The 521209-nt window shown below is 43.4% G+C and overlaps 2 protein-coding genes and 1 long non-coding RNA gene across 4 annotated transcripts; 1 reads left to right on the top strand and 2 right to left on the bottom strand.

Annotated features, from left to right (window-relative positions):
* Positions 1 to 11556: 11556 nt before the first annotated feature.
* LOC122935741 lies at positions 11557 to 15981 on the bottom strand. Its single transcript, XR_006388822.1, has 3 exons — positions 15684 to 15981; positions 14330 to 14450; positions 11557 to 11641 (listed from the first exon to the last, which is right to left on the bottom strand). It is a non-coding gene; the product is annotated as an uncharacterized LOC122935741 (long non-coding RNA).
* Positions 15982 to 34609: 18628 nt separating this feature from the next.
* GGPS1 (geranylgeranyl diphosphate synthase 1) lies at positions 34610 to 103396 on the bottom strand. 2 transcript variants are annotated; one of them, XM_044290384.1, is made up of 4 exons: positions 103317 to 103396; positions 59443 to 59591; positions 49310 to 49380; positions 34611 to 35430 (listed from the first exon to the last, which is right to left on the bottom strand). In XM_044290384.1, the coding sequence occupies exons 2-4, from the start codon at positions 59504 to 59506 to the stop codon at positions 34672 to 34674; spliced, it is 894 nt and encodes a 297-aa protein (XP_044146319.1). In that variant the 5' UTR covers positions 59507 to 59591; positions 103317 to 103396; the 3' UTR covers positions 34611 to 34671. The 2 variants fall into 2 exon arrangements, with proteins under 2 accessions (XP_044146320.1, XP_044146319.1); XM_044290385.1 differs by lacking the exon at positions 59443 to 59591 and having other exon boundaries at positions 34610 to 35430; positions 103317 to 103384.
* Positions 103397 to 103629: 233 nt separating this feature from the next.
* ARID4B (AT-rich interaction domain 4B) lies at positions 103630 to 490693 on the top strand. Its single transcript, XM_044290640.1, has 24 exons — positions 103630 to 104412; positions 180633 to 180693; positions 229409 to 229519; positions 235483 to 235548; positions 247113 to 247203; positions 251586 to 251665; positions 266945 to 267036; positions 287633 to 287771; positions 313092 to 313171; positions 313246 to 313319; positions 318674 to 318816; positions 321581 to 321653; positions 351849 to 351943; positions 353480 to 353577; positions 370363 to 370582; positions 373470 to 373612; positions 373839 to 373958; positions 378838 to 378922; positions 401592 to 401793; positions 410951 to 412057; positions 431206 to 431307; positions 465789 to 466001; positions 475984 to 476130; positions 490027 to 490693. Exons 2-24 carry the CDS (start codon positions 180688 to 180690, stop codon positions 490152 to 490154), a joined length of 3615 nt encoding a protein of 1204 aa, XP_044146575.1. The 5' UTR covers positions 103630 to 104412; positions 180633 to 180687; the 3' UTR covers positions 490155 to 490693.
* Positions 490694 to 521209: the final 30516 nt, after the last annotated feature.

Here is a 521209-nt window from a genome sequence, read left to right as displayed (position 1 = left end):
TTTAGGTTTTTTTTCTGCTTTTTTTATTATAAAATAAGGGGAAAGGGGCGTGTTTTTATTTTTTTACTTTATTCATTTTATTACTTTATACATTTTAATAAAAACACTTTTTTTTTTTTACTTTATTTCTGATGTTCATTTTTGGGCGTCTGATCCCCTCTGAAATACATTACAATACATCTTGCATTGCAATGCGTTGCCTGTTAGTGTATGACACTGAGTCATACACTAACAGATTGCCTAGGAGCCCCAGCCTGAGGCTGGATCTCCTCGGCACCCGTAGAAGGCAGTTCCCGATGCTGTGCAAGGCATTGGGCAGCCTCTGCATGGCATCGGGCTGCCTTGTGACGCATCGGGTCTCCGCCTCACCCGACACAAACCCCTTCTATATCACGGTCAGCGTGGACCGCGGCATAGAAGGGGTTAATCCGCTAGCATCAGCAAAATACGGGCCTCAATGCACGAGCTCAGTCCGTAGGGCAGCCGCAGCGGATCGCGGACCCTTTCACTTGAACGGTGCCCACGGAACGGCGCCCGTGTATAGCGGATCCGCAAAAGCGGTCCGCAATGCGGCAACGGGGCTCACACGCCAGTGTGATAGAGGCCTAAAACCATATCAGAGATGCAGACATAGCAATGTATGCAGCAGCAATAATAGAAGTCAGAAATTGGTAAGGTATTTTTAGAAAATCCCGGAATGATATCAGTGTGGCCACACTATTTACATAATATATCCAATGTATTCAGCGCAGTTGCAGAGTTCAAGGAATAATAACAGGGGTAGATGGGTTCTCTGGCCCTTGTACCTAGACGTGGCGTCCCGTGCGTTCTCTGGTACTTCACGGTGCTTACCTTATGTGTTTGTGTTCCCCCTCCGTAGTCCTGTATGTCTCCTCTGCTGTGTGCTTCTGTCCACCAGTCTCCAGAGTCCCGCGTGAAGTGAGGTGATGCACGTCGTCTCCGTTTGCGAGAAGCGACGTCAGCACTTACCTCATCGGGATTCCTCCCACGTGACTTGCAGTGGGGCGGTGTATCTGAAGAACGTGTAGTAAAGTTCGGTACTTGTGTGGACGTTGGAGTTAACTCCTTAATTGCTTCTGTGTTTTTAGGAGGTTAAAATAAGGATCCAAATAAACTTTTTATCTTGCTTATAAGGTGGTAAATTGGCCCCCAGACTTCTCAAAAGCGTTTCGGGACCCTCAGTCCCTTCATCAGTGAGTGGGGACTATATGCTATATCTTTGAATTCGATTTGTTTCACCTAGAACATTAGGAGTCTGAAATGTTAAAAAAATCTGGAATTGGATGCCATTGAGTGTGGGTCATAGTAACCATATATAAAACACAATTTAACATACATAGAACCACAATCAAGTAACAAATTATAGCTATGTAGCGAGAAAAAAAAAGAATATTCTGCTTGATGTCATTCATATCTGCGATTCTCAAGCGTTTTGGCCAGGGTGGATAAAAATCAATGATTTAAAAAAATAAAAAAACCTGGATTTTTTTTATTTAAATCTGATTTTTTAATATAAAATGATTTTTGAGGAATAAATATTACCATCCAAAGGTTTTTTATTATGAAATAAAGATTACTTTTTTAATTATGTAGAATAAGGCTGTATATGTTTAATTTTTTGTTAAATTCCATTAATCCATTCACAATGTCATGCTCTTCCAGAGGTTTTTGTAAGATGGTGGAAGTCACTTAAGCACTTGGATTTAGAGACTGTTCAAGTAATGATTTCACTTTTAACAGCAGTAGCTTCTTCTGCGGGCGTTGAAAGAATATTCTCTTCCTTTGGACTCGTTCATTCTAAATTGAGAAATCGTTTGGGTCCCGATAAAGCAGGAAAGCTTGTTTTTCTTTTCCAGATTATGAACAAAGAAGAAGATGAAGATGACGAGTGAGCTACAGAGGACATTATTAAGCTTTTCTTGTGTAGGCTGGGCTGACAGTCTAAGTTTCTTAAAATATACATATTTTCTTCAGCCAAATTAGTTAACAAACATGGATGTTTAAGCAAATAACATGCTGTAATGTTATTGTTTCAGTTGAATAAATCCTATTTAAATTGTTATTATTAAGGTAATGATTATTTTTCTCCTTCCTAAGTACAACAGAAAAATTGTCCAAATATGAATCTTTATGTAAAAAGCTATGATTTAAATCAAGCCTTACTGACTAGTGATTTAAATCGGTTTGATTCAAATCAAATCCACCCTGGTTTTGGCTATGGTTTTCATATATCTAATTGTTCATACAAATTTCATATGGTATCATGTTGGGGCCTCTAAAAGATGGGTTAGTTTTGAGAGGAGCGAAGTGGGGGAACCACCTCAGAATCTTCTGTGGGTAACTAAATCCTTACATAGTAATAGGCTTCCGTTCCTTACGGAAGGGGTCCTTCAGGTGTGGGATAGATGTGCTGAATCCTCAGGGTGTACGTCCTTCCTGGGTCCCATGACGCCTTTATTCAATAACCCTAGCTTCCCGTTGGGTATGAAGCGGGAGGAGATATTGGGTTTACGTAGGGAAGATAATGTGAGAGTGTTTCAACTATTAACTGAATGAGCTATATAATAAGATGTCAGGTTCCACGACCCGTTAGACACTAGAGAGTGCTTTGCTCTCAATGGTTTCAAGCCCTATTCGTTTAGCTAAGCGGGGCCTCCTGAGATTGGAAATCTCGGGATGCCCCACAGGTTGGAGACGTTCGAACATATACATAGGATGGAGGAGCTGACAGCAGAGGATGAAGGATGGGACCAGAAGTACCTAAAAATTTGGATGCCATGGCTCCTATTTAAAGGGTCCCAAGGGTTCCATGAATGGTTAGTTCGGGCAAATACCAGACGCTCTGGAATGATTATTTTGGGTCTCACAATAGGATACCCCCCATGTTTGTGTTCTCACCCTGTGTCTCGTGTTGTTGTTGTCTTGTCCTTTTTTATTTTTTTTTGTATATGAAAAGTGAGTTAATTATTTCTGGAATTGCGGGATGTTATTCTGCACATGTCTTATGATTCTCATTGTGTAGCTTGATTGCATTTTTATTCTGTCATATATGCTACAATGTTTCTGGACATGGTGTCCTACCTATTTGTGATTACTTCTCTAATAAAAGTGATTGAACAACAAATTTCATATGGTTTGTTAGTGTGTATAGTTCTCTTGCGGTTTTCAGAGATTTAAAAAATAAATAAAAAATTTTGCAAGGACTTTTCCATAAAAACATTTAAAAGTTGTTTTTCCATAAAAATTCCTAATATTTATATTATTTTTTTTTATAACATTCACCTTCTCTATTGCTGCAAATTTAAGGCTACTTTCACACTGGGGTTTCTGGGTCCGCTTGTGAGATCCGTTTCAGGGCTCTCACAAGCGGTCCAAAACGGATCAGTTAAGCCCCAATGCATTCTGAATGGATAAGGATCCTTTCAGAATGCATCAATTTGGCTGGGTTTGGTCTCCGTAGCGTAATTGGAGGGGTGGCAACCATATTTGTAAAATGTCCCGGTTAGAATCAAGACGTATATTTGACTTCATCACACCAAAGGGCCTAAATGATAAATTTGAACTCTTCGGTTTTATGTGATGTTTTAGGGTGGGTGCCACTTGCTGACAGTTAACCCGGCAGTTATGTTCACTAGTCGGGTTTCCCTTGGTGAATGGTCCCCAACCCTCAATAATTCTGCACACGATACATATATATGAATATAGAGTCAGAAACAAGATTTCATATGAGAAATCTCTCTAATGAATTTGTTTTTATAAAGTATTTTTATTAAAAAAAAAAAATATATATAAAAATCGCTGAAAACCGCATGAGAACTATACACACGAACCAACCAGATGAAATTTTTATGAACAATTAGATATACGAAAAACCATAGCCAAAACGCTTGAGAATCGCAGATAAGAATGACATCAAGCAGAATATTCCCTTTTTTCACTACATAGCTATAATTTGTTACTTGATTGTGGTTCTATGTATGTTAAATTGTGTTTTATATATGGTTACTATGACCCACACTCAATGGCATCCAGTTCCAGATTTTTCTACATTTCAGACTCCTCCTAATGTTCCAGGTGAAACAAATCGAATTCAAAATGATATAGCATATATAAACCAGCAAGAAACACATAGTCCCCACTCACTGATGAAGGGACTGAGGGTCCCGAAATGCGTTTAATAAGTCTGGGGGCCAGTTTACCGCCTTATAAGCAAGATAAAAAGTTTATTTGGGTCCTTATTTTAACCTCCTAAGAACACAGAAGCAACTAAGGAGTTAACTCCAACGTCCACAACTTTACTACACGTTCTACAGATACACCGCCCCACTGTAAGTCATGTGGGAGGAATCCCGGATGAGGTAAGTGCTGACGTCACTTCTCGCAAACAGAGACGACGTGCATCACCTCACTTCACGCGGGACTCTGGAGACTGGTGGACAGAAGCACACAGCAGAGGAGACATACGGGACTGCGGAGGGGGAACACAAACACATAAGGTAAGCACCGTGAAGTACCAGAGAACGCGTGGGACGCCACATCTAGGTACAAGGGCCAGAGAACCCATCTACCCCTGTTATTATTCCTTGAACTCTGCAACTGCGCTGAATACATTGGATATATTATGTAAATAGTGTGGCCACACTGATATCATTCCGGGATTTTCTAAAAATACCTTACCAATTTCTGACTTGCTGCTACATGCATTGCTATGTCTGCATCTCTGATATGGTTTTAGTGATCTACTTGGATTTGGATGAAAACCGTGCATCTTGATCTGCATCTTTGACATTGTTTTATTATTTCACTTTGATTTGGAGGATCACAATGCACCTTCATCTCTAGCACTTTTACTACTATTATGCCTGCAATTTAATATTTTATTGACTTATCTAGATTTGGAAGACTACAATCAAGTCATACCCACTTATATGTTGCTATAGCTCAGTTTTTTGTGTGCGTCCTCTTGTATTTGTCCCTTTTAGTCTTGTATTTACAACTATCGTATTAACTATACTATTTAATATTTTTAACAATAAACGGTACGTGCTCCATCTGCAAGAGTGCCTGCTAATTACTACAATATAAAGATATAATTAGACTGGGTGTGTCTAATTAGACTCGGGTTATATGGGAAACGAGGGCAACAGTCTAGGAATAAAATAGAAGGGACGGAAAACAGAGACAAATCTCCAATTTCCAATAAGCAAAATTCCCAAAGGGTTTCTGTCAACAGAATGAACCCTATTAAACTGTCTGACATTAGCAATGTGCTACTGTCAGCAGACCGTAACTGTACTATTTTTATGCTTATTGATGCCCTGGTTACTGCACAATTTTAACCTTTATGATATGCAAATTAGCCTCTAGGAGCAGGGGGGCGTTGCTTCTGCTGCTAGAGGCTCGGTTCTCCCACCTCAAGTCACGCCCTGCCGTCCTTGATTGACAGGGCCAGGCAACGTTAGTCTCCTGCTGGCCCTGTGTTCTGGGACTGTGCAGGCGCGAGATTTATCCAGCGCACAGGGCCGGCAGGAGAAGACAAACGCTGGCCCTGTCAATCAAGGATGGCAGGGCATGACTTGAGGTTGCATAACTTATCAGTTTCTCCGGATGACATCCGGAAAGACTGATCCATTCTTACAATGCATTTTTAAGACTGACCCGGATCCGTTTACAAATGCTGTCCATTTGCATGCAGATTGCCGGATCTGGCAGGCACTTCCGGCGACGGAACTGCTTGCCGGATCACTCTGCCGCAAGTGTGAAAGTAGCCCAACATTGATTTTCATGCCAGATCTGTTTGTTCCGTTTCGCAAACCGGGCACAAAACCACACCAATATGCAAAAAACGGAATAGATGCATACTTATGCATCTGGATCAGTTTTGCCCCCATTGAACAATGAAGGGGGACAAAACTGAACCACTTAATTCCAGTTTTGAGATCCTCTCCCAGAAGAAGTGAAAACGCAGATGCAAAAGTAGAAAGAACAGGAAAAAAAGCCGGAATTAGACTTACCGGTAATTCAGTTTCCACGAAATCACCACGACGGCCACTAGGAGATTGACCCCTGACCTCTGTAGGGGCAGGAACAGAGAGAGAGTTTAAATACCCCCCCCCTCCCACCACCGTGTCCAAAATTACAGAGACAGAAAAAAAAGGTGGTGAGAAAAAATATAATTAAATCAAGAGGGTATTACTTAATATCCTTCCAACTAAGAACTAGACTAAGGGTAGGGAATATGTGCCGTCGTGGTGATTTCGTGGAAACTGAATTACCGGTAAGTCTAATTCCGGCTTTCCACCTCATCACCACGACGGCTACTAGGAGATATAAAAAAGGACTTTACGTCCAAAAGACAAGTCTGAACTAGATAGGTCTAGTCTGTAATGTTTCGTAAAGGTGTGAATGTTGGACCAAGTAGCGGCTTTACAGATGTCCTCAAGAGAAGCTCTGGCCGGCTCGGCCTGGGAGGAGGACATAGCTCGGGTAGAATGAGCTCTTAGTTTTGAGGGGCAAGGAAGGCCCTGGATCTCATAGCAGATAGAAATGAAATCTTTATTCCATCGTGCTAAAGAAGACCTAGAAGCTTTTAGACCCCTATTCTTACCTGAGAACAAGACAAACAGATTGTTGTTTTTTACAGAATCCTTTTAAAACTTCAAGATACCGTAAGACCAAATGTCTTACATCTAGTGAGTGGAAACTAGATTCTCTATCATTAGAGGGATTACCACAAAAAGGCAGGCAAAACTATCTCCTGGTTTCGGTGGAAATCGGATACTACTTTAGGAAGAAACACGGGATCTAACTTAAGAATAATTCTATCATAGGTGCTGTGGAGATAGGGTTCTTGTATTAATAGAGCTTGAATTTCGCCTAGCCTTCTTGCGGACGTGATGGCGACCAAAAACGTTGTCTTTAGAGATATATGTTTGGTGGAACAACTTGACAGGGACTCAAAAGGGGCAAGTGTTAGGCCTGTGAGCACTGTATTGAGGTCCCAGTTGGGGATCCGGGATTTTAGAGAAGGGCGTAGCCGAGAAGCTGCTTTCATAAATCTTCTGATCCAGCGGTGATTGGCTAGATCTTGGTAGAAGAAACAAGCTAGGGCTGAGACTTGTACCTTCAAGGTGGAGGGTCTAAGACCTAATTCGAGATCCTGCTGGAGGAAGTCCAGGATTTTCAGAAAATTGGGCGGCTCACCGATCCAGGAGCAGAACCTCTTCCAAATCTTTAGATAGATTGAGAAGGTAACCTTCTTCCTACTCGCTTTCAGGGTAGATATTACACGGTCGGAATGCCCCTGTGATTTAAACCTCTGGACCTCAGGATCCAAGCTGATAACTTGAGGAAACTCGGGTTTGGATGTAAGATTGGCCCTTGATAAAGCAGGTCCCTCCTGGAAGGAAGAGGCCATGGGTCCTCTATCGACAGGTTTTTAAAGAAGGGAACCAGCTGCTCTTTGGCCAACAAGGGGCTATTAATATTAGCGTTGTATCCTCACGATTGAGCTTCTGAATTATCCTGGGAAGTAGAGGCAGGGGTGGAAACGCGTAACAGAGATCCCAGTCCCATTGTATCGTGAGCGCGTCCAGAACCCAAGGATTGTCCCGTGGGTTCAATGAACAGGACGTTGGTACCTTTGTGTTTCTCTTGGAGGCGAACAGGTCCACTTGTTGGGTGCCCCATCTTTCTACTAGTATTTGGAACACGTCCTGATTTAGAGACCATTCGGTGTGGTCTATTAACTGGCGACTGAGATAGTCTGCTTCCACGTTCAGTACTCCTTTCAAGTGAATCGCGGAAATGGATCTTATGTGGGACTCCGCCCAATTGAAGATCTTCCTTGCCACAGACATCAGCTTCTCTGATCTCATCCCTCCTTGGTGAGAGAGGTATGCTACCGTCGTAGTATTGTCGGAAAGAATTTTTACATGCCGGCCCTCGAGTAGGAACTCTGCAGCTTTCAGAGCTTTCCAAACCGCTTCCAGTTCTCTGAAGTTGGAAGATTGAGAGTGGGTTGTTGGCATCCAGGAACCCCGAAAGAAATGATCTCCCACTTTCGCTCCCCATCCTTTTTCTCTTGCGTCTGTGAGCACTTGAATGTAGGGCGTTTTCTCCCAGGGAACTCCTAAGGACAGGTTGTTTGTGCTCTTCCACCAGTCTATAGAGGCCTTCACTGCTGGAGGGATCAGAACTTTGTGATCCAAAGAAGACTGCTGCCTGTTCCAGATTCTGAGAATCCATGACTGGAAAGATCGGAAGTGGGATTGGCTCCATGGGACAGACGGAATGCAGGATCAGAGAAGACCTAGAAGACTCATGGCTTCTCTTATGGGACAAGACCTCCTGTTCTGAAACAGTCGGACTTTCAATTGGAGGTTTCTGACCTTGTCTGGTGGGAGAAAGGTATGTTGAACTCGGGAATCCAGGACAACCCCTAAACACTGGATTGTGCTGGAGGGTAGAAGATTTGATTTCTTCTGGTTCACCAACCACCCTAGATCTTGGATGAGAGACAGGAAGGTTAGTAAGTCTTTTCTGAGTTTGCTCTCTGAATTCCCAATCAGGAGGAAATCGTCCAGGTATGGTATAATCACCAGTCCCTTGCGCCTCAGGAAGGCCGCCATTTCGGACCACCAGCTTCGTGAAGCCTCTGGGAGCAGTTGATATCCCAAAGGGAAGAGCCGTAAACTGGAAGTGACAGGTTACTCCCCTGTGGTCTTGGATGGCAAATCTTAACAACTTTTGCGAGTCTGGATGGATTGGGACGTGGTAGTAAGCATCCTGTAGATCTACTGAACACATCAGAGCATCTCTCCCTATTAAAGGAATCAGGGATTTTAGGGATTCCATCCTGAATTTTCGATATATTATGAATTTGTTCAGGGCCTTTAGATTTATAATAGTCCGGAATGAGCCTTCTTTCTTGTCTACCAGGAAAAGATTTGAGTAGAACCCCTATCCTAGCTGTGTTGATGGAACCTGTACTACCACGCCCATTTCCAGAAGGCTCTGAATTCCCTGGAGAATTTTCTTGCGTACATTCGAGGAGCTCGGGTTGGTAACAATGAAGCGGTCTGGGGGAGATGAAGAAAGTTCAATTCGGTATCCAAATTTTATGATGTCCCGGACCCAAGGGTTCAGGGTAATGGACTTCCAAGGAGCCAGAAAATTCTTCAATCTCCCCCCGACTTTGGCATGATTGTTTATCCGAGGATTTGTTTTGAGAGGAGGAAGGGGTACTTCTACCATTGCCCCCTTTGGGATAGCTCCAACGTCCTGACTTCCCCTTATCCCTATAAGATTTGTTCTGGCTGTTGGGGGCACGAAAGGGATATTTCCTTTTATAGGGTCTTTCCTCTGGGAAGCCTTTTTTCTTGTCCGCAGCCTTCTCTAAGATACGGTCCAGGACAGGGCCGAAGACATATTCTCCTGAGAACGGAATGGAGCATAACTTCATTTTTGAAGTGTTGTCTCCTGACCAGCTCTTCATCCACAGAGCCCGGCGGGCCGCGTTGCGTCTTTGGCAGCGAATCTGAGAGATTCTGCCGAGGCATCTGCCATGAATGCCGTGGCGGACTTTAGTAAGGGGAGGGACCTTAAGATTTCTTACCTAGGGGTGTGGTCCCTAATGTGAGACTCCAATTCGTTTAGCCACAACCCCATGGACCTTGCCACCGAGGTGGCGGCAATATTCACTTTTAAATTAAACATGGCGGCTTCCCAAGATTTTTTTTTTTTAAAAGACTATCTGCCTTCCTATCCACGGAGTCGCGTAACTGGGAGGCATCCTCAAAGGGCAAGGCAGTCTTTTTTATTGACCTTTGCCACTTGAACATCGATTTTTGGTGTTTCGTTAAAATTTTTGCCTTCATTAGGGTCAAACAATAGACGATTCCTAAAGGACCTGGACACCCCCAAGCGCTTCTCTGGATTGGACTATTCATCAAGCACCATATCTCGTATGTTTTCGTTGATCGGGAAAACCAGTTTTTTTTTTAACCCGGAGTCTCCCGAACATCTCATCCTGTACGGAGTGGGCTTTTGGGGCTTCTTCTACCCCCATAGTTGCCCGGACTGCCCTTAGTAGGTCTGGCATTTCGTCCAAGGAAAAACAAAATCTCCTATCTGATTCGGAAGTCTCAATGTCAGAGGATGCCTCCTCGTCATCCCAGGCTCTGGAGGATGAAGCATTTTCCGCTATCGCCTCCGAATCTGATAAAGAAGGAGATGGTCCCCTCCGTTTTTTGGGTGGTGGTGGGTCCCTGGGTAAGGAAGAAATTTGGGATAAGGAGGATTTCACTTCCTTGTGTATCATGGATCTCAGCTCGTAAAAAAAGGAGGGCTGTTCTTCACAAATAACGCTAGAGATACAGTCCTTGCATAATCTCTTGCAGTAGTCGTCCGGAAGTCGTTTAAGACAGGACACACACTTAGCGGGCTTCCTGATTTTTTTCTGAGCCTCCTTAGGGACCTGGGAAAAATAACCCCAATCAGCTATGCTGAACATACACGGGGATATAGAGCCTGAAAGACCCAAGCCAGAGAGGTGGAGGAGGAAGAAACAAGGAACCTGGTACAGTGTCAGGGCAAGAAGAGCTTCCCCACAGGGGAACTTACGGCAGGCGGCACGGAAGGGTCTCCAGGGGAGCGGGGCTCGGTCGACATGCTCCTCACACACACCGCTGAGATGTTCGGCACTTGTATTGGTGGCGGGAAGTTTTTAAAAGGAGACACATCCTAATGACGTCACTTCCTTTGCCCACCGGAAGTGACGTTTGCCGCTTACCTGAAGCTTAGGCGCGCACCCGGCTACAGCCATGGAGGCCCGGCGGGAGATTGCGGCCCGGAAGCAGGCTCACATATCATAATGGAGCGAGGCCTCCCTCCTTCACCCCTGCCCAACATTAGTACAAGGACCACAGGAGGAACACCCGGTAAGGTGTATCGACATCCATCATCTTCATCTCCCCACAGGGAGACTCTCTCAGCCCCTGTCCTCTGTAGGGATAGGAAACACTGGTGTTGGGGGATTTAAACCCTCTCTCTGTTCCTGCCCCTACAGAGGTCAGGGGTCAATCTCCTAGTGGCCGGTCGTGGTGATGAGGTGGAAAAAGGATGTTATTTTAAGCATGAGTTACTGATCATAACTGATGCTCAAAAAAGACGGATCAGTTATTTTTAGTGCAAACTGACTTACTTAGGTTTCTTTCATACTTGCTGTAGCGGTTTCCGGCAGGCTGTTCCAGCAGTGCCACAGCCAGATAGAAGAGTCACCCACTGAGAAAAGCTGATGCCTCCCTCCTCCCTGTTCCAATGCTATTAATTAGCATACAGGGTGCCTAAACAGAACGAGGGGCACAGCGGTGCAACGGAGGAGGATATCATGAAAAAAAATAGTGATAAGGAACATGGGCTACAGTGTGAGGTATCGCTTTTATAAAGAAAAAACTGGTGAAAGGTCCTCTTTAAGAAGTAAAAGCAAAAGGAAATCCAAATGATTACATTTTACTTTTCATATACAACAATTACCTGCATGTAAAATATCTTGTTCCTTCATGGGATCCATCATGCTTTCCTCTCAAAGGGTTGTCCCACTCTACTCCAAGCCATGTGCCTAAATATTTGACACAACAACATCTCAGTGAGATATACCCGAGGCCATTTAACTACTTCCATGCAGTTACAGTTTTGCCTTTGAATGTAACATACAATCATCTATTATGTAGAAAGTTTATCAATCATCAGTATGATGTGAATCCCTAATGTTATGTATACTATTGTCTGGGATGGAGCATTTCTGGTCTTGTGCTTAGAGTAATTGGTTGAGCACGTACAGTGGTTCCTCAAGTTACACTATTATTTGGTTCTGAGACGACCATTGTATGTTGAAACCATTGTAACTTGAGCCCATATCTCTATGGAAAACCAGTAATTGGTTCCAAAGTCCAAAAATGTTATTCCAAGACAAGAAAGGTTTTAAGAAAAATAAGCTGATTACCAAGACAGATAAAACAAGTCCTTAAGGGCTTGTCCAGCCGTTTATATTGATGACCTATCCTTAGGATAGGTCATCAATATCTAATTGGCAGGTACTGACACCTGGCACCACCGCCAATCAGCTGTTTGAAGAGAAGGTGTCTCTCCAAGCGAGCGCATTCATTAGGCTACTTTCACACTAGCGTTCGGGTGTCAGCTTGTGAGCTCCGTTTGAAGGGGCTCACAAGCGGCATCCGTCCAGCACTAATGCATTTTGAGTGGACGCGGATCCGCTCAGAATGCATCAGTCTGGCAGCGTTCAGCCTCCGCTCAGCAGGCGGACACCTGAACGCTGCTTGCAACGTTCGGGTGTCCGTCTGGCCGTGCGGATTGTCCAGACTTACAATGTAAGTCAATGGGGACGGATCCATTTGAAGATGACACACTATGGCTCAATCTTCAAACAGATCCGTCCCCCATTGACTTTCATTGTAAAAATATTTACAATATAATGCAGACGTATCCGTTCTGAACGGAGCCACCGTCTGCATTATATGAGCAGATCCGTCTTAGACGGATCCGCTCTGAACGCTAGTGTGAAAGTAGGTCTTGGAAGCGCAGTGTAAGCCAAGGGCTACATGGCGACACTGGTCGCGGCCAGGATTGCTGAGCAGCAGTGATATCAGAGAAATTAATTGGATCGCCATGGCAGTCGCACGAAATCCAGCCAAATCTGTCCACGACCAGCGTTTCACTGTGTAGCTCTTGCCTAATAAGTACTTGCTCCATTCAAGTGAATGAGTACTTGTAATTACGCAATACACCGTTCCACAGGAGACAAGGAGTATGTGAAGACCAGGAAGCTCCACGCGAGCACCGTCTCCTTGTCAAACAGCTGAATGACGGGAGTGACAGGTGTCAGACCCCCGTCGATCTGATACTGATGACCTCATTATGATAGGTCATCAACAGGGATCAAAGAACTTCTATTTTCAAGTTTGGAGTACAAGGTTAGGGTTATCTAAGAATTCCGTTATGGATTCGATTCAGCTACCACGAAGTACGAACCATAACTTATGGTCCATGGTAGTGGAATCCATAACAGAATTTTTAGATAACCCAAACCTTGTACGCAGAGTTTGAAAACAGAAGTACGCTCATCCCTAGACATCAATATTAACGGCTGGACATAGCAGCAGCGTGCAAGAAGAAAGAGGGGAGGCGGCACACACGTGCCTTCCCTTCATACAGCTGATTGGCAGGGGTACCGGGTGTCGGACCCCCGCTGATATATTGATGATCTATCCTGAGGATAGCTCAAATATTAAAAGCCCAGAAACGGGCACATACAGATGCTGGAAGCTGTAAATGGCTTTCTACGGTAAGGGCAGGAACTTCTTCAGGGTTTTGCATAGTACATGCACTTATCAGAAAAATAAAATGAAGCCGCCTCAACTGGTGTCTGGCACACACAGGCAACATGTAGTACCGCAGAGGAACTACTAGACAACCAATAAAGGTGTTTTACCAGTGAAATTGCCATGATAATTGGTTAGATCTGGAGTCACTATGTTGAATCTAGTTTCAACATACAAAAGCCCAGAAAAAATTCTATTCTAAAGCCATTGTATATTGAGGGATCACTGTGTGTGTGTGTGTGTGTATATATATATATATATATATATATATAAACTAAATACACCGCAGCACGTTTAATGGTGAAAAAACGGTGGGATCCTTTATTCACCCAAGCGACGTTTCGGTCCGCTTGCTGGGACCATTCTCATATATATATATATTGTCAAGATAACCTTGTGCCCGGAGTTTTTGTTTTAGAAAGACTTATGCAAATCTGATTGTTTGCAGTGATCAACAGAAATCAAAAGCCCAAATGACCCCAATAAGATCACTACTGTTAAAGACGCTGCTGAAAGGTTGTCGTCAAGCTAATAGGAGACAACTCTCTTCAGAGTAATTGGTCTTATGTTTCATGTATATGCCAAGGAAATCTAATGTACAGGCAAACAAAAATGCACCGACCATAAACACAGGTGCATACATTGCCCATGGGTTCCGATGATAAAAAAAAAAAAAGGAGATACAATTTTGTTATGGTCACCTTTCATATACAGTAGGAAAAAAACTAAAGTATAACAGCATATTCCCACCCAGCCAATGCCAAAAAGACATTTCATAAGAATCTATGAACACAGACCCGGAGATATGCCCGACACATACTCTACATAAACAACAATAATGGTGTACATATTTAAAATAAATTCACAGCTTATACAAAAACTCTTTAGTGTATGATAATACTGCTTACCTGGTGTAGGTGGCACCGTCCCAGCATAGCGCACTGTTGCATATTCCCCATCACAAATTATACGTCGGCCAATGGGATCACTGGGAAAAACTTCAGTCATTTTCCTGACAATCTCTTACAACTGCAAAGTGAATCAAACAAACTGTAAAACAGGTTGTCTGAGAGAGAAAAAAAAAAACTAGTCACCATGCAGTCAATCACTGGCCTCAGCTGTATAAGGGACATCACTACTGGGGCCAGTGATTGGCTGCAGCGTTGACCATGTGCACAGAACGTCACAAGACACCATTACCAGAAGATAGGTGACCAGTATTCAAATCTTCGAAAACCCTTTTAATTTATGACGAAGCACAAGAACTTGTTATAAAATAAATGCCTCCTATTGTAGTCTATGAGCCAGACTGAAATCTACTTCAGCTCATAACGTATGGTCCGTGGTAGTGGAATCCATAACGGAATTCTTAGATAACCCGAACCTTGTACGCCAAACTTGAAAACAGAAGTTCGCTTATCCCTAATGATGAATGTGCCAGGGCTGACAGCCCCACTCACACCACGCCCCTGGCTAGGGTGGCATAAAAACACATGGTGCAGCTAGATTTAATTGCAACGGTGTTTGGCTTACATTTAGACCATTTTCTACACATAAAACACCCCCTTTTTTATAGATCTGGCAAGAGCAGGGAAAAGTCGCAGATTGCTGTGCCAAAAATACGCTTAATGTAGGCACATTTCCAGGTAGTAAATGTGTACGTGAATAAAAAATTACACCTAAAATATCCAGAGGGTGTCATACACACCGGCACTAAGTAGACGGCCAGGTTCACGAGTCTAAGGGTACGGCTACGCTGGTCGCTGCCAGGATTACAGGGGCATTACAGTATGCCAGTGATCCCATAGAAATAAATGGGGATGCAGTGCCAGTCCCACATGAGCAGCAACTCTGTGACTTCTCAATCAAGCAAAATCCAACTCTGCAGAATTTTTTTGCGATTCAGGGGTTACAGTCGTGGCACACGTGCAAACTCGCACTGCAACCCCATTCATTTCAATTGGATCACCTGTACACTGCGATGCCTCTGTGATCCTGGTCGCCCTATCCCAATACTTGTGCTTGTATTACACCCGTAATGTCCGACCGGATGATTAGACCAGAGGTCAGGCCGGAACTTGCGTGTGCCCCTTTATTTTTCAGTGGGCCTGTGAACTGCTGCATTTCGGAAGAGATGTCAGAGAATTAGGAGCGATTGCCATTCAGATCCTTGTATGAGGTGCCGTGGGGTCTGTGCCTGTCCCTCTACTGAGTGACCCCTCTCACACGCCCGACTCTTTCGGTTAAAGAAATAAAACGGACCTGACGTGGCCTGCTGATTTCCAGTACGAGTCTTCATGCACAGGGATTCGGCCCGCAGTCCTCACACTACTACTTTGCTGAACTTCGTTGCATTGCGGGCAAGATCAGGGCGATGTCATCATGTTGAGATGTACTTGTTGCCACGTGCACATAAATCTCTGTTTAATATTTTAAAAAATCGGTGTAAAATAGAAAGTTGTGTCGGACTGCCGAATAAATGCTAGTAACATGCGATTCCCCCATACACAGTGCTACCGGGCTACACGTTGATTCGAACCTTACAGGTCCGCACATTTTAATTTCCGGGTTAGACGTCATGACGTCACGAGCGTAGGTACCTCCGTTGTCTTTTTACTCCACGGAAGAGCGTCCGAGACTGCATGACTTATAAATAATACTCTTCTACCACCTAGTGGCCAGATGATATATAGCAGCACATATCGTAATGTGATAACGGATGACCCAAACAAAAGACGAAACTGGAAGTGTATGTTCAGAGTACGGCCATGCCACATGTGTGACACTTTTTTGCAGCCTAGGTGGGCAAAGGGGCCCACATTCTAAAGAGCACCTTTCAGATTTCACATGCCATTTTTTTTTACAGATTTTGATTTCAAACTACTTTGCACGCATTTTGGCCCCTAAAATGCCAGGGCAGTATAACTACCCCACAAGTGACACCATTTTGGAAAGAAGACACCCCAAGGTATTTCGTGATGGGCATAGTGAGTTCATGGAAGTTTTTATTTTTTGTCACAAGTTAGCAGAAAATGATGATTTTTTTTATTATTATTTTTCTTACAATCATCATTTTCCGCTAACTTGTGACAAAAAAAAAATTAGAGGAACTCGCCATGCCCCTCACAGAATACCTTAGGGTGTCTTATTTCCAAAATGGGGTCACTTGTGGGGTATTTATACTGCTCTGGCATTTTAGGGGCCCAGATGCGTGAGAAGTAGTTTGAAATCAAAATCTGTAAAAAATGCCCTGTGAAATCCGAAAGGTGCTCTTTGGAATGTGGGCCCATTTGCCCACCTAGGCTGCAAAAAAGTGTCACACATGTGGTATCGCCATACTCAGAAGAAGTAGGGCAATGTGTGTTGGGGTGTCTTTTTACATATACCCATGCTGGGTGAGAGAAATATCTCGGCAAAAGACAACTTTTCCCATTTTTTATACAAAGTTGGCATTTGACCAAGATATTTATCTCACCCAGTATGGGTATATGTAAAATGACACCCCAAAACACATTCCCCAACTTCTCCTGAGTATGGCGATACCACATGTGTGACACTTTTTTGCCGCCTAGATGCGCAAAGGTGCCCAAATCCCTTTTAGGAGGGCATTTTTAGACATTTGGATCCCAGACTTCTTCTCACGCTTTAGGGCCCCTAAAAAGCCAGGGCAGTATAAATACCCCACATGTAACCCCATTTTGGAAAGAAGACACCCCAAGGTATTCAATGAGGGGCATGGTGAGTTCATAGAAATTGTTTTGGCACAAGTTAGCGGAAATTGAATATTTTTTAGTTTTTTCTCACAAAGTCTCCCTTTTCGCTAACTTGAGACAAAAATGTCAATCTTTCATGGACTCAATATGCCCCTCAGCGAATACTTTGGGGTGTCTTCTTTCCAAAATGGTGTCATTTGTGGGGTGTTTGTACTGCCCTGGCATTTGAGGGTCTCCACAATCATTACCAGCATTAGGAGTTTCTGCTATTCTCCTTATATTGAGCATACAGGTAATGAGATATTTTTTTTCCGTTCAGCCTCTGGGCTGAAAGAAAGAATGAACAGCACAGATTTCTTCATTCGCATCGATCAATGTTGATGAAAAAATCTCTGCCAAAAAAAAAAAAAAGGAGGGGAAAGGCGTCTGCCAGGACATAGGAGCTCCGCCCAACATCCATACCCACTTAGCTCGTATGTCCTGGCAAACCTGATTTCTCCATTCACATCAATCGATGTGGATGAATAAACCATTGCCAGGATTTTATTTTTATTTTTTTATATACAAAGTGTTTGCCAAAGCATATGAACACCACCGCCTCCTCAGCTCATATGCCTCGGCAAACGTATCTTTTACTGCAGAGGAGAAATCTCGTCTTGCAGTGCCGCATACACAGACTTTTGTGTAATCTGACAGCAGCGCAATGCTTCTGTCAGAATGCACATCAGTGCTGCAGCTAGTCGATCGGTTGGTCCACCTGGAAGGTAAAAAAAAAGAAAAGAAAAAACCATGCCGCAACGCAATAAATTTATTAACTTTATAATAACATTTGAACGGAACATATAAACTTTATTTAACTTTTTGAACAGAACGTTAACTTTTTTGCTTACTGGTGATTTATTTTTTTACCTTTATAGGACAAACTTCTCCTTTCCTGAGATGTGATCCTTATGCTAAGTGTACCTGTGTGTGGTACTTCCGGAAACACTCCCCAAAGCATAGAGCAGGGTGGTCAGGGCAGTCAGGACAGAAATAACGGGTTTCACGCCTTATTCCACTCCTGCTACAGACACAACATCTTTTTCGGGGTGACGGTTGGGTTGAGGTACCAGCAACAACATTGGGGAAATGTCGCTCGTGTAGACGGTTCACTACACTGGTGGATGGGGCCACGGAACCTCCTGGATATAGGAGGTTCTCGATGATCTCTTCCTGAAATTTGAGGAAGGATCCTGTTCTCCCAGCCTTACTGTAGAGAACAAAACTATTACATGCAGCCAATTGAATCAAATATACAGACACCTTTTTATACCAGCGTCAGGTGCATCGGGAAACTAAATAAGGAGCCAACATCTGGTCATTGAAGTCCACCCCTCCCATGTGAAGGTTATAGTCGTGGACTGAGAGGGGCTTTTCAATGACACTGGTTGCCCGTTCTATTTGTATTGTCGTGTCTGCGTGAATGGAGGAGAGCATTTAAACGTCACGCTTGTCTCTCCATTTCACCGCGAGCAGTTCTTCGTTACACAAGGCAGCCCTCTCCACCCTTGCAAGACGGGTGGTAACGAGCTGTTGGGGGAAGCCCCGGCGACTAGGTCGCGTGGTGCCACAGCAGCCAATCTGTTCTAGGAACAAATGCCTGAAGAGGGGCACACTTGTGTAGAATTTGTCCACATAAAGATGGTACCCCTTTCCAAATAAGGGTGACACCAAGTCCCAGACTGTCTTCCCACTGCGCCACAGGTAGTCAGGGCAACCGACCGGCTCCAGCGTCGGATCTTTACCCTCATAGATCCGAAATTTGTGGGTATAGCCTGTGGCCCTTTCACAGAGCTTATACAATTTGGCCCCATACCGGGCGCGCTTGCTTGGGATGTATTGTTTGAAGCCAAGGCACCCGGTAAAATGTATAAGGGACTCGTCTACGCAGATGTTTTGCTCAGGGGTATACAAATCTGCAAATTTGTTGAAGTGGTCTATGAGGGGCCGAATTTTGTGGAGCCGGTCAAAAGCTGGGTGGCCTCTGGGACGGGAGGTGGTGTTATCGCTAAAGTGCAGGAAGCGCAGGATAGCCTCAAATCGTGCACTGGACATGGCAGCAGAGAACATGGGCATGTGATGAATTGGGTTTGTGGACCAATATGACCGCAATTCATGCTTTTTGGTTAGACCCATGTTGAGGAGAAAGCCCCAAAAATGTTTTAATTTGGAAACTTGGACGGGTTTCCACCGGAAAGGCTGGGCATAATAGCTTCCCGGGTTGGCGGCTATAAATTGAGTGGCATACCGATTTGTTTCTGCCACGACCCCACATGAGCTTAATTCTATGTGGGGTCTAGTACCTCATCATCCTCCACATCTTCCACCCAATCTTTACCCCTGCCCTACTTGTAAGTCTGCAGCAGTTGGCACCTGTGTTTGGTCATCATCAGAGACGTGCTGCGGTGGTCTTCCCATGTCCTCATCCTGAAACATAAGTGGTTAGGCATCAGTGCACTCAATCTCTTCAACTTCTGGCGCAGGGCTATGTGGATGGCCCACGGAAACCCTGCCAGCATATTTATCAAAAAGCATAAGAGACTGCTGCATTACTTGGGGCTCAGAATGCTTGACTGATTTGAAAGGGGGTGAGGTGAAAGACTGATGGACATCGGCTGCAGGTGCATACTCTGATCTTACAACAGTAGTCTGGGTGGGAGACAATGTGAAGGAACTGGAGGCACTGTCAGCCACCCAATCTACTTGCTCGCCTGTACTTGTTCTGGCATCACCCTTTGTAGAGCCGCATTTGGCCCTACCAAATAACGCTAATAGTTCTGTTGCCTACTCGCACCTGATGAAGGTGTTTAACAGGTGCGTGTAGCTGGCACAGAGCGACCACGTCCTCTCCCTGCAAACTAACAGATGGTTTATGTCAGGCGACAATGTAACCGCCAATAGTCAACAATTTAAATTTTTAGTGCAAAGATATAAGAAAATAAATATGAAAGATATATATATATATATATATATATATATATATATATCCTTTTTGGTAAAGAATGAGTCTGAAAAGACGCAAAATGTGTATAAATTATGTGATTTTTATGATCCGGCTATAAAACCCGCCCTAAATTAACAAAATTGAGATGCTAAATGTGTGTAAGTCATGTGTCTTTACGATGTGGCTATAAAACCCACCCTAAATAACTGAAACAGAGACGCCCCAGATGAAGCAGGAGCGAAACCTGGGTCGGGCAGCGTTATTGAAAGAGGAAACCTCTGAACATACGCTAACGTTTGCTGCCGGATGATTTATATACTGGGGAGGAATGCTGAATATGCTCGTTGCTGGTCGGTTCAGTCTGAGGAGGTGGAGAAAGAAGAGCAAATGGAACAGCCACCTAAAAATCTGTAGTTTTGGGAAAGCTTCTATCAAAGTTGTTTCAGCGCGGATCAAAAAAAAATAAAAAAAAAAAATATATATATATATATATATGTATATATATATATATATATACACACATATACACACTTTTTACGTGTTCTATAGGAAGTCAGGGCCTACCTTCCTTTTTGGGACTGCAGCTAAAGATCTAGCACGAGAGAATAACACCATTCCCTGTATTTTAAAGTCTGTTCATACTTTAAAGCGGATCAGGACAACATTGCTTTGTTATGGCTGCACAAGCCTCAGCTGTGGCCTAGTAGGGGGGTAGCTGGAGATCTATGTAATGGCACTATTCAGGAGAATAAAACTTTGGGAGCATGTACAGCACCATGACTTTGGCCCAAGGATTCATTTTTAGTTTTTTTCCTGAGTGACCCCTTAAAGGGAACCTGTCATCAACTTTATGCTGACCTCACTGGGGGCAGCATAAAATAGTGTCAGAAATGCTGATTTAAGCGGTTGCTGAGAACCAGCATCATAATCATTGCAGCACAGAGTCAAATCTACCTTAGAAGAGTCATGGTTATTCATAATATCCTGCTCTCTCACCCATCTGCTGATGATTGGCAGTTGTCTCCTAGAGAGAAATCTAGGTAGAATACTGTCAATCATCAGCATGTGGGCAAGGAGAGCAGGAATTTATGAATAACCATGACTCTTCTCAGGTGGCCATGACTCTTTTCCAGGCCCAGCAGTGGCGACTCTAGGAACAATATATAGGGGGGGCACAAAGATACCACAGTCAAAAATGGGGGGGCAAAAACAAAATAAGTATATAGAAATAAGATTACAAAATACGAGAGAGTTGCGGTCTGCAGGGATACAGTTATAATAAAACAATTTACTTACAAAAGAAGCTATTGAGTCATCTGCTGTGCCGTCCTCTGCTTGCTTCCACGGATTCTTTCCCCTTCTTTCTGTCTCTCGTCAGTGCACAGGCGCACTGTTATGGTGGATCTGTGGAAGACACACTGTTATGGGGGATCTGTTGATGACACATTATGCCTCTCATTGGCCCTCATTATGCCTCTCATCACTCCCATATCAGCCCCCATATCAGCCCTTATGCCTCATTAGCCCCCATTATAAGCCCTTATGCCTCATTAGCCCCCATTCTTCTTCTTATTAGCCCCCATTATGCCTCATTAGCCCACATTATGCCTCATTAGCCCACATTATGCCTCTAATTAGCCCCCATTAGGCCTATAATTAGCCCCCATTATGCCTATAATTAGCTCCATATGCCTCCAATTAGCCCCCATATGCCTTCAATTAGCCCCCATATGCCTCCTATTAGCCCCCATATGCCTCCTATTAGCCCCATATGCCTCCTATTAGCCCCCATATGCCTCCAATTAACCCCATATGCCTCCAATTAGCCCCATAGACCCCATATGCCTCCAATTAGCCCCCATATGCCTCCAATTAGCCCCCATATGCCTCCAATTAGCCCCCATATGCCTCCTATTAGCCCCCAATTAGCCCCTATATGCCTCCAATTAGCCCCTATATGCCTCCAATTAGCCCCCATATGCCTCCTATTAGCCCCCATATGCCTCCAATTAACCCCATATGCCTCCAATTGGCCCCATAGACCCCATATGCCTCCAATTAGCCCCCATTAGCCTCCAATTAGCCCCCAATTAGCCCCCATATGCCTCCTATTAGCCCCCATATGCCTCAAATTAACCCCATATGCCTCTAATTAGCCCCATAGACCCCATATGCCTCCAATTAGCCCCCATATGCCTCCAATTAGCCCCCAATTAGCCCCCATATGCCTCCAATTAGCCCCATAGACCCCATATGCCTCCAATTAGCCCCCATATGCCTCCTATTAGCCCCATATGCCTCCTATTAGCCCCCATATGCCTCCAATTAGCCCCATATGCCTCCTATTAGCCCCATATGCCTCCTATTAGCCCCCAAATATGCCTCCAATTAGCCCCCAAATATGCCTCCAAATGCCCCCATATGCCTCCAATTAGCCCCCAAATATGCCTCCAATTAGCCCCCAAATATGCCTCCAATTAGCCCCCAAATATGCCTCCAATTAGCCCCATATGCCTCCAAATGCCCCCATATGCCTCCAATTAGCCCCCATATGCCTCCTATTAGCCCCCAAATATGCCTCCAATTAGCCCCTATATGCCTCCAATTAGCCCCCATATGCCTCCTATTAGCCCCCATATGCCTCCAATTAACCCCATATGCCTCCAATTGGCCCCATAGACCCCATATGCCTCCAATTAGCCCCCATTAGCCTCCAATTAGCCCCCAATTAGCCCCCATATGCCTCCTATTAGCCCCCATATGCCTCAAATTAACCCCATATGCCTCTAATTAGCCCCATAGACCCCATATGCCTCCAATTAGCCCCCATATGCCTCCAATTAGCCCCCAATTAGCCCCCATATGCCTCCAATTAGCCCCATAGACCCCATATGCCTCCAATTAGCCCCCATATGCCTCCTATTAGCCCCATATGCCTCCTATTAGCCCCCATATGCCTCCAATTAGCCCCATATGCCTCCTATTAGCCCCATATGCCTCCTATTAGCCCCCAAATATGCCTCCAATTAGCCCCCAAATATGCCTCCAAATGCCCCCATATGCCTCCAATTAGCCCCCAAATATGCCTCCAATTAGCCCCCAAATATGCCTCCAATTAGCCCCCAAATATGCCTCCAATTAGCCCCATATGCCTCCAAATGCCCCCATATGCCTCCAATTAGCCCCCATATGCCTCCTATTAGCCCCCATAATGCCCCCAGCAGCCACATTTTTTATAAAATAAAATAAAAAAACACTTACCTCTCCTGCTCCTGGACGGACGCCGCCTGCCATTTTCTCCCTCCTCAGTCGACTGTGCTCTAAACTGGCGCGCACAGCGTGAGGTCACAGAGCGACCTCACGCTGTGCGCAGCCCTGCACAGCCGACAGCCGACAGCCGAGGACCAGGAAGTGGTGAGTACAGAGCGTTCACCACTTCCTGGTCCTTCTGTACTAATGAGCGCTTCCATAATAGAAGCGCTCATTAGTATTCACTCGGGGGAATCAGCGGGGGGGGCACCTGGGGGGGCAAGGAACAACATGGGGGGGGCAATTGCCCCCCCTCGCCCCCCTCTAGCGACGCCACTAAGGCCCAGTATGCAATGATTGTCATGTTGGTTCTCGGCAACCACTTACTTTTAACTTTTCAATGACACACCGCTGAAATCAACTCACCTGTCTCTACTTTATTATGCGTTTAGTATGGGCAGCATAAAGTTGATGACAGGTTCCCTTTAATTGATTAGAGACTCTTTTCTCAATATTTCATTGGTGGGATCCAACTTCCAGCCTCAGAGCCTCTTCCTATGCTTGTGACATCATGTTCATTGGTCACATGACCTAGTTGTATTTCATTCTCATGAGTGGGACTAGGCAGCAAGCAATAACAAGCATAGCCACTATACATTGTATGTTGCTGTGCTTCGTAAGCTGTGAGGGGGCAGTGGCCCTCCCCAGAGTACCACGGCCTCCTCAAACAACTGATAAGCCGTGAGATATCCTGTTGAGCCACAATATTCCTGAGCACATACAGTAAATCATGTTTATCAAGAGTTCCAGACATTTTTATGCTCTATCCAACAAGGGGGTGTAGCTTAGTGAAAGGTAGTTGTTGCCAGGTAGATGTACGAATACTATCTGAATACATATGCAAATACCATGTTTCAAAATTTGCTACGTTTCTGGAAATTAGCGCATTTGGGAATTCTCGGAAGTGATTTTATTACGCAATTGGCTCAGGGGAGAAAGTGCTAACCCATTATCTGTAGCCTGTACCTTATTACATTCAATATGGCCTCTCTCATGATGAAACGGTGCTTGTGATGTCATCATTAGAGTCCTGGTAGATAACTCAATTACTTGTGGTGTCATGATGGGGACCATAACTCATTTACTTATGACCTAATAATCAGGGGTGGGTAGCACTGACACCAGCCTTATTGTCCTGGGTGGCTTTCACCATAAGGGGACCTCTGATGATCAGCACAGGACCAGATTGAGTAAGTTTGGCTGCTTTTCTCCTCATGCGTTTGAAAATTGTTTTGCTGATCTTTATTTTCTTTCTCTTCAATACAACTTGAGAACTGTGTGGGACCCTCTCTGATCCTCAACCTCCTCAGATGGAAGAATCCCAGGAGAAAGTGAAGAAGCCTTCACCTCCCTTAAAGAGCCAGAGCCACAAATATTCAATACCTTTATCATAAAGGTTTTATGTGTGTGGTTTTGTTCCTGGGGGTGTATTGAATGGGTGCAGAAGTGAATCACAGAAGGATGGATCACTAATGAACTCTGGAGGGGAAATTTGTTAAAGGGATATTTTGTTCTGGGAACATTTGACATACCGCTAGGATTTTCCATAAATGTTGTGGGTTCCACCTCTGGGACAGGTCCTGAAGTGAATGGCGAGCATCCTGCACCTGTACAGTGTCATTTTCTTCATTCACTGCTGTGGGACTTCCAAAAACTGCCAAGCAGGTGCGCTGTCTATCTGATCACATAATGTGTGATACTGTCTGCTGAGCTGCTGTATTTAATCCTATCATACTGTATGTGATAATGTCTAAACTGTATATCTAATTATCCCCAAGAGTGCCCTCATTAGTAATAGTGCCCACATTTGCAATATTGCCCCCCAAGTATCCTAACAGTTATACTGTCTTATGTAGTACCACCAGTATTTAGTATGCCCCTTGTAGAGTCCCAAGTATTTATACTGGGGGCACTAAATGGGCATTATAAAAACTACAGGGCACTACAAGACAGAATACAACTATGCAGCAAGCCCATGTAGAGCCAGAGTTGAGGATGGATGTGGTATTGGCAGTGGCTACAGTGGGTTGAGCAGTGAAAGGAGGGCATACCTTTTCTTCCCTCCTGGGGACACCCTGATTCTGGTGCTCTTGCCTAATGGTAGTTGGGGTGCCCTTCATGTTAACTTTCTGGATAGGTTCAGGGCAGGGCGTGTAGAGTGCAATGGCTGGCGTTTGGTGTAGGATTCAGAAAAATAGGCTACAGGTAGAAGAGTAAATGTTTTTCTTCTCTTTACTGTATTTTTTATGTTTTAATATTTTCCTGATCATGTACTTTCTATTTTTTTATTGAATACTGTAGTGCCCATATTGTGATTGAACAAATGAGGGCCTATATTTTGGTTGAATCATGCAATATATATATATTGTAATTGGGCATGTTATGCAGAGATCATGGAAAGATGCATTTATCCCTTTGGAAATTTCTACATCTATATCCATCTATCTTTATATATGCACCCGTGTCCTCTGAATGATCGATACCTTCCATATAGATCCCATATGCATGATTCCCTAGTATTGTGGTTAATGCGTTAGATACATTCCGGGTATTGTGGTATCTTGTTTACCTGATCAGCTGATGCAGCGCTCTGCTGTGATGAGCTGTGCGCCAGGTCACATGGGGACGCCGCTACGTCTCCTTGGGAGAAGGGCTGGAATGCATAACGTGCGTTCCACCCCTCCTCCTGACGAGTGCGGAGTCATCATTGTGGGCTCGGCATGCATCATCAGGTATGCAGCGCTCAATATTAGGCATCAGCTGTTGTGATTTTCTATTGAGACCACATGTGCTTGGGTTCTATGGGAGATATAAATAAGGGGATATGGCTACACTTTCACTCACCTCCCGACGAAGCTGAGGCTAAACGTGCGTCAAGGTTCCTATCCTGTGCCTGCTGTTTTTCACCCCCCATCATGTCTTGTGGTATGCTTTGATTTCTGTAGTAATTGGCTGGGCTCCTCCATATCCTTTATTATAAGGTTTTGTGCATTATTATCTTCTGAGGGTCCAACCTCTCCCTCCATTGCTAGATACTAGCATCTGCTTTATTTTTCCTAAACTGCATTTTGAATTGAGCACAGCTTAGTGGTTATGTACCAGGGTGATGACCATATGCTTTCTACTTTACGATAGCAGCATCATTAGTGCTACTTCTTGTGGAATCACCCTGATATACATCTATCTTTTGGTGGCTAGCAGCGGCATAGGCCAGTGGATTGCGGCATCCGGTTTCCTGCTGGTTCTTAATTTATTTTTGTTATTTCTAATATTTTATAAATCATGATAAGTTTATTACAATTAAATAAACTATATTTTTTGAATATTTTGGGCATTATTTTGTTGTTTGTTCTTTAACAACATTATAGGTTTATATGGTTTCTTATCCCTTGCCCTCACTAATAGTTTGTACATTGAGGTGTTTTTTTGGGGTTCTATATTAATCCAGCTATGCCTTCAGTATCACTCATTATTATGGTCTAAGCTGGTGAAGCAGAGATTTTGTTTGATCCATGGGTAAGTCCATCAATAATGAATGCTGAGTGTATGAAAGATGTTTGATGGCCTGATGCTGCCTGGGACGGTAGAGTCTAAACTATTACCTGAAGTCTACACTAAGTGGAAGTCTGTGTGATACAGGATGGCTTATGGCCAGTGGACTTCCAACAAGTTTGGCTGTCACGGCTGAGGATGGGGGAAACCCTCAGCCGTGCGATGATCAGAAGATGTCCGGTCGCTACTCGGCCAGGACGACAGAATTAGGGAGCAGGTCACCTCCTATTGCGTCCCTAACACTGACCCTGTCTCCTAGTCGTATGAGCCGACCCTGATGGTAGGAGGGCTCATACTCTGGAACCTAATAGTCCCTACAAGCCCTCAGGGTGGCCCTGAACTAGGAGAAGGGTAAGACGACCTATTCCTCCAAGGCACAGAGGAACAGGAGTCTCACTGGCCAAGCAACAAGGAGAAGGGGAACATGAACAGACCTATGAATATGACAGGTGAACCAAACAGTTCCACACTAATCTGCCACAGCCTTGCTGACTGGAACCCGTGCTCAGATACGCTGTCCACACAAACATTAAGAAGACAGCACACACATAAGAACACACAGGAACCAGGACACCCATAGCTGCAATTAAACCAAAAGCATAAGACATCAACTTAACATTAGGGATTCGGTTTTATGACCACAAGGGTGGCCCTTACTGACAGATGGTATATAACCAGGAGGATGACTCCAGCTAACCATGGCTGAAGTACCCCTCAGACTACTGATCTTAACTGAGGCTAAATAGCCCATGTAGCCACACCCACAACACAGACACACCCAGTGTTCACACAAAGAAGGGAGTTAACCCTTCCTACACCAGGCAAGGGATGGAAGCCACTTAAAGGGGAAAGTGCACACATAACTCAAACCCCGTGCACACCAGACATAGAAAAGACACACCTAACAACGACAGGTTGCCAGGTGCAACCGCATGCACATTGCAGCTAGCTGCCTAGCACCAGCTCAGGCTGCTATACTGCGACATACAAAATAACAACATGTTGCCAGCGGCAACCACAAGTGAGGCAACATACTAGCGGCCCTCACCTTTGGTTGAACAACAAAACCAGACCGCAGGCAACAGCATGCGGTTCAGGAGTCACGACCATGACCATGGTCGTGACATTGGCTTTTTCAGATAAAGGCTATGGAGGCTAAAAGGAAAAAAAATCTAAAGGACAAAAGGTAGAAGTGATGATTGGACTCTGGAGAGTTGGTAATAAACTCTTCCTTCAGAGGGCACTCTACCTAAAGAGGATGGATTTAGAACAAGGGCAAATCAAGAGAGAGAAGGTGTGATTGGGTTCTGTGGCGGATGGCTCCTGGGTTCAACAATGCTGCCACTAGGTTAGTTGAAGGTGAATGCTGTAATAAGGATGGGAGAACTATGGGAGTTCCAGGAAGGCATATGCCAAGGTCATCTTACCCATTTCAGAGATAGCAGATTGACTACATTCAGAACAAAGGAGGAATAGTGTGAATATGTCTGTGTCACTATTGATCTCTTTCCAGGATATTCATAGATTTGGTCTGTAGCAAAGGCTACAGCTAAAAGATCCTGACTGAGGTGAGAGTACCTATCCTTAGGGTTTTTCTCCATCCGGTACACATCTAACCGGAAGATAGGTCTAAGTCCTTATGAAGTACTCTTTGGGAATGCCCCTAGATTAGATCTCTATTTCCCCAACAGCTCCAGATGCAGCATAGTAGTTTTCCAAAATGATGTCTGTTGCACAAGTTAATTGTCTAATATGTATTTCCACGTTTAAGTTGTTTTATAGAATCCAGACTGTATAGAAGCAATTCATTCTTTACAATCAGGAGTTGGGTAGTGATGAAACGAGAAACGTGTGGAAAAACCTAGAGCTACGGTTTTAAGATCTATATCAAGTCCTGATAATCGCTGCCATTGCTGTCGAATTGGAAGGAGAGCCTGATTGTATTGCAATCCAGTGCAAGGACTATAAGAGCTATAATGTTTTGTTTCATGTTGTATTGTTTGTTCCATATTGTACAAGGGGGAAACCACAGTCAAATCAAATTCCAATGGTGTTACATTATCAAGATGAGTCGGGAACAATTAATTTATCTTTTGCAGTATAGTGGACTGTTAGATGACAGGTAGGACACTTGGTTTTGATCTGATAAGTACATCTGTGTGAATGGAACCGACCCAGTCTATGGTAATTGTGTTTACATAAATACCAAAGTAGGGATCCAAAGCCCCGACACGCGTTTTGCGTAAGCTTCCTCATACACCCCTTGAGGAAGCTTACGCGAAACGTTTTGGATCACTACTTTGGTATTTATGTAATTTTTTTCATCTATTACACCATGGGTGTCAAACATGCGGCCCGGCAAAGATATTCATTGCTCTGGTTACCTGCAGGCGGGCGGAGATAAAATAAAAAAGTCAGAGGCGGTCCAGGAGCGGTTGAAGGATGGCGGTTGTCCCGGTATCGATACGATACCGGGATTTCCGTTTTTCGATACTGGGCTGCGCTTCTGCGCAGTCTAGCATCTCTGAACATGAGCGCGCTGCTATCGGCGCGCTCATGTTCTCTCAGCAGCACAGGGAGAAGGAAGCTGTCCTCCCTCCCCCTGTGCTGCTGCCGCTGCCACCAATGAGAAGAGAGGGGGGGGGAGGGGCAGGCGCACTGCGCCACCAATGAGGAGAGAGGGGCGGGCGCACTGAGCCACCAATGATAGGACTATTCCCATTTCCCACACAGAGCGGCGCCCAGCATGCACCATTAGTCCTGGGCGCCGCTCCGTTCACCCGCAGTGCCCCATTACTGTCTCCTCTCCTGCTCCACATGCTGCTGATTACTATCGGAGCGATGGGAGGAGACATCAGCTTCACTAGTGGGCATTCCTTCTCCCTGCGCTGCGATTGGACAGCGCTACAGCCAGGAAGAAGGAACGCCCACTAGTGAAGCTGATGTCTCCTCCCATCGCTCCGATAGTAATCAGCAGCATGTGGAGCAGGAGACAGTAATGGAGCACTGCGGGCGAACGGAGCGGCGCCCAGGACTAATGGTGAGTGCTGAGACATCGCTGGGCGCCGCTCTGTGTGGCCTGATAGTGAAAGTCAGTCTTTAAACACAATACAGGAGGCGGGTGCCGGCAGCAGAATCGCATTGCCGGCACCCTGCCGCTGACAGGGAGCTGCGATCAGAGGCAGTTAACCCCTTAGGTGCCGCACCTGAGGGGTTAACTGCTGATCTGCCAGTACCAGCCTCCTGTATAAAGGGGTCATTTATCATTGGTGGTGCAGTGTGCCCCCCCCCCTCAACCCCCCATCCCATTAAAATCATTGGTGGCACAGTGCGCCAGCCCCTCTTAAACCCCCCCAGTATTAAAATCATTGGTGGCAGTGGCCACAGGGACCTCTCCCCTCCCCCTCATTGGTGGTGCAGTGGCAGCTTCTGATCGGAGCCCCAGCTGTGTAAGCCTGGGGCTCCGATCAGTTACCATGGCAGCCAGGACGCTACAGAAGCCCTGGTTGCCATGGTAACATCCATGATGCTGTGTGCACAAGGCACAGAGCAGCAGGGACAGTGTGAAGTCCTATTCACCCTGATAGAGCTGAATAGGACAAGGGATGAAAGATCCCAGGTTCTCGCCCCTAAGGCTACTTTCACACTTGCGTTCAGAGCGGATCCGTCTGAGACGGATCCGCTCATATAATGCAGACGGTGGATCCGATTTTTTTTTTTTTTTTTATGCGGCCCACATAAACTTAAATTTTATTTTTTTGGCCCATGTTAGCCTTTGAGTTTGACATGCTTGTATTACACTGTTCATTATATTGTACATTGTATTTTTGCACTTTGCACTTTAAACTTATGTACTGTAGTTGGCTCCAATATTTTAAGGTTTTGTTTAGGTCATTGTAGTACACTCCCCATTTGGGTATTTATTATCTATTTAGTATTCCTTTGACCTTGTCATTAATTGATTTTACACCCTGTGTGTCTTTTACCCACCATTGCATTGTCAGTCATTGTATTTTATCGGATTTTCCCTTTTTGGGAACCATAATAAAGTTTATATATATTGTCAGCCGTGCTATGCCTTTTTCTATTTTTTTTGTGTTGATACTCTTGGATTTAGTTGATCAACATCCTGGAGGTGGGGACTTTGCTTGGAGATCCCCAAACTTTTTATTGCATGATGAAAATTTCACGAAGTTACTACAGGGGTGGTGGATGGAGTTTGTAGATGATAACAAGGATCATATACATTCACCAATGTTATTCTGGGAAACAGGAAAAGCAGTGCTGAGGGGACACTTGCTGGCGTATGTGTCATCTAATAAACAGTTAGCAAGAAAGCATTTTCAAGAAGTGAGTGAGGCATTGAGGCAGTCATATGCTGGTTTTCTCTTGGCTCAGACCCAGGCTGCTAAAGAGAGGTGGGTCTTAGCACATGTGGGCGGATAAGCAGGAAAGCTTTAAAAAAAAATATAGACTTGACATAGAGCTACACAAATTTGGGCACAAATCAGGTCGGATGCTGGCCTCTTTGGCAAAGGGTAGACGCCCATGGACCCATATACACAGTATAAAAAGGGAGGATGGGGCCAGGGAGCGCAGACCTAAGCAAATAACTAAACTTCTTCTGTGACTATTTTGCAAGATTTTATCAAGGGAGGGGGGAAGAGATAAAAAGGAAGGCAAGCCGTTTTTAGAGGCTATAAAATAAAAAAATAACTGAGGAACAACTTGTTTCATTGAATGCCCCTATAACGGCTGTAGAGATACAATCTACTATAAAATCATTTCCTTCAGGTAAGGCCCCGGATGGATATTTTGCCGATTTTTATAAAGCCATGTGTACACAGATCACCCCAGTGCTGACTACTGTTTATTCCTCTATAGTCGAAGGAAATAGAATACCTGATCACATGAACACAGCTCCCATTACCCCAATACATAAAGGAGAAGGATCCAGAGGAGCCATCCTCTTACAGGCCAATTTCATTGATCAATCAAGACATTAAATTGCCGTCTAAGATTTTAGCCAATAGGTTAGCTGAAATCCTCCCCTCGTTGATTTCACACCGGCAAGTTGGCTTTATTAAAGGGAGATCAGCGATCACTAATATACGCAAGGTATTTCTGCCTTTGTCTGTAGCAAGATCGCCAAAATATGAGGGATCTACTTCAATCCGAAAGCTAGGGTATATGCTACAGGTTTCATGTCTACCTGCTTTACCTTACAGAGAGGTACTAGACAGGGGTGCCCTCCGCTTTTTGATCTGGCGATTGAACCATTGGCCAGATACTTGGATTCGCCCACAATATTCGAAGGCTTGGCGGTGGCCCTCCTAACATGCAATTGGCGTTATTTGCGGATGACAGTGTTCTTCATGGCTGACCCAGTCACTGATATGGCCAAAGTTATGAGAGTGCTGATGACCTTTGCTTCTTTTTCTGGACTTAGAGTAAATTACTCAAAGAGTGATATTCTTTTCATGAAAAAATGCTTCAGGGGGTCACAGAGCAACAGTGGAGGGCTTACCAGTTGCTAAATCATTTATAACTTATCTAGGCATTAAAATAGGTAAAACTCTGGAGTCAATTTATACAGTGAACTACGTATGTCCCACTGATAAATAAGATTGCGAGAGAATTACAGCATTGGCATAATCTCCCATTGTCTTTAATAGGACGTAATCATCTTATAAAAATGATGTCTATGTCCAAACTGTTATACCCATTGCAGACAATTCCTCTGCTACTAAAGTATGAAGATGTAAATAAATTGACAAAAGCCTTCACAGTATTTCTTTGGCATGGTAAACGCCCTAGAATAAGTCTACGTAAATTAGGGGCACCAATGTGGCATAGCTTTCCCAGATGTTAGATGATATCATTTGGCGTGTATGGCCAGGCACATTGCGGATTGGATTAATGGCACTAGCTTCTGTTCTGCTCTGTCTTTAGAAAGTGGATTATGCGCTCCCTGGTCTCTGGTGGCATTGCAGCATGCGATATTGCTGTGCATTCCTGAATGGATCAAAAAATCTGTACTTTTCAAAGACACTATAGCAACTTGGAGAATTCTGAGGAAAAGGTATTGGTTACCCTACAGAATAGCTAGAGGTTTTGGACGTGCCTAAAGCTTAATAGAGATGGCGCACAATAGTGTAGTATGTTCACACTGGTAAATCAAAAAAGAGCGAATGTAAGGCTCACCTTGTATGGTTACGCTAGAAGAGACGTAACACTATTGAGGGCTTAATAAATTAGATCCGGTTCTAGGGTGTGCTGCCGCAGGGTATAGGGTTACTCAGAAGAGATGTCCAGTCCCTCCGGAGGATCGTTTGAGGAGAAAGAAAAGAGTCTTGCTTAAATACCTATTTATTTAAGTCCTTACACTTTTGTGACACAGTTGTACTTTTTCAACCTGATGAAGGGGACGCATGCACCTTTTATTCAATAAAGAATATATTTTTTAAAACACCGGCTCAAAGTGGTTTTGGAGCGCTGAAGCAGGACTCTTTTCTTTCTACAGAATATCTAAGCAACTTCCATTGTGGAACAACTAGGCGTTCACAGAAAGTTACACCAATAGCTTGTTTATAGAATGGGAATCTAAAAGGATTACTCAGGTTAGGCACTTACTGCATGATTCAGAACCTAGATGGCTTCAAGAGAAAGAAGTAGTGGACAAATTTTCTTTACATCCCTTTCAAACAATTCAGTATGCTCAAATCAAAGCGGCCATAAACTCAGCAGGCGCACTGTGGATGGAGAGCAGGGGGTAGTCCATGAACGTGTCATCAGTGCTTCATAGACACGTTCATGGTAGCCTAGAAAAAGTTTAGTGTTGGAATAACCCTTTAAGGAGTTAATAGTTTGAACTTACGAATGCAGCAATACCAATTATGCTTATGTTTTATTGTTTACATTATTTATGAGAAAGGTTACTTTTCTTTTATCTTTATTTGCATTTTTCCAGTTTATTTTATAATTTTTAGTTACATGAGGGGACTTAAACAAGCGATATTATGCAGTTATCCTATGAAACCCCATATTGGGTTGGGTCTAATAGGAGTGCTAAGGTGGCAGACCTGGGGGCTAGTGAAGGTCTGGCAACCCCTCAGCTCCCTGCAATCTCTCTATATATAGAGCAAGTTCAGCTCCTGACCCCATTCTATGTGGTCCCTTGTGACTTCAGCTGAGGTCAAGAAGTTGTTGATGCAATTTTGGGTGCTTATGCCAAAAGGGGTTTCTTTGGTAAGGCCCCTTTCACACGAGCGAGTTACACACACTGGACTCACAGCCTGTGCCAGCGAGAGCACCTCCCAGCACTGATGGGGTAGCATAGCATAATATTGACCCTATTAGTAAACCTTACAGTTCTGGAATGTATTGTAAAATACTGACAGCATTATGTCAGTGTTATACAATACACTCCAGAATTGTAAGGGTTATATATCATATGCAACCCTGTCAGTGCTGGGAGGTCAGGCCTGGTTCTCTCACTGACACACATTTCAAATCCAATGTCTGGAGCTCGCTCGTGTGAAAGGGACCCAATACTAAATTGTACAATAGAGAAAATGTAGGTAAACGTGTAAAACATTGTGTACATATAGTACAAGCAGCTAAGCAAAGTAATAAAACACAATATAAATTAAAATTATAGACCTTTATTGACATGTAGAGAATTTAGAAAACACTACGATGAATTTTTATACATATTGCTCAGATGCTTTATTATTGAAACTAACTCAGGATTTCCTCCTAGAGACTCAATGTGCCCATAGGCTTCATTTTCTAATTCTCTTAAAACTTGCCTCGTATACTCAAAAGAGCCCACCTTCTCAAGATAGTGGACACAGTATTTCTTGATATCTACGTTTTCTGTCCTCTGTCGCAATATATTTTGAACCTGAGTACTTTCAGGTCTTGACCAAATAGCATGTATTGTAGGAAATGAAAACTTGCCTTCTGTCAAATCTTCACAAAAGCTTTTGTTTTCACTATATTCTTTGGAGTGTAAATTTGCATAATCATCTCTTATTTGAAAGAAAAGCCCAAGAGTATTTAATAATGGCTTTAAATCTTTGTCATATGAAGAAAACAATTGCATTAAGCCAATAGCTAATCCAAAGAGACCACCTGTCTTCTGCAATACCATAGCTTTATATTCTGCTTCTGTAGGACATGCATATGTATCTCTCCAGTATATGTCTAAGCCTTGGCCACGATGGAGCTCAAGTAACTGCTGGGTAAAAACATGGACTGCTTTTGGATGATTAAGAGTTAAAACTTTCTCTAAACCCATAAAGTACACATAATTTGCAGAATTAATAACAGATGGAACACCATAGATGCTATGAGCAACGGGAAATCCTCGACGAAGCTTGGAATTGTCCTCAATGTCATCAATAAGTAGACTGGCATTGTGTAACATCTCTGTAACTTCTATGATCACCTGGTATTGAAATACAAAAAAACCAAACTATAAAATTCATCATATAATATAGTATGGCTAAGTAGATAAATATATGGGTGTCAATAAAATAAGTGGAAGAATATTTTAGAAAGGGAAACAGGTAACAAACTCACACATCAATCTGGCTGGCAAACCTATTTTTGCATAAACAGTTTGTTTGTAAACTGGGAGTTAAGCAAAATAAGAAATAAAAAAGAAAAGCTAATACATTTATCAGTGAATTATTATATATATATATTTTTTTTACAACTTAACTTTTTCTCCTTAGGCCCCTTGCAGAGGAGCTGAGAGGAATAGGTCTGGATGCGTTGCGGATGCGTTCAGTGAATAATGTGCGATATTGCAAGCAAGTTCATTCAGTTTTGCCTGCAATTGCGGTCAGTTTTTATCGAGCTGGTGCAATGCGATTTAATGTGCTTTGCACACGCGTGATAAAAAAGTGAAGGTATACAAACAACATCTCTTAGCAACCATCTGTAAAAAAATGCATTCAGTTCTTTGGGGCCAGCGTTACGTGAAAAATCGCAGAATATATAACATGCTGTGATTTTCACGCAACGCACAAGTGATGCCTGAAAACCGAAAGCTCATGTACACAGAACCATTGAAATGAATGGGTCCGGATTCAGTTTGGGCGCAATGTGTTCGCATCAAGCATTGCACCCGTGCGGAATACTCACTCGTGTGAAAGGGGCATTACAGTTTTACACTTTGAGGCATGTTTTTATATTCTGTAAGGGTATGGCCACATGTAGTGGAAAAGCTGCAGATTTTCTGCAGCATTTACAGTAGCACCGAAGTGGAGGATACTTAAAAAAATATCTCATCCACACGGTGTGGACATTTTCCAAAAGAAAATCTGCACATAACTTGACCTGCAGTGTGGATCCACACCATGTCCATTTATGCTGCAGATTTCATACTTGCAATCCAAGGGGTGAAATCTGCAGCAAATCCACAGCAAATCCACAGCATTTTCACATAGAAATCTGTACTATTTGGTGTGGAAATCTGCAGAAAGTCCACTCTGCATCTGTCTGTATCCTAACATTAGGTAAGCTTCTATAATGCAAGCCATTAAAGAAAACCTGGTTTAGTAAACACTTGTATTCCCAATGAAATAATTCTACAGCATCTTTTCTTAAAACTCTATATTCTGCCATTGTGTTTGGCTTTGTACATGAAACAGAAATGCTGCGGAACATGACATATTACAGTATAAATGGCGGCTAGAAAAAATGGCGGCTCACCTGGGAGATCCGTATGGGAAGGTGCTCTCCTCAAGGATTACCCAAAACCGTGATATAAATATATTAGTAGTATAGGAGGGGCACTCAAATATCAAGGAGCCTCGGACAGCAAATACATTAACAGTGTAATGTTTAATAAACACTATTAGAACAGAATCAGAATAGGTATCATAAAAATGACATATAAAAATGCGTTAAAATAGCTAAGACAATAGCAGATAGCTGGTGTATAGGATTAAAAATATATTAGCACATTCATGTAGTCATATGCAATAATGTATCAAATCTGTAGCGTCGTGTGTAGCCGGATAGGACTTTGATGGAAAAATTGTTGCCCAATCAACAAACACTGTGGACTAATGTCCCATATGAAGATGGAAAAACAAACAGAGACGTGTCGCTGCAGAGCGTATCTCCTATTGGTATATAACCTTGTGGGGTAGATGAATATGGGGGATATGTCCGTATCTGACGTGTCAAGTATACATGCGGAATGACAATATACTTTACCACCGGATAATAGGTCAGTTGACAAATCCCTTTGCACACTACCGGTTGCAGATCTTACCACCGGGTAGTACTTGGTTGTAGAGTGTCTCCTCTTTTTTTCTCCACCGCCGAACCTGCTACCAGCGTCCCGTTGGGTATTCAGGGTTATATATATATTTTTTGGGAACCATCTTCCAAGCTTTTCTCCTGAGTATCTTTCACCGACTTCTTTGCTCTGCTGATTGTTCCCTTCAGACTATCAGTACAGTTTCACCAGTAAAACAAGACTCCCCGTATGCAAGACTGTGGAAGCTAAATTTCTCTCCTGGATAAGTGGTAAAGAATCCATTCTAATACATTTTACCATTCTAAAACAGGCAAACCAGAGTCGTTGTAACGCAAAATGATGTGCTCAGAGTCTACATTCTTGTTCAAATGATTGCGCGAATAACCCTGAATACCCAACGGGACGCCGGTAGCAGGTTCGGAGGTGGAGAAAAAAAAAAAAAAGAGGAGACACTTGACAACCAAGTACTACCCGGTGGTAAGATCTGCAACCGGTAGTGTGCAAAGGCATTTGTCAACGGACCTAAGATCCGGTGGTAAAGTATATGGTCATTCCGCATGTATACTTGACACGTCAGCTTCGGACATACCCCCATATTCATCTACCCCACAAGGTTATATACCAATAGGAGATACGCTCCGCAGCGACACGTCTCTGTCTTCAAATGGGACATGATTGGGCAACAATTTTTCCATCAAGGTCCTACACACGACGCTACAGATTTGATACATTATTGCATATGACTACATGAATGTGCTAATATATTTTTGATCCTATACACCAGCTATCTGCTATTGTCTTAGCTATTTTAACGCATTTTTATATGTCATTTTTATGATACCTATTCTGATTCTGTTCTAATAGTGTTTATTAAACATTACACTCTTTATGTATTTGCTGTCCGAGGCTTCTTGATATTTGAGTGCCCCTCCTATACTACAGTACAAACCATATGGATGAAATTCATACAAATCACATCCAAATGCTGTTGAATTTTTTTCACATGCAATTTATAAATCTGCAGCATGTCTATTTCTGCAGTGGAATTTCATATTAGATGGTGGAACCACTTTCAATGGAACAGGGATTTTCAGCAGATTTTTCCCATCCTGTGTGAATGTTTGATTATTCTCCTGGAGTATTTATGACTAAATTGAATACCGATTATTACCTTATTACTAGGGCTACATGCGTTGCATGGTCAAAGACAGCATCATCACAATGCTGTGTACTATCCACTGTAGCATAATGATAGGGAAATTTTGTGACCTGCAAGTTGTTACAACTGCAACATGCAAGTCCCCAGACTCCAGCAGGTTTGTATTTCTGGTGACTTACAAGTCATTGCATTCTGTGAACTAGACCTTATTCACTTATTATAAGGATATGCACAGTATAGTAGCATCACAATGGTTTGGCTACACAATCTTTGGCAGTCCAGAAATTTGGAAGCTCTAGTGAGGTCATATCTTGAATCTGAATCCCAGCCAAGAATTTTTGAGGCTGGGAAATGAGATTCCTATCCATGTGGCAGGTGTGTTTTATGTCCAAATGTGGAGCAAGCCACTGAGTTCTGCGATTCAGCTATGGGAAAAAAATTAAGTTTTGTATGTGTTCGTAAGGCCCCATTCACACGTCCGCAAAAGGGTCCGCACCCGTTCTGCAATTCTACTGAACAGGTGCAGATCCATTCATTCTCTATCGGCCCGGACATGAAGCGGAGAGCACACTATGTGCTCTCCGCTTCCGCATTTGCGGAGCGCGGCCCCGAACTTACGGTCTGCAGCTCCGCAAAAGGTGGAACATGTACTATTCTTGTCCGCAGCTGTGGACAAGAATAGGCATTTCTATAGGAGGTGCCGGCCGGGTGTGTTGCGGATCCGCAACACACCATAGACGTGTGAATGGAACCTAAAACGGGGACATTACTGCTGCTAAGGAATAGCAGTTGACAGAAAAATTAAACAATTCTAAGGACGCATTCACACGACTGTAAAGTTTTGCAGATCTGTAAAAAACACGGATACTGGCCGTGTGCATTTTGCAATTTGCAGACCACACATAGCCACAACCATTATAGAAAAGGCCTAGGACATGCTCTATCCTTTTCACTGAGCCACGGATGTGGGCAGCACACTGTCCGCTTCTTTTGCAGCCCCATTGAAATAAATGGGTCTGCACCCGTTTCGCAAAATTGTGGGATGGGTGCGGACCCATTCCGACGGCCATCTAAATGGTCCCTAAGACATTTCAGAGAACGGTGATAGAGAAGTGAATATCATTCAGTTTCACTTACTCAGCTTCTGCTCAAAAGAACAGAAGAAAATGGCTTCCACAGACAAAATGGCTTCCATATCGGGCTACAACATCTGTTCACCTCAAGCAAGCAGCTTCAAGCAAACAAAGACTAACTGCTTCACCCATCTGGCAGGGGGGGGGGGGGGGGGGGATTCCTCTCTGCACATGGATGTGGCAGAAAATAGATACAGTGCCTTGGAAATGTATTCACCCCCCTTGACTTTTTTCGTATTTTGGTGCTTCACAACAAACTGGAATTAAGGCTACTTTTACACTAGTGGCAGGATGGATCTGTCCTGCCGCTATTTTGCTGTGCCGCCAGACTGCCGCTCCGTCCCCATTGTCTATAATGAGGATGGGGGTGTAGCTCCGGCGCAGCAAGGCGAGAGGCCGCCGGACTAAAAGTACTGCATGTCCGACTTTTTAGTCCGGCGGCCTCTTACCGCACACTGCAGTGCTGCGCCGGAGCTCTGTCCCTATTATAGTCGATGGGGACAGAGCAGCAGTCCGGCAAAATAGTAGCAGGATGGATCCGACAGGGTGAACAGCTTGTCCGATCCATCCTGCCGCTAGTGTGAAAGTACCCTAACATGGATTGTTTGAGGATTTGCATCATTTAATTTACGGAACATGCCCACAACTTTGAAGATTTTTTATTATTTATTGTTAAGCAAACAACAAATAGGACAAAATAACTGAAAAAGTCAATGTGCAGAACTATTCACCCCTAAAGTCAATACTTTGTAGAGCCACCTTTTGGGGCAATCACAGCTCCAAGTCGCTTTGGATAAGTTTCAATGAGCTTGCCACATCTTACCACTGGGATTTTTGCCCATTCCTCCTTACAAAACTGCTCCAGCTCCTTCAAGTAGGGTTGCGCTTGCAAAAAGCAATCTAAGTCTGAGCACAGATTTTCTATTGGATTGAAATCTGGTATTTGAGTAGGCCATTCCAACACATTTACATCTTTCCCCTTAAATCACTCAAGTATTGCTTTAGCAGTGCGTTTGGCGATCATTGTCCTGCTGGAAGGTGAACCTCCATCCTAGTCTCAAATCACTCAGAGTGGTACAGGTTTTGCTCAAGAATATTCCTGTATTTAGCACCATCCATCTTTCCCTCAACTCTGACCAGTTTCCCAGTCCCGGCTGCTGAAAAACATCCCCACAGCATGATGCTGCCACGGGGATGGTGTTCTTTGGGTGATGTGATGTGTTGGGTTTGCTCCAGACATAGCGTTTTCTTTGATGGCCGAAAAGTTCAATTTTAGTCTCAGAGCACCTTCCTCCATACATTTGGGAGTCTCCCACATACCTCTTCGCAAACTCACAACGTGCCTTTTTGTTTTTAGCTGAAAGTAATGGCTTTCTTCTGGCCATAAAGCCCAACTCTATGGAGCGTATGGCTTATTGTCGTCCTATGTACAGATCCTCCAATGTCTGCTCTGGAACTCTGCAGCTCCTCCAGGGTTACGTTAGGTCTCTGTGCTGCATCTCTGATTAATTCCCTCTTTACCAGGTCCGTTAGTTTTGGTGGGCGGTCGTCTCTTTGCTGTTGTGCCATGTTCTTTCCATTTGGTTATGATAGATTTGATGGTGCTCCTGGGGGATCAAAGATTTGGATATTTTTTATTTATTTTTTATAACCTAACCCGGACTTGTACTTCCCAACAACATTGTCCCTTACTTGTTTGGAGAGTTCCTTGGTCTTCATGGCAGTGTTTGGTTAGTAATGCCTGTTGCTTAGGTGATGCAGCCTCTGGGGCCTTTCAAAAAAGGTGTGTATATGTAATGACAGATCATGTGACACTTCAATTGCACACAGGTGGACATCATGTCACTAATTATGTGACTTATGAAAGTAATTGGTTGCACCAGAGCTTTTTTATGGGCTTCCTAACAAAGGGGGTGAATACATACACACATGGCAATTTTCTGTTTTCTACTTCTAAACAATAGTTTTATTTATATATTTTTCTCATTTCACTTATCACTGATCCATCACATAAAATTCAGATTAACAAAACATTGAACTTAAGGTTGTAATGTACCAAAATACGAAAAAAGTCAAGGCACTGTATATGTATCTATGCAGTGCTTTTGGCCAATAGTGGAGATATACGCCACCCTACATTCCCCCCACTTCTTCCTGTTCTATATTTGCTACCCTATGCTTATGTTTGGGTGGATGCAGACAAATAATTTCAATAAAGTGATTTACAGATCTGATAATTAGACCCCTTCCTAAGAAATAAAAATACATTATTGCATTGCGCAGTGGCTCTTTCAAGACAAAAGAAAACAAAATAGCCTTCAGTCACCTGTAATTAGATGAAGATACAGCAAATTAGTGCCCCCCTTACTATAGTGGTGCCCATGTACTCTTTAATAAAAAATTAAAAAAAAAAAGGACTACTTATAGTACTCTTTGTCATATGTTTTATATAAAAAAAAAATAAAAAAAATTCAAGCTCTTTTTTTTCCCTTGTCCATTAGTAGGTGGATGAGATTAAGACAACCCACCAGTAAGCTACAGGTCTACCTATTGTTTGGTAATGATTTTCTCTGGCTAGGTGATTCAAAAGACAAATACCGTATTTTTCGCCCTATAAGACGCACCTAGGTTTTTGAGGAGGAAAATAAGAAAAAATATTTTTAACCAAAAGGTGTGCTTTTGGTGGGTTTTTAACTAATGGTGGTCTGTGCATGACACTACTATGGGGGATCTAAGGGGGGGAACTGTTATGGGGGGGTGATATGTGGATGGCACTGTTATTAGGGGGGTGATATGTGGATGGCACTGTTATGGGGGGGTGATATGTGGACGGCACTGTTATGGGGGGGGGGGGAGATCTGTGGATGACACTGCTATATGTGTGTCACCCACAGATCCCCCACCCCATAACAGTGCCATCCACATATCCCCCACCCCATAATAGTGGCATCAACAGATGCCCTAATATACCGGAGCTAAACCTGTGGGAGGGAGGAGGGGCCGGTGGTATGCAAATGTGGCGGGGCCGTGGCGGTCACTGTACTCCGGCCCCATCGCTCACTCACTTCCTTAATGCCTAAAACCTTTTATGATAATAACTTTAATTGAAGTTTCGATCCCTAGCCCCATCTGTACTACTTTCTAAATGTCCTGTAGCAGGCAGAGCAGGGCGGGGGCGGCCGGCTGGCATGTGACGTCAGTGAGTTATGGCCGGCCACCCGCCCTGCTCTGCCTGCTACAGGACATTTAGTAAGTAGTACAGATGGGGGTGGGGATCGAAACTTCAATTAAAGTTATTATAATAAAAGGTTTAGGCATTAAGGAAGTGAGTGAGTGGCGGGGCCAGAGTACAGTGACCACCACGGCCCCGCTGCATTTGCATGACACCGGCCCCTCCTCCCTCCCCCTCCAGCTGATACATCGCAGACTGCGATGTAAAGTGGCAGCATTCGGACTTCCGGTTCCGGCGCCGAGATGCAGGACACTGAGTGAGAGAGCTCCGGTAATCCTTCACCACAAAAGCGCACCCGCTTGCATTTAGAACGCCGGAGAGAAAACCTAGAGGGAGGGGAGAGGTCTATCGCTTACCTGGGCACCTCGGTTCATGGACAGATACCTTCTGAGAAGCGGGAGCCGTAAGATCTTAAGTGGCACAGGTCTTCGCAAGGAAGATATGCTCAGCAAGATGGTGGATTCCCGCCCTACCTCACCAGTAGCTGACCCAGCAACAGAAGCGCTTCTCCCCACACAGCAGGGAGGTGTAATGGGCACACAAGCGATCGATTATAAAACGCTGGCCATTGAGGTGGCGAGACATCTGGCTCCTGACATCAAGGAGACATTGTCCAATACTTTGTCTCATTCTCTTCATGAACTTCATGAGGCGGTAGCACAGCATGATACCTGCTTAGATGAGTTGGAGCGGAGGGTAGCCTCAATGGAAGATGTAACGGTCAGGTCTGAGAGAGATGTACAAGACCTATATAAGCAGAATATAATTTTAAGAGATCGTCTGGAGGATCTTGAAAATAGGTCCAGGCGGAATAACCTGAGACTGCTGGGCCTGCCAGAGAGTGTTAAGCCACAGGCTCTCATGGACATTTGCAAATGAGAGCTCCCATGTGCGTTGGGCAGACAAAGTAGAAAGCCCACAGAATTGGTCCCAATCCAGACACTCAGGAGCGCAGTGACCGCAAGGCACGGGAAGAAGTACCCAAACCTCGCCAGGTTATTATGAGGTACTTAGATTACAGTGACAAACAGTGGCCCGACAGAGGAGGGACTTGAGCCATGTGTGTACGGCCTTGTACAGACAACAGATCCGCTTCCAGTTGCAATACCTGACACGGCTGAAAGTGACTTTGAAAGATGGCACAGTGCGATTTTATCGGGACCCATTAGCAGCGGTACATGATTCATACCAGGGACTTACAACAGGACATGCTACAGATGTGGCATCGCAGCTACCACAGTCTGAAAGCGAGAGCCTTCAACAATTCAAAGTCTAAAGTGGTGGCTTTAGACCAAGAACCTCTCCTGTGGGAAGAGTTTCCAGTTCATGTCTCCGGTCATAATCACCACAGACGCATCTGGCCAAGGCTGGGGAGCACACCTCCAGGACAGATGGGTTCAAGGCCTCTGGTCCCCACAAATGAAGAAGCAATCTTCAAACTTCAGGGAACTGAAAGCGGTCCACTTGGCTCTTCACCAGTTTGCAGCAGAGATAGTAGGAAAGCCACCGTTTGTTCGTTCAGACAATCTCCAAGGCGTTTTTTTATCTGAACAAGCAAGGGGGGACGAGGAATGCGGTTCTCCTGGGCTTGTGCAAGCAAATCTTTACCTGGCCGGAGTCCCACCTTTTAGAATTAAGAGCCATGCATATCAAAGGTTGCTGCAATATTCAAGCGGATCGGCTGAGTCGGAGGATGATCAAACTGGCAGAATGGGAGCTGAATCAAGACGTATTCCAGCAAATAGTGGCCAAATGGGGTCTTCCAGCGTGGGACCTGATGGCGTCCAGAAAGAACAAGAAGCTATCAAGGTTCTGCTCTCTGAACAGTTGGGAAAACCCCACAGTGGTGGATGCATTTTCTTTCAACTGGAGACACCTATTCGTGTACATCTTTCCTCCGGTCCCCCTCATTGTGAGAGTCCTTCGGAAGATTCTTGCAGAGAGGCCTCAGGCAATACTAAAAGCGCCATTCTGGCTGAGAAGGTCGTGGTTTCCCCTTCTTCTCCAGCTGTCCAAGGGGGAATTCTGGAAGCTCCCTCTAGTTCCGGATCTTTTACTTCAAGGAGGGTCTGTATCATCAGCATCTGGACAGACTACACCTCACAGCCTGGAGGCTGAAAGATCTGCTCTAGAAGAAAGAGGACTCTCGGACTCAGTAATTAATACACTGCTCTGCTCACGTAAGGAATCAACTAATAGGAAGTATGCCAAGATCTGGAATAAGTTTTCAGAGTGGCTCTGTGAGTCGAATTGTTCAGTAGTTAACATTTCTTCTATACTACAGTTCCTTCAAGACGGTTTTCAAAAGGGTCTCAAGCCCAACACATTAAGGGCACATATGACGGCGATCAATGCCATGACCGAAAACAAATTCATTCATCAAACCCTCATCTTCAGGTTCTTTAAAGCAGTAAGAAAGTTAAGACCTACTTTCCGAGAACCCATGCCAGTCTGGGACCTGTCTGTGGTACTCAGAAGATTAATGGCCTCTCCATTCGAGACTCTCCAGCAAGCTGATTTCAAATGGCTTACCCATAAGGGGTCTTTTCTAATTGCAATTACGTCTGCAAAGCGATTGGGAGAGCTACGAGCTCTGTCCTCTAAACATCCGTACCCAAGAATTCTTCCAGATTGAGTGCTACTTCGTACCATGCCATTCTTTCAACCAAAAGTCTCATCTTCATCTAACATTAACAGAGAATCTTTCCTTCCAGCTAACTTTCCTGACCCTTCTGATGAACAACAGAGTGCCCTACACACACTAGATGTTAAGAGGGCAATTAAGATCTATCGTCTCAGAACCAAGGAGTTCAGAAAGGCAGAGAACCTCCTTCTGTTGTATGCTGGCTCAAGACGAGGTCAATGTCCATCCAAAGATACCATTGCGAGATCGATTAAATCTACAATTATGGAAGCATATGCACTTGAGGGGATTACCCCCCCCCCCCCCGTTTCCAATCAAGGCACATTTTACAAGAGCCACAGCAGTATCCTGGGCAGAACAAGCGTAAGTATCTCTAGAAGACATCTGCAACACAGCATCTTGGTCTTCAACACTGACCTTCGTGAATCACTACCACCTGGACATCTATACTAAGAGCTCAGCCTTCGGCACTGGGGTATTAAAGGGGTTGTCCAGGTTCAGAGCTGAACCTGGACATACCTCCATTTTCACCCCGGCAGCCCCCCTGACATGAGCATCGGAGCAGTTCATGCTCCGATGCTCTCCTTTGCCCTGCGCTAAATCGCGCAGGGCAAAGGCATTTTTCTGAGTTCCGGTGACGTACCGGGGCTCTCTATGGGGCTGACAGGCAGCCCGGTGACGTCACCGGCACTGATGGGCGGGATTTGGCTCTGCCCTAGCCAGTAAAACGGCTAGGGCAGAGATAAAGCCCGCCCCTCAGAGCCGGTGACGTCACCGAACACACTGCTGGGCGGAAGTTACCGCCCGGCAGTGTGTTATTGAAAACACAAGAGCCTGTGCCCTGCGCGATCTAGCGCAGGGCACGGGAGCGCATCGGAGCATGAGATGCTCCGATGCCAGGCTCAGGGGGGCTGCCTGGGTGAAAATAAGGGTATGTCCGGGTTCAGCTCTGAACCCGGACAACCCCTTTAAGTGCAGTACTAGATGCGGACCCCCCCCCCCCCCCTCTGGGGTCTATGCAAGGAGTATGAAAAGGGAAAGGAAAAATCCGTACCTGGGATTTTACTTTCCTTACCAGCACATCGATACCCTCCCTAATAAATATTTGTTATGGAATTTTTGTGTCTGGATCTATTTTTTTTTTAACACAATGATGCATGCTGGTAGCTACCTTATATTGGGAGCTAATTCATTAATTAATTATTCTGATTCATCTAGGTGGGCGGTCCTACAAACTGAAGGCAATGCGATTCACCCGTTATGTGCTGCCTCCGTACTCAAGGAAAGTAAAATCCCAGGTACGTATTTTTCCTATGGTCAAGCACTCAAGCCTGTGTGACTCAATTAGAGCATCATACATTACAATAGAGCAGTCATACTGCTATCCTAATTCTACACCTAATATTAACATTCACTCCTTAAGGGCTCATTCACCTTAAGGACCAGGCCATTTTTTGCAAATCTGAGTAGTGTCACTTTATGAGGTGATAACTTTAAAACACTCTGACTTATCCAGGCCATTCTGAGAATGTTTTTTCGTCACATATTGTACTTAATGACACTGGTAAAATGGAGTAAAAAAAAAAATCATTTTTTATTTATAAAAAAACAACAACCAAATTTGCCCAAAATTTGGAAAAATTAGCACATTTCCGAGTTTCAATTTTTCTACTTCTATAATACATAGTAATACCTACAAAAATAGTTATTACTTCACATTCCCCATATGTCTACTTCATGTTTGGATCATTTTAGGAAGGACATTTTATTTTTTGTGATGTTACAAGGCTTACAAGTTTAGATGCAAAAACCCACTTTTCAAGGACCAGTTCAGGTCTGAAGTCACTTTGTGAGGCTTACATAATAGAAACCACCCAAAAATGACCCCATTCTAGAAATTACACCCCTCAAGGTATTCAAAACTGATTTTACAAACTTTGTTAACCCTTTAGGTGTTGCACAAGAATTAATGGAAAATAGAGATAAAATTTAACTTTTTTTTTTTTACAGCTTTTCCATTAATTTTTTTTTTCCCAGTTACAAAGCAAGGGTTAACAGCCAAACAAAACTCAATATTTATGGCTCCGATTCTGTGGTTTACAGAAACATCCCATATGTGGTCGTAAACCGCTGTACAGGCACACGGCAGGGCAAAGAAAGAAAGGAATGCCATACGGTTTTTGGCAGGCGGATTTTGCTGGACTGTTTTTTTGACACCAATGTCCCAATTGAAACCCCCCTGATGCACCCCTAGAGTAGAAACTCCAAAAAAGTGACCTCATTTCAGAAACTACGGGATAGGCTGGCAGTTTTGTTGGTACTATTTTGGGGTACATATGATTTTTGATTGTTCTATATTAAACTTTTTGTGAGGCAAGGTAACAAGAAATAGCTGTTTTGGCACGGTTTTTATTATTTATTTACAACATTCATCTGACAGTTTAGATCATGTGTATTTTTATAGACCAGGTTGTCATGGACGCGGCGATACCCAATATGTATATTTTTTTTATTTATGTACGTTTTACGCAATGATTTCATTTTTGAAACAAAAAAAATCATGTTTTAGTGTTTACATAGTCTGAGAGCCATATTTTTTGGGCGATTATCTTGGGTAGGGTATGATTTTTGCAGGATGAGCTGACTGTTTGGCACTATTTTTGGGGTGCATATGACTTTTTGATCGCTTGCTATTACACCTTTTGTGATGTAAGGTGACAATGGTTTATTTAGCACAGTTTTTATTTTTTTACGGTGTTCATCTGGAGGGTTAGGTCATGTGCTATGTTTATAGAGCCGGTCGATACGGACGCGGCGATACCTAACATATCTACTTTTAATCTTCCCCCTATTTTTTACCATTTTTTTTTTTGCTTTATTTGGGGAAATTAAGTTTTTGTTTATTTTTACTTGAAACTTAATTTTTTGGGTGAAAAACTATTTTTTCAACCTTTTATTTCACCTTATTTTTTTGTCCCACTTTGGGACTTCAACTTTTGGGGGTCTAATCCTTTACAATGCATTCCAAAACTTCTGTATTGGAATGCATTGGCTGTTTGAGTAATACAGTGAGTATTACTCATACAGCTTCCGGCCTGTGAGATCCAGGGGGCTGGATCTCACGGGCTCGTCACCGGAAGGCGCGCTGCCTTCAATGCCATCGGGTCTGAATTGACCTGCGGTTTGCGGTGATCGCAGACATGGGGGCAGGCACCCCGAGCATTTAGCCAAGGTGCCTGCTCAATGATTTGAGAAAACACCTTGTTCCAAAATACACATGACGTACCGATTCGTCATGTGTCCTTAAGTACCGGGACAACATGTCGTCCTGGTACATCATGTGTCCGGAAGAGGTTAAATTACTAAAGGATTACCTATTTATATAAGTCTCGCCTTATGTGTGGACTGCTACGGAAAGGACAATATTTGGAATTTAATTTTCTAAGGCATAGTAGTGCCAGAATTATAAAGCAAACAAAAATAATAATAATTTTTTTTTTCTATGAATATAGAATATAAAAATATCCCGTTCTGGTGAAAGTGACCCTTTAAAGGGGTTGTGCAGTTGCATAATACTGCAGCGGCAGTACAGCATAATTACAACTGCTCGTCTTATTCAAGTGAATGGGAAGAGCAGCTGTAATTATACTACAATGCAGCTGCAAGGAAGACAGCATGTAGGTAAGTATTGAAGAGGACGTATTGCTCTCACAAGTGCTGTAACTCCTTAAAATGGGTAATTGGCATAGAGCTGCCTAGACCCGCCAATCTGAGGATAGGTCATCAACGTTAGCCCTCTGCACAACCTTTTAAAGTGGATCACTGGTGGCATGTTTTAAGTTAATAATTTATGTGAAAATAAATTTTGATAACTGAATCCATACCTGTGCTTTATCTTCTGGGACATTTAGCCAGTGGTTGAAAGCCTGAGACAACTTTGTCCTGATCTGCTTACCTGGGAGAAAAAAAAAACATTTTTTATTATAGCTTTGAAAGGATCTCCTTAAAGGGGTTGTCTCACTTCAGCAAAAAGCCATTTATAATTCAGAGAAGGTTAATGCAAGGCACTTACTAATGTATTATGACTGTCCATATTGCTTCCTTTGCTGACTTTATTGATTTTTTCCATCACAATATACAGTACACTGCTCATTTCCAGGGGTTACGACCACCACTGCAGCGCAGATACAAAGTGGCCGGGAAGGGAGCTGCTGTGCGCTCCCACAGTCCTGGCCAACAGAGATGCCAGCAGCTTTTTCCTGCAATGTGCAAGCACGGCCACCGCTGCTGGATTGCAGGGTGGTTGTAACCCCATACGAGCAGTGTATAATAATTGGAATGTCTACATAAATGTCATCTGCTGAAGCGAGACAACCCCTTTAATAGTTCATTCACATGACCATGTACAATTTTCCATTCACAGTGCGGATGCGGTGCGATTTTCACGCACGGTTGCTAGGAGACGATCGGGATGGAGACCCGATCATTATTATTTTCCCTTATAACATGGTTATAAGGGAAAATAATAGCATTCTGAATACAGAATGCATAGTAAAATAGCGCTGGTTAAAAAAAAAAAAAATTTAACTCACCTTAATCCACTTTTCTCTTTCTCTTCTTTCTTTGCTGTGTGCAGGAACAGAACCTTTGGTGACGTCACTCCGGTCATCACATGATCCATCACGTGATCTTTTACCATGGTGATGGACCATGTGATGACCGGAGTGACGTCACCACAGGTCCTGTTCCTGCACACAGCAAAGAAAGAAGACAAAAGAGATGTTGGCTGCGCGATCAAGGTGATTAAGGAGAGTTAAATTATTTTTTTATTTTATTTTTTAACCCCTCCAGCACTATTTTACTATGCATTCTGTATTCAGAATGCTATTATTTTCCCTTATAACCCTATTTTGCACTCACGCGGAAAAATCGCGCATGTTCCCGCAACCCACCCGCACCTTTTCCCGCAACGCCCGTCTGAAAGAGGCCTAAGGGCTGTTTCACAGGAGCAAGTCCATAGCGTGAAACATTCTCTGTATGTGAGCGTGATCCTGCAATCTGGACTTGAAGGAGCACAAGGCATTATCCTGATTTATATGGCTATGGGCCTCTGTTTGACAGATCCAGAATCATAGTGACATAAAGCTGTCGGTATAATCCTGTATCAGTAAGGTCAAGCAGAGGCACATAGCCATATAAATCATGATAATGCCTTGTGCTCCTTGGGGTCCAGAATGAGGGATCACGCTCACATACAGAGCATGATTCCTGCTATGGGCTCGCTCATGTGAAATAGCCCTTAAAGGGAACCTGTCACCAGTTTTATGGTGTCCTAACTAAGGGCAACATAAATAAGTGACCGATTCTGTTAGCAAAATGCTAGGTCGCTTTCTTTAATTGACCCAGTCAATCTGCCAACATCTTGTATTGAAAAACTCCAGCTGATAATGAGGAGTCATGAATATTTATGAGCTCCTGACAATCCCCGCCTACCTGCTGCTGATTGACCGTTATTTTCCAAATGAATCAGCAGCAGGGGGGCAGGGGAGTGGCTATAGCTCTGAATTAAATATACGCTGGACTCAATGACATCACGCTGGACTCAAATCAGCTCATTAGCATGTGGCATCTTTGTGTGTATATTATGAGGTAACCATCTGTCACACCAGTAAGTGAATACATCTAAGGCCCTTTTTAGTAGTTAATGATTGTATATAATTAGTTAGGTTCCCTTTAAAGAGGCCCTGTCACATCTCCTGACATGCCTGTTTTAATAGCTTCATGCATTCCCCATGTAACAATTCTGGAGAATCTATTCTTACGACTGTGTTGTGCCATTCCTTTATGAATTTATTGCTAGCAGTCTACAGTAAGGTCCCTTTCACACGGGCAAGATTTCCGCGCGGGTGCAATGTGTGAGGTGAACGCATTCCACCCACACTGAATCCGGACCCATTAATTTCTATGGGGCTGTGCAGATGAACGTTGATTTTCACGCATCACTTGTGCGTTGCGTGAAAATCGCAGCATGCTCCTCTTTGTGAGTTTTCCACGCAACGCAGGCCCTATAGAAGTGAATGTGGCTGCGTGAAAATCACAAGCATCCGCAAGCAAGTGCGGATGCGGTGCGATTTTCACGTATGGTTGCTAGGAGACGATCGGGATGGAGACCCGATCATTATTATTTTCCCTTATAACATGGTTATAAGGGAAAATAATAGCATTCTTAATACAGAATGCATAGTACAATAGCGCTGGAGGGGTTAAAAAAATAGAATAGAAAAAATAATTTAACTCACCTTAATCCACTTGTTCGCGCAGCCCAGCTTCTCTTCTGTCTTCTTCTTTGCTGTGCACAGGAAAAGGACCTGTGGTGACGTCACTACGCTCATCACATGGTCCATCACATGATCCATCACCATGGTAAAAGATCATGTGATGAGCGCAGTGACGTCATCAAAAGGTCCTATTCCTCAAAGAAGAAGACAGAAGAGAAGCCGGGATGCGCAAACAAGTGGATTAAGGCGAGTTAAATTTGTATTTTATTTTAACCCCTCCAGCCCTATTGTACTATGCATTCTGTTTTAAGAATGCTATTATTTTCTCTTATATCCATATTATAAGGGAAAATAATACAATCTGCACAACACCTAACCCAAACCCGAACTTCTGTGAAGAAGTTCGGGTACCAAACATGCCGATTTTTCTCACGCGTGTGCAAAACGCATTACAATGTTTTGCACTCACGCGGAAAAGTCGCGCATTTTCCCGCAATGCTCCTGCATCTTATCCGGACCAAAAACATGACGCCCGTGTGAAAGAGGATTAAGGGTACAGAGGGGTGGTAACCAGTTAGGGTTGTGTACCTACACAGACTCACTCTATCCAAATCAGTGCTCACCACTAGTGATGAGCGAGCATGCTTGGTCGAATACTGGTTCAGCTCGAGCATCGCTATGCTTAGCACCTGGCGGTACTCGGCCGAGTACCGCATGTGCTCGAGCGCCATGCTCGAGACTCCTCACCGCACGTTTCACGACTGCTAAGTAGCCAATAAACATGCAGGTAAGCACTGCCATCACTGTAATGCCAGTAGCCATGTTGGCTGCTAGCATTACAATGATTGGCTGGCCGATTACACGTGCTCGGATCAGTCATAGTCAGGGAGAGCAGAGGGTTGGAAGGGAAAGGTAGTGTAGGGAGCGAAAATCTCAGTTATTATTCGCAGAAAGCTTTTCAAAGACCAAAAAGTCCTTTTAACCCCTTCAGGACACAGCCTTATTTCACCTTAAGGACCAGGCCATTTTTTGCAAATCTGACCGGTGTCACTTTATGTGGTGATAACTTTAAAACGCTTTTACTTAGCCAGGCCATTCTGAGATTGTTTTTTCGTCACATATTGTACTTCATGACACTGCTAAGATTGAGTAAAAAAAAAAAGAAATATAAAAACAATTTATAAAAAAATACCAAAATGTGCAAAATTTCTAACTTTCAATTTTTCTACTTCTACAATACATAGTAATAACTCCAAAAAAAAGTTATTAATTTACATACCCTATATGTCTACTTCATCTTTGGATCATTTTGGGAATGATATTTTATTTTTTGGGGATGTTACAAGGCTTAGGCTACTTTCACACTAGCGTTCGATCGGATCCGTTCTGAACGGATCCGATCATATTAATGCAGACGGAGGCTCCGTTCAGAACGGATCCGTCTGCATTATATTGGCAAAAAAAAAGCTAGTGTGAAATTAGCTTGAGCGGATCCGTCCAGACTTTTACATTGAAAGTCAATGGGGGACGGATCCGTTTGAAGATTGAGCCATATTGTGTCATCTTCAAACGGATCCGTCCCCATTGACTTACATTGTAAGGCTGGACGGATCCGCACGGCCAGGCGGACACCCGAACGCTGCAAGCAGTGTTCAGGTGTCCGCCTGCTGAGCGGAGCGGAGGCTGAACGCCGCCAGACTGATGCAGTCTGAGCGGATCCGCATCCATTCAGACTGCATCAGGGCTGGACGGAAGCGTTCGGGTCCGCTCGTGAGCCCCTTCAAACGGAGCTCACGAGCGGACAGCCGAACGCTAGTGTGAAACTAGCCTTAGAAGGTTAGAAGCAAATCTCGAAATTTTTCGAAAATTTTCAAAAACCCAATTTTTAGGCACCAGTTCAGGTCTGAAGTCACTTTCCGAGGCTTACATAATAGAAACCACCCAAAAATGACCCCTTCCTTAGGCATCGCGCTGCCTTCCATGCCATCGAGTCCCCCCTATAGCTGCATGGGGACCCAATGGCACCGTCGATCGCCACAGCAAACCACAGGTAAAGCCGCAAACCGCAGGTCTTGATCGCCGACACGGGGGGGGCCAGCGCATTTAGCCAAGGTGCCTGCTCAATGATTTGACCGAGGCCGTGCATGCGCTATGGTGATTTCTTCCTGGCCAGTATAGTATACTTGCCAGGAAGAAGTCAGCAGGGCGCATGCGTGGCCTCGGCGTGCACGTTCAGTACATTGTGCGGCCCGGCCGGGAGAAGACATCAATCAAGATCGAGCCTGCCCCCTGCCAAGTGCCGAAACTAGGAAGTGGACAGCATGCTGGGAGCAGGCAAGTATCAAATAGCGTGTTGATAAAGTACCAGGACATCAGGGCGTACCGGTATGCCCTGTGTCCTGAAGAGGTTAAGGACTAGTGTGTGTGTGTATGTGTTTTAGAGCAGCAATATATTTTTACCTGCGCTTAATTAATCAGTCTCTGGGACATCTGTGCTGAGGAAGGGACAGATAGTGCAGGGAGAAAAATTTGCAGTTTTTACTACCAAAAGCTTTTCAAAGACCCCAAAGTCCTTTTAAGGACTACTGTGTCTGTGTGTGTGTGTGTGTGTGTGTGTGTGTGTGTGTGTCTGTGTGTGTGTGTGTGTGTGTGTGTGTGTGTGTGTGTGTGTGTGTGTGTGTGTGTGTATATATATGTATGTTTGACAGCAGCAAGATATTTTTCTTTAATACCCATTAGTGACATATACTGTACATCATCCTCAGACTGTCTTTTTGCGTAAATTAAAATAATCAGCGCCATATTTATTGTCTATAGTGTGCGTTTAATACACATCCGAGACATATACAGTATGCCATCCGATAGCTGTTTCTTTAGCGTAAATTTAAATAATCTGGGCCCAATCTAGTGTCCATATTCTGTGGGTTTGTGACATATACTGTCCTGCATCAGAAAACGGTGTTTACCGGACTGTAAAACAATCTGCGCCACACCTAGTGACAAACCCATTAATATGAAGAAGGAGAGCACTAAGGGATGGGGAAGTGGGAGTGATGCTGATAGTGCACGCAGATACCGTGGCCCTGGGCGCAATGAAACTGTGCCTGCTGCCAGTGCACCAGAAAAATAAAATAAAAACATCCATCGTACCCAGATACATGTCCAACTTAGCTGGGCGGCTCAGGACAACACTGTCCAAGTCGGACCAGTGCGAACAGTTGGTCGGTTGGATTGCTGAAGATAATGCTTCCAGTCGGTAAAGTACCACGCTCTCTTCCAGTCTCTGTAGCCAAGAGTCTGGTCAACCGAATCCTCACTCTGATCATCCTTCCTCCCACCATGGAGACGATTGCCAAACGAGTAATCTCACACTTGGATATTCCAAGGAGCTCTTTCCAGTGCCACTATTATATTTGGCCCTCGCGCCCAGCACGCTTGAAGAGGGACCTCAGATATTGTGCCCCGATTCCCAACCTCTTGAGCCTTCACAGTTCTGGGTCCACAATCTGGGTCTGCGGGTCACAGTACTGCCGCCTCTTCCCTTGTGTTACGCACTGCTGTCGAAGGCGCAGGCTCGGATGCCCCTGGTCCTGCACCTGGACCTTCGCATGAACTAGGCCTGCACAATATATCGCCATAGCAATCGCAATAAATTGCCATATCGCAATTGCCAATTGGCCGACCCAAAAATGCTGCAATTGCATTACCATATTTTTCGCTTTATAAGAAACCTTTTTTGGCAATGCGTCTTATGAAGCGATGGTTGACTTTTTATGTGGCTGACACGGATGTATCGACGGCCGCTATGTTGCACATAGTTACAGTGCGGGGAGGGAGGAGGGGCTGGAGGCAAGTCGTTATTTTAATGAACAAATGTTCTTCTATTTATCTGTTCTGTGCAGTGCTATTAAGAAAATGGCAAGTTTTGTATTTTGTATTTTTGCAGTAATGCAAATGTGTTATTTAATTTCGTAAAAAGAGGTTTTATTTTGAAAAACACTGTGCATTTCAGTTCTTGAGTTGAGCATAACTACATTTCAGCATTATCAGTAATTTCTGTGTGCTTTTGCTTTGAAAATCCAAGCAAATAGACCTCTAGCACAATTCCCTTAAAATATTGCATATCGTTATCGCAATTTTTAGGGCCCTAATCGCAATCGCACAAAATTACCATATTGTGCAGCCCTAGCATGAACCATCAGCAACAACATCCACTTCCCTGTCTCAGCGCAGCATCCAAATGTCCATAACACAGTCATTTGAATGCAAGCGCAAATACCCAGCCACCCACCCACAGGCCATAGAACTAAAATGCGCAACTTTCGAAATTACCGATCCTTGAAATGTTGCCATTTAGGCTTGTGGACACTCAGGCCTTTCACAGCCTGAAGGCGGCCGTCCTTTGGTACACAGTCCCCAGGCGCCACTATTTTTCCCGCCTTACACCAGCATGTGTCCCAGAACATTACCCGTGCCCTGACCAAAGCAGTTACTGGAAAGGTCCACTTAACCATCGACACATGGACAAGTACTGGGGGCCAGGGACGCTACATTCCCCTGACGGCACACTAGGTGAATGTTGCGGTGGCCGGGAGTGAGTTGTACCCTGGGATGGCACAGGTGTTACCCACGCACAGGATTGCGGGCCCTACATCCATCAGGGTCTCCGCCAGCAGCTATGTTACTGGCTCCAACACCCACTTTTCCTCCTCCAGCAGCAGTCAGCCATCAGTCGCTAGCTGGAAGCAGTGTAGCACTGCTGTGGGTAAGCGTCAACAGGCTGTGCTGAAGTTGATCTGCTTAGGGGACAAACAGCACACCGCCTAAGAGCTGTGGCAGGATATAAGGGACCAGACAGAGAGTTGACTCTCGCCACTCAACCTACAACCATGCATGGTTGTGTCTGACAATGGCCGTAACTTTGTGGCGGCTTTGTAGCTCGGCAACCTGACACACATCCCATGCCTAGCTCACGTCTTAAACTTTCACAGGGTCAGCTCACCTTCTGATGATGACAGTATTGCCTGTTGGTACTCTGGCACACATGGCTGACTTCATGTTAGGCTGCCTTTCCCACGACCCTCGCATTATACGCATTTTAGATAACATGGATTACTGGTTGTTCACCCTTCTGGACCTACGCTACAAAGATAACTTCTTATCTTTCATTCCTCTGATGGAGAGGACAAGAAAAACAGTGCTATACCATAAGGTCCTTGTTGAAAAATTGCTCGAAAGTTGATAGGGCAGACAACTAAATGGATCGTCGCAGTGATGGGGACGCGCGATCGCCTAGAAGTTATCTAGAGTCAACAAAGCGGCAGCAGGCCCTCACCTTCCAGTCCAGTCTCAGTAGCCAAGAGTCTGGTCAACACAATCCTAAACCATGATGGGACACTGGGTGAACGTTGTGGAGGCCAGGACCAAGTTGGCTGCTGGCACCAGACTTGCCCTCCAATAGATCCTTGTTAATGGAAAGTGTACTCATTCCAAAAACAGGGTCGCCTAGAAGTCCTGTATCGTCACTACCTCCCCGAGTCGGGAGTGGGTAATTGCTGCGCACCTGCTGCCTTCCTTAGATGCTTGTGCTTTAATAACTTGACCCACCCTCTCTAGGTGGTTCACAATTAGGAAGAAAAAAAAAAAGGGGGCAAGGCAACAACAGCCAATCAGATTTCAGCTATTGACCTCCAATGGATGTGGTATCTCTTTCTCAAGCTCCCTCTCTGGTATCGAACCCCTGATTCCCCGTTACCACCATGGTAGGTGCAGAAAAGAACATCGAAAGTTGATAGGGCAGACATCCAAATGGATAGTCGCCGTCACGGGGATGTGCAATCGCCCAGAGGATATCTAGGGCAGCAGGCCCTCGCCCCTAAGGTTTTAGATGGTCAGATCAGCAGGCCCTTGCTCCAAATGTTTTTGAGGGTCACCAGCAGGCCATCAATCATAATTTTTCAAGGGTGTGTATGATGCCCTCCTTTATGTGTAACAAAGGGTGTTTTGGAGTGACGGTTCCTTGTAATTTTTGGCAGCCCTTTCACTTAGTGCAGGGATGCTCAACCTGCGGCCCTCCAGCTGTTGTAAAACTACAACTCCCACCATGCCCTGCTGCAGGCTGATGGCAGTAGCTGTCCAGGAATGCTGGGAGCAGTAGGTTTGCAACAGCTGGAGGGCCGCAGGTTGGGCATCCCTGACTTAGTGCATAGGCTTTATGAGTGTAGGAGTCCCACTACCTGAACAATTGTACCACAATGTGAATGAGGCCCTCCTTTATGTGATATAAAGGCTGTTTCGGAGTGCCTCTTGCTTGCAATTTTTTGCAACACTTGCACTTTAGATACAATTGAATATACAGGAAAGAATGTTTCTTAACATTTTTTTCCTGTAAAATAGATTTTTGGGGGGGTTTTGCGCGTATTTTTGGCAGTCTGTAAAAGTGGCGTACAACTCGGACAACATGGTTCCCAGCAGCGACCTGGGAGTCAAAGATGCATCCAGGCATCGTCCCTATGCTGTTCCCTATTGATTTCTGTGGTGTTTCTTTCACTTTCTGACTTTTTCCAATGGACCAGGCACCCTCCCCTCTTCAGGGCAGGGGGTGCTTGGTTGTCTCCTATTGACCTCCATTATACTTGGGTGCTCGGCCGAGCACCCGAATATAGCAATGTGTTCGGGCTGAACACCCGAATACTTTGGTGCTCGACCATCACTAGTCACCACCCCTCTGTACCCTTACTGCAGATATAATAAAGGAATGGTACAACATTGAGACATAAAAATAGATGCTCCAGAATTGTTATTACACTGGGAATACACAAAGCCATTAAAACAAGCATGTCAGTAGTGGTGACAGGTCCTCTTTAAGCATATCTAAAAAATAAATAAATAAACACAGCAGATTAGTACCTATGAAACTGGCTGACCTGTTGCATGCGCCCTTATGTGCTGAGAAAAATGATGTTTTAATATCTGCAACCGAGCCTCTAGGAGCAATGGGGACATTGCAGAGAGAGCAGAACCTCGAGGTGCTCCTAGAGGCTTATTTGCATACCGTATTTTTCGCCGTATAAGACGCACTTTTTCCCCCCCAAAAGTGGGGGGAAAATAGCAGTGCGTCTTATACGGCGAATGTAGCCGATTTTGCTTAGTTTTCAATGATACACCCGCCGCGATGCCGTGCGGCGGGTATATCAGCTGTGAGGGAGGAGGGGCTGGGGGCGGCATCTGCATTTATAATGACAGCGGGGCCCGTGCAGTGACTGTATTCTACTACACGGGCCCCGCTTACTGTACAATCATATCCCTAATACCGTAGTTAATTGTTGTGTGCACTGCATGTAAAAGCATAATGAGCGATGATGAGCGCTATTACTTACAATTAGAAGCGCTTGCCGTTCGGAGCAGAGAGGAGGGAGGAGGCAGGCCGGGAGGACGGGCGCTGGCAGTGTGAGTCATACGTCACGCGCCTGCGCCGCCTGCTTCAATGCAACACAGCATTGATCAGAAGAAGCAAACAGAGGTACAGCATGACCAATACATGAGCCCTGGGTTTCCGCTATTAAATGCTTTAAGCTTGAGCCAATACACTCAAGTTGCACATTTACTTCACCTGAAAATCACATGAATGTAGGCATTTTATGTTGATAGCTAAAATGTTTTTTAAGAAACAAAAATTGTTGCTTCTCAAAAATTATAAGCAATATTCTGGCAATAAACATAAGTACATAGTAATGTACCTGGCAATTGAAGCAAGTATTTGTAAGGCTCCAGTAAGATTCTTTCCGAGGAGTTGGCCATCATGTTTTGTCCTCAGAGGCGTGAAGCAAATTGAAACACTTACAGTATATAAAAAAAATATATATCTACTGTATTGTTAAACCTTTTCCTAAAAAGGAAAAAGTACAGTTAGTTTAATATGTGATATATTTTACAATATATTTTTTGTAGTTAATATTTGGAGTTGACATATTATGAATGAATCACACCCAACTCTGATCCCATCAATTGCCCACAATAAGGCTCTTGCACACAAACTTATTTTGCGTTCCGTATACAGAACCATTCATTTCAATGGATCGGCAAAAAAAAAGAAAAAAAAAAAAAGAAAGTACTCCATATGCGTTCCGTTTCTGTATTTCCGTTCAAAGATAGAACATGTTCTATTAAGGTCCATTCACACGTCCGTAGTGTATTGCAGATCCACAATACACCCGGCTGGCACCCCCATAGAATTGCCTATTCTTGTCTGCAATTGCGGAAAAGAATAGGACATGTTCCATTTTTTTCCGGAGCTGCGGACCGGAAGATCGGGGTCTCACTCCGTAAATGCAGAAGCGGAGAGCACATAGTGTGCTCTCCGCATCCATTCCTGCCGCATTGAGAATGAATGGGTCCGCCCCTGTTCCTGATATTGCGGAACGGATAAAGATCCATTCCACGGATGTTTGAATGGACCCTTATTGTCCGCATGACGGAAAAGGATATTACTGATCTATCAGGGGCCAGCTGTTCTGTTTCATAAAAAAAAAAACGGAATTCACCTGGATGTTATCCGTATTTTTTGCGGCCCGCAAAATACTGAAAAAGCCATATGGTCGTGTGCAAGAGGCCTAATAGAGAAAAGAAGTCTTAAAGAGAACCTGTCCCCAAAATATACAGTGCAATCTGCAGGCAGCATATTATTGGGCAGGAGAAGCTGAGCAGATTGATATATAGGTTTTGTGGGAAAAGACTCAGTAAAACTTGTCATTTTTACTTTTATATCTTCAGCCCTGTGAATACCTATCAGTACAAGAGGAGGTGTTATTGAAGACTGACAGCTATCTCTCTATGCATACTTACAGCATATAAACACAAAGAAAATACCAACACCTCCTTCTGTACCGATAGTTCTTCACAGGAAGTGGAAAAAGCAAAGATATAAAATATATAAATTAAAGGTTTAATTACATTTTTATCTACAAAACTATATCAGTCTGCTCGGGTTCTGCTCTATAACAACAAGGTACAGTCAGATTTAATAGCATTTTTTGGTGACAGGTCCTCTCTAAAAAGGGGTTTGTCAAGTTTAGTTATTCATTTACCAGCATAGCACAAAGAAGAAAGCACACAGGACTGGCTGGCTGCTCAAATGAAGGGTCAGTGGAAGAGGGCAGTAGCATGGGACTGTTGTGACTTCTTGTTATGAATAAAATGGCTGGTTTTTACACTAGTCACAAAAGGTTTGGGATATTTGACTTCCGGGTGAAATTTATGGAAAAAAAAAAAAAAAAGTTCACACTACAGTGATATTATATCATGAAAATAGGGCATTTATGTAGAAGCATGCAATGGTGATTTCCTCATCTCAAACTATTTATTGAAACAAAAGCCAACAACATTGGTGGGTATACCCCCACAAAAAATGTCAATGTCTCAAAAACTTGTGTGGCCTTCAGCATCAATTACAGTTTGACAACTATGTTTCATGCTGTTTACAAGTCGACTTATTGTCTGCTGAGGCATGGCATCCCCCTCAAGGTCATTGAGGTTCTGGGGTACAGAGTTACAAGCCTTTACATGGCGACTCAGGTGATCCCATAGGTTTTCAATGGGATTCAGGTCTGGAATGAAGGTACCTCAGCCTCCAGCAGCTGTTCCCTAATGATGCAATCTCGATGAGCTGGAGCATTGCTGTCCATGAAGATGAAATTAGGCCTGTTATGTTCATTAAGACGCACAATGACTAGATTAATGATGTAATTCAAGTAGTATGGGTTTGTTACTGTACCATTCACAAAGTGTTGGGCAGTTCTGTATTGACTAGACACCTGTTCACACTAACACCACCATTAAAGGCAAACAGTGGCTGATGCATAGCGGTCTCCTTGACGTCTCCTATATTATTGGCAGCCATCATTTCTGCTCAGCGCAAAGTGAACAGCACTGAGGCCCACTGGTCCCTCGTCCATGCAAGACGATGAGGCCTGTGGTCAGGTAGCCTTGCAGGTTGTCTAGCACACAGACCACGCTGATGTAAACAATTTTGAATGGTCTGACGTGACAATTGGGTGCCTCTCACCTCATTTAAATGTGCCTAGAAATATGTGTCAATCATCATCCGGTTCCACAGGACATGGTTCACAATGAAGGGGTCATCTGTGTGGGATGTGGCCAAAGGACGTCCACTTCTATGTCTTTCTGTGACTCTTCCAGTCTCTCTGTATCTTTGTTGCAACCTGCTGACACTCTAAGCTCAGTGGCCACTTCTGTTTGAGAACATCCTGCTTGAAGCTTCACAATGGCGAGGACTGTCGATCAATTGTTAGGTATCGCCTTGGTCTCAAGATGTCAACATTTGAACAGCATGATGAGGAGGACTGTTTAAATACCAATTCTTATTGAACCAGGAAATTTATTGGGACATTCATGGATCAAACACCGGTTGCGAATTTTGCCATTAAGCCACTTGTTAGAGAACAGCAAGTTGTGCAAAAAGTACTGAAAACAATGAACAGTTGGACATGTGCATTCAAAGGTTTAGAGAAGGTCACATTAGGTTCTCCTGTAAAGGTTACAGTGCATTTTAGATTCATGCTGAAATGTCACCCACAAGCCAAATATCCCAAACTTTTTGCAAGTAGTGTATATGGTTGCCATTTACCTTATATTGGTCCTATGGCTAGTATTACGAGTCTATTGTACAGTCAACAGGCACATTCGTTTATTTATTGTACACAAGTCAACCCGCTAAAAGGAAACCACTGAGACCTCTGAGATTCGGGGAAAGAAGTATACCCAAGTCCGTTCTCTGAATGGGGCGGTAGTGCACTTCTGTCAACCGCTCCATTTATTTTTATGACTATCAGGCCTCATGCACACGACCGTTGTGTGCATCCGTGGCCGTTGTGCCGTTTTTTTTCACCGACCCATTGACTTTCAATGGGTCCGTGGAAAAAAAAAAAAATCGGAAAATGCACCATTTTGCAGCTGCATCCGTGATCCGTGTATCCTGTCCGTCAAAAAAGTATGACCTGTCCTATTTTTTTGACGGACAACGGTTCACGGACCCATTCAAGTCAATGGGTCATTTAAAAAACACGGATGCACACAATCCGTGTCCGTAATCCATAGGTTACTTTCATACAGACTGATCCGAAGATCCGTCTGCATAAAAGCTTTTTCAGAGCTGAGTTTTCACTTCGTGAAAACTCAGATCCGACAGTATATTCTAACACAGAGGCATTCCCAGAGTGATGGGGACGCTTCTAGTTAGAATATACAACGAACTGTGTACATGACTGCCCCCTGCTGCCTGGCAGCACCCAATCTCTTACAGGGGGCCGTGATCAGCACAATTAACCCCTCAGGTGCTGCACCTGAGGGGTTAATTGTGCATATCATAGCCCCCTGTAAGAGATCAGGGGCTGCCAGGCAGCAGGGGGAAGACCCCCCTCCCTCCCCAGTTTAAATTTCATTGGTGGCCAGTGCGCCGCCCCCCCCTCCATCCCTCTATTGTATTAATAACATTGGTGGCACAGTGTGTGCCCCCCTGGCCCCCCTTCCCTCCCTCTATTGCATTAATAACATTGGTGGCCAGTGTGCGGCCTCCCCTCTCCCCCTCGATCATTGGTTCCGATCGGAGTCCCAGTTTAATCGCTGGGGCTCCGACCAGTAACCATGGCAACCATAGAAACATAGAATGTGTCGGCAGATAAGAACCATTTGGCCCATCTAGTCTGCCCAATATACTGAATACTATGGATAGCCCCTGGCCCTATCTTATATGAAGGATGGCCTTATGCCTATCCCATGCATGCTTAAACTCCTTCACTGTATTTGCAGCTGCCACTTCTGCAGGAAGGCTATTCCATGCATCCACTACTCTCTCAGTAAAGTAATACTTCCTGATATTACTTTTAAACCTTTGCCCCTCTAATTTAAAACTATGTCCTCTTGTAGCAATTTTTCTTCTTTTAAATATTCTTTCCTCTTTTACCTTGTTGATTCCATTTATGTATCTAAAAGTTTCTATCATATCCCCTCTGTCTCGTCTTTCTTCCAAGCTATACATGTTAAGTTCCTTTAATCTTTCCTGGTAAGTTTTATCCTGCAATCCATGTACCAGTTTAGTAGCTCTTCTCTGAACTCTCTCCAAAGTATCAATATCCTTCTGGAGATATGGTCTCTAGTACTGAGCACAATACTCCAAATGGGGTCTCACTAGTGCTCTGTAGAGGGCATGAGCACCTCCCTCTTTCTACTGGTAATTCCTCTTGCTATACACCCAAGCATTCTGCTAGCATTTCCTGCTGCTCTGTGACATTGTCTGCCTACCTTTAAGTCTTCTGAAATAATGATCCCCAAATCCCTTTCCTAAGATACCGAGGTTAGGACTGCATCACTGATTTTATATTCTGCTCTTGGATTTTTACGCCCCAGGTGCATTATCTTGCACTTATCAACATTAAATTTTAGTTGCCAGATTTTTGACCATTCCTCTAGTTTTCCTAAGTCCTTTTCCATTTGGTGTATCCCTCCAGGAACATCAACCCTGTTACAAATCTTTGTATCATCAGCAAAAAGACACACCTTACCATTGAGGCCTTCTGCAATTTCGCTGATAAAGATATTAAACAATATGGGTCCCAGAACAGATCCCTGAGGTACCCCACTGGTATCAAGACCTTGGTCTGAATATGCTCCATTGACTACAACACTCTGTTGTCTGTCCGTCAGCCACTGCCTAATCCATTCAACAATATGGGAGTCCAAGCCCAATGACTGCACTTTATTGATAAGCCTTCTATGTGGGACAGTATTAAAAGCCTTACTAAAGTCTAGATAAGCGATGTCTACTGCACCTCCTCCATCTATTATTTTAGTCACCCAATCAAAAAAATCTATAAGATTAGTTTGACATGATCTCCCTGAAGTAAACCCATGCTGTTTTTCATCTTTCAATCCATGGGATTTTAGATGGTCCACAATCCTCTCCTTAAGGGTCCATTCACACGTCCGTTTTTTCTTTCCTGATCTGTTCCGTTTTTTCAGGAACAGATCAGGACCAGATCTGGACCCATTCATTTTCAATGGGTCCTGGAAAAAATCGGACAGCACAATGTGTGCTGTCCGTTTCCGTTGTTCCGTTCCGCATGTCCGTTTAAATATAAAACATGTCCTATTCTTGTCCTGAAAAATCGGATCCTGGTACAATACAAAGTCAATGGATCCGCAAAAAACGGATGACATTCGGATGTCATTCCGTATGTCATCCGTTTTTTGTGGATTCCGTTCCTGGAAACACATAACATATTTTTTTTTTTTTTTTCATTTTTTTTTCAAAGAAATCCAAACAACTTTATTTGATTATTGAAATGTATACATGTTCCCGTTTTTTGCAGATCCGCAAAAAACGGATGACATACGGATGACATACGGAAACATTTTCAGGAACAACGGATCCGCAAAAAACGGACCATTTTTCAGGATGAAAAAAAACAGGACGTGTGAATGGACCCTTAGTATGGTTTCCATTAATTTCTCCACTATTGATGTCAGGCTTACTGGCCTATAGTTGCCCAAATACTCCTTACTACAATTTCCAATCTTCTGGGACGACTCCTGTTGCCAGTGATTGGTTAAATAAATCTGTTAATGGTTTTGCTAGTTCACCGCTGAGCTCTTTTAATAGCTTTGGGTGTATCCCATCAGCCCCCTGTGACTTATTTGTATTAATTTTAAACAGTTGACTTAGAACCTCTTCCTCTGTAAAGACACATGCGTCAAAAGATTCATTAGTCTTCTTTCCTAACTGAGGTCCTTCTCCATTTTCCTTTGTAAAAACTGAACAGAAGTATTCATTGAGGCAGTCAGCTAGTTCTTTATCTTCTTCCATATACCTTCCTTTAGTTTTTAAATTGGTAATTCCTTGTTTTAGTTTCCTTTTTTCATTTATGTATCTGAAGAATGCCTTATCACCTTTTTTCCCTGACTGAGCTAATTTCTCTTCTGCCTGTGCTTTAGAAGCTCTTATAACTTGTTTGGCCTCTCTCTGCCTAATCTTATAAATTTGTCTGTCATCCTCATTTTGTTTTGTTTTTATAATTCCTAAATGCCATCTTTTTGTTTTTAATAATTTTGGCCACTTCTGCTGAGTACCATAGTGGTCTCTTCCTTTTTTTGCTTTTACTGACAAGCCTAATGCAATTCTCTGTTGCCTTCAATAGTGCCACTTTTAAGTAGTCCCATTTCTCCTGGACTCCAATGAAACTGTTCCAGTCTGATAGGGACTCGTGTACCACTAATCTAATTTTAGAAAAGTCAGTTTTTCTAAAATCGAAAACTTTTGTTTTTGTGTGGTGTGACTCAGTCACAGCAGTCCTGGTTGCCATGGTTACTTAGCAATAGTAGAAGCATCATACTTACCTGCTGGCTGCTGCGATGTCTGTGTCCGGCCGGGAGCTCCTCCTACTGGTAAGTGACAGTTCATTTAGCAATGCGCTGCACAGACCTGTCACTTACCAGTAGGAGGAGCTCCCGGCCGGACACAGACATCGCAGCAGCCAGCAGGTAAGTATGATGCTTCTACTATTGCTAAGTAACCATGGCAACCACTGCAGTAGCGTCCTGGTTGCCATGGTTACCGATCAGAGCCCCAGCGATTAAACTGGGACTCCGATCGGAACTCCGCTGCCACCAATGATCGGGGGGGGGGGGGGGGGGGGGCCCACACACCGGCCACCAATGTTCCTATTACAATAGAGAGAGGGAGAGAGGGAGGGAGGGGGGGCCAGGGGAGGCCGCACACTGGCCACCAATGTTCTTATTACAATAGAGGGAGGGAGGGGGGTCTGCACCAGAATCTGTCACCGCCACCCTGCTTCAGAGAGCAATCCCTGACAATAGCCATATTCAAAGACATATTACATCTGATGATAGTTCTCATAACAATCCCAAAATACAACAAATAAAACTTCTGCCCAGTGTAAGGGGTTACACACTCAGGCTGGGCGGCGAAGACAGATTCTCTTGCAGACCACAGGGTTAAAGTCCAAATGCTGCTTTATTTATCACACTCCGGCAATACAGGTAACCCCAGTTATAATTCACTGGGTAAGGTGAAGGTCCAGCACCACAAAACAAAGAAAACTGAAATAAACACCTGCCCGTCTGGGCCCTGGCTAATACAGTGAAGATCCTAGCTCACCTATTGAACACAGGTCACACAGAGCACTCGGCTTCTCTAGCCAGCAGGGCAGCCAGCTTCCCAGGCTTTCTCCAGGCATTCCTCTCCTCTAGACTCACAGCCTGGACTGTGCTTTATTTCCCCTTGATGATCCTAGCTGGCTTCAGCTGGGATCCCTCAGGCTAGGGGAAAACCTGTCCTGGATTTTATTTACCTCACCCAGTTGAGGAAGCTGGGTGGGATATACACCCCTTCCAGGACGTTACCATACACTGTTCTGTTCACCTTACCACACCAGAAAAGGCTTGTATTTTCCCGAGAGAAATGCAACAGCACCACACTGCTCAATGCAGTATCTCCGAGATGCGGATGTGCGAGTCCACTTTCTATCTTCAACGTGTACTTCAGAATTTTTTGCACTGATGATCTATACTTACAGTAGGCCATAAATATCTGTACTTGGGATCATGCTCAACCCCAGCCACTTGACTGATGAACATGTCATCACTGGCCTAGAAAAAAGTCAGACCAGTAGTGATCAGATACTGATGACCTATACTGAAGATAGGTAATCAGTTATAAAGTCATGGAAAACCCCCTTCAAAGTGCGGTCAAGTTGCCATTTTTACTGTGGCTGCCAAAAATACTATTCAAAGTGGTGTGGTTTTAAACACTGCCAGTAGTAACTAAAAAACAGAACTTCACAGCATCATTTGAATGTACCTGTCCCCAAGGCGTACTTTCACATCTGCGTTTTTGCTGTCCAGTTTTGAGATCCGGCATGGGATCTCAAAACCACAGCAAAACGCATCTGTTTGAACAATTCAACCGGCTGCAAACGGATCCGGTTGCATTATATTGAAAATGAAGAAACCAGATCTGGCACTAAAACCATTGTAATGGGCATGTCTGAAAAACCCCGGATCTGGCATCATTGACTTACGTGATTTTTTTAGAGCCAGATCTGGCTTCTTCAATTTCCCATGCTGCACACAAAAACGCTGCTTGCAGGCATTCTGGTGCACTCAGTTTGTTCCCTTTCATTTTCAATGCCGGATCTCAAAATTAGACGCACAATGCAGATGTGAAAATAGCCTTAGAGATGTGTGCAGACACCTGGTGTTGTTCCTAATAAGAAAGAAGTTCACTTAAAAGTTACTAGGACCCTTGGTGGTTCTCAATGATTCTGTTGATTCCAGATATTTTACCTCTGCTCATCCGACATTCAAAGTGTAGAAGAGTTCTTTTTGATCCCTGGGAAAGGCAGGAATATTTCTCAGTCTCAATGAAAAGTGTAAAACACCTTTGGCAAAAAGCCTGGGTCCAACTTAAGGACTATCCTGTCTTCCAGAATTCTCAGATATGGTTCTGAAATAGTAATGGCCTGCAATAATCCTGTCCTCTGGGTCCAAGTAATGGCCACTAGAAAGCAGTTTTCAATGAAAGGAGTTTCAGGCTACAGTTTAACAGCTAAAAAAAGGTCTGAAGAGACCATTCAACACTATTGTTATAACTCAAGGACGGACAGACTGCATCGACGTAGGGTGAATATGGGATACCGCACAAGTGAAAACCCTGACCCGTCTATGATCTGCTAATGGGAAATCTAAAAACCAGCTTAAAAGGGGTGTGTCACTTCAGCAAATAGCATTTATCATGTAGAGGAAGTTAATACAATGTATGTACTAATGTATTATTATCCATATTGCTTCCTTTGCTGGCTGGATTCATTTTTCATCACATTATGCACTGCTTGTTTCCATGGGTGCAGACCACCATGCAATCCATCAGTGGTGGTCATGCTTACACACTATAGGAAAAAAAGAGTCAGACTCTCTGGTGGCTGGGACCATGGAAGTGCTCATAGGCCAGTGCTTTTTCCTATATTGTGCAAGCACGACCACTACTGATTGATTGCAGGGTGGTCTGTAACCATGGAAACGAGCAGTGTATAATGTGATGGAAAAATTAATCCAGCCAGTAAAGGAGGCAATATGGATAACAATACATTAGTAAGTGGCTTGTATCAACTTGCTCTACATTAGAAATGCTACTTACTGAAGTGAGACAACCCCTTTAAGGCTGACACTTGAACATTTAAAAGTTGCTTGGTCTGCAGAAAATCTATATATTTGGAATAGCAAGAGAGAAAGAGCCTCGATGTTCTTCTACCAAGAGCCAAACTTCTTCCAAATTTTATTATACATTGCCAAGGTGACTTTTCTATGACTGTGCATCAAAGTAGAGATCAAACCATGATTTCCGAGGCTGACAGTTTCAACCTGTGTACTTCTGGTTGTTTTAGAGGTGGAAATACCAGATCCTCGAGAGCCAGACATTTTAGAACCAGGAACCACCTGTTCTTTGGCCAAAACTGAACTATAAAGAATTAATGTTACTGACTGTATTTGAACTTTTTCAAACACCGCTGATATTAGAGGAAAAGGAGGGAATGCATAGGCCAAGTCCATATTCATCCATTGCCTTTGGCTTGTCCCAGGGATTTAGAGAGTAAAAACATGCTGATGGTTCTTTTTTTGTGGCATAGCAGCAGAATGATCTCTTTATTGAGAAACCCTTCCCCTGGATTAATGGGACTCCTGCTCAGAAAGTATGCTATTTTGTGAGCCCTGGGCTTTGAGGTGATCAGCAGAAATGGACAGCACTGTCTGTTCTGCCCAGCTGAAAATCTGCTCTGCGAGAGACTGAAGTGGATGACATTTCACGTCACCATAACAAGAGATGTTCCGTCTGAAAGAGTGTCTAGAGTACAACTTTCAGTTCTCTGTAATTCAAGGATCTGTTGCTGACATCCTGAGACCAATACCTGGATAAGTGATGTCATCCAGGTCTAAAATTAGCATTGCTTGTCTCAGGAAAAAGGATTTTTTTCTTCTGAAAAATTGCTATTTCTTGTTGAACCAGAACCTGTTGCATTAAAAAGGAAAGCTTGACTTCTGAGTCTAAGACTACTTTTGTGAGAGATGGGAAACAATTTAGTCTCTGAGTACATGGCACTCACATGCTCCCACTATCTGTGTCCTGTTCCCTGAAAATAACATTTTGTTTCAGTTTCATGACCTTGTATAACTCTTAAGTTTGGTTTTGCTGACAACGTATGCAAGCTGTCTTTTGCCTTTGGATGACAGCCAATAAACTTGCTATAAGAAGTGTGTTTTGAAACAATAAAGAGACTACTTGATTCAGCCATTTTGAGTGCTTCAGTTTTCTCTGTGCGCACATAAAACTTCACTGGATTTGGACCCCAATAATCATAGAGAAAGGGGTAATTGCCCAAACAAAACTTGCGCCCAACGTGGGGTTTGACTAATGGACCCTTCATCCATGTCCCGATAAACCGGGACAAACACTAAGAGGACATACTGTTGTGCCTTTTCATAGGTAAATGCATTGATATCCAATTCATTCTAGTCAAGATGAATGTGCATTGCCTTTAAGAGCCATGCTCGACTATAGTTACAATTTTGTATGTCTTGAGAAGGCCAAGGTAAGGTCACCAGTCTGAGAAGAATCCTCCTCATCTACTTTTAAATTTATGACAGGAGATAAAGATAAGCTCTATGCAGCTGGTGATAATTACCTATACAATTAGGCATTTATCAATGAAGCAAATATATAATATTCATGTATTCATTTAATGAGCCTTAGTCCTTAGCATAAGACAATCAGTAGGATATATATATATATATATATATATATATATATATATATATATATATATATATATATATAGTTATATGTTATGAAGACATGTATCCAGTATATTATATATATATTTCTCATTAGGGGAATCTTTGTCTCTAAAAGAGTGTCTGAAGATGTGTGTTTTGTAACAAATATTCACCTCTTTGATACCCTCTGTGAGAAAACAAGGCCAGTGAAGTTATTTATGATGCCTAAATAAACAATGTGAGAAACATTCAGAGAGACGCCTAGAGGTCTGTCTCTAATTGCTACAAGTGTCAGAATTAATCCCTATAGCTTTGAATTAAAGCTTTTAAAAAGGTCAAAATGTATAGAATACATTTTATTCAGACTTCCATAAGTTAACCCTTTATACTATGATGCAAATAGCTTACACAGCAGTGCCACCTAGGAATCAATAGGTGACATTACAACAGTAGCAACAGTGCATTCTGGGTAAGGCTATGATGTCACATTTTTATCAATAGTCACACCCATCCGACAATGATTGGAAAGTTCTAAACTAGGAAGGTGTGTCTAACTGATAAGTTTGTGATCATAAACCATACACAGGGGGGAGAACGCACACACGGACACAGACAAGAAAGAGGAGAGGAGAGAGAAGTGGAGCTCTCTAGTGGGGTCTATCAAGATGAAAGCCATGGTGAGATGTGCTATGAACCCAGCTTTCCTAGGAGCAGAAGTGAGACACAGAAAATGATATTTCATTTTATTAAGACTAATTTGATAGTGTGGGTGAAATTATACCATCTAGATTGGCGAATAAATAATTAAATTAATTGATCATCTCCATATTGAGATATAGTTTTAGGATATTGTGAGGCTTCATTCTACCTGCAGAAGAATCAAGACTCATAATCTAGCAAAGCATTAAATAATTGCTTAGAGATAGATATACAGTCATGTGAAAAAATTAGGACACCCTTTGAAAGCATGTGGTTTTTTGTAACATTTTTAATAAAAGGTTATTTCATCTCCGTTTCAACAATACAGAGAGATTAAAGTAATCCAACTAAACAAAGAAAACTGAAGAAAAGTCTTTTCAAGATCTTCTGTAAATGTCATTCTACAAAAATGCCTATTCTAACTGAGGAAAAAGATAGGACACCCTTGCCCCTAATAGCGAGTGTTACCTCCTTTGGCTGAAATAACTGCAGTGAGACGGTTCTTGTAGCCATCTACCAGTCTTCGACATCGGTCTGAGGAAATTTTACCCCACTCCTCAATGCAGAACTTTTTCAGCTGTGAGATGTTTGAGGGGTTTCTTGCACGTACAGCCCTTTTCAAGTCACCCCACAGCATCTCAATGGGATTCAAATCTGGACTTTGACTTGGCCATTCCAGGACTCTCCATTTCTTCTTTTTCAGCCAATCTTTGGTTGATTTACTAGTATGTTTTGGGTCATTGTCATGTTGCATGGTCCAGTTCCGCTTCAGCTTTAATTTTCTAACTGATGGTCTCACATGTTCTTCAAGCACCTTCTGATACACAGTAGAATTCATCGTGGATTCTATGATGGTGAGCTGACCAGGTCCTGCTGCAGCAAAGCAGCCCCAAACCATGACACTTCCACCTCCATGCTTCACAGTTGGTATGAGGTTCTTTTCTTGGAATGCTGTGTTTGGTTTACGCCAAACATGTCCTCTGCTGTTGTGTCCAAATAATTCAATTTTGGACTCATCTGTCCAAAGAACATTATTCCAGAAGTCCTGGTCTTTGTCAACTTTATCTCTGGCAAATGTCAGTCTGGCCTCGATGTTTCTCTTGGAAAGCAAAGGTTTCCTCCTTGCACACCTCCCATGCAAGTTAAACTTGTACAGTCTCTTTCTGATTGTAGAGGCATGTACTTCTACATCAACAGTAGCCAGAGCCTGCTGTAGTTCTCGAGATGACACTTTAGGGTTTTTGGAGACCGCTTTTAGCATCTTGCGGTCTGCTCTTGGGGTGAACTTGCTGGGGCGACCAGTCCTGGGCATGTTGGCAGTTGTTTTGAAAGCCCTCCACTTGTAGACTATCTTCCGGACAGTGGAATGGCTGATTTCAAAATCTTTTGAGATCTTTTTAAATCCCTTCCCAGACTCATAGGCTGCTACAATCTTTTTTCTGAAGTCCTCTGACAGCTCTTTTGCTCTCACCATGGTGCTCACTCTCACTTCAACAGTCAGGAGCACACCAAACTAAATGTCTGAGGTTTAAATAGGGCAAGCCTCATTCAACATGCAGAGTAACGATCTACTAATTATGTGCACCTGGTGTGATATACCTGTGTGAGATCTGAGCCAATTTAAGAGGGAATACATGTGAGGGTGTCCTATCTTTTTCCTCAGTTAGAATAGGCATTTTTGTAGAATGACATTTACAGAAGATCTTGAAAAGACTTTTCTTCAGTTTTCTTTGTTTAGTTGGATTACCTTAATCTCTCTGTATTGTTGAAACGGAGATGAAATAACCTTTTATTAAAAATGTTACAAAAAACCACATGCTTTCAAAGGGTGTCCTAATTTTTTCACATGACTGTATATATATATATATATATATATATATATATATATATATATATATATATATATATATATATATATATATATATAGAACATTCTTCGCCAAGCTAAGTGATGGATTCCCACAGGAAATACTTATTTCAAGTCCTTCCCATTAAAGATATGGTCTAGCAAAGATCCTAGATCCCTGTTATTTGTCTTAATAGTCTTACCAAAGTTATAGGTGTGAAAATAGTCCAGGATGGGGCGGAAGGATACAGTTATCTCTTCTAAGTTATATCCTTGATTGGATTTGCCCATGCCTGAAGTCATGTGATGTGTAGTTGGTTAGAGGGGGGTGGAATGTATTTAGCATTCCATATTGATGTTTAGGATTAGACATGCCCGTCCTGATATCATGAGGTTTTCTCTGAACAGAGGTAATATATATATAACTTATGTTCCTACTTTGATATCCTAACCTAATAATAGCTTTGTTATAATGTGACAAGTTATTTCCACTCACATGTATTGTTAAGCTTGTAATGCTTTATATTAACGCTATATATATTCATTTGCATATTTCATTGTGTTTACTTATATATGTTTATAATCTTGTAACCAATAAATCTGCATATTTTTATAATACCTTTGTATTATTGTGTAGGAAATAGTCGGACTCAGATGTGAATTAGGTTGTCTACAATTCACCAGGTCACGATTTTAAGAATCTATGACAAATTTTATAAATTTTATATTCTTATGGTTAATTATTTTTATGACCATAATTAATAATTCTTAATTGAATTATTACCACCCGACAATACAGACTTTCAAAGACCGCACTGCAAGGTAAGAGCTTTTATCTTACTTCCACTCTGTGCCTCACTCTGTGTCTGTCTGAATCGGTACATCCTTGAAGTCCAAAAAGGTCCGTTATATAAAATCTAGGAGTATTGGGTAAGGACAATATGGACGTTCATGGTGATTGGAATGTTGTTGGTTTAACTCTTGGAGTACTGTTTTGTTCTATATGTCTTATGGAGAATTACTGTTAACGCCAAGAAGGGTAATCAAGAACCTTGGAACCCCATGTTAGGGTGTTGAATCTAGATTATGAAATTAATTTCAATTTAGAGTACAATAGGTAGATATAGTGAGGAAACTCTAGGGAAACTGAAGAGAAAATAGACTTCTGAACTAATTTTCTGGCATTGTTGTTATTATTTTGACAAGTAACAATGGGGAACAACCTTAGTGTCCGAGAAAGTTACAAGACAGCAAAGACTTTAGGCAGAATGTTGTGGAGTTTGCAAAGGACCCAGACACAGACCACCCGCTGGAATATACCCTGTGTTAACCAGGACCCAGATCATTCCTAACCCTCCGACTGTGACGCCCGGGTCCGCTGACAGTTCTGATGGGGCAGCAGCTGAGCCAAGCACTTCAGGGATAGGAGGAAAGCCTTATACTTTAGCCTTTGCCTCAGAATATCATAACTGGAGCCCTAAAGACCAACTAGGACTTTTGACCATATTAACCTGACCCATTAATGAGACCCATACCTACAGCTAGGATGTTACAACAGATCCAGTCCACAAAGCAACCAATATACCTGCACTGTTTTACCATAAGGTGCACATAAATCACCTACCGTGTATACGCAGGCTTAGCAATCTGTTCTCACTAACTGGACAGCTCCTGGATCGGTAGTACTTCTTCAGTATGTAGATGATCTGCAGAGAATCTAAATATCTGTAAGGAGCCTTCACTGTCACTATTGATTTTTACTTTATCAGAATGGTTGCAAAGCCTCAAAAGACAAACTACAATTTTGCAAGGACAAGGTTGTCTTTTTAGGGCACTGCCTCTCACATGGTGCCCGGTGTTTAACACCAGAAATAAAGGAGGCAGTAGAAAGGATACAGGTACCCAATGGAGCACAGTCTTTGCGTGTCTTTTGGGGTCTTGTGTCATATTGACCATGGATCAGACATGCCTTTATGTTAATGCAACCTTTGTATGATTGCTTGTCATCTAAACCATTCCATCTTATGAAGAAGCTGTGAAGAATTTTCATACACTCAAACTCTGTATCCCGTCAGCCCCTGCATTAGGCATTCCAAAGTATGAGTAATTTAACTTGTTCTGTTCTGAAATGCAGGGTCACAGTACTGCTGTGCTTACTCAGAAACATGGAGACCGTCAACGGCCAGTGGCATACTTTTCAGCCAGACTGGATCCTGTCGCCCGAGGCGCACCCTCATGCGTTAGGGCAGTCACGGCAGTGCAGGCAATGTTTGAAAAAGCCTCAGAGATGGTGTTGGACTACCCAGTGATTGTGCAAACCCTCCATGACATACAGGGCATTCTCACACAGGTGCAACCAAAACATAATTTCTATGGCTAGACAACTCAGACGCCAATGTACACTCCTCATGCCAGACAATATTTCTTTCAAAAAATTTCCCACTCTGAATCCTGCTACTTTGTTACCAATCACTGATTCAAAAATGGGGGAGGGTAGCACAGGTAGCCTTTTATCTAACTTTTGGATTTTCTCATGTGCATGAAAAACCTCTTGATAACCACGATTTTGAGTATTTTGTAGATGGAAGCAGGTTTATGGGAGAGGATGGCCGGTTCCACACTGGATATGCAATGGTCACACAGCATGAGGTAGCCGTTGATGAACCACTCCCTCTGCACGTCTGCGCAGGAGGCAGAGCTGAAGGCACTCAATGAGGCGTGTAAAAGGGAAAGAAGGTGAACATCTACACGGACTCCAAGTATGCTTTTGGTATTGCACATGACTATGGACTCATATGGCGGACTAGAGACTTTAACTTCTGCAGGTCAGCCTAATAAAAACAGACTCTGTGCTTCAACTGATGAACTCTTTACTGTTGCCAGAAAAGATTGCTATTGTGAAAGTCAAGGCTCACACAAGGTGTACCACGGCAGAGGCAAAAGGCAATGACAGATGACAAGGCAGCCAAGCAAGCTACACTCCGGCCACTGAGAGCCTTAAAACCTTTGGATATATCCAGAGACACTGATTAAATTGTTTGAACAAGCCCCATCTGAAGAAAAAGAACTATGTACTAAACAAGGGGGTAGGCCAGATGTCCAGGGAAGATGGAGAAACAAAGACAGAATTTGTCTACCACGCCCTCTATACCCTGCTATGGCTCAGGAGGCCATGGGCCTGAACATCTGTTGAAAGGTGCCATGGTTAAGTGTGGTAAAAGCAGGGTGAATTGCTCCAGGATTTTCTACAGTAGCTGCTCGATCTGTACAAGGTTGTATGGTCTGTGCATTGAACAACCCCGGCCAAGTGGTGAAGACTCCAAGCAAGCACACCCCTAGGTCACTCTACCCATTTCAGAGACTGCAGATAGACTATATACATCTACCAAAAGGTAGGGGTGTATGAATTTCTTCTTGTGTGTGTTGATCTCTTTTCAGGTTGGCTGGAAGCCTTCCCAATAGCCACACCAATGCCAAGAACACTACAAACAAACTGGTCAGTTAACTGATACGCAGGTATGGTGTTCCTGAGGTTATCGAGTCAGATAGAGGTTCTCATTTCACGGTTGAAGTGATGAGGGAAGTTTTGCAATCATTAGGGGTGACCCAAGCTTTCCATACGGCTTACCATCCCCAAAGCAGCGGCCGAGTTGAACGCCATGCAGGAGACCCAGAGACCCTGGACAGAGGGTTTGCCGTTGGCTCTATACTCAGTAAGGACTACCCCAAACGGGAAGACAGGGCTATCCCCACTTAAGATCCTGTTTGGACGTGACCCTAGGCTAGGGCTGTTCTTTCCCCAGCAGTTGCATTTAATCTCCGTGTAAAAGTAGGAATAGAAAAAAAAAAGAAGGAAATGCTTGAGAAGTGGCTATAAGCATACAGTATCAAGAATGATAATTGGTGGTGACTCAGAGAGATAGAAAAAACATTAGGCATGGCCAAAACAACAGTGGAACATTCTTAAAAAGAAGGAACGCACCAGTGAGCTCAGCAACACCAAAAGACCCGGAAGACCACGGAAAACAACTGTGGTGTATGACTGAAGAATTATATTTCCCTGGTGAAGAAAACCCCCTTTTACAACAGTTGGCCAGATCAAGAACACTCTCCAGGAGGTAGGCGTATGTGTGTCAAAGTCAACAATCAAGAGAAGACTTCACTAAAGTGAATACAGAGGGTTCACCATAGGTGTAAACCATTGGTGAGCCTCAAAAACAGAAAGGCCAGATTAGGGTTTGCCACAACATCTAAAAAAGCCTTCACAGTTCTGGAACAACATCCTATGGAAAGATGAGACCAAGATCAACTTGTACCAGAGTGATGGGCAGAGAAGAGTATGGAGAAGGAAAGGAACAGCTCATGATCCTAAGCATACCACCTCATCAGTGAAGCATGGTGGTGGTAGTGTCATGGCGTGGGCATGTATAGCTGCCAATGGAACTGGTTCTCTTGTATTTATTGATGATGTGACTGCTGACAAAAGCAGCAGGATGAATTCTGAAGTGTTTCTGGCAATATTTTCTGCTCATATTTAGCCAAATGCTTCAGAACTCATTGGACGGCGCATCATAGTGCAGATGGACAATGAACTAAAGCAACCAAAGTTTTTTTTAAGAGAAAGAAGTGGAATGTTATGCAATGGCCAAGTCAATCACCTGACTTAAATCTGATTGAGCATGTATTTCACTTGCTGAAAACAAAACTGAAGGGAAAATGGCACAAGAACAAGCAGGAACTGAAGACCGTTGCAGTAGAGGCCTGGCAGAGCATCACCAGGGATGAAACCCAGCGTCTGGTGATGTCTATGCGCTCCAGACTTCAGGCTGTAATTGACTGCAAAGGATTTGCGACCAAGTATTAAAAAGTGAAAGTTTGATTTATGATTATTATTCTGTCTCATTACTTTTGGTTCCTTAACAAGTGGGAGGCACATATGCAACTGTTGTAATTCCTACAGCGCTCACCTGATTTGGATATAAATACCCTCAAATTAAAGCTGACAGTCTGCAGTTAAAGCACATCTTGTTCGTTTCATTTCAAATCTATTGTGGTGTATAGAGCCAAAAATGTTAAAATTGTGTCGATGTCCCAATATTTATGGACCTGACTGTAGTTTCAAGTCCAATTTATGTAGGAGATAGCCAAGATGGTTGTCCATAAAATTATAGTAGTCTCACATTTGAAACTATGGTGAATGAGAAGATACAGAGCCTGAAAGTCAAAAGTTCAAAACATTGTTGCCCTTTTGCTTAGGGCTCTTTCACAATTGCGTTGTCCGGATCCGTCAGGTACTCCATTTGCCGGAATTACACGGCGGATCTGGAAAAACGCTAGTGAACTGGAAGCATTTGAAGACGGATCAGTCTTCAAAATGCGTTCAGTGTTACTATGGAAGCGAGGAGGCTATTAAAGTCCTGGTTGCCATAGTAGTAGTGGGGAGCAGTATACTTGCCATCCATGCGGCTCCCGGGGCGCTCCAGAATGACGTCAGTGCGCCCCATGCGCATGGATGACGTGATCCATGCGATCACGTCATCCATGCGCGTGGGGCGCCCCGACGTCACTCTGAAGCACCCCGGGAGCCGCACGGACGGCAAGTATACTGCTCGCCACTACACTTTACCATGGCAAACAGGACTTTAGCGTCCTGGCAGCCATGGTAACCATTCAGAAAAAGCTAAACGTCGGATCCGGTAATGCGCCGAAACAACGTTTAGCTTAAGGCCAGATCCGGATTAATGCCTTTCAATGGGCATTAATTCCAGATCCGGCCTTGCGGCAAGTGTTCAGGATTTTTGACCGGAGCAAAAAGCGCAGCCTTGGGGGGTATTTTCTCCGGCCAAAAAACGTTCCAGTCCTGAACTGAAGACATCCTGAACGGATTTCTCTCCATTCAGAATGCATGGGGATAATCCTGATCAGGATTCTTCCGGCATAGAGCCCCGGCGACAGAACTCTATGCCACAAAAGAACAAAGCAAGTGTGAAAGAGCCCTAACAGGACCCTGAGCGGGGGAATCTGGGACAGGCTGAGCCCTACCAGACGTGGTACCCTCCATGTTGCCAAGCAAAGACAGAGACATATCTGCCTTACCGTTTTAATCTCACTGCTGCAGCCATGCTCCTCCTCATCATTTTCAGGGACTTGATCCTCCTGGAGAGAATACCTGATCATTGCAATGGGTTTATACCCTCCTGGGGATTCATACATTGTTGCTGCATACCTCCGATGCTGTGCGCAAACACTTTCAATTCCGAATGTGGCCCCTTAGAAGCAACATCAAACATCAGGAACTTACGCCAGAAGGTAATAACTCATTGCAGTGTGTACACTTCAAGAGCTCTGCTGCCATGGAGGAGGAAGCCAATGGAGCTCAGAGTCTCTCATCAGAGGGGAAGAGGCATTCAGACCCCCAGAGAAGACCACAAATCTGGCATCTGGTAAGGCAAGGGTACTCCAACAGGCGGGTGCTAGCCGAACCCCAAGAGAGGCATGAACCCACCAATTATATCCTGGGCTTACTCTTAACAGAAGTGTTTTAGAATCTCCATTCCATCTTCATTCCCCAAGCAGGGAACCTCTTTGCTATAACCTGTCCTCTGTAGGGACAGGAAGAACGCTGGTAAAGGAGGGTGGGAGGGGCTCTCTTTGTTCCTGTCTCTGCAGACGCCAATGAGGACATCCTCCATGTGGTGCAGTCATGGAGGACATCCTGGAAATATGCATTAGACCTTTTTCAAAGCATAAAACTGGCCATATCAGAGTTATTTTGACCTCTAATCAGGAAATATCTTGCAAATTAAAAATTGTTTACTGACTTCTGGCAAAGATGGTATTCTGTGATCATGCCAGGTTTACCTGCACTGAGCCCTTCACTATGACTCAAACTGTTCTGACTACATGCACATGACCAGGTATTTTGTGATCCGCCAAAAAAGGCTACCATGTGTGCAGTCTGCATTTTTGAGGACCCAATGACTTCAACGGGTCCGTAAAAAGTGTGGACAGTACACGAACGATACCTGTATTTTGTGGATCCAAGGACCGCAAAGTACATATGGTCGTGAGCATGAAGTCTTATGGGGGAGATCGCAGCCATTTGTTGGTATATCCCAGACCAACTGTGGCTCATGTGACACAATCTCACAGCAGCACAGTGACTTATGATGCTGCCAATTCCTGTCTGATCATGGGTTTACTGAACATCAGTATCAGCATGTGATTACAATACAGAAGATCCAAGGTCAGACAGGAACTGACAGCATCTTAAATCACTATGTTACTGTGAGTTCAAATCAAGTCAGACAAAGTTGGTCAAGGAGATGCAGCAGACACAAACCGTTTTTTCCCCCCAAGGCCATACACAACCATCTGACACCGAACGTAGGTGCTTTTTGGTTTAGAAAATCTATTTTCAAATACATTATAGCATTTTCAGTTAAAAAGGAAGGTCCTTCATGCCAGAAACTCTTCTATTAGCTGAAGCAATGGCTCTCTGGAGGACACTGCTAGCCATGCATTACAAGAACAGTCCATTTATTTCAATTGACATCATTCAATGCTTTGTTTCCCTGTGGATTTTCTAATCACTATGGTGACCACTTTTTGTCCTGACCCAAAATAGAAGCAGTATAATCAGTAGACTCATAATTATCGCTGCTCAGTTTTCTGCTTCCATTAATTTGCAGTTAATCTAACAATTGTTTTCAGCAAGAATTATCAAACTCTGGACTTGCAGCTTGGTAAACTGTGAGAAGTCCTCCTCAAACAGCTGATCGGCAAGAGAACCAGGTGTTGTTTCTCCACCAATCTGATATTGATGATGACCATACCTGAGAATAGGTCATTAATATTACACACTCAGAAAACCCATTTACAACACTGTGAAATACTATAACGTCACAGAGTGCTGGTACTTAATGCTCTGCGCCATAAAGGTATATCACCGTGAGGCTCAAGATCTGGGCCCATGGCATTGCTCGCAGATGCAGGCTGCATTATCTAGCAGGCACCTAGGCTCTCAATGCTGGGATCTGAGCCAATTCAGATCATGGCAGTATAATCCTTTCTAAGCCATGGTCAAGAGCCGCTGCAGAATTCGAAGCTTTTAGGACAGACTCAGGTGAGTTCTATGCAAGAAACACGCTGCAAGTGTAAACACCATTTCCCGTTCTGACCTCTGCTCCTCTGACAGGATAGCACGGCAGTAAAATGATTCAAATTATAAATGCTGTGTGGCCTTTATATCTCTGCTTTTTCCACCTCCTGTGAACAACTATCGGTACAGGGAGGAGGGGGTTATCAGTGACTGACATCATTGTGTATATGTCTGCATAAGATATAGCTGTCAGTCACTGATAACACCTCCTCTCTGTATCAATATTTGTTAGAAAAAGCAAAGATATGCATACTTCACAGGTTTTACTGACTCTTCCCACAAAACGATCAATAAATCGGCTCGGCTTCTCCTGCTCTATAACATGGTGCTTTCAGGCAGCATTTTGTGGTGACATGTCCTCTCTAACCCCTTCAGGACCCTGCCATTTTTCACCTTAACCACTTCACATCCGGGCCCCATTTGCCCCATTCCTGACCAGGCCTAATTTTGCAAATCTGACATATCTCAGGTAATAATATGTGGTAATAACTTTGGAACGCTTTTACTTATCCAAGCCATTCAGAGAATGTTTTCTCGTGACACATTGTACTTAAATTTGAGTCAATATACTTCACCTTTATTTATGAAAAAATCCCAAATTTACAAAAAATATAAATTGAAAAATTAGCAATTTTCTAAATTTCAATTTCTCTGCTTTTAAAACAGAAAGTGATACCTCACAAAAAAATTATTACTTAACATTCCCCATATGTCTACTTTATGTTGGCATCATTTTGGAAATGTCATTTTATCTTTTAGGATGTTAGAAGGCTTAGAATTTTAGAAGAAATTCTTTAAATTAAAAAAAGGCCACTTTTTAAAGGACCAGTTCAGGTCTGAAGTCACTTTGTGGGGCTTACATAGTCAATACCCCCATAAATGACCCCATTGTAGAAACTACACCCCTCAAGTTACTTAAAACTGATTTTACAAACTTTGTTAACCCTTCAGGTGTTTCACAAGAATTAAAAGGAAAATGTAGACGAAATTTTAAAATTTCACTTTTTGGGCAGATTTTCCATTTTATTTTCTTTAAACACATCGAGGGTTAACAGCCAAACAAAACTCAATATTTATTACCCCTATTCTGCGGATTACAGAAATACCCCACATGTAGTCATAAACTGCTGAATGGGCACACGGTGGGGCGCAGAAGAAAAGGAGCGCCACATGGTTTTTGGAAGGCAGATTTTGCTGAACTGGTTTTTAGATGCCATGTCCCATTTGAAGCCCCCCTGATGCACCCTTACAGTAGAAACTCCCAAAAAGTGACCCCATTTTGGAAACTAGGGGATAAGGTGTCAGTTTTATTGGTACTATTTTTGGGTACATATGATTTTTTGTTCATTCATTATAACGCTTTATGGGGCAAGGTGACCAAAAAATTGGTTGTTTTAGCACAGTTTTTATTTATTTATACAGTGTTCACCTGAGGGGTTAGGTCATGTGACCTTTTTATAGAGCAGATAGTTTCAGACATTGAGATACCTAATGTGTATACTTTTTCTTATTTATTTAAGTTTTATACAATAATAGCATTTTTTAAACAATTTTTAAAAAATAGTAATATGTTTTCATGTGTCCATGTTCTGAGAGCTATATTTTTTTTCAATGATTCTCTTATGTAGGGGCTCATTTTTTTGCCGAATGAGGTGACGGATTTATTGGTACCATTTTGTGGGACATATGATCACTTGGTGTTGCACTTTGTGATGTAAGATGACAAAAATGGCCTTTTTTTTTTTTTTTTTTTTTTTTACACCTTTTTTTCATGGAGTTTATCGGACTGGGTGTCAGGATTCGAACCCATGACCGGCCATGTCACAGGCGGTAGCTCTAGCCACTAGACTACCAACCCTTCTGGACTTTTCCTTCTACTGAACTCTTTGATCTACCTTGTTCCAGCCTTGCCTTGTTAATCTCTGCGATTCCTTGCAGCTGCTACTTCCTCTTTATAAGCCCAGCCTCTTGCACCAGATCCCTTCTGGTTATTGTTCTTCTGGACTTGATCCTGCTGCATCTACTGCTGTTCCTCTGTTGCTACTGCTACCAACTTGACTGCTGCCGACCTCGGAATTGTCCCCGACTACTCTTCTGCTTGTCCCTACCAACTGAACTGCTACTACCGTACCCGATCCGGATTGTCTGACCACGCTCACTGCCGCCTGCCCTGACCCACCGCCTGCCAACCGATTACGCCTCTGCCTGACTTCCTGCAACTACAACCTGCCTGCGGTCCTTGCCACTGGGCTCCCACCTCCAGCCAGCTGTCCTCTGACTCAGGGAGCCTGTAGGATTGTAACACTGGGTGGATCACGTGATATATTTATAGAGTTGACTGTCACAGACGCGGCAATACCAAATATGTCCATTTTATTTTTCCTATTTTCAACATTATTTTTTTTTTTACATGTGAAACCTTTTTTTTATTTGAACACAATTTTTGGTATTTTTTATTTTACATTTTTCGTCCCCCATAAGGTCATACAAGACCTCTGGGGGACATTTAACGTCCCTTTTTGTTTTCCCCACTATTGATTTCTCCTGTAACTGGGACTGACAGTTACAGTGGAAATACAACCCCCAGAGAGGCTGTACAGCAGTGATCAGGGCTGATCAAAGTCTGTGAAAGACCCGACAGCTCCTGCACTTACCCGGCTCCGGCGAACTAGAAGGCAAGGACACCTGGCAACTGTCCCTTCCTTCTCTAAGGCCTCTTTCACACGGGCGTCATATTTTTGGCCCGGAAAAGAGGCGGGTGCGTTGCGGGAAAATGCACGATTTTTCCGCGCGAGTGCAAAACATTGTAATGCATTTTGCATGCGCGTGAGAAATCGCCATGTTCGGTACCCAAACCCGAACTCCTTTACAGAAGTTCGGGTTTGGGATCGGGGTTGTGTAGATTGTATTATTTTCCCTTATAACATGGTTCGCATAGTACAATAGTGCTGGAGGGGTTGAAAAAAAATTAATTTAACTCGCCTTAATCCACTTGCTCGCGCAGCCCGGCATATCTTCTGTCTTCTTTGCTGATTGCAGGAAAAGGACCTGTGGTGACGTCCCTCCGGTCATCACATGATCTTTTACCATGGTGATGGATCATGTGATGACCGGAGTGACGTCACCACAGGTCCTTTTCCTGCAATCAGCAAAGAAGAAGACAGAAGAGATTCCGGGCTGCGCGAGCAAGTGGATTAAGGCGAGTAAATTATTTTTTTTAACCCCTCCAGCACTATTGTACTATGCATTCTGCAACCCGATCTGCAGCTGCACGATTAGCGTGCAGCTGTGATCTCTGAATGGACGTTCAGAAACGTCTAGAGACAGAGAACCACCTCCCAGAAGTTTAGAGTCGATGGGAGGTGGTTAAGGACCAGGCCATTTTTTGCAACTCTGACATGTGTCACTTTATGTGGTGATAACTTTAAAGCCATTCAGAGACTGTTTTCTTGTCACATATTTGTCACGGCTGTTTAAGGGTAACAAGAGCATACACAGTAAAAAGAGCTACTGACCGGACCCAAACTAGGGAAGAGAAAGGGTGACCCCTGTCAGACCCTCAACACTCTCCCTATGCTGCTAAAGCACATGCCCGGATCCATGTGGTGGAACGAGGCATGCCCGCGTGCCTAAGACTGATGAGCCCTGTAACCCCTACAATAGTGGAAGGGGCACGGCCACCGATGCCCTACTCAGAATATGGAGGGAACCGTGGCCACCTCAGATCCAGTCAGAAAATCACCAGGTACACAACAATGTCTGCACACTTAGCTGATGGAGCTGCAGCCGCAGAGAAGACGGATCCAAGGGCCGCTGGCAATATCCGGAGTGCTTGCAGCAACAGAACACAGGTCCAGAGAACTAATAGCTTAACAAGTGAAGATACTCAAGGCAGAGCTACAACTGAAAAGAGAAATATAATCCACGCCCTGCAATAGGAGGAGGGGTGATTTAAAGGCAGGGAAATCAAACGCAGGAGGAACAGCTGGGAGTAAAGACCTCATCACAGGGGCGGAGAAACAGAACAGTGAGAACACCTCCAAACTCTAAGTGACATCATCACAGGGGTGGAGACACAGAGCTGTGAGAACGTCTCAAAGCTCTGGTAGTGACAATATTGTACTTCATGACAGTGGTAAAAGGAGTCAAAATATTTCATTTTTATTTATAAAAAATACCAAATTTACCAAAAATGTCCTCCTAAAATAGTTATTACTTTACATTTTCCATATGTCCACTTAATGTTTGGATCATTTTGTAAGTTACATTTACTTTTTTGGGGAAGAAGGCTTAGAAGCAAATCTTGAAATTTTTCAACATTTCCAAAACCCACTTTTTAAAGGACCAGTGGAGGTCTGAAATCACTTTGCGAGACTTACATAATAGAAACCAACCATAATTGGCCCTATTTTAAAAATGACACCCCTTAAGGTATTCAAAACCGATTTTACAAACTTTGTTAACCCTTTAGGTGTTCCACAAGACTTAAAGGAAAATGGAGATGGAATTTCAAAATTTCACTTTGGCAGATTTTCCATTTTAATCAATTTTTTTCCCCTAACAAAGCAAGGGTTAATATTTATTAACCCGATTCTGTAGTTTACAGAAACACCCCACATGTGTTCGTAAACTGCTGTTCGAGCACATGGCAGGGCGCAGAAAGAAAGGAACGCCATATGGTTTTTGGAAGGCAGATTTCACTATTTTATTTTATTTCTTTGACGGTGTTCAGCTGGGGTGTTGGGTCGTGTGATATTTTTACGGCTACACAATATGTCTACTTTTCTTTTTTCCCTTTTTTTTTTACTTTATTTTAGGAAAAGGACAATTTTTTATAATTTTTTTTACTTGAAACGTAATTTTTTTTTGTAAAACGTAATTTTTTTAAAGGGTTTCTACCCCTTAGTTTTCACATAATTAGCTTTCAGTCACTAGCGATCCGCTAGTGTCTGCTCTGCCAAACAATCCTAATATAATAGCTTTTGGGGCAGCCGTTTCGCTAAAAAAAGAACTTATATTGCTATGCTAATGACCTTCTAGGTGCTATGGGGGCGTCATTAGCACCTAGAGGATCGGTCTACCTTCACAAAATGCCGCCGCCCAGCGCGTCCCTCCAGCCCGCCCATCTCCTCCGGAATGCGATCAAGCAGACGACTTCTCGCGCATGCGCGTCTGTATTCGGTGCATGCGCAGTGAATGTCCGACCGCTTCCCTGCTCAGACATCTCCATTGCGCCTGCGCCGATGGAGCACTATGACGTCATCGGCGCAATGGAGATGTCTGAGCAGGGAAGCGGTCGTACATTCACTGCGCATGCACCGAATACAGATGCGCACGGCACATGCGCGAGAAGTAGTCCGCTTGATCTCATTCCGGAGGAGATGGGCGGGCTGGAGGGACGCGCTGGGCGGCGGCATTTTGTGAAGGTAGACCGATCCTCTAGGTGCTAATGACGCCCCCATAGCACCTAGAGGGTCATTAGCATATCAATATACGTTCTTTTTTAGCGAAACGGCTGCCCCAAAAGCTATTATATTAGGATTGTTTGGCAGAGCAGACACTAGCGGATCGCTAGTGACTGAGAGCTAAATTATGTGAAAACGAAGTGGTAGAAACCCTTTAACTTCTTTTTCACTTTCTTTTTTGTCCCAACTTTTGGGGGTCTGATCCCCTTTACAATGCATTACAATACTTCTGTATTGTGATGCATTGGCTGTAAGTGTATTACACACTGTAATACACTTACAGCTTCATGCCTGTGAGATCAGGGGGCTGGATCTCACGGAAGGCAACCACGATGACTAAGGAAGGCATCGGGCTGCCTTCCCTGCCATTGGTTCCCCATCACAGCAGCGCAGAGACCCGATGGCCACCCTGCAGGATCCTGCACGTGCCACAGTCAGCGCTGACTGCAGCAGTGCAAGGGTTAATCCGCCACTGATGCCGGTGCATACAGCAGGGGTCCGACTATCAGTGACTGCCGGAACCCTGCCGCTGATCGGGTGCGTGCAGCTCCTGCACCCGCCTGATCAGCTAGCCATACATCCACCATCACATCCACCAGCGCCGTACATGTACAATGTAGGTCCTTAAGAGGTTAAATACCAAACTAGGCTGCATTAAAAATAACATTTGTAGAGATGTTACTTTAGTTTTTTGATACTCCTCCTGTATCCTGTTTTGCAAATTTCTAAAAAGTAGCATTTGATAAATCTGGTGCCTACTCACTTAGTTAATAATCAGTGGGGGGATTATAATAGGGGCGTTTGGGTCTGTAGCCCCAGGCCCGGCATTGCTGGGGGCCCAATGCCGACCCAAACGCCCACACAAACTACGGCCGCCATCCGCTGATCACCGCCATAGGCTTCAGGCCTATGCGGTAGTAAGGTCCCAGCGCAGGCGGGCGTGATGACATCATCGCGCCCCACCTGTGCCCAGACGCAGCACACTGACCATCTACGAGTGAGAGCAGACTGGGACACAGGTAAGTATTAGCGTTTATTTTTTTGTGTGGACATTACTGATGGGACAGTGGGGGGGGGGGGGGGATTAATCCTGTGGGGGCAGTGTGCGGGGAAAATTATTTAATGGATGCAGTGTCGGGGAAAATTATCTAATGGGGGACAGTCTCAGGGCAAATTATCTAATGGGGGACAGTGTCGGGGCAAATTATCTAATGGGGGACAGTGTCGGGGCAAATTATCTAATGGGGGCAGTGTGGAGGGAAATTACTATACGGGGGAAGTGTGGGGGAAATTACTATTAGGGGACATTATTTTTGGGGACACTATACAGGCATTATTACCTGGAGCACAATATAGGGTGTTATTACTGGGGCACTCTAGGTGTCACCTTTCATTTTTCAAAGCTCCTTTGGAAAATAAAAGGTGGAATCTGATTGGTTGCTATAGGCACCTAAGCCAGTTGTACTTTACACCGGTTTGATAAATGACCCCAATTATGAGAACTCTAATGTGTCTGTGTAACAAACTCTGTAGAGACGAGATGCGACTGAAAGAATTCGTCACAGCGGTCTGGGTCAAACGGAGAATAGGAAAGAGAAGATGTCCCTGGATGTAACAGGTAGGTGGTGCTGTATATTCCCCTATATGTAGAGCTGGGTCACTACTGTGACCCGTGTCTCATCTTCTCCTCCATGTCTTTTTTTATTTATTTTTTTATCATAATCGTATGCATTTTAAATTTGACAACTAAAATTTTAATTTGTCACCTGCAGTCCTATGTAACAGCCCAGATAACACAATAGTTCACTGTGTTATGTGAGGTGTTACATAGGACTGCAGGTAACATCTATGAAATCTGTACTCAGAGTTATGAGATGACGGGGGTCCGACTCCTGGCACCCCAACCAATCAGCTGTTTGAGGAGACCGCAATGTTAAAGTGAGCGCCGCAGCCTCTTTGCTCGTTACCAAGCACAGCGCTACCCATTTGATAGCACTGCGCTTGGTATTACAGCTCAGACCCAATCACTCAGATGGGACAGAGCTGCACCTGTGGATGTCACCGTTATCGGGGGGGGGGGGGGGGAGGGAATCTGTGGATCTCACTGTTATGGAAGGGGGGGGGGGGAAATCTGTGGCTGTCACTTATAGGGGCTGCTCTAAATGTTACTGTTATGGGGGCACTGTGGATGACACTGTTATGGCATCTCAGTATGAGTGATAGGGATAATGCAAACCACTGTGATCGGCACAGGAATCCATGTCTCAGTCTGTGTGTCAGCAACAATTTCCAGGCCAACCTCGGCTCCCCTGACCATATAAGAGACTGGCTGTATCATACATTACTGTCATATCGTCAGTTCGGTCAGGAGAGTGCGGTCGCCCTGGGAGATGTTGCGACACGCGGACCGTGTTTCCCAGGCTGATCACGGTCTTATTTTAAGTGTATCACACATGTAGGCCCAAGATAAACCCTTCAGCTGTCAGGATTAGGCCTTATGCACAGGACCATATCCATTCTGCTTTCTCCAAGTAGCAGATCTGCTAAATAAGGATACTGCCTGTGTGAGATGTGCCTTTTTTTTTCCAGAGACATTGAGTTCTATTGGTTTTAGATCTGCATTATGAGGACCAGAATAAGACATGTTCTATCTTTTCCTGTACTGATATATGGATGTGTAAAGCACACTGATGACGCCCATGTGTTTTCCGCATCCATATGTCAGTTTAAAAAAAAAAAAAAAAAAAAAAAAAAAAGGGAGAACATTTCCTATTCTGGTCCTCATAATGCAGACCTGAAATCCATAGGAGTGCGCAAAAAGGGTCGCACATGGATAAAGGAATTATTCCTACCACTAATCCTTCATGACGACACCAAAAATGGAGGTTGCTCCCCTTGTCGCTCTACGGACAGGAAACAGAGTGTTAAAAGGGTCCTTCCTCTTACACATCCCAGTGCTTTCTAAAATTAATAACAGGATGTGAAATAACAAACCCAACACCAAAATTATAGGGTGGGAGTTACGGTGGTGCCATCATGAAGGATTAGTGTAAACCGAATTAACGGTAGGAATAATTCCTTTTTCCACGGCATCCCCCTTCATGATGGAACCAAAAAAGAAGCCATAGCAGATGAGTAGCTCTAGGGAGGGACCACGGCATGAAGGACCTTGCGTCCAAAGGAACAGTCCGTGTTGGCCAACACGTCCAGTCTGTAACGACGGGTGAATATGTGAAGGCTTGACCATATAGCCGCCCTGCAGATCCGATCTGGAGACGAGTCTGCTCTCTCGGCCCAGGAAGAGACTGCTCTTGTGGAGTGTGCTTTTATTGCAAGAGGATAATTCTTCTCTTCTGCCTCGTAAGCCTGTATAATGGCTGACTTGATCCACCTACCAACCGTGTCCTTTGAGGCCTTCTTGCCTCTATTCTTACCCCAATACTTAAAAAGGTTCTCATCTAACCTTCACTCAGCTGTAGCTTCTAGGTACCTGAGAACTGTTCTCCTAACATTGAGAGTGTGAAACACCTGTTCTCTCTCATTTTTGGGGTTCTGACAAAAAGAAGGTAAAATAATATCTTGGCTTTTATGAAAATAAGAAGACACCTTAGGGAGAAAAACTGGACGGTGTCTGAGAATAATCTTCTCATCTGAGACCCTAAAAAAAGGTTCTGAAATAGAAAGGGCTTGGATTTCCCCTATTCTGCAGGCTGTAGAAACTGCCTGCAGAAAAAAAAAAAAAAACGCTCAAAGGGACTTCATGTTAGTCCTGAAAGCACCAAGTTAAGATCCAAACAGGGAACAGAGGACCTAGACCTAGGTTTAATAACACTGACACCTTTGACAAACCTTTTCACTAGCTTATCCACAGCTAGAGACACCCCAAGGAAACTTGACAGAGCCGACACCTGTACCTTGATGGTATTATAACTAAGGCCCTTCTGTAGACCTTCCTGCGAGAAGTACAAGATTAGGGGATACTAGGGTTGTCTATGTCAAAGGGTCTATCCAGCAGCCAGGAATTAAACCTACGCCAGGTCCTAGAATAGACAGAAACTGTAGAAGGTGTTCTCCCTGACTGGATAGTTGAGATGACTGGGTCTGACAGACCCCTCTGCTTTAGGATCCATGCTGTGAGATGGAGTCTCCCTACCTCGGGAAACCGAAGGGGACCCTGCTGAAGCAGATCTGGTCTGGACAGAAGCAGAAGAGGGGGAGCTATCGCTAGGGACTCTAGCAGAGGGTACCAGTTCCTCTTGGACCAAGCTGGAGCTACCAGAATCATTTCCCCGTCCCTTATCTTCTTGAGAACTGCTGGGATAAGGGGAAATGGGGGAAGGCATAAGCCAGGTTCCAATGCCAGTCCTGACCTGTGGGGAAATCTACCCTGTTCAGAAAGGTTCCCTTGTTCTTTTCCCTGTTTTCCCTGGTAGCGAACAGGTCCACCGAGGATAACCCCAGTTCTGGGCTATCATCTTGAATGCAGCCTTGTGGAGCTCCCACTCCTCTAGTTCTACTCTCCTTCTGCTCAAGAAATCTGCCTGGACATTGTCCACTCCTCTCAGGTGTACAGCTGTGATGGAAAAGACTGTCTTTTCTGCCCAGGAAAATACAGTCAGGTCCATAAATATTGGGATAGTGACACAATTCTAACATTTTTCGCTCTATACCCCACTACAATGGATTTGAAATGAAATGAACAAGATGTGCTTAAACTGCAGACTGTCAGCTTTAATTTGAGGGCATTTATATCCAAATCCAGGTGTAGAAATTACAACAGTTTGCATATGTGCCTTCCACTTGTTAAGGAACCAAAAGTAATGGGACAATTGGCTTCTCAGCTGTTCCATGGCCAGGTGTGTGTTATTCCCTCATTATTCCAATTACAATGAGCAGATAAAAGGTCAAGAGTGCATTTCAAGTGTGCCATTTGCATTTGGAATCTGTTGCGGTCAACTCTCAAGATGAGATCCAAAGAGCTGTCACTATCAGTGAAGCAAGCCATCATTAGGCTGAAAAAACAATACAAACCCATCAGAGAGATAGCAAAAACATTAGGCGTGTTTGGAACATTCTTAAAAAAAAAAAGGAAGCAACACCAAAAGACCCGGAAGACCACGGAAAACAACTGTGGTGGATGACCGAGAATTCTTTCCCTGGTAAAGAGAACACCCTTCACAACAGTTGGCCAGATCAAGAACACTGTCCAAGAGGTACCATATTTTTCGCCGACCACATGCTGCACAGCACGGTCGAAAGTGTATCAGCGAGGAGGGGCTGGGGGCCAGCATCTTGTTTTGTAATGGCAGCGGGGACCGGTGCAGTCACTGTATTCTATTGCACCGGGCCTCACTCATTGTACTATTCGTATCTAACTGCAGGCAATATTTAATTATAGAAAATCTTCAATCCTGCAGCCTGCACTTACGACCATAACCGGCAGGAGGCTGGGCGGGCACTGGCAGCGTAACTCACTACGTGCGCCTGCTCCGCCCACTTTATGAAAGAAGCAGGCGGCGCGGGCACGTGACGTAGTGGGTTACGCTGCCAGTGCCCGCACAGCCTCCTGCCTGCTATGGTCGTAAGTACAGGCTGCTGGATTGAATATTTTCTATAGTTAAACATTGCCTGCAGTTAGATATAATTAGTACAATGAGCGGGGCCCGCTGCAATAGAATACAATGACTGCACTGGGCCCCGCTGCCATTACAAAACTACTGTAGATGCCAGACCCCACCCCGTGTAGTGTCCCACTAAAATGTGGGCACTACACAAGGGTCAATATGGCCACGATATTGTCCACCTCCTGTGAAACATGGTCATTGTGTTTTATATAGCGTTTTAGGCCCCATGCACACGGCCGTGAAACACGGCCGTGTGCATGGGGCCTAATTGTGTATTTTCCCTGTTATCTCCTGTATCAGGCCTGTTAGGGGTAGTTCCTCCTCCTAGAGAGTAGAGGTAGCTAGGGAACCCGTAGTATATATAGTTAGGCCCAGCCAGGAAGGGGGGAGTGCAGTATAGTCCAGGAGGCTAGTCAGTGGTCTAGCCTGCCTGAGGGTCCTGAGCAAAGAAGCTCAGAAGCTGCCATCCAGGAGAAGAGTTGCCTCCTGAGAAAAACGAAGTTCCTACAAAGCACAGTGCAGAGCCGAATTGACTCCAGCCAAACTGAGAGCTGAAGGGCAGAAGGATCTATTTAAAGCAAGGAGACATATACCTGGGGAAGTTTTCCCTAACCAAGGATAAAGCAAGGAATAGGATTCTGAGGAAAGTGCAGCCTGATCTGTAAGTGTTTAACCCTCTGAGTATCTTGCAAAAACATTGTGCCTGCCAATTGATGTAAAGCCTGCATGTTACTACCTCTTACATATGGAACTTTGACTAAAGACTGTATATAGTTAACCGTTCAGTAAATAGAAGTTTTGGTTCACTGCAACATGTGTTCCTCCATTATTACTCCAATAAATCGGTGTGCCACCGTTACCGGCACTGGCGTCACGAATTTAAAAGGGATCTTGCCACAGGCACATTAAAAATACCTGCAACATCCAGGGCACCTCACCTACCATCGGGCCTGGTCCCTATACACAGAGAGTGCCCCAGAGGAACCCTGTGCCAGACTCTCCATCACTGCTGTACGTCTGCCCAAGGTATATAAAAGACTGAGTACTACAACCACCCTCGGTTAGTAACTATCCCTGTGACCTCACATTTCGCCTCACCCTGCAGGGCTGTGTACGGCACCCCTGTATTGGGGGGTCATTCACAGGGACACTGTTATGGGTAGGGGGGGGGGGGAGAGAATCTGTGGATGACACATAACATAAGATGCTATTTATCTGTCATCCACAGATCCCCCATAGCAGTGTCATGCCAGCCACAGACACCCCCAAAACAGTGCCAGCCACAGATGCCCCCATAATAGTGTCATTCACAGGCTACCATTAGTTGAAGCCCACTAAAAGCACACCTTTTTTTTCTTATTTTCCTCCTCAAAAACCTAGGTGCGAAAAATACGGTAGGTGTACTTGGGTGAAAGTCAACAATCAAGAGAAGACTTCACCAGAGTGAATACAGAGGTAAAACCATTTTGAGCCTCAAACCATTAGTGAGCCTCAAAAACAGGAAGGCCAGAGTTTGCCAAACGACATCTAAAAAAGCCTTCACAGTTCTGGAACAACATCCTATGGACAGATGAGACCAAGATCAACTTGTACCAGAGTGATGGGAGGAGAAGAGTATGGAGAAGGAAAGGACCTGCTCATGATCCTAAGCATACCACCTCATCAGTGAAGCATGGTGGTGGTAGTGTCATGGCGTGGGCATGTATGGCTGCCAATGGAACTGGTTCTCTTGTATTTATTGATGTGACTGCTGACAAAAGCAGCAGGATGAATTCTGAAGTGTTTCAGGCAATATCTGCTCATATTCAGCCAAATGCTTCAGAATTCATTGGACTTAACTTCATCACCCCTCCTTCCCATCTCAATAGACCTGACCCTCCTATAATGCACACCCCTGGCCCTTTTTCAAGGGAATTATTTTAATTATAATTTTTTTTATTATTTGATTTTTTTGTAATAAAACCATGTTTTACTGTTACTATTATGTCTTATTTATTCAAAAATGTTATATTATTTTTTTTATAATGATGATCTATAATATATCTAGGTCATTATTATTAAATATTTTTTTTTCAATACATATTTTTTCATTACTATAAGACCACATGCACATGCCCGTGGCCGTATTGTGGGCCGAAAACAGCGGGTCCACAATATGCAGTCACCAGCCGTGTACACCCCGTATCACATATGCAGACCCATTCTTTAGAATGGGCCCACATCCTGAAGATGCAGTGCTGTGCGGAATGGAAGCACAGTTCAGAAGCCCACTTAAGCACTACGGAGTAACTGTCTGTGCCTCCACACCGCAAAAAATATATAAAATGTTATATTTATTTGCGGTGCAGACAGATCACAGAACCATTGAAGTTTAATGGGTTTTGATCCATTCCAGTTGCTGCATGGACATTGCCCGTGCATTTGAAACAGCAAATTGTGGTCCTCAAAAACACGGAACGGCCGCACAACGGAGAATCATCTTTTTGATGATACGGTACATAATGACTTCTATTTTGTTTAATCACACCAATCCTTGAGCAGCATTGAGCTTGAGTAAACAATAGAAGTTATTATGTACCCTCCAGTTTTAGATTCAGAGCTAAAACTGGAAATAACCATATTTTCATCCAGGCAGCCCCCCCATATTTGCTTGATCGCACATGGAAAGGGCTACACACTGCCGGGCAGATGCTTCTGGCAAGCAGTGTGTTTGGTGACATCACCTGCACTAACGTGCGGGTTTTTGCGCTGACCTAGCTAAAAAAGGTCACACTGATTATTCAACTCAATTTTAAAACTGGGATCCGAAGCTGGCCAAAGTACCAGTAGGTACAGAAGCCATTTTTGGATCCCAGTTTTAAAATTGTTTACACGTTAAAAAAAAAAAATATATAATAATATATATATATATATATATATATATATATATATATATATATATATATAAATAAAAAAACTCACAAAACTTCGTAGATAACGAATTTCACCTCGGGGGAGCCCATACATTTGAATGCTGTACGCAGACGAATCTCCACACAGTATTCAATGTTCTGATCAAAGAGAATTTCGATCTATGATTCAATGCTCACTTCGCTCAACCCAACGTATAATCATAATGAACTGTATATAGTGATGAGTAAATGGCACAATTTTTTCAATACATGCTGTATTGTACTGCATTGAAACTGGACCGCATGGCCTCTGTAGCTGGCAGGCCCCAAAGCCTTTGCAAGGCATCGCAGCACAAGGGCCAATGGGAAGACAGAGGGAGAGCGCTCTCTCTCTCTATGAGCCTCCTATACACTGCAGTCAGCATCTACATTTTCAGCAATGCCAGCTGATATAGCAAGGGCCTGGCTGTCAGTCACAGCTAGGCCCCTGCACTGACCGAGTGTGCACAGCTCAAGTGCCCCCTGATTAGCAAGACACACTTATGTCAATTCCAGCAGTCACATGTCAGGAAGATGCTAGGCACAGAGACGTCAGCCCTTCCAACAAGGCAGGTATGTAGTGTAATGGTAACTCTTATGCCTGACATACAGAAGGTCTAGAGTTCAAATCCTGATGAAGAAAGACCTGTTAAATAATTTCTTTAGTATGGCTAGGTCTACAGTCGTGGCCAAAAGTTTTGAGAATGACATAAATATTGGAAATTGGAAAAGTTGCTGCTTAAGTTTTTATAATAGCAATTTGCATATATTCCAGAATGTTATGAAGAGTGATCAGATGAATTGCATAGTCCTTCTTTGCCATGAAAATTAACTTAAAGGGACACTTACAGGCCCAATAAGCATATTTAGGTATTATATATATATATATATATATATATATATATATATATATATATATATATATACACACACACACACACACAACAGTACAGGTCTTATCAAGTGTATTAAAATCATCTAAGTATCCCCCTGTCCACCTTATAAATATCGAAAACTAAAGTTTTATAACCTGCTTGTCTCGTCTCCAATCTACCCAAGGGGCGGCGTTTCATCTCAAAATGCACCCAGCCAGCCGCTCCCAACTGCCGTTCTGAAGCCCCGCCCAGCTCATCAATATTCACTTTGCTGGGCGGCGGCTACAACTCTCCCCTACTCAAGTGCCCGGCGCACGCGCATAAAGCAGAGGCTGCAGCGGCCTCTAAGACGCAGACTGTCTGTACGCAAGCGCGATGTGACCCCGGCCTGGCGCATGCGCTGAAGATTAGACGGAGGACGTGCCTAGAAGATTGAATTGGCCATGCGCAGGATCTTGATTTGGGGAGTTGTAGCCGTCGCCCAGCGAAGTGAATATTGATGAGCTGGGCGGGGCTTCAGAACGGCAGTTGGGAGCGGCTGGCTGGGCGCATTTTGAGATGAAACGCCGACCCTTGGGCAGATTGGAGACGAGACAAGCAGGTTATAAAACTTTAGTTTTCGGTATTTATAAGGTGGACAGGGGGGATAGTTAGATGATTTTAATACACTTGATAAGACCTGTACTGTCATATATATACCTAAATATGCTTATTGAGCCGGTCAGTGTCCCTTTAATCCCCCCAAAAGACTTTCCCCTGCATTTCATTGCTGTCATTAAAAAGGACCTGCTGAGATCATTTCAGTAATAGTCTTGTTAACTCAGGTGAGTATGTTGACGAGCACAAGGCTGGAGATCATTATGTCAGGCTGATTGGGTTAAAATGGCAGACTTGACCTGTTAAAAGGAGGGTGATGCTTGAAATCATTGTTCTTCCAATGTTACCCATGGTGACCTGCAAAGAAACGCGTGCAGCCATCATTGCGTTGCATAAAAATGGCTTCACAGGCAAGGATATTGTGGCTACTAAGATTGCACCTCAATCAACAATTTATAGGATCATCAAGAACTTCAAGGAAAGTTGTTATTAAGAAGGCTTCAGGGCGTCCAAGAAAGTCCAGCAAGCGCCAGGATCGTCTCCTAAAGAGGATTAAGCTGGGGGATCGGAGTGCCACCAGTGCAGAACTTGCTCAGGTATGGCAGCAGGCAGGTGTGAGCGCATCTGCACGCACAGTGAGGCGAAGACTTTTGGAAGATGGCCTGGTGTCAAGAAGGGCAGCAAAGAAGCCACTTCTCTCCAACAAAAATCATCAGGGACAGATTGATCTTTTGCAGAAAATATGGTGAATGGACTGCTGAGGACTGGGGCAAAGTCATATTCTCCGATGAAGCCTCTTTCTGATTGTTTGGGGGATCAGGAAAAAGGCTTGTCCAGAGAAGAAAAGGTGAGCGCTACCATCAGTCCTGTGTCATTCCAACAGTAAAGCATCCTGAGACCATTCATGTGTGGGGTTGCTTCTCATCCAAGGGAGTGGGCTCACTCACAATTTTGCCCCAAAACACAGCCATGAATAAAGAATGGTACCAAAACACCCTCCAACAACAACTTCTTCCAACAATCCAACAACAGTTTGGTGAAGAACAATGCATTTTCCAGCACGATGGAGCACCGCGTCATAAGGCAAAAGTGATAACTAATGCCTCGTTTCCACTGAGCGGATCGGTTCGGGTCGGTACGGTACAGTTCGCTATTTTGGGTGTTTCCACTATGAAAGCGATCCATACAAGCGAACTGTACCGCACCATTCAGGGTCCTGCTTCAGATGTAGGGCCATAGAAAAATGGAACGGTTCGGTTAGTGCGGAGCTACTTGCGTCACACAATACATTCTCCTGATTGGCGGCCTGAATTACGTCAAATGTAAGCGCAACATAAACACCACGCCGCGATAAGTACAGATAATAAGAGGATGCCTGCAAGCAACAGCAAGCTGTGGTCGTCTCAGGAACTATCCACTTTTTTAACTATTCTTGGGGATGGCGCTATTCAGAGTGAGCTTGATGGATCAGTGAGAAATGAAAAGGTGTTCCAAGATATTTCTCAGCGGGTGGCAGCCGAAGGATTTGAATGGACGTCGGGTCAGTGTAGGGCAAAGCTTAAGAAGCTTAAAATACAATATAAAAAAATTAAGGATGCCAACGGCCGTAGTGGGAACAGTCGCAGTACCTGGAAGTGGTACGATGCCATGGACGCCATTTACGGTCATAGGCCGGCAAACCAAGGCAGGGAGGGAGGTCTGGACTCTGCTACTGCACTTCTCGAGTCCATGATAGAACCTGTTGGTAAGTGTTTTTTTTTGGGGGGATTCTGCATATCATTTCGCTCTGCTAACCTTAGGCTACGTTCACATCACCGTTCAGCCTTTCCGTTCTCCTGCTCCTTTTAGGGGCAGGAGAACGGAAAGGACGGATAAGCACATAACTGACACCAAACCGAGTCAAACGGAGCTTGAGGACCCCATAGACTATAATGGGGTCCGTTATGTTTCTGCTCAGAAGATGATTTTTAAGCTGAGACCAAAGTTGTGAATGCAGGACTTTTGTCTCTGATTAAAAATCATCTTCTGAGCGGAAACATATCGGACCCCATTATAGTCTATGGGGTCCTCAGGCTCCGTTTGACTCAGTTTGGCGTCAGTTATGTGCTTATCTGTCCTTTCCGTTCTCCTGCCCCTAAAAGGAGCAGGAGAACGGAAAGGCTGAACGGTGATGTGAACGAAGCCTAAAAAAAAATATATATATAACCATATTTGCATTTTCAGATACAGTTGAAGGACTCTCCAATGATGCGTCAAACTTGTCTGATGATGGTCCGTCAATGTCGTTCAGCAGCACCAGCACTATTGCATCACCACCTTCCGGCCAACCACATAGTACGCCCAATGCACCCCGGCAAACAGGTAAGACATGATCAGGTTTTTTTCTTATTTTTTTATTTGTGCATATATTTTGTCCACTCACACTTGAAAGAGTACATAGCAAGATTACTTGTGAACTTTTTTCTGTCTGTACGTTTCATATGTGTTAAATCAGTTTTTTATTATCTAATATTAGACATACTAATTTCTAACAAAAACACTATTCTGTTCTGTCGTATATTCCAGTTGAAAGGAGACGCTCGCAGCTGGATCTGCGCACAGTCATGGAGGATATGCGGGCAGCTAAGGAAAGGCAGCTGGAAAGGCTGGATAACCTTTCTGAGCGGAGGTTTCAGGCACTGCGTTAGGATGCCCAGGAAGCTATGCGCCAGGAGGCTGAAATTGCACGGCAACAGATGGAGCAGTTGGCTACATTCAACCAGGCCTTCCTGGGTGTCCTTGGGCAGCTTGTTCAAGTGCTAGGAGCCAGTCGTGATCCCAGACCACCACCAAGGGAGATGCCCCTTCTGCCAGCACTGTTCTGATGTAAATGTGTATATTTCTTAGTATATAGCAAAATTACTTTTTGTTTTGAAAATGGACGACATGAGAGACCCTGGTTGTGTCTGATGTAAGATGAACTTTATTTGACCAATAAAAAATTAATACAATAAAAATGAAGCGTTAAGGTGTCGCATCAGAGCCTGACGTACCTCATTGCACTCTTCCTCCATCTCCTGTGCTACTACCCGTACTGGCTCTTCTGCATTTGTATTCTAGTCCTGGTAGAAGTCTTCTCCGTGTCTTTCACAAATATTGTGAAGAGCACAGCAAGTAAGCACCATGGCTTTTGCAAGTTCAATGTCACTGTCATTCCTTTTCATAAGACACTGCCACCTACCCTTTAGTCTTCCAAATGCATTCTCTACAACCACCCTTGCCCTGGATGTTTTCCTGTTGTAGATTTGCTGTTCTGGTGTCAGGCGGCCATTGTCAGCAAATGGTTTCAGGAGCCAATTTTGTAAAGGGTATGTAGAATCCCCAAGCACATAATAGCCAACATTCACCCCTGAAATGTTCCTAGTGTGGCCAGAGTACAGGCCTCCCTGGCCAACCCAGTCCCAAAATGTTGACAATCTTAGAACTCGAGCATCATGCAAACTTCCAGCTTTTCCCACATTCACACTCCAGAATAGCCCTTTTCCATCCACTACTCCCTGGAGGATGATGGAATGCCAGCCTTTTCGGTTAAAATAGTCAGTGTGGTATACTTGTGGTGCTATTATTGGTATGTGTGAACCATCAATAGCGCCAACACACTGTGGAAGGCCCCACCTGTCCTCAAAGTAGTTAGCCATGTCTTTGTTCATTTTCCAGACAGTGAAAAGCTAAATCTCAGGAGCTAGCAATGTGCAGACAGCCTTACAGAAGTCCTGCACACACCGGCACACTGTTGATTTGCTCACACCGAAAAGGTGGCCTATACTTCGGTATTCACTGTTGGTAGCCAGCTTCCACAGTGCAATGGCAACTCTTTTCTTCACTGGAAAACTAGCTCTGAAGTTGGTGCTTTGCTTCTCCGATGCTGGACTTACCTTTGCGCAAAGGTATCCAAAGGTTTCCTCCGACATTCTGAAATTGCGCAGCCACTGTGTGTGTGGACGGTCACATCCCACCACTCATTGGAACAGGGTAGAGCCCAAATGACTGGCAGGCGGCGCTGCTTTAACGAAAGGAGAAGCATCTGCCGTCTTTGTCGCATAAGGCTGTATTTTCTCCTCCTGGCTCAAGATCCAAGATCAAAGTTTTTGTCTCTTTTCTGATGTATTTCTCTTTGCCGCTCGCAATGTTCTCTCATACAGAACAGCATGTATTTTAACTACCATACACCAAAATGCAAGTAGTGAAAACACGAGCTGCTGGATGACCTCCATTTTTGTTGTTTGTAGCGTCGCGTTTGTTGTCGCACTAGTGTGACGTCACGCTACGCATTTTTTTTTTCTAAACCACGTATGGACCCGAAGGCCCGAGTTGCAGTGGAGACACTCACCTAAATAGACCGGGCCATTACAAATCTTCCAAACTGTGCCGACCCGAACCGATCCGCTCAGTGGAAACGAGGCATAAGTGGCTCGGGGACCAAAGCGTTGACATTTTGGGTCCATGGCCTGGAAACTCGCCAGATCTTAATCCCATTGAGAACTTGTGGTCAATCCTCAAGAGGCGGATGGACAAACAAAAACCCACTAAGGGTCTATTCACACGTCCGTTGTTTCTTTCCTGATCTGTTCCGTTTTTTGCTGAACAGATCTGGACCAGATCTGGACCCATTCATTTTCAATGGGTCCTGAAAAAAAATCTGACATTGTGCTGTCCGTTTTTTTTCAGGACCCATTGAAAATGAATGGGTCCAGATCTGGTCCAGATCTGTTCAGCAAAAAACGGAACAGATCAGGAAACAAACAACGGACGTGTGAATGGACCCTAACTCTGACAAACTCCAAGAAGTGATTATGAAAGAATGGGTTGCTATCAGTCAGGAATTGGCCCCGAAGTTGATTGAGAGCATGCCCAGTCGAATTGCAGAGGTCCTGAAAAAGAAGGGCCAACACTGCAAATACTGACTCTTTGCATAAATGTCCTGTAATCGTCGATAAAACCCTTTGAAACGTATGAAGTGCGTGTAATTATATTTCACTACATCACAGGAACAACTGAAACAAAGGTCTAAAAGCAGTTTAGCAGCTAACTTTGTGAAAACGAATATTTGTGTCATTCTCAAAACTTTTGGCCACGACTGTACATGACGACATTAGTCGCGTGATAATAGGGCACTACTACACTGCAATATTTGTTGCACTACAATTTTTTAATAATGATAGTCTATGGTGTCGCAGTGTGATATGTTGCGACTGCAACGTGAGAGTCGCAGAAAAATCCATTTTAATCCATTCCATGTCGTTGTAAAGACCTAGCCTAAAAGTCTATGTGCTGGAAGAGGGCCCTCTCCCAAGCTATATCCAACACACCTTCATTAGTATCCTGCTTAGCTCTGTGATGTTCCAGCTGGGAGGGGAAGGAGGAACAAAGACCTGATAATACAGACAGCCCCTGCGAGTCTTGAGATGGTGCGACGAGACCAATCTCGCCACATTGCATTGAAGAAGCCTGGTTGCCCGCCTACTCCCTTTAGACTATGGCCCCATGTTGAAACGCTTGATTTTCCCCTGCAAAGACATGAAAGCCGGGTCATTTGGTACTTGCCCTATTTGCACAGTGATACCCCAGATAGCTATGCCATGGAGCCCATTCGGATAACGAAAGACTATGTGAAAGACTTTGGCTCCATGGTGATTCTACTGTATTTTAGTATAAGTATTTAGTCTAAGTGCCATTCACACGTCCGCAGAAGGGTCCGCACCCGTTGCACAATTTTAATTCTCTATGGGCCCGGACGTGAAGCGGAGAGCACACTATGTGCTCTCCGCTTCCGCATTTGCGGAGCGCGGCCCCAAACTTCCGGTCCGCAGCTGAGCAAAAGATAGAACATGTCCTATTCTTGTCCGCAGTTGCTGACAAGAATAGGCATTTCCATAGGGGGAGCCGGCCGGGTGTGTTACGGATCCGCAACACCACGGACGTATGAATGGACCCTAATATGCGCTCAGACCTGAGCTATCTGGGGATATGTTAAATGTCTATGTTTTATGCAATAGCTGCCCGCTTTGATGCCAGTTCTATGCCAAAAAAGTGTTTGGGCCAGACTGAATTTTATTGCATATGATGCAGGGCATCACCCTCTGTAGGTTGTCAGTGCGAGATCAGTGGCCCAATTTATTTAACCCTTTAAATACAACTCGTGTTCTTAATTTGATGCCCATTTGTGTGCCAGTTATTCCTATCTTCATGCCGCTTTCAACTAAATCTTCTTTAAGAGAGTTCAGTGCAACTTATTTTATTGCTGGTGATAAGTTCTCCTCAAAATAAAAAACGAAAAATACAAATTATGTGAAGAAACCAACTTCAGACCCAAATAAGAAACTGAGGAATAATAAAATCACTTCAGCCTCCTGCAAGATCGAGAAGTTTCTAGGACTGTACCCATGTGAACGGCTTAGCCCTGGCACCGCCACACTACCACTGACCCATCATGTACGGTGACTGGCACCCGCCAGAGCTTCGCCCAGAAATGGCGTGCTGATGGTACAACACCGTACACAATGTAGGGAAACTCACCTCAGACCTCCGCTGGGCTCGCCTATCTCTGCGGAGGCAGCACTGGTTACGGACAGTGCGAGGGAGGGAGGGCGGGCGTGAAGCTTTACCGCACTGGCCGCTTGTGTTTGGACCTGGGACTTGTAGTTTCTGCTCGGCAGAGACACGCCGGAGGCACGGTGCCTGTCTAGCCCTGGTGGACTACGTTTCCCATGATCCCACGAGGTCTTCTCTCTAGAAGCTGGCAAACATAGGAAGAGCCTGGTCGCCAGCCAATGAGCGCCCTGGAGGGGCGGGACGGGGCTGACAGTTCGAGCAGTCGGTGGGCAGGGCTAGGGGGCTTGGGATGACGGCACGGCTCGGTGTGTGAGGGAGGGAGGTGGAGTAGTGCTCGGAAGACGAGGTTGATGATCGCGCATCTTCTGCGCTGTAACCTTGCGCTTCGGATAGGAGCACCGATGGATTAACCGTTAGGGGCCTGCGGTGGAGCAGGTGCGGGAGTCCTTGTTGCTGGGCTGTGGACCTTGAAGTCTCGGCGGATAATACGGTGCGATGTAATGGTCACTGGCGCTCTACACGGTGGGTGAACAAAGGGGAAGAAGCAGCGATCCCCCGCGTCCCAGCTCCGCGCCCCGACACATGTAAGCCTCGATTCGTGCCAGTGTCCCCCCAGCCGAGCTTTGTGCCCGGGAGCGGCGGCCCCTCAGCTGTGCTGGCACAGGGTGGCGTGGTGTCATCTACAGAACGTTATCTGCCTACTGTGAAGAGCACAGGTGAAATCAGTGTGTGCTGCTGCTTGTTGATGGTCTCCCCCTGATCACACCAGCTCTATCCCCCCATCCGAGGCCTGGTGCACCGTCTGTCCTCATGCCTTTGGGCACTCCTGCCGCTGGAAAGCCCTCCCACAGCTGCTGCTGCTGCAGAACCTCTTTCCGGGCTTGTTAGCTTTTACTTTCATCACTATCGATTATTGAAAGGGCCACCAGAGCCGCCACCTAGAGCCTGTGCGCAGGGCGATGAGGCTGGGAAGTTTCTGATCTGTAGTCCGAGCTGGATCCTGGCACAGAACTCTGCCCATTGTTCACGGATCAGAGCCGGCATCTCCTTCTCCATGGAGGTGAGTTTCCATTGTTTACTATCAAGTCATGTTCTGAACTGTGCTCGATGCAGAAACCATCCACCAAGGGGATCTAGTGCTGGTGACGTTGTCTGTAGATCAGATCCACCAAGGGGATCTAGTGCTGGTGACGTTGTCTGTAGATCAGATCCACCAAGGGGATCTAGTGCTAGGGATGTGTCTGTAGAGCAGGATCTATTAATGACGGGTACCAAGGGGATCTAGTGCTGGGGATGTGTCTAGATCAGATCCACCAAGGGGATCTAGTGCTGGTGACTTTGTAGATCAGGATCTATTAACAACGGGCACCAAGGGGATCTAGTGCTGGGGATGTGTCTGCAGATCAGGATCCATTAATAACAGGCACCCAGAGCAACTAATGCTGGGGATGTTGTCTCTAGATCAGATCCACCAAGGGGATCTAGTGCTGGGAATGTGTCTGTAGATCAGGATCCTTTAATGGCACAAAGGGGATCTAGTGCTGGTGATATTGTCTGTAGATGATCCTCAGGTAGCAGATTGCAGAGATGGGAGGGGGTCCAGATATGTTACTGCAGCAAGCAGCAGCGCTAAAATCACCCTTCAGAATAGATGCCCTGCTGGCTCTGGCTGCCATCTATGACAGGGCACACGGTGCTATGTGTCTAAGGATGGCATTCATCTTTCTGAATTGTCATTGTCTTCTTAGAGTGGGTGATGTCAGAGTTCTTGTGTTTCTGGACAGAAGTGAAAATACCGTTGGTTACTGTTCAGACTGTTGTCAGAAAAACCTGATTCTATGAAGTATTTGTTCCATCTCTGGTCCCAGAAGCCTGAGGAGCCACTCTGCACATATGAGTATGTGTCATATATGTATCCTCGTAGATGCCTCTGAAGTGATGGATTTTGCCGCCTGCTCCATGTCCACAAAGCCCCTATACAATTAATATATGAGCCATAACCAGGCCGTGTGCCAGTGCCAATCTGACTGAAGTTGACACACGATCAGGATTGTGTGCGGAGAGTCCGCACCGTAGGTCATGCACATTGTATTCTGAGAATTTGAAATTGTCGTGTGCACGATGCAGATTTTTTTTTTTCCATGCGGAATTTAAAATCTGCAGCATGTCAATTTCGTTTCTTTTTCCTGAGCAGATTTTCTCCATTGCCTTCAATTGATGTGAATTGTCCGCACGGATTTCCCTGCGAACACCTGCAGATTTCAGTTCAGATTCTCCGCACATAAATTCGGAACTTGTGCATGTACCCCTAAACTGGCCAGCACCCAGTGACTTTGCTTTCCTGCTGGCATGTTGTTGCTGGGCCTCTGAAGGCATTTATTTCTGTGGACATTAGAAATGAAGTATTTTCCATATAAATGACTAGAGCTGGAATCCGCTATTTTTAGGATCCCCACAATTGCTCCTAGTGTTTTCTACAATGGGAGTCGTCTGCTATAGAAAATGAAATTAGATTTGCTTTGGCTTCCAGCTACTTATTTCCTGTGTTTTGTGCCCGAAGCAAGTGAAATGGACTGTCCCACCATTGTCATGAACAACAGAGCAGTATGTTCACTGTATGGCGGATTATGTCTGAAGCCATAGTGCTGCAGGTGAAAGATGTCCCCATATAGAGTCATTGTATACACTGCTGCCGGTGCCACCAAGTCATCCACAGCTTGTATTGTGGAATCCTCTGCACGGATAGATCTCTACAATCCTGCCTACTCGCCGTGCAGCCTGCCCTGATACACATGGTAGCAGCTATTATACTATTCATCTATTCTAGAAGATACAACATGGGCATTTCTATTTAGGCTACATGCACACCACAAAATAAAGTCTGTTAAAAACGGGCACACTGTCAGTTTTCCATGGCCATTTTTCAGCAATCTGTGCATCCATTTTCTGTCTGTGGCCCTCAGATGTAATGTTTTTGTTTTAGCGCAAAAAAAAACCTCCTCCACTTGCACGCGCAGAGTCAGTCGCTCCTCTCTTCATTGAAAAGGACCTGTGCCCTCCCAGCATGAGGGCACGGTGAGATCATCACGCTGAGTGCAGGACCATCGGCAACTCCTTTTCAATCAAGAGAGGAGTGACTGCCGCTATGCGTGCAAGTGGATGAGTTTTTAGATTTTTTTATTTTAACCCCTAAAAGGCCACATTGTGCCAGTGTACCAGTTTTTAACGGCCGTTAGACAAGTGCACTCCTGTCTAAGTGGTTGTTAAATAAACGGTCCCATTAATGTCAATAGGGCCCGTCTGTGAAAACAGCTAAATATAGGACATGTCCTATTTTTTTTGATGGCTGGTATTCACTGGCCGTTGAAGAGGACCTTTCATCGGTCCAAACATTGTGAACTAAGTATGCCAACCCAATTCCTAGACAGGAACTTCATTATTCTCTTGTGGAATATTTTGTTTTGAACCAATCTTCTGTGTCATCTGCATCTACATTATGGGAGGCGCACAAGGCGGTTTTCAGAGGTCAATGCATCGCCGTGAGATCTAAACTAAAAAGAGACCGTAACCTCCAACACCGCACTCTCACTGCTCAGTTGAAAGAATTAGAAACCCAGTTACAATCCCAAAATCTGAAAAACAGCTGCTGTTTTCGCGACAAGTTTTATAGCTGGGGCAATAAATCTCACACTATATTTTAGGGCGCCAGTTGCCGGATTCTAACATATTGGGATCCCCATCGGTTATGAGAAAAACTAATGGTACACTGGTTTATGATCCAAAAACCATTTCAGCTATCTTTCAAGCATATTATGCGACTTTGTATTCCCTTCCACAACAGCTACCGTCTGATCAAACAGAACACCAAAAACGTTTCCATTCCTTCCTGACTCAATGCAACTTACCGCAGATATCCAAAGAGGCCATATCCACACTAAATGCACAGATACCGCTACCAAACAATAAATCCCCTGGGCCTGATGGCTTACCTTACACATATTACAAGACCTTTTCCTCTATTCTTCTGCCCCATGATGTGGCTCTTTTTAATACTTTCCTGCAGGGTACTCAGATACCTCCATCTATCTTACATTCCTACATAACGCTAATCCACAAACCGGGAAAGGATCCAATGGATTGCACAAACTACAGACCCATAGCTCTCTTAAGTTCAGATTTGAAAATATTTGCTAAAACTCTGGCCAGTAGGCTTGCATTTTGGCTCCCACAATTAATACATAAAGATCAAGTGGGCTTTGTTAGGGGCCGACAAGGTGGAGACAATACTCGAAGATCCATTGACCTAGTTGAAATGATCAATAAATATAACTCCTCTGCGTTGATATTGGGTCTCGATGCGGAGAAAGCATTTGACCGCTTGAATTGGTCATTCATGTTCTCCAGCTTGAGGGCATTTGGCTTTAAGGGAACATTTCTAAATACCTTACGTACACTGTATGCCCATCCAACAGCAATTATCAAATTCCCACATGCCCCATCTGAGGTATTTTCTATCCACAATGGCACACGTCAGCGGTGCCCACTGTCCCCTCTTTTATTTTTCCTCTGTATTGAACCTCTCGCGGCAGCCATTAGGTCCCACCCAGATATACATAGGGTCACGGTTAATAAAATTGAATACAAGCTATTCCTGTTTGCAGATGACATCCTACTGACTTTAACGGACCCTCATGTCACACTCCCGAATCTTTTTAAATCGCTAGAGTCATATGGTAGGCTTTCAGGGTATAAGGTAAATATGACTAAGACTGAGGCTCTGCCGCTCAACCTTCCCCCTGATAGGCTAACGATCTTAAAAGCTAACTTTCACTTTAAATGAAGTGAGAACTCCATACGTTATCTGGGTGTTAATCTCACCAATATGTACTCCTCCCTATATGCCAACAATTTCTCAGTTGTCTTCAAGGATCTTAAAGCCCTTATGAACAAGTGGATGTCACTACCGATATCTTTTCTTGGCTGCATAGCTGCTGTCAAAATGTCCATATATCCAAGTTATTGTACCTCTTTGAAACCCTGCCGGTTGCTGTTCCCAGTAAAGAACGGAGAGGTTTCCAATCCCTGATACTTAGATTTATTTGGAACGGGAAGAGACACCGCATAGCGTGCTCTACCCTTACCACACTTAGATCGCAGGGCGGATTAGCGGTACCTGATATTGCAAAGTATTATTGGGCTACACACCATAGGAGGCTTCCGGCCTGGTCCGCATATTCTAGATGGGTTGAGATAGAAAAATTATGGATAGCCCCCATACACCCCAACTCTCTGTTATGGTCACCCCTACCAGAAGCACTTATACTGAAATTACTAGGTCCTATGGCCCTCACATATAACGTTTGGAGAAATTGCAAACAACGCTTTTCCTTGGTCTCTGAAAAATCATCCATTACTTCTTTCCTATTTAACCCACAGTTCCCAATGAGTGTGGAGCCATTTTTTTTTTTTTATCCTTGGTTTACTAATAAATTATTCAGGTTTGCAGATATTTTAGACTATAGAACCCTGCAGATATTACCATGGGGAAGTCTTAAATCCTCATTCAAGTTGCCGGATTCCACCAATTTTCATCACACCCAATTGCGTTTTCTCCATAGCTTATACGGTTCTTCCCAGGTGTCCAAACCTACTGCATTTGAAAAACTGTGTAAGCTCTCAGATACTACAAAGGGACTGATATCTGATATGTGTTATCTTATCTTCTCCCCCTTCTCCTACACTTGTTAGACTCCCGTATATGACTAAGTGGGGAAAGATTCTGAATCGTACTATCTCGGCTGGTGAATGGGGAATGATCTGGAACAGGACGGCAATGACTTCCTCCTGCATTACTCACGGGGACAACTCGTACAAGGTGTTAATGTTTTGGTACCACACTCCGCAGCTGCTGAGACATCTTAACGCCAATGTTTCAGACAGATGCTGGCGATGTGGATCAGGATTTGGATCTCATATTCAAATTTTTGGGGAATTCTCCCTGATACGCCCCTTCTGGTCTAAAGTAGAAGACATTCTCTTCCAACTTCTCAATATTAGATTTCCATTGGACCCCTTTTTTTTCCCATTGAACATGCCTCATATCCCATTGAAAAGGCACTTCCTAAGACTAACTTTGCACATTTTGACAGCTGCCAGTACAGCTTAATCTTATTGCTGGTATTGCTGAGGTTAGAAAAATGGAACCTCTAGCAGCCATACTGGCTAATCAGACTGATCGATTTGAGAAAGTATGGCAATTATGGGATGGGTTTTTTGACTCGCACTCTTAAACATTAATGGTACCAGTCTCCTATCTCTCCTTCCCTCTCCCCCTTTGTCTTGTCTTGTGGGGTCTTCCCCTTTTGTACGAGTTTACTGTTTATATAACTCTTTAGTGACAAACAACACAACGTATGGTATACTTTACTATATTTTGCTAAATAGATCTTGGTTTATGTATCTTGCAAATATACAATTGCTATCTTTATTGTTATTGGATTTATGTCCCTTCTTTGATTATCTATGCATTTAATGGACACATGTTTGCTTCCATTGGTGTATTACTGTAGTATATAAAATACCTTAATAATAAGGCAATTGGACAAAAAAAACTATACCTTTCTTTTGTCTGTATAACGGCTGCAGAGATATCTGTGTTTTATTCATATGCAAATGAGCAATTCAAGCACTAAGAGGCGGGGCTAAATATTCTGAGCACTGCTTTGTTATATCCTCTGTGCTCTGCACACTCTTTCCTCCCCTTGATTGACAGGGCTAGATATCAGGCTGAGGGCAGTGCTGTCTTAGCATTTACATATCTACTGTATATACACTGAACAAAATTATAAACACAACACTTTCGATTTTGCTCCCATTTTGCTTGAGCTGAACTGAAAGATCTGAAACATTTTCTACATACACAAGACTCATTACTCTCAAATATTGTTCACAAATCTGTCTAAATCTGTGTTAGTGAGCACTTCTCCTTTGCCGAGATAATCCATCCCACCTCACAGGTGTGGCATATCAAGATTAACAGATGAGTCCCGGTTTTCACTGTTCAGGGCAGATGGCAGACAGCGTGTGTGGCGTCATGTGGGTGAGCGGTTTGCTGACAAACATTGTGGATCGAGTGGCCCATGGTGGCGGTGGGGTTATGTTATGGGCAGACGTATGTTATGGACAACGAACACATTTTACCCCCCCCCCGGTGTCGCCGATCGCAGAAAACCGCAGATCAATTCAGACCTGCGGTTTTCTGCATTTCCGGTCCATTCGGGTCTCCTGTGACCCGATGAACCGGAAAAAGACTGCGATCGGTGGCGTGATTATACACCACCAATCGCAGTACGAAGATTTGGAGATGCGGTGCTGGCTCTAGTGCTGAACACCGCTGTCCAGGGTGCTGATTGGTGCAGGGGAGAGAGGCGCGAGATTCAAACTTCCTGCGCTCCTCTCCCCCCTCCTCTTCCTGTCCAGCACCCTCACCGTGCAGCACCGTCCAGCACCAGCTCCTGCGTCCCCCTATAATCAGCATCCATCACCCTCCCTCACCCATCGCCACCCAGGTAGGTTAGGCTCAGTGAGGGAGAGGCACCGTTAGGCAGGGAAAGAAGGGAAAAGTTAGTTAGGAAAAAAAAATAAAAAATAACTTTTATCTAAAACTTTCTGTGTTCCATCTCTCAGACCCCAGCCCCCCCCTTCACCACCACCAGCCCCCCCACCACCACCAGCCCCCTTACCGCCACTTTTTTTTATTTTTTTCTACATGCGCTGACTGGCCGGCACTCTTTAGCGTCCGTCCACTGTTACCGCATCGCCCGCCCCACCACTGATCAGCGTTGTACCGCTGATCAGCAAGTTTGAACATTTTTATATTTTTTTCCTAACACTTGCCCATTTTTTTTTTGCCTTTTTTAGTACATGAACACCCGCTGCCCCCACACACACGTACATATACACGCACAAAAAACCCATGGCCTGCTGGATGTTCTCGGCCGAGGAGGCATACGCCCAGATTGCCTTCGACTCTGAGAGCCCCAGTGAGGATGAGGATGACCCCACATTCCTTTTGTCATCCGCATCCTCCTCATAATCATCGGATGACGATGAGCCACCAAGGCGGCGGAGACGCCAGGGGCCCCACATGCTAGGGATCCAGTGGCCCACCCTAGTACGAGCTGCCCTGGGGTTCGTACTGGTTTCCCGGCCCACCAAATAAGCCCACCAGAGCCCCCTGCCGATGAACTTAGTTGGTGTCCCCCAGTGGACTTTGAGCCTGAGATTCCGGATTTTGCTGGCAATCCTGGAATCCAGATTCCCACAGTGGGGTTTACTGAAATTGACTTTTTTTTTTTTTTTTTCTTTCCAGTAACCTGATGGTGGAGCAGATGAATCTGTACGCCCAACAGTTTGTCGCTCAAAACCCAGGCTCATTTTTGGCTAGACCCGGTGGCTGGACGCCGGTCAGTGCAGCCGAGATGAGGACATTTTAGGGCCTCGTGCTGCATATGGGTCTAGTCCAAAAACCCAGTGTCAGGCAATACTGGAGTCCTATACCAGACCCCACTGTACAGTATGGTCATGACACGTCCCCGGTTTGAGGCCATCCGGAAATGTCTGCATTATTCCGATAATGCAGCATGTCCCCCCCCCCCCCAGAGGTGATCCTGCCTATGACCATCTGTATAAGATACGGCCGGTCATCAATCACTTTGGGGCCAAATTCATGGAGGCACGTACCTGGAAGGGAGGTCGCGTTGATGAGTCTCTTGTTGCGTTCAAGGGGAGACTCAGTTTCCGCCAATATATTCCCACAAAGCGGGCGAGGTATGGCGTGAAGCTATACAAAATTTGTGAGAGTACCTCAGGGGCGAGATTCCCGTATTCAACCCCCAGAATGTCCCCCCCACTCTGGGTGTTAGCGGGAAACTCGTGTGGGACCTTATGTACCCACTGCTGGATAACTGTTACCACTTGTATGTGGATAACTTTTATACCAGTATCCCCTTGTTCAGGTCCCTTGCCCCAGATCCGCGTTCGCTTGTGGGACCGTGCGGAAAAATCAACGCGGGCTCCCTGCCTACCCCCTCCAGGTACCTATCCCCAGGGGTGAGACCCGTGCCCTTACTAGTGGAAACCTGTTGCTGGTCAGGTATAAGGACAAGAGGGATGTCCTTTTGCTGTCCACAATCCACGGTAACAGCACCACTCCCGTCTCTGTGCGAGGTACTGCGGCAACGGTCCTCAAGCCCGATTGTATCGTCGACTACAATCGGTATATGGGAGGAGTTGATCTCTCTGATCAAGTCCTCAAGCCATATAACGCCATGCGCAAAACCCGGGCATGGTACAAAAAAGTTGCGGTCTACTTGGTACAGGTTGCCATGTACAACTCTTTTGTACTATTCCGAAGCGCTGGCAGCACAGGGACATTCCTCCAATTCTATGAGGCAGTCCTCAAGGCCCTGATATTTTCAGACCGGGAAAGAGCAGGCCGGAGTACCTCGGGAACTGGAGGCGCCCGGATCGTCCCTGGCCAACACTTTCCAGGTGTGGTCCCCCATACTGGAAAGAAGGGAAGAACACAAAAAAAGTGCAGAGTGTGTCGCAGGAGGGGGATACGGAAGGACACCACCACTCAGTGCGACATGTGCCCCGATCATCCGGGCCTCTGCGTTATCGATTGCTTCAGGCAGTATCACACTTCCATGGAGTACTACATTTTTATAATCCCCAACAGTCCACTAGAGAACATAAAAAACTATGGCTCTCAGACTTTGGAGACACGGAAACCATTTTTTTTTTTCCTAAAAAAATATTAGTTTTAGTGCAGGGATCCTCAAACTGCGGCCCTCCAGATGTTGTAAAACTATAACTCCCAGCATGCCCAGACAACCTACAGCCATCAGCAGGGCATGGTGGGAATTGTAGTTTTACAACATCTGGAGGGCCGCAGTTTTAGGATGCCTGCTTAGTGTCTCCAAAGTCTGAGAGCCATACATATTGGGCATCGTCGCATGCGTAAAAGTCGTCGCTATAAAAATAACTTTTGACCAAACGCCTCGGATGAACGGTGTTAAAAATATAAAATAAAAACGGTGCCAAAACACCAATTTTTGGGCAAAATTTCCATTTGAACCCTTTTTTTCGGTAATAAAGCAAGGGTTAACAGCCAAACAAAACTAAATATTTATTGCCTTGATTCTGTAGTTTGCAGAAACACCCCATATGTGGTCGTAAATGGCTATATAGCCGCACGGCAGGGCATAGAACGAAGGGAACTCCATACGGTTTCTGGAAGGCAGATTTTGATGGACTGTTTTTTTTTTTTTTTTTTTACACCATGTCCCATTAGAAGCCCCCCCTGATGTAGCCTAGACTAGAAACTCAAAAAAAGTGACCCCATGTAAGAAACTACACCCCTCAAGGTATTCAAAAGTTACTTTACAAACTATGTTAACCCTTTAGGTGTTCCACAAAACTGGCATATCCAGTGTCTGAGATGGGATTACCCCTTTAATTCATCTTACGGCTATTTGCTTCTAGAAACCATTAATGGTTTCTTTATAACAGCTTAGGCTACTTTCACACTAGCGGCAGGACAGATCTGACAGGCTGTTCACTCTGTCAGATCCGTCCTGCCGCTATATTGCTGTGCCGCCGGACTGCCACTCCGTCCCCATTGACTATATTGGGGACGGGGGGCAGAGCTCTGCCGCAGCATGGCGAGAGGCCGGACTGAAAGTACTGCATGTCCGACTTTTTAGTCTGACAGCCTCTCACTGCCGTGCTGCGCCAGAGCTCCGCCCCCGTCCCCATTATAGTCAATGGAGACAGAGTGGCAGTCCGGCGGCACGGCAATATAGCGGCAGGACGGATCCAACAGGGTGAACAGCCTGTCAGATCTGTCCTGCCGCTAGTGTGAAAGTAGCCTTAGCTGAACTCCTGTAATTCACTACCTGATGCTGCAGCCATACATTCTGGAGACGGAAGTCAGATTACTGTTCAGTACCAATTGTGAAGATACCCAGAGGAAGTGCAGTGCAGACTTGAGACAGCAAGGAATGCCTGAAGATTTTTGCTCAACAGTTTCTGGGCTATTATACATGGATTTGTACAAGATCAGTTATACAAATTATTTTCAAAGCTGCTTAAAGGGGTTATCTGTGTTTTTTCTTATTGATGACCTATTCCCAGGATAGCTCATCAATATCAGATCGGCGGGGGACCGATCAGCTGTACGAGGAGGTTGTGCCTGCAGTGCTCATGTGCCATCTCTCTTCCTGTTCGCTGCTGCACTATAGACAGCAGCATTGGCCCCGCCCCCACCATACTTGGAGTCCATTCACACGTTCGCAGTGTTTAGCAGATCCGGTAAAAAATAGAACATGTCCTATTCTTTTCCGCACGTGCGGACAAGAATAGGCAGTTCTATGGGGGTGCTGGCCGGGTGTATTGCGGATCTGCAATTTGCGGATGCGCAATACACTACGGGCGAGTAAATGGACCCTAAGGCCTCTTGCTTTTACGTTTACGTTTTTTGCATTCCGTATATGGAACCATTCATTTCAATGGGTCAGCAAAAAAAAAAAAAAACGTAATGTACTCCGTATGCATTCGTTTACGTATTTCAGTTTTTCTGTTCTGTTCAAAGATAGAACATTCCTGTTATTGCCTGTAAATCACGTTCCGTGGTTCCATTCAAATCAATAGGGCTGTAAAAAAAAAACTGAGCGGATACGGAATGCATCCGTATGTCTTCCCTATCTGTTCTGTTTTTGCAGAACCATCTATTGAAAATTTTATGCCAAGCCCAATTTTATATGTAATTACTGTATACTGTATATACCATGCTTCCGTTTTCGTTTGTGATCCACAAAAATCGGAAACCAAATGGAAAAACAGAATTGCGAAACTGAGACACTACTGAAACAAAAAAAAATGCAGAACACTGAAAAAGCCATATGGTTGTGTACAAGAGGCCTTATACTCACATATACGCATATTGAGACCGCATTGGCTTATGAAGCAAAGTTACCATAATTTTTTGCACTTCGGAAATGCACAGAATACTAAGAAAGGTATGTTTTTTCATTGTGTTAGACTACATGCAAACGATACAGTGGGAAAAAAAGTCAGTTAAAAACGAAATCGCGCAAGGCAAAGGCAGTTTCAGGAGTTCCGGTGACGAACCGGGCTCTCCATGGGGCTGCCAGGAAGCCCGGTGACGGCAGCGGCACTGATGGGCGGGCTTTAGCACTGCCCTAGACGTTTTACTGGCTAAAGCACGCCTATCAGAGCTGGTGACATCACCAAACACACTGCTGGGCGGAAAGCGCCCGGCAGTGTGTTATTGAAAACAGAAGAGCTGGTGCCCTGCGCGATTTTTTTTTTTTTTTCCAATTCAGAGGGTATATGTACAATTCAAAATAGACATCACAGAATTACAGGCTAACATACCATTGAAACACTAGAAGCGTGGGCCCTGCTCTCAAGAGCTTACAATCTATGAGAAAATTGGGATGACACAAAAGGTAAAATTGGTTGTTTTATAAAGTGGTCCAGCCATTCCCTGCCAGCCTCTACAGAGCTACATGACCAGCTTTAAACCACTGCCAGACACCTCTTTCAGTCAGCGGCTTATCTCCCTTGAGAATGAGGGATCAGACTTGTTGAAATCCAACAGACCAATCTGTCTTTCCCCAATGTCTGCCTTTGGAGGAAAATCGGGACACCACCATACACATTAGAAGGTTGGCCAGTCCTTTTGAAACTGGTCTACATTTATTTGTGTATGGCCACCTTATCTTGACTTCAAAAGAATGATGGTAAATGACATCACCACTATGGCGGTATTCTCACTGCAGATAATGTATAAAGAGCTTTATACACGACAAGCTCTGAATGGCCCAGCTTTCTTTTATCTAACGTTATATTAATGTATAAACCATTTTCTACACCAGGACACCTTTGTGTTAACGTTTGAATGGGTTTTCCAGGCTTCTGATATTAATGACCTATCTTCAGCATAGGTCATGAATATAAGATAGCTGGGGGTCTTGCACTCCCACTAATCTGCCCCTGGAACAAGCAATTTGAACAGAGCCAGAAGCAAAGCTCCGTTCAAAGTGTAGTGGCCAGGTTACTGCTGCTCAGCTCCCCTTCATTATAAAAAATTCTGATAATTATTTACTAAAAATGTCATTGTTTATATATATATATATATATATATATATATATTGTGCTTCGCAATATCTTAGTTTTTCCAATGTAATAGGGTTTATTATTGGAAAATACAACTGTCACGGTCCCTCCTTGATTTCTCTTAAGTGTTGATGGGGTTAATGACCACTTCCCTTTTTCTCAGCCTTTGCTCAGTGGTCATCACTTCTACCCTTTATAGTCTGACCCCCACCCTTCTGACTATGCGGTAGATAGCTTCATTTGTGTTTGGCTGAGCTGGTGTGAGTTCGTCTCTGGTTTTCCTGTTCTTCCATCTCTACAGAAGTTAAGTGTCCCGTTTGTTTGCATTTGTTATATTCTCTGTTGTTGTATCTGGGCCTGAGACAGAGACTTCCATTCGTCCATCTGGGGAGGAATGGGTTGTCTTTGGTCCTATAATTATTCCAGGGCCTTATAGGGAAAATCAAGGACTAGGTATCCTGCATATGAATATTCCTACCTTCAAGGTCTATTCATATTGATAGATAGTTAGGGCCCGGATTAGGGTTGTCTAGGAGGTGACCTGTTTCTGTTCCACTTGCCTCCTGTGTTCAGTGTGGAGTGTGTGTCTTCCCCCCCACTGATCGTGACAAGAACCTTCACTTTAGACATTTGATCCATATATTTCTCAAAAGGATTTAATCTCTGACCTTTAATATAGTCTTAAAATGTGGTTTCTGTACGACGCCGATATTATCCTTGTGCCCAGATACTGATTTACCATCATTGTCAGAGTTGGAGTCACATCCTGCCCTGAAACATTGTACTATGTTCCAAATAGCACACTGTTATCAAGTGTTCAAAAAATTGACTAGAGCTCCAATATGGGGCACGCAACATACGAAATTTGAAAAAATGGCCTTGCAAAAACTGGAACCTAAAAAGAAGATCTCACAGTTATACACTTCAATTAATTCCTTCACTATTACGGCTAGATGTAGATTCATTGATAAATGGGAGGAGGAACTAGCTATAAAGTTTGATAAAGGGGAATTGCCGAGGGTTTTATTAGCTCCAGGAAAAGTATCTCGATGTGTAAAGCTGCAGGAAAACAGCTACAAAGTTCTTACGCATTGGTATTATACACCACAACGTTTACATGCTATGTTCCCAGAGGTTAGCCCCATTTGCTGGAGATGTGATCATGATGTGGGAACTCAGAGTCATATTTGGTGGTCATGTACTAAAATACAAACTTATTGGCAAATGATCTGTGGGGATTTATCCCGTATAAGTAGAGTACCAGTCCGGGCGTCGCCCAAGTTATGTCTTTTTAGTTTACTAGGAGAAGTAGCTGGTAAAAGATTGAAGGAGAATAACATCTTGTGTAAAATATTACTAGCTGCTGCACGTATTCTTGTGGCGGTATATTGGAAGAAACCCGAACCCCCATCTATGCAACATTGGTATCTGAAGTGTGACCAAATTTATAGAATGGAACAGTTAGCTCACTGGGATTCCAGGACACCCCAACGTTTTGCAGATATATGGAGGCCGTGGAAGGAGTTTAGGGGATTTACTGACTAAGATGGTGCCCCCTGAAGGTTATGACAAGGTCTATAGAAATAGTTCAGTTAGTGACATAATTGTGATAAGGAGATATACCATGCCTAGAAATATAACTGGGACACGAAGTTCTATCGTGCCTCTACTGCAGTGTTTCCCAACCAGTGTGCCTCCAGCTGTTGCAAAACTACAACTCCCAGCATGCCTGGACAGCCTTTGCTGTGCGGGCATGCTGGGAGTTGTAGTTTTGCAACAGCTGGAGGCACACTGGTTGGGAAACACTGCTCTACTGTACCTTTACCCTCTTCCCCTTGGACTTTCCTCACCCCCATCTTTCCCCCTCCCCATCCCATTCCCTCTGGAGGATGTTCATCCCCCACAGTTGTGTTATGTTATGCCTGATGAAGCGATCTACTGATGTTATTAATATCATTGTATCAGATGTAATGATTGTCACTTAAGCTTGCTGTTGTATCTAAGACATTGTCAATGCGACTCTTTTATTGAATTTCAGTATATATTCAATATCGCTAAGAAACAATAAAAAACAATTTGAAGTAAAAAAATGTGGTTTCTGGTCGCAACTAGGGCTGAAACGATTATTCGAATAACTCGATTAAATCGAGTCAAAAAATTCATCGATGCAGTTTCCCTGCATCGAGGAATCGTTTACATCACGTGATCACGGAGCAGGAGTGAAATTAAGCGTCTCACTCACCGCTTCCGTGTCCTCCGGAGGCCAGAGAGGCAGGACTGAGCCGGCCGGCACAGAGGAGGAGGGAGGAGGAGGGAGTCTCTCCCTCCTCACTGTGCGCGGCTGCCGCTGAAGACCAATGAGGACAGAGTAGGAGGAGGAGGGGAGGGACTGTGGCCACTGCGCCACCAATGAATGTGCTGGCCATATCCCACAGGGTAGGAGGAGGAGGGGAGGGACTGTGGCCACTGCGCCACCAATGAATGTGCTGGCCATATCCTTCTTCTGTCTGTGCGGCGGATTGCTAATGCTTACAGCATTATCAATGCGCCGCACAGACCTATGAGAAGGAGCGACCGCCGGCCACAGCGCACGTGAGTATAATGCGCTGCTCTCTGCTCACTAACATACCATGGCAGCCAGGACTTCAGTAGCGTGACTCCTGGCTGCCATGGTAACCGATCGGAGCCCCAGCATTACACTGCTGGGGCTCCGATCGGAACTGACACTGCCACCAATGATGGGGGGGAGGAGGGGGACCCTGTGGCCACTGCCACCAATGATTAATACTGGGAGGGAGGGAGGGAGGGAGGGGGGGGGGGTTGCGTTACCAGAGGGGGCAGGCAGATCAGAGGCTGGGGGGAGGGGGGCAGGCAGATCAGAGGCTGGGGGGAGGGGGGCAGGCAGATCAGAGGCTGGGGGGGGGCAGATCAGAGGCTGGGGGGGGGCAGATCAGAGGCTGGGGGGGGAGGCAGATCATAGGCTGGGGGGGGAGGCAGATCAGAGGCTGGGGGGGAGGCAGATCAGAGGCTGGGGGGGGAGGCAGATCAGAGGCTGGGGGGGGAGGCAGATCAGAGGCTGGGGGGGGAGGCAGATCAGAGGCTGGGGGGGAGGCAGATCAGAGGCTGGGGGGGGAGGCAGATCAGAGGCTGGGAGGGAGGCAGATCAGAGGCTGGGGGGGAGAGGGAGGCAGATCAGAGGCTGGGGGAGGCAGATCAGAGGCTGGGGGGGAGGCAGATCAGAGGCTGGGGGGGGAGGCAGATCAGAGGCTGGGGGGGGAGGCAGATCAGAGGCTGGGGGGGGAGGCAGATCAGAGGCTGGGGGGGGAGGCAGATCAGAGGCTGGGGGGGGAGGCAGATCAGAGGCTGGGGGGGGAGGCAGATCAGAGGCTGGGGGGGAGGCAGATCAGAGGCTGGGGGGGGAGGCAGATCAGAGGCTGGGGGGGGAGGCAGATCAGAGGCTGGGGGGGAGGCAGATCAGAGGCTGGGGGGGGAGGCAGATCAGAGGCTGGGGGGGGAGGCAGATCAGAGGCTGGGGGGGAGGCAGATCAGAGGCTGGGGGGGGAGGCAGATCAGAGGCTGGGGGGGGAGGCAGATCAGAGGCTGGGGGGGGAGGCAGATCAGAGGCTGGGGGGGGAGGCAGATCAGAGGCTGGGGGGGGAGGCAGATCAGAGGCTGGGGGGGAGGCAGATCAGAGGCTGGGGGGAGGCAGATCAGAGGCTGGGGGGAGGCAGATGGAGAGAGAGAGTGGTTAATGGAGGCTGCAAGCACCACCTTGGCATGTATAAAGTTATTGGTTTAGAGAGGGGTTAATGAAGGCACCTCCAAGGTGCTTTCATTAACCTCTTCAAACCAATAACTTTATACATGCCTAATGCCAAGGTGCTTCCATTAACCCCTCCAAACCCAATGGGCATGTATAAAGTTATTGGTTTGGAGGGGTTAATGGAAGCACCTTGGCATTAGGCATGTATAAAGTTATTAACCCCCTTCAAACCAATAACTTTATACATACCTAAATACGTACGTTATTTTAAGTAGCTTTTTCTTATTAGATTACTCGATGAATCGAGAAATATAATCGATAGAATACTCGATTACAAAAATATTCGTTTACTGCAGCCCTAGTCGCAACATGCCATTTTACAGTAAGAGTGCATATTGTATCTTCTCGTTATTATAATATTCAAATATAAATTAGATTTATTAGACAATATATGGTTGAATTTGGCAGGGGAACCAGTATGCACAGCTTCACGTTGTATGTGTGGTTCCCAGTATAGAATGTGTCAGATCTGGAAAATCAACAAGAATTCCATTGCTGAAGTACACCATAGAAGATGTTTTCGGTTTTTATATTTCACCACTACAGTTCTCATTGAGTGTGTACATGCTGTGGCTACTAGTATGGGACACTGCATCGAGAACACCCTTTCTGTACAATATGCAATATTGTATTCTGTTCTCTCCTTCCTATGGGTTAGTGAGGCAAAAATGACAGGCAGCTAAACTCGCTCCTAGCAACTCAGGCATTGGCAGTTCTAAAGGAACAGATTAGGCTTTTTTGCCTGAAAACTTTGACTTCCACTCCTCTGACTTTTACATCTTCACTTGGAAACACATTGGCTATTGGTCCTAAAGTCCATTCATTCTTTTTTTACTGAGAATGTCTTACAAGAACAACATTACCAACTTCCATGTTGGGTTTACTGGCTTGCCATTAGTTACATGTCTTTAATATAGAGATGTGCTGTCACTTCCACTTATTAGCCTTCCTGTTCAGTCTTTTCATTCTGTTAGTGTGGTTCTAAAAGATCTAGCAACGTGCATTAGGCAAGCTATAGCTCTGGTTAATGACTTCCAAGTTGAAACATTTGGACCCAAGCCAGACTGTAGTAGCAAGTACAGAAATGTAGGGGTGAATCTCGGCATCAGATTCTGCGTGAGCATATAAGTAGACAACTCATCAGAAAAAATGAATGTTCCAACCAACTGAATAGTGTCTCCATCAGTCCTCCTCCATCCAATCAGTAGGTGATCCAGAGGGCTTAAAGGGCTTCTGTCACCCCCCAAAAGTCATTTTTCGTTTTTTGGCTACTTAAAATCCTTATACTGCGATTTTTCACTATATAGTTAGTCTTAGCCTTTTTCGTTCAGTAGTTTCTTTAAAAACGGCACTTTTATAATATGTAAATTATCTCTCTACCAGCAAGTAGGGCGGCTACTTGCTGGTAGCAGCCGCATCCTGCTTTAAAAAAAAAACGCCCCCTCCTCCTGTTGATTGACAGGGCCAGCGAGTGCTCTCGTCCCCTGGCTGGCCCTGTCTGCGTTCTAAATCTCGCGCCTGCGCCTTACCTGTCTTCAGTCGGCGCAGGCGCACTGAGAGGAGGACGCTTGCTCGGCTGCTCCTTCCTCAATGCGCCTGCACCGATGACGTCACATCTACACTCGACGCACTGAGGAATGAGCGGCCGAGCGAGCGTCCTCCTCTCAGTGCGCCTGCGCCGACTGAAGACCGGTACGGCGCAGCCGCGAGATTTAGAACGCAGACGGGGCCAGCCAGGGGATGAGAGCACTCGCTGGCCCTGGCAATCAACAGGAAGAGGGGGCAGGCACGGGTGTGATGTATGAACCCCCACTTTTGGCCAACGGAAGAAGAATAAGAAGGCATCAGGAATGTTAGGACTGTGAAGTGAAAGCTTAACCCCTTTGTGACCAGCCTCTTTTGGGCCTTACTGACCAAGCATTTTTCTTCCTTTTTTTTTATCGTCACGTTCTAAGAGCTATAACTTTTTTATTTTTTCGTCTATATAGCTTTATGAGGGCTTGTTTTTCCCACATTGTAGTTTTTAATGGCGTGGGATACACATAACTTTCTGATAAACTTTTATTAACTCTTTCTGGGAGGGAGATGGGGAAAAGCAGCAATACTGCCACTGCGTTTTTACGTTATAAATTCTATGGCGTTCATATTTTGGTATAAATAACATAATATCTTTATTCTCTGGGTCACTATTGTTACAGTCATACCAAATACATATAGTTTTTTTTTCCATGTTACTACTTTTTTGCAATAAAGCCCCTTTATTAAAAAAAAGAAAAAATGTTTTTGCATAACTTTATTTTTCTTTCTATGGAGTTGTGTGAGGGCTTGATTTTTGCGGGACGACTTGTATTTATTATTTGTATCATTTTAGAGTAAATGGCGATTTTTGGTTGCTTGTTCTAAAGTTTTTTCGGTGACAAATAATAATTAGCAATTTAAAAAAAAATTTGGGGGGGGGGGGGGACGTTCACCGTAGGGGATGACTACTTTCACACTTGCGTTCGGGATTCCGCTTGCGAGTTCCGTTTGGAGGCTCTCGCAAGCGGCCCCGAATGGATCCGTACGGCCCCAATGCATTCTGAGTTGATGCGGATCCGCTCAGAGTGCCTCAGTCTGGCACCATTTGACCTCCGTTCCGCTCAGCAGGCGGACACCCCGAACGCAGCTTGCAGTGTTCGGGTGTCCGCCTGGCCGTGCGGAGCCAAACGGATCCGTCCAGACTTACAATGTAAGTCAATGGGGACAGATCCGTTTGAAGTTGACACAATATGGTGCAATTTCAAACGGATCCGTCCCCCATTGACTTTCAATGCAAAGTCTGGACGGATCCGTCTGACTAACTTTCAGACTTAGAATTTTTTCTGAAAGATAATGCAGGCGGATCCGTTCTGAATGGATCCCATCGTTTGCATTATAGGAGCGGATCCGTCTGTGCAGACACCAGACGGATCCACTCCGAACGCAAGTGTGAAAGTAGCCTAATTGACGTGATATTTATGTAGTCCGGGTCGTTACGGACGCGGCAATACTAAACATATGGAGGAGATTTATTTATTTTTTGGCAATTTTTTTTATGTAAAAATTTATTTTCACCCTATAAGACGCACCGGCCCATAAGACGCACCTAGGTTTTAGAGGTGGACAATAATTTAATTTTATTTTTTTCTCATTACACCTCAGGTCAGACCCCCAAGCAGACCTCAGCTGACAGCCCCAATCAGACACCCAATGTTAATAAGACCCCAATAAGACCTTAAAATCAGACCTCAGCTCAGACCCCAATGTAAATGACCCCCAATCAGAACTCCGATAAGAGCCTCTTGCCTCTCATCAGCCCCTATATCAGCCCTTATGCCTCTCTGCCCCCATTATCAGCTATTATGACTCTCAGCCCCCATTAGCCCCCACCTTCCGCTTTGATGCCCCCATTATTCCTCCCCATTATCAGCTTTTATTCCCCCATTATCTGATTTTAACCCCCCCATTATGCCCCCAGCAGTCTCATGTTTTCTAAAATAAAAATACACTTAAGGCTCCTGCTACTGGACGCTGCCGCTCCTCACTGCCACGATGGCACGATGAGAGGCAGCCGGACTAAAAGTACTACATGCAGTACTTTTAGTCCGGCTGCCTCTCGCCGTGTGCTGCTGTGCCGCCACCGGAACTCCGCCCCCGCCCCCATTATAGTTGATGGAGACGGAGCTGCATTCCGGGGGCACGCGTGAACTAGCAGGAGGACGGATCCGACAGGCTGTTCACCCGCCGAAATAGCCTGCCACAGTCCCCTGCCCCTAGTGTAAAACTAGCCTAAGCTCACTTTTTTTGGTGTAAAAATAGAAAAAAAAAAGCGGCATATTGGCAAAGTCTAACTTGAATTTGCTCCTCATTTATTATCCTTTCATAAATCTGGTTTGTCTTTTTTTGGTTTAAGTCTGACATCTAGTAGTCATTTTCTTGTAGGACAGATTCAAATTCACTAAACTGGTCTAAATAGCATGCGCATGAAAATGTGGCCTAAGTGAGATGAATTTTGGTGCACTCTCCGTGAAAGTAGGCAAATTGTGTGGCACAACTCACCACTCGAAACAGAGACAGAAAAGTATGCCAGCCCTGGGGTGGTGTAGAAATTAGACTGTTTTACAACAAAATCTGGCATAAAATAAGGCGCACTTACATAAATGGGACAGAAAGTTGGCGCAAAAGTTAAAATAAAGTCTACATTTGTCATAAAACTCAGTAGGAGCAACAGACACAAAACAATGCCTACAAAACAGACGCAAACAAGTGAGACGTAAAAAAAAAAAGAAAGACTAATTGTAAACAGGCTTTTTAACCAAGAAAACGGGCAGTGACACTTTAGTAAATGTGCCCCATTGTGTTGCGTTTTAGCTATAATTGCCCACATGAAATCCAATGGTGTGTTAGGGTTTAGGTTATATTTGTTAGGGTGGTAAATTTGTTGTGAACTTCAACCCAGAATTGTTGTATGTGTGAGCATTGCCATGTTTGCCTCAAGAATACCACATTTTAAACAAGCGGAAGTGGGGAAGATACCCATTTTATAACCTCTTATGGGGGTGATGTATGTCCTATGGATTAAATTAAAAAGCATTTCTACACATCATGCGGCCAGGATAAAATGAATTGTCTAACTGATTGGCCTAATGGAGAGCATGTGAGACTGAGGTAATCCAAGTGCCATTTAGGGATGGAGAGGTTGGAAAAAAAATTAAAATAAAAAAAGCTAAAACCAATAGGATATGGGGAGATGGAGGCAGTTTTGTGTAAAATATAACAAGGATGTTATGGAGGCTATACCTTTTTTCTTTTCCAATCTCAAAATATTTGGTGTGGAGTTCCTTTTTGGAATAGGGGGTTCAGTGTCTGAGTAAGGGAGGTAGAGTACAGATGGTGGAGTGATTTGAAGGTGAGTATTTTGTGCCAAGGTGGGTGATATGGCCTAAAATCTATGTTGCAATATAATTTTAATCATGTGCGGATCCGTCCTTCTGGCCTATGCAAGCGGATGTATTTTTGAGACTGATCCGGATGCGGAATGTATTTTTGAGACGAAACTGAACCGTCCTGGCACACAATGTAAGGCTACTTTCAAACTGGCTTTTTGGCTTTCCGTTGGTGAGATCCGTTCAGGGCTCTCACAAGCGGTCCATAACCTATCCGTTTTGCCCTAATGCATTCTGAATGGAAAAGGATCCACTCAGAATGCATCAGTTTGCCTCTGTCCCGCCTCCATTCCGCTTTGGAGACGTACACCATTGCTTGCAACGTTTTAGTGTCCATCTGACGAAACTGAGCCAAACGGATCCATTCTGACACACAATGTAAGTGTCACCACCAGATCTTTGAGAAGTTCTGTTATACGTTCTTCAGTATCTTCTGCATGATCTTCTTTTGTTTTTGCTTTCGTTTTGACATCTCTCCTCCCTCTCCCAGTTGTCATCTATTAGCAGTGATTGCCTCCCTATATATCTCCTCCCCATACTGCCTCACTTTGCGGTTTATACAACTTCCTGGACTGTGCTGATGCTAGAAGCTGTTACTGCTGCATCCAGAAGATAAGTCTGTTTCTTTATTTCTGTTTTCCTGTGGGCTTGATCCTAGGTGGAGCTGGTGGTCGTGTCCCCTCACTATTGGAGCCGGTGGTCATGTCCCCTCACTATTAAAGGGTGTTCAGGTGTCATACAGTCGAGGAACAAGGGTATGCAATTTTCTACCATTGAGATTTTTGCATAGGCTGAGCAGTAAGGGAGAGAGCTAGGGCTCTTACAGGGCTTGCCCTCCTGTTCCTTAGTTTTGGATCAAGTCAGTCGGATCTTCATTTGTGTCTTCTAGTTTTCTGTAACACCATCCGTGACAGTAAGTCAATGGGGACGGATCCGTTTTCTCTGGCACAATAAAAAACCGATCTGTCTCCTGTTGACTTTCAATGTTCATGACAGATCCGTCTTTGCTATGTTACAGATAATACAAACGGATGCATTCATGATGGATGCATGCGGTTGCATTATTGTAACAGATCCGTTTTTGCTGATCCATGACGGATCCGCCCAAAATGCGAGTGTGAAAGTAGCCTAAAAATTCAGCTCTCAATCCAAGCAGATTTTTGCACCTCAAAAGTATGCGTGATTTTGTAAACTATTTTTCAGGCGGATTTTTTATGTTATTAAATTCTATAGCACTTTTCCCACAAGTGATTTTGGTGTGTTTTTTTTGGGGCGCGTTTACGCACAAGAAACACACGTGCACGCAGAGGTGCAGTTTTTTTTTTCTGCGCATAATCTGCCCCAAGATAGGACATGCTGCATCTTTTTTACATGTATTAAAAAAAAAAAGCAAGTGCTGCTTCCCATTGAAATGGGAGGCACCATTAAGGCGTTTTTGGAGCGGATTTCAAAATCTGCGCCAAAAAACTCAGTGTGAACTGACCATGTGTATGAATACCATACACATTCAATAGCTGTCAGCTATCATTCGCGACTCTCCCATACATGTCCACATTTGGTTCTGCTGAACGTGTATGGGGGAGAAAGGCACTGCCACAATTTCTGGCAGTGGCTTATCTTCCAGAAGAACAAAATATTGGGTGAAAATATTCACTTTGCCTGATCCTCTCTCCCCACTTCATCTGTCGGGGAAGAGCCGTAAACTCCTCATAGACATTATATTGTCAGACATATACACTGTTCTCATCAGGTTCAGCTGACAATACACTAATGTGTACGGCAACCATAACACCTAGATTACTACCTGTATCAATAATCCGGTCTAATATTTTTAAACAATGCAAACTTTGGTGCATGTTAAGACTCTTTTAGTCTAACATTACACCATCTGTTGGTTCACTTGCTTTGCACTAAATACAGTACAAGACCTTTTCTGTCATGTCCTACAATTACAGCAGCATTTTTTACCATCTTTTACCGTATATTATCACCTACTGATAGAATGGGGGATAAATAACTAGAATACCTCTTTAAATAATAGTTTGCTCTTTTTAGTCTGATATTAATTTACTCTGTTTGACCACAAAAGTTTTCAGTTGGAATCCTGTGTCCTCCCGTGTCTAGATGTTGCTGTTACACGCTTGTTGTGAAACTCGCTGATGTTCTTTTGATTCTCTCTGGAAACTATCTAAAAGGTTAAATTACTATTTCATTATGGTACAACCTCTGTAAAGGCAGCCTCCTTCTTTAAAGGGGTTGTCCAGGTTCAGCGCTAAACCCGGACATACCTCCATTTTCACCCAGGCAGGCCCCCTGACTTGAGCATCGGAGCAGTTCATTCTCCGATGCTCTCCGTTGCCCTGCGCTAAATTGCGCTGGACAAAGGCATTTTCAAGAGTTCCGGTGACGAACCAGGCTCTCCATGCGGCTGCCAGTAAGCCCTGTGACCGCAGCGACACTGATGGGCGGGCTTTAGCGCTGCCCTGGCCAGTAAAATGGCTAGGGCAGTGCTAAAGCATGCCCATCAGAGCCGGTGATGTCACGAACACAGTTCGGCAGTGTGTTGTTGTAAACAAAAGGGCCCTTGCCGTGCTCAATCTAGCGCAGAGCAAGGGAGCGAATCGAAGCATGAGAGGCTTCGATGCTAGCATCAGGGGGACTGCCTGGGTGAAAATATGACTATGTTAGGGTTCAGCTCTGAACCCGGACACCCCCTTTAAACCTTATTAGGGCCAATAATGTATTCCATTCAGATAGATCCCTGCATGGGACCCCATTTTGAGCCAGCTACCCAGGTTAACACATTCTATTCATATAAAATATAGTTGACAAAACATCCCAAATATATATAAGAAGAATTAAGAATGGCAGATTTTCCATTTTAATCCTTTTTTTTTTCATTAACACATTGGGATAACAGCCAAACAAAACTTAATATTTATTACCCTGATTCTGCGGTTTACATAAACGCCCCACATGTGGTCGTAAACTGATGTAAGGGCACACGGCAGGGCGCAGAAGAAAATGAGCGCCATATGGTTTTTGGAGGGCAGAATTTTGTTGAACTGTTTTTTAGATGCCATTTCCCATTTGAAGCCCATCTGATGCACCCTTAGGCCTCTTGCACACAAAAAAATTATTTCCACGTTTACATTATGTTTTTTGCGTTCCGTATATGGAACCATTAATTTCAATGGATCTGCAAAAAAAAGGAAGGTACTCCTTATGCCTTCTTTTTCCGTATTTCTGTTCCGTTCAAAGATAGAACATGTCCTATTATTGTCCGCATAACGGACAAGGATAGTACTGTTCTATCAGGAGCTAGCTGTTCCATTTCGCAAAAAAATGAATGCAAACGGACGTTTTTTGCGAACTGCAAAATACTGCAAAAGCCACATGGTCGTGTGCAAGAGGTCTTACAGTAGAAACTCCCAAAAAGTGACTCCATTTTGGAAATTAGGAGATAAGGTGCCAGTGTTATTGGTACTATTTTGGGATACATATGATTTTTAATTGCTCTACATTACGTTTTTTGTGAGTCAAAAAATAGCGGTGTTTGCACTGTTTTTATTTTTTTTGCAACATTCATCTGACAGGGTAAATCATGGATATTTTTATAGAGCGGGTTGTTGCGGATGCAATTATATCAAATATGTCTACTTTCTTTGTTTCAGTTTTACATAATAAAGCATTTTTAAAGAAAATTATGTTTTTGTGTCTCCATTTTCTGAAAGCCATATTTTATTTTATTTTTTCTGCCGATCGTCTTGTGCAGGGGCTTGATTTTTGTATGAAGAGTTGATCATTTTTATTGTTACCATTTTTGGGTACATATAATTTTTTGATAATTCATTATTGCAATTTATAGGGCAAAGTGACCCAAAAATTGGTTGGTTTAGCACAGTTTTTATTAATTTATTTTTACACTGTTCATCTGAGGGGTTAGGTTATGTGACATTTTTATAGAGCAGATAGTTATGGACGTGGCAATACCTAATATGTATACTTTTTCTTATTTATTTAAGTTTTACACAATAATAGCATTTTTGAAGCCCAAAAAATGATGTTTTAGTGTCTCAGAGATAAACTACCAGCCCAAGGACGTTTATAGTCAATGGGCGGTCGTGAAGTTGTTAAACTGCATCAGATTTATCACAGTGGCTGGTGCTGGATGATAAATCTGTTGCATATTTAGACCACCTAGTCTAAGTTTACACCTAAGTTTACCTATAAATTGGCTTAAAGGCTATGTACACTTTTGCCCAACCTATCTAAGAGGTGACATTGATTAAGGTGGTACATATAGGTGTGTGTGCTCCTCCTCTCATTGGTTTCTGATGCACATAGAGGTAACTAGGAGCAACACACTATATGTGCAGGGTCTGCTCTCCTGAACATAATTGCATAACGGCATAGGTAGGTTTAGCGTAGGACTTGCCTGAACTGAGACCAAATTGGCACTGGGTAGGTGGGCACAGATGTATTTTGATCAAAATGTATTGGCTAAAAGTCTCAGATTTTATCATTAGAATGAGGGCTTAGTCCATATGTGCTTGCATCTATTGCTATAGTGCATTATTTTCTGTAACTTATAAAGGCTATGTACACCTTTTGGGGCAATTTCTTTTATTGCATTTTACTTATTTTTAGCTAATTTTTTCAATTGGTCTTTATTAACAATATGGAATCCTTTTTTCTGTACAGAGCTGAGATGCTCTACTAGCTGCCTGAGGATTTTTTTGTCTTTTCCGTCATCTGCTCTCACATCATAAACACTCATTATAGCTCAGTTCTTATCTTACTGATAAGGCCTCATGCACATAGTCATTGTGCGGCCGCTCCACGAATTGGGAACATCCATGCAGCGGGCCAAACCCATTTAACTTGAATGGGTCCGTGGTCTGTCCGCACTGCAAAAAAATATGACGTCATATTTATTTGCGGTGCGGAACAACGGTGCTTCCAGTGTTCCGTGACTTGGTTCCACATCTCCGGAATTGTGGACCCATTCAAGTAAATTGGTCCGCATCCGAGATGCGGGGTGCATAACGGCCGTGTGCATGAGGCCTAAGAATGTGGCTTAAACAAATGTTTCTGACCTCTTAGTAGTTTAGAGACAAGGGTACATGGCACATGGAGGCTGCTTTTAGGCCATGCCCTTTTTGACAAAGTCATGCCCCATTGTCAGACGAGGTGTAAAAAGGTTGCAAAGGCATCTAAAACATTTAATGTATTGCAAAGCATGTATGCTAGTTTTTTTGGTTCAAATTTGTTTATTTTGAGTGCAGTAGATAAGTCCACGTACCATACCTGTATTTTACATTCATAGATCGAATTATATACTTACGGTTCTAAACTTTCATCCATTTCATCTATTGGTAGCCGTAATAACATTAGGATCTCTTTATTTTTTACAATGATTTACAGTAAAATGTTGAGCTAATTGAAAAATAACTTACCTGTTCCAATTGATCGCGCAGACGGCATCCTCTTCTTGCTTCTTCTTTCAGGACCTGCAAAAAAACTTTGATGAAATTTGAGCACAGTGACGTCAGCGCAGGTTCTGCTCCATGAAGATAGAAATCTTCTATCTTCATTCAGCAGGACCTGCGCTCACCACGTGGTGAGCACGATTACGCCACCAAAGGTCCTTTTGCAGGTCTTAAACTATAAGCAAGAAGAGGATGCTGGCTGCGCAATTAATTGGAACAGGTAAGTAGATTATACATTTTATTTTTAATTTTTTTATATATTACGCCTCAATCTACATTTTACTAAGCATTCTGTATTAAGAATGCTATTATTTTCCCTTATAACCACCATGTTATAAGGGAAAATATTACAATCTACAGAATACCTAACCCAAAGCCAAACTTCAGTGAATAAGTTTGGGTTCGGGTCTGGGTACCACATTCATTTTTTTTCTCACTTTCTCACGCGCGTGCAAAATGGTTTGTGTTCTTCGTATTTTTTTTTTGTTGTTGTTTTTTTTGCTGTGCGAGTGCAACGCAATCGCATGCAAAACTCACCCCACTCACAGGCAAAATCGCATGATTTTCCCGCGACGCACCAGCTTCCTATCCGGCCCTCACACACGACGCCTGTGTGAAAGAGGCTTGAGGGTCCATTCACAAGTCCGCAAAATGGGTCCGCATCCGTTCTGCAATTTTGCGGAACCGGTGCGGACCATTCATTTTCAATGGGGCCAGCACACAGTGTGCTGTCTGCATCCGCACTTCCATGCAGCAGGCCCCGCAAAAAAATAGAACCTGTCCTATTCTTGTCCGCAGACACGGACAGGAAAAGGCATTTCCACATAGTGCCGGCCATGTGTTGTTGGAGCGCGGATGGCTGGTGTCAGTGTTTTGAGGATCTGCAATTTGCGGACTGCAAAACAGTTGTGGACGTGTGAATGGACCCTTAATATGAAGTGTGCTGGAGTAAGATAAGTTAAAGTGTAACTGCAGTTTTATTTTTTATACCCTAACAGGGCTCCAGATGGCGACCAAAATGGTCGCCAATGCGACTTAGAATTTACAAATGGCGACAAGACTTTTTAGTCTTGTCGCCATTTGCGACTAGACCCTCCGCGGCAGCTCTGCAGTAGAACAGCGGCGGGCACAGGAGCTGATAGTTCTCTGCCGCCGATGTTCTCAGCCTGAGTCAGCTCGGTCACAGCACACAGAGCCGCTGGCAGCAGGGAGGGGAGGGGCTGGGGAGGAGTGTAATCTGATCCTAGAGTGGAAGCTGCTTCTGCCAGCCCCTCCCCTCCCCGCCCACCAACCAATCAGAGCTGAGGCAAGGCAAGCACTAGCAGCTCTGAGTCACTGACAAGTACAGGGAGAAAGAATCGAATGAGTCACAGGTGAAAAGAACTAAAGTTCCGACTTAGTTAGTGACTCATTCGATTCTTTCTTAGACTCCCTGTACAGTGTGTCCCCCCCCCAACACCCTAGTATCAGAAACATTGGTGGCACAGTGTGCCCCCCCCCCCAACACCCTAGTATCAGAAACATTGGTGGCACAGTGTGCCCCCCCCAACATAAGACACATTGGTGGCACAGTGTGCCCCCCCACAGTATAAGAAACATTGGTGGCACAGTGGGAAGTGCCAATGAGGGTTAAAGAATAATTTAAAAAAATTAACTCACCTCCTCCAGTTGATCGAGTAGCTGCCGGTCTCCTGTTCTTGCTTCAGGACCTGTGGTGATGTCACTGAGCTCATCACATGGTCCATTACCATGGTGATGAATCATGTGATGTATCATGTGATGAGCACAGTGATGTCACCACAGGTCCTTTGACAGGTCATGAAGAAAGAACAGGAGACGATCAATTGGGGGAGGTGAGTTAATTTTTATTTTATTTTTTTAACCCTCATTGGCACTGCCCACTGCGCCACCAATGTTCATTATATTGAGGGGGGGGGGGCACTGCGCCACCAATGTTTATTATATTGAGGGGGGGGGCACACTGCACCACCAATGTTTATTATACTGGGGTGTTGGGGGGGGGGGTGCGCACTGCGCCACCAATGTTTATTATATTGAGGGGGGCACACTGCGCCACCAATGTTTATCATACTGGGGTGATGGGGGAGCGGCACTGCACCACCAATGTTTATTATACTGGGGTGATGGGGGGGCGCACTGCGCCACCAATGTTTATTATATTGACCTTCTACTCTGCATTCTGTATTCAGAATGCTATTATTTTCCCTTAGAACCATGTTGTAAGGGAAAATAATACAGTGAATAGACTTTCATCCTAGCAACCATGAGTGAAAATCGCACCGCATCCGCACTTGCTTGCGATTTTCACGCAGCCCCATTAGCTTCTATGGGGCCTGCGTTGCGTGAAAAACGCACAACATAGAACATGCTGCGATTTTCACGCAATGCACAAGTGATGTGTGAAAATCACCGCTCATGTGCACAGCCCCATAGAAGTGAATGGGTCCGGATTTAGTGCGGGTGCATTCCGGTATTTTGAATGCCAGATCCGGCACTGATACATTCCTATGGGAAAAATGCTGGATCCGGCATTCAGGCAAATCTTCAGGTTTTTTTCGCCGGAGATAAAACCGTAGCATGCTGCAGTTTTCTCTTTTGCCTGATCAGTCAAAATGACTGAACTGAAGACATCCTGATGCATCCTGAACGGATTACTCTCCATTCAGAATGCATGGGGATATGCCTGATCAGTTCTTTTCCGATATTGAGCCCCTAGGACGGAACTCTATGCCGGAAAAGAAAACCGCTAGTGTGAAAGTAGCCTAAAATATTAAGTTTAAATCCCCCCTTTCCCAATTTTACATATAAAATATATAAAGAATAAATAAACATATTACACAGCGCTGTCCAAACTATTAAATTATTAAAAAATATCTCCTATGCGGTGAGCATTCACCATTTTTTAGTCACCTTGTCACCCCAAAAAATAGGATAGGACTGTTCTATTATGGGCCGAACATTTCATAAAATGCAAAATGCACGCGGCTTTTTTTTAATTTATTTTTTGCGTGGTATTGAGTATCGCAATACTTTATGGTGACGAAAGCGAATCAAAATTTTGGTATCAAAACAACCCTACGCCGATCTGATCGGAGTAGCGTTGTCACGATACCAAAATTTTGATTCGGTTTCGATTTGGCGACTAAAAATTAGATTTGGCTCCTAAATTTTTCAGTTCAGGAGCCAATGGCTACCAGGTATTTTTTTTAGTCTGGAGCACTGCCTAATGGTATAGTACACCCTGCAGTATAAATGCTTTTGTGCTTTATAATTTAATCTTTTTTTACCTCTTAATAACACCCAGAAATGTGTGTCGCATTATCATCATTGTTGTGACCCACATAATAAAATTAAGTTATTTTTACAACACAGTGAACGCCGTAATAAAATTCCACAAAATGTAAAAATGGCATTTTTCTTATTTTTCCCCCTAAAAATAAAATAATACATTATTTAATACACTTTATATACCCCAAAATGGTTCCTAAAAAAACTTTTAAGGTGACTATTAAGAGGCTTAAATAAATGCTTACTGATTTCATATAATTACAGGACTTGTCTCGGGTTAGCTGTATGTGAGAGGATACACACTGCTCTGGGGTAGTGGGGGAGGTTATCTGCATTCTGATTGGTCCTGCTAGTTCATGTAAGGAGAGCAAGGGGTTATGGAAAGTGAGGGAAATATACAGAATGACTTCAAGGACAGTGCAAACCTCCAGACAGGAAGTGCAGCAGAAGCCATTTTAGGAAGATGCTGAAATAGAGGCTCGGAGAAATAGGGTTACTAAGGGCTGAATACAGACATCAGAAAGGTCAAATTAATAGAAAAATAAAGCTTCATGAATATCTTCTCTTCAGCATCACATATGGTAGGTATTTCATTTTTGGTAGTGAAATGGCAGTTACATTTTAAAGGTGTTTTCCAAGACCTCTGGATAGGTCATCAGTATCCGATTGGTGGGGTCCGACACCTGGGACCCCTGTCGATCAGCTGTTCGAGAAGTCATCGGCGCTCTCGCAGGCTTTCCTAGGCCTTTTCACAACATATTCATCGATCACATGGCCTAAGAGCAGCTCCGTCTCATTGAAGTGAATGGGGCTGAGCTTGATAAACTGTGAGAAGGCTGTGGCGCTCACAGGAGCCCCGGGGCCTTCTCAAACAGCTGATCGTCTGGGGTCCCGGGTGTCATACTCCCATTGATAAGATAGCGATGACCAATCCAGAGGATAGGTCATCAGTTTTAAAATCCAGAAAAACCCTTTTAACAGTGCCTTTTAATAATTTTGTCACATTTGTGGATTTTTCTTGTGCCAGAAAAGCACATGGGCAAGCATAGATTTGAGCCATTCGCTTATCTTGTCACTTTTTAAAAGTCTCAAATTTGCCCCAGTATCGTACTTTTACAAAAAGTAAGATTTTTTTTCATATTAATTGCTAATTCTAACCATATTAAATGCGGACAGTTAAAGGGGTTGTCTCACTACAGCAAGTGGCATTTATTCATGTAAAGAAAGTTAATACAAGGCACTTACTAATATATTGTGATTATCCATATTGTCTCCTTTGCTGGCTGGATTAATTTTTCCATCACATTATACACTGCTCGTTTTCATGGTTAAACAACATTTAATCAACCTAGCAATATGAAACTTAGGGCTCATGCACACGGCTGTGGCGTTTTTTGCGGTCCACAAATTGCGGATCCGCAAAAAAAACGGATGCCGCCCGTGTGCCTTCCGCAATTTGCGGAACAGAACAGGAGGCACATTATAGAGATGCCTATTCTTGTCCGCAAAACGGACAAGAATAGGACATGTCTCATAATTTTTGCGGGGTCACAGAACGGAGCGGACCCATTGGAATGAATGGTTCCATATACGGACCGTATACAGAACGCAAAATACTGTTGTCTGCATAAACCCTTAGGGTCAGCTTGAAGAACCGAATACACCTCAGTGTCATCCAGTTGTTGTCTAACCTCTGCAACATATTTGGAGGTATTCAGAACGACCACTGCACCCTCTTATCAGCAGGTTTCACTAAGGAGGGGTCATTCCTCAATTGATCTAAAGCCTCAACCTCTAACCTCGTTAGATTGGGATATTTAAGGGTATTTTTACACTAGCGTTAGTGTGATACAGCAGGCAGTTCTATCTACAAATGCATTGCAAGAACGGATCCGTCTCTCCGCTTGTCATGCGTATGGACGGATCCGTCTTGCAGTTTTTTTCACAGTTTTCCCCATGCGCAGACCGGAAGGACAGATCTGCCCTTCAGTTGTTTTGCAATGCCGGATCCGGCACTAATGCAAGGCATTCCGGCGAGTGATCAGGCATTTTGGACGGACATAATACCGCAGCATGCTGCGGTATTATGTCTGGCCAAAACGCCTGACAGTGACTGAACGGAAGGCATACTGATGCAAACTGAACGGATTTCTATCCATTAAGAATGCATTGGGATATGCCTGATCAGTTCTTTACCGGCATAGAGCCCTTTTGACGGAACGCTATGCCGGAAAAGAATGCTAGTGTGAAAGTAGCCTAAATCCACTGTTACAGCATGACACTTTATAAGATGCTAATTCAGACCTGACCGCAGTCATGTAGGCATCAATGGCAGGTTCATTACTTACGGGTGCAAAATGACTTTTCAAGGACAGATTGAGATCACCCTAAAGAGATATCACTCAATTGTGGTGTCACAATCTGTTTCTTATTATAAAATCAGGTTTTAAGTTTTATCCTGCAAAAAAAGCTAACAGATCAATGTCCAAATCAAGCCAATTCAAAGAGGAGGAAGGACAAAAAGTCGAACCCTTATTCAGGACACTTACTTGTGCTGGAGTACCGTAAGTATTTTGATTGACAAATTAATAACAATCATTTCTTCTTGGGCATCTGGGGTTTGTTGGCCTGAGCATGAGTCTTGTTGTTTTGTAGCTTCATTGGTCTATGGCCACCTCGTCTAGTGCGGCCTCGTCTTTGTGCTGTGAACTGGGTCTGTTCCCTAAAAAAGACTGTTCAATTCCTGGTGTCTGAACATTTTTCTTCCTCTTTCTAACATCTTTCTGATTGGAAGTACCATTGTCAATACACAGAGCCCCTTTTATAATCGTCCAAGTCCCTGTTCAATTTGGAATGTTTTCCCTCCTCCTATTTTGACACATAATGATATATTGTCAATAAATTGAGCATACTCATCTGTAGACATAGAGGCCTGTAACTATCGTTCGATCTACGCCATCTCCGTAGCTTTAGAGGATAATTCTTCTTGCAAATATTGCACATTGAGAAGAATGAAATCCAGAGAGTATCTCTTAGAAGCGCTTCAAACTTCTTGCAAAATATGGAATTATTGAAAAACAAGCTAGGTCTTAAGTGGGACCTCATACCCCGTGGTATCCTTTGGGCCTTGTAGTATTACCCCAAGGTGGTCATATGCAGACATAGTGAAGCAGTCTTTTTGGATAAAAACGAAAATTTTCTCTTTAACTCCTTAACCGATGGGGTGCTCAAAAAGGTGGCATCTCCCCCGATGTCCTGCAATTAGAGATGGGCGATATTCCAAAACGTGCTTCACTTTGAGGTGATGAAACAAATTGGTTTTATTCCCTTTCTTTGCTATTATTGTCACCCTGCATAGTTTGCAGATATTTTTCTGTTCCACATCTGACCCCTTAAACCCAAACCAGGTCCATATGACCGACGTCGCATCAGTCTTCTTTATGAGCACCTCCTCCTCTTCCTCCCCACATGTAAGCTCCTCCATGAAGTTGACCAAAACAGGCACAGCTTGATGACATCTAGGGCGCCTGCAGGAAACGAATATTTTAGCAATCGAGTACTCATCTCTAATAAGTCTTTGAAGGAGGAGAAAATAATAGCGTTGCGGCACTCACCAGGATAAAAATCAGTAACTTTTATTGTGGCTTCCTTGGAAGAAGATACATGTGGGTCCAGGGGCGGATACACTGTTGCAGGCGGCGACGGCCGTTTCGCGCGTAGGGTCGCGCTTCCTCAGGCCGCTCACTGTGAGCGGCCTGAGGAAGCGCGACCCTACGCGCGAAACGGCCGTCGCCGCCTGCAACAGTGTATCCGCCCCTGGACCCACATGTATCTTCTTCCAAGGAAGCCACAATAAAAGTTACTGATTTTTATCCTGGTGAGTGCCGCAACGCTATTATTTTCTCCTCCTTCAAAGACTTACTTTTACTTGATGTCACTTTTTGTTGCTGAGCACCGCTCATTGGACTTTTCACACCGCATGCAATTTGCCGACAGCGGCGATATTAGTGGGGGCAGTGCCGCCATATTTTCTCTTCTCTCCCCTGCACTCATCTCTAATAAGACAAACCTTCTCTTAAGACTTAAACTATTACTAACGTATTGCTAATTGCTTTCTAAAAACAATATTTCTATGTGCCTGTGGTAGAGCAAATCATCAGCCCCATGCCATTTGCCATCAGTCAGCGTCAGCCCCATGGCATTTGCCAATTGCCATCATCAGACATGTCCCCCAGTGCCAGTGCCATCAGCCCCATGCCATTTGCCATCATCTATCAGACTGTCTGATGATGGCAAATACAATAGGGGGCTGATCTGATGGCACTGGCTCACTGCTGGGGGACACTTCTGATGATGGCAAATGCCATGGGGCGCTGATCTGATGGCACTGTCTCACTGCTGGGGGACACATGTCTGATGATGACATGTGTCCCCCACTGATCCAGTGCCATCAGATTAGCACCCCATTGCATTTGCCATCATCAGACATGTGTCCCCCAGTGAGCCAGTGCCATCAGATCAGCGCCCCATGGCATTTTCCATCCTCAGACATGTGTTCCTCAGCAGTTGCCCTCCTCCGACTCCATGTGTCCCCCCCTGCTATATATTCAGACAGATCAGCCGGTCTCAGTGCCATCAGAAGATGATCAGGTTCTAGCCATCCTTTGCAAAAATATCCTTTCCTTATCCACTCCCCCCCAACCCGATCCTCCAGCAAGGGTCCCCGTCCCCCAAGAGTCGCTGTTATTATACTTACCTTTCCTGCAGGGTGCTCTGCAGCGGCCGGCGAATGGAGTCCGCAGATGGGGTGTCTTCTTCAAGCACTGGGCGGGACCTGACTGACGTAACATACAGCGTCAGCAAAGTGGGCTGACGCTGTGTGCACGCCGGCCCTGGCCAGTACAGCGCGGTGCAGAGTCGGGAGGCCAAGGAGCGGTGAGCCAGAAGCTTCTGCGCAATCATTCACTACGCTCCGTGGTCATATCGCGGCGAGGCGATATACACAAAATCCATATCGTGGCACATATCATGTCACCAATATCATCCACCCCTACCTGCAATATACGCTTAGTCTCCTCTTGAGAATAGGTGGAACCACATGGAAACTCTATATCCATAATCAACAAAAACTAAAGCAATCCAAACAATAAAAATATTGTGCTCAGCCAAACAAGCTCAAAATACAAATGGAAAAATTGGCGGCACCAATAGACAGACAATATGTTAGGTGCTATGTCCAGGGGTATAGCTCCTTACCCAATAAAATAATCAAAAAAAACGGACAGCACATCCAGTAAAAAAAAAACTGTGGTTTATTCACCCATGTGGTACAGTGAGGCAACGTTTCGGCTCAAACACAGACCCTTTCTCAAACAAAGAACATAAGTGAAGTGCAAGATATATAGCTAAAAAAAATTGGCTCTTAAAATAAATTTCGATCGCAGTTTTGTTGATATTTGGCTCTGTTGACTAAAAAGTTTGCCCACCATTGTCCTAGGCTTCCGTAGAAGGCTAGTCCCGATGCGTCTGCAAGGCATCAGGCTGCCTTTTCACCCATCGGGTCTGCGTTACTGCAGCAAGGGGACTCGATGGAGATCCTCACCCGACGCAAACACTTTCTATGCCACGGTCAGCATTGCCCGCTGCATAGAAAGGGTTAATCCGCCTGCATCGCACAGCATCAATACAGCAGGGGCCCAGCTATCAGTGACTGCCGGGCTCCTGCACCACTTCGGTGCCCGCCCGATCAGCATGCCATAATAGTCAAATTGCGGAAAGTCACCTCACGCTATGACGTATTGTCATTTTGTCATTGCTCTCGCCCCTATAGATAGCATGAGGAAGTGTCTACAACCCACAGAGGTTGCTCAGGTAGTGCAGCTCATCCAGGATGGCACATCAATGCGAGCTGTGGCAAGAAGGTTAGCTGTGTTTGTCAGCACAGTGTCCAGAGCATGGAGAAGATACCAGGAGACTGGCCAGTACACCAGGAGATGTGGAGGGGGCCGTAGGAGGGCAATAATCCAGCAGCAGGACAGCTACCTCCTCCTTTGTGCAAGGAGGACCAGGAGGAACAGTGCCAGTGACTTGCAAAATGACCTCCAACAGGCCACTAATATCCATGTGTCTGCTCAAACTGTCAGAAACAGACTCCATGAGGGTGTTTTGAGGGCCCGACGTACACAAGTCGTTGTTGTGCTTACAGCCCAACACCGTGAAGGGCGATTGGCATTTGCCAGAGAACACCAAGATTGGCAGATTCGACATTGGTGCTCTCTGCTCTTCATGGATGTAAGCTGGTTCGCACTAAGCAGATGTGAAAGAGTCTGGAGATGCCATGGAGAACGTTCTGCAACATCCTCCAGCATAACATTTTTGGCAGTGGGTCAGTAATGGTGTGGGGAGGCATTTCTTTGGAGGTCCACACAGCCCTCCATGTTCTAGCCAGAGGTACCCTGACTGCCATTACGTACCTGGATAAGATCCTCAGACCCATTGTGAGACTATATACAGGTGCAGTGGGCCCTGGGTTCCTTCTGGTACATGACAATGGTAGGTCTCGTGTGGCTGAAGTATGTCAGCTGTTCCTGCATGATGAACGCATTGATGCTATGGACTGACCTGCCCATTCCCCACACCTGAATCCAATCGAGCACATCTGGGACATCATGTCTCATTCTATCCACCAACGCCACGTTGCTCCACAGACTGTCCAGGAGTTCTCTGATGCTTTAATCCAGGTCTGGAAGGAGATCCCTCAGGAGAACATCCTCCGCCTCATCAGGAGCATGCCCAGGCATTGTAGGGAGGTCATACAGGCACTTGGAGGCCACACACACTACTGAGCCGCATTTCCACTGAAGTTGGATCAGTCAGAATTTTTTTTTTTTGTGTTCCCTTTAGTTATTTGAGCAGTGGGTGTGTGTGTTTGTATGTATATATGTGTGTGTGTGTGTGTGTGTGTGTGTGTGTGTGTATATATATAATATATTAGGGGTGCACCGAAATTTCGGCGGCCGAAAATGCACCTAATCTGTTTCTGCCGATATTTTTACATATCGGCCGGAAATAGCGGGGAGGAACTGGGAGGAGGAGCTGGGGGCCGGTGCGTTCACTGTGCTCCGGCCCCCAGCTCCAGTAGTTATAAAATGTTGTACAATTAATAAGCATTCTATTCACGAGGCCCCCCTCTGCAGTATTACATTCAATACAGCCACTTCCTACTCACAGGGCTGTGCTGGCCGGCCGGGCAGAGGAGCGGCAGCGTCACGACTGACGTCACATGCCTGCGCCGCCTCCTTCATTCAGAAAGTAGGCCGGGCACATGACGTCAGTCGTGACGCTGCCGCTCCTCTGCCCGGCCGGCCAGCACAGCCCTGTGAGTAGGAAGTGGCTGTATTGAATGTAATACTGCAGAGGGGGGCCTCGGGAATAGAATGCTTATTAATTGTACAACATTTTATAACTACTGGAGCTGGGGGCCGGAGCACAGTGAACGCACCGGCCCCCAGCTCCTCCTCCCAGTCCCTCCCCGCTATTTTCTATTAATTGTACAATGTGGGGGGGGGGGGGCTGTGGATGGCACTGTTATGGGGTGGGGGGCTGTGGATGGCACTGTTATGGGGTGGGGGTCTGTGGATGGCACTGTTATGAGGTGGAGGGTCTGTGGATGGCACTGTTATGGGGTGGGTGGGGGGGTCTGTGGATGGCACTGTTATGGGGTGGGTGGGGGTCTGTGGATGGCACTGTTATGGGGTGGGTGGGGGTCTGTGGATGGCACTGTTATGGGGTGGGGGGCTGTGGATGGCACTGTTATGGGGTGGGGGTCTGTGGATGGCACTGTTATGAGGTGGGGGGTCTGTGGATGGCACTGTTATGAGGTGGGGGGTCTGTGGATGGCACTGTTATGGGGTGGGTGGGGGGTCTGTGGATGGCACTGTTATGGGGTGGGTGGGGGGTCTGTGGATGGCACTGTTATGGGGTGGGTGGGGGTCTGTGGATGGCACTGTTATGGGGTGGGTGGGGGTCTGTGGATGGCACTGTTATGGGGTGGGTGGGGGTCTGTGGATGGCACTGTTATGAGGTGGGGGGGTCTGTGGATGGCACTGTTATGAGGTGGGGGGGTCTGTGGATGGCCCTGTTATGGGGTGGGGGTCTTTTAAAAGTATTTGGGCAAAAAGGCAGTTTCGGTTTCGGTCAAGGGGTATCCTGAATTTTCGGTTTCGGACCAGAATTTTCATTTCGGTGCACCCCTAATATATATATATATATATATATATATATATATATATATATATATACTATAATACATTATTCAATTATTCTTGCATTTCTTTCCAGTTTATACGTTAAGAAGATAGCTGGTTCTAGATATTTTCTCATATCAAAGTTTAAGACATTCAGTCCTCAATACTTGGCATTTCCGGTATACCAAACCTTTGTTTTAATACTTTTACTAGTGCTTTGGCCACCGTAATTGCATTTGGACTTGAGCTTGGAAAAGCTTAAATTCATTCTGTAAATATATCAATGATTACCAAGCAAGCAGTATTTTTTTCCGGCGCACTTAAGGGCTCATGCACATGTCCGTTGCCCCACCGTGGCCGTATTGCCAAGGTACTTGGAACCGAACCCGAATTCGGAAAATGTTTTTTGTTTTTACAGTGCAAATTAATTTATGAAGTTATTGTGCGAAGTCTCGCGAGACTTTGCGAAGCAATAACTAAGGCTCATCGGAGCCAATACATTCTAATACCATACAGAGCTCCTGATCTGTACAGTATTAGAACAATGTTTTATGCTAATAGACTTCAGATGTTTCATCCGAAGTCGATTTGCTCATCCCTAGTGGTAAACTGCTGTGGGGGTACATGGAAGGAACACCATATGGCTTTTGCAGTGCAGATTTTGATGGATTGGATCGCCTTAATCCACTTGTTCGCGCAGCCCGGCTTCTCTTCTGTCTTCAACTTTGCTGTGCACAGGAAAAGGACCTGTGGTGACGTCACTGCGCTCATCACATGGTCCGTCACATGATCCATCACCACGGCAAAAGATCATGTGATGGACCATGTGATGAGCGCAGTGACATCAAAGGTCCTACTCCTCAAAGAAAACAGAAGAGAAGCCTCCAGCCCCATTGTACTATGCATTCTGTATTAAGAATGCTATTATTTTCCCTTATAACCAAGTTATAAGGGAAAATAATACAATCTACACAACACCTAACCCAAACCCAAACTTCTGTGAAGAAGTTCGGGTACCAAACATGCAGATTTTTTTTCTCACGTGTGTGCAAAACACATTACAATGTTTTACACTCGCGTGGAAAAATTGCGCATGTTCCCGCAACGCACCCGCATCTTTTCCCGCAACTCCCATGTGAAACCAGACTTAAAGTATACACCATAAATACATAGGAAAACGTAAAACAAAAGGGTACAAAGAATGAGATCTCAGAGAAAAAAATAAATCTCGACGCAATCGTTATGCAGGCCATAGACTTCTATTATGATGGAATGAATAACTGAATTCCTCTAAAGGCATTCCGTTATGCATTCCATCATAGAATTGCGTTATGGTCCGTGGTAATGGAAATATTGGGACATCAACATAATTCTAACATTTTTGACTCTATACACCACCACAATGGATTTGAAATGAAACAAATAAAACGTGCTTTAACTGCAGACTGTCAGCTGTAATTTGAGGGTATTTACATCCAAATCAGGTGAACTGTGTAGGAATTAAAGCTGACAGTCTGCAGTTAAAGCACATCTTGTTTGTTTCATTTCAAATCCATTGTGGTGGTTTATAGAGCCACAAATGTTAGAATTGTCTCAATGTCCCAATATTTATGGACCAGATAGATAGAGATATATACAGTACAGACCAAATGTTTGGACACACCTTCTCATTCAAAGAGTTTTCTTTATTTTCATGACTATGAAAATTGTAGATTCACACTGAAGGCATCAAAACTATGAATTAAGGGTACTTTCACACTTGTGGCAGGATGGATCCGACAGGCTGTTCACCATGTCGGATCTGTCCTGCGGCTATTTCGCCGGACTGCCGCTCCGTCCCCATTGACTATAATGGGGACGGGGGCAGAGCTCCGGCGCAGCACGGCGGTGCACGGCGAAAGCCGCCGGACTAAAAAGTCGGACATGCAGTACTTTTTAGTCCGGCGGCTTTTGCAGCCCCCGTCCCCATTTAGTCGGGAGCTCCGCCCCCGTTCCCATTATAGTCAATGGGTACGGATCGGTGGTCCGTCGGCACGGCGAAATAGCCGCAGGACGGATCCGACATGGTGAACAGCCTGTCGGATCCGTCCTGCCGCAAGTGTGAAAGTACCCTAACACATGTGGAATTATATACATAACAAAAAAAGTGTGAAACAACTGAAAATATGTCATATTCTAGGTTCTTCAAAGTAGCCACCTTTTGCTTTGATTACTGCTTTGCACACTCTTGGCATTCTCTTGATGAGCTTCAAGAGGTAGTCACCTGAAATGGTCTTCCAACAGTCTTGAAGGATTCCCAGAGATGCTTAGCACTTGTTGGCCCTTTTGCCTTCACTCTGCGGTCCAGCTCACCCCAAACCATCTCGATTGGGTACAGGTGCGGTGACTGTGGAGGCCAGGTCATCTGGCGCAGCACCCCATCACTCTCCTTCATGGTCAAATAGCCCTTATACAGCCTGGAGGTGTGTTTGGGGTCATTATCCTGTTGAAAAATAAATGATGGTCCAACTAAACGCAAACCGGATTGAATAGCATGCCACTGCAAGATGCTGTGGTAGCCATGCTGGTTCAGTATGCCTTCAATTTTGAATAAATCCCCAACAGTGTTACCAGCAAAGCACCCCCACACCATCACACCTCCTCCTTCATGCTTCACGGTGGGAACCAAGCATGTAGAGTCCATCCGTTCTTTTTTTCTGCGTCTCACAAAGACACGGTGGTTGGAACCAAAGATCTCAAATTTGGACTCATCAGACCAAAGCACAGATTTCTACAGGTCTAATGTCCATTCCTTTTGTTCTTTAGCCCAAACAAGTCTCTACTGCTTGTTGCCTGTCCTTAGCAGTGGTTTCCTAGCAGATATATTCTACCATGAAGGCCTGATTCACACAGTCTCCTCTTAACAGTTGTTCTAGAGATGTGTCTGCTGCTAGAACTCTGTGTGGCATTGACCTGGTCTCTAATCTGAGCTGCTGTTAACCAGCGATTTCTGAGGCTGGTGACTCGGATGAACTTATCCTCCGCAGCAGAGGTGACTCTTGGTCTTCTTTTCCTGGGGCAGTCCGCATGTGAGCCAGTTTCTTTGTAGCGCTTGATGGTTTTTGTGACTACACTTGGGGACACTTTCAAAGTTTTCCCAATTTTTCAGACTGACTGACCTTAATTTCTTAAAGTAATGATGGCCACTCGTTTTTCTTTACTTAGCTGCTTTTTTCTTGCCATAATACTAATTCTAACAGTCTATTCAGTAGGACTATCAGCTGTGTATCCACCTGACTTCTCCACAACGCAACTGATGGTCCCAACCACATTTATAAGGCAAGAAATCCCACTTATTAAACCTGACAGGGCACACCTGTGAAGTGAAAACCATTTCAGGTGACTACCTCTTGAAGCTCATCAAGAGAATGCCAAGAGTGTGCAAAGCAGTAATCAAAGCAAAAGGTGGCTACTTTGAGGAACCTAGAATATGACATTTTCAGTTGTTTCACACTTTTTTGTTATGTCTATAATTCCACGTGTGTTAATTCATAGTTTTGATGCCTTCAGTGTGAATCTACAATTTTCATAGTCATAAAAATAAAGAAAACTCTTTGAATAAGAAGGTGTGTCCAAACTTTTGTTTTGTTCTGTATGTGTGTATATATATATATATATATATATTATCTATCCTTCCCCGAAGTAGGGTTTCCATTTAACGTGCACCCTGAGTTACTTATTCCTGTAGTCTTCTCACATAGACTATGGACTATTTCTTAAAGGGCTTCTGTCACCCCACTAAAGTGATTTTTTTTTTTGGGCTAGTGAAATTAGTTCTACTGTGATATATGACAATATAATTGTGTTACTTACTTTGATCCAGCAGTTTCTGCAAAAAACGAAGTTTTATAATATGTAAATTTGGTCTCTACCAGCAAGTAGGGCGTCTACTTGCTGGTAGCTGCTGCAGAAATCCGCCCCTCGTCATGTTGATTGACAGGGCCAGCCGGGATCTCCTCCTCCGGCTAGCCCTGTCGGCATTTCAAAAATCGCGCGCCTGTGTGGATTCGGCGCAGGCGCTCTGAGATGAGGAGGCTCGTCTCCTCAGCACTCCCTCAGTGCGCCTGCGCCGATGACGTCTTCTATTTCGGTGATGTCATCGGCGCAGGCACACTGAGGGAGTTCTGAGGAGACGAGCCTCCTCATCTCAGAGCGCCTGCGCCGAATCCACACAGGCGCGCGATTTTTGAAATGCCGACAGGGCTGGCCGGAGGAGGAGATCCCGGCTGGCCCTGTCAATCAACATGACGAGGGGCGGATTTCTGCAGCAGCTACCAGCAAGTAGACGCCCTACTTGCTGGTAGAGACCGAATTTACATATTATAAAACTTCGTTTTTTGCAGAAACTGCTGGATCAAAGTAAGTAACACAATTATATTGTCATATATCGCAATATAACTAATTTCACTAGCCCAAAAAAAAAATATCACTTTAGTGGGGTGACAGAAGCCCTTTAATTCTAGTTCCCTGAACTAGGATATTCTCATTGATAATTAAATACATTCAGGTCTAACCTTGAGTCCGACAAGAGTGGCCTCCCCGTCTAGGATCCGTCACCTTTCCTCCCACCCAACGAGACCGGCCTCTGTTAAACGGCAATTCAGCTGGAGGACTTTCTGTTCAGCAGTCCCAGACTTCCCCGTGCACAGTTTCAGCTTTGACCCTGGGTGTTGGAAAGGATCTGGGTCCGGCTCAAAGCACCAAGCTGTTAAGAAAATTCTCACTCATGGTGCACTTTCATTGAAGTCAAGGTTGTTTATTTTCGTGTACGGAGTCATTATAGTAGTAGTTGCTCAAGAGTTGTCTGAAGCATAGCATGAATACATAGCTTATATAAGTTTTCTTGTTACATGATTAGTGTTAACCCTTTCACTACCAGAGGTTTTTGCATTTTTATTTTTCTTCCTTATCTTCCTTGAGACATAACTTTTTTATATTTCTGTTCACATAGCTACATGAGGGCTTGTTTTTTGCGGGGCAAGTTGTACTTTCCAATGCCACCATTAATTATGGCATACAATGTAGTGAGAAGCGGTAAAAAAAAATCCAAATGGGGTAGAAAAATTGGAAGAAAAACACAATTCCTCCACCGTTTTATGGGTGTTGTTCCCACAGTGTTTCGTTTGCGGCAAAACTGACCCATACACTTCATTCTTTAAATCAGTAGGATTACAACAATACTAGAACCGACACATACCTCAGATATAACAGCAACAAATCATGGAGGGGCCTAGATATATATATATAGTACAACTACTACACCGATTGAACAAATAACCCCTAATAATAATGAAAAGGTACTCGCATATATTGTCAAGTGAAAATATTTATTAATAGTAAAAGTTTTAGACAAGATGAAAACAAAAGGGAGAAGGTAGCCACAAGATCCCCTCACCCCAAACCCCTGGTAGTAGAGACCACACTGGAACAACTGAGGTTATCAGCCCACAAGGATGATGGTATAATATCCACAGGTAATAATAGTGCAGCCCAAATTACACACAGTTAGAACATGATGAAACAGTTGAAAATACAAAAGCAAAGATGTGCTGCATACATACAATGTGTAAGGGCCAGATAACCCCAAAAGAAGGTCCGGTCACCAGTATCACAGAATAGCGTGATGGTGGGTCCGCACCCCAAAGTTTGTATGTCAGAGCTGCACAGCACTACAATGTGTAACTAGAAATAACAAAGATCAATTACCCATAATGGACTGGTTAACCGAGGTTCTCAGTGTACTACTGCCCCAACGCGCGTTTTGCCAACCCTCTGCCTTTGTCAGGAGGCTTAGACAAGTGATATTAAAAGCGGTATTTAACCTAAAAATCGCACCTGAAGAAGATCAATGACTCATATCCAGCATGATTGGTTGGGACGCGTCATCATAGCGTGCCACCTATCTCTCCGCAGCCAGAGCAGCGCGTGTTCACGTGACCTCCCGCGACATCCTGTGCTGGGTGACGCAAGGTGTAAACCAACGCCCACTTCTGCCGTCGGGGAGAGGATCAATGCGGAGCACCACATCATGCGCCCACGCCAGCTCATGCGTGGAATGAGTATACCCCAGGTATAAACCTCAAAAAGAAAGGCATAGTATCGGAGGCTAAGTATTAGTCCAAAGTATACTGCTAAAAGTGCAGAAGATAATAGTGATATAGCGAACAGTTCATTACTGTAATGAATATGTTCTATATGAAAGTGCACGTGCAATTATAATACAAATGTGTATAACATGATTATCCCAATACAAAATCTTGTCATAAAACTATTACATATTTTCTGTTCCCAGAAATTGCAAGAAATAAAGTGCCGAGTGCCTAATCCAGTAAATTCATATCTCATACAAATATGTAAAAAAAAAAAAAAAATTATTAATAAAAATCTGAAAAATATAATGATAAAAGAATATATTTTTTAAGAGATTAATCTTATTTATCAAATATAAAGTGCAACAAGTGATTCAAAAAGACGTCCCAAGACCAGGTTATGCAATAAAGTGACAAGTGCAAATAGAGGAGCAGATTTTCCGATGCGGCCGCATGTTGAGGGGGCGTACTGCATTTTGCTGGAGAAAGATATTAGGTGCTAAAAGTAAGAGAGATTAAGAAGAAAAAGATGAGTTAAAATTATAAATAACGCATACCCACACTCGATGTTGATAATGAAATTATAAAAACGCAATCATAAAAAGGACCTGAAACTAACCCCTTCATTTCATCCCAAGGGGATCTGTTTTTAACAGGACTTTCCATTTAGTCTCCCTCTGTACCAGTGCTTTTTTGTAATCCCCACCTCAACAGCCCAGACACCTTTTTAATACCCCTGGCTCGCAAACCCCTAGGGTCACAATTATGCTTCTTCTTGAAGTGCAGGACTATGGTTTGCGATTTATTCAACTCCTCCATCCTCATTGTGCCTGCCCTTCGGATTTTACTTTCATGTTTTAGAATTCTCACTCTGAGCTCCCTAGTGGTCATACCCACATATAGAAGGTTGCAGGGGCATTCTAGGAGATGGATAACTGCTGTTGATTTGCAATTGATATGGTGTACTATCCGATATTCCTTACTCCCACTGGAGTCTGTGAAGGAGGTCAGTCATGACATGTGCCCACATGCCTGACAATTGCCTCACGGAATTGACCCCCAGGTGGGGCCTCTGCTACCAAAGGGGTTACTTGCACCAGATGGAACATAGTGGCTTCTTGTAAGCAAATCTCCCAAATTCTTAGACCTCTTCCATGTATAATAAGAGGGTAATCAGAGAGTGACTCCCTAAGGTCACTTTCCGATAATAAGATGGGCCAGTAGTGGGACATAATGTCACGTATCTTCCCCCAATGCGTGTTAAAAAGTGTAATAAATCGTGGTTTAATATCAGTTATTTTTATTACTTACCAATAGGGAGCCTCTAGAGTAGGTTTTAGCTCTTAAATAGCCTTTCTTAATATCCTGTTGGTTATAGCCCCTATTACGAAATCTGGTAGAGAGACCTTTAGACTGGGTCTCAAAGCGTTCGTCACTGGAGCAGATTCGGCGTAGTCTTAAAAATTGGCCAGTAGGTATAGCCTTAATTGTCTGCGGATGGTGAGAGGAATTAGTATGTAGTGAAGCATTCGTTGCTGTGCGTTTCCTGAAGAAGTCCGTGGAGACCCTGCCATCCAATTCTCTGTGTAGCAGAATATCCAAGAACTCAATACACTCTTGGCTGTGTTTCCATGTAAGTTTGATATTTAGGTCATTAACATTAAGCTGTGCAAAAAAGCCCTCAAGCTCCACCAGAGCACCCTGCCATATGAAAAGAATGTCATCGCTATACCTAGACCACGAGACCACTGAGCCCAAACCAGGCATATTCTGGACAATCTCTCTTTCCCACAGCCCCAGGCACAAGTTGGCATATGAGGGCGCACAAGTCGCCCCCATCGCCGTGCTCTGGAGCTGTAGGAAGAGGCGGTCCTTGAATGTGAAGTAATTGTGTCTGAGTACAAAGTCCAGAATTTTGATGACAAACTGTATCCGATCAGTCATTTCCAAAAAGTACCTGGCAGCTCGGATCCCATGGTCATGGCATATCAATGTGTATAGGGCCTCTACATCACAAGTGACAAAATGCATGTCATCCTTTAAATGGGCCCCATTGAACCTCCTGAGGATATCAGATGTATCTTTCACATAGGATGGCACGCATCTCCTCAGATAGAAATCCACAAACCTACTAACCTGTTCACCTAAACCCCCTATTCCGGACACAATACTGCACTTTTAGCAGTATACTGTGGACCAATACTTTGCCTCCGATGCTATGCCTTTCCTTTTGATGTTTATACCTGGGGTGTACGCATTCCACGCATGCGCTGGTGTAAGCGCATCATGTAGTGCTCCGCATTGCTACTCTTTCCGACGGCAGTTTACACCTTGCGTCACCCAGCACGGGATGACGCTGGAGGTCACGTGAACAAGCGCTGCTCTGGCTGCGGAGAGATGGGTGTCTCGCTATGATGACGCGGCCTAACTAATAATGTTAATTATGCGTCATTAATCTACTTCAGGTGCGATTTTTTTTTTAAAGTTAAATACCCGCTTTTAATATCACTTGTCTAAGCCTCCTGACGAAGCCGGAGGGTTGGCGAAACGCGCGTTGGGGCAGTAGCACACTGAGAACCTCGGTTAACCAGTCCATTATGGGTAATTGATCTTTGTTATTTCTAGTTACACATTGTAGTGCTGTGCAGCTCTGACATACAAACTTTGGGGTGCGGACCCACAATCACGCTATTCTGTGATACTGGTGACCGGACCTTCTTTTGGGGTTATCTGGCCCTTACACATTGTATGTATGCAGCACATCTTTGCTTTTGTATTTTCAACTGTTTCATCATGTTCTAACTGTGTGTAATTTGGGCTGCACTATTATTACCTGTGGATATTATACCATCATCCTTGTGGGCTGATAACCTCAGTTGTTCCAGTGTGGTCTCCACTGCCAGGGGTTTGGGGTGAGGGGGTCTTGTGGCCACCTTCTCCCTTTTGTTTTTACCTTGTCTAAAACTTTTACTATTAATAAATATTTTCACTTGACAATATATGCGAGTACCTTTTTATTATTATTAGGGGATATTTGTTCAGTTGGTGTAGGAGTTGGATTACAATACCCCATATGTATAGGGTTTTCATGACATCGCCATATTCTGCCCACCCCATAACTTTCTTTTTTTATAGTTATGTCTACTGAACTGTGTGGGGGCTCAATTGTTGCGGGACAATCTGTAGTTTTTATTGATTCCATTTTGTGTGTGACTTTTTGTATTTTAATTTAAAAAAATTTGGATAAGAGAAGCAATGAAAAAATGGCAAATTTGAAAAAATTGCCATTTTGACCGTTTTTTTCATTATGCCATTTGCCGTATTGGAAAAATATTTTTATATTTTAATAGTACGTGCATTTTTAGTCGCAGTGATACCCATGATTTATATTTTTTTTTTTATTATATGGAAAGGGGGTTGATTTAAACAGTTAAACTGTATTTTTCTTTTTTTTCCCCTATGATTTCAAAGCTCACATATGAGCCTAAACTCAATTTTTTAGTTTTTAATTTTGAACAATCGTCTATTTTTAAAATGACTTTATTACTGTCTATTCCTCATTTTTTTATGTAGCTTGCCATCTGGTGGCCAAAATAAGAATTGCAGTTTGAATACTCTAGGTCTCTTTAGTGAGACCCAGGGAGTTCATCCCCATCTAAAGGCTTTAATTAGCAATTAGCGTGCGGGCTAGCGCCATATTTGCCTATGGCTCCTGGTAGCCAAAGGGTTAAGGCGCATCTGCGAAATTTCAGATAAGAAATCCATATGCCATTGTTTTCTTTTTCTTTTTTCTTTTTTTTTTTTTTTTTGCGGATCCGTTGTAACATTGCCTAAAACAGTCAAGAATAGGACATGTTCTATTTTTTGGGCAGGGCTACTGAACGGATATACTGATGCGAACAGCACACGGTGTGCTGTCCGAATTTTTTGCGCACCCATTGAAGTGAAGGGGTCCGCATCCTATCCATGCGGAAATGCGGAAGCGCAGAGCACATAGTGTGCTCTCCGCTTCACGTCTGGTCCATAGAGAATGAATGGGTTCGCACCCGTTCCGCAAAATTGCGGAACGGGTGCGGAATCTTTTGCGGACGTGTGAATGGACCCTTAGGGGAAGAAATGTATATAATATATATGCACTCACCTAAAGAATTATTAGGAACACCTGTTCTATTTCTCATTAATGCGATTATCTAGTCAACCAATCACATGGCAGTTGCTTCAATGCATGTCGGGTTGTGGTCCTGGTCAAGACAATCTCCTGAACTCCAAACTGAATGTCAGAATGGGAAAGAAAGGTGGGCTACAACAGCAGAAGACCCCACCGGGTACCACTCATCTCCACTACAAATAGGAAAAAGAGGCTACAATTTGCACGAGCTCACCAAAATTGGACTGTTGAAGACTGGAAAAATGTTGCCTGGTCCGATGAGTCTCGATTTCTGTCGAGACATTCAAATGGTAGAGTCCGAATTTGGCGTAAACGGAATGAGAACATGTATCCATCATGCCTTGTTACCACTGTGCAGGCTGGTAGTGGTGGTGTAATGGTGTGGGGGATGTTTTCTGGGCACACTTTAGGCCCCTTAGTACCAATTGGCCATCGTTTAAATGCCACAGGGCTACCTGAGCATGGTTTCTGACCATGTCCATTCCTTCATGACCATCATGGACCCATCCTCTGATGGCTACTTCCAGCAGGATAATGCACCATGTCACAAAGCTCGAATCATTTCAAATTGGTTTCTTGAACATGACAATGAGTTCACTGTACTAAAATGGCCCCCACAGTCACCAGATCTCAACCCAATAGAGCATCTTTGGGATGTGGTGGAAAGGGAGCTTCGTGCCCTGGATGTGCATCCCTCAAATCTCCATCAACTGCAAGATGCTATCCTATCAATATGGGCCAACATTTCTAAAGAATGCTATCAGCACCTTGTTGAATCAATGCCACGTGGAATTAGGGCAGTTCTGAAGGCAAAAGGGGGTCCAACACCGTATTAGTATGGTGTTCCTAATAATTATTTAGGTGAGTGTATGTGTGTATATATATATATATATATATATATATACACACACACACACTATTTATTGCTAAGGCTATTTTCACATTACTGTTTTGGCTTTCCGTTTCTGAGATCCGTCATGGGCTCTCGGAAGTGGTTCAAAGCGGATCAGTTTTGCCCAAATGCATTGTGAATGGAAAAGGATCTGCTCAGAATGCATCAGTTTGTTCAGTCACTATTCTGCTCTAGAGGCGAACACCAAAACGCTGCCTGCAGCGTTTTTCTGGCCACCTGACTAAGCAGAGCCAAACTGATCTGTCCTGACACACAACGTAAGTCAATGGGGATGCATCGGTTCTCTGACACAATAGAAAACTGATCCGTCCCCCATTGACTTTCATGGCTAAATAAAACATAATTCAACCGCATCCGTTCATGACGGATGCATGCGTTGTATTATTGTAAAAGAAGCGTTTTTGCATATCCATGATGGATCCGCAAAAAACGCTAATGTGAAAGTAGCCTAATTCAAACAAAATATTAAATGCAGACAGTTACAGGGAGTCTTTCACCAAATATGACCATTACAGACCACTCGGATCAGGTTCTCCATTACTTTCCTGCACCTTTACTGCCGTGCGCACTCCGTGACCTGACGCGCTGTGTGACGTCATGCCCAGAGTAGCGCGGAACGATGGAGTGTCGGAGTTTTTGACACCAAGGGGGTGGGGGTGTGACTATGGTCGGGCGCCCGGTGTGTACAGTGTCATAGCAACCAATGACTCTGTGCAATCCGGGAGTGAGGAGGAGGGGCAGGAGGGCACAAGGGGGAGCAGAGACTATGGCACAAGGGGGAGCGGAGCTGATGGCTGGCTCTGGAGTAGGGGAAGAGTGGATGGCTCTGTGGTGGGGGAAGAGCGGATGACAATAGGGCAACTGATACACTTGGGCGGATCGCGCAGGGGGAACAAAGGGTGTTAGGCACTGAAGGCAGGGGTCTGATGAGTTTTTATAAAGGAAAACAGTTTATTAATTCATATTTTTTCTTATTAGAGTACTAATCGTTTGTTGCAGCCCTAGTGTGTGTATGTGTGTGTGTGTGTGTGTATATAATGTGTGTGTATGTGTATATATATATATATAATCTGTAGTAGGCTATACTTAATATAACATTATTCTCACAAAATTCATCCAATAGCATTTTCGCAGACCATACACAACAACATGGTGCATGGTAAAGCCATGATATCTGTCACGGTCACTCCCAGGCTAGGTGTTAGAAGGTCAGAGAGGCTGTCTGCACGTGATGTCATCTGACAGCCTCTTTTTTTAATTTCCCATTGTAGTTGATGGTAATGACCACAACTCTAATCAGGTGCAGCATAGTGGTCATTACTATTTAGTCTGGCTACTCCCTTCACTCCTTGCAGTGTATAGTTTAATTTGCAAGTGGAAGAGCTGGTGTGTGTTGTCTCCTCTGGTGTTTCTGCTTGGGGGGGCGCACACCGTGCCACCAACGATTTATTACACTAGAGGGAGGACGGGGGGCCCGATGGGGGGCGCACACTGTGCCACCAACGATATTCAAACTGATCTCTTACAGGGGGATGTGATAGTACAATTAACCCCTTCAGGTGCCGCACCTGAAGGGGTTAATTGTGCTATCATATCCCCCTGTAAGAGATCGGGTGCTGCCAGGCAGCAGGGGGCAGTCTTGTACAAAGTTTGTAGTGTATTCTAACTAGAAGCGTCCCCATCACCATGGGAACGCCTCTGTGTTAGAATATACTGTCGGATCTGAGTTTCACAATGTAGCTCATATCCGACAGTATATTCTAACATAGAGGCGTTCCCATGGTGATGGGGACGCTTCAAGTTAAAATATACCATCGGATTGGCGAAAACTCCAATCCGATGGTATAAAAGAACTCCAGACTTTACATTGAAAGTCAATGGGGACGGATCTGTTTGAGATGGCACCATATTGTGTCAACGTCCAACGGATCCGTCCCCATTGACTTGCATTGTAATTCAGGACGGATCCGTTTGGCTCCGCACGGCCAGGCGGACACCAAAACGACTTTTTTTTTCATGTCCGTGGATCCTCCAAAAATCAAGGAAGACCCACGGACGAAAAAACGGTCACGGACCTACGGACCCCGTTTTTGCGGACCGTGAAAATAAACTGTCGTGTGTATGAGGCCTAAGGCTTCATGCACATGACCGTTCCTGTTTTTTTGCAGTCCTCAAATTGCGGATCTGCAAAACATGGAAGCCGCCCGTGTGCCTTCCGCAATTTGCAAAACGGAACAGATGGCTCATTGTAGAAATGCCTGTTCTTGTCCACAAAACGGAAAGAATAGGACATGTTATGTTTTTTTTGCGGGGCTTCGTAACGGAGCAACGGATGCGGACAGCACACAGAGTGCTGTCCGCATCTTTTGCGGCCCATTGAACTAAATGGGTCCTTACCCAAGCCGCAAAAACTGCGGCTTGGATGCGGACCAGAACAATGGTCGCGTGCATGAGGCCTAAAGGAGACGCCCAGGCTTGGGCCTTTTCTTTGCTGACTGGATCATAGTCGGTGGCCGAGTTTTTCAGAGCTCTGGGTTTGATTTACGGCGACCCGGATCGGATTTCTCTGGCCAAGACTAGGTTGCATGGCTTGCGGCAGGGAAAGCGGTCTGCGGAGACCACTCATCTGCTGCTCTGAATTTAGTAGATGGGCTACGGATACGGAGTTGAATGATCCAGCTCTGCATAGTTAATTCTTTCAGGGATTATCTGAGAGGCTGAAAGGCTCGTTTGCCTTTCACGAGAATCCTGAGTCTTTGGAGGCAGCCATGTCACTTGCTGTACATATAGATAGATGTCTGAGAGAGAGATCTAGAGTCCCTCATTCTCAGGAGTTACTATCATATGAGATGGTGGCTCCCTCTGATACTTTAGGTGGATAGGCTCTTGAGTTTACGCTTTGTAATGAACCTATGCAGCTAGGAGGAGCTACTCCTGGGACTGATGGTAAGAGCTTTGGTCATATGAAGGGGGTCTGTTTTCTTGTGGAAAGAAGGGACATTTTGTAAATAGTTGTCCGTTCTTGCAGCATCATGGTAAAAACAAGAAAAAAAAGTTTAATCCCCAAGTTACTATTGGTGTGGGTGGGGAGAAAGAAAACTTACTTTTCATTAGGAATCTCTTATGTTATGTGTTGGAGGGTCTGCCTGCTCCGTTGGTGTTAGGTCTACCGTGGTTAAGCAAACATAACCCTACCATCAGTTGACAAGCAAGACAAATTCTTGATTGGAGTGAATTTTGCATAAACAACTGTCTTAATACATCATTCTCTGTGGTCACCACTAAAGCTGTACCCTCGTTCATTTTCAAATTTTCTGATGTATTTTCTGAGAGTGGCAACCAGGAGTTACCTCCGCATCAGGAATGTGATTGTTCTGTCAATTTTATTCCCGGAGATAAACTGCCCAAATCTCGGTTGTATAATCTTTCGGAACCCAAAAAAAGGTTATGTGAGAATATATATCCGAGAGTTTGGCGAAGGGACATATCGACCATCCAAATCCCCTGTAGCTGCTGACTTTTTCTTTGTAAAAAGAAGGATGGTACCCTGAGGCCATGTCTGGACTTCCGTGAGCTCAACCGTATTACCGTCCGTGATCCTTACCCTCTTCTTTTAATCCTGGATTTGTTTAATCAGATTGTCGTTGCCATGCTGTTCTCTAAGTTGGATCTGAGGAGGGCTTATAATCTGGTAAGGATCAAGGAGGGGGATGAGTGGAAGACTGCATTTATTACCCCTGAGGGCCATTTTGAGAATCTGGTCACGCCTTTTGGGTTAACCAATGCTCCAGCGGTTTTTCAACACTTTATCAATGACATCTTTCATCATCTGGTGGGGAGGTTTGTTGTTGTATATCTGGATGACATATTAATTTATTCTCCCGATATGGAGACTCATCAGGATCATGTGCGACAGGTGTTACAGATCCTAAGAGAGAATAAGTTATATGCTAAGATGGAAAGGTGTGTATTTGCAGTTCAGGAAGTGCAATTCCTGGGTTACCTGCTCTCCTCCTCAGGTTTTCGTATGGATCCCGAGAAAGTCTGTGCCGTGTTTGACTGGGATCGACCCTAAAATCTGAAGGTGCTTAAGCAGTTTTTGGGGTTTACCAACTGTAACGGCATACAAGTTAATGCTCCAAACTCCGAACGGAACCTCACGAATAGCTGCTAGCAGACGAATAGGAAACGCACCCAAGAGGCTTACACTCAGCATACAGTGAATCCCCCCCAAGAACGAGACGAGGCTCCGTGTTGAGGGTCAAGCAGGAACTGACTGTACTTCAAGTACAGTCTCTTTTATTCACAAACCACAAACATAGTACTGCCCACAGGGTTTTGAAATACAACCAATCAGTATTTTACAACACATACAATGTAAGTACAGCAACCAATCGTTCACGCCCCGAGGGGACCAGAAGGGAGACTGCGACACAGGACAGATACAACACATCCCCACAATGCATCATGGTTTCCTCCTCTCTGCCCTAGAGACAACCGAGGAACAATCCAATTACCTCTCAGGACAAAGGGAAATCGCCAATACACATGTGGAGACAACAGGACAGACATCACCATTTAAACATACAATGGCACAATGGCACAATGGGACAATAGAAACACACCCAGCATATTCCTCCCCTCTGTCTATCCACTCAACTATCTCCTAAGCTGACAAGTTACACTTATTATAAATTGTTACAACTTTGTGAGTTTACATTGTCCATACATATAACTTACACCAATTTAAACAGTATAACTTGGGGACAAACTTATCCAAAATTCACTTAAATAGGTTCAGGGGTTTAAAAGTTAGTATGGGCCATAATCCTGAGGCAAGAGGCTTTTAAACAGGCCTCTCCAAAACCCAGTGGCGAGGTTGGTTTCACCACACCAACTACTACTGTAAATTTATCCTGAAGTATTCAACTGGTTAAACATTTAATAGACATGACTAGGAAGGGTGCTGATTTCTCTGTTTGATCTGATGTGGCATTACAAGCCTTTTCATCTGTGAAGGAGTGTTTCACTTCTTCCCCTTTTTTGGTGCAACCGGATGTTTCACAGCCGTTCATTGTGGAAGTTGACAGATCTGAGGTTGGGGTAGGAGCGGTCTTGTCGCAGGGTCCTTCACCCAGTAAATGGCACCCATGTGCATTTTTCTCTAATAAACGCTCAACTGCTGAAAGAAATTATGACGTGGGCAATAGGGAATTAAGTTGGCTTTTAAAGAATGGCGTCATTGGTTGGAAGGAGCAATCCATCCTATTACTGTGCTTACTGATCACAGAAATCTGGATTACTTGGAGTCTGCTAAATGACTGAACCCAAGACAGGCCAGATGGTCGTTGTTTGGAAGTTTATATCCGCTGCCCATCCCATCCACACCATGGACTCATTTATCCATGGATTTTTATCAGAGATTCACTTAATTCTTCAGGGAAAACTGTGATTCTGGTGGTTGTTGTTCGATTTAGTAAGATGGCGCCCTTTATAGCATTACCAGGTCTTCACAATGCTAAAACTCTTGGACAGGTGTTTGTCGACAACATCGTGAAACTACATGGTATTCCTTCTGATGTGGTGTCTGATAGAGGGACACGGTTTGTTTCCAAATTCTGGAAGGAGTTCTGTACTCGTCTGAGGGTACAATTGTCCTTCTCTTCCGCCTTTCATCCTCAGTCGAACGGACAGATCGAACGCACAAATCTGGAGACTTACTGCATCAGAATCTGGAGACTTATTTGAGATGTTTTGTCTCTGACAACCAGGAGGAGTGGTCTTCGTTCTTGGCTTTGGCAGAGTTTGCTATAAATAACCGTAGACAGGAGTCCACTGATAAGTCGCCGTTCTTTGGGGAATATGGGTTCCACCTGCAATTTGGCACTTTTTCTGGTACTGAGACTTCTGGTGTCCCTGAAGAGGAAAGATTTTCCTCTTCTTTGTCATCTATCTGGCTGAAAATTCTAAATAATCTGAAAAAGATGACGTATGAGTGGTCCGGACCTGAGAGTGGGTGATTCTGTGTGGCTGTCCACAAACATTAAGTTGAAAATACCTTCTTGGAAGTTGGGTCCAAGGTCTATTGGTCCATATAAGATCACTGCCGTTATTAACCCTGTAGCCTTTCGTCTTGAGCTTTCTCAAGCTTTGAATATTCATAACGTGTTCCATAGATAGTTGAAGAGATATGTTGAACCTGTTGTGCCATCCTCCTTGCCCCCGCTCCTGTCATGGTGGATGGTAAATTGGAATTAGAAATCGCTAAGATAATTGACTCCCGAGTTTTCCGTAGATCCCTCCAGTATCTTGTGCACTGGAGGGGTTACGGACCTGAGGAGAGGATGTGGGTCCCAGCGACCTACATTAATGCTAATCGTCTGGTGAGGTCCTATCACAGAGCTCATCCGGAGAAAGTCGGCCCTGGGTGTCCAGAGGCCACCCGTCAAAGGGGGGTGGGGGGTACTGGGACGGTCACTCCCAGGCTAGGTGTTAGAAGGTCAGAGAGGCTGTCTGCATGTGATGTCATCTGACAGCCTCTTTTAATTTTATTTTGTTGTTGATGGTAATGACCACACCTCTAGACAGGTGCAGCATAGTGGTCATTACTATTTAAAGAGGACCTTTCACCTGTCAAAACAATGTGACCGAAGTATGCTGACATGGAGAGCGGCGCCTTTGGAGAAAAACAGCAGAAATAAGTCTCCATATTTTGTGCAAGTTGTATTCTTTACCGCAAAATGCAACAAATCAACATGCTGTGTATGTAGACAATATTTTATCATAGGCTTTTAAAGTAGTATCTGACAAAATTTTTATTTTATTTTTTGCAAAAAATTCTACAGTAAACACAGGTAAATGCATTCGGTGAAAAAAACCTAAACAAATAGACATTTCTGATCGGGACTTGATTAATTCACAGATTTCATTAATAAGCTGACTCTTGGCATACAGAACATTGCTCATCGTTGTCCACCAGTTAACATCAATGATCTGGGTTTAATGTTGATATTAATTGTCAGGGGTGTGAGAGAAATCGGAAAGGGTTTCTACCACTTCGTTTTCACATAATTAGCTTTCAGACACTAGCGATCCGCTAGTGTCTGCTCTGCCAAACAATCCTAATATAATAGCTTTTGGGGTGTCTGTATTCGGCGCATGCGCAGTGAATGTCCGACCGCTTCCCTGCTCAGACATCTCCACTGCGCCTGCGCCGATGGAGCACTATGACGTCATCGGCGCAGGCACAGTGGAGATGTCTCAGCAGGGAAGTGGTCGGGCATTCACTGTTCATGCGTGAGAAGTCGTCCGCTTGATCGCATTCCGGAGGAGATGGGCGGGCTGGAGGGACGCGCTGGGCGGCAGCATCTTGTGAAGGTAGACCGATCCTCTAGGTGCTAATGACGCCCCCATAGCAACTAGAGGGTCATTAGCATATCAATATAAGTTCTTTTTTTAGCGAAACGGCTGCCCCAAAAGCTATTATATTAGGATTGTTTGGCAGAGCAGACACTAGCGGATCGCTAGTGTCTGACACCTAATTATGTGAAAACCAAGTGGTAGAAACCCTTTAAAATCATATGACAAAAATGAAAAATGAATCCCAAAGGCAAATAGTATCCAGGGTTTTTGTGTTTGAGCACACAGTTTGTCCGATAGCATTGTCATTATTCTTGGATAGATCATGAGATAACGTACAGTTAAATGAGCAATCCTAACCTTTAGAATTTGGATGAAACCAAGGTCAGCGATGAAAGTGACAATTTATATATAAAAAGCCAGCTTTTTATATCGGTATATCAAGGTGCTGCCACAACTGCAGTTTTTTTTTATGCTGTTTTAAAGGGTTTCTGTCACATGAAAAATGGGTATTAAGCTGTCTGACATTAGCGATGTGCTAATGTCAGCTGAACATAACTAGATTAGTGCCATCTCACTGCCTAAAGTCTTTATTGAGTAAAACAAATATTATTAGCTAATTTAGGGGTAAGGGGGGCGTTGAACCTGCTCCTAGAGGCTCAGTTTGCTTACCCTTTTCCACGCCGTTATTCTCTTGGTTGACAGGGCCAGGCAGCGCTGCTCCCCTCCCGCTGTCGGCCGTGTAAATGACGCGCCATTCAGTATTCAGTGCAGGCGCAGTGAGGGAAGGATGCTCGGCGGCTGCTGGCTTCCTCACTGCGCCTGCACCGAATACTGAACAGTGAACGGCCAGCGGGAGTATTTGGCATCGCTGCATCCTTAAAGACCATCTCTATAAAAATGTCATAATCTACCCACTCAATAAATCAATAAAATGCTATTTTTGGTCACCTTGCCTCACAAAAATACCAAGCGATCAAAAAAACATTTGTACCCTTAAATAGTACTATTACTACCAGTAATATCAAACAGTCACCTCATCCCGCAAACAATTAGACAATAGATAAGACAACCACCCCAAAAAATTTAAGATATGGCTTTTAGAAAATGGAGACACTAAAACATGATTATTTTTTTTATTATTATTATTTTCTAAAATGCTTTTATTGTGTATCATATGATCTACCCCCTAAGGTGAGCAGTTAAAAATAAATAAATAAAAACTGTGCCAAACTAGCAATTTTTGGGGTCACTTTGCCCCCCAAAATGTAATATTGACTGATCAAAAAATCATATGTACCCCAAAATAGTACCAATAATAACGTCAGCTCGTCTTCCAAAAACAGAGCCACTGCACAAGATGATCAGCAGAAAAATAAAATAAATGTAGCTTTCAGAAAATAATCTATCCTGTCAGGAATACTCCGGAAAAAAAACAATATACCTTACCTCACAAAAAGCGTAGTATTGTGTGATTCTAAATCATGTGTACCCCAAAATAATACCAATAAAATTATAGCCTTAGGCTACTTTCACACTTGCGGCAGTGTGATCCGGCGGGCAGTTCCATCGTGGGAACTGCCCGTCCGATCCGCCGATTTGGAGGTGACTGAAAGCATTTGTGAGACGGATCCGGATGCGGATCCGTCTCACAAATGCATTGCAAGAACGGATCTGTCTCTCCACTTTTCATGCGAACAGACGGATCCATCTAGTATTTTATTTTACATTTTTACCGGTCTGCGCAGGCCGGAAGGACGGATCCGGAATTCCGGTATTTTGAATGCCAGATCCGGCACTAATGCATTCCTATGGGGAAAAATGCCGGATCCGGCATTCAGGCAAGTTTTCACTACCAGCGCTGTGCAAGCATGACGCCCGCCCGCTCGCGCGTGCAGTGGGCATCATGGCCAGCAAGTTTCAAACAGCAGTGATCTGCAGCTAATTGCCGCAAGCGACAATAATGCCGATCGCTGTAATTAACCTCTTAAGGACATAGGGCGTACAGGTACGCCCTGATGTCCTGGTACTTACGGGTGGCGATCAGAACCCCGTACCTGCTCAAATCATTGAGCAGGCACTTGGGGCAAATGCGCCGGGGGGGTCCGGTGACCCCCCATGTATGCGGTCTCAGAAAACCGCAGGTCAATTCAGACCTGCGGTTTTCTGCGTTTCGGGTTTCCGGGTTATTCGGGTCTCTGAAGACCTGATAACCCAGAACAGGATGGTGATGGTGGTGTGATTTCACCCCACCAATCACCATCCAGCGATCCTGAGTAGGATCGCTTCTGATTGGTCTGTGGGCGGTCCGGCGGCAGATTCAAAAGAGGCAGGCGCTCCTCTCCTCCTCCTTTTGTGTTCCGGAGCCGGAGGAGAGAGGAGCTGCCTGCATGTGTCCGCCATCGCTGCCAGCAGCACCCGATCTGTGCCCCCAGGACCTGATCTGTGCCCCCAGCACCCCCCATCAGGTACATAGGGACAGCATAGGGAAAGTTTGGGTTAGGCAGGGGAAAAAAAGGGAAAGTTAGTTTGGGAACTTTTATTGCATCACCCTAAGTTAGGATGTCTGGGGTCCACAGCACAGCTGTGTGACCCTAGACCCCCCAGGGGTGCTGCCGCTAGCCCCCCTCCCTCCCCCCCCCACATTTTTTTGGGGTGCAGGTTTTTTGGGTTTTTTTTTTTGTGTACGCTGACTGTGGCCGACACTCTTAGCGTCCGGCCACTGTTAGCACATCGCACACCCTACCGCTGATCAACTTCGGACAGTTGATCAGCGGTTTTGAATTTTATTTTTACATTTCTTGCCCTTTTTTTTGTTAGTTTTTTTTGTTAGTTTTAGGGTTAAGTCCGCGAACCATGCCCCCACACGCACACCAAATAAAGATTTACACACACACACACATATACATGCAGACACACACTCCCCTATGGCCCGCCGGTCGTTTTTGGCCGAGGAGGCATACGCCCAGCTTGCCTCCGACTCCGAGAGTCCCAGTGAGGACGAGTATGACCCTACATTCCTGTTGTCATCCGCGTCCTCCTCATCTAGCGATGATGATGAGCCCCCAAGGCGGCGGAGATGCCGCCAGGCGGAGCAAGGGGACCGCCATGTTAGGGACCCTGTGGCCCACACTAGTACGAGCAGCTCTGGGGCTTATACTGGTTTCCTGGCCCACCAGTTAAATCCACCGGAGCACCCTGCCGGTGAACGTGTCTGGTGTAGCCCAGAGCGATACGAGCCCGTGATTCCTGATTTTTTTTTAGGCCAATCAGGAATCCAGATTTCCACAGTGGGCTACACTGAATATTATTTTTTTTGTCATTTTTTCAGTGACCCACTGGTAAATCTGATGGTGGAGCAGACGAATCTGTACGCCCAACAGTTCGTCGCTCAACACCCGGGCTCCTTTTTGGCTAGGCCCGGTGGCTGGACGCCGGTCAGTGCAGCCGAAATGAGGACATTTTGGGGCCTCGTGCTGCATATGGGCCTGATCAAGAAACCCAGTGCCAGGCTGTACTGGAGTGGGGACGTCCTTTACCAGACCCCACTTTACAGTACGGCCATGACACGCTCCCGGTTTGAGGCCATCTGGAAATGTCTGCATTATTCTACTCCAGGGGTGCATCAGGGGGGTTGAAACAGGACACGGTATAAATAAACCGGTCCATAAAAATCATCCCTCCAAAAACCAAACAGCGCACCTTTCACTCTAAGCCCCGCTGTGTGGCTGTACAGTAGTTTACGGCCACATATTGGGTGTTTCTGTAAACGGCAGAGTCAGGGCAATAAAGATACAGTCTTGTTTGGCTGTTAACCCTTGCTTTGTTAGTGGAAAAAATGGGTTAAAATGGAAAATTAGACAAAAAAATGAACATTTTTCTACTTCACTTTACCAGTGTCATGAAGTACAATATGTGACGAAAAAACAATCTCAGAATGGCCTGGATAAATCGAAGCGTTTTAAAGTCATCACCACTTAAAGTGACACTGGTCAGATTTGCAAAAAATGGCCTGGTCCTTAAGGTGAAATAAGGCTGTGTCCCTAAGGGGTTAATACATCCGGATGCATCCGTTTTGGCCGGATCCTATTGTATTAAATCAAAACTGAACAAACTGCATGAAAAACATTGTAAGTTAAAGGGCACTAGATCATTAACAAAAAAAAAAAATGATTTGGCACCACTAAGTTACATTGATTTTCATGCCGGATCCGGTTTGTTCCGTTTCACAAACTGCACACAAAACTGCTGCTTGCAGTGTATACATATGTGTGTGCCCCTTATTCTGCTCCTCTACAGTGGCTGTAAGGGATATATGTCTATGTATAGCGACCTACCCTTGGTTGTTATTCATCTGTCCATGTGTCCTAATGGGATTTGTATTCCCCAAAATAATCCTCCATATTGCCACCAGTATACCCAGGCATCCGCCCCCCGATATTGCGGCACCTATCATATATTGAAGAGATTCGGCCGCAATAAAATGGACGGCTCAGTGCCGCTCCCGATCATATGACTCCAGATAGTGACGTGACCTTATATGTCATGCGTCACATGACGGATCATGTGCTGTGGGGGGAGGAGCCTATGTGACGTGTGAAGCTTAAAAAGGACCCCAGCGCTAGTAATCCGCTCCCACTGCCGTACGCAGGAGAGGTGCGGACCGAGGACGTTAGCAAACAACCTGGCAAGCTAAGTACATCCTGACATACTGATAGGACTGTCTTTTCAATTGCTATAGCCTATAATCTAGACCGTGACAAGCACATATTGTTTGTTACTGTCTGCCTGCGATCCTGGTTTTGTTTGGTCCCCTGATGATCTGGCGTTGGCCAGTGAAACGCGTAGGGACATTGTTTATTTTTCATTTATCTGTCTGCCCGACGAAGCTGGGCAGTCAATGGATAGGTCTGAGGGCCATCTAGAGACAGTCAGAGAGGGTCACTATCCATAGTTAGGACACAGGGATATCTTTAGGGGTAGAGACCCAGCATCTGTCTCCCTCTTATTTTCTATCCCTGCTTTTTCATAACTCACCCTCTGAGTGAGCCAGTGAACATACCTCCTGGCTGCTATTTGCTCTCCCTACCAGTTCATTTTGGTTGGCAGTGGCATGTTACCTCCTAGTGAGGGTATTGTTATATTCCATTATTGTTGGGCCTATTATTTTAAACGATACTATTAAAGATACATTTTAAGGCATTCCAATATTCAATTTATTTAGATTATCTCTGACCTCCTAAACACTTATAGCTCAGTTCTTATCTTACAGATAAGAATGTGACTTAACCACTTCATGACAGCTATACAACTACCGTATATATGCCCCATGCAGATTGCACATATACAGTACAGACCAAAAGTTTGGACACACCTTCTCATTTAGAGTTTTCTTTATTTTCATGACTATGCAAATTGTAGATTCACACTGAAGGCATCAAAACTATGAATTAACACATGTGGAATTATATACATAACAAAAAAGTGTGAAACAACTGAAAATATGTCATATTCTAGGTTCTTCAAAGTAGCCACCTTTTGCTTTGATTACTGCTTTGCACACTCTTGGCATTCTCTTGATGAGCTTCAAGAGGTAGTCACCTGAAAAGGTCTTCCAACTAGAGTTGTTGCGATACCAAATTTTTGATTCGGTTTCGATACCATGAAAAAGTATTGCGATACTCGATACCATTCGATACCACGCGAAAAAAAAAATAAACCAAAAAAGCCACGTGCATTCCGCATGTTTAAAAATGGCGAATCGCGCAGTTTTTATTAATTTTTTTCTGTTCCGGCATTCACCACCTAGATTTTTTTTTTATATTTTAATAGTTTGGACTTTTCTGACGTGGCGATATGTAATATGATTATTATTTATATATTTTATATATGTGAAATTGGGAAAAGGGGGTCATTTATACTTCATATTTTGGTGGGGGGGTTTTTTACTTTTTTTTTTTACACTTTTTATTTAATAACTATTTCCCCCCTTAGGCTACTTTCACACTAGCGTTCGGGTGTCCGCTTGTGAGCTCCGTTTGAAGGGGTTCACAAGCGGCCCCGAACGCATCCGTCCAGCCCTAATGCATTCTGAGTGGATGCGGATCCGCTCAGAATGCATCAGTCTGGCAGCGTTCAGCCTCCGCTCCGCTCAGCAGGCGGACACCTGAACGCTCCTTGCAGCGTTCGGGTGTCCGCCTGGCCGTGCGGAGGCAAGCGGATCCGTCCAGAGTTACAATCTTTACAATGGAAGTCAATGGGGACGGATCCGTTTGAAGATGACACAATATGGCTCAATCTTCAAACGGATCCGTCCCCCATTGACTTTCAATGTAAAAGTCTGGACGGATCCGTTCAGGCTACTTTCACAGTTAGAATTTTTTTTACAATATAATGCAGACGGATCCATTCTGAACGGATCCACAGTCTGCATTATATGAGCGGATCCGTCTCAGACGGATCCGTTCTGAACGCAAGTGTGAAAGTAGCCTTAGGGGCTAGAACCTGGGATCTTTCATCCCTTGTCCTATTCAGCTCTATCAGGGTGAATAGGACTTCACACTGTCCCTGCTGCTCTGTGCGTTGTGCACACAGCATCAGGGATGTTACCATGGCAACCAGGGCTTCTGTAGCGTCCTGGCTGCCATGGTAACTGATCGGAGCCCCAGGCTTACACAGCTGGGGCTCCGATCAGAAGCTGCCACTGCACCACCAATGAAGGGGAGGGGAGAGGTCCCTGTGGCCACTGCCACCAATGATTTTAATACTGGGGGGTTGAGAGGGCCCGGCGCACTGTGCCACCAATGATTTTAATGGGATGGGGGGTTGAGGGGCACACTGAACCACCAATGATAAATTACCCCTTTATACAGGAGGCGGGTACTGGCAGATCAGCAGTTAACCCCTTAGGTGCCGCACCTGAGGGGTTAACTGCCTCTGATCGCAGCTCCCTGTCAGGGGCAGGGTGCCGGCAATGCGATTCTGCTGCCGGCACCCGCCTCCTGTATTGTGTTAGACTGACTTTCACTATCAGGCCATACAGAGCGGCGCCCAGCGATGTCTCAGCACTCACCATTAGTCCTGGGCGCCGCTCCGTTCGCCCGCAGTGCTCCATTACTGTCTCCTGCTCCACATGCTGCTGATTACTATCGGAGCGATGGGAGGAGACATCAGCTTCACTAGTGGGCGTTCCTTCTTCCTGGCTGTAGCGCTGTCCAATCGCAGCGCAGGGAGAAGGAACGCCCACTAGTGAAGCTGATGTCTCCTCCCATCGCTCCGATAGTAATGAGCAGCATGTGGAGCAGGAGAGGAGACAGTAATGGGGCACTGCAGGTGAATAGAGCGGCGCCCAGGACTAATGGTGAGTGCTGGGGCATCGCTGGGCGCCGCTCTGTGGGAAATGGGAATAGTCCTATTTGGTAGCGCAGTGCGCCCGCCCCTCCTCCGCCCCGCTATCCTCATTGGTGGCGCAGTGCGCCCGCCCCTCCTCCCCCCCCCTCTCTTCTCATTGGTGGCAGCGGCAGCATCACAGGGGGAGGGAGGACAGCTTCCTTCTCCCCGTGCTGCTGAGAGAACATGAGCGCGCCGATAGCAGCGCGCTCATGTTCAGAGATACTAGGCTGCGCAGAAGCGCAGCCCAGTATCGAAAAAACGGAAATCCCGGTATCGTATCGATACCGGGACAAAAGTATCGATTGGGTATCGAAATTTCGATACCCGCAACAACCCTACTTCCAACAGTCTTGAAGGAGTTCCCAGAGATGCTTAGCACTTGTTGGCCCTTTTGCCTTTACTCTGCGGTCCAGCTCACCCCAAACCATCTTGATTGGGTTCAGGTCCGGGGACTGTGGAGTCCAGGTCATCTGGCGCAGCACCTCATTACTCTCCTTCATGGTCAAATAGCCTTACACAGCCTGGAGGTGTGTTTGGGGTCATTGTCCTGTTGAAAAATAAATGATGGTCCAACTAAACGCAAACCGGATGGAATAGCATGCCGCTGCAAGATGCTGTGGTAGCCATGCTGGTTCAGTATGCCTTCAGTTTTGACTAAATCCCCAACAGTGTCACCAGCAAAGCACCCCCACACCATCACACCTCCTCCTCCATGCTTCACGGTGGGAACCAAGCATGTAGAGTCCATCCGTTCACCTTTTCTGCGTTGCACAAAGACACGGTGGTTGGAACCAAAGATCTCAAATTTGGGCTCATCAGACCAAAGCACAGATTTCCACTGGTCTAATGTCCATTCCTTGTGTTCTTTAGGCCAAACAAGTCTCTTCTGCTTGTTGCCTGTCCTTAGCAGTGGTTTCCTAGCAGATATTCTACCATGAAGGCCTGATTCACACAGTCTCCTCTTAACAGTTGTTCTAGAAATGTGTCTGCTACTAGAACTCTGTGTGGCATTGCCCTTGTCTCTAATCTGAGCTGCTGTTAACCTGCGATTTCTGAGGCTGGTGACTCGGATGAACTTATCCTCCGCAGCAGAGGTGACTCTTGGTCTTCCTTTCCTGGGGCGGTCCGCTTGATGGTTTTTGTGACTGCACTTGGGGACACTTTCAAAGTTTTCCCAATTTTTTGGAATGACTGACCTTCATTTCTTAAAGTAATGATGGCCACTCGCTTTTCTTTACTTAGCTGCTTTTTTCTTGCCATAATACAAATTCTAACAGTCTATTCAGTAGGACTATCAGCTGTGTATCCACCTGACTTCTCCACAACGCAACTGATGGTCCCAACCCCATTTAAAGGCAAGAAATCCCACTTATTAAATCCGACAGGGCACACCTGTGAAGTGAAAACCATTTCAGGGGTCTACCTCTTGAAGCTCATCAAGAGAATGCCAAGAGTGTGGAAAGCAGTAATCAAAGCAAAAGGTGGCTACTTTGAAGAACCTAGAATATGACATTTTCAGTTGTTTCACACTTTTTTTGTTATGTATATAATTCCACGTGTGTTAATTCATAGTTTTGATGCCTTCAGTGTGAATCTACAATTTTCATAGTCATGAAAATAAAGAAAACTCTTTGAATGAGAAGGTGTGTCCAAACTTTTGGTCTGTACTGTATAAATGTTATAGCAGCGCTTTACAGTGCTTAGATTATAGCTTCTGTCCCTGCACTGCAGTTGCCACAAACAGTGTATAGTCTGGTAATGCCGGCAAAGGACCAATTAGAGTGGTTCCTTGCCGGCGATCGCTCCAATTGGTTAGTCTCTGCAGATTAACCAATCGGATCGTGGCAGATCAGAGCTTGAAATCCGGCATTAGCTGATCCGTGCCCCCTATCTGCCCGCTGCTCACCTGGCGCCTTACTTTCAACTTTGCCGGCCGTGCTCTGTCCGTTCCAGCCATGGCTCTAACTGTGCCTGCCTGTGTGTATAAGGCTACATGCACACGAACGTTGTTTGTTTCTGTGTCCGTTTCGTTTTTTTTTTTTCTTTTTGTTTTTTTTTGCGGATAGGATGCGGACCCATTCTTTTCAATGGGTCCACAAAAAATGTGCTGTCCGCATCAGTATGTTTGTTCCGAAGCCCCGCAAAAAAAAAAAATATAGAACATTTCATATTCTTGTCCGTTTTAGGCATTGGTACAATGGATAATATTTACAAGTGATCCACTGGACCCAGGAAGTCAAGTATTACGGTTTCAATAGTCTGGGACTATAAATCCTGTTTCTGGCCTTTTCTCTAATTATTAAAATATAACTTTTATTTCTCCTTTAATAAACCATATAGCCTCAAAAAACATATAAATTTAAAACAATTTAAAGTTGTTTTAAATTTATATATTTTTTGAGGCTATATTGTTTATTAAAAGGAGAAATAAAAGTTATATTTGAATAACTAGAGAAAAGGCCAGAAACAGGATTTATAGTCCCAGACTATTGAAACCGTTGGTACAATGGATCCGCAAAAAAACAAAACAAAAAAAAAAAAAAAACGAATGGCATATGGATATCAGTTTTTTTTTTCATGTGCATGTAGCCTAAAACTGATAGTATTATACTTTTCAACGTATAGTACAGTCATCAGCCCCACTGGAAAAAGTATGAAATTAGAAAAAGTAAAAAAATAAATGTTGAAAAATAAATAGCTTTTTCCCATAGCCGCTAATTTATAAGAGATTAAAAAATAAAATAAACTACACATAATTGGTATCTCTGCGTCCGTAAAGACGAGATCTATAAAATAATCACGGTACTAATCCCGCATAGTGCATGTTGGCTGAATTGCTGTGTTTTTTTTTTGTTTGTTTTTTTGCCTCACCTCCTTCAAAAAATGGAATAAAAAGTCATGTATCCCAAAAATTATCCCAACAAAAACTACAGCCCATCCCACAAAAAACAAGCCCTCATACAGCTATGTTGATGCAAAAATAAAAAAGTTATGGGTCTTAGATTTTGGTGATGCAAAAAAAAAAAAAGAAATTTAATAAGAAGTGATTTATGATATAAAAATGCTAGAACGTGAAAAAACCCCAAAAAAAACACAATACAAATTTGGTGTTGCTAGAAGTGTATCAAGCCACAGAATACAATTATCTTATTAAATATACCACATGGAGAACTACAAAATAAAAACAGAACCCAAAAATGGTACCATTAAAAACTACAGCCCATGCTGCAAAAAAATTTGCCCCCACACAGCTCGGTCAACAAAAAAATTAAGATTATGGCCTGTAAAGAGGACCTTTCACTACTCCTGACATGCCTGTTTTAATAGCTTCATGCATTTCCCATGTAGTAACAATTCTGGAGTATCTATTATGTCTCTATGTTGTGCCATTCCTGTATTATTTCTACTAGAAGTTATGAATGAATTGCTGTTAGCCTGCAGTAAGGGTACAGAGGGGAGGTAACTACAAACCGGATTTCTAAAAAGTTGGGACACTAAACAAATTGTGAATAAAAACTGAATGCAATGATGTGGAGATGCCAAATGTCAATATTTTATTTGTAATAGAACATAGATGACAGATCAAACGTTTAATCCGAGTAAATGTATCATTTTAAAGGAAAAATACGTTAATTCAAATTTTCACGGTGTCAACAAATCCCCAAAAAGTTGGGACAAGTAGCAATAAGAGGCTGGTAAAAGTAAATTTGAGCATTACGAAGAGCTAGAAGACCAATAAACACTAATTAGGTCAATTGGCAACATGAATGGGTATAAAAAGCGCTTCTCAGAGTGGCAGTGTCTCTCAGAAGCCAAGATGGGTAGAGGATCACCAATTCCCACAATGTTGGCAGAAAAATAGTGGAGCAATATCAGAAAGGTGTTACCCAGCGAAAAATTGCAAAGACTTTGCATCTATCGTCATCAACTGTGCATAACATCATCCGAAGATTCAGAGAATCTGGAACAATCTCTGTGCGTAAGGGTCAAGGCTGTAAAACCATACTGGATGCCCGTGATCTCCGGGCCCTTAAACGACACTACACCACAAACCGGAATGCTACTGTAAAGGAAATCACAGAATGGGCTCAGGAATAGAGATGAGCGAACTTCTGTTTTAAGTTCGGCGTCTAAAGTTCGGGGGCGGGTTAGCGGAGAATCCCGATCTGGAACCGGATATGGATTCCGACTTCCGTTGTGGTCCGTGGTAGCGGAATCAATAATCGGCCATTATTGATTCCGCTACCACGGACCACAACGGAAGTCGGAATCCATATCCGGTTCCAGATCGGGATTCTCCGCTAACCCGCCCCCGAACTTTAGACGCCGAACTTAAAACAGAAGTTCGCTCATCTCTACTCAGGAATACTTCCAGAAACCATGGTCAGTGAACAGAATCCACCGTGCCATCCGCCGTTGCCAGCTGAAACTCTACAGTGCAAAGAAGAAGCCATTTCTAAGCAAGATCCACAAGCTCAGGCGTTTTCACTGGGCCAGGGATCATTTAAAATGGAGTGTGGCAAAATGGAAGACTGTTCTGTGGTCAGACAAGTCACGATTCAAAGTTCTTTTTGGAAATCTGGGACACCATGTCATCCGGACCAAAGAGGACAAGGACAACCCAAGTTGTTATCAACACTCAGTTCAGAAGCCTGCATCTCTGATGGTATGGGGTTGCATGAGTGCGTGTGGCATGGGCAGTTTGCATGTCTGGAAAGGCACCATCAATGCAGAAAAATATATTCAGGTTCTAGGACAACATATGTTCCCATCCAGACGTCATCTCTTTCAGGGAAGACCCTGCATTTTTCAACAAGATAATGCCCGACCACATTCTGCATCAATCACAACATCATGGCTGCGTAGGAGAAGGATCTGGGTACTGAAATGGCCAGTCTGCAGTCCAGATCTTTCACCTACAGAGAACATTTTCTCAGTTTAAACTTTTGTTCCGTGATTTATGTTCTATTCTGAATAAAATATTAGAAGTTGGCACCTCCACATCATTGCATTCAGTTTTTATTCACGATTTGAATAGTGTCCCAACTTTTTTGGAATCCGGTTTGTAGTTGGGGGTGTGTACCCGCACAGACTGACTCTATCCAATCAGTGCTGCCATTTTCAGACAGTGCAGATACACCCCTCCAGCTTGTTACCTCCCCTCTGTACCCTTACTGCAGACAGCTAGCAATTATTCATAACTTCTAGTAGAAATACTAAAGGAATGGCACACCATAGAGCCATAAGAATAGATGCTCCAGAATTGTTAGTATGTGGGGAATGCATGAAGCTATTAAAACAGACATGTCAGGAGTGTTGAAAGGTCCTCTTTAACCCCATCCCGACTGCCCACTATGTATATACGTCCTATCTACACATGGGATTAAATCTCGTGCAATCTAGCAGGAGCAGGTCAGGTCCCGGCTGACAGACACAGCAGGGACCCTGAGAAGAAAGGAGTGGTTTATTACCGCTCCTGCCTTCTCCTGTGCCATCAGGAGAGCGCTGAACAAGCGCATGTTGCAGAGAGCAGGAAGCGGCAGAGCCTCTTCCACTTTTAGTCCCGGTGGTCACGTGACTGCCGGGGGTGTCTGGAGTAGGGGCAGAGCTGCAGGGTCTAAGGAGACCCTGATCAGCTCTGCCTGTGTGTAATGCCCCCATAGGGGACTGTTTTCCCCTGTAACTGGGGCTCCTGTGGATGCCTCAGTTACAGTGGAAACTGGAAAAAAATAAATAAAGTCTGTGTCCTCCAGAGGTCTTTTAATGATCCTCTAGGCGATATATTATGTGCCAAAAAGAAATTAAAATATTAGTTTAAAAAAATGCTAACAGAAACCGTCACAATAGTCGCCCCGTTCTCTCAAACCCCTATACATGTTATATGTGGAAACTATCGTGACAAAATAGGGAACCCATTGCAATAATACATTTTTGTGTCCGTTTTTAATATAAATTTTTTTATATTTTTTATAATTAGTAGTTTTCTTCCAAAATAAACCTAAAAAAAGAAAAAAGAAACCTCTAAAAAAAACACCATTCTAATAAGTCTTAAGTGTCAATGTAAAATCACAAAAATTATTTTGGTAGTCAAGCAAATTAAAGAGCTATAGTTAGCTATATTACTAGACCACCATGTGCACAAAATCACAAAAAGTTGCCTGGACATGCAGGCCTTTTTGGGCCCGGTCATGAACGGGTTAAAATCTACTTCAGCAAATTCTATGTTAGAAAATGCAGATGCTGCTCCTTTCCATTTGAATTCTGCCGTCTGCTCATGCAGTAGATTACGACCACATATGAGGTGTTGCCGTATTCAGGAGAAAATGGGTAACAATTTATGGGGTGCATTTTCTCCTGCTATCCCTTGTTAAAGTGAAAAATTTGGGCTTAAGCGACTTTTCCTTGTAAAGTAAAAATAGAATATAATTTAGAGATGAGGTTTATTAAATGACTGGCACAAAGTTTTTAATAAAGACCAATTGAAAAAATTTATTTTTAGCCTAAAATGAGTAAAATGCATCGTAAATAAATTGCCCCAAGGTGTCTATAGCCTTTGAGTACTTCCATAACATATGGCTACTTGACCGAATCAAATTCCTTGGCAGCATCTATAGATACCAGGGTCCAATCCTTCCTATCTGAGAGACAACTTCTACCCTCCTAATATTGTCAGTGATGGATTTGCCAGACAAGAAACCCAATTGAGCAATTTGAATAATATCTGTTATAGCGAAGTCAAGTCTGTTGGAAATAATCTTTGATGATTTTATAATCTATATTACATATTGATATGGGCCTGTATGATAAACAGTCTTCGGGGTTATATAGAGAACTAATATAGTGGCATTGTTTAGAAAATCAGGAAAGCTTCCAGTTTCAAATACTTGGTACTGTGGTAGAGGGAAAGCTATAATATCCTGATATATTATGCAAGCCACTGGGGCCTGTGTTTTGCCCTTGGCTATGAAGGATATGGCTTCAGTTATTTCATCCTGTGAAAACTGGGAATCTAGGAGAGTAATATATTTATTAGTAAGAGTAGTAGTAATAATCTTTATTTTATATAGCGCCAACATATTCCGCAGGGGTTTATATATAAACACTCATAAATAACATAGCAGACAAGTCAATAATTACAACTAAAGGAATGAGGACACTGCTCGCAAGAGCTTACAATCTATAAGTAGGAAATTGAATAGGGTTTAAGTATGGAGAGCCTCTATAGTGTAGATTACCCGGATTTATATTATAAATCACTATAAAATTGGTGGAATCGGGTCAATATATCAGAGGGTTTCTGTTAAGAGTGTTGTCCAAAGTAGGGCTGAAACGATTACTCGATTTAATTGAGTAATTCGACACAAAATAATCCTTGATGCAAATTTTTTGCATCGAGGATTCGTTTGTGTAATGTTACCATGGAGCGGGAGTGAAGCGCTTGCTATTACTCACCGCTCCGTGGTCACCCGGCGCCAGCCCGCAACGCGCTGTACTGGATCCTGACACATCGTCAGGTCATAGTGCACGTAAGCGCGCACTATGACCCGACACTGTGTGCTGAGTGGCTGGCAGCGGAGGAGGCGGGGCGCGAGTGGCAGTACAGATCAGAACTGCTGGCTGCTGGTTCGGCAGAAGGCTGGTAAGTGGCTGCATGTGTGGAGGGGCACTGTGCGATTAGTGCTCGCCATGTGTGTCCCAGCACGGAGAACCCCTATGATAACACGTTTACCACCCAGTGGTGGAGCATGGACTTCTAGTTAGAGCTGTCACCTGTGCCGGAATGGCCAGAGGATGATAGGGGTAGTAGTGCTCACTGGCCTTGTTTAGAGGGGCTGATTGGCAGCATAGGGTGTTAGAGCACCCCCTGTCGTTAGTGGCTGGTTCAGGGCGGTTTGGGTTTTGTTTCCTTTTAGTCTCTGATGTGGGTATATCCCTGCACTGTGACATCACCGTGCGCACTATCCCTGCACTGTGACATCACCGTGCGCACTATCCCTGCACTGTGACATCACCGTGCGCACTATCCCTGCACTGTGACATCACCGTGCGCACTATCCCTGCACTGTGACATCACCGTGCGCACTATCCCTGCACTGTGACAGCACCGTGCGCACTATCCCTGCACTGTGACATCACCGTGCGCACTATCCCTGCACTGTGACATCACCGTGCGCACTATCCCTGCACTGTGACATCACCGTGCGCACTATCCCTGCACTGTGACATCACCGTGCGCACTATCCCTGCACTGTGACATCACCGTGCGCACTATCCCTGCACTGTGACATCACTGTGTGCACTATCCCTGCTGAGCTGATGGCACAAGGGGAGAGAGCTGATGGCACTAGGGGAGAACGAAGGGTGTTGGGGACTGATGGCAGGGGGTCTGATGAGTTTTTATAAAGGAAAACAGTCTATTCATTCATTTTTTTCTTATTAGAATACTCGATTAATCGTAAAAAATAATCAATAGAATACTCGATTTCTAAAATAATCGTTTACTGCAGCCCTAGTCCAAAGGTCCTCTTTTGAGAATCAGTGGAGAAGAGGACTGTTGATGGACTATATGTGTGAGTACTTTACAACAAGGTCTGCAGTTTATGTGGTCCTGCATGACCGGAATACTCCAATATTTAATGCAACAACAAAAAGAGTATGTATAATACCTTACATATGAAATGTATATTTTTATTAATGATTAAAACAGTGTACAAAACGGTCATGAATAACATATAGTATGAGTTTCCAAAGTTGTTAATACGTCTATAGCGCCTAATAATAGATTTAATACATATACATGAGTGCAATTTATTATGCACGGGAAACACTATACGCGTGGCTTTATGAACTGCAGGGTATGGTAATCTCTGCTGAACTAAAGTGCAAGTGTGACCCAATATCTATCTCATGCAATGTAAAGTGACTAGTGCATAATGGTAAGCAAGATTGATGACCTGTCTGTATCTGTAAAGTGACGATATGACCGAAGACGCCGCTCCTTGACGCGCGTTTCGTCGTCAGTGACTTCCTCAGGAGGAGTGAACTTTTAACGGGGAAAGTGGTGGTGTATTTAAATTCGAGTAGCCTGCCAGATTGATTGCCTAATTCAAAATTGGAATGCTTAGAAAAGAAAAGATGACGCTGTACCTTTTTTCCTTTTAAATGTTTCACATAGTGTTAATATATCAGGATAGGAAATTTGTGCACCAAAAAAGTAGTTGAAGTAGAAGTAGAACAGGCATACGATCGGAATCCTTGAATAGGGAAAACCAGAATGGGTGTACTCGCCAGCTGCCAGTGGTCAGAGGTGAGGAGGATTGCAGCGCCAGGCATATTGGAGAGTAGCACTTGTTGGTGACCCAAAAATGTAATAAATACAGCTAGGGGTGTTTCTATGGGGTGTATGGAAAGAAAGGGATGCAATTGAGCTGTTAACAAGCTCGGCCTCTAAAGCCACCAGATGTAAGGCAATAAGTCAATTTTTCGACCCTTTAAATAGGCCTTAGGCCCCCTGCACACAAACGTGTGCACCCTGTGGTGCTGTGGGCCGCAATGCACGAGCAAAGTCAGTGGGGCAGCCGCAGTGGATCACGGACACGTTCACTTGAATAGGTCCGCGATCCGGCCATTCCGCAAAAAGATAGAACATGTCCTATCTTTTTGCGGAACGGAAGTACGAGACGAAACCCCACGGAAGCACTCCGTAGTGCTTCCGTAGAGTTCCATTCCGCATCACCGGATTTGCGGACCCATTCAAGTGAATGGGTCTGCATCCGTGATGCGGAATGCCCATGGAACAGCACCCGTGTTTTGTGGATCAGCAAATGCGGTCCGCAATACGGCAACGGGAAACACACGTTCGTGTGCAGGGGGCCTTAAGTCATGACTCTGATATTAATTAAGCCAGGACCTCATCTGCAGACAGCTGTATTGGAGTGATTGCCCCTCCTCAGTGCAGAGCAGAGAGTACTGGCTTAACTTGGTGAGAGGCTTGTCAGGATTTGGAGGGTGCTATATCTCCTTGGGGAGATAGCGCCTTAATGGGAGTGAGGATTAGTAAATGTGGGCCATTGTTTTTATATTAATAATTTGGCAAGTTTTCTTAACCTCTTCCCGACCGCCTAACGCAGGGATGCGTCCTGCAGGCGGTCGGGTTGTTCCTCTTCGACGCATCGGCGCGTCATCTCGCGAGACGCGAGATTTCCTGTGAACGCGCGCTGACAGGAACGCGCGTTCACAGGATCGGAAGGTAAACCAGTTGATCTACAGCCTGCCAGCTGGCAGGCTGTAGATGCCCAAAAATTTTTTAACCCTTGAAAAGGTATATCAGACGCTGTTTTGTTAACAGCATCTGATATACCTGCTACCTGGTCCTCTGGTGGTCCCTTTTGCCCTTTTGCTTGGATCGACCACCAGAGGACACAGGCAGCTCTGTAAGTGGCACCAAGCACCACACTAAACTACACCCCCCCCCCCTGTCACTTATTAACCCCTGATCACCCCATATAGACTCCCTGATCACCCCCCTGTAAGGCTCCATTCAGACGTCCGTATGTGTTATGCGGATCTGCAAAACACTGACACCGCGGATATGCAAAACACGGTCACCGGCAATGTGCTTTCCGCATTTTGCGGATCCGCACATTGCCAGAACTATATAGAAAATGCCTTTTCTTGTCCACAATTTTTTTTCTGATCACTGCAAAAACACCGCAAAATCGCTGCGGCGCTATAAAGATCACTTTTGAGGGGCATGGCGAGTTCATAGAAGATTTATTTTTTTCCATATTCCACTAACTTGTGACTCACCATACCCCTCACGGAATCCAAATGCGTAAAGTTTTTTAGACATTTATATTCCAGACTTCTTCTCACGCTTTAGGTCCCCTAAAATGCCAGGGCAGTATAAATACCCCACAAGTGACCCCATTTTGGAAAGAAGACACCCCAAGGTATTCCGTGATGGGTATGTGAGTTCATGTAAACATTTTATTTTTTGTTACAAGTTACTGGAATATGAGACTTTGTAAGAAAAATAAAAAGAAAAATAATTTTCCTCTAACTTGTGAGAAAAAATAAAAACTTCCATGAACTCACTATGCCCATCAGCGAATACCTTAGGGTGTCTACTTTCCAAAATGGGGTCATTTGTGGGGTGTTTCTACTGTCTGGGCATTGTAGAACCTCAGGAAACATGACAGGTGCTCAGAAAGTCAAAGTGCCTAAATTCAAATTTTTGCACCATAGATTGTACCCAAACCAATAAATATGCACTTATTGCATTTTTTTATCAAAGACATGTAGAACAATACATTTAGAGAAAAATTTCTATAGAAATGTAGTTTTGATTAAAAAAAATATTACAACAGAAAGTGAAAAATGTCATTTTTTTGGCAAACATTTTGGACAATTTTGATTAATATAAAAATAAATAAAAATGTCAGCAGCAATGAAATACCACCAAATGAAAGCTCTATTAGTGAGAAGAAAAGGAGGTAAAATTCATTTGGGTGGTAAGTTGTATGACCGAGCAATAAACGGTGAAAGTAGTGTAGTGCAGAATTGTAAAAAAAATGGTCTGGTCATTAAGGGTGTTTAAGCTAGGGGAGCTGAGGTGGTTAAAGGGTTCTCTGGGAATAAAGATTACTACATAGGCACTGAAGGGAAGGGAGTAGAGAAGCTGCGGATCATGTTTGTTTTACCACTGAAGGCAGGATAAGGGGGACCAAAATCTTGGCTGTAGGAAAAACACCAGAGGTCGCTACCAAAGAGAAAAATGTACATTAAAAAACTTTAAATATTTTTGTAAGAGCGGGTTCACATCACCGTTATGGATTCAGTTTTTGTTTTCCGTTATAACGGAATCCATAAGACGGAAGTCAAAACGAAAGCCTTTAAGAGGCATTCCATTTTTATCTATCATAATGCAAGTCAATGGGAATCATAACGGATCCGTCTGGTTCCCGTTATGCAAGACGGAAAACAAAGTCCTGACGACTGGACTTTTTTTTTCCGTTCTGCATAATGGAAACCAGACTGATCCGTTATATTTCCCATTGACATCTATTATGATGGAAAGCAAAACGGAATGCCTTTTAAAGACTTCCGTTTTGACTTTATGGGCAGCATAACGGATCCGTCCTGTTTTCCGTTATGCAGGACTGGACTGCATGGTAAAACTTTTTGTGTGATTAATCCCTTTAATTATTAACTATTTTACATACATGTTATTTCACTGTTTGTAGTTTTCTTTCTGAACTTTTTCTTTCTTGCATGACAGGTCTAATATTGGTACCTTGAAAATCCCACAATCGTTTTGTCAGCGTGCAGCAATTATGAAGGCAAGTATCCAATCCTTTCCTTCTGACAATAACCTGTTGTGTGTGCAGTGATTTTATGTGATTTTTAATATTCGCTATACAGAGCATCTGTCAGCATGATCCTATTAAAGGGTTTCCGTCACTAGAATTTTCACTATTAAACTGTCTGACATTGGTGATGTGCTAATGTCAGCTGCACCTAACTATGCTATTCTTGCGATTATCCATGTCCCCATTACTGCAGAATGCTTACTTTTTATAGTATGCAAATTAGCCTCTAGGAGCAGGAGGGACGTTGAGGGAAGGACGCTCGCCAGCTGCCAGCTCCCCTACCGCGCCTGCGCTGAATACTGAATGGCGCAAGATTTCCCCAGTGCACAGGGGCGGCAGGAGGATGCGAATGCTGCCTGGCCCTGTCAATCAAGACTTGGAGGGCGTGTAATGAGGTGGGAGAACGGAGCCTCTAGGTGCAGGAGCAACCCCCCCTCCTCCTGGAGACTAATACGCATACTATAAAAGTAAGAATTCTGCAGTACCAGGGGCATGAATAATCACAAGAATAGCATAGTTAGGTGCAGCTTAAATTAGCACATCACTAATGTCAGCCAGTTTAATAGTGAACATTCTAGGGACAGAAACCCTTTAAACCAGGCACACTACCAGACAATATATCTCCTGCTAATTAAAGGGGATTTGCAGTTTTTTTAAACTGATGATCTATCCTCTGATCGGCGGGGATCAGCTGTTTGAGAAGGTAGCGGCGCAGTCTATAGTGCCATGGCCTTCTCACTGTTTACTGCAAGCCCAGTGATATCACGACTAGTATCCAATTGCCTGGGCGGAGTTAAGCTCCATTCAAGTGAACAGTTTAGCCCCGCCCAGGACATTGATACTAGTCGTGATGTCACTGGGCCTTCAGTAAACAGCGAGAAGGCCGTGGCGCTACTGCCAGCGCCGCTGACTTCTCAAACAGCTGATCGGCAGGGGTCCCGGGTGTCGGAACCCCGCCGATCAGATGCTGATGATCTATCCAGAGGATAGATCATCAGTTTAAAAAAAAACTGCAGAACCCCTTTAAAACAATACCATTCTTTTGTCAGTATGTTGAAGAGCTGTAGATACTGTATATCCCCTTAAATGATAGGGCTGGACTTCTTGTCAGTCCATCAAGGGGAGGGAGAGTGTGCAGAGCACAGGGGCGTTACAAGAGTAGCAAATGGCAGATGGGGACAAGCCTCCCTAGCATCCCAGGTAATGCTAGGGAGGTTTGTCCCCGTCACCACCTGCCATTGGCTGCCCCCCACCACGAGACCGGATGGAGAGAAGCTGCATTGGCTGTGCTGGGACCAGGAGCGGCACAGAAAGTGGGAGCGGTACAGAAAGTGGGGAGCCAGGTAAGTATATTCAGTGTGAGGGGCTCGGGCATATGGGGGACATTTTTTAGTCTCAGATAACCCTTTAAGTAATATAAATAAAAACTGAGATATGTCTGCAGCTGTTCAAGATATTGACAAAAGAAAGATAAAATCAATGGGACTGCTTGGGTGTAATTACACCTGTTCACCGCTGCAGATGCAACGACTAGAAGGTAAACAGTGAAGAGGAGGTAGCACTGGCATGGCGTGCGCCTTCTCTTCAAACAGCTGATCGGCGGGGGTGCCGGGTGTCTGACTACCGCCGATCTGATATTGATGACCTAATATAACTTGGACAACCCCTTTAAGGACCCTGGGATTTTCCATTTTTGCGTTTTCGTTTTTCACTCTATGCCTTCCCATAGTCCTAACTTTTTTATTTTTCCATTCACATAGCCTTATGAGGGCTTATTTTTTTGCGGGACAAGTTGTACTTTCTAATCGCACCATTTAAGGTTGCATACCATGTAGTAGGAAGTGGGCAAAAAAAACTAAATGTGGTAGAATTGGGAAAAAACGCAATTCTTTTAATTTTTAATTTTTTTTACACTGTACACTTTGCGGTAAAATTGACCTTTTATTCTTCATTCTCCAGGTCAGTATGGTTACAACGATACTTGTATAATTTTTCTTGCGTTTTAATTCTGAAAAATAAATAAATAAAAACTTTGAGGAAAAATAAGTGTTTTTTTAAACCCATATTCTGACTCCTATACGTTTTTTGTAGCTATGTGTACGGAGCTGTTCTTTTCAGTGATACTTTGAAGTGTGTGCGACTTTTTGATCACTTTTAGTAAAAAAAAATTATTGGGTAGTTGAGGTGACAAAAAATGGCAAATTGGCTGTTTTTATTAATTTTTCCAGTTAAGCCATTTGCCGTATGCCATTAATATTGTTATATTTTAATACTAAGGACATTTTCGCACGCGGCGATGCCCATGATGTTGTTTTTTTTTATATTAAGTATTTTTATTTTAAGGAAAGGAAGGTGATTTTGAACTTTTTTTTTAAAATATTTGTCAAACTTCTTTTTTTTTTTTTTTTTTTACTTTTTTTTAAGTCACCATTGAACACTTCATTTGCACTATAACAATACAATGCTGCCACCTAGTGGCCTGTATTGGTATAGTCATCTAATAGGCACCGAGGCCTGCTTGAGGCTTTAGCCTATTAGATCAATGTAACAGGTTCCTCGATATCAGTCGGGGAATGCTGTTACTGGAGCCGAAGTGTGCGACTTCCGCTTCCAGACTCTGCAGATGCCGTGATCACATTTGACCACAGCATCTGAAAGGGAACATGTATGCGATCAGCCTTATGGCTGATAGATGTGCTGTGGGTCTCTGCTATTTAAAATAGCAGAAACCCAGCGGCTATGGCTTCCCTGCAAGTGCGAGAGAGGGCGCCATGTTTGGGGACCGGACTTCCGCCGTACATGTACGGCAGAGGTCCTTAAACGGTTAAAGGGGTTCTGTAGCTTTTTATTACTGATGAGCTATCCTTTGGATAGATCATCAGTAGCTGATCAGCGAGGTTCTCTCTGTTTCCCACAGGCCAGTGACTTCACAACCTACAGTACTATCACTGGCCTGGGCGCGGCTCAGCTTCGTTCACTTCAGTGAGGCTGAGCTGCGTCCAGGTCAGTGATGGTAGTCGTGATGTCACTAGCCTGCAGGAAACTGTGAGAAGGCTGCGGCACTACTGCCTTCTAAAATTAGCTGATCGGCTGGGTTTCTGGGTGTCAGACCCCCGCCGATCAGATGCCGATTATCTATCCGAAGGATAGATCATCAGTAATTAATTAAAAGCTGCAGAACCCCTTTAACAACCCATATGCCGGTTTTAAAGGAAACCTGTCACCTAAAAAATGCCTCCCACACTGCAAGCATTACCTTAAAGTAGCCAGCAGTATGTTCCTAAAGATCCTTTTCTTCCTCCGGCCAGATGCACCAAAATCTTGAAAAACTGACTTTAATCCCCTGCACGCGCTATGTAACAGCAGAGTTCGAAGTCAAGGGGGCAGTGGCCTCCTCGCTTCAAGTCAAGCTACGCCCACACCTTACCCGTCCTCCCTTCACTGTGATTGGCATCCTGATGTGAGGCTGTGATGGTGCAAGTCTCGCGCATGCGCGGTGCGCTCCTTGGCGGTGCACTTGCCTGGCGCCTGCGTAGAGGAAGAAGAGCAGCCGGCTGACAGGAACATACTGCTGGCTACTTTTAAGGTAATGCTGGTGTTTTTTTAGGTGACAGGTTCCCTTTAATATGCTAACAGATGCTTTTTAAATTTAAGCAAACAAAAGTAACTGTTTTTCAACTAGTTTTTTTGAGACCTCAGAAATCTGAGTTTATTTGGACACAATTTTCTAACAAACCAAGATAACTCTTTAGTATAGTGACTATTAGGAGCTATTAAGAAAAGTTCATGTTTTTGGTCACCATAAAGGGGTTTTCCAGGAATTAAGAAAATGAAAATACTTAAATATTACTTTATTATAAATATATTCCCAAATACCTCTCATTAGTTATAATGGCTCATTTTGTCTAGGGAGTAATCATTAGTACACACACACAAAACCTATCCTAATCACAGAAGGACAAGTTACTTCAAAACACAGAGCTAAAGAGCTGCCTCATCCTCTTATCTGTTCTGCTTGTTAGGGATTATGATCCTGAATACAGATGACAAGATCCTCAGCTGATTCTCTGTAGGATTGGAGTTCATGAGGACAAATGAAGTACAGAGAGGATGGACAGGGCAGACTGTGGTAATGGAGACTGCATTACCACAGTCTCCATGTCTCCTCATGAACTCCATTTCTACAGAGATTCAGCTGAAGATTATATTAAACTGCATTCAGGACCATCATTCCTGACGAGTAGGGCAACGAGGAGGAGGATGCAGCTCTTAAACTCAGTGTTCTGAAGTAATGCTGCCATGGGATTAGGACAGGTTTTGTGTGTACTAATAGGACAGCGGCCATTTTATTTCCCCTGATGATTATGCCGATCGCAGTCATTACATCAATTGGATGCCATAATAAAGGCATCTTAACAGTCAAAACCCCAGAAGTGCGCGCTTCTGGATCATTACCAGCATCCCTCTGCGGCCAGTGGGATGCCAGCAATTGACTTTAATGCGCTGTTTCTCTGAAGAGCAGAGAGGAGGTGGCAGGCCAACGTAAGAAATGAGCAAATCCTGTATGGAACATGGTAATATTGAATAGAAGAAGAAGAAGAAGAAAAAAAAATAAAGAGTGTTGTAGCCTCAAACAGTGGCTACAAAAACATTAAAAAAAATGTAAAAAAAAAAATATATATATATATATATAAAAAAAAAAACAATTTTAATCACCCCCTTTCCTTTAGAATAAAAAAATGAATACAAAAATAACTAAAAATATAAACATCATGGGGTTCACAGTTTCCTAAAACAATACTATTACAATATAAAAATATTTTTCCAATATGTCGAATGGCGTAATAGACAAAAGTATCAAAATTCGCCACTTCCACAATCCATATCAGAAGCATTTGCAGGCAATGCTTAAAGGGTTATTCCAGGTTTAGGCAACTTTTTACTTTTGGCAAGTATTGTGCTCCTCTCACTGATGCTTCGGATCCCAGGCATATACCCATATTCAGTAAGGCCCCTGTCACACGAGCGAGTTTTTTGTGTGGTTGTAATGCGTAATGTTAACGCATAGCACCCGCACTTAATCCTGACCAATTCATTTCAATGGTCTGTGTACAAATGTATCAGGGTTAACACAAACTCTTAAAGAGGACCTTTCACTTGTATAAACTATGTGAACTGAGTATGCTGCCATATAGAGCGGCGCCCGGGGATCTCACTGCACTTACTATTATCCCCGGGCGCCGCTCCGTTCTCCCGTTATAGGCTCCGGTACCTTTGCTCCTTAAGTTATAGTAGGCGGGTCTTCCCTTGTCCTGTGGACGTCTCCTTCTCCTAGGCTGCAGTGCTGGCCAATCGCAGCGCACAGCTCACAGCCTGGGAGAAAAAAACCTGCCAGGCTGTGAGCTGTGCGCTGCGATTGGCCAGCGCTGCAGCCTAGGAGAAGGAGACGCCCACACGACAAGGGACCACCCGCCTACTATAACTTAAGGAGCAAAGGTACCGGAGCCTATAACGGGAGAACGGAGCGGCGCCCGGGGATAATAGTAAGTGCAGTGAGATCCCCGGGCGCCGCTCTATATGGCAGCATACTCAGTTCACATAGTTTATACAAGTGAAAGGTCCTCTTTAACTCAAATTTCTTAACTCATTGTGTTACCTTGAAACAAAAGCCATTGAAAAGCAATGGCAGGTGTTTGCTTAACGCATTTAGTTTAGATAACACGTCTCAGAAAGCATGTGTTAACTGTACTACATCTGTACATGAGCGTTTTTTTCAAGCATCGGTTCCACGTTTTTCACGCAGCCCGGGCCCCATAGAAGTGAATGGGTCTTCAGGTGCAGATGTGATGCGTTTTTCACTGATGGTTGCTAAGAGATGTTGTTTGTAAACCTTCACTTTTTATCATGCGCATGAAAAATGCATCAAAACCCATTGCACCCGCATAGAAAAACTAAACAACTGAACGCAATTGCAGACAAAACTGACTGAACTTGCTTGCAAAATGTTGCGAGTTTCACTGAACGCATCCGGAGCCAATCCGTAACGCTCGTGTGAAAGGGGCCTAAGGGACCCAGCAAAACCAAGCAGTGGGGAGCAGGTGAGTGGATTTCTTTCTTTGGGTACAGTGCAGTACTGAGCAAAAGTAAAAATGGTCTAAACCTGGAATAACCCTTTAAAGTGGATAGTACTGTCGTTCATTGACCATTTGAGTCTGCGGTAGATAAGTGATAAATTTATTTTCTGGGAGGACCACTATAAATTAAAACCCCGAAAACTATGCAAGATGCTAGATTAGACATACTAGAAAGTGTTATCTTTTCATGATATTTCCAACTCCTGTAAATATAGATGAACGCAGTTCCCCATTATTTTGTGGAGTATTTATCATCTAATTGTTTTATTCAAAATTTTGGTGGTCATTTACAAACAGATCTAAACCACTTTTGTGCAAGGAAACTGTCTTACATTTAGAATCAACAGCACCTCTACATAATTTCAGCAATCCAGCGCAGGGCGTCTAAAACGCCAGCCTTATTAAATGAGTGCCTTTTATATTTTGGTATTATTTTTTTTTATTTAAAGCTGCTCTATGACCCCATAGACTTTTATTATGGGTTAAATATGGAAGGAAAAAAACCTGGAAGTCTCGCCTATGATTCAAACCTGGAATCTCTGCATGCAAAACTAATGCACTTACCACAAAGCTCTATAGCATTACCACATAGAGAAGCATATATGTTCTATACTTATAAGCGAACACATATTACTGGTGACCTTATAATCATGTATTGTACTTGTGAATAAAGCATTAATATGTAGATTAGCTTTCTGAACAGACCTCAGTGTGGTTAAGCTGTAGTACATAGTTTGTTATGTAGATGCCAGGACACATCTCTTCCCTCATCATGTCTAGCCCTGTCAATGAAGTGGAGGTGCAGAGCCCAGGATGTGTTACAAAGTAGTGCTCAAAGGATTCAGTCCTGACTCCTGGTGCTCCATCCTCTCATTTGCATATGAATACAAATGTTAATTACTCTTCAGCTGTTTATCATACAGACAACAGAAAGGTATTTTTTTAGTCAGCATGATGAGCCCTAACAGGCAGTCTGTCTGGTTTCATTGGATTGATCCTAGTGGCAGCCGCTTTAATATACAAAAACATACTATATTAAAAATATAGATTTTTTTTGTGGTTATAAATTTACCTTTTATATGTTGTTTTCTAGTTTTCCATCATTTATCCTGTTATAGTTTTCCATCTGCAAAGGTTTCATCTTATTGGGTTATTTTCCAATATACTGTATATAGCTATAATGCATAAAAAATATCCAGTCTATTTTCACATGTACAGCTCCAGAAAATGTTCTAATGCTACTAATTGTTTTCCTATTTGATATGCTACAATGTTGTATGTAAATATACTGTATGTTTATATTCATAACTGATACGCAGTAAAGAATTCCCAGATCTGCACTATAGAAAATAAACACAGAAATATGTTGCCAAATTTGTCTCTTTGTCCTATTTATTTGCTTATAAATGTCAGCTGTGTGAATGTTGATTTCACCTAAAACTTTTCAGTTATTTGTTAGTTTATATATAAAAATGTTAAAATGCAATCGAAGAATTCATATTATAGAATAAAGTGAAACATTTTGAAAAAAAAAAAAAAAACAGTTTAGGACCACAAGCCTGTGATTTAAACCTGTGTCATTGTAAATGTACTGCAGATGTTCATAGTTAATGCAGTCTAGAAGTCCCCGGCCCTGACAATATTAAACGGAACCTGTCACCTCCAAAAACCATCCCAAGCCGCCAGCAGTATCTGACGGTAGCCAGGAGCGTGATTCTGACGATAATTTCCTTCCTGAAAGCTGATGCGGCTAAAGCTCAGAAAACGTTATTTCATCCCCTGCCGGCGCGCTTCGCTAGTCATGCTTGAAGTCAAGGGGGCAGCGGCCTCCTTGCTTCAAGTCACGGTAACCGCGCCCCCTTTCCTGCCACTTTGCTGTGACTGACAGCGCTATGCAGAGAGTTCTGCAAAGCCAGTCAAACTGCCGGCTGTCAGTCACAGAGAAGGGGCAGGGAAGGGGGCACGGTTACCGTGACTTGAAGCAAGGAGGCCGCAGCCCCCTTGACTTCAAGCATGACTAGAGAAGCGCCCCGGCAGGGGATAAAATAATGTTTTCTTTAGCCGCATCGGCCTTCATGAAGAAAATTATCGTCGGAAACACGCTGCTGGCTACTGTCAGATACTGTTGGGATGGTTTTTGGAGGTGACAGGTTACGTTTAAAATCTTCATTTATATAGCACCAATGTATTTAGTAGCGCTTTGCAATCAGGAGCCCTTCATATACTAACAGACAGACAGCAACAAACAAATCAACGATTAAAACAAGAGTAATGAGGGCCCTGCTCACAAGAGCTTACAATCTATGAGGAGATAGGAGTGACACAAAAGGTTAAAAAGTGTTAATGTTGTAATATGGTCCAGCCATCTTTACAAAATGTGGGAACAGTGGCGTGCCTGGGAGGGGGGGGGGGGAGGGGGGGGGTGCGGTCCGCTCTGGTTGCCTGCTCTCAGGGGGGTGCCAGAAGCAATGAGCGCTTCCATCAATGCAGATGTAAACTCTCATTGCTGGAGCGCTGACGTCCACGTACTGCGGCGGGGCACAGGAGCGCATAGTTCCCTACCCTGCCGCCGATCACCGCCATAGCCTTTAGGCCAAGTAGGCCTGAGGCCTATGCGGTAGTGAAATCCCGGAGCAGGCATGCATGATGATGTCATTGTGCGCGCCTGTGTCGGGACGCAGCATCACAGTGAAGTGTGTGCGCCTTCCTCTGCGAGCAAGCGCCTGGACATAGATGAGTATTTTGCTTTTAGGGTTTTTTTTTTCTTTTTCTTTTTTTTTCTTTTTTTATGCGCCTACTTTGGGGGACACAGGAAGACATGTGGGGGAAAAATATTATGGTAGGATACTGTGTGGGGGAAAATTGTTATCGGAGGGATTACTATGTGGGGACATTACCGTATTTTTCGCCCTATAAGACGCACCGGCCCATAAGACGCACCTGGGTTTTTGGGGAGGAAAATAAGAAAAAAAATATTTTTAATCTAAAAGGTGTGCTGTGTGTTTGGTGGGTTTGGAACTAATGGTGGTCTGTGGATGGCACTATTACTGGGGATCTGTGGATGACTGACACTGTTATGGGGGGATCTGTGGATGACGGACACTGTTATGGGGGGATCTGTGGATGACGGACACTGTTATGGGGGGGATCTGTGGATGACGGACACTGTTATGGGGGGGATCTGTGGATGACGGACACTGTTATGGGGGGGATCTGTGGATGACGGACACTGTTATGGGGGGGGATCTGTGGATGACTGACACTGTTACAGGGGGATCTGTGGCTGGCACTGTTACGGTGGGGGGGATCTGTGGCTGGCACTGTTATGGGCTGGGGGGATCTGTGGGTGGCACTGTTATATATGTGCCATCCACAGACCCCCCCAGCCCATAACAGTGACATCCACAGACCCCCCCCCCCCGGCCCATAACAGTGACATCCACAGATCGCAGCCGCCCCCCCCGGCGCCGCCGCCAGTATACAAATATAAGATGTTATATTCATTTATTGGTTATTAAACATGCCCCCTCAGTCCGATTACTACCTTACATCCTAATTGCTTCTGTAGAATTCAGGCGGGCGGCCGGCGCGTCCCTCAGTGACGTCACTTGTCTGCGCCGCCTGCTTCATTCATAAAGTAGGTGGCGCAGGCACATGACAAGACTTGCTGCTGCTCGTCCGGCCTGCATGAATTCTACAGATGCGATTAGGATATAAGGTAGTAATACGACTGAGGGGGCATGTTTAATAACCAATAAATGAATATGACATCTTATATTACTATACCGGAGCGGCGGGGCGGGGATACTACACTGACTGCACCGCCCCGCCGCTATTGCCGGCCCCAGCTCCTCCTCCCAGTCCCTCCCCGAGTCCCCGCTCGCATCTACATCGCAGCTTGCGATGTAAAACGGCAACCATTCGCCCCATAAGACGCAGGGGAATTTCTCCCCCGTTTTGGGGGAAGAAAAAGTGCATCTTATGGGGCGAAAAATGCGGTAATTATGGGAGGGATTACTATGTGGGGGAAATTACTTTGTGGGGGAAACTAGTTTGTGGGGGCAGTGTGGGGGAAACTACTGTATGGGAGCAATGTGGGGTAAACGACTGTGATATTGGGAAATTACCATATGGGGAACGTGGGGGAAATGACTGTGTGGGGGATATTACCATATGGGGCAGTGTGGGGGACATTACTGTATGGGTGCAGTGTGTGGCAAATTATTGTGTGGGGCAAACTACTGTGTGGGGGCAGTGTGGGGAAAATGACTGTGTGGGGGAAATTACAGTGTGGGGGACATTACTCTATGGGTGCAGTGTGGGGGCAGTGTCGGGCAAACTACTATGTGGGTGCAGTGTGGGGAAAATTACTGTGGGGAGCACATTACTATATGAGGGCAGTGTGGGGGAAATTACTGTATGGGGGCAGTGTGGCGGAAATTACTGTGTGTGTGTGTGTGGGGGGGGGGGAATTACTATTACTGTGTGGGGGGAGCAAATTACTATGGGGTAGTGTGGGGAAAATTACTGTGGGGAGCACATTACTATATGAGGGCAGTGTGGGGGAAATTACTGTATGGGGCAGTGTGGCGGAAATTACTGTGTGTGTGTGTGTGTGTGTGGGGGGAATTACTATTACTGTGTGGGGGGAGCAAATTACTATGGGGTAGTGTGGGGGAAATTACTATATGGGTGCAGCGTGGGGGGAATTGCTATTGGGGAGGCACTGTAGGGGCAATTCTATTATTTCTGGGGACACTATACAGGGATTATTGCCTGGAGCACAATATAGGGTGTTAATATTACTGGGGTCACTCTAGATGACATTATAGTTGCTGTAGACACTATAGGGACATTTGGGTTAATTTATCAAACTGGTGTAAAGTTAAACTGGCTTAGTTGCCCATAGCAGCCAATCAGATTCCACCTTTAATATTTGATAGCTCTTTTGAAAATCCAGTTCTACTTTGCACCAGTTTGATAAATGACCCCAATTATGTCTACTGGGTTCACAATTTTTTTTTTACCAGAATAGTACCTGGGGAATTGGGGGGGGCAGAACGGGCACAGTATTGGGGATGGCAGCAGGATGACACTGTGGGGACACCAGGATGGGGGAGGTTGATGGAAAAACTGAGAAATCGAACGTGTCTGTGTAATAAACTCTGTAGAGATGAGATGCGGCTGAAAGAATTCGTCATGGCGGTCTAACAGAGGAGAAGAGGAAAGAGAAGGTCTACATGACAGGAGATGTCCCTAGATGTAAGAGGTATGTGGTCAAGTATTGGGGGAGGGGGGTGCCAAACACCCTGGGCACGCCACTGTGTGGAAGTATATAATACAACTGCATCAGCCAGTTACCAGCAAATATCTGTAGTGCTTCTGAGTACATGAGGTGTGGTGGATACAATTGGATGATGGATCATGTCCAGAAGAATGATGATTGGGGGGGTGGTTTTAATGGAGAAGAATTATATTAGGAGAAGTGGTAGGCAAACCTAAAAAGATGTGTTTTTAGGGAGCACCTAAAACTATAGATTTTATGAATTAACCTTGGGGTAGGGCGTTCCAGAGAGCTGGTGCAGCTCAGAAAAAGTCTTGAAAATGGGAGTGAGAGGTTTCGAATTATGCTGGATATTAGTCTTACTGTAGATCATTTGTAGCGTGTAGAGCACAGGTAGAGTGGTAGGATACTGTGTGGGGGCAAATTGTTATCGGAGGGATTACTATGTGGGGAAAGAGGTTTATAATCACTTCAAGCTGCTAATCTGCAGGGTACACAGCACTCAAACACTTTGTGGTGAATAGACTGGTCTGTTCTCACCCATTTAGCCCTTTTGATGGATTCATTCATTCCATTTAAGTGAACAGTAGCGGAGCCGCAGTAATCTTGCACAGCTACGGTACTACACTTTGAAGCTGAGCCAGAAGCAGAGCTCAGTTCAAAGTGCTATTTCTAGCTGCAGGTAACAACTTTTTGTGGGGGTGTGGGATGTCAGACCCCCACCGATCAGAAATCGGTTACCTATTGTGAGGATAGGTGATCAATATCACAGGAGCCTGCGAAATCCCTTTAACATTTTAAAGGGAACCCGTCACCTGGATTTTGGGTATAGAGCTGAGGACATGGGTTGCTAGATGACCGCTAGCACATCCGCAATACCCAGTCCCCATAGCTCTGTGTGCTTTTATTGTGTAAACAAAAACGATTTGATACATATACAAATTAACCTGAGATGAGTCCTGTCCCTGACTCATAGGGACAGGACTCCTCTCAGGTTAATTTGCATATGTATCAAATCATTTTTTTTTTTTTTTTTTTTTTTTTTTTTTTACACAATAAAAGCACACAGAGCTATGGGGACTGGGTATTGCGGATGTGCTAGCGGCCATCTAGCAACCCATGTCCTCAGCTCTATACACAAAATCCCGGTGACAGGTTCCCTTTAAATTCAACAGTTATTTAACAAAATAAAAAAGACGGAGGATTTATGATTTAGTAACATTATGGTGACCTATTCTTGGAATGGATCATCAATATCAAATCAGTGGGAGTCAGACTCCTGGCATTCAAACCAATCAGTTTTTAGCAATTTTTCCTGAACACATACATGTGTGTTAAAACTAGGGTTGTCACGATACCAAAATTTAGATTGGATTTTGATACCACAAAAAAGTATTGCGATACTCTATACCATTCGATGCCACGCAAAAGAAAAATAAAGCGACAAAAAAGCTGTGTGCATTGCGCATTTTATGCAAACGTCTGGCCCACAATAGAACAGTCCTATCCTATTTTTTGGGGGGACAAGGTGACAAAAAAAAAAAGGCAAATTGTGTGTTTTTTATTTTATTTATTCTGTTATTGAGTTCACCGCCTAGGAGATATTTTTAAATATTTTAATAGTTCAGACTTTTTCGGTTGTGGGGATTTCTGTTTATTTTTATTATTGTTTATTTGAAAATTGGGAAAGGGGTGATTTTAACTTTTAATATTTTGGTGTTTTATTATTTTTTTTATTTTATTTTTTAAATCTTGCCCTTTTCACCCTAGTAGAGATCTATTAATGTAAATAGGATTTTAAACTGTCCCTGCTGCCCTGGCTTTGTGTATACAGTAGCAGGGAGGTTGGAAGGCTTTAGTAGCCTCCTGGCTGCCATGAAAACCCATCAGAGGCCCACGATTTCACTGCTGGGGCTCTAATCGGAAGCTGCCACACAAATATACGCAGCGGGTGCTGGCTGTATCACACAGCCAGCAGACGGCCTCAATGACGGGAAACGCGATCCCACCAAACCCGTCAATTAACCCCCAAGGTGCCGAACCTAAGGCAGTGGCCAACCAGCCCCCCACTCAGTATTATAATCACCGGTGGCCAGCGGCAGCTTCACAACCCCCTCCCCTTAATCTTTTCATTGGTGGCAGTGACAGCCGTATCACAGTGGGGAGGGACTCCATTTTTCTCCACTGTGCATGCTGGTGAGAAAATGATGTGCACCATGGTCTCTATAAGATACTAGACTGCACAGTTTTGCATATTGGGTCACACCCAACCCCCTCCCCAAGTAGTATTATAATCATTGGTGGCAGTGGCAGTTCCGACCGGAACCCCAGCAGTGTAAGCCTGAAGCCCTGGCTGCCATAGTCTGCTCCCTGCTGCTGTGTGCACAAAGCAAAGAGCAGCAGGGAGAGTGTGATATAGATCGATCAGGGTGAATAGGACAAGGGATGAAAGATCCCACGTTCTAGCCCCTAAGGGTGGTTATTAAATAAAAAAGTACAAAAAAAATCAAACCACTAAATATTAAGATTGAATCACCCCCTTGCCCAATTTTACATTTATAAAATGTATAAACAATAAAATTACATATTGCCACGCCCGAAAAAGTGCAAACTATTAAAATATTTAAAAATATCTCCTATGCAGTGAACACTGTCCCGACAAAAATTAGGTTAGGACTGTTCTATTATGGTCCAGACGTTCCATAAAATATGGAATGCACACGGCTTTTTGGGTGTTTTATTTTTTTCACGTGGTTTCGTCTATCGCAATACTTTTTTATGGTATCAAAATAGAGTCAAAATTTTGGTATCGTGACAACCCTAGGTAAGACGTGTGGGTTTTTAAAAATTTTTATATATGTATTTTAAATTTGGCGACTAAAAATTTGAATTTGGCGACTACATTTTTCCGGTTAGGAGCCAATGGCTCTTTGAAATATTTTTTTTTTGTCTGGAGCCCTGTTCAGCATGTTAATTACAGAGAAGCAGGATACATTACCACATATTTGTATAAGAAATTCACAAAATAAGACACATTCATAATTTGGTCTGTAATTAGTAAGCTAAAACCAGTAGTGGATCCCCCAAAAATTCCATGATACTTATTTATATAGCCCGACATACTGACAGATCCAGTTGATATGCATTTGAGTTGTTGTTGGAGGTTATTTTATTGGCTGTTTCTCCACTGTTTCCTGGGAACTGTGAGAAAAGGGTGGATTCTGGAGATGTTCTTTAGGTGCAGACGACATGAGTGCCAGTGATTAAACATGGGAAGCAAAGGAAAAGAACCTGAGTGAAACTTAACCCCAATACAGCGGGTGTACTGCCCAGGGGTTATGATGGTACCACCGTAATTGAAATATTATATTAAGGTAGGTTAGTAGATGGGAAAGACAAGAAGTTCTGTTTTTTAAAGATTCCGTTTTAGATAGAGAGAATTTGATGTTAGAGAGAGCCGCCAGACAATCACTGACGGTTTGTAGTATTGCTGGGGTGATGGGACTGAAAACCAAATCTACTGATGCTCTGAAGAGAGAACAGAACCTAGGACTGAACCCTGAGGAACACCAACAGCAAGAGGAAGAGGAGAAGTAGAGCTAGCAAATGATACACTGGAAGAGAGGGTGGAGAGATGAAAAGAAAATCAGAAGAGAGCAGTGTCTAAATGGAATTTGTCACCAGTCTTAAGGTGTCCTAACTAAGGGTAACATAAACTAGTGACAGATCCCTTTAGCAAAATGCTGGGTCACTTTTGCCAAAATCTTGTAGTGAACAGCTCCAACGCCCACCGATACATATTCATGTACTCCTGGCTTTCTTCGCCCACCTGCTGCTGGTTCAGAGGGGGGAAAAAAAAAACTGTCAGAGGCAGGTGGGCGGGGAAAGCCCTGAGCTAATGTATATGGGAACTGATTGGCATGGGCTGGAGCTGTTAGAAACCTAGCAGCAGAAAACTGGTGACTGGTTCCCTTTTAAGGGTTCATTCACACGGCTGCTGCTCGTCCGTATTGTGCAATTGCGGTCCCCAATGTACGGGCATCATCCATATGGCTGCCGCGACGGATGCAGACCCATTCAACTTGGATGGGTCCGTGATCCGTCCGCACTGCCAAAAAAAATAGGTGTTTGCGGACCACAACATGGGCACGGCCAAACGGCCATGTGAATGAGCCCTTAGTCTAATAGATTTGAGCATACTGAGTCAGAGTTGGTGGTCTACAATTCAAATGATGCAGAGAGATCCAGAAGAATCCAAACAGCCCTAACTCGCCCTATACAAAGTAGCAGACTTCTTATATGTTTTCTAGTGATGAGCGAGCACGCTCGGCCGAATACCTGTTCAGCTTGAGCATCGCTATGCTCGCCACATGGCAGAACTCAACCGAGTACTGCATGTGCTTGAGCGCCATGCTTTAGTTTCCTTCCCGCATATTTTGCGGCTGCTAAGCAGCCAATAAATGTGCAGGTAAGTACTGCCATCACTGTAATTCCAATGTAATTCCAGTAGCCATGTTGGCTGGTCGCATTACAGTGATTGGCTGGCCGGAACACGTCATGGGGTGCTATATAGCTGCTCAGATCAGTCATAGTCTGAGAGAGCAGAGGGTAAGAAGGAAAAGGCAGTGTAGGGAGCGAAATTCAGTTATTATTCGAAGAAAGCTTTTCAAAGACCCAAAAGTCCCATTAAGGACTACTGTGTGTGTTTTAGAGCAGCAATATATTTTTAACTGCGCTAAATTGATCAGTCTCAGGGACATCCATGCTGAGGAAGGGACAGAATGCAGAAATTTGCTCTTTTTACTACCAAAAACTTTTCAAAGACCCCAAAGTCCTTTTAACCTGTTTAGGACATAGGGCGTACCGGTACGCCCTGATGTCTCCATCCTTAAGGACACAGGACGTATCGGTACGTACTATGTATTTCCGATCACCGCCGCGCTTCGGGCGGTGATCAGAACAAGATGCCTGCTCAAATCATTGAGTAGGCACCTTGGCTAAATGCACGGGGGGGTCAATTCAGACCTGCGGTTTGCGGCTTTTACCTGGTGCGGCGGCGGGAGGCGGTGCCATTGGGTCCCCGTGGGGCTGTAGGGTGGACCCGATGGCATGGAAGGCAGCGAGATGCCTTCCTGAGGCCTCGGCACTGCCTTCCTGTGACGAGCCTGTGAGATCCACCCCCCTGTATTGGAATGCATTGTAAAGGATTAGACCCCAAAAGTTGAAGTCCCAAAGTGGGGCAAAAAAATAAAGTGAAAAAAAGTTGAAAAAATAAAGTCCCCCCCCCCCCCATTTTTTTTTTTACATTTTCAAGTAAAAATAAACAAAAACGTCATTTTCCCAAATAAAGTAAAAAAAGAAACAGAAAAAATTGGTTAAAAATAGGGGGGGTTAACATATTAGGTATCGCCGCATCCGTATCGACCACCTCTATAAAAATATCACATGACCTAACCCCTAAGATGAACACCATAAAAAAATAAAAACTGTGCTAAATAAACAATTTTTTGTCACCTTACATCACAAAAAGTGTATTAGCGATCAAAAAGTCATATGCACCCCAAAATAGTGCCAATCAAACCGTCATCTCATCCCGCAAAAATCATACCCTACCCAAGGTAATCGCCTAAAAAAACTGAAAAAACTATGGCTCTCAGACTATGGAAACACTAAAACATGATTATTATTTTGTTGGTTTCAAAAATGAAAGCATTGTGTAAAACTTACATAAATAAAAAAAAAAGTTTACATATTAGGTATCGCCGCGTCTGTGACAACCTGGTCTATAAAAATACCACATGATCTAACCTGTCAGATGAATGTTGTAAATAACAAAAAATAAAAACTGCCAAAACAGCTATTTCTTGTTACCTTGCCTCACAAAAAGTGTAATATAGAGCTACCAAAAATCATATGCACCCTAAAATAGTACCAGCAAACTGCCACCCTATCCCGTAGTTTCTAAAATGGGGTAATTTTTTGGGAGTTTCTACTCTAGGGCTGCATCAGAGGGGCTTCAAATGGGACAGCAAAAAAACAGTCCAGAAAAATCTTCCTTACAGCGGTTTACGACCACATATGGGGTGTTTCTGTAAACTACAGAATCAGAGCCATAAGTATTGAGTTTTGTTTGGCTGTTAACCCTTGCTTTGTAACTGGAAAAAAAATATTAAAATGGTAAATCTGCCAAAAAAGTGAAATTTTGGAATTGTATCTCTATTTTCCATTAAATCTTGTGCAGCACCTAAAGGGTTAAAGTTTGTAAAAATCTGTTTTGAATACCTTGAGGGGTGTAGTTTCTAAAATGGGCTCATTTTTGGGTGGTTTCTATTATTTAAGCCTCACAACGTGACTTCAGATATGATCTGGTTCTTGAAAAGTGGGTTTTTGAAAATTTATGAAAGATTTCAACATTTGCTTAAACTTCTAAGCCTCGTAACATCCCCCAAAAATAAAATGTAATTCCCAAAATGATCCAAACATGAAGTAGACATATGGGGAATGTAAAGTAATAACTATTTTTGTAGGTATTACTATGTATTATAGAAGTAGAGAAATTGAAACTCGAAAATTTGCTAATTTTTCCAAATTTTGGGCAAATTTTGTATTTTTTTTACAAATAAAAATGCTTTTTTTTTTACTCCAGTGTCATGAAGTACAAAATGTGACGAAAACGAATCTCGGAATGGCCTGCATAAGTCAATGCGTTTTAAAGTTATCACCACATAAAGTGACAATGGTCAGATTAGCAAAAAATGGCCTGGTCCTTAAGTGAAATATGGCTGTGCCCTAAAGGGGTTAAGGACTACTGTGTGTGTGTTTGACAGCAGCAAGATATTTTTGTTTAATACCTATTAGTGACATATACTGTACATCATCCGCAGACTCTGTCTGTTTGTGTAAATTCAAATAATCCGCGCCACATTTATTGTCTGTAGTGTTTGTTTAATATACATCCGTGACATATCCAGTACGCCATCCGAAAACTGTTTCTTTAGGGCAATTTTAATATAGTGTTAGCTAATAACAAGGACAGGTGCACTCTGCAATCTTCCTAAGCCCTCAAACTGATGTTAAAATTGAGAGATTAGCAAACATGTCCTACCAAGAGGACATGTCTGAGCCCGAGTACCGCGCCAAGGTTTCTCAATTGGCTTGGGTTCTAACACTCACCTACCTGAGCCGTATGAGCAATACCAGGGGCAAGTGGGTGAATTGCAGGAGTGTGAGGACTGACTCACAGACAACTCGCCAGTTAACTCCAGTATTTACCATGCTAGCAATGGGAGGAGGGAGGAGTCTGGGAGTCCCACTCAAGACTGGCTGGTATGGCCCAGGCTTCACAGGTGCACCTAAATGTAGCATGTGGATGAAAAACAGGCACATTTAAATTGGAGTTTATACACCTCCATATACAAGCAAACTAATATAGTGTCCATATTCTGTGGGTTTCTGTGACATACAGTACAGACCAAAAGTTTGGAAACACCTTCTCATTCAAAGAGTTTTCTTTATTTTCATGACTATGAAAATTGTAGATTCACACTGTAGGCATCAAAACTATGAATTAACACATGTGGAATTATAGACATAACAAAAAAGTGTGAAACAACTGAAAATATGTCATATTCTAGGTTCTTCAAAGTAGCCACCTTTTGCTTTGATTACTGCTTTGCACACTCTTGGCATTCTCTTGATGAGCTTCAAGAGGTAGTCACCTGAAATGGTTTTCACTTCACAGGTGTGCCCTGTCAGGTTTAATAAATGGGATTTCTTGCCTGCCTTATAAATGGGGTTGGGACCATCAGTTGCATTGGGGAGAAGTCAGCTGGATACCCAGCTGATAGTCCTACTGAATAGACTGTTAGAATTTATATTATGGCAAGAAAAAAGCAGCTAAGTAAAAAAAAAAAACGAGTGGCCATCATTACTTTAAGAAATGAAGGTCAGTCAGTCCGAAAAATTGGGAAAACTTTGAAAGTGTCCCAGTCACAAAAACCATCAAGCGCTACAAAGAAACTGGCTCACATGCGGACGGCCCCAGGAAAGGAAGACCAAGAGTCACCTCTGCTGCGGAGGATAAGTTCATCCGAGTCACCAGCCTCAGAAATCGCAGGTTAACAGCAGCTCAGATTAGAGACCAGGTCAATGCCACACAGAGTTCTAGCAGCAGACACATCCATAGAACAACGGTTAAGAGGAGACTGTGTGAATCAGGCTTCATGGTAGAATATCTGCTAGGAAACCACTGCCAACAAGCAGAAGAGACTTGTTTGGGCTAAAGAACACAAGGAATGGACATTAGACCAGTGGAAATCTGTGCTTTGGTCTGATGAGTCCAAATTTGAGATCTTTGGTTCCAACCACCGTGTCTTTGTGTGATGCAGAAAAGGTGAACGGATGGACTCTACATGCCTGGTTCCCACCGTGAAGCATGGAGGAGGAGGTGTGATGGTGCTTTGCTGCTGACACTGTTGGGGATTTATTCAAAATTGAAGGCATACTGAACCAGCATGGCTACCACAGCATCTTGCAGCAGCATGCTATTCAATCCGGTTTGCGTTTAGATGGACCATCATTTATTTTTCAACAGGACAATGACCCCAAACACACCTCCAGGCTGTGTAATGGCTATTTGACCATGAAGGAGAGTGATGGGGTGCTGTGCCAGATGACCTGGCCTCCACAGTCACCGGACCTGAACCCAATCGAGATGGTTTGGGTTGAGCTGGACCGCAGAGTGAAGGCAAAAGGGCCAACAAGTGCTAAGCATCTCTGGGAACTCCTTCAAGACTGTTGGAAGACCGTTTCAGGTGACTACCTCTTGAAGCTCATCAAGAGAATGCCAAGAATGTGCAAAGCAGTAATCAAAGCAAAAGGTGTCTACTTTGAAGAACCTAGAATATGACATATTTTCAGTTGTTTCACACTTTTTTGTTATGTACATAATTCCACGTGTTAATTCATAGTTTTGATGCCTTCAGTGTGAATCTACAATTTTCAGTCATGAAAATAAAGAAAACTCTTTGAATGAGAAAGTGTGTCCAAACTTTTGGTCTGTACTGTATACTGTCCTGCATTTGAAAACTGTCTTTTGCGGACTGTAAAACAGTCTGCGCCACATCTAGTGACAAAACCATTAATATGAAGAAGTCTAGCACTAAGGGACGAGGAAGTTGGCGTGATACTGATGGTGCACGCACAGGCCGTGGCCCTAGGCGCAATATAACTGTGCTGCTGCCAGTGCACCAGAAAAAAAACAAAAACATCCACTGTACCCAGCTTAGCTGGGCGGCGCAGGACAACATAAGTCGGACCAGTGCAAACGGTTGGTTGGTTAGATTGCTGAAGATAATTCTTCCAGTCGGTTAAAGGGGTATTCCCATCACAATTATAACTGTTTAGTCTGTTAATGATTTGACAGTGATCATTTTTGTAAATACATTTAATTGCCCAATTCCCACCCTTTTTGAGAAAATAAGTCCCCTCTTACATGATCGTTGTCTTTAGTCTCTAATGATTACGGACACCTCTCCTGTCGAATCACCCCGGGCCGCGCTTGCGCAGAAGACTGAAGATTTTCTCCCAGCCGGGCCACGCAATGTCCTGAACACGCACGCCGCTGCGCATGCGACATGATTACTTCTTCCTGGCCAGTATAGTACAGAGCCGCGAACGCGCACACCGGCTCTGTACTATACAGGCCAGGAATAAGTCACCATGGCGCATGCATGGCGGCGTGCACATTCAGGACATTGCCCAGTCGGGAGAAAATCTTCAGTCTTCTGCGCAAGCGCGGCCCGGCCGGGGGAAGACGTCAATCAAGCCCAGCCGAATCCAGGAAGGGAACGTTGCTTTCAACGAAGGTAAGTATGAAAAGTGAAGATGGGAATACCCCTTTAAGCAACACCCTCTCTTCCTCTTCTGTAGCCAAGAGTCTGGTCAACCGAATCATCACTCTGATCATCCTTTCTCCCACCATGGAGAGGCTTGCCAAACGAATGATCCCACACTCGGATATTATGAGGAGCTCTTTCCAGCGCCACTATTATATTTAGCCCTCGCGCCCAGCACGCTTGAAGAGGGACCTGAGATATTGTGCCCTGATTAAGAAGATTACGGTGGTGAACAGAAATCATTCGTTCACGAGGTGGATAATGATGAGACACATTTGTCAATCACTGAGGTTGTTGTTAGGTTAAGTCAGGAGGATGAGCAGAGTGAGGTAGTGGAAGAGGAGGTGGTTGACGATTAGGTCACTGACTTAACATGAGAAGGTGAAAAGCCGAGCGAGGACAGCAGTACAGAGGGGGAGGGATCAGCAGCACCGAAACAGGTTAGAATAGGCAGTGGGGTTGCAAAAAGGGAGAAGTCGGCCCACACGAAACAGGCCGGAAACCGTTACACCGAGCACCCCCTATGCGTAAATCTACCTTGCCAAGGTGTAGGTGTTTCGCATTATGGCACTTTTTTGAGGAAAGTGCAGACAACAAAATAGTGGTAGTTTGCAACCTGTGCCGTACCAAAATGAGCTGGGGTGTGAACACTAGCAACCTCACCACTACCAGCATGATCCGCTACATGGCATCCTAGCACCCTAATAAGTGGGCCGAATGCCTGGGTCCACAATCTGGGTCTGCGGGTCACACCACTGCCTCCTCTACCCCTGTGTTTCACACTGCTGTCCAATCCCCTGTCTAAGGCGCAGGCGTAGATGCCCCTCGCCCTGCACCTGGACCTTCGCATGAACCATCAGCAACACTGTTCCAGCGCTGTGTCCAAATGTCCATAACAGTCATTTGAACACAAATACCCACCCACCCACAGACCATAGCAGTAAATGCGCAACTTTCGAAATTACTGGCCCTTGAAATGTTGCCATTTAGGCTTGTGGACACTGAGGCCTTCCACAGCCTGATGTCGACGGCCGTCCCTCAGTACGCAGTCCCTAGCCGCCACTATTTCTCTCGGTGTGCCGTTCCCGCTTGTGTCCCAGAACTTCACCCATGCCCAGACCAACGCAGTTACTGGAAAGGTCCACTTAACCACAGACACATGGACAAGGGACGCTGGTCGCCAGGGAAGCTACATTTCTCTGACCGCACACTGGGTGAATGTTGTGGAGGCACAGGTGCTACCCACACTCAGGATTGCGGGCCCTACGTCCATCATGGTCTCCGCCAGCTGCTAGGTTACTGGCTCCAACCCCCACTTCTCCTCCACTTCCACCTCCAGCAGCAGTCAGCCATCAGTCGCTAGCAGGAAGCAGTGTAGCACTGCTGTGGGTAAGAGTCAACAGGCTGTGCTAAAATTGGTCTGCTTAGGGGACAAATGGCACACCACCGCAGAGCTGTGGTAGGGTATAAGGGATCAGACCCCTCGCCACTCAACCTACAACCAGGCATGGTTGTGTCTGACAATGGCCGTAACTTGGTGGCGGCTATGGAGCTCGGCAATCTGACACACATCCCCTGCCTAGCCCACGTCTTAAACTTAGTGATTCATCAGTTTATCAAAACCTACCCCAATTTGCCAGAGCTACTACTGAAGGTGCACCGCGTGTGTGTGCGCAAGTCGTCCACAGCTTCAGCCAGTCTGTCAACGCTGCAGTCGTGCTTGCGGCTTCCAGCTTACCGACTGTTGTGCGACGTGAGCACGCGCTGGAACTCTATGTTCCACATGTTGGCCAGGCTTTGTGAGCAACAGAGTGCAGTTGTGGAATACCAGCTGCAACATGGTCGTCGCCTTTCGAGTAAACTGCCACTATTCACAAGCGAGGATTGGACATTGATGTCAGACCTCTGTGAGGTTTTAAAAAACTTTGATGAATCCACACAGATGATTAGTGGCAATAATACTATTATCAGCGTAACCATCCCACTGCTGTATCTACTCAAACGATCGCTGCTCACAATTAAGTACGACGCTCTGAATGTGGCAGACTAGGAAATGGGGGAGGACATTGCACAGGGTGATAGCCAGACCACCCACAGTTCGCAAATTGGACCATGAATAGGAGGAGAAGGAGAAGCTGGAGACAGTTGCCTCTGCTACAGAGGGTAGTACCCATGGAACTTTAATTCCAGCTGTTCAGCGTGGATGGGCAGAAGAGAAGGATGAGGAGATGGAGAGTCAACCTGATGTCGACGGCTTGCCTGTTGGTACTCTGGCACACATGGCTGACTTCATGTTAGGCTGCCTTTCCCGCGACCCTCGCGTTATCCGCATTTTGGATAACACGGATTACTGTGTGTTCACCCTTCTCGACCCAACGCTACAAAGAGAACTTCTCATCTCTCATTCCTATGGTGGAGAGAACGAGTAAAACAGTGCAATACCAGAAGGTACTTGTTGAGAGATTGCACTAAAATTTTCCATTTGACAACGCAGCTGGCAGAGCTCGTACATCTTTAGGCAACCGAGGAAGGGAGATGAGGGGAACACATAGCAGTCTCAATAAAGGTAGGGAAACACTCACCAAGGCATGGGGCACTTTCATGACACCCCGCCAGCAACCTCACCCTGAATCGCGGCCTAGTAGTACAAGGAGGGAAATGTTTTGGAAGATGGTGAAGGAATACATAGCAGACCGTGTCAGTGTCCTAAATTATCCCTCAGTGCATTACAACTACTGGATGTCCAAGCTGGACACGTGCCACCAACTTGCGCTCTACGCCTTGGAGGTGCTGGCCTGCCCTGCCGCCAGTGTTTTGTCTGAGCGGGTATTTAGTGCTGCTGGTGGCATAAAAATGAACAAGGCCTGGATTGCCCCTGACTTCTCATCTCCACCAGAGGAGAGCTGAGCAGATGATTAACATAAAAGGATATTTTAATCTATCACTTATAATGTACTCAATCTACTATAGTGTATCCCCATGCACCTTTTCCACCACAAAGAGTATATGGTTGAATCTTGTTTTCTCCGCCCTCGCATATAATGTTTTACAGGGTCAGCTCAACTGCAGGCCCTCGCATATGATGTTTTACAGGGTCAGCTCAACTGCAGGCCCTCGCATATAATGTTTTACAGGGTCAGCTCAACTGCAGACCCTCGCATATAATGTTTTACAGGGCCAGCTCACCTGCAGGCTCTCGCCTACAATCTTTTACAGGGTCAGATCACCTTCTGATGACAGCGAATTCTTGCCTGTCGGTACTCTGGTACACATGGCTGACTTCATGTTAGGCTGCCTTTCCCACGACCCTCGAGTTATACACATTTTAGATTACACAGATTAGTTTTTTTTAACCTTCTCGACTCCTGCTACAAAGAGAACTTCTTATCTTTAATTCCTCTGGTGGAGACGACAAGCAAAATGGTACTATACCAAAAGGACCTTTTTTGAAAAATTGCTCCAAAGTTGATAGGGCAGATATCCAGCAGACAACCAAATCGATCGTCGCGGTCCCGGGGAAGGGCGATCGCCTAAAAGTTATCTAGAGTCAAGTCGGGAGTGAGAAATTTCCACGCGCCTGCTGCCTTCCTTGGATTCTCCTGCTTTAATAACTTGACCCACCCTCTCTAGGTGGTTCAGAATTAGGGGGGAAAAAAAAGGGGCAAGGCAACAACAGCCAATCAGATTTCAGCCATTGACCTCCCTTGGATGTGGTATCCCTTTCTCAAGCTCCCTCTCCGGCATCGAACCCCCTTACCTGTGATCACCATGGTAGGCGCAGAAAAGAACATCAAAAGTTGTTAGGGCAGACATCCAAATGGATCGTCGCCGTCACGGGGACGTGCAATCGCCCAGAGGTTATCTAGAGTCACCAATGCAACAGCAGGCCCTCGCCCCTAAGGTTTTAGATAGTCAGATCATCGGGCCCTTGCTCCAAATGTTTTTGAGGGTCAACAGCAGACCATCAATCATAATTTTTCAAGGGTGTGTATGATGCCCTCCTTTATATGTAACAAATGGTGTTTTGGAGTGTCGGTTCCTTCTAATTTTTGGTAGCCCTTTCACTTATGCATAGGATTTATGAGTGTAGGAGTCCCACTACCTGAATAATTGTACCACAATGTGAGTGAGTGAATTGTAATTTTTTGCAGCACTTGCACTTTATATACAATTAAATATACTGGAAAGAATGTTTCATAACAATTTTTCCTGATAAATAGATTTTTTGAGGGGTTTTGTGCGTATTTTTGTAAAGTGGCGTACAACTCGGACAACATGGTTCCCAACAGCGTCCTGGGAGTCAAAGATGCATCCAGACATCGTCCCCATGCTGTTCCTGATCCATTTCTGTCACTTTCTGACTTTTTCCAATAGACCAGGCACCCTCCCCTCTTCAGAGCAGGGGGTGCCTGGTTGTCTCCCATTGACTTCCATTATACTCGGGTGCTCGGCCGAGCACACGAATATAGCAATGTGTTCGGGCCGAACACCCGAATACTTTGGTGCTCGATCATCACTAATGTTTTCCCTCTATTAACCCTTTCTAACCCTGGCCAGTTTTCACCTTCCTGTCCAGGCCATTTTTTTTTTTATCCGACATGCCACTTTATGTGGTAATAACTTTGGAGCACTTTTATTTATCCAAGCCATTCTGAGATTATTTTCTCGTGACACATTGTACTTTAAAAAAGTCATGAATTTGAGTCAATATATTTCACCTTTACTTATGAAAAAATCCCAAATTTGCTAAAAATGTTGAAAAATTTCCAATTATCAAAATTTGAATTTCTCTGCTTTTGAAACAAAGTGATACCTCATAAAATATTTATTACTTAATATTCCCCATAAGTCTACTTTATGTTGGCATCATTTTGTAAATGTCATTTAATTTTTTTTTAGGATGTTAGAAGGCTTAGAATTTTAGAAGCAATTCTTAAAATATTTAAGAAAATTTCCAAAACCCACTTTTTAACCACTTCAGCCCCGCTAGCTGAAACACCCTTAATGACCAGGCCACTTTTTACACTTTGGCACTACACTACTTTCACCGTTTATCGCTCGGTCATGCAACTTACCACCCAAATGAATTTTACCTCCTTTTCTTCTCACTAATGGAGCTTTCATTTGGTGGTATTTTATTGCTGCTGACATTTTTACTTTTTTTGTTATTAATCAAAATGTAACGATTTTTTTGCAAAAAAATTACATTTTTCACTTTCAGCTGTAAAATTTTGCAAAAAAAACGACATCCATATATAAATTTTTCGCCAAATTTATTGTTCTACATGTCTTTGATAAAAAAAAAATGTTTGGGCAAAAAAAAAAAAAAAATGGTTTGGGTAAAAGTTATAGCGTTTACAAACTATGGTACAAAAATGTGAATTTCCGCTTTTTGAAACAGCTCTGATTTTCTGAGCACCTGTCATGTTTCCTGAGGTTCTACAATGCCCAAACAGTAGAAAAACCCCACAAATGACCCCATTTCGGAAAGTAGACACCCTAAGGTATTCGCTGATGGGCATAGTGAGTTCATAGAACTTTTTATTTTTTGTCACAAGTTAGCGGAAAATGATGATGATTTTTTTTTTTTTTTTTTTTTCTTACAAAGTCTCATATTCCACTAACTTGCGACAAAAAATAAAAAATTCTAGGAACTCACCATGCCCCTCACAGAATACCTTGGGGTGTCTTCTTTCCAAAATGGGGTCACTTGTGGGGTAGTTATACTGCCCTGGCAATTTAGGGGTCCAAATGTGTGAGAAGAACTTTGCAATCAAAATGTGTAAAAAATGACCGGTGAAATCCGAAAGGTGCACTTTGGAATATGTGCCCCTTTGCCCACCTTGGCAGCAAAAAAGTGTCACACATCTGGTATCGCTGTACTCAGGAGAAGTTGGGGAATGTGTTTTGGGGTGTCATTTTACATATACCTATGCTGGGTGAGAGAAATATCTTGGCAAAAGACAACTTTTCCCATTTTTTTATACAAAGTTGGCATTTGACCAAAATATTTTTCTCACCCAGCATGGGTATATGTAAAATGACACCCCAAAACACATTCCCCAACTTCTCCTGAGTACGCCGATACCACATGTGTGACACTTTATTGCAGCCAAGGTGGGCAAAGGGGCACATATTCCAAAGTGCACCTTTTCGGATTTTGCAGGCCATTTTTTACACATTTTGATTGCAAGGTACTTCTCACACATTTGGGCCCCTAAATTGCCAGGGCAGTATAACTACCCCACAAGTGACCCCATTTTGGAAAGAAGACACCCCAAGGTATTCCGTGAGGGGCACTGCGAGTTCCTAGAATTTTTTTTTTTTTGTCACAAGTTAGCGGAAAATGATGATTTTTTTTTTTTCTCTTTTTTCCTTACAAAGTCTCATATTCCACTAACTTGCGACAAAAAATAAAAAATTCTAGGAACTCGCCATGCCCCTCACAGAATACCTTGGGGTGTCTTCTTTCCAAAATGGGGTCACTTGTGGCGTAGTTATACTGCCCTGGCAATTTAGGGGCCCATATGTGTGAGAAGTACTTTGCAATCAAAATGTGTAAAAAAAATGGCCTGCAAAATCCGAAAGGTGCACTTTGGAATATGTGCCCCTTTGCCCACCTTGGCAGCAAAAAAGTGTCACACATCTGGTATCGCCGTACTCAGGAGAAGTTGGGGAATGTGTTTTGGGGTGCCATTTTGCATATACCCATGCTGGGTGAGAAATATATCTTGGCAAAAGACAACTTTTCCCATTTTTTTTATACAAAGTTGGCATTTGACCAAGATATTTATCTCACCCAGCATGGGTATATGTAAAATGACACCCCAAAACACATTCCCCAACTTCTCCTGAGTACGGCGATACCAGATGTGTCACACTTTTTTGCAGCCTAGATGCGCAAAGGTGCCCAAATTCCTTTTAGGAGGGCATTTTTAGACATTTGGATCCCAGACTTCTTCTCACGCTTTAGGGCCCCTAAAAAGCCAGGGCAGTATAAATACCCCACATGTGACCCCACTTTGGAAAGAAGACACCCCAAGGTATCCAATGAGGGGCCTGGCAAGTTCATAGAATTTTTTTTTTTTTTTCGCAAAAGTTAGCGGAAATTGTTTTTTTTTTTTTTTCCTCACAAAGTCTCACTTTCCGCTAACTTAGGACAAAAATTTCAATCTTTCATGGACTCAATATGCCCCTCAGCGAATACCTTGGGGTGTCTTCTTTCCAAAATGGGGTCAGTTGTGGGGTGTTTGTACTGCCCTGGCATTTGAGGGTCTCCGCAATCATTACATGTATGGCCAGCATTAGGAGTTTCTGCTATTCTCCTTATATTGAGCATACAGGTAATGAGATTTTTTTTTCCGTTCAGCCTCTGGGCTGAAAGAAAAATATGAAAGGCACAGATTTCTTCATTCGCATTGATCAATGTGGATGAAAAAATCTCTGCCAAAAAAAAAAAATGGAGGGGAAAGGCGTCTGCCAGGACATAGGAGCTCCGCCCTACATCCATACCCACTTAGCTCGTATGCCCTGGCAAACCAGATTTCTCCATTCGCATCAATCGATGTGGATGAATAAATCATTGCCGGGATTTTTTTTTTTTTTTTATATATATATACAAAGTGTTTGCCAAAGCATAGGAACGCCGCCTCCTCCTCAGCTCGTATGCCTCGGCAAACGTATCTGTCACTGCAGAGGAGAAAATCCCGTCTTGCAGCGCCGCATACACCGACTTGCGTGTAATCTGACAGCAGCGCAATGCTTCTGTCAGAATGCACATCGGTGCTGCAGCTGGTCGATCGGTTGGTCCACCTGGAAGGTAAAAAGACAAAAAAAGAAAAAACCAGGCCGCAACGCAATAATTTTATTAACTTTGCAACAGAACATGTAACTTTAACTTTTTGAACTGAACATTAACGTGTTTGCTTACTGGTGTTTTTTTTTTTTTTTTTTTTTTACCTTTATAGAACAAACCTCTCCTTCCCCATGGGTCAATGTGCAAAGCGCAAATCGCCCAAAGATGTGGCGAAGTGCGTTATGCACTTTGTCCCATGTGAAAGGAGACGTTTGCAGCAGCAGTGAGTGAATGGGCCCTAATAGCCCTGTGTGCCTATCCTGGTGAGATGATCCCTATGCTAATAGTGTACCTGTGAGTGGTACTTCCGGAAACACTCTTCAAAGCATAGGGCAGGGTGGTGAGGACAGTCAGGACAGAAATAGCGGGTGTCACGCCTTATTCCACTCCTGCTACAGACACGACATCTTTTTCGGGGTGACGGTTGGGTTGAGGTACCAGGAACGACATTGGGGAAATGTCGCTCGTGTAGACGGCTAACTACACTGGTGGATGGGGCCACGGAACCTCCTGGGTACAGGAGGTTCTCGATGATCTCTTCCTGAAATTTGAGGAAGGATCCAGTTCTCCCAGCCTTACTGTAGAGAACAAAACTATTGTACAGAGCCAATTGAATTAAATATACAGACACCTTCTTATACCAGCGTCTGGTTCTGCGGGAAACTAAATACGGAGACAACATCTGGTCATTGAAGTCCACCCCTCCCATGTGGAGGTTATAGTCGTGGACTGAGAGGGGCTTTTCAATGACACGGGTTGCTCGCTCAATTTGTATTGTCGTGTCTGCGTGAATGGAGGAGAGCATGTAAACGTCACGCTTGTCTCTCCATTTCACCGCGAGCAGTTCTTCGTTACACAGTGCGGCCCTCTGCCCCCTTGCAAGACGGGTGCTAACGAGCCGTTGGGGGAAGCCCGCGCGACTAGTTCGCGCGGTACCACAGGCGCCAATCCGTTCTAGAAACAAATGCCTAAAGAGGGCCACACTTGTGTAAAAATTGTCCACATAAAGATGGTACCCCTTGCCGAATAAGGGTGACACTAAGTCCCAAACTGTCTTCCCACTGCTCCCCAGGTAGTCAGGGCAACCGACCGGCTCCAGGGTCTGATCTTTTCCCTCATAGACACGAAATTTGTGGGTATAGCTTGTGGCCCTTTCACAGAGCTTATACAATTTGACCCCATACCGGGCGCGCTTGCTTGGGATGTATTGTTTGAAGCCAAGGCGCCCGGTAAAATGTATTAGGGACTCGTCTATGCAGATGTTTTGCTCTGGGGTATAAATATCTGCAAATTTCAGGTTGAAATGGTCTATGAGGGGCCGAATTTTGTGGAGCCGGTCAAAAGCAGGGTGGCCCCTGGGACGGGAGGCGGTGTTGTCACTAAAGTGCAGGAAACGCAGGATGACCTCAAATCGTGTCCTGGACATAGCAGCAGAGAACATGGGCATGTGATGAATCGAGTTCGTGGACCAATATGACCGCAATTCATGCTTTTTTGTCAGGCCCATGTTGAGGAGGAGGCCCAGAAAAGTTTTAATTTCGGAAACTTGGACTGGTTTCCACCGGAAAGGCTGGGCATAATAGCTTCCCGGGTTAGCGGTTATAAATTGTGTGGCATACCGATTTGTTTCTGCCACAACTAAGTCTAAAAGCTCCGCAGTCAAGAACAGCTCAAAAAATCCCAGGGCCGAACTGATCTGAGCTGTCTCAATCCGAACTCCAGACTGGGCGGTGAAAGGAAAAACTACAGGTGTGGCTGAAGTTGGGGACTGCCAATCAGGATTTGCCAGCACCTCTGGGATTCTAAGGGCTCTACGGGCACGTCTTTGCGGTGGCTGCGACGGGGTCACTACTGCACGTGCCACCGTACCAGCTTCAACTGCCCTTCTGGTGCTCGCTACTTCACCAGGTTGTACGGCAGTGCTGGTACTAGGTCCAGGAAGGGCTGGGCTGCTGGTGTATGCCTCACCACGTAATCCGACAGCACCAGCCCCACTCTGCTGCTCTTGAAGCAACCTGCGGTCTAGCGACACGGGGCCGGGTACGCCTGGTTCTATCAGGGACCTCAGCCTCCTCGTCCGAACTTTGGGTCAGAGAGCCACTGCTTTCTACAGGTTCGTATTCTGACCCGCTGGATTCATCAGATGAGGGTTCCCACTCCTCATCCGACTGGGTCAGAAGCCTGTAGGCCTCTTCAGAAGAATACCCCCTGTTAGACATGTGGGCAACTAAATTTAGGGGTATTCCCTGAGACTACCCAAGAAAAAAAAGCAAGCCTGTCTTACAAAGGGGAGCCTAGCGAAGTACCGGAGGCCGCTGCGGTTGATAAAAATATCAAAACAGATTTTTTTATCGCCGCAGTGCGTGTAAATTGAATGTGCAGCGATCAAAAAAAAATTTTTTTTTTGTCACTGCGGTGGGGCGGGTGTGGGCGAACGCACGTGTGGGCGAGCGATCAGGCCTGATCGGGCAAACACTGCGTTTTGGGTGGAGGGAGAACTAAAGTGACACTAGTACAATTATAGATCTGACCGTGATCAGTTTTGATCACTTCCAGATACTATAAAAGTACAAATGCTGATTAGCGATACGCTAATCAGCGAATAACGGACTGCGGTGCGGTGGGCTGGGCGCTAACTGATCCCTAAACTACCTAACCAAGGGGCCTAAACTATACTGAAACCTAACGGTCAATACCAGTTGAAAAAAAAAGTGACAGTTTGCACTGATCACTTTTTTCTTTTCACTTGTGATTGACAGGGGCGATCAAAGGGGTGATCAAAGGGTTAATTGGGGTTCAGGGGGGTGATCTGGGGCTAAGTGTGTAGTGTTGGTGTACTCACTGTGAAGCCTGCTCCTCTGCTGGATCCAACCGACGAAAAGAACCAGCAGAGGAGCAGGCAGCCATATAACAGATCATATTTACAAATATGATCTGTTATTCTGCTCTCTGATTGGATTTTTTAAAAATCTGCAACCTGCCAGCCAATGATCACGGCTGGCAGGTTGCTGACGAAATACTTCTGTGCGAAATGCCGGTGCGAACTGCGCACGCGCGGGCGCATATTCGCGTCATCTCGCGTCTCGCGAGATGACGCGTATATGCGTGACTCTGCGCAGCGCTGCCACCTCCGGACCGCACATCTGCGTTAGGCGGTCCGGAGGTGGTTAAGGACCCGTTAAGGTCTAAAGTCATTTTATGGGGCTTACATATTTGAAACCACCTATTAATCACCCATTGTAGTAACTATAGCCCTCAAGCTACTCGAAACTGATTTGACAAACTTTGTTAAACTTTAAAGGGAGTCTGTCACCTCCATATGGCCATATACAGTGCTTACATGGCTCTGTAGCACACCTATACAGGATTGTAACAGTACCTTTGTCTTTGTCTTTAGACTTGCACCAGCAGGAAAAACTGAGTTTCATTCATATGCAAATGAGCACTCGCAAGTGCCCAGGGAGGAGTTCAGTGTGTAGGAGCCCAGGCTGCTCTGCCTTCTTTTCATTTTACTCCTCCCCAGTCTCTGCCTTTGAGGTCGGGCAAAGGCAGAGGCTGGGGAGGAGTAAAGTGAAAAGAAGGCAGAGCAGCCTGGGCTCCTACACACTGAACTCCTCCCTGGGCACTTGTGAGTGCTCATTTGCATATGAATAAACTCTGTTTTTTCTGCTGGTGAAAGTCTAAAGACAAAGACAAAGGTACCGTTACAATCCTGTATAGGTGTGCTACAGAGCCATGTAAGCACTGTATATGGCCATATGGAGGTGACAGACTCCCTTTAAGTGTTCCACAAGAATTAAAGGGATTCTGCCATTACATTTTAGGCCTATAACCTAAACATATGGCCAGGTCCATCCAAATAGCATGAATCCGAAACTGTACTTATTAAATGTGCCTGTGGCTCTATTAGCACAAAAACCAGTTTTTTTTATAATCTGTCATTCACCTACCTAAGGTTCCCAAGGGGACATCGCTTCTTACAGGGTGCCCGGCTGCAGCCATCTCCGTCTCGTGCCCAGCGCCGCCTTCCCCTGTCTATAGTGCCGCCTTCCTCACTTCAGCCCCGCCTCCGCAATAGTCTGGTCCCTCTTCCAGATCATGCGCACTAGGCATAACCTGAGGGACCGGATGATTGCGGAGGCCGGGCTGAGGTGAGGAAGGCGGCACTATAGACAGGGGAGGGCGGTAATTTCTAATGGGAAGGCGGCGCTGGGCACCAAACGAAGATGGCTGCAGCCGGGCAACCTGTATGAAGCGATGTCCCCTTGGGCACCTTAGGTAGGTGAATGACAGCACATACAGTTGCAAGAAAAAGTGTGTTAACCCTTTGTAATCATATGGATTTCTGCACAAATTGGTCATAAAATGTGATCTGATCTTCATCTAAGTCACAACAATACAATTAATAATATAATTAAATGTTACCATGTTTTTATTGAACACACCATGTAAACATTCACAGTGCAGGTGGAAAAAGTATGTGAACCCTTGGATTTAATAACTGGTTGAACCTCCTTTGGCAGCAATAACTTCAACCAAACGTTTCCTGTAGTTGCAGATAAGATGTGCACAACGGTCAGGAGTAATTTTTGACCATTCCTCTTTACAGAACTGTTTCAGTTCAGCAATGTTCTTGGGATGTCTGGTGTGAATCGCTTTATTGAGGTCATGCCACAGCAACTCAATCAGGTTGAGGTCAGGACTCTGACTGGGCCACTCCAGAAGGCGTTTTTTCTTCTGTTTAAGCCTTTCTGTTGTTGATTTAATTCTATGCTTTGGGTCATTGTCCTGTTGCAACACCCATCTTCTGTTGAGCTTCAACTGGTGGACAGATGGCCTTAAGTTCTCCTGCAAAAAGTATTGATAAACTTGGGAATTCATTTTTCCTTCAATGATAGCAATCCAGCCAGGCCCTGATGCAGAAAAGCAGCCCCAAACCATGATGCCCCCACCACCATACTTCACAGTTGGGGTGAGGTTTTGATGTTGGTGTGCTGTGCCTCTTTCTCCACACATAGTGTTGTTTGTATCTTCCAAACAACTCAACTTTGGTTTCATCTGTCCACAGAATATTTTGCCAGTACTGCTGTGGAACATCCATGTGCTCTTGTGCAAACTGTAAACCTGCAGCAATGTTTTTTTTTTTTGGACAGCAGTGGCTTTCTATGTGGTATCCTCCCATGAAATCCATTCTTGTTTAGTGTTTTACGTATCGTAGATTCGCTAACAGGGATGTTAGCATATGCGAGAGACTTTGAAAGTCTTTAGCGGACACTCTAGGATTGTTCTTCACCTCATTGAGCAGTCTGCGCTGTGCTCTTGCAGTCATCTTTACAGGACGACCAATCCTAGGGAGAGCAGCAGTGCTGAACTTTCTTCATTTATAAACAGTTTGTCTTACCGTGGATTGATGAACAGCAAGGCTTTTGGAGATACTTTTATAACCCTTTCCAGCTTTATGCAAGTCAACAATTCTTAATCGTAGGTCTTCTGAGAGCTCTTTTGTGTGAGGCATCATTCACATCAGGCAATGCTTTTTCTGAAAAGCAAACCCAGAACTGGTGTGTGTTTTTTATAGGGCAGCTGTAACCAACACCTCCAATCTCATCTCATTGAATGGACTCCAGTTGTCTGACACCTCACTCCAATTAGCTTTTGGAGATGTATGTGAACCCCTAGACTAATTACTTTTTCCACCTGCACTGTGAATGTTTACATGGCGTGTTCAATAAAAACATGGTAACATTTAATTTTTTGTGTGTTATTAGTTTAAGCAGACTGTGATTGTCTATTGTTGTGACTTAGATGAAGACCAGATCACATTTTATGACCAATTTGTGCAGAAATCCATATCATTTCAAAGGGTTCCCATACTTTTTCTTGCAACTGTAAAACAGGTTTTTATAACCTAATAGAGCCACAGGCACATTTAATAAGTACAGTTTCATATTCATGCTATTTGGACGGACCTGGCCATATGTTTAGGTTATGAGCCTAAAATGTCATGACAGAATCCCATTAAGGACTCAGGGCGTACCGGTACGTCCTAACTTTAAATCGCGATTGCGGCGCTGCGGGGGTTAATCCGAACAGGATGCCAGCTGAAATAATTCAGCTGGCATCCTGTCACAACGCCAGGGGGGTCATGTGACTTCCCCCCATATCGGCGATCGCAGAAAACCGCAGGTCAATTCAGACATGCGTTTCCTGTCCATTCGGGTCTCCGGTGACCCAATGAACCGGAAAAAGACTGATCGGTGGCGTCATTACACACCACCAATCACAGCGTGCATTTGGAGAGGCGGTGCTGGCCCTGTTGCTGAATGCTGCTGTCCAGGGTGCTGATTGGTGCAGGGGAGAGAAGCGCGAGATTCAAACTTCCTGCGCTCCTCTCTCCCCTCCTCTTCCTGTTCAGCACCCTCACCCTGCAGCACCGTCCTCATCAGGCTCCTGAGATCCCCAATCAGCACCCATCACCCTCCTGCACCCATCGCCCTCCAGGTAGGTTAGGGTCAGTGAGGGAGAGGCACCGTTAAGCAGGGAAGGAAGGGAAAAGTTAGGGGGGGGGAAAAAAGCACTTTTATCTAAACTTTTTTTGTTTGTTTCAGCTTTGAGACCTTTTGGCTTTTTTGCCATTGTTTTTATTTTATTTTGCGGTGTTCATCTGAGGGGTTAGGTCATGTGGTATTTTTATAGAGGAGGTTGTTTCGGACATGGCAATACCTAATATGTTGATGTTCCTGGAGGGATACACCAAATGGAAAAGGATTTAGGAAAACTAGAGGAATGGTCAAAAATATGGCAACTAAAATTTAATGTTGATAAGTGCAAGATAATGCACCTGGGGCGTAAAAACCCAAGAGCAGAATATAAAATCAGTGATACAGTCCTAACCTCAGTATCTGAGGAAAGGGATTTAGGGATCATTATTTCAGAAGACTTAAAGGTAGGCAGACAATGTCATAGAGCAGCAGGAAATGCTAGCAGAATGCTTGGGTGTATAGGGAAAGGAATTACCAGTAGAAAGAGGGAGGTGCTCATGCCCTCTACAGAGCACTAGTGAGACTTCATTTGGAGTATTGTGCTCAGTACTGGAGACCATATCTCCAGAAGGATATTGATACTTTGGAGAGAGTTCAGAGAAGAGCTACTAAACTGGTCCATGGATTGCAGGATAAAACTTACCAGGAAAGGTTAAAGGACCTTAACATGTATAGCTTGGAAGAAAGACGAAACAGAGGGGATATGATAGAAACTTTTAAATACATAAGGGCCGCTTCACACGAGCGGATGCCGTGCGTGGCATCCGCTCCGTGAAAGAGTGCCAAGACCCGCTGCAGACTGCAGAGGCACGGAGCGGTAACATGACTGTTAATGCTCCGTGCCTCTCTGTGATCTCTTTACTACGAAATCACAGTGACAACTGTGATTTCGTAGTAAAGAGATCACAGAGAGGCACGGAGCATTAACAGTCATGTTACCGCTCCGTGCCTCTGCAGTCTGCAGCGGGTCTTGGCACTCTTTCACGGAGCGGATGCCACGCACGGCATCCGCTCGTGTGAAGCGGCCCTAAAGGGAATCAACAAGGTAAAAGAGGAGAGAATATTTAAAAGAAGAAAAACCGTTACAAGAGGACATAGTTTTAAATTAGAGGGGCAAAGGTTTAAAAGTAATATCAGGAAGTATTACTTTACTGAGAGAGTAGTGGATGCATGGAATAGCCTTCCTGCAGAAGTGCATCTGCAAATACAGTGAAGGAGTTTAAGCATGCATGGGATAGGCATAAGGCCATCCTTCATATAAGATAGGGCCAGGGGCTATCCATAGTATTCAGTATATTGGGCAGACTAGATGGGCCAAATGGTTCTTATCTGCCGACACATTCTATGTTTCTATGTTTACTATTTTTTATTTATTTCACTTTAGCACAATAATAGCAGTTTTGAAGCAAAAAAAATATTTTAGTGTCTTCATTGTCTGAGAGCCATAGCTTTTTTATTTTTTCACCGATTGTCTTAGGTAGGCTCTCATTTTTTGCGGGATGAGGTGACAGTTTGATTGGTACTATTTTGGGGAGCATACACCTTTTTGTTCGCTTGGTGTTGCAATTTTTTTGATGTAAGGTGACAAAGATGGCTTTTTTTTAATACAGTTTTTATTTTTTATGGTGTTCACCTAAGGGGTTAGGTCATGTGATATTTTTATAGAGCTGATTTTTACAGATGTGGCGATACCTAATATGTATACATTTTATATTTATTTCACTTTAACACAATAACAGCATATTTGGAAAAAAATATGTTTTAGTGTCTCATGTTCTGAGAGCAATAGTTTTCTTTTTTGAGCGATTTTCTTATGCAGGGGCTTGTGTTTTGTGGGATGAGGTGACAGTTTTATTGGTATCATTTTGTGGGACATATGCTGTTATGATCGCTTGGTGTTGCACTTTTTGTGTTGTAAGGTGACAAAAATGGCTTTTTGACACAGTTTTTATATTATTATTTTTTTATGGTATTTATCGGATGGGGTGGATCATTTGATATATTCATAGTGGCGGTCGTTACGGATACGCCGATACTTAATATGTATATGTATATATATATATATATATATATATATATATATATATTATTATTATTTTTTTTTTTTTTAACTTTATTTCTGACTTTAACTTTTGGGGGTCTGATCCCCTCTGCCATGCATTACAATACAACTGTATTGTAATGCAGTGGCTATTAGTGTATTACACACAGTAATAAACTAACAGGTTGCCTAGGAGACCCAGCCTGGGGCTGGATCTCCTGGGCACCTGTAGAAGGAAGGTCCTGATGCCTCTGCACAGCATCCGTGTCATGGAACCATGAACCAGACGTACAACAAGAGATAAGTGGAAATAAGAAGGCTTTAATGAAAGTCAAGCTGTAAGCAAAAGTCCAAACGGATGGCTAAACCGAAGCAGGGTCTTGCGTAGACAGAGGTCAGGAACCAGAAGGGTAGTCAGACGAAGCCTGGATCAGGAACCAGCAGGGTAGTCAGACGAAGCCAGGATCAGGAACCAACGGGGTAGTCAGACGAGGCCAGGATCAGGAACCAGAAGCAGCAGCAGTCTTAGAAGCATGTGAACACAGGAGGACCAAGCAAGGAACTGAAGCCACAGACCTCCTATATATGTGAGCTAGGCATCCAGCTCCTCCCAGTGGGAAGGAGAAGCCGCAGGGTGGGAGGCTACAAGAAACCCAGAAACCAAGATGGCCGCCAGCACATGTCAAACGAAGGAGAACAGTAAGAAGGTAAGACCATGACAATCCGGCTGCCTTCGCACCCATCTGGTCCCTGCCACAGCAGTGTGGGGACCTGATGGGCTCCCTCAACCGCAGCAAACCCCTTCTATGTCGCGGTCATCGCGGTGGCATAGAAGGAATTAACCACCTCAGCTCCCCTAGCTTAATCCCCCTTAACCACTTAGCGCAGAACGCCATACATGTACAGCGGGGGATGCATTGACAGAATGCATTCCGCCGTACATGCATGGCGGGATGATGGGCCTTAACCTGGCCTTAGGTCTCATTCACATTACAGCAACTAATTTCTTTAAGACAGACCAAATCAAGAGTTAAACCTAAACCAGGCATTATCAACCTGCAGCCCTCCAGCTGTTGCAAAACTGGAACTCCCAGCGTGCCTGAACAGCCTACAGCCATCAGCCTAAAGCAGGGTCATGGTGGGAGTTGTAGTTTTACAACAGCTGGCGGGCTGACCTAAACCACAAAGTATACACTGATGAGAAAAAGTGTAACAATGTTTAGAACTTTTGACTTAAAGGCTCCATATCTCACAATCCACTACAGCTTCGAATGTGGGACTCGCATAATTTTATAGAAAATCATCTTAGTTACATATACAAAAGAATACAAAATGTAGTACGTCCATCCATTCCAAAGCCAATAGGTGGACGTCCAGACAAAATATTAGAGTCAATAAGTCGGCTCATCACAAGGTCAGTTATGTCATGACAAACACGGCAGAGGAGTTGGCTCATATGCTTCGGAATAGTGAGATCACAGACTACCATGCAAGCACCATGTGATGCGCATTACATGGAATGGTGGCCAGAAAAAAGGTGAAGAAGCCTTGAATTCAATAAACGGATGATTTGGAAAGTTGAGATGAATGTTAATAGACTGGGCTCTGATGGGTTTAGTAGGTCTGGAAGAAACAAGGGAAATGGGGGTTAATGGATCAAGAAATTGAAGGAACTGTGAAGTTCAGTAGAGGAAGCCTGATGATATGGAGTTGTTTCACAGCCAAAGGCATTGCATACTTGACCAGGATTGATGGTGGTCCCAATGGTGAGCTATATATCCTATGAGTATCCTACAAGATGAGTTACTTCATACAGTCGAGCACTATGGGTATGAAAAGGACGACATAGTGTTTCAGCAGGACAATGACCCAAAGCATACGTCGAGATTGGCGAAGAAATGGTTGAATGACAATGAAATAAAGGTGCTGGATTGCCACCCAGAGTCCCCAGACCGCAACCCAATCGAACAGTTGTAGGTAGAGTTGAAGAAAAAGTTGTATTCATACCTAAGTGACCCAACCAGTATTGACCATGACAAGAATCTGCATAACTAATCATATTCTAAATAGTTGCAAGTCCAATTTATTTATGAGATAGCCAAGATGATTGTCTATATAATTATGGTAGTCTCAAGTTTAAAAACTGTAGTGCATGATGCGATATGGAGCCTGAAAGTCAAAAGTTCAATAGGAACATGCAGGCTGGGTTTACACATTCTGCTTTTGACTTCAAAAACTGCGTAAAAAACCTGGTGTGTTTCATAAAGACCGAGTAAGAATAAGGGCTCACGTGCACTGCTGTTAGTGTTTTGTGGTCTACAAATCTTGGTTCCCGGCCGAGAGCATGATGTCATTTATTTTCAACTTCTGTAGAAATGTTCTATCCTTGTCCACAAATGGACAAGAATAGGACATGTTCACAGTATGCTGTCCGCATCTTTTGGGGCCCCTTTGAAATGAATGGGTCCAAATTTGATCCACAAAAAATGCAGATCAGATGTGGATGAAAACTATGGCCATGTACATGAGCCCTAAAGGACAGATTCTACCTCAGCTCATGTTTCTTTATCCAATCCTGGTTTTGGCTTCAAAAACTGCATCAGAAAAACAAAACATGGAACACGGCCTTAAACCTTTTTAGGCCCCGTTAACACTGTCTTTCAGCACAAATTCCACAAAAAAAAGCTGCTACATGGAATATGAATGTCAATGTTTTCTAAGATTAGCCATGCTGCCATTAGCATGGCTAGTGCCTTAAAGCTGTGACTGCATTAATTCACCGTTTAGCTACATTCAATGGGGATCCATCAGCAGGTCTGCAACATTGAAACTGAAAAACGGTGGCATAAACGATGGTGACTTTTTGCTGCAGATTTTGCCATTGTGAAATTCACCATGTGAATGGGGCCTTATGCATCCACTCCAGACCAAATCCGTTAGTGAAAGAGGTCATGGGTGACACTGATTCATTTACTGTAAACCCTGAGGAATATTAGTTATTAACCTTTAACTAACCTTTGCTATTAATCACATCACATTTATTGCCATTCACTGTATGCTGGAGGAACTGCACTCCCAGTGACATCACAGGGCTGGTAATGTCAGGTCCTGCTGCAGCTAATGAATAGCCAGGGTTCGAGGAGTGAGTGTCCATGCGTGTTTAACCCCTTCAGGGCCCTGCCATTTTTCACCTTAAGGACCAGGCCATTTTTCGCAAATCTGACATGTTTCACTTTATGTGGTGATAACCTTAAAATACTTTTACTTATCCAAGCCATTCTGAGATTGTTTTCTTGTCGCATATTGTACTTTATGACAGTGGTAAAATTTAGTTAAAAAAAATATTATTTTTTTTTCCAAATTTACCAAAATTTTGAAAAAATATGAAATTTCTAAATTTATAATTCTCTACTTTTATAATAGATAGTAATACCTCCAAAAATTATTACTTTACATTACCCATATGTCTACTTCTTGTTTGGATAATTTTGTGAATGCAATTTTTATTTTTTTTGGGAGGTTAGAAAACCCACTTTTTAAAGACCAGTTCAGGTCTGAAGTCGCTTTGTGAGGCTTACATAATAGAAAACAACCAAAAATGACCCCATTTTAGAAACTACACCCTCTAAGTATTCAAAATGGATTTGACAAACTTTAACCCTTTAGGTGTTCCACAAGAATTAATGGAAAATAGAAAGAACATTTAAAAATGTCACTTTTTTGGCAGATTTACCATTTGAATCAATTTTTTCCAGTTACAAAGTGTCAGGAAGCAGGGGGTGTTACCCCTACTCTGGGACCACGGGCACGGCGCAGGGCACGGGTTCCCCTTCAGCTCGGTAGAACACCTGGTGCCCGAGGTGCGGGTGCACGGCGTGTGCGCAGTACACAGGCTGCTCGCACATTTCCGGGTGCATAGAGTTCCTGCATTATCCGGCTGTCAGGTGTGAGCCTTGCTGAGGGAGATTCCCAGTACACACCTTCCACCTTCCTCGCCTGCCATTGGTTCCTGGGGAGGGTGGTTCCTTCCTTCCCTGGCTATAAAGACCTGGCCTGAGCTCTGGTTCATTGCTGATCTCTCTGCCATCATTGATTCGGGCGCAAGCAGCTGTTTTATGGACAAGGATCTGGCTTCCCAACTAGGCATCCCGTTGCGCCCTAAGAAGAACCCATCCCAGCTGCATCTGGTGGATGGCAGCACCCTAAAGACGGGACCTATCGCCATGGAATCACATCCCTTGTTCCTCCGCATCGGCCTTTACCATTCCGAGAAGATCGTGTGGGACATCGTGCCTTCCCCCTTGTTTCCAGTCATTTTAGGCATCCCCTGGCTTAGGAGACACAACCCCACGATTGACTGGACCTCTGGCTCCATCACCTTCACGCCCCCCTCCGGTTCTCCTGTTCACGCGTCTCCGGCTCCAAGCCCTCCTACGGTTCTGGGCACTGTTGAACACAGACTACCCGACAAATATCGGGACTATGCAGACGTTTTTGAAAAAAAAGGAGCAGACGCCTTGCCGTCACACAGGCCTTATGATTGCCCCATTGACCTGCTCCCTGGAGCCCCACTGCCGTACGGGCGCTTGTACAATCTGTCCGAACCCGAGACCAGGGCCCTGAAGGACTACATAGAGGAGAGCCTAGCGAAGGGGTTCATCCGTCCTTCGACCTCTCCAGTTGGGGCCGGCATCTTCTTTGTGGGGAAAAAAGATGGGGGTCTCCGGCCCTGTGTCGATTACCGGGCCCTGAACGACATCACCAAGAAGAACCGGTACCCACTCCCTCTCATTCCCGACTTGCTGGACAGAGTCAAGGATGCCCGTTTCTTCACCAACATCGACCTCCGTGGGGCCTACAATCTGATTCGTGTCAGGGAGGGAGATGAGTGGAAGACAGCATTCCGCTCACGGTTTGGGCACTACGAGTACCTTGTCATGCCCTTCGGGCTCTGTAACGCCCCTGCCACATTTCAGTGCTTCATCAATGACGTCTTCCGTGACCTGTTGGATACCCATGTTGTGGTATATCTGGACGATATCCTTGTCTTCTCCAGATCACTGCCACAACACGAACGGCATGTCAAATCGGTGCTCCAGCGTCTGCGGACCCACAGTCTCTATGGCAAGCTTGAAAAAAGCACCTTCGAAGTCTCGTCCATTGAGTTCCTGGGCTACATCCTATCCCCAGGTCGAGTGGAGATAGACCCCAGGAAGATCCAGGCCGTCCAGAATTGGCCTGTCCCCCGCAATCGGTGGATGGTGCAGCAGTTCATTGGTTTTGCCAATTTTTACTGCCGATTCATTCAGAACTTTTCAGCGATCTGCGCTCCCATCACTGCTCTGACCAGGAGCAACACCCTGTTTGAATGGACCCCGATGGTCCAACAGGCATTCCAGCACCTTAAGAGGCTGTTCACACAGGCACCTATACTGGTACAACCGGACGCCTCTTGCCCGTTTTTTCTGGAGACCGACGCCTCCGAGGGGGCTATCGGGGCTGTTCTCTCCCAGGTCCAAGGGGAGAAGCAGCTTCTCCATCCCGTTGCCTTTAATTCCCGCAAACTCACCGGGGCCGAACGCAACTATGATGTGGGTGAGAGGGAGCTGCTCGCCATCAAGGACGCCCTGGAGGAATGGAGACATTTGCTGGAAGGAGCCGAAAACCCTGTGGTGGTGTACACCGACCATCGCAACCTCGAATATCTCCGCAGTGCCAAGCGACTGCGTCCTCGACAAGCCAGATGGGCTCTCTTTTTCTCCCGTTTTCGCCTCCAGATTACCTATCGACCGGGATCCAAGAACGGCAAGGTGATGCCTTGTCCCGTATGTGCTCCTCCGAGGCCGATCCTGCACCTCCGGAACCGATCCTGCCAGCCGCATACTTTCTAGCCACCCAACACTCCTTGATCGAGAGGATCCGATGGGCCAGCATGCCAGCTCCAGAGGAGGCAGCCCATCTGCCAATGAAGCAGGGGCTTTGTTACCACCAACAGTGGATCTATGTCCCAGTCTCCCAGCGACTGCCTGTACTACAGCATCACCATGACCACCCCACAGCAGGCCACCGAGGTAGGCGCAACACCACGGAATGCATCCTACGTCAGTTTTGGTGGCCCTCTTTGGCAGCCGACGTACGCTCCTTCATAGAGTCTTGTTCCGTGTGTGCACTCTACAAACGTCCCACCTCAAAACCTGTTGGGTTATTACAGCCTCTGCCAGTGCCAACCCTTCCATGGCGCAACATAGCCATGGATTTCATTGTGGACTTACCGCCTTCACAAGCCTGTACCACCATCATGGTGGTGGTGGACAGATGTACCAAGATGTCCCACTTCATTCCGACCTCCAGTCTCCCGACGGCCCAAAAAACCTCAGAGTTGTTTCTCCAACACGTGTTCCGGTTGCACGGGCTCCCTGATTCCATCGTCTCAGACCGGGGCTCACAATTCACCTCCCGCTTTTGGACCCAGTTTTGCCGTAGCCTTCATATCACTCGCAGCCTGTCTTCTGCCTATCACCCCCAGTCCAATGGGCAGACCGAAAGGACCAACCAAACCCTCGAACAGTTCCTTCGCTGTTACACATCCCATCTACAAGACGACTGGGTGAGCCATCTCCCCTTCGCGGAATTTTCCTTCAACAATCAGCTTCATTCCTCCACCGGGCTCTCACCATTCTATGCCAACTATGGCTATCATCCCGCAACTCTCCCGGATCTCCCCCTTGATGTCCCAGTGCCTGAAGTAGCTCAACGGCTCCGGCTCCTACGAGAACTGAGGCGGACCCTAACGCAACAACTCCGGGCCGCTCAGCAGCGGCACAAGATGCAGGCAGACCGTAGACGCACAGAATTCCCCAGGTACAAAGACGGGGACAAGGTGTGGCTTTCCACACAGCACCTCAAGCTGTCCTGTCCCTCCCGAAAACTGGGACCCCGTTACCTTGGTCCCTTTGAGATCGTGAGTATGGTCAACAACGTTGCAGCCAAGCTCCAGTTGCCTACTTCCCTGGGAATCCACCCGGTATTCCACGTGTCCTTGTTGAAACCACACCGTGCCAACCCGTTCCCGGACTGGGCACCTGCTCCACCACCTCCCATCCAGGTGAATAACGATGATGAGTATGAAGTCCAGGAGATCCTGGACTCCCGCCGCCGGCGTGGGGTCCTGGAGTATCTCATCCACTGGAAGGGGTACGGTCCCGAGGAGCGTTCCTGGGAGCCCTTGGGGAATGTCCATGCGACCGCCAAGGTGCGGGCGTTCCATCGGGCTCACCCCGAGAGGCCTTCCCAGGGTCGCGTCCGGAGGCCGCTCCTTGGTGGGGGGCTCTGTCAGGAAGCAGGGGGTGTTACCCCTACTCTGGGACCACGGGCACGGCGCAGGGCACGGGTTCCCCTTCAGCTCGGTAGAACACTTGGTGCCCGAGGTGCGGGTGCACGGCGTGTGCGCAGTACACAGGCTGCTCGCACATTTCCGGGTGCATACAGTTCCTGCATTATCCGGCTGAGGGAGATTCCCAGTACACACCTTCCACCTTCCTCGCCTGCCATTGGTTCCTGGGGAGGGTGGTTCCTACCTTCCCTGGCTATAAAGACCTGGCCTGAGCTCTGGTTCATAGCTGAGTTATTCCACCTTATGGTGAACACCTAGCCTTCCTGCAGATCCTTCTATTGCCTGTTGTTTCTTTGTATCCTTCCCGGCTACTGACCCCTGGACTGTCTTCCGCCTTGAACCTTCGCTGCCTGCCTCGACCCGGATTGGACATTAACTACGCCTCTTGGATTATCCCTAAACTTGTACCGCGTTCTGGGCTGTCAGCTGCTTACTGCCAGTGGGTTCCTCATCCCACTACTGGCTCCCTGGGAGGTTCTGACACAAAGCGAGGGTTAACAGTCAAACAAAACTCAATATTTATGTCCCCGATTTTGTAGTTTACAGAAACACTCCATTTGTGCTCATAAACTGCTGTACGGGCACACGGTATTGCGCAGAAGGAAAGGAACACCATATGGTTTTTGGAAAGCTGGTTTTATTGGGATAATTTTAAGCTGTCATGTCACATTTAAAGACCCCCTGATGCACCCCTAGAGTTGAAACTCAAAAAAGTGACCCCATTTTAGAAACTACACCCCTCAAGGTATACAAAACTGATTTTACAAACTTTGTAAACCCTTTAGGTGTTCCACCAAAATTGATGGAAAATAGAGATGAAATTTCCGAATTTCATTTTTTTGGCTGATTTTCCATTTTAATTAATTTTTTTCCACCAACAAAGCAAGGATTAACAGCCAAACAAAACTCAATATTTATGGCCCTGATTCTGTAGTTTACAAAAACACCCCATATGTGGTCGTAAACTGCTGAATGGGCACACGGCATTGTGCAGAAGGAAAGGAACTCTATACGATTTTTGGAAGGCAGATTTTGCTGGACTGTTTTTTTGACCCCTAGAGTAGAAACAGTGACCCCATTTTGGAAACTACGGAATAAGGTGGCAGTTTTGTTGGTACTATATTAGGGTACATATGATTTTTAGTTGCTCTATATTACACTTTTTCTGAGGCAAGGTAACAAGTAGGTAGTTGTTTTGGCACAATTTTTACTTTTTGTTATTTACAACATTTATCTGAAAGGTTAGAACATGCGGTACAGTATTTTTATAGAGCAGGTTGTTATGGACGCGACAATAGCAAATATGACTATTGTTTGTTTCAGTTTTACATAAAACATTTTCGAACAAAAATTATTTTTAAGTGTCTCCACATTCTGAAAGCAATTTTTTTTCGGGATGAGATGATTTTTTTATTTATTTATGTAAGTTTTACACAATATCATTTTTTAAACAAAAAATAAATCCGGTTTTAGTGTCTCCATATTCTGAGAGCCATAGTTTTTTAGTTTTTAGGCGATTGTCTTAGGTAGGGTATGATTTTTCCGGGATGAAATGATGGTTTAATACGCATTATTTTGTGGTGCATATGACTTTTTGATCGCTTGCTACTACACTTTTTGTGATGTAAGGTGACAATAATTTTTTTTTTTTTTTACGGTGATCCCCCGAGGGGTTATGTCATGTGGTACTTTTATAGAGCAGGTTGTTACGGACACGGCAATATACCTAATATGTATACTTTTTTTTTTTTACTTAAGTTTTACACAATAAAAGAATACTTTAAACAACAAAAAACAAAAAACAATGTTTTAGTGTCTCCATTTTCTGAGCCATAGTTTATTTTTATTTTTTGGGCGATTGTCTTAAGTAGGGGCTAATTTTTTGTGGAATGAGGTAACTGTTAGATTGGTACACTGTTGGGGGGTATACGCCCTTTTTGATCACTTGGTGTTGCACTTTTAGTAATGTAAGGTGACCAATTTTTTTATTTATTTACCACAGTTTTTATTTAATTTTTTTGACGTTCACCTGAGGGGTTCGGTCATGTGTTAGTTCTATAGAGCCGTACGGGCACGGTGATACCTAATATGTGTACATTTTTCCCTATTTTTTTACATTTTTTTTCCCTTTATTTTGACAAATGGATATTTAGAATTCTTTTTTTACTTTTTAACATTTTTTGTCCCATTCTGGGACTTTAACTTTTGGGGGTTTGATCCCCTTTACAATGATTCACCAATGCTGATGCATGCATCAGGGGTCCGGCTATCAGTGAATGACGGATCGGGTGGGCGCATCTCCTGCACCCATCCGATCACAGCACTATACATTTTTGGCGCTGGTCCTTTAGTCACGGACATCTGCGCCGTACATGTACGGTGCGGGTCCTCTGTGGGTTAAGTGGATGAAGTATTTTATTTTTTTCTTATTAATGTTGGCACTAGCAGGGATGTGTGGGAGGCGGGGACCATTATATATGTATGTGGGCTCAGCTCGTATAAAGGCATGCAGGTTTTACAGCAGATTTTTTTATGGTGTAAAATTATGCCATGTGTAAATCTACCCTTAAAGGGAATCTCTCACTAGTTTTCTACTGCTAGTTTCTAACAGCTTCAGCACATGCCGATGAGTCCTCATATTCATGAGCTCACGGCTCTCCACGCCCACCTGCCTCTGATAGGTTTCAGCAGGTGGGCGGGGAAAGCCAGGAGCTCATGAATATGGGCCTTGTGCGGCAGGTGCTACAGCTGTTTAGCATTTTTTTTTAAGATAGTTGGGTCAATTAAACAAAGTGACCCGGCATGTTGCTACGGGGATCTGTCACTAGTTTTATGTTGCCCTTAGTTAGGACACCATAAAACTGGTGACAGATTCCCTTTAAAGGGGTTGTCCGGTTTCATTTTATTGATGATCTTACTAACAACTTTATTTATGCCCCATAAAAAATACTTGTTTGTGGTCTCACCATGCCTGACAGGGAGTGGCTTGTTCTGGTAACCAAGTCATAGGGGAAAAAAAACGGAATGCAAACCAAAGACTGCCCTTTATATGACAGGAAACCAGTGGTGCCCAGCCGACCTCATTAATGTCGTGCAGAAAGTTGAAGGCTGTCAATCATTAATATGACTGCCTAATTGACTCCTAAGCACAGAAAGTTAAATGGAATTTTTTTTTACAGTTTTTACTGGAACTTTTCTAACAAAGCTACCGTATATATCAATCTGCTCAGCTCCTCCTGCTCTATAACCTGTTGCCTGCAGATCAGACTGCATTATCAGTGTGACTGACTCCTATAAGCCAGGAAAATATACAGTCTAGATTTTTTCATTTAACAGATGTATAAGTCTATCGATCTATAATAGGTTTTGAGGGGGTGGGAGGAATCTGTGCTATACCCCCCATAACTGACACCACTAGAAGATACTTGTGTTGCCTTGCAACCTGTAATATGTATTAGCATTGTTATTATTATTAAATATTTGTATTGTTAAGTGTAACAAGTCAACTGTATTAAATTTTATAATAATCTCTCCTTACAGTCTCTAGATGAACCTCCTTTCCTTTCGGTTGGCACAGATGTCAGTGCTAAATACAGAGGTGCATTCTGTGAAGCCAAAATAAAGGCAACAAAAAGGCTTGTGAAAGTTAAGGTAGGAGGCTTACTAAATTGTGTCAATGGACAATATGCTATTTGATTTCTTATCTTATATTTACCTTCTTGTATGCTGTAAAAGAAATAGAAGTTTACAGAACCACAAAACTGAACCACAAAGTTACTGCAGCCATTCATTAAATATGGTCATAATTGCTGTATTTTTGTCACGTTCCAAAAGCCATACTTTTTTTTTTTTTCTGTTATTGTAGCTGTATGAGGGCTTGTTTTTTGGTGGGATGAGTTATATCTTTCAGTGGCACTATTGTAACATACATATAACCTATCGATTATATTTTAGTAACTTTTTTTGTGGGGAATGATAGCAGAAAAACAGCATTTCCACTATAGTGTTTTACATTATAAAGTTTGCACCTTTACTGTGTGGCCTGCAGCCTATGAGGCTGAACGTTAGGGTCCAGAGTCATGGGCTCCTGTTCTCTGCCACAAACTGACAACCCCTCAGAGGCAGGTTGGCCACCTGCCATATGGCGCTCCTTCCCTTCCGAGCCTTGCTATGTGCCCATAGAGCAGTTTATGACCACATATGCTGTGTTTCTGTAAACTATAGAATCAGGGTAGTCAGGTTTTCTGTTTTACAGGAAAAAGTGCTAACAATGTAAAATCTTAAAGAAAATGAAATTTCATCTCCAGTTTGTGCCAGCAACTTGTGAGTATGACTTTTATTGCTCACTCACATACAATATTGGCACAATGCGGTAAAAAGAACACCCACGTCTGCAAGTTTGAAAGACTGTCAGTGCTGGGTTAAGCAGAGCACCCGGTGTGGACTTGTATTTGCTATAGGTGGCTGGAGTGCTTCATATTATACAAGCTCCATTTTGTTTTAATTCCTGTGGAACACCTAAAGGGTTAACAAAGTTTCTAAAATGAGTTTTGAATATTTAGACAGATTTTGTTTGTAAAATGGAGTCACTTATGGCTTTGTTTCTATTATGTGAACCCCTCAAAGTGACTTCAGAACTTATTTCGTCCTCCTTCGAGACCAAGCTAGTTTTTACCTTCAGGACCAGGCCATTTTTAGCAAATTGACATGTCACTTTATGTGGTAATAACTTTAAAACTCTTTTACTTATCCAGGCCAAGACTGTTTTCTCGTCACATATTGTACTTCATGACAGTGGTAAAAAAGAGTCAAAAATTGAATTTTTATTTATAAAAAAAGCCAAATTTCCCAAAAATTTTGAAAAATTTGCAAATTTCCAAACTGAAATTTCTCTACTTTTATAATAGACAGTAATACCTCCAAAATGTGTTATTACTTTACTTTCTCCATATGTCTACTTCTTGTTTGGATCATTTTGTGAATACCATTTTATTTTTGGGGGACGTTAGAAGGCTTAGAAGTTTAGAAGCAAATCTTGAAAAAAAATTCAGAACATTTCCAAAATTCACTTTTTAAGGACTAGTTCAGGTCTGAAGTCACTTTGTGAGGCTTACATAATAGAAACCACCCAAAAATGACCCCATTTTAGAAACTAAAACCCCTCAAGGTATTCACAAACTTTGTTAACCCTTTAGGTGTTCCACAAGAATTTATGGAAAAGAGATATACAATTTCAAAATTTCACTTTTTAGGCAGATTTTCCATTATAATAATTTTTTTCTAGTTACAAAGCAAGGGTTAACAGCCAAACAAAACTCTATATTTATTACCCTGATTCTGTAGATTACAGAAACACCCCATTTGTGATAGTAAACTGCTGTATGGGCACACAGCAGGGCGCAGAAGGAAAGAAATGCCATATAGTTTTGGAGGGCCATGTCACATTTAAAGACCCTCTGATGCACCCCTAAAGTAGAAACTCATAAAAAGACCCCATTTTGGAAACTACGGGATGAGGTGGCAGTTTTGTTGGTACTATTTTAGGGTACATATGATTTTTGAAAAAAATTGGCCTGAAAATGCTCCAAACCCAGACACCGTAGCATGTCTATAACCGGGGGAGCAATTCCTCCGCATGCGGTCCGCAGACAACGGCAATCCCCAGCAAAAAATGCGTACAATGGAGCATGCCGGGCCAGACCGCATGCACCACAAGAACATCTTACACAAAATGATACATTGTGCAGATGAAACAATATACAGTACAGACCAAAAGTTTGGACACACCTTCTCATTCAAAGAGTTTTCTTTATTTTCATGACTATGAAAATTGTAGATTCACACTGAAGTCATCAAAACTATGAATTAACACATGTGGAATTATATACATAACAAAAAAGTGTGAAACAACTGAAAATATGTCATATTCTAGGTTCTTCAAAGTAGCCACCTTTTGCTTTGATTACTGCTTTGCACACTCTTGGCATTCTCTTGATGAGCTTCAAGAGGTAGTCACCTGAAATGATCTTACAACAGTCTTAAAGGAGTTCCCAGAGATGCTTAGCACTTGTTTGCTCTTTTGCCTTCACTCTGCGGTCCAGCTCACCCCAAACCATCTTAATTGGGTTCAGGTCCGGTGACTGTGGAGACTGTTGCACACAAATCTTTTAATTAAAATGCTTCTACAGAGTCCAGATTAAGAGGAAAGTATTTCTAGAATGAAGTTACCAATGTGAGATCTCTTCCAGACAAACATTTGTCTACTTTGTTAATCCAATGGTCAACGCTGGATATATCAAAAGAGCGCCAGAGTGATAGGCGGGCAGCTGAGATTAAGAAGGGGAAAAGGGATGCTTTATGAGTGTCACCTCCCCGGTTGCCAAAGGATAAGAGGGCTATTTCAGGAGAGCAAGGGAAATTTGAGTGGTAAATTTTGTTACTCAGAAGAAAGATCTCTTTCCACCAAGCAGCTATAAGAGGGCACTTCCACCATATACGGATAAACGTGCCACTATCAGTTCAACATATCCAGCATAGGTCTGGTATGGTTTGAAAATAAAGAGAAATCCTATCCATGGTTTTCTGCCACCGGGACAAAACTTTGTATCCATTTTCTTCAATACGGACACATTGGGAAAGTTTGTGTGGAATTCTGAAGAGTTTATTAATCTCAGCCAGTGAGAATTGCCTCTCTAGATCTTTCTCCCACAGGCTTATTGCAGCCGGTTTGACATCCGGGGAAGGGAGACCCAGTTTCTTATACAGAGTGGAGATCAGTTTAGTGGGGTATCTAGAGGAAGTCAATAGACTCTCAAACCAATCAAGGGGTTTTCGAGTATTAAAAGATTTAGCCCAGTAATTGATTTCCTTTCTGAGGGAGTAGAGGAGTAAACTATGTGAAGGAGGAATACCCAATGTTGACCCCAGCACCAATTCTGAGGGGGTGCAGCCTTCTGTGTCCAACAGATCTGTAGAGGATGATCTGGCCGTGAGAGGACCGGTCTCTCTAAGTGCTTTAGGGGCAAGAGAGATCACATCTTTAATTTGGAGAAGAGGGGATGGTACAGCAAAGGATTTATGAATGGTAGAGATCCACTCCCATACCTTTACCCTGGGTTCACACTTGAGCGTTTTACAGCGCGTTCCTACGCGCTGTAAAACGCACAACAAGGAGAAACCAATGCTTCCCTATCAGCATGGTTCTCACCTGGGCGTTTTACAGCGCGTACGATCGCACTGTAAAATGCCCGACGCTCAAACAAGTACCTGACCCTTTTTTTGAGCGTTTGTCGCACGTTCCCGTACAATAGACTTTCGGGAACGCGCGACAATGTGTACACGCCTGTCTCTGTATGCGCGCTTGTAAACGCCCGTACAAGCGCGCATACAGAGCGCTCCTTTCGGAACGCTCAGGTCTGAACCCAGCGTTAGGGTGTAGCGTACCATATTTTTATTAAAATTTTTTTTTTACAATGTTCACTTTAGCGGTCAGGTCATGTGATATTTTTATACAGCAGGCGATTACGGACGCGGCAATACCAAATATGTATACTTTTTTAAATTAAAGTTTTACACAATAACAGCATTTTTTAAACAAAGTAAATCATGTTTTAGTGTCTCCATATTATGAGAGCCATATATTTTTATTTTTTTTGGGTGATTGTCTTAGCTAGGGTCTCATTTTTTGTGGGATGAGATGATGGTTTGATTGATATGATTTTGGGGTGTGTATAACTTTTTGATCGCTTGATATTACTCTTTTTGTGATGTAAGGTGACCGAAAATGGCTTTTTTGACACTATTTTTTATTTATTTATTTTTACGGTGTTTTCCTGAGTGGCTAGGTCATGTGATTTTTTTTTTGATTTTTTTACACAACACGTGATTACGGACGCGGCGATACCTAATGTCGACTTTATTTAATCAAGTTTTATACACTAATATTTTTGAAACAAAAAATAAATTATGTTTAGGTGTCTCCATAGTCTGAGAGCTATAGCTTTTTTATTTTCTGGGCGATTGTTTTAGGTAGAAGCAAAAAAATGTTTCCGCTATGAGGTGACGATTAGATTGATACTATTTTGGGAGGCATACGCCTTTTTGATCGCTTGGTGATTTCGTGATTAATTTTTTTTAGCACAGTTTTTATTTCTCTTTTTTGACAGTGTTCACTTGAGGGGTTAGGTCATGTGATGTTTTTATAGAGTCGGTCTATACGGAAGCGGTTATGCCTACTATTTTTTCCCCTAGTTTTATTTTGTTTTTACTTTATTTTGGAAAAAGGCTGCTTTTTTATTTTTTATTTTTTTACATGAAACTTTTTCTTATAACTTTTTATATTTGTCCCACTGTGGGACTTTCTCTTTTCAGGGTTCGATCCCTGTTTCAATTCAGTACAATACATTCTGTATTGTACTGAATTGAACTGTCAGCGTCTCACACAGAAAGATGCCGACAGTTGCCTAGGAGACCCAGCGTTCAGGTTGGAGCTCCTCGGCTTCCGTAGGCTGGCAGCTCCGATGCCTGTGTAAGGCATCGGGGCTTCTATGGCAGCTATCGACCCCCTGACCGCCACACGTGAAAGGGTTAATCCTCTGGCATCACCTCACACACCAATGCCGGCAGAGATGCAGCAGGGGTCCTGCTAGTAACAGCCGGGCCTGATCCCATCACGTACATTCATGTGAAGATGTGGCATGTACGTGATAATGCGGGAAAGGGTTAAATTCATTTTCATGCATTTCTTGAAAATAAAATTAAAGTTACAAAATAATGCCAACATATAATATTATTAATTATTAATTATTTTATGAGGTATTACTATTTTTAGAAAATAGCAAATTTCTCAAAATTTTCTGTAATTATTATTATTTTTTAAATAAATAAAGGTAAAACATGTCGACTCAAATGTACCACTAACTTCCTCTGGATCAACTTGTAGGATAACAGGCTAAACTGGATGGATGTACTGTGTGTCCTTTTCTTAGCCTTACAAACTATATTACTATGAAGTACCATGTGTCACAAAAAAAAAAAACTGTCTCAGAATGGCTTTCATTGTTATTAGCACATAAAGTTTTGCAAAAATGGTTGGGTACTAAGGGGCTAAACTGAACAAGTAGACGGCAAGGGTGGGACATCTTGTTATTGATTGTATAGTCTTCAGACCTGTAACATCAACCACTGAAAGGCTGGCATAAAAGTAAGCTATGAAAAATATTTCCCCTTTTTGCTACAGAATGGGTCTTATATGTTATTTCAGATATGACTTTGTTTTGAACTTTTGACTTTCAGGCTCCATATCTCACAATCTACTACAAGCCAAGATGATTGTCTATAAAATGATGGTAGTCTCCTGTTCGAAGCTGTAGTGGAAGGCGAGATGGGGAGCCTGAAAGTCAAAAGTTCAAAGCAATAACTAAGGCTTATCGGAGCCAATGCATTGTAATACTGTATGGAGCTCCTGCTCTATACAGTATTAAACAACATTTTATGAGAACCGACTTTGGATGTTTCATCAGAGGTTGATTCGCTTATCCCTTCTCGTCAGTGTACCTGTTTACAGTTACTATATGTAAATCATTAATCTATTTCCTATTTATCGTATCCCATAGGTAACATTTCGAAGGGATGCCACAATTGCAGAGGTTCAGGATGATCATGTTAAAGGTCCACTGAAGGTAACTATCTTTACAATTGTTATCTTTAAAAACACACAAAAGTGTTTGCTCTGACTAAAACTGACTTGGTGTCCACATGTAATTAAGGAACGTTTATCAAAACTGTATCATACCAGTGTTGATCCCCCTGCACTGGTGTGAGATGCGCCTGATTTATTAAAAGACTGACGCTTCTTAGTAAATTAGGCGCACTGCTCTGCGCCAGATACTGAAGTCTGTGCCAGCTACAGGCTGGCTTAGACTTTCGCTATAATGTACTCCATTTTCTGGCGAAAGTTATAGTAATTTGGCGGGCAGCACAAAGCCCTGCCTTTCCTGCTAAGCCCCACCCCTTCTATTGGGAATTCAGAAAAGTCACAATCTATTGCACAATAAACGCCATAACTTTTTACATTTTTTATGCCATAGTGGCGTAAAACCTTTTAGTAAATGTCGACTGTTGAGTCCGAGAATCAGAGAGTCAATCACATGACACAGCTGAGAACCAATAAAGTGGACAACTCACAACTAAAGCCTCTGGTAAAAAGCTTACATCATGTACCTTTCTAATTGGCCAGAGACTAAGAATTTTTGTGGAAGTGCTTGTTTAATGTAGCCTTGTTGCTAGCATTTCATCTATAAAGTTGTCTTAAATATTGTACTGTATGCTTCAAGGAAAATCAAGTTGGAATATATATAAATTAGATAGATTTATTCAAGTTTTCTGTATTCAGGATATTGATGGCCTAGTCACAGGACAGGCCACAAATATCAGACCCTGGAGATGCTTGCACAAGCATTGTAGCCCCTTCAATCGGTTGATCCGTGGGAATGAGGAGAGTTGGATCCCCACTGATCTGATATAAATGGTCAAACCTGAGAGTAGGTGATCAATATTCTGAACCTGGGAAACCGCCTTTAACCGGCTCACGACCGCCATACGCAGGATTGCGTCTTTGCGGCGGTCGTGTTGTTCTGGGTGGACGCGCCCGTGCGTCCTCTCGCGAGACGCGAGATTTCGGGGAAAGCCGGCCCGCGCATGCGCATCGCGGGCCGGTAAAATTCAAAGGACAAGTTCGTTATCAACCTGCCAGCCAATGATCGTGGCTGGCAGGTTGATGATTTTCAAAAAAACAAATCAGCAGCCAGATACCACATCATATTAGTAAATATGATGTGGTTATATGGCTGCTGTGCTCCTCTGCTCCTTCTTTTGGTCGGTTGGTTCCAGCAGAGGAGCACACATCACTGTGAGTACCCACCAACACCACATACTAGCCCCAGATCACCTCCCAGCACCCCAATTAACCCTTTGATCACCCCTTCTTGCCCCTGTCAATCACTAGTGAAAAGGAAAAAAGTGATCAGTGCAAACTGTCACTTTTTTTTTTTCACTGGTATTGTCCGTTAGGTTTTAGGTATAGTTTAGGCCCCTTGGTTAGGTAGTTTAGCGATTAGTTAGAGCCCAGCCCACCGCACCGCAGTCCCTTATTCGCTGATTAGCGTATCGCTAATCAGCATTTGTACTTTTATAGTATCTGGAAGTGATCAAAACTGATCACGGTCAGATCTATAATAGTATTAGTGTCACTTTAGTTCGCCCTCCACCCAAAACGCAGTGTTTGCCCGATCAGGCCTGATCGGTCGCCCACACGTGCGTTCACCCACGCCCGCCCCACCGCAGTGACAAAAAAAATATTTTTTTTTGATCACTGCACATTCACTTTACACGCACTGCGGCGATAAAAAAAAAAATCAGTTTTGATATTTTTTATCAACCGCAGCGGCCTCCGGTACTTCGCTAGCCTCCCCTTTGTAAGACAGGCTTGCTTTTTTTCTTGGGTAGTCTCAGGGAATACCCCTAAATTTAGTTGCCCAAATGTCAAACAGGGGGTATTCTTCTGAAGAGGCCTACAGGATTCTGACCCAGTCGGATGAGGAATGGGAACCCTCATCTGAAGAATCTAGCGGGTCAGAATACGAACCTGTAGAAAGCAGTGGCTCTCTGACCCAAAGTTCGGACGAGGAGGCTGAGGTCCCTGATAGCACCAGGCGTACCCGGCCCCGTGTCGCTAGACCGCAGGTTGCGCAGGATCCGCTTCAAGAGCAGCAGAGTGGGGCTGGTGCTGTCGGATTACGTGGTGAGGCATACACCAGCAGCGCAGCCCTTCCTGGACCTAGTACCAGCACTGCCGTACAACCTGGTGAAGTGGCGAGCACCAGAAGGGCAGTTGAAGCTGGTACGGTGGCGCGAGCAGTAGTGACCCCGTCGCAGCCACCGCAAAGACGTGCCCGTAGAGCCCCTAGAATCCCTGAGGTGCTGGCAAACCCTGATTGGCAGTCCCCAACTTCAGCCGCACCTGTAGTTTTCCCTTTCACTGCCCAGTCTGGAGTTCGGGTTGAGACAGCTCAGATCGGTTCGGCCCTGGGATTTTTTGAGCTGTTCTGGACTGCGGAGCTCTTAGACTTAGTTGTGGCCGAAACAAATCGGTATGCCACACAATTTATATCCGCCAACCCGGGAAGCTCTTATGCCCAGTCTTTCCGGTGGAAACCAGTCGAAGTTTCCGAAATTAAAACTTTTCTGGGCCTCCTCCTCAACATGGGTCTAACTAAAAAGCATGAATTGCGGTCATATTGGTCCACGAACCCAATTCATCACATGCCCATGTTCTCTGCTGCTATGTCCAGGACACGATTTGAGACCATCCTGCGTTTCCTGCACTTTAGTGATAACAGCACCTCCCGTCCCAGAGGCCACCCTGCTTTTGACCGGCTCCACAAAATTCGGCCCCTCATAGACCATTTCAACCTGAAATTTGCAGATTTGTATACCCCTGAGCAAAACATCTGCGTAGACGAGTCCCTGATACATTTTACCGGGCGCCTTGGCTTCAAACAATACATCCCAAGCAAGCGCGCCCGATATGGGGTCAAATTGTATAAGCTCTGTGAAAGGGCCACAGGCTATACCCACAAATTTTGGATCTATGAGGGAAAAGATCAGACCCTGGAGCCGGTCGGTTGCCCTGACTACCTGGGGAGCAGTGGGAAGACAGTTTGGGACTTGGTGTCAACCTTATTCGGCAAGGGGTACCATCTTTATGTGGACAATTTTTACACAAGTGTGGCCCTCTTTAGGCATTTGTTTCTAGAACGGATTGGCGCCTGTGGCACCGCGCGAACTAGTTGCGCGGTCTTCCCCCAACGGCTCGTTACCACCCTTCTTGCAAGGGGGCAGAGGGCCGCACTGTGTAACGAAGAACTGCTCGCGGTGAAATTGAGAGTCAAGCGTGACGTTTACATGCTCTCCTCCATTCACGCAGACACGACAATCCAAATTGAGCGAGCAACCCGTGTCATTGAAAAGCCCCTCTCAGTCCACGACTATAATTTGCTCAAGGGAGGGGTGGACTTCAATGACCAGATGTTGGCTCCGTATTTAGTGTCCCGCAGAACCAGACGCTGGTATAAGAAGGTGTCTGTATATTTAATTCAAATGGCTCTGTATAATAGTTTTGTTCTCTACAGTAAGGCTGGGAGAACTGGATCCTTCCTCAAATTTCAGGAAGAGATCATCGCGAACCTCCTGTACCCAGGAGGTTCCGTGGCCCCATCCACCAGTGTAGTTAGCCGTCTACACGAGCGACATTTCCCCAGTGTCGTTCCTGGTACCTCAAACCGACCGCCACCCCGAAAAAAATGTCGTGTCTGTAGCAGGAGTGGAATAAGGCGTGACACCCGCTATTTCTGTCCTGACTGTCCTGACCACCCTGCCCTATGCTTTGGAGAGTGTTTCCGGAAGTACCACACACAGGTACACCTAGCATAGGGATCATCTCACCAGGACAGGCACACAGGGCTATTAGGGCCCATTCACATACAGCTGCTGCAAACCTCTCCTTTCACCTGGGACAAAGTGCATAACGCACTTCGCCACATCTTTGGGCGATTTGCGCTTTGCACATTGACCCATGGGGAAGGAGAGGTTTGTTCTACAAAGGTAAAAAAAAAAAAAAAAAAAAAAACACCAGTAAGCAAAAAGGTTAATGTTTAGTTCAAAAAGTTAAAGTTTATATGTTCTGTTCCAAAGTTAATAAAATTATTGCGTTGCGGCCTGGTTTTTTCTTTTTTTACCTTCCAGGTGGACCAACCGATCGACTAGCTGCAGCACTGATGTGCATTCTGACAGAAGCATTGCGCTGCTGTCAGATTACACGCAAGTCGGTGTATGCGGCGCTGCAAGATGAGATTTCTACTCTGCAGTAACAGATACGTTTGCCAAGGCATACGAGCTGAGGAGGAGGCGGCGTTCCTATGCTTTGGCAAACACTTTGTATGTAAAAATAAAAATAAAAAAAATCCCGGCAATGATTTATTCATCCACATCGATTGATGTGAATGGAGAAATCTGGTTTGCCAGGGCATACGAGCTAAGTGGGTATGGATGTTGGGCGGAGCTCCTATGTACTGGCAGACGCCTTTCCCCTCCTTTTTTTTTTGGCAGAGATTTTTTTCATCCACATTGATCGATGCGAATGAAGAAATCTGTGCCGTTTATTTTTTTCTTTCAGCCCAGAGGCTGAACGGAAAAAAAAATCTCATTACCTGTATGCTCAATATAAGGAGAATAGCAGAAACTCCTAATGCTGGCCATACATGTAATGATTGCGGAGACCCTCAAATGCCAGGGCAGTACATACACCCCACAACTGACCCCATTTTGGAAAGAAGACACCCCAAGGTATTCGCTGAGGGGCATTTTGAGTCCATGAAAGATTTAAATTTTTGTCCTAAGTTAGCAGAAAGTGAGACTTTGTGAGAAAAAACAAAAAAAAATCAATTTCCGCTAACTTATGCCAAAAAAATACATTTCTATGAACTCGCTATGCCCATCATTAAATACCTTGGGGTGTCTTCTTTCCAAAGTGGGGTCACATGTGGGGTATTTATACTGCCCTGGCTTTTTAGGGGTCCTAAAGCGTGAGAAGAAGTCTGGGATCCAAATGTCTAAAAATGCCCTCCTAAAAGGAATTTGGGCACTTTTGCAGCCTAGATGCGCAAAAGTGTCACACATGTGGTATCGCCGTACTCAGGAGAAGTTGCGGAATGTGTTTTGGGGTGTCATTTTACATATTCCCATGCTGGGTGAGATAAATATCTTGGTCAAATGCCAACTTTGTATAAAAAAATTGGAAAAGTTGTCTTTTGCCAAGATATTTCTCTCACCCAGCATGGGTATATGTAAAATGACACCCCCAAAACACATTCCCCAACTTCTCCTGAGTACAGCGATACCAGATGTGTGACACTGTTTTGCAGCCAAGGTGGGCAAAGGGGCACATATTCCAAAGAGCACCTTTCGGATTTCGCAGGCCATTTTTTACACATTTTGATTGCAAAGTACTTCTCACACATTTGGGCCCCTAAATTGCCAGGGCAGTATAACTACGCCACAAGTGACCCCATTTTGGAAAGAAGACACCCCAAGGTATTCCGTGAGGGTCATGGCGAGTTCCTAGAATTTTTTATTTTTTGTCGGAAGTTAGTGGAATATGAGACTTTGTAAGGAAAAAAAAAAAATCATCATTTTCCGCTAACTTGTGACAAAATTTTTTAAAATTCTAGGAACTCGCCATGCCCCTCACGGAATACCTTGGGGTGTCTTCTTTCCAAAATGGGGTCACTTGTGGGGTAGTTATACTGCCCTGGCAATTTAGGGGCCCAAATGTGTGAGAAGTACCTTGCAATCAAAATGTGTAAAAAATGGCCTGCGAAATCCGAAAGGTGCACTTTGGAATATGTGCCTCTTTGCCCACCTTGGCTGCAAAAAAGTGTCACATATCTGGTATCGCCGTACTCAGGAGAAGTTGGGGAATGTGTTTTGGGGTGTCATTTTACATATACCCATGCTGGGTGAGAAAAATATCTTGGTCAAGTTTGTATAAAAAAAATGGAAAAGTTGTCTTTTGCCAAGATATTTCTCTCACCCAGCATGGGTATATGTAAAATGACACCCCAAAACACATTGCCCAACTTCTCCTGAGTACGGCGATACAAGATGTGTGACACTTTTTTGCAGCCTAGGTGGGCAAAGGGACCCACATTCCAAAGTGCACCTTTCGGATTTCACCGGTCATTTTTTACAGATTTTGATTGCAAAGTACTTCTCACACATATGGGCCCCTAAATTGCCAGGGCAGTATAACTACGCCACAAGTGACCCCATTTTGGAAAGAAGACACCCCAAGGTATTCCGTGAGGGGCATGGCGAGTTCCTAGAATTTTTTATTTTTTGTCGCAAGTTAGTGGAATATGAGACTTTGTAAGGAAAAAAAATAAAAATAAAGAATCATCATTTTCCGCTAAGTTGTGACAAAAAATAAAAAGTTCTATGAACTCACTATGCCCATCAGCGAATACCTTAGGGTGTCTACTTTACGAAATGGGGTCATTTGTGGGGGTTTTCTACTGTTTGGGCATTGTAGAACCTCAGGAAACATGACAGGTGCTCAGAAAGTCAGAGCTGTTTCAAAAAGCGGAAATTCACATTTTTGTACCATAGTGTGTAAACGCTATAACTTTTACCCAAACCATTTTTTTTTTTTGCCCAACCATTTTTTTTTTTATCAAAGACATGTAGAACAATAAATTTGGCGAAAAATTTATATATGGATGTCGTTTTTTTTGAAAAATTTCATTTTTTGATTAATAACAAAAAAAGTAAAAATGTCACCAGCAATGAAATACCACCAAATGAAAGCTCTATTAGTGAGAAGAAAAGGAGGTAAAATTAATTTGGGTGGTAAGTTGCATGACCGAGCGATAAACGGTGAAAGTAGTGTAGTGCAGAAGTGTAAAAAGTGGCCTGGTCATTAAGGGGGTTTTAGCTAGCGGGGTTGAAGTGGTTAAAGGGGTTCTCCGGCCACTACTTAAAAATTGTCCATCTTCATAACCCGTGGAGGGAAGATTGATTGCACTAATACTTACCCTCCACAGCACAGCCCTTCCTATGATGCTCTTCACGGTCACGTGACTACTCCTGAAGCGTTTTGAAGTCTTCCTTTCCAGCACAGTCCTCTTTGTTTCCTGACTGAGGCAGGAGACGGAATATCATTAATGAAATCACCCCCTCTTGCCAGCCTTCTTCGGTCCCGTCACTTGCACACTACTGCGCATGCGCCGGGACCGCTGGCCGTCTTCTGAGTGTACAGGCTTCTATGTGAAGCCTGTACTGACTCATGTAGAGCGCGATGTAAGAGCTGTACATGAGTGACAGTGTAGCTATCAGCCACAGGCTCACTGTGGATAACATCTAGAGTGACCCCATAACAGTGATATCCACAGTGCTCCCTTAACAGTGCGGGGACGCCGTGGATGTCTCTGTTATGGTGGCTCAGTATGAGTGATGGGGATCATGCAAACTACTGTGATCGGCCCAGGAATCCATGGCTCAGTCCATGTTTTAGCCACAATTTCCAGGCTAACCTCGGCTCCCCTGACCATATTAGGCTACTTTCACACTTGCGTTCGGGGCTCCGCTTGTGAGTTCCGTTTGAAGGCTCTCACAAGCGTCCCCGAACTGATCCGTCCAGCCCTAATGCATTCTGAGTGGATACGGATCCGCTCAGAATGCATCAGTCTGGCTCCGTCTGTCCTCCGCTCCGCTCAGCAGGCGGACACCTGAACGCTGCTTGCAGCGTTCGGGTGTCCGTCTGGCCGTGCGGAGGCAAACGGATCCGTCCAGACTTACAATGTAAGTCAATGGGGACGGATCCGTTTGAAGTTGACACAGTATTATTATTTTTTTTTTTTTGTTCATGGTAATGCAAACGGATCCGTTCTGAACGGAGCCACCGTCTGCATTAATATGAGCAGATCCGTTCAGAACGGATCCGATCGAACGCTAGTGTGAAAGTAGCCTAAGAGACTGGCTGTATCATACATTACTGTCATATCGTCAGTTCGGTCAGGAGAGTGCTGTAGGCCTGGGAGATGCGGCGACACACGGACCGTGTTTCCCAGGCTGATCATGGTCTTATCTCATGTGTATCACACATGAATGACCCAAGATAAAACCTTCAGCAGTCAGGACCAAAAAAAAATCAGTTCGGCTTTCTCCAAGTAGCAGATCTGCTAAATAAGGATACTGCCTGTGTGAGATGTGCCTTTTTTCCAGGGCCATTGAGTTCTATTGGTTTTAGATCTGCATTATGAGGACCAGAATAAGACATGTTCTATCTTTTGCTGCACTAATATATGGATGTGGAAAGCACAGTGTCAGTACTTAAAAAAAAAAAAAAAAGTCCTATTCTTGTCCTCATAATGCAGACCTTAAATCCATAGAAATCAATGGGACTGCAAAAAAAAAAGAAAAAAGCTGGGGGCACATGGACAGTATCCTTATTTAGCGAATCTGCGACTCACAGACCGAAAAATTGATACAGTCGTGTGCATAAGGGTTTAGATACACAGTTCAGCAGGCAGGATCATACAAAAAAGAATTAGATACACAGCTCAGCAGGCTGCATCATATAAGAGGGGATTAGATACACACTTCAGCAGGCAGTATTGCATACCGCGCATTTTTCCCTTCTCTAACCGCTGGTGAGGCTCCCGGCGCATGTGCAGTGTTGGCCGGTGTCCAGCTGTGAACATCCATTCGATCACCGCGCCTGCGCACTGGCCCGTAATTTTTCCCTACCCTAACCACTGGCGAGGCTCCCGGCGTATGTGCGCTCTGCTGTGAAATTGCCCTACCCTGTCGTTGTGCACACCTCCTCACGTCGTGTCCGGTGCGACAGGAAGTGACGAGGGTAGGGAAATATAACGTTACACAGGCATAGCAGTGTGGGGGGAGTGTCCAGCCTGTGACTCATCACTCTGCAGTGCAGCCAGGCTTGTGTATCAATAAAGTTATGTATTCAACAAAACGAGAAGGGAAGAAAGTAAACAGATCTGCCAGGATAATGTGAAGGAAGGAAAGCTTAGACATGAAAAACAGGTATTGGGGGCATATGGATGGATGGTGAGGGGTGTTAGGAGCACATAAAAAGAATTTTGATTTTGGGACCGGACAACCTCTTTAATATTAACGGTGTCATAATTATTAACAAGAAAATACTGCTAAGATTGCTGCTTGTTAGTGAATAGAAGTGAGTGAGCTTTATTTACGTTAAACTGAGCAGCATTAATGGGGTTGTGTCACTTAAGCAAATATCATTTATTATGTAGAGAAAGTTAATACAGGCCACTTACTAATGTATTTTTATTTTCCATATTGCTTCCTTTGCTGGCTGGATTCGATTTTCCATCAGATTATACACTGCTCGTTTCCATGGTTACGACCACCCTGCAATCCAGCAGTGATGGTCATGCTTGCACACTATACAAAAAAGCACCAGCCTATGTGAGCTCCCACTGTTACGGCCACCAGAGAGGCTGGCACTTTTTCCTATATTGTGCAAGCATGACCACTGCTGATCGATTGCAGGGTGATCATAACCATGGAAATGAGCAGTGTATAATGTGATGGAAAAATGAATTCAGCCAGCAAAGGAAGCAACATGGGTACTGACAAGACATTAGTAAGTGGCTTGTAATAACTTTCTCTACATAATAAATGCCACTTGCTGAAGTGAGACACCCCTTTAAGGCGGATTTACACCACATAATTGTCAGGCTGATTATTGGGAAAGACCGTTACTACAAACTTTCATTCCTGATAATAGGCCCATGAAAATATGCTGACAATCGCCTGCTGAACACACAAAATGTTCATTGATTAGACAAAATAACCTTTCATGCAGTACATTAAATCATGGTTTGTGGGTCGCAGATAATGCTGTGTGAACATTGATCTGCTGCCCAGAAACAATGAATGTGTATTTTAGTAACCATTACTCAACTCTAAACAACAGAGGGGATCTCTTCATGTAAACGCAGCTCTTTACATGTATTGGCGAGCAAACAACTTTTAGGAAGAAACAGGCCCTTCCCAATAATTGCCTGCTCAGCTGGTCAGTGTAAATCTGTCTTGCAACTTTCTCCAAAAATAAGATCTGATCTCTGTTGCTATAGTAATGCTTTGGATTACGATTTCCTTGTCCTCCCTAATACATATCTAACTCTTAACCCTCTTAAAGTCTATTTATATATATTTTTTCATAGTTTCTTCTTCTCAGCCATCCAAGAGTAATATGGAGAGATTTATCAAAACTGGTGTAAAGGAAAACTGGCTTAGTTGCCCATTGCAACCAATCAGTTTGATAATTTCCATAAAAAGGTGTGATCGGATTGGTTGCTATAGGCAACTAAGCCAGTTTTCCTTAACACCAGTTGTAATAAAGTTTTCCGTTCATACAGCCGTATAAGGCTTGTTTTTTTATGTTTTATTTAATTTAATAAGTTGTATTTTTACTTTTTAATTTATCATATCTTGCATTGGTAATGTGAAAAAATTCTTTGTGGGGTGAAATTGAAAAAATGGCAATTCCACCAAGGTTTTTGTGGTTTAATTTTTATGATGTTCTCTGTGCACCAAAATGATATGACAACCTTATTCTGCTGGTCAATACATAACTTTTTTTATATTTCTGTCTGAGAGCTGTGTGACGGTTTGCTTTTTGCAGGGGTAGCTGTATATTCTATTGGTACCTTTTTTGGGCTACATATTACTTACCGCCTTTCATGACTGGGCCTAAAAAAGGCCTGAATATCACTATTTTTAGTGATTTTGTGCACGTGGGGGTTTAGTAACCCTAACTTCTGACTACCAAAATAATGTTTGTGATTTGGGGGAAAACCGCTAATTCTTATTAAAAAGAAATTTTTGGGAATTACAGCTTTTTATTTCTTAAATATTAAAACTGACTAAAAAATTCATTATTGCAGTGGGTTCCCTGTTTTGTGACGATTGTTTTAAATTTATTTTTGGCACCAGGAGGTCATTAAAAGGTCTCCTTAGACCCTGCAGCTTTGCTCCTACACCTGGCTCGGCCGCTTCCTGCTCTCCCCCCTGCGCTGGTGCAGTCCTCTCCTTCCGGCACAGGAGAGGGCAAGAGCGGTGATAAACCACTCCCATCTTCTCCTCAGGGTCCCAGCTGTGTCTCACAGCCAGGACCCGACCTGCTTATGCTAGATTGCCTAGACCTTTGAATGTCCCATGTTTGGTGCTCTCTTGCAAAGTCCAAACAAGCAGTTCTGTGGCGTTCAAGGAGACGAGGTCTTTGAAGACGTTTTTTGTTTTTGAAGCCCTTCAGTCTCAGATGCCGTCTGATGGTTATGAGGCTGCAGCCAGCACCAGTAAGGGCCTTAATTTGGGTCGAGGATCGTCCAGTGTCTTGAAGGACAGCCAATTGGATCCTCCAGCTCAGTGCTGATGAAATTTGTTTGGGTCTTCCACTTGACTTTTTTGTTCCAAACAAGCCCTGATATGGCTATGTGAACAGACAAATACAAAAGTTATGGCTCTGGAAAGGCAGGGAGCGCAAAACGAAAACATAAAAGAAAAAAAAAAGGGCTTGAAAGGGTTAATTTTGTCCAGCTTTAATTTAAAAGTGTAACTTTTTTTTTTTTTTTATCAGATTGGAGCTGTGGTAGAAATCAAAAGTCCAGATGGAACTTATCAGGAAGCTGTTATCAATAAGTTAACTGACGCAAGCTGGTATACAGTCGGTGAGTTTAGTAGATTCAGTTGTGAGTTATAATGATATGTATATAATCCAAGCAATTTAAGTATTTGTTTGTAAAACACCAGATGTGAACCAGTTTATTAGTTTATTGCATAAATACGCTTTCTTTAACATTGAAATTGCAGCATCAAGAAGGACAAGCCATAAGGTTATGCAAATCAAGGAAGTAGCAGTTGTCGCTCACATCTGCAGATGTTCACATTTTTAAGCACCTAGCTCCAATCTGTGGCATGTGGGAGGGGCATAAAAGCCAAGCTAAAAAATCTGATCAAGTTATGTGGGATGTTCATCGATATGCCAGTTATCGCCACTTTCCACAAACTGAGAGGGACAGAATCCTTAAACTGAGAGACCTTGGTTTATAATTCTGGCAGCTTTGCACCTAGATCAAGATGACAGTACTGTTCAACGTTGCTTGTCCCGGTGGTTGGGCGAACGACAAACTGGCATGACTGCAAGAGATGTGCAGAGGAGAACCACTGCATGGACAGATTTTTGGATTAGAAGAATGGCATGTAGTGATCCATTCTGTACTGCAAGTGAAATTGGATGTCACATCCCAAGTCTAGGATGGCAAACACAGTCTATACAAATAATCAGAAGACGTTTGCACTATTGACCTCGCACCATGGCTCTCAAAGGTTAGCTTGGCGCAAAGCAAGCATGCAATCGAGATTTGTTTGGAAGCGATGAGTCCCTTTTTTGTCTTAGATGCATAGATAACCAGAGATTGGTCTAGAGGCCACCTGGGCAACGTCATGAAGAGGCCTTTGCAAGGGAACATCACTCCTGTTCTACTCCTATTATTATGATGTGGGGTGGAATAATGTAGAGTAGCCAGACCCCTCTAATCTTCATTTCAAGCACACTAACATTTCAGCGTTACATTCATTTTGGTTGTGAAACCAGCGGTACAGACAATATTTCAAACTGCTCAAAGATGCTGATTTTCAACAGGACAGTGCCAGACTACATGTTAAGTGCGATACTGTGAGCAGCTTACATGGCATAAAAATGCCACTATGGTCTGCAGTGTATCCAGACTTGTCTCCCATCGAGCACATCTTGGAGATCATTGGTCTGCAATCGCAAAGGGAGCTGCCGGCAGCCGATCTTGATGCCTTGCATGCCTTAGTGCATTCAGCATGGTAGAAGAATATTCCTCACACAACCATTAATAACGTCATTGACGTCATGTGCCAAGATATGTAATTGCTTGTATTTCTGTGCATGGTGCTTATACTCAACATTGAATACATCTAGGTGTTTTGAATATTTTGTTTCCATTTTTTTTATCATTTGCATATTATTAACATGTCTATCAATCCTGTAACTTTCATAATTTCACAACATTTTCTTCTCGGTGTTGCAATTTTAATGTTGAGGAGTGTAGTAACTTTCCAATACAATGTTGAAATAAACTTAAAAATAAGAATGCTGTTTTAAAAGTGAGGACTAAAAGAGGACCTTTCAACACTCCTGACATGTCTGTTTTAATAGTTTCATGCATTCCCCATGTAATAACAATTCTGGAGCATCTACTCTTATGGCTCTATGTTGTGCCATTCCTCTATTATTTTTATATTTATATAAGTTAGAAATATTTGCTAACTGTCTGCAGTTAGGGTACAGAGCAGTGGTAACAAGTTGTGGGGAAGGGGGGGGGGGGGGTACACAGAACTCACTCTATCCAGCCAGTGCTTCCATTTTCAGACTTTGCAGGTACAGCCCCCCAACTGGTTACCTCCCCTCTGTACCTTACTGAAGGCTAATAGCAATTCATTCATAGCTTCTAGTAGAAATAATAGAGGAATGGGACATCATAGAGCCATAAGAATAGATTAATTGTAATTACATGGGGAATGCATGAAACTATTAAAACAGACAAGTCAGGAGTGGTGAAAGGTCCTCTTTAATAATAATCATTGTGATGTTGCAAGGGATTTTATTGCTCAGGTATAGCTTTCCAGGCTTGATCAGCAGAATACATTTGCCGGTTTATCAGTCAGCGGACTTTTAACAATATTCAAGTTATCATGATCTGCTTAACACCTTAAGGACCCAGGATGAGAATGCTCGTCCTAAATGGCCAGTACTTTGCGCCCCAGGACGAGCATTCTCGTCCTGTGGTAATTCCCCCCCCCCCCCCCCTTCCCAGATGTATTGTGCTGCATTGAAACAGGGATCAGACCCTGTAATGTTGAAGTCCTATAGTGTGTGTTTAACAATAAATAAAAATATTAAGAAAAGAAAAGCCCCTTTTGAGTGTGTAACAGATATCACATGGTCCACTCCGTCTGGTCAAAAAATAAGACCCTACCTAAGACAATCCCCCACAAAATAATGGAGAATATGAAGACACTAATACCACATGACCTAACCCCTCAGGTGAACACCATAAAAAAAATAAAAACGGTGTCACAAAAGCCATTTTTCGTCACCTTACATCACAAAAAGTGTAATACCAAGCAATCAAAAAGTCATGAGCACCCTAAAATTGTACCAATCAAACTGTCCTCTAATACTGAAAAATTTTTGCCCCTACATAAGACAGTCGCCCAAAAAATAAACTATGGCTTTCAGAATATGGAGACACTAAAAAAAATTTTTTTTTGTGTTGTAACAACCTGCTCTATAAAAATACCACATGATCTAACCTGTCAGATGAACATTGTAAATAACAAATAATAAAAATGGTGCCCAAACTGTTATTTTTTGTTAGCTTTCCTCACAAAAAGTGTAATATAGAGCAACCAAAAATCATATGTACCCTAAAATGGTACCAACAAAACTGCCACCTTATCCCGTAGTTTCCCAAATGTTTTTTTTTGGGGGGAGTTTCTACTCTAGGGGTGCATCAGGGGATCTTTAAATGTGAAATGGCAACTTAAAATTATGCCAGTGAAATCTGCCCTCCAAAAACCATATGGCATTCCTTTCCTTCTGCTCCCTGCCGTGTGGCCGTTCAGCAGTTTACGACCACGTATGGGGTGTTTCTGTAAACTACAGAATCAGGATAATAAATATTGAGTTTTGTTTGGCTGTTAACCCTTGCTTGATTACTGTAAAAAAAAGTATTAAAATGGAAAATCTGCCCAAAAAGTAAATTTTTGAAATTTCATCTCCATTTTCCTTTTATTTTTGTGGAACACCTAAAAAAATGAACAAAATGAAGTTTGTAAAATCAGTTTTGAATACCTTGAGGGGTGTATTTTCTAAAATGGAGCCGGATTTATAGGTGGTTTCTATTATGCAAGCCTCACAAAGTGACTTCAGACCTGAACTGGTCCTTAAAAATGTGGGTTTTGGAAATTTTCTGAAAAATTTTAAGATTTGCTTTTAAACTTCTAAGCCTTCTAACGTCCCGTCCCCCCAAGAAAAAAATAAATGTCATTCTACAAAGTGATCCAAACATGAAGTAGACATATGGGAAATGTAAAGTAATAACTATTTTAGGAGGTATTAGTATCTGTTTTATCTGTTTTAAAAGCAGAGAAATGGAATTTTTTTAAATTGCTAATTTGTTTTATAAATAAAAATGAAATATTTTGACTCAAATTTACCACTGTCAATATGTGACAAAAAAAACATTCTCAGAATGGCTTGGATAAGTAAAGGCGTTTTAAAGTTATCACCACATAAAGTGACACATGTTAGATTTGCAAAAAATGGCCTGGTCCTCAAGGTGAAAAATGGCAAGGTCCTTAAGGGGTTAAGTATTCTGATATTAAAAGTATTTGTTCCTAAAAAATACACATTACGGACCTTTTACACTGGCCCAGAATCACCTCGTTCATTGGGTAATTCGATCATTTGTGCTAACACTAAAATTGTAGTTTCCTGGTGGCAGATCGTGCTGGGTAAACATGATCTGCTGCTGGGAAACAGAGTCGTTATGGGGAAGAGCGACGGCATTAGCGATCGCTCCTCCCCATACTCTGGGGGAGATCGCTGCATGTAAATGCAGTGGTCTCCTCCACAAGCGACCAGCAGATTGTCGGGAAGGAATGCTTCCCTCCCTACAATCTACCGGTACATTGTCCCATGTAAAGGGATCTTTAGATAGAAGCTGGTTGATGGTTGAACAAATACAGATATGGTAAACGTTCATTTCACAGACAAGACCATACACATTTTAGAACATATAGGGTAATACAGATCTTTCTGGGAAGTTTCTTTGAAATAAAGATCTTTGTACAACTATTGTATGAAAATATTAAACACTGCTGACTTGTTTTCAAGTGATAATGGTCTGTCATTGGCTGGCCAAAATTATCCTTTGTTTTGTTTTGGTTGAAATGTCTGTTTTGATCAACTTGATCAGTAAGCCACAACTAACATTACGGTATTATTTTTGACCAATAGTGTTTGATGATGGTGATGAAAAAACTTTAAGAAGATCCTCACTTTGCTTAAAGGGAGAGAGACATTTTGCAGAGAGTGAAGTAAGTATAAAGTTATGTATCCCAAGTTTTTACTGTGTGGCTGATTTGGGATCAATAATTTCTCCTGCTGTGTCACAACATCACGTTTAAAATTTTAAGTATCAAAATTAGGGTTATTCCCTTTAGAAAAAAGAAGACTGAGGGGAGATTTATTTACTATGTATAAATATATCAGGGGTCAGTACAGCGATCTATCCCATCATTTATTTATCCCCAGGATTTATCCCCAGGACTGTGACAAGGGGACATCCTCTGTGTCTGGGGGAAATAAGGTTTGTACATAGAAGAGGATTCTTTACGGTAAGAGAAGTGAGACTATGGAACTCTGCCTGAGGAGGTGGGGATGGTGAGTTGCTACATAATAACCATCTCTGGTGATCCCACTCTCTTCCCTGCAAGTGTTATCTTATGGTACTTAGTACTGTGTATGTCTATGATACATAATGAACTTTATGGCACATCCAGGTCTTTAGCTTTGTTTCTTTACCTCTACATTGCATTTCTCCTCATGTGTTATGTTTGATTGATTAATACGTTAATAAGCTAAATTACCCCTAGATCTAAGCTTACACCCAATAAATCTAGACACAGTCTAAGGGGAGGCACTCGTGTAGGGGTAGGTATGATTCAAAATGACATATTTGTTTAAGTGCCTGGCAGTTAGGGCAGGAAATACTAGGGATGCTATGTGATTTACACAGACAAAGTTGTTCACAGCGCAGGTATGTTGCAGTATTGTTTCGCCTTGCTTCCTGCTTCTTTTTTCATTGCTGTGTTTTACCTTCAAATTTCGCCTTAACTTCCACCTTTTATTCTTTCTTTCCACATCAGTCTCTCCTTTCTTACAGTTTGCATACGCTTTTTACTTCCTTCACCCTGACCCATCTTTTACCATAGTAAAACACAAGAGACATGCTCGCAAATCGTTCAACCGTATGCTCTTTCTATTCCATGCTTTCTGAAACTCTTTGGGCCAGATTTATCATTAGCTCAAGTCAGAATAATGGAGTGAAAAAGTCGCAAAAAAAAACTTGCAAACGCAAAAAACTTAGTTTTTTTTTAAGTGGGCATGTTTTCTTATGTAAATGAATCTCTAGACAGATTTACCATTGGGGCTATTTAAAAAATCGCAAAAAAATGCGCAATTTCACTCCAGTGAGAACCATGCTTATCTTATGAGACTTTTTAATAGAACATGCAAGTTTTTCGTAAAAACTTGCAACTTTTTCGTAAAGATGTGCGACTTTTGTAAAGTTGCTTACTGATGGATAAACTGCTACCGTCAAACCACATTTATTACAGTCTTAAAGGGCCGATCATAAATCTGACTTGGCTAAAACTGACTTTAGCCATATGTGAAAGTGGAGTGAGCTGTCAGAGTCATGATAAATCTGGCCCTATGTCTTGACTTCTTCCTTTCAAAATTTCTCAACATTCTGGCACTCACAGAAATGTGGCTTCAACATTCTGACACCGCTTCCCATGCTGCTCTGTCTTATGGTGGGCTACACTTTTCCCATACTCCCAGACATGACCACAGGCATGGTGGAGGAGTATGTATACATTCACTTACATTACAATTTTTGCAGGTCCACACAATCAATTCTTCCACCCTGCAAGTGGCTGTTCTCAGAACGCATTTCCTCTGCCACACACAAAGGCAGCAAAATGCTTAACCTAGTCTTCTCCTACTTTTGCTCAGTTTCTGACTTTATCAGCTGAAGAGCTTTCATTCTTCTTATTACATTCTTCCCTTTCATACATACAGAAACATACACACCATTAACTCCCAGCAACTTATCCACACCCCACAGTTATCACTGGGCTCAATCTCTTCCCTCTCTTGTCCACACCTAGCTGCATATCATGCATGTCACAACCCCAAAAAAATGTAATTAAATGTGATTAAAAAGTCATACACATTTCGATGAAAATTACAAGTTTTCATACAAAAATGAGCCCTCACACAGCTCTATAGACTTAAAAATAAAATAGGTATGGAGGCCAGAATATGGTGATGCAAAGAAAAAAATATTTTTTCCCAAAGTTATTTTATTTTTATAACCTCTTCCGGACACATGAAGTACCGGTACGGCATGTTGTCCCGGTACTTAAGGACACATGACGTACCGGTACGTCTTGTGCATTTCCGATCACCGCCGCCCAGCAGGCACCTTGGGTCAATGCGTGGGGGGTCAATTCAGACCTGCAGTTTGAAGCTTTTGCAGGTTGCGGCGGTGCCTTCGGATCCCCCGTGGAGCTGTGGGGAGGACCCGATGGCATTTAAGGCAGCGCAATGCCTTCCTTAGGCATCAGCGCTGCCTTCCTGTGACGAGTCTGTGAAATCCAGCCCCCTGGATCTCACAAACCGGAAGCTGTATGAGTAATACTCACTGTATTACTCATACAGCCAATGCATTCCAATACAGAAGTATTGGAATCCATTGTAAAGGATTAGACCCCCAAAAGTGGGACAAAAAAGAAAGTGAAAAAAAAAATTGAAAAAAGAAAGTTTTCCCCCCAAAAAAATTCAAGTAAAGTTTCAAGTATAAATAAACAAAAACATCATTTTCCCCAAATAAAGTGATTTTTTTAAAAATAAAACATAAATAAAAAAAAAAGTATACATATTAGGTATCGCCACATCTTTATTGACCGGCTCTATAAACATATCACATAACCTAACACCTCAGATGAACACCGAAAAAAATAAAAACTGTGCTAAATAAACAATTTCTTTGTCACCTTACATCACAAAAAGTACAACAGCAAACGATCAAAAAGGCGTATGCCTATCAAAATAGTAGCAATCTAACAGTCACCTCATCCCACAAAAAATTAGCCCCTACCTGAGACAATCGCCCCCAAAAAAAAAAAATAACTATGGCTCAGAATATGGAGACACTAAAACATCATTTTTATTTATTTTTTTAAAGCTGTTATTGTGTAAAACTTAAATAAATAAAAAAAGTATACCCATTAGGTATCGCCGCGTCCGTATCGACCGGCTCTATAAAAATATCACATGACCCTGACCTCTCAGATGAGCACTGTAAAAAATAAAAATTGTGCTATATAAACCATTTTTTGTCACCTTACATCACAAAAAAGTGTAATAGCAAGGTATCAAAAAGACATATGCACCCCAAAATAGTGCCAATTAAACTGTCATCTCATCCCGCCAAAAATGAGACCCTACCTAAGTTAATCGCCCAAAATCTGAATAAACTATGGCTGTCAGAATATGGAGACACTAAAACATGATTTTCTTTTTTTCAAAAATGATATCATTGTGTAAAACTTAAATAAATAAAAAAAAGTATACATATTAGGTATCGCCGCATCTGTGACAACCTGGCCTATAAAAATGTCACATGATCAGGAATATCAGGAAGTATTACTTTACTGAGAGAGTAGTGGATGCATGGAATAGCCTTCCTGCAGACTTGGTAGCTGCAAATACAGTGGAGGAGTTTAAGCATGCATGGGATAGGCATAAGGCCATCCTTTATATAAGATAGGGCCAGGGGCTATCCATAGTATTCAGTATATTGGGCAGACTAGATGGGCCAAATGGTTCTTATCTGCCGACACATTCTATGTTTCTATGATCTAACCTGTCAGATGAATGTTATAAATACCAAAAATAAAAACGGTGCCAAAACAGCTATTTCTTGTTACCTTGCCTCACAAAAAGTTTAATATATAGCCACCAAAAATCATATGTACCCTAAACTAGTACCAACAAAACTGCCACCCTATCCCGTAGTTTCTAAAATGGGGTCACATTTTTGGAGTTTCTACTCTAGGGCTGCATCAGTGGGGCTTCAAATGGGACATGGTGTAAAAAAAACAGTCCAGCAAAATCTGCCTTCCAAAAACCGTATGGCATTCCTTTCCTTCTGCGCCCTGCCATGTGCCCGTACAGCGGTTTACGACCACATATGGGGTGTTTCTGTGAACTTCAGAATCAGAGCCATAATTATTGAGTTTTGTTTGGCTGTTAACCCTTGCTTTGTAACTGGAAAAAAATTATATAAATAGAAAATCTGCCAAAAAAGTGACATTGTATCTCTATTTTCCATTAATTCTTGAGGAACACCTAAAGGGTTAACAAAGTTAGTAAAATCAGTTTTGAATACCTTATGGGGTGTAGTTTCTAGAATGGGGTCATTTTTGAGTAGTTTCTATTATGTAAGCCTCACAAAGTGACTTCAGATCTGAACTGGTCCTTGAAAAGTGGTTTTTTTAAATTTTCAGAAATATTTCAAGATTTGCTTCTAAACTTCTAAGCCTTGTAACATCCCCAAAACATAAAATGTAATTCCCAAAATGATCCAAACATGAAGTAGACATATGGGGGATGTAAAGTAATAACTATGTTTGTAGGTATTACTATGTATTATAGAAGTAGAGAAATTGCAACTTGGAAATTTGCTAATTTTTGGCAAATTTGGTATTTTTTTTTTATAAATAAAAATGAATTTTTATGACTCCATTTTACCAGTGTCATGAAGTACAATATGTGACGAAAAAACACAATCCCAGAATGGCCTGGATAAGTCAAAGCGTTTTAAAGTTATTACCACATAAAGTGACACTGGTCAGATTTGCAAAAAATTGCCTGGTCCTTAAGGAGTTAAGTATTAAAACACAACAAAGAAATATACAAGTGTGGTATCGTTGTTATTATAGTGACCTTGAGAATGAAGAGCACAGGTCATTTTTTAATGCATAGGGAATGAAACCCATAAAACTGGTGAAATTGCATTTTTTCGTTTTTACCCCATCTAGAATTTTTTTCCAGCTTCTCACTACACTGTATGCAAGAGTTAATAGTGCTATTAGAAAGTACAACTTGTCTCACAAAAAGCATGTCCTCATATGGCTATGTGAATGGAAAAATACTCCCTGAGTAGGCAGGGAGTAAATAACTGAAATAGAAAATGGCCCAGGGTAAAAAGAGTTAAATACATTGATAAATTTCTCCCATACTGTTGGGATAAATCCTCTGCTTCCGACCATATGACATACCTTATTTTTCGCTCCATAAGACGCACCTAGGTTTTTGAGGAGGAAAATAAGAAAAAAAATATTTTGAACCAAAAGGTGTGCTTTATGGGGAATCTGTGGGTGACGCATTGTTATAGGGATCTATGGGTGACGCACTGTTATAGGGGATCTGTAGGTGACACTTATGGGGGATCTGTGGGTGATACTTATGGCTGATCTGTGGGTGGCACTTATTGGGGTCTCTGGATGGCACTGTTATGGGGAACTGTGTATGACAGTTATGGGGGGGGGATCTGTGGATGACACATATATAGCATCTTATGCTATGTGTCATCCACAGATCCCCTCTATAACAGTGTCCTTGTAGTGAATGACCCTCAATACAGGGGGTGGGGGTCGCATCTGCTTTTATAATGACAGCGGGGCCCGTGCAGTGACTGTATTCTACTACACGGGCCCCGATCACTGTATAATCGTATCTGTAATAGTTAATTATGTATATAATTGCATAATCAGCGCCTGTATTTCTTACAACTACAAGCGCTCGGTAGGTAGCAAAGAGGAGGGATGAGGCAGGCCGGGAGGATGGGCACTGGCAGCGTGAGTCACTACGTCATGTGCCCACGCCGCCTGCTTCATTCAGAAAGTGGGCGGCGCTGGCGCGTGACGTGGTGACTCACGCTGCCAGCGCCCGTCCTCCCGGCCTGCCTCATCCCTCCTCTCTGCTACCTACCGAGCGCTTGTAGTTGTAAGAAATACAGGCGCTGATTATGCAATTATATACATAATTAACTATTACAGATACGATTATACAGTGAGCGGGGCCCGTGTAGTAGAATACAGTCACTGCACGGGCCCCGCTGTCATTATAAAAGCAGATGCCAGCCCCCAACCCCTCCTCCCTCACAGCTGATACACCCGCCGCGGCATCGCGGCGGGTGTATCATTGAAAATTCTTCAAAATCAGCAGCATTCGCCCCATAAGACGCACTGCTATTTTACCCCCACTTTTTTGGGGGAAGGGGGGGGGGGAGTGCGTCTTATAGGACGAAAAATACGGTAACTGGTTATCTACAGCCACCACTAGGGGGAGCTCAACGGATAGGTATGTATACAGTTACCAGTACACCCAATGAAATCTGTAGAATCTCTGTTCATTGCCCTCCCTTTCCCTGCTTGTGGCAGCAGCACAAGCTCGAGATTGTCAGTGCCAGGCAAAATGTCTGGCCCTGTCAATAAGCAGCAAGTGAGGAACTCTTCTTGAAGAGACAAATCAATTTGCACAAATTGATTTGCTCATCTCCACGGAAGATAGCTGTGTTTAAAACAAGTCTGATTTCTCAGCCTGTCTATCTCCCTATCCCAGCCCCTGTCTCTCTGCGCCTGCCCTAACAGTGTTTGACCTATCCCTGCCCATCTGGATTGCTGCCAGTTCTGCACATCTCAGTAAACCCAGGGAAGAGATAGGTTAATGAGGCTGCAGCGATCAGCGCTGACAGTAAGTGTGCTATGTTCCATTATACTGTTATAATAAAATGACTAGTGAATGTTATATTGGTTCTTCAGAGTCTCTCCACTGGTCTTTACTTCCTGGTCCTTCTGAACATAGGAGAAATTACCACTCACTGAACCAACTGCTGAGGCAGATCATAGTTGTGGGTAGTGATTGGCTGACCTGTCATGCCTTGCAGTAGGGACTTGGAAGTGGTGGAGAGGGAGTGGTAGGAGATCGGTAAAGTATCACATATTTTATATCCTGGATTCAAAGACAGTGGATCACCTATTTGGCCAAGTGGTGAAAACATGCTCTGAGTGCACACATTGCTGAAAAAGTCAAGGAAGCATAAATATGCATAGTCACCACTCTAGGCGGTTTATTACAAGCAGAATAAAGGCAAACAAAAAATATTTTAAATATATATATATATATATATATATATATATATACACACACACACACACACACACACACACACACACACACACACACACACACACACACACACACACACACACACACAGTGGATATATATATATATATATATATATATATACACACACAGTGGATATACAAAGTCTACACACCCCTGTTAAAATGTCAGGTTTCTGTGATGTAAAAAAAATGAGACAAAGATAAATCATTTCAGAACTTTTTCCACCTTTTAATGTGACCTATAAACTGTACCACTCAATTGAAAAATTGAAATCTTTTAGGTGGAGGTAAGAAAACTAAAAAAAAACTAAAATAATGTAGTTGCATAACTGGGAATGTAGCTGTATTTAGAATTAAGCAATCACATTCAAAATCATGTTAAATAGGTGTCAGCATACACCTGTCACCATTTACAGTGCCTCTGATTAACCCCAAATAAAGTTCAGCTGCTCTAGTTGGTCTTTCCTGAAATTTTCTTAGTCGCATCCCACAGCAAAAGCCATGGTCCACAGAGAGCCTCCAAAGCATCAGAGGGATCTCATTGTTAAAATGTATCAGTCAGGAGAAGGGTACAAAAGAATTTCCAAGGCATTAGATATACCATGGAACACAGTGAAGACAGACTTTATCAAGTGGAGAAAATCCCTCCAAAATTGATGAAAAGACGTGAAGAAAACTGGTCTGGGAGGCTACCAAGAGGCCTACAGCAACATTAAAGGAGCTGCAGGAGTATCTGGCAAGTACTGGCTGTGTGGTACATGTGACAACAATCTCCCATATTCTTCATATGTCTGGGCTATGGGGTAGAGTGGCAAGACGAAAGCCTTTTCTTACAAATTAAAACATCCAAGCCATTTTGCAAAAACACATCTGAAGTCTCCCAAAAGCATGTGAGAAAAGATGTTATGGTCTAATGAAACCAAGGTTGAACTTTTTGGCCATAATTCCAAAAGATATGTTTGGCGGAAAAACAACACTGCACGTCACCAAAAGAACACCATAACCACAGTGAAGCATGGTGGTGGCAGCATCATGCTTTGGGCTGTTTTTCTTTAGCTGGAACTGGGGCCTTAGTTGAGCTAGAGGGAACCCCAATTTGTTCTATGTAATTACTTTATACTGTACAGTCCCTGACAAAAGTCTTGTCGCTTGTGTACAAATTGACCTGAAGTGTCGCTAAAATATATTTCTAATCAAGATTTTGTTACAAGAATGGGTCATTTTAATCCCAACAGCTTTTGTAATAATGTTTCAGTGCAAAACAAAACTGACAAAAAGTATTCTAATATTCACAGCTTTGTAAAGCCCATTGAGTCAATTTTTGCCAAGACATAAGTGTTGTCGCCTTGTCATATGAGCCTCACCTGTGACTAATAATGGATCAATTAGGTCTCAGGTGTGTATAAAAAGAACCCCAGTAAGGCTACTTTCACACTTGCGTTCAGAGCGGATCCGTCTGGGGTCTGCCCAGACGGATCCACTCATATAATGCAGACAATGGGATCCGTTCAGAACGGATCCGTCTGCATTATATTGTAGAAAAAATTCTAAGTGTGAAAGTTAGTCAGACGGATCCGTCCAGACTTTACATTGAAAGTCAATGGGGGACGGATCCGTTTGAAAATTGAGCCATATAGTGTCAAATTCAAACGGATCTGTCCCCATTGACTTACATTGTGAGTCTGGACGGATACGTTTGCCTCCGCACGGCCAGGCGGACACCCGAACGCTGCAAGCTGCAGGTGTCCGCCTGCTGAGCGGAGAGGAGGCCAAACGCTGCCAGACTGATGCATTCTGAGCGGATCCACATCCACTCAGAATGCATTAGGGCTGGACGAATGCGTTCGGGGCCCCTTGTGAGAGCCTTTAAACGGAACTCACAAGTGGAGCCCCGAACGCTAATATGAAAGTAGCCTAACACTAGACCTTGACATCAACTGCAACTAGACCTCTGCAAACATGCCTAAGATTCACCCGGAGACTAAAGTGTTGATTATCAAGAGGCTGAAGACCATGTGGCAGACACCTTCAATGTGTCTCAGCGTCAAGTTCAGAGGATAAAAAAAAGATTTGAAGAGACTGGAGACGTTTTGGACAAGGCCAGGTCAGGCCGACCCCGCAAGAGAACTGCTCGAGAGGACCGTTTGTTGGCTCGAAAATCCAAGGCCAGCCCATTTTCCACTGCAGCAGAGCTCCACGAGACCTGGTCACCTGAAGTCCCTGTGTCAACCAGAACAGTTTGTCGGATTCTGTCTCGAAATGGCCTCCATGGTCGAATCAGTGCCCATAAGCCATCACTAAACAAAAGACAATTGAAAAACCGTGTGGCATTTGCCTAGGGCCACAGCCTGCTAAAAGGATGGATGCTGGAAAAGTGTCAGAAGGTGGATTTTTCAGATGAATCTTCTGTTGAATTACACCACAGTCGCCGCAAATATTGCAGGAGACCTACTGGAACCTGCATGGAGCCGAGATTTACCCAGGAAACAGTGAAGTTTGGTGGAGGCAAAATCATGGTCTGGTGTTACATCCAGTATGGGGGTGTGCGAGGGATCTGCAGGGTATTAGGCAACATCAATAATCTAAAATACCAAGAAATCTTAACTACCTCTTATATTCCCAACCATAAAAAGGCCAAATTCTGCAGCAGGATGATGCTCCATCGCATACTTCCATCTCCACATCAAAGTTCCTTAAGGCAAAGAAGATCAAGATGCTCCAGGATTGGCCAGCCCAGTCACCAGACATGAACATCATTGAGCATATGTGGTGTAGGATGAAAGAGGAAGCATGGAAGACGAAGCCAAAGAATATTGATGAACTCTGGGAGGCATGCAAGACTGTTTTCTTTGCTATTCCTGATGACTTCATCAATAAATTGTATGAATCCTTGCCAAACCGCATGGATGCTGTCCTTCAAGCTCATGGAAGTCATACAAGATATTAAATTTGGATCTCATAGCACCACTACTTAATTTACTGACATATTTTTGGATTTGCAGTAAAGTCGTTTCTATACAATTTCTGTATAGGCGACAAAACTTTTGTCTTGCCAAAATTTTACCTTTCTGTCTTGATTAAATGATAAATCTTTTTTCAGTGAAACTAATTTATTTCAGTGCATTAAAGAGGACCTTTCACTAGTTTAAAAATTAAAAACTAACTATATCAGTGGGCAGAGCGGCGCCCAGGGGTCCCCCTGCACTTACTAGTATGTCTGGGCGCCGCTCCGTTCGCCGCTCTGTGCGCTGGCCAATCGCAGCGCACAGCTCATAGCCTGGGACTCCCAGGCTATGAGCTGTGCTCTGCGATTGGCCAGCGCTGCAGCAAGGGACAACCCTAATACAAAAACTCCGCCCAGTACAACAGAGGGAGCTGCAGACACCGGAGCCTATACCGGGCGAACGGAGCGGCGCCCAGACAAACTAGTAAGTGCAGGGGGACCCCTGGGCGTCGCTCTGCCCACTGATATAGTTAGTTTTTAGTTTTTAAACTAGTGAAAGGTCCTCTTTAAACATCATTTGGGAGGGCTTTTGTCAGGGACTGTATATGCCATACGGAAAATACTTTTGTCAGGGACTGTACAGGTCCTTCTAAAAAAATTTGCATATTGTGATAAAGTTTATTATTTTCTGTAATGTACTGATAAACATTAGACTTTCATATATTTTAGATTCATTACACACCAACTGAAGTAGTTCAAGCCGTTTATTGTTTTAATATTGATGATTTTGGCATACAGCTCATGAAAACCCCAAATTCCTATCTAAAAAAATTTGCATATTTCATCCGACCAATAAAAGAAAAGTGTTTTTAATTAAAAAAAAAGTCAACCTTCAAATAATTATGTTCAGTTATGCACTCAATACTTGGTCGGGAATCCTTTTGCAGAAATTACTGCTTCAATGCGGCGTGGCATGGAGGCAATCAGCCTGTGGCACTGCTGAGGTGTTATGGAGGCCCAGGATGCTTCGATAGCGGCCTTAAGCTCATCCAGAGTGTTGGGTCTTGCGTCTCTCAACTTTCTCTTCCCAATATCCCACAGATTCTCTATGGGGTTCAGGTCAGGAGAGTTGGCAGGCCAATTGAGCACAGTAATACCATGGTCAGTAAACCATTTACCAGTGGTTGTGGCACTGTGAGCAGGTGTCAGGTCGTGCTGAAAAATGAAATCTTCATCTCCATAAAGCTTTTCAGCAGATGGAAGCATGAAGTGCTCCAAAATCTCCTGATAGCTAGCTGCATTGACCCTGCCCTTGATAAAACACAGTGGACCAACACCAGCAGCTGACTGTGGGTACTTGACACTGGACTTCAGGCATTTTGGCATTTCCCTCTCCCCAGTCTTCCTCCAGGCTCTGGCAACTTGATTTCCGAATGACATGCAAAATTTGCTTTCATCTGAAAAAAGTACTGTTTCTGGTTCAAAAGTGGCTTGACCTGGGGAATGCGGCACCTGTAGCCCATTTCCTGCACACGCCTGTACACGGTGGCACTGGATGTTTCTACTCCAGACTCAGTCCACTGCTTCCGCAAGTCCCCCAAGGTCTGGAATCGGTCCTTCTCCACAATCTTCCTCAGGGTCCGATCACCTCTTCTAGTTGTGCAGCGTTTTCTGCCACACTTTTTCCTTCCCACAGACTTCCCACTGAGGTGCCTTGATACAGCACTCTGGGAACAGCCTATCGTTCAGAAATTTCTTTCTGTGTCTTACCCTCTTGCTTGAGGGTCCTAATGATGGCCTTCTGGACAGCAGTCAGGTCGGCAGTCTTACTCATGATTGCGGTTTTGAGTAATGAACCAGGCTGGCAGTTTTTGAAAGCCTCAGGAATCTTTTGCAGGTGTTTAGAGTTAATTAGTTGATTCAGATGATTAGGTTAATAGCTCGTTTAGAGAACCTTTTCATGATATGCTAATTTTTTTAGATAGGAATTTGGGGGTTTTATGAGCTGTATGCCAAAATCATCAATATTAAAACAATAAAAGGCTTGAACTACTTCAGTTGGTGTGTAATGAATCTAAAATATATGAAAGTCTAATGTTTATCAGTACATTACAGAAAATAATGAACTTTATCACAATATGCTAATTTTTTTAGAAGGACCTGTATATGCCATACGGAAAAACGGAACCGAAACGGAAACACGACGGAAACAGAAAAACGGACCGCAAAACATTGAAATATCCATACGGTAGTGTGAAAGAGGCCTAAAGGTGGAAAAAGTTCTGAAATTATTTATCTTTGTCTAATGGTTTTTACATCACAGAAACCTGACATTTTAATAGGGGTGTGTATCCTTTTTATATCCACTGTGTGTATATTTATATATAAGTCTAAAAACAGACAATTCAAGGGTTATCCAGGAAAATATATTTATGACTTATCCTGAGGATCAGTATCAGATCTGCAGTGTTGCGACACCCCAGACCCCTGCTGATCAGCTGTAAGAGGAGGCCTTGAGCTCCACATCTTCTTCCTAGTGATATCGCTGTACATCGGTCACATGGCCTAGTTGCAGCTCAGCCCCATTCAAGTCAGTGGGCCTAAGCTGCAGTACAAAGTACTGCCACTTTATGATGTACGGCGCTGTCCTTGGAAAGCTGCTGGGAGCCTGCATCATTCACCAGAGCTTAGGTGAGCTCAGCGGCTACCTGAAACAGAAGTGATTATGATGACCTTTAAATCTAAAAGTATGCTGACTACCGTTTGTGGGACCGGACCATATATATTTTTTCAAATAACTCTAGTCAAAACACCTTAGTGGGGATGCAGTGAGTAAAAACCTTAAAATTATAAAAGAATCAAGCAATTGTTTATATTACAAGTATCAGCATCCAAGGCCAGCATTATATATATGAAATATGTTTAACTTCTACAACGCTAAATGCAAAGTTACAAAAAGAATATCAAACATATATATTGCAACAAAGGAACATGGTTGGGAAGAACAAAAGAACTTTTGATACATATTTAACAACAATTGAACATGGTTGTTAGGGGTGGGCGATGTAGACAATATAGGCGATATGCGATATAAATTTGTGCCACGATATGACTTTTTAGCATATCGCCTATATCGCCATGATCGCGCTCTCTGCGCGCACCATCTTCTCCTGAGCTCACTGTGCGCGGCTGCCGCTGACAACCAATGAGAAAAGAGGAGGGGAGGAACTGACAGTAAATCATTGAGTTTTCACAATCTCAGTGAGCGCGTGAAAACTCAAATCCGATGGTATTTTCTAACCCCCAGGCGTTCCCATGGTGACAGGGACGCTTGCCTGGGGGTTAGAATATACAAGGCCACGCCGCTGACAGTAGAACATTTAAAAACTAATAAGTAACTTTATTAATTGGTGATCTCTTTATACCTTACTAGGTCTTAGCTCCGGTAACAGCAGGCAGTGCGGGCGGGCGGCGCTCACTCACTGACGTAACGGGCCTGCTCCTCCCACTAGGCGGCGCAGGCCCGTGATGTCAGTGAGTGAGCGCCGCCCCCCGCACTGCCTGCTGTTACTGGAGCTAAGCCCTAGTAAGGTATACAGTAAAGACATCACCAATTAATAAAGTTACTGATTAGTTTTTAAATGTATTCCTGTGAGCGTCGGGGGATCTGTGGATGGCACTGTTTAGAGTGAGGGGGGGGGGGAGGGGTCTGTGGATGGCACCGTTTAGGGGAGGGGGGGGTCTGTGGATGGCGGGGGATCTGTGGATGGCACCGTTTAGAGGAGGAGGGGGATCTGTGGATGGCTCCGTTTAGGGGAGGGGGGGATCTGTGGATGGCTCCGTTTAGGGGAGGGGGGGATCTGTGGATGGCACCGTTTAGGGGAGGGGGGGATCTGTGGATGGCACCGTTTAGGGGAGGGGGGGATCTGTGGATGGCACCGTTTAGGGGAGGGGGGGATCTGTGGATGGCTCCGTTTAGGGGAGGGGGATCTGTGGATGGCACAGTTTAGGGGAGGGGGGGATCTGTGGATGGCACAGTTTAGCGGAAGAGAGGGGGGGATCTGTGGATGGCACCGTTTAGGGGGGGGGGGGGAAATCTGTGACTGGCACCGTTTAGGGGAGGGGGGATCTGTGGATGGCACCGTTTAGGGGAGGGGGGGATGTGGATGGCACCGTTTAGGGGAGGGGGGATCTGTGGATGGCACCATTTAGGGGAGGGGGGGATCTGTGGATGGCACCATTTAGGGGAGGGGGGGGATCTGTGGATGGCACTGTTTAGGGGAGGGGGGATCTGTGGATGGCACCGTTTAGGGGAGGGGGATCTGTGGATGGCACCGTTTAGGGGAGGGGGATCTGTGGATGTCACCGTTTAGGGGAGGGGACTCGGCTCCCTGCTGTTGTGTGCACAGGGCAGCAGGGAGAGTGTAAAGTCCTATTCACCCTAATAGAGCTCTATTAGGGTGAATATGACAAGGGTTCTAGTACGTTCTAGCCCTTAAGGAGGCTAATAGTTATTAAATAAAAAGTAAAAAAAAAAAAAAAAAAAAGTTTAAACACGCCCCCCCAAATATAGAAAACAATATATCGCGATATATATCGCACATGCTTAAAATTATATCGCAATATAGATTTTAGGCCATATCGCCCACCCCTAATGGTTGTTAATATCAACATCCAATAATTTTTACTAAAATCACCATGCTGTGAAGATCCATCTGTTATCTGAAAAAACAATATATGGTCCACAAACTTTTGTCTGTTTTTATACTTTGTTAAGGCTACTTTCACACTAGCTTTCTATTTTCCGGTATTGAGATCAATCATAGGGTCTCAGTACCGGAAAAATGCTTCTGTTTTGTCCTCATTCGTTGTCAATGGGGACAAAATGTAACTGAACAAAACTGAATGCTGCAAAATGGTTGTGTTCTCATACCAGAGAGCAAACCGCAGCATGCTGCAGTTTTCTTTCTGTCATGGGATGCGGAGCAAAACGGAACAGTCATGACCAACAATGCAAGTCAATGGGGACTGATCCATTTAACTCTGACGCTATCTGACACAATTGACTTTCAATGGAGTTCATGACGAATCAATCTTGGCTATGTTAAAAATAATACAACCGGATCCAGCAAAAATGCTAGTGTGATAGTAGCTATGTGCATTATATATTTATTTTTATTTTTTTTTGTCTGCTTTTATTCTGCTTCTAATAAACTTGTTTTAATTATATTACCTAGACCTAGAGGGGTGACTTTACATATTTATGATCACATATTTTATAATGATCAGAGCCTGAGGATAGTTCATCAATATCAGGAGTCTGGTAAACCCCTTTAAATTCACTAAAAATGCTAATTAAGACTGATGTTAGTATATTTTGTTTCAACAGACACTAGACCAACTTCCACTGACCAATCCAGAACATTTTGGAACTCCTGTAATAGGAAAGAAAACAAATCGGGGAAGGAGATCTAATCACATGTGAGTGTCTTCTACACTGAATTGTAACATTTATTCACCAATTTAGTATTTTGATTTAACAGACTGATATTAAATATTTTCTCAGTTTCCTCCTGAAGTCGGACAACACGGGATGCTCCTGTAATTCATTACTTATCTGACGGATCCTGCACCACCACTCTGCTTCTTCCGGCTGTAGCTGTGATGTCATATCAACAACAATGTGAACACTGCAGCCAATTACCAGCCTCAGTGGTTTGTAAAGAGAACCGTGATTGGCTGCAGCGGTAACATAATGTCACCGCTATAGCCGGCTAAACAGATCTCGGCTGGGAGAACCAGAGCAGCGGCACAGGATCTGTCAAGTAAATAATGATCACTTCTTTATTGCTGGTAGACCTCTTGTGTTGCCTGGGTTCCTCCTAAAACGAGACAAACCCTTTAAAGGGGTTTTCCAGGACCTAGTTTATCACTATTAGATCTGTCAGTGTGTGACTCCTTTCACTCTGGCCAATAAGCTATGGTGCTGAAGCCTGGCATCGGAACCACAGAGCTCTGTAAAGTGTGTAGTGACTTTGATACATTCAAAAAGAAGCGAACAGTATCAGAAGAGATACAATAGGAAGAACAATAAAGCATAAAGCTGAATTTGGTCTAGTGAGATGTAGCTATTATTTATTCAAAGGTTGACAGCATCAATCAATGGTATCAATGGTAACATTGCAGCTCATAGATTGAGAAAGTCCATCTATGAGCCAACACTTTACTTTGTGTACTCAGTAAGAATAAAAGAACTGCATCGCTGAACAATTCAAAAATATCATAGTTATTGAGTCTGCACTTTGTTAAGACCTCTACGTCAGACCAGATTATATAATACTTTATTTGAAGTGGAATTGTCTTGGAGTGTTTCTACTCTTTGTTTTAAATACAAAGAAGACACAATAAACAAAGAGCACTTACAGTATAAGAACTACATTGAATTCATAGTTGGATAACAACAACACCAAGAAGAACCTGAGATTGTTCTGTTAATTAAGATTGAGCAGTCCCAGTGCCTCTGTACACATAATCAACTTGGCTACAATACTCTGAACCAATATCTTGTGTCTATAGCCTCTGTCCACAATGGTGGTTTCCTCTAGGCATCAGACCCTCTAACCAAATCTGTGTTGGCCGTTCCACAAAGGAACACTCGGCCAACAAATTCTGTATCTTAGTCCTGCGCTTAAAAGATGATATAGGTTTTCTCACTGGTACATCTCCTTAAAGGAGTATTCCATCTCTAACAAGTTCTGTGTTGGCTCATCTACAAAGGAACCCTTCAATCAACAAAGTCTGTATCTTAGTGCTGCACAGCCAGATCGTATCCACAGGGTTTAGGGCCCCCAATCTCAAATATTGCACATAACGGTTACTGACAAAAAATAGGGTGGAGCCACAGTCTTGATATTCTGGTTAAGTTATCCCCTATCCACAGGATATTTGTTAATTATTAGATCGGACGGGGTCCTCCCGCTGGGACCTCCACCGATTACAAGGGCCCCAAACCCTGTGGAACCCCTTCCTGAAATGAACTGAGCGAGTGGTTGGAAATGCACGGCAATTCTGTTCATTTGTATGGGAGCTCCAGATATAGTGGAGTGCTGTACTCTGCTATTTCAAGAACTTCCATAGAAATTAATGGAGCGGCCGTGCACATTTCCGACCACCCACACAGTTCATTTCATGGGGATCCACGGGGTTTAGGGCCCCTAATCTCAAATATTGCATATAAGGGTTACTGACAAAGTAATTAATCTCCTCTTCCGAAAGAAACAAAAATAGGGTGGTGAACGCTGGAGCCACAGGTGTTCCTATTACCATACCCAGAATCCGATGATAAAGCCTAATTCTGTAAATCTGACATGTCTCTTTATGTGGTAATAACTTTGGAATGCTTTTACTTATCCAAGCTATTATAGAGATTGTCTTTTTGTGACACTTGTTAATGGTAAATTTGAGTTGATTTGCTTTACCTTCATTTACAAAAATAAAATAAAAAATTTAGAGAAATGTGCAAGAACTATTTTCAAAATTTCTAAAGTTTCAATTTAATTTTTTTTTTATTCTCTGCTTTTAAGACATATAGCCATCCCTCATAAAATAGATATTAACCCCTCAAAGAACCAGGCCCATTTTCATTTTTGCGTTTTCTTCAATACATTCCAATAGCCATAGCTTTTAAAATTTTCCATTCATATAGTCATATGAGGGCTTACTTATTGAGAAATAAGTTGTATTTTAATGGCATCATTTAAATTACCATGTCTTATATTGGAAAACAGAAAAAAAAAAATTTATTGGGTGTAACTGAAAAATCTCACAATGCAAAGTTTTTTTGTGTTTTAATAAAACGGTGTCCAGTGTGCACTAAAAATGACATTATTCTGGGGGTCAATACGATTACAGTTAACACCAAATAAGGAGGGGGTTTGCGAAAAGGTTTCTAATGGTAGAAATTCATTTTTGAAGTTCTTACCCTAAGTCTCGTGAGACTTTGCGAAGTAATAACTTCAGCTGTTAGGAGCCAATATATTCTAATGCTCACTCCGTACAGTATTCTAACGAAGTTTTCTGCGAATCAATTTTGGATTTTTCATCTAAAGTCAATTTGCTAATCCGTAGTAATAACTGTGTAATTGTACTGACCCAGGGAATGAAGGGGGCAGGTCAGTTTTACTGCATAGGGAGCGCTGTAAAAACAAAACCCATAAAAACTGGTGAAATAGCATTTTTTCCAATTTTACCCCATTTGGAATTTTTTTTTCCAGCTTCCGACTACATTGTATGCAACAATTGGTGCCATTAGAAAGTACAAATGGTCCACAAAAAGCAAGCTCGCATACAGCTATGTGAACTGGAAAAATAAAAAGTGTTATGCAGGGTAGATTTGATTTAAATCAAACTTGATTTAAATCATAGTTTTCTACATAAAGACTATTTCTTGCTGGTATAACTTATAATATGCAAGTAGATGAAGATTTTTAGAATAACAACTTTTCATATTAGTTTGATTAGGTTGATTCTGTATTCATAGGTTTGTAGAAGTTAGTATTAAGGTCTTTTTCTCAACTCTGTTCATGTTATAACATTTTTGCTGTAAAGGAGAGGCATGTGATCTCTGCTGAGTCAAATTCAGTTTTGAGAACTGCAAAAGTAAACCAAGCATCTGTGATAATATCTTGTAGGCAGAGAAACTGCCCAATAATCTTACAAAAACCTCTGGAAGAGCATGACATTGTGAATGGACAAAGGGGGAAACTAACTCTCCTTAGGGAGAGAGCACCTTAATCAGTGCACTTTACCCAGTTAAGCCAGTACTCTCTGCTCTGCACTGATGAGGGGAAATCACCCCGAAACAGCTGTCTGCAGATGAGGTGCTGGCTTATTTAATATCCAAGTCATGTCTCAAGGCTTATTTTAAGAGCTGAATATTGACTTATAGGATAGCTGCCTTACATCTGGTGGCATTAGAGGCAAAGCTTGTTAAGAGCTCATTTGCATTTCTTCCCTCCCATTGTGAATGGATTAATGGAATTTATTTACCCAAAAAATTAAACATATACAGCCTTATTCTACATAATTAAAAAATGAATCTTTATTTCATGATTGAATAACCTTTGGATGGTAATATATTTTCCTCAAAAAGCATTTTATATTTTAAAAAAAAAATCGGATTTAAATCATAGATTTTTATCCACCCTGGTGTTATGACTCATAGTCAGGGAGTGAAATAATGAAAACACAAAAATGAAAAATCCTTTGGGGCTCAAAAGGGTAAGGACCAATTTTAAAAACGACATCCTGCATTTTCTACATGAGCTAAAAGAAAATGGAGGTGAAATGTTTTTGCAGATTTTCCATTTTAATACATTTTTCCTGTAACACAGCAAGGGTTAACAGCAAAAAATAAATAAAAAAATTATTCTCCAGTTTAATAGGGGACTTTTGAGGGTCTGATTCCTTCTACCAATGCAGAGTCATTTCTATCAGTGATTGTGAGCAAAAACCAGGATTGGAGCCTCCTAAGATAGACACCTGTTCTGTGTTTAGAGCCGAACCTGGTTTTGGCTCAAAATCAATGATGGAAATCTCTAAACAAAACAGCGACTTGTGAATAAGGGCTCATGCACATGACCGTAGCATGTTTTGTGATTCACAAATTATGGATCTGCAAAACACGAATAACGGCCTCATTGGTTCTGCATTTTGCGAAACAGAATGTCCTGGCCTCTATAGAACAGTCCAAAATCTGAAGTCGATTAATTCCCCAACTTAGTTTTAGGCTACTTTCACACTAACGTTTTAGTTTTCCGGTATTGAGATCAGTCATAGGGGCTCAATACCGGAAAAAAACACTTCATTGTCAATGAGGACAAAACTGAACTGAACAGAACAGAATGCTCCAAAATGCATTGTTTCGTTTAGTTGCGTTCCCAGAACGGAGAGCAAACCGCAACATGTTGTAGTTTGCTTTCCGTCCTGGGATGCGGAGCAAGATGGATCCGGCATGACAATGCAAGTCAATGGGGACAGATCCGTTTTCTCTGACACAATCTGCCACAATAGAAAACGGATCTGTCCTTCATTGACTTTCAATGGAGTTCATGACTTAGCCGTCTTGGCAATGTTAAAGATAATATAACCGGCCCCATTTATAACGGATGCAGGTGGTTGTATTATCAGTAACGGAAGTGTTTTTGGTCAACCCTGCCAGATCAAGTAAAAACGCTAGTGTGAAAGTAGCCTTAATGCTGTACAGAGACCTGTCTCCGTACAGCATAAAAATGTATGTGCTGCGGCGAGGTAAAATTCTTTAAGTCTTTTGGTAAATAAATTTGACCTTTGATTCTACGACTTTTAAAACAGTAATCCAAAGATGACTTCTGTCCCAGCTTGTACCTCGGTACCGAAGCAGACTTCAGATTCCTGTTTTTAAAGGGGTTCTGCACTTTGTTTTAACTGATGATCTATCCTCTGGATAGATCATCAGCTTTTGATCGTCAGGGGTCCGACACCCGGGACCCTCGCCGATCAGCTGTTTGAGAAGGCAATGGTGCTCCAGCACCGTCTCACTGTTTTCTGCCGGTCCATTCAAGTGAACAGAGCTTAGCCCTGCCCACGCTAGTTAATACTAGTCGTGACGTCACTGGGCCAGCGGTAAACAATGAGAAGGTCGCGGTGCTACTGGAGCGCCGCAGCCTTCTCAAACAGATGATCGGCGGGGGTCCCGGGTGTCGGACCCCCGCCGATCAGAAGCTGCTGATCTATCCAGAGGATAGATCATCAGTTTAAACAAAGTGTAGAACCCCTTTAAAGTCATGTCAAAGGCTGAAGTTATTCACTGAAATCTCACGCGACTTCAGACTTAACGAATTTTGTCTATGCTAGGCACATACATTTTAATGCTGTTTGGAAACAGGTTTCCATACAGCATTAAAACTAAGTTGGGGAACAAATCGACTTTGGATCTTGTATCTGAAGCTCGATTCACTCACACCTAAGTCCTATCCTTGTCCATAAAACGGACAAGAACTGGATATGTTCCATAATTTTGCAGGTGCCACGAAACAGACATATGGATGCGGCCAGCACACTGTGTTCTGTCTGCATGTTTTGTGGCCCCACTGAAGTGAATGGATCTGGATCCGACCCGCACAGAAAGGTGGATTGTATGGGAAAAATATTTGACTGATTTTACAAACTTTGTTAACCCTTTAGGTGTTCCACAAGAATTAATGGAAAATAGAGATAAAATTTCACTTTTCTGGCAGATTTTCCATTTGAATCCATTTTTTCCAGTTACAAAGCAAGGGTTACCAGCCAAACAAAACTCAATATTCATGACCCTGATTCTGTAGTTTACAGAAGCACCCCATATGTGGTCATAAACTGCTGTAAGGGCACACGACAGGGCGCAGAAGGAAGGGAATTCCATACGGTTTTTGGAAGGCAGATTTTGCTGGACTGGTTTTTTGACATGTCCCATCTGAAGCCCCCCTGGATGCACCCCTAGAGTAGAAAGTCCAAAAAAGTTACCCCATTTTGGAAACTACAGGATAGGGTGGCAGTTTTGTTGGTACTAGTTTAGAGTACATATGATTTTTGGTTGCTCTATATTACACTTTTTGTGAGGCAAGGTAATAAGAAATAGCTGTTTTGGCACAGTTTTTATTTTTTGTTATTTACAACATTCATCTGACAGGTTAGATCCTGTGGTATTTTTATAGAGCAGAGCAGGTTATCACGGACGCAACAATACCAAAGGTGACTTTTGTTATTTGTTTCAGTTTTACATAACAAAGCATTTAGAAAAAAAATAATGATTCTTTAGTGTCTCCACATTCTGAAAGCCATAGTTTTATTTATTTTTTGGGTGACTGTCTTGTGTAGGGGCTAATTTTTTTCGAGATGAGATGACTGTTTGATTGGCACTATTTTAGGGGGTGTATGAATTTTCGATCGCTTGTTTTTATTTATTTTTATGGTATTCACCTAAAGGGTTAGGTCATGTGATATTTTTATAGAGCAGGTTATTACAGACGCGGCGAAACCTAATATGTCTACTTATTTATTTATTTTTTTATGTAAGTTTTATACAATGATTTAATTTTTGAAACAAAAAAATAATGTTTTAGTGTCTCCATAATCTGAGAGCCATAGTTTTTTTTTGTTTTTGGGCGATTATCTTGGGTAGGGTATGATTTTTGCGGGATGAGATGGCGGTTTGGCACTATTTTGGGGTGCGTATGACTTTTTGATCGCTTGCTATTACACTTTTTGTCATGTAAGGTGACAAAAAATTGCTTTTTTTACACCATTTTTATTTTTTTACGGTGTTCACCTGACGTGTCAGGTCATGTGATATTTTTATAGAGCAGGTTCTTACAGACGGGGCAATACCTAATGTGTATACTTTTTTTTACTTACGTTTTACACATACCAGCATTTTTTAAACAAAAAAAATTATGTTTTAGTGTCTCCATATTCTGAGCGATAGTTTTTTTTTATTTTTTTATGTGATTGGCTTAGGTAGGGGCTAATTTTTTGCGGGATGAGTTGCCGATTAGATTGGCACTATTTTGGGTGGCATAGGCCTTTTTGATCATCTGGTGTTGCACTTTTTTTACACCGTTTTTATTTTTCTATGGTATTTATCGGACAGGGTGGATCATGTGATATATTTATAGAGCCGGTCATTACAGACGCGGCGATAACTAATATGTGTGTTTATTTTATTTTATTTTTTTATTCTAAAATAAGGAGAAAGGGTATTTTTTTTTTTTTTTTTTTTTTACTTTTTCATTTTTTACTTTATTTATTTTATTACTATATTAATTTTTATTAAAAACAAAACTTTTTTTTCTTTACTTTATTTCTGAAGTTCACTTTTGGGGGTCTGATCCCCTGTTCAATGCATTATAATACATTTGTATTGTAATGCATTGCCTGTTCATGTACTACAGTGAGTAGTACACAAACAGGTTGCCTAGGAGACCCAGCCTGAGGCTGGATCTCCTCTGCTCCCGTAGAAAGCAGTTCCCGATGCCGTGCAAGGCATCGAGTCCCCATGCATCGGGCTGTCTTCTGAGACATCAAGTACCCGCCACAGCAGCGCGGGGACTCGATGTGCTCCCTCAAAGACAAACCTGGTAGCGGCATAGAAGGGGTTAATCCGCAGCGATCGCCGATACGGTAGGGGGGGTGGGGTCACAGGACCCAGGGTGCCTGCTGATTGATTTCAGCAAGCATCCAATTCCAGTGTCTGTAAGAGGTTAAAGGGGTTTTCTCATTTCAGCAAATGACATTTATCATGTAGAGAAAGTTAATACAAGGCATTTATTAAAGTATAGCGATTTGTCCATATTGCCTGCTTAACATGATTGATAAGCTCTGTGCCTCTCTGTCATCTTTTTACTACAAAATCACAGTGAGATAAAGTTGTCATTGTGGTTTTGTAGTAAAAAGATCACAGAGAGGCACGGAGCATTATCAATCATGTTAATGCTCTGTGTCTCTGCTGTCTGGAGGTGGCTTGGCTGTCATTCACGCTGTGGCTGATGCGCACGTTATCAGTTAGTGTGAAAAAGCCCTAAGTCTTTAACTTGTTTGGCCACTTTTCATTTCAGAAAAGTAGGTGCAAATAATACCAGGTATAACCTAGTATAGTTCAGTAGCAGGCAGCCCACTTAACCACCTAACTGTTTTGCCTGAGCTCAGCTCGGGCTGTGGGAAAAAGTGCTTAAAGGTGTTGTGTCACTTCAGCAAATAACATTTATTATGTAGAGAAAGTCAAAACAAGGCACTTACAAATGTATTGTTATTACCCATATAGCCTCCTTTACTTGCTTGATTCATTTTTCCATCACATTATACAGGTCCTTCTAAAAAAATTAGCATATTGTGATAAAGTTCATTATTTTCTGTAATGTACTGATAAACATTAGACTTTCATATATTTTAGATTCATTACACACCAACTGAAGTAGTTCAAGCCTTTTATTGTTTTAATATTGATGATTTTGGCATACAGCTCATAAAAACCCCAAATTCCTATCTAAAAAAATTAGCATATCATGAAAGGGTTCTCTAAACGAGCTATTAACCTAATCATCTGAATCAACTAATTAACTCTAAACACCTGCAAAAGATTCCTGAGGCTTTCAAAAACTCCCAGCCTGGTTCATTACTCAAAACCGCAATCATGAGTAAGACTGCCGACCTGACTGCTGTCCAGAAGGCCATCATTAGGACCCTCAAGCAAGAGGGTAAGACACAGAAAGAAATTTCTGAACAAATAGGCTGTTCCCAGATTGCTGTATCAAGGCACCTCAGTGGGAAGTCTGTGGGAAGGAAAAAGTGTGGCAGAAAACGCTGCACAACTAGAAGAGGTGACCAGACCCTGAGGAAGATTGTGGAGAAGGACCGATTCCAGACCTTGGGGGACTTGCGGAAGCAGTGGACTGAGTCTGGAGTAGAAACATCCAGAGCCACCGTGTACAGGCGTGTGCAGGAAATGGGCTACAGGTGCCGCATTCCCCAGGTCAAGCCACTTTTGAACCAGGAACAGCGGCAGAAGCGCCTGACCTGGGCTACAGAAAAGCAGCACTGGACTGTTGCTCAGTGGTCCAAAGTACTTTTTTCAGATGAAAGCAAATTTTGCATGTCATTCGGAAATCAAGGTGCCAGAGTCTGGAGGAAGACTGGGGAGAGGGAAATGCCAAAATGCCTGAAGTCCAGTGTCAAGTACCCACAGTCAGCTGCTGGTGTTGGTCCACTGTGTTTTATCAAGGGCAGGGTCAATGCAGCTAGCTATCAGGAGATTTTGTAGCACTTCATGCTTCCATCTGCTGAAAAGCTTTATGGAGATGAAGATTTCATTTTTCAGCACGACCTGGCACCTGCTCACAGTGCCAAAACCACTGGTAAATGGTTTACTGATCATGGTATTACTGTGCTCAATTGGCCTGCCAACTCTCCTGACCTGAACCCCATAGAGAATCTGTGGGATATTGGGAAGAGAAAGTTGAGAGACGCAAGACCCAACACTCTGTATGAGCTTAAGGCCGCTATCGAAGCATCCTGGGCCTCCATAACACCTCAACAATGCCACAGGCTGATTGCCTCCATGCCACGCCGCATTGAAGCAGTAATTTCTGCAAAAGTATGCCCGACCAAGTATTGAGTGCATAACTGAACATAATTATTTGAAGGTTGACTTTTTTTGTATTTAAAACACTTTTCTTTTATTGGTCGGATGAAATATGCAAATTTTTTGAGATAGGAAATTTGGGTTTTCATGAGCTGTATGCCAAAATCATCAATATTAAAACAATAAAAGGCTTGAACTACTTCAGTTGTGTGTAATGAATCTAAAATATATGAAAGTCCAATGTTTATCAGTACATTACAGAAAATAATGAACTTTATCACAATATGCTAATTTTTTTAGAAGGACCTGTATACTGCTTGTTTCCATGGTTACGACCACCCTGCAGTCCAGAACTGGTGACCGTGCTTGCACACTATAGAAAAAAGCACTTGCCTAGGTGCGCTCCCATGGTCCCAGCCACCAGAGATGCTGTAGTGTACAAGCACAGCCACCACTGATGATTGCAGGGTGGTTATAACCATGGAAAACGAGCAATGTATAATGTGATGGAAAAATGAAATCACAGTACATTAGTAAATGGCTTGTATTAACTTTCTCTACATGATAAATGGCACTATATACAGTGGATACAAAAAGTCTACACACCCCGTTTAAAATGTCAGGTTTCTGTGCTGTAAAAAAATGAGACAAAGATAAATCATTTCAGAACTTTTTCCACCTTTAATGTGACCTATAAACTAATGTGACCTATTATTTTATTTTTATATTTTTTCTTCCCTCTACCTAAAAGATTTCAGTTTGTTTTTCAATTGAGTGGTACAGTTTATAGGTCACATTAAAGGTGGGAAAAAGTTCTGAAATGATTTATCTTTGTCTCATTTTTTTACATCACAGAAACCTGACATTTTAACAGGGGTTTGTAGGATTTTTATATCCACTGTGTGTGTGTGTGTGTGTGTATATATATATATATATATATATATATAGACAGTTGCAAGAAAAAGTATGTGAACCCTTTGGAATGATATGGATTTCTGCACAAATTGGTCATAAAATGTGCAGAAATAGACAATCACTGTCTGCTTAAAGTAATAACACACAAAGAATGAAATGTTACCATGTTTTTATTGAACACACCATGTAAACATTCACAGTGCAGGTGGAAAACGTATGTGAACTTTTGGATTTATTAGCTGGTTGAACCTCCTTTGGCAGCAATAACTTCAACCAAACGTTTCCTGTAGTTGCAGATCAGACGTGCACAACGGTCAGGAGTAATTCTTGACCATTCCTCTTTACAGAACTGTTTCAGTTCAGCAATGTTCTTGGGATGTCTGGTGTGAATCGCTTTCTTGAGGTCATGCCACAGCATTTCAATCGGGTTGAGGTCAGGACTCTGACTGGGCCACTACAGAAGGCGTATTTTCTTCTGGTTAAACCATTCTGTTGTTGATTTACTTCTATGCTTTGGTTCGTTGTCCTGTTGCAACACCCATCTTCTGTTGAGCTTCAGCTGGTTGACAGATGGCCTTAAGTTCTCCTGAAAAATGTCTTGATAAACTTGGGAATTCATTTTTCCTTCGATGATAGCAATCCGTCCAGGCCCTGACGTAGCAAAGCAGCCCCAAACCATGATGCCCCCACCACCATACTTCACAGTTGGGAAGAGGTTTTGATGTTGATGTGCTGTGTCTATTTTTCGCCACACATAGTGTTGTGTGTTTCTCACAAACAACTAAACTTTGGTTTCATCTGACCACAGAATATTTTGCCAGTACTGCTGTGGAACATCCAGGTGCTCTTGTGCAAACTGTAAACGTGCAGAAATGGTTTTCTTGGACAGCAGTGGCTTCCTCTGTGGTATCCTCCAATGAAATCCATTCTTGTTTAGTGTTTTACGTATCGAAGATTCGCTAACAGGGATGTTATCATATGCCAGAGACTTTTGGAAGTCTTTAGCTGACACTTAGGATTCTTCTTCACCTCATTGAGCAGTCTGCACTGTGGTCTTGCAGTCATCTTTACAGGACGGCCACTCCTAGGGAGAGTAGCAGCCGTGCTGAACTTTCTCCATTTATAGACAATTTGTCTTACCTTGGACAGATAAACAGCAAGGCTTTTGGAGATACTTTTATAACCCTTTCCAGCTGTATGCAAGTCAACAATTCTTAATCGTAGGTCTTTTGAGAGCTCTTTTTTGTGAGGCATCATTTGAGGGTGGTTATTAACGGTACACACTCAGATTGGGTCACTGTCACTAGTAGGATTCTTTACGGTCAGAGCAGTGAGACTATGGAACTCTCTGCCTGAGGAGGTGGTGATGGTGAGTACAATAAAGGAATTCAAGAGGGGCCTGGATGTATTTCTGGAGCGTAATAATATTACAGGCTATAGCTACTAGAGAGGGGTCGTTGGTCCGGGGAGTTGTTCTGGTTGCCTGATTGGAGTCGGGAAGAAATTTTTTATTCCCCTAAAGTGGGGAAAATTGGCTTCTACCTCACAGGTTTTTTTTTTTGTTTTTTTTTTCCTTCCTCTGGGTCAACTTGCAGGATGGCAGGCCGAACTGGATGGACAGATGTCTTTTTTCGGCCATATGTACTATGTTACTATCATTTACATCAGGCAATGCTTCTTGTGAAAAGCAAACCCAGAACTAGTGTGTGTTTTTTATAGGGCAGGGCAACTGTAACCAACACCTCCAATCTCATCTCATTGATTGGACTACAGTTGGCTGACACCTCACTCCAATTAGCTCTTGGCGATGTCATTAGTCTAGGGGTTCACATACTTTTTCCACCTGCACTCTGAATGTTTACATGGTGTGTTCAATAAAAACATGGTAACATTTAATTCTTTGTGTGTTATTAGTTTAAGCAGACTGTGATGGTCTATTGTTGTGACTTAGATGAAGATCAGATCACATTTTATGACCAATTTGTGCAGAAATCCATATCATTCCAAAGGGTTCACATACTTTTTCTTGCAACTGTGTGTGTGTGTATATATATATATATATATATATATATATATATATATATATATATATAAAACAACAGAGAAAGTCTGCAGCACTCCTTGAAGTAAAAAATGTGCAGTTTAGTCACACATGTCAGTAAATTTTCTGACGTGTGAATAAACTGCACATTTTTTACTTCAAGGAGTGCTGCAGACTTTCTCTGTTGTTTATCCGTCCTGTATCGAGGGACCACCGCGGGCACCGTACAACTATTCACTGCATGCGAAGGAGTGCTGCCAAATCTTTTCTATGGATATATATATATATATATATTTTTTTTTTTTGCCTTTATTCTGCTTGTAATAAACTGCCTAGAGTGGTGACTATGCATATTTATGCTTCCTTGACTTTTTCAGCTCTGTGTGCACTCAGAGCATGTTTTCCAGGATATAAAATACGTGATGCTTTACCGATCTCCTACCACTCCCTCTCCACCACTTCCAAGTCCCTGCCAGCCTACTTCCCAGTCCCTCCTACAAGGAATGACAGGTTACCTAGGCCTACGGGGTAGAAATGTTATAGAAATGTTAGTCATGCCGCTCAGTGAGCACCGTAAATTAATTCTACAAAATAATGCGAAAAATGTTGTCTTTTTCCCTAAAATTAAAAAAGTTATTTACTACACTATATATAACCCAAAATGATTTCTAAAAAACCTACAACTAATCCCCCCAAGAATTTGAAAGAAAAAGAAAAAAAAAAATTAAAGTTATGACTGTTGGGGGGGGGGGGGGGATATTATCGGTCCTTAAGGCTAAAATGAATTGTCACTAAGGACAATTGCAATTGTGACCCCTCAGTTGTGTGCCAACAAGATATATTAAATCTTTACATTAAAAATCTACATTAAAAAAGTTAAATGAGTTGTCTCATCTCGCCATTACCAAGGCAAGATGAGAGAGTCCCAAACACTAGCCAGGCGGGAAACAGCAGGGCGCTCGCTGTTTCAGTAGCTCCCTTTGCTATGCTGTTTCTGAGCTAAGGAGAGAGCATAGCTTGCTGTGCTACAATGTTTCCGTATTTCTCATGCACGGCAATGGGACCTACTGGGAATACTCTGCTGTTGCCCGGCCAGGAGGTGATCAGGACTGTCTCATCTCACCTAGGTAATATTTCCCGAGCCAATGCATTCTAATACAGTACATAGCATTGGCTCCGTATAGTATTGAAACAAAGTTTTGCTTTGCTCATGCCTAAATATAAACATCATGGGTCATCATCACCATGGCCGAAAATGCCCATACTATTAAAAAATGTTTTTACATTTCCAATACGGCGATTAGGGTAACGGGAAAAAAGGGTCAAAAGCCGGTTTGCCATATTTTTAATTGCTTCTCTTACCTAAAATAAATAAATAAAATGTATCAAAAAGTCACACGCACTCCTAAATTGTATCAATAAAAACTACAGATTGTCCCGCAAAAAATGAGCCCCTATACAGCTAAGCTAACATAAGTATAAAAAAGTTATGGGGGTCAGAATATGGTGATTTTTTTTTTTTGTTACCGCTTCCCACTACATTGTATGCCATAATTAATGGTGGCATTAGAAAATACAACTTGTCCCTCAAAAAATAAGCCCTCATACAGCTACATTATGTCAACGGAAATATTTAAAAAGTTATGGCTCAAGGAAGATGGGGAAGAAACCGCAAAAACGAAAAAAAACTCCGGTAGTGAACAAGTTAGTACATTAGGTGTGCACAGTTTTCCAAAATACAATACACTAATATTAGCAAAGTTGCCACAATGTACATTCTTAGTACGTTAAAGGAAATGTTGTCAACACATGACTTGTGTTGACCTTATGTTTTTGTTCAAAATACATTTTTAACGTTTTTTTGTCATTTTTTTTTTTCCACGTCAAGGAGTTGTTTTCTGAGTAAGGTTACTTTTGTCCGTGTGGCTGATGTAAAGCAAATGTTTGAGTTTCTAATTACAGCAAAATAGCGGCACCCTTAATTATGCAAACAACATTGAAAATGCATAGATATTAATTCCAATAGGATAATAAATAAATAAACTAATTTGAAAAAAATGTTTCCGTGCCTAATTGAATATAAGGAGAATATGAACTGACCAAATCTGTCCATCCCAAGCCTGTCTTGGAGAAGCGAAATAGTCTGTAAATGGTGTTACCATGGTGACTACGATGTGCTCCCATTGTCTTATAGGTGCGGGTCCCAACACTGAGACCGCACCTATATTGAGAACCGAGCCCTGAAGGGGAAGGAGGACGCATTGCACATGCACAGCCTCCCTCCATTTATTTTCTATAGGGCCGGCGAAAATAGTTATGCAGCCAGGTGCCCCCCTATATGTTAGTTATGCCCCCTGTATATAGTTATGCAGCCAGGTGCCCCCCTATATGTTAGTTATGCCCCCTATATATAATAGTTATACAGCCAGGTGCCCCCTATATACTAGTTATGCAGCATAATAAGTATTTGAACACCCTGCGATTTTGCAAGTTCCCCCACTTAGAAATCATGGAGGGGTCTGAAATTCACATTGTAGGTGCATTCCCACTCTGAGAGACAGAATAAAAAAGAAAAAAAAAATCACAAAATCACTGTATGATTTTTAAACATTTTTTCTTGCACTGCTGAACATAAGTATTTGAACACCTGAGAAAATCTGTGTTAATATTTGGTACAGAAGCTTTGTTAGATAGCTTTGCAATTACAGAGGTCAAATGTTTCCTGTAGTTCTTGACCAGGTTTGCACACACTGCAACAAGGATTTTGGCCCACTCCTCCACACATATCTCCTCTAAATCTGTCAGGTTTCGGGGCTGTCGCTGAGCAACACGGAGTTTCAGCTCCCTCCAAAGATGGTCTATTGGATTTAGGTTTGGAGACTGGCTAGGCCACTCCAGAACCTTGATATAATTCTTAGGCTTCATGCACACGACCGTATGTGTTTTGCGGCCCGGAAAAAAAAAAAGCATGACGTTCCGTTTGGCATCCGTTTTTTTTTTGCGGATCCGTTTTTTGGGCGGATCCATTGTAATAATGCCTATCCTTGTCCGCAAACTAGAAAAAAATAGGACATGCACAATTTCTTTTGCGGAGCAACGGAACAGACATACTGATGCGGACAGCACACAGTGTTTTTTGCAGACAGATTGAAATGAATGGGTCTGCATCCTATCCGCAAAAAAAAACGGATCGGACACAGAAACAAAATACGGTCGTGTGCATGAGGCCTTACGGAGCCACTCCTTGGTTATCCTGGCTGTGTGCTTCGGGTCGTTGTCATGTTGGAAGACCCAGCCACGACCCATCTTCAATGCTCTGACTGAGGGAAGGAGGTTGTTGCTCAAAATCACACAATAAATGGCCCCATTCATCCTCTACTTAGTACAGTGCAGTCGTCCTGTCCCCTTTACAGAAAAGCACCCCCCAAAGTATGATTTTTACCACCCCATGCTTCACAGTAGGGATGGTGTTCTTAGGATGTAACTCATCCTTCTTTTTCCTCCAAACACGACGAGTGTAGTTTAGACCAAAAAGTTCTACTTTGATGTCATCTGACCACATGATTTTCTTCCATGCCTCCTCTGGATCATCCAGATGGTCATTGGCAAACTTCAGATGGGCCTGAACATGGGATGACTTGAGCAGGGGAACCTTCCGTGACGGCTGTTCTACCAACAGTGACCTTTGAAACTGTGGTCCCAGCTCTCTTCATTTCATTGACCAGCTACTCCCGTGTAGTTCTGGTCTGATTCCTTACCTTTCTTATCATCAGTGATACCCCACGAGTTGAAATCTTGCATGGAGCCCCAGTCCGAGTGAGATTGACAGTCGTCTTTAGCCTCTTCCATTTTCTAACAATTGATCCAACAGTTGATCTATTTTCACCAAGCTGCTTGGCAATTGCCCTATAGCCCTTTCCAGCCTTGTGAAGGTCTTTTGGTCTTGTCCATGGTAGTAGTTGGCGTCTGACTGACTGTGGGTGTCATTAAAGAGCTCAGACAGGTGTTACTAAGGCCTCATGCACACGGACGTTTTTTTTCACGGTCCGCAAAACGGGGTTCCGTTGGTCCGTGATCCGTGACCGTTTTTCCGTCCGTGGGTCTTCCTTGATTTTTGGAGGATCCACGGACATGAAAAAAAAGTCATTTTGGTGTCCGCCTGGCCGTGCGGAGCCAAACGGAATTACAATGCAAGTCAATGGGGACGGATCCGTTTGATGTTGACACAATATGGTGCCATTTCAAACGGATCCGTCCCCATTGACTTTCAATGTAAAGTCTGGAGTTCTGTTATACCATCGGATTGGAGTTTTCTCCAATCCGATGGTATATTTTAACTTGTAGCGTCCCCATCACCATGGGAACGCCTCTATGTTAGAATATACTGTCGGATATGAGCTACATCGTGAAACTCATTTCCGACAGTATATTCTAACACAGAGGCGTTCCCATGGTGATGGAGACGCTTCAGGTTAGAATATACAAAAAAACTGTGTACATGACTGTCCCCTGCTGCCTGGCAGGTGCTGCCAGGCAGCAGGGGGCAGACCCCCCCCCCCCCCCCTGTTTTTAACTCATTGGTGGCCAGTGGGCCCCCCCTCCCCTGTTGTTAACTCGTTGGTGGCCAGTGTGCGCACCCCCCTCCCTCCCTCCCTCTATTGTTTTAATACATTGGGGCCAGTGTGCGCGCGCCCCCCCCAACCCCCCCCCCTCCCTCTATTGTTTGAATACATTGGGGCCAGTGTGCGCGCGCCCCCCCAACCCCCCCTCCCTCCCTCCCTCTATTGTTTTAATACATTGGGGCCAGTGTGCGCGCGCCCCCCCAACCCCCCCCCCCCCCCTCCCTCCCTCTATTGTAATCATCATCGGTGGCAGCGGAGTGGAAGATTTTCATACTTACCTGGCTGCTGGCTGCTGCGATCTCTGTGTCCGGCCGGGAGCTCCTCCTACTGGTAAGTGACAGGTCTGTGCGGCGCATTGCTGTCACTTACCAGTAGGAGGAGCTCCCGGCCGGACGCAGACATCGCAGCAGCCAGCAGCCAGGTAAGTATGAAAATCTTCCACTCCGCTGCCACCGATGATGATTACAATAGAGGGAGGGAGGGGGGGGGGGGGGGTTGGGGGGGCGCGCGCACACTGGCCCCAATGTATTAAAACAATAGAGGGAGGGAGGGGGGGTTGGGGGGGCGCGCGCACACTGGCCCCAATGTATTCAAACAATAGAGGGAGGGAGGGAGGGAGGGGGGGTTGGGGGGGCGCGCGCACACTGGCCCCAATGTATTCAAACAATAGAGGGAGGGAGGGGGGGTTGGGGGGGCGCGCGCACACTGGCCCCAATGTATTAAAACAATAGAGGGAGGGAGGGAGGGGGGTGCGCACACTGGCCACCAACGAGTTAACAACAGGGGGGGGGGGGGCCGCACAATGATATTCAAACTGGGGAGGGGGGGGGGGGTCTGCCCCCTGCTGCCTGGCAGCCCTGATCTCTTACAGGGGGATATGATGGGGTTAATTGTACTATCATATCCCCCTGTAAGAGATCGGGTGCTGCCAGGCAGCAGGGGGCAGTCTTGTACAAAGTTTGCAGTGTATTCTAACTAGAAGCGTCCCCATCACCATGGGAACGCTTCTGTGTTAGAATATACTGTCGGAAATGAGTTTTCACGAAGTGAAAACTTAGATCAGAAAAAGCTTTTATGCAGACGGATCTTCAGATCCGTCTGTATGAAAGCAACCTACGGCCACGGATCACGGACACGGATGCCAATCTTGTGTGCATCCGTGTTCTTTCACGGACCCATTGACTTGAATGGGCCCGTGAACCGTTGGCCGTGAAAAAAATAGGACAGGTCATATTTTTTTCACGGCCAGGAAACACGGCTCACGGATGCGGCTGCCAAACGGTGCATTTTCCGATTTTTCCACAGACCCATTGAAAGTCAATGGGTCCGTGAAAAAAAACGGAAAACGGCACAACGGCCACGGATGCACACAACGGTCGTGTGCATGAGGCCTAAGTTAGATTATGAGTAGAGTAGAGGTGGACTTTTTAAAGGCACAGTAACAGGTCTTTGAGAGACAGAATTCTTGCTGTTTTTCAGGTGTTCAAATACTTATGTTATGACAAATTCTTTAAAAATCATACAATTTTTTTTTTTTATTCTGTTTCTCAGAGTGGGAATGCACCTACATTTTGAATTTCAGACACTCCACGATTTCTAAGTGGGAGAACTTTCAAAATCGCAGGGTGTTCAAATACTTATATTCCTCACTGTACTAGGGGGCACATGGCTGCATAAATAGTATGTAGAGGGGCATATGGCTGCATAACTATATACTATTTATGCAGCCAGGTGCCCCCCCTATATACTATTTATGCAGCCATGTGCCCCCCATATACTATTTATGCAGCCATGTGCCCCCCATATACTATTTATGCAGCAATGTGCCCCCCATATACTATTTATGCAGCCACGTGCCCCCATATACTATTTATGCAGCCACGTGCCCCCCCCCTATATACTATTTATGCAGCCATGTGCCCCCCTCCCCCCCCAATATACTATTTATGCAGCCAGGTTCCCCCCCCCTATATACTTTTTATGCAGCCAGGTGCCCCCCCCCCCTATATACTATTTATGCAGCCATGTGCCCCCCATATACTATTTATGCAGCCATGTGCCCCCCATATACTATTTATGCAGCAATGTGCCCCCCATATACTATTTATGCAGCCACGTGCCCCCATATACTATTTATGCAGCCACGTGCCCCCCCCTATATACTATTTATGCAGCCATGTGCCCCCCTACCCCCCCAATATACTATTTATGCAGCCAGGTTCCCCCCCCCCCTATATACTTTTTATGCAGCCAGGTGCCCCCCCCTATATACTATTTATGCAGCCAGGTGCCCCCCCCCCCCCATATACTATTTATGCAGCCAGATGCCCCCCTTATATACTATTTATGCAGCCAGATGCCCTCCTTATATACTATTTATGCAGCCAGGAGCCCCCCTATATACTATTTATGCAGCCAGATGCCCCCCTTATATACTATTTATGCAGCCAGGAGCCCTCCCCTATATACTATTTATGCAGCCAGGAACCCCCCCCTATATACTATTTATCTAGCCAGGAGCCCCCCCCCCCCCCCCCATATACTATTTATGCAGCCAGGTGCCCCCCCCCCCATATACTATTTATGCAGCCAGGTGCCCCCCCTATATACTATTTATGCAGCCAGGTTCCCCCCTATATACTATTTATGCAGCCATGTGCCCCCTATATACTATCTATGCAGCCATGTGCCCCCCCTATATACTATTTATGCAGCCATGTGCCCCCCCTATATACTATTTATGCAGCCATGTGCCCCCCCTATATACTATTTATGCAGCCATGTGCCCCCCTATATACTATTTATGCAGCCATGTGCCCCCCCTATATACTATTTATGCAGCCATGTGCCCCCCCTATATACTATTTATGCAGCCATGTGCCCCCTATATACTATTTATGCAGCCATGTGCCCCCCTATATACTATTTATGCAGCCATGTGCCCCCTATATACTATTTATGCAGCCATGTGCCCCCCCTATATACTATTTATGCAGCCATGTGCCCCCCCTATATACTATTTATGCAGCCATGTGCCCCCCCTATATACTATTTATGCAGCCATGTGCCCCCCCTATATACTATTTATGCAGCCATGTGCCCCCCTATATACTATTTATGCAGCCATGTGCCCCCCCTATATACTATTTATGCAGCCATGTGCCCCCTATATACTATTTATGCAGCCATGTGCCCCCCCTATATACTATTTATGCAGCCATGTGCCCCCCTATATACTATTTATGCAGCCATGTGCCCCCCTATATACTATTTATGCAGCCATGTCTTAATGATATAAACCATTTCATAATGTACATTTACACTACTATTTTTTGTATTTTATAGTCCAGAGGACGAGTCATCCACATCATCGAGCGATGAAGATGAGGAAGAGGACAAACCTGGAGATGAGTTACTAGGGAAGGTTGTCTGTGTTTCCTTAAATTTTGGGGACAAAAAGAAAGTCACCTGGGTTCCAGTGCTGGTGAGAACTGATTTTTAACATAGTCCGATGTATAAGAACTTTTATTTGCTGAAATGACTTAATTTAAGTCTTGTGATTGAGATGTAATAGGGGCCTAGGTACTGTAGCAGCTTTTGCAACATGGAGGAAAAGAAATCAAGGAATGTCTGCCTAATTTATAATTTATTTTAGATGTGTTAACCCCTTAAGAATCCATAACATACATGAATTCCGTTCTTGACAGTCTCATAAGTTTTAAATAGAGTGGCATGTGTATATTTGACCTCTGCTCATTCAGATGGGGGACATGAGATCCCTATTCTCAAGATCAGTAGAGGTCCTGCCTGTTGAACCCCCACTGATCAGACACTTGCCACGCCCCAAAATAGGCCAGTCTTTGAAGCGAACCTTTCATTTTTATTATTTTTTATTATTAACCCTTTCATGACCAAGAGTCATTGATGCCCCAGTGTCCAGGTCAAAATTTACCGTATTTTTCGCCCTATAAGACGCACCGGCCCATAAGACGCACCTAGGTTTTTAAGGAGGAAAAAATAAAATAAAAAAATTTGAACCAAAAGGTGTGCCTAATGGTGTTATGTGGGATCTGGGGATGGCACTGTTATGGGGGGGTTGGTGGATGGCACGGTTATGGGGATCTGTGGATGGCACGGTTATGGGGATCTGTGGATGGCACTGTTATAGGGGTCCGTGGATGGCACTGTTATGGGGGGTCCGTGGATGGCACGGTTATGGGGATCTGTGGATGCAACGGTTATGGGGATCTGTGGATGGCACGGTTATGGGGGGCACTGTGGATGGCACTGTTATTGGGGACTGTGGATGGCACTGTTATTGGGGACTGTGGATGGCACTGTTATTGGGGACTGTGGATGGCACTGTTATTGGGGACTGTGGATGGCACTGTTATTGGGGACTGTGGATGGCACTGTTATTGGGGACTGTGGATGGCACTGTTATTGGGGACTGTGGATGGCACTGTTATGGGGGATCTGTTGATGACACATAAATAGCATTTTACGCTATGTGTCATCCACAGACCCCCATAACAGTGCCATCCATAGAATGACCCCCAATAGGGATGAGGGGCCGGCATCCAGCTCTGTAACTACAGCGGGCCCGGTGCAGTCACTGTATTCTGCTACACCGGGCCCGCTCACTGTAGGAGTCCTAACTGCAGGCAATGCTAACAGTAGTCTTTTATGCAGCCTGTACTTACGATACTAACTTTCCGGCGGGCAGGAGGCTGAACTGGCGGGCGGGCGCTTACAACGTAACTCACTATGTCACGCGCCGGCTCTCCCTTCTTCATTCATAAAGTGGGCGGAGCCGGCGCGTGACATAGTGAGTTACGTTGTAAGCGCCCGCCCGCCAGTTCAGCCTCCTGCCCGCTGCCTGCCGGAAAGTTAGTATCGTAAGTACAGGCTGCATAAAAGACTACTGTTAGCATTGCCTGCAGTTAGGACTCCTACAGTGAGCGGGCCCGATGTAGCAGGATACAGTGACTGCACCGGGCCCGCTGTAGTTACAGAGCTGGATGCCGGCCCCTCCTCCCTCATCCATGCCTACTAATACACCCGCCACCGCGCTGCGCAGCATGCGGTCGGCGGTATACAAACTCAAGTATTCGCCACATAAGACGCACTGCCTCCCCCCCCCAATTTTGGGGGGGGGGGGGGAAAGTGCGTCTTATAGGGCGAAAAATACGGTACAAATCTGACATGTGTCACTTTATGTGGTAATAGCTTTGGAACACTTTTATTTATCCAAGAAATTCTGAGATTGTTTTCTTGTGACACATTGTACTTCATTATAGTCATAAATTTGAGTAAATATATTTCACCTTTATTTATGAAAAAATCCCAAATTTCAAAAAAAAAATGAAAAATTCACAATTTTCTAAATTTCAATTTCTCTGCTTCTAAAACAGAAAGTCATACCTAATAAAATATTTATTACTTAACATTTCCCATATGTCTACTTTATGTTGGCATCATTTTGGAAATGTCATTTTATTTTTTTAGGACGTTAGAAGGCTTAGAAGTTTAGAAGAAATTCTTAAAATTTTTAAGGAAATTTCCAAATCCCACTTTTTAAGGACCGGTTCAGGTCTGAAGTGACTTTGTGAGGCTTACATAGTGGAAACCGCCCATAAATTACCCCATTGTAGAAACTACACCCCTCAAGTTACTCAAAACTGATTTTTACAAACTTTGTTAACCCTTTAGGTGTTCCGCAAGAATTAAAGGAAAATGGAGATGAAATTTCTAAATTTCACTTTTTGGGCAGATTTTCCATTTTATTACATTTTTTTTCTTTAACACATTGAAGGTTAACAGCCAAACAAAACTCACCATTTATTACCCAGATTTTGCGGTTTCCAGAAACACCCCACATGTAGTCGTAAACTGATGTAAGGGCACACGGCAGGGCGCAGACTGAAAGGAACACCGTATGGTTTTTGGAAGGCAGATTTTGCTAAACTGGTTTTAAATGTCATCTCCCATTTAAAGCCCCCCTGATGCACCCATACAGTAGAAACTCCCAAAAAGTGACCCTATTTTGAAACTAGAGGATGAGGTGCCAGTTTTATTGGTACTATTTTTGGGTACATATGATTTTTAATTGCTCTATATTAAGTTTTTTGTGAGGCAAGGTAACTGAAAAATGTCTGTTTTGGCACTTTTTTTTTTACAAGATTCATCTGACAGGGTAGATCATGTGCTATTTTTATATAGCAGGTTGTTACGAACGCAATTATATCAAATACAGTGGGATGCGAAAGTTTGGGCAACCTTGTTAATCATCATGATTTTCCTGTATAAATCGTTAGTTGTTACGATAAAAAATGTCAGTTAAATATATCATATAGGAGACACACACAGTGATATTTGAGAAGTGAAATGAAGTTTATTGGATTTACAGAAAGTAAGAAAGAATCCAGACTCTTATTGGAACCTACAGGAAGCGTTTAGCAGCTGTAATTTCTGCAAAAGGAGGATCTGCTAACTATTGATTTAATTAATTTTTTGTGGTGCCCAAATTTATGCACCTGCCCAATTTTGTTTAAACACACTTTCTGTAAATCCAATAAACTTCATTTCACTTCTCAAATATCACTGGGTGTGTCTCCTATATGATATATTTAACCGACATTTTTTTATCGTAACAACCAACGATTTATACAGGAAAATCATGAAGATTAACAAGGTTGCCCAAACTTTCGCATCCCACTGTATGTCTACTTTCTTTGTTTGTTTCAGTTTTACATAATAAAGCAATTTTGAAAAATAAATTACCGTATTTATCGGCGTATAACACGCACAGGCGTATAACACGCACCTTCATATTAAGAGGGAAATTTCAGGAAAAAAAGGGTAGCTCAGAACTTTTTTTTTATTAATATTAATACCACTTATAAGGTAAATAATGTAAAAGGATGACACTTATGGGGCTCTGTGGATGACACTTATGTCATCCACAGATCCCCATAAGTGTCATCTACAGATCCCCCATCAGATGGATAAGTGTGGAGAGAGGAGGCGGGAACACTCATGGCGGGGCCCGGTGCAGTGACTCTACTCTAATACACCGGGCCCCGCAACTGTTAAACATTCAATCTGACTCTATATCTAATTGTACGGTACTTACTGTAGTACCGGAGGTATAACATTAAGACGGCGCAGACCGGCATCTCCCTCGGTCATGCGCCACCTGTCTCAGCTCCCTCCTGATGCGCCGCCTGCCCCAGCTCCCTCCTCATGCGCCGCCTGCCCCAGCTCCCTCCGTATGCGCCGCCGGCCGGGTTATCTCACTTTATGAATGAACAGGCAAGCGGCGCATGACAGAGTGAGCTGGGGCAGGCGCCGCATGACAGAGGGAGCTGGGACAGGCGGCGCATGAGGAGGGAGCTGCGGCAGGCGCTGCGCCGTCTTAATGTTATACATTCGGTATGTAAAAACATGGCTTCTTAACATTATATCGGCGTATAACACGCATACATCATTTGCCCCCTATTTTCAGGGGGAAAAAGTGCGTGTTATACGCCGATAAATACGGTATGTTTTTGTGTGTCCATTTTCTGAACGCCATGTTTTTTATTTTTCTGCCGATCGTCTTGTGCAGGGGCTTGTTTTTTGCAGAAAGAGTTGAGGTTTTTATTGGTACCATTTTTGGGTACATAGGATTTTTTGATCATTCATTATTACACTTTATGGGGCAAGGTGACCCAAAAATTGGCTGTTTTGAAACCGTTTTTATTTATTTATTTTTATATCGTTTATCTGAGGGGTTAGGTCATGTGACAGTTTTATAGAGCAGATAGTTATGGACGTGGCAATACCTAATATGTATACTTTTTCTTATTTATTAAAGTTTTACACAATAATAGCATTTCTGAAACCAAAAAAATGATGTTTTAGTGTCTCCATAGTCTGAGAGCCATAGCTTTTTTATTTTTTGGGCGATTGTCTTAAATAGGGTATCATTTTTTGAGGGATTAGGTGACGGTTTGATTGGTACTATTTTGGGGGTCATACGCCTTTTTGATCGCTTGCTGTTGCACTTTTTGTGATGTAAGGTGACAAAAATGGCTTTTTTTTACACCGTTTTTATTTTATTTTTTTATGGTGTTTATCGGACGGGGTCCACCATGTGATATCTTTATAGAGACGGTCGTTACGGACGCGGTGATATCTAATATGTGTAGTTTTTTTATTTTTCATTTTTTATAGGCAAAGGCAATTTTTTTATTTTATTTTACATTTTTATTTATTTATTTTTTACTTTTTTTTTATCAAGTCCCTCTTGGATCTTGAAGATCCAGTGGGGCTGATGGCAGGACTATACTTTGCAATGCTCTTGCATTGCAAAGTGTAATACAATCAGATGCCCTGTAGGTGGCAACAGTGGACGCTTTTGCAAAGCATCCGGTTGCTAAGGCCCCCTCCCTCTATTAACCCCATGGATGCCGCTGCCGCGGCATCTATGGGGTTACAGCAGAGTGTCAGCATAGAGCTGACACTCTGATGATGGCGGCGACTCAGGAATGGAGCCGCCGCATTGAGGGAGGGTGTCACGGCCAGCATTGAGGGAGGTGGGCAGCAGGAGGAATAAATGTATGGGGCGGGGAGGGGGCGGACTCAAGGAGGGGCACTGTGGACACAAGGTGGGGCGCAGATCGAGGGGGCACAGATGGGGGGGCTGCACAGATCGGGGAGGGGGGGCACGAGGACACTGTGATTTCAGGCTCTGATCTGCAGAGCGCAGATCAGAGCCTGAAACCGTCATTTTTTCACTGCCTCAATCCGATTGGTTAGTCTGCACAGACTAACCAATCGGATCAATTGCCGGCAAGGGGCCACTCTGATTGGTCCCTTGCCGGCATTACTACACTGTATGCTGCCAGAACGTTTATATACGTGGTAGCTGCACAGGGAATGTGCAGATATCACGTATATATACGGATTGCGGTTGGGAAGGGCTAAAGTCCTCTTTAAATCCCATCAAGGGCATTAGGGGCATATTGCTAGGATATGCCTCCAGTGTCTTATAGGGGTGGGTCCCACCTCTGGGACCTACACCTATCCTTATGATGGAGCCTGCAAAGTGCTGGAGGGCACACCGCGCAAGCACAGCCACTACTCCATTCACTTCTATGGGGCTGAACAGTGCTCGTATATTTTCAGCAGTTCCATAAAAATGATTGGAGGGCGGCTGCATTTGCGCCCTCCTGTGCTTTGCATACTCTGTTCCAAGGATAGTTGCGGGTCCCAGAGGTGGGACCCGCACCTATCAGACATTAGGAGTATATCCTGGCGGTATGCGCTAAATGTCCAAGATGGGACAACCCCTTTAACCACTTCAACCCCGCTAGCTGAAACCCCCTTAATGACCAGGCCACTTTTTACACTTCTGCACTACACTACTTTCACTGTTTATCGCTCGGTCATGCAACTTACCACCCAAATGAATTTTACGTCCTTTTCTTCTCACTAATAGAGCTTTCATTTGGTGGTATTTCATTGCTGGTGACATTTTTACTTTTTTTTGTTATTAATCAAAATGAACCGATTTTTTTTTTTTGCAAAAAATTTCATTTTTCACTTTCAGCTGTAAAATTTTGCAAAAAAAAACGTCATCCATATATAAATTTTTCGCTAAATTTATTGTTCTACATGTCTTTGATAAAAAAAAATGTTTGGGCAAAAAAAAAAAATGGTTTGGGTAAAAGTTATAGCGTTTACAAACTATGGTACAAAAATGTGAATTTTCGCTTTTTGAAGCAGCTCTGACTTTCTGAGCACCTGTCATGTTTCCTGAGGTTCTACAATGCCCAGACAGTAGAAACCCCCCACAAATGACCCCATTTCGGAAAGTAGACACCCTAAGGTATTCGCTGATGAGCATAGTGAGTTCATAGAACTTTTTATTTTTTATCACAAGTTAGCGGAAAATGATGATTTTATTTTTTTTCTTACAAAAAGAGAGAAATGTCTTGGCAAAAGACAACTTTTCCAATTTTTTTTATACAAAGTTGGCATTTGACCAAGATATTTATCTCACCCAGCATGGGTATATGTAAAATGACACCCCAAAACACATTCCCCAACTTCTTCTGAGTACGGCGATACCAAGATACAAGATGTGTGACACTTTTTTGCAGCCAAGGTGGGCAAAGGGGCACATATTCCAAAGTGCACCTTTCGGATTTCGCAGGCCATTTTTTACACATTTTGATTGCAAAGTACTTCTCACACATTTGGGCTCCTAAATTGCCAGGGCAGTATAACTACGCCACAAGTGACCCCATTTTGGAAAGAAGACACCCCAAGGTATTCCGTGAGGGGCATGGCGAGTTCCTAGAATTTTTTTTATTTTTTGCCTGCGAAATCCGAAAGGTGCTCTTTGGAATGTGTGCCCCTTTGCCCACCTAGGCTGCAATAAAGTGTCACACATCTGGTATCGCCGTACTCAGGAGAAGTTGGGGAATGTGTTTTGGGGTGTCATTTTACATATACCCATGCTGGGTGAGAGAAATATCTTGGCAAAAGACAACTTTTCCCATTTTTTTATACAAAGTTGGCATTTGACCAAGATATTTATCTCACCCAGCATGGGTATATGTAAAATGACACCCCAAAACACATTCCCCAGCTTCTCCTGAGTACGGCGATACCACATGTGTGACACTTTTTTGCAGCCTAGATGCGCAAAGGTGCCCAAATTCCTTTTAGGAGGGCATTTTTAGACATTTGGGTCCCAGACTTCTTCTCACGCTTTAGGGCCCCTAAAAAGCCAGGGCAGTATAAATACCCCACATGTGACCCCACTTTGGAAAGAAGACACCCCAAGGTATTCAATGAGGGGCCTGGCAAGTTCATCCCAAAAAAATTTTGGGGCATAAGTTAGCGGAAATTGTTTTTTTTTTTTTCTCACAAAGTCTCACTTTCCGCTAACTTAGGACAAAAATTTCATTCTTTCATGGACTCAATATGCCTCTCAGCGAATACCTTGGGGTGTCTTCTTTCCAAAATGGGGTCAGTTGTGGGGTGTTTGTACTGCCCTGGCATTTGAGGGTCTCCGCAATCATTACATGTATGGCCAGCATTAGGAGTTTCTGCTATTCTCCTTATATTGAGCATACAGGTAATGAGATTTTTTTTTCCGTTCAGCCTCTGGGCTGAAAGAAAAAAATGAACGGCACAGATTTCTTCATTCGCATCGATTAATGTGGATGAAAAAATCTCTGCCAAAAAAAAAAAAAAAGAGGGGAAAGGCGTCTGCCAGGACATAGGAGCTCCGCCCAACATCCATACCCACTTAGCTCGTATGCCCTGGCAAACCAGATTTCTCCATTCACATCAATCGATGTGGATGAATAAATCATTGCCGGGATTTATTTATATTTTTTTTATATACAAAGTGTTTGCCAAAGCATAGGAACGCCACCTCCTCCTCAGCTCGTATGCCTTGGCAAACGTATCTTTTACTGCAGAGTAGAAATCTCGTCTTGCAGCGCCGCATACATCGACTTGCGTGTAATCAGACTGCACATCAGTGCTGCAGCTAGTCGATTGGTTGGTCCACCTGGAAGGTAAAAAAAAAAAAAAAAAAACAGGCCGCAATGCAATAATTTTATTAACTTTGGAACAGAACATATAAACTTTAACTTTTTGAACTAAACATTAACCTTTTTGCTTACTGGTGTTTTGTTTTTTTACCTTTATAGAACAAACCTCTCCTTCCCCATGGGTCAATGTGCAAAGCGCAAATCGCCCAAAGATGTGGCGAAGTGCGTTATGCACTTTGTCCCAGGTGAAAGGAGACGTTTGCAGCAGCTGTGAGTGAATGGGCCCTAATAGCCCTGTGTGCCTGTCCAGGTGAGATGTGATCCCTATGCTAGGTGTACCTGTGTGTGGTACTTCCGGAAACACTCTCCAAAGCATAGGGCAGGGTGGTCAGGACAGAAATAGCGGGTGTCACGCCTTATTCCACTCCTGCTGCGGTGGCTGCGATGGAGGCACTACTGCTCTTGCCACCGTACCAGCTTCAACTGCCCTTCTGGTGCTCGCCACTTCCCCAGGTTGTACGGCAGTGCTGGTACTAGGTCCAGGGAGGGCTGCGCTGCTGGTGTATGCCTCACCACGTAATCCGACAGCGCCAGCCCCACTCTGCTGCTCTTGAAGCGGATCCTGCGCAACCTGTGGTCTAGCGACACGGGGCCGGATACGCCTGGTGCCATCAGGGACCTCAGCCTCCTCGTCCGAAGTTTGGGTCAGAGAGCCACTGCTTTCTACAGGTTCGTATTCTGACCCGCTAGATTCATCAGATGAGGGTTCCCATTCCTCATCCGACTGGGTCAGAAGCCTGTAGGCCTCTTCAGAAGAATACCCCCTGTTTTGACATTTGGGCAACTACTAAATTTAGGGGTATTCCCTGAGACTACCCAAGAAAAAAAAGCAAGCCTGTCTTACAAAGGGGAGGCTAGCGAAGTACCGGAGGCCGCTGCGGTTGATAAAAAATATCAAAACTGATTTTTTTTATCGCCGCAGCGCGTGTAAAGTGAATGTGCAGTGATAAAAAAAAAAACATTTTTTGTCACTGCGGTGGGGCGGGTGTGGGCGAACGCACGTGTGGGCGACTGTCAGGCCTGATCGGGCAAACACTGCGTTTTCGGTTTAGGGCGAACTAAAGTGACACTAATACTATTATAGATCTGACCGTGATCAGTTTTGATCACTTCCAGATACTATAAAAGTACAAATGCTGATTAGCGATACGCTAATCAGCGAATCAGTGACTGCGGTGCGGTGGGCGCTAACCGATCCCTAAACTACCTAACCAAAGGGCCTAAACTATCCTAAAACCTAACGGTCAATACCAGTGAAAAAAAAAAGTGACAGTTTGCACTGATCACTTTTTTCCTTCAACTAGTGATTGACAGGGGTGATCAAAGGGTTGATTGGGGTGCAGGGGGGTGATCTGGGGCTAGTGTGTACTTTTGGTGCTACTCACTGTGAAGCCTGCTCCTCTGCTGGATCCAACCGACGAAAAGGACCAGCAGAGGAGCAGGGCATCCATATAACAGATCATATTTACTAATATGATCTGTTATCTGGCACTTGATTGTTTTTTTTTTTAAATCCTCAGCTTGCCAGCCGCGATCATTGGCTGGCAAGCTGATGACGCGACCCCCCTTGACGAAATGCCAGCCCGAACTGCGCATGCGCGGGCCGGCAAAGCGTGTCATCTCGTGTCTCGCGAGATGACGCGTATATGCGTGACTCTGCGCAGCGCTGCCGCCTCCGGACCGCACATCTGCGTTAGGCGGTTAAAGTGGTTGGCCACTTTTTGGCTATTTGTGACCAATGTATAGGTAAAATGACTATTCAGCACTTACTACTATATCCTTTGTTGTATTCTGTTTGGCAAATCCCCTCGTTAGGTAAATCTTCTGTGCTGTCCTCATAGAGGTTCTGTTCATAAGATGGCTGCTGATGGAGGGTCATGTGACCCGACACATAATTCAGTCTTCTCAATTCAAACACACTGTAACTGCACTAAACTCCCAACAGTGAACGAGCAGACGGCAGGTGCAGTGTATTTGAATGGAGGGGACATCACATGGAGGGGATTTTCCTAGTCACATGACCCTCCATCAGAAGCCATTTTATGGACAAGACCTTATGAAATATGGAAAATGGCACAGAATTTCAACAAAGGCTGTATTAGTAAGTGCCATATAGTCACCTTACATATTCATTGGTCAGTAGTAGCCAGAACATGGCCAACTCCTTTAACCACTTCACATCCGTCCATAGGATATAAACTACCTATGGGTGGATGTTTGTTCTGGAACGTCCATTCAGAGATGGTAGCTGCATACTAATCTTGCAGCTGCCGAGCGGGGGGGGAGGGGGGGGGGCAACCCTTAGAGAAGGCAGAGACAGTTCCCAGGTGTCCCTGCCTTCTAGATCTCTGTATACACAGCGCTCAACGAGAGCAGGAAGTGCTATGCCGCTTCCTGGGCCGGCCCGGTGGTTATGTGACCGCCCGGGGCCGGGAGAGTGCAAGAGCTGTCTGGTCTGGCAGTATACTGCTGTGAAGCCTCTCTGGGGGTGTATTTCCACTGTACCTGTGGCTACTATGTCAGTCCCAGTTACAGGAGAAATCAATAGAGAAAAATAAATAAATATTGAATTGACCTTATGGGGGAGGCAAAGTGTAAAATACAGATAGAAAAAATAAAATGGATATATTTAGTATTGCCGCGTACTTAACAACCGGCTTTTTAAATATATCCCATGATCCACCCTGTCCGATAAACACCATAAAAAATAAATAAAAAACGGTGTCAATAAAAGCCATCACAAAAGTGCAACCCCAAGTGATCAATAGGCGTATGTCCCACAAAATAGTACCAATCAAACCGTCACCTTATTACGCCAAAAATGAGACTCTACCTAAGGCAATTGGTCAAAAATAAATAAAAAATATGACTAATAGACAATGAAGACACTAAAATATATTTTTTTTCTTCAAAACGGCTATTATTCTTTAAAAATACATTTAAAAAAGTAAACATATTAGGTATCTCCATGTCCGTAACAACTTGCTCTGTAAAAATACTGCATGAACTGACCCCTCAGGTGAACACTGTAAAAAAAGATAAAATAAAAATGTTGTCAAAAAAGCCATTTTTTGTCACCTTGCATCACAAAATGTGTAATAGCAAGCAATCAAAAAGTCATATGCACCTCAAAATAGTGCCAATCAAACCGTCACCTCATCCCACAAAAAATGAGATCCCTACATTTGTTCAAAAAATAAAAAAAAATTTGACTATCAGACAACTGAGACACTAAAATATGATTTTTTTTATTTCAAAACAGCTATTATTGTGTTAAAGTGAAATAAATAAATAAAAAGTAGATATATTAGGTATCACCGTAACAACCAACTCTATAAAAATTTTACATGACCTAGCCCCTCAGGTGAACACGTAAAAAATTAAATAAAAAAGTGCCAAAAAAGTAATTATTTGGTCACCTAACATCACATAAAGTGCAACACCAAGCGATCAAAGAATGCCCCCCAATATTAGGTATTGCCACATCCGTAATGATCTGCTCTATAAAAATGTCTTATGAGCTAACCCCTCAGGAGAACACTGTAAAAATAAATAAATAAAAACTGTACTAAAACAACCAATTTTTTGGTCACCTTCCCCATAAAGTGTAATAATGAATGATCAAAAAATCATATGTTTCCTAAAATGGTACAAAAAAAAGTCAACTCTTACTGCAAAAAAACAAGCCCCTGCGCAAGACTGACGGCAGAAAAATAAAAAAATATGGCTTTCAGAAAATGGAGACACAAAAACATAATTTTTTTTCAAAAATGCTTTATTATGTAAAACTGAAAAAGAAAGAAAGTAGACATATTTGATATCATTGCATCCGTAACAACCTGCTTTTTAAAAATAGCACATTCTCTACCCTGTCAGATGAATGTTGTAAAAATAAAAACAGTGCCAAAACAGCCATTTTTTTGTTACCTTGCCTCACAAAAAACGCAATATAGAGCAATAAAAAATCATGTACCCAGAAATAGTACCAATAAAACTGGCACCTTTATCCACTAGTTTCCAAAATGGGGTCACTTTTTGGGAGTTTTTACTGTAAGGGTGCATCAGGGGGGCTTCAAATGGCACATGGCATCTAAAAACCAGGTCAGCAAAATCCTTTTCTTTTGTTTACGACCACATGTGGGGTGTTTCTGTAAACCACAGAATCAGGGTAATAAATATTGAGTTTTGTTTGGCTGCTAATTGTCGATGTGTTAAAGTAAAAATGGATTAAAATGGAAAATCTGCCAAAAAAGTGAAATTTAGAAATGTCATCTCCATTTTCCTTTAATTCTTGTGGAACAGCTAAAAGGTTAACAAAGTTTGTAAAAATCTTATTTGAGTAACTTGAGGGGTATAGTTTCTACAATGGGGTAATTTATGGGTTGTTTTCACTATGTAAGCCCCACAAAGTGACTTCAGACCTGAACTGATCCTTAAAAAGATCATCCTAAAAAAATGAAATGACATTTACAAAATGATGCCAACATAAATTAGATATTTGGGGAATGTTAAGTAATAAATATTGTATGAGGTATCACTTTGTTTTAAAAGCAGAGAAATTTAAATTTTGAAAATTGCTAATTTTTCCAAATTTTGGGTAAATTTTTGATTATTTTATAAATAAAGGTGAAATATATAAACTCAAATTTACCACTGTCATGAAGTCCAATGTGTCACAAGAAAACAATCTCAGAATGGCGTGGATAAGTAAAACCCCAATGAGTATACTCAGCTGAAGAGGCATACACCATGCTTGCCTCCGATACGGAGTCTGCCAATGAGGGAGAAGAGGATGCCACTTCCTCTACTCATCTACCCCCTCATCATCATCATCATCGGTTGATGAGGGACCCTCTAGAAGGCGCCCATATGGACCCCACCACCTGACAATTATCAGCCCCAAATTCCGGATTTTGAGGGCAGCTCAGGAATACAGATAGACTGTGCGGGCTTCACTGAACTAGATTTTTTTCCCCGGCACCTCCACAACGGCACTGACAGGAGGGTGTCCCTGCCCCCGGGACACGAAACAACGCAGGAGCAAATAATTTAAAAGCCCTCCTTTGCCTTACCTATCCAGTCGTTATTTCCTGTCCTCGGGATATGTAGGAGCCGCTCCTGCAGTGCCAGGAAGATTTTCATTTCGCCCAGCCTGATTCTTCGTGTAGGAGGGCTGGTGCAGGGGACGGGTTTCCCGGGGACGCGTGTGCCTCCCTTTCCCGTCTATCGGAGTAAGACCTGCGTTCAGGCATCCCCGGGCTTGTGATTTCCCATGAGAAGAGGGAAATTGCGCGGGATCTATGACATCACCAGTCGAGGTTCTTCTTGGGCAATATAATCTCGCGATATTTCAACGTACTTCCCGGATAAGAGCGGCTGAGATCCCGGCATTTACGAAGAAGCCGGCCATCCAGCCCACGCTCACCGCTTGCCAGGAAACGGATCTGCCATGCTCGCTCCAGTGGAGGACCTCGCTAGGAAGCCTGGTGATCCCGATGCCTCTGCCCTCAGCCCGGTAAGCCTCCTCCCCTACTGCCCTTTATTTTATCTTTTAGGGCACTGAGACCATGACTCCCAAGCCAGCCAATGGGGAAGCAGGACTCAGAAAATGCCCCTTTTGCAAAAAATCGTTTACCTCAAAAAATAGAAAACCCTTGTGCCAGAAATGCACAGAAAAGGTTGTTTCTGAGGAGTCGCCCTCCTTCCTTGGGTCCCTGAGAGCGATTATTAAGGAGGAGGTGAATACGGCTGTGGGCTTAAAAACTGCGTCCCAATCTCCACGACCATCCACATCCCAGAGATCGCATACCTCAGAATTGCCTTTTGATCTTAATGAGGGAGAGTTGATTTCGGAATTAACGACTCAGCCTCTTCTGATGAGGGCTCAGGCAGGCCCTTTTATCTCGCAGAAGAAACTGACTGTCTCCTAAAAACCATCCGTGCTACTATGCACATAGAAGATGTTAAAGAGTCACATTCAATTCAAGACCATATGTTTCAGAGTCTAGAAGAAAGACGTAGAGGGGTATTCCCAATCCATAACAACATAAAATCTCTGATTTCAAAATAGTTGAAAAACTCAGGGAAAAAAACGACTGTCACAAACTCTTTTAAAAGGAAATTTCCTCTACTTTTACGACCAGAACTGTATCAGTCTGGCTTAATTAGTTAGAAGAACACATTGCTGCGGGTACCCCTGGCGAAGAAATCCTTCCATCCCTACCCATGTTAAAAAAAAAAGCTTCCAACTTTCTAGCGGACGCCTCTGACGACTTAGTAAAACTTTCCGCTAGATCAGCTGCACTTTCAAACGCGGCCTGAAGAACAATTTGGCTTCGATTCTGGTCAGAGACTCAGGCTCAAAAAGTCGCCTGTGTTCCATCCCCTGTGAGGGGGACAGATTATTTGCTTCTGGACTAGATGACATCCTTGAAAAAGCGTCTGATAAAAAGAAAGGATTCCCCCTGGAAAATAGGTACTTTCATCAGAGACAGTCCTTTCAGAACCAAAGAAAGGCCAGAGTGGACCCCAAAAAGAAAGAGGGCTCCAGAAAGTGGCAATCTTACAGAGGCATGGGTAGAGGGTACCTACTTAACCCCAAAAGTTCTTCTCGCCCCACCCATTGACACCAGAAGTCTGGTAGGAGGCAGTTTAACGGGCTTCATTCCTGCGTGAGAACAAATCCATGCCTCTCCATGGGTAATAAACACTCTAAAGGAAGGATTACAACTGGAGTTTTTATCCCCTCCGTTAAATCAGTTCACAATAAATAAAAGGCTGTCTCTACAAAAACAACTTTGTCTAGAGTCAGAAGTCTCCTCGTTAATAAAAAAGGAGGTACTTCTTCCGGTCCCAAAAGATCAATACGTCTTTTTGGTACCAAAACCAAACGGGTCCTTTCCACCCCATCAAAAATGTTTACGAATCGTTGTTTTCATGGGAGAAAATGTGTGCCACTTCCAATTCAGAGCCCTTCCGTTCGGTCTCTCTTCAGCCCCAAGAGTGTTTTCCAAAATCATGTCCGACGTCATAAAACACCTACATCTCCAAAAAATTCTAATAACACCATATCTGTACTTCTTAATAGCATCTGGCTCAAAAGAACTCCTCAGACTCCATCTCTCCCTGGTTCAGGACTGTTTCACCACCCTGGGGTGGATCATAGATTTAAAAAAATCTGTCCCCAGACAGAAGAAAGATCTTTCTTCGGGTTCTGTTGGATTCTCATCTACTAATGTTCTTTCTACCAACAGAAAAGGAGACCAGGTTGTTACTGGAGATCTCCTGTTCCTGCAGGACTTCCTCTTTCAGGAACATTATGACAGTTCTGGGTCTTCTTACTTACACAATCCCGTCAGTCATATGGGCTCAGAGCCATACACGGGTGCTTCAGTCCTTCCTTCTTTCCTCATGGGACGAAACAATCTCTTCCCTAGAAAAGAAGGTTTACATCCCAAATTCTGTAAAAAGATCCCTTGTGTGGTGGAAAGTAGAAAGAAACCTAAACACAGGGGTTTATTGGAGACAAAAATATCAGACGCCAGCTGATCAGGATGGGGAGGCCACGCAAACGGAAAGATAGTACAGGGCAAATGGGGCCCGAATATGTTAAAAGCCTCTTCAAATCTAAAAACGCTTACGACCATTTACAAACTCATCACTTCTCTACACACGCCCTTATCCTCAAAACTCGTAAAAGTGCTATCTGACAACACCACAGCTGTCGCTTACCTCAACAAGCAGGGCGGAACCAGAAGCCAGTCCCTAGCAGCCATAGATCGCAACATATTTCTCTGGGCAGAGAGAAATCTTCAGTCCTTATCCGCAGTCCATGTCAAGGGAAAACAACATTTTGTAGCCGATTTCCTCAGTGGAACAATCTTGAAGGAAGGGGAATGGTCTTTAAATCCCCAGATCTTCCCCCAATTACCTAACAAATTTATTTAGGAACCTGGAAAGCCTTTCTGTCCTTCCCTAAAAATTCTCTTTTTCCCGACATACCTCAAATACTTGAATTCTTGCAATCGGGTTTGAACAAAGGTTTTCGACCCGCCACTCTAAAAGTGCAAATATCCACCCTCAGCACCTTCTTAGATAAAAAATTAGCTGACTCACCCCTTATTAAGAGCTTCATTAAGGGGGCCACAAGAAAGTTACCAACTGTCCGTTCTGTAATCTCACCATGGGATCTCAGTATTGATGGAGCATCCATTCGAACCAGTGGACAACATTTCCTTGAAGCTACTAACCTACAAAACTCTATTTTTAGTGGCAATAACCACTGCGAGACGGATTGGGGAAATACAAGCCTTTACAACCTTACCTAACTATACTAGACGACCGTATAATCCTAAGGTATTGCCCTTTGTTCCTTCCCAAAGTGGTCTCTAGATTTCACTGTGATCAGGAAGTCTCGTTGCCTTTATTTTGTCCACAACCGACTACCGAAAAAGAGAAGAACTTCCACAACCTGCATGTTAGGAGGACTTCTCGGAACGCCCAGGAGAGAAGCTGATGTCTCCTCCCCATTGCTCCGATAGTAGTAATTAGCATACGGAGCAGAAGACTGTAACTGGGGCACAGCAGGCGAACGGAGCGGCGCCCAGGAATAATAGTCTGTGCAGGGGGATCCCTGGGCGCCGCTCTATGTAGCCTGGTAACTTAACTAAGTCCGAAACCACGAAAGGTAGTCTTTAACTTTTAATACAGGAGGCAGGTGCCGGCAGCAGAATCACATTGCCGGAACCTGCCTCTGACAGGGAGCTGCGATCAACGGCAGTTAGCCCCTCAGGTGCGGCACCTGAGGGGTTAACTGCTGCTGATTTGCTGCAAGTACCCACCTCCTGTATTAAAGGTTAATTATCATTGGTGGCGCCCCCCCCCCCCCCCCCCGTATTAGAATCATTGGTGGCGCAGTGCGCCGCCCCTCTTCAACCCCCCCAGTATTAAAATCATTGGTGGCTCAGTGCCCCCTCCCCACCTTCAACCACCAGTATTAAAATCATTGGTGGCTCAGTGCCCCCTCAACCCCCCCCCAGTATTAAAATCATTGGTAGCAGTGGCCACAGGGTCCCTTCCTCTTCATTGGTGGTAGTGGCAGCTTCTGATCGGAGCCCCAGCACTGGCTGCCATAGTCGGCTCTCTGCTGCTGTGTGAACAGAGCACAGAGCAGCAGGGAGAGTGTAAAGTCCTATTCACCCTGATAGAGATCTATCAGGGTGAATAGGACAAGGGATGAAAGAATCCCAGGTTCTAGCCCCTATGGGGAGAAATGGTTATTAAATAACAAGTAAAAAAATAAATTAAAAGAAAAACACCAAAATATATAAACTACATATAAAATATATAAACAATAAATAAATAAACATGTCGTCACGTCCGCAAAGTCCAAACTATTAAAATAGAAAAAAAAATTATGCGGGGAAAACGCCGGAACAGAAAAAAATAATAATAAAAACTGCGTGAATCACCAGAGGTACTGTGGCTTGCGGCGCAGTGTGCAACAATCAAAGAGGCCTCCCTAGATGCCTCGTAGGGCAACCACTGAGAATGGGTGAAAGTAGGGCTCTCCTCCATGAGAACATGCTGGTGGTTAAGTACAAGGACAAGAGGGACGTCCTTGTACTGACCACCATTCACACTAACACCAACTCCCCTGCTCCTATACGATATACCACTACACCCAAACCAGTTTGTATCCTGGACTACAACAGGCACATTGGAGGTGTGCATCTATCAGATCAACTTCTGAAGCCCTACAGTGCCACACGAAAAACAAAAGTGTGGTACCAAAAGCTGGCCATACACATTGTAATGCAATGTTCAATATAATGTGTAATATAATGTAATGTGCAATGCGTACGTGATATTTCAATCTGCAGGCCACACAGGAAGTTTCCTTCAGTTCCAAAAGGTGGTTATAAGGGCCCTAATTTTTCAAAGCCAGGCCAGGAAGGGTCCCAGTATGTCTAGAAGTCATGGTGCTCGTGTTGTACCAGGGCAACATTTTCCAGGTCAAGTCCCCCAGACAGCAAGAAAGGGAAGGACCCAAAAAAGATATAAAACTTACCAGGAAAGGTTAAAAGACCTTAATATGTATAGCTTGGAAGAAAGAAGAGACCGAGGGGATATGATAGAAACTTTTAAATACATAAAGGGAATCAACTCGGTAAAGGAGGAGAGCATATTTAAAAGAAGAAAAACTACCACAAGAGGACACAGTTTTAAATTAGAGGGGCAAAGGTTTAAAAGTAATATAAGGAAGTATTACTTTACTGAGAGGGTAGTGGATGCATGGAATAGCCTTCCTGCAGAAGTGGTAGCTGCAAATACAGTGAAGGAGTTTAAGCATGCATGGGATAGGCATAAGGCCATCCTTCATATAAGATAGGGCCGGGGCTATTCATAGGATTCAGATATATTGGGCAGACTAGATGGGCCAAATGGTTCTTATCTGCCGACACATTCTATGTTTCTATGTTTCTATACAGGGTGTGTTCCAAAAGGGGGATAAGGAAAGACACTATTTACCACAGCAAAACCTGGCCTGTGCATGCAGGAGTGTTTTAAAATCTTCCACTCATCCATGGAGTATTAATTTAATTTCATCCATGATGTACTGTATTTTTCGCCCTATAAGATGCACTCCCCCCCCCCAAATGGGGGAAAAAAGTTAGTGCGTCTTATAGGGCGAATATAGGTGAACCCTGGGGTAAAAAAACATATCCGGCGCTTATATTTGATTATACCTGCAGCGCTCACATGTCCGGCGGGCAGTGGTGCGGGAGTCCGTTGCTGCGATCCGGCCTCAGTAAGTGCTAGGTTGTACCGGCCGGCCGGAGGAAAAAAAGGAGCGCAGGAGCAGGAAGACAAGGGGCGGAGCTTGCATGTGTGTCACGGAAGTCTGCTCCGCCCCTCTTCTCAGTCGTCACGCTGCGCTCAGTCAGACATCGCTGGAGGTATGAGATGTTCATGCAGGCAGTGTTTTGAACTTTATTAGGAGGGGGGGCTGTCAAGTTTGGTGTAATGCACATTTCCTTCCCCCCACTTTACATTTAAAATGCTGAAAGACATCCCTAAGGAATCACAGTGTCAATAAAGTGCCACCCATAATAATAAACTGGTGTGCCCTGCCAGAAAGACATCCCTAAGGACCCCACTGTTAATAAAGTGCCCACCTCCTAATAAAGTGGGCACTTTATTAACAGTGGGGTCCTTAGGAATGTCTTTCTGGCAGGGCGCACCACTTTATTATTATGGGTGGCACTTTATTAACACTGGGATTCCTTAGGGATGTCTTTCAGCATTTTAAATGTGAAGTGGGGGGAAGGAAATGTGCATAACACCAATCTTGAGAGCCCCCCCTCCTAATAAAGTGAGCTCACTCCTAATAAAGTGACCCCCTTATTAAGGCGTCATGCAGACATCCGTGGAGCACTGTCCATGATATCCCGTCCTGCTGAGTGCACAAAGCGCATGGCGTCATTGGTTGCTATGACGCCGTGCCCTTCGTGCACTCAGCAGGATGGGATTTCACGGACCATGCTCCATGGATGTCTGCATGACGCCTTAAAGTGTCATTGGATCCCCCCCTTTCCCAACAAGTACGGTACCGTATGTCAGCAACATATCCCCCCATAACATTGTCATCCACTGATGTTCTTAGCTACAGTACCCCCATAATTGTAGTGCTAACAGTTCTTCCATTACTGTATTCTATTGCAGAAAATTACCGTAGTCTCCTGCTGCATACTGTACATTTCTGAGCGATGTCAAAGCAGATAAAGCTTTCTTATAAAATTCCTTTTAAACTAGAGGTGATAAAGTACGCCAAACAGCATGGAAACAGGGCAGCGGAGAGACATTTTGGGCCGCCTCCAACTGAAAAGATGATTCGTGCATGGAGGAAACAAGAGGATCCGTTGGAGAAAGCAGAGAAAAGTAAACACACTCTTCGTGGGTGTGCTGCAGAGTGGCCACAGCTAGACGTGGACATGGAAGAGTGGATCACATGTCACAGGAACAACGGCTTCTCAGTATCCACAAAAATGATCATCTATGAAGCCAAACGTCTTGCTGCAGAGAAAGGCATTGACGACTTCACTGGATCGGCATCATGGTGCTACAGATTCATGAGGAGATGTGGCCTTGCTATGCGCACCAAAACAAGAATTGCACAAAAAATGCCCAAAGAATATAAGTCCAAGATTCTTTCTTTTCATAAATTTGTGCTGGATTCAAGAAAGAAACATGGCTATGAAATAGGCCAGATTGGGAACATGGATGAAGATTCGTTAACCTTCGATGTTCCATCGAATAGGACCATCGATGTGAGAGGTGCAAAAACCATAACTGTGAAGACCTCTGGACACGAGAAAACGCATTACATGGTTGTCTTGTCCTGCTTCGCAGATGGCACTAAACTGCCACCAATGCTGATTTTTAAAAGGAAGACCATGCCAAAAGAGGTGATCCCACGAGGAGTGATTGTCCATGTTCACGACAAAGGGTGGATAGATGAAAATGGCTTGAAAGTATGGATCGAAAAGGTGTGGTCCAAACGCACTGGAGGACTTCTGAAGAAACCTGCCCTACTAGTGCTTGACCAGTTTACGGCACATATCACCGAATCCACAAAAACAAGATTTAAGGAAGTGAACATCCATCTAGCGGTAATTCCTGGCGGGCTTACCAGCCATCTACAACTACTGGACGTTTCCATTAGTAAGCCATTTAAAGTGTTCATGAGGGAGGAATGGAACAAGTGGATGGCAGCTGGGAACCATGACCTGACTCCCACTGGACGGATGAAGAGGCCCACCATCACCCAAGTCTGTGAGTGGGTGAAAACATCATGGCAGGCAGTCAACGATGAAATAGTCGTCAGATCCTTTAAAAAGTGTGGCGTTAGCAATGCCTTGGATGGCACTGAGGACAATATGCTGTACGATGAATCTGAAGGCATCGATACTAGTGATACTCAGCCACAGAGTGCGATTAACCTGGACAGTAGTGATGAGGAGTTTTTGAGGTTTCCTGATGAATAGAGGAGTACTGTACCTGGACATTTAAGTCAATAATGATGGTTATTAATGCTGCTGGTTACTACTGTTAATGTTTACATTGTTAAAATATTGGTCTGTTATTTTATTAAAAGTTTTGACACACCTTTTGTCAAATATTTTTTTTTCCTATTTTCACCCTCTAAAACCAGGTGCGTCTTATGGGCAGGTGCGTCTTATAGGGCGAAAAATATGGTACCCTGTAGTTTTACCACCTTGTATCTCTGATTTAGGGTCCATTCACACGTCCATTGTTTCTTTCCTGATCTGTTCCGTTTTTTGCGGAACAGATCTGGACCAGTTCTGTACCCATTCATTTTCAATGGGTCCTGAAAAAAAATCTGACATTGTGCTGTCCGATTTTTTTCAGGACCCATTGAAAATGAATGGGTACAGAACTGGTCCAGATCTGTTCCGCAAAAAACGGAACAGATCAGGAAAGAAACAACGGACGTGTGAATGGACCCTTAGTCCGCATAGCTTACAGATCCACCTTTCACCAACCACTACATAATTATTTCTGTGAAACACCTGTTAGGTCCAAAGTACCCTTTCCACCACTTAAAATGTTCGTATGGGGGTGCTCTTTCCAAAATGGGATGACTTCTTGTGGTTTATAATTTCTGGGGACCTCAGGAATTTTTTAACATTCAAAATGGCACCTAAAATGCATGGCTGCCAATTCAGGCCTGCCAGCAAAATCCATATTTTGCTGTTTGCCTGCTGTGCGTCCATACAGCAGGCTACAAGCACATATGGGGTGTTTCCTGAATGGGGAGAAAATGGGGAACACATACTGGGGTGCTCCTTTAACCCCTTGTGAAAGTGAAAAATTGTGGTCTGCTAGTAATTTTTCATTTTCACAAATGTTTGCTTTGAAATCCTTTAATAAATGTTTCTGCCTTCTGTGAGACACCTGTTTGCTGAAAAGTACCCTTTCCACAACTTAAAATGTTCGTACAGGGTCCTATTTCCAAAATGGGGTCACTTTTTGGGGTTTTTAATTTCTGGGGACCTCAGGAATTTCTTAAATACGACATGGCACCTAAAATCAATGTCTGCCAATTCAGGTCAGCAAAATCCATATTTTGCTGTTTGACTCTAGTGCCTTGCTGTGTGCCCATACATAATTTTTTGAGCACATATGGGGTGTTGCTTTATTCTGGGGGAAATGGGGAACAAAATGTGGCATGCATTTTGTCCTGTTAACCTTTTTGAAGGTGAAAAATGTGGGTGTACAGCAACTTTTTAGTGAGAAAATTTCAATTTTTCATTTTCACTGACAAGTGTTTCCTAATTCTAGGAAACACCTTTGAGGTCAAAGTGCTCACTACATACCTTGAAAGATTCCGTGAGGGGTGTAGTTTCCAAAATGGGGTCACTTTTTGTGGGTTTCCACTGTAGGGCCACCTCAGGGTGTCTTCATATGCAACATAGTTCCCAATTACCATTCCATCTAAATCCAATCTCTAAAAGCCATATTGTGCTCCTTCCACTCTGAAGGCTGCTGTGCGCCCATACATCGATTTTTGATCACATATGGGGTGTTTCTGTAAACTATAGATTCAGTATTATAGATTTGGCATTTTCAATTGACTGTTAACCTTTGATGTGTTGCAGAAAAATATAGATCAAAATGTAAAATCTGCTACAAAAAGTGAAATTTATTTTCCTTTAATTCTCGTGGGACATCTAAGGCTGGGTTCACACCTGAGCGTTTCTCAAACGCGCGTTTTACGCGCGTTTTTGTCGCGCGTTTTTATGCGCGTTTTTTGTAATAGTAAACGCGCGTTTGACGCGCGTTTGTGTGATTGACTGCAGTGTCCTATGGCCACAAACGCGCGTCAAAACGCCCCAAAGAAGCTCAAGTACTTGATTATGCGTCGGGCGTTTTACAGCGCGATCGTACGCGCTGTAAAACGCCCAGGTGAGAACCATTCCCATAGGGAAGCATTGGTTTTCATGTGTTGAGCGTTTTACAGCGCGTTTGAACGCGCTGTAAAACGCTCAGGTGTGAACCCAGCCTAAAGGCTTAATAAAGTTTGTAAAATCAGTTTTGAATAGCTTGAGGGGTGTAGTTTCTAAAATGGGGTGATTTATGCGTGGTTTCTAATATGTAAGCGCCACAAAGTGACTTCATAAACTAACTGGTCCTTAAAAAATTGGGTTTTGGAAATGTTCTTAAAAATTTTAAGATTTGCTTCTAAGCCTTCTAACGTCCCAAAACAATAAAATGGAATTTTCAAAATGATCCAAACATGAAGTAGACATATGGGGAATGTAAAGTAATAACTATTTTGAGGGGTATTACTATCTATTTTGATATTAGAGAAATTGAAATTTTCTAATTTTTTTTTTTTTTTTTTCAATTTGGCTTTTTTTTATAAATAAAAATGAAATATTTTGACTCAGATTTACAATATGTGACGAGAAAACAATCTCAGAATGGCCTGGATAAGTAAAAGCGTTTTAAAGTTATCACCACATAAATTGACACATGTCAGATATGCTTAAAAATGGCCTGGTCCCTAAGGTGTAAAATGGCAGGGTCCTGAAGCGGTTAAATGAGTTTTAAATACTGATGACTTATCTTCAGGATAGGCCATCAGTATCTGATCGATGGGGTTCCGACACCCAGGACGCCAGCTGATCAGCTGTTTAAGGCTAGGTCTACACAACAACATTTGTTGCGTGTTGTTTTGTTGCACCAATGTCACGTGACAATTTTTATAATGGCAGTCTATGGTGTCGCACTGCAACATGCGACATGCTGTGACTGCAACGAGATGGATTTTTCTGCGACTGTCGCCTTAAACAGACCTAGCCTTAAACAGCTGATCAGCTGGCGTCCTGGGTGTCGGAACCCCATCAATCAGATACTGATGGCCTATCCTGAAGATAAGTCATCAGTATTTAAAACTCATTTAACCACTTCAGGACCCTGCCATTTTGCAGCATGTTGCAGTGCGACACCATAGACTGCCATTATAAAAATTGTTGCGCGACATTGGTGCAACAAAATGTTGCGCAACAAATCTTGCAGTGTAGTTGTGCCCTTATTGTCGTTCGACAAATGTCGTCGTGTAGACCTAGCCTAAGAAGGCACTGGTGCTCCTGTGAGCACCATGGCCTTCTCTCAGCTTTTCCAAGGCCAGTGATGACACGTTCATTGATCACGTGGCCTAGGAGCAGCTCAGTATCATTGAAGTCAGTGGGGCTGAGCTGTGATACCAAGCACAGCCACTATATAATGTACGAAACTGTGCTTGGTAAGCTACACTCACAGGAGCGCCTGAAGGGTTAAACAGAATTAGCTGTGTAATCTGTATGAAGGACAGGAGGTTGGGTGACATCATATTGAAGGGTGACTATGTATACATTTACCTCCTGTCTTTATAAGGAAAAGTTTCTAGTCAGCATTATTATAATGAGAGCTGCCTGTCTCTATAAGGAACTATTATTATTGTAATGAGAGCTCAGCTATTCTTGTATGTATGCCTGAATGTATATAAGGCCCATGTATGACAAACAATAAATAGAACTGTTACTGACATCATACTGCTTCTGTCATTGACACGTTCTCCAGGCGCCTGTCTTCGGGGACAAAGGAAGGAATCACGGTGCATAGAGAGAAGGATAATATTCTTTCAGCGCTGGTGCCTTCTCAAACAGTTAATCGGCGGGGGTCCTGAGTGTCTTGCTGCATCTAAAAATGCATAAATAGTCAATAATGAAAAGTATTTATTCTGGTGAATGGCATAACAAAAGAAATAATCAAAATGGCTGAATCACTTTTTTTTTTTTTTTTTTTGTTGCTTCACATTCCAAGAAAATGAAACGAAAAGTTATTAAATATTCATAAGTACAACCTGCAAAAAAAAATAACCTTGATTTGGCTATACGAATAGAAAAAAATGTTATAGCTACTAGAAGGTAGGGAGTGAAAAACTAAAATGATAAATGGCTGCATCAGGAAGGGGTTAAACCTGTTGATGGAGTTGATTGAGGCATAACCTTTTATTTGGAGATAAAAACAGGCTTGTCCACTTGCACTCAGAATATATTTATATAAATGAAATGTCCTGCTTCTTCTGGAACTAAGGGAAATAAATGTGTCTTTTCTAATAGGTAGTATCACCAGACTGTAGTGATGATGTGGCAGTTAAGAAGGACTTTATTCTCGTGCGCTCCTTTAAGGATGGTAAATTGTAAGTCTCTCTATTATTTTCTTTGTAGCTAATGGATCGTATACAGATGCTAACAACGTTTCTCATTTTAACAGCTTTTCTGTCATGAAGACTGATATTCGAGACATTGGTGATGTTTCCTTTAAAAATGACTGTATATTAAAGCCAGGTAAGTTTTTTTTTTTTTTTTCCTGTTTCCATTTCCAACATTTGCCTGTCTTTCTCTTTGTAATGTAATGTAATCTCCTGATACAGAATTTAGTCACATGACTTCCTCTGCTTTTCTACAACTTCCTGTGACATCACGTCCATTTTTTTACTGTCTGGTCTTCTGCCCTATGCTGTGTCCTGCAGTGGGGTAGAGTGTTAGCTGTAACGTACTTGAAGTACTTGCTTGAAGCGGCCGACATCAGTGCTGGGTCAGATGTCGGCCATTTATACCCTTCCGTGCCGTGGTCCTTAGGGATCTCTGTATGGACGGGCTAACCATCGGGCCGCTGCTCTGCTGTGGCAGCGGCCGATGCTTGAAGGGTAAACTAACGCCTTCATAGGCATCCGGCTTGGCACCTGATCTCTTACAGGGGGCTATGATACGCACAATTAACCCCTCAGGTGCGGCCCCTGTAAAAGATCGGGTGCTGCCAGGCAGCAGGGGGCAGTCATGTACACAGTTCTTAGTATATTCTAACTTGAAGCGTCCCCATCACTATGGGAACGCCTCTGTGTTAGAATATAATGTCAGATCTGAGTTTTCACGCTCTAACTCAAATCCGATGGTATATTCTAACATAGAGTCGTTCCCATGATGATGGGGATGCTTCAAGTTAAAAATATACCATCGGATGGGAGAAAACTCCGATAGGGACTCCTGACTTTACTTTAAAAGTCAATGGGGGACGAATCCGTTTGCAATTGCACCATATTGTGTCAACGTCAAACGGATCCGTCCCCATTGACTTGCATTGTAAGTCTCCGTTTGGCTCCGCACGGCCAGGCGGACACCAAAACAACTTTTTTTTAACTTTCCTTCATGTCTGGTGATCCTCCAAAAATCAAGGAAGACACACGGAAGAAAAAACGGACACGGAACAACGGAACCCCGTTTTGCGGACCGTGAAAAAATACTGTCGTGTGCATGAGGCCTTAGTGTGAGTTTAATACACTGCAGTACACTATATAGTGTACTGCAGTGTATTGTAAGCCATTAGACCCACTGGATCATCAAGAGCCAAGTGCGTCTGGGTCCAAAAAATTTAAAAACAAAGTGGAAAAAGTAAAATAATTAAAAAAAAAATTCTACGTATATACACACATAATTGGTTAAAAATGTAAAAAAAAAAACATTAAACATGTTTGGTATCGCCAAGTGTGTAAGGACCTGATCTATAAAAAGATGTTACTTTTACCGCACGGTGAACACCATAAAGAAGAAAATGAAAAGCTATGATGGAATTGCAATTTTGCCCACCACACTTCCCCAAAAATGGTATAAAAAGTGATTAAAAAAAGTCATATATATCCAAAATTAGCACCAATCAAACCTTGACCTCATCTCACAAAAGGTGAGCCCCTAAATCGGCCCAAAAAATAAAAATATATATGGCTTTCAGAAAATGGAGACACTAAAACATGATTTTTTTTTTTCAAATATGCTTTTATAGAAAAAAAATTCACATATTAGATATCATCATGTCCGTAACGACCTGCTCTATAAAACAGCATGTGATCCAACCCAACCGCAAAAAATTTAGATCCTACCTAAGACAATTGCTCAAAAAAGAAAAAAAATATGGCTTTCAGAAAATTGAAACATAAAAACATGATATTTTTTTTCAAAAATGCTTTTATTGTATAAACAAAATTCACATTTTAGGCATCCAACATGCTCTATAAAAATAGTATGGGATCCAACCTGTCTCGTGAACGCCGTAAAAAAAAAAAAAATGTGCCAAAAAAGCAATTTTTTTTTTATAACCTTACATCACAAAAAGTGTAATACCAAGCAATCAAAAATTCATATGTGCCCCAAAATGGTACCAGCTAAACCATCATCTCTTCCAGCAAAAAATTAGACCCTACCTAAGACAATCGGCCAAAAAATAAAAAAAATATGGCTTTCAGAAAATGGAAATCACAAAAAAAAAAAGTCTTATTAGGTATCGCCACATCGTTATGACCTGCTCTATAAAAATATCACATTATCTACTCTGTCAGGTAAACATTGTAAAAAAACTAATAATAAAAATAAGAACAGTCATTTTTTTGGTTACCATGCCCCATAAAAAGATTAAAGGGAATCTTTCACCTGCTTTTACCATTTTAAGCTGTCACCATCGCCATGTTCACTAAAGTACCTTATTTCCAGCAGTCGTCTTTTTACGTTATTTCATTTTGTCCTTTTGATATAAAATATATGATATGCTAATGAGGCTCCAAGGTGCCCAGAGTTCTTTTTTTTTTTTTCTTCTCCAGTGCCCAGTGACACCCCCCTGCAGTGCCCAAGAACGCCTCCTGATCATCAAATAACCTCCCACAGCCCCAGCAAACAGTTCCGCCCCCTCCCCACGTCATAGTCTACCTTCTAGAAATGCCCCGTCCTTCTTCCTGTCGGCAGCCAGAAAACTTGCGCAGGCGCAGTACCGCCTGCGCCTGCGCGATCATCAAGCTCCTGAGGGCAACAGCCTCAAAAGTCTCACTGGGCATGCGCTGAGCCCAGTGATGTAACCTGAGCGCTGTTGCCCTGAGGAGGTTGATGATCGCATAGGCCGCAGGCGGTACTGCGCCTGCGCGAGTTTTCTGGCCGCCGACAGGAAGAAGGACGGGACATTTCTAGACTGTTAGCCATGAAACTTGTTACAAGGCAGCACATGAAACAACTCCCCGGAGCAAGCAAGAGGGAGGATGCTCTGCAGACATGGGACAGCTCCGTCCACCCAGTGCTGTCACCTTATTCTCACCTCAGCAGTCTTTTCCACTACTATATTTCCCTCAGCTCCACAGTCACAGATGTGCGGGTACTGATGAGAACATGGCGTGTGCCGTGTTGTGCGTGCGCCATGTTCTCTGATCGGGACAATATTTGTATTGAATCGGGAATCAAAGTATCAAAAAAAAAGTATTGATACTTCCATACCTGGTGCAACCCCACTTCATTGTATCCAATAGTAAACGGTGCCATTAGAAAACACAACTTTTCCCCAAAAAAAACAAGCCCTCATTCGGAAAAAAATGGTAAAATAAAAGTTATGAAGGCAGGGAGTAAAAAACGAAAATGCAAAAAATTAAATGCTATCATACATTGTTATTATCTGAAAATAATGCCAAAAATACTTGTCCCATAAAAAAAAGCCTAAAAATTGCTACATGTACCATAAAAAACAGTGACAGTGTGAGGAGGAAAAAATGAAAAAAATCTCTTGGTCCTTAGAGGGGTATCCTAGCTTCACAGTGTCATAGACGCCTGTTCAGGCCAATTTACTCCCTGAAAAAGTCTAAGGTGTACCAATGCGCCCTAGACTTATCCGGTTATTTATCAGCGCAGTGAGCGCTGTGAATGGCTCAGGCAGCGCAGCGATGCTGCTTCTGCCTGAAACAACCAATAACAATTACAGTAAGGAGCTTTGTTATTGGTCGATTTGAGCAAGCTGCCGGAGCGTATGGCACACCACTCTGAAGTGAGGTGGGAGGCGTTCGATCTTCACTGGCCTGGTAGGTGGCCTGGCTGTGCGGTGAAATTTTGTGGGGGTCCGAGCTCTGCTTCTCCTCACTGCTGAGCGCGATACTGCAGATGGCATGAATATAAAGTCTATGGTCTTCACTACTGCACTCAGCAGTGAGGAGAAGTGGTTGAGTGTTTCAGACTCCTGGTTATAGAGATCAGCAGGGGACACATTCTGTGGCAGCAGAGTACAAAAAACAAAATATATAGGTGGCAACCCTCCAGGTGTACAGATAGGTATTAGGGTATGGTTATATGGAGCGGCCATGATATGGTTGTTCTGCGTTCAAATAACGTGCGGCCAATTAGCCTCCAGCTTCCTTACAGTAAACTAATGAAGACTGCACTACATTATCAGTTTCCATTGTTAATGCCCGCATGGCCATTAACAATGAAGACCAACTACGCAGTGCGGTCTGGAGTAAATGCATCTCAGGCTATTATAGCCAAGTGATAAAGTACAGTCCAGTATAGTGGGTCTTCCCTGTACTTTACTACTTGGCTATAATATCCTGCTGTGCATTTTCTCCAGATCCCCCCAGGGGCTTATTGACCGTATCCTGGAGGAAGGGGAGCAATGTTATTTACATGGGACTGTATGTTGGAGAAGCTGATGGGAGGGCACGTTCACACAGCCACTATTTATTTTTGTTGTTCAGCAGAACAACAAAAATAACAGAGTGCTGGATCGGGCACCTAACTGACAGGAACGGAGCTGAGCAGATTCCATTAACTATAATACAGTCCAATCAGTTTCCATTCAGGATCTTATCTTTTTAACAGGCAAAAATGTCCCGCATGCAGGTCTTTTTGACTGGACGAAATTGTTCACATCTGCTCCTCCAACTGCAACTTTCGTACTCCATTTTGGCTAGTAATACTCCTCCAAAATGGTAAGAGGAGTATTTTTACTCTTTCGGAAAAAAGTTAGTGGGACCTCTGAGTGTCAGATCTGTGTAGTTGGATTCCTGGCCACCCTTCTTATCAGCTGTTTGAAGGTGCTGCGTCACTTGTGAACATTTCAGCCTCTTCAGTGTTTACCTGCATGCCATCTATATAGCAGTAGCAATGCTGGCTACTTACAGTTTGGTCCCATTTAAATAAACATTTGAAGAGGCTGCAGTGCTTGCACGAGAATCGCAGCCCTTTCAAACTGTGGGTGTGTGCGGTTGCAGGAGTGAGACCCCCACCAATCTGAACTGATGACCTATCCTGAGGATAAACCATGAATATTCTGAGGCTGAAATACCCCTTTAAAGGGAACCTGTCACGTTGAACATGGTGTTTGAGCATGTTGCAGAGCAGTAAGAACTGGGCAGATATTATATTTTATACGTTTAAATTCCTGCTCATTCTGGCCTTTGAAAGAGGTGATCCTATCAGTGATTAACAGCCTTCCCTGTATGACAGTGTATACAGAGATAACTGTCAATCACTGATAGGACCGCCTCCATGACTTCATAGATCAGAAGGAGCAGGAATTGAAATGAATCCACTTCAAGTCATGCTGAATCTCTTCCCATAAAACTATATACTGTATCAACGTGCTCAGCTTCTCCTGCTCTATAGTATGGTGTCTGTAGCTTACATTGCATTTTCATGTTGAGACAGGTTTCCGTTAAGGCCAAATATAGCATGGTCCATAATAGGTTAACAGAATTTAGTTGTTTGAAAAATGGTCAGAAAAAGTTTATGGTATCCCGTCAGACAATTGTTTTTCGCAATTTATCTGTGTTACCTTTTCTGTTGTACACAGAGGTTTTGGAAGTATATGAAATATTTGGATTGATGTTTATATTGTTTAGCTCTAGACTATGCCAAGGAATTTCTAAGAAATAAAACTATACCCCATAATTGGAAAGCTGAGATAAAAGAAGAAAGCTCAGGTAGCGAGACAGAAGATGAGGAGACCAAAGATGATCCAGATGACAGCAGTAGTGACGATGAGGCAAGTGTTTGTAAAAATGTTTGTCTTTGCTAAAATATGTAACTGTATTAGAATGGGCTTATTGGTAACATAACCAATCTTGAATTTACCTGTTTCATCTCTTTCTGTAAAGACCATACATCCTAAAGTGCTAATTACTAGAGCAAGCCCCGTGCAGATATTGAACTAATGAAGAATATTGGGAAATCTTAATTCTAAAGCCTGAAGATTTGGGCATTAGGCTATAACTACAAGATGAGCAGACACCCACTGGCAGTGATCGGGATTGTAGAAGACACTGATGCCATTTATCCCCTCAGATGCCGGTGTCAGTATCGACTGTGGCATCTGAGTTAAATGGAAGGGGGGAACTATCCCCTGATTCGAGCCCCCATAGCGAAATTGCAGGATTCTGATTGGTTTCTATGGCAGCCTTGTGAAGCCTGTCAAAATAAATATCGTTTTTGCCTTCTTAGAGCCATAACATTTTTACTTTTCTGTTCACACAGCCGTACTAGTACTTGTTTTTTTAGAGATAAGATATATTTTGACAGCACCATTTAATTGACCATATCTTGTATTAAACATTGGGAAAAATTATTTGCTGTGGAGTTAAAAAAAAAATTAAAAATGCAGTTCTGCCATTGTTTTTTGGGTTTTGTATTTACAGCATTCACTGTGTGCTAAATGTTACATGAAGATGTAATTCTTTAGTTTAGTATGATACGGTCATTTGATCACTTATACAACAGCCTGCTATAGTATACTGTTGCAATCTGATAGATTTTTACAGGCTTCCTACTAATTCCTGAAGCATGCAGGGCTTAATAGGCTATTCTTACTATGGCAGTCATGGGATCCTTCACAAGGCCTCAGGGTGATATACCAATCCATTGGCACCCGACAATTTTACTGATTTGAGGCAGCTCCTTGACAGTAGCATTAAAGGGGTTAAAAAAAATCTGTTTTTCCGGATGCAGCGGAAAGACGGATCTGACATTTCAATGCATTTTTCTGACTGATTAGGCATTTTTCAGACTGATCAGGATCCTGATCAGTCTTACAAGTGCCATCGGTTGGCATACGTTTTGCCGGATCACTCTGCCGCAAGCGTGAAAGTAGCCTTAGACAAAAAAAGCAAACAAACACAAAGGTGCAGTAGCAGCCTGCAGGCACTAAGATCTCTGCAGGCATGATATTGTTATTATTTTAAAATCCATTAAAATTGCAATACTTAATGTGCTTATAATTTTGAGGTTCTTGCTGTATATTTTAATGAATTTATGTGAGTGGACCTGTCATCAGGCAACCTCACTCAGATGCGTCTGAACACTACACAGTGTATTGTTATTCTAACCTCTATAAAAGAAAACTGACCTCCCTGTCTTAGTCCTTGGTCTACAAAATAAACTCAGGTTAGGTAGGATCCAGCTTTATTTATTTTATGCTACGTAAAAACAGCCTAAAAGGCAAAAGTATTCAGCACTTTCTAACAACATGAAATAAATGAGCAGGTACAAATTCTATTGCATTGCTGTAGCTGCAGTGCAATATGCAAACATCAAAACATTATGGTTAGTACAATAATTTCTTTAGTAAATGAAAACAACGTTTAGGTCAAATCTACATGAGTTTTTGTTCAATGAAATGACTGCACAACTTGGATCACCTTGGAATAACTCCCTTCTTTAAAAGTACATGCATTTTAATTAGCCTCAGGGTTTTGGCCTATATGGCAGGGAAATAGAGCATTGGACTTTTTTTACATTAAATTTTGGAACTCTCATTAATTCTAATGGAAATTAAAAATAGATGCCACAATCCTGTAGTGACTGACACGCTATATGCTTCACAACAAAATTAAAACAGTTTACAGATTTTCTTCTATTATTTTTGCAGTTCCCAGATATAGCAGTTTTTACCACTGTCACTCCTGGCTACTTCTGATTACATGTAACTGTTTAAAATCCATAGTATGACTGAATGGCAGATAATGGATCTAGGTTTGGGAAAGTTAAAGGGAACCTGTCACCAGTTTTATGGTGTCCTAACTAAGGGCAACATAAATAAGTGACTGATTCTCTTAGCAAAATGCTGGGTCACTTTCTTTAATTGACCCAGTCAATCTGCCAACATCTTGTATTGAAAAGCTCCAGCTGATAATGATGAGTCATGAATATTCATGAGCTCCTGACTCTCCCCGCCCACCTGCTGCTGATTGACAGTTATTTTCCATATGAATCAGCAGCAGGGGAGTGGCTATAGCTCTGAATTAAATATACGCTGGACTCAGTGACATCACGCTGAACTCAAATCAGCTCATTAGCATGTGGCATCTTTGTGTGTATATTATGAGGTAACCATCTGTCACACCAGTAAGTGAATACATCTAAGATACTTTTTAGTAGTTAATGATTGTATATAATTAGTTAGATTATAATCAAATATCCACATGACAGGTTCCCTTTACGGCTAGTTTGACTCAAAATTAAATGCATCTGCAAAGAGTGAGTAATAAAATCCACATTCATTAGTGGTAATTAATTATAATGTAAATTACCATATGTGGTGATCATCTGTTTTGGCATATTATAGCCATATTATAATAAGATAATGGATGTCATGCATTTTATATTGGAATTGATCGGATAAAGTTGCATATTCACTTCTGGTAAATTAATCGTATTTTATGTTGTTTTGTTTCAGCTTTGTCACCCTGACTACTGGAGAATTTAACTTATTTTAGTATGTTTATATATAAAATGAATTTCCTTTTTTGCAATAGGATGAAGTGGAACCATTTCCTGATGAAAATGATAATTTTTTACAACAACTTTACAAGTTTATGGAAGACAGAGGTGAGACTTATGTAGGCTTGGGTGTTTCAGCAGTCCAAGCTCTGATTGGACGATAGGAACTTAAAAAAATAATGTTAACTCTATTGTCCATCAATCTCATCATTAACATGTCTTTATCCTATTAGCACTGACTTTGTATTTGTAAAATCTTTGTCTTTCCAAATATTGAGCAAATATCAGCAGCATTCCTCTAGTAAGTGATACTAAGCCAGAGTTAAAGGGTTGCCTAGGCCATTAATTTTATAGTGTAAAATAATAAACAATCAGGCCTACATTACCTACACTCTTGCTCCCTTTCAACATTTCCGGGTCCCCTTGCAGTCCTGGTCCCTATTGTCATGCAGAAAATTACAGCTTAGTAGTGTTGATCGAGCATGCTCGGCCGAACACCAGTTTGGCTCAAGCATCTCGATGCTCGGCACATGGCCGTATTCGTTCGAATACCGCATGTGCTCGAGCGCAATGCTCGAATCTCCTCCACATGTGACATTTGCTGCGCCACATCTCCAGTGTAAAGTGTGCACATCCAAAAAATATCTGTGACATCCAGTGTACTTTTTCCGTAGACTGTGGTCCGCTGCGGACAGTAACATTACCAGTGCCACATCTGCAGTATAACATCTGCGCTTAATTTTTTTTTATCTGTGACATAGTGTACTTTTTCAATAGACAGTGTCCGCTTCTGACAGTGATATTACCAGTGCCACATCTGTAGTGTAACGTCTGCTCTTAAAAAATGTATCTGTGACATACAGTGTACTTTTTCAATAGACGGTGTCAGCTTCTGATTTTTATCTGTGACAGTGTACTTTTTCCATAGACACTGCAGACAGTGACATTACCGGTGGTACCTTTCCTGTATACTGTTTCCTCATCCCAAATATCTGTGACATTCCCTGTAATTTTTTATTAGCCGCTGGTGATAGCATTGACATTATCTGCGGGGTAAGGTGGAGAGCCGAGTGAGGACAGCAGTACAGAGGGGGAGGGATCTACAGCACTGCAACAGGCTGGAAGAGGCAGTGGGGTGGCAAAAGGGAGAAGGCCGGCCACACCAAACAGGCCCACAACTGTTCCACGGAGCTCCCCCTTGCGTTAATCTCCCTTGCCAAGGGGTAGGTGTTACTTGGTAAGTCGCTTTTTGGAGGAAAGTGCGGACGACAAAAGAATAGTAGTTTTCAACCTGTGCCGTACCAAAATGAACCGGGGCGTGAACACTAGCAACCTCAATACCACCAGCATGATCCACCACATGGCATCCAAGCACCGTAATAAGTAGGATGAACGCCTGGGTACACATTCTGTGTCTGCAGGTCACACCACTGCCTTCTCTTCCCTCGTGTTACGTGCTGGCCATTCCCCTGTCGAAGGCGCAGGCCTGGATGCCTCCCACCCAGCACCTGGACCTTCGCAAGCACCATCAGCGACCACATCCACTTCTGTGTCCCAGCACAGCGTCCAAATGTCTATACCCCAGGCCTTTGAACGCAAGCGCAAATTCCCAGCCACCCACCCACAAGCCATAGCACTAAATGTGCAGCTTTCCAAATTACTGGCCCTGAAAATGTTGCCATTTATGCTTGTGGACACTGAGGCCTTCTGCAGCCCGATGTTGGCGGCCTCCCCACGTTACGCAGTCCCCAACCACCACTATTTTTCAAGGTGTGCCGTGCCCGCTTTACACAAACATGTGTCCCGTAACACACGTGCCCCGACCAACACAGTTACTGGGAAGGTCCACTTGACCACCATGGACACATGGACAAGTGCATTCGGCCATGGATGCTACATTTCCCTGACTGCACACTGGGTGAACGTTGTGGAGGCCGGGAGCATGTTGTAGCCTGGGATAGCTCACACTCATACCATGCCTAGCCCACGTCTTAAATTTAGTGGTTCAGTGTTTCTCAAAACCTACCCCAATTTGCCTGAGCTACTGGTGAAGGTGCGCCGCATGTGTGCACATTTCCACAAGTCATCGACAGCTTCAGCTGGTCTGTCAACGCTGCAGCAGCACTGGAAATTGCCAGCTCACCAACTGTTGTGTGACGTGAGCACGCGCTGGAACTCGATGTTCCACATGTTGGCCAGGCTTTGTGAGCAGCAGAGGGCAGTAGTGGAATATCACCTACAATCTTTTACAAGGTCAGCTCACCTGCAGGCCCTCGCATATAATGTTTTACAAGGTCAGCTCACCTGCAGGCCCTTGCATATCATGTTTTACAAGGTCAGCTCACCAGCAGGCCCTCACCTACAATCTTTTACAGGGTCAGCTCACCTGCAGGCCCTCGCATAAAATGTTTTGCAGGGTCAGCTCATCTGCAGGCCCTCACCTACAATGTTTTACAGGGTCAGCTCACCTGCAGGCCCTCGCATATGTTTTATAGGGTCAGCTCACCTGCAGGCCCTCCCATATAATGTTTTAGAGGGTCAGCTCACCTGCAGGCCCTCACATATCATGTTTTACAGGGTCAGTTCACCTGCAGGCCCTTGCATATAATGTTTTACAGGGTCAGCTTACCAGCAGGCCCTTGCATATAATGTTTTACAGGGTCAGCTTACCTGCAGGCCCTCGCATATAATGTTTTAGATGGTCAGCTCAGCAGCAGACCCTCACACCTAATGTTTTAGATGGTCAGCTCAGCAGCAGACCCTCACACCTAATGTTTTAGAAGGTCAGATCAGCAGCAGACCCTCACCCCTAATTTTTTAGAAGGTCAGATAACAAGCAGATCCTCACCCCTAATGTTTTAGATGGTCAGATCAGCAGCAGGCCCTCATCCCTAATGTTTTAGAGGGTCACCAGCAGGCCATTTTAGGAGTCCCACTACCAGAACAATTGTACCTCAATGTGAATGAGGCCCTCCTTTTTGTTATATACAGGTTGTATCGGAGTGCCTCTTCCTTGTAATTTTTGGCAGCACTTGCACTTTATATAAGTAAGTAAATATACAGGAAAGAATGTTTCCTAACAATTTTTCCTCTAAAATTGATTTTATCTTTGGTTTTGTGCGTATTATTGTCAGTCTGTAAAAGTGGCGTACTTCTCGGACAACATCGTTCCCAGCAGCGACCTGGGAGTCCAAGATGCATCCATACATCCTCTCCATGCTGTTCCCAAATTATTTCGGAGGTGTTTCCATCAATTTCTGACCTTTTCCTATGAACCAGACACCCTCCCCTCTTCAGAGCAGGGGGTGCCTGGTTTAATGCTCAGGTTCTGCCATTGACTTCCATTGTGTTCAGATGCTCGGTAGAGCACCCGAGCATCCCAAGGTGTTCAGCCCGAGCACTTTGGTGCTCGATCAACACTGCCGCTTAGCCAATCACTGACTGAGGCAGGTCGCTAAAGGTGCTGGCACACAGAACAATTCTGATGTAATTGTGACACACTGCATAAAAAAAAACATGCATTCACAACACAGTTTTTGATTGTAGCTAGCTGAAATTGATTAATTAATTTTGATGATTTCTACTACACGGAACACCAGAGTTTAATAAGGCTGCTAAACCTGCTAAATTGAAAACAGAGTTGTGAATTCATGTTTGTTGACACATAAACTGCATGCAGTCAACTGCACACAGTTTTCAACTGCATCACAACTACGCTGCATGCCAGCACCCTAACTCCATGTGTGCCTTTTCCAAGGCCACATTATTATTGGTGCTCTTGGAGCAACTGCTTCACAGTCCACTCTCCTGCCAGATCTGGGGGGTAGTGTGGAGCAGGTATGAATCTTCTGTTTCAGGGGCCATGCTGGGTGAACTTGTTAAAAGATAATTTTTACTGGAAAACTCCTTCAAGCTGACATTATCAAGACATTTTTAAAATGTATCAACCTATAAATTACAGGGAAGGCATCTGATGCCTTGACAGACTGTTGACAACCATTTTCCACCTTCAGGTAACTTTGTGACAAACAGAAATTATTTTAAAAAAATGCATCAACACAAACATGTACCTAAACATCCAAGTTTTCACATAACAAAAACCTTAATGTAATAAAGTAAGGTGTACAAATCTCACATGTACTAGAAGTGCATTCAACATAGTAAAATAGTTTGTAAGGCTGAAAAAAGACATACGTCCATCCAGTTTAACCTGTCATTCTGCTAGTTGAACCAGAGAAAGGACAAAAACCCCTGTGAGGTAGAAGACAATATTCCTTCCTGACTCCAAACAGGCAATCAGAATAACACCTTAAATAATCCTCTTCTATGTTTGTGTAGAATCCTTCTTTCCTCCAGACACAGAGGATGTCCCCTCGTCAAGGTCCTGGGGATAAACAGATTATGGGAGAGATCTCTGTACTAACCGCTGATATATTTATACATAGTTATTAGATCTCCCCTTAGTCGTCTTTTTTCTAAAGTGAATATCCTTAATTTCCATTACATCCACCATGACTGCCACAATGAGAGATGACCCTTGACCTCTGTTGGGGCAGGAATACACAGCAAGAGTTTAAATTTCCCCCACCCTTCCTCCCCCTCAGTGTTATCCTGCCCCTACGGGGTTAGCACAAAGAGGGAGTCCTCTCTATGTGGAGGTGAAGATCAGCAAAAAAGTTACCTTCATCCCCTACTGCCTTCCCGCAGCAGGGGCAAAGGCTGGGCAGCAGTGGGCAATGTGGATCTGACCCCTCTCTGGCTGCACCTACCGTGAGTTCCCCTAAGGGGAGTATGGTTATCTTTTTGTTTAGATATAATGCTTAAAAGCTGATATTTGGTTGCTCTTCTCTGTTCCTCCATCTTAAAAGAGGAGCAACCATATATCCTGTCTGAAATGAAGTCTTTTTTCCTGGATGAGATTGTCCTCTCTAGCATCTCTGACTTTTAGTACGCCTTTCCCGCCTGCCAAAAAACAGAGACTATCCATTCAATACTCCTCTGATGCTGAGGACATTGATGAGGATACCTCTTCCTCTAGACGAGTGCTTGAGGAAGAACTTTTCTCAGAGGGTGAAATTGTAGAGGATGATAAAAAGTACTTTTTTTTCCTCGGATGAAATGGAAGAGTTCCTAAAAGCAGTTAGCTCTACCATGGGCATAGAGGATACTCCCAAACCTCATATAGTACAGGATGGGGTTTAGATACTAAAAGAACCAAAGTATTCCCCATTAATGAGAATATCAAAGATATGATATTGGAGGAGTGGATTGAACCTGAAAAAAGACTAGGGGTGTCCAAAGAGTTCAGGAACAGATTAATATTTGATCAGGCTGAATGTAAAATTTTTGATGAGATACCCAAAATTGATATTCACGTGGCAAAGGTAGTCAAAAGACGGCCTTACCTTTTGAGGATTCATCACAATTAAGCGATCTGATAACACGCAAAGCAGATTCTTTATTAAGGAAAGCATTGGAGGCATCTATGTTTGGTGTAAAAATCAACACTGCGGCTACATCCGTGGCAAGAGCTATGTACTTCTGTTTGTCAGAGTTAGAGGATCACCTAAAAAACAAAACTCCCAGGGAGGATATCATAAATTCCATACTGCTATTAACCACTTCAACCCCGCTAGCTGAAACCCCCTTCATGACCAGAGCACTTTTTACACTTCGGCACTACACTACTTTCACCGTTTATCGCTCGGTCATGCAACTTACCACCCAAATGAATTTTACCTCCTTTTCTTCTCACTAATAGAGCTTTCATTTGGTGGTATTTTATTGCTGCTGACATTTTTACTTTTTTTGTTATTAATCAAAATTTAACGATTTTTTTGCAAAAAAATGACATTTTTCACTTTCAGCTGTAAAATTTTGCAAAAAAAACGACATCCATATATAAATTTTTCGCCAAATTTATTGTTCTACATGTCTTTGATAAAAAAAAAAATGTTTGGGCAAAAAAAAAAAAATGGTTTGGGTAAAAGTTATAGCGTTTACACACTATGGTAAAAAAATGTGAATTTCCGCTTTTTGAAACAGCTCTGACTTTCTGAGCACCTGTCATGATTCCTGAGGTTCTACAATGCCCAAACAGTAGAAAAACCCCACAAATGACCCCATTTCGGAAAGTAGACACCCTAAGGTATTTGCTGATGGGCATAGTGAGTTCATAGAACTTTTTATTTTTTGTCACAAGTTAGCGGAAAATGATGATTATTTTTTCTTTTTTTTTTTTCTTACAAAGTCTCATATTCCACTAACTTGAGACAAAAAATAACAAATTCTAGGAATTCACCATGCCCCTCACAGAACACCTTGGGGTGTCTTCTTTCCAAAATGGGGTCACTTGTGGCGTAGTTATACTGCACTGGCAATTTAGGGGCCCATATGTGTGAGAAGTACTTTGCAATCAAAATCTGTAAAAAATGACCGTTGAAATCCGAAAGGTGCACTTTGGAATGTGGGTCCCTTTGCCCACCTAGGCTGCAAAAAAGTGTGACACATCTGGTATCGCCGTACTCAGGAGAAGTTGGGGAATGTGTTTTGGGGTGTCATTTTACATATACCCATGCTGGGTGAGAGAAATATCTTGGCAAAAGACAACTTTTCCCATTTTTTTATACAAAGTTGGCATTTGACCAAGATATTTATCTCACCCAGCATGGGTATATGTAAAATGACACCCCAAAACACATTCCCCAACTTCTCCTGAGTACGGCAATACCAGATGTGTGACACTTTTTTGCAGCCAAGGTGGGCAAAGGGGCACATATTCCAAAGTGCACCTTTCGGATTTCGCTGGTCATTTTTTACACATTTTGATTGCAAAGTACTTCTCACACATTTGGGCCCCTAAATTGCCAGGGCAGTATAACTACGCCACAAGTGACCCCATTTTGGAAAGAAGACACCCCAAGGTATTCCGTGAGGGGCATGGCGAGTTCCTAGAATTTTTATTTTTTGTCACAAGTTAGCGGAAAATGATGATTTTTTTTATTATTTTTTTTTCCTTACAATGTCTCATATTCCACTAACTTGCGACAAAAAAATAAAAAATTCTAGGAACTCGGCATGCCCCTCATGGAATACCTTGGGGTGTCTTCTTTCCAAAATGGGGTCGCTTGTGGGGTAGTTATACTGCCCTGGCAATTTAGGGGCCCAAATGTGTGAGAAGAACTTTGCAATCAAAATGTGTAAAAAATGGCGGGTGAAATCCGAAAGGTGCACTTTGGAATATGTGCCCCTTTGCCCACCTTGGCTGCAAAAAAGTGTCACACATCTGGTATCGCCGTACTCAGGAGAAGTTGGGCAATGTGTTTTGGGGTGTGATTTTACATATACCCATGCTGGGTGAGAAAAATATCTTGGTCAAATGCCAACTTTGTATAAAAAAATGGGAAAAGTTGTCTTTTGCCAAGATATTTCTCTCACCCAGCATGGTTATATGTGAAATGACACCCCAAAACACATTGCCCAACTTCTCCTGAGTACGGCGATACCAGATGTGTGACACTTTTTTGCAGCCAAGGTGGGCAAAGGGGCACATATTCCAAAGTGCACCTTTCGGATTTCGCTGGTCATTTTTTACACATTTTGATTGCAAAGTACTTCTCACACATTTGGGCCCCTAAATTGCCAGGGCAGTATAACTACGCCACAAGTGACCCCATTTTGGAAAGAAGACACCCCAAAGTATTCCGTGAGGGGCATGGCGAGTTCCTAGAATTTTTAGTTTTTTGTCACAAGTTAGCGGAAAATGATGATTTTTTTCTTTTTTTTCTTTTTTTTCTTACAAAGTCTCATATTCCACTAACTTGCGACAAAAAATAAAAAATTCTAGGAACTCGCCATGCCCCTCACGGAATACCTTGGGGTGTCTTCTTTCCAAAATGGGGTCACTTGTGGCGTAGTTATACTGCCCTGGCAATTTAGGGGCCCAAATGTGTGAGAAGTACTTTGCAATCAAAATGTGTAAAAAATGACCAGCGAAATCCGAAAGGTGCACTTTGGAATATGTGCCCCTTTGCCCACCTTGGCTGCAAAAAAGTGTCACACATCTGGTATCGCCGTACTCAGGAGAAGTTGGGCAATGTGTTTTGGGGTGTCATTTCACATATAACCATGCTGGGTGAGAGAAATATCTTGGCAAAAGACAACTTTTCCATTTTTTTTATACAAAGTTGGCATTTGACCAAGATATTTATCTCACCCAGCATGGGTATATGTAAAATGACACCCCAAAACACATTCCCCAGCTTCTCCTGAGTACGGCGATACCAGATGTGTGACACTTTTGCGCATCTAGGCTGCAAAAGTGCCCAAATTCCTTTTAGGAGGGCATTTTTAGACATTTGGATCCCAGACTTCTTCTCACGCTTTAGGGCTCCTAAAAAGCCAGGGCAGTATAAATACCCCACATGTGACCCCACTTTGGAAAGAAGACACCCCAAGGTATTCAATGAGGGGCATGGCGAGTTCATAGAAATGTATTTTTTTGGCATAAGTTAGCGGAAATTGATTTTTTTTTTTTTTTTTTTTTCGCTAACTTAGGACAAAAATTGAAATCTTTCATGCGAATACCTTGGGGTGTCTTCTTTCCAAAATGGGGTCAGTTGTGGGGTGTTTGTACTGCCCTGGCATTTGAGGGTCTCCGCAATCATTACATGTATGGCCAGCATTAGGAGTTTCTGCTATTCTCCTTATATTGAGCATACAGGTAATGAGATTTTTTTTTTCCGTTCAGCCTCTGGGCTGAAAGAAAAAAATGAACGGCACAGATTTCTTCATTCGCATCGATCAATGTGGATGAAAAAATCTCTGCCAACAAAAAATAAAGGAGGGGAAAGGCGTCTGCCAGGACATAGGAGCTCCGCCCAACATCCATACCCACTTAGCTCGTATGCCCTGGCAAACCAGATTTCTCCATTCACATCAATCGATGTGGATGAATAAATCATTGCCGGGATTTTTTTATTAATTTTTTTATATACAAAGTGTTTGCCAAAGCATAGGAACGCCGCCTCCTCCTCAGCTCGTATGCATCGGCAAACGTATCTGTTACTGCAGAGTAGAAATCTCGTCTTGCAGCGCCGCATACACCGACTTGCGTGTAATTTTTTTTTACCTTTATAGAACAAACCTCTCCTTCCCCATGGGTCAATGTGCAAAGCGCAAATCGCCCAAAGATGTGGCGAAGTGCGTTATGCACTTTGTCCCAGGTGAAAGGAGAGGTTTGCAGCAGCTGTATGTGAATGGGCCCTAATAGCCCTGTGTGCCTGTCCTGGTGAGATGATCCCTATGCTAGGTGTACCTGTGTGTGGTACTTCCGGAAACACTCTCCAAAGCATAGGGCAGGGTGGTCAGGACAGTCAGGACAGAAATAGCGGGTGTCACGCCTTATTCCACTCCTGCTACAGACACAACTTTTTTTTCGGGGTGGCGGTCGGTTTGAGGTACCAGGAACGACAATGGGGAAATGTCGCTCGTGTAGACGGCTAACTACACTGGTGGATGGGGCCACGGAACCTCCTGGGTACAGGAGGTTCGCGATGATCTCTTCCTGAAATTTGAGGAAGGATCCAGTTCTCCCAGCCTTACTGTAGAGAACAAAACTATTGTACAGAGCCAATTGAATTAAATATACAGACACCTTCTTATACCAGCGTCTGGTTCTGCGGGACACTAAATACGGAGCCAACATCTGGTCATTGAAGTCCACCCCTCCCATGTGAAGGTTATAGTCGTGGACTGAGAGGGGCTTTTCAATGACACGGGTTGCTCGCTCAATTTGGATTGTCGTGTCTGCGTGAATGGAGGAGAGCATGTAAACGTCACGCTTGTCTCTCCATTTCACCGCAAGCAGTTCTTCGTTACACAGTGCGGCCCTCTGCCCCCTTGCAAGACGGGTGGTAACGAGCCGTTGGGGGAAGCCCGCGCGACTAGTTTGCGCGGTACCACAGGCGCCAATCCGTTCTAGAAACAAATACCTAAAGAGGGCCACACTTGTGTAAAAATTGTCCACATAAAGATGGTACCCCTTGCCGAATAAGGGTGACACCAAGTTCCAAACTGTCTTCCCACTGCTCCCCAGGTAGTCAGGGCAACCGACCGGCTCCAGGGTCTGATCTTTTCCCTCATAGATCCGAAATTTGTGGGTATAGCCTGTGGCCCTTTCACAGAGCTTATACAATTTGACCCCATACCGGGCGCGCTTGCTTGGGATGTATTGTTTGAAGCCAAGGCGCCCGGTAAAATGTATCAGGGACTCGTCTACGCAGATGTTTTGCTCAGGGGTATACAAATCTGCAAATTTCAGGTTGAAATGGTCTATGAGGGGCCGAATTTTGTGGAGCCGGTCAAAAGCAGGGTGGCCTCTGGGACGGGAGGTGCTGTTATCACTAAAGTGCAGGAAACGCAGGATGGTCTCAAATCGTGTCCTGGACATAGCAGCAGAGAACATGGGCATGTGATGAATTGGGTTCGTGGACCAATATGACCGCAATTCATGCTTTTTAGTTAGACCCATGTTGAGGAGGAGGCCCAGAAAAGTTTTAATTTCGGAAACTTGGACTGGTTTCCACCGGAAAGACTGGGCATAAGAGCTTCCCGGGTTGGCGGATATAAATTGTGTGGCATACCGATTTGTTTCGGCCACGACTAAGTCCAAGAGCTCCGCAGTCAAGAACAGCTCAAAAAAATCCCAGGGCCGAACCGATCTGAGCTGTCTCAACCCGAACTCCAGACTGGGCAGTGAAAGGGAAAACTACAGGTGCGGCTGAAGTTGGGGACTGCCAATCAGGGTTTGCCAGCACCTCAGGGATTCTAGGGGCTCTACGGGCACGTCTTTGCGGTGGCTGCGACGGGGTCACTACTGCTCGTGCCACCGTACCAGCTTCAACTGCCCTTCTGGTGCTCGCCACTTCACCAGGTTGTACGGCAGTGCTGGTACTAGGTCCAGGAAGGGCTGGGCTGCTGGTGTATGCCTCACCACGTAATCCGACAGCACCAGCCCCACTCTGCTGCTCTTGAAGCGGATCCTGCGCAACCTGCGGTCTAGCGACACGGGGCCGGGTACGCCTGGTGCTATCAGGGACCTCAGCCTCCTCGTCCGAACTTTGGGTCAGAGAGCCACTGCTTTCTACAGGTTCGTATTCTGACCCGCTAGATTCGTCAGATGAGGGTTCCCATTCCTCATCCGACTGGGTCAGAAAGCCTGTAGGCCTCTTCAGAAGAATACCCCTGTTAGACATTTGGGCAACTAAATTTAGGGGTATTCCCTGAGACTACCCAAGAAAAAAAAGTACCGGAGGCCGCTGCGGTTGATAAAAAATATCAAAACTGATTTTTTTTTTATCGCCGCAGTGCGTGTAAAGTGAATGTGCAGTGATCAAAAAAAATAATTTTTTTGTCACTGCGGTGGGGCGGGCGTGGGCGAACGCACGTGTGGGCGACCGATCAGGCCTGATCGGGCAAACACTGCGTTTTGGGTGGAGGGCGAACTAAAGTGACACTAATACAATTATAGATCTGACCGTGATCAGTTTTGATCACTTTCAGATACTATAAAAGTACAAATGCTGATTAGCGATACGCTAATCAGCGAATAACAGACTGCGGTGCGGTGGGCTGGGCGCTAACTGATCGCTAAACTACCTAACCAAGGGGCCTAAACTATACCTAAAACCTAACGGTCAATACCAGTGAAAAAAAAAAAGTGACAGTTTGCACTGATCACTTTTTTCCTTTTCACTAGTGATTGACAGGGGCAAGAAGGGGTGATCAAAGGGTTAATTGGGTGCTGGGAGGTGATCTGGGGGCTAAGTGTGGTGTTGGTGGGTACTCACAGTGATGTGTGCTCCTCTGCTCCTCTGCTGGAACCAACCGACCAAAAGAAGGAGCAGAGGAGCACAGCAGCCATATAACCCCATCATATTTACAAATACGAACTTCTTCTTCGAATTTCGCCGGCCCGCGATGCGCATGCGCGGGCCGGCTTCCCCGGAAATCTCGCGTCTAGCGAGAGGACGCACCGGCACGTCCACCCAGAGCTGCACGACCGCCGAGAAGACGCAATCCTGCGTACGGCGGTCGTGAGCAGGTTAAAATCCGCAACTGCTTTTTTAGAAGATGCCTCAGCAGAGTCGGTACGTTATGCTGCGAAAGATGCAGCTCTTTTAAATGTAGCCAGAAGAGCTTTATGGGTGAAAGCATGGTCAGGGGAAAAAATCTCCAAGTCTAAACTATGTTCTATTGCCTTCTCAGGGGAGTTTGTTTTTGGCCCAGTGTTAGATAAGATACTGGAGAAAGCGGCTGACCGAAAGAAAGGGTTTCCGGAGGAGAAAGAAACAAAAAAAGATGCCCTTTTCTTCAGTTCCCTTCACAATCTAAGCGCTACAGAGGTAAGGGCAAAACAGGCCGCTGGAGCTACCCAAAAGGTGGAAGGGGTAGAGGATTTATCCTTAATCCCCAAAATAGACAGAGCAACAAACAATGAGAGTGGGAGACAGGTTGAAGAATTTTCTGAACCAGTGGAATCTGGTTACGTCAAATCCATGGCACTAAACATGATAGCCCAGGGATACAGAATATACTTTTCTTCAACGCCTTCAGAAAAATTCCCCGTTACCACCCACAAAAGAGGTATATTGGAAAAAATTTGGCAGGGAATTCAGGACTTAATCAGATCAGGGGTAGTCATAGAGGTACCAGACTCCGAAAAGGGTAAGGGGGTTCTACTCAGGCCTCTTTCTAGTCAAAAAACCCGACAACACATTCCATGCAATTATAAATCTAAAACCTTTGAACAGATCTATAGTATACAGGAGGTTCAAGATGGAGTTAATTGCATCTACGAGTCTGTTGATTCCAAAAGGTGCCTTTATGACGCCAGTGAATCTAAAGGACACCTACTATCACACACCAATTCATCAGGCCTCCCAGAAATATCTAAGGCTTGCAATAATAGATCCTGGGGAGTCCTCAATCATTTCCAGTACATAGCCCTCCCCGTTTGGTATCTCATCGGCCCCAAGAACATTCACCAAGCTGGGGGTGGAAATTATTTCCTTTCTACGCAGGAAAGGATCCAATATCTTCCCTTACCTAGACGATTTCCTAATAATTGGCGATTCAAAAGAAGAAACCTCCAGGACTACCGAAGAAGTTATAAGTACCCTTTCAGGTTTAGGATGGGTGATAAATCTAAAAGAATCAGTACTCGTCCCATCTACAAAAATAAGGGTCCTGGGCGTAGAGTTAGATTTTAAAAATCCCACAGGTGTTCCATTCGGAGGGCAATGAGCCTGTTAGGGGACTTAAACGCATGCATAAACTCAGTTCCATGGAGTCAGTCCCACACAAGAATCATGCAGTCATGGATCTTGGAGAAATGGGACAGGAAACAGTCATCCTTAGACAGGACGATACAGGTGCCTTCAACAGTCAAAATAGACCTAGACTGGTGGAAGGAAGAGGAAAATCTGCTCCAGGGTATAGAATTGCTCAGAAGCCCAGGTCATAACCGATGCCAGCACTTCAGGTTGGGGTGAAAATGTACACAACCAGTTTTTCCAGGGAGACTGGCCAAACAGCATAAAATAAAGATGCTCAAATTTCAGAGAACTGAATGCAGTCCTTATGATGCTCACAGAGGCAGTAGACCTATAAAAAAAACCAGGCATCTGAAGGTCCTCTCGGACAATATAACGAGAGTACCTGAAACACCAGAGGGGCACGAACCCCGATCCGCTGGTGGAAGTAGCAAAATGAATATTTTTCTGTGCAGAAGCAAATATCTTAGTAGCTCCCCACTGGCCAAAGAGAAGCTGGTTCTCAATCCTGAGACAGTTGACACTAGAGGAGCCTTGGAAAATACCCATCCGGGAAAATGTGCTCTCTCAGGGCCCAATAAACCACCCAAACCCTCAGATCTACAATTTGGCAGTCTGGATCCTGAGAGTGAATCACTCAGAAGACAAGGTCTTTCAGACAGAGTAATCCTTACTCTTAAGGCAAGCAGGAAATGTCTGGAAAAGATTTTGCAGTTGGCTGGGAGAAGATCATCCGCTGGTTAATAAAATACTAGACTTTTACTAGCAAAATGGACTAGAATTGTGCCGGATACCTAGTACCCTCAAGGTCTAAATATCGTCCTTAAGCACCTTTTTACGATACTGGTCTCGCAGAACACAGATGGATAAGGAGATTTATTAGGTCGGCCTCTAGGTTAAGGCCTACCTTAAGATCTAGGATCCACAGTTGGACCTTAATACAGTATTAGAGGGGCTAACTAGACCCCCCCCCCCCCCCCCTTTTCTCCCTTATCTGAGATCTCTATTAAAGATTTGTCCTTCAAGTCTGCTTTTCTGATAGCCATCACTTCCGGTAGATGACTAAGTGAGATCCAGACCCTCTCCTGTAGAGAACCGTATCTTAGGGTTTTTGAGGATCGAATTGTGCTAAGACTAGATCCTGTGTTTCTCCCCAGATCCTGGGTTTTAAATTTTTATTGTGAACAAGAGATAGTATTACCATCTGTCACCAGCTACCCAGAAAAGAAGGTAAAAGAGAAGATGCAACTCCTTATTAAATTTAAATATTTGTTAGTTCTCATTGTGGCCTTCATGGTGGATGGAATGGAAAACCGTAATTAGTCTTACCGGTAATTCTGTTTCCTTGAATCCACCATGACGGCCCATATATTTCCCTTCCCTTACAAAAAATATATACAGTCCTGATCAAAAGTTTAAGACCACTTGAAAAATGGCAAAAAATAATATTTAGCATGGCTGGATCTTAACAAGGTTCCAAGTGGAGCTTCAACATGCAACAAGAAGAAATGGGAGTGAGACAAAACATTTTTTGAGCATTCAATTTAATAAAAACAACGAATAAACTAAAACAGGCTGTTTTTTAGCTGATCAAAAGTTTAGGACCACATGCTTTTAAAAGGCCAAATCTGTGCAAAGATGTAGATTCATTGTCATTTTCTGTCAGGTTGTGATGGCAAAGGCAAAAAAACTCTCCCTTTTTTAACGTGGTCGGGTTGTTGAACTGCATAAGCAGGGTCTCTCACAGCGCGCCATCGCTGCTGAGGTGGCACGCAGTAAGACAGTGATTTGGAATTTCTTAAATGATCCTGAGGGTTATGGAACAAAAAAGTCAAGTGGAAGACCCCAAAAAAATGTCATCAGCACTGAGCCGGAGGATCCAATTGGCTGTCCGTCAAGACACTGGATGATCCTCGACACTGGATGACTGCAGCCCCATAACCATCAGACGGCATCTGAGACTGAAGGGCTTCAAAAACAAAAAACGTCTTCAAAGACCTCATCTCCTTGAACGCCACAGAACTGCTCGTTTGAACTTTGCAAGAGAGCACCAAACATGGGACATTCAAAGGTGGAAGAAAGTTTTATTCTCTGATGAGAAAAAAATTAACCTTGATGGTCCTGATGGTTTCCAACGTTACTGGCATGACAAGCAGATCCCACCTGAGATGTTTTCTACGCGCCACAGTAGAGGGGGCGCCATAATGGTCTGGGGAAGTGCAGGGCCGTCAAACGGCTGCTGGCTATGTCCAAATGTTGCAGAGAGCATTCCTCATGACTGAGGTCCCTCGTCTGTGTGGTAACGACTGGGTTTTTCAACAGGACAACGCTACAGTACACAATGACACAATGCCCGCAGGACAAGGGACTTCTTCCAGGAGAATAACATCACTCTTTTGGCCCATCCTGCGTGTTCCCCTGATCTAAATCCAATTGAGAACCTTTGGGGACGGATGGCAAGGGAAGTTTACAAAAATGGACAACAGTTCCAGACAGTAGATGGCCTTCGTGTGGCCGTCTTTACCACTTGGAGAAATGTTCCCACTCACTTCATGGAAATGCTTGCATCAAGCATGCCGAAAACAAATTTTGGACGTGATAAACAATAACGGCGGAGCTACTCATTACTGAGTTCATGTTTGGAAGTTGGATTTCTGTTTTGGGGGGGTTTATTTTATTTTTTTGGAGGTGTGGTCCTAAACTTTCGATCAGCTGAAACAGCCTGTTTCAGTTTATTCGTTGTTTTCATTAAATTGAATCCTCAAAAAATGTTTTGTCTCATTCCCATTTCTTCTTGTTGCATGTTGAAGCTCTACTTGGAACCTTGTTAAGATCCAGCCATGCTAAATATTATTTTTTGCCATTTTTCAAGTGGTCTTAAACTTTCGATCAGGACTGTATGTGTATATATATATATGTGTGTGTGTGTATATATATATATATATATATATATATATATATATATAATTTTTTTCTATATTAAACTAATATACATCTTTATTTGAGTATGAAGTAATGCTCGAAAGGGCACCACACAAAATTGCTCACCTACTTGGGTAATTTGTAAAAGCACTGAGGGGGAGGAGGGGTGGGGGTAATTTAAACTCTCTTTGTGTATTCCTGCCCCTACAGAGGTCATGGGTCATCTCTTATTGTGGCTGTCATGGTGGGTTCAAAGAAACGGAATTACTGGTAAGACTAATTACTGTTTTTGATAATCGTTCTGGGTACTGTAGTCCACCCCATCCCAGAACTGTACACAGTACTCCATGTATGGTCTGACTAGTGATTTGTAAAGTGTCAGGACTATGTTCTTATCCCAGGTATCTATGCCCCATTTGATGCAACCCATTACCTTTTTCTATAGTTAAGTTTGCTGTCCACTAAAAGTCCTAAGTCCTTTTCCATGTCAGTATTACCCAGTGTTTTACCATTTAGTATGTACTGGTGACTTGTATTTTTCCTTCCCATGTGCATAACCTTACATTTGTCAGTGTTAAACCTCATCTGCCCAAGCCTCCAATCTATCCAGAGCCATCTGCAGCCGTATACTGTCCTTTTCCGTGTTAATTACTTTACACAGTTAAGTGTCATCTGCAAACATTTATATTTTACCGTGCAAGCCTTCTACAAGATCATTAACCCCTTTCAGGACACAGCAATTTTTCACCTTCAGGATGCAGCCTAATTTTGCAAATCTGACGTCACTTTATGTGGTAATAACTTTAAAACGCTTTTACTTATCCAAGCTATTATAGAGATTGTTTTCTCGCCACATATTGTACTTCATGACAGTGGCAAAATTGATTAAAAAAAATAAAAATAAAAAATGTACCCAAAATTAGCAAATTTCAATTTCTCTACTTTTATAATAGATAGTAATACCTCCAAAAATAGTTATTAATTTACATTCCCAATATGTCTACTTCATGTTTTTATTTAGAAGTTTAGAAGCAAATCAAAGGGTTAACAGCCAAACAAAACTCAATATTAATTGCCCTGATTCTGTAGTTTACAGAAACACCCCATGTGTGGCCGTAAGCTGCTGTACAGGCACATGGCAGGGCGCAGAAGGAAAGGAATGCCATATGGTTTTCGGAAGGCAGATTTCACTAGGATAATTTAAGTTGCCATGTCACATTTGAAGACCCAGTTTGAAAACTACGGGATAAGGTGGCAGTTTTTTTTGGTACTATTTTAGGGTACATGTGATTTTTTTGTTTCTCTATATTACACTTTGCAGCAAGGTAACAAAAAAGCTGTTTTGGCACCGTTTTTATTTTGTTTTATTTACAATGTTCTTCTGACAGGTTAGATCATGTGGTATTTTATAGAGCAGGTTCTAACGGACGTGACAATACCACATATGCCAAAGTTTTTTTTGGGGGGGGGGGGGGGCGACTGTCTTATGTAGGAGCTAATTTTTGCAGGATGAGGTGACAGATTGGTACTATTCTGGGGGGCATACGCCTTTTTGATCGCTTGGTGTTGCACTTTTAGGGATGTAAGGCGAAAAAAAAAAAAAATTTTAGCACACTTTTTATTTTATTTTTTGACAGTGTTCACCTGAGGGGTTAGGTGATATTTTTATAGAGCCGGTAGATACAGACATGGCGATACGTAATATGTCTACTTTTCTTATTTTCCCTATTTAAAAAAATAAATAAAATTTTTCATTTGTACTTGAAATGTAATATTTTTTTTATTATAACACTTTTTTCACTATTTATATTTGTCCCACTGTGGGACTTCACGTTTTCAGGGTTTTATCCATGATTCAATTCTGTACAATACATTATGTATTGTACTGAATTGAACTGTCTGCCTGGGCTTCCGTAGCTGGCAGGATCCGATGCCTGTGTAAGGCATCAGGGGGGCGATGGAGTCAGAGGGCGCCACCTCCCTCTGTAAACCCTGCACGTGCCGCTGTCAGCGGTGACCGCAGCATGTGACATGGTTAATCCGCCGGCATCAGCGCATACAGCAATTCCGGCGGATGCAGCAGGGGCCCGGCTATCAGTAACAGCTGGGCCCTTTCTACGGATCGGGTGGGTGCAGCTCTTGGACCCGCCCGATCACATCATGTACATGCACTTGTTTTCTATCACTGAGCCAGTTACTCAGTGCTTGTTCACATGAACGTGTGAAGCCCGTGCTGTGGACCGCAAATTGCGGTACGCAGTGCACGGGTGCCGTCCGTGGGGCAGGCTCATGGGGATCGCAGACTCATTCACTTGAACGGGTCCCCGATCCTTCCGTTCCGCACAAAGATAGAGCAAGTTCTATCTTTTTTGTGGTGCAGAAGCACGGAACGGAGCCCCAGTAGTGCTCCCGTAGTGTTCCGTTCTTCCGTTCCACATTTCTGGATTTGCGGACCTATTGAAATGAATGGGTCCGCATCTGTGATGCTGAATAGCCACGGAACGGTGCCCGTGTATTGCGGGTATGCAAATGTGGTCCGCAATACGGCAATTGGCATCACGCGTTCGTGTGAGCGAGCCCTTACCCACATACAGACATTTTTTACCAGTCCAATTATTGCAATTTGTCCAATTATTGCAATTTTATGTACTAACCTTTTACGTGGCACAGTATCAAATGCTTCAGAGAAGTCAAGCTATATGAGATACATTGACTCTGGATTAAAACATTGACCTCTGCGTTCCACACCTACATCGAGAATGGACACCTGAAAATTGCGGAGGGCACACAGCGCATGCGCAGCCGCCCTTTATTCATTTCTATGGGGCCGCCGATAATAGCCGAGAGCTGGCTCAGCTATTTCCGTCATCCCCATAGAAATGAATGGGAGCAGTGGCCGCACAAGCGAGGTGCGCTCCTATTCACTCCTATGGGGAAAGCGTTTGGCGGTGGCCAGACCCCGAAAAGCCAGGGGTTCTCCGGCCACCACCTTCCCCGGTCCGTTCTCAGTGTAGGTGTGGGTCCCAGAGGTGGAACCTGCGCCTATCAGACAATGGGGACATATCCTAGCGATATGCCTTCATTGTCTCAGATGGCAATACCCCTTTAATTCCCTTAGGATACAAGGGTGCATGCCATCTGGAACCGGTGATTTGTCTATTTTAATATTTTCAAGATGCTTCTCCACTTCTGGGTCAGAGTGGCCACTTTTTTTTAACAATTCTTTATTTATGATAAGCAGCATAATAACAGTACCCCTTGCTTTATGCAAGAGAGCATAAACACTGAAGCATACACTAGGATGTGACAGTACATTGATCCAATCATCACAAGGGAATACAATAGATGACATAGTAATACATATTCCAGTGCACATGCCTTCCTGTTGTCCAAGTACAGAAATAATGAATAGGAGTACAGGATCCTGATGTGGAACATTAATTAAGTGTTACATACTCATAACAAACTTAACATCAAATAACCAAATAACCCTACCCGGCATGGTCTTTTAAGTTCAGCTAAGGCAATGATCTATTTATTTAGTGTGAGTTAGATTCCCCTGACTCAAGGGCTGTGTAGATAGTGCTATCCTTCCCTGAAAGCTACCAATCCCTCTCTATTCGATAAAAGCTGGAGAACATGGCCGCATTAAACACTCTAACAAGTGCGCTCTATGAAAACACGTCAGTCCGCAATCCCTCTTTGTGAAAATCCAGCCAGGGTTTCCAAACCTTAAGGAACTTATCCCTTTTCCCCAAGTTCCAACCCACTAGCTCCTCCATGAGACAAATATGATGGACTTCCTCCAGCCATTCTCCTACCCTTGGAGGCTCTCTTTCTTTCCACTTCATTGGAATAAGCATTTTTGCAGCAGCTATTAAATGAGTGGGAAGACTAATAGCGGATGGTGTTAAGTCTAGTTGGGGTTTCCACAATAGCACTAATTCCGGTGTCAATGATATGACCACATTGCAAATATCATTGATTTTCCTCCCAATTTCCTCCCAAAAAATACTCAGGGAGGGGCAGGACCACCATATGTGTGATATTGTCCCCTCTCCCCCCAAGCATCTCCAACACTTATTATCTGGGATCAGGTTAATTTTGTGCAAGAAATCCGGCGTCCTGTACCACCTTGTGAGAATTTTGAATGAGTTCTCCTGTAAGCGAATGCTTCTTGAGAAGCCATGCGAGTGAGCTAAGATAAATTTAACATCAATATCTGAGATGCTTATCTGAAGCTCTCGTTCCCATGCCTTTAAATACAAGAGTTTCTCAGAAGGTGGTGCGAGGAGTAGCTGGGAATAAAAGTAGGATAACATTTTCGGTGGAGGCTTAGCGGAGGACAAGGAAAGGTTCTCCAACCACGTTGGATCTATAGCTTCCCCAGCGTACACTCTCTTGTACTCTTTACAAGTAACGGTCAAGTCCCTTATAGCTAGTGAATTCCGAAAGGGTTTTGGAATTTCCTCCATCATATTGTGTATGAAAGTATCTAGGTCAGTGGTTTTGCGCAAATTTGAGATTCTTATCTCTGTAAGATTATACCAACACTGTTGATTCACGCTCCCCTTACCTCTCATATAGTAAGGTAGAACAGATAATGGAGCTAGCGGGGAGATTTTATTTTGATGCATCAGGAGGCCTTTTGTTTTCTGACAATAAGAAAGCATAGAGTTAGTCATTTCCGACATAAACAGATGTTTCTTCCTATTCTTATTAGCAACCCACAAGTACCTCGTGGCATTAGTACCCATTAGGTGACGTTCAATGTCAACATGCAATTTGTTATTGGACAAATCTGCTAATTCGGTCCACCTTCCCAGGTGGATAGCCTGATGGTAGGTCCTTAAATCAGGGAAAGAGAGACCTCCCTCCCTCCTCTTTCTTATAAGAAGAGAATAAGAGAGGCGTGGCCTTCCACTAGCCCACAAAAACTTAGTGAAGAGTCTCCTAAAATCAGCAAAAAACTTGTCCGGGATATTTATGGGTAGACATCTCAAAATGTATAGTATCTGTGGGAGAACATATGTGGTCAATATATTTTTCCTACCTAGCCAAGATAGGTATGGGATTTTTATAGAGCTAAGATAGGCCTTAATCTTGGAATATAAGGGAGGATAGTTCAAACTATAGAATTGCTGGGGATCGGACGGCACTTGGATTCCCAGGAATTTTACAGCTCGTCCTGGCCATTGGAAAGGCGAGAGTGAGACTAGGCCCTTCGCCCTTTCCTTTTTAATAGAGACGTTAAGCATCTCTGATTTCTCGTAATTAACTTTGAAATTAGAGACTTCTCCATACTCTTCAAGTAACTTCATAATTTCCGGCAAAGCTTCTTCTGGATTGGTGACCAGTAAGAGAAGGTCATCGGCAAATGCTGCCACTAAGTGCATGTGGCGCCCTATTTTGAGACCCTTAATTTTGTCTGAGGCCCGTATTTTATTTAGGAAGATCTCTAGAGCCAGCACAAAGAGAGTAGGCGATAGGGGACACCCCTGACGTGTTCCGTTTTTTATTCCGAAGGGAGCAGAGAGGTAGCTATTAGCAAAGACTTTTGCCGAGGGACTTCCATACAGAGTGAAAATCGCAGCAACGAACGCGGAGGGGAAGCCGAAATGCAGGAGAGTATCTCTCATAAACGACCAGCTTACCCTGTCAAATGCTTTCTCCGCGTCCGTTCCTACGAGCACCAGAGGGATCTTCTCCTTTCTAGCATAATGGATGGCATGGAAGATCCTACTCACATTATGCCTACCCTCTCTGCCCCCCACGAATCCCACCTGCTCCTCCCCAAGCAAATCAGGAAGAAACTTGGCTATCCTATTGCTGAGTATTTTGGCCCACAGTTTCACATCAGCATTCAAGAGCGAAATGGGCCTGTAGCTGCCACATCTACTAGGGTCCTTCCCTTCCTTGTGCAGTACTACTATATGGGCCATCAGTGATTGTGAGGGGAGGGGGGTTCCTTCCAACAGGGAGTTGCAGAGATTAGTGAGTTGGGGAATTAGAATCTTTTGGAATTTTTTATAGTATAATATGGGAAGGCCATCGGGCCCTGGACTCTTACCAGCAGGGATACTCACAAGACAATCCCTCACCTCTCTCTCTGTGACTGGAGTTAGTAAGCTATCCACCTCCTCAGCTTTAAGTTTAGGGACCACAACTGAATTAATGAAAGCCGCAGTTTTCTTTTGTTTATCCTCAGGGCCAATTGTTTGTAAGTTATACAAAGAGGAGTAAAAAGAGGCAAATTCATTGGCTATTTCAGGAGTTGATCAGGGATTCACCTTTACTATTTTGTATGCTTGCAATGTGTGTTTTTTCCCTTTGACCCTTTATTAAGCGCGTAAGCAATTTTGAGCCTCTGTTGCCATGAACATAAGTCTGGAATTTTGTCATCTTAAGCATCTTTGCTGACCTAATATTGAGGAGATCTTTAAGTCTCATACGCAATTTGACTATGTCCCCATGAGTATCCTTAGAGGGTTTTTTCTTGTTGAGGTTTTCAAGCACAGATATTTGGGAAATGACAGAATCTACTTCTTTCGTCCTTTGCTTACGAACCCACGACCCTAAAGCAATTAACTCCCCTCTGATATAGGCCTTGTGTGCCTCCCAGGTAATAGGCGCAGCTATCTGCGAGTCATTGTTAATCTCAAAAAACATTTTAACCTTTTCCTCTATCTGTGTCCTGTGATTAACATCTTCTAGTAATGTCTCATTAAGCCTCCAGGTCCAGGATCTAGGAGGAGCCCCTAGGAGATGAATTCCCATTGAGACTGGCGCATGATCAGTGACCGTAATTGGTCCTATGCACGCTATCTCAACTCTATCAAGAAGGTGATTTGAAAGATAGATATAATCCAACCTCCCATAAGTGCCATGCATTGCCGAGTAATAAGTGTAATCTTTCCCCTGGGGGTGAAGCACTCTCCAGACATCTGAGATCTGGTGGGCATCTAAAGCTCGTCTAAGTTTTTTAACCTGAGGGATAGACTGTCTTGGGAGAAGAGAGGTAGAGTCCAGGGGATGATCCAGAGCTATATTAAAGTCACCTCCCAACATTAGGGCTCCTTCCCTAAACTCATGTAGCTTCTGTAAAGTTCCCACTAGCCATTTCACCTGATTCGTATTGGGAACGTACACATTGGCGACAGTAATTTTGCTACCAAAGAGTGTCCCCTTCACAAACACAAAACGCCCAACCGGGTCAACTGACTGTGCCTGAATTTGAAATGGAAGACCTTTTCTAAACCCTATGGAAACTCCCTTGGATGCTGACGTGTGTGTGCTATGCGTCCAAGTGGCGAACATGTTAGAAAACAGTGCTGGTACTCTGTTGTGTCTAAAATGAGTCTCCTGTAATAATAGGATATCCACTTTCTCCCTTTTTATAATTTGAAAAACTCTACTCCTCTTCTGTGGCCCATTTAAGCCATTCACATTGAGTGATGTTACTTTCAAGGGATCCATAACCTCGTCTCAAATGGTTTATCTCGCAGGAAAAGCTGAACCATTGCGACCAGTAATACATGTGTACTTTGCCGGGTACAACTACTAACATGTAGAAAAACCAAAGAAAAATAACATACATACACAGAACAAAGGAATGTAGCTCTGCGCACCCCTACTCCCCCCCACACAGGACAGGAATATATACGGTTAAGGCACGTGAAGGGGCAGGGGTGCGCGAGCTGAGCCTCTATCACTAGAGGTAGAGAACACATCTTCTTAATAGAAGACATTTGTGTGGGCGGGGGGGGGCCAAACAAGTACCGACAATGAAGGTCGGGCAATTATATTAACATAGGAAAATTATTTCTTAAGCACGCTAACAAGTAACTCCTCATAAAGTGTGCAAGGACCTGGAGCGTTATCATTACATATACCAAGCCCATCCATCCCCATATCCTTGATGCATAAAACCTATCATCCGGATACCATGCAATTCGTATAACATCTGGATAGTAGACCCGCATAAATTGCAGCCTCACTGCTCAATATGAAATTAACCACCAAGCGGTTCCTCTCCTGCTCCACTCCTTATATCATACTTGATGTACAGATGGGTTGCACAGCTATGAGATGGGTGGACGGGAAAAGAGGGGAAGGTGAGGGGAGAAGGGGGGGGGGAGGGAGGTGGAGGGAGGGAGGGGGGGGAGGGAGGTGGAGGGAGGGAGGGGGGGGGATGGGACAACATGGGGGGAAATTGTGAAGACACCAGTCTCAATCTGTAAATTACACTAATACCTCTCACCCCACGTAATAAAGACTTTTAAGTCCTTGACTTTGCAACTTGAAAGAGGAAAGTGGATAGCGCTTCAGGTCTCTCCTCCAATCTCTCTCCTCGAGACCCCGTTCCCGCTTCTCTTTCTTTGTCTTTGCTTCTGGGATTTAACCTGCCTCCCTGGGATCCATGAAGCAGGTAACGGCAGCGGCGGCAATTCCGTAACCTCTTGGGCTAAGTTCCAGTCCTGGATCTCCTGATCCTCAATGCCTAGATGACTGTATACTCTCCTTAAGTCACTGTGAGACCTGATGATCAGCTTCTTATCCGGAGCATTTATAAGTAGCCCAAATGGAAAAAGCCATCGATACAGAAGTTTCCTCTCTTTTAAGACCTCCAGTAGTGGCTTCAATGTTTTCCTCTTGCGCAGCGTGACTGGGGAGAGGTCCTGAAAGATGGCCACCGAAGCTCCCTCAAACTTCAAAGGATTTTTCCCGCGCGCTGCCTTCAGGATACATTCCTTAGCTTGATAACTCACAAGCTTACATATAATATCCCTAGGCGGGTCCGAGGGACCTGGCGGCGGTCTCAACGCCCGGTGCGCTCTCTCTAATGAGAAGTCTTGGGTCGTATCCTGTCCCACCAGATTAGTGAAGAACGTGAGCAATGCGGTTTCAATGGCGTCCGGTAAGATGCTCTCAGGGAAGCCCTTGAGTCGGAGGTTGTTCCGACGGCCCCGGTTGTCTTGATCTTCAAGCTGTGTGTACAGCGTGTTAATGTGGGCTTGGGTATAGTCCAGCGAGTGGGCCACTGAGGAACCGAACTCTATGATGGCGGACTGTGCAGTTTCTACTGCTTCCATCCGTTCTCCCATTTGTTGAAGGTCTTTTTTTTATATTCTTTCAACTCCTGCACTATTGGATCAAGTGCTTCTGCGAGGAGTTTTCGCATGAAAGGTCTGGAGACCGGGAGATGTTCTTTCACTGACGGGGCAGCTGCTTCACTGCCTTCTCCGTCCTCTGAGTCCGAGGCGTCAGGCTGCAACTCAGGGTCATCAGGCGGCGCCATTTTCTCCGGCTTCTTAGCCTGCAGTCCCGACGTCTTTTTGACGAATTTGTCCAGATCTCCCTGGCCTGAAGACAGCTTCATGTGTGCCGAAGTGTCTCTAGATTTATCTCTTAAGGGTTTCCCCATGTTTGCTAGTGAATACTGCGTAGTATGCCCGCTTTCTTGTCAGTCTGCAGCAGAGCGATCTAGCTTGCGGCCATTCAGCTCTGTTGCCAGGCTCCGCCCAGAGTGGCCACTTTTAATAGGGAGTTTACATTTTTTTACTTACTCATTGCTCTCTACAACTCCTCCCTCATCACTGCTTTGCGGGTGCCTTAAATTACTGAAGAACAACGATATCTTAACTCAGTGTTGGATTTATTTACAAATAGGGATATATCTACATTCTAAATACAATTAAGGGAATGGGAGAGGGGATTGGAGGGGGTCAGGATCCTTGAGCTAGCTACACCATTCTCCCTCTGTCACACATGCCATGGGCTTTTCTTCTGTACTCAGAACACTCCTCTCCAGCAGGTCTCAGCGAATCACATTCTTGATTGTAGAGTCCAGGAAAACTTGTCTTGTCCCAGAGGTCACCAAGGTCACCATTGCTCTTACTTGTGAGTTAGCTTAGTGCAGGTAATTACACAGGAAGAAAGTTGTATCATATACCGCTGCCCCCATCCCAGCATATATGTCCTTGCTGACACAGGTGTGGGCAGTAAATACCAGCAGGGGGTCGGGATTTCCCCAGGATGTGACAGTCCTGGCAGATCTTCCTTTCATCAGTGTCCTGCCCCAAGAACCCTTTGATGGTCCTCATTTGCATATCAAGCAGACCCAGGCTGATTCAGTTCAAGATATCAAGGAACATCTTTGCATTTAAGCTGTATCATAGATGTCAATTTTATCAGTTCCAACACTATAATTGAAGAACATTTTAGGGTTAGTTTTACTCTCTTTGGTTATGAATTTCTCTGTCTAAAGCCTGGCTGCTTTTATCTCTCTTTTTCATGTTCTGTTTTTAACTTGGGCCGCTTTCACATGGGCAAGTTTTCCGTGCAACTGCAATGCGTGAGGTGAGCGCATTGCACCCTCACTGAATCCGGACCCATTCACCCCTCACTTTAATGGGGCTGTGCAGATGAGCGGTGATTTTCACGCATCACTTGTGCGTTGCGTGAAAATCGCAGCATGTTCTATATTCTGCGTTTTTCACGCAACGCCAGCCCCATAGAAATGAATGCAAGTGCGGTGCGATTTTCACACATGTTTGCTAGGAAATATTAGTGATGAGCAACCCCGGACCCCATTAAAGTTAATTCACTCTTAATACAGAATGCTTACTAAAATGTCGACTGAGGGGTTACAAAATAAAAAAAATATTAACTCGCCTTATCCACTTGAGCGCGCAGCCGGCGTCGTCTTCTTTCTTTTTCTTTCAGGACCTGCAAAAGGACCTTTGATTACGTAATCTCGCTCACCACGTGGTCCTGCTGAATGAAGATAGAGGACAGTAACACAGAGGAGACAGAAGCTCTCTGGTTCTGTCTTCTCTTTGGAGCCTTTCAGCACTGCCCCACAGGCTCCCCTTCCTTCTCCATGCTGGCTGACATCCCAGCCGGCTGAAGGGAAAGGGCTGCTTTCTGCTGGCATATCTTGGGCTGTATAACAGCTAGAGACTCATGTTAGAGAGATAGTTAAGCTGACCATACACATTTAATAGCTCTTAGACAAACAAATGTTCCTCTGACAGCTGTCTCCCTCCCCATACACATACACATTCAGCTTGGTGTTAGTAATAAGTGCACTGGAGTAAGATGCCATGTTCTGGCTTTGCGTGCACTGGAAACTGAAATCTGTGCCAGCTGTCCACACCCCCACCCACTTATCCCCTCCAAATTTTCCTGCCACTTTAAAAAATTACAAATTAAAGTGCAAATATTTTGTGTGTCATAATCACTATTGTGGCATAAAACATTGGTAAATCGGCCCAAATGTGTCATTTTTACTGCACAGTGAACACAGTATAAACAAAATCCGTGAAACTATGACACAATTATGTTTTTTTCCAATTCCACCCTATTAATAATAATATTTTTACAGCTGCCCAATACATCATATACAGTACACTCATTGAAAAAATTGAATTGAATGAAACTTTATATGTTTAAATGTGAAGATGATATATGTATGGTAAGTATTTACAATATTAGAGCGAAAGGATACATTTACTGGGAAACTGTACAATTGAAAGGAGGCTCTAGTACCCTGTTGGTCCACCTGTACCCTGGATACAATATGAGATACGGTTGGGCATGGAGGCATACAGGGCATTTGCCCCACAGATATTGCAGCTGGGCTGTAGATCCTGCACATTCATAGGTTGCTGAAGCTGGCATCCAAGCTGGTCCCATATACTGTGGATGCTCAATTGTCGATAAAGCTGGAGGCCGGGCAGGCCAAGGAAGTGTTGCAATTAGGCAGCGACATACCGGGTCCTTGCTGTGTGTGGGCAATTATCCTTCTTAAAAATGCCAGTTAGAAGCTCTGCCATGAGAGGTAACCGATGTGCCCACAGGATATAATTCACATATCTCTGAGCTGTTAGTGTCCCTCATATCACTAGTAGGGGTGACCAACTGTCAATGTGATCGATAGCTTCCCAGATGTTCTTACCAACATTTGGGGAATTGCGTTGCTCCACAGCAAAGGCAGGATTGAAGTGCTCACCATGAGGCCTCCATACTCAAACCTGACTATCATAGGATCCCAAACAGAACCTGGATTTGTTGCTAAAGTCGATATGTTTCCATTCTGCAGCAGTCCAGGTGTCTTGTTCCTTGAAACCATTGCAAACGAAGGCGATGGTGGCTGGTTGTCAATGGCTGGACACGTATTGGATGCCTTGACACCAAATTTTATACTGCTGAGTGCATAGGAATAGTCCAGGCAGAGATAAGGTTATGTAATGATGGTGCCAACTGCGTCTGGATGGTGGACAATAAAACAAAGAGTTGCTCATTATTGTTGGTGGATCAAACTATCTTCTCTACTTGTGGTCTGTCCACTGCTTCTAACACGTTCTGTCAGCTAGGTCCGAACTGCGTAGATGGCTTCAAAGTCATTGAAATGACCACCCTGCTTCTCTCAGCCCAATAATGCACCCTCTTTCAGGGTCTGTCAATTTGAAAAAATGTCTGAGTGCATCATAGAGGCATGTCTAGCAGTCCGTGATCTCTCACTAAGGGTACTTTCACACTAGCAATAAATAAAGAAATGGTATGGGGGCACTCAGCTATCTAGCACTGTATGTATGATCAATAATCGGCTAGTATGAAAAAAATACGGATTTATTATAAACATAAAATACACATACAAGTATGTGGATGCATGACTAGTCACCCTGAAACATTGGGGCTAATCCTATCAGACATCCACCATTTATCAAGACCTTATGTCACATAAACATTGTACATTGCAGTTGATCAACTTCAAAAATAGAATATGATAATAAGAAATAAAAAATTAGAAGTAGAAACGTAAAAAAATATTTTTTATAAAAAGTAAAAAATCAAAAAGTCACTGATGCAGTTGCCAGCTTGGTAGACCAGTATATAGGAGGAATATATTGGGGTAATAGTTCAAATAATATTGCTCCTGATATTGTTAGGTTAGTGCAGATATATATTGGTGGTGTATAGACCAGACTGATATCCTTTTGACCATATTCTGGACGTCAAAGTCACTTAGTAAAGAAAGAGTTCTTTATATATGTCTGGCTATCTCACATAATTTTAGTTATTAGACTAAGACTTTGGTGTATGGTTTGTAATTTTGTTGCCAGTACGTTACCAGTCCTATGAGAGGAAGTGACCGGATGATTACAATACGCTCACCGGCTCACTCCGTGGCATCCCACGTGGTCGGGAGTTGCTGTGGTGGTACAGATGAGTTTAGGGAAAAAAGTTGTCCTGGTGTTGGACCTACTTGGTCCAGCTGGAGTGATATACAATAAGGCGATCCACTTTTGCTGGAGTTATGAGTAATGTTCAAGCTTGTTAATTGTTTCTCATTCACTTCATGTAACCAAGAGACGGAGCGGAAGACATCCTGATGCATTACTGAACGGATTGCTTTCCATTCAGAATGCATTGGGACAAAAGGGGAAGCGTTTTTTTCCGGTATTGAGATCCTTTACCAGATTTCAATACTGGAAAAGAATAACGCTAGTGTGAAAGTACCCCAAGAGGTACGCTACCCAAAAGTACCCTGTGAGAGAGCCTATTTATAGGCCACAGGAGGTAGCACTTTTATGCTGTCTTGTGGCAAGACCACACCTGTAATCATTTACATATCTGTCTGACACTTAGGCCCCGTGCACAAGAGATTTTGCATCTGCAAAATACATACATCTTCCGCACGCAATTCGCACTCCCATTATTAGAATTCTTGTCCGCAATAAGGACAAAAATAGGACATGGTTTATTATTTGTGGAACGGTTCTGTCCGTTTTTGTTTGCCAACCCATAGAAATGAATGGTTCCATGTGCAATCCCCAAAAAATGATAATCGTAAATGGATATAAAATACAGTTGTGGGGATGAGGACTTATTTTTTTATTTTTTTGTCATTGACTGTAGAATATTGAATTGTACCATTAGAAAGGACAGCTTGTCTCATGTGAATGTAAAAATAAAAGGTACTGGCCTTTTGAAGGTAAGGAGTATAAAACAAAGAATCTAAGTTCTCCTCTGTTTTTTCCAGGAACACCTATTAACAAGAGACCTGTGTTGGGGTACCGAAACTTGAATCTTTTTAAATTGTTCCGCCTTGTACATAAACTTGGAGGATTTAGTAATGTAAGTATCTTTCCCTCTCATTTTGCTATATATATACTCCTTAACATTAAAATGATAAAACCAAGAAAGAAAAGTGGTGGAATTATTTTATTGTTTAGGTGCAAATTTGTTTATTTATTATTGAAATCACAGGTTCGATAGACATGTTAATGATATGCAAAAAATGGAAACAAAATATTAAAAATGTGTTGATTTATTCAGTGTTGAGTATGAGCACCACTTGCAGAAATACACACACACTTGCACACCTTGGCATGGCTTCAACAAAGTTAGAAATGTTCTGCCACACTGAATGCACTCGGGCACGCAAGTGCTCCCTTTACAATTGCCAACCAGTAACGTCCCAGATGCGCACGATGGGAGACAGGTACGGAGAGCCCATGATGGCACGTTAGGCCATGCAGGCTGCACACAGTTAGGCTACTTTCACACTAGCGCTTGATCGGATCCGTTCTGAACGGATCCGATCATATTAATGCAGACGGAGGCTCCGTTCAGTACGGATCCGTCTGCATTAATAACTTAGAAAATTTTCTAAGTGCGCAAGATGCCTGAGCGGATCCGTTCAGACTTTCAATGTAAAATCAATGGGGGACGGATCCGCTTGAAGATTGAGCCATAAGGTGACCTCTTCAAGCGGATCCGTTCCCATTGACTTACATTGTAAGTCTGAACGGATCCGCTCGCCTCCGCACGGCCAGGCGGACAGCTGAACGCTGCAAGCAGCGTTCAGCTGTCCGCCTGTCTGTGCGGAGGCGAGCGGAGCGGAGGCTGAACGCCGCCAGACTGATGCAGTCTGAGCGGATCCGCATCCATTCAGACTGCATCAGGGCTGGACGGAGGCGTTCGAGTCCGCTCGTGAGCTCCTTCAAACGGAGCTCACGAGCGGACTGACGAACGCTAGTGTGAAACTAGCCTAACACGAGCAGAATGTAGCATGGCGTCCTGTTGATAGATGGCTCCTGGGACACCTTGGAGAAATGACCATAATACTGGTTCCATGACCAAATCAATTTAACAATCAGCGGTTGTTGTACCTGAAATGAAGACTAGAGGGGTCTGGCAGTGGCTACTGAGTGTTATGCCACCCCACACCATAATCCTGGAAGTAGGATCCATGTGACATTCCCTTTTGAAGGCTTTCATAACATTGTTGCATGGTCTCCAGAGCGATAACTGCCATGTCGATGAACAAGAGGCATCTCGCAATCAGTCCACACAACTTGATCCGATATTTAAGGTTTTGTGATGCTAAAATTTAGTGTAGCTTTTATGCTCCTCCCACATGCCACTGATTAGAGCTAAGTGTTTGAAAATATGCAGATTTTAGGGCACCTGCTACTTTTTCAATTTGTATAACCTTATGACTTTTTCTTTTTGTTGTTGCAGTTTCAATATTGAGGAGTGTATATTATTTATGTTAATGTTCAATTTGTATAATAATTTTTCCGTTCACTACTGTTTATTAAAATGTCTGAATAAATCATATTATTCCATCATGATGTATTTTTTGTATATTCTGCTTTGAATTCCCAGATTGAAAGTGGAGCAGTTTGGAAACAGGTTTTTCAAGACCTTGGGATTCCTGTTCTAAATACAGCTGCTGGCTATAATGTTAAATGTGCTTACAAAAAGTAAGTATAATGGATAGGATATTTTTATAGTGCTCAACATTGACTATTCGTTGCTGTGTGTTTTATATACTTTATGTAATAATCCTCTATGAATTTTCTTTGTTCATAGTACTGTACTATGATTGAAAATTATACGGGTATGTGACAGATGATGCCAAATCATGGCAGAAGCCACATTATTATCAGAAGAAAAACAAACATTTACATTGTAATTGCTGCAGACATAAATTTAGTTACAGTATTAATAGGTAAGTTCAGTTATTTTCATCAGTTATTGGGAGCCAAAACCTCACAGGTCAAAAGAGAAAATCTTTACATTATATCTTATTTCTCAGTCGGCTTTACTACTGGTTATGGCTCACAATAACTGATGGAAATAAGTGAACACGTCACTGAAGTGTGAATTCAGCCTTAATGGTGCCTGTAGGGCATTGGCAAAGTATCTAAATTCCCCACAAGTCTGCAGAGTAAAGGGCCCCTTACACGGGTCGAGAATCCACCAGATAATTGTTCATTATCGTTTATCTGGCGGTATAAAGGTGCTGCTAATTACTAATAGATTGTTATAAATAGTATTTTGCCAGCAGCAGATCGTGCTGTGTAAACATGCTCTAAAGCTGGTAAACAATGAGTCTGTATGGGAACGAGCGATGGCATTAAGGATTCCCCCTCCCATACTATTGAGATTGATGTATGGAAATGCAGTGGCCTCCTCCACTGACAAACTGCCTAGGCTCATCTAAAGGGAATTTTTATAGCTCCCAATTGTACAGCGTTATTCTATTATTACACTAAGGATAATACACAAAATGCTAAAATAAATATAGAAGCCATATGTGAGGGATACCACGCTTCGTTCCCGCTTGACGTCAACTACGTATGTCTATGGTCACTGGTTACCATTACATGACGTTACGCCCTCCCAGAGGAGCAAGTAAGGTGAGCTTGGTACAGTTTACAGACACCTCCTGTCCACGCGGGCATAGAGAGGCAACAAGCTGATATAGCCTTTTCACTGCCACAGTGAAACAGTGCTTTCTCAGCCCGGGTACACAGCCACCAGCTTCTCGTTTGATATAAGCCTGGTCCACTAACGGGATTATATAGGGTAAGAAACCAACCCGCAGTAGCTTATAACTAGGCCGAAAAACGGACGTGGGGATTCGTGATTGAGATACAAGACATCACAAGATTAAATTATATATTTAATCGCCTTAAGGGCACACTAGATAAAACAATATACACAAAGAATATATACAGTGGTCTGAGGTTACAAAATACAGGTAATATGGTACAAACAGGATTACACAGAGCACAAGTCAGTTACCGGGTAAATGAATGTTCCTTTGGGTTATGATTAGTCCTTTGCTGTATTCACATGGAGGGCAGTGATTTCAGCTGGGTGCAGGTCCCTCTAAATACATGGCACGATGCCTCTCCTTTAGAGAAAAGACACCTCCGCTTGCTGGCACAAGCCCTTTAAACTGTAGCCGGCTCCTCCTCTGGGAAAGGTCCACTACCCCTCTTCTGGGCTGTCATTAAATGACCCACAAAACCCTTTAGGGTTCATAGGTCCAGACCAGAACGTCACAGGTGGATGGTTCTGGGACCAACAGATCCACCTGGGTTCCGGCTACTAGTAGAGTCCAAACATGGTACCGTTATTTGGTTTCTGTGGGGAGATATGTATATATCCTTTTCCTGGCATCCCACTACCAAACTAAGACTATGGGCATGTTCATCGTGGCCATCGGGACACAAATATGTATCCGGTTTGCGCCTGTTATGGCCGGGCGATTCATAATTCCTTATAAATCGCCAGTTCCAAGCTGTCTGCTAGATTTTATTGAACTGGGGAATGGCTTAGACCCCTTGCAGGGAGGTTTTCCTCACAGAAGCCCCTTTCTGAAAATATCATTGTGCATATTCTTTTTTAGTAAGTTTTTATTAAAATGCATTTGTGAAGATTAAGTTATACCCCTGACATAGAGATGGCGAATCAATTCTGTTGAATCGATTTGTCTCATTAGCAGTACCTCTTTACTTGTGAATGACCGTCCCCACAGGTGAAGCTCCCAACTGCCTCTAGATTGACAAGGCCCGATATTTACCACAGCACAAAAAAAATTCTGTCTTCACCACTGCTCCGATTAGCAGTTCAAGGGAAGAGACTCAGCTTTAGCTTTAGAGCTGCCATCGCTGCTTCCAGAGGTACTTCATCTGCGTGGGCAGCCAATCACGGGTGAAGAAGTCCTGCTAGGGAGATAAATCCATTTTCTCATGTCTACCCTGACCTATTTCTGCCAAGCCCTTCAAATCGGAACTGTCCCATATACAGAGAGAAAACACAGTACATACTCTTTGAATTCTATGGTTTTACAAATCAGGACATAATAAAAAAAAAAATACATCTGGTCCTTAGGTCTTAAGATTTAGATAAATACAACCTCAGGTGAACAACAAGACATGACAAACTACACCATGTCATTATTTACAGTATTTAACAAAAAGTCAGAATGCAGAAGTTGTGGCTGAAAAAATAATTACACGCTTTAATAGGAATTAAGAGGGTTAGCAGATGCTGCTATTCAAATGCCCTTGATTAACTGAGCATCAGCAAGTGTGACCAGACCACCTCTATAAGTTTTGCTCATTTGCTGGTTTGGAGCATTTAGGCATGTGTTAACTCAGAGCCAAGGAGGAAAGACATCCGCTAACCCCTCCCATCAGTCTGGGAAGTGTTAAAAAGACATTTCCAAACAATTTGAAGTCCACGAGTCTACAATGAGCAAGAATATTCACATGTGGAAAACATTCATGACAGTCTTTCCGGGAGTGGACCTCCCAGCAAATTCATTCCAAGGTCAGATCACGCAATGCTCAGAGAAATTGCAAAGTCTAAGATTCTACAAGACTTGGTTAGCATGTAAAATGTTCAGGTGTATGATATGTAACACAGTGAGAGGTTTGGTCTGGGAAAACAGGTATTTTCCTCCCAGTATGTGCTGCTGGGCTGATTTACAGCCAGGTGAGGTCAAATACCGAACCGGATTTTAAGTGCCGATACGGGTTTTGGCAGCACCTGCCTGTCCTTAAATAGGCATCTGGGCTCAGAAGCCATGTGTCTGTGCTGGGATCTGAGGCCTGTGCTGGGCTGGAGAGATGAGACCCACGTGTCAGGGGAACAGACCCCTAAAGTATTTAAGTGGAGTGAGGAGTATATCTGGGTTGCTGCTGATATTACCGCACTATATATTAACATTCCTCAGGATTTAGCCATTGTGGCTCTTAAATGATTTTTGGAGCACTATAGCGACTACACTTTGGAATTACAGGATTTTTTTATGCATGTGTGTGGATTTTCTAATGAGACATAATTTCTTTATGTCTAATAGGAAATACTATCTCCAAATGTCAGGTGTCTCAATGGGGAGACATTATTTACATTTGGAATCGGACCTCTCTGAGGGATTGGTCACTACCTGTACTTTTAGAAAAAAGACATCTAGGAACACCATTCTTATTGCCTCCTCCTGCCATCCACCGCATGTCATAAATAACATACCAAAAGGGGAAATGATCAGAGCAAGACGCAATTGCTCTACAAAGGGGTTGTTCTCAATAGAAACAGAGATCATTACACACAGACTTCTCAGTAGAGGCTTTACACTTCAAAATATTAATAAAGGCATCGAGTTTGCCAGATTAAAAAATAGGGAGTCTTTGATCTTTCTTTGACTATGAAAAAATCCTATAGATGTCAAAAAAGTGAAAACTTTGCTCAGGAGGATAAAAAACCTACTGCTTGTATTACTAATTACAGTAAAGAATATCCACACATATGCAGAATTATCCAAAAACATCTCCTGTCCTCAATTATGATGAGGAATGGAGGGATGTGGTATCTGCAGGCATCAGGTGTATATCCAAAAAAGCACCCACGGTGAAAAAAAAACTTAGTCCCAGTCTGTTTACTGACACTATCCCTCAGGCATGCTCCTGGCCAAAAAACACTGGTAACTATAAATGTGGAAGCAGGAGATGTACAGTACAGACCAAAAGTTTGGACACACCTTCTCATTCAAAGAGTTTTCTTTATTTTCATGACTATGAAAATTGTAGATTCACACTGAAGGCATCAAAACTATGAATTAACGTGGAATTAATGTGGAATTATATACATAACAAAAAAGTGTGAAACAACTTAAAATATGTCATAGTCTAGGTTCTTCAAAGTAGCCGCCTTTTGCTTTGATTACTGCTTTGCACACTCTTGGCATTCTCTTGATGAGCTTAGTCACCTGAAATGGTTTTCACTTCACAGGTGTGCCCTTTCAGGTTTAATAAGTGGGATTTCTTGCCTTATAAATGGGGTTGGGACCATCAGTTGCGTTGTGGAGAAGTCAGGTGGATACACAGCTGATAGTCCTACTGAATAGACTGTTAGAATTTGTATTATGGCAAGAAAAAAGCAGCTAAGTAAAGAAAAACGAGTGGCCATCATTACTTTAAGAAATAAAGGTCAGTCAGTCCGAAAAATTGGGAAAACTTTGAAGGTGTCCCCAAGTGCAGTCACAAAAACCATCAAGCGCTACAAAGAAACTGGCTCACATGCGGACCGCCCCAGAAAAAGGAAGACCAAGAGTCACCTCTGCTGCGGAGGATAAGTTCATCCGAGTCACCAGCCTCAGAAATCGCAGGTTAATAGCAGCTCAGATTAGAGACCAGGTCAATGCCACACAGAGTTCTAGCAGCAGACACATCTCTAGAACAACTGTTAAGAGGAGACTGTGTGAATCAGGCCTTCATGGTAAAATATCTGCTAGGAAACCACTGCTAAGGACAGGCAACAAGCAGAAGAGACTTGTTTGGACTAAAGAACACAAGGAATGGACATTAGACCAGTGGAAATTTGTGCTTTGGTCTGATGAGTCCAAATTTGAGATCTTTGGTTCCAACCACTGTGTCTTTGTGCGACGCAAAAAAGATGAACGGATGGACTCTACATGCCTGGTTCCCACCGTGAAGCATGGAGGAGGAGGTGTGATGGTGTGGGGGTGCTTTGCTGGTGACACTGTTGGGGATTTATTCACAATTGAAGGCATACTGAACTAGCATGGCTACCACAGCATCTTGCAGCGGCATGCTATTCCATCCGGTTTGCGTTTAGTTGGACCATCATTTATTTTTCAACAGGACAATGACCCCAAACACACCTCCAGGCTCTGTAAGGGCTATTTGACCATGAAGGAGAGTGATGGGGTGCTGCGCCAGATGACCTGGCCTCCACATTCACCGGACCTGAACCCAATCGAGATGGTTTGGGGTGAGCTGGACCGCAGAGTGAAGGCAAAAGGGCCAACAAGTGCTATGCATCCCTGGGAACTCAAGACTGTTGGAAGACCATTTCAGGTGACTACCTCTTGAAGCTCATCAAGAGAATGCCAAGAGTGTGCAAAGCAGTAATCAAAGCAAAAGGTGGCTACTTTGAAGAACCTAGAATATGACATATTTTCAGTTGTTTCACACTTTTTTGTTATGTATATAATTCCACATGTGTTAATTTATAGTTTTAATGCCTTCAGTGTGAATCTACAATTTTCATAGTTATGAAAATGAAGAAAACTCTTTGAATGAGAAGGTGTGTCCAAACTTTTGGTCTGTACTGTATATGCTGCCAATATATGTGCGTTACTAAGGAGGTTACATCCACAGTGAATAATAACAGACGCACTTTAAAACGATATATTAATTGTAACACAGAATTTGTTGTGTATGTTATCACATGTAAAATATGTAAACTTCAGTATGTTGGATGCAGTATAAAAGAGTTGAAAATACGTATTAGAAAACACCTTAGTGACATCCCTTATTTTCAGACTCGTAATGTAACGGCAGCGACTTTCCACTTCGCCACTGTTCACAAGGGTGGCGCATCTGTGTTTTGTACAAAGGAGATTGAAGTGGTGTCACTGCCTATGAGAGGAGAGGACCACAGACAAAAACTCCTTTGCAGGAAAACCTTTTGGATGTTTTCACTTGATGCCTGCCTGCCAAAAGGATTAAATAGAATACATGATCTTACTCTGCAATATAATTAAGATGTTCTTATTTTGTATATGTGTGCACCACCTGTGATGCTGGATCTCCTCCCCTGGGTCACTGAATGGTTTTCATTCTAGGTTCCAGGTGCGGACACTTTGCTAATTAGAAGAGGTTGGACCCTGTACTGTATAAAAGGAATCGTTTTAATACATTTGTTATGTCTTGATGAAGGGCTGGATTTTGTAGCCCGAAACGCGTCACTTTAATGTAATTTTCCTGTGACTTTGGTGGATTTTATATGATGAGCCAATAAAGAACCTTTTTTATTCTATAAGAAGCTGGATTCCCTTTTTCCATAAAATGTTCAGGTGTATGATATGTGACACAGTGAGAGGTTTGGTCTGGGAAAACAGGTATTTTCCTCCCAGTATGTGTTGCTGGGCTGACTTACAGCCAGGTGAGGTCAAATACCGGACTGGATTTTAAGTGCCGATCCGGGTTTTGGCAGCACCTGGCTGTCCTTAAGTAGGGATCTGGGATCTGAGGCCTGTGCTGGAGAGATGAGACCCATGTGTCAGGGGACCAGGCCCCTAAAGCCTGTATTTGGACTTTCTGAGGCAGAACTGCCACCAAGGTGACTTTTTGTTATATTAACTTGCCATTGGGTGTGAAGTAACACGAACACTGCAAAAGTGACGTTTTGTTTTGGGCACCATGTGTAAATAAACACTGAAGTTTAAATTTTGCTTCTGTACTGCACTCGCTTATCCTAACTATCAGAGCGAATCCCCAGAATTTGTGGAGAATGCGGGCAAGCGCAGAGAGGCAGGCTTAAGCGCCGAATTGTTGTTTTTAGTTTTTTTTTCTGCCTGGCACGGTCGTATTTATTGCATTAAACCCGCTAAATTTCAACCCATGACCCTTGGCAAAATGGAGGCAGTAATGAAGGCCCTCGTGGAGGCTAACAGGCAGCAGCAAGAAACAAACCAGCAGCTGCTACAACACGTGATGGCTTTGCAGAAAGCAGGAGCAACCCTGCGTGCCCGTGATGCCCAGAAAACGTGCGGCGATCCCCAAGATGACACCTGCAAATGACGTTGAAACCTACCTGGCGATGTACGAGAAGGTGGCCACAAGGGAGAAGATACCCCGAGACCAGTGGGATGAGGTCCTGCCATCCGATTCCCAGCAGGTCTATTTCGACTTGCCGGACGATCAAGCGGCAGACTACCAGAAAGTCAAGGGTAAGATTCTGGCAAGACTGGGGGTGAATGTGTTGGTCCGGGCCCAGCGGGTGCATCATTGGGGGTTCAACCCGGCTGAGCCTGTAAGACCCCAGTATTGTAACTTACTTCACCTCTTTCAAAAATGGCTACAGCCTGACTTGCTGAGTCCCACTGCTATGCTGGATCGTCTGTTACCCTCTCCAGCACTGGATCGGTCAGGTGTCTCCTGGCAATGCCCTTGAGATGGTGGACCTAGTGGAATGCTATGAAGCTATCAGGAATCTAAAGGAGGGTTCTGTCGAGAGGGGGTTGGTAAACCCCGGAAATCTCTACCCCAGGCCCTGAGATTTGAGCCGATAAAACCTGGCTCCGATAGTCTGCTGGCGGTGTCAGAAACCTGTCCATGTAAGGGCTGACTGTCCCCATCGGGTTGAGCCCATGGACACTAACTATGGCTACCGTCAGTCGCTATATGTCAGGAGGCTGTGCAACAGGTACCCCAGAGTCTCTAGATCACTTGTGCCAGGTGGAAGTGGGAGACCCTCCACCACACTCCGGCAGAGGCTCTGCTGGACTCAGGGAAACTGGTGACCTTAGTAATGGCTAGCCTGGTGCGGTCCACTGAGTGTACTGGCCGGAAGGTTGGGTGATGTGCATCCACGGAGACTTAAGACTATCCCACCGCATTGGTGTCTCTAACCACATTTGATTGTAGATGGACCCACGAGGTGGCTGTCGCCACAAATCTACATTATGAACACATAATAGGGAGAGACTTCCCGGGCTTCCTGGCACTGTGGCCTGCTATGAGAATTACCGATACCCATGAGACAGGGGTAACCCCAGCAGAGTGGCCTTGCTCAGGGGCGAGACCACAACACGGGGACCCGAGACCGAAGGGCCGGCGGTAGGGGAGACCGCCACTTTGGTGAATGAGGGGGAGACAACCCTGCTGAGTGTGATGGTGGGAGACGTGAATGACTTGCCGCCGAGTCCTGAATTTGGAGACCTCAGTGTCTCCGGGGATAATTTTGGTACGATCCAACCCTATCCCAAGCCTGGGAGAATGTGTTACTAGTAGATGGTGAACCACAACAACCTGGGGCCGAGTCTGTGTTTCCCTTTTCTGTGGTTCATCAGGGTATGCTGTATTGTTTAAATCAACTACGGGGTGAGCATATTGAACAGTTGGTGGTCCCCAAGGCTTATCACAAACTCATCTTGGATATAGCCCACAACCACGTTCTCGGGGGTCACCTGGGGTTGCAAAAAACAGAGTCGTATATTACAGTGGTTTTACTGGCCTAGCATATTCAGAGAGGTAGAAGAGTTTTGTATATCTTGCCCGACCTGCAAGAAAACTAGCCCCCAGGCAATTTTCATAGTCCCCTAGTTCCTCTCCCAATTATTGAGGTACCATTTGACAGACTAGCTATGAATCACATAGGCTCCATACCGAAGTCCAGTTAAAACCATACCGGGTACCCGAGGCTCGGCAACAAGCCATCTCACAGGAAGTGCAGTTAATGCTGCAACTAGATGTCATTGAGGAGTCTAAAAGTGAGTTGGCCAGTCCTATAGTCCTAATACCCAAGCCAGATGTGAAGTTACGGTTCTGTAACGATTTTCGTAAACTGAACGAGATTTCCAAATTCGATGCTTATCCCATGCCCCAGGTGGATGAGCTTATCGAGTGGTTAGGACAAGTGGTTGGACCTCACAAAAGGGTTCTGGCAGGTGCCCTTAACGCAGGCTGCCAAGGAGGAAACTGCCTTCATCACACCTGAGGGGCTGTATCAGTACAAGGTGCTACCCTTTGGTCTGCATGGTGCCCCCGCCACTTTTCAACGGCTTATGGACATTGTGCTGTGTCCACATCGTCAGTACGCTTCGGCCTAACTGGACGATATTGTCATCCACAGCACCGACTGGAAAAATCACCTACCCAAAGTCCAGGCTGTAGTGGACTCCCTTCGGAAGGCGGGACTAACCGTTAACCTAAAAAAATGTGCAATAGGGTTAGAGGAGACTAAGTACTTGGGGTATGTCATTGGGAGCGGAGTCATCAAACCCTAAGTGAACAAAATAGAGGCAATGCGAAATTGTCCCGACCTGTCACCACTAGGCAAGTAAAGTCACTCCTGGAAATGGTGGACTATTACATGAGGTTTGATTCCCCACTTTGCAACCGTGGCCGAGCCATTGACAGTGCTCTTGAAGGGACACAAGTGAATGATGGTTCGCTGGGATGATCGGGCGGAAGAGGCTTTCTCCGCTTTGAAGTCGGCCCTGTGCGAGTCCCCGGTTTTGGAGACGCCAAAAGGGAGTTTATTGTACAGACCGATGCCGCCTATGCAAATAGGCAACATAATCCTCTTAGAGACATCACTAAATAATTTTTTACCGTAAAACCATTTCCCAACCTCTCTAATCTCCATCTCAGCATTTGGGACACGACTTGACCCATTGATCGGTAGCACCACAATAGAAACAAAGTCCCTGGCGTATTCTGAGTGTTCTTTGCTCAACAGACAGAGAGGTGGCACCAAGCTTCATAGATTATTCCAGGTCATACAGTCAGGTCCATAAATATTGGAACATTGACACAATTCTACATTTTTGGGCTTTATACACCACCAAAATGGATTTTAAATGAAACAAACAAGATGTGCTTTAACTGCAGACTGCCAGCTTTAATTTGAGGGTTTTTACATCCAAATCAGGTGAACAGTGTAGGAATTACAACAGTTTGCATATGTGCCTCCCACTTGTTAAGGAACCAAATGAATGGGACAATTGGCTCCTCAGCTGTTCCATGGCCAGGTGTGTGTTGTTCCCTCATTATCCCAATTACAATGAGCAGATAAAAGGTCCAGAGTTCATTTCAAGTGTGCTATTTGCATTTGGAATCTGTTGCTGTCAACTCTCAAGATGAGATCCAAAGAGCTGTCACGATCAGTGAAGCAAGCCATCATTAGGCTGAAAAAACAAACCCATCAGAGAGATAGCAAAAACATTAGGCGTGGCCAAAACAACTGTTTGGAACATTCTTAAAAAGAAGGAACGCACCAGTGAGCTCAGCGACACCAAAAAACCCTGGAAGACCACGGAAAACAACTGTGGTGGATGACCGAATAATTCTTTCCCTTGTGAAGAAAACACCCTTCACAACAGTTGGCCAGATCAAGAACACTCTCCAGGAGGTAGGTGTATGTGTGTCAAAGTCAACAATCAAGAGAAGACTTCACCAGAGTGAATACAGAGGGTTCACCACAAGATGTATACCATTGGTGAGCCTCAAAAACAGGAAGGCCAGATTAGAGTTTGCCAAACGACATCTAAAAAAGCCTTCACAGTTCTGGAACAACATCCTATGGACAGATGAGACCAAGAGTATTGAGAAGAAAAGGAACTGCTCATGATCCTAAGCATACCACCTCATCAGTGAAGCATGGTGGTGGTAGTGTCATTGTGTGGGCATGTATGGCTGCCAATGGAACTGGTTCTCTTGTATTTATTGATGATGTGACTGCTGACAAAAGCAGCAGGATGAATTCTGAAGTGTTTCTAGCAATATTATATGCTCATATTCAGCCAAATTCTTCAGAACTCATTGGACGGCGATTCACGGTGCAGATGGACAATGACCCAAAGCATACTTGATTTGATTTATGATTATTATTCTGTCCCATTACTTTTGGTTCCTTAACAAGTGGGAGGCACATATGCAAACTGTTGTAATTCCTACAGCGTTCACCTGATTTGGATGTAAATGCCCTCAAATTAGAGCTGACAGTCTGCAGTTAAAGCACGTCTTGTTAATTTCATTTGAAATCCATTGTGGTGGTGTATAAAGCCCAAAAAAATAGAATTGTGTCAATGTCCAAATATTTATGGAGCTGACTGTATATCAGTACAGGGGGAGTAGGGACCCGATCTGGAAGATAACTTGGACCCTGCAAAACCACATGTTCCCTATTTTGTTCTGTAAGCTGAAAATCCAAACGTACTACAAGCATAACAGTCTAATCTAAAGAGTCGGGGGTAGGATAGTAACAAGTAAATCTTTTAAGGCCTCAGAAAGACACCGGGTGAAATTGACACCTTTACGCAGGGTCAATCCATCCAGAAGCAATACACCACTTCCTAAACTCTGCACAATATACCCCCACAGGCCGACTGTTTTAAACTGACCAGCTTACTTTAAGCATATGATGCTTTGTCCAGTTGATCATACAAACCGGAGCGGAAAATAAATTGTCAACCAAGGAAAAACAGGGGAATCAGAGGGAAGAGAGAATATCCACTCCTGGGGGTCTCCCTGTAACAAAGTAACATAGTCTATAAGGCAAAAAAAAAGACATCTGTCCATCTAGTTCAGCCTGTTATCCTGCAAGTTGATCCAGTGGAAGACAAAAAATAAAACTGTGAGGTAGAAGTCAATTTTTCCCACTTTAGGGGGATAAACAAATCCCTTGCCGACTCCAATCAGGCAATCAGAATAACTCCCTAGATCAATTATCCATCTCTAGTAACTATGACCTGTAATATAATTACACTCCAGAAATGCATCCAGGCCCCTCTTGAACTATTTTAGTGACCTCACCATCACCACCTCCTCAGGCAGAGAATTCCATAGTCTAACTGCTCTTACCGTAAAGAATCCTCTTCTATGTACAAACCTTATTTCCCCCAGACACAGAGGATGTCCCCTCATCACAGACACAATCCTGGGGATAAATAGGTGATGGGAGAGATCTCTGTACTGACCCCTGATATATTTATACATAGTTATTAGTTCTCCGCTCAGTCATCTTTTTCCTAAAGTGAATAACCCTAATTTTGATGATTTTTCTGGGTACTGTAGTCCACCCATTCCAGTTATTACTTTAGTTGACCTCCTGGGAACCCTCTCCAGCTCTGCCATGTCTGTACCTTATGTGGGGGCTGACTAGTGATTTGTAAAGTGGCAGGACTATGTTCTCATCATGGTTATCTGTGCCCCTTTTGCTTAGTTTGCTGTTCACAAAAATTCCTAGGTCCTTTTCCATGTCAGTGTTACCCAGTGTTTTACCATTTAGTATGTACCGGTGACTTGCATTATTCTTCCCATGTGCATAACCTTAGATTGGTCAGTGTTAAAGAATAACTGTCACATTTAGACCCCAATTTCAATTTTCATATATGTGGTTACTAAGAACATGATATTCCAGAATCAGTTACTATTAGACTGACTTACCCCATATTTAATAAGATTCAGCCCTTAGCAACCAGTCTGCATAAAATTTCAATTTCGCTATTCAGTTAAGATGGCCGCCACTGCCCTCACCCTGAGGCTAATCCCGCCTACCCTCACTACCCACAATGCATTGAGCTCCTCACATGCACTAGCCAGTAACAATAGCCCCCCAAAAGTGTCAGTAACCAGAGCTCTCACCCCTAAAGGGTTAAATCTCCTGCAGCACAAAGGGGTCCACTTACCACATGTTGCTTTCATTTATACACTGAGCAGATGGCAGATCTCCCTTCTCTGGTCTGCGCTGCTACAACTCTACTTCTCCAGCTCTGCTGAGTGAGGGAGCGTCTGCAAGCGCAGGGACAGGGAGAAGTGCACATAGCCCAGGCACTGTTATCAGCTGCTGGGGAGGACCTGGCTTTAATCATTTACTTACAGTCCCTGGCTGTACACAGTGAAAAGTTGAAATAGGGCCACCAAGGTGATATTAATCACCACAATCCAATACTCCCCCCAAAAATATATACAGGTCCTTCTCAAAAAATTAGCATATTGTGATAAAGTTCATTATTTTCTGTAATGTACAGATAAACATTAGACTTTCATATATTTTAGATTCATTACACACCAACTGAAGTAGTTCAAGCCTTTTATTGTTTTAATATTGATGATTTTGGCATACAGCTCAGGAAAACCCAAATTTCCTATCTCAAAAAATTAGCATATTTCATCCGACCAATAAAAGAAAAGTGTTTTTAATACAAAAAAAGTCAACCTTCAAATAATTATGTTCAGTTATGCACTCAATACTTGGTCATGAATCCTTTTGCAGAAATCACTGCTTCAATGCGGCATGGCATGGAGGCAATCAGCCTGTGGCACTGCTGAGGTGTTATGGAGGCCCAGGATGCTTCGATAGCGGCCTTAAGCTCATCCAGAGTGTTGGGTCTTGCGTCTCTCAACTTTCTCTTCCCAATATCCCACAGATTCTCTGTGGGGTTCAGGTCAGGAGAGTTGGCAGGCCAATTGAGCACAGTAATACCATGGTCAGTAAACCATTTACCAGTGGTTTTGGCACTGTGAGCAGGTGCCAGGTCGTGCTGAAAAATGAAATCTTCATCTTCATAAAGCTTTTCAGCAGATGGAAGCATGAAGTGCTCCAAAATCTCCTGATAGCTAGCTGCATTGACCCTGCCCTTGATAAAACACAGTGGACCAACACCAGCAGCTGACATGGCACCCCAGACCATCACTGACTGTGGGTACTTGACACTGGACTTCAGGCATTTTGGCATTTCCCTCTCCCCAGTCTTCCTCCAGATTCTGGCACCTTGATTTCCGAATGACATGCAACAGTCCAGTGCTGCTTCTCTGTAGCCCAGGTCAGGCGCTTCTGCCGCTGTTTCTGGTTCAAAAGTGGCTTGACCTGGCGAATGCGGCACCTGTAGCCCATTTCCTGCACACGCCTGTACACGGTGGCTCTGGATGTTTCTACTCCAGACTCAGTCCACTGCTTCCGCAGGTCCCCCAAGGTCTGGAATCGGTCCTTCTCCACAATCTTCCTCAGGGTCCGGTCACCTCTTCTCGTTGTCCAGCGTTTTCTGCCACACTTTTTCCATCCCACAGACTTCCCACTGAGGTGCCTTGATACAGCACTCTGGGAACAGCCTATTCGTTCAGAAATTTCTTTCTGTGTCTTACCCTCTTGCTTGAGGGTGTCAATGATGGCCTTCTGGACAGCAGTCAGGTCGGCAGTCTTACCCATGATTGCGGTTTTGAGTAATGAACCAGGCTGGGAGTTTTTAAAAGCCTCAGGAATCTTTTGCAGGTGTTTAGAGTTAATTAGTTGATTCAGATGATTAGGTTAATAGCTCGTTTAGAGAACCTTTTCATGATATGCTAATTTTTAGAGATAGGAATTTTGGGTTTTCATGAGCTGTATGCCAAAATCATCAATATTAAAACAATAAAAGGCTTGAACTACTTCAGTTGGTGTGTAATGAATCTAAAATATATGAAAGTCTAATATTTATCAGTACATTACAGAAAATAATGAACTTTATCACAATATGCTAATTTTTTTAGAAGGACCTGTATACGACAATTTCTCATCTGCCACTTCTCTGCCTAAGCCTCCAATCTATCCAGATCCATCTCTAGCAGTATACTCTCCTCTTCCTTGTTAATTACTTTACACAGTTTAGTGTCATCTGCAAAAATTCAAATTTACTGTGCAAGCCTCCTACAAGATCATTAATAGAGTGACAGTGACCCAATCTGAGTGTGTACCATTAATTAAATTAAAATTCCTACCCACTGTTGCTCATAACCAGAAGCAAAAGGTCTGATTCTGAAGTGACGTTTACAGCCTTCCTTAAAGGCAGAAAATAATTTTCTGTCACTCCTCAGAAGTTTAATTTTAGCTTAGACAGGGAAGCTTAGGTACTGCCCAACAACCCTTAAAGAGGACCTTTCACTAATATACAAACTCAAAACTAACTATATCTGTGGGCAGAGCGGCGCCCAGGGGTCCCCCTGCACTTACTAGTATGCCTGGGCGCCGCTCCGTTCGCCCGGTATATGCTCCGGTGTCTCAGCTCCGTCTGTTGTATTGGACTGATTTTTTTGTAGGAGGCGTGTCCCTTGCTGCAGTGCTGGCCAATCGCAGCGCACAGCTCATAGCCAGGCTAGGCCAGGCTATGAGCTGTGCGCTGCGATTGGCCAGCACTACAGCAAGGGACACGCCTCCTACAAAAAAATCAGTCCAATACAACAGACGGAGCTGAGACACCGGAGCATATACCGGGCGAACGGAGCGGCGCCCAGGCATACTAGTAAGTGCAGGGGGACCCCTGGGCGCCGCTCTGCCCACAGATATAGTTAGTTTTGAGTTTGTATATTAGTGAAAGGTCCCCTTTAAATTGTCTCCCGTTTATGTACCCTCTGGGCCAAATCCTGGACCGTCAGGAATAGACTCTCTATTTGTTCCACTAATTCATATACAGGATTCATGATATGAAACAAAGGCAGATTTAGGATGGACTGGTGAATATGTCGGGACAACACGACTACCGTCACACACAAACAGGGATAGCGAAGCCCTACAACTTCTCCGACCCGCTATCCCTACCTACTTGCACAGTCACACTAGGCAGTGACCCTACAACTGGGTGCGGCAGTCCCTATGTTAAAATATGTGCGATGACAATACACAAACAAGGAACAACAAACAGAAAAACAGTCAGAGAAAATTTGTATGGTAAAGGTTTAAATGTTGAACAAAAGTAAAAAAACGAGTCAAGAACCAGGAGATCAATACAATGCCAAATCGCCAGAAGCCAAAACATAGTCATAATACCAGTCAAGAAATCCACAAACCAGAGGAGACTTCAAATACAACAAGTGAACAGCAGGGGGAGCCACAGGACAAGAAATTCACCAGCATCTGCACATGCAGGAGCCAACCTTATATAGTGTGCCAGTCACAGCTCACACTGGTGTCCCTACAAGTCGGGTAGAGTTGCTAGCTGAGTGCCCTGATTCTCTGAAGCCCTGACGCGCCTCATGATTGGCCTGGGACTTCAATCTCAGAGCAGGCTGCACAGCTTATCTGGTTCCCCAGCAATGGGATACTGCTGCCTTATAGAGGCAGCGCCGGCCAGCGGAACCATGACAAAACAAAGCAGAGAGACACAGACAAAGAAGCTAGAGCAACTAACAGTGTTACATCTCAGGCATATGCTTTATTTACATCACTGTTGCACAGTACTTATATACAACGTCTTATGTGGTGCTTCTAAGTGATGCTGATAGAATGACAGAGTGAGAGAGAACTAGGTAACAAAATCTCCCTTCTCTATGTGGGCAGACATAATGAGCAGCTAGTCTTTACCTACCAGCTTAGGGAGAACTGAAAATTAGAAATATAGCCTGCAAAGTGGAAAATTTCTAAAAATGCCATATACAAGTGATATAATGGTCATATAGTGTTATTCATCCTGTACACATACACACGGCGGCATATTCAGCAAGGTCATCATTTAAAACTTACTTATTACTTACTAATCTATACATATAGATTTCTACTGCTTGTAATTGCAAACTTTTTATGAATGCCATGCAAAAACGCATGTGTTCCCCTTGTCTGTATCGAAATTAGCAGTGTGGTGACTGAATGTTTTTATTTGTGTCACTGTAACATTGTTGAAAATGGGTTTTCTAAATGAAACGACCACTTTGAACTCTCCTCATTCATATGCGTTGTGATTTCTTTTACAGATACCTCTATGGTTTTGAAGAGTACTGTACTTCCACTAATATTTTTTTCCACATGGATCTGCCAAGAAAAGTAGCAAAATCAAATAAAGACACTGTCATTGAAAGCAAGATTCCCCTGAAACAGGATGCCGAAAGTGTGGTAAATCTCAAAAAAGAGCCTGATGAAAAGAATGATGTTTGTAATAATACTGATAAAGTGCCATCAGAAGAAAAGGAAATTGTAAGTCATGTAATAATAACTTGTTTCATTCCATTAATCATTTGGAAATGCATTTGGTATAGCATTTTAGGGGCCAATGTAAAAGACAAGGTTAGAGTTAGATAATTGTAATCTAATCCAAAGACAGAACGTGGCATATGAAGGATTTAGATCAAGGTTACATGTAATATTTATTGAACAAAATTGTTTCTGGGATAAAAAAAATAAGGAAGGAAAAAGAAAAGGAGTAAAAAGGGGGTAATGAAGGGAACTAGGTGAACCATTCCTGGGGTGTACCTCTGGTAAAGGTAACTCCAGCAAAACTAGAGTTGCCCATTTTTGATTATTTATTAGACTTCCCATGTGGACATCCAATTAGCTAAGCAGAGATCCAAATGTGTTCCAGCTGTTGAATAATGTTTTATTGCTCTCATTAAAGGGGTTGTCCGCTTTTTCTTCTGTCCAGCATGTTTCGCAACTTGGTGACCAAGCCATTTTTTTCATTGTCACATTCATAATTATATTTTTTTCCATAGATGTAGTTTTTATATTCCATAGATGTTGTAGTTTTTAATGTTCCACATAACTGATTGATTAACTTTTATAAACTTTTTTATTAACTAATTTTGGGGGAATGATAAAAAGATCAATATCATCTTTGCCTTTTTAACTCAGTAAATTTTGCTACAGTTACTTTTTACAACATAAGTAACATGATTTACTCTCCAGGTCAGTACATTTATAGTGATACCAAATATACATATATATATATATATATATATATATATATATATAGGCAGATCATATATCCCTAAGGCCCTGTGTGAGGGCTTGATTTTGCAGGATGACTTTAGTTTAGTTTCATTGGTATAGCACCATTTCTCTGAGACCACTTATGTGCCGCGGTCACTATTGACCACGGTATCTAAGAGGTTAAACAACCGGATTAGGGCTTGTGCTGTTCTGGGCTGTTAGAGCAGGAGCTTGGCTGTCATAAGTCAGGTGAGCTACTGCTGTTCCCTGCAGGAGAGATCTGTGCAGCCTTTGGACTAGGCTGTCATAAAAAAGAATATTAGTGGTCACTAAGGAGTTAAAAATTATTGGAATTTTTTGTTTAAAAAATGCCACAAAACTCAAAGTATAAACTCACCACTAGAGTCAGAGGGCACCTGTGTTAAGCCATGTTTAAGCCTTTTGGAGAGAGTGAGGAGGAGATCTTCATACTCTTATGGAGATCTGGATGTGTCACTGGTGGCATGTAATGAGAAACCCCTTCAATACCTCCTGTCAAGTGTAGTGCACTGTGTAAGACAAGGGTGCGCAACCTGTGGCCCACAACCATTTGGTAAAACACATGTTTGTCTTGTGGCTGCTCACATGTACCAAATTTCCTTTTTACAAGATGCACCTCAGGTTTTAGAGGAGGAAAATAAGAAAAAAATAGACCCCCATATCAGATCCTGACAGACTCCCATATCAGGACCTCAGATCAACCCCCCCCCCCCAATATTAGGTCTTGCAATCCAAACCCCCCATCCGATTAGACCCCCATATCAGGACCTCAGATGAGACCACCATATCAGGAATCCAGACCTCCATTTCAGTCCCCCATATCAGACCTCCATGTCAGACTTTTTTATCAGATCTCCATGTCAGACCCCCATCAAACTTCTGTATCAGAGCTTAAAATAAATTATCTTACCTCTCCTGCCCCGCCCCTACTCTACAGGTCCACCCGTTTCTACTTCAGTCGCGCTACCCCATCTTCTCTGGGCCCATGCTGCACTCTAATTTGACTTGTGCAACGTCATGTCATAGTGCACGTACTACATTCTGATGCCGTAAACATCAGGACAGTTCTGTGTGGCTCCAGGGATGGGTGAGTATACTGCAGCGCCTAACTCCTGGATCCCGCCACCTACTGCATACTAGTGAGCACTTCCATAATGAAGTGCATCACTTTATAAGATACTGATTTTCCCCCCTCTTTTGGAAGAAAAAGTGTGTCTTATGAAGTGAAAAATACAGTATTTTTCATGTATTTTCTCATTGGATGGCAGCCCTGGAAATGTAACCAGACATACTGTATGTGATATATATTGTATGTCTGAAATGCCATACAGTATTTCAGTTGGTAATACCCCTTTAAAGGGGTTGTCCCATCTAGCAATTTCATACTCACCTTCTGCGAGCTGCGCTGTTCACTTCCTGGTTTCCGGCTTGTGAGGCTGGGCAGCCTTAGTGAGCTTGATTGAAGGCTGGTCCTGGCCGGGCAGCGCATCACTGTCTTGAACGTGCATGCCACCGCGCATGTGCCAAGGTGACTTCTTCCTGGCCAGTATAGTACAGAGCCGTGCAATGGTGACTTCTTCCTGGCTGAGTATAATACTTAATAAGTTAAATCTGACCAAGTGGCCCTAACCAGAAAAGGTTATGTACCCTTGGTGTAAGAGAAGATGGTCTGCCTCTCAGCAATGACGCCTCAATATCTACTAGATTATTATTTTTGTTTTACGGTGAACTTTTGAAGTGGATCTAAGGAAGATCTCAGTTCTAAGGAAATTCAAAGTTCTGCATTAACATGCCCTTTAATTCTTCATTTTCTTTTCTTCTCTCTGTTCTCATTTATTTCGGGTACTTTTTATTTTCCCTTAGTTCTAGTTAATTTCTTCATGCACAGTGTTTGCCTTGCGGGTCATGTATGCTATGTTTTATATTGATTCACTATATAGGCCTGCTTTTCATTTTTTTCAGCTACATATATTGCTTACTTACATTGTGTCTCAAACTTGTGGCCTTTTTTGCGATGATTGATGCATTATCTCTTTATACTATTAACATAAAATACACTTTATAATAAAATCAGGGACATTCAGCGTTCTTAACTATTTTTATGTTTTTGCTCTAGGTTAAAAACATAGATGATCCATGTTACAAAGAAATAGATGAAAAGGGAAAAGATGAGTTATCTGCAGATGAACAAATCAGTATACCAGAAGGTGAAATGCATCAAAATAAAGAGATGGACTACAGTGCTAAGAAAATAGAAGAGTAAGATCTTTATTTTGTAAAACTAAATGGCCCCAACTAATTTATACCACTTTATGTCATCATTAGGATAATATGAAACATAAGTATGCTATTGTCATTTATAGTATGTGAAAAGTCCCTAGGTAACTAGGTAATCCTATTAGTCTTCCCAGTGTATTAAATACATTTGAAAATTTGTCCTGAAAATATCTGACAACATGCTTAAATAATTTTTTTCAAACATTAGAACTGCTTTGCTTGAAAAGAAGGATGAAATAAAGGAGAGTAATATTGAGATCAAAGTAGAAGATAATGACAAGAAAGAAGGGCTTGACATTTATTCAGCTGACCTCAAAGGACACATGCGGTATGATTCAGGAGAATAATAGAAGAATATTTAATGTTTTGAAGTATGATGTAAATGTTTATTCTATTAAACTAGCTGATCAGCCGTTCGGTGTAGCTTCTTGATTGGAAGTTGGAGCTGGAGCTACACTGCACAATCAACATTATAGTGGACAGTGCTTTGTAGCTCCGGTGCTGCTCCCATTGAGGACTGTGCCGCACTGACAAGCGCTGTTCACTACAATGTTGACAGTTCTCTGTAGCTCTGGCACAGACTTTTGGCAATGAAGCTACATAGAACAGCTGATCATCTTATCCTAAAGACAAGCCATCACTTAATTATTTTTATTTATTTAATTTACTCACTTATATAGCACTGACATATTACACAGCGCTTTACAGACATTAGCATCATGCTGTCCCTAATGGGGATCACAGGCAAGTTTCCTATTCGAATGTCTTTGGAGTATGGGTGGAAACTGGAGTACCTGGAGGAAACCCACACAAACACGGGCAGAACATAAAAAACTCCATGTAGATGGTTTCCTTGGTCAGATTCGAACTTAAAGAATAATTCCCACCAAAAATGTTATTCTCTGACCTGTTAGAAAGGTACATGAAGTTACATAGTTGATACAGTTGACAAAAGACATAAGTCCATCAAGTTCAACCAAGGGATAGGTGGGGACGCGAATCCCAGAAGGAAGTGAGACTCAGATTTCTACACGTTAATGTTGTTTACTTTTAAGAATTAATCTAAACCCTTTTTAAAACTGTCCACTTTTCTTGCTGTGACCACGTCCTGAGGAAGTCTATTCCACAGATTCACATTTCTTACAGTAAAAAAGCTTTGACGCTTCTGGAGACTGAACTTTTTCTTCTCTAGTCGGAAGCAGTGTCCCCTTGTCTTTTGAGGGCATTTTACATGGAACAGTTTATCACTGTATTTTTTTGTATGGCCCATTTACATATTTGTATAGGTTAATCATGCCCCCCCCCCCCACCCACCCCCCTTAGACATCTCTTCTCAAGACTAAATAAATTAAATTCTTTTAATCTTTCTTCATAACTAAGACCCCCATGCCCCTTATCAGTTTAGTTGCTCTCCTCTGTACTTTTTCCAGCTGTAGTGCGTCCTTTCTATGGACTGGTGCCCAGAACTGAACTGCATATTCCAGATGAGGCTGCACCAACGCTTTGTAAAGTGGTAATATTACATCCCTGCCCCGTGAGTCCATGCCTTGTTTAATGCATGACAATATCCTGGTGGCCTTAGAAACAGCTGATTGACATTGTGTACTATAATTTAATCTACCATCCACAAGGACTCCCAAATCCTTTTCTATAAGTGACTCTCCCAGTATTACATCACCTAGGACATATGAAGAACAGAGATGATCACTAACAAGATGCATAACTTTACATTTATCCACATTGAACCTCATTTGCCAAGTTGATGCCCAATCACTCAGAGTGTTCAAGCCAGCTTGTAGTTTGTGGATATCGTCCATAGACTGTACAGTACTACATAGCTTGGTGTCATCTGCAAAAATAGAAATGGGGCTATTAATCTTGTCCTCTATATCATTAATAAATAAAGTAAATAATAAAGGGCCCAGCACTGAACCTTGGGGTACACCACTTATAACCCGGGACCATTCTGAATAGGAATCATTGACCACAACTCTCTGGACACGGTCCTTCAGCCAGTTTTCAATCCAATTACAAACTGTACTTTCCAAGCCTATAGACCTTACTTTACCTATTAAATGTCTATGAAGGACAGTATCTAAAGCCTTTGCAAAATTCAGAAACACTACATCCACAGCCGCCCCTCTGTCCAGGCTTCTACTCACCTCTTCAAAAAACCAAATCAGGTTAGTCTGATAACTTCTGTCTTTGATAAACCCATGTTGGTTATCACTTATAATATTATTTACAGTCACATACTACTGTATATAGTCCTTCAAACATTTTTCCCATAACAGAAGTTAAACTAACTGGTCTATAATTACCTGTGAAGGACCTATGAATATGGGCATCACATTTGCCTTCCGCCAATCACTTGGCATTGAACCAGTACTTAGAGAATCTTTAAAAATTATAAACAGGCACAGCTATGACTATGACTTAGCTCTTTAAGCACTCTATAGTTTAATCCATCTGGACCCGGAGCCTTGTTCACATTTAACTTATTTCACTTATCTTAGACCATATCTACAGTTAGCCAATTGAGTATATTACTGGATGTACTAACAGCCCCGCACCACAGATATCAGCTCCTTTCTCTTCTTTTGTATAAACAGAGCTATTTAGTAACTCTACCTTTTCCTTATCTTCAGTGATGTAATCTGTAGTGAATGTGATCTTCTTACCAGTGGCTGTATTTGTGAGTTATCCCCTCCCTTCTGCTTCTCAGCTGTGTAATGTGATCAGAAATCAAAGTTTCCAAATAAGGCTACTTTCACACTCGCGTTTTGTGCGGATTCGTCATGGACAGAGTTGATCAGATAATACAACTGTCTGCATCCATTCAGAACTTATCCGTTTGTATTTAACATAGCCAAGATCCGTCTTGAACACCATTGAAAGTCAATGGAGGACGGATCAGTTTTCTATTGTGCCAGACTGTGTCAGTGAAAACTGATCCGTCCCCATTGACTTACATTCTGTGCCAGGACAGATCCATTTGGCTCAGTTTCATCAGACGGACACCAAAACACTGCAAGCAGCGTTTTGGTGTTCGTCTCCAGAGCGGAATGGAGACTGAACTGATGCATTCTAAGCGGATCCTTCTCCATTCAGAATGCAAACTGATCTGTTTTGGACCGCTTGTGAGAGCCCTGAACGGATCTCACAAACAAAAAGCCAAAATGCGAGTGTGAAAATAGACTTACACAGCATCTTTTGTGTGGAGAGGAAGTCAGTTTCTCTATGTATTCCTATGGGAGCCTCAATGTCAGTCCCGTAGGAATGAAGAGAGAAGTAACTCACTTCCTGCCTTGTGTCAGTTGGAGATCCGAGAGTTGGTCACGACAAAGCTAAAAATTACATGGGAGGGGATAGCTCACAAATACAGTCACTGATGAGAAGATTACATTCACTACAGATTGTCATGTACCTTTCTAGCAGGTCAGAGAATAATATTTTTTGTGGGGGTTCTTTTTTAAGGCTGGACAAACCCTTTAATGATCTAAACACAAATGCAATTGCAGTCTGCAAACCAGCACTCTGCCCTGCCTTTATGCTGGATGTTGAATAAGGCATTGGTGTACATTTTGGCCAAAGCGTAATAAGCCACTCACCACGTCAAGGTCGCCTTCATGAGTGGTCTCTAACACTAGTTCCTACCTGTTATGGGCCATGACAGCCACACAAAGTCCAGGGAGTGTAGATACAGCATGCACGCCAAGCACACTCTGCTTTTAACCCAGTCCGGTGCCATTACAGCTTTTATCTGATCCAGGGATGCAAGTACCAGCATGCATGCTGAGCCCACTATATACTTCTTCTGGAGCCAAATGGCTACTGGTAGGTGCTATATAAGCAGACTCAGTTTTATACTGACTTTAAAGCCAGCCTCCAGGGCAGATTAACTGGTCAGGCGTGCATGACTGTATGGAGATCGCCACACCTCCAATATATACTACAAAGAAAAAATATGGGGGATTCAGCCCGCACAACCCTATGCAGGTGCACATTGCTATGGCGAAATACACATACAAACGCAAAAACACAAATGCAATCGCACTCTGCAAACCAGCACTCTGCCCTGTCTCTATGCTGGGTGTTGAATAAGGCATTGGTGTACATTTTGGCCAAAGCGTAATAAGCCACTCACCACGTCAAGGTCACCTTCATGAGTGGTCCCTAACACTAGTTCCTACCTGTTATGGGCCATGACAGCCGCACAAGGGAGCGCAGGTACAGCATGCACGCCAAGCACACTCTGCTTTTAACCCCGTCTGGTGCCATTACAGCTTTCATCGGATCCAGAGATGCAAGTACCAACATGCATGCTAAGCACTCTATATACTTCTCCTGGAGCCAAATGGCTACTGATAGGTGCTATATAAGCAGACTCAGTTATATACTGACTTTAAAACCAGGGCTGACCTCCCCCCCCCCCCCAACATTTTTTTTCTTTGTAGTATATTGGAGGCGTGTAGTATATTGTATATTGGAGGCGTGGCGATCTCCAAGCAGTCATGCACACCTGACCAGTTAATCCGCCCTGGAGGCTGGTTTTAAAGTCAGTATAAAACTGAGTCTGCTTATATAGTACCTACCAGTAGCCATTTGGCTCCAGGAGAAGTATATAGTGGGCTCAGCATGCATGCTGGTACTTGCATCCCTGGATCCGATGAAAGCTGTAATGGCACCGGATGGGGTTAAAAGCAGAGTGTGCTTGGCGTGCATGCTGTACCTGCGCTCCCTGGACTTTGTGTGGCTGTCATGGCCCATAACAGGTAGGAACTAGTGTTAGGGAACACTCATGAAGGCGACCTTGATGTGGTGAGTGGCTTATTACGCTTTGGCCAAAATGTTCACCAATGCCTTATTCAACATCCAGCATAGAGACAGGGCAGAGTGCTGGTTTGCAGAGTGCGATTGCATTTGTGTTTTTGCGTTTGTATCTGTATTTCGCCATAGCAATGAGCACCTGCATAGGGTTGTGCGGGCTGAACCCCCCACACCTTTAATGATCTATGCTGTAAAATGTCCATGAACATTTGCTTTAATTGTAACTGTAGTAAACATGGACACATTTTCTGTTGTGTACCAACTTAAATGATTTCACATGTCATCACCATATAGCGTTTGGTTTTTGTGATTGATAACTACTCCTCTAACTTCATACTAAAATTAAAGATCAATTGTTCACTCTGTTTATCTTTTAGATATGAAGAAATTTTAAAAGCTGATAAGACCATCAGACCTGCAGATAAAAGTGTACAAAAAATTAAACATAGGAGAAGAATTAAGGTATTTTTAATCTCTTTGACATAGACAGAATATTAACATTAACAGTGTAACATGTCTTCTTGAATTCAGGATCACAATTAGTTCTACTGAGATAACTTCCCCTGCTGTACCCACAGTCTCTGACTACCATAGTTACATAGCTACTGTACTTCAATTGAAAAAAATTGCTTTCCGACCATACAAAGTAGATTTTTTTTTTAGAGCCGATATCGATACCATGTGAACTTTCGGGCTGATAGCCGATAACTTATACCGATATTCCCTATTGAACCTAATAGAGCTGTATTAGGGTGAATAGGATCTTACACTGTTCCTGCTGCCCTGTGCATAGAAGCAGGGAGCTCACCATGGCAGCCAGGGCTTCAATAGCGTCCTGGCTGCCATGGTAACTAATCAGAGCCTCGCAATTACACTCCTGGGGCTCCGACCAGAACTGCCACTGCCGCCAATGAAATTACTTTAATACTGGGAGGGGGGGCGCACTCATTTTATTGGGCTCTGCGGCGGCCGCGTCCACTGACTCTGGCCACTGAACATGGCGGGGCCAGCCAAGCGCCATGTTTTCTCATAAGCGAGCAACGCTGGACGCATTATCAGCATATCGGCAAGGTTATATGCCGATAACTTAGAAAATCATGAATATTGGCCGATAATATCTGTAAATCAGATAATCAGTCGATCCCTACTACAAAGGATGATATTGAAAGTGTTCTTGTTAATTATAGTTACATAATTTACAGTCATGTGAAAAAATTAGGACACCCTTTGAAAGCATGTGGTTTTTTTGTAACATTTTTAATAAAAGGTTATTTCATCTCCGTTTCAACAATACAGAGAGATTAAAGTAATCCGACTAAACAAAGAAAACTGAAGAAAAGTCTTTTCAAGATCTTCTGTAAATGTCATTCTACAAAAATGCCTATTCTAACTGAGGAAAAAGATAGGACACCCTTGCCCCTAATAGCGAGTGTTACCTCCTTTGGCTGAAATAACTGCAGTGAGACGGTTCTTGTAGCCATCTACCAGTCTTCGACATCGGTCTGAGGAAATTTTACCCCACTCCTCAATGCAGAACTTTTTCAGCTGTGAGATGTTTGAGGGGTTTCTTGCACGTACAGCCCTTTTCAAGTCACCCCACAGCATCTCAATGGGATTCAAATCTGGACTTTGACTTGGCCATTCCAGGACTCTCCATTTCTTCTTTTTCAGCCAATCTTTGGTTGATTTACTAGTATGTTTTGGGTCATTGTCATGTTGCATGGTCCAGTTCCGCTTCAGCTTTAATTTTCTAACTGATGGTCTCACATGTTCTTCAAGCACCTTCTGATACACAGTAGAATTCATCGTGGATTCTATGATGGTGAGCTGACCAGGTCCTGCTGCAGCAAAGCAGCCCCAAACCATGACACTTCCACCTCCATGCTTCACAGTTGGTATGAGGTTCTTTTCTTGGAATGCTGTGTTTGGTTTACGCCAAACATGTCCTCTGCTGTTGTGTCCAAATAATTCAATTTTGGACTCATCTGTCCAAAGAACATTATTCCAGAAGTCCTGGTCTTTGTCAACTTTATCTCTGGCAAATGTCAGTCTGGCCTCGATGTTTCTCTTGGAAAGCAAAGGTTTCCTCCTTGCACACCTCCCATGCAAGTTAAACTTGTACAGTCTCTTTCTGATTGTAGAGGCATGTACTTCTACATCAACAGTAGCCAGTGCCTGCTGTAGTTCTCGAGATGACACTTTAGGGTTTTTGGAGACCTCTTTTAGCATCTTGCGGTCTGCTCTTGGGGTGAACTTGCTGGGGCGACCAGTCCTGGGCATGTTGGCAGTTGTTTTGAAAGCCCTCCACTTGTAGACTATCTTCCGGACAGTGGAATGGCTGATTTCAAAATCTTTTGAGATCTTTTTAAATCCCTTCCCAGACTCATAGGCTGCTACAATCTTTTTTCTGAAGTCCTCTGACAGCTCTTTTGCTCTCACCATGGTGCTCACTCTCACTTCAACAGTCAGGAGCACACCAAACTAAATGTCTGAGGTTTAAATAGGGCAAGCCTCATTCAACATGCAGAGTAACGATCTACTAATTATGTGCACCTGGTGTGATATACCTGTGTGAGATCTGAGCCAATTTAAGAGGGAATACATGTGAGGGTGTCCTATCTTTTTCCTCAGTTAGAATAGGCATTTTTGTAGAATGACATTTACAGAAGATCTTGAAAAGACTTTTCTTCAGTTTTCTTTGTTTAGTTGGATTACTTTAATCTCTCTGTATTGTTGAAACGGAGATGAAATAACCTTTTATTAAAAATGTTACAAAAAACCACATGCTTTCAAAGGGTGTCCTAATTTTTTCACATGACTGTATAGGAAAAGAGGAGCTATTGCCAAATTTGAAAAACGATGGGCATTGTGGATTGATACCCCCGGTTTAGTATCTACAGAATTATTGAGGTATCACCTTGGTCTGATTTGAAGGGGAATTGTATTAAGAGCATTGGAGAAGTGGAGACTTTGGGCTCTGTAGTCTGGCTGTCCAGCTACGGATGCTACAATGTGGATCCTAATACACTTGGCAATCTATACTTAAGTATAGATTGCCATCTGTTAAAACTGCACTATGATCCAAGTGGATCTAACTCCTTGATCTACTCTACATATTGGCAATGCGACAATTTATTTGGCACATGTACTTGCATGTTTTTTTGGGGGGGGAGTGTGCTTTGTGTGTGTGTGTGTGTGTGTGGAGGGGTCCTTGTTGTTTTCACACAAAAAAGTTTAACAGAAAATGTGAAATAAAAAAAATTCTAGTTACATAGTTGATACAGTTGAAAAAAAAAAGAGTTTGCATGAATATATTATCTGTAAACTACATATTCTGTAGGGCTGCCACGTAACTACACCTGTTGACTACAGGTGAATTCTTCCTAATGGTGTCTGAAAATTGTGATTGAATGCATTACTGTGAGTATAATCACTTCTTCAGGAGAAGTTCTGATTGGGGCGTGGTTTCTCCTCAAGTGAATCTCTGTCCAGGCAGGACCTTTCTTCAGAATTTTTCAGAGGCTACTACATCATTATAAATATTTGAGTTACATGATGACAAGGGACCAAATTATTGTAACTTCTGTCAGGGGCGGATTGGGAACTTCATGTTGTAGGTGGAGCCAAACTTATAGAAGGCATAGTGAAACCAAGTAGGCATGGTCATACTGCTGGCTAGAGAGGCCAATACAAACAATGAGCCTTTTCACTAGGCAGTTCTAGTGTACAAGTAAGCAAGACATTGCACTGACAGACAGCGCCAAAGCAGTAGAACTATAGGTGATGCAAACACGCCAGTAGGTCAGCACATTACTGGATGGTGCACATGCATCAGTTATGTGGGCTGCACATCAGAAAAATAGAATGCAATGCAAATGAACATAATCCAACAAAGAATCTATGTGCAAATTCAGCATAAAAGTCTGTTACTCAATAATATAATGAAGCATGTTGTTTTGTACCTTTTGTATGCCACCCCGACCCGGAGAAGAGTTTCCATCCTGCCTGCAAATGTTCTCTGTACCTTTTCTTTGAAGACAATTCTTGTCTAGAAAAGCATATGTTTTGTTATGTTATTGAGTAGCAGACTTTCAAGCTAAATTCTTATACACATGCTATGTTGGATCTGCAGAGTTTTGGGGTGCCAGTTAATAGTAAATTAGCAAAAATAGCTACTGGATCTTAAAAGGGGGATTTATTAATGGTACAGGGAAATATAAAAGGAGGTTAACTATCTAACTAAAGGACAGGAACAAAGGGGACATACAGGTAATGTGTAGGGAAGGAAGTGCCTAACTAGCTATCTAAAGTATGTACAGACATACCATATATATTAAACGTGAGTTCACAATTACAGCCACAACTCCACCCATTACTATACTGTATTTTCCGGCCTTCTTGCTGACTTCTTGCCAATCAGCGTCCAGTAGCACAATGACTGTGTCATGGTTGTCATGAACCTATCTACTTTTGGATGGCGTTCTTGCACTTAGGCCGAATGTGCCGCCACTGCACTACAGTAATACACTCGTATAGATCATACGAGTATTGCAGTATGTATATATTAGTAGGGGTAGTCATCCAGTATGGTATGTGAGGACACCTGGAACAGGCTGCTGTTTAAAGTATTCCATTTCTTATATTATCATGAATGTTGTTAATGTTAGCTTCCAACAACTCTATTACTAAGGTTAGTCCTGTAATATATATCCATTACTAGGGGTAGGCCACGTTCTATATATCTATTACTAAGGGTATCCTGCAGTGTAGAAATTGCAGAAATAAGATAATAATGCACTTAATAAAGTAGATGCAAGCACTATATATGGACAAAGTCCTCACTCTGATATGATAAAATCTGAGACACTTAGCCAATATATTTTGATCAAAATACATCTGTGCCCGCCTACCAAGCGCCACGGTGATCTCAGGTCAGCTGAGTCCTACGCTAAACCTACCTAAGACATTGGGCTTCTATGTTTAGGAGCACAGACGCCGCACATATGGTGTGCTGCTCCTAGAAACCTCCATGTGCATCAATGGGAGGAGAATAAGCATACCTATATGTACCATGAATCCTGCAGTGTATATCTATTAGTAGGGGTAGTCCTGCAGTGTGTATATATATATATATATATATATATATCTCTATTACTAGGGGTAATCCTACAGTATAAATGTATTAGTAGGGGTAGTCCTGCAGTTGACTACCACTAGTAATACATTTAAATTGCAGAACTACCCCTAGTTTTTATATATATATATATATATATATATATATATATATATATATATAAAAAGAAAGTCCAGCGGGAGCACCAGCCTGAAGAGTGGGTGCAAAATCCAAGGGGGATGACGGCAATCCCCAATAGTATAATCGAAGAAATAGGACTGCACTCCGGATATTGATGAAAAAATCAAGTGGTTTTATTCACCCATATTATGGCAAATCTTGCTAAGATTTGCCATAATATGGGTGAATAAAACCACTTGATTTTTTCGTGAAAAAAGTGCACGGGTCTAGCTTTGAGCCTTGACCAAATATTCCCAAATTATGTGAAATGAATGTACTGGTCCCTTGCTGGGGATCAAAGGGAATAAAACTTAGCGTTTAATAAGGATGTAATAAAATAAATGGCACAAAAAAGGGATACAAAAAATAGATAGACAAGCCCAGATGGGCCAAAGACAATTGCACGAATATGCACCAGTATAAGTATGGAAAGTTCTCACCCGGATGGTTTGATGGACGGACAGGTCTGTGTGGAAGGAACCTGGTTGGCGATGCCACAGGGGAGAAGTCCGATTCTTGGAGGGTGCTGGTCACTGGAGCGCGTGCATTAAGGATGGTACCAAGATGTGCTGGACGGTAGGTGAGGTCGAGAGTAATAGTCCCTGGTGTATCCCTAGTGAGGGGAAAGGGGGGCTAGTAGACCCTGCCTACCTATACGGAGTTCTTGCTCCGCAAGGAGCGACCCCGTCCGGATACCTAACCCTAGTACGGGCCGGTGTCCCTATTGAGCCCTAGAGATGTCCCGACGTGTCACGTTTCCGTTTTAGAAAAACTCATCAGGGGACGTAAAAAAGTAAAGGGTAACAGGCAGAGTAGTGCCTGAAAAAAGAGCAATATTAGCAGCTAGACCAGCTAAAGGGGCTAGCTGCAGGTGTGGGAGCTAAGTCGGTGAGCCAGGGTGATGGCTAGTGGACGCTATAGAACGGTCCAGTGGGGCCTATTCAAGCTCCAGGTACGATGGCCAGGCCAGTGGGACCGGACAACAGAAAGAAAATCCTATCAACAGGACCGTGAGTGCTAGCTAGCCAGTGGGCTGTCAAAGCACATGGACAAAAAACGCTAAAAAAGCGCGTGATGCGGTCACTGTGAGGCCCAAATCAGAGGGTGTGAGGTCAGGGGCTGTCGGCACTGTTTACCTCCGATGTGCCATTTAAATGTAGGCGAGCGCCGCGCGCTCATTACCAAGGCCCGCCCCCCCGAACCTGTCACGTGGAGACCGGTAAGGCTGCGTCCTGTTAACAGGTGTCCTGCGTGCCATGGAACGCAGCGTCGGACGGCGCGTGCGTTCCACAGGCCACCACAGGGGCCGCACAGATGGAGCTGTGCGCAGCGCCGAGGGCGGAGACAGGTGGAGCGCAAGCGTCATATGCCGACGCCGGGATGGCACGCAAGGAAGTAGGAGGGGCGAATAAATAAGAGCCTGGGAGCGGGCAGGGTGCCTAGCAACTAGACGCCGCATTAAGACATACGGCGAACAAGTTGCTAGAACAAGAGGCCAGCGTGTCAGCGGTCTCATTTTATGAAGCAAAAACAAAAACAGTTTATGCTAATTACATCAGAGCTTCTTAGGGAGGATGATCGTGAGCAAATGAACCCAGCTGCTATGACAGGGGGCCGGCGATGAGGCCAGGAGATAGAGGTGACATGAGGTATAACGATTCGGTATAATCGATTGAAATGAAGTAGTTTTGATTAAATTAAATTAAATTAAATCCAGAAGTGATGGGACAAGATAGTGCCATCAAATGGTCACAGAAAACAGCTAAAATTAAGCTGTTCATTAAGCCCCAACGGTGTCATGGATTTAAGATAATAGATCCAGCGGAGTTCACGCTGGAGGATCGCCCGGTCCCAGTCACCTCCACGACGTGGAGGGACGACCCGGTCAATGCCCATGAAGGACACATGGGCAGTGCCATTATGATGAATGCGGATGTGGTTGGCTATTGGTGTGTCTTTGCTCTTGGATATATCATTGAGGTGTTCACCCACCCGCCTGCGAAACTCTCGGATAGTCTTACCGACATATTCCTTACCGCATTCACAGGCGAGGCGGTAAATCACCCCCCGGGTCCTGCAATTGATGAAGTGGTTAATGGTGTAGACTTTACCGGTGTTATTACTGCGGAAGGTCCTACCTGTTTGCAAATGACTGCATGCAATGCACCCACTACATCTGTAGCAGCCTTTGATGTTTGACTGCAACCATGCAGTACCCGAGGGTACAGGCGGTATAAATTCGCTTGAGACCAACCTGTCGCGGAGGTTACGACCCCTGCGATAGGTGATGTTAGGGTGTGGTCCCAAGACCTCTCTGAGGTCTGGATCCATCATGAGGACACCCCAATTTTTGCATAGAATATTGCGAACTTCAGGTGCTGCACGGTCGAAAGTCCTAATCATACGGATGAGGTTCCCCGTATGTTCCTGGTGAGGTTTAGGAGTTAGGAGATCTGTGCGATCTGCCTGCAATGCTGCTCTGAAGGCTAGTCGCAACACCCTGTCCGGGTATCCTCGCTGAAGGAATCTTGATCGTAAGTCAGCTGCCTGTTTGATAAAATCCTTTTTGGAAGAGCAATTTCTCCTGAGGCGGAGATACTGACCTTTTGGGATGCCTTTCTTAAGTGGGAGCGGGTGGCTGCTTTCCCACCTAAGCAAATTGTTGGTTGAACTAGGCTTCCTGTAAACTGTCGTGGTCAGTTCTCCCTCCTCAGTTTTAGAAATAAGGACATCCAAAAATGGCAGATGAGTGGTATTATTTTCGCTGGTAAAACGGAGGCCTATATTGTTGACATTAAGGGCCTTCACCAGAGAACAAAAAGCGACTTCATCACTATTCCAGATGATAAAAATGTCGTCGATGTATCGCGCCCACAGTCCCACAGGATCTAATAGTACGGACCCGGTATCCGTAAAAATCAGGGTCTCTTCCCACCAGCCCAGGAACAGGTTGGCATACGAGGGGGCGCATGGGCTCCCCATCGCGGTGCCCCTGAGCTGGTGGTAGATCCTGCCGCTAAAAGAGAACACGTTATGAGTAAGCGTGAACTCCAATAAACGGAGAATAAACAGACTGTGGGCGCGATACTGACGACCTCGGCTACTCAGGAAATGTTCAACAGCCTTGAGGCCTAGTGAATGTGGAATACTGGAGTAAAGGGCCTCCACATCTATACTGGCCAATAGACTATTCGCCTCAGTGTAGATGCCCTCCAGCCGCTTCAAAAGATCTGTCGTGTCACGAGTGTAGGATGGAAGGGTGGTCACAAACGGAGCCAGAATTTTATCCACGTAGATCCCTGTATTTTGGCAGAGATTGTCCACCCCTGAGACTATAGGTCGTCCCTTGAGTGGGTTAACGCCCTTGTGTAGTTTAGGAAGGCAATAGAACGTTGCCATGCGGGGACACGGGGGAAACAGAAACTTAAATTCATCGTCGGAGATAAGGTTTGCCAACTTCGCCTCCTCTAGAATAGATTTGAGTTCTGATCTAAATTCATTAGAGGGATCTCGAGGTAACACCTCATAGGTGGAAGGATCGTTTAATAGAGACTCACACATTGCTCTGTACTGACCCTGATCCATGACCACCGTGTTGCCCCCTTTGTCCGAAGGTTTAATTACGATGGAGCGGTCTTCGACCTGGTGTGAGACCAGTTCCAAAAACACGTCTATACAGGATGGATCCATCCTGTATAGACGTGTTTTTGGAACTGGTCTCACACCAGGTCGAAGAAATTAGACCTCCACACTGCTCTAATGTTGACCGTGCCCAGGCCACCGTGATTTCTGATCTCGAGAATGACCGCTCCATCGTAATTAAACCTTCGGACAAAGGGGGCAACACGGTGGTCATGGATCAGGGTCAGTACAGAGCAATGTGTGAGTCTCTATTAAACGATCCTTCCACCTATGAGGTGTTACCTCGAGATCCCTCTAATGAATTTAGATCAGAACTCAAATCTATTCTAGAGGAGGCGAAGTTGGCAAACCTTATCTCCGACGATGAATTTAAGTTTCTGTTTCCCCCGTGTCCCCGCATGGCAACGTTCTATTGCCTTCCTAAACTACACAAGGGCGTTAACCCACTCAAGGGACGACCTATAGTCTCAGGGGTGGACAATCTCTGCCAAAATACAGGGATCTACGTGGATAAAATTCTGGCTCCGTTTGTGACCACCCTTCCATCCTACACTCGTGACACGACAGATCTTTTGAAGCGGCTGGAGGGCATCTACACTGAGGCGAATAGTCTATTGGCCAGTATAGATGTGGAGGCCCTTTACTCCAGTATTCCACATTCACTAGGCCTCAAGGCTGTTGAACATTTCCTGAGTAGCCGAGGTCGTCAGTATCGCGCCCACAGTCTGTTTATTCTCCGTTTATTGGAGTTCACGCTTACTCATAACGTGTTCTCTTTTAGCGGCAGGATCTACCACCAGCTCAGGGGCACCGCGATGGGGAGCCCATGCGCCCCCTCGTATGCCAACCTGTTCCTGGGCTGGTGGGAAGAGACCCTGATTTTTACGGATACCGGGTCCGTACTATTAGATCCTGTGGGACTGTGGGCGCGATACATCGACGACATTTTTATCATCTGGAATAGTGATGAAGTCGCTTTTTGTTCTCTGGTGAAGGCCCTTAATGTCAACAATATAGGCCTCCGTTTTACCAGCGAAAATAATACCACTCATCTGCCATTTTTGGATGTCCTTATTTCTAAAACTGAGGAGGGAGAACTGACCACGACAGTTTACAGGAAGCCTAGTTCAACCAACAATTTGCTTAGGTGGGAAAGCAGCCACCCGCTCCCACTTAAGAAAGGCATCCCAAAAGGTCAGTATCTCCGCCTCAGGAGAAATTGCTCTTCCAAAAAGGATTTTATCAAACAGGCAGCTGACTTACGATCAAGATTCCTTCAGCGAGGATACCCGGACAGGGTGTTGCGACTAGCCTTCAGAGCAGCATTGCAGGCAGATCGCACAGATCTCCTAACTCCTAAACCTCACCAGGAACATACGGGGAACCTCATCCGTATGATTAGGACTTTCGACCGTGCAGCACCTGAAGTTCGCAATATTCTATGCAAAAATTGGGGTGTCCTCATGATGGATCCAGACCTCAGAGAGGTCTTGGGACCACACCCTAACATCACCTATCGCAGGGGTCGTAACCTCCGCGACAGGTTGGTCTCAAGCGAATTTATACCGCCTGTACCCTCGGGTACTGCATGGTTGCAGTCAAACATCAAAGGCTGCTACAGATGTAGTGGGTGCATTGCATGCAGTCATTTGCAAACAGGTAGGACCTTCCGCAGTAATAACACCGGTAAAGTCTACACCATTAACCACTTCATCAATTGCAGGACCCGGGGGGTGATTTACCGCCTCGCCTGTGAATGCGGTAAGGAATATGTCGGTAAGACTATCCGAGAGTTTCGCAGGCGGGTGGGTGAACACCTCAATGATATATCCAAGAGCAAAGACACACCAATAGCCAACCACATCCGCATTCATCATAATGGCACTGCCCATGTGTCCTTCATGGGCATTGACCGGGTCGTCCCTCCACGTCGTGGAGGTGACTGGGACCGGGCGATCCTCCAGCGTGAACTCCGCTGGATCTATTATCTTAAATCCATGACACCGTTGGGGCTTAATGAACAGCTTAATTTTAGCTGTTTTCTGTGACCATTTGATGGCACTATCTTGTCCCATCACTTCTGGATTTAATTTAATTTAATTTAATCAAAACTACTTCATTTCAATCGATTATACCGAATCGTTATACCTCATGTCACCTCTATCTCCTGGCCTCATCGCCGGCCCCCTGTCATAGCAGCTGGGTTCATTTGCTCACGATCATCCTCCCTAAGAAGCTCTGATGTAATTAGCATAAACTGTTTTTGTTTTTGCTTCATAAAATGAGACCGCTGACACGCTGGCCTCTTGTTCTAGCAACTTGTTCGCCGTATGTCTTAATGCGGCGTCTAGTTGCTAGGCACCCTGCCCGCTCCCAGGCTCTTATTTATTCGCCCCTCCTACTTCCTTGCGTGCCATCCCGGCGTCGGCATATGACGCTTGCGCTCCACCTGTCTCCGCCCTCGGCGCTGCGCACAGCTCCATCTGTGCGGCCCCTGTGGTGGCCTGTGGAAAGCACGCGCCGTCCGACGCTGCGTTCCATGGCACGCAGGACACCTGTTAACAGGACGCAGCCTTACCGGTCTCCACGTGACAGGTTCGGGGGGGCGGGCCTTGGTAATGAGCGCGCGGCGCTCGCCTACATTTAAATGGCACATCGGAGGTAAACAGTGCCGACAGCCCCTGACCTCACACCCTCTGATTTGGGCCTCACAGTGACCGCATCACGCGCTTTTTTAGCGTTTTTTGTCCATGTGCTTTGACAGCCCACTGGCTAGCTAGCACTCACGGTCCTGTTGATAGGATTTTCTTTCTGTTGTCCGGTCCCACTGGCCTGGCCATCGTACCTGGAGCTTGAATAGGCCCCACTGGACCGTTCTATAGCGTCCACTAGCCATCACCCTGGCTCACCGACTTAGCTCCCACACCTGCAGCTAGCCCCTTTAGCTGGTCTAGCTGCTAATATTGCTCTTTTTTCAGGCACTACTCTGCCTGTTACCCTTTACTTTTTTACGTCCCCTGATGAGTTTTTCTAAAACGGAAACGTGACACGTCGGGACATCTCTAGGGCTCAATAGGGACACCGGCCCGTACTAGGGTTAGGTATCCGGACGGGGTCGCTCCTTGCGGAGCAAGAACTCCGTATAGGTAGGCAGGGTCTACTAGCCCCCCTTTCCCCTCACTAGGGATACACCAGGGACTATTACTCTCGACCTCACCTACCGTCCAGCACATCTTGGTACCATCCTTAATGCACGCGCTCCAGTGACCAGCACCCTCCAAGAATCGGACTTCTCCCCTGTGGCATCGCCAACCAGGTTCCTTCCACACAGACCTGTCCGTCCATCAAACCATCCGGGTGAGAACTTTCCATACTTATACTGGTGCATATTCGTGCAATTGTCTTTGGCCCATCTGGGCTTGTCTATCTATTTTTTGTATCCCTTTTTTGTGCCATTTATTTTATTACATCCTTATTAAACGCTAAGTTTTATTCCCTTTGATCCCCAGCAAGGGACCAGTACATTCACTTGATTTTTTCATCAATATCCGGAGTGCAGTCCTATTTCTTCGATTATATATATATATATATATATATATATATATTACTAGGGGTAGTTCTGCAATTTAAATGTATTACTAGTGGTCGTCAACTGCAGGACTACCCCTACATTTACACTGTAGGACTACCCCTAGTAATATATTCATACTGCAGGGCTACCCCTAGCAATAGTTATACATACTGCAGTATGTATATATTACTAGGGGTAGTCCTCCAGTATGGTATGTGAGGACATGGCACACAGAGCAGGGACTGGGCTGTGGAACTTATGATGTAGCAGGTGGTGATGTCAGTGTACCTGGTAAGAGTGGGAAGGCCGGAGTCTCCCTATGTTGAGAGCAGGAAATTGAGCCAGGACTTGTAGTGAAGGGCTGTCATTGGCTGGCGGGCATCATGTGACAGCTTTGTGGCTTTCAGATTGCATTCTAGTTAGCAGTCAGATTCTTGGTAGAAGCTGTGGCTCTGTCAACACACAGCGGCTGGCAGGAGGAGGATGTGCCACCATGAGGTGGATCCCTGGGACAAGACAGAGAGGATTTTCAGTGTCTGAGACTCTCTCACACATTGCTGGTCGTACTGTCAATATCATGCACATGCAAGATACAATGTGGAAAAGTCAGGCTGGGCTCTGCTGGCCCACTTCCTAGTAGAAGACAATTGGCCCACTGAAATTTTCCCACTGAGGTGCATTGCCAATCCACATCTGTCTTCTGTAAAGTGAGTTTCATACTCCCTCTGCCTACCTAAAAGTTCCCCCTTCTTCTCTGTGTTCTGTCCCCATTCACTGTAGCGCTAGGCAGGGTTGCCTCTTATCCCCAGCATTTTTTGCGTTAGCAAAGACACCTCTGGCTATTCTTATTCACAATTACCCTGATACAGTTTTTCTTTATGTTGTATCCTCTACATATAAGACTACTTTATTTGCTGATGACCTTTTGGTGACACTTAGGCTTCTAATTCCCCTGCCAAATCTGTTTTGTGTTTCTGAACAATTCTCTATTATTATTAGACTTCAGAACTAAGTCTGAAGTCTAAGGCCTCATGCACACGACCGATGTGTGTTTTGCATTCCGCAAATTGCGGATCCTCAAAACACGGATGGCGGGGGCGTGGCTAACTGCCGGCATGAGCGCACGCACTTGAGAGCGGCTCCGTTCCCTGTATTCCATCCTGACTAATCCTGCCAAGCTGCCTACTTCAAATTTAGAGTGGCAAGTGCAGAGGAGAAGGAGGAAGCCCAGGCATCACGATATGGGTCCCAGCAAGGCACAGTCCACAGCTGAAAAGCTTAAAGAATATGCCCGCCAGGAAAATCAACATGGCGCCGCAGCTCCCGCCACTCCACGTGCAGCGGTGACGCGAGGGCAGGCGGCACAGCAGATGGAGCCTGAAGATGCTGGGGAACCTGAGATCACATTGAAAGTGGTGTCAGAACAGCTCCTAACAGCAATCTCCTCCTGCCAGTCCTCCCTCACATGTAAAATCGAGGAGGTGCGCGTTGACCTGGGTCTGCTGAGGCAGGACGTGCAACAGCTGAGGGAGAGAGTGAAGCAGACAGAGGATTGGGTGTCGGAGCTGGAGGACTACACTAGGTCGCTGGACTCGAGACTGCAAGAGGTTGAGAGAGCTGTTGGCAGCAGAAGTGTGACGACCTAGAGAACCGGGCCCGGCGCAACAACGTGAGGATCCTGGGGTTACCTGAAAGAGCGGAGGGGCGAGATCCTGCCAACTTCTTGGAGGTATGGTTTAAGGCCCAATTCCCAGATGTCGCGTTCTCTACGGCCTATGCCGTTGAAAGAGCGCACAGGGTTCCTGCCAGACCACCTCCTCCGGGTGCACCGCCGAGGCCTCTGCTCGCCCGTCTACTAAACTGGAGGGACCGGGACTTAATCCTTAGTCAAGCGAGGAGCAAGGGAGCGCTGATGCATGATAATGCCAACGTGTCGCTATTCCCGGACTTTTCTGCGGATTTGCAGAAGAAGAGGGCCACCTTCGTTTCAGTTAAGAGACGCCTCAGAGAATTGAATTTACAGTATTCAATGGCTTACCCAGCACGTCTTCGAGTGATTGATGGGGACAGACCAGTCTTTTTTACTGATCCGAAAGAAGCAGAGGACTGGGTCTCTAGGCGTCCGAGACCACGCTAATTTGCGCTATCGGATCTGAGCTGCAAGTATTTTTAGGCGCTAAAAAGCATAATATGGGTGCCTTGCCACTGAGTTTATATTTGTATAATGGTGCAATCTTCTACCTAACTTGCATAAAATGGGATGTTTTCTGTTACCAGACCACTATGACCCTCAAGCTAGTTTCTATTGTTAGTATTTGAGCTAAGGATGGTCTGGATATGCATGTTTATGCCTATTTGTGATTATTTGCACCTGCAGCTGTATTATTGTAATGTACAGGGAATGCTCGGCCACCTGTACGGGCACAACACCCTTTTTCTTCCCGTAACGGTCCTCGATTACATTGCCACGAAACTAACACTATGATGTATGCACTGGATGTATATTTAGAGGTGTTAGGTATTCACCTGTTATGTTATGTGTTTATTATGTTACTGAAGGCATGGTCATATCAGTTCTTTAATTGGGTTGAGGACGAGAGGCGATTCCTTATGATGAGGAGGGATCCCCTTAGTTTCTCCAATAGAATCCTGCATAATAGAGGGGGTGACCCTATGTTTCGATTATGGGGTCTCTAGTGGTGATGTCCTGGAACGTGAGAGGCTTGGGGGCTCCGAATAAGAGAATTGCGGTATTCTCGCATGTGCGACGTTATGACCCTTACATTCTAGGACTTCAAGAAACTCACTTGACAGCTGATACTGGGCACAGAATTGTTAAACAGTGGGTGCAGTGGTCACTACAGTCGTATGGTACTTCGAACTCTAGAGGAGTGGCCTTGGTGTGTAAGGGCCTCATATGGTAACCGCAGCAATCTGTCGCAGGCCCTGAGGGTCAATATTTGCTGGTGTATGGATTCATTAATCATATTCCTTATGTTATTATTAACCTATATATCCCCCCCCCAGCTAGAGTCTCACTTCTTCAGACAATCTTGGGGTTTGCTGCGCAATATACCTCGGCCCGGCTACTCTGGAGGAGTTGGACAGGCACCGCTCGCCTGGAGTGAGGGGGGCTGAGACCCATTCGGTCACTACACTGTTTAGAATTGCTGCAGAATTGGGGTGGCTGGATTTGTGGAGACTTAGGAACCCGCAGCTGAGGGAATACTCCTGTTTTAACCCCGCTAGAGGGGCGCTCTCGAGAATTTACTACATTCTGGGCAATGCTGCAGTATATACGGATTTGGTTGCTATTAATTATGAGCCGCAGGGACCTTCACATCATGCTGCGGTTGTGGCACGTCTAAATATTCCCGGGGTCGCCTCTAGGGGGCGGGAAGATGAGAATTCACCCTTTCTGGCTTTCTCTTTTGACCCAGAATGATAGAATTCCTGATCAGCTGCGGGTTTTCTTGGATATGCAAGGTGATGAGACTGAGGGCTTGCTATTGTGGGACACCCTGAAGGCTTACCTGAGGGGCTGTTTAAAGTCCTCAATATCTTTTGTGAAAAGGGACACAGCTCGTCAGGAACTAGATCTGCACACCAAATGTAGAGAGGCCGAGGCCTCTTTCTGTTCTGACCCCACGGAAGAGAACAGGATAGAATGGATGACTAGGGGCAGATCCTACATGCTGCATCTCAAAGAAAAGAGTGAACGCAGAATGTTTTTCATGAAGCAGCAGTCGTTTGAATCAGGGGATAGAGCGGGTAAGCTTCTAGCTCATATTGCTAGGGCCAACCAATTATCCCCCCCCAGTATTACGCATACTCAACCCGGAGGGACAACTGGTGGAATCTGTAGAGGGAATACTAGATGGTTTCAAGCGATTCTATCAATCGCTGTATAGCTCCGTGGCGCATTACACTGAGGGGGAGTTGAGCGATCATATTGCAGAGGTGGTTCATCCTAGGCTCAGCACGGTGGATATAGCCTTGCTAGATAAGGATATATCTTTAGAAGAAATCCAGCTTGATATCCATGATCTCCCAGCTGGGAAGGCGCCGGGTCCGGATGGGATCCCTGTAGAAGTTTACTCAAGATATAGTGAGATTCTAAGCCCCCAACTCCTTAAACTATACTCGGCATCGTTTCAGCGCCATCAACTGCCTGAAACTTTATATGATGCTACTATTGTAGTAATATTAAAGCCAGACAAAGATCCGAATACATGTGGCTCTTACAGGCAAATTTCATTGTTAAATTTAGACTACAAGATTTTGACTAGGTTACTGGCCTCCCGCTTGAACAAAGTGATAACTTCCATAGTACATCAGGATCAAGCTGGATTTATACCGGGTAGGACTACCTCTGACAATATTAGAAGAGCCCAGGTCATAGCACAGATAGGGGTGGCGGAGGGAAGTAGATGGGCCCTGGCGTCTCTTGACACGGCCAAGGCCTTAGACTCTGTAGAGTGGCCTTTCCTTCTACAAATTTAGAAGGAATTTGGATTTGGGCCAAAGTTTATAAGATGGGTTGAAATCTTGTATCAGAGGCCTAAAGCGAATATACTAGTTAATGGCACCCAGTCGGACTCCTTTACGCTACACAGAGGTACCAGACAGGGCTGTCCCCTTTCCCCACTGTTGTTTGCTGTGGTGATAGAACATTTAGCCCTACATATTAGACAGGATGAGTCTTTTAAGGGGATCTCTAAAGGACATAGAGAGGAGAAGATAGGCCTGTATGCGGATGATCTCCTCCTGTTTATGGATGAGCCTGAGCGGACTCTTCTGAGTGCAATTGCTGTGATAGAGAAGTTTGGTACATACTCGGGCTTGCACATAAACTGGACAAAATCGTCTATTATGCCTCTTTGGGCACATGATTGGCCAGAGTCTTTTCATAATTTACCAGTAGTGGACCACTTTAAATATCTTGGCATTGTAATCACAAGGGACCCTCACGCGTCGGTGGCAAGAAATATAGACTCGATAGAATCTCTGTTTATCCATAAATTCAAGACATGGAAGTCCTTGCCGATTTCGGTGATGGGGAGATTGAATTTAGTTAAAATGATATTGCTTCCTAAGGGTCTATACCTCCTGTCGCATGCATGCGCTCCGGTACCCAAGGCCTTTTTTTCGACAGACTGCATTCACTAACGACGGCTTTCGTTTGGGGCAAGGCCAAGAGGAAGCTCTCCCTGAGAGTGCTGCAGAGAGCTAGGATCCAAGGAGGGGCTGCCCTACCTGATTTTTTTTCTATATTATTTCGCTGGTCAGCTGAAGTACATTGCGGCGTGGGTGAAACAGGGGGATTTACCAGGGCCGGAGTATTGGCTGATGGAGTATCTTCATCTATCTACCCTGTGGCCTGTGCTGGAGTCCCCTGGTTTAGTCCCTGGGAGACTACTCCCTGCTCATAAGTTGGCTAATCAAGTATGGAAGGCAGCCAAATTTAACTCATATAAGGATTTACCTGATGCCGCTCCACTCTGGGGTAATCCCATGTTCCTGCACTTAATAACCCTGGAGGGCTCGATGATTTGGAAGGGGTGTGGGGTGTTGTCACTGGAAGAATTGTATGATGGAGGAGTATTAAGGTCTCTGCACCAATTACAGGAGAAGTTTGAGATTCCTCATACTCTATTTTATAGGTACCTTCAGTTAAGACATGCCCTATACGCTCAGTTTAGAGGGGTGAGCCGTAGCATTTCTAAGTATCCCTTGATAGGGGTGTTGAGATCTCAGGGACCTAAGGGTATCATTTCTATATTATATACACAACTGCTAGGTGATCGCATGCTACTCCAACCTCTGGAGGTGGAGGCTAAATGGAAAGCTACTACTCCTACTCTCGATACTGAAGAATGGGAGGAGGCTCTGTTAGTGCCCACTAAGGTTTCTCCAACGGTAAACAATAGATTGACTCAATTGTTCATACTACATAGAAGCTATCTATCCCCTCTCAGATTGTATAAAATGGGGAGATCTCCTAGCAGCAGATGTCACAGATGTCAGGAGGAGAGAGCTAACTTTTGGCATTTGATATGGGGCTGCAGTTACTTGCAGGTCTTTTGGGGTAGAGTTGTGGAGATTCTGTCAACGATGGTTCCTGCCCCGATAACAGTCTGTCCTAAAATATGTATTTTGGGAGTATTGGATGAGGAGATGTGGACACATCATCAAAGAGTATTTTTGGGGGAGACTTATATTTCTGGCCAGAAAGGCGATAGCTCTGAGGTGGATGGCGGACAGGTCCCCTACAGTCAATCAGTGGAAAGCATTGGTAAATCATGCTATGTCTATGGAAAAAGTGGTTTACACCCATAGGAAGTGCCCACAGAAATTTCAAAAGGTATGGGGGGAGTGGTGCTCCTCTACTCAATCCTTACATTCTACGCTCTGTGATGGAGGACCCTCCTGTAATTGGTGTTTGAACATTATGTTACAGATCCGAAATGTCTGTTGATGCCATATGGAAGATTCTGTGTGGATAGTCGCCTCACTGTGACATGTCCTTATATAATTTGCTGTGAAGCTAGTGACTCCCGTGCATGGGCTGTGACTGCTTCAGGATGTTATGATCCATGCCTGTTGTTAAACTTCAATAAAACGAGTTAAAAAAAAAAAACACGGATGGCATCCGTGTGCGTTCTGCAATTTGTGTAACGGCACGGACGGCCATTGATATAACTGCCTATTCTTGTCCGCAAAACGGACAAGAATAGGACAGGTTATATTTTTTTTGAGGACCAATCGACAAACAGTCGATTGGTTTACTACAAAACACCAGTAATTGTCTGTTAGCTATCTTTAACAACTTAACCTCTAAAAAACTGAACTTCTTATTTTTCCATCTACTAACCCAAACTTGATATTTCAATTTCCGTCTGTGGTACTATCATAACTCCTGGGTAGCATGCCTGTTGTTTTGGGGTTATTTTTGACTTGGTTCCCAATACAGACTTTCACTCTCTTGTCATCTGCGTCTCAAGAACATCTCCAGAATCTGCCCTTGTCTCACTGTGGAAACAGCCAAAACGATTGTTGTTTTGATTCATTCTCATCTTGACTACTGTAACTCGTTTGTAGTTGGTCTTCCAATCACTAAACTCTCTCTCTATCAGTCTGTCCTAAATGCAGCAGCCAGGCTCATCTATTTGTCCACCCGCTACACCAATGTCTCATCACCTTACTTGTTCTCCGTTTGGCAAACTATCTAAGACATCCTCCATAATTCGAGCCTCCCATACCCACCTTTTGTGGCACCCCTATTCCTAATCTTTCGAGCATGGCCCGCACGCCTAATGTTTTATTTGTTTATTACCCTGTAATTTTGTGACGTCTTTTCATTTGTACAAAATTGTAAAGATTATTATTATTATTATTATTGATCCTTCTGATCCCAAGTGGCGGTCAGATTGAATTAACATTCAGAACAAGAATTCTGCACACTTTTGTAAGTATTGATGATCAGGGGCAGATTAAGGCTACCATGGGCCCTGGGATGAATGAAGAATATAGGGTCCCCCCAGTCTAACACACAGACATCTAAACAGAATCATGCTTACTACATAGATACCATGACAGCATTAATAATGAGTTGGTCCCCCTTTGCTCTTTGGTGAAGACTTTCTAAAAGAATTTGGAGTGTTTCCATTCGTCCAGGAGAGCATTTTTAAGCTCAGATATTTTTATTGTTGAGAGGACCTGGCTTGCAATCTCCATTTTAGTTTATCCCAAAGGTGGTTGATGGGTTTGAGCTCAGGACTGTGTGTGGCCCAGACAAGTTCTAACACTGTAAAGGCACCCAAACCATGCCTTTATGGAATTGCTTTGTACAAACAGAATAGGGCCTTCTCCAAACTGTTCCCACACAAAGCTGAAAGCATTAAGATTTCCCTTCAGTGAAATTAAGCATCCTGGGCCAACGCCTGAGAAACACCTCTATAGTATTACCCTACTCCACCAGAATTTACGGTTTGCATGAGGCAGTTAACTTTCCCCGGCATTCATAAACCCAAACTTATCCATCAGACTGGCAGATAGAGAAGAGTGATTTATCACTCTCACAGAACATGTTTCCACTTCTCCAGAGTTCAGTGGTGGCGTGCTTTACATCATTCCATTCGATGCTTGGTTCATTCGTTCTGAAAAAACTGGTGTAACTAAGTCTGGTTTGTAGGCCTCCATTTGAGGCACACATTTTCTCAGTTCTGCCAATAATTTTTTTTATATGGGAGTGAGGTCAGAAGTTTGTGATGGTCACTTGCCAGATAACAGGCTGAACTAGATGGACAGATGTCTTTTTTCAGCCTTATAAACTATGTTACTATGTTAAGCAGATGGAGACTGCATGGATCAGACCATGATCATGATCCACTTTACTGCTTCATAGAGCACAAATAGTTAAAGTGTGCCAGATTTTAGGGCTGTCTTTGCTGTGCTAAGGTCAGTGAGTGTGGCTGCCTCACTAATGCCACAGGCCACTTCTCATTCCTGTAAATTGTTTTAAGATAGTGGGCAGTTTGGGTGGTCATGGAACCCCTGAAAGACTTGGGCCCCCGACAGCCACCCAAAATGCCCATATTATAATCCACCACTGTTTATGGTATGTTGAGTAGATTGATTTATATTTTTGTGGGGAAAGATTTATTAAAGCTTATCATTTATACGTTTTAATTTCTCCTCTTTCTGACTTCACTGTTCATGTGGGATATCAGTGATTGATAGCATTATCTGTGTAAGTGTGTATACGGACATAGCTGTCAGTTACTCATAACATCTCCCCCTTGAAATAGCAGAGATTGAAATGTATAAATTATAAGGCATGTTATGCAGGGGTTGGGATCTTTATAAAATAAAAAAAGCTAATGAAAAACAGATGCAAAACGTCTATTAAAAATGGACAGACGACAAGAAAATGGATGCACAAATGGTTGAAAAATTACTATGAAAAACTGACCTTGTCTGTTTTTAACAGACTTTTTTTCACTGTCATGTGCATGTAGCCTATGGCTACGGCTACACAGCAACATTTATTGTAATGATAGTCTATGCCAGTGTCATGCTTCTGCGACACGACAGTCACAAACACAAAAATTCCATCCAAGTGTGACATCGGTGCGATGTCACAGTGTAGTTGTTCTCAGTCGTGCAACACATGTCACCGTGTAGCCCTAACAATATATATATGGCTGGTGGAAGTTAATTGACGGAACTGAGCATGAGTGACTACCTCAGTAAGTTGGGCAGAGAAATATGAAAAAATAGCAGGTGGCACTATAAAAAATATATTTTATTGAATAACTTAGTGGCTTTACTAAATTTTTTAATTACATGCAATTTCCAAAGTATTGAGATCCAGGTGCTGGTTTAAAAATGTTGAATATTTAGATTTTTGGAAAACACCTTTAAAGAGTCTCTGGCAGCATTATCAGCCCGATTAAACAAGGCATAGTTCTTAGGGTTGAAAATGCTGATTACAATGATACCTTTCTTTAACCAGCTGCAGAGATATCTCAGTTTTTATTCCTATGCTAATGAGCAAGTTTGAGGACCAGAAGGCCAAACTAAGCCCTTGAAGCACCGCTTTTGTGACTCTCCTGTGCCGCCCCCCCTCCCCTTGATTGACAGGGCTAAACATCATGCATGGTGAGGGCAGAAGCAGCAGATTCAGTCATGCTTCCCATATCTGTGACACTCTGCTGTTGCTCAAACTTTGCCTTTACACTGTGAAACAGATCTTGTAGATAGGGCATATTATGTATGAGTATAAGGTAAAAAGTAAAATTCATCCTAGAGCTGTGATATCTTATACAAAATTAAGCATTATAGCATTACTTGCTTTAGACCATTTTAATGTCTGTCAACTTTTATTATGGTTTAAATTAGGGAGAAAAATGAACTGAAGAAAGTCTCTCTTGGTATTTGAACTTGAGACCCTCTAAATATGTTTGTTGCTTAACTCCAGTCCTTACGGACCACCTGACGGTCATGTTTTCAGGATTTCCTTAATATTAAGCAGGCGATAAGTGTCAAAGCATCAGAACTTACCACAGCTATTCATTCATTGGGATATTCTCAAATCATGACCAGGTGGGCCCTGAGGACTGGAGTTGAGCAACACTGCTCTGTATGGAAGGCAGAGCACTTACTTTCAGGCTATATCCCTGCCATGTTTAGAATAGGGGTTTACTATGCTTAGAAAGCTAATACATGTTACTGGTTTCTTTTTTTTCTCTGAAGCGGTTGGGCTCTTCTTTGCGGTAGCGTCTCACTCCTCTTTGAGTGAGACGCTATTGCGTCAGAAGCTATGGTACAGCGTGACCTCACGAGAAATCTCAGTTCTTGTGAGATTACATTGCATCAGGATGCTGTGTGATGGCGATCGTTCAATTGCATCTTTTAGTGCTTGGAGCTCACGGCCAAAATAGTTGTGCACACCATTATTATTGTATTTATTTATTTCGTTATGCTTTGATTTTTTATTTATACATATGTTGATATGTATGGATATTAGTGCTACTTTTTATTTCTTATATCTTTGCATTTTGAAAAATATTGCATCTAAAAATGATTTATAGCTTTCTCCCAATCTTTTTTTTTTTTAACAGAGTAAGATGGAAACAGATCACAGCAAATCCAAGTCAGAAAAAGATGAAAATTGTCCTAAACAATGCAGACTGTTTTCAAGACCATTATTCCAACCATGTGACCTGGACAACGAGTCACCTTTTGATTCTTCAGAAAGTAAAAATTCTGGCTCAGGTCCTTTGAAGCCATTAGAAATTACTTCTATTTTGAATGGTCTTCAAGGTACAGACATAAAATAATCATAAAAAGTGAAAAGAAAATAAGATCACTGCATTAATATGAACAGAACGGCAATCGACGATGCCTTGGGTTCATTACTTATTGCAATGCTTAAAAACCTATTGTATGTGTATTTGAGTAATATCAGTATTTCTAGCTACAGTATATTGTCACTTGTAAGGTGCTTTTCTAAACCATCAGTTTACCCCTTTGCAGGCTCTATCTCAATCAGCTAGTTGCTATGATGTTCTGGCTGAGTTCCCTGTGTACATTCACCTACAGTTGTGTTCAAAATTATTCAACCCCCACTGAAATTGAGTGTTTTGGCCAGTTTGACATTGATTTTGATCATTTCAGTCATCTTGTTTACAATTAAATCAAAGAGGCACTTGTAAGTCAGACAAATATAACATAACATTTATAATGAAATAACCGCAAATGTCTTTTCTGTGCTCACATCATTATCATTTTTTTTCAACCCCCAAGAAACATTCAATCTTAGTACAACATCCTTTTCCAGTTATAACAGCTTTTAAACGTGAAGCATAGCTTGACACAAGTGTCTTGCAGCGATCTACGGGTATCTTCGTCCATTCTTCATGGGCAAAAGCCTCCAGTTCAGTCACATTCTTAGGCTTGCGCGCTGCAACTGCTTTCTTTAAGTCCCACCAGAGGTTCTCAATCAGATTTAAGTCTGGTGACTGCGATGGCCACTTCAAAATGTTCCAGCCTTTAATCTGCAACCATGCTCTAGTGGACTTGGAGGTATGCTTGGGATCATTGTCCTGTTGAAAGGTCCAACGTCTCCCAAGCCTCAGGTTTGTGACGGACTGCATCACATTTTCATCCAATATCTCCTGGTACTGAAGAGAATTCATGGTACCTTGCACACGCTGAAGCTTCCCTGTACCTGTAGAAGCAAAACAGCCCCAAAGCATGATTGACCCCCCCCCCCCCCTCGCCATGCTTCACAGTAGTCAAGGTGTTCTTTTCTTCATAGGCCTTGTTCTTCCTCCTCCAAACATAGCGTTGATCCATGGGCCCAAACAGTTCTAATTTTGTTTCATCAGTCCACAGAACACTATCCCAAAACTTTTGTGGTTTGTCCACATGACTTTTGGCATACTGCAGTCGACTCTTCTTATTCTTTGGAGACAACAAGGGGGTGCGCCTGGGAGTTCTGGCATGGAGGCCTTCATTACGCAGTGTGCGCCTTATTGTCTGAGCTGAAACTTCAGTACCCATATCTGACAAATCTGTTTTTAGTTCCTCAGCAGTCACACGGGGACTTTTCTCCACTTTGCGCTTCAGGTAGAGCACAGCAGTCGAAGTCAGCATCTTCTTTCTGCCACGACCAGGTAGTGTTTCAACAGTGCCCTTTGCCTTGAATTTGCTAATGATGCTTCCTATGGTGTCTCTTGGTATGTTTAGCATCTTTGCAATCTTCTTATAGCCATTGCCCTTCCTGTGAAGAGAAATCACCTCTTCTCTTGTCTTCCTGGACCATTCTCTTGACTTCACCATGTTTGTAAACACACCAGTAAATGTCCAGAAGGAGCTGAGTATCACAGTCCTTTTAAATCTGCCTAATTGGTGCTTTTTATGCTTGATTGCTGCTCCTTGACATCCACAGGTGTTTTCAATACCTGATCGAAAACACTTGAATGAACCTCTGTTCTTAAGAGTGGTAGTCTTTAAGGGGTTGAATAATTGTGTCAATGAAGAAATCACAAAAAAATATTTTTAATACTGTATTACAAAAACAATTGATGTCATTTTAGTTGCATTGGGTTTGTCCTTGTAAGATTTCAGTCTGAACACAATTACAAATGTACACTAAATTCCCTAAAACCCTCTACAGCATTGGGGGTTGAATAATTTTGAACACAACTGTACACCTCAGTGAGACATGAAAACAAGCAGTCAGTCTGCAGAACTAGCCCACTGTCCTGTAAACACAGCAGAACAGTGTTTAGGATATTATAAATAAGATTTTACTCCAAAAAGACTAAGCATCTTGGAATCAATCAAGCATATGTATGTGAGTTCAATGCCTGCTTATTAGAGGATATGTACAGTAGGTAAAATAGCTATTTCCAGAACAAATCTGCATATGTGTGTATTCATAGGTCAGTCAAAAAAAAAAAGATGAACGCATTTTTGACCATTCTAAAGTTGAAAATTAAATTATTTTAAAATCCCCCAAAAACTCCCATAACTGTTAATAAATACTCTGCATTGTTTTTCATTGAGTGCCGTATACCAGAGTGCCAGATACAGACACTATTAAAATCAGGTATATGGTAGAAGAGGTGCCTGATAAGTAGAGAAAGAAGGATATTTCTTTGATATTACCTTCTGGTAAAAGCTGAAAATGGAAAGTTCTTCTTGTAGATCATATGAAATTTTGTAGGTTTTATTGAGTTTGAAATGTAAAAAAAAAAGAAATGGCTACAAAGTAGAAAGCAGTAATTGTGCAGTACATGTTATGGAGAACACAGAGCATATATAAATTTAAAAGCATGACAAGCACTGGTATGTTTCACATAAAGATAGCCAGTTACTTTCTATATTAAAGGGGTTGTCTGAAATAATTAAAAATCTTAGACAAGCTCTAAATTGACTTAAAGTGCGTCTGTCACCATGATCAACCCTGTTAAACCAGGCAACCGGAGTCTTTTGTCTCTATGGTGAATTGTTGCAGAGATACAGTGGGCGATATAAGTATTTGATACACTGGCGATTTTGCAAGTTTTCCCACCTACAAAGAATGGAGAGGTCTGTAATGTTTATTGTAGGTACACTTCAACTGTGAGAGACAGAATCTAAAAATAAATCCAGGAAATCACATTGTATGATTTTTAAATAATTAATTAGCATTTTATTGCATGAAATAAGTATTTGATCACCTACCAACCAGCAAGAATTCTGGCTCACACAGACCTGTTAGTTTTTCTCGAAGAAGCCCTCTTCCTGTTTGAACTCATTACCTATATAAAAGACACCTGTCCACACACTCAATCAATCACATTCCAACCTCTCCACCATGGCCAAGACCAGCTGTCTAAGGACACTGGGAACACAATTGTAGACCTGCACAAGGCTGGGATGGGCTTCAGGACAATAGGCAAGCAGCTTGGTGAGAAGGCAACAACTATTGCCGCAATTATTAGAAAATGGAAGAAAAGCAATCTTCATCAGTCTGTTGCTCCATGCAAGATCTCGCCTCGTGGGGTAAGGATGATTCTGAGAAAGGTCAGGCATCAGCCCAGAACTACAAGGGAGGACCGGTCAATGACCTGAAGAGAGCTGGGACCACAGTCTCAAAGATCACTGTTAGTAACACACTACGCCGTCATGGATTAAAATCCTGCAGGGCACCCAAGTCCCCTTGCTCACACCATCACATGTTCAGGCCCATTTGAAGTTCACCATTGACCATCTAGGTGATTTAAAGGAGGCATGGGAGAAGGTCATGTGGTCAGATGAGACCAAAATAGAACTTTTTAGTATCAACTCCACTCGCCGTGTTTGGAGGAAGACGGATGAGTACAACCCCAAGAAGACCATACTTGCTTTTCTGCAAAGGGGAAAGGACAACTACACCGTATTGAAGGGAGGATGGATGCAGTGGCGTCGCCAGGGAGGGGGCCACGGCCCCCCCTACATCACGCTGTGCCCCCTCCCTACATCACGCTGTGCCCCCCCCCCAAGTGAGCCGTCGCAGTCGGGCACAGGGAGATGAGCGCTTCCATTGCCCTCATCTCCATAGTAATCTGCCTGTGCAGGGGAGGGAGAGGCGTGTCCCTTCCCCTTCCTGTGATAGGCTGCCGGCCTAGTGCCTGCATCCTATCAGAGGCCGGCGCAGGCATCGCGCCGCCTGAGTCATACATCGCTGACATGGAGGTAAGTATAAGTGTTTTTTTATTTATTTTTTAGTATAGTTTTACAGGCACATTAGGGGGGCTCTTGTTACTGGCACATTGGGGGCTTATTACAATACTGGCAAACAATGGGGGCTTATTACTGGAACATGATGGGGGCTTCTTACTGGCACATGATGGGGGGCTTATTACAATACTGGCACATGATGGGGGGGCTTATTACTGGCACATGATGGGGGGCTTATTACAATACTGGCACATGATGGGGGCTTATTACAATACTGGCACATGATGGGGGGCTTATTACTGGCACATGATGGGGGGCTTATTACTAGCACATGATGGGGGGGCTTATTACTGGCACATGATGGGGGGCTTATTACGGACACATGATGGGGGGCTTATTACAATACTGGCACATGATGGGGGGGCTTATTACTGGCACATGATGGGGGGGGCTTATTACTGGCCCATGATGGGGGGCTTATTATAATACTGGCACATAATGGGGGGCTTATTACAATACTGGCACATAATGGGGGGCTTATTACTGGCACATAATGGGGGGCCTATTACTGGCACATGATGAGGGGGCTTATTACTGGCACATGATGGGGGGCTTATTACTGGCACATGATGGGGGGGTTATTACTGGCACTTGATGGGGGGCTTATTACTGACACATGATGGGGGGCTTATTACAATACTGGCACATGATGGGGGTCTTATTACTGGCGCATGATGGGGGGCTTATTACTGGCACATGATGGGGGGCTTATTACTGGCCCATGATGGGGGGCTTATTGCAATACTGGCCCATGATGGGGTGCTTATTACAATACTGGCACATAATGGGGGGGCTTATTACAATACTGGCACATGATGGGGGGGCTTATTACTGGCACATGATGGGGGGCTTATTACTGGCACATGATGGGGGGGCTTATTACTAGCACATGATGGGGGGCTTATTACTAGCACATGATGGGGGGGCTTATTACTGGCACATGATGGGGGCTTATTACTGGCACATGATGGGCTTGTTACTGGCACATGATGGGGGGCTTATTACTGGCACATGATGGGGGCTTATTACTGGCACGTGATGGGGGGCTGGGCTCTTATTACTGGCACATTGGGGGGCTCTTGTTACTGGCACGTGATGTGGGGCACTTATCACTGGCATGTGATGGGGGGCACTTATTACTCGCACGTTATTGAGGGCACTTATTACTGGCACATTATTGGTGGGCAGGGGAATCTACTGAGGCCACACAGAAGGGGTATTTTATATAGGGGGCTCTGTACAGTAGCATTTTATACTGGTCCACATTGTGGGTAGTATGGGGAAGGGGGGAGAGGAGTACTATGGAGTCCTCTACGAGGGGCACTAAGAAGGGGTATTTTATACTTGCAAATTATGGGGGACACTGAGGGCATCTACTGGGGCACGATATATGGGGCATTTTATACTGGTACATTATGGGGGGCACTAGGAGGAAGGGGAGAGAGGAGCACTATGGGGGCATTTACTGGGGGCACTATATAGGGGTATTTTATACTGGCACATTATGGGGGACATTACCTCAACTGGGGGCATTACAAGGGGGTATTTTTTGCATTGTCACATTATAAGGAGAATTATTTCTACTGGGGGGGATTTATGGTGGGCTTTATTACTCCCTCATGGTATGACCCCCTAGTAGCAGCAGCACCAGCCTCTCCCTGCTCTGTGACCCCTCTGCCCCTTCTCCAAATCCTTATTATGAAATTTTTCTCATTAGGATAAAACACAACATCAGCTCTGCCGAGCCCCCGGCCAAAGTGTGGAAGTGGCGTTCGAGATCTCCAAGGGCCAAGCCAAGTAATTGTAAGTTTTCATGTGAAATATGTTTGTTATACACATATAGCATACACTGTGCCACACAATGTACAGTATACCTCTACGCTGTGCCACACAATGTACAGTATACCTCTACACTGTGCCACACAATGTAATGTACAGTATACCTCTACCCTGTGCCACACAATGTTCAGTATACCTCTACACTGTGTAGTCTGTTCTATAAGCACCCTTGTTCTGTGGCGGCGGACAGAAAATAATCTGGAAGTGCCCCTCCCGAGACCAGGCTCTGGATCCGCCACTGGTCTGGACCGCTCACAGGAGTGTACATTTCTTCTAAACTGTAATCCGTATCCTCTGACCTGCAGAAATCAGCACTCGCTCAGTAACAACTAACAGGCAATACCTGTAGGCTGTAGTCTGGCCCTGTTACCGAAGCTAGCCGAGTGGTGTAAGGTTAAGTTACTAGTAGAGATGAGCGGCCGCTTAATCCTGATTTAAAGTTAAAGTTACTGCAGGATATGGATTACAGTTTAGAAATGTGAAATGTACACTCCTGTGAGAGGCGGGGAGGGAGATCTGTGGATGACACTGTTATGGAGGGGGAAAAGGGGATGACACTGTCATGGGGTGGATCTGTGGATCACACATATAGCATAAGATGCTATATATGGTATGTGGCATCCACAGATCCCCCCCATAGCAGTGTCATCCACAGATCCCCCTCCCTATAAAAGTGTCATCCACAGGCAGCTAGGACATGTTGAAATCTGAGTGATTTTTATTTATTTTTTAAACCACAGACAGCAGGAATTTTCTTCCCTGTTGCGGTTTTAGGTATTGGGTAAAGTATTGCAGCATTTCTAAGCGTACTTGTGTAAATGTATCGTTGTTATAGCTGCCCCCCCCTACTTTTGTCCTGACCCCCAGTGTGCCCCCCCAAAAAATTTGAAAGCTAGAGACGCCACTGGATGGATGGGACCATGTATCGCAAGATTTTTGCCAACAACCTCCTTCCCTCAGTAAGAGCATTGAAGATGGGTCATGGCTGGGTATTCCAGCATAACATAGACCCAAAACACACAGCCAGGCCAACTAAGGCTACTTTCAAACTCGCGTTTTGGCTTTCAGTTTGTGAGATCCGTCTTGGGCTTTCACAAGCTGTCCAAAACGGATCAGTTTTGCTCTAATGCAGGCATGCTCAACCTGCGGCCCTTCAGCTGTTGCAAAACTACAACTCCCATCATTCTCTGACAGCCTACAGCTATCATCCTACAAAAGGGCATTGTGGGAGTTGTAGTTTTAGAACAGCTGGAGGGCCGCAGATTGGGAATCCCTGCTCTAATGCATTCTGAGTGGAAAAGGGTCAGCTCAGAATGCATCTGTTTGCCTCTGTTCCGTCTCCATTCCGTTTTGGAGGAGGACACCAAAACGCTACCTGCAGTGACGGATGCATGCGGTTGTATTAATGTAACAGAAGCGTTTTTGCAGATCCATGATGGATCCGCAAAAAACGCTAGTGTGAAAGTAACCTAAGGAGTTGCTCCGTAAGAAGCATTTCAAGGTCCACCAGACCTAAACCCAATCGAAAGTCTTTGGAGGTTGCTGAAACTCAATGTAACCCAGCAACAGCCCCGAATCCTGAAAGATGTAGAGAAGATCTATATGAAGGAGTGGGTCAAAATCCCTGTTGTAGTGTGTGTTCTGGTTCTGATCAATGGTCAGGTAGGTTGATGCACTGCTCCAAATTAGATAGATACGTGCATGCACGGCGAGAGAAATAACACTGACACTCTAGATGAGGTCAAAGCATAACTATTATTTATTAGGTGGGGGCTTCACATTATATACCCTCCATATTAGTGGGAGGAGTGGGCTCACATGATTGGTGTTTTAGTAAGAAGGAGTGTAAACAGGAAATAAGTTAAAGGCATATGTATGATAGACTCAGAGGAATTCCCGACCGTTTCAAGTCTTTGCTGCAAATAGTTTCAATCATAGAATGCATACTGGGGGTTGTCTCTCCGACAGACACCATTTTGTATGTGACAAGCAAGTGTCCATTATATTCCATAACATGTGCAAACTTGGTCAAGAACTATAGGAAATGTCTGACCTCTGTAATTGCAAACAAAAGTTCCTGTACCAAATATTAAGTCCTGTTTTTCTATTGTATCAAATACTTATTTCATGCAATAAAATGCAAATTAATTATTTACAAATCATACAATGTCATTTTCTGGATTTTACTTTTAGATTCTGTCTCTCACAGTTGAAGTGTACCTACGATAAAAATTGCAGACCTCTCCATTCTTTGCAGGTGTGGCAAAACTTGGAAAATCAAATACTTATTTTCTCCACTGTATATTACATTCTATCTTCATGCAAATTACCTATTTAAAGTACCAATGGTTTGGCTATAGCACTTGGAATACAACGCCCCTCTGCTCTGTGCACTCCCTGCTCCCCTTTGATTGACAGGGCTAGAAATCTCATCTAGCCCTATGTTTTCACTCCAGCACCAAGTTGGCTCAGTGACTTGGCGTTTGCGCAGGGCACCAGATGCTGCTTTCCGAGCTCATCAGATTCACTGTTCTGGGGCCAAGTCACTGAGCTGACTCAGGGCTTGCACAATGGGTCTGCTCCTGCTTCCCATACTCTTGTTCTGTAAGGAAATAAGTATCTGCCAGAGGGGTCTGGCAGTGGTTTCTCCTCTCTCTCCATTGAACACGCCTGCACACTTGGCCAAGTCTAGCCTATATGTGTATAGGAGAGTAGAGAGAAATAGTTGCTGGCCAACAGCTAGTGAAGGCGTTTGTGTGCTTTAGTTAGCACACCAATAAGTATATAGAAAATCGCTTGGTGAATAAGCTAAATCAGATAATGTTTGTTATCATTTTTACCATTTTACAATGTCCATACCCTTGAATACTAAACATTATTTAATGGGATTTCTAACCTATTTACAAATTTTACGATTGCAATGAATAAAATAACCAAAGTAGTTATACTCCCCAATGTGAAATGCTGTATACCACATGTAATCACTGCAGCCAGTCATGGCCTCATAGGTCTCATGTCGTTCATCTGAGCCTACTGATTGGCTGCAGTGGTCACCTGGGGTACAAGGGCACATAACTTCTGCAGCCATGTAAACAGAGACTGGAGTGAAGGTCTGGAGCACAGCGATGATATTGGCAATGGATTTAACTGGTGAGTATAGCTTTTTTTTTGTTATTTTATCAGAATTACCTCCTTTGCAAACATTTTCAAAAAGGTCCTGATTTACCACTGAATTATTGCTGAATTAATATACTGTATGCTTTGTATTGTTGATATTTTTTTTTTTTACTGTCTCGGCTCTACAGAGTTTAAACTTTTTATAGCAATGGTACTATATGTTTTAAATATATGATGCTTCACTTCTTTGCAGCTACTGAAAATTCTGCAGATGACAGTGAAACTGATCAAAAACCAAGCATTACTAAGAGCGACATGACTACACAAACACAAGGCAAGTGTATTACACGGATTGAAGAAAACTATTTTAGAGTTAATAAAAATAATGATTCAAAACACTCCACTGTGAAAGAAGACAAAGAATCTTCAGATGAGACAGACTCAGAATTGGAGACTCCAAGACGGAAGAAGTTCTTAAAAGACTTTGTAGATAAGGTAACAAAATCACAATCTAAATGTGGCAAGAAAAAATTAATAGCTTGTGGCAAATCGTTAACTTCTAACTTAAAGGATGAAAGTAACAAATCCAAAGATTCAAGTGATCAGTTTGAAGTTGACATTGTAACTTCTTCCTCTGATGAAGAAACACCCAAACCAAAGGGTTCGCTTGTTAAAAAAAGTTGTAGTTTGGATGACAAAAAGAAAACTTTGCGATCACCGAGCTTCTACACAAACCTATCAGATATGCAGGATAAAAGAACAAAATTATTAAACTATTCTGAGGAAAGGCTTAGGGCTAAAGAACGCAAAGATGTTTGGTCAAGCATTCAGGGACAGTGGCCTAAAAAAACTTTGAAAGAACTTTTCTCAGACTCTGATACTGAAGGAGCAACATCTCCTCCTCATGGGAACCAAGATGATGCTTCTCTTAATTCAGTTGTTCAACCAGTCAAAGATGAAAGTAGAGATTTATCTGCAGAATTTCTGAAACCTATAACTGATGCCATTGAGTTGAAACCAGCGGATGAAAAATCAGTTGAGTTTGGTGATAAAAAAGTCAACTTTCCCAGTAGTGGTAGTAATTCAGTGCTAAATACACCCCCTACAACACCAGAGTCCACCTCATCTTCAAGTGAGTACCGAAGAACACAATCAACAATTGAAAGCTTAGAAAATGTGGAAACAAACCAGGAGGAAATTGAAAGCATGAAGAGTGACACAAATAGCACAATTGAAGTGGACAGTGTTTCTTGTGAACTACAAGATCTCCAGTCTGAAGAAAATCTTTCACCAACAGGATTTGATGCCAGCATCAGTTCTAATAGTAGTAACCATTTGGAAAATGAGAGCAAAGAGAAGGGTAAGTAATTACAGAATTAATAATATGTACACGTAGCCATTTCCTGCGAATGCAGAACATTAATATTAGAATTAACTGGATTCCACAAGAAAAATAGAGTCCAGCTTCCCATAAAAAAAAAAGCTTTATTTCCTTGTGTTAAAATCTCCAGACATCAAATGCAAAACTTAGTCTACGCATTTCAGACCTTAGACATAGCGGTCCTTCATCATGACCTACATAAGTTACAAATGAAATCCCTCTTATAGTTAAGGGGCTGGGTAACAACTAATTGAATTCCCCTTCCCACCTGCACACCTACAACGAGGGAAAGAAAAACTCCTTCTCCAAAACAGAAAAAAACACAGTTATCTGTATTGGAGAACCAAATCATGTTTTTTAGCTTTTTTATGGGAAGCTGGACTTTATTTTTCTTGTGAAAGGCTACATGGTCGTTGTCCCGAAACCTTTTAACATGCTTCCAAGAGAAAGCTCACAGGTGAGCGCTGAAGTTGATGACTTTGTATAGAATTAACTGGGTATATTGTAGTAGATATTTCCATGTCCTTTAGATTATTATTTATGGACAGTATTTGAAAATATTTGTATGAGTTGTCTCGGGACAGACACAATGGGATTCTGATTATACTCAGCCTACCATGCAGACCGAGTAGAAAACCAAGTAGAGACAAAGTAGCGTGGTGCTTTTCTAGTGCTGCTGCTGCTTTGATCTAGTAATCATATGTGGTTAAAGCAGTTGTGCCCTGGTTGATCAGACATTAAAGGGTTATTCTAATCTCAGACATTTACAGCATAGCCATAGAAATTTACAGAAATAGCCATTGATATAGTATACCGTAAAGATTTTTGAGGTCATTTATTAAGACCAGCATTTTAGACGCCGGTCCTAATACCCCTTGCTCTTGTGCAAGATGCACCTAAGTTATGTAGAGGCATTGGCATCCACCATCGGCCTAAATCTACGCGAGTTCCCTTGCTGGTGTAGATTTAGATAATTTTCTATGACTAAAAAGGCGTAGAAAATGATAAATGAGACTGGCCAGCTGTCCCGCCCTCTTCCCTGCCCACACCATGCCCCCTTTTTTAGACCTGGCGTAAGCGGGGAAAAGTCGCAGATTTGGACTCAAAGGGGATTGGTGTATATATAATAATAAATGACCCCCTTGTCTCTATATTGTGGTGTTCTGTGTAAAATCCAGATAGATGGAAATGATACTAAAATAGCTAATAGTGTAATATTATCTCTGATTTACGGTTGAGACCAGAAGGAGGTATATGTTTTTAGTTAAGTCAATATGTGTCACTGTTCAATAATTTTTGCTGGAAATCACCATTTCAATTACTTGGACCTTCAAGTTAGAAAAATTTCTTGCGTGTACCAGGGCAAAATAAGCAGATACTGCCGAGATATTCTTTTTAGAGGTTTCAGATTTATTTTTATTGAAAACATAACGTCTAATCCTGGCTTTGAGGTACAGTCAACAAAGTGGGCTAGCAAACAGTATGAGTAAATAAATGTAGTTCTTGATTTAAAGATTTGAGGTGTTTCAGTAACATTACAGCAGATGCATTTTTATGACCTCATTTGTAAGTACTGATGTGTTTTAACCAAGGGGAAGAGATAGTATTAAGGCTTATTCACACGAACGTAGGCCGTATGTGTCCATGCTGTCCACAATGCACGACACCGGCTGTGTGAATCCTGTATTGCGGCACAGATCCATTGACTTGAATGGGTCAGCGATCCGCAATATACGGCAAAAGATAGGACATGTCCTATGTTTTGTGATATGGAGGCATGGACGCAAAAGCCAATGTAGTAAATAAGTGGGAATCCGCTTTGCACTGTATTGTATCTTGCGGATTACGGACCCATTCAAGTCAAATACAGGCACGGACATCCTACGGTCATGTGAATGAGCCCTTACTATCAGAAAAGAGGTTAGGGAAAAATCTGCCGCAATATAGGTTACATTTTGAGACACACTTGTATCCCTGAGTCAATGCAAATAAAAAATTGAAGATCATGATGCAAAGTGGGGAAATACTTATGCATCAAATTGCAAACAGATTGAAATTCCAAACTGGAGTACAAAACATTAGTGGAGCCCTATTAGATTCTTTGCACTGTTCTTTTTTCTATTTTTTTATTATCGATTTGATATAAATGAAATCTGATGTACTCTTTCTGTGGACAGTACTCATGACCCTATGTAACATCCAGCATAGGTAATTACGATCTCACAGTTTGTCACAAATCCTCTCAGTCTGTGTGTCCTAATTGGTCTTAGTCAAGCAATTCTGTTTTACCCTGGTAACCCAACCAACTTAGATACCTTTTAATGCATGAGTGGGATGACACAATGTCACTTAAAATTGTGTTACTGGCCGTATTCTTTTGGTATGTTTTTGTTTCAATTTTGTGTATGAATAATACCAAATAGTTCAAGATCTATCAGGAGCACCGGATGTGCCTTCTCAAAACTGTTGATCAGCGGTTGTCCCAGGTGTTGGACCCCCCCCCCTGATCAAGGTCAGAATAGGTCATCAGTATAAGGGCTCATGCCAACGGACGTTGCCCGTATAGTAGCTGGCAAACAGCGGGTCTGCAATACACTGGCACGGGCTGTGTGCACGCCGCATCACGGATGCGGACCCATTCACTTGCAGAATGGAGGCATGGAACTCCACAGAAGCACTACAGAGTGCTTCCGTGGGCTTTCTTTCCGCTCCTCCGCACCACAAAAAATAGAACAGTTCTATTTTTTTGCAGTGCGAACGGATCACTTAAGTTGAATGGGTCTGGATCCATCACAGCAGCCACACGGATGTTGCCCGTGCATTGGGGACTGCAAATTGCCATTTGAATGAGCCCTAAAAATGTCAGAAAACCCTTTTATGTTTACTCTGAGTTTATTGAAATTACCAATTTCAAAAATGAATAGTGACAATTGATGTACAAGAATATTACATTGGAACCGTTTAGGGTCCAGCGCATAAAGTAACAATGATAAAGTTGTTATTAATACAACAAATATTAAGAATGTATACAATAATCAAAAAAGTGAATAGTGAATACAGATATAGACTCTCTTGCATCATTGTAGCTATGTTAAACACTTTTCATGAAGCATTGTGGCCTATGCAGCCAATTGTCAATCTTAGTATATTCCTTGTGGCTATACGTTTATCTCATTGGAAATTATCACCATTTAGTAAGACAATAACATGGGGAGGAACAAAGGAGACATAAGGAAGGAGGGGAAGACAACATTGAGAGAGGTTAAAACAAATGGACCTGACCTAAAGATACTGTGAGAGATCTTATGAGTTCTAAAACTCATTACGCTCCTAGTAAGTCATTAAATTCCGGTGAGTCCAGAAACTGGAGTAAGGGGTCACAGCTACGTCCAAAAGATTCAGCTCTTTCTTGCTCGTTTGCCATCAACTCTTCCATACGTAATATAAATCTTAGCTCTCTTGACCAGTCAAGCAATGTGGGTGGAGAGCTGGACTTCCAATGTCTAGGGATAACCATCCTCGCAGCGGACAGGAAATGTCGCAGAACCCCTTTCTTGACCTGGGCAAGAGAGCCAGGAATCTGGGATAGTAGGGTAAGTTGTGGAGTGTTGGGGATCGTTCTGTTTGAGTATTTGGCATAGATCTGCAAGATTCGCTCCTGGATTTTCGGACAGCTCCACCAAATATGTAACAAGGAACCCCTATCATTCTCGCATCTCCAGTAATTTAGTAAGACAGTAGTACCATCTTGAGAGAATTTTGTAATTCTTTTCTTTGACCTGTTATGCCAGTGAGATTCCATGGGAGACTGTTCACATCTTCTCTACCCCTACGTCTGTGAACCGGGTCGGCAAATCGGATTCCCATCTATCGAAAAATGGTGCCCTTTCTCCACTATGTATATCAAGGAGCACTCGGTAAAGTGTGGACAAAGTACCTTCAATTGTGCCCTGTTGCAGATATAACCTATCAAAACCTGTCATTGGGTTCACCGTTCCTCTGGAAAATGTGGTTCCAAAAAAGGAACTTAAATGAGCGTATCCCAGCCAGGAAGTCGTGCTAATTGCTACGCTCTGGCGTAAGATTCTCAAAAGAGGATAGTGTCCCCTCTGACAGAACATCTCTAATTCTCATTAGATCATTATGTGTGGTTTTGATGAGAAAGGATGAGTCATGCCCAGCATAAATGCTGGATTCCCATGAAGTGAAGTCATAGGACCTGGTCTGAAGGTAATTTGGGATTTATTGATCTATTCCTCCCAGACTGCTAGAACATGTCTCACAAGAAATGAACATTCTTCCTGAGAGGGTCTATCCTTTATATTTAGCCATGGCTTAAAGGGAGAGAGGAGATAAAGATTGTTCCATAGTGACCCAAAGCTTCTTTAAGCCTTTATGTCTCCAATCTAAAAGCCTAGCAAGTACCGCCGCTTCATGATATAGGTGAACATCTGGTAAACCAAACCCCCCTAGGGATTTATGTTTGATCAGGACCTTTTTATTTAATCTAGGTTTACTGGTGCGCCAAATGAACCTGTTAAGGGCCTTTTGGATCTCTAGGTACATGAATACTGTAGGTATAGTTTGAAATAGGTATAAAAACCTCGGCAAGATGTCCATTTGGACTGTATTCATACGGCCGAACCATGAGAGATGTTTAAGTTTGTATGTCTGAAGTTCCTCAAGGGTTCTTTTCTGTAGAGGTATGTAGTTGTAGATGAGCTGGAACCTGGATACCTAGATATGATAAGCTATCAGCTTTCCATTTAAATGGGAAATTATGTTGGAGAGATTCAGTCATCTTTTGAGAGAAATGACTCTTAAGGAGTCGTTTGTGTAGTGATTCTAAGTCGTGCAAGCGTTCTGTTAACTTTTTGATATGAGCCTCTTCTCCTTTTTTCATTCTAGACCCGTGTTGTATGAGTGTTCCTCGTACTACACATTTAAGTGCTTCCCACTGCAAAGAAGGGGCTCTGGTATCAGAAGCATGGTTCACCCAAAAATCCTGGATTTTATCTTCAATTGCCTTGTTGCCCACCGTATCTCTTAACAGGGTGTCATTCAGTCGCCATGTCCATTCCCTGGCCACCAAGTCAGGCAATTCCAGGGTAAGGGATATGGGTGCATGATCTGACCACAAAGCTGTGCCAATGGAAGTCTTAGGTTGGAACATTAAAGCACGGTGAGAGATGGCAAACAAATCAATCCTGCTATAAGTCCGGTGGGCCGGAGAAAAGTATGTGTAGTCTCTGTCATTTGGATGTAAGGTTCTCCAGACAGACATCTATCATTTTTCTATTGTGTAGGATCGTGCGTATCCTGGATACTGCCGAGAATGGCACTAACTACCTGCCTAGGGATATGTCTACCTTCGGATTTAGCGTCAGATTGAAGTCGCCCCCAAGGAGGACAACCCCATCAATGAAGGAGTCCAATCCAGACATTATAGAGGCAAATGCCTTACCCTGTCCCGAATTTGGCAGATGGATGTGTCACGCCCTGCTCAGGCTATGTGCGGAGGTCTGTCAGATTAGCAGCACGTGTGTAGCCTTTTTGTTTTGGAGTTGAGCTATATCCGCCTCCCTTCTGGTGCACTGGGTGTGGTTGTTGGTTTGAGTTTAAATTACGCCCACTCCCAGTGTCCTGGGCAGGTTATAGTTTCTGTCTGGCTCAGAGGAAGGAAGGATTTTCTGTTCCTGCTCAGTAAAGATAAGTTGGATTTTGTTTTCTTGTGGTTGTCTGTCGAGACTTTTAGAGAGACGCCTGCCACTCCAGGTTCTGAGGGAGCATGCTGCCTCTTTCCCCCTTTCACCATCTTAGGAATGTTAGGGTATCTTCAGCCCAGGCACGAGGACATGTTATTCCCACCTTCAGGGTCTAAACGTGGGCATAGAAGTCTAGGGAAAGCTGGTAGGGATTTGTCAGGAGGTGACCTTTATCCCCAGCTTCTTGCCTAGACACCTGTTTGTTTATTTTATGTGTATCTTGTATCCTGTCCGCCGTGACAGATTTTACCAATTGTGTACGTTCTCCCATGGATTGCCAGCTTGACGAAGACGTATCTTCCTTTGTCACAGGACCTGAAATCTAGAACAGAACAAGAGAAGGATTTATGAAAAGCAATGGAGACTCCTCTAGCTTTAGCCTCAGGATTCGTGCTGTGATACCAGGTGTTATAGGATTTTGATCGTAAATATGGAATATGATTTGTCTTAAAGTGAGTTTCAGTAACAGGATAATATGATCTTTTTCTTTCTGTAAACCTGACAGTATCTTTGTTCTTTTTTCTGGGATGTTGAACCCTCGATCATTTAAGGAAACAAGTTTAATCTTGCCAGGAGTAGACATCTTATAGTACCAGGTCTATCTCTCTAGCCCCGGGAAGAGGGGGAAATAGGAAGAGACAAAGGGGGAAAACACAGTGGTTAGGAAGGGAATAAGGTACACCAGACGGGGAAGACAAACAAGAAGGGGATAGTGTGGAGTCCCTGAGGGGGATATACACACGTGTAACCTAAGTAAACCCTGGAGAAGAGGCAAATAACGTAAAACGTTATACTGTGTGGGGTCGGTCTTTCAGTAACAGGTGAAGAGACCACCACGAGACTAACCATAACTTCCTTAAGCTGGTAACTACTCCTCACTCTAAAACATATCTAACAAGAGGGTTTAGACACATAAGTCAGCTCATGTCGAACTATAATGCATAAAGAATTGTTATCAATTAGCTAGTAAACATTCATAAAGTGTGGTTATTCATCATTTCGGTCAGTAGGCTAACCTGCATATAATGTAACCCTTAATTCTCTTCCCTAGTAGCAAACAGAAGTACAGTATAATGACACAATATGTAACCAGGGTCCTCTCATTGAACTGCAGATCACTGACTGATAAATGACCATACTTAGGAACCCTATGTTTGTAGAATATACGTCAGATCTTGGTTTAGAACTAGTAATATGTCATATAACCATCAGCTGCCTTTTAGAAGAACAAACATGCGCATATTGAAACCGTGGGTTGTTAGAGGGTCTCCAGCCCCATTGCGGAGCACTAGCTGATAGAAGATCATGGTATTAAAAAACCCTACATTATATTATTATTATAAATTACAAACTGCGAGTTGGCCTCCATTCTTGATCCAGGCTTCTTCGCTTTCCAGACCGAAAAGCAGCTAGGAAGTTCGGTAGCTCGGCATGGACCTTTAACTCAAAACGCTTGCCTCAATGTCGGACCACTAATTGGAAGGGGTATCCCCACATGTACGGAATTTCTCTTTCCTTTAGACATTCCAACAGAGGTCGCAGTGCTCTACGTTGCTGCAAAGTCGAGCGGGATAAATCTTGCAGTAAAGAGATGTGAGCGTCTCTGAATTCGATGGTTGGCTGATTCTGCGTCTTTCGCATAATTTCTTATTTAATCGTATAGTAGTGTAGATGGCAAATAATGTCCCTAGGCTTAGAAGAGTCAGGGTTAGGAGGTGCCAGAGCTTTGTGTGCCCTATCTATTTCCAGGTCATCAGTAACGTACCTGTCCAGGATTTTCTTGAAAAAGTCCTGTAAAGTGTGAATCAAATCTGCTGTAGGGATATATTCTGGGAGCCCTCTGATCCTTATGTTGTTTCTTCTGCTCCTGTTTTCAGTATCTTCTTGTTGCCGATATAGCTGACTGATATGTTCATCTCTTGATGAGAAACTACAGCATCTACCCTCTCCTCCATGATTTGCATGTTGTTGGAGATTATATTCAGTTCTTGTTTATAAGAATTCTCCAAGCGCACTATAAATTGCTCCATCTCCTGCCTAGTCGGCAGTTGTTTTACATGCTCCCTCCAGTCCCACGTTCCCTCGTTTGCTGAGGGTATTGCTGACGCAGCTCGGGTATGGGGAGGTTGCTGCTTGGAGGGTAGAGGCTCCATGACTGGTGAGCAAGATGGCGGCTGCCACGTGGCGCCCTGCTCCAGGAAATGGCCTCCCTCATCTGGTGGCATATTTTCCCTCTCCCTGTTCGGGTCAAGCTCCTTGTCCCTGTCCACTGCTCTGCATGGCTGGAGGGGATGGGGATCCAGCGATGGCGCCGCAGCGCTCTGGTTATGCGCCGTGGGGGAGAAGGCTGCTGCGTGGGGATTGCAGCTGGTTACTGTCTGCTTTTCCGGGGCAAAGAAGTGTTGGATGCCGCTCCTTCCCCTGTCTGATGTTCTGGCAGATGAGCCCTTTCTTGTCCGGACCATTTGCTGGGAAGAACGTACCACTGGTGAGGGAGGAGCCTGTTTCTTTAGTCTCGTGGAGGTAGCTCAGAACGAGTGCGACTTCACGCTGCCATAGTCAAGACACGTCCCCCCCCCCCCAGAAAACCCTTTTAATGCAAATTGACCACCATAAAAACGGAAGCTCCAAACTCTGTGAAAACCACAGTTTCCCTCAACACAAGGAGCTTCATGAACAGTGACATTCCAAACAAGCTCTGTACTATTTAACGTTGTAGAATCAAGAGAGCATTATCCCTAGTGGAATTTTCTACAACCTGGCCCATAAAGTAGTCCTGCACCGAGTTGCAGAGGTTTCTCCCCACTTGCATTTTAAGCAGAACCATGACCCCAGTCAATATCTAAGAAGTTAAAATTTCATTGGTGTTCCATCATTGCTGTTGCAGCCAAGTAGCCTGCTCTATTTGGTTATACAGCTCCTCATTGATAATGGAGTGTGGGGGTCTATAGATTATACAAAATTAATATTTTCAATGTTTATTCCTTGCTTTTCCATAGGTGCTATGAGGGCGTTGCTGCAGCACCTAGAGGCTTGGTCTACTCCCTTTATGGCACGCCCACGTCCACTTGATTGACGTCCTTCTCTGCATCATCCTCATAATCCTGCGCCTGCGTTGTCCCGTTTAGTATTCAGCGCAGGCACAGTGAGTGAAGGACGTTCGGCTGCTGCCAGGCAGGCCTGCTGGGGAGGTCCTGTGACGTAATCAGCGCAGGCGCAGTGAGGAAGCTGGCAGCAGCCGCCCTCATAGCACCTAGAGGCTTCACTAGCATATTATAAAAGTCTGTTTTTTGAGAGAACAGCGGCAGGCAGGGAGTTAGCAAACATACTGTTATGTACTGCTGACATTCGCACATCGCTAATGTCAGTCAGCTACATAACCATTTTTCCCATGACAAAAACTAATGCTTGCCCTGCCTTTCTTGAGGTCTCGCCCACTTTTCAGTTTTTCACTGACGTGTGCTATCCTCATTTTCCATGGAGAGCACATTTTCCCAATTGATTTGATGGTGTTCACAAAAAATAGTGTCAGACGTACACTACTTTGGTCCGTGATGTGGACCAAACCCGCCTATTCAAGTTAGAGTCCGTGAAAATCACAGACACAGCACAGATGGCATGCGTGTTGCGTCCATTTTTCACTGAAGACTGATAGGAGATGCTTTGGAAATCAACGTCCATGAATTAAGGATGACACACGGAGGGTAAAAAGGACCCAAGGACCAAACACGGATCCTTCACGGACATCTTTACAGATTTAACACGGATGCTTTATTTAACGGACGTAAAACTGACACGGAAATGTGGACGAGCCTAAGAGTGTAAAACCCTAAAGATTAAAGGTCCATTCACACGGATCCGCAATACACCCGACCGGCACCGCCATAGAACTGCCTATTCTTGTCCGAATAGGACATGTTCTATTTTTTTCCAGAGCCGCGGACAGCATCCATTCCGTCCCCAAAGAGAATGAATGGGGCCACACTTGCGGATGTGTGAATGGAGCCTGAGTATGTTTACATTGCAGAAATTCTGCAAATTCTCTGTGACAAAATCGCTTGCAGAAAATCCACAGCATTTTACAGTACCAGTAAAATGACTGTGTTTTTAGCAATTCTCATCCATCTGCTGAGGAAAAAATTGACCTGTGGTAGATCTGAAATTTGCAGCATGTCGATTTATGCTGCGGATTTTCTTTGAGGATTTTACCCTCTGCAATGCTAAGAGTGAAATCTGTTCAAAATCTGTATAATTACTGCAACATCAAAAAACACAATTTAGTGTGTTTTTTTTATTGCTGTAGATTTTGATCAGAAACATTGCATATTTTCTACTACCGAAACTCTGCAGCATTTCCACAGTGTGTGAACATACCCTAAGGGCTCATGCACATGACCATATGTATTTTTCGGTCCGGAAAACACAGATCCGCAGCAAAAGAAAAAAAAAAACAGATGACGTCCATGTTGCATCGTTATTTTTATTTATTTTTTGCAAATGCATTGTAACAATGCCTATCCTTGTCTGCAAAATGGACAAGAATAGGACATGTTCTATTTTTTTGCAGAATTGACTTGCAGAAACAGAATGCACTGAGTAATTTCAGTTTTCTTTGCGGACCCGTTGAAGTGAATGGTTCCGCATATGGGCTGCAAAAAAAAAAATGAATTGACAGGGAAAGAAAATACTGTAGTGTGCATGAGCCCTAAGGCTCAGTTCACACCAGGGATTTGGTCGGTGAGTTCCATCAGTGATTGTGAGCCAAAACCAGAATTGGAGCCTACACGGATATATGGTATGCAAATAACTGGTCCGCAATATACCGGCTCCAGCCATTTGTGCACCACATAACAGATGCGGACCCATTTACTTTAGGGTCCATTCACATGTCCGCAAAATGGATCCGCATCCGTTCCGCAATTTTGCGGAACGGGTGCAGACCCATTCATTTTCAATGGGGCCGGAATGTGCTGTCCGCATCCACATTTGCGGATCCGCACTTCCGCATCCGTGCTTCCGTTTCCGCAAAAAAATAGAACATGTCCTATTCTTGTCCGCATTTGCGGACAAGAACAGGCATATTCTATTAGTGCCGGCAATGTGCGGTCCGCAAAATGCGGACCGCACATTGCCGCTTTCCGTGTTTTGCGGATCCGTGTCTCCGTGTATCCGCAAAACACATTGCGGACGTGTGAATGGAGCCTTAAATAGGTCTGCAATCCGGATGGAGCGGTGTAGAATGGAGGCACGGAACTCTACAGAAGCACTATGGAGTGCTTCGGTGGGTTTTCTGTCTGTGCCTCCGCACCGCAAAAAAATAGAACTTCGGCCAGGTACGCTCACTTGAATGGGTCCGCATTCGGCCATGTACGCTCACTTGAATGGAGCACTTCCGTCAGATTTTGGTCCATGTCTCTGCACAGCAAGGACCACCAGTCTTGATAAATCTTCATCATGGTGTCACACTTTAATCAGCTAATGAACACAAAAACGCTTGCAAAGGTTTCCTAAGTCATCTGCTGGTGTTGGTCGACTGTATGATATCAAGCCTAAAGTCAGCACAGCCGTCTACCAGGACATTTTAGAGCACTTCATGCTACCCTCTGCTGACAAACCGGATCCGTCATTGCGGCAATTTCCTGGACACTTGGTACCGGATCCCGGCATTAATACATTTCAAGTGTTCCTGAATTTTGGCAGGAGAAAATACTGCAGCAGGCTGCTGTATTTTCTCCGGCGAAATCCCGTAAAAGGGACGGAACGGAACGGAAGACATCCTGATGCATACTGAACTGATTGCTTTCCATTCAGAATGCATTAGGACAAAACTGATGCGTTTTTTCCACTATTGAGCCGCTATGACGGAACTCAATACCGGAAAACTTTAACGCTAGTTTGAAAGTAGCCTTACACTGTTGGCAGTGATTGGTTGCAGCGGTAGAGGTAAAATGAACCCTTGTCTGATAGAGTTCTTACTTGCGTCTATTTTTTTTGAGAATGTATAATGTAGTAGATGTCCGTTTATCCGATTTCGACCAATAATCAGTTTTATAGTCCTTCAGACTTCAGATATATTTAGAAAGTTTAGAGTCTGCACATCCTTTTCAGAAAACAAAGATAAGTGTTACAGGCAGTGAGTATAGAACCACTGTGCTAAGTAACTTGTTTGACTTAGGTCTACTTCTAAGGGTGTTATCCTGGCAAGTCCCCTGGTTTTCAACCTTCAACCACATACAGGGATCTGGCCTTTGCTGCAGGGGAGCCACCAGGCTTCTACCTCTTGGAATAGTCTGCCATAATATTATTGTAATGTGTAAGACCCCTTTCACATGAGCGAGTTTTACACGCGGGTGCAATGCGTGACATAATTGCACAGCACCCGCACTGAATCCTGATCCATTAATTTCAATGGGTCTGAGCGTTTTTTTTTCACACATCAGTTCTGCGTTGCGTGAAAAACGCTGCATGTTTTATATTCAGCGTTTTTCACGCAGCCCTGGCCCCATAGAAGTGAATAGGGCTTTAGTGAAAAATGCATTGCAGCCGCAAGCAAGTGCGGATGCAATGAGTTTTTCACTGATGGTTGCTAAGAGATATTGTCTGTAAACCTTCCGTTTGTTATCACGCGTGTGAAAAAATGCATCAAAATGCATTGCACCCGCGCTGAAAAAACCGAACAACTGAACGCAATCGTAGACGAAACTGACTGAATTTGCTTGCAAAATGGTGCGAGTTTCACTGAACGCATCCTGAGCCAATCCGTCATGCTCGTGTGAAAGAGGCCTAACAGTCTCCTGTAATAGTTTTATTTATAAAGGGACATTGACTAGAACTTTGTCTTCCTGGCTTGTCTTCTTTTTATGGCAAAGCAAATCGATAAAATCTGGGCATTCTTTTGCCAGCAGACCCAGCTTCTCTTTATTCCATTAAGACCTCTTTCATATGACCGTAGTACTCCCGTCGCCGTATTGCGGGCCGCATACGGCGGTTACGCAATACACGGGGCACCAGCCCTTTGCATTCTTCATCAATCAAGTGAATGGGTCCCATCCGGAAGTGCGGAACGGAAGCACGAAATGGAACCCAACTGAACCACTACAGAGTGCTTCCGTTCCAACAAAAAATAAAACTTGTTCTATCTTTTTGCGGAACGGATGGATCACGGACCGCAAATTGCGGTCCCCAATGCATGGAATGGAACCAATAAATTAATGTGAAAGAGGCCTAATTATGAAACCCTCTTGTCTAAAATCCAGAGTCAATTAAAGGCCTTTAACCTCTCCTTCATGTCGAGGATGGGCAGAAACAACTATCTATTTTAACCTTTTCTCCTGTACACCTTGGGGTGGTTTTAGCTTACTAGATTCCCTTACTTAATAATAGGCCATCCAGCAGGCCAGGTGTCTTAAGAACAGTGACCCCTCTGCACCACATATAAATATTAACTCCTTAAGGACCAGGCTCATTTTCACCTTCAGGACCAGGCCATTTTTTGCAAATTTGACCAGTGTCGTCACTTTATGTGTTGATAACTTTAAAACGCTTTGACTTATCCAGGCCATTCTGAGATAGTTTTTTCGTCACATATTGTACTTCATGAGACTGGTAAAATAGAGTTAAAAAAATCTTTATTTATAAAAAAATACCAAATTTGCCCCAAAAAAATATAAAAATTAGCAAATTTCTAAGTTTCAATTTCTCTACTTCTATAATACATAGTAATACCTACAAAAATAGTTATAACTTTACATTCTCCATATGTCTGCTTCATGTTTGGATCATTTTGGGAATGACATTTTATTTTTTGGGGATGTTACAAGTCTTAGAAGTTTAGAAGCAAATCTTGAAATTTTCCAGAAATTTTCAAAAACCCATTTTTCAAGGACCAGTTAAGATCTGAAGTCACTTTGTGAGGCTTACATAATAGAAACCACCCAAAAATGACCCATTCTAGAAACTACACCCCTCAAGGTATTCAAAACAGATTTTACCAACTTTGTTAACCCTTTAGGTGTTCCACAAGAATTAATGGAAAATCTGTTTGGAAGATTTTCCATTTTAATAATTTTTTGTCCAGTTACAAAGCAAGGGTTAACAGCCAAACAAAACTCAATATTTATGGCTCTTATTCTGTAGTTTACAGAATCACCCCATATGTTGTCGTAAACCGCTATACGGGCACACGGCAGGGTGTAGAAGGAAAGGAATGCCATACGGTTTTTGGAAGGCAGATTTTGCTAGACTGTTTTTTTGACACCATGTCCCATTTGAAGCCCCCCTGATGCACCCCTAGAGTAGAAACTCAAAAAAAGTGCCCCCATTCTAGAAACTACACCCCTCGAGGTATTTAAAACTGATTTTACAAATTTTGTTAACCCTTTAGGTGTTCCGCAAGAATTAATGGAAAATAGAGATACAATTTCAAAATGTCACTTTTTTGATAGATTTTCCATTTTAATTAAAAAAATAATCCAGTTACAAAGCAAGGGTTAACAGCCAAACAAAATTTTATATTTATGGCTCTGATTCTGTAGTTTACAGAAACACCCCATATGTGGTCGTAAACCGCTGTACAGGGCACATGGCAGAGCGCAGAAGGAAAAGGAATGCCATACGGTTTTTGGAAGGCAGATTTTGCTGGACTGTTTTTTTGACACCATGTCCCATTTGAAGCCCCCCTTATGCACCCCTAGAGAAGAAACCCCCAAAAAGTGCCCCCATTTTAGAAACTATGGGATAGGGTGGCAGTTTTGTTGGTACTATTTTAGGGTACATATGATTTTTGGTTGCTCTATATTAGACTTTTTGTGAGGCAGGGTAACAAGAAATAGCTGTTTTGGCACTGTTTTTATTTTTTGTAATTTACAACATAAATCTGACAGGTTAGATCATGTGGTATTTTTATAGACCAGGTTGTCACGGATGTGGCGATACCTAATATGTATACTTTTTTATTTATTTATGTAAGTTTTACACAATGATTTAACTTTTGAAACAAAAAAAATGTTTTAGTGTTTCCATAGTCTGAGAGCCATAGTTTTTTCAGTTTTTGGGCGATTATCTCGGGTAGGGTATGATTTTTGCGGGATGAGATGACTGTTTGGCACTATTTTGGGGTGCGTATGACTTTTTGATCGCTTGCTATTGCACTTTTTGTGATGTAAGGTGACAAAAAATGGCTTTTTTTACACCATTTTAATTTTTTACAGTATTCACTGAGGGGTTAGGTCATGTGATATGTTTATAGAGACGGTCGATGCGGATGCGGCGATACCTAATATGTCTTTTTTCCCCCTATTTAAAAAAAAAACAACAATTTAACTTTATTTGGGGGAAATTACGTTTTTGTTTATTTTTACTTGAAACTTTCAATTTTGGGGGGGGGGAAACTTTCTTTTTTTCAACTTTCTTTTTTTCAACTTTCTTTTTTTCAACTTTCTTTTTTCACTTTATTTTTTGTCCCACTTTGGGACTTCAACTTTTGGGGGTCTAATCCCTTTACAATGCATTCCAATACTTCTGTATTGGAATGCATTGGCTGTATGAGTAAAACAGTGAGTATTACTCATACAGCTTCCGGCCTGTGAGATCCAGGGGCTGGATCTCACAGGCTAGTCACAGGAAGGCAGCGTACGCTGCCTTCCATGCCATCGGGCATCGCATGGGGACTCGATGGCACCACTGCTCCAGGTAAAAGCCGCAAACCGCAGGTCTGAATTGACCTGCGGTTTGCAGCGATCGCCGACACGGCTCATTTAGCCAAGGTGCCTGCTCAATGATTTGAGCATGCAATTTGTTCCGATCACCACCCGCCGCGCGGCGGTGATCGTAAATGCACAGGATGTACCAGTACGCCCTGTGTCCTTAAGTACCGGGACAACATGCCGTATCGGTACGCCCTGTGTCCGGAAGAGGTTAAAGTGAGTCTTTCACCTAAAATGACCATTATACACCACAAACATCATGATATCCATTACATTCCCCATATTGTAATCTTACCTTTCATATTGCTGTCCATCGCCTATTTTCTCTTAAAAATGCTTTTATTCCATATGCTAATTCACTTCTGAAGTTGCCCAGGGGCGGCGTTTATGCGGCTGATTACCAGGCCCCACGGTGCTGTTCAAATCAAACCCCTCCCCTGTCACCCCTCTGGCCCGCCCTAGGTTCTTCAGATTCCATCCTTCCGTCATTGACAAATGCGGCGCCTGCGCCGTTCAAAATAATCCTCACGCTTGCACACTCCATTACCCACTAGGGCAGAGGCAGCAGAGCGTTGCATTACCAGTAGAAAGAGGGAGGTGCTCATGCCGCTCTACAGAGCACTAGTGAGACCTCATTTGGAGTATTGTGCTCAGTACTGGAGACCATATCTCCAGAAGGATATTGATACTTTGGAGAGAGTCCAGAGAAGAGCTACTAAACTAGTACATGGATTGCAGGATAAAACTTACCAGGAAAGATTAAAGGACCTTAACATGTATAGCTTGGAAGAAAGAAGAGACAGAGGGGATATGATAGAAACTTTTAAATACATAAAGGGAATCAACAAGGTAAAAGAGGAGAGAATATTTAAAAGAAGAAAAACTGCTACAAGAGGACATAGTTTTAAATTAGAGGGGCAAAGGTTTAAAAGTAATATCAGGAAGTATTACTTTACTAAGAGAGTAGTGGATGCATGGAATAGCCTTCCTGCAGAAGTGGCAGCTGCAAATACAGTAAAGGAGTTTAAGCATGCATGGGATAGGCATATGGCCATCCTTCATATAAGATAGGGCCAAGGGCTATTTATAGTATTCAGTATATTGGGCAGACTAGATGGGCCAAATGGTTCTTATCTGCCGACACATTTTTTATGCGCCGGCCCGTACCTCCCGATCTAGCCGGCGGAAGTAAACTGCCACAAGATCAGGATGCATGGGCTGGCTCATGCGCATTAAACGCTCTGCTGCCTCTGCCCATAGTGGGTAATAGAGTGGGCAGGCGCAAGGATCATGTTGAACGGCGCAGGCGCCGGATCTGTCAATGACGGAAGGATGGAATCTGAAGAACCTAGGGCGGGCCAGAGGGGTGAAAGGGGAGGGGTTTGATTTGAACAGCGCCGTGGGGCCTGGGCACCGGCCGCATAAATGCTGCCCCTGGGAAAATAGGAGATGGACAGCAATATGAAAGGTAAGATTATAATATGGGGAATGTAATGGATATCATGATGTTTGTGGTGTATAATGGTCATTTTAGGTGAAAGACTCCTTTTAAATTACACATTAGTGACCCCTTTTAAAAAGCATGGATATGGTTCTCCCCTAAAGTTCTGTCCCTTAATCATGCCCCCTTAATCCCCTTATTAAGGGAGTATTGGTTCATTCCACTGGGTTGTTAAGCAAATTTGACCTTCTATGGATTTTACTTCAATGATGCTTCTATCTTATCTCCCTGAGCTGCTTAGTGTCCCAGGTCCACTTCCGAATCAGCTGATATACTATCCATATCCAGATATATTATCCATATCCCTCGATTCTTATAAACGCTCAATCTCTTTTCTACAGTACACCTTCAGAACTTCAAGTCACTATGCTCCAGGTTTTTTATCTTGGCCATCAGCTGATAAAGAGCTGTTTTGCCTAGAAGCCTTCCTCCTACTCCCTAAACTACCTTGCCACCCTCTTAAATTATATAACAATCTGCTTGCTTTGGGGTCTCCAAACAAACCTAGTTATTTACTGGTGTGGGAAAAAGATCTGAACACTATTTTTCAGAATTTAATACTGCAAATATTCTCAAGCAGTAATATGGATTTTGTAGATGTGTCCGGACACAGGAGAACTCTATTAAACTTCTGAAAAGATGGTATAGGATGCTAGAATTCCTTTTTAAGATTAACTTTTTCCCAAATAATGTGTGTTGGCGTTGGCACACCTAGGAAACTACCTCTATATCTAGTCAGACTGCCCTAAGATTTCTACTTTTTGGCGACATATCGAGTCTCCCCTGCTGTCTTTACTCCCAGTAAAAAGTTCTATTAGCACTTTCTTCCTTACAGTACCTAATTTAGTTATTTCTCTGTTGTGGCCTTTGTTCGCTAAGTGGATTGACAAAGTCAACAGCATGTACCTATTAAAAGAACTAGCTAGTTGGGAGAACAGTTCTTGTAACAAATGTTCAAATTGCATGAGCTCAACATAGGGACTCTTCCCCTCTTCTTTTTGTTGCATTTCCACTGTGACCCACTCTATAACATTCACATCTCTCTTAATTCCTCAGATTCTGACCTGTGGGTTCATTGTGCACAAAGACGGCTTAGGTTACTTTCGCATTGCCAGGAGTTCAGGCATTGCCATATGGTACCAGAATGCCCCTCTGTCCCACTGACTTGGACATGGAGTCTGGCGCTACCTGGCAAATATGCTAAGATTCGGCCAGACAAATTTCGCTGCACGCATAATTTTTTGTCCGGCCGATTCCCGGCACTGTCACAGGTGTGAAAGAAGTGTTGTTCCATTTTTACTTTTTGTTATTATCCATCTACCTTGTTGAAAATGTATGTTCCTCATCATGATTATCTGTATAGACATGTTAATGCTCGCTTGCTTTTTGTTGTTTGGCATTTTGCCTATGTCCTATGTTACTGAGGACTGCACGCCTCCTCTTCACTATTTGACATTTTGTCTATATGCTATGGCAATATGCTCACCGCATCATGAATGTGGACCTATTTACTTGAATGGGTCCGCAATCTGGAGGTGTGGTGCAGAACGGAGGCACGGAAGCTTCCATGGGGTTCCTCTCCGTGATTCCGCAGTGGAAAAAAAATTGAACTTGTACTATTTTTTACGGTGCAGACGGATCATGGACCCATTCAACTTGAATGGGTCTGGATCCGTTGCTGCAGCCGCATGGACAGTGCCCGTGCATTGGGGACCACAAATTGCGGTCACCAATGCACACAATGGCTGTGTGCATGAGGCCTTTATTTTAAGTTTTTATGGGGTTTTTTGCTGCTTAATTTTATGCTTATTTAATCTTTTTTATGCAGCCAAATATTACTTTAAAGTCTGAAGTGAATTATGAAATCCATCGCATCCAAAGCATTTTTGCATTGCATTTGTAAATTTTTACCTTTTTTTGACATTTTGTTAAAATGCAACATGCACTAGTTATGGTTTTTAGAGCATTTTACACCCAGGAATTTCTATATAGGAGTTAAAAAATATAAAAGTAAAACTATCATTTTTTTTTATACTAAAAGAAAAAAGTTGCAAAAAAATGGTGTAAAGGAGGCCTAAAAGTTCCACAGTGTTCTATTTATATTTTATTCCGCTGTTTAACTATTACATTTATTTTTGCTTATTCTGTTTCAACTAGGCCAAAAAAGACTTGCAGAAGACAGTGGTGACCATATGGAAAATTGCACAGTAAAAAAGCTAAAAAGAAACTACAAGTCTGTGACTCATAAGAGGAAAATTAGTAAGTTTATACTTTGCTAAATGTATATGACAAGAATTGCTTCAATTTTGGAAATATATCACACCTAGAAATTAAACTTCAAGTGTTTTTAAAATGCATTTGGATGTAATTTTAACTCTAGTTTTTCTGTATACTTTTCAAATAAAAGTGTAAACAAACATATTAACAGATGTCCTAATGCTATACACAGAAACACTTTTTTTAACATTTAGTTTATAAGTTTTATAGTATTGTAAAACATGCAATAATACAAAGAACAATAAAGAAACCCATTTCAGTACATTTTGTAGAACTTGAATAATGCTATATTTATTAAAACAACTGGGTATCCATTATAGAAAGTGAGACATGGTATAATTAGGAGAGCAAAACATACAGTATACAATGTCAGTACATCAGGCACCATTGTTGCACAGCAGACCCAGTGGAGTCTGTCAGTGTCTACTGTCTTGGAAGAGAAAAATAGCGCTGCATGCAAGTGAAACAGTATCTGTGGTAGAGATTTCAAACTTTAACCTAACTTGTACACCCCTATTACTGTTTATCTAGCAATACACTTAGCGTGCTGCAGTCATAGCTAGAGGAGAATGTCATTGCAAAAGGATTCTGTCAGCGTTACAAGTACAAGGGTGAAACCACCAATCACCAGCAGATAGATAGAGAGAGCAAGAGCTCATGAACAACTAGAAAGCGCTGGGCCCCATGTCACGCTTGGAATAACGCCCACCTTATAAGGGGTTCTCCACAACTCTTATATTGATGACCCATCCTCAGGATAGGTTATCAATATCAAACTTTCAGGGGTCCAACTCCTTGCGCCCTCTCCAGTCAGTTGTTCTGCAGTAGCAGGTCCCTGAAATAGGTGCCAGAACTATACAGCTCTGACCGCTTTGTAGTTGGAGCTGGTAACTGCAGCGCTTTAGTGAATGGTGGCTCAGCTGACATAGCTCAGCACAGCCGCTAAAGTTTGAGTGCAGCTGTGCTTCATGTGCTCCATTTAAAGGGTTAGTTCCAGCATCAGCTGCTGCAGAGAAAAACTGGTGCTGGGTGTCCCAACCAATTGGATATTGTTCACCCAATCCTGAGGACAAGTCGGGAAAACGCATTACATATAGTTTTTTTTTATTTATGTCCGTTGCTCATAACTAAATGCAACTAAAACAAGGGGAGATTTTTAATGCTGGTGTACTGTCGGGGTGGTCTGACAGTCTCGCCCCTGCTGCAGCATGTTTGCTCCAGTTCCTTTCCTTTCTTTGTATGTGACAAAAAAGGGGAGCAGGAGTTTCATAATGTTTGGTACTCCATCTGAACATCATATACTTTAATGTGTGTCAGAAAACTAATACATTGATACATATGCTCTATAGACATACATGACTCTCTGTCATATACATTTATATAACCCTGCTTTTACTAGCTCCAACTACAGCTCAGCATACATATATACAGAGCATAAAGAGTGTGTGTGTGTGTGTGTGTGTATATGTATATATATATATATATATATATATATAAATACTTACAAACATAAAGGTGTATGGTAAAGTTCTGGAAGGGGTGTATATCCCACCCAGCTTCCTCAAATGGGTCAGGTAAATAAAATCCAGAAGGTTACAATGGTCTCAGCAATGTGTAGGTTGCTGAGACAGTTTTGTTAAGTTTATGGGCTGGATTTTATTGGACGGTGAAAGGTAGGCTTGGTAGAGGGACCTCCCCAGTCCACCCCATTTCAGGACAGGTTTTCCCCTAGTCTGAGGGATCCCCAGCTGAAGCCAGCTGGGATCATCAAGGGGAAATAAAGCACAGTCCATGCTGTCAGTCTGGGGAGAGTGATGCCTGGAGAAAGCCTGGGAAGCTGGCTGCCCTGCTGGCTAGAGAAGCCGAATTCTCTGTGTGACCTGTGTTCAATAGGTGAGCTAGGATCTTCACTGTATTAGCCAGGACCCAGATGGGCAGGTGTTTATTTTGGTTTATGTTTTGTGGTGCGGGACCTTCACCTTACCCAGTGAGCTATAACTGGGGTTTGCCTGTATTGCCGGAGTGTCAAAAAAATAAATAAAGCATCATTTGGACTTTAACCCTTTGGTCTGTAAGATAATCTGTCACCGCCTCCCTGCTTGAGAGAGCAATCCCTTACAATATATCTTTGGGATGTGGTGGAACGGGAGCTTCGTGCCCTGGATGTGCATCCCTCAAATCTCCATCAACTGCAAGATGCTATCCTATCAATATGGGCCAACATTTCTAAAGAATGCTATCAGCACCTTGTTGAATCAATGCCACGTAGAATTAAGGCAGTTCTGTAGGCAAAAAGGGGTCCAACACCGTATTAGTATGGTGTTCCTAATAATTCTTTAGGTGAGTGTATATAGACACACAAAGTATTTGGGAAAGGCTTCAGGCCCTTCAATTTTTTTCACATTTTGATATTTTGCGGCATTGTGCTTAATTATTTTTTTTTTAAAAGGGCAAGTTTCCCCATCAATCTGCACTTAATATCCCATTATAAGAACGTGAAAACAGAATTTTAGAAATTTTTGCTAATTTTATTAAAAAGAAAAAACTAAAATTGTGCATGGACATTTGAGATGTTTCTACATCTTGATTGGAGTCCACCTGTGGTCAATTCAGTTGACTGGACATGATTTGGAAAGACACAGCCCTGTCTGTATAAGGTGTCATAGCAGACGATCCATAGCAGAGCAAAAACCAAGCTGTGAGGAGGAAAGAAATGCATGTAGAGCTCAGAGACAGGATTGTGTGGAGGCACAGATCTGGAGATGGGTACAAAAAGTTTACTGCTATGCTGAAAGTTCCTAAGAAAACAGTAGCCTCCATAATTCTTAAAGAGCACCTGTCAGCATGATCAATCAACCCTTTATCCAGGCATATTGCCTGGTAGAGTTGATTAAAACAATTTCTTTATTTTGTTTTTAGTTTGTACCACTGCAGAGATATTATTACTTTTATATTTTTGCAAATAAGTTTGTTGGAGCATCGAAAGGCAGCCTGTAGCGCTGGAGCACCACTACAGCTACGCCCCAGTGTTCAATACACTCCCCCTCCCATTTGATTAACAGGGCAATACATCTACAGCTTTGCCCTGGCGCGCAATACACTTCCCCTCTCTTTTGATTGACAGAGCAAGACCTCTCGTCTTGCCCTGTCTTCTGGCGTCTGTGCTGTGACAGGAGCGCAGATCCACAGTGTGCAGGCACCAACGAAGTCATTCCACCCAGACATACGTGCAATTTGTTATGTACTGTAGATGGACAATAGAAGAGTGCATTACTTTTTGCATTATGTGTGTGCTGTGATATCACTGATTCATTTCTGTACATTGCCATGCATATTATTATACAATTGTGATATCACTGTGAGCGTTATTGCTGTACATTGTAAATATTATGTTTGTGCTGTAACTTCACTGTGTATGTTATCCCACTATTGTGATATCACTGTTTGTTATCCCGATTCATTCTACCAGTGGTGTTGGGTCTCTTTCTAAATCTTCTTATGCTCCTTTGTGTGTGTGTGTGTGTGTGTATATATATATATATATATATATATATATATACAGTACAGACCAAAAGTTTGGACACCCCTTCTCATTCAAAGAGTTTTCTTTATTTTCATGACTATGAAAATTGTAGATTCACACTGAAGGCATCAAAACTATGAATTAACACATGTGGAATTATATACATAACAAAAAAGTGTGAAACAACTGAAAATATGTCATATTCTAGGTTCTCCAAAGTAGCCACCTTTTGCTTTGATTACTGCTTTGCACACTCTTGGCATTCTCTTGATGAGCTTCAAGAGGTAGTCACCTGAAATGGTCTTCCAACAGTCTTGAAGGAGTTCCCAGAGATGCTTAGCACTTGTTGGCACTTTTGCCTTCACTCTGCGGTCCAGCTCACCCCAAACCATCTCGATTGGGTTCAGGTCCAGTGACTGTGGAGGCCAGGTCATCTGGCGCAGCACCCCATCACTCTCCTTCATGCTCAAATAGCCCTTACACAGCCTGGAGGTGTGTTTGGGGTCATTGTCCTATTGAAAAATAAATGATGGTCCAACTAAACGCAAACCGGATGGAATAGCATGCCGCTGCAAGATGCTGTGGTAGCCAACAGTGTCACCAGCAAAGCACCCCCACACCATCACACCTCCTCCTCCATGCTTCACGGTGGGATCCGGGCATGTAGAGTCCACCCGTTCACCTTTTCTGCGTTGCACAAAGACACGGTGGTTGGAACCAAAGATCTCACATTTGGACTCATCAGACCAAAGCACAGATTTCCACTGGTCTAATGTCCATTCCTTGTGTTCTTTAGCCCAAACAAGTCTCTTCTGCTTGTTGCCTGTCCTTAGCAGTGGTTTCCTAGCAGATATTCTACCATGAAGGCCTGATTCACACAGTCTCCTCTTAACAGTTGTTCTAGAGATGTCTGCTGCTAGAACTCTGTGTGGCATTGACCTGGTCTCTAATCTGAGCTGCTGTTAACCTGCGATTTCTGAGGCTGGTGACTCGGATGAACTTATCCTCCGCAGCAGAGGTGAATCTTGGTCTTCCTTTCCTGGGGCGGTCCGCATGTGAGCCAGTTTCTTTGTAGTGCTTGATGATTTTTGTGACTGCACTTGGGGACACTTTCAAAGTTCTCCCAATTTTCTCAGACTGACTGACCTTCATTTCTTAAAGTAATGATGGCCACTCACTTTTCTTTACTTAGCTGCTTTTTTCTTGCCATAATACAAATTCTAACAGTCTATTCAGTAGGACTATCAGCTGTGTATCCACCTGACTTCTCCACAATGCAACTGATGGTCCCAACCCCATTTATAAGGCAAGAAATCCCACTTATTAAACCTGACAGGGCACACCTGTGAAGTGAAAACCATTTCAGGTGACTACCTCTTGAAGCTCATCAAGAGAATGCCAAGAGTGTGCAAAGCAGTAATCAAAGCAAAATGTGGCTTTTTTGAAGAACCTAGAATATGACATATTTTCAGTTGTTTCACACTTTTTTGTTATGTATATAATTCCACATGTGTTAATTCATAGTTTTGATGCCTTCAGTGTGAATCTACAATTTTCATAGTCATGAAAATAAAGAAAACTCTTTGAATGAGAAGGTGTGTCCAAACTTTTGGTCTGTACTGTGTATATATATAGGTATATATAAAAAAGGACGTATGTATGTATGTATGTACGTACACATCCCTCGCTACCTGGAAAGAAATCTTGCGGGGGTCTCCGCTCTCTAGGACGTACCGTTCCCGAGATATTCCCCAAAAATGACGTGCATTATCCAATACAAGCCTGCAAGTCTTTCACTTAAATCCTAACTGCCATACACATGGTCCCTTATCAGCCAATAGAAGCTCGCAGGTCCTACTCCAGGTTTCTATAACAACTGATCACAGGTTTCAGCAGTTCGCAGGTCCTGAAATATTCAGTCGTATGACGGCACAACTACACTGCTACATGCATAGGAGACAGTGACCACTATTAAACGGACGGGCGCTGTGGAGTTCACTGTTTAAAGGGGCGGTCACTGTGAAAGTCACTGTTAAAGGGGCGGTCACTGTGAAAGTCACTGTTAAAGGGACGGTCACTGTGAAAGTCACTGTTAAAGGGGCAGTCACTGAAAAAGTCAGTGTTAAAGGGGCGGTCACTGTGAAAGTCACTGTTAAAGGGGCAATCACTGTAAAAGTCACTATTAAAGGGGCGGTCACTGTGCAAGTCACTGTTAAAGGAGTGGTCACTGTTAAAAGGCAGCCATTGTGAAAGTTATTGTTAAAGGGAAGGTCACTGTGAAAGTCACTGTTATTTAAATCTGGCAGCACTCCCTTCACATGCAACTGTAAGGTGCCCGCGGTGGTCCCTCGATTCAGGACGGAAGACAACAAAGAAAGTCGGATCCAGGGATGCAAGTACCAACATGCATGCTGAGCCCACTATATACTTCTCCTGGAGCCAGGAGAAGTATATAGTGGGCTCAGCATGCATGTTGTTACTTGCATCCCTGGATCAGATAAAAGCTGTAATGGCACCGGACGGGGTTAAAAGCAGAGTGTGCTTGGCGTGCATGCTCTACCTACACTCCCTGGACTTTGTGTGGCTGTCATGGCCCATAACAGGTAGGAACTAGTGTTAGGGACCACTCATTAAGGCGACCTTGATGTGGTGAGTGGCTTATTACGCTTTGGCCAAAATGTACACCAATGCCTTATTCAACATCCAGCATAAAGGCAGAGCAGAGTGCTGGTTGCAGAGTGCGATTGCATTTGTGTTTTTGCGTTTGTATCAATATATATATATATAAAATGATACTGTCCCACTCCTTTTCACGCATTACACACTCAAGTTCCCATTTGCCTAGTTCTCTGGATTGTGGGTAACGTCTATCACCATGCCAAGCAGCAGAGAGCTGGATCAAGAAGGATTCTTTAGAAATCATGCATTTTCTGGACACATGACCCCTTCCTAAGCTGGGCATTAACTATACATGTCAGCAGCAGCACACTCATAAAGGCTGCATTTACACGTCCGCAAGTGTTGTCCGGAACGGGTGCGGACCCATTCATTCTCTATGGGGACACTATGTGCTCTCTGCATTTCCGGAGAGCGGCCCCTATCTTCCGGTCCGCAGCTCCGCAAGAAAATAGAACATGTCTTATTCTTGTCCGCAATTGTGAACAGGAATAGGCAGTTCTATGGGGGCGCAGGCCGGGTGTATTGCAGATCCGCAATACACCACGTACGTGTGAATGGACCCTAAGCTGTGCCTGTGTGCTGATGAAAACATCATAAGTTACATGCACTCAACAATTTGCAGACTAATGCTTAGGGAGCCAGCTTTTCTTAAAAGCTCCAGGGTCTATTTGCCAAGTTCCTGATCCAACTTACCCCCACACCCTAGTGCTACAGACATATTTTAATTGCTGAGAGGATATTAAATTCAGAGCTACTCATCTTCTTCATTCGGTCCAGACCCCAATGACAATTCATTTCAGCCACATTTCATCCCTGCAGAGTTTGCCACACTGACATCTTAGGTTCCTCACATTTCCATCATCCTACCCATCTTAGTGCCCGACAGTTTTATCATGCTGCTTTTCCCCAAACTGTGTCCACTAAAGAATAAAAAATGCCCTACAGACAGTAAAATGCTCCCACCAATAGTAATATTTCACACCCTGAGTGCCTCATTAATAACAGTGCACCCTATAGTGATTATCCTCTGTGAAATTCAGTAGTAGTGCCCTATATATTGTGCCCAATAATAATAATCATTCACCCAGTAGTAATAATGCTCCCACAGTTCCCTTAGTATAAATAATTTTCCCCATAGAGCCCCCAGTAATATTAAACCCCCCATAGTGTCCCCAATAGTAATAAGGCCCCTCTATAGTTGCCACAGAAGTAATAAGGCCCCCTGTAGTGCCTGCAGTAGTTAAAGGGGTCGTCCAGGTTCAGAGCTTAACCTGGACATATCCCCATCTTCACCCAGGCAGCTCTCCCTTTCCCTGCTCAAGGGTTTTTATGCTTATATCTTTACACTGCTAGGCGGGGCTTTCACCTAGCAGCATTCCCAGTGATGTCACTGGCACTAATGGGCAGACTTTTGCACTTCCCTAGTCTTTTTACAGACTAGGGCTGCACTAAATACGGTTGAAAAAAGACATAAGTCCATCAAGTTCCACCAAGGGATAGGTGGGGACGTGAATCCCAAAAGGAAGTCAGACTCAGATTTCTGTACATTTTCAGGAGCATTAATGTCATCTAAGCACTTTTTAAAACTGTCCACTGTTCCTGTTATGACCATGTCCTGAGGAAGTCTATTCCACAGATTCACAGTTCTTACAGTAAAGAAGCTTTGACGCTTCTGGAGACTTGTCTTTTGAGAGCATTTTACAAGAACAGTTTTTCACCATATTTTTTGCATGGCCCATTTATATATTTGTATAGGTTAATCATGCCCCTCTTAGATGTCTCTTCTCAAGACTTAAATTATTTTAATCTTTCTTCATACCTAAGACCATCCATGCCCCTTATCAGTTTATTCACTCTCTTCTGTACTTTTTGGTAGTATTGCATCCCTGCCTCGCGAGTTCATGCCTTGTTTAATGCATGACAATATCCGGGTGGCCTTAGAAGGAGCTGATTGACATTGTATGCTGTTATTTAAGCTACCATCTACAAGGACACCCAAATCCTTCTCTATAAGTGACTCTCCCAGTGTTACATCCCCTAGGACATATGAAGCACAAAGATTATTACTACCAAAATGCATAACTTTACATTTATCCACATTGAACCTCATTTGCCAAGTTGATGCCCAATCACTCAGAGTGTTCAATTCAGCTTGTATTTTATGGATATCTTCCATAGACTGTACAGTACTACATAGTTTCGTTTCATCTGCAAAAATAGAAATGGTGCTATTAATCCCGTTTTCAATATCATTAATACATAAATTATATGACTGAGGACGCAGCACTGAACCTTGGGGTGCACCACTTATAACTCGGGACCATTCTGAATAGGAATCATTGACCACAACTCTCTGGATACGGTCCATCAGCCATTTTTCAATCCAGTTACAGACTATACTTTCCAATCCTATAGACCTTACTTTACCTATTTAATGTCTATGTGGGACAGTATCAAAAGCCTTTGCAAAATCCAGAAACACTACATCCACAGTCACCCCTCTGTCCAGGCTACTACTCACCTCCTCATAAAAACAAATCAGGTTAGTCTGACAACTTCTGTCCTTGGTAAACCCATGTTAGTTATCACTTATATTATTTACAGTTACATACTCCTGTATATAGTCCCTTTAAGAGTTTTTTAAACATTTTTCTAACAACAGAAGTTAAACTAACTGGTCTATAATTACCTGTCGAAGACCAATATACTTTTTTTGAATATGGGCACCACATTTGCCTTGCACTGTACCAGTACCTAGAGAATCTTTAAAATGTATAAACAGGAGCACATCAATGATTGAACTGAGCTCTTTAAAAACTCTTGGGTGTACTCCATCTGTACTTGGAGCCTTGTTCACATTTACCTTATTTAACTTAGCTTGGACCATATCTACAGTTAGCCAATTGAGTATATTACTGTATGTACTAACAGCCCCAGCACCACAGATATCAGCTCCTTTCTTCTTTTGTATATACAGAGCTAAAAAAACATTTAGTAACTCTGCCTTTTCCTTATCTTCAGCAGTGATGGCCAGTACGCAGTGTTCGCCAACGAACACATGCGGGCTGCCATCTTGGCTCACAAGTCCAGCGATGCACAGGTAAGCCCTTACCAGTGCCGCCAGCCGGTCTGAAATCAAATGCGATCACCAGGAGCAGGCAGTTCCGAGAACAGCCACCGGGGGCCTTCATCGGGCTGTTCTCAGAATTGCCTGCTCCCGGTGACTGCATTTGTTTCAGACCAGCTCCCGGCACAGGCTTACCGGTGTATCGCCGGACTTGTGAGTCAAGATGGCAGCCCGCATGTGTTCGTTGGCGAACACAGCGAACTGGCCATCACTGATCTTCAGTGACAACCCCCCCCCCTTTACCATTATTTAGGAGACCTACCTGCTCAGACCTTGTTTTATTTTTAGCATTTATATCTTTAAATAATTTTGGGGGGATTTGTTTTGCTCTCTTCTGCCTCCTGCTGTTCATTTTGTATTTTTTGCTATTTTTATCTCCTTTTTACAGATTTTATTAAGCCCTTTATTGTCCTTTCGACAGTAGCTGTAAGCCATGGGGGGTTTAATTTTAGCCATTTATACTTGTTACCTAAAGGAATACATTTTTTTGTGCAATTTCTCCTTAGTATTATTATGTGACAGTATCTGCTCTCAGTCTGTGCCCTGAATTGCTGCCCTCAACCCAGGGAAATTATCCTTTTTCAAATTCTGTGTTTTTGCTCTGCCTGACAGAGTTTGCTTCTTGTAATTGAGGGGGAATAGAATTATATTATGGTCACTATTTCCTAGTGTTTCTCAAACAGTAACATTTCCAACAAGCTCTGCATCATTAGAAATTACCAGATCCAACAGAGCATCGCCCCTAGTGGGAGCTTCTACAAATTGGCCCATAAAGTGGTCCTAAAGGAATCTTCCCCCCCTTTGCGGCTGAGGCAGAAACATGACCCCAGTCAATGTCTGGGAAGTCAAAATCTCCCATTGTGACCATTGTACCAGCCCGTGCAGCCCGCTCTATTTGGTTATGCAGTTGAGCTTCTATCTCCTCTGTGATGTTAGGGGGTCTATAGATTACACCATGTATTATTTTTTCTGTGTTTGTATCCCTTTGAACTTCCACTCATAAGATTTCTACATTCTCACCACCTGCACCCACAATTGCCTCTTTCACACTTGTCTTCAGATCACTCCTCACATACAGGCACACACCACTGACTTTTCTATTGCCCCTGTCTTTCCTAAATAGTGTAAAACCCTCAATATTGACAGCCCAGTCATGCAAAGAGTCAAACCATGTCTCAGCCACACCAACTACATTTATGTGTTATTCAAGTACCCTAGGCTCCAGGTTCCCCATTTTGCTTTCTAGACTTCTGGCATTTGAGAAAATACATTTTTAATTACTTTTACCTGTAAAGTGAATATCCAAGATTTTTTGGTTACCTTGGTTGATGTTTGTATGTAACAGGTTCTTGTAACCAGCATCTCTATTTTCCATCGTTGTACAGTTCTCCCTACTTTCCTCACTAACCCCAGCCCCCACTAAATCCCCACTGTCCCCTCCTATATCCCACTCTCTAGCTACACTATCGACCCCCTTATTAGTATGTATGACACCCCCCCCCCCCTTCCCCACTGTCCCCTCCAGCCAGCTAACCATTTTTTCCCCCAGGGGCGTTGCACCCTCCCCATTAAGGTGTAGCCCGTCACTACTGTAGAGCCTGTAACCGAAAGAGAAGTCAGCCCAGTTCTCCATGAACCCAAACCCTTCCTTCCTACACCAGCTTCTGAGCCACCTATTTAACTCCCTAAGCTCCTTTTGTCTCTCTGGTGATGCTCATGGCACTAGTAGTATTTCTAAAAACACTACATTGGAGGTCCTGGACTTCAGCTTCTCTCCTAGTTCCCTAAAATCATTTTTAAGGACCTTCCATCCCCCCCTGACTGTGTCGTTGGTGCCAATGTGTACCATAACCGCCGGGTCTTCCGCAGCCCCAGCCTGCAATCTTTCAATCCGATCCGCAATATGCAGAATCCGAGCACCAGGAAGACAACACGCTGTTAGGCATTCACGGTCTCAGCGACAGATGTCTGTCCTAATAAAGTCCCCTACCACCAGCATCTGTCTGGCCATTGCTGCACTCCTTTTCCAATCCTTCCTGCAGCGGTCATCTTCCTGGTTGCTAGGAGAAACGCTTTGCTGCAGTGTTGCTGGCCCTGGACTTTTATCCTTAATATAATACTCCGCCTAGCAGAGACCCAGTACGTCACCGAATCTAATGGAAAAAGCCCTTGCCCTTTGCGATACAGTGCAGGGCAAGGAAAAGCATTGGAGCATAAAATGCTCCTATGCTCATCTCAGATGGGCTGCCTGGGTGAAGAATGGGATATGTCCTGGTTCAGCTCTTAACCCAAATCCTTCAAAATGCTCTTCTATAGTGTTAATGTCCCCTTTAGCTCTCCACGTAGTTATAATGTCCCCATAGTGACCCCAACAGTTAAAATGTCCCTTATAGTGCGCCCAGAACTTATAATACTCTCTATAGGGCCCTAGTAGATATAATGTTCCCCTAAAGCGCCCCAGTAGTATGTTTCCCCAAGGTGACAAAGCAAAAGAAAACAAATACTCACCTGTCTTCATCTATATAAATAAGCTAGTACAATTAACAAACCCAAATAAATTTGTGAGTGCAATTATGCTCACCTTGGAGAGTTGTGAGAAGTAACTGCTATACTGCATGTATGCTGATTGGAGCGGCTTGCTGACTGGACTTGGTTGGCCACGTCTGGATGGTTAGTGGCACTATCCAGAGGTGGAAATGATATCAAGGTAGTGGAAAAAACAACCTGTATCTAGCGCTTCCTCTTTTTAAAACACATGGATTTTATTGTAAGCAAATAAAATAAATACTGTATATAAGTATTCAAGTTTAAAAAAGTGACCATAATAATGGTATGTGGTATTCAAAGTCCAGATAAGCACGTTTACACCCTGTGCCCACATATTTCACAATAGGCTCTGGTTTGTTTATACCCTTTATTGCATTTTTATTTACTTTTTTAATTTCTATATTTACAGAGGCATATAATAGGCATCATTTTGCCTGTACATATTGGCCCTGCGCTCATTGTGATCCCCATTTGCTCAGGATCACCTATGACAGTGGTGGCGAACCTATGGCACGGGTGCCAGAGGTGGCACTCAGAGCCCTCTGTGGGCACCCGCACCCTGGACAAAGTCTATGGTGTACCAATATCCCTTAGACTCTCCCTGCCATTCATCAGCGCAGGGCGCACTATGAACAGCACAGGCAGCGCTTTGAATGTAGGCAGGATATTATAGATAAATGATAAAGTACATGGAAGATATACTATATTGATATTGAGGTTAAATTGCTGTGTTGACATTTTGCGATAAATGTGGGTTTTGGGTTACATTTTGAGCACTCGGTCTATAAAAGGTTCACCATCACTGCCCTATGACAATTTCCTTTATTACCATCATGCCTGCAGACAAGCACTCCCGATTAGAGCACTACTCTCTTAAGTACCAACCCCTGAACATAGTACAGCCTGACATCTAGTTACCTAGGCGGCACTGTCGCGGGTGAAGCACTCACCAGACGAACTCTCGTGCACAGCAACCACTAGTTCCAAGTTAAAGGGAACCTGTCACCAGTTTTATGGTGTCCTAACTAAGGGCAACATAAATAAGTGACTGATTATTTTAGGAAAATGCTGGGTCACTTTCTTTAATTGACCCAGTCAATCTGCCAACATCTTGTATTGAAAAGCTCCAGCTGATAATGATGAGTCATGAATATTCATGAGCTCCTGACTCTCCCCGCCCACCTGCTGCTGAATGACAGTTATTTTCCATATGAATCAGCAGCAGGTGGGCAGGGGAATGGCTATAGCTGTTAATTAAAGATACGCTGGACTCAATGACATCACGCTGGACTCAAATCAGCTCATTAGCATGTGGCATCTTTGTGTGTATATTATGAGGTAACCATCTGTCACATCAGTAAGTGAATACATCTAAGGTACTTTTTAGTAGTTAATGATTGTATATAATTAGTTAGATTATAATCAAATATCCACATGACAGGTTCCCTTTAAGTTCTGTTGCAAATACGCAGAGCTGCGTTATGATATGGCCTGGCGTCCTGTTACCAACTCCACTAAGTGTTAATAATTGTTAAAGGGGTCGGCCATTATATCAGTACTTTACATAACATTGTTCTTTTTTTTTTTTTTTTTTATATATATACATTTTTATTTTTATCTATTATATAAGAAACATATCCAAAATCAGACCATCCAAAGATCCATATTGCATAAATCAACAATATAATAACATTTTACCCCACCCTTTGGAGAGAGAGAGAGAGAAAAAGAAAAAAACACATCTGGCCCTAGTGCAACCATTTTTTTCATATTTTATCAGTTTTTCCTACTCTCTCACTATATGTCTCGGACACCCGTTCCAATTTAATCAAATTAGTAACTGCTTCTTGCCACTGTGGAGGAGTCTCGATTTACCCACTTCCGAAGTATAAGAAGTGTGGCTTGAAATAGTAATTTGCCTAAAACCAATCGTATCTCTTTATTTAATTTAAGATGTTCTGTATCCCCTAATATACAAACTACTGGGTCTTCAAAAACTTGAACACTCAGAAATACTGATATAATCTCTGCAATCTCTGTCCAATACCTAAAAAGTTTAGGGCATCTCCAAAAGCAATGTATTAGATCCGCCTTCTCTCCCTTGCATTTTGGGCACTTATCAGAACTTCTTACCCCCATTTTCTTTAACACCCAAGGAGATCGATGTAACCTGTGAACTATAAAAAACGGAGAGATCTTATGTGAGGCCCTTTCCGACACCATAATATAACTTCTAAGAGCATCCTTCCATTTTTCTTCCGTAAAAAACGGGAGCTCTTTTTCCCATTTTCCTCTGGCAAGTATTATAATCCATTTTTTTTTTTTCATCCATCAAAATCCCATATCTTTTTGCCGTAGTTCCTCTTTTTTCTCCTCCATTAGTACATTTATCTATTCTATCTGAATGTTCCTTTCTATATTTATCTAAATTCACCGGTATCTTCATAGCATTTTTGAGCTGAAAATATTTATAGATATCCTTTTGGGGGATCCCAAACTCCCTTACCAAGGTACCAAAATCCTTCAGTTTATCTTCCTCAAATACTTGACCTAGATATTTCACCCCCTTTTTATCCTAGTAAACTTCCCTTTATCTGACTATATTGTGTTATTAAATAATAAAAAAAATAAAAAAAACTGTTAGGAACTGCTAATCCACCCTCTCTTGCTGGGAGCTGAAACACTTCTCTCTTTAACCACCTCAACCCCCCTAGCTTAAACCCCCTTAATGACCAGACCACTTTTTACAATTCTGCACTACACTACTTTCATGGTTTATTGCTCGGTCATACAACTTACCACCCAAATGAATTTTACCTCCTTTTCTTCTCACTAATAGAGCTTTCATTTGGTGGTATTTCATTGCTGGTGACATTTTTACTTTTTTTATATTAATCAAAATTGACCGAAATTTTTGCAAAAAAATATTTTTTTTTTCAACCACAAATTTGCAATAAGTGTATATTTATTGGTTTGGGTAAAATTTATAGCGTTTCCAAACTATGGTGCAAAAAAAATTATTTTTCTGAGCACCTGTCATGTTTCCTGAGGTTCTACAATGCCCAGACAGTAGAAACACCCCACAAATGACCCCATTTCGGAAAGTAGACACCCTAAGGTATTCGCTGGTGGGTATAGTGAGTTCATGGAAGTTTTTATTTTTTGTCACTAGTTAGCGGAAATTAACTTTTTTTTCTTACAAAGTCTCATATTCCACTAACTTGTGACAAAAAATAAAATTTTACATGAACTCGCCATGCCCCTCACGGAATACCTTGGGGTGTCTTCTTTCCAAAATCGGGTCACATGTGGGGTATTTATACTGCCCAGGCATTTTAGGGGCCCTAAAGCGTGAGAAGAAGTCTGGAATCCAAATGTCTAAAAATGCCCTCCTAAAAGGTACTCATTGGAATTTGGACCCCATTGCGCACCTAGGCTGCAAAAAAGTGTCACACATGTGGTATCGCCGTACTCAGGAGAAGTAGGGCAATGTGTTTTGGGGTTTATTTTTACATATACCCATACTGTGTGTGAGAAATATCTCTGTAAATGACAACTTTTAAAATAAATGTATACAAAGTTGTCAATTTACAGAGATATTTCTCTCACCCAGCATGGGTATATGTAAAAATACACCCCAAAACACATTGCCCTACTTCTCCTGAGTACAGCGATACCACATGTGTGACACTTTTTGGCAGCCAAGATGCGCAAAGGGGCCCAAATTCCAATGAGTACCTTTAGGATTTCACAGGGCATTTTTACGCATTTGTATTCCGTGAGGGGTATGGTAAGTTCATGTAAGATTTCATTTTTTGTCACAAGTCAGTGGAATATGAGACGTTGTAAGAAAAAACAAAACAAAAAAAAAATCTTCTATGAACTCGCCATGCCCCTCAAAAGTGATCTTTAAGTTGATCCAGAGGAAGGCAAAAAAAAACTGTGACGTAGAAGCCAATTTTCCTCACTTTAGGGGAATACAAATTCCTTCCCGACTCCAATCAGGCAATCTGAATAAATCCCTGGATCAACAATCTCTCTCTAGTAGCTATAGCCTGTAATATTATTACGCTCCAGAAATAGATCCAGGCCCCTCTTGAATTCCTTTATTGTACTCACCATCACCACCTCCTCAGGCAGAGAGTTCCATAGTCTCACTGCTCTTACCGTAAAGAATCCTCTTCTATGTTTGTGTACAAACCTTCTTTCCTCCAGACGCAGAGAATGTCCCCTCGTCACAGTCACCATCCTGGGAATGAATAGATGATGGGATAGATCTCTGTACTGACCCATGATATATTGATACATATTAATTAGATCTCCTTTCAGTCGTCTTTTTTCTAAAGTGAATAACCCTAATTTTGATAATCTTTCAGGGTACTGTAGTTGCCCCATTCCAGTTATTACTTTAGTTGCCCTCCTCTGGACCCTCTCCAGCTCTGCTATGTCTGCTTTGTTCACTGGAGCCCAGAACTGTACACAGTACTCCATGTGTGGTCTGACTAATGATTTGTAAAGTGGTAGGACTATGTTCTCATCACGGGCATCTGCCCCTTTTGATGCAACCCATTATCTTATTGGCCTTGGCAGCAGCTGCCTGACATTGTTTTTTGCAGCTTAGTTTGCTGTTTATTAAAATTCCTAGATCTTTTTCCATGTCAGTGTTACCGAGTGTTTTACCATTTAATAAGTACGGGTGACTTGCATTATTCCTTCAAATGTGCATAACTTTACATTTGTCAGTGTTAAACCTCATCTGCCACTTATCTGCCCAAGCCTCCAGTCTATCCATATCGCTCTGTAGTAGTATACTGTCCTCATCAGTGTTAATTACTTTACACAGTTTAGTGTCATCTGCGAAAATTGATATTTTACTATGCAAGCCTTCTACAAGATCATTAATAAATATATTGAAGAGAATAGGGCCCAATACTGACCCCTGAGGTACTCCACTAGTGACAGTGACCCAATCTGAGTATTTACCATTAATAACCACCCTCTGTTTTCTATCATTGAGCCAGTTACTTACCCACTTACAGACGTTTTCTCCCAGTCCGAGCATTCTCATTTTATATACTAACCTTTTATGTGGTACGGTGTCAAATGCTTTGGAGAAGTACAGATACACGACATCCATTGATTCGCCGCTGTCAAGTCTAGAACTTACCTCCTCATAGAAACTGATTAAATTTGTTTGACATGACCGATCCCTCACGAAGCCATGCTGATATGGCGTTATTTGCTTATTTCCGTTAAGATGCTCTAACATAGCATCTCTCAGAAAACCTTCAAACAGTTTACCCACAACAGATGTTAAACTTACCGGCCTATAGTTTCCAGGCTCTGTTTTTGGACCCTTTTTGAATATTGGCACCACATTTGCCATGCGCCAATCCTGTGGGACATTCCCTGTCAATATAGAATCTGCAAATATCAGAAATAAGGGTCTGGCTATGACATTACTTAATTCCCTTAGGATACGGGGGTGTATGCCATCCGGTCCTGGCGATTTGTCTATTTTAATCTTTTTAAGTCGCTGTTGCACTTCTTCCTGGGTCAGACAGGACACTTTTAATGGGGAATTTATTTCAACATTCGGCATGTCATCTGACAGTTTATTTTCCTCAGTGAATACATTGGAGAAAAAAATATTTAACAGCTTTGCTTTCTCCTCGTAGCTCTCTGCGACTCCCCCCTCATTACTCTTTAACGGGCCGACACCTTCAGATTTATACTTTTTAACATTTATATAATTGAAGAACATTTTAGGGTTAGTTTTACTCTCTTTGGCAATTAATCTCTCGGTCTCTAGTTTGGCCGCTTTTATTTGTTTTTTACATGTTCTATTTTTTTCCTTATAGTTTTTCAGTGCTTCCGTGCTACCTTCCTGTTTTAGTGTTTTATATGCTTTCTTTTTGTCATTTATTGCTTTCTTTACAGTTCTGTTTATCCACATTGGTTTCTTTTTGTTCCTTAACCTTTTATTCCCATACGGTATGTACCTCTCACAATGAGATTTTAGGATGCTTTTAAAGATATCCCATTTTGTGGCTGTATTTTTATTTGTGATGACTTTATCCCATTTAGTTAGGCCTATGGCCTCTCTTAGTTGGCTAAATTTAGCTTTTTTGAAGTTTGGTATTTTTGTTCCTTCCTGTAGAAACGCTCTTTTGAATGATAATTGGAAGGTTATTGCTTTGTGGTCACTATTTCCCAGGTGTCCCCCAACCTGCACGTCTGTTGTTCTGTCAGGCCTATTGGTTAATACTAAGTCCAGTATGGCCATCCCTCTAGCCGGGTCCTGAACCAGTTGGGAGAGGTAATTGTCTTTGGTTATTGCCAAGAACCTGTTTCCTTTATGAGATATACAAGTTTCAGTTTCCCAGTCTATATCTGGGTAGTTGAAGTCCCCCATAATAACCACCTCATTATGATTTGCCGCCTCGTCTATCTCGTTTAGCAGTAGATTTTCTGTGGACTCTGGTATATTAGGTGGTTTATAGTAAACTCCTATTAGTAATTTATTATTGTTTTTAGCGCCATGTATCTCTACCCACAGTGACTCCACATGTTCATGTCCCTCACTTATATCTTCCCGGAGTGTGGGCTTTAGACAGGACTTTACATAAAGGCAGACCCCTCCCCCTCTTTGGTTTTGACGATCCTTTCTAAACAGGCTGTAACCCTGTACATTAACTGCCCAGTCATAGCTATCATCCAGCCATGTCTCAGTTATTCCCACTATGTCATAGTCCTCCTCACACATCACTAATTCCAGTTCACCAGTTTTATTAGTCAGGCTTCTGGCATTAGTATACATACATTTGAGAGGTTTATGTATATTTTTTACTTTACACCTTTCCTTCTGAACTGTTCTAGTCCCTCCTTCCGTTCCTCCCCCTGTCTCACTATCTTGCCCCCGGTCTCTATCTGCACTATCTTCCCATTCTATAACATAATTACCCTCCCCCCCAGTCCCTAGTTTAAACACTCCTCCAACCTTCTAGCCATCTTCTTCCCCAACACAGCTGCCCCTTCCCCATTGAGGTGCAGCCCGTCCCTACGATAGAGCCTGTAGCCGATAGAGAAGTCGGCCCAGTTCTCCAGGAACCCAAACCCCTCCTTCCTACACCAGTTCTTGAGCCACTTGTTAATTTCCCTAATCTCCCGCTGCCTCTCTTGTGTGGCCCGTGGTACAGGTAGTATTTCGGAAAATACTACCTTTGAGGTCCTTGCCCTCAGCTTTTGACCTAAACCCCTGAAATCATTTTTAAGGACTCTCCACCTACCCCTAACTTTGTCATTGGTTCCGATATGGACCATGACCGCTGGATCTTCTCCAGCCCCTCCCAGTAATCTGTCAACCCGATCCGCGATATGTCAAACTCTAGCGCCAGGAAGACAGCACACTGGTCGGCGATCATGGTCTTTGTGACAGATTTCCCTATCTGTTCGCCTAATAATTGAGTCTCCCACTACCAGCACCTGTCTGGCCTGCCCTGCTCTCCTGGTCCCCTGCTTACCGTAGCTGGCATTCCCCTGACTGGCAGAGGAAGTGTCTGGCTGCGGCAGTGCCATCCCTGTAGAGCCTATAGAACATGTCCTATTCTTGTCCGTAATTGCGGACAAGAAAAGCCATTTTCTATATAGTTCTGGAAATGTGCGGATCCGCAAAATGAGGAAAGCACATTGCCGGTGTCCGTGTCTTGCGGATCCGCAAAACACATACGGACATCTGAATGGAGCCTTAAAGGGGGGTGATCAATGACAGGGGGGTGATCAGGGGTTAATAAGTGACCGGGGGGGGGTGTAGTGTAGTGTGGTGATTGGTGCTACTTACAGAGCTGCCTGTGTCCTCTAGTGGTCGATCCAATAGGGACCAGCAGAGGACCAGGTAGCAGGTATATAAGATGCTGTTAACAAAACAGCGTCATATATACCTTTTTGGGGTTAAAAAAATCGCATCTACAGCCTGCCAGCGAACGATCGCTGCTGGCAGGCTGCAGATCAACTTCTCAGCGGCTCTTGCGAGATGGTGCATAGATGTGTGACGGAGGAATAACCCAGCTGCCCGCAGGACGCATCCCTGTGTTAGGCGGTCGGGAGGAGGTTAACCTAGGAATGGCACCTTTCCAAATAAAATCCCCCTTTAAACTATCTAATAACCTAAAAAATATATTCGCCAACCTCATTGGGGCATTTTGTAAAACACACAGTATTTTGGGGAGAAAAATCATTTTTATTAAATTCACCCGACCCTGAATTGACAACGGTAATCTTTTCCAGATATGTTTTTTAGTTCTAAGTTCTTTTTTTAAGGGGAGTACATTCAATTTTTCATATTCTTCTATATTTCTAGAAATTTGTATCCCTAAATATTTGAAACTCTCGTGTTGCTCAAGCACATGCACCCTTGAGCCATTCTGTAATTTCCGCTTCCCTAATAACATCATATGGGATTTCCCCCAGTTAATGTTTAAGCCAGAAAAAAAAAACTGGTTATCTATTATATCTATTACTCTATTAAACTCATCCCCAGTGTTGTGCATAAATAATAAAATATCGTCAGCGTACATTAATAATTTTTCATTTCCTTCCCCATATTGAAAACCTTTGAACTCCCTATCATTTCCTATCATACATGCCAAGGGTTCTATTGCGATAGCAAATAATAATGGGGAGAGAGGGCATCCCTGCCTAGTGCCCCTATAGAGGGCAAAAGGAAGGGACAAGCTCCCATCCACCATCACCCTAGACCTCGGGTTGGAATATATAAGTTGAATCCATCTTATAAATCCCTCCCCTATACCAACCCTTTTCGAAACTGCCCATAAATACTCCCACTCGATACAATCGAATGCCTTTTGGGCATCAAATGAAAGTATGGCTTTCTCACCAATTTCTCTTTATTAGCTTCGATGTTAAGGTACAGCCTTCTTATATTTGAATATATCATTCTTCTGGGTATAAAACCTGTTTGAGCTTCATGAATTATACCTTTAATCACCTTAAGCCTACCTGCCAAAACCTTTGCCAGAATTTTGACATCCGTGTTTAACAGAGATATTGGTCTATATGAACCAGGGTCTAGTTGTTCTTTACCCTTTTTTGGAATCGATGTAATAATTGCTTCTTTTATTGAGTCTGGTAGATAGCCTATTTTTTGGGCCTCACACAATGTCGCTCTTAATTCTGGTATTAGCACCTGCACGAAGGTCTTATATATTTCGAAAGGAAGTCCATCACACCCTGGTGCTTTTACTGATTTCACCATACCCAAAACCTTCGACTTATAAAGTTCCTGAAAGTAGTCCACAAAAACTTTTTTGATTCCTTCAGGTGAACTGACTATCATCCCTATTATCTCTAATCGCCCCTATCCATGATTTCCCTCTCTGATTTTTTACTCTGATTTTCCCCACCTTTTCTCCCTTTGAGGCTAACTGAAACCCTTGGAAGAACAATTCTTTCCTAGTTCTCTCCATATGATATATTTTTTACTTTTCATGTTCCTCCTCCCAATCCTGCTTATTATTTCCAGTGGGGTTCGTTATACATACTAATCTTGCTTCTTCTAAAAAAAAATTCCAATAAATTCCCTTTTTCTTTAGTAATTTTTTTCCAATAATTCACCTTTTTAAACAAAGATCCTCTTAAATATGCCTTGGCGGTATCCCAAACTATCAATCTATTAGCAGAGTTATTATTCTCCTGAAAGAAATGTTTTAACTCCACCAATATACTTTCTTTATCTGGGATTTCCATTACCACAGCACTATGATCGGATAAGGCCATAGGCAAATACTTTATCTTAATCCTATTTTGGGTCATTAAGTTTTTATTTCCCCAAACCATATTTATTCTTGACCACGTTTGATGTGATTTAGAATAACAAGAATACATGGTTTCTTCCAGGTTCAAATAACGTCAGACATCAGTCCAGTTAAACTCCAAGGCCAGTTTAAAAAAGTCCTTATTTTGGATTCTTCTCCCCTATGCTAGACATTCTATCCCTGAGTGGATCGATTACAGCATTATAATCTCCTACCGCAATCATTATACATTCTTGTCTATTCAACATAAATCTATGCAGCTCATACAACACATCTGGCTTATATGGTGGCGGAATATATATATATTTGGGATTACCATTTAAACCCCTTCTATATTACATTGTAAGAAGTGGTACCTACCACAGTCGTCCGCCTCATATGCAACACACTCAAATTTAATCTTAACATGTACCAGAGTTGAAACCCCTCTAGAATAAGTAGTATATACCGAATGGTACTCTTCCACTATCCATCTCTTCTCCAACCACCTTAAGGATTCTTTATCGAAGTGTGTCTCTTGGAGGCAAACGATTGCTGGCAAAAACCTCTTCATCCACTCAAAGATAGCATATCTCTTTATCCTTTCTCGCAAACCTCTCACATTTAACGAGAGAATCTTAATCATCTAACAGAGGGGGAAGAGAAAAAAAAACACAACCCCTCTCTCTCTTCTCCATGATACCTCCCTCCCCTCCCTTCTGAATAGCTCCCCCTCTGCCAATCAGCAGTCGAGGCAGCTCCATTACTTGCATAGAGGCTCCCTCTCCCCCCTCCTACCCGACCCCCTCAAAAACCCATCCTCTCCGCCCATTCGTTGGCTTCTATTGGAGTCAGAAAAAATTCAACCCTTCCTTTATATTCCACCCTTAGCTTTGCAGGAAAAAGCAAGCTATACTTCCCATAATCTCTTTTTTACAGTTATAAACTCCTTCCTACGTGAATTCGTATCTGCTGAATAATCTGGAAAAAGTCCTTGTACTTGATATTTTTCAGAGGTTCTAGCATCAGACAATATTGTATCTCGATCCTTAAAAGTAAACATTTCACCAGCATATGTCTAGGATGGTCCCCGGGAACAAATATGTGCTCTTTCACAGGGGAGAAAGGGTACCCTCCTTACAATTCTCCTTTAATCATCGCTCAATAAATTCTATACAGTTGCCCCCTTCTTCCTGTTCTGGAATCCCTACACATCTTATATTTGTTCTTCTCGATCTATCTTCTTGACTTATAAATTTTTGTTCCATCTTATTACATATCTGTTTTAGATATACAACATCCTTCTCTAATTTTTCAACAGAATGCTCCAGAGACTGGATCCTTTTTTCCATCTCATGCAATCGCTGTCTTATTTTCTCCAGCTCATCACGTATTACGCTAACATCCGTTTGCACTGCCCCAATCTGTGTCACTATACTCCCCGTTACATTTTCCATCCTAGAGACAGTGCAAAATATGTCTTTCATCATTTTTACATCCATCTCTGCGGCTACCACGGGGGTTCCGTGTTCTCCTGTGGTACCCGCAGTCCCGTTCTCCTGTGTCAGAACATGTGTCTCGGTATCTATAGTTTTTTCTTTCTGTAAAGAACTGGAGACTGGGGAATTAGGGATCAGATATTTGTTTAGACTGTGCTGTTTTTACCCACTCTCTAACCCTGTTACTGATCTCCTACCACTAGCACCTGTAAGGCTGCGCTGTTCCTCTTTTTTCTTTGGAGGCATTTTTATACTTTCCTTTTTCTTCCCCCTCTCTCCTTCCCTTCCCCTCTCTTCCTCTTTCTCCACTCTCAGCTATTGCAACTATTACCCAACACTTATCTCATTAAACCAGATATCCTCAAATACTATTTGCAATATGTTGGTGTATTATTGCTGAATAGTCCAGTTAAACAAGGCCATAAACTGCGCCTTAGTCCTAATATTATTGCTGTTAGGAAATAGGAAAAAGAAAAAAAATGATTTAAGGCAAAAAATATTAAAGAGATGGGGGGGGGGGGGGCAGTTAGCAAATGGTTAGTATATTTCCAGATGTTTGAATAAGAGTCCAGTTTAGCAAATTATTAGTATCTTTCCAGATATTTGAATAAGACACCTCCGAGACAGTTCCTTAGTCGGAATATATTTGGTGGAGGGAGGGACGGGGAAACCAAAGGTTCACAATAGCTAAGCCAGCAAGAGAGGTGCCAGCGTAATACCTTGAGGGAGGGGATTAGGAATGGTTAGTCTGTGATTATTCCAAGGGGTTAGAAAGGATTAGTCCAACAAGCGAAATTGCAGAGAGGGTTAAGGCCAGAATTAGGACTGTACGAAATCAGTATATATGGATCAGTCCACTACATACAATACTCTACAGCCGTCTGTATATCTTCACCCCCTTTTTCTTCCTCCTTTCCCACTTCTCTCTCTTTCCTTCAACAAGGGACAACTCAGTCCCCACAAATATACCAAAAGCTGCCAAATGTCCACACAGCCTCCATTTTCCAATTTCCGACTTCCAACCCCTCTCATACTTCTGCGGCTGTATCACAGCTTCCCTATTGCGCGATGAGTCCCACTTATCCGGAAAAACACTCACTTCTCTCCTCTAAACAACTGCTCATCTGGCAATGGCCTCCCTCTGCAGACTTGACTCTCAGCCAGACTTCAGGAAGCACGAAGAGACGACTTCACAGATCGTTTTGCGTTTTGCCCTCTCCAGCACCAGTCCAGACCCCCAGCTCCCAGCCTCACTCAACTCACAGGAACGAAAGCTAGGCTGGATCCCTCCGCTCCTCACACAGAAGGAATCTCACCCTCGAGGCATCAACATGTCGGCGTCCAGCAACAGCAGGTGGACAAACAAGCAGAGGAGGGGCGATCAGCATCCAGGTATCGAGGATATCGGCGTCCGCAACAAAAACACATCCCGGCGGCGGCAGGCAGGCGAGCGAGGAGGGGGAGGGGGGGTGGAGCCTAGCATCAGACACTCACATGCTCTCGTATTCAGTACATAACATTGTTGGAGGCAGGGTAAGGCTTATTGCACATGAACGTGTACGCTCTGTGGCCATATTGCGGACCGCATTTGCGGATCCGCAATACACGGGCATTGTTCCGTGTGCATTCCGCATCACGGATGTGGACCCATTCACATCAATGGGTCCGCAAATCCAGAGATGCGGAACGGAACCCTACGGAATCTCTACGCAGTGCTTCTGTGGGGTTTCGTCCCGTACTTCCGTTCTGCAAAAAGATAGGACATGTTCTATCTTTTTGCGGAACGACTGGATCGGACCCATTAACCACTTCAGCCCCGCTAGCTGAAACCCCCTTCATGACCAGAGCACTTTTTACACTTCGGCACTACACTCCTTTCACCGTTTATCGCTCGGTCATGCAACTTACCACCCAAATGAATTTTACCTCCTTTTCTTCTCACTAATAGAGCTTTCATTTGGTGGTATTTTATTGCTGCTGACGTTTTTACTTTTTTTGTTATTAATCAAAATGTAACGATTTTTTGCAAAAAAATGACATTTTTCACTTTCAGCTGTAAAATTTTGCAAAAAAAACAACATCCATATATAAATTTTTCGCCAAATTTATTGTTCTACATGTCTTTGATAAAAAAAAAATTTTGGGCAACAAAAAAATGGTTTGGGTAAAAGTTATAGCGTTTACACACTATGGTACTTTGCAATCAAAATCTGTAAAAAATGACCGGTGAAATCTGAAAGGTGCACTTTGGAATATGTGCCCCTTTGCCCACCTTGGCAGCAAAAAAGTGTGACACATCTGGTATCGCCGTACTCAGGAGAAGTTGGGGAATGTGTTTTGGGGTGTCATTTTACATATACCCATGCTGGGTGAAAAAAATATCTTGGTCAAATGCCAACTTTGTATAAAAAAATGGGAAAAGTTGTCTTTTGCCAAGATATTTCTCTCACCCAGCATGGGTATATGTAAAATGACACCCCAAAACACATTCCCCAACTTCTCCTGAGTACGGCGATACCAGATGTGTGACACTTTTTTGATGCCAAGGTGGGCAAAGGGGCACATATTCCAAAGTGCACCTTTCGGATTTCACCGGTCATTTTTTACAGATTTTGATTGCAAAGTACTTCTCACACATTTGGGCCCCTAAATTGCCAGGGCAGTATAACTACGCCACAAGTGACCCCATTTTGGAAAGAAGACACCCCAAGGCATTCCGTGAGGGGCATGGCGAGTTCCTAGAATTTTTTTTTTTTTGTCGCAAGTTAGTGGAATATGAGACTTTGTAAGGAAAAAAGAGAAAAAAAAAAAAACTTGCGACAAAAAATAAAAAATTTGAGGAACTCGCCATGCCCCTCACGGAATACCTTGGGGTGTCTTCTTTCCAAAATGGGGTCACTTGTGGGGTAGTTATACTGCACTGGCAATTTAGTGGCCCAAATGTGTGAGAAGTACTTTGCAATCAAAATGTGTAAAAAATGGCCTGCGAAATCCGAAAGGTGCACTTTGGAATATGTGCCCCTTTGCCCACCTTGGCAGCAAAAAAGTGTCACACATGTGGTATCGCCGTACTCAGGAGAAGTTGGGGAATGTGTTTCGGGGTGTCATTTTACATATACCCATGCTGGGTGAGAGAAATATCCTGGCAAAAGACAACTTTTCCAATTTTTTTATACAAAGTTGGCATTTGATCAAGATGTTTATCTCACCCAGCATGGGTATATGTAAAATGACACCGCAAAACACATTCCCCAACTTCTCCTGAGTACGGCGATACCAGATGTGTCACACTTTTTTGCAGCCTAGATGCGCAAAGGTGCCCAAATTCCTTTTAGGAGGGCATTTTTAGACATTTGGATCCCAGACTTCTTCTCACACTTTAGGGCCCCTAAAAAGCCAGGGCAGTATAAATACCCCACATGTGACCCCACTTTGGAAAGAAGACACCCCAAGGTATCCAATGAGGGGCCTGGCAAGTTCATAGAAATTATATTTTTTCGCATAAGTTAGCGGAAATAGATTTTTTTTTTGTTTTTTCTCACAAAGTCTCACTTTCCGCTAACTTAGGACAAAAATTTAAATCTTTCATGGACTCAATATGCCCCTCAGCGAATACCTTGGGGTGTCTTCTTTCCAAAATGGGGTCAGTTGTGGGGTGTTTGTACTGCCCTGGCATTTGAGGGTCTCCGCAATCATTACATGTATGGCCAGCATTAGGAGTTTCTGCTATTCTCCTTATATTGAGCATACAGGTAATGAGATTTTTTTTTTTCCGTTCAGCCTCTGGGCTGAAAGAAAAAAATGAACGGCACAGATTTCTTCATTCGCATCGATCAATGTGGATGAAAAAATCTCTGCCAAAAAAAAAAAAATGGAGGGGAAAGGCGTCTGCCAGGACATAGGAGCTCCGCCCTACATCCATACCCACTTAGCTCGTATGCCCTGGCAAACCAGATTTCTCCATTCACATCAATCGATGTGGATGAATAAATCATTGCCGGGATTTTTATTTTTTTTATATATATATATATATATACAAAGTGTTTGCCAAAGCATAGGAACGCCGCCTCCTCCTCAGCTCGTATGCCTCGGCAAACGTATCTGTTACTGCAGAGGAGAAAATCTCGTCTTGCAGCGCCGCATACACCGACTTGCGTGCAATCTGACAGCAGCGCAATGCTTCTGTCAGAATGCACATCAGTACTGCAGCTAATCGATCGGTTGGTCCACCTGGAAGGTAAAAAAAGAAAAAAAAAAAAGAAAAAACCAGGCCGCAACGCAATAATTTTATTAACTTTGCAACAGAACATATAAACTTTAACTTTTTTAACTGAACATTAACTTTTGCTTACTGGTGTTTTTTTTTTTTTTTTAACTTTATAGAACAAACCTCTCCTTCCCCATGGGTCAATGTGCAAAGCGCAAATCGCCCAAAGATGTGGCGAAGTGCGTTATGCACTTTGTCCCATGTGAAAGGAGACGTTTGCAGCAGCAGTGAGTGAATGGGCCCTAATAGCCCTGTGTGCCTGTCCTGGTGAGATGATCCCTATGCTAATAGTGTACCTGTGAGTGGTACTTCCGGAAACACTCTCCAAAGCATAGGGCAGGGTGGTCAGGACAGTCAGGACAGAAATAGCGGGTGTCACGCCTTATTCCACTCCTGCTACAGACACGACATCTTTTTCGGGGTGACTGTTGGGTTGAGGTACCTGGAACGACATTGGGGAAATGTCGCTCGTGTAGACGGCTAACTACACTGGTGGATGGGGCCACGGAACCTCCTGGGTACAGGAGGTTCTCGATGATCTCTTCCTGAAATTTGAGGAAGGATCCAGTTCTCCCAGCCTTACTGTAGAGAACAAAACTATTGTACAGAGCCAATTGAATTAAATATACAGACACCTTCTTATACCAGCGTCTGGTTCTGCGGGAAACTAAATACGGAGACAACATCTGGTCATTGAAGTCCACCCCTCCCATGTGAAGGTTATAGTCGTGGACTGAGAGGGGCTTTTCAATGACACGGGTTGCTCGCTCAATTTGTATTGTCGTGTCTGCGTGAATGGAGGAGAGCATGTAAACGTCACGCTTGTCTCTCCATTTCACCGCGAGCAGTTCTTCGTTACACAGTGCTGCCCTCTGCCCCCTTGCAAGGCGGGTGGTAACGAGCCGTTGGGGGAAGCCCGCGTGACTAGTTTGCGCGGTACCACAGGCGCCAATCCGTTCTAGAAACAAATGCCTAAATAGGGCCACACTTGTGTAAAAATTGTCCACATAAAGATGGTACCCCTTGCCGAATAAGGGTGACACCAAGTCCCAAACTGTCTTCCCACTGCTCCCCAGGTAGTCAGGGCAACCGACCGGCTCCAGGGTCTGATCTTTTCCCTCATAGATCCGAAATTTGTGGGTATAGCCTGTGGCCCTTTCACAGAGCTTATACAATTTGACCCCATACCAGGCGCGCTTGCTTGGGATGTATTGTTTGAAGCCAAGGCGCCCGGTAAAATGTATCAGGGACTCGTCTACGCAGATGTTTTGCTCTGGGGTATACAAATCTGCAAATTTCTGGTTGAAATGGTCTATGAGGGGCCGAATTTTGTGGAGCCGGTCAAAAGCAGGGTGGCCCCTGGGACGGGAGGCGGTGTTGTCACTAAAGTGCAGGAAACTCAGGATGGCCTCAAAACGTGCCCTGGACATAGCAGCAGAGAACATGGGCATGTGATGAATCGGGTTCGTGGACCAATATGACCGCAATTCATGCTTTTTTGTCAGGCCCATGTTAAGGAGGAGGCCCAGAAAAGTTTTAATTTCGGAAACTTGGACTGGTTTCCACCGGAAAGGCTGGGCATAAAAGCTTCCCGGGTTAGCGGTGATAAATTGTGTGGCATACCTGTTTGTTTCGGCCACAACTATGTCTAAGAGCTCCGCAGTCAAGAACAGCTCAAAAAATCCCAGGGCCGAACCGATCTGAGCTGTCTCAACCCGAACTCCAGACTGGGCAGTGAAAGGGAAAACTACGGGTGCGGCTGAAGTTGGGGACTGCCAATCAGGGTTTGCCAGCACCTCTGGGATTCTAGGGGCTCTACGGGCACGTCTTTGCGGTGGCTGCGACGGGGTCACTACTGCACGAGCCACCGTACCATCTTCAACTGCCCTTCTGGTGCTCGCTACTTCACCAGGTTGTACGGCAGTGCTGGTACTAGGTCCAGGGAGGGCTGGGCTGCTGGTGTATGCCTCACCACGTAATCCGACAGCACCAGCCCCACTCTGCTGCTCTTGAAGCGGATCCTGCGCAACCTGTGGTCTAGCGACACGGGGCCGGGTACGCCTGGTGGTATCAGGGACCTCAGCCTCCTCGTCCGAACTTTGGGTCAGAGAGCCACTGCTTTCTACAGGTTCGTATTCTGACCCGCTGGATTCATCAGATGAGGGTTCCCACTCCTCATCCGACTGGGTCAGAAGCCTGTAGGCCTCTTCAGAGGAATACCCCCTGTTTGACATTTTGGGCAACTAAATTTAGGGGTATTCCCTGAGACTACCCAAGAAAAAAAAAGCAAGCCTGTCTTACAAAGGGGAGGCTAGCGAAGTACCGGAGGCCGCTGCGGTTGATAAAAAATATCAAAACTGATTTTTTTATCGCCGCAGTGCGTGTAAAGTGATTGTGCAGTGATCAAAAAAAAATTTTTTTTGTCACTGCGGTGGGGCGGGCGTGGGCGAACGCACGTGTGGGCGACCGATCAGGCCTGATCGGGCAAACACTGCGTTTTGGGTGGAGGGCGAACTAAAGTGACACTAGTACTATTATAGATCTGACCGTGATCAGTTTTGATCACTTCCAGATACTATAAAAGTACAAATGCTGATTAGCGATACGCTAATAAGCGAATAACGGACTGCGGTGCGGTGGGCTGGGCGCTAACTACCTAACCAAGGGGCCTAAACTATACCTAAAACCTAACGGTCAATACCAGTGAAAAAAAAAAGTGACAGTTTACACTGATCACTTTTTTCCTTTCACTAGTGATTGACAGGGGCGATCAAAGGGGTGATCAAAGGGTTAATTAGGGTTCAGGGGGGTGATCTGGGGCTAGTATGTGTAGTGTTGGTGTACTCACTGTGAAGCCTGCTCCTCTGCTGGATCCAACCGACGAAAAGAACCAGCAGAGGAGCAGGCAGCCATATATCAGATCATATTTACTAATATGATCTGATATCTGGCCTTTGATTGTTTTTTTTAAAAATCGCCAGCCTGCCAGCCGCGATCATTGGCTGACAGGCTGGTGACCCGACCCCCCTCTACGAAATGCCGGCGCGAACTGCGCATGCGCGCGCGCATATTCGCGTCATCTCGCGTCTCGCGAGATGACGCGTATATGCGTGACTGTGCGCAGCGCTGCCGCCTCCGGACCGCACATCTGCGTTAGGCGGTCCGGAGGCGGTTAAAGTGAATAGGTCACCCACGGTGGGTGTTTGTACATTGCGGGCCGCAGCACGGCCATGGAGGCCTTAAAAAGAGATATATACTTTATTTTTAAAAATCTGGTAATCTTTTTATAGTAAGCCACGCCCCCTCCGTGCAGCCAGTTCGTCCATGGCTGCACGCGACTCTGAGGAGCTTTAGAGAAAGCTCATCCATGCTTTTATTGTAACTGCACATGCACTTTTTTTCCTAATCTGCCTAAGAGCAGCGCATGCCTAAACTGCCCTCTGGCGATCGCTCTGATTGGCTAGTCTGTACAGACTAGTCAATCATACGATCCTAATGCCGGCTGAAATGTTCTGATCCCCACAGTCTGTGGGTGTTGGCACCGATGTCAGCCTTTTAATCTCTTCCATGATGCGGTCCATAGGGACCTCTGTATGGAAGGTGTTAAGAGATGGAGGGACCTCCCTTCCTCTCCCATCGGACTGCTGCTGTGCTGTGGCAGCGGCCCGATGCTTGATGGGTTAACGGGGAGGGAGCTCCCTCCCCCATCGGGCGCTGTGCTGCTGTGGCAGCGTCCCGATGGTTACCATGGCAACTCGATGCCTTCACAGGCATCCGGCTTGCCTTGGTATAGCTGATCAGGCTCCTGCTAAAGGAAGGAGCCTGATCAGGCTTACTGTGTGTGACAATGCACTGCAGTACACTATACAGTGTATTGCAAACCATCATACCCACTGGATCTTCAAGAACCAAGTGGGTGTGAGTAAAAAATAAAAATCTAATTTATTCTTATAGCCACACATATTTATGTCACAGCTGAGGATGGGGAAAACACTCAGCTGTGCGATGCCACGAGATGTTAGTCGCTGCTCAGCCAGGACAACAGAATAAGGGAGCAGGTCACCTCCTAACGCATCCCTAATCCGACCCTGACTCCTAGCTGCATGAGCCGACCTTGAAGGTAGGAGGGCTCATGCTCAGGAACCCCGGATCCCTACTCACCCTCCGCCGATCCCTGAACTAAGAGCTGGGTAGACCACCTGTTCCTCCTGGATGCGGAGAAACAGGAGTCTAAACTGGCCAAGTTGCAAGGGGATATAAACATAAACAGACTATGGATATGTCAGGAGAGTGAAAGACTTCCACCCCTACCTGCCACAGACACAATGACTGGATCCCTGAGCTCAAGTGCTGAAGTCCACACACAGACATAAAAGGACACAGCGCACACAAACACACAGGAAGCCAGAACCATAGCTGCAATAATAACAGACACCACATAAACTTAACATCACATAACAACATTTATGACCACAAGGGTGGCCCTCACTGGCAGATAGTATAAGGGACCAGGAGGGTGCCTCCAGCTTACAAACAAGGGTGGAGTTACCCCTCAGACTACTGATCTTAACTGAGGCTTTATAGCCCATGTAGCCACACACAGACACACCCAGTGCTCACACACACAGAAGGGATTTAACCCTTCCTACACCAGACAAGGGAAGACAGCAACTTAAAGGGGAAGTGAACACACAAACAACCCCGTGCACACCAAACATGGAAAGTGCACACCTATCACACAAGTTGCCAGAGACAACCGCCTGCTATGACAGCGAGCAGCCTAGCAACCAGCTCCAGCTGCTCTACTGCCACATACCTAATGTTGCCAGCGGCAACCACAAGTGAGGCAACAAACTAGCGGCCCTCACCTGTGATTGAACAAGCAACCAAACCGCAGGCAACAGCAAGCAGTTCAGGAGTCATGGCCATGGCCGTGACAATTTATAATTGATTAAAAATTGAAAAAAATAAAATTCACTACACATGTTTGGTATCATCGCATCCATAACAACCTGATCTATAAAAGGATCACGTTACTTTCCCCGCATGGTGAACGCCATAAAAAATGAGAAAAACTATGGAAGGATGGAATTGAAATTTTTCCCACCTCACTTCCCAAAAAAGGTATTAAAAGTGATAAAAAAAGTCGTATGTAGCCCAAAATAGTACCAATCAAACAGTCACCTCATCCCGAAAAAAGTAGCCCCTACATCGCCCCAAAAATGAAAAAAATATGGCCTTCAGAAAATGGAGACACAAAAACATGATTTTTTTTCTAAAACGCTTTTATTGTGTAAAGCAAAAAAAATTTAAAAAAATAGACAAATTAGGTATCGCTGCGTCCGTAACGACTTGCTCTTTAAAAATACCACACACTCTTCTGCCAAAAGGTAAATGCCGTAAAAAAAATGAAATAAAAAGTGTGCCAAAGCAACCAATTTTATTGGTCTATTTACCCAATAAAGTTTAATATTGAATGATCAAAAAATATTATGTACCCAAAATTGGGACCAATGGAAATGTCAACTCTTCCCTTAAAAAAAATGAGCCCCTGCACAAGATGATCGGCAGAAAAATAAAAAGAAATATGTCTTACAGAAAATGGAGACACAAAAACATGATTTATTTTCAGAAATGCTTTATTATGTAAAACTGAAACAAACAAAGTAGACATATTTGATATCATCGCGTCCGTAACAACCTGCTCTTTAAAAATAGCACATGATCTAACCTGTCAGATGAACACTGTCAAAAAATAAAAACTGTGCCAGAACAGCCATTTTTGGTAACCTTGCCTAACAAAAAGAGTAATATAAAGCGATCAAAAAGTCATATGTACCCCAAAATAGTACCAATAAAACCATCTCATTATGAAAAAAATGACCCCCTACATAAGACAATCGACCAAAAAATGTAAAATAAATGTCTTTCAGAAAATTGATACACTAAAACTTTTCATTGTGTAAAACTGATTAAAAAACAAAAGTTTGACATATTAGGTATTGCTGCATTTCTAACGACCTGCTCTATAAAAATATCACATGGTCCAGCCCCTCGGATAAATGGCATAAAACTGAATAAAAACTGTGTCAAAACAACTAATTTTTTGAGTCACCTTGACCTATAAAGAGTAATATTGAATGATCCAAAAATCATATGTACCCAAAAATGGTACTAATAAAAACATCAACTCTTGCTGCAAAAAATGACCCTGTGCACAATATGATTGGCAGAAAGAAAAATAAATAATTTGGTTTGTTCAGGGATGTCATCACTCCACTGCTCCACCCACACAGCCTCTCATCAATGGGAGCATGCTATGCTGAACACATTAGAAAAATTATATGTACACAGTATATCTCTCATGATACAAATACCTTGTGGCTTTAGTTATTATCTGTGACCCTTTATTTATTTTTTATGCGTATGGTGGCCAACCCATTTAAGAATTGGAGGACTGAGAGGATATGAGGGAAGAGAAAGAGTACTACTTAACAGACATCTATGTGGAATTGAAGCTGAAATGTGTGTATTTATATTTTGTCAAGTAGTATTACTTCCATCTGAGTTTGGTGTCCATGAAAGTCTATCTCCATTTGAGAGTGGTTGGCCAGAATTGCCTATTGATAGGTTGAAAATGTGAATACTATGTACATGTTACAATATTCACCTAACTGTGCATATTGTTGTTGATACAATGAAGTGGACACGCGTAAAAGACACGAATAGAGCGGTAGCGTGCTTGTCAGTCCACCACTTCATTTACTTCTATGGGGCTGTGTTCTTTTAGTCCCATACAGGTGAATAGAGCTCTGTTCAGCAGAGGCACTCAGCAGCATCTTGTTCTTAGGCTTGCGAGGGATTCCAGTGGTCGGATCCCCCTGCAATCCATTATCACCTATCCTAAGGGTTAAGCCTTTTAAGGACTACTATAGTAGTCACTATTTCTGCATTATGAGTACTGCCATTTTGTGATATCCACAGTTACATTTATCTTGCTTTCCTTCAGCTAACACCAGTGATAGTGAAGATCTTTCCGGTGGTGAAAGTCTTTTAAATCTTCAGTCTTCAAAGTCTTTTTCTGGACTAACATCAAAGCATGCTAAGATGTCATCTGGATTGTCTACACCTGGAAAATATGTGAAAATCAAAGAGAGGGAATCTTTTCAGAAGGAATATAATGACCGTTTACCTAAAGTGTATAAGTGGAGTTTCCAGTTATGTATGTATAGTTTTCTAATATTAATTTACTGTATTTTACAGTGTGTTTTTTTGTTTGTTTTTATTTATTTTTTTGCCTGAAGAAAACATTTAAACCAAATTTCTTTGTGAAACTTCAAAATAAGCCATATACAATTGAATCCAGGAGTGGCGAAACTTTTCAGTATGGGATGTGCTATTTGTGGAGGCTGAGATTGCTGCTCTACTGTGTGGCAATCGCTGTGGGAATGGTTTATATTGAGATGCCCCAGCATATTGATAGCTGCCAATTACTTACTAAAGTATGTATAATAGCACTGGTCCATACTCACAAGTCTCTATATGATTCACAATGAGCAATTCACTAGAAAAGTGTAGTGACAGTCACAGTAAATCACAAACCTACAAGGAAGTAGTTTTCCCATTTCTGTGTTAGACAGCAAGGGAACACCATGCCTAACACCATGATCTACTGGTGCCAGTGGTCCACTGATGGCTTGCAATCTACTATTTGGCCAGCTGTGATTTAGCAGAAACGACTGTATTACTGGTCTCTAAAGTAGATCCCTCCACACTGTGGTGGGGTCATACTCCGGAAATTAAGAGGGGAGGTATTCACTACATGCTCAAATTCATGTGTGCACAAAAACTGGTATAAAGGAAAAGTTGTAACCTGCTTGCTGACAGTATCTACAAACAGCAATTAATAAAAGGCTGTGTCCAAATGTGTGTATCCAGCTGTACTGCATATTACTGTATAATGAAGAGGGCATACTGTATTCCCCCTGAAAAGTCCCAAGGTGAGGTGCTGTATGGAGACTTCACTGGTCTCCTTGAATACATTTAGGGGTTGGCCACTGGGAGGCAGGGAAAAAGTAAACTTCCTAATGTATTATATATAAATATATATATAGTACATTGTAATGACGAGTACTCGCTCCATGCACTTGAACGGAGCAAGTACTTATAATTTCCCTATGCTGCCGCGCCACAGGAGACGACATGTAGTGTAATGACCAGGAATCGGTGCTCACATTCAGCACCGTCTCCTTTTCGAGCAGCTGATCATCAGGGGTACCCAGTGTGGGACCCCTGCAGATATAATGTTGATGACCTATCCTGAGGATTTATCAGCAATGTCTATGGCAGGACAACCCCTTAAACCCTTTCAGGACCAGGTGATTTTCATTTTTTTATTTAATTTTTTTACTCACTGCTTTGCCAGAACCATAACTTTAATATTTTTCCATTCAAATGGCCATATGATGTGCTTTTTTGCGGGACAAGTAGTAATTTCTAATAGCACCATCTTCCTTTGCATATGATGTAGTTTGAAGCTCTAAAAAAATTCAGATGTAGTGAAATTTCTATTATTTTTTTGTCCGTGTCACAATGGCACCTGAGGATTAATGTCTGTGATCGGCAATATGGTCTGCCACAGACATTAGCCCTGGGTCTCTGCTGTTTAAAACAGCAGAATCCCTCTGGCTACGGTGGCCAATGCCGCAGGCACCATTTATATATATATATATATATATTTGTGTGTGTGTGTAGGCGCTGTTGTGTATATGTGTGTACAGTTATATAAGGCGCCTTCTTTCTGGGCTGGAGTGGAAGGAGAAGCGCCTAAGTTTGTATTTAGCTCAGCCTGTCCTCCAGGGTTGCCCCTATATACTTTAGTCATAAGGAACTATGTGGCACTTACTTTAGTCCCTTAGTGACCACCCATGCGCCTTTTTACAGCGGTCACTAAGGGGCCTTACGCCTGATACAGGCGTAGAAAATGATTAATGAGATGGTCCTGTCGACCCCTCCCATGCCACGCCTGCTTTTATTTTTAGACCTAGACCGCAATCTGCACCTTAAATGCACCTAATATAGGCATATTTCAGCTTAATAAATAACCCCCTACGCTTTTAGGATAGAATAGAGGCCATGAATCAGCATGCAGTGCAGGATGTCTCTATACAGAGGTACATCATGTTTATAATGTGCATGAGCCATTACGGTATATACATGACAATTCTATGAGAGCCAAGCACAGGATAATAAAAACAGACAATGGACTATTGGAATGGAGAACATACATAAAGGCAGAGAAAGGGAACGATGTAAGTAAAGAAAAGTGGTGAAAGAAATAAGGTGACGTAAGGGATTGCAATATTCATGCTGGTTATCACTGGTATAACCATAACAGACAATTGATATAATGCCTATAGTACTACATGTATAATGTCTATAGCACTAAAACCATACTTCCTTGTTTATGGAAGATTCTGTTACATCCAGTTTTAAAGGGAACCTGTCACCGGTATTTGATGTATACAGCTGAGGACATGGGTTGCTAGATAGCCGCTAGCACATCCGCAATAGCCAGTCCCATAGCTCTATGCGCTTTTATTGTTTAAAAAAAACTATTTGATAGTATGCAAATTAACCTGAGATGTGTCCTGTACATGAGATGAGTCCAACGTGAAGGAGCTCAGCACCGGCCCGCATCCTCAGAATCTCCTCCTTGCTCCCCGACGTCAGAAAACTAGAGCGCCGTAATTTCGCAATGCGTAAGCTAGCGCATGCGCGGTGTCGTCATAGTGTTCCTTCCCTGTGCTGGCATCAGCCTCAGGGAAGGAACTGCGCATGCGCTAGCTCGCGCATCACAAAATTATGGCGCTCTGACGTCGGGGAGCAACGAGGAGATTCTGAGGATGCGGGGCGGTGCTGGGCTCCTTCACACTGGACTCATCTCAGGGACAGGACACATCTCAGGTTAATTTGCATATGTATCAAATCGTTTTTGTTACACAATAAAAGCACACAGAGCTATGGGGACTGGGTATTGCAGATGTGCTAGCGGCCATCTAGCAACCCCATGTCCTCAGCTCTATACACAAAATCCCGGTGACAGGTTCCCTTTAAGTACAGTGTTGTAACTGACAGTATTTTATCAAATATTGGAGAAAAAAAAGAACAGCTTATCCACATGAATATACAGTATAAATGCAGCATTCAGAATATTTTTTTTCACATGGAAAATTAAGATAGTAATTGCTAATAATTTAGGAAAGTGTAATATCTTTATTTTTAGTTTTATTAGCTAGATGTCAACCTGGAGAAGGGAAATAATGGAGATTTATCTAAAGTGGCATTTTTAAAGCCAGTTTTGATCTACTTAATGGGGAAGTGTGATGCACACATTACTGCAGCGCCCATTGATTGACTGGCAGTAGTGATGTGCATGTGTGAGCTACATCATCCGTTCAGGTCTGGTGGGCATGGGGGCTGTGTAGCATGAAAAGCAGGACTCTGAAAAGGAAATTATTATTTTTTTGTTCATGCATGTTTTACATGCTGTCCAGATGCCCTGTACATTTTTACAGTACAGTGTCATACAACCCCTTTAAGCCTCGGGGAAAGAGATGGAGTACAGTCCCTCCATGCATACAGTGTTATCTGTGTGTTTAGTGTTATTATCCTACTTTATCTATACCTCCAGCAGTATAGCAGAGCTAACATTAAAGGGTTTGCAGATAGCAACTTAATAAAAATAACAATAATCTTAATTTATATAGTGCCAAAATATTCAATAGCGCTTTAAAATCGGGGGTTCACTTACAAACAAAATCATACATTACATACCAACAAAACAAGTCTGCAATTAAAACATGAGGAATGAGCTAGGGGTGACACAAAAGGTAAAAAGTGCTTGCTTTGTACAATGGTGCAGCCATCTTAACCCCTTAAGGACTCAGCCCTATTTCACCTTAATCTGACCAGTGTCACTTTAAGTGCTGATAACTTTAAAACGCTTTGACTTATCCAGGCCATTCTGAGATTGTTTTTTCGCCACATATTGTACTCCATGACACTAGTAAAATGAAGTAAAAAAAACACACTTATATTTATAAAAAAATACCAAATTTACCAAAAATTTGTAAAAAATTGGACATTTCCAAGTTTCAATTTCTCTACTTCTATAATACATAGTAATACCTCCAAAAATAGTTATTACTTTACATTCCCCATATGTCTACTTCATGTTTGGATCATTTTGGAAATTATATTTTATTTTTTGGGGATGTTACAAGGCTTAGAAGTTTGGAAGTAAATCTTTTAGGGACCAGTTCAGGTCTGAAGTCACTTTGAGAGGCTTACATAATAGAAACCACCCAAAAATGACCCCATTCTAAAAACTACACCCCTCAAGGTATTCAAAACAGATTTTTACAAACTTTAACCCTTTAGGTGTTCCACAAGAATTAATGGAAAATAGAGATACAATTTCAAAATTTCACTTTTTTGGCAGATTTTCCATTTTAATAAAATTTTTTCCAGTTACAAAGCAAGGGTTAACAGCCAAACCAAACTCAATATTTATGGCCCTGATTCTGTAGTTTACAGAAACACCCCGTATGTGTTCGTAAACCGCTGAACGGGCACACGGCAGAGCGTAGAAGGAAAAGAATGCCATACGGTTTTTGGAAGGCAGGTTTTGCTGGACTGTTTTTTTTTTTTACACCATGTCCCATTTGAAGCCCCCCTGATGCACCCCTAGAGTAGAAACTCCATAAAAGTGACCCCATCTAAGAAACTACACCCCTCAAGGTATTCCACAATAATTAATGGAAAATAGAGATACAATTTAAAAATTTCACTTTTTTGGCAGATTTTCCATTTTAATAATTTTTTGTTATTTACAACATTCATCTGACAGGTTAGATCATGTGATATTTATATAGACCAGGTTGTCACGAATGCGGCGATACCTAATATGTATACTTTTTTTTATTTATGTAAGTTTTGCACAATGATTTCTTTTTTTAAACAAAAAAAACATGTTTTAGTGTTTCCATTGTCTGAGAGCCATAATTTTTTCAGTTTTGGGGTGATTACCTTGGGTAGGGTATGATTGTTGCGGGGTGAGATGACGGTTTTATTGGCACTATTTTGGGGTGCGTGTGACTTTTTGATCGCTTGCTATTACACTTTTTGTGATGTAAGGTGTAGGGCTGAAACGATTATTCGAATAACTCGATTAAATAGAGTCAAAAAATTCATCGATGCAGTTTCCCTGCATCGAGGAATCGTTAGATCACGTGATCACGGAGCGGGAGTGAAATTAAGCGTCTCACTCACCGCTTCCGTGTTCTCCGGAGGTCAGAGAGGCAGGACTGAGCCGGCCGGCACAGAGGAGGGAGGAGGAGGGAGTCCCTCCCTCCCCACTGTGCGCGGCTGCCGCTGAACACCAATGAGGACAGAGTAGGCGGAGGAGGGGAGGAACTGTGGCCACTGCACTACCAATGAATCTGCTGGCCATATCCCACAGGGTCCCCCCCCCCCCCCATCATTGGTGGCAGTTTGCAGTTCCGATCGGAGCCCCAGCAGTGTAATGCTGGGGCTCCGTTCGGTTACCATGGCAGCCAGGACGCTACTGAAGTCCTGGCTGTCATGGTATGTTAGTGAGCAGAGAGCAGTGCATTATACTCACTTGCGCTGTGGCCGCCGGTCGCTCCTTCTTCTGTCTGTGCGGCGGATTGCTAATGCTTACAGCATTAGCAATGCGCCGCACAGACCTATGAGAAGGAGCGACCGGCGGCCACAGCGCACATGAGTATAATGCGCTGCTCTCTGCTCACTAACATACCATGGCAGCCAGGACTTCAGTAGCGTGACTCCTGGCTGCCATGGTAACCGATCGGAGCCCCAGCATTACACTGCTGGGGCTCCTGATCGGAACTGACACTGCCACCAATGATGGGGGGGAGGAGGGGGACCCTGTGGCCACTGCCACCAATGATTAATACTGGGGAGGGGGGAGGGGGGAGGTTGCATTGCCAGAGGGGGCAGGCAGATCAGAGGCTGGGGGGAGGGGGGGAGGCAGATCAGAGGCTGGGGGGAGGCAGATCAGAGGCTGGGGGGAGGGGGGAGGCAGATCAGAGGCTGGGGGCAGGCAGATCAGAGGCTGGGGGGAGGGGGGTGGCAGATCAGAGGCTGGGGGGAGGGGGAGGCAGATCAGAGGCTGGGGGGAGGCAGATCAGAGGCTGGGGGGGAGGCAGATCAGAGGCTGGGGGGAGGCAGATCAGAGGCTGGGGGGAGGCAGATCAGAGGCTGGGGGGAGGCAGATCAGAGGCTGGGGGGAGGCAGATCAGAGGCTGGGGGGGAGGCAGATCAGAGGCTGGGGGGAGGCAGATCAGAGGCTGGAGGGGGGAGGCAGATCAGAGGCTGGAGGGGGAGGCAGATCAGAGGCTGGAGGGGGGGAGGCAGATCAGAGGCTGGAGGGGGGGAGGCAGATCAGAGGCTGAGGGGGAGGCAGATCAGAGGCTGGGGGCAGGGAGGCAGATCAGAGGCTGGGGGCAGGGAGATGGAGAGAGAGTGGTTAATGGAGGCTGCAGGCACCACCTTGGTATGTATAAAGTTATTGGTTTAGAGAGGGGTTAATGAAGGCACCTCCAAGGTGCTTTCATTAACCTCTTCAAACCAATAACTTTATACATGCCTAATGCCAAGGTGCTTCCATTAACCACTCCAAACCCAATGGGCATGTATAAAGTTATTGGTTTGGAGGGGTTAATGGAAGCACCTTGGAGGTGCCTTCATTAACCCCTCTCTAAACCAATAACTTTATACATACCTAATTACGTACGTTATTTTAAGTAGCTTTTTCTTATTAGATTACTCGATGAATCGAGAAATATAATCGATAGAATACTCGATTACAAAAATATTCGTTTACGGCAGCCCTAGTAAGGTGCCAAAAAATGGTTTATTTAGCACCGTTTTTATTTTAAAAATTTTACGCTGTTTATCTGAGGGGTTAGATGAGGTGATTTTTTTTTTGTATAATTGTCTTTTTATTGAAGAATAGTACAAGAATAAAAGAAAACATACACATTTTCTTATGTAATCTTATGACAATCAAATGATCAAAGAATGTGACAGAATTGACAATGCAAATAAAGCATCAAAATGAGCATCACATCAATCTCGATCTATCAATATCAATTCGTACTTAACCCGGTAACCGGGAAAATAACAAAATAGCTGGGCAGAAGCTGCCCTCACATACTCTAACGTGTTATTTAACACTGTAATAGTAACGAATAAGGGACAAGACAAGACCCAAGAGGGTAGATGAGGTGATATTTTTATAGAGCCGGTCGATACGGATGCGGCGATACCTAATATGTATACTTATTTTTTATTTATATAAGTTTTACACAATAACAGCTTTTTTTAAACCCAAAAAAAAATGATGTTTTAGTGTCATCATATTCTGAGCCATAGTTTATTTATTTTTTTGGGCGATTGTCTCAGGTAGGGGCTCATTTTTGCAGGATGAGGTGACGGTTAGATTGGTACTATTTTGGTGGGCAAGCGCCTTTTTGATCGCTTGCTGTTGTACTTGTTGTGATGTAAGGTGACAAAAAAATGGTTTATTTAGCGCAGTTTTTATTTTTTTACGGTGTTCATCTGAGGAGTTAGGTCATGTGATATTTTTATAGAGCCGGTCGATACGGACCCGGCGATACCTAATATGTATACTTTCCCCCCCTATTTTTTACCAATTTTTTTTACTTTATTTGGGGAAAATTCCATTTTTGTTTATTTTTACTTGAAACTATTACTAAAAAAATTGTCCCACCTTGGGACTTGAACTTTTGGGGGTCTAATCCTTTACAATGCATTCCAATACTTCTGTACTGGAATGCTTTGGCTGTATGAGTAATGCTGTGTGTATTACTCATACAGCTTCCGGCCTGTGAGATCCAGGGGGCTGGATCTCACAGGCTTATCACCGGAAGGCAGCGCGATGCCTTCCTCAGGCATCGCGCTGCCTTCCATACCATCGGGTGCCCCCTACAGCCGCATGTGGACTCGATGGCACCGCCACACGCCGCTGCAAACCACAGGTAAAGCCGCAAACCGCAGGTCTGAATTGACCTGCGGTTTGCGGCGATCGCCGACACGGGGGGGGGGGGGTCAAAGTCCTTAAGGGGTTAAAATAGGTGAGTAAATATAAAGTTGCATGCAAGTGGCATAACTAGAGTGTTATGTCCCCCACCCCTCCAATTTATACAAAGAGGCTGGATTTTTTTTTTTTTTTTTTACACTAAGCCCAATGCATGGCTACACTCACCCAGTCCTAAAATTTTCCCCTAAGTGCTACCACACAGCACTAATGCCCACATTGCGACCCCTTCACAATAGTTATGTCCTCCTTGTGCCCCCTCACAGCAGTTTTGTCCACCTTTGTTCCTGTCACAGTAGTTATGCCCACTTTTGTGCCCCCTCTCTGTAGTTATGCCAAGATATGTGCCCCTCACACTAGTTATGCCAGATTGGGTACCCCCTCACAGTAGTTGTGTCCAGATATGTGCCCCCTCACAGTAGTTATGTCCAGATATGTGCCCCCTCAGAGTAGTTATGTCCAGATATGTGCCCCCTCAGAGTAGTTATGCCCAAATATGTGCCCCCTCACAGTAGGTATGCCCAGATATGTGCCCTTCACACTAGTTATGCCAGATTATGTGCCCCCTCACAGTAGTTATGGTCAGATATCTGCCTCCTCACAGTAGTTATGACCAGATATGTGCCCCCTCACAGTGGTTATGCCAGATTATGTGCCCCTAACAGTAGTTATGACCAGATATGTGCCCCCCTCACAGTAGTTATGACCAGATATGTGCCCCCCTCACAGTAGTTATGCCCAGATATGTGCCCCCCTCACAGTAGTTATGCCCAGATATGTGCCCCTCACAGTAGTTATGGCCAGATATGTGCCCCCTCACAGTAGTTATGGCCAGATATGTGCCCCCTCACAGTAGTTATGGCCAGATATTTCCCCCCTCACTGTAGTTATGGCCAGATATTTCCCCCCTCACTGTAGTTATGGCCAGATATTTCCCCCCTCACTGTAGTTATGGCCAGATATTCCCCCCCTCACAGTAGTTCTGCCAGATTATGTGCCGCCCCTGATGCCAGATTGTGTGCTGCACAAGTGGGATGCCCCACTGTGAATAGCATTGTGGGTGATAATGAGCTGTTTAAATTGAATCCTGTACTGTATGGGCAACCAGTGCAATGACTGGCACAGGGTCATTGCATAGTTTGTAAGCTTGGGAAAAAAAAGGCATGCATCCATTAAGTTTAGCCTATTATCCTGCAAATCCAGAGAAAGGCAAAAAAACACCCATGAGGTTGAGGCTAATTTTTCTCATCTCAGGGGAAAATTCCTTTCTGACTCCACTCCGACAATCAGAATAACTCCCTGTATAAAAGACCCTTTTTCAGAAATCTAGTAACTATAATCTGTAATATTATTACACTCCAGAAATACATCCAGGCCCCTCTTGAATTCCTTTATTGTACTCACCATCACATCTCCTCAGGCAGAGAGTTCCATAGTCTCACACACACTTACCGTAAAGAATCCTTTTCTATGTTTGTGTACAAACCTTCTTTCCTCCAGACGCAGAGGATGTCCCCTCATCACAGTCACAGTCCTGGGGATAAATAGATGATGGGAGAGATCTCTGTACTGACCCCTGATATATTTATACATAGTTATTAGATCTCCTCTCAGTCATCTTTTTTATAAACTAAATAGTCCTAATTTTGCTATTTTTTTGTCTGGGTACTGTAGTCCCATTCTGATTTCAGTTTAACTCTGATTTAAAGAGGACCTTCCATTACCTTTTAGGAGGAATGGGCAACTGCAGAGAGGTCTATATGTTGTTTTCGTAAATGCAGAAAAAATGCAAATCATGGGGAAAGTAAGGGGTAAAGGAAAGTGGGAAGATAAATCTTCAAGCAGAGATGTGTATCCCAAGACTTCTATTTGCAGTGGGTGACAAAATAATAAGGTATAATTTGTGAGCTCTGTGTTATATGTCAACTTTGCAAACCTAATCAATGTTTTTCAGTTTGTGATTTACATGCCTTTATCCTTTTTAAACATGTAAAAGAATTAATGTCTTTCTTATGACCATGTAATATTATTTTTATAGCTGACCTGGAAAACATGACATCCATAGAACGCATTTCATTTCTTCAGGAAAAGCTTCAAGAACTTCGGAAACACTATCTGTTATTAAAGTCTGAAGTTGCTTCGATTGATAGAAGAAGAAAGCACTCAAAGAAGAAAGAACGGGAAAGTATGTTTCTCTTTAATATCACCAACTATTATCAGATATGGCCAGAACAGCCCATCAATATCTGATTGGCAGGGGTCTGACACCCTGCACCCCTTGCCAATTAGCTGTTCTGCAGTCACTCCGGCGCTGAAACCTCACAGCAACTTCAATTGTGTAGTGGATAAAGATTGTTACTACACTGCTGCTCCCATTGAAGTGAATGGGCGCAATGCTGAAGCTTCCAGCTCTATCCACTAAACAACAGACTTAGGCCTCATGCACACGGCCGTGTTCCGGGGCCGAGAGCGGTCCGTGGTAACACGGCCTGGATTCCTGTTGAGAGCAGGAGCGCACGGCGTCATTGGTTGCTATGAGGCCATGTGCTTCATGCCGTCGCTGCACTACAGTAATACACTATACGAGTGTATTACTGTAGTGCAGCGGTGGCATGAAGCGCACGGCGTAATAGCAACCAATGACGCCGTGCGCTCCTGCTCTCATCAGGAATCCAGGCCGTGTTACCACGGACCGCTCTCGGCCACGGAACATGGCTGTGTGCATGAGGCCTTAATGTGTGCTTCTGGTGCTGAAGAGGCTCCAGAACAGCTGATCTGCATGGGTGTCAGACCCCTGCCAATCAGATATTAAAGGGCAGTCCATCAATATTAAAAACATGGAAAACCCCTTTAAGATCTCAGTAAATGGTGTCATCTAACCCGTCGGATGCCTGGTTCAATAGCATGTGAAAGGTTAAATAGAGGTGGGGGGCCCTCTCTGCCTTTCTCCTGGCACTTACCCACAATGCAATTGTGTAGAGGCGAAGGGTTGTTTTTGGAAGCCGGAGACTTCTAAAGGCTCCCTGGCCTGCCATGCCTCCTATACTATTACACCCTGTCCCTGTCAGGGTGTAGAATGTAAATTGCTATTTAGAGTGATACAGAAGTTTTGTTGTGAATAGTAGAAGGTTCAAGTTTCCTAAGCGGACTAAAGAAAAAGTAACTTTAAGTGTGACTTTAAGTGGTGATAACTTTAAAATGCTTTTACTCAGGGCTGTTTCACACGAGCGGATGCCGTGCGTGACATCCGCTGCGTGAATGACAGCCAAGACCCGATGCGGACAGCAGAAGCACGGAGCATTAACATGATTGATAATGCTCCGTGCCTCTCTGTGTTCTCTTTACTACGAAATCACAGTGAGATAAAGTTGTCACTGTGATTTCGTAGTAAAGAGGTCACAGAGAGGCACGGAGCATTATCAATCATGTTAATGCTCCGTGCTTCTGCTGTCCGCATCGGGTCTTGGCTGTCATTCACGCAGCGGATGTAATACATAGTAATACCTACAAAAATAGTTATTACTTTACATTCCCCATATGTCTACTTCATGTTAGGATCATTTTGGGAATGACATTTTATTTTTGGGGGACGTTACAAGGCTTAGAAGTTTAGAAGTAAATCTTGAAATTTTTCTGAAATTTTCAAAAACCTAATTTTTTTAAGGACCGGTTCAGGTCTGAAGTCACTTTGTGAGGCTTACATAAAAGAAACCACCCAAAAATGACCCAATTCTAGAAACTACACCCCTCAAGGTATTAGAAACTGATTTTACAAACAATTTCAAAATTTCACTTTTTTGGCAGATTTTTCATTTTAATATTTTTTTTCCAGTTACAAAGCAAGGGTTAACAGCCAAACAAAACTCAATATTTATGGCCCTGATTCTGTAGTTTACAGAAGCACCCCATATGTGGTCGTAAACTGCTGTACGGGCACACGGCAGGGCGCAGAAGGAAAGGAATGCCATACGGTTTTTGGAAGGCAGATTTTGCTGGACTGTTTTGGTTTTTTTTTGCACCATGTCCCATTTGAAGCCCCCCTGATGCACCCCTTGAGTAGAAACTCCCCAAAAAGTGACCTAATTTTAGAAACTACGGGATAGGGTGGAAGTTTTGTTGGTACTAGTTTAGGGTACATATGATTTTTGGTTGCTCTATATTACACTTTTTGTGAGGCAAGGTAACAAGAAATAGCTGTTTTGGCACTGTTCTTTTTTGTTATTTACAACATTCATCTGACAGGTTAGATCATGTGGTATTTTTATAGAGCAGGTTGTCAAGGACGCGGCGATACCTTTTTTATTTATGTAAGTTTTACACAATAATTTCATTTTTTAAACCAAAAAAATCATGTTTTAGTGTCTCCATAGTCTGAGAGCCATAGTTTTTTCAATTTTTGGGTGATTATCTTAGGTAGGGTCTCATTTTTTGCGGATTGAGATGACTGTTTGATTGGCACCATTTTGGGTTGCGTATGACTTTTTGATCGCTTGCTATTACACTTTTTGTGATGTAAGGTGACAAAAAATGGCTTCTTTTACACCGTTTTTATATATTATTTTTTACGGTGTTCACCTGAGGGGTTAGGTCATGTGATATTTTTATAGAGCCGGTTGATACGGACGCGGTGATACCTAATATGTCTACTTTTTTTTTTTTTTTACCTAAGATAAGATATGTAAGTTTTACACAATGATTTCATTTAGTTTTAGTGTCTCCATAGTCTGAGAGCCATAGTTTTTTCAGTCTTTGGGTGATTATCTTGGGTAGGGTATGATTTTTGCGGGATGAGATGACAGTACAATTGGCACCATTTTGGGGTGCGTATGACTTTTTGATCGCTTGCTATTACACTTTTTGTGATGTAAGGTGACAAAAAAAATGGCTTCTTTTACACCATTTTTTTTTTAACAGTGTTCACCTGAGGGGTTAGGTTATATGATAATTTATTTACTTAAGTTTTACACAATAACAGCTTTTTTAAAACAAAAAAAATGATGTTTTAGTGTCTCCATATTCTGAGCTTTAGGTAGGGTCTCATTTTTTGCGGGGTGAGGTGACTGTTAGATTGGTTCTATTTTGGTGCGCAACGCCTTTATGATCGCTTACTGTTGTATTTTTTGTGATGTAAGGTGACAAAAAAAATTGACCTGCGGTTTGCGGCGATCGCCAAAACAGGGGGGGTCGCGGGACCCCCCCTCGCATTTAGCCAAGGTGCCTGCTCAAGCGACGAGCGGCGGTGATCGGAAATACACAGTGCGTACAGGTACGTCCTGTGTCCTTAAGTACCAGGACATCAGGGCGTACCTGTACCTGTAACAGGTTAAACAAAATTTTATATTGCTATTATACAGACCCGCAGAATAACTTGGGCAGCGTGATGGCTCAGTGATTAGCAACCCGACCAAGGACAACATCTGCATGGAGTCTGTATGTTCTCCCTGTGTTTGTGTGGGTTTCCTCCCACATTCCAAAGACCTACTGCTAGGGACTTAGATTGTGAGCTCAATTGGCAACAGCCAGCAATGATAATGTCACGGCCTTTGCTGTGTGCGCCATGACACTTGTTCCATGCTTGCGGTTGTCGGTATGGCATGTGGTGGCAGTGTCTCGGCTTTGGCTGTGTTCGCTGTGACATGGTTGCCACGCATGCTGTTGCCGGCGGCAACGTGGTTGCTGGTGTGGGCATTTCCCCTTTAAGTTGTAGCCTTCCTGGTGTTGTAAGGGTTAACCCCCTGATTAGGTGTGGTCACTAGGTGCTTCTTATACCTGTGGCCTTTGGCCAGGAGTCAGTTGTACTCCAGCCTTGGTGTGTGCTGGAGTTATGCTCCTTGTCTGGATGTTCCATCTTCCTGTGTGAGGGCCACCTAGTGGGACATCGATGTCTCCAGCGATGTCTTCCCATTCTATCCTCCATGTTCCCCTACCTTACCTGTGTGGTTGTTTGGTGTGGGTTTATGTTCAGGGTTTGGTGTCTCGTCTTGTTGTTACATGTCTGGCCAGTTGGTGTTTTATGTCCCGCATGTATGCAAGTCATACCCTGTTTGTTGTGCATCCGGAAGGGGCTCCATGGTTTCCCGGAGGGGTGAACCAGAAGCCAAATCTGTGAGCTGTTGCTGGATCCTGTGTGTCAGTACGTACTGCATCCGCTTGGTGTTTGGATTGCAGTATATTTGTATGGGTTCCAGTTTTCCTTGGTGTGGTGTTCTGTTGTGCTGTCCAGCAGCTGCGGCAAGGAAAGTTACCATGCCTTCCTGGGTTCTTGGTTCAGTGGTTATCCCCGCCACTGGATACTTACCTGCTGTTCCACTTGGTATTTCTCTGCAACTAGGATGGTTGCGACTCCTGTTCATCCGAGTCTTGGAAGAATAGGTTGTCTCTCCCATGTGAGGGATCATCAGGGCGACTCGGGGTCCTAGGTATCCTGGGTATGAGCCATCCTACCATCCAAGTCCACTCTTACGGTGAGGAGTTAGGGTCCATTCACACGTCCGTTTTTTCTTTCCTGATCTGTTCCGTTTTTTCAGGAACAGATCAGGACCAGATCTGGACCCATTCATTTTCAATGGGTCCTGGAAAAAATCGGACAGCACAATGTGTGCTGTCCGTTTCCGTTGTTCCGTTCCGCATGTCCGTTTAAATATAAAACATGTCCTATTCTTGTCCTGAAAAATCGGATCCTGGTACAATACAAAGTCAATGGATCCGCAAAAAAACGGATGACATTCGGATGTCATTCCGTATGTCATCCGTTTTTTGCGGATTCCGTTCCTGGAAACACATAACAAATTTTTTTATTTTTATTTTTCAATTTTTTTTCAAAGAAATCCAAACAACTTTATTTGATTATTGAAATGTATACATGTTCCCGTTTTTTGCGGATCCGCAAAAAACGGATGACATACGGAAACATTTTCAGGAACAACGGATCCGCAAAAAACGGACCGTTTTTCAGGATGAAAAAAAACAGGACGTGTGAATGGACCCTTAGGGTGAAGATTAGGGACTCTTTAGGAGGTGACCTGCTCCCTTATTTCGGTATCCTGGCCTAGCTGCTTCCCCCTTTATATCTCTGACATTGTACAGTGGGGGGTTTCCCCACTCCCCACCGTGACAGATAATGTCTGTAAAACATGGTGGATTATGTCAGCACTATATAAGTGATTAAAATTAATATAATAAACATTTACTGCATTTTTATTATTTTAACCGCTTCACGACTGCCCATTGACTATAAACATCCTTGGGCTAGTCGTTTATTTCTGAATTGACGTTCTGGAACGTTAATTCACAGATGGTAGCTGCACGCTAATCGTTCGATAAGGAAGGGACAGTTCCCAGGTGTATACAGATCAGGAAGTGATATGCGCTTTCTGTCCCGGCTCGGTGGTCATGTCACTGCCGGGGGAGTGCATGAGCTGACGGGTGCTCCACAGACCTTGATGCACCCCTGCACTGAGGCTGTACAGCATTGTATACTGCTGTATAGCCTCTCTGGAGGGTGTATTTCCCCTGTACCTGGGGCTACTATGTCAGCCCCAGTTACAGGAGAAATCAATAGTGAAATAATGAAAGTGAAGTTAAATGACCCAAGAGGTCTTGTATGACTTTATATGGGACGCAAAGTGTAAAATAAAAAAAATAAAAAGTTTTTTTTATAAAAAAAAAGGTTTCACGTGTAAAAAATAAATAAATTACCCAATTAAGTAATAAAAAAATAAAATTGAAAATAAATAAAATAGACATATCTGGTATTGCTGCGTCCTTGATAGCCAGCTCTATAAATATATGACATGATCCACCCTGTCCGATACACAGCATAAAAAAATAAATATATAAAAACTGTGGAAAAAAATGCAATTTTTGTCACCTTACATCACAAAAAGTGCAGCACCAAGTGATCAAAAAGGCATATGTCCCACAACATGGTACTAATAAAACAGTCACCTCATCCCGCAAAAAATGAGCCCCTACATAAGAAAATCGCTCAAAAAATAAAAAAAATAAAGCTCTCAGAACATGGGGACATTAAAACACAATTTTTTTTGTTTCAAAAATTCTATTATTGTGTTAAAGTGAAATAAATAAAAAAAAGTATACATATTAGGTATCGCTGCGTCCGTAACAACCAGCTCTATAAAAATATCAAATGACCTAACCCCTCAGGTGAACGCTGTAAAAATAAGTTAATAAAAACTGTGCTAAACCTTCTAGTGTCCTAAGAAAATAAAATGACATTACCAAAATGATGCCAACATAAAGTAGACATATGGGGAATGTTAATTAATGAATATTTTGAGGCATCACTATCTGTCTTAAAAGCAGAGAGATTCAAATTTAGAAAACAGTGAATTTTTTCAAATTTTCGTAAACTTTTGGATTTTTTGTATAAATAAAGGTAAAACATATTGAATTATGTCAACTGCAAGCTATAGAAAAAAGTGTATTGGGTATGCGTCCTAATGCACAATTGAACAAATATAAATGGAGGTAGGACGCTAAAACAAAATAATAAATGTTTATTAGTTTATTTTGTTAGAATAAGGGGTCAATGCTGAATCACTGCAGCCGCAGCATCAAATCTACATACAATAGTGGGTCTCACCTAAGCCGACCGCACAGGTGGCACATAGCCACTGTGGATCCCACACTAAAACCCACCAACACTAAGGGGGCTAAGATACCACAGGTATAGGATGTTGAACCTGGGTACCTATTACTAACAAGGTAAATGCCTGGTACAGAACCAGGTATATTACCTAACAGTGAATGTCAGCGCGCAGACACTCACTGCACTAATATAGTACAGGTGCAGGATAAGGTACAGGCAAACACAAATCGCTCCACTAGGTATGTCTGGAGCTGTGATAGCCCTCCCCTGTCCTAGATAGTATAAGCTCAAGATTGCCTGTACCTTATCCTGCACCTGTACTATATTAGTGCAGTGAATGTCTGCGCGCTGAATTTTTTTTATTTATTTTTTAGAGCTTTAAAAACTTTTTTTAATACTTTTTACATTCAGTTTTAGTCCTCCCCAGGGTACTTCTGTATGCAATCCTTTAATCGCTTCTCCCATAGACTGCAATGATTTACCATTGCAGTTTATGGGAGAATCAGTCTACTCCTATCATGCACTGCCACAGGCCGGGCTTGATAGGAACTTCACTAATGGCAGCATTCAGAAGGCCAGAGCAACTGAACAGTTCCCTCAATCTCAGCACAGGGGAGCTGTTCGGGCCCTGGGAGCTCAGTGCCCCTCGATAATAAACGCTCAGATGCCGTGGTCACAATTGACCATAGCATCTGAGGGATTAAACTTCTGCATGTGTTTGCTGTGTAAAACAGCTTGCACCCGGAGACTGTGGCACCCATCCAGCTTCTAAGCAGGCACCATCTTTAGTAACCAAACATTATGCCCTATAATGCAAATGGATTAAATATCCAAATCATAAATTTGGTGCAAACTTAAAAACGTTCTAGTAATCCTATCTCAAAGGGGTTGTCTCACCCTAGACATTGGTGACCTATAGTTAGGATGTGCCATCGGTGACAGCTAATTGCGGGTTCCACCTCTGTTACCTGCTCCTATCTCCATGACGGGACCCCCCAAAGTGAAATGAGGGCTTCTGTGCATGCAGCCACCCTCTCTTCATTTCTATGGGAGTTCCAAAAATAAATTAACTAGCCTGATGGGAACGTTAAAAATGAAAATAATAAATCTTTATTGGTGAGGAATATTTAAAAATATAGGGAATAACCCCACTAATATGGCTGAATACATATAGACTACCATACACATGTCAATGGATGGAGCAATGTGCAGATACAGTTGTGTCATCGCTAGCGCTCCCTTTTTTCGCATATCGTTACTACTGAAGCTCGAGTTCTCATCCTTCAAACAAACACTGTACCTGCAATACACAACAAAGCCTGTAGATGGCAGTGCTAACCTAAACTAGGTAATTACAATCCTCCGCTCTCACACTCCTTCATCCAGCATACCGCTGCTTCCCCAGGCTGTCAATCCAAGTCACCTCCTCCTCCTAACCCTTCTATCCACAGCAAAGACAAAGACTTATATACTACCGGCACATACTGCACCGCAGTGTCCGGCTCCACGTCTCACTCTGCCGATTCGGCTGTGTGCAGAGCAGTAGTTATGATTGCGATATTATGTCCCAGCTGTATATTCAGATTGTTACACCAGGGTGTGTGTGTGTGTGGGGGGGGGGGGGGGGGTAACAATCTGAAATAATTTGGGCAGCACATGCAATGTTTATCCCGCTCCATTCCCAGTGACTGACTGGCTATCAATGGCAAGAAAATACAGAAGGTTTCCTTTCAGCCTGAAAGGGGTTAAATAAATTAATATTGAATAAAAATAGGTATGCACTCCTCCTTCTGGTTTTGCATATAGAGCTATAGATATATTGTACATTTATAAATAAAAAATACTGATCGGTCCAGAATCGTATAGCGCCTAGAGTGGCGTGCTGAAGAGTATGTCCCACAGGTAAGAGTGGTGCTTATACCAACTTTTGTGATGGCCTAAAATGTGCACCAAATGTTAAACAAAAACAGGTGAATCCTTTAAACAAGTGATGGGAGGAAATTGATATTCCAAAAATGTGCAAAAAGAGTGTTCCTAGTTGCCACACATTGCACAGAGGAATAGCGATATATTGTATCTATTTCTTGCTCTGCTGTTAATTCGTCGATGAAAATGCATATATAGAGAATTGTTGCAGATAATGAATAGTGAGGTCTGTTGCTACTCACGTTTGTAGGTTCAGTGTCAGACTACAGAGCTGAAAATGGAGATCTGGATGTGACTGGAGTATAAACGCGGGTTTAATGTTTTTATGCTATTTTTCTTTACCGAAGGTTCCTTTATAGTACCAGACTATAGAACTGAAAATGCAGTTTTGCAACGGAATAGAGTATTAGGGCAAGTTTACAGTTTTTAGGCTTTTTTCTTTACACAAGTTTCCCTCATTGTGTCAACCTACAGTATATAACTGGAAAAGCAGCTTTGGCAGTGACTGGAGTATAAGAGCAGATTTTTATCCTTTTTAAATGAACTACATTCAGTGTAACTGCACATTGCCAGGCACAATTTTTGATTTTCTTATCTTAAAAATATCCTTTTAATCCAGAAAATGTACAAAGCTTGATTGCATGAATTTAAAGTATATTTCTTATTCTTTGCTGTAAATTGAAGGAGGTCCTGCGTGGGCCAGCCGTACACTCATGCACACACATGTACAGTACACACACATACACTCACCTAAAGAATTATTAGGAACACCTGTTGTATTTCTCATTTATGCGATTATCTAGTCAACCAATCACATGGCAGTTGCTTCAATGCATGTAGGGTTGTGGTCCTGGTCAAGACAATCTCCTGAACTCCAAACTGAATGTCAGAATGGGAAAGAAAGGTGATTTAAGCAATTTTGAGCGTGGCATGGTTGTTGGTGCCAGACGGGCCAGTCTGAGTATTTCACAATCTGCTCAGTTACTGGGATTTTCACGCACAACCATTTCTAGGGTTTACAAAGAATGGTGTGAAAAGGGAAAAACATCCAGTATGCGGCAGTCCTGTGGGCGCAAATGCCTTGTTGATGCTAGCGGTCAGAGGAGAATGGGCCGACTGATTCAAGCTGATAGAAGAGCAACGTTGACTGAAATAACCACTCGTTACAACCGAAGTATGCAGCAAAGCATTTGTGAAGCCACAACACGCACAACCTTGAGGCGGATGGGCTACAACCGCAGAAGACCCCACCGGGTACCACTCATCTCCACTACAAATAGGAAAAAGAGGCTACAATTTGCACGACCTCACCAAAACTGGACTGTTGAAGACTGGAAAAATGTTGCCTGGTCTGATGAGTCTCGATTTTCTGTTGAGACATTCAAATGGTAGAGTCCGAATTTGGCGTAAACAGAATGAGAACATGTATCCATCATGCCTTGTTACCACTGTGCAGGCTGGTGGTGGTGGTGTAATGGTGTGGGGGATGTTTTCTGGGCACACTTTAGGCCCCTTAGTGCCAATTGGCCATCGTTTAAATGCCACGGGCTACCTGAGCATTGTTTCTGACCATGTCCATCCCTTCATGACCACCATCCTCTGATGGCTACTTCCAGCAGGATAATGCACCATGTCTTAAAGCTCGAATCATTTCAAATTGGTTTCTTGAACATGACAATGAGTTCACTGTACTAAAATGGCCCCCACAATCACCAGATCTCAACCCAATAGAGCATCTTTGGGATGTGGTGGAATGGGAGCTTCGTGCCCTTCATGTGCATCCCTCAAGTCTCCATGAAATGCAAGATGCTATCCTATCAATATGGGCCAACATTTCTAAAGAATGCTATCAGCACCTTGTTGAATTAAGGCAGTTCTGAAGGCAAAAGGGGGTCCAACACCGTATTAGTATGGTGTTCCTAATAATTCTTTAGGTGAGTGTATATACACACACACAAAATGAGAATATATATGTTCGAGGGCACTATACTATCTGGTGTTGAGTATACAGATGCATTTATTTGTAAAAATTAAAATATTTTTATTTAAAAATAAATAATAAGGATACGGATAAAATGAGCAAAACACAGGAGTTGAATCCATCTTTTTTTACTTTTGATAATTTATTTTGTATGTTTTTTTATTATTAAAAAAAACAAAACGTTTTTCCCCTATAAACCCTGAAAGAGATAGATACTTTTCAGTATACAGTACTGCCATTTCATTCCACATGTCCTCTACCATAAGTGTGTATTTGGGGGAAGAGGACAGAAAACAATAGACTTTTTAATTAGTTCATTAACAAGCCTATTGTTTCTGCTCCCCTTCCCCCACATACACACTCAAACAGAAATGGCAGGAGTACACATGAATGCTATGGAATCGCAATTGTGACATTTGATGTACTGTAGTCATATATGATGGCAGTCTACATTTTGTGGGAGGCAGAGATACTGTCCTTTTTTTTTTAATTGACCCTGGATGTTCTGGAGCGCCCCCCCCTCCCCCCGACCTCCTGTCATGATGCCCAATAACCCTTTCATCCCCTTGCTTCCATCACAGTTGTACAGTAGCTCGCACACACATATAGAGGGACACTCACACTTGTATTAACACTTATAGATTTTAATATTTGAGGCAAACCATGTTAAGCATGATACACAGATGATACCTCATTGCAATGATTAAAAATTATTGATAAGCTACTGTGGATAGAAGGGTTAGGAGGAGGAGGTGACTTGGATTGACAGCCTGGGGAAGCAGCCGTATGCTGGATGAAGGAGTGTGAGAGAGAAGGATTCACAGCGCTCCAGAGGAAGGTGTCAGATCGCTGATGCCTGGTTATAAGAAGAGAGTTTGTTGTGCTGTTAGATTACTGATGTAAGGTTGTATTGGAGCATGACATGGAGAAGTGATATTGCGGTGAAGGGGAGAAGAGTGTGAGTTGATGGACTGTTGATATTAACAGTAGATGCATTGGGGAGGGATAGTGAATTAACTATATGGATGGAAGGTATTTCATAATATAATCAAAATTATAATTGATTCATGATAAGAAAAAAATATATATTAATAAATTCCCTGCTTGGATTTGCTTAGTCGAACAGTGCTGTTGATCAGTGATGGCCAGTTCGCAGTGTTCGCTGACGAACACATGCGATCTGCCATCTTTATTCCCAAGTCCGGCGATGCAGAGGTAAGTCCTTACCTGTGCCTGCGCCGCGAGCCGCTCTGAAACACATGCGGTCACCAGGAGCAGGCAGTTCCGAGAACAGCCCAATGAAGGCAAGTGTAGCAGAGCTGATTTGCTTAGCTATGTAACATATTTATGTCCAAGGATACAACAAAATATATCTAATATATAATTATATAATAGTAATAAATAAAAAAAAATATATATATATTATAAATAATAATAAATAGATTTTTTTTTTAAACAAGCAGGAAATGTATTAATTGTTATAATTTATCAATTATTATTTTAATTATTTATCAGGAATTATCATCCATTCACAAATGCACCTACTAAGTCTCCCCACATCCCTTCATTTCTGCCCGCTCCTCGGCTTTCCTCCATCTGTGCCCCCTTCCCTAACATACACATTTAAGGCACAATAGTAATAGCATACAATTGTCAAAGTATTCAATCCCTAGGGGTTTTAACTGCACAAAGTTAAATTGTGACCCCTTTCTATAAGAGTTGTTTTACTATAGGGCGATATATGGTTTAGAGTCACTAAGAGCAGGGTAGCAGGTCGACATTCAAGTGCAATGCTCTGCTTTTTCCTTTCAATGTGCCGACACGAGTGATTCAAAAAAGTTTCATTAAAAGTTTCTGCAAATACTGTACTGTCAGTCCAGACCATATAACAAGAAATACTGTACATTTGCCAGCATTTATCATTTTATTGGTACCTAAATAGGATCATATCCATCGATCTTCACTGGGATTGTATATATATTTATGGATATTGATTAATTGATATCTATTTATTTTTATTTATTTGTTTTTCTCTATATAAAGCAATATATAGTTATCAAACCAATTAATATTGTTTACTCGTTTACAAGATCAAAAGGTTATCAATTGATTAATCGGCATCTAGTTGGTGTACATATATCTACTTCTACTGTATATATTTTATATATATATATATTTGTATTCTTATTTTTAATTTTAATGTGTGTTATAAAAATAAATGCAGAATCTCACACATGGATTTTGGAGTGCATACCTATTTTTAGTAAATATTTTTTATTTATTTAACCCCTTCCAGGCTGAAAGGAAACCTTGTGTATTTTCTTGCCATTGATAGCCGGTCAGTCACTGGGAATGGAGCGGGATCAACATTGCATGTTCTGCCCAAATGATATATACAGGAATTACTGGCACATACTGTATGGCAGTATCCGGCTCCATGTCTCACTCTGATGATTTGGCTGCGTGCAGAGCAGTAGTTAGGATAGCAATATTCTGTCCAAACTCCGCTCCACCCTGGTGTAACAATCTGAATATACAGCTGGGACATAATATCGCAATCCTAACTACTGCTCTGCACACAGCCAAATCGCTATAAGAATCACTATAGCACTCAGTATAGCAATGGGATGAAGTGTCTTCATCACCAATACTGACTGCTGTTTCATGCACCATCTGGTGTTCAAAAACCAAAATTGCACCCTGATTTTTCTCAATAGTCTATTTATGCACTTCGGGTTTGCAAAGGAATTGGATATCGCTCTGCGCTCACGCGATTCTGATGGGAGCGCTAGCGATGATAGATCTGTATGTGAATTACTGTACTCTACTTGCGCTCACTAATCCATACCACACACCTCCACTAATATAAGAGGTCACTGAGGGCTGACTCATCAGGGTCAATAGTGTGCCCCTAGACAGGTATCATAGGACACAGTTACCCCACACGCTGCCTATGATTTTAAGTGACTCAGTGCTGCCCTCACAAGCGACCGTTGTTATCTAACAGCGTGCCTCGCATAGTATGAGGCAACTATTGCACATAGCTCAGTAATGTGTCCAACTGTCTGTAATTGGCTCAACGCGTTTCCGTGCCATAATCTCAGCACTTCCTCAGGAACCTATTGCTATAAGACGCACAGTATAGGTGATTGTGCAACAATATTCTGCCTAGTTGTTGATACTCTTTCTCTTAGCTGGGTTTATGCATTTCTCATATGTTGAAATGTGTATAGATCCCAATCCTAAGTAAAGTCACTGTTTATTGGTTATGCCAAGCATGTCAATCAATTCCCTATAAAGTATAGATGCCAGGCATGTAGATCACTTCCCTGTGCTGTAAAGTCATCCCTATGATTTATCCTGGTCTTTTTTCTTGGATTATACTTTAGGATAGGTCTCAAAATACAGTATTTTATGAAAATGGTATTAAAGTGTACATTGAAGCTGCTGGAGCTATCTATGGTGCTATACCATGTTGCATGCAGAAAGTTTTTGAATATTGTACTTTATTATACTTTTTTTATTTATGTTTTTGTCATTTAAGACTCTTTTCTTGTTCACAGGTGCCGTTCTGTCCACAATGTCATCATCACCTTCCTCAAGTTCAATTACTGCTGCTGTAATGTTGACCTTAGCAGACCCATCCCTATCAACATCCACACAGAATGCAATGGCTGTTGAGTGCAGGTGACAGAGGGACTTTTCCATGCACTTTGCACTTAATACTGCTCAACTTATTGAGGCCATGGACTTATTTTTATACTGCACAGCAACACAAGTACAGACAGGAACTATTTTCTATTGCATTTTTGATGTGTTGTCCATGCACTTAAGTGCACTTTTTATGACGTAGAAGTAAACTGATTTTCTTCAAGCAATAATTGTTTCCAACTAGTCTGGAAGTTATCCGCTATGGGAGGAGGCGGCTATTGTTGTATGTCATATGAAGGTTATGCAGTAAATATATTAAGGGTCCTTTACAAAGTGCTGTGCAGATTGTAACACGGTAGTTGTAATTGAGCTTACTTGATGCCATTCTGTTTGTTGTCATGTAAAAGGCAACTTACACTGCAGAGCTGCACTCACATACTGAACTAGGATGTGTGATGTGTCTGTGAAGGTTCTCATTTATCCAGGTCATGGTACATCTGTAAAGAATAAATCAAGGCAACTGGATGTACTGTAGATTTCTTGAAAACATTTCACTCGTTCTTCCAACGAGCTTTCTCAATTCTGAGTGACTGTAAAAAAATTCTGGGAATAAATATGTAACTGAATCAACATCTGGTAATTATACCCAGCATTGGGTCAAAGGTGTTGATCCCATTATCCTAATTGGAGTCAGTAGGTGATAAAGACTTCCCAGAAAAAGGTGTCAAGACAGCATTGTATGTGGCAGACAATAGATGTCTAACCCCCCCCCCCCACCTCTTTTCAAGCTTGGCTTCTCATTTAGGATGTGTGATGATTGTTACATGTGATAACAGTGACCATTCTTGTGCTTTGTTCTTAAACTGTATATTTATTTCTCTTACATGGCCATTTTTAGAAGATAAATCAATACTGTGATTTAAGGGGTGCAGTTGCTATCTAGGTACAATACTTCCATACATCCATTATGTCATCAGCCACCATTTAATATGGCTTATAAATAAGGACAATTGTTATTTAGCAGGTCCTCATTCAAAGATCTAAAAATACACTCACCTAAAGAATTATTAGGAACACCATACTAATACGATTTTGGACCCCCTTTTGCCTTCAGAACTGCTCAGGTAGCCCGTGGCATTTAAACGATGGGCAATTGGCACTAAGGGGCCTAAAGTGTGCCCAGAAAACATCCCCCACACCATTACACCACCACCAGCCTGCACAATGGTAACAAGGCATGATGGATACATGTTCTCATTCTGTTTACACCAAATTCGGACTCTACCATTTGAATGTCTCAACAGAAATCGAGACTCATCAGACCAGGCAACATTTTTCCAGTCTTCAACAGTCTAATTTTGGTGAGCTTGTGCAAATTGTAGCCTCTTTTTCCTATTTGTAGTGGAGATGAGTGATACCCGGTGGGGTCTTCTGCTGTTGTAGCCCATATGCCTCAAGGTTGTGCTTGTTGTGGATTCACAAATGCTTTGCTGCATACCTCGGTTGTAACGAGTGGTTATTTCAGTCAACGTTGCTCTTCTATCAGCTTGAATCAGTCAGACCATTCTCCTCTGGCGTCTAGCATCAACAAGGCATTTTCGCCCACAGGACTGCCGCATACTGGATGTTTTTCCGTTTTCACACTATTCTTTGTAAACCCTAGAAATGGTTGTGCATGAAAATCCCAGTAACTGAGCAGATTGTGAAATACTCAGACTGGCCCGTCTGGCACCAACAACCATGCCACGCTCAAAATTGCTTAAATTACCTTTCTTTCCCATTCTGACATTCAGTTTGGAGTTCAGGAGATTGTCTTGACCAGGACCACAACCCTACATGCATTGAAGCAACTGCCATGTGATTGGTTGACTAGATAATCGCATTAATGAGAAATAGAACAGGTGTTCCTAATAATTCTTTAGGTGAGTGTATAATACTAAAAATGAGCTAGTGCAGCAATCAAATAGCTAAAAAGTGCAAATTAGGGGAGTCTTGACTTGTCAGAAGTGTTGGGAAGGAGTGCACAAGCTCTGTGAATGCTGTAAAGAACGTCCTGCTGCTGTTCTTTGGCAACATTCTAGATTTCACCCACTGATGGAAGTATCTGCTAGGAGAATCACTAGTGGGCTGTCTTAGTTACGAGTACCCTTTAATTTAATAATTCAGTCTTTGAATAACAAGGTATATTGGGTAGAAGAAAGGAGCAGTTGTATAGGTTTCTGGGGAAGCCACAAAGTTTAGTTTCATAGAGGTCATTGGCTGCCATATAATTACCGTACTATTCCGTTTTTATTATGTACATTATTGAAAGGCATACTTTGACACACTTGTGTACATAGGCACTGCACTTGGTAAATGACCCTAAATGTGTTGTGCTTTGTTTTCTTTATTTTTTTTAAATAATATTATTCTTCAACATAAACTGTTGGATTGAAAGTGTAATGTGTTATGGTTAATGAAAGCAAACCGGTTTTCCTCTTTGCAGATGTCATTTGCTTGACTCGGCATACATTAAATAAAGCACAGATTGTTTGGTTCTAATAGTAATTCAGTCCAGTAATCAATGTCAAACATTCATTAAGCCTCATTTCCTACATTTGGCATTCATAACATATTGCACAGAAATTCATATTCTCTATAAATACTTTTTAATTAGAATAATGTGATGGGAGACATGCTATAATAACATCTATAACATAAAAGTGACAAGCCTTATGCATTACTATCAAAACGTTTAGAGCAGAACCAAATGGACTTTTTATTTATTTATTTTTTTTGGAATTATTTGTGGTGGAAAATCCTTGAGTAAATACTGAACACCATCAATTTCTCTCCCTGATGTAATTTTCTCTTAGGCAGACATTTGTGTTGCTTGAAATTATAGTTAAAGCTATGAAACTGACTGAAGTGCTTCAACATAACCAAGAGTGTTATATAGTTATAACTGATTATAGAAAACCCTTGGTCAACTGACGTGTGATGTTCCTTTTTATGTGTTAACTAAATGTGTTTGTGTATGGTTTTATTTTTCATATTAATCTTTTTTTTTTCCATTACGTTTTTTTTTTCTGTTACATAGTGGGTACTTTTTTTTTTTTCATAAACCTATTTAATTGGACCATAAGTATTTTGAGCTTTACAAAATTGCCATTTAGCGTACAACAAGGCATACCATATTTATTGAGTCCAGTAGGTGGTGAACAATGTACTATATTGTAAAGAAATGTAAGAAAACAAACCATTAAATAAAATGCCATAGTTTGTGAATCTTTTAAATATTTTTTTACATTTTATTTTTAAGTGATGAACACTGACTGAGAATTAACAATCAAATCATATAAAAAAAGTTTAACTAAATTATAATTTATTATACTTTTATAGTATAATATAATTTATACAAATTCCAAAATATAAGTGACATCTCAGTGCCAATATTACACTTTGTGCAAACGTGGACATACAGGCGGTGCAGCCAGAGAGGTGGCTCATCACAACCACATTTTTGTGGTAAGTGTAGAATATGGTCACTGGTGGAACTACCCCTGTAGCAGCAACGTCACCATATTGTGCCTCCTGGTGAGAGCATGATATGCTCAGTTTATCGGAGATACAGAGCTAGGTAAGTGTTTGTTTTGGGGGGGGGGGGGGTTAACACCAGAGAGGCAGGACTACTGTAAGGGGGCACCAAGGAGGCATAACTACTGTGTGGGGGCACTAATAGGGCATTCTGTGTTTGTGCAGTAAAGGGTCATAACTACTCAGTAGGGATACAAGGGGGCATTCTACTGTGTTTAGGCACACTAAGGGGGCATAACTGCTATGTGGGGGCACACAGGGGACATTCTACTGTGTTTGTGCAGTAATGGGCCATAACTACTGTTTGGAGCACTAAGGGACATTTTACTGTGTGGGAACACTGAGGTAGCATAACTACTGTGTGGGGGCACAAAGGGGCATAACTACTGAGTGAGGGCACTAAGGGGGTATAACTACTGTGTGGGGGCACTAAGAGAGCAATCTACTGTGTAAGGGCACAAAGGGTGGCATAACTACTGAGTGTGGGCATAAATACTGTGAGGGAGCATTAAAGTGGCATTTTACTGTGTGGGGGCACACAGGAACTGGGCAGTATACTATAGCATGAACTCTTAACTCCTCCTTGGGAGATGAATAGCCGCAGGAGGGAGGGGTTCAGGGAAGTTGCTCAGGGAAGGGGAGCATTCAAAAATTTGCCATAGGACCCAGCATTTTGTAGTTATGCCCCTGAAAATGGTATTAGTATCAAACTGCAGGGAGGGGGGGGGGGGGGGGGGTTGGAAGGGTGTGGAATGTTTTTTTCTTTTTTGCTCAGCTGCACCAATTAGTGTGACTTGCTGCTTGTGAATGCATGACTTTGTCTACACTGTATTCTGCTTGACATGGGTCATTACTGTAGAAAGAAAAACTGTGTGAATATATTTGTATGAGCACTTATTCAATATAGTTATTTTTACAGCTTTTTTAAATTGATATACAGTACAGTGAAAAAGTTTTTTATGTAGGTGTGGAAAAAGTACTGCAAAGTAAGAATACTTTTAAAAATAGAAGTCTTAATAGCTTATTTTTTCACATCTTGCCTACCTCCCTTCAAAATTGGAAGATGTCCAGCAATGCCATCAGCTCACTGCTGACTAGTAGGACCCCAGGTATACCCATCTACTTTTCACAGAAGTCTGTCCAGAAGTAGTCGTCTTGGAAGAATTGCGGCTAAAAAGCCATACCTTCAACTTGGAAACAAAGTCAAGTGACTCAACTACACATGAAAACATAAGATTTGGGGTGCAGAAAAATGGCAGCAGGTACTCTGGAATAACGAGTTAAAATTTGAAATGAAATATCTGGCTGTAACAGAAGGCAGTTTGTTATAAAGGTCTTGTGAGCAGTACAATATTGAGTTTCTTCAGTCAACAGTGAAGCATGGTGGAGGTTCCTTGCAAGTTTGGAGCTGCATTTCAGCAAATGGAGTTGGGGGATGTCGTCATGGTTTCCGCAATGCTGAGAAGTATGGGAAGATACTTATCCATAATGCAATAACATCACCCCCCACACACACACACACACACACACTCTCACACACTTCTGCAACTATAATAGGGAATTAAATATGCTAAATTAGTATCATCAGATTTAAAATTGAACAATTGTATTGAGAAATAAATGCATAGCTAATGCTTAAAGGGGTTGGCCACTTTCTGACTACTGGTGATCAATGTGTATGTAAGAAGATTATATGGTACTTACTAATATAGCCTTTGTTGATATGGGACTTACTAATATAGCCTTTTGTTATAGTTCATTATTCTCCTGGTAGACAACTCTTCTGTGCTGTCTGTTTACAGGTCCTGTCCATAAGATGGCCGCTGGTGGAGGGTCATGTGACCAGACACATCATGCAGTCTCCTCTGTTCAAACACACTGCATTTGCACTAAACTCCAAACAGTACAAGGTTAGAGGACAGGTGCAGTGTATTTGACTTGAGAAGAGATCACATGGAGGTTATTTGCGTGGTCACATGACCCTTCATCAACAGCCATTTTATGGAAAAGGAGTCTGGGTGGACAGAAAAAAGACTTGGCAACCAAGAGGGCATATCTTATGAAATATGGAAATTGGCGCAGAATTTCAACAAAGGCTATATTATTAAGTGCCATATAGTCAGCTTACAAACACACTGGTCATCAGTAACCAGAAAGTGGCCAAGGGGTTTTCCTATCTGGGACATATGACATATCAATATGATATGCCATAAATGTCAGACAGGTGCGGGTCCCACCTCTGGGACCCTCGCCTACCTCAAAAATGGGACCCCAAAGTGAATGGAGAACAAGCCATACATGTGCACCCCCCTCCATGCATTTACCACTATGGAACTTCTGAAAATACGCATAGCTCCGCTATCTTCTAAATTCCCACGGCAGTAAACAGAGAGAACACCATACATGTGCCATACTAATAGATTATACAGCACCAGAACCAAGCTCATTACATAAATACAGCAACAAAACCAATAAATACAGCGCCGCAAACAAGCTCATCACATAAATACAGCACCTGAACCAAGCTCATAAGATAAATACAGCGTCAGAACCAATCCCATTACACACATACAGCACCCAAAACAAGTTCATATCATAAATACAGCACCAGAACCAAGCTCATTACATACATACAGAACCAAGTTCATTACATAAATACAGCGCCAGAACCAAGCTCATTACATACATACAGCACCAGAACCAAGTTCATAAAATAAATATAGCACCAGGACCAAGCTCATTCCATAAATACAGAACCAGAACCAAACTAATTTAATAAATACAGGACATCGTTCCACTCAAACTGTGTGGATTGGGAATAGTGTTCAGTGAACTTCTTTACAGCACTGATTGAGTTAATCCTTCCCTTTTTTGCTCTTTGTCCAGCTCTTTGTGCTGATCAGTCTCCCTATTTAGCTGGCCTGTGGATCCACTTCCTGGCCTGAGCTTTGGGTTTTCCAGTGTCTTGTAACCAGAAAGGTGTAATCGGTTGTCTGACTACCTGGGTGCCATACATTGCCTGAGTATGGATTCTGCTCTTTGCCATCTGCCCCAACATTGAAATTGCTATTTCGATTGCAAATGTACTTAGCATGTTCCAACCTTGGAATTTCTATTTGAACTATGCCCATACTCAGCTTGCCCTAGTCTTGGACTGTATTCCAAGTATGATTTTTGCCTGATCCCTTGGTGCTTCATACCTCTGTCTTTGACCCCGTGGGTCAGCTGCCATCTGAACCAGGACTATTCTTCCTGATGCTGCCGCTCCTAGGATCCAGCTATCTTGTTCCTGCTGCACACTGTGCTGTGACCCGACACGTACAGCATGAGGTCACAGAGCGGCAATGTCCTCCTGCTGTGGGCAGTCACACCACAGCAAGCGGCCGTTGACCAGGAAGCAGTAAGTACAGAGCCCAGGGCGTGCTGCATTACCACTTCCCGGTCTTCCAGTACTAATAAGCGCTTATAATGGAAGCTCTCATCAGTATTCACCTCATTAGACGCACTGACATTTGGGGGGGGGGGGGGGGGAGTGTGTCTTAAAGGGCAAAAATATGGTACTAGTTATGCCTATGATGTTTATTTTTTTATTGTTTTTTAATCTTACTTCTGGAGAAAGGAGGGACTAAAAACTCTTGGGGGACTAAAATATATGATCTTCAGATTGCAATTTGCTTACAGTGCAGTAAATTAGTACTGTAAGCTCCATCTTCTGTTATCATTTGGAGCCCTGCCACCTGCATCCTTCCACAAGAAGTACAGAGCTGATATGCAGAGTTTCTTCAGAGACCCAGAACATCACAGCAATCAATTGGCTGCCCTGATTGCTATGTGTGAGAGCCAAGTATTACAGGTACGGTAGCACAGCAATTCCAGATTTTTAGCGCTCCGATGCCATGGTCACATTTGACCACAGCATCTGAGGAGCCCTAGGCGTCTGCTGTGTGGGGATGTGAATTTTAGAAAAAGGGGAGTAAGACCTAGATTTCTACATCATTATTCTAATTTACTTTTAAGAATTCATCTAAGCTCTTTTTAAAACTGGCCACTGTTTCTACTGTGACCACGTCCTGAGGTAGATTATTCCACAGATTCACAGTTCTTACAGTAAAGAAGCTTTGACACTTCTGGAGACTGAACTTTTTCTTCTCCAGATGGAGGCAGTGCCCCCTTGTCTTTTTGAGGGGATTTTACTTGGAACAGGGTTTCAACATATTTTTATCCGGCCCATTTATATTTTTGTATGGGTAAATAATGTCCACCCTTAGACGTCTCTTCTCAAAGCTAAATTCATTTAATTATTTTCATCTTTCCTCATAATTAACACCCTCCATGCCCCTTAGAACTAAACTGATAAGGGGCATGGAGGGTGTTTGTTATTTTAATCTTTCCTCATAATTAACACCCTCAATACCCCTTATCAGTTTAGTTGCTCTACTTTGTACTTTTTCCACCTCCAGAGCATCCTTTCTGTGGACTGGTGCCCAAAACTGAACTGCATATTCCAGCCGTACAAAAGCTTTTTAAAGTGGTAATATTTTATCCCTGTCCTGTGACTCCATGCCTTGTTTAATACATGAAAATATCCTGCTAGGCTTCGAAGCACCTGATTGAAATTGCATGCTGTAATTTAATCTATGATACACAAGGACACCCAAATACTACTCTACAAGTGACTCCCCCAGTGTTACCTCCCCAATGACATATGATGCACATATATTATTATTATTACCCAGATGTATAACTTTACATTTATCTACATTGAACCTCATTTGCCAAGTTGATGCTCAAACACTGTGTCCAAGTCAGCTTTTAGTTTGTGGACCTCTTCCATAGACTGCACAGTACTAAATAGCTTTGTGTCATCTGCAAAAATAGAAATAGTGCTATTAATCCCATCCTCAATATCATTAATAAATTAAATAATAGAGGACCCAGACCTGAACCTTGGGGTACACTTCTTACAGTTGTGTTAAAAATAATAGCAGTGTGTTTAAAAAAGTGAATAAAGCTCAAAATCCTTCTAATAGCTTCTATTTCCATACACACAAATGCATTGGGAACACTACACATTCTATTCCAAATAAAAACATGAAGAAAAATGTCAAATTTGTGTTGTTCCTCTAAAACATTTTAAGAAAAGTGAATATTAGACTGTTCAAAAAAATAGCAGTGTTTGTATTCTTCTTTACAAACTCAAACATTCACTATATAAACTGAAAAATGTTTGAAGATTTTGCTTTCCTTTGAATCACTTAACTCGTATTTAGTTGTAAAACCACTCTTTCTGAGAACTGCTGTACATCTGTGTTGCATGGAGTCAGCCAACTTCTGGCACATGTGAACAGGTATTCCAGCCCAGGATGATTGGACTACATTCCACAGTTCTTCTCCATATCTTGGTTTTGCCTCAAACTGCATTTTTTATGTCACCCCACAAGTTTTCTATTAAATTAAGATCCAGGGATTGGGTTGGTCACTCAATAACGTCAAACTTGTTGGTCTGGAACCAAGATGTTGCACGTTTACTGGTGTTTTTGGGGTCGTTTTCTTGTTAGAACACCCATTTTAAGGGCATTTCCTTTTCAGCATAAGGCAGCATGACCTCTTCAAGTATTCTCACGTATTCAAACGGATCCGTCATCCCTGGTATGCGATAAATAGGCCCAACACTGTAGTATGAGAAACATCTCCATATCATGATGCTTGCGCCACCATGCTTCACTGTCTTCACAGTGTACTGTAGCTTGAATTCAGTGTTTGGGGGTAGTCTGACAAACTGTCTCCGGCCACTAGACCCAAAAAGAACAGTCTTACTTTCATCAGTCCACAAAATGTTGTGCCATTTCTCTTTAGGCCAGTCAATGTGCTTTTTAGCAAATTGTAACCTCTTCAGCACATGTCAGTTTTTCAACAATGGGACTTTGTGGGGGCTTCTTGCAGATAGCTTGGCTTCACATTTGATCTTGCTGGAGCTGATTGTGTCCTTGCCATTTTTGCTATTCTTCTATCCATTCGAATGGTAGTTTTTCTCTTTCTTCCACGTCTTTCAGGTTTTGGTTCCCATTTTAAAGCATCTGCAATCATTTTAGCTGAGCAGCCTATTATTTTCTGCACTTCTTTATATGTTTTCCCCGCTCCAATCAACTTTTTAATCAAGGTACGCTGTTCTTCTGAACAATGTCTGGAATGACCCATTTTCCTCAGAATTTCAAAGAGAAATGCACTGTAACCAGTATGTACAACATTTGCTGCCTTCCTTCCTTAAATAAGGGCAATAATTGCCACCTGTTTTTCAAAGAATGAATGACCTCACTAATTGAACTCCACACTGCTATTATTTTGAGCATGCTACTTTCAATAAGTGATTAAATTACAGATAATCAGCAGCATGCATGGCATGACTGTTGGGTCTGTTGGATTTCTATTACTCTACTACACCTGCTAGTAAATTATTTGCCATGTACAAATATAATTTCTACCAAAAAAAGTAATTGATCAGCTTAGTGATGTCTCACTGCTATTATTTTGAACACAACTGTATAACCCGGGACCATTCAGAATAGCAATCATTGACCACAACTTTCTGGACACGGTCATTGAGCCTTCCTACAGTTTCTAAGCCTATAGTTCAAATTAATCAAGTTGGGGATACTTTTTGGTAGGACGCCATTACACTATAATACATGCTCCCGAAAATACATAAGTGTCTACAGGATCCTCTGGGATGCCCATTAGTTTCAGGGAGCAAATTGTTGTTTAAAGGGATTAGATAAATCCTAAAGTAGTGAATGGAGAGCTAGCCACGCTTGCGCGGCCATCTCCCCATTCACTATGATGGGACTGCCGTAAATAGCTGAGCGCTTGTAACTCCCATAGTGGTGAAAGGAGAGTGGCTGCTGCTCTCCCTTCAGTTTGGGGGCTTCATTCTGGAGATAGTAGTGGGATCACTGCACCTATCAGATACTTGTGTCATATCCTAGCAATGTGCTATAAATTTTCAGATGAGACATCCCCTTTAATAATACTGCAATTTTCCTTGATAGAGTGTTGATGGAATTTGATATGTGATATAATTTTGGTATCATTTGACATTGGATCACCCTATATGTGTTTGCAACATGGCAGGGAACTTGAAACGTGAGTGCTCACCAGCTCCAGACATGACTCTGAGGGTGGACAGTTCAGCTGCTGGAGGTAGCCCTCAGTAGGAATCATATTCTATTTGAAGATGATTACTTCTAGTTGCTAATAGTAGGGGAAGGGGCTTGCTGGGGGGTCCAGTGCGTTTCTTATGGTGATAACATCTACATGTTCTCCTTTGAGTACAAATTTGTCCATCCCTCTAGTCTAGTCCTGTTGGAGATACGCTGACAATACAGGGAGTGCAGAATTATTAGGCAAGTTGTATTTTTGAGGATTAATTTTATTATTGAACAACAACCATGTTCTCAATGAACCCAAAAAACTCATTAATATCAAAGCTGAATATTTTTGGAAGTAGTTTTTAGTTTGTTTATAGTTTTAGCTATTTTAGGGGGATATCTGTGTGTGCAGGTGACTATTACTGTGCATAATTATTAGGCAACTTAACAAACAACAAATATATACCCATTTCAATTATTTATTTTTACCAGTGAAACCAATATAACATCTCAACATTCACAAATATACATTTCTGACATTCAAAAACAAAACAAAAACAAATCAGTGACCAATATAGCCACCTTTCTTTGCAAGGACACTCAAAAGCCTGCCATCCATGGATTCTGTCAGTGTTTTGATCTGTTCACCATCAACATTGCGTGCAGCAGCAACCACAGCCTCCCAGACACTGTTCAGAGAGGTGTACTGTTTTCCCTCCTTGTAAATCTCACATTTGATGATGGACCACAGGTTCTCAATGGGGTTCAGATCAGGTGAACAAGGAGGCCATGTCATTAGATTTTCTTCTTTTATACCCTTTCTTGCCAGCCACGCTGTGGAGTACTTGGACGCGTGTGATGGAGCATTGTCCTGCATGAAAATCATGTTTTTCTTGAAGGATGCAGACTTCTTCCTGTACCACTGCTTGAAGAAGGTGTCTTCTAGAAACTGGCAGTAGGACTGGGAGTTGAGCTTGACTCCATCCTCAACCCGAAAAGGCCCCACAAGCTCATCTTTGATGATACCAGCCCAAACCAGTACTCCACCTCCACCTTGCTGGCGTCTGAGTCGGACTGGAGCTCTCTGCCCTTTACCAATCCAGCCACGGGCCCATCCATCTGGCCCATCAAGACTCACTCTCATTTCATCAGTCCATAAAACCTTAGAAAAAAATCTTGAGATATTTCTTGGCCCAGTCTTGACGTTTCAGCTTGTCTGTCTTGTTCAGTGGTGGTCGTCTTTCAGCCTTTCTTACCTTGGCCATGTCTCTGAGTATTGCACACCTTGTGCTTTTGGGAACTCCAGTGATGTTGCAGCTCTGAAATATGGCCAAACTGGTGGCAAGTGGCATCTTGGCAGCTGCCCACTTGACTTTTCTCAGTTCATGGGCAGTTATTTTGCGCCTTGGTTTTTCCACACGCTTCTTGCGACCCTGTTGACTATTTTGAATGAAACGCTTGATTGTTCGATGATCACGCTTCAGAAGCTTTGCAATTTTAAGAGTGCTGCATCCCTCTGCAAGATATCTCACTATTTTTGACTTTTCTGAGCCTGTCAAGTCCTTCTTTTGACCCATTTTGCCAAAGGAAAGGAAGTTGCCTAATAATTATACACACCTGATATAGGGTGTTGATGTCATTAGACCACACCCCTTCTCATTACAGAGATGCACATCACCTAATATGCTTAATTGGTAGTAGGCTTTCGAGCCTATACAGCTTGGAGTAAGACAACATGCATAAAGAGGATGATGTGGTCAAAATACTCATTTGCCTAATAATTCTGCACTCCCTGTATCTTTGCGATTTGGGTGGGAAAGCATGACACATTAAAATTATTTCATGCAAAGTTGAATGGACAGGTGTCCAGATTGTAGTTTACAATGGTTCATTCTAGAGAACTACAGTTCTCGGACATGATAGTACAATTACATCAAGCACTGATCTTCACAGATTTTTTTTCTTAAAGGTTATACAGTGCCTTAAAAAAGTATTCATATCGCTTGAACTTTTACAAATTTTTTCATGTTACACTCACAAATTTAAATGTATTTTGTTGGGAATTTATGTGGTAGACCAACACAAAGGAGCAAGGTATGTACGAAGTGAAAATGATAAATGATTTTCCATAATTTTTAATAAATAAAAATCTGAAAAGTGTGGCATGCATTTGTATTTAGCCCCCTGTACTCTAATACCCCTAAATAAAACCAGTGTGGCCTATTGCCTTCAGAAGTTACCTAATTAGAGTCCACTTGTGTGTAATTTATTCTCAGTATAACTACAGTTGTTCTGTGAAGACATCAGAGGTTGCTTTTTTTATTTTTAGAGAACGTTAGTGATCAAACAGCATAATAATAACCAAGTAACACAACAGATAGGTCAGGGATAAAGTTGTGGAGAAGTATAAAGCAGGGTTAGGTTATGAAAAATATCCCAAGCTCTGAACATCTCATAGAACACTTGTTCAATCCATCATTTGAAAATAGGAGTATGGCACAACTGCAAACCTGCTACATACCTACTAAGAAATGCTGCCAACCTAAACTGACAGCCCAGGCAAAGAGAGTTGTCTTGAGCGAACTTCAGATCCTAGTCCCAAAGTCGATTCGTTCAAAACTTTGTTTGAATGCTGTACGGAGATTCGTCTCTGTACAGGATTCATATGTATGGGCTCCAGCGAGGCAAATTTGTTTTCACAGAAGTCTCACGGGACTTTGGGATTTGATTTTTAAACTTTATCGTTCAATATGTTTGTATTGAGAATTTTTTCACAGTTAACATATATCACAATTAAACAAAGACCACTGATTAAGTAAGCCTGTGTAAAGTCAATAGGCAAGTGTTCAGTGGGGTAAATAAACAACATAAAAAAAAAAAAGATTAAAACAGACTTCAAGGTAGAGGTTCACAATCGGCATCCCTAGAATCGCTAGATAAAATCGAGGATAATAGCATCAGACAATAGACATCAACTGCTTTGTAGTCTCGTGGTAGTTTCATGAGACATGGAGGCAGTTGGGTACAAAGAGGGCCAGATAGCACACTCCACTACATAGTTCTACTCCACTTCTAATAGTTAAATTTTTTAGAGCCAACATCCGTTCATATGGAGTGGTTTCTACAGATCTTAATATTTCCTGACAATAAGAATGGTCAAGCTTTTCCAAGTGCTAGTTATGGCCAATTTAGTAGCCCGGAATATATGCATCGCCACTGTTCTTATGAGGACTGGTAATTTCATCAGGTCTATCAATAGTAGAGCTAAGGCTGGCTCCGGATCCAATCCATACCCAACCACATCTGAAAGAGTCTGGAAAACAGAAGACCACAGACCCAAGAGTTTGGGGTAACCTCACAAAACATGTAAAAGAGACACACACACACCCCCCGCTTCCCCTCCGGCAGACATGAGAAGTACCAGGGAAAACATTGCTAAGTTTTTGAATCCTATACGAAACCAGAGCACTGATTTCGTATAGGATTCAAACAGTGATGTACATTTCAGATGTGAAACAGCGTATCGAATGGCCGAGGACCATTGAGTGGTGGAGAAAGATTTCCCTATTTCCGATTCCCAGGAGAGAAAAAGAGCTGACTTGATAAAATAATCTTTACAGCCCAAGTATCAATAGATCGGTTTGATCCCTGTTGGTGCTGCAGTCGATATACACCAAGGCGCAGTAACTCTATATTGGCCTTTGTTGTAAAAGGAAGCCTCTCCGCTGTGAAGTGTCTTACTCTCAAATATTTATAAAACTACTGAAATGGAATCTAAAAAGTCTCTTGCAATTCTGCAAAAGCCTTTAACAATGACTGAGACAAGAGGTCAGCCACTGTATTAACCCCTCGCTTCTTCCAAGGTTAACATGGACACAGAGACTGGAGGTCGGTCTCCCCTGGCCAGGGGCATAACTATAGGGGAAGCGGCTGCTCTGGGGCCCTGACCCAGAAGGGGGCCCATCCAGGAGGAGGAGGACTAAAAGATATTGTCAGGGCCCCCTCAACAGTATTACACAATGAAATTATATACAGTGACAGTGTAGGAAACGGCTGGAACAGCTGCCGGGCCTGGACTGAGAGAGCGATCTTTACTAGTCACAGGAGTGGGGGCAGCGTGAAAGGAAGGGGTTGCGAAAAAATTACTGGGGGAGGGGGGCCCCATTCACAAATTTGCTGTGGGGCACAGTCATTTCTAGCTACGCCACTGCCCCTGGCTTGATAGTTTTTCCATAGGGATAATGACGTAGAAATGAAATATGAAGGCAAAGAATACAGGAGTTCTCCCGCAATGAGGCCATAAGTAATGCCTTGAGGTTCTGTGTCGGGGCTTGAGATTGTTCGATATGCACCTAATGTTTAGAGCTATCGGCTACACACCATTCTCTCAGTTGTTTGACTTGAGAAGCCAGATAGCAATCACCAATCTTGGGTAGGCTTAACCCTCCAAATTTCTTATATCTATTCAAAATACTTTTAGCTATTTGAGGTTTGCCTTTATACCAAATAAACTGATTTTGCATTCTGTTGAATTTAGCAAAAAAGGAAAAGGGTAACGGTATAGGGAGTTTTCTAAAAAGGTATAATAACTTAAGGAGAGAATGTTGTTAAAATTCCGCAATACAGCCTGCCCAAGAAAGTTCAATTTCAGCCATGTTTTCCAGGTCACCCTGCAAGATGGAGAGGAGAGCGGGGAAATTGGCAGCTTTTGAGGTGTGGAGGTAATCTGAATCCCTAAATAATGAACATGAAAGTCATGCCAGTCCAGAGGGAAATTAGCTTGTAGGTTAAAGAGAACATCCTTGGGAATAAAAAATTGCAATGCTTTAGACTTTTCCTCATTAACTTTATAATATGAGAGGGATCCATAATAGCAACTAATCTCCAATACTTTCCTTAAAGACTCTGAGGGGTTTGCCAAAGTCAAAATAATATCATCTGCAAAGAGAGACTGTGTTGTCTACCTCTTATCTCAATTCCCTTGATATCAGTAGCCTGTCGGATCACCTGTGCTAATTGTTCTACTGATAAAATGAATATAAGGGGCGAGAGGGGGCATCCCTGTCTCGTACCATTCGATAATGCAAATAGGTCAGATAGAACATCATTTGCCAGCATTTGTATGTATAATGCAGTAATGGCTCTCACCATCAGTTCACGGAAAGCCCATGGTGCGGAGCACCCAGAAGACAAACAACCAATTCACTCGGTCTAATGCCTTCTCGGCGTCTAGAGTGACAAATACCGACTGGGTAGACGTCCTATTGATATAATCCATCAAGTTTAATACTCTCCTGCAATTGTTAGTAATCTGTCAGCCCTATACAAAGCCAACCTAGTCTGGAACCACTAAAGATGGAAAATATGGTCTAATCTATGGCATTTGCTAAAAGCTTGGCATAGATATTGAGGTCAGTGTTCAGTAAAGATATAGGCTGGACATTTTGGAGGGTCATTGGATCTCTGCCCGTTATATCTTTGGTAGTGTGATTACAACCGCCTCTAGCATTTCTTTAGGGAATCTTCCATCATCCATGGCACAACACAGGACATGTACGTCATATCTGGCAGTGACTTAAGGACCAATGATGTACGTCATGCTGATTGGGCGGGTGCAGGAGCTATTTTTTGTTACCTTGCCTCAAAAAAAGTGTAATATAGAAAAAACAAAAATCAGATGTACCCTAAAGTGGTACCATCAAAACTGCCACCTTATCCCGTAGTTTGCAAAATGGGGTCATTTTTTGGGAAGTTTCTACTCTAGGGGTGCACCAGGGGGTCTTCAAATGTGAGATGACACATTAAAATTATCCCATTGAACTCTGCCTTCTAAAAACTATATGGTGTTGCTTTCCTTCTACGCCCTGTCGTGTGCCCGTACAGCAGTTTACAACCAAATATGGAGTGTTTCTGTCAACTACAGAAACAGGGTAATAAATATTATGTTTTGTTTGTCTGTTAACCCTTGCTTTGTTACTGTAAAAAATGGATTAAACTGGAAAATCTGCCAAAAAACAGAAATTTCATCTACATTTATTTCTTGTGGAACACCAAGGCCTCTTTCAAACGAACGATACAGATTAGGTCCAGATGCGTTCAGGGTGCGTTCAGTGAAACTCGCAAGCATGTTCAGTCAGTTTTGTCTGCGACTGCATTCAGTTGTTCAGTTTTTTCAGTGCGGGTGCAATGCCTTTTGATGCGTTTTTTCACGCGCATGATAAAAAACTAAACATTTACAAACAACATCTCTTAGCAGCCATCAGCAAAAAAATGCATAACATCTGCACCTGCTTGTGGATGCAATGCGTTTTTCACTGAAGACCCATTCACTTCTATGGGTCCAGGACTGCGTGAAAAACGCAGACTACAGAACATGCTGCTTTTTTAACGCAACGCAGAACTGATGCGTGAAAGAAAACGCTCATATACACTGACCCACAAATGGGTCAGGATTCAGCGCGGGTGCTATGCGTTCATGTCACGCATTGCACCTGTGAGGAAAACTTGCTCGTGTGAAAGGGGCCCAAGAGTTAGCAATGTTTGTACAATCAGTTTCGAATACCTTGGGGTGTAGTTTCTAAAATGGGATCATTTTTGGGTAATTTCTATTATGTAAGCCTCACAAAGTGACTTCAGACCTGAACTGGCCCTTAAAAAGTAGGTTTTGGAAATTTTCTGAAAAATTTAATTTGCTTCTAAACTTCTAAGCCTTCTAATGTCCCCCAAAAATTAAATGGCATTCACAAAATGATCCAAACTTAAAGTAGACATATGGGAAATGTAAAATAATAACTATTATATGAGGTATCACTATCTGTTTTAAAAGCAGAAAAAAATGTAATTGGAAAGTTGCAAATTTTTCAAATTATTTTGGTAAATTTTGGGGGTTTTTTAAAATAAAAATGAGAAATATTGACTGAAATTTACCACTATCATGAAGTACAATTTGTCACGAGAAAACAATCTCAGAATGTCTTTGATAAGTAAAAGTGTTCCAAAGTTATTACCACATAAAGTGACACGTCAAATTTCAAGAAAACAGCCTGATCCTTAAGGTGCAAAATGGCAGGGTCCTGAAGGGGTTAAGGCTAGGGCTACATGACGACATAGGTCATGCAACAATTTTTATAATAATAGGCTATGGTGTCGCATTGCCACATGCTGCAGCGACAGTCACAAAAAATTCATCCAAGATGGATGCATGTAGCAGTATAGTTGTGCCCTATGTGTCGTGCGACTTATTGTTGTCATGTAGCCCTAGCCTAAAACTGACCTTCGGCAGTTAAGAAAAATGGCTGGGTTGTTATGGAAACCTGGAGTACAACTGTGTGTGTATGTGTAGACTAAGAGCCTGCAAGCTTCAATTGGCTGATAAGGGACATGTGACTGTGTGTATGACAGTTGGGATTTGAAGAGAAAGACTTGCAGGCTTGTATTGGCTAATGCAGGAATTGGCTAATGCAGGAATCTCTTAGGAACGATACATTCTAGAGAGCTGAGACCCGGTCTAAAACCTTCCTGGACACCTGATGCACCTGTGCGCCAAATTTGGTGAAGATCGGTTCAGTCGTTTGGTGGTGCATAAAGAACAGACAGACAAACAAAACAGACAGACAGAAACTCATTTTTATATACAGTACAGACCAAAAGTTTGGACACACCTTCTCATTCAAAGAGTTTTCTTTATTTTCATGACTATGAAAATTGTAGATTCACACTGAAGGCATCAAAACTATGAATTAACACATGTGGAATTATATACATAACAAAAAAGTGTGAAACAACTGAAAATATTGTATATTCTAGGTTCTTCAAAGTAGCCACCTTCTGCTTTGATTACTGCTTTGCACACTCTTGGCATTCTCTTGATGAGCTTCAAGAGGTAGTCACCTGAAATGGTCTTACAACAGTCTTGAAGGAGTTACCAGAGATGCTTAGCACTTGTTGGCCCTTTTGCCTTCACTCTGCGGTCCAGCTTACCCCAAACCACCTCGATTGGGTTCAGGTCCGGTGACTGTGGGGGCCAGGTCATCTGGCGCAGCACCCTATCACTCTCCTTCATGGTCAAATAGCCCTTACACAGCCTGGAGGTGTGTTTGGGGCTGTGTAAATGATGGTCCATCTAAACGCAAACTGGACGGAATAGCATGCCGCTGCTAGATGCTGTGGTAGCCCATGCTGGTTCAGTATGCCTTCAATTTTGAATAAATCCCCAACAGTGTCACCAGCAAAGCACCCCCACACCATCACACCTCCTTCTCCATGCTTCATGGTGGAAACCAGGCATGTAGAGTCCATCCGTTCACCTTTTCTGCTTCGCACAAAGACACGGTAGTTGGAACCAAAGATCTCAAACTTGGACTCATCAGTTGTTTCACACTTTTTTGTTAGGTATATAATTCCACATGTGTTAATTCATAGTTTTGATGCCTTCAGTGTGAATCTACAATTTTCATAGTCATGAAAATAAAGAAAACTCTTTGAATGAGAAGGTGTGTCCAAACTTTTGGTCTGTACTGTATATATATGAGACTAGCAGAAGGACCCGGCTTTGCACGGGTATATCTTATCTATTTCATTTAATGTTCCTTTGTGTCATTAAAAGAGATCGACATAACAGTGAAAAGTACAGCATCCCACCCCTATAATTGGGAACTCCACAGTCCCCACCCCTTAACCCTGACATCCCCCCACAGTGCCCCACCACTTTAAAATTAGACCTCCACAACAGCCCATCCCCTTAATTTTGACCACAGCAGCCCATCCCCTTAACTTTGACCTTCACAGAAACCCGCCCCTTTAACAGTGAGTTTCAAAGCACCCTTATCCCTTAACGGTGACCTCCACAGCGCCCGACCCATTAAGTTACCTCCACAGTGCCCGACCCATTAACAGTGACCTCCACAGTGCCCACCTCTTTAACAATGACCTCCACAGCGCCCGCTACTTTAACAATGAACTCCACAGCACCCTCCTCTTTAATAGTGACCTCCACAGCGCCTGCCCCTTTAACGGTGACCATTGCAGAGCCTACCCCTTTAACAATGACCTCCACAGCACCCGCCCCTTTAACAGTGACCTCCACAGTGCCTGCCCCTTTAACAGTGACCTCCACAGTGCCCGCCTCTTTCACAGTGACTTCCACAGTGCCCACCCCTTTAACAGTGATCTGCACAGATCCCGCCTCTTTAACAGTGACCTCCGCAGTGCCCTCCCCTTTAACAGTACCCGCCTTTTTCACAGTGACTTCCACAGTGCCCGCCCCTTTAACAGTGACCTCCACAGTTCCCACCTCTTTATCAGTGACCTCTACAGCGCCCAACTGTTAAATGCTATGGCTACATGACGATGTTTCGTGCGACATTTTGTCTCAACAACTTTTCTAATGACAGTTGCAAAAAATCCATCCAAGATAGATGCATGTAGCAGCGTAGTTGTGCCCTATGTGTCGTGCAACTTATTGTCACCCTGTATGCCTAGCCTAAAGCTGACCTACAGCAGTGAAGAAAAATATCTGGGTTGTTATGGAAACCTGGAGTAAAACTGTGTGTATGGTAGTTGGGATTTGAAGAGAAACTTGCAGGCTTTTTTGGCTAATGTAGGTCATTTTTTGAGAATATCTCAGGAACGGTACGTCCTAGAGAGCTGAGACCCGGTCTAAAACCTTCACTGACACCTGATGTACCTGTGTGCCAAATTTTGTGAAGATTGGTCCAGTTGTTTGGTCGTGCATAAAGAACGTCTAGACAGACAGACAGACAGAAACTAATTTTTATATATATATAAGAGACTAGCAGAAGGACCCAGCTTCACACGGGTATATTTCATCTATTTAATTTAATGTTTATGTGTGTTAAAAAAATATCGACAGTATCCCCTATAACAGACCTCTACAGTATCCTGCCCGCTTAACAGTTAACTCCACAGCCCCTCACCCCTTAACACTGGCCCCCCCACAGTGCCCCGCCTCCTTAAAATGGGACCTCCACAGCAGTCCATCCCCTTAACTTTGACCTTCACATTAGCCTGCCCCTTTAACAGTGAGTTTTACAGCACCCCACTCTTTTGAAATTGACTCCCCAGGGGCCCGCCCCTTAACAGTGACCTATACAGCACCCTGCCCCTTAACACTGAGCACCAGAGGGGACTGTCCCCTTATCCGTGACCTCCACTGTTACCTGCCCCCTTAACAGAAACCTCCACAGCACCCGTCCCTTTAACAGTGACTGCCACAGTATCCCGTTCCCATAACAGTGACCTCCACAATACCCCACTCCCTTAAAAGTGACCTCACAGTACCCTGCTGACTTAAGTGACCTCCACAGCAGCTTCCCCCTTTAATAGTGGCCCCTGCCCCCTTAACAGTGACCTCCACAGCGCTCACCCTTTTAACAGTGACCGCCACAGCGGCCCGCCCCCTTAATAGTAACATCCACAGTGAACGCCCCTTTAACCATGACCTCCATAGTGCCCGCCTCTTTAACAGTGACCTCCACAGCAGCTACCCCTTTAATAGGGCCCCCTGTTCCCTTAACAGTGACCTTCACAGCAGCTGCCTCTTTGAAAGTAAACCCTGTGCCCTTTAACAGTGACCTCTACAAGACGACATGTATCGTGAGACATTTTGTCGTACCAATGTCACTCAACAATTTTTATAATGCTAAGCTATGGTGTCGCACTGCGACATGCTGCGACGCGACAGTCACAAAAAATCCATCCAAGATGGATGCATGTAGCAGTGTAGCCCTAGCCTAAAGCTGACCTAAGCAGTGAAGAACAATGTCTGGGTTGTTATGGAAACCTGGAGTAAAACTGTGTGTATGTGGAGACTAAACACCTGCAAGCTTCTATTGGCTGATGAGGGAAATGTAACCGTGTGTATGGCAGTTGGGATATGAAGAGAAAGACTTGCAGGCTTGTATTGGCTAATGCAGGTAACGATACGTCCTAGAGATCTTTTGTAAAGATCGGTCCAGTCGTTTGGTCGCGCATAAAGAACAGAAAGACAGAAACTCATTTTTGGATATATAAGAGACTAGAAGAAGGACCCGGCTTTGCACGGGTATATTTCATCTATTTAATTTAATGTTTCTGCATGTGGTTAAAAGATATCGACAGTATCCCCCATAACAGTGACCGCTACAATACAGTACAGTACAGTGAACTCCATAGCCCCTCACCCCTTAACACTGCCCCCCCCACCTCCAAAGTGCCCCCTTCCTTAAAATGAGACCTCTACAGCAGCCCATCCCCTTAACTTTGACCCTTACAGCAGCCTTCCCCTTTAACTGTGAGTTTCACAGCACAACACCCTCTTGACAGTGACCTCCAGAGGGACCCGCCCCCTTAACAGTGGCCTTAATAGCAATCTGCCCCTTAACACTGACCTCCATAGCGGTCCATCCCCTTAAATGTGACCTCCACAGCAGCCTGCCCCTATGGTGGCCAGAGGTCCACTTTTAGGCTAGATAGTCCGGATTTCAGACTCCCTGTCTTCCGTCTGGCACTGTGCTGTCTGAACGTGAACTGCAGGGAGAAAATCATCCTCACTCCCACCCCTGCAGCTGACAGAAGTTGATTTTTTATTTAATTTTTTCAATCCCTCCCTGAGTGGGAGGGGGCATGGCCTAGTGGGACCTAGAAGTTGATTTTTAACTTAATTTTTCAATACCTGTCAGCTGAGGAATGGGAGGGGGCATGGTTTAACCGGATTGGGGCATGTCCTTTTGAACAGTTCACTCTAAGACAGCAGTACTGTGCTGTCTGAGTGTGAGCTGCAGGGAGATAGTCACTGTCCCTCCCACCTCTGCAGCTGACAGAAGTTGATATTTAACTTCATTTTTCCAATCCCTGCCTGCTAAGGAGTGGGAGGGGGCGTGGCCTAACTGGGCGGGCGTGGCTTAGCAGGACCTAGAAGTAGATTTTTTACTTCATTTTTCCAATCTCTGTCGGCTGAGGAGTGGGAGGGGGTGTGGTTTAACCAGATTGGGGGGGTGTCCTTTTGAACAGTTCACCCTAAGACAGCAGCAATGTGCTGTCTGAGTGTGAGCTGCAGGGAGAAAGTCACCGTCCCTTCCACCTCTGCAGCTGACAGAAGTTGATATTTTTTCAATCCGTGTTGGCTGAGGAGTGGGAGGGGGCGTGGCTTAGCGGGACCTAGAAGTTGATTTTTAACTTCATTTTTTCAATCCCTGTCGGCCGAGTGGGAGGGGGCGTGGCCTAATTGAATCAGAGGCACGGCTTAGCGGGACCTGGGGTGGGGTTTTAAGTGCATCTTTTGAGGATGGCCTGAATGGCTACCCTACCCGCCCCCTGAACTGTAGCCTCCACAGCACTCTGGTCCCTTAACTGTGTCATCCACAGCGCCCTACCCTTTTAAAGCTGATCTGTAGCAGTACCGGAAAATGACTGGGTTGTTATGGAAACCTGGTGTAAAACTGTGTCTATGTGGAGACAAAGAACCTGCAAGCTTCGAAGGACCTGCAAGCTTCTATTGGCTGATAAGGGACATGTGACCGTGTGTAGGGCAGTTACATGAGTGAAAGACTTGCAGCCGTGTGTAGGGCAGGATATAAGTGAAAGACTTGCAGCCTTCTCTTGGCTAATGCAGGTAATTTTTTGGGAATATCTCAGGAACGGTATGTCCTAGAGAGCCGAGACCCGGTCTAAAACCTTCCCGGACACCTGATGGGTACCTGTTTGCCAAATTTGGTGAAGATTGGTCGAGTCATTTGGTCCCGCATAAAGAACAAACTGACGTCCAGATAGAAACTAATTTTTATATTGTAAGAGACTAGCAGAAGGACCCGACTTTGCTCGGATATATTTTATTCATGTTTATGTGTGTTGTTAAAAGATATCGACAGTACCCCCCATAACAGTGACCTCTACAGCACCTCGCCCCACTGTCTGCTGATCTGTGTATCTAATCCTATCCTGAGTGATACTGTCTGCTGAGCTTTTTATCTAATCCTATCCTGTGTGATACTGTCTGCTAAGCTGTGTATCTAATCCTATCCTGTGTGATACTGTCTGCTGAGCTGTGTATCTAATTCAATCCTGTGCGATACTGTCAGCTGAGCTGTGTATCTAATCCTATCCTGTGTGATGCTGTCTGCTAAGCTGTGTATCTAATCTTATGATGTGTGATACTGTCTGCTGAGCTGTGTATCTAATTATATCCTTTGTGATACTGTCTACTGAGCTGTGTATCTAATATCCTATTCTGTGTGATACTGTCTGCTGAGCTGTGTATCTAATCCTATCCTGTGTCATACTGTCTGCTGGGCTGTGTATCTAATCCAATCCAATCCTGTGTGATACTGTCTGCTGATCTGTGTATCTAATCATGTCATGTGTGATACGGTCTGCTGAGCTGTGTATCTAATCCTATCCTGTGTCATACTGTCTGCTGAACTGTGTATCTAATCCTATCCTGTGTGATACTGTCTGCTGAGCTGTGTATCTAATCCTATCCTGTGTGATACTGTCTGCTGAGCTGTGTATCTAATCCAATCCTGTGCGATACTGTCAGCTGAGCTGTGTATCTAATCCTATCCTGTGTGATGCTGTCTGCTAAGCTGTGTATCTAATCTTATGATGTGTGATACTGTCTGCTGAGCTGTGTATCTAATTATATCCTTTGTGATACTGTCTTCTGAGCTGTGTATCTAATATCCTATTCTGTGTGATACTGTCTGCTGAGCTGTGTATCTAATCCTATCCTGTGTCATACTGTCTACTGGGCTGTGTATCTAATCCAATCCAATCCTGTGTGATACTGTCTGCTGATCTGTGTATCTAATCTTATCCTGTGTGATACTGTCTGCCTTTAACAATAGGTAGGTAAGCGGGGAAATAACCAAACATGGGAAAACAAACAGAACTAAAGACTAGGCCCAAAAGCTAGGGAGAAAAGGGTCACCTCCTAGCGATCCATAAAAACTTTCCCTTAACTGCTGTGCCCATGTGCATACCCTTATGGTGGATATGCACATGCCCTCGTGCCTAAACCTATAAACCCTGGGCAACCCTAAGCAGCAGGGAAAAGGGAAGAGGCAACCTGCTTCTTCAAACCAGGAGGAAGCAAGTGTCTCCCTAAAGGGCCTAGATAAAACACACAAAGGGAAATGAAGGAGAGAACTTATCTCTGTGTGCAGCAGAGGCCTGGGAAGGCTCTGTACAAGTGGGCTCAGCCGAGCTGGCTGAGAGGCCACGGAGCTAGGTGTTAGCCTGAACTTTGGGGACTCCGTGAGGTCTTGGAATCGACGGTCGCTAGGCCAGAGTCAGGAAGACTTCTGGGCCACAATCAGAAGTCCTCCTGACTGGAGGACTTGCTAGGCTGGGAAAAGCCGCATGTTCTTCCCGTGTGTGAACGGGGCTTTCAGTGAGGTAGGGATCCCTCATGTTTAGTTAGAGCCCAGCCGGGCAGGTGTTTTATTTGTATTGTTTGTTTTGGTTTTGCTGAGGTGCCAAATAAAAGCTATGTTTGGCCCCTAGCCCTGTGGTCGATGAAGATCATTGTCAGAATGACCCCCGAATAAGAGCCGATCCCTTACACCTATAACACTCTTTTCAGTTAGGCACACACCAAGACCCCCACACAAACTGATCTCATAATAATGGGGCAGTATTTTCCGCAGCAGCTACAAATGCATTATTAATCTGTTGCAAAATATGTGATAGCATTGAGCAAATAATTGTATGACATACATGCACAAGTTCTCTCTTCCATTCCAGATCCAGACTCCCTAGAAGGAAGCCACACTCTGAAACCTGGAGAGTGGGTGGTAGTCAAGAAACACATCAGAAGCACCCTCGAGCCACGATACGAGGAACCCTACAAAGTGCTGTTGACTACCCCAACTTCTGTGAAACTCAAAGGGAGACCCACCTGGATCCACACCTCACATTGTAAAAGAGTAAAGGCCGTCCTGACCACCCCGGAACAATAAGCCATGAGGATCCACCTACTTATCATGACTTTGACCCATATACCAAGTTAAATCCAGTAAAGAAAAGGACAGGGAAGTGCCCTTGCCTGTCACAGGGTGGGCAGGTGGCCATGGCTCATGATAAACAGATCAGGACCCTCAATAGATCATAGGTCTACCCCCTGGCAAGAGGGATACTGGGCTAATGTCACATGTTTTCCTAGCTGGACACACTGTTAATGTCTCAAAGTACAAACCAAAGGCATGACATTTAGTCCACACATATACTCAGATGGCAATGACTCAAAAACAGACAGCCATGTGCAGTATATTGGTGTAGATGCCGTGAATTACCCAATTATTCAATAGTACAGCAGTGGCAGTTCCAGAGGACATATACTTAGTTTGTGGACACAAAGCGTACAAAAGGTTATCCCAGAATGTCACAGGACTGTGCACAATTTCCAGGCTTACTACTGCCACATTTATAGTACCACACTCTAAAATTGACATGAATGCTATTCTTAATAAACACACCTTTTACCGTAGGGCCAAAGATAACACACCCCGACCAAATGGCAAGCCACATGTTGTAGAAATGAGCATTCCTAAAAAAGTGCTCAGTACCCTTTTCATATTTCCCATGGTAGTGCAGATGTAGGATCATTTGGTGGTAGCAACTGATTATCTAGATGATCAACTATGGGAAGTGATGGGACTTATGAATACCTTGAACATCGTGCAGAACCAGTTGATCATTGTTACCAACCAACATACACCCGCAGGGTAATTTTCAAGTTAAGGTGGGTCTAGAGAAAATGGTGGATAAATGGCTGGACGCACATAAAGCTACTAAAGATACATGGTGGTCTGATACCTTCTCCTTCCTTAACCCCACCAACTGGTTTAAAATTATTGGGGGTTGGCTCATGGGAATTGTCCAAGGAATATTACAGGTAGCCCTAATACTATTGTTGATATATATAGTAATTAAGCTTGTTCTTACTTGTGTGACCCGCCTTTCAAAAAGAATGAAGAAAACTGATGTGCAACCTATCATGCTTCTCTATGATGAGGAGGAACATAAGGAAACCCCATTCAACACTGTTCCCCCTCCCAGCTATGATGCCGTGCAGAGATAGGGTAAGATAAATCCCGGGGTACTACCATAAGCCCTGAAACTGGGAGCCTATCTATTAGAGGTATGTTGTCGCCACTGCAGGTGAAGAGGATACGAAGAGTTTCCAAGGGGGGGCTGTTATGGACTATTGAAACAGTATGGATACTTGCTTGTTCTATACACTTGTGTTACACTGCTCAGACACCGCTTAGTAGGAAAATCCTGCTTCCTGGATGTACCAGGCACACACAGCTTTTCCATTATCTTGAAGATGGGATGGGGAAGGAGCGATCTTCCAAGGTCCTAGGTACAGTGAGGGGGTTGCGGAGCTGAGCTCCTAGCTGATATAAGACTATAATTGTATTTGGGGCTGAGGGTAAAGTGTCTCTACTTCGTTTGTAGGTCAAAGGATATTAATGCATATCCTTATAAAGATCGAGTGTGGTCTATATTATTGTATTCATTGTGTCTGCAATGTCAGTTCAACACCAGCCGCTCTATCACCTGGACTACACTCTGATTACCTGATTATCAGCTGATTACCCTCAGGAAGTGCATTTTTCCAATAGTATCTAACAGCTTACTAGGAGTCTCTCAGTAGCTGTACTATTTGCACTTCGATTCCTATCTATACTAGCCCTGTCATATAATTATGTATGCTTGGCGTCTGCAGCTTGCCGTGCTCCTATTAGGTTATTTGCCCTGCCATAATTTTTAAAAGTGTGTTATAAGATGCAGCTCCCCCGACATGTTTCACCGCTATATGCAGCCTTCAGGGGAAAAGGAGCTACTATCAACACAAGCGTTTTCTATGGGAGGCCCTTTCTACCCTTTGGGCGGATCTCTCCTATTGATAACCTGTAGCAATTCCACCTCATGTTGAATGATATCTTTTCAGGCCAATCCTATCCATCTTTTAAGTCACAATGTCAGATTCCTAGGCAAATCGGATGGTTAGTTTCGCGCCTGCGTTCGAAACGTAGATGTTTTCGGCTTCAGGAGATAGGCACGCATGCACTAGGACTTAGAAACAATTAGAAGAAATTTGTGCCAGGATTGGCCCGAAAAGATATCATTCAACATGAGGTGGAATTGCTACAGGTTATCAATAGGAGAGATCCGCCCTAAGGGTAGAAAGGGCCTCCCATAGAAAACGCTTGTGTTGATAGTAGTTCCTTTTCCCCTGAAGACGCCGCATATAGCGGTGAAACATGTCGGGGGAGCTGCATCTTATAACACACTTTTAAAAATTATGGCAGTGCAAATTACCTAATAGGAGCACGGCGAGCTGCAGACGCCGAGCATACATAATTATATGACAGGGCTAGTATAGATAGGAATCGAAGTGCAAATAGTACAGCTACTAAGAGACTACTATTGGAAAAGTGCACTTCCTGAGGGTAATCAGCTGATAATCAGTAGAGTTGAGCGAACACCTGGATGTTCGGGTTCGAGAAGTTCGGCCGAACTTACCGAAAATGTTCGGGTTCGGGATCCGAACCCGATCCGAACTTCGTCCCGAACCCGAACCCCATTGAAGTCAATGGGGACCCGAACTTTTCGGCACTAAAACGGCTGTAAAACAGCCCAGGAAAGGGCTAGAGGGCTGCAAAAGGCAGCAACATGTAGGTAAATCCCCTGCAAACAAATTCACGTCACCCACCACTGTAAGAGTCCATTTTCATAAATTTAGGCCCAGCACCCAGGCAGAGGAGAGAGGTCCCGTAACAGACAATCTGGCTTCATGTCAGCAGAGAATCAGTCTTCATGTCATAGCAGAGAATGAGGCTTCACATCAGCCACCACTGCAACAGTCCATTGGCATATATTTAGGCCCAGCACCCAGGCAGAGGAGAGAGGTCCCGTAACAGACAATCTGGCTTCATGTCAGCAGAGAATCAGTCTTCATGTCATAGCAGAGAATCAGGCTTCACGTCACCCACCACTGCAACAGTCCATTTTCATAAATTTAGGCCCAGCACCCAGGCAGAGGAGAGAGGTCCCGTAACAGACAATCTGGCTTCATGTCAGCAGAGAATTAGTCTGCATGTCATAGCAGAGAATGAGGCTTCACATCAGCCACCACTGCAACAGTCCATTGTCAGATATTTAGGCCCAGCACACAGGCAGAGGAGAGAGGTCCCGTAACAGAGGATCTGGCTTCATGTCATAGCAGAGAATCAGGCTTCACGTCACCCACCACTGTAAGAGTCCATTTTCATAAATTTAGGCCCAGCACCCAGGCAGAGGAGAGAGGTCCCGTAACAGACAATCTGGCTTCATGTCAGCAGAGAATTAGTCTGCATGTCATAGCAGAGAATGAGGCTTCACGTCACCCACCACTGCAACAGTCCATTTTCATAAATTTAGGCCCAGCACCCAGGCAGAGGAGAGAGGTCCAGTAACAGACAATCTGGCTTCATGTCAGCAGAGAATTAGTTTGCATGTCATAGCAGAGAATCAGGCTTCACGTCAGCCACCAATGCAACAGTCCATTGTCAGATATTTAGGCCCAGCACCCAGGCAGAGGAGAGAGATCCCGTAACAGAGGATCTGGCTTCATGTCAGCAGAGAATTAGTCTGCATGTCATAGCAGAGAATCAGGCTTCACGTCACCCAACATTGGAACAGTCCATTGGCATATATTTAGGCCCCGGCACCCAGACAGAGGAGAGGTTCATTCAACTTTGGGTAGCCTCGCAATATAATGGTAAAATGAAAATAAAAATAGGATTGAATGAGGAAGTGCCCTGGAGTCCAATAATATATGGTTAAGGGGAGGTAGTTAATGTCTAATCTGGACAAGGGACGGACAGGTCCTGTGGGATCCATGCCTGGTTCATTTTTATGAACGTCAGCTTGTCCACATTGGCTGTAGACAGGCGGCTGCGTTTGTCTGTAATGACGCCCCCTGCCGTGCTGAATACACGTTCAGACAAAACGCTGGCCGCCGGGCAGGCCAGCACCTCCAAGGCATAAAAGGCTAGCTCTGGCCACGTGGACAATTTAGAGACCCAGAAGTTGAATGGGGCCGAACCATCAGTCAGTACGTGGAGGGGTGTGCACACGTACTGTTCCACCATGTTAGTGAAATGTTGCCTCCTGCTAACACGTTGCGTATCAGGTGGTGGTGCAGTTAGCTGTGGTGTGTTGACAAAAGTTTTCCACATCTCTGCCATGCTAACCCTGCCCTCAGACGAGCTGGCCGTGACACAGCTGCCTTGGCGACCTCTTGCTCCTCCTCTGCCTTGGCCTTGGGCTTCCACTTGTTCCCCTGTGACATTTGGGAATGCTCTCAGTAGCGCGTCTACCAACGTGCGCTTGTACTCGCGCATCTTTCTATCACGCTCCAGTGCAGGAAGTAAGGTGGGCACATTGTCTTTGTAGCGTGGATCCAGCAGGGTGGCAACCCAGTAGTCCGCACAGGTTAAAATGTGGGCAACTCTGATGTCGTTGCGCAGGCACTGCAGCATGTAGTCGCTCATGTGTGCCAGGCTGCCCAGGGGTAAGGACAAGCTGTCCTCTGTGGGAGGCGTATCGTCATCGTCCTGCCTTTCCCCCCAGCCACGCACCAGTGATGGACCCGAGCTGCGTTGGGTGCCACCCCGCTGTGACCATGCTTCATCCTCATCCTCCTCCACCTCCTCCTCATCCTCGTCCTCCAGTAGTGGGCCCTGGCTGGCCACATTTGTACCTGGCCTCTGCTGTTGCCAAAAACCTCCCTCTGAGTCACTTCGAAGAGACTGGCCTGAAAGTGCTAAAAATGACCCCTCTTCCTCCTCCTCCTCCTGGGCCACCTCCTCTTCCATCATCGCCCTAAGTGTTTTCTCAAGGAGACATAGAAGTGGTATTGTAACGCTGATAACGGCGTCATCGCCACTGGCCATGTTGGTGGAGTACTCGAAACAGCGCAACAGGGCACACAGGTCTCGCATGGAGGCCCAGTCATTGGTGGTGAAGTGGTGCTGTTCTGTAGTGCGACTGACCCGTGCGTGCTGCAGCTGAAACTCCACTATGGCCTGCTGCTGCTCGCACAGTCTGTCCAGCATGTGCAAGGTGGAGTTCCACCTGGTGGGCACGTCGCATATGAGGCGGTGAGCGCGAAGGCCGAAGTTACGCTGTAGCGCAGACAGGCGAGCAGCAGCAGGATGTGAACGCCGGAAGCGCGAACAGACGGCCCGCACTTTATGCAGCAGCTCTGACATGTCGGGGTAGTTGTGAATGAACTTCTGCACCACCAAATTCAGCACATGCGCCAAGCAAGGGATGTGCGTCAAATTGTCTAGTCCCAGAGCTGCAACGAGATTTCGCCCATTATCAC

The sequence above is a fragment of the Bufo gargarizans genome, chromosome 4, assembly GCF_014858855.1.
Source record: "Bufo gargarizans isolate SCDJY-AF-19 chromosome 4, ASM1485885v1, whole genome shotgun sequence".
NCBI lineage: Eukaryota > Metazoa > Chordata > Amphibia > Anura > Bufonidae > Bufo > Bufo gargarizans.
Note: the sequence above shows the minus strand (reverse complement) of the source record. Positions and strands in the feature narration are given on the sequence as shown.

What these genes read in the sequence shown, in the direction of transcription:
- ARID4B (XM_044290640.1), top strand. An exon ending in TCACCTGGGTTCCAGTGCTG is followed by an intron (nt 287,772 to 313,091) that starts GTGAGAACTGAT and finishes CTTTTCTAATAG; the next exon opens with GTAGTATCACCAGACTGTAG. An exon ending in TAAGTGGAGTTTCCAGTTAT is followed by an intron (nt 466,002 to 475,983) that starts GTATGTATAGTT and finishes TTATTTTTATAG; the next exon opens with CTGACCTGGAAAACATGACA.
- GGPS1 (XM_044290384.1), bottom strand. Translation starts at nt 59,506, where the DNA reads ATGATGGCCAACTCCTCGGAAAGAATCTTACTGGAGCCTTACAAATAC. An exon ending in ATACTTGCTTCAATTGCCAG is followed by an intron (nt 49,381 to 59,442) that starts GTACATTACTAT and finishes TTTTTCTCCCAG; the next exon opens with GTAAGCAGATCAGGACAAAG. An exon ending in TCCCAGAAGATAAAGCACAG is followed by an intron (nt 35,431 to 49,309) that starts GTATGGATTCAG and finishes TTTCAATACCAG; the next exon opens with GTGATCATAGAAGTTACAGA.